The sequence below is a fragment of the Bombus bifarius genome, unplaced genomic scaffold (genome assembly GCF_011952205.1).
Source record: "Bombus bifarius isolate JDL3187 unplaced genomic scaffold, Bbif_JDL3187 scf7180000008006, whole genome shotgun sequence".
NCBI classification, from domain to species: Eukaryota; Metazoa; Arthropoda; class Insecta; order Hymenoptera; family Apidae; genus Bombus; species Bombus bifarius.
In genome coordinates, this window is record NW_022884384.1 from 2,020,087 (window position 1) to 2,596,802 (window position 576,716).

Here is a 576,716-nt window from a genome sequence, read left to right on the forward strand (position 1 = left end):
GCTTTCGTATGTATCTTGATCTCTTACGACGCTCGATATGAGCGTTTATCACGGTGGATAAATTATTTCTACGAATTTCAACCTGAAAATAACATCTATAGAGTGATACATATTTTCGTCGACCGAAATTTGGTAATAGCGTCGCCAATAAACGTAATTATTTGCGATACAAGCTATGCGAGATACGGACATGATCTTTTTGAATTATTTAATCTTATAAAATTAGGAATATAAACCTTTTAGGACGTATTATTATCTCGTTGTTATCGATACCCTACGATAACGTACTCCTTTTACCGCATAAATCATCGATATATTTCCGATAAGATGTATCTACGTCTATCTACTTGCTTATCCTGAAATAAGCATTTAGCCGCTTTAAATTATACATCTTGGACAGTCTTGCGTACATACGTACGTATCTACTTACGCCATATACGCTAGAGCGTATGTGTCTGACAGGTTACGGACCGTTTCTACTTATTATCGTAAACCGGTGTGTACTATCTTTACGAGGTATATTCGTATTTACGTGTGAGATCAGACGAGCACGGTTGACCCGCTCATGTGACATTTCGCGTACCTACTTTCGGCACAGATTTCCAGATTATATGTATTTCTTTAAATTGATATGTCTGTAATTCGTATGTCTATATAGGTTGTATTTATTTCTATAGGCGTAATATTAACGCAGACCCGTCCGATTAGTTGCAAGTCATTTCTACTTAGAGTCTGTACGCGAAACTACCACAGCGCATTAGAAGCAAAAGTAAATAACGTCGTTTAAATAAGGAATTATTTTATGTTGAATATTTCTTTAAAGAGATATCAACGTATTTATAGATTTGTTACACTTATTTCGAAGATAAACGTTTAAAATTGACGTTTCCTAAATTTCAATTTGTTCCGCCAGATATGAAGGAAAGTTATTAAATTAATAATTAATATTTGTACGTAGTGATTATTAATTTTTATATTTACTAAATATATTATACGACACGCGTGTACCGCTCTTTTAAATCGCGTTATATCCATTTAGGTTTGTATTTTCTTGATTTTCTGAAAATTAGCGCGGAAAACGCAACATCTTCCAATTAGATAGGCAGGTACGGTATGAATGAAAGTGCTTCGTTAAAATTAAAAAATTGTACCGTGGTAAATTTTTATTAGTACATTTATTCCTAACGATATTATTATCTAGACTTATAATTGTTCGCTAGTACCTACTCGTATAAACATGGAGTAGAATTAAGAGCAATTTTTTTACATCTAAAGTAGAATAATAACTCGTAGTTTGAGTTATAACTTTTTGCATGTAATAGAATTTTTAATGCAAGAAATTTTAATAATAATTATTCTGGTTATACAATGGGCCGCCAAGTCTGTAACGCAGTCTGCATATTTTATAGTTATTAAGCAATGTTGCGTTGTACAAAATATCGTGCTAAAATTACCATCAAAAATATCAGATCTTCTCGGTCAACTTGCACAATAACATCAAACGGATTAATGGATGAACATTTCTGTAATCGTGTTTTCCCATACACTTTTACAAAATCTCGATCATAAATTTCTCACGGCAATCGTTCCTTTTTTCACAAATTCCGTGCTTCGTGGTATAATTTGCCATACTGCGTATCGAACATTTTCACGCGTTTGGTTCGACCATTTGGAAGCCACGTTGGTCCTCTTTAAAATTGAAAAGTAGAGAACAGTAACAATGTCGATGTAAAAATTATCTTCTTAAATTTTTATTTTATTTTTCTCTCGTCTTTTCGCGGTGAAGTATCTAAACGGTGAAGTAGAGAAATTTATGAAAAATCGAGTCGAATAGTTTGGCTTTCTATTTGTACAAAAGTTAACGCCAATCTGAACCGTCGTTTTATAAAATAAGGAAGCTTTAGTAACCAATTTCGACTAGAATACGTTCATGCATCGAAACGAAAAATCGACGTATATACGTATGTATGTAGTTTCTTCTCCCGCGAGCATCGTCTCTCATCTTTCTTCCTTCACAATCCATTTGAACCGGTCCTCTCGGAACCTTTTTTCACCCAGCGGATCACGTGACAGATCACAGCCGTTTCTTGGTGACACATGTAAGAGACCGGTTCTAGTCCCAATACGGGCGAAGCAAGCCGATCATCTCAAATTACAAAGGGTATCGGAAACGGATTTATTTCGCCGCCCTTTTTCCTTCTATTATACGCTTAACAGTCCGTCTATAGTCTATAAGCTCGAAACGGATCTTTCCTCTTTGATCGCGTATGATTTTCAAAAATAAACCGTTACAATTATCGGCATTTTGGTATTAAAAGTTCGTTACTCTTTCGTTCGAACAATCGTCTTTAAGAAAAATTAGCTAACGGTAATGCAAAAATTAATATTTTCAACTTGTCTCTTAAACAGAGTTGCATATCCGAGTCAAGTTGCTAGGTGTCTGCTTGTAGTCTGTAGCGTATGTATCAGGTTGTCCGAGAAGTGTCTTTCTTTCTCACACGTGTTTTTTACAACAGTGCACCTTTGTACAAACGCGAAACCAAGTCTGTGAAATGTCGCGGTGTTTATCTCGACAGAAGAAAATGAATCATACGTAATTCGACGAAATAATATAAAACGAAGAACCTGTGCGTCTATTATTCCCTCACGACGCGGAAGAAACTTTTCGGACGACCTAATATATATAACAATAACACACGATGCGGGGTAGCTACGTATAATTATTCGATCTCAGTTTAGGTTAGATGTTTGGTTCGCAGTCAGATTAAAAGGGTAATAATCAAATATGGTACACTTAATTCCCTTGTATCCCGATATAATTCCATGGAAAATATATGTGTTTCTCCCCCAATCTGTAGACCCCACCCAGCCTGTTAAATATAATCTGGTAGCGCGTTTGTTACTTCTTACTCTTCCATCTCCTCCTCGCAGTATTCAAGTTCCCAGTTTCCTCGTGTAGGCTTTGTAGAGGCAGAACAAGGGGTTAACCTCCTACATTATTCAACCGTTCATTATATATGAATAAATTTTCGAGTAATGCCGAGATAAAGCTGCCAAGTTTTAGGTACCTGCTCCGCTTGAATATTTAGAAGACACTGTCACGCAGTACCGTTATGCTCCGTCTTCTCCTTAACTTTCCGAGATTCATATAGAACTATAACGTTCGTCGATACGTATGTACTCGGAGGAAGAGACGTTTCTCAACGATTTACAGATAGATATTAGCATTATGCTAATTCGATTGCGATTACTTTTAAAAGCTCTTTCATGAAAATTCTATATGTCTACGGACAAACAATGAATTCGACGATCCACGCTATCATCCTTGATCGTGTTCATCGATGTTGTTGATACTTACATTGTACATATTATGCTTGGAATTTACTACTATACGTACTTACGTGTTAGAAACCAATAATTTTTGCATCAATATATTTAAACGAAGTTTAACTCTGCTTTTAAAGCATATATCACGAAAGACCAGTTTTATTGCTCAGCATTTTTTTTTTTTTGTGCCTTTTATAATTGATCGTTAGTGAAACAGAAAATGTTCTGCTTTTTAATAGATCGCGTTAAAACGTCGGAAATATAGTATCGCGTATACATAATTTGTTACAAAACGATATTGGGTTGTTACTTATTAAAGCGTATAACATTTTGCTATATTACGTCACTTAATATCGGTAATGAAATTTAAATAGAAATTTAAATTGATTTCAAGTGATTAAAATTACAGTTCATTGCTTTTCCTATAAAACTTCAATGAAACGTTAACGTATCGTGCAGAATATTAATAACAGCTTGCATTAAATTAAATGTATCTTTACCTTGTAAAAATAAATAATAAAAAGTTCAAGCGAACCACCGTAAATCGAATATTTTTAACAATAAACAGAGCGACGATAAAATGAACCGCTTGTGGACTAAAGAAATTACTCGATCGATTAAAGATTAGTAAATCGACGCTGAAGAGGCGTAAAAGGAATTCGAAAGGGATAACGTACAAAACACGACGCGCGAACAATTAATAAAGAAGATGAAAGAAATTGACACTTTGAAATTTGTTAAAATTCGTAATTGATAATTCGATATACAGTTATGAAATATACTGTTTCGGTGATCTTATCGAGGCTGGCGCTCGGCTTTACGAATTTTATCGCAATAGTCATATCGGTTAATAAGGCAGAATGTACATACTTACATAGATTCACGACATGATCGATACTCGTTACTCTCGACTAATTTAACGTGATTACGTGACGGCAGACGGGTCAATAGGAATTTACAGTGTTTGCCGATAGAAATCAAAGCAGGGCACTTAACCGTGTAGACAGACGACAGGCGGTGGAGAGAAGCAACTTGACTGGCACGGAGCACAGGAGAGGGAATATAAGGGAGATGAGAAGAGAGCGAGAAAGGGAATCGCGAAAGATAGACAGAGTGGGAAAAATCCCAGGGAAAGAATCCGGGTTTCATTCGCTAATCAACGAAGATGGAAGCGAAACAGAAGTTCGAATAAGATAATAAAAATGGGGAAAGCGGGCGAACGATAAGAAGAACAAGAGATAAAAGTAAAATAAGAAGAACGAAAATTAAGGATTCCGATAGAGCGACATCGAGAGTGCATAAAGGATAAAAGCATAGTACGGCGGAGTGCAGAGGCTTTTGGAATTGAGTGGAAAGAGTCACGACCACGACTGCCAGTCAACCGACCATTCAACTAGTTTGGTCAAGACTTGGCTAGTTGGACAACGAAACACAGCAACGAATCAGAGAGCAACATCAGTTTCTACTGGCTGGTCGAGTAGCCAACTACGTCGGCAGCCAACATAGTTTCCTTCTTTTAATGTCATGTCACTACCTAGAAACGAAACGCGTTAATCTTTTAAGAGTATTGGCTGACCGATCCTTGCCAATTCCCTGGGCAAACCGCTACCACTTCGATTGACCATTCCTTTGAGCTTTATATTGTACGTACACCGACTGGCGATCGGTCTCTGCGCCGACAGAAACGTAAGAAGGTATACTTTATAGTTGGACGATTTATCTGGTAATAACGTCATTTGAATCACGCGAAACCGAATTGCAGTCGAAGACACGCGATACCGTGTAGTCCGTCCTATTCGTGCTTCGGGTGGAAGGAGGACAAGTTTAAAATTGGGGTTCATAGAATGTGACACACTTCGATACCTTAATAAATTTAATCGATCAGGTCGTTTCTTTCGGTACTTTTACCACGAAACTACCACGCAAATTAGATACGTAAAAAATTTGATTTCTCTGGATAAATCGATCGTCATAGCGCTTCGTATGGAACGACGCGGCAGGTGTTTCAACATCGTAACAATTACGAGCGTTAATCTTCATCGAATGTACGTACCTACGAATACGGTTACGCGTTACTTTCAAAGCGTTACATTTAAGGGCATTTGGTATATTATTCGTCAAATTCAAGCTTCGAACGCGCGTATTCCCAGAGCAAATAAGTAAATTTCCAAGTAGCTGAGCCAACAGCGCTTGTATCTTGCACCAGCGCGCTTCGCATCTTCTTAACAGAAGCGCCATCGAGACGCAACTTTTGCCCTTGGTTGAACGAGAGAAAGAGCGCGAGAACGAGCGTGTTAATAAGATGACAGGGACGGAGGCGCGTCTCTATAGCCGGCTGATTTGAAGTGGTTAGCAGAAGAATACAAGGGGGCGAGACTGCATCAACATAGAGGGTGACCGTACGAGTTTTTGTATTATACGGAGATTATCAACCTGTTCGGTTCCATTTCGAGGGTACACAGAGTGCCACCGGTAGTAGTAGATAGTAGAAGAAACACGGAACGAGCGAAGACGAGGAGCGAGAGAGCGAGCGTGATGTGGTGGCATACGGAGAGAACGAAAGGGGGACGCTCGTAGCTTGTAGCTTGTAGCTTGTAGCTTGTAGCAGGGCGAGGAGAGTTGGAAGGGGTCGAGGATGAGGTAGAACGGAGAGGGTCGTCAAGAAGGGGGTTTGTCCCAAGTTGGGGGGTCGCGAATAGAGCATGCAAGCACGCACAGGCTGCATTCCCTTGGGACGAGGCCGCTCTTTATGCTCGATATAATACCGCTCTCAAAACATACACACTTCTCCCGTTCTCTTAACGTGTGTAGTCGGGGAACGAGCCGGGCTACACGATAGGTGGGGTTCCTACATCTATGTATGTATATCGTTTCACTGTCTATACCAGTCTATGGTACAACAATACCGCTTCCTACACGACCGAGCCGCGAGTGTACAGCCGACGAACGCGACCTGCACCGGATACGGGATCAAGCCCGTAATTGATTTGAGAATCGCAAACTCGTCTAACGATAAGATGCTCTCCGATTTAGGAAACGAGGGGTCGAATTGTGTTTCTGCTGGCTACACGGAGATTACCGTTCCAACTCTCTTTGCTTTAAAGAAGAAAATTTTGGAATTTTATTGCGCCGTACTGCTTATACTTTGCTGGATTGCAACGATCGGAATGCGAACGTTTAGACATTTATAGCGGCTATATACAGGGTAGTTGGTAACTGGTGGTACAAGCGGAAAGAGGGTGATTCTACGCGAAAAAAAAGTCGAAAATATAGGATAAAAATTTCTTTTTTTTTTTTAATTTTTTTAAAATCTACAGTGAGATCCGTTATAACGAGACGCGATAAAGTGCACGCGTACCGAGCGAAAATTCAAAGTCGATTTTCTCGAAAACAAAGCCTCGAACGAAAAATTTTTATTCTATATTTTCGACTTTTTTTCGCGTAGAATCACCCCCTTTCCGCTTGTACCACCAGTTACTAACCACCCTGTATAAAAGATATACACCATGGTATGTATCATAGCGTTTACATTCTAATTGCGCAATTAGGTCCGAGTATATCAAATATACGTACTTTTCGCTTGCAAAATGTTTCACATTTATTATATTTTCTATTATGCCAGTGCTATGAATAATATACATCTTTCGTATCTCTTCAAGAATTTATGTATATTCCTCATTTGACGCGAAATTGCAGCATCTTTATATCTACATGCATAAAAATGTATGCAAGTGAAGATACTTGTCTTTCGTATATGTATGTTTGTGCGTATATGTACGTACGTACATACTGTGTTATTTTATTAAGTCGTTCTTCTTACTAGGTTGAACTGCAACCTATCGCTCAACTTTATGCGTTCCGTTTCTGTGTATTCTTTATGCGTGGACTTTCATGTTCCATATCGTGACTAATTATAAGGCGATTCCTCAGTCTCGCGTGTCAAATACCTACCCGTCACTGTGAACTTACGTTTCTTTCTATGCATCAGTCACGGCATTTTCTATTCGTCGACCTGTCTTCGTTATAATTGTTCGTGCAACAATTAAACGCGAAACCCTCGTACTTCCGCGAAATTAACTTCTGTATGACTGAATTTTGACACGCATTTACACGATGTTATAGAGTTTCGCTTCAAATGCGGCATGACACAGTTTTACTCATCACGCGTTAGGTGTATAGTATACAGAGATAAAACGCCAAGTGATAAGCGTCTTAGGACATCGATTTTTATTTTTAATTTTTGTCTCCTAATGTTCGAAAGATTTGTCGGTGAAAAAGGTAATCTCAAATTTATCGTTCGCTTCTCGTAATAAATAGCATCTATACAATAGCAAACGATATCTCTTGAATCTTTTTATAAATATTTATGTGTATTCAGATTTCTATGAATACAATTATAGAACACAGATTTGTTTCCATACACGCGTTCCAGACACGCGTACTACGTACGGGTACGAGAACCTTTTCCAACATAGTCACGCATTTTTGAAATATGAAAAATTTAGAGACGTTTTAAACACGTAGAGAAAAATATCGTAAGAATCTTAAAAATACCCGTGTGTGTCGTGACTGTCGTGGCAGATAGTCGAAAATGCTTTCATCACCGATACGATACACACGATGCACGTCTCCCGACGAAGAAAACTCCTCGGCGGTCTTATCCTATTACAGTCAAGCTTGCCACTTTCTAGCTAAGTCGAAGACAAGACCCTCCGTTGCTCCCATTTAGTAATCCCCGACGTTGGGCGGGAGTTTACAAGGAATATTTAAGTCTCCGCTAAGCTAGGATTAAACGAAGGCAAACACTTTGATTAGCGGAGACCAGCTTTTGTTTTTGTTACCGCATTGTGTTTTAAATGACGCGGCAATTGGGATTTTAAGATTAACGCCGCGCCGTAACGTTTCCGGATAGTGGTTCCCCATCACCATAGAATAGAATAATAAAAGAAAGATACTCGATCATCGACTTTATCCCTTTATGTTAATTTTATACATTTCGTGACTGATTTCACTTTAAAACGAGAACATCAAACGGTGTCACGAGGCTTCTTCTATGGAAACGATTAAAAATCTACAGAATTCTTCTACTACGTACGATTGTGTAGTACGATTACGCTAATTTCTTTATATAAAAATCGACTTAAACGAACTCTAAATCAACTAAAGGGAAAAGCGTAAAATTCTAAGCAAGAATTTCGAAGTAGAACGCTCGTGTGATTCGACCGTACAGTGATCTAACCGCCTAATAAAAATGTCTATCGTATCACAGAACTATCGTAGTATGTTATTCAATTATCTACGCAGTTATTAATAATCGTACAATCGTCGAATAATCGAATGAAACAGTCGATTAACGATAAAGAAAGATAGGGATTAATTTTTTAATAACATCAATATCCGTCATCTGTACCCGTTAATAAGAATTTAATCGTTAATTATTTATCTCGAGTGCGTGGTGTAAATGGCTGTTAGTAAAATTTTGTTTCTTTTAAGGAAGACTTAAATCAATTTCTCCTTACAGCGCGGAAAGGACCGAGTTTAATCTTCCGTACGCAAAACTACAATGTTTTATAATAACGCGGCAACGAAGACAGCGGCGGTATTAAGGGGGAACAAAGTACTCTCCGGCGACGACAAAAAAGTTCATATTTTTTCAATTAAGACGGGCAAGCAAGCGAGGGTAGATTCTCGTCAAGGCAGGAGAGGGTCTTTCGACACCATTAGCGCTCTCGTAAAAATACGAAAGAGCGTCGTGCACGTCGCGCCAACTCTTTCCCACTTAAATATGAGATCAAGGATTAACAGTAACAGTCGCTGCTGCAAGCAGTTGTGTTTAATTTGCTCTCGAACGAACCGAGTTTCGTTCTTCTTCCGCTTAATCCGATTTACCTTTTACCTGCGTATCAGTGGGAATAACGCGAATGTAACTTGATTTGATTACGTGACTACATAATTCTACGATCGTTCGTAAATATGTATATATGTATATATATACACACGCATGGTTGCATTGTTTTCACCCTAATAAACGTGTTTCTTCTTTCATATCATTTTAATATCAGATCGTTATATTTTATTCGTATTACGATAAAATGTGAGAGGTTCTTATCTATTACTTGGACGAATATAAAATCCTTAAATAATCTATAAGGGCAATTATACTTATCTTCTTCCAATATGTTTTAATATGGTATTTTTGCTATTTGATAGTTTGCTTAACTACCAAAGTTAACAAGTTTTTTCTATCGCTTTAACAATGTCGATGGTATTTACTTATTTTTGAACGACTCTTACATCTCATTAAACATTTAATTTAGAAAGTCGATTTATCAGATCGGTATGGAACTAGATATCTTTTCCAATTCCTATTTTAATTTTTATTTGATTCGCGTTCGTCCTTTATTAAAAATTTGATGCAGTCACTGAATGATCGTTGCTTGAAAAATAGATAGCCGAAGTCAGTTGGGTTGCCATTTTAAATTGCTTCAAAAAAAGCTATTCTCATAAAATTCGCTGAAATTTCTCAAGAGTATAACGCGGTTTCAAATTTACTTTTTCATTTCTCTTTGCGTATCGTGCAAACGGCTACTTAACAGAAGCTAATTGTAAATAAAAGCTACGGAGGAGTGACAAAATAAGTATTAAAAAATTCCCATCAAATTAGATTACTATGAAAACCGTCATCTTCTCGAACTCTTTATAGTAGATTACGTACATAGAAGAATTTCACTCGAATCACCACCGGTGATCACCGATATCATCGCTTCAGGCAAGAATTTCGTAACATAAAAAATTGAACTCCAGCAAATTCTGTTCGTACAACGTACGACAAACTACGCATTAGGAAACAACGTACACAAGTACAATAATTCGTACATTCTCGAATATTTCTGCGAATTAGCGAAAGTATATACGTACTTTACGGTGTCTGACACGGTTCTTCAATTTCGTCGAGGAATCCTACAAGTTAGAAGAGATCGAGAACTCGGAAAAAAGTAGCTGGTCGACAGGTCGAGCTGTCGGAAGACGCAAAGAGATAGTCGAGTATCGGCATCCATACGGCCAGTTGGAAGCTGAGGAGCGGTTTTCGGGCGAGTTAGGAGGGTCGAGAGGGGTGATTGTGTTCTGTATCATGTATAATTCACCAACATAGCTCGGGTCTCGCAGTCTCGCGTCGGCAACTCCTGCGTCGCGTCGTGCCCGTTATATCTGCTGCACCGGCCTCGTACTATACCGTATACAACCTCTCACTGTCACGACATCTTGAATATTTGCCTCTTCTTCCTCCCGCTTTTTTTTTCTCCTTTCTCTCTTTATTTCCCTCCTTTCGTTCCTTTCTTTTTCCTCTATTCCATTTTTACTCGGTTCCCCCTGCTCTTTCGAGCCTTTTCTCTCCCGTCCTTGCGTCCGATTTTTCTTATTTCCGCTTTGCGTTGTCCATTCTTCCGGTCGCATCGTTCTTTCAGTGCTGTCCCCTTGGTCAATTTTGCGTGTCACAAAGCTCTTCGTATGGCAATGGCGAGCCACGCGGTCGAACAATGTCACATAACTTTGATAATTCCACGACCGGTGCATCATTCATGAGATGGTCATTGTATCGCAATAACTCCTATGATGATATCGCGGTGTAACGGCTGGTATTCTTGGAAACTTCCAACTTACAACTACCGAGTTTATTCTTCTTGCTTCGCTCGCTTCTTTTCTTCTCTCTCTCGTTCTTTCGCGTGCGATGTCACGAGGTTGTTTTACGAGATCAGAAAATGGTTGGAAAGGCATTGGAAAACGGAAAATTTTCAAACGCCAAGTTCTCTCTTCTGTTCGCGCAAGTTGTGCTTTTTCGTTTTCTTTTTCGTTATCTCGTGGAATTTGTTATTTTATAAACGAGCACTATCGTTATTGCTATCCGAAATCATTTAGCTATATTACATCCAATGCGTATTCGACGCGTCATTCCCTAAAATATTATTACAAGAATCACGGGTCACGTCGATATCAATGTTACGTCGATCAATGTATCAATGTAATTTTTCTCATTTTTACGATAACGATTACATCTCACGATTGTCGATAATCAAATCTCTTTGTCGATGGATCACGCGAAATGCGCTATTCGACGCTTCAATCGTCAGTACCTGAAAATTTGCATTCTGTGTCCTCCCAAATCGACATAGACACGTACGTATAAATAACAATTAGTAAGAACCTAGTCAAACTTATTCCGATCACTACAGACATTACTCGAAAACCCTTTCGAATCTGTTGAAATATGAAGAACGAATTACGAATTATAATACAGGGTGGTTGGTAACTGGTGGTACAAGCGGAAAGGGGGTGATTCTACGCGAAAAAAGAAGTCGAAAATATAGAATAAAAATTTTTCGTTCGAGGCTTTGTTTTCGAGAAAATCGACTTTGAATGTTCGCTCGGTACGCGTGCAATGCGTTAGAACGGATCTCATTATAGATCGTTGTCTCGATGGAAAAATTAAAAAAAATTTTTTAAAAATTGTTATTCTATATTTTCGACTTCTTTTTTCGCGTAAAATCACCCCCTTTCCGCTTGTACCACCAGTTACCAACTACCCTGTATAATCGCAACATCCTTCTAGCACCGGATATCGACGAATACCGACGTATTAAACAACCGATCGACCGCATAAATTTTTTCTGCTAAACTAAATTCCGCTAAATTAAGCCACTCACGGCACAAACAGGAAAAATCCATCAGAATCGTCTCGATATTCGAACACGATAATCTTTTTAAATCGAGATACAGAAAAATTGGTAGAAAGTCAATAGGTACGTACTTCCGAATGGCCGTTGATCTGGAACGAACGGATCGAAAAATTAAAGTAATCAAATGGAGCCGGAAGGCAAATTGGCTGTTTTCCCCAGGCTATTGGGTCACCGAGAACGAGTGCGCGCATAGTGCACCGGTTAGAACCGCACAAGTGTAGCGATAATATAAACATGATTTGTAACACAAAGGCTACATGGGTTAGGCACGTCTGCCACATGTTCAAGCCTGATCGTGAATCGCGAGTGCAGGAGTGTGTCGTGTCAGCGTAGGCTTGTTCCCGTATTGAACGACCCCATATACTCCTCCATCCTTATACGCGGTGTTTACACAAGCAAACAAGCCTTAGGTACCGAACGGTGTTTACACGCTGTACCAATTAATCAGCAGATACTATAAACTCGTTTCCCTCGCGGCTTTTTCCTTCTCAAGTTCTCTTCCGACACTGTACCTACCGCACATATGTACGACAGGTTGTTGCGTGCAATGCAAGTGCACCTAAGGATCGCTTATTTGTTACAGCTCGATGCTTCAACTTTGTTCACGATACTTGGCTCTTTCGTTTTCGTTGCGAAGAAACTCTTGAAAATTTGCTTAACGCGAGATTTTTAAGTAGAAGGCAAAATGCTGTCGCGATAGAAAAGTTTGCCTCTATTTGTTATTCATGATATAATAAATATATTAACTCGTATAATGTATGGAAAACTTGGACTTTGATTTCCTCGGAAATTATTGATTTTAGCCCTGATCCAGCTAATGTTATTCGTGCAATCTTATAAGCTATGAGTTGTAAGTTATAAATTATATCAGTTGATATAACTGGTGAGTTAACTTGCATAACGAGTTCGGTATCAAAGCGAGTAAAATTCTATAAATGAATTTCACGATTTGCAAGTTAATTGTTTGTTTCATGCGACGTTAATTGCGTCCTGCTTCGAAAATAATATTACCGAAAATATATTCTTGTTAAATAAACAAGTCTGAATTATCACGGAGAAATGTTGCACATTCTGGTTATGATTGAAAGTAAGCATTGAATTTAAAAAGTCCAGTTTCTTCAATCGTTTTATCGCGCGACCGAACCAATATTCTGAAATCGAGATTGAAGCAATCTTATTCTGTTCGTACTTAAGATCGGAATGCGATAAAATGTTCATAAAAATTTAAGGAAATTAATGTATGCCGGTATATTGCCTACCTATCTCTATAATCAGATAACTATGGGAAAAAAAATACGGAAAAGAGAGATAGCTACAAATCGTAAAAATAATTTTGTACGACCTATTTGTGAAAAATCAAGAGGATTGCATTAACCTAATTAATAAGGGGTCGTTAATAGAGTCTATGTTTTGGTTTAGGAGAAAGTCACGAAAAGCATCGATACGTATCGTACATCGCCAGGATACTACCCATTAGCCATTTTATGAAAAGCTACGCTATATATGTTTTGAAGTGCGATTTCCCGATTTGGATAAATAATCTTTTTAACGGTCTATTCGTGTTCGTGTTATACATTTATAATTCCACACAATACTTGATAGTGACACGACACGCGACGCCACACGTCTGCGTCTATATTCCTTCCACGGAAACACGCTACGAAATTCTATTATCACGCTCCAAACTGTTGTTTATTCGTATAAACAAAAAGCACAATAGTACGTTTAAGGCAGCGAGACGAAAACTTTGGACTAATAGATACGTGTACTCTTGATACACGAAGGTGCACAGATCCTGTAAAAAAAGCTCGCACCGGATGCGTAGGAAAATGACGGCAACAATCAACGATCGAAAAGAAATCTTACCAAGCGCTTATTATCAATTAAGGCGCTTAATTTGGCTGTTTATGATAAGATTAATTAAAAATTACCCATCCGCTGTTGAAATTTTGAGATAAATTTGTCCTGTCGATTTTTCTCTTCCCGTTCGTTTCTTTTCGATTACGTTAGCTATTTTAGAAAAATATTAATTAATAAACCATAATTTGATCGAGTGTAGCTTCAAGTCGATAGGTGTACGCTCGTTCTTTGCACTGGCTGAACGCGAACCTCGAATATTACGTTTACTCGCGTAGAAATTGTCGTTATTCGTAAATTAATTGGAAACCTGTATGTCTCGTACTCTATCGTTTGCAATTTCTGTCTCATATCGATAGGCACCGCAAGAATCCTCGATGTTAGACATTTGGTAGCAGATCGAACAATTTTTCAATTTGAGTCGACGCGATTGTAAGTTTGTACTTAGTATTTGGTATAGTCGATCGTTCGATAAAAATGACCGTTTAAACGGATAATATTATGATAATTCGGATCGCGTTCAGTGGATTTAGTCGTTCGAATAGGGAGAAATCAAGAAGGGTAAAAAGATACAAATTTATCAATAACATCAAGGTTTATTTTATTATACTATAATATTTATAATTAAGTAGGTACTTGGAACAAAGTTGGACACAAAGTATAGTAAATGAGAGTTATGGCACATGATATGTACAGTATGGAGGAAAATCGTTTTCCTTTCTTTTGTTGTACATTGCGCGCAATTTGGTGTATTTCAAAGAACATTGTTCTTCGTTGTAGTTTAATCGTTCAAAGAAATGGTTTTACCTCACGAAGCTTCGTCTTTACGCGTAATCTACAATTCGTTTCGCTGACTCGCTTTATTTGTTTCAAAGGTGTGAATAATTTCCATCGTTCGTCGCATCCTAAATGAAAAATTCTGTAGAAGCTATCGTACATTGTGAATCGACAGAGGTTTACAAAGATTCTCTGTGCCATAAAACGACACGAACGATTCTTCCTTACGACAGAATGCGCTACCAATTAAATCGACATACAGTAGGTATAGAGTATAGATACTCGAAAGCGAATAGAATTTAACTAGTGGATCAATTATTACATAACAATTTACAAAGGACATTTACGTTCTCGATTATATACAAATTCATAAACGTGTCTACAACGAATACGTACCTAATGGAAAGCTTTACACAAATTAAACGAACGATATGAAAAACTAACCGGTCGTTTTACTAGTCGTCTCAAATAATTCGTCAACTTTACATCGCATCGCCTTAAAACTTAGAACGTTGTTCCAAGTTGCACGCAACATATTTACATAGAAATTCTACAATATCAGGTAATTAAACTAATACTTTTATGATATGTCTTTATTATATTATTATATCGTTCATCGATCATGTTCTTACTCATAAATGGTGTTCGGATACTTTTACAGTACATTCTTGCTAGACTTTGTTATATCTTACAGAATTATATCGCTTCAGACCAAATTCTGCTGTATCTCTGTACAATGAATTCGTAAAAATGATCCCGTTAACGAAACTTTTTCTCTGTTTTCCATGTACGTGTAAAGATAAAACAGAAATCTGAACTGTGTGTATAATTCGTGATCCGTCTATACAACGTATGCAGGTAGATGTGAGTTTTCTTCGATATGCTACGTAAGGTGGGATGTTTTATTACGTGGTATGAAACAATGCCTTGTCGTCTTTTAATTATACGATATCGTTCGAAAAAACAATACGAAGGATTTATTTCGGAAACAAATTTTTAGTCTGGAAACGCGGGAAACACGAAAATGTTCCTTTATGTTTCTACAGAGTAATAAATTTTTCAAAGAGTAGCTATTTTTTCATTTCAAGACAGACAGATAGAGCGTTTTAGTCGAATCGAAGTCGCATTTCCATAGTTATATTTCATTCACCGTCAAAATAAATCTGTTAACGCGGAAACAAGAAAAGTAGAATAAACGAATCACTGATCACGCATACACCTATGAGTAAGATTGAAAGTTTAACAATTCATTTTGGCTTCTTTAGATTTAGTATGAACATTCAATCTAATTGTCGATAGTAATTATTTATACTAATTAATTCTGGTAATCCTTTATATTTTATACAAATCTTTCTTTTATAGCTGTATACGTGCCAACGTAATACTTTTTTGGTTATACATACGTAGTTCTCGATTAAGCACTCGAAACGATAGTCGTTGTTGCAGTCGACTATTTTAAAAATAAAGAAACAACGCACGTATATGTAATATATATATATATATATATTATATACACAAGAATCTTCGATCTTTTACGCACGTAGGTATACGCGACCACTTTGACGGTTCTCTTCTCATTGCCTTGCACTCTTAGCCTTTTGAAAATGCAAATCGAGTATACGTAATGTCAGCATTGGATGATTCACGCAAATTGTGTAAACTTTTTCGATAAAAGTCAGTTTAAATACCGTTATTCATTTCTCAGTCAAGGCAAACTTTAGTTTGTTCCGTAATTTTTATTCAACATTGGCCTATATCGTAAATATAACAATTTTTACTTAACGCTTAGACAAATTTTACGATGGAACCAAGGAAGAAAACAAAACTGCTACATCGAAATAGTCTGAAAAATCGGTAATTTAAAATTTTACTTAACTATCGTTCTTGTAACAGGGCAACTTTTGATCGTTTTATCCGAAATAACAAAATTTATCTGCAACTTGAACGACGGAGACAAGCATAGCTTGTGATTCCATCGTATAGAGATTCTAAGAATTTAAGATAATAGTAACATCTTTAATCTCACTCGAATAGAACCCTCTTTCTTCTAACTTTTAAACGTTTATCGCCAACTTTTACATATATATACATTCAAATTGCCTCAAAGAAATATAGCCAATCCGACAATCTTCGATAAATCATCCCACGCACGCGATACGATTACGTTTGTAATTATTGTAAATGTACACAGACATATGTACACGAGGTTCGCACGATTTATCGACGAGTAAAAAGTTGGAGAACGTTTCCTTGCTCCTTATACCGTTAAATCGGAGAACATACCGGATTGTACATGCATCTCAGTATAACGTAGCTTTTTATTTAGGACTTTGTAAACGTTACTTCGAAGTACAACTTGGCACGCAGAGTACTTAGACGAAAAAGAGGTTTCGAGTTTCTTAGGTTTGTAAATCGTATAATCGAAAGGATGATATCAGAGGATGATGACAGCGAAGTAAATCGTTTACTGTTTACAGTTTACAGTTTAGAGTTTAGAGTTTAGAGTTTACAGTGCCACCAAACCCGGCTAATGACGAACTTCTATTTTATATCAACCAACGTCATCTTTGCGACGTCATCATTTCCTTCGTGAATAACGTAAAACGTAAATTTCTTATCGATTCGTAAGATTCGGAGATTGCTTTCGTTCTTTGTTCGACGATTTTAAATATATACACGTATGGAAAATACCGCGGACTAAAACTTCTCCTTCTTTCGTTTTAAATAGGTACGCGATTTTCCTCCTTTTATTTTTTCGTTTATTTTCTTAAAGATCGTTGAGAATCTCACGGGGAAAAATGTTCACGGCACATATGTATACCTACTCGCGCCAAACAGCAAGGCTCCTAGATGTACATAGCGTTAGTATGTATAATAATAACTGTTTAAAAGCATATTGCGATATGACTTGTTACCCTGTCTTTAATGTCTACAGAACGCGTCGTCTTGTAAAAGATTCTCGTCTCTGTGCGAACGATCTGGTACGTCGGCGCAAGAGAAATTATCGAGCGAGCTGTTTGAATCGTGTCGTGTTTAATCGTTAATCGGAGACAGAGGGGAGTGAAAGTAGAAAGACTTCTGGATGATGATCGTTACTCGTTGCACAAGTAGGTTGGACCGTGCCCTTTTCAGTCGTTCGTTCGCCGGATCGACTAACGATAAGAATTTTCTGAAAAAGTACTTGAAGGAAAAGAATCTAGCACTCGAGAGAATGGTATACACGATCGCGTGTTCTTTACGCTACGAATTATCATCGCTAGCGTGAAATGTTGGTTCGTTTCCCTCCATTGTATTCCACCGAAGCGACGTTGAAACTTTTTCGAACGAAATCAAAAATTACGAAATTAAATGTCGCAGCGAATTGAACGTTTCGTTCCTTGCTAAGTAAATACGTAATTCGAACGTTGGAATAGAAAATTGATTCGTTGCTGAATTAAGAGAAAAATCGGAAGATAAATGACGAAAGTTTATTCGGAGCCGTACAAAGTACCTGGATTCTCTAATTCTCGACTGGAATGCCGTGTACGGTATACGGCCCTGAGTCTCCTCGTGCCGACAAGCGCTAATAATTGGAAATTGTCGTTATTTAACGTCCTGTTTTACAACTCGCCTTCTTATCTCCTCTCCCAATTTTCCAATGAATTTAAAATACACGAGTTATATCATATACATAACCGCATGAATGAACGTAATAATAAGAAAATAAACGAGCATACCATCCAACCTTACGAATTTACAAACTTTGTAAGTGTCCGACGAGTATCTATCTGCTGTTGCATGTTTACATATCGGCGATAACCGTGTGTAAAAAAGTCTTTGAAATACTTAGAAATTTAATGACTATTAGTCGATGCGACAATAAATAAATAAATAATATATATAATATATACTTACAGATTTATCGGTATCACATCGCGCGTTCCTTGGAACGACAGAGAGATCAAGAAAACGTTGACGCGTCGCGCCCCGAACGCTTAATTCGGTTACCTCGTCAGCCTTTACGTACTTATCCGGCCTCGAACTAAATAAAACGATATCGACATACTCCGAAGCATCACAGTAATTGTACACTGGGAATTGTGCACAGGGAAACACTGTAATTTTCGAAGGAAACAGACAGGTCGATAGACGCGAATGAAACTACCTACGACAGACTCTGCGATTGTCCGCCTGATTCGAAACGATACACGTGGAATTGGAATAGTTTCCCAGTGATAAACCGGTCCCTTTTTCAAAGCTGTTTGCCCGAATACACCACGCTTTCTGTCGTCGACGACACGCGACGCGACACGTCGTTAGACCGTTATTCGGAATACGCGCGAAAGTAAAGTTCGACTGCTGGAACGTATAGTATCTTCCGAGTATATGTAAATGGAACGATGCGTCTGAACGTGTGTATCTGTGAAATGTACGACAGGCGTGACAATGTTGGCCAAATCGAGTCAGAGGGAAAGAGAGAGAGAGAGAGAGAGAATGAGTGAATGAGCGAGTGAGAGAGAGAAAGAGAGAGAGAGGGAGAGAGAGAGAGAGAGCAAGTGAGTGAGTGAAAGAGAGGGACAGAGACAGAGACAAAGAGAGACAGAAAGAGAGAGAGAGAGAGAGAGACAAAATAACGAGCAATAACGAATATAATAATCGTAATGATAATTAGTGTCGTTAAACTCTATATTGCACTAAAATCTTCTTTTTTCTCCATTACCTAGTAGAACGGCAATAGACTATTATTCTTCTAGAAAATACCTATCCTCTTACGTATGTACAATTTAAAAATTACTACTATCCTTCCGCTTATATTTTAACTATTACAATGACATATCGCTGTTATCGCCGAACATCCTCGCGGTATTGCTCGGTGCACGCGGGAATTCGAGCCTGATCACGCACTCGGTACACTGACATCCGCGTTTTCGTACTTTCCTCGATCGTTCCTCGACGCCGTTTAATTCGGCTCTCGATCGATCGACTCGTGATCGGCTCTGGCGTGCACAGTTGTACGAGGATTTCGTCCTTTCTTTTTTTTTTTCTTTTTTGTTTTCGAAACTCACGTTTTAGCGAGTTTCGTTGCCGCAGCAAGGGACAGCGAAATCGGTGAGGAAACAAAAATATAATCGCACCCGCGCCGCGGTCGTGAAATACAGCGAGCAGTTTTTCAAGAACCGAGGGATATCGATTTCTCAGTTTTCGTTGTGCGATCAACCGCGCTTCCGATGTCACACGGAGTCTCGTTGTTTATTATAACTACGCTTGGAATCATGCTGTTCTATCATCGAAAATATTGCATTTTAATACATATTATATTGATTTGTCTGGAGGTGAAGTTAACCGAACGACGTCGCTTTTTTTGGCATTTTTCCTTATCTCTTTTCTTTTTCTCCTTTTCTATGCCCTCTCTTTTTGTTTCCTTTACAAGTAACTTTCGTCGATGCACAGGAAACGCGCGGTTCATCACGAGCAATATAAATAAAGTTTATTCGTCGACTAATACTACGGTATTGCTTCAATATGATATGATACAGTCTTTTCACTGATTGTCCAATATCACTACGTAATACATCCTGTTAATCCCTTTTTCCCCTTTCACTCATCGCATCGTCTTGGTTTTTCATCTCCGTTCATTCTTCCATCCTCGTTTTCGCGCATTTTACTAATCGATACACCGCGCTGGAACGAATCATCGTTGCAGCCAAATCCGTGTATCGTTTGCGATAGAAATACACGAAAATTCTACACAGATACGATTAACGAATATCGCGATAAAGTATCTAAATATCGTAACCAGACACGAAAAATTGATTACGAATATGTTTTGTAGAAGGTATAACGTTGCAAATATTACGTATCGATCAAACAAATGCGTAATATTAATATTCGCGATATTTAGACTCGATAAGTATCGTAGACACAAACTAAGCGCTAAAAATTCTTTACAAACTTTCAACTATATTTTTTACTCGATCGGAAAATCTTCTTTTTGTAAAACAGAAATTGAAATCGATCACGCAGCGATTTATTTTCATTTCTCTGGGCAACGTAAACGCAACGTTACGTACACGGACAGCGATTCGTAGGAATAAGAGAATTCGTTCCAAAATCGGGTGTATCGACGTTTCACTCTTACTTTTATCATTATCACACACACATACCTCTTTCTCTCTCTTGCTCTCTAGCTCTTCACTTTTTACACTGCACTGATTGCGACTACATATTGCGAGTGTCTTCATTAGGATTAATATCACTTATTTGTTCGGCACGACGTACTCGCGCGTCGATTTTATAACAATACGTACTTTTATATTTTATGTTTCGAATTGTACTTTTCAAGACGCATCGATGATTATTCGGCTATTTGGTTTTCGTTGTGATCGACTCTTGCCCGTTCGCGAACAATCCTCTTCCTCTTCTTTTGTCTCGTTATGACAGAAATCAGAATTCAAAATTCAAATGTTTCCTGGCCTCTCTAATTTTATAAATACATATTTTACAAATTTTATAAATTAGAATTAGTTACGTGTACGAACGTAAAGTATAAATTATTTTGCAATCCGTCTCTGCATGATTATTTATTCATATAGGTACTTAGAGAAATATATTTTGATATTTTTGGAAGCACTTAATCAAATTATATTTCGTATATGTAATTTCGATAAACAGTTTATAGTCTCCGCTGATCTTTAACGCGTTTATCGATGGAGATCTTCGACGTAAAATATAGAAAATTCGAAGGCACAAAATTTTATCAAGTTAGAAAATATCGTTTTACGAGGTTACGAACAATTGGAAAATATGATATTTAGATATACGCTAAATTCGGTAACCTTCGAACCTGATTTCCAGTCTACGGAAGTTGGTCTAAAGGTGGGGTACGCTCGTAAACTGTTTTATCGCGATCGTAGCTGATATGCTTCGCAAATTCTATCTCACTTTACAGATGATTTGATCTAGAGATTCCGTAAGGGTTCTTTTATGTCGTTTTATACGATATTCTTATGCAACATGTAGCACATTTTCAGTATATAGCATGTAACGTCAGCGATCCTTATTAGATACTTTTATCAAGTTGGTGAATTTTCATCGATTACGTTCGCGGATCTGGCGTTCAACCCTCTCAACCAAAAATCGACTGGAACCGCGTACGTAGTAAGATTTTCTTTATTTTCGAATCACGCGGTTCCAATTTTTGCTTTAGAATCGAAAGGAGTGGAAAAGATGGTGATTTTAATCTTCGCGCTTCGAACGGCAGAACTTGAAGCTACGACAAACGATATCGACTCGAATATACTTGTATCTTTATACAGAAGAGAAAAGTATGTTTCTTAACTTAACGCTGGAATCGAAAGATCTGTTTAGCGACGAATTAATTGTCATTAATTCCAACGATTAATTTTGTTCTGCGTATCGACAACAGGAAAATTGTGAACCAGTAAACATTCGAACGACGGTTTGCGAATCTGTTATTCGTCGTAATTGGAACGGTAGCGTAAAGTTACGAGTAAGTTAAAATGGCAAAGCGAAGAGGGAAGAGGCTCGTGAATCGATTCGTCAAGCATCGTCGGTTCCGGTGGAAAATTCGCCGGGAGACTGGAGACGCGTCGAGAACGTCACACGCGCGCGCGCAATGACCGTAAAATATTTCGCATAAAGCCTGTGACAGTCTGACTATCGCTTACTCTTATTTGGCCGCAGCATCGAGCTAATACGTTTGCGATCCACTTGAAACCGAGAAGTCGTACGCGCATCACTTCCAATTCCAATGACTCCACCATCGGCAACCACGTAGAACAGTTGGTACGTGCTACGTTTAAATCCCACTGCTGCTTATGATTGTACGTATGTACATAATCCCATTCCCACAGCGATCGCGTCTTTCGTGCTCTTATATTGTCCGTTTCTGTTTACGGCCATCCCTGAAACTCGGTCAAGGGTTCTGGTTTAGGCTCGAGACTGGGCAACTGATACGGTCAGTTTTGCTGTCACAAGCCACCCTCGGGTCAATGTTGAGCCGCGAATTTCATGCGCTTCTGCTTCTGCCGTTGGTTGCAAAACCAAACTCTAACCACGTTCTTTTTCAGATCCAGCTTCTCCGCGATCGCGGCGATCTTCTCGCCGGACGGCCGTGGTTGCACGGCGAAATACGCCTCCAGAGAACGTTTCTCGGGCGCGGCTATACTCGTTCTCTTTCTTTTCTTCTCGCCGGCTGGTAACACCGACGGAGCGTCGGGATCTCGTCTCTTGTTCTTCGCCTGGGCCTCTGCTTCCTCCAGCCACGCTTGCAAGATCGGTTTCAGCGCGATCATGTTGTTATGCGATAACGTGAGCGACTCGAATCGACATATCGTGGATTGAGATAGCGCTCCAACGCCTGGCAACTTTAAATTTGCCAAAGCTTTCCCGACATCGGCTTGCGTCACGCCCAGCTTGATGCGTCTCTGTTTGAACCTTTCCGCGAATGCTTCCAACTCTCGTGGATCCGTGTCTGCATCTGGATGAAGACCCGCGGCCGCGGCTGCTGCTGCTGCCGCCGCCATCGCTGGGTGATGATGAGCCGGATGTGGTACGCTACCTCCGCCGCCGCCCAAATTTCCGTGATGATGATGATGGCCCATCATTCCGTTCATCCCCCCGTAAACCGAGGGACCGTGAATTCCAGCATGATGACCTGGTCCACCGCCGGTGTTCTCTGACATTGGCGTCAATGTGGTCATCGAGTTTGCTGGATCCAGCATGTCCAGACTCTCCATTCCCGGATGGCTCATCTGTAAAATATAATTTGCGTATTTTTTACTCGTAAAGCGTGGCGTAGGTTAAGTTAATACGTCACGTACGCTTCTTGCTTTCTGATCGGATATTTTGCAAAACGAGATCGACCCGTGGTACACCGAACATCGAATAATGAGAATTTTAAGTATGTATAATTCCACTATGATATGCTTTACCGTTGTGCAACAGAAACAAGAAATCGAGCGAATAGTTGGAAAACGTATCGGTTAACGGTAACGGTCGGATATTACTGCGAAATATTTGCAACAAATACACCGTGATACGAACTAACAATTTGTCCAACGTTCGGTATAAAATCTCGTTATATCTGTATAAAACTAAAGGAGTATCTTGTACGTATTTACATTATTTTACAACGTTCGTTAACAAAAGTGGAACGTTCAAGGATGAAAGAATCGCGTTCTAATTACTAGCAGCCGCGCGATAAAATATTCCAAGCTTTCTTTTATAGGCGTACAAATTTCGTAATCACGCAAAATCAATAATCGTAACAACGTAACTTAAACCAGCAGTTGTGAAAAATGAATCGAACTCGGCTCGTAAAATATTTCGAGCGCGAGAGGGCGGCACGACCACAGCTGTTTAAAAATCAAGATCTTTGAGCGGAAATTGTACGGTAACGTGGTTACGCGATTCTACCAATTAACATTGTTAAAAGGAAAGAATGAATGAAACCAACGGGGGCTACGAGGGATGGAAGGGGACGAGGACACGGAGATGAAGAGAGAACGTGTACAAACTAGCACGCACAATTATGCAGCACGTGCCGTGGTCGTCGCGTCGCGTCGTCGCGAGCGCAGTGTGCGCGACCCCTTACAAATTATTTATGAGCTCCCTTCGTATTTTTTCCCCGTAGAAAGTGACGCCGCGTCAGGTACTGCTTGTGTTCGTTGTTTTCTCAAAGCTACGTATCCCGATATTTTCGTTAAACCAATAAACACGTACGTTAATACGTACGCGTTAACGTCGACTCCTCTGCGGAGGAGATGCACCTGTCACAGGTCGACGTATCGCGCGGTATCCATTCATTCCCAGGAGTATCGTATCGCCGATAGCAGAAATCGTAAATGTGTCATCAGGATTTAGGCTCGAGTAGCTTTAGCTACTCCGAGTGACGATACTTTTAGGGACTACCGGGTTTCTAAGAGTCGCGGATGTCGTGGTTCGTCGGGATGCCGACAAAAGGCCCCATACTCTCCGACGCTCGCTGTCGAGGCTCGTGTGCACGACGATTCGGCGTCACGACGCTCCGTGGCACGTGGAAAACGATAAGAGCTTTGTAGCAGGATTTGGTCAGGCAATGGAGAGGGATGGTGACGCCGACGAACCCTCTGACGAGAGGACCGAGGATCGAGGCCGATCGGGAGTCAAGAAAGATTGAAATCGTGGAAGATCGATACGCGCGTCATCCGTCGCGTATATTTTGGCTTCCATTTAGTCGCTTTTTATTCGTATCTGCGTCTTTGTTAATGTCTGGATTTTTATGTCGTTTCGAGACGTAAAAATATCTTCTAACCGGAGAAAGTTTGGAAAAAAGCCAAGCACGCTGCTGTATCAGAATTTCTGGATATTGAGAAAACAAACGCGACACCAGAACGTAGAAACCCCACTCGATGACTTGGTACTGTTTTAGAATCCTAGGACCGCAAAGATATAGGGGAAAGGTCGTAAAAGCGGAAGGTCCGCGTATAAATCGGCAAAAAATGCGGCGAGTGTGGTCGCGATTGGTGCTCGCAGGAACATGCGCCTACGCCTACGGGACGTTTGCGTAACGTTGTACACAGGGCGTGACGCGTATGCGTAGGAGTAGGATCGCGCGTTCGTGTGTACGCAACGTTTATTCTCACGAGAATATGCAGCGTAGCGAGCTAACTGGATGGCACGGTTTCGGTCCAGGGGTGCTCTGGAATAGCATAGTTACATCAGAAATGCAGGGGCTTGCGGGTGGCGGCGCGAAAGAGCGAGAAGGAAAGCACGTTGGAAGAGGATAGTTGCAAATATGGAGTGAGCGAAGGACTAGCCCAGGGGCGTATATGGTAGGGCCCTAGAGACCCGCGCAATATTTCATCATTATGCTGACACGACGCGACGCGACACGGCGGTAGGGTTAGCCGACTCTCTCGTTCCTCCTCTCTCGAATACGTGCCCCTGTTTTTCTCTTCTTTACCCTTGCTCCGTTGTATCTACGTTGTACGGCCTATCGCTCGTCACCGTTCTTTCCCCTTGCTCTTTTCCCTTTGACTCGATCCGCTCCCCAAAGCTTGTGCCAATGACACAAAACTCGTTACATGCGTTCGTGAACGTAATACGTTGCGCGTTAGGCAAGCCTGCAGCAACACTACCGTTATTGAATTCGTCAACCTCGCGTATAAAAACAGACTTTATGGGACACTTGCCGTTTGACCATCTGTATGGGAGATTCGCGGCTGGGAGAATGGGACAGAGAGAAAGAGCTGTAAGCGGGAGAACGGGGCTCGTCGTTCGCTCGTCGTGCCACCGCACTGCGGGAAGCCAGATCTCCGATCTATACACCCACTTCATGGTCAACGAATATTCTAGCGACTAATAATAGTCAGCCGATTTCCAGCGGGTCGATGAAACGAATACTCTCTCGCGTTCGCCGTTACGGTTGATCCACCTTCGATCAGTTTGCCAACGTTGTACAACGACCTTTTTCCGCGTAATGTTTTTGAATAAAATAATGCTTTTTTTATCCGATTTATCGATTTGTCCGTTTATTTATCGACCACTTGTCGGGACGAGTCTTTGAACAACTGAATTATTCTTATTTTCTGTTTCGTTATGCCAGGCTGCATTTAACCATTTCTTCGATTGATTTTATACGAACGATAAATATCTTTACATCTATAATATTTGTTTAACGCGAAACCTTGGCTAGGTTTGCCGAAGCAATATTTTTATTAATAATCGCCGAAACGTATCGCGTAGGATACGCGGGTGTACGCGTAAGATATTTCTAACGCGTAGATAAAGCCTTTGGAAGATTTTAACGCAAAAGCATAAGCAACGAGATAGAGAACTCTATGGAAGCTGTTATAAAAATGTATTATTCCGATCAGGAATACGTTAATCGGTAACGTTTTTACAGAAATATTTCATTCGGATAATGGATAGATTACGAATATAACAATATTGCAATCGAATATATTTTTCAGCTTTAATATGCATTTGCATTTGGAAAACGCATTTGGAAAACGATGCATAAATAAAGGCAGATAAAACGTATGCGTGTTTTAATCGTACTACACCTACTTCATACATCTTTGAGTAACTCATAACAACATACATATATACATATATCAGCGTCATTATCGTTTTTGGATATCGTTAAAAAATTCTCTGACTTTATTTTTTTAATCTCAAATTCACGAAATACGGTCGATTTTATTCGCTACAAGGCAAATCGCGAGAATACTGACCGTCGTGTAATAGATACATTGTGGCCGTTAAGTTGCCGTATCTCGAAATTACGTATATCATGGTAATGATCGAGACATTGAGAAGGAGATAATCGCTTATGTAGTAGTTACATAGATAAACACGTTTCTTACGCACTGGAATTTCGGCAGCGAACCCGATGTGGGATTGGTAACATGAAAAGGAAATTCTGTCAAAATTGATTGCGTTACGCCCAGCGTGTTACGAATCGTCCCAATGGCGAGATAACGTACGAGCAACGCCCCTAAACTCGAGAAGATCATTCCGGGTCGCTGAACATTGCTTGATTCACCCTACTGCCATGCTATCATCCGCTCATCGGCCTCAGATTGCTTGTATTAGCATAAAAACCCCGGAACGACACGGAGCAAATTGTAATTGAATTAATGGCACGTTCGTAACACTTTTGCGCGTCTGTCTCTCTAAGCGATTAATTTTTTATTTATAATTTTGCAAACAATAGGTATAGGTGTAGTACAACATACGGGTTTGTATCTTTGTGCATCTTGCTTAGTTAAATCTTTCATTCTGAATATCACGGGGAATTGACGTTTTATCGTCGCGTGTATTTTTATTGTTTACTCTTATTTGCCGATAAGAATAGAAAAAAATGCTAACGTCAAAGGGCTGATTTTCCAGGTATTTTCCATAGATTTGACGTTGCGTACGACGCGTGAATTATATTATATCTATACTCTGATACTATTCTATCTGCTAGCGTATGAAAAATTTAGCGTTTAGCGATCGTTTCACGTGGAAAATATATATTTTATAGATCAGTTCATAGTTCACGATAACAAACGTTAAAATCGTACATTCGAAGGTGTACAATTGCTCACGCGTATCGGATTATGGGAAATATCAATGATTAAAGTATCGGAATGAAAACTGTTGCTCGTATCGTGAAAGATGTTAATAAAAAATCGGTAGGGCTGAATTTTTTAATTGTCGGATTAATTATAAATCGCAATTAATTGCTACGCGTAATTAATTATTGTCGGTGGTTTTAAGCCGTCCTCGAAACTCGTTGCATTTTATAATCGTACTCAAACGATGAATTTTGCATGTCGACGTTATTGTTTCGGTACACTTCATTACGATAATTGTTTCACCGATAAACTTCGTCATTGGTAACAACATTAAGTTTTAACAAATTATCGTGCCTCTGAGGCCACGTACGATATACAATTAGTCCGTTTCGTAATTCATTCCAGTCTGAATGTAACTACAGACTTTACTCCGTTTTATCGTCGTCTTTATCGAATTATAATACGTAGTACGAAAAATATTTCCGATCAAGAAAAGCCAAGCGTTAATAGGATTATCGTTAAGAAGGAGAAAAATTAGCGATTATTATTGGCAGGAACAATAGTAATAAATGAAATTATACACCATAACTTCTTTTTTTCTCTGATATTTATTTACGTAGGTATCTACGTCATCTTTCGGAAAATGACATAGAGACATTCGTTCTTTTATACTCGATATCCGATACCTCTGCTATTATCAGGTGTTCAGGTGTCCTCTTTTATAAAGGATTAGCAACACTTTTATTTTAATACATAAAATTTACTACAATGTTACTACGTAAAAATACTATAAGAAATTTGGAGAGTAGAACGAGTCTATCGTACAACACGGTAAATAGAAATTACAATGTTGTACTTTAACGCTATAAGCGTGCGTTATCATATCGGATACGATATAGGTATGTTAATTCTTCGTACTTGAAAACGGCAGAAGCTCTCACGCCTCAGCGTTGACTTAAATATCATAAATAATTAATTGTTCCACGAAATAGGTTATTACGTTCTTTCTTAAGTATCTTAAGTCCTTAAAAAATAATAGTATTCGTTTACAAAATATAAGAGATTAACGCTCGAAAACGAATTAAACTTCAAACCTCGATAAATCAATAACGAACGATAGCGCGATCAACAAATCAAAGTGGTCGATATACAGTCGATATGCTAACACAGTTCGATACATTTTTGTAAATAGTAATTGCGTACGTATCACAAATATAAAGCTCAAGAGACAAAATTATACCGATGTTCCAATATTTTTGTAACCGACTGTACATACGTATTTTCATATACATAGGTACACGATGTATTGAAATAGCAACAAACCATTCAGAATAACGAGAACATAATCGTATAATAAGGTTGATAAGAAAATAAACGAGAATGCATACTTTTGTCAACGAAACTAATATTTTGAAAGAAAAACAATCGGTACGAGTATAGTATTGCGAAAAATGCAGACTCACAAAGAGGTGTGAATGTACCTGATGATGTGGCCGGTTATTTGGATGGGGGGTTGGCATGTGGGTTCCATGATGATAGACGGAAACAGGGTCGTGCTTCAAAGGCATTGGGGTGCCCGCGTTGTGTTTTCCCAAATCCGCCGCCAAAGCTTCCGCCCTCGAAAGTAAGCCGTCTTGTAGACCGCTGTTCAGTCCCCCGAATAAGTCACCCTGAAACGTTAAAAGCGACACGTGACACTGATTGAAGAATTAGGGATCATGCATCAAACGTAACAGAATTTTCGAGAAAACGTTTCGTCTTCTTAAACGAATTTATATCGCATCTTATCGTTACAGCGTATCTCGTAACGTCACGTTGATACGACGTCGGCAATGGGACTACGATTTACAGAGATCTAAGTTTCACGAGGTGTGTAAACTAGATGCTGTATCACCAAGGGTACTTTTCATACATAACGCAGCTTTTCTACAAAAATTATACGATAATTAAAAAACATGTCTTTGAACGTAATAAGATATTACACGTCTTATTAATAAAATTTAACTTCGAACTTTCATTTCCCTCCTATCGGGCATAAAAATGTTCGTGAAATAATATCAATTTTTGTTCTATTTTTACGTATTGCGTTTTTCTTCTACTCGAAGCATTTCAAACTTTCTTCTTATCTTATAGAACATTTTACGGTAACGGTTCAAAGATATGTCTAATCTTCGAGTTGTGTCACTTTTGTAGCAAGGGGGCGATATGTAAGAATTTTGCACATGGTTCTGAAAATTTAGTTCGATAGATAGAGGACAATTGGTTTTATTGTACAATGCGCTGGTCGAAAGTTGCTACTCAATGTCAGTTTCTGGTGAAAAAAGTATGCGGTGCTTTTGTATAAAAGTACCCAGTCAGAGGTCACTCCATGTGCTCAACATGGCCGTGCGATCGATATTCTAAAAATAGTTTTAGCGCTGGAAACTTGGATTTAGGTTTTGCCGGATTTTTCAAGTGTACAATGTACGAGCGTAATTACCAATTTTTATATCGATTAATGTAATTATTACCTTATTATTACGATAATAACACTAATTTCTTAGTAACAGGTATTTCCTAGTTATTAACTTGCGTCATTTCGTCATAATGAAACTATCAATTTTTTCAATTTTTTTAATGAAACTAAACATTTTTTTAAAAAGGAGCTACTTTTCTCAAATAAATTTTCATAGAGATGCAAAATAGCCGACATTGTATCGGGCAATGTTTAATCATTCTTTGATTTTTAAAAAAATTTTGATATTACACTCGACAAATCGTCTACGTTGTAAGTTCTGGATTTTTACATTTTATATGTTTATATATTTTTTGTTTATTTTTAAGCATAGTACGATTAAGCAAAGCTACATACGTATAAGGGCGTACATAATACTAGATTACGATTCAGCCGGTTAAGTTGATGTTATTTCAAAAGTGGTTACGCGTGACGTATGAGATTTGCTAATCGTGTTCGTTTGCCTGTCAAGTGTTGCTGGGGCTGCTGGACAGAATATTTTAGGGTCAAAGTGTTACTAAAATTGAACGAGACCATAGGGTCCGTCGGACTATGTGTTCCTATGTTTAGGAACAGGTCTTCCATAAAAACATAGTTAGTGATAGCGCAAGTAACTTAATATTTTTGCACTTTTATGCCTATCGTGTAAGTACAAGCGACATCCAGAGCTCAAACGTTAGCCAAATTTTTAAAAACGATTTTACTTGCGATAATATCTTTCCTATTCCTATTACCTTTGCTTAAAATAATGGCACGAGGAAGATTTTCAGCCAAATCAAAAAGATTTTCAACCTTCAAACTTATTGTTAACAAAGAGTATACGATAATAAATACAGATTTAAATGGTCTAATTTTTACACATAAGGCGTACGATAGAATATGATTTCGTTATCAGTGTACATTTTCGAATCGGATAATAAAAGTGTTCCTTCCTTTACGATGAATAACGATAATTAAGTAGCTAGAGCCGAAAGGTTTAATGAAATTTCTTTTTCCGACGTCATATTAATAGCAGTTGTGACGCGAATTTATGGTTTCGTTTTGTCCAGATACGCTTCTATGTCGTGGCAATCGATATTATATGGGACATTTTGCGTCAGCCGCATCTGTCACTCACGGCACATTACAAGGTTCGGCTACCACACGAGCAATATTGTCACGTTATTCGAGGAAAATCGAAATATCCGTAGCGCGATGCAATTCCAAACTTTTGTAAAGGCGAAGTCATCAAAAGCTCGTTTCTCGATACGAAAGGTTTCGCTTCATACGATTTATCTGATCAGATTTTCCATTTATCGTTCAATCGTGACAGGTGCTATGCATCTTTTTTTATCGACACTATGTTTATTAAAGATCTAGATATTTATCTATAAATTTATACGAAGAAACTTTTATTAGAAAATCGACCATGTAGATACACATACGACACACGTATTTTTTTGTAAAAGTAATCAACCTGCAACATGTATTAAACTGTGTAAGAAGATCTCTAGCTTTAAGTACTCGATTTGAACGTTTAATGCTTTTATTCGTTTTTAATTCTTTGATTAGAAATAGGAATCTACGATAGGTGGATGGTAGAGATTAATTTATGGAATAAACAATGGTATTTTGTGCGCGCTCGTGTGGAGTAACGTTTAATTAAAAATTCGAAATAAACGATTCTAATTCATCGTTTCGATTCAAAGTTCGAATTGAAAGTTGAAACGAAAAATTCAAATAGCATACGAGTGGTTGTTTTTTGAGAAACGTTCGCAACTATATCCGTATAGAATTTGCGATTCTAATTGTCTTACTTATCGAGATTTTCTTTCAACGCACTTCGAAAATAGAATATCTTCAAATAGCATTATTGATTTCTCTGCATCACTTGGAAAACGTGGCCATTGCTTTATTAAATATCGATAAAGGAGGATTCATTGTCAAAACAATTTAGTGGGAATTCTCCGTGGCGCGTGTGCTTTCATCAAGTTTGTATGAATCCGTTGCGTTGCAACCAATTGCCATCAACGAGTCGTTTCTCATTCGGTAATGGGAAATATCGAAAATCAAGTATCAAGCGTTTTCAAAATATTCCGTAATTTATGAAATATCGAACATTTTTCCATTCCTTCGCTTCGAATTATTCGTTGGATATTTAATTTGTCGGAATATTCGATTTAATTTATCGAGAAACGATTGAAATCCCTTCGATATGTTAACGCACGGATCACAAACTGTTTACGGTTTGCGATTTATCTACAGTTTGGCACGAAAGAAATTTATCACGAAAATAGTAATTAAAAATTTACGAGAGCAAATTATCGTAACAGTTATTGAAATGTCAATAGTTAGATAGGTTCGGCGTAGCGAGGTTAAAAACGATTCACTATCCACTTATTTCATTATAAACTGCAATGTCCGCATCGGCCGATCAATGTTTCATGCGAAAACCACCATCGTGCTTCAACGCTTCGATTATTTATGAACTCCTTGTGTCTTTGTCGGGTACGTGTACCTACTATCTGTCCGTCTGTCTGTCTGTCTATCTGTCTGTCTGTAGGTTACTGAACTACCGCCACTTTTTCTAATTTCCAACTTCTTCCTTGTGCTTTTCGCCTCTCGTATCGTAAATTTGCCATTTGCCGAGTACCTTGCTTTTAAACCTGCGAATGATGCATTCATCTTCGTAGACGGTCCTAGAGAGTAATTAAAAGTCAGTATTTGTAGAATGGCGCAAGTTCTTTAAAATAACGATTTCTTATTGTTTGTTGCTCTGTTAAAATTTAATATTGTCGGTGTATAGGTAAGGCGTATACATGACGTAAAACAATTGCGTAGCAAGCAATTTTTGATAAATCGAAAACGAGATAAACGCTTGTACAACTTTTTAAAGTTTAGTACGTATTTTATTTTCCAAATAGATTTTATTATTGGCAGATATGTAAATTAGAAATTTCGAAAGAAAGACAGAAATAGAAATAGAAGTAGAAGTAGAAGTAGAAGTAGAAATAGAAATAGAGGTAGAAATAGAAATAGATATAGAGATAGAAATAGAAATTTTCCATTTTAAATGAATGAAAGTTTGTTATTTTGAATAAAAAATGTTTGTTAAAATATAGAAATTTGAGAAATATTGCAAAGAAATTAATAAGCACGTGATCCTTTATCGCATAAAACATTATTACTTTATTACGCAAAGGACGAAGTACTTACATACATGGTATTGCTTATGGAGACGAATGCTTTACCTAAACGAAGTTTTAACAGGACGATAAATCGCAAATTGCGTTTTCTCTTCAAGTGCGGAGGAAGAATCCCAATTTGGGGCGAGTTTAACCTCGCAGTTGTTATACGTATGTGTGTGTGCGCGTGATGAATGTAAGGGATGGTCTGTTTGAACGTTAATCACGTGTTATCAAAATTATGTTAATCGCGATCAAGACGTTTTCTTTCACGATTTACTTTATTTGTGTGTGATCAAAATGTTGTTCGTATATTGGTGCGTATCCACAGTTAAATTGTAATATTCTTCTTGTTAAGTAAAACGACGATGTAGTTCGTACATTTATGTATCTTCGCATCTGTGTAATTAGCCCTTTGCGTTCGGCATATTTTCCATTTTTTTATTTATCTTCTCTTCGAGGAGACATATATGTTTAAAAAATTTCAAGCTCGTCTAATTTTGTTCCGTACAATCACCGGTAATCTCTTTATGTCCCCTTAAAGAGAACGTCCGAGCTGTTTGTTACATTTACGACGTCTTCTCAGAGAGGACAACCGAGTACATACGGTCAAATATTCATAATTTCGTATATTCAAATATAATAATAATACAAATGAGTTAATTTATTATATCATAATCGAATAAAAGATAGTTTTTAAAATACTATTTAGCTTTTCCTTATCGGTAGCTATACGACATGTACAGATACAAAGCGCAAAACCTATAACTTTGATTAATAATTTCTCCGCAAGTATAGAATAACGAATCTACCTATGTATACAGGGTGGTTGGTAACTGTTGGTACAAGCGGAAAGGGGGTGATTCTACGCGAAAAAAGAAGTCGAAAATATAGAATAAAAATTTTTCGTTCGAGGCTTTGTTTTCGAGAAAATCGACTTTGAATTTTCGCTCGGTACGCCTGCGGTACGTTATAACGGATCTCACTGTAGATCGTTGTCTCGATGGAAAAATTAAAAAAAAAAAAATTTTATTCTATATTTTCGACTTCTTTTTTCGCGTAGAATCACCCCCTTTCCGCTTGTACCACCAGTTACCAACCACCCTGTATATTAAACATTCGTATCTTACAAAAATGTCGTCGGAAGATGTTTATTCTATCCTTTGATCGATGATCTGTCATCGAATATTGCTTCGTCGCAGCCTGCTCGCGATACTCTCAACAGCTGATTCTATCGTGAATTTAAACGATTCTACGTAAAATTTCTACGGAAACGCGTTTCTTCAGATAAATGACTGTATCAGTAAGAAACGGCCCATCTATCCTTCCCGATTCTTCTTACACCGTACATTGTGCGCTGTACGGCCAATACACACGCGCGCAGTAGTTTTTCCAAGACTTGGCCAGACAGCTAGGGGCAGGGATGAGAAAAGCGACGACTATGCCGAGCAACGGATACAGATTGCTCTTGTTAGCCGCCTAGTTAGCAGCTCGTGCAGTTGTTTAGCAAAGTTTCTACGGAGTCCCCCTTCGAGCTCGATTCTGTAGGTCCTCGTGGTTAATAGAGTCATTTTTCCGAGCTGCCTGCGGCCAACCCACCCGTTAAATACGTCTTCCAGCGGCGGCACGTTAAAGATTAGCCAATTACAATTGAATTATCACGCCCCAACGGCCGTCCGCGTAATTTATCTGCTCGAGCTTATTCGCGAGAAACCGGGAATGATTAAGCTCGTAACGTAGTACGCCAGACGACGTATTATTATACATCAGCCTCCTTTTCCGTTTAATCTACCACCAGGCTTTACAATTCTCCCATTTTAAACGATTACGATTACAGTCTACGGAGTCAGGGAGACTCGAGTTACGTTCGAGGAAATATCGCAAAGTATAGCTAGTTTCTTTTCTCGTTTTACGAGTGAAAAGAAGTGGCGCAGAGTTCGTGGAATGCTCGATGGATATTAGGTCAGTAGTCAGTGCATAATAACACGAAACGTTGTCTTTCAAATAAAACCAAAAAGTCTATATGACTCGTTGCATATTTCCGATCTAACTTCGGTCTAAGTTTCGTTATCCCGAATTTATAGGAATTATCAGTTTTTCAAATAAAAAGCTCTTAGAGCGGAGCTATTACAATTTCTTCGTTTACAGTTCTTTTTTAAATAATTTATACGTTAAAAAGTTGTCTTTAATCTCTCCAAGACTTACTTCGCTTTACTCTTTCCCAAATTTAAGCTGGTATTGGTAAGATACTTGTGTAGTTTATAGGTTTCTGATATACTATAAGCGTTTTAAAAGATGATTATTCTTAATTCATACTTTGTTATTCTCTGGTGTTGCCGAATGTGTCACTTGAATTTTTATAGCGTTTACTCGGAGTCTGAAGTAAGTTTTTATGCACCGACGATGTACTTTTCTTCGTGCCTTTATATCGGTAATTTGTGCTTTTTTCGAGAGTTTACGTCTCGATTTTACGATGACAGCTGATACCTAATACACATATGCCTTTGTTCAGGAATAATAGACATTTATTACGAACATACAATTAGTACAATTCTGATGCATGGCACTTATAGCGATCTTAACATATACCGAAGACTGTTTCGCGCGAAACGGTATTCATATTTTATTTCAGAGAACACGACGCTATTTAGAAGCTAAGCGTTCGCGTCTGTCTTCGTTTTTCAATCATGTACAAGCAAACTAGATACTACGACCGAAGGTACGTACGAACTCGCCGATTCTTTGCAATTGGTGGCCGTATAACCGACGTTCTGGCCAAATATTCATTAAAGTTTTTCACCACTCTATCCGTCATTCCATGATACAATCCAATTTTATCTATTATGCAGGGTGTTTCGTATTGAAAAAGAGTAAACCGCCATTGTCAAAATGAAATAAAGTGCATAAATAAAGTAAGCGGGCCAGAATGCTAAGGTGAATGGAATACAACTCGATGCAGTTGAACATAACATACACATTCATGACTATATAATGCGTGTACATTGTACGTACGTATGTAGTTCTGTTTTCCATCGCGCTTCTGCAATCGAATAGAGGCTCGAGCTTTAAAATAAAGACGATAAAAAATTCAATAGCCGAGAATACGTAATACAATGAAAATTGACTCTTTCGTCCAATTTCACTGTATCAATCATCAAAATGTTAACGATAAAAGTAATTTTTAGATTTTTTTCTTTCAATCTTTACGCTTTGCAATATTCAACCGTTTTAGCGAGGAAAAGAGCGTGAAGTAGTGGATACTTGGACTAGATACTACGTCGAACTATGCCACGAGAGAGACCTTTATCTCGCTCGATGTTGTCGGCTCGGACGATGATCTGAAAGTGAAGTCGTAGTCGTAGCCGTACACGATCGGCGTGGCGCAACGCGGCGTCGCGTCGCCTAAGCCCTAAACCCGACAATAAGACCGAAACTCTCTCGCGTCTTTCCTCAACCCTGCGCAGTCCTTCCTTTCTCGTCTCAAAGATTCACAGTTCACAGGGCGGCACAGAGCAAAAGTCGACACGTGACGGGAGGCGCGTATAGACGTATCCTAATTCTCTTCGATGCGCGTAACGATATTGATTTATGAAATATTATAAAACTAGGTACTGGATTTTCAAATTTCCGATGCCAGATACAAGATATACAGTCTTCGTTGTACGTATACGTAGTATCGAAAAAAAGGGCCTAAGAAACGTCGAGTTGACCATGAACAATGTCGCGAGAGCCGAGGCGCCGTCGGGTCCATCAATGTGTCGTCGGTCTTTTCAATTGTATAGTTTTGTAGAAAGGCCTACGTGACCCTGGCAACGAGCGTCTGCGGAACACGTGCGTGGTGGGCCTAAGAAAAGACAAAGGGATGCTAGAACGGCCGGAATGTGAGTTGAGAAGTCGCAGTGTGTCAGTTGAGAAGTCGCAGAGTGTAAGTGGAGGAGTCGGAGAGTATGAATCGGGAAGTTGAGAGCCGAGTATGATAATAAGACGTACGACGATATTGTAATCAGTTTTTTGTATCGAGTATTGCTTGCTAAACTAAACCTAGCTCCAAATAAAACATCATTACTCGTCCTTACTCTAAGACCCATTTAAGTTACCACGTATATGTAATTTGTTTTCATTTTCTACTACATTTTTATAACTTCTTGTAATCTGTGTGTGTATGTGTATGTGTATACTCTATAAGCCCTGAGAATTTTTTTCATGTCAGTGTCGTAAGATTTTACTCCAAGTCCTTTAATCTACCAATTTTCTTTCAACCTTCTTTATCGTAACACGAGTATATTTAACGACGATAAAGATGAGAGAGATAGCGATTTGCGAAGAGAATAGACGAGTATTTCCTATTTTTTAAAGAGATGAAATATTTTTCAGCCACGTGTGACACACGAGTCGTTTAAACAACAGTTGGAAAAATAGCTGATTATTTGCCACGATATTACGACTGGACCTTGGTGCTTTTAATAGAAAGAAAATTCCAGCAACGTTTCCAATTCCGATACTAAGCTTGCTCTACGTTCCAGAAAGTTGCGTTCCAAGTAAAAGTCGGTTACAACTTGTAAGAAGAGTAACGCAGTTGCTCGACGTACGAGACTAATTGTTTGCTTCGAAATTGAATTCCAACTGTGCATGCTAGGAAATTGGAATTCGAGCTGTGTACATTTAGGCGTGTAATATTTTTTTAGTTACTTTCGTACCAATATTTTCCTGTCAGAAAATTTGCCACGTTCTATCTGTCATTATACTCCTAAGCTACCGAAAGTATAATAGACACGTTTCGTTAGACGAAAGTATAATAGAAAAAAATCCAATTATGCGTTGAAATTTATTTATTCGATCGATTGTTTACAACGTAATTATAACGTAATTGTAAATAACAAAGTTTTAATACGTACAGACTACTGTAAAAGCTACATCTTATCTTGTACATTTTCTGTTAATAAACTCGCTGAAGTCGAGTCTGTTGTTCGAATAAACTAGCATTAAAATCGTCTACAAAGATTATAAATAATTTTAAACGATCGAAATTTCTCTACGATTTATCCAGTTTATTCTACCATATTTTCTATTCGGTTAAAGATACGAACTCTTAATCAACTTTCACCTGTCAATATTAACTCGATTTTATTAATTTACATCACAATATCGTTACGTTATAATTCGTCGCAGATTAATCTGATTTCTTGACGGAGTATTTATCGCAGGCGAGAACCAGCCAACAATCGTATTTGTGAAAGAAACTTCGAGTTTTATCGTTAGAAACAGTAATCAAATTCTCTTCGAAATCTTACGAAACGAACGAGTCCTAAACAACGATATGTCATTTTCGCTTGTTTACGATTCCGTAATTGAGAGCAAGAAGAAGACCAGCGACGAACGAAGAAAGACGATTAACGATGCTGCAACTCGATTCTAAAAACAGCACCGTTCGTGCACTGTCGGCCAACGGATATCGCGAAATGGGACAATTACGTTATTTCCGTTCGATAACCTACATCGCGAAGCAGTCTGACGTATGAATAATTAAATTCTTCCAGAAAATCTGACGTCCCGCGCGAAAACGAGCAGACTGTACGAATTAACACTTGCATGTCGGAGTAGCGTTTGTCTAGAGTCTACGGTCTAGAGTCTAGAGACTAGAGTCTAGAGTCTAGAGTAATCCGGAGAAGGATATTATCTTCGTCCTCCTCTGGCGTCCCGAATAATCTCGATCAAATTCGGTTTCACTTGTCACAGTCACAGTCACAGTTATAGTCGACACAGACGCGACTCGACCTGGCCATGGCGCGGCGACGAGCGGACGAGCTTCGTCCTCATCGATTTAGAAACGATCCAAATTTATAACGTCGCTCGATATTTACCTGCAGGAAGCTCCGGTACGGTGTCTGCCGCGATCGGTCGCGCAACCAGTCGCCGCAGCTTTATTCGGTACCCGCTCGCTAATAATTCATCTCGTTCATTGGATAACGCAATTAACCGTGTATTATTGATGGAAGCCGAGCGAAACGCCGCGTATTGTATTGTAAATTATCACTCGATAAATGCTTGGAGATTGCGACATGAAATATTGCGACACGCGAGATTGCGGTGCAAAGTAGCTGGACGTTGGTCGCAACTTGTCCATGTATCGGGCTATCCATGCCCCAACAGATGTACATGGCGGCATTAATATGCATGTATGCGTATAAATAGATAGGCGAACGCGTTGCTGGTTCAATCGCGGAGGTAGATGAAGGGTTAACGAGAAATAGGTATGAAATTATGGACTTGCTGTTGGTGATTTCTACTCAAGCGGTGATTTTTAGAAGATACGTACCTGCTTGTGTGTATATATATGATTGTTATAACGAGTAACTTTTAACGTTAACAGATAACATTCGCGAGTACGTCTGAAAGAGCATCGTCGCTCATAGCCGAACCAAAAGCCTGTTGGCCGTCGAGGAATTGATGATTTCTGCTATTGGCGACGCAGCATTCTCCGAAACAGGTGAATATCGCGAGATGCGTCGAAATCGACAGACATTTATTTCTACGGATATCTCAAAATTATTTGACTCGATTTACGAATCTTCGGATACGTCGCTTTTCCGACAAATCGAAGATATGCGACAGATATGTCATTTTACGAAACTAGACGAAGTAGAAACGAAACAAGCGTAGAAAATATAGCTCGCATACTTCTCCGCGTAACGTTTCGAAAACGATAATTCGCGTGATTCGATGATAGCTATTCGGTGCTCGGTAGCATTTTCAAACCACGAACGCTAGTTACACGCTACTTGTCGGAGACACGAGCGTTTGTTCCATTTGCGGGAAACGTAAGCGACGCGTGGCTCTTTTTACGGCACTCAAACTATCTCGCACCACCTCATCGTATATCTAAATAATCAATTTACTACTGGCCATAATCGTAACCAGGAGTTAGCGAGTTTATGTCAGCCAAGCCACCGTAACTACGTGGCTTCGCGAAGCATAAATATTATGCAGTATTTCGTATAAAATAAAGCAATAGAGTTCGGAGTTATTCTCTTTCCCTTCTTCAAACTCGCCCCGCTTCCGTTTCTCTTCCTCTCTATTTTAATCGCCTCTAATCAACATCGTTATCTCATTTCGATTTTGATCGGGTATCGTATCTATATGTATATATGCTTTGCATTATTAATATTTTAAATATTTATCAACGAATGGATTTCATTCCGATGCCTTCGATGACGTTTAACAGAGACGGAAGAAAGAACGTAAGGTGCAAACACTGTCCGAATTTCTACCGTGTTTGATCGTGCAAGTGGCGTTATCATTTTTAATTTCATTTAATTTTGATTCGATCGTTTCGTTATCATTTGTGATTGCGGCGATACCAAATGCGTTTAAATAAATCGTGAATCTTAATTTCCATACTTTAAATGCTACCACCGTTCGCAAACGAAAACGCGCTAAAATTTCTCGTAGTGTTAAATCAACAGTGGTTAATATATTATTGACGAAGATCACGGTGTTAAATTCATTTGTTTATTCTAGTTTGTTTTTCTTTCTTTCTAATCGGACATAACGAAGCTTAATTCCACGATCGATTGAAAGTTCGTCGAGAAATAATCTTTAACGTTATTTCCTTCTTGTTACGATTCAATCAGATGGACGTTATTTTACGAGCATGGAGCAAGTCAGATAAACACGATGGAAAAGGTAGCAGTGTTTCTTTCCGAATATTTTTTAACTACAATCTAGTCTTCTTATCGGACTAATCACTAGTAAATATCTGGTAACGTTGCATTGTACTTACGTTATGCCTCGGTGACCAGGAATTGCACATAATGGAGGCATCTTCCAATATACGACTCTGCAAAACGAAAACTTTCGATTTTTAAGTGTTTCATTTGACGCGACATGTTTGTATATTTTTGTTCCTCGTCGTCTCAAATTACCACTAACGATTCTTTAATTACGCTTCCATATCTTTGTACGATAGTCGATAATCGATTTTGAAATAATTCGATATTGTTTAATATATTTATCCAGGATCGAAACGAGCAAACAACAAAACAAGCATATACAAGAGATACGAGAAGTTATATTAGTTCCGAATGTATTCGAAGATCCTTTTGCACGTCCCAGGTGTCATTGAACTCCTAGAAATAAATGTCGACTGACTTAGAAAACCGGTGGAGAATGGAAAATTGGAAAGATTTTACAGCGTGACGCTTTCACCTCGATAGTCTGTCTAGACTAGACGTTTTAAATATTAAAAACTTTTGAAGCGAAATTATATATTCACAGACATCTTTCACCGTCGTATTCGGATGAATAACTGCTAAATACTAACAAAAATATACGTATTTGTACGATCGAAGAATCGTGTTTTAGTAGTAGAACATTTCATTTTGCAAAAATATGGAAAATAATATCAACTTCAAAGTTAAAACAAAATCACATGCTATTAATGTCATTGGCAAAACACGAATGCCCCTAAGACGTATACTTTAAAGAATAAACGAGGACGTACTTATATAATTTTTGTAAAAAATTTAATTTATTCATTTATCTTTCATGATATTTATGAGTTTTTACGAAAACTATGTCCTACTATGTAATATTATTACTACGTAAAAAAGCGAGCAAAGAATAATAAGAAGATTTAATAAATAAAAGACAATAAAATAGATATTCCTGGCATTTTTATTTATTGTACCGAATAAAATATATATCGATGTATTTGGATCGTGAAATTTAAACAACAAACGAAATCTTTCGCGTTAAATAGATATCGAATGAATAAAAATGGAAGTGAAATCTGGACCGAACTTGCGACTATCCAACCGAGTTGTCTATTATTCAAAATCGTAGTACTCTTGCTAAGATGATTATATTCGATTCCTCGCAAAACACGACTCCAACAATTCTTATAAAAAAACACTGCAAGATTTTTGACTCCGTATCCGAGAATCTTGGCAAAGGTACGCTTGCGAGTAAAATATTATCGGTAGTTTGAAGAAATAAATCAAAACTGTTCATTACATATATACGTATATACTTTCGTAGAATAATAAGGTGAAAATTCAAAGCCAATGCAAAATAACCAAGCGCCTTTAAGACGTAACAATCTTGCAGCTTATAGACATGTACATAGAAAGAAAAGTAGAAAAATCCGTATGCGAGCAGGCGACCACGCGTTTAGGCTGCAACAGCGACGAAGAAATCTCTATGAACCAGCTGGTATAATCCACGCGGCGAAATATTTCTCCGAGCTGACAGAAATTCATGCATATCGACGCGGTTTACCTGTCAGCGGGGCTTAATATTCATCTGGTTTGCATATTTTATTCCTGGCAATCGCGTAATATGTATATTTAAAGCGCGGTACTAAGATTGACAGAATCGGGCCATTCCGGCGTCGCGACGCCGCCGTCACAAATTAAATGAGTCATTTTAGGAATCGGGCAGAATTAGGTAATTCAATATCTTTCTCATTAGAGTGTCGGCCAATTCTGAGCTCGATCGATATCAATGACAATGATCGCATCATTATAGAAGTCGCGACTGATATATGAATTCTTCATCTCTGCACACCGACGGTTTTCATTAAATTGACAGATTTTTCAACTTGCTTCGGCTATTTTTCATGACAATACTATATCGCGATATCGGTGTTTCGCGAATATTTTATACGATCTTGTTGCAACACACATCCGTACATACATATTTATACATACTTGTATATCTTGTAAAAACAAGGCGCAACGATTATTAGCTGAAAATATCGATACAAAAATATCGACTCTCGCTCTTTCGTCCCACTGAATTATCGAAATTTTAGTCGGGGCATTTATGTGCCTATCACACCCGATATCGAACTTAACTCTGTAATTACCGTAATACGGCAATATCGAACATTTCGCTCGCCTATTGTAGTTCGTACTCGATAAGTTACTTTCGTAATATATATTGACTCGCTTTTACTAAATTTATCTAAACAAATCGCCAACGACGCAACGATACTTCGTCACTCTCTAAATTCGTATTTGGAGAAGTCGAAGTTGAACCCTGAACGCTGAACGCGTAGCCAAACAACGAGACCGAGGAATTTAAAAAATAGAGTTGATCTATTCGGTTTGTAAACGGTCGTTTGTCCATTAACGGTAAAAAGGTAGCAGCCGTGAAGCAAACTATCGGTACTGTATTTTATTCGATGATAATCCTAATTTACGTGGAACCACGATTTCCGCACCATCGTGATGCAAGACGAGCAACCGCTGTTTACCAGATTAACCAAACTGGTTAGGTCAAAGAACGTTATTCGTACTGTTCTATGGAACAGTCATATGTTGTTTATTATTCTGCGGCTTACTCGTATATCTGAAACATCGTTTAATATATGCTTCGGCGAAGCCCAAAATTCTACTCTGCTAATTATTCAACGTACCCGTGTAACAAAGGAGTTCGTACACGCACGTCTACAAAGTTGTATCGACAAAAATGCTGTTTCATTTCTCACTTTTTTATCGAAACTCTGTAAGTCTAGAAACGTTGTGACGCGTGAATCCCTGTGCGTATACCTACATATCTCTACCGTTCGCAGGTGTGTCATCAATCAACGCGTACGCGGCTGTGTTGCGCGTCTAGCGTCTATGCGCCGAGATACTACATATGTACCTTGTGTATGCTTTGCTAGAAGTTGTACACAGTGCATCGAGCGCAAATACGAAGCTCGGACAACATCGATAACACACACGCATACGTAAGTAATGCACAGGCGGATAGGGGCGCATGTATTAGGTTAAGTAAAAAGTTCTGAGCGTTTTTCGCTAGATGTCTTTAGTGAGCCATATCTCACGATGTGCACATCGCATCGAGTCATAGTATACACCGATTTCAAGGTGATATTACGCATCAAAAAGGTTCTTTGTCAGTTTTGTGTTCGGTGAAGCCAGTTGTGTGTTACAGCGTTCGAAAATGGAGATAAAAAAAGAGAAAATTCGATACATTCTTCAGTACCACTACGACCAAGGTGAAAAGGCGGAGCAGGCGGCCAAAAAAATTTGTGCTGTTTATGGACCCAGTACAGTATCGAATGCAACAGCAAAGCGGTGGTTCCAACGATTCCGTTCTGGTAATATGGACGTCGAAGATGAGGCACGCTCTGGTAGGCCAATCGTCGAAAATGTGGATAAAATCATGGAAATCGTCGAGTCGGACCGGCATGTGAGCACTTATTCCATTGCCCAGGAACTGAAGATTAGCCAGAAAACCGTTTGGAACCATTTGCATAAGGCTGGTCTCAAGAAGAAGCTCGACGTATGGGTGCCACATGAATTGACGCAAAAGAACCTTTTGGACCGAATTGATGCCTGCGATTCTTTGTTGAGACGTAACGAAATCGACCCATTTTTGAAGCGGATGGTGACTGGCGATGAAAAATGGGTCACATACGAGAACAACAGCCGAAAAAGATCGTGGTCCAATCGCGGTGGGCCGGCCCAAACGATCGCCAAGCGTGGATTAACGGCCAAGAAGGTTTTATTGTGTGTTTGGTGGGATTGGAAGGGAATCATCCATTATGAGCTGCTCCCATCGGGGCAAACACTTAATTCGGACCTCTATTGTCAACAACTGACCAGACTGAAGCAGGCGATCGACCAGAAGCGGCCAGAATTGGCCAATAGGAAAGGTGTTGTGTTCCATCAAGACAACGCCAGGCCGCACACATCTTTAACGACGCGTCAGAAGCTCCGAGAGCTTGGCTGGGAGGTTCTATCGCATCCGCCGTACAGTCCAGACCTGGCACCAAGCGATTATCACCTTTTTAAGTTTTTGCAAAATTTTCTTGATGGTACAAAACTGGCCTCAAGAGAGGCTTGTGAAAATGAGCTGGTCAAGTTTTTTACCAATAGGGACGAGGACTTCTTCAACCGCGGAATTATGAAATTGCCTTCAAAATGGACAAAAGTAATCGAACAAAACGGCGCATATTTAATCTAAATCGAATAATCTTGACTATGTTAATTTCATCGTCGAAATAAAGCGAAAAAGCGCTCAGAACTTTTTACTTCACCTAATATGTCCGCAAATTTGCCATTGTTTCATTCATTGAAACCTTGCTTTCTTCTTTTTCAAAATTTTAAACCTCGACTCCAGTGAAATGGAAATATTCTAATTTTACTTGACTTATTCTTTACTTTACTTTACTTTACTTTACTTTCTTCTAATTTTGCTTTACTTAACTTATGGCACACGATCGAAGTCAACGATAATATTACTTGCGCAATTAAACAGAAAGGTTTTAACGCGACACGTATAAAAACGAGAAGAATCTATTGGGTGCAAAGATGCAACCTTTTTAAAAATAGCTGACGAGTCGGTCAACTTATGCGAAAAGCTGTGCGTCAGTGCTCTAATACTTGCACCAGCGATGCAAAAGCAAATAGAAAAACAACATTGATAACAGGGGATCGATCGACAACCCACTGAATTCTAAAAGTGCCTTTCGACAGAAGATGGGAGATTTGACCGATCTTGTTGCCCCTTGTAATTTTTAATCATAGAATACATCGTATGTTAATAAAATTGTGGTACTGTTTACAACGTCTGGAATATTTTAGGACTTGACAGTGGCAGTTCAGGGATAAATATAGCTATAGAACTCCATTTGGGCGTAAGATATACTTACGCGATACTATTGACGCGATGTCGACGGAAAATAACAAATTTTAATTAAACCTTAAAAATATTGGGAACATCGTATAATTATGTGCACATGTAATATGCACATTACGAATTTATAGATTGAAATGAAGCATTTAATCGAAGTGTAAAAATAAAAGAGTCAGACGTATAGACTGCCGCTAAATTTGACTGTTATTGCATAAAAATAACTTGTACTTTATTATTTAGCAATGGCATAAATTCATTGTTTAGTAAAATGATACACCGAAACTATGAATTTCTTAAAAGGAGAATTTAAAATAGAGCCATTTGTCGAAATCCGAAGCACGTTGTGACATATTCATCAGCTTGGACTCGGCTTATAATTATAGGAAGATCCAGCGATAAATGATCATTTGCTATTAATAATTTCAAGTACATACGTGTATTCTCGGCGATTTTGTTTAATATAATAACGGTGTTATTTTAGCATCGAGCGAAATTATGTGCAGGATCGGTAAGGGGATTTTAAAAATAATTCGGATCAAACTTTCCTACGCTTTATCACACGTACGTAATAATTAATAACGCAAAACATATTCACAACGTGTTTCCTTTACATCTCTATAGCCAAGTAATAAAATACAAATTCTTCTCAACCTTCTACCACATACCAAAGACTCTTCTACCGACCTAAAAATACAAGGAAAATTCATCGCATATGATCGTATACCTATTTCAACGTGCAAACGATAAAATACAAAACCTGTGTTCTCTATCGCGCCCACTGTGAAAACTTACACCGGGCAACAAGAGAAAAACCTTTCGATCCATCGTTTATCCACGTTATTACGAGTATTTCAATTTCCCGTAGAATTTCGAATTCTCGTTCCGTATGTACATATGCGCTGGTGTATACTGTATACTGTATACTGTATACTGCATACTGTATGGTGTACGCCGTATACGAACTTTACAAGGATGTGTCTGTGCCTGTGCGGATTGGTAGGCTGCGTCGCATCGCGTCGCCTCGCGTCACGTCGTTGCTGTACGTATAAGAGATGGTATATGTGCGTGCGTGCGTGCGTGCGTACGTGCGCGATGTTCGTGCGTATCACGTGCACTGTGCAGTGCACTGTGCAGTGTGCACTGTGCACGGGGTACGCGTATCCGTTTCCGAGACGAAACACATTGGCGACTCTCGTACGGGCAAACAGCCGCAGTCGAAACAGTTTGCCCGGCTAATTGATTTTCCTTGGCATCCTCGATTCGGCGTAACCGGTCCATGCAACGCACTGCACCGTCCAATATGTGGAGACAAGCGCTCGCACGAGCACACGAACGCGTCTACATCGACAAATTCAATCGGATACGGAATACTGCCGTTTGATTATCAGACAGGGCTGCGCCCGGCCGATTGTAAATCAGTCGGAAAACTCTGCGCCGCGGGATTATACGGAACATCGTCGATCGTTTCCACGATCGATCGGATATCGTTGTACCGATGCCTTTGTACGGTATTTTGTACTTGGAAATACAAGTTGGCAATGTATGGTATTATCACTCGTTACGAAGGAACCACTCATAGAGGATTCGCGAAGGAAAGACGAAATAGGATATCCTCGGATACGAGGGAAAACCGTACACTTCGAATTCTACGTTTCTGTAACTCCGTTCTTTGTTTATTTTATGAAACGAACTATGTAATCCAAATTGTATCGATTTGCGAAATGTCTCTACACAAAAATATAAATATGCGACGAACCTTTTTTATCCACTTTTATCGGGAAACTTTTGTATTTTATTTTCGTTATTCTTCCACGTTACTTGCTACTTCTATCGAACTATTAACTATTGAAAAACGATATACATAGTTGATGATAGCGCGGTATACCAAGAAGAAAAATAGAACAAAAATAGAAGTTTTATTCGGTATATATCGCAATATCCTTAAAGATTCGAAGTTACTTAACATATCGAACCACGAAAGGCAATGAAAATAAAAGTTTTGGTCCGGAAAAAGAAGAGCGATCGGACAAACTGTTCGTGAGAGGCGAAGGACGCAAGCTTCTTCGCGGAAGTTTGACTGATAATTAACTAAATTTACCAAGGGTTGCGAGTCAAAGTGTGAAGTCGTGTTCCAAGTCTTTCTGCACTTCGACGCTCCACTACGCTGGTTAATAACAAATGAGCCGAGCTTCGCCCCTTCACTTTTGTTATAATCGGGGACACTTGCTCCCTTACAGTTACTGTCTACCATTCTCAATTATTCAGTAGATTCGTTTGAACCATTCTAAACATCGCTTGGACGTCCTTCTCCTTCTCCTGCTCCTTCTCCTTCTCCTTCTCAGTCTTAATACATATCTCAATTTTCATTATCGTTTTTTCTACCTCTACCAACCTTAGAAATCCTTTCCTTTAGTCACCATCGTAAAGGTATATACTTAAAGTTTAACATTTTTAAGGAAAGTGCATAAAGTAAAGTCTCTTTCGCCATAATTAGTAAAATTCTTACGCATAGATACATACGGTAAAATAATAGAACGAGATTCCGTATAATTTTATCTACTTGAGCGTAATAAATAATCGTTTAATTTATCGTTGAAATTATTTACAGGGTGTCTATCCAGTACGGAATACATAACGCTTAAATTTTATTATTGACCATTAATTTTTGTCAAGTTTTTACTAAATTCGTGAAAAATTAATAAAACACGTCCATTAAATTTACGATTTTATTGTTAATAAATCATACAATTTGATATATATATATATATATATATAATATAACTTTACGATTTATCTTCCTCTTGCCGAATTTTGATATATATATATATATATATATATATATATATATATTTGTCAAAATTCGGCAAGAGGAAGATAAATCGTAAAGTTATATTTTAAACGATGTATTTTAAACGACTTTTTCTCACGCAATTAATCTATAATCAACAATAACGCAGCAAAGAAACAAATAATTTCTAGACGGTAAATCACAATATGTACATACTTTGAATCGCATATTTCCTGCCATTTCAAAGTGTGTAACGATATTTGATATTTTTGCAAGTACGTATGTTATTAAATAACTGGCGTGAGAATATATGAGAACCGAGTTTTCCAATCGTAGCAGAGGTGGAGCGGATAGATAGCCATGAGAATTTATGTTCACGCGAGTCATTACTATTTCAAGTGAAAAACACGGATCTTGACGAAGCGCGAAGCGTCTAAGAGCTACCTAAAGAGAATATATGAAATTTTGTAATGCAGTATTCTGATTCGTAGACGCTCCTTCTGGTCCCGAGTCAACTCTTTACCTAACGATTTTTTGCTTTTAATACAGAATGCGATTAAGATTAAGTTGCCGTTATACCAGGGAAACGTCATTTCGCTCGATCCATGCTGTAAAACGAATTACTCCAATTTCGAGAATTTTCCAGCATAACGTTACGTAATTTCTTTTCCTTATATCCATACGTAATTATTATACAGTTTTTCTTTCGTATTCTTTTTATTTTTTTGCACGTTTTGCAGGATCCTTTGTAAATAAATAAGTACATAGGATGGTCCGTGCATGTAGAACGCAACGATGTTGCTTTATTATAGTGCTTGAATAATTATAATCGTAATTAGAGGACAACACGCGTCGAGCATAAATTTATTTATTTAACGGGGTTATTTTATACTTAATTCTTAAGTATTTTCTTTTTATACTCGTTATATCAGATAATACAATACGCGTTAAATAAAGATACAGATTCATCGAAATACCATAATATGCGAGTTTACCGTAAAGCGTTATCGAAGAATTTCAAACAAACGTCGAAAGAAAAATTGAACAAGTAAGTTCGTATATTGTTAAAATAAAATGTACGCTATCGGCACTTCAAATTTACATTACCGATTTGTGCGAAATTTTTGTAACGCTTACGTGGATGTGAAAATAAATTATAGCACGACCATGCTTCGGAAAATCCTTATTGACGCACCGTTGCGTGGCGTCGGAACTTGCATCGAACTATTTCTCTTTATACCACTGTTGTTAATGATTATTCTACGATTAATATTTAACGTTTTCCAATAATTAACGAAGAAACTACACGAATAACGTTATCGTAAACCGTTCATTTTTCTATCGTGTATTATGTAGTTATCCAATTCATTTCTTATTCATTTGCGTGTTATGCGGTACATGTATGATTCATTATGAAAAGTGTTTCGATCAAGTTCATTACAAAAGCGTAAACTTCCAATAATTATTTAAACGTGTAACTTTCTGAATCGTTTAAAATCGGTAAATCGTTTAAAAGTATAACTATTATAACTATATAAATTTGCGCATATTTTTGTTATTTCATACGGAAACGCATACTTTGCCTACGATAAATGGAATATCTACGTTTACCTACTATATTCTACTAAAAAATTTACTTAACAAATTTGTACACGATGCATCTAATTACAATTAAACTATGCTATCATTCGACGCAAGTTGTCAAATCCCCTGTGCATCGTTTCCATAATTTCGATCCTTTTGCGATTCTTTGCAAACACAGGATCGTTAAATTCTTTCGATATTAAGTTCTTCTCTATTATCAAAAATTCAGCCTTTCGATATAACGAGGAAACGTTGCTTTTGATTTATCGAAACTTACTTCGATATCCTATCCTCGATAAAAACAAAAATATCCGAAGGATCGATGTGCCTTGTGCAAAGCCAAAAGGGTATAGGTGTATGGGACGCGTTTAGCTTTCCCACGATCTGTCATTGAAGTGCTTTATCTTCGGTCGTGCATGATTTAATAATACCATGCTAATTCGATGGTCAATAATACATATAAAGTATACTGAAATTATCATTCGAATCAATATGAAGCCGCGTACTGTTGCTGCAGTATCATAATTGTTATCCATCACGTGATGCATGAAATCTAGTAGAGAAATTGCGGTTTTCTAATCTAAGTTTTTACAACGCCGCTCGTTTATCGACCAACGCAACGCTACGTTGCGAGTTCCGAGTGTCGTTCGTTTAGCTTCGAAACTTTCGTTCTTCTTACGTGAATCGTTCTTTTTCCTTTTTGTTCGTACGCTCGTATGCGGAACTGGTGGATTATCGAAGATCCTGACATCGTCGAGCGTTAAAGGTGCCGTATCGTATCGTACAAGCACGAACGAAATCACGAATCGTTGCGAAAATAGCACTTTGTGCTCGTCAGCTGACGAAGTAGATGCCTTTATTGATACGAAATTTCACTTGTCGCTGTTTCATAGCTATTTAAATTTATGCGAACGGAACAGCAAAAGGCGACGAAACAAATTTTACATATTCGTCAGGATGTATCGTCGTCGGTGCATTGTCCAACGATTTTGACTTTTCTTCCGCGGTACTTGCACGGAAACGCATAATATTGAAATTATTTGAACTTGCATCGGTAATTAGATCGGTCTTGCTACGTTCTTTCTGTCGTTTTTCGTCTGATTTGATATTCTTCGAACGTTAAAAGATATCTCGAGTTTGCATAAAATACGAAAGAATTGTTATCGATATGCCAGATTTCTCGTTCCAATTTTATGTTAAACACCTACTCCGAACGATAAAAGTCTTTTCGTTCGTTGAAATACGAGCTAAATGGAAATACCTTTCGATTAATTTATTTTAATTAAAACAATATCCGTTTCCAGCTCGGTACGATATCTACGTTCTCCTGCGACTTTACAAATTTCCTACTCTTTTGATCGCTCTCCTGTACGTACTCGCTAAACGCTCACCTCGATTTATTCTATTCTTAGGCGTTGTGAAATATTCTTAACATTTACATAGACAAGTCGGTACGTTAAGTACACACGAGTATAGCTACGAGACGCTTTCAACGTGCAACCCAATTACACGTTCCATTTCAAAGAAGGTATCGAAAATTGTTGCACAATCTGTGATCTGGCTACGATAATATACAGGGTGGTTGGTAACTGGTGGTGCAAGCGGAAAGAGGGTGATTCTACGCGAAAAAAGAAGTCGAAAGTATAGAATAAAAATTTTTCGTTCGAGGCTTTGTTTCCGAGAAAATCGACTTTGAATTTTCGCTCGGTACGCGTGCACTTTATCGCGTCTCCTTATAACGGATCTCACTGTAGATTTTTAAAAAAATTAAAAAAGAAAAGGAAAATAAAAAACAATTTTTATTCTATATCTTCGACTTCTTTTTTCACGTAGAATCACCCCCTTTCCGCTTGCACCACCAGTTACCAACCACCCTGTATACACTTGTGTTAGTTGTATCTGTATTTTCTAATCTGCTCGTCGATTCTATCCTCTTGCTCTGCACCGAACAATCTCTATCGATCTGATTATCAGCGTATGCGTTATACGTGTATCGGTAATCGGCGAAAGAATAGTCGATAAATCATATTCCATTAAAACAATGGAACCCCATACGAAGGATAATTCGCGACAAGATCTAAAGATCGGAAAGTGGAACCGCGCGGTCTTCGAAAAAGTGGAATTCTTATCGGCACGCAAGGGAGTGTCGCGCGGCCGATCCATAAATCATGATGATTCGCTTTATGGTATCTACAGTTAAGCCAAAATTGACGGTTGCCAAGCGTAAAAATCAGTGATTTCGTTACCACTATGTATCGAGGGATAGACACGCTCATTGGCTACGTGCTGTTCCGCCCCCGCAGCCCCGCCAATCAGGCCAGCCGCTCTCTCTCATCGATCCAGACCATCTACACTCTACGCTCTACAGTTACACCTACGCTATACTCTGCCGCCATACTCAACTTGCCCATTCCCCTATCCTTCGTCGACCATAGATCGGTCTGGTCTAATTGTAAGACTCGGCGAAACAAAATTCTATGCACGGCAGAAATTGTTGATCAACGCTACTCGATCGGAAGGTTGGCCGTTGGTCGCGTCGCTTGACAACGTGCCAGAAACAACTTACGCTCGAGGTCTGTTCGTCTCAGGAAGATTCTACTTTGATCGCTGGTAGCAAGAGCCGTCGTTCGTCCTTTCGATCGAACACGCGGAAAGGCTTTTCCGTTTCTTCTCTCCATCGGCCAACTTATTTCTCACCTGTATTTACATATATCTCGTGACAACGTAATTTTACGTATGACAGAAATCGTTGACTAATAGGCAGTATTGGCCAGTGGTTGTGTCTGTTTTTACGTACAATACACGTGGGTATATCTACTCGGTCGATGTAACGTCGGAAAGATGGATTTATGTTTCGACAGAAGTTGCAATTCGATTCCTTTGATTAAAATTAAACGAATATTTCAATTATTTAGGAAGTCACGAATAATTAAGGGATCATTTCTTTAGCGTGCAAATTCAACGAATAGGAGAAATTAAATCGTTACTTGGTAGAACAAAAACGAATGTATAGCTATTTGTCAAGTTTGCTTGTATTCCTTAAGTAGAAGAAATTCATCAGTGCGTTAATTAATCTACGTCGATTTAGCTTTATTCGGTGCTTTTATAAAGCTTCGAAATACGTAGTCGTAAAAGTTTGAACTAATTGTACATCTAAAATAAAGCGAACTTAAGTCGATCTACTTTCAATTAGACGAGGAAGACTTCTCGAAGCAACTGTAATTTATAGAACAAGAAAAGGGTAGAATAATTTAACAGGAAAACGAGTTCATATTTCCTGACGTTCATTGTATAACTAAGCAATGTAAGACTGTAAAACTGCTTTTGGAACGATATTAATTATTAAACTTCCAAGTAAGCTTAATTTTACCTATGACTTGTTTGCGTAGCTTAAAATTGAATTCGTAAGGAACGAGTATCGTAAAGAAATGTTTCCAAATTTGGAAAGACGAACTTTTATATTATTTAGTCGCTTGTTTCTATTTTAGGGAATTAATAAATAATCGTAACAAGTAGCTGAAATAAACGTGAAGTTAGATTAGCGAACCGTTGTATTTTATTAACACGTATTCACCGCGAGGAGACAAAATTAGTAGAAATAAAAATATACACATACAAATATCTTCTTTTACCGGACGATAGAAAATGTTTAAACGAAAGACATTGTCTACGCTGCTTGAAGATTTTGAAAATAGTTTGTGCTCCGCTAAATGTCGCGATCGAACTAACGATTATACATCGGAACTTGAACGACTCGACGTTCGAACAAAATGCTGAAATTGTGTCATGAAAATAATTATTTATCCAAATTGATACGAAATGAAAGCTTAAGCGCAACGAGATCTCGCGCTCGTCGTATCGAGGCTACGAAATTAGACTTGTTCTCTGAATTATCGAACATTGATTTCTCTCTGTGTATTTGCAAGACATATCAATTATGCAAAGCAGGCTGCCGGATGCTATGCTGATTGTATAAAACAAACGAACGCGACGATTTTGAAATTCGAGTCGCTTCGACATCTTGCACCATTAATTACCGATTATTATCGAAACTAGCGAAAAATCATCGACCCTCTAAACTGTACTAAACGCTACACCGATCAAAACTCAAATACAAATACATTCGAATCGTTCGAACGTAGTCTGAATTATATTTCATAATTACCGTCGTTGTTAGGCGATAAGAAATATATTTTATGCGATGGAAAACACGTTGGACTATATATCGTTAAGCGAAAGCGATTCGAATTTTCGTATCTTTAAATAGCTTGTAACAACGTCTAGAAATATATTGGCAAACTTTTCAAGAGTATCGTATTATTTGTTACTCCAAACGAAGTGACCAGTGCGGCATTTCGCACGAGACTCTCGCAAGCGCGATGAATTGTTCTTAAGTATGACGGAGCGATACTCTTGCGTAATCGTTTCTCATCCATCATGATTATTTGACAACAACGGGTGTAGATTTCCCAGACGAAAGGATAAATTTTGTTGTACATCCAATACCTATCGTACATTTCGTACTCGAAGGATTATTAGAAGACAGCGATACAATTTATGAATCGTTATACATTAACTAGCATATCGAAATAGCATGGAAGTCGAGGAAATTGTTTTTCAATCCCACGTTTTAATTTAAATTTCTGTCTGACAGAGTCGTAACGTTTTAATACGTAAACGATAAACCACATCGATCTTTTTAATTTTTTTACATTAACGCTATTAATAGATGACTGTAGAACTGTCTTGTGTACATGTATTATCAAACCTCGGTCTAAATAATTAGTAGTTCAAATGGCATTATACGGTACAAATTAGCTTTGGATGATATTTATGATTTAAGACTACACGTGCTCGTATTAACGATATGTACATACGTAGATCTCGTGCCAAAACATAACGTAGATCGTCACAGGAGTTCGCCGTCCTTACGCGCTGTGTACTTGGTAACACCTTGTCGATTATTGCCCGGTATACGTCGAATTTTTCGGAACGATCGTACATCGTTCTTTGATCGAAAATTGTAAATGGTCCTCGAGCTTGTAACGAACGTATCTAAAGAGTAGGCAATCATCGTTCGAGAAATTTCAACGTGTACCTATGCGTACATACGTGTGTACCTCTGTCTACGTAGAAGGCAAACTACGAAGAAAAGTATCTTTCGATGTGTTAAATATTTTCCAATTAAAAAATTCCGAAGGCGATCAATCGCAATCGTGAATACATCGGTACAGATTCTACGCGAATCGTGACATTTGATAAGAACATCTAAACACCAAGCTGATAATCTATCAATTTCATCTTATGTATGATGGCGTGAGAAGGAGGCAAGACCAGAATAAAAAATATACAAGATTTAAAGGAACACGCGACAAGAATCCGTACTAATCATCAAAAGTGATTATCTACGTTAGTTCTATCTGGTTAACACGCAGCCTCGTCATTACTGCGGCCGCGGTAACGACCATATATAAGTATATGTATAGTATACGTATATGGCGATGGCAGAGTTTCTCTAATGGAGGTCCACTTCCATCTACTCAGCCCCGCGCACCTATCCGCGCAACCCTATCTACGCCACCACTCCGCCGACTAAATTCGCCCTCTCTTTCCCATCTTTGTCCTCCTCTCGTTCGTCCTCTATCCTCTTCCCCATACGCTTTCCTCCCCTTTCTCGCATCAGGCTATCTTTATTCAATCTTTGCCTCGTTTTCTCTCTCTCCTTTCCCGGACTACGATTTCCACGTTCTCCGCGTTCTCCACCTTCTCCCCTTTCCCTCCGTAAGTATCGTCTTTCTCATCCAGCTTTCTCTTCTTCGTCGATTTTCTTCGTCCATCTGTGCGTTTCTTCTTTCTTCCGTGCTTTCTCCCTTCGATCGTTTGCTCTTCCTCTACTGTATCTGTAAAGACCAGTTTCTATGAAACGCGATGCTTCTCCATCTTCCGGTAAATCGACTTTAAAGAGTATTTAATCTATCGAGGACCAACGTTGCGTCAAATAATTAACAAGTACGGCGTATTTTCTTCGAGATTATGGCAATTAGAAACGTTTCTCCGAAACCGTCTGTATTTGTAACACACCTTGTCGTTAAATACGTTGTCTGCGCTTTAGAACGTTTGTCGATAACGACACGAACGTTCATCGCGATACATCCAAGTGCCACGATCAATCGCAAACCAGCAACGATAAAGACAAAGACGAATCAATCTGCGTTATTTTGCAATTGGAAGAAATAAGCGTTACGACGTTACGGTATTCAACGTAGAAAAGAATCTTCCTGATCGTCGCTTCGTTTCATATTCCTAAGTAACGCGCTTTCTTATCTTCTACTCGTTCAGAGATATCGGTAGATACGCTTCGTTCCCAGCAGACCGTCTTGTTCGTCGTTCGTCTCGCCTCGTCCTTATCCCTTTCAAGTTGGCCAAGTGGTGCAGTGGCACTTTCGTCTGACTCTCCTTCCACCTCTCACTCTCGAGCTGCGATGTTACACGTCATTTCAGTTCGCCGGAATGTCGCGGCCTTCGTTTTCCATTTTCGGTGCTCGGCGTTCTTCGGCAACGCTTGTCGTGGCTGCCACACCGCGCTGGAAACTACTTTCCGGACCTCGACTGCCGCACCGAGGCCGCACCGAGGCCAATTAATAAAATGGAATCTTCCAGCTACAGTTTTCACTTCGTTGCGGATAAATTAGAGACGATTGTCGCGTAGCCATTAAACGTTCGTCACCTTTTTTACAAGAATCATAGGACACTAATCGAATTAAGGTTCGTCTTTTACTTTCTTTCGATCGTCGATGAAAATGTACCCTGCGGAAAGTTAAACGTGAAATTTCATCGTTTTTTTCGAATATCGAAGACATTACATATGTACACGCACATTACGTATATATCAGGTCGGTGTAATTTGCAATTTCGTTTTTTCAAATAAATCTTTAATAAAACGTATTTAAACGAACAAATTTCCGTATCGTTCAATGAACTTTTTCCCAACGACTAGTTATTCTCGTTATTCCTAATTTACAAGAATTAGCAATTTTAAGATTCGAATATTCTTCCAACGAAACTGTTAGAGTTTCTTCGCTTTCGCGTACTTCCTTTCAAAGTAATTCACGTATCGAAAAATTATCTAAACGTGGAGTAGAAGCAAAATATGAACTAAAATAACTTTGAGTCTCATACGTCGTGATAATTGACGTTTTTACAAAATTATTTGAACAAATGACTTAACTACGTGGTCGAATTTTGTTTTAAAATGTCTACCCTACTCTACCTGTACGTGAACGTACTCGTATTGTATTTAAAAACGATTCGATGTAGCATGTACCACTTTGTATACGAACAAAGAATATAAAAGTTCGGTAGCAATAATTTTGTAAATAGCGACTTTGCTTTTCATTTGTCGAATTCCAGCTTTCAGCTGAAATTTATCAGGCCCATACCGAGCGTACGTACCTTTCGACGAAAAGGTCAAACTTTTATACGCGAGTGTTAGTGTAACTTGCTAGTTACGGGTATTTTATCGACTTTAGCTACCACCCAGAGCTACTCGTGTATTCGTTTCAGCACAAAAATCACAGTTGACTCGTGTCGTTATCGAATAACTTGTACGCAAATGCACGTATTATCGGATTTTATCGCGTATTCGGCTGCAGAAAAAAAAGGTTTTCTCGACATTGAAAAACATTTTGCGAACGCCGTACTCGGTTTTTAACATTTACGTGTACTAAACATTCGCATTGTTCTCTCTGCGCTGAAAAGAATCTTTGTTGGTGAAACGAACAAAAAAAAGAGCGATTTAAATTCGCAGCCACGGAATTTAAAGATTCCATTGTTGGGCCACTATAATGTCATTTTATAGGAAAATACTAAACTGTTCTCAACCAGGCTTTTCGATTCTTTACCGACGATTTGCTTTCTGATTTAATAATAATTACCGCTGTTTGCCTTTGCTTCCCGTTGATTTTAAAATAACGACGTAAACGATTTCTGTTCGACGGTTGTAACGCAGGATAGCCGAAATTATAGCAGCGGTATTAAAGTATCGTAATTTATTTTATTTTGAGGACAATTCAAACAATTTTTAATATTCTCGAGAACGTAGAAAAACTACATTTTAAGAAGCAATCGAAATATTTCTATGATTTCTGTTTCAATCGTTATATTTTTGCAATTATTATTTACATTATATTATTTATAACGATTAATTTGCTCCATATTTAAATTTCAAAATTCCAAACGAATTTTAATATTAGCGTGTATCTGCTAAACGTAACGCAACAGTTAAAGGAACGAGTTTATGGTAAGAAATAGAAGAATAAATTCAAGAAAAGCATTTAACAACGATAGCCCGTTTCTACGAAAGTTTAATTCATCTTCTTATTACCTTCGTTCTTCGTGTCGAATAAATATTTAAAAACAGCTATTAACCCTGTAGTTATTTGGTTGATCGTTGTGTCAACCAATGACTGATCTTAAAGCGAGCTTGTGACACTCGCGCGAGTGTACGAGTACACGTCAAATATATGCTAACGACGGAAAGCATGAATATTTCAGGGTCTATACGCGCTAGCCACGTACCGAATAATAAGCGAAATCAAATTGGCCGCCGGCCTGCTCATCAATAGTTCATCACTTTTGCAGACGTTGCGCTCGTTACAAGCTACGAGCCTGTTAGCGGACTCGTGCTTTATCGAATAATACTGTTTTCAAAGACGCAACCGGCTCTCCGTGTTTCTCTTTCTCATTTGCCGTCGATATTACGCATTCTCGAGAAAATGTAATTTACAGGTTTAACATTTAATCTTACGAATTAAAGTGGAAATTGTTGAGTTTAATTTTTAGAAAGCACGAGAATATAATTGTTACACACGGTAGTATAGTACAGCATACACATAAAAGTAACACGTACATTATTTACGAACTTAAAGTACAATCGCTAATAAATTTATTCAATTAATTTCGTTTCGATATCAGATCATTTATACGTATACGATTATTTGTCCAAATTGTACATTTGCAAATACTCGATATTCTAAATTTCTATTTCTTATACAACGTACGAGATAGGCGTCCTGATACTTACGCGGGAAAGAAGAAGCCGAAAAATAAATAATAGGACAACGTAAAGTACAAGTGGTCACTAGGCTGCAGATTTGTATGCATTCGTGAAAATTTGGAAAACGAAGATATACGTACATGGAACGATACGAGAGGTAAAACGATTCGCTATTTAGGTCGCATTTTTTGAAATTATTTTCGATAACATTCTTAAGAATATAATTTTGTACAAGTGTCCGCGGTCTACTTATCAGTTTCAGAGCGTTTCACGTAGCGCGGATCGATACGTCCAGCCGAAACCAGCCGTGTTATTGACCCACTTATAAAAACAATATACCTACGTAGACAAGTTGTTCTATTCGAGACGCGACAGAGTGAGAAAATAATTCGAGTGCCAAACGACACGTAAATTCGGTGGGCACGTAATTGCAATAGCAGTAATGCACTTAAGGAAGGATGAGAGGGGAAACAACAGTGGGCAGCAGCTCGGTCACGTGGCGTGGCACGCGACGACACGTGGCGGCGACAGCCAACTGTAGCTTGTGTGTCGCGTTTGTATCCGTGGATAGGAAACTTTTCGTAACAAGAGGATCTCGTGGTATGGTGTAGCTTGTAGCTGTAGGTCGAGAACGAGACGCGTCTTTACGAGGCAACCGGCTACATCTTTCGGGTACACGAAGGGCGGCCAATATCCCACCGGGGAGATGAGCGCATTAAGAAAATTGAAACGTCGATTTGTCCTCGAAACTCGGCCTGACGATAATTTCATTAAGACCATAGGGATGAGGGATGAGGGACGAGGAACGAGGGAGCAGGAAAGCCCGGCACGTTGGTAGAATACACGGCCGCGAAAGACATCGCACGGTCGATATTACTTTAACCAGAGATGATGCTAATTTCAACGGACGTAGCCAGTTTCCAAGCGGAAGCATCCACCCTCTGTCCGGAGAGAAGAGACTTCCATTTATAAAGCGTCATACCGGTCTGCTGTTTCGCTACCTTTAAGACCAGGTTAGGCGAGTGTGATTTATGAGATCGATGTCTGATTGATATCGTGGCTTTTCATTTATAAACGAATCGTAAAGATTGATCTCGATGTTGAGCAGAGATAGGAACTGACCACATGACCGTCGATCGCTATGGTACGCTTGTGGTGTTATTCGATTGCTCGAAAGTCACACTGATCGAGCCGAGAAGCGATGCGACGTTGCACATATTTTGCGCAACTTTTTCGCAATTTATTTCACTGCATTTACGTGTTGCATCCCTCTACGATAAGAGAACTGCTGGAAGCATATAATTTGTCTACCGACAGGCTACATACTGTGATAATAAACGCATAAATCTCTGCGATCTACTAATTATATATCAAAATATACTAAATAACGAAATTGAACAATCGACAAAAAGTAGAGCCAGAGTTGATTAATTTATTTAGAGTGAATTGCAAACACAATGAAACAAAGTTTAACGTTCGTTTATTGAGATAATGGAATTGATGGTGCTCTTACATTACGTAGTAGATGTGAAATTCGTTATATGTACGTTTATTAAACTCGTTAGATATATCTAATCGTCAGATGAATCAAGGGGAACGCGATAAAATAACTAGAAGACTAATTGTAAGTTGCAAGAGCTCTAGAGAATCGAGAAGAATAAATGCAACACGAAGAAAAGTTGAAAAATAACGTGTTAATTATGTTACGCTAATTTAAACAACGTATATGTAGAGCGATTAATATTTCTCTGAGAGGCAGAGTATCCTTCCTATCAAATATATTTCGAGGACGATCGTTTTGATACGTATTTATCTAACTCTGGAAAATTTGCATTAAAATCAAAGAAAAGTTGACAAGAAGCAAAGAATGCCTTTGGCGCGTTGTTATGAAAATATCAAATTCCTATAAAGAAATATATAAAAGGAAAAAGCATATTTATATACAGCTGCTCTTATATTATAAACGAACACGTATACAATTACACGAAAGATAGGAGATATACACGCTAGTTATCTTTCAAAACTAACTCTTTCGTCGTGTACGCAAGGCCAAACGTTGTTCTGACTATAAGCCTAGTACACGGAAGTACAAAGCAACGGCAAACCTATGATTTGAAGAAATAATTCTTCGATAAACCGTATCGGTATATACTAGCCTTTCATTAAGTTTTCAAGATTTTGCTCATTTCGTTTCCACGAACATTCTTTCTTCCTCGCGTCGATGCTACATAGTGTACATATTCTTAATACTTGTCTATGTATGTATAAGCACTACATAAATTCTCTGAAAACAGTAAAATTGGTACATTGATCACAAGTGGAAGATCGTATAACGAGAAGGGAATTATTACTTTTACATTATATCATGTACAATGTATATACGAAGTTTCAACTTTAATGTTCCATCACTGTGTGGTTGAACTTATTAAACTATTAAAGCCATCTACCACATGCATATTTGCTAATGAAGAAATAATATTATACACGATACAAATATAACTACATATGTATAAGGTGAGATATAGAAAACGTAATAAATAAACATATCGAAAGTGTAAAATATAAATGGTGATTGCAAAAAAGTATATTTTTCGGATACACCGCTACTCGGTCTGAACATTATATATATGTAAAAAAATAAGCGTAGAAAAAGATTCTGTGCTGTTGCAATAGTTTCTCAACTTTTATGGGTAAAACGCGTGTTTGCACATTTTTAAAAATTAAAATATTTTTCCGTTAATGATCGATACATTCTTTTCTATAATATTTCTCGGCCGGTTTGAGCCGGTTTGACTCCTTCTTGTCTCTCGATTTATACTTCCTCCAGTCACTAAGACGCGACTTGATCTTGGAACAAAAATCTGAAAATTAAATGACGACGTTATACATATAGACACGCTACAGGATGATAAGATACCTGAATTTGCAACAACGCGACGCGTTAGAAGATTTCGAGTACTTTTCTACGCCCAATATTTAACGCAAAAGCTAGCGAAAGAACTGAAAAGTCAGATGAGTCGCCTATGAAATTAATTAATCAGGCGTAAAACAAAAATCTAATACGGTTCCTACGAAATGGTTCCTGCAAATTTTTCCCAACAAATAAATTATTGCGAATAGAAGACACGATATGTTATTTTGTTTGTAGAGTGACACATATCTGACGTGGATATTTGCTTAGCCCACGCGTTTTCCCTCTTAACCGTGTGTTGTAGCGTTCGAGCAGGTGTACTGCACGGTCTAACCCTCTGCCCTATCCCCTAACCACGTCCTCCTGTTCTCTCCCTCTTCGTCAAGATACAATCGTGGCATAAACATATGGTCATAATAATAGACTCTTGATTTTGACAAGGGGCGCTCCCTTTCAGTACCCCGTGATTGTTTCTCTAGTACCTAAACGTAAAAGCGTGCGGATAGTATTAAGCTAGTTGCTTAATGGGGAAAAAATAGATTTCGATCAAGAAGAGTCATCGACGCGTTTTTTCAATCCTGATTTCTCCTTTTCGTACTAACCTCCCAAGGGATTAATCGCAAGCGATGCAATATGTTCGATAACATCTTACGAATAAGCTTTCGTCGTAGAATGATCTTTAACGTAAATTCCTAGCAGGCTGCATGGCACATAAAAAGAGAAATTTTACAGACTTAACGAGCAACGAGTCGTAGATCGTGGATTTCTATCGGAAATAATCCGCACAATTTTATAATCTTACTAGTACCAATGACTATTTCTCAAAAGCGACGTTGCGAGTTCTTAGCATTGAAAAAATTAGGAACGGTAACACTCGCATCTGCATCCAGCCAAGTGTCGAGCAGCATCGGCCGATACTTTCACCTGTCTGTTTCACCGAGGCGAGTAGTCTTATCTAAGATGGTGGTTATGCTTCGCACGACATAAAATATATCGAGAAGCGGTACCCTTATCCTAGAAGCGGCACACGTGTGACCCGTATGTATCTCGTTGTACATAGACCAGGAGGATGGGACACGTACGTGTACAGTGTACGGCGTGCAGCGTATAGAGTGCCATTCGGTTTATACGTACGGGTAAGGGATCGAGCTAACGGAGGAGACTCGAGTACCATTCCCCATCCGAACTCCATCGGAACTCGGCAATTCCCGTGCTTAAGAGTTTCGTCACGTACATCTCTGGCCCGCGTCAGAACGCACACGCCATGGAATTGCTTATGTTTTATAATAGTCCAGGAATACCCTGGCTTCTATTTCTATGGCGTTTTCCATGGTATATATCGATCGCAAGACCGATTACACCGATACGAAAAGGATATTTTCAGGCGAAAGTATCGTGATTTTTAATCAGCCGGACATTGCGTTCTGCGATCGTTTCTTTTTTCCTTTCGCAGTTTTACAGCTATGGTATAGTCTTACAATACGCGTATAACATATATTAGATGCGACTGAACGTTCGTCACTCGTGTCTCTTCTATGCTTCTCTCTAGAATTTCTATCGTTAGCCGTGTCAATTTGCACAGACGTGTAACGCGCAGCTTATTTCGTTCGATATGCGATTTTAACGGGTTAATTTCATCTCCTTCGAGAATATACGGAAAACGGAATGTTCTTTTTATTATCGACGTTTCGTTTGATGGTAGAAACATTCTTTTATCGACTTTCGTTATAGTCCCAACGAATGAAAATTGATTGATTAACCTGTTACAATAGGATCATACAAACAATGGTACGATATACGACATAATATACTAGGCATATACCGCGATAATGTGGTACCTATTTAATGAATTCTAATAATAAATTAACATGTTATAAACAAAATTGTGTATATTGCCTATGAATACGAGCTTTGTCAAATTTTAGTTCAGAATTCATTGAGTCGGTAAACAACTGCAACAATTGAATAAAATTGTTTAAATTATTGAAGAGAAAATCGCATTTTTATCGAAACAACTACTTTTATCGTATCGACAAATTTGATATTATACTCTTTTCACTGCTTCAACGTTTGTAGTCCGATGAGAAGAGCAATATACGCGCATTTTATTCATCGGTCGAATAAATTTCCTACGATTAAAATTAATATGGTAATTACGATATTAAGGAAGAAATAAACGTATAGAAGATTACATTCTTATCAAATGCTTTGAACAAATTTACACCTCGCGTATAAAGAGGCATAAATATTTCCGACAAGTCGACCGAAATTACTTTTCGTGTGTACATATCAGATACATATATCATTGGCCAAAACGCTATGCGTTCGGCCACTATAGTTTCCATTTTACAGTGTAATAATATTAATTTGGAAATAAACGGTGCATACTTCGAGCCAATTGCGAAAGAAAAATATTCCTGTTTACTTTATACCCGTATACTCGCCACTGTACGTACATGTTACATTACCTATACTACGATATGTACATCAAGCTTACCAATATTATCAATATCAGTCGTACTCGAATCTAATTTTCACTTTCGCGTGTACGATTTTTTCCCCCTGAAAGATAGTTAACCAAACATGCACTGCTATCACCTGTTATGTCTATCCTGAAATTAATCAAAGGAGAATTAGTAGCAGTCATTTGTCTCTGTGCGTTTAAAGACCCCCTGGGAAAACCCGACAGCTCTTGTAAATCGACGAGTCTTTCGTTTCGTTGTTCGTCGACGACCCTCTAATATATCGTACACGTTCGTGTACGAACGTACGTACATTTATTCTTCCAAGTACACGTAAGAACGATACGATGTAAACGGAGAGTGAGCCATGGAAGAATAAAGGAAATTCATGGAAGAAGAGAAAAAACGTCGCGCGTAAACTACACGCGTTGTAGAACGAAAAACGAAAGAAGAAACGAAAGAGATAAGAGATAAGAGGAAAGAAAAAGAATGAAAAAAAAATAAGGAAAAGACGATAGACGCGATGAAAGCAAGGAAAGAAAAGAAAGAAAAGGAATAGGGAGGAAAGAAGAGAATTAGTCGTGTGATTAGTCATAGAAAGACAGAGATACAGGGTGGATGAGACAGAGAAGTCTAGAGAGGGTGAAACGAAGAAAAGGGGTTGAGGAAGGGGAGAAAACCGACGGAGGGATCTCGGTAAGTATTATTGTAATTATACACTTAGGTTTATTTCCTGCGTGTCCGCCCCTGCAGGGGCTGATAGCATTATATACCGCGGCTCCCTAATAAAAATAATAATAAGAGCGTTAAACCGCGGAGTACCGAGCGGAAGTAATGTTCGCCCTTTCGGTTGTTGGCCCGTGTACCTGTTTCAGAACGACGATATACTTCACCCTAAACGCAGGAAACCCTCGTAATACATACGCGTATTAATGATTCCGGTTTGCCCGAGAACCTGTATGTTGAGTTTGGTATTCGTGCGTGTTCTAATTTCTAATGCATTATCAGATTTAGCACTTTCTGTATATATGACTTGATACCGCGTTAATTTTAGGAAACAGGTAGATAAGAGATTTATTAAGTTAAAATATAACGAAAATACAACGATTATTCGTTTCGACGAAATATTTTCTTTCGAACGAAATAATACGTAAAGAGAAATAAGAGGTGGAAAGAAATGTTTCGTTACAGTAACAAAGTAAGCCAGAGGACGCACTTCGAGATATAAATGAATTTTATGATATTATTCAACGTATGATTAGGGTAGCCAATAATAACTACAAATGGAATAGACGCGTTGCATGACTAAAATCAATCGTCTATAGTCTACAGTCTACGCGTGTGTCATCCCATGGCATGTCGGTATAAAGTTCCTATTAGCGAGTATCGTTCGAACATATGTACGTGCGTGACTAAACCTCCCCTCTTTTTACACCTGCTATTAGCAAGTACCACTTCAAGCCCCTGCCTCGTTCCACTCGCCACCATTTATTTCTTGTCCTAATCTGATCCATCCTCTTGTCCACCTGTGCTTCTTCCGAATCATCTTTTCTAACGTACGTTCTAACATGGTAAAACATTTCCCACGATACTTTACCCCCCATTGTAACACTCATAAATAACGTTGAAAATCAAAATCAGATAGACAAGTAAAAAATTGGTTTGAATCGATTAAATGAAAAGACCGGGAAATAAGATACTAGTATTTCTGTTTCGAATTGTTTAATTTTTATATTTCCATATTTTACGGACTGTTGTACGGAAACGAGACATAGATTATAAGGAGAACCAAAGAATGCGATACAGCGCAAAACCGGAAGTCTGTGCAAACCCGAAAGGGCAAGGTTAGATTAAATAAATATTTTGGAACTGTGGTGTAGTAAGTATATAATATTTTGTGAAATAGTATTAATAATATCCTCTAAAATATCAAGTATTTTATTCGCACGTAAGAAATGAAAAATGTTCTTCTTTGTGGTCTCCGTTTGCGATTAAGTTGATGATTAATTCGCAAATTATAAGTCATTCAATTATCGAAACACAGATGTTAAAACTACCGCGGAATTGCAATTTCTGTTAACCCCTTGCTACATTAGAAAACGTTGGCATCGTGCGATCCATCGAATCTCGATTTCTCCGTAACTTTTTAATTCTATTGCACCTTTACCGTAAAAGAGGAAAAAGACGAAAGAGGGGATAGTAATAACGCGTATAAATTGCCATAAAAGAGTAGCCAATCAAGACCGGGATTAAGGCTATCGGGACGTGGAAGAAATGGCAAAACGTCGGGAGGCGACTAATTTCCTCCTGGTCGATAATTCTCTCGCGAAGACGCTTCTTCCCGCCGATGACTCTCGTCTTCGGTCGCGCTCCATAATTTTCAATTTGTGCAAATTAACGTTCCCGTTCTCCGCGCGTCTCGCGTCTCCATGAAACACGATAAATAAGGGGCCAAGCGAGTAGTAAATATAAATCAGGAGTGATTGGATGTAAGTGGGGAGCGTTATGTGTCCCCAGCGTCCCGTGTGTGGGATCGTCCGCGGCCGTTCTATGGCTGTGGGGCGTTCGTACACATACGATCCGTAACATAGGACGTAGGTGAGAGACGACGCGACGCGACGCGACGCTTGGTGAGACGATGCACTATCTACGTATACTTTCACCATCGAAGGGGCTATACTACCCCGTTTACCTCGCGTCGATACTACTCTGCGTCGCGTCTCGTCGCGTCGCATCGCGTCCAGGACTATACCGCGATACGACTATAGTAGTGTTCGCTGGAGCAATATATCGTATTATTCTTCCTCGTTCGAGTTCTTCGCGGGCCATAAATCCCCGTGTCTCTTAATACACGTTTACTGTAAGCTCTTGCGTTTGGGGAACCTTGACATTTATACGTACGCATCCGTATTCGTGAGGAAATTTTCGGTAGCACCGTTGAGTACGGAAGACGTACGGAGACTGTGTTAGCTGTAGTTGTAATGATATATTATGGCCATAAAAAGGACCGTATATCGATACATGTAATACGATAGGTAATAGGTACTATCATTTAACAGTAGAATTATTCAAACCGCCAAAATCATGGGTTTCTGATTTCTCCCGTTTACCAATACCAGAAACATCCACACGCTGTTTATATATAAGCTATGTTTTGTACGAGAAATTATATAAAATACTTTGTATTAAAGCAAATGGACACCATGAACGTCGATAAATATACTGTACATAGTCCTCTAGATATATGCATTTTTCAAGGCGAACATTTTTGCGACATTTATGCTGACTTTGAAATATCTCTGACATTGATATTTATCAAGTTATTTATGGTACATTTATCGATGAGCGGTATGAGCGTGTACGACGAATACAAATGTTCAATTTTGGAACGAAACACATGGGAGATTTGCAGGCTTGTTAAACGAGGTCACATTCAAAATTCCATTTACGAAACCTAATTTTCTATCATCACGGAGTAACGAAATGCGTATGAATCAATCAACCCTTAGACTCTCTATTCGTCTATATACATTCTACGTCTATATACATCTATATACATTCTACGTCTGTAGCAGGTACATACCTATTTGACGTATCCTACTTTTTTAAAAAAAAGAAGACTAAAGCTTGCTCGCAATTGCGATTTGCGCTTTATCGTCGAAACGATTTTACGGTGCTTATACTTTGACTTACTTATGATTTTTCTCAAATTAAATACATCTTTTAAATTGACTCTGTCGGGGGATCATCCTGTACGTCGCTGTACACTGTGCGTGAACAGACACAAGCGCATCGACCATCTCCGATGCGTATTTCGTCGTTAACATTCGCTCAAGCTCTTGTTTAATTTGTAAAGATAAAAGTTGAATTTCCGGCTGTGATTGCCGACAATTTACGTGTTTAAAAAAATCATATCGTTAAATTTACATCTCCGACGGAACACGGTCGTGGCGATGCGTTACCTGTCTACACGCAACGACAGAAAAGAAGAAGAGAAGTAGTCACGCATCGAAAGTGGCATAATCAATTCACACGAACCCATACAGGTTACGTAAATGTACCAATGATAAATGATAAGCATCCACGGATGACCTTTTTCAAGCGCGTTTACCTTTTTTCCTCGGCAAGTGCACAGTGCACAGATGCGCACTTGCGAGTGGCACAGGTGTAAGCAAGATATCGATTATGCAATCTCATGGCTTGCAACCCCAACCGAACGGTAACGCACGAATACGCGTTCATCCCTCTTGGCCTGTGCTGCGCGCCACCTCAATACGTATAACCCGGCTCGATGCCGGTCTGTCAAACAGACCTGACGTTAATTATCGCCTTACTGCTCCGCCAAACCACCGTTCCATCCACTTGACGCATATGTCACTTTTCAGATTTCTGTCTGAATACTGTACACTGTACACACTCTCACACACTCACTCACTCTCTCTCTCTCTCTCTCTCTCTCTTCTCCGCGTATCATGTTATTTTCAACCTGCCTTCGATTATTTTTCTATCGAAAGAAAAACAAAGATCTATGGGTATGTATGAGGTAATCAAGAGAGTTCTGTACAAAAGAAAAGAAAGATACAAAAATATTAAGAATACATCGTCGAAGTAAGAGTAACCGTTTCGGTAAATAAAATTATGTCTTTTTGGACTAGAAATGTTTCGAGACGGTGCGAAATTGGTTCCTTTGTGGGTAATAAAGAATTTCAAAAAAAACGGTCGGTAACTGGCAAATTTGACGAATGTCACGTGTACGCAGTATGCTATACAGCGCACTTACATACATACGTGTATATACATATGTATGTATACATAGCTCGCCACGAACGTAACCGAAGGAACTGGATACAACTTGACGCGACGTCACACGGTATACTTGGTTGCAAAGATTTTCTTGTTAGCTGCAGGTAGAAATGTACCGCTTATTCAAATATTGAATTCAGCGAAGATTCCGGAAATCCGGCCACAGGGTACATGATTTCCGTAGAATAGTTAGCTTCTGTAGAAAAGCTCGTTATATCGCACAAGAGGAGCGCTGTTCAAACTTCAACTATTGACGAAGCTGGTTCTACGCGGTTTGACTTGCTCATCTTTGTCGCTTACAATGGCTCCAACCTTTCTTGGTAAAGATCCTGGCGAAGACTTCAATGATGTAACGAAGCAGAAAACTTGAAACGTTGTCGAGGTGGTCGTTTGGAATTGTCGATAAATTTTTAGTACAAGCGCTCCGTCAATGTAGCGGAACTCTGACATTCGAATTTTGTTAGCAAGTTACAGAACGATCGCGTATTAAATCATCGTACCATGGTCGATGTTGTCAAAGAATTTTCTCCCCGAATCTAGAATATATAACCGAAAATAAATGTCTTGCGTTGTACTTAAAAAGGTATTATTAAAATATACATAACTTTTAAATGTCTGCCTTCGATATTAGGTATAATTTTACCACTACCTTTTGTACGTTCCACGCTTTTTATCATTAGAGTACATATCCGAAAGGAAGAGGACATCTGAAAACGGACAAACGCGAAGAAGCAAGAAGAAGAAGAAGAGCAAAGTTAAGCATTCTCATATAATTATCATTTTCAATGAAAAGCTAACGTAGATCGACGCTCCGTACGTATTAAATTTCTAGTAAAATAAGAACGTGAATACACCGCGAATGCGCGTTCATATTTTACGCATTCTACTTCTCAAAACTTATTTGTCGTACTCTCTCTCTCTCTCTTTCATTCAATAAAGGCGCATTAACTTCCGATATAGCGTTTCTCGTTCCATGTATACGTATAATAACAGATAAACTTGGCCATACGTTATTTCTCACGTTAATTAACATTTTATAACTGAGAATACATTACATTAGCACATCGCCGTGTAATTGTCATTCAATTCTTAATGCAGCAGCCACGCTGTCGCTGGCGTCGGCGTCGACGTCGCGTCGCGTCGTGTCGGACCATGAAATTCTCCCAATTTCCGTTGACGTTGTTTTGCGGTCTTGGCTGGTTCATCGGAAAGAGAGCGTTTACTTTCGATGGTTAATGGCTGATGACGCGGTGAATGTAGCCGACCGGACCGGCCAATCGATAATCGTCACCGTCGACTGTCGAGTCCCTCAAGAGTCGTAACTCGTAACAGTTATCGGTTATTTTTTCCAACGCGATATTCCGTTTCACACGCGATAATTATTCCCGATTTTTCCGTCAAACTTTAGCGCGCTACCGTTTCCCGATTAGTGACTCGCAATTAGTCGAGATTAATTGGTCACCGTGAAGACGATTTAATTTCAAAGAAACTTGCAGCTACGAGGAAGCAGCTGAAACGTTTACATTGTATTTGTTTGAAGAGCGAGAAAGATATTTGCTGATTTTATATTCGAAAGCGTAAAAATTATGTATTTACAGCGCGTTTCAAAAACTGAATTCGTTTAGTTTCGAATTGGTTTCCGTTGTTTTATCGAAACTACTGGAAAGCGGAGCTGCTTCTTTATCGCGGCATAAGCTCCTCGTAAGGCGTAATAACAACGAAGCTGGAAGAGGCGGAAATACATATATTATAGGTCGATTCTTTCCTTAACGCGTAGTAGTTGGATCGTATATTAATAAATTCGAGGCTGATAATTTTACGAAAATCCGAAACTACAATAGAAAGTGGGAAATAATGCAGGAACAAGAGTTTATTTTCAAATATCGTGCTTTGTCTCGCAAACACGAAGCTCGAAGCTACTACGTTAGCGTCTCTTAATGAAATTCATTTATTTATATTCGACTTTGGATTCGTGTTGAGCACGTTGATCAAGATAAATTCAATAAAACATTAACGATAAAACGTTTACTCGTACCGCATGTTAAAATCTTGAGTTGCCACGCTCGGGAAAATTAAATTCGTGACAGGTCGCTACTGAAAATTTCTATCGACTTGTATTTTAATCGATAGACGTAAGATCCGCGATATTAATATACGATGTCCTTATAATTTACACGCTCGATATTCACATAGAAATGGGAAGCAGAAATCAAATGCTACGCTTACGATTGACATTAACGAAATTAATACATCTCATTCTACGTATTAACAAGTTATCGTAGTCTACGAACGATAAGTTAATGGTCCTGTCAAAGATACACACGTTTACCATTAATTGTTTCATTTTTCGTATTGTCCGACAACGATGATTCAGATATTTAATTCACTGTGAACAATAAAATTAGCCTTTTTACTTTGATTCGAGATGATTTCCCATTTTTAAATCTACAATAGGTATACACATTCTGAATTATAACCAATATGAAATTAGCGTATTAAAGAAACTAAAACAAAGGTATCTACGCAGCTACTTGAATTAAATATACAGGGTGGTTGGTAACTGGTGATACAAACGGAAAGAGGGTGATTCTACGCGAAAAAAGAAGTCGAAAATATAGAATAAAAATTGTTTGCTTAATTTCTTTTTTTTTTTTAATTTTTCCATCGAGACAACGATCTACAGTGAGATCCGTTATAACGAGACGCGATAAAGTGCACGCGTACCCAGCGAAAATTCAAAGTCGATTTTCTCGAAAACAAAGCCTCGAACGAAAAATTGTTATTCTATATTTTCGACTTCTTTTTTCGCGTAGAATCACCCCCTTTCCGCTTGTACCACCAGTTACCAACCACCCTATATATACACACACGCGAGTATTGGAAACTCGCTCGCTCTAACAGAGGAAAATAACCATTTAAGATCCGATTCGATAAATTTTTCTATCGACGACTCTTATATATACTTCCTTACATTTATAAAAGAATAATAATAGTCGCGTGAGCAGATCGCACATGGAAATTCAAGAAACTAATGATCTGCGGAAAGGGTAATGTTAATTAATTAATTATTAAGCAACCTGATCGATATTCTGGCCAAGCAGAAGATACGTTACGGAAAACGCGCGAAGCGATGGTCATCGAAACGTGAATAATTACCAGTGGTACAATGAATGCGTAATGAAAACTGTATTAATTATCATAGATAATTAATATCATGGGCAGGGCTCACGGACCATGTTTACGAACAATTAACTGCATTAGCGAGTTAACGTTTGTCACGACTGACCTTCCTAGAACTTGATAAAATACTTAAAGACTGCTGAAAATTGTTTAAACTCGTTTTATCGTATTTTTAACTTATAATTATAAAATAAGCGCTTGTACTTACGAATAGGTACGTTTCGCGTTTCTCCTTTAAATATTAATCCAACTAATTCTAATAAGTTTCGACAAATTAAAACGTTTATGTTTCGAGTTAAAGTAATAACGTTTAATTCGTTGTTTAATTTATTCCAAAGCACTTTTACCAATTGGCTGCTAAATGTTAAATTTCATTTATACGATATAACGTTATTATTTCTGTAGCCACAAGCGTTGGGAAAAATTATTTAGAAACATTCTATATCAGATAGTACATTTTATGTTAGATCGCTAATTTGACACAGTCGTGTTGCATTTTGTTACAATTAATTGTAAGTTACGAAGAAGAAAGCTCTGATACAGGAATAAGTAAACAGAAGTATGTGTCCTTACAATAAAAAGATGCTAATTATTAAAGATCGACCTCCGTATTGTAAATGTAAATTATAATTTATAATTTAGAAATATAGACCTAAAAGGGTCGAAGGCGTATTTTTGAACACGTTCCAATTTAACCCTGTTAAACGTATGTTTTGCTACTATATTTACTGTCTATGGATTTAAATGGCAAAAATAGCATCGCGTCTGAAATAGCCAGAAAAAAAATAACCAGTCAGCTAATGTTCCCCTTTCTTGAATCTTGAATCTAAAAAATACCAATGATTCCTCATTCCGCGTGACCCTCCAAACTTCCTCGATTCCCGCGTATTCGCGTTCGCGTGTTTGCAGCATGCGCCAAAGAAACTTCTCCACGGTATCTACGAACGTATCTGTTCGTTAAATATTTCCGCGATAGTCGCGGCGAATCGTAGCCTATGTAAAACGGTTCCGAAGGGGATGTGCAGCGCAACGCGCGTCGGGCAACTGTACGAAGAACGGCGAGGAGCGGCGGAAAAATACGCGATGTACCGACGTAGGACGACCGAAAAAAATCGCAGGAAAGAACGATTACATCGGATCCACGATACCTGGCGGAACAGTACGGCCTGTAATCTCATCCAGCCACTCGGCTCGTAGCGACGGTTTTTATCCTATTACGTCACATGAATAAACTAAAGACCATGGAGTCCGCGACACGCTGTGCCGCGCCGCGCTGCGCCGCACCGGAGGAAAGAGATCGTGAGATCCAGGAGAGCGACCGCTGAAACGAGTCTGGATTTGACGTGTACCCTTTCCAGCACGGAGGACCGCTCTGCCTGCAGCAGGGAGAGGGATTTCAGCTCTGCGAATGGATATGTTGGAAGTTCGACGAAACGACCACGTCCGATATGTTGGAAGAAAAAGGAAGGATACGCCAACGGAAACCGGCATCTACATCTCGACTCCGATTGATTCCGTTTAGATAGCTCGGCTACTCGACTGTACGGTCCTGATAATGAAACGTAGTATCGCCAAGCGAGTATCGACCGAACGAACACCCTACTTTAGGGCAACCGCTTTTCTATGGACATCGTTGCTTTTCTTAAGGGTCCAATCGACGTCATACACTCGATCCATGTAGGACGCTGGCTGCACTTGGATCGAGCGTTTCAGAGCCCGCTAGTGAATCTTCTATAACTGTTTGAACCTTTGAGCGATACGATGTCTGATAAGGCGCGTTTGTTATACGATTTCTTACGCTTGTTTATTCCGACCAAGTATAACTTGGAACCCGAGACGAATAAACTTTTATCTTTAATACCAGGCACCGTAACGTATTGATTAATTATTTAACATTCTATTTAAAGATAATAAATCGTATTTTTTAAGCTTAGGAAATTGAAATTTTCTGACACGCGGATTAACGAGAGGAAAGCTTCGATAAACCAAATATTTGTTAAGCGTGGAATACAAGTTTTTCATCTCTCGATGCGGGAGATAAAGCTACGAAGGTGATATCGTTCTATCGAAAAGGTTGAAATCGTCGGTGTTGGCGAAGAGTACGGTAAGCGTCGCGGAGGTGCGCCGCATCCGTAAGATAAACGACGGATGCACGAAATATGTGATACATGTGGCAGGGAAACTTGTGGCCAATGAAAATGGATGATTCCAAGTTCCAGTGTCTCTTTTTATCGCGCCCTTACATTCCAAATGTATCAGGCTACTTCTTTCAGCCAGCAGTCGCCCATCTTCATGTATAATGTATCATTCTTTGCAAACTTTAATCGTAGGATTTTGATTTATGTTGCCACCTCGACCGATTTCTTACATCACTCCCGATAAAATAATAACGCAACGAAAGCGATCAATTTACGCGATGAAACTTTAATCGCATTTTAAATGTTACAATAGCGGACGATTGCAATTTAAGCAACGCTGAAATCGAGGAAAGAGTTAATTCTGAATATGTACATATATTATAGATAAAAACGTTGGCTTTTGAGTAAAACAATGCTCGTAATTGGAAAAGCTATTTACATGATTATATCTTCCGAATGTAACGAAAATTTGTATTTTAAACGAACGATTAGTAATTAGTAATTTATCGGACGTGTTTTCATTAAAACACAAAGGAAGCGCAAAATTTAATATCCTTTTTATTGGCGTATGATCGTGATAGATCGATTTAAAGATTCGTAGATATCGCGAAGACAAAACGTTCGAAAGTAGTCGTGAATAATTAGTTTCATCGCAATTCCAAAATACGGACGATGCAAAATCTAAATCAATCGTTTTACGTTACCGTAGATTTCACGAAACTTTAATTTACATTCGCAATACAATTTACAATCCAAATAACCAACTATAGCTAGAAACATAATATTTTAATTTCACAAGAAACAAGCTACAGCATACGAATCAAAGTTAAAATAAACATTAAAATAAAAAGTTGAAAGATAAAGGGTGTATAAGTGTTAGAAGTATAAAAAAAAACGACTTTTTAGCGGGGAAGGAAAGAAAAATTTTATGCAGAACGCGATTGAAAAATTGATACGTTACTTGTAAAATAACGAAACGGTGGTTGAAAAAGATGAAGTAGGTATAGTATTTACTGGAACGAGCAAATGCAACTAAACCGATAATCGTTTATCATTTATCGTCCCTTCGAATCTGCAAACGCATTAAACACTGAAGATATAAAAATTAACAAAAGACACACTTTTTTATCTTGTTGTTTATATCATTGCTCGAAGGTATCGATATTACTCGAAGACTGTCAAGTATCACTCGAACTACTTGAAAATTACGTTATACGCGTATAACTGGAATAAGAAATCAGACTCTCTACTAAGACCATGTTTATCCGCTTCCTACAAACCGGCTAAATCCGCGATATCCACGAGCGATCATCCCACGGTCGAACCATCTAGGAACAAATTTGCCACGTAAGAGGCGTTTTATCGAGATGCGAAATTCCCGTCGCATCTGATCGCATCGCGTCACGTCGGTCCCCTGCTCGCGAAGAGGAAATCGCGATGTCGAAGATCGAAAGTGGAAATAAAAGACGGGATAAAACGGCGATCACTCACCGTAGGGTTGGGCATACAGCGTCGCGGTGGTGGCGGCATGGGATCCGGTGCGGCACGATAAGGCGGCGGCGAATACCTTCCCGAAGGGAAACAGCCCGGGGCCGTGATGGGTGCCCCGTGGAGCCCCTTGCTCCCCATCATCTTGTCCGGCGAGTACATCATCCTGAAGCTAGTCGAGGCTAAGCTGCCAGGCTTAGACCTAAACCAGTCGAAAACCGACGCCCTCAAACAGAACGATACCAGCAGCGGTAGCCGCGCTTCCTCTTCACATCGGTGTTCGCGGTTCGCATCTGTGTAAAAAGAATTATCGATGTCCTCTCTGCACCCAATTTCCTCTCAGAGTACCTTCACATTCGCTTTCGTCAAATCGCTTGCAGACTAATCGCGAGACGCACTGGCTATACGAACGACGAATCACCGTATTATTATTACAGTTGTTCTTACGATAGTACTTGATCTTTGCACTGCCGTTTTACGAGTCACCACTCATCTTCGTTCTTGACACCACCGATCGGACCGCGGCGATTTCAGTCGATTTAACTAGACTCGTTCGTCGAAGAGATCGCGCATCTCTTCGATGTCCATGATGCACATGATCACGGACACGGTGATTGGATTTTACTCGCACTCGGTTTAGTTCTATGTCTGAACCATGGCGACGGCCAAACGTTCCGATTCCTTCGAATCGGAAGATCTCGCACTTCGCGATGGTGACGTAGACAAAAAGTAGGTAGTGTAGCGACGCGTTTGAATAAATAATGCGAATAAATAATTTTCCTGTCGAACGAGCAGCTGATTCCGAACGAGTCCGGCAATGGTGAAACGTTGCCGAGATAGGAACGACCGAGCGATCGAATTCGTAGCGGCACGCTAATGCGGTCACTGAACCAACAGCCACTTGGAATTTTCGAACAAAGAAGAAACTGTCCACCGTCAGATTGTCACGATTCGATCACCGACGTAGTAGAATCGTACGATACACGGGATGTTGTGGTGAAACTGTGCACTTTTTGGCGCTGACTGGCCGGCGCGGCGAACGGTGCTTCGTGGATGAACTCTTCCACCGGGGATGGAGGGATCGAAGGACGAAGAGGGAAACGACGGGACAGGGGATGGTCGGTGATCCAGGATATTCGCAGAGTGGCGCGTGCTCACAGCAGAGGGGTTGTTCGCCACGAGGTAAGCCGAGAACAACCGGGACGAAGGGGTATATCGTGCATAGGCGGAGTTTAGCGTGGTCACGCGTGCGCTCCTAGCACGATTCTCGTCGGCCATCTTTCGCTTTGCTTTCGTGTTCGGCATGGGTGTCGCTAACCGCGACCACCCGTTTCTTCATCCTCCCTGCGTTTTACCCTCCCTCTTTTCGCCTCGTTCGTCCCGTTTCCTTTCCTCTCCCCTAGAATCTCGTTCCGTGTCTCGTTTTCACTCCCCCACCGACGTTACACGCCCTTCCTAGCCAACGTCGAGCCACCCCCGCGTTCCTACCGAACCTTGCCCCGTGCAGCCTTGTCTCGTCGAAGACGCCTCGTGTCGTCTACCTACTTTTCTTCCCTCGCGACGCGCTTTTGTTCGATCACCGCGAAATCTCTCGCTCGGCTGTCGCCCAACCTGCTGTTGGATTAGCAGCTACGTCGTAAACTGGTCGGTCTCAGTCACCCTTAACACCAAGGTCGCTACTGCTGCTGCTGCTGCTGCCACTCGTTGCTACTACACGTCGCTTTCGTCATTTATCTTCGACGTCCTGAAAATTGCGACTCAACTGTGAACCATAGTTTTGTGTCGATATTCTTCCATGGATTACCTGTATCTTGAACACTTCGAACGATTTTATCCACGCGATTCCGTACAGCAGAGTTTAAGATCGTTGTTTATCGATTCGTCGCGTCCAACAGATTTTCAAACGAATTCATTTCGTTTTTGCTAATGACGGTATTGGAGATTCCATAGACTCCGGTATCTCTTCGTATTTTTTCGTATTTTTATGCCATGATATTGGCTACTCGATGTACCTTTGCAGATCTAAAACTAAATAAAGTTACATTTTATTTTATCGTTGTAATCGTTGGGAATAATTTATTGAAAAATTTTGAACACAGTGACGTGTATGTCGGTTTTCTACGCAATTACGTACTTACGTACTAACGTACGCATAAAGGGTATTAACTATCGAAACGAAATAATAACGATTCAGAGATTTTACATTTTACTATTAATAATAATTATCGAAAGATCAAATTAAATTAGATTAAATTAATTCGCGTGTTTTAACTTTAAATACAAAATGTAAGAAATGAAGAGTTGTCCTACTTTATAATTGCCTTACAGATCTTTTACGCGGTGACGTAACTTTCTTTCGTCCCATTTTATAAAGAATGAACAATTGCGATCAACGAACGATACATTATTAAGCACTGTGAACCATTTATATCACGTTTGCTATTGAAACATCGCCATTTTAACAAAGAAAATAACTAAATACAATACCTCGACTGGAACAGTCTTCGCTTTCTTCCTAGTGCAGTTGCGGTAAAACAAAAGCCGCCGTATGCATTATTCGAAAGAATAATCGATTTGCCTTTGTTTGTATTCGATCATGCCTTAATCTATGCCGTTTTAAGTCGTTATTATTTAAAGTAGCCTCTTATATAACACGTAAATAACGTTATTTATATATTATACTTTACAGCCCACGGTGACGATACGCTCTTTTTAAATATTTATCTTTTATTAGTGATCAAGGCCACTGTCGAAGATATACTATACATATTTCTGCATTGTTTTAAGAACTCTTTAAATAATTTGAATAATACAGTCGCTTAAGAGATTGTTATACGACAGGTTCCATAACACGCGTTCCTAAATATCATCTACGTTCTAAATTCTTACGTTCTGTCAAATCAATTAAATTCAAGTGAAAAATATGCAAATTGTTTTATAAAAATTAACGTAGCAAACAAATATTTATGGCAGATATGAAATCTTTCTTACGACTTTTCTTGCGTATTTAACTATAACATAGCAATCGACGATATCCCATAAATTAAACGTAACTGCGTTTGCTTTTTTGTTTCGTGGAAAATTAGACGGTATAACGTCTACGAGTATAGTCACGATAATCACGATCCTAAACCAAGTTGCTTATATATTTTTTTTAAATGTCACTGTTTATTCTTAAAACACACTTTTTAAAAATACATAAAAAGAGATCGTATCTATAGCTCGATAATTCTGTAGCATCTATAAATATGAAGATTTACGTAATTCATCGAGGCAATTTTCTTACAGTCTGCCGTTTCCGACCTTGAAATTTGGAGCTTGTACAACGTGATTAATAATGAACAATGATTGTATGTCATGTATATTTGAAAGTCGGAAACAATCGAGAGTATTTGTGCTGCTATTTGATCGGTCGTGTCTTCGTAGTAAGTGCAGATTTGTGTGAGCTATTTCATAATGAATTTTTAAAGTGTCATGGACCCTTCGTAACCCAGATCCCCTCTGTTACTCCCACAAGGCTGCAGGGCAACAGGGCTACAGGACTTTCGTCGATCCAATAAACGAATAAAGCCGTTTCGCGCTATTCTTGACTCTTGGATTTCAATCCAACTGACCAACAGAGAAGTTGATTTTGCCATTCCTTTACATCCGTCGGTCTACTCTGGAAATTTTCTTATCGTTTGAATTTACAAACAACAAGATATAGGTACGAAATATTTGTCAAACGCTCGTTCCTTTGGCTACAACGCCGCTACCCGTTTAAATCTTTTCCCTCGACGATTAGCAATACAGGGAATGTGAATAGTTACCGAACGAATCAGAACGATCTTGCTCGTCCGAATGGAGGAAGAAATACGCGGCAAAGGAAGCGATCGCGACACGTTCGATCCCAAAAGTACGACAAAACGTCTCGAATACAACGACGTATCTATGTACGCTATCTATGCTTGCCGCGAACATGGCCAAAAGCAACGAAGAAACGTTTCAAAACGAGTATATTTATCGGTGCCAATCGTTCGTCTCGTTGAAAAAGGGGAAACGGTAATAGGTAGTAGGAAGGCTGGCGACGCGATATGGTTGCACGACTAGACACCAAACTGGTGAACGAAGGAAAGACAGAACGGACAGGGTTGCGGTACAGGTATCTACGCGAGATGGAATCGCGTACGATGGAAGAGGAAGCGAGTATGGGACGAACCAAGGGGGGAGGGTGAGAAGGAGAAGGAGGCGGCGGACAGGAGTGAGAGAAGGGGTGGTTGCGAGTTTGGCGGTAGTCGTTTTCCGAGGGATGTTGGGCGGAAGGTTCCCGCGGGGCCTGTGTTATCGCCTCGGCAGGATGACCAGCCCGCGGTATCAAATATTAAACCTACTTGCACCGGCAGCCTATCCTCGACAAGGTATCCAAACCTTCCCTCCGACCAGATCCCTCCGCGAACCCCGCGTCCACGGGTCACCACTAGCTCGCCACCGCTGCCTGCCATCAAAACCTACGCCTAGTAGGTTTACTGCCGCGTCTCGATCTCTGCCGGTTCTCCTTGCGATACTTAGGATGTTACCACTGCACCGGTTGGCAAGAGGCGAAAGGAAGGACGCGACGGATATCAATGATCCGCCACGACAATCGGCTATTCCCCTTCGCCGGTGCAAATGCATTCCTTAAGGAGGAAGGGACTTAAGGAGGAACGCTGACATAACCAGAATTCTCGAGATTTTACAGTTCTGTGGAAAAGTGTCGTGGAAGAAAGAGGAGAGAGGCAGGAGACATAGTCGCCACGATCGAAAACGTCGACCTCTCCCAGGTTTCTTACAGGCGAAACGATCTCCACGAGTCACGAATTTGATGCTTTACGGCGCATCGTTCTCGTCGTGATCTGTGGGCGAAATGGTTTGCCCGGCTTGGTGTTCTTTCTCCTGTTTACTCGACGTGAATCGAATTTTCCGAAAAAACAAAGTGCTTTCTGGAAGGAACGATTGGCTTTGTTTGGTCGAAACGGTAATGCGATCAAGGATAATTTAGGTAAAGTCAGACTTTAATAGGAAGATCTGCGTACATTTTTAAACGTTAAAAGCTTAAATGTCGCTATCATCGTAAAAGATTATTTGTGCTAAATTCCGTATTCAGTACTGATTCCGTATACAGGATGTTCCACTGTAACGCGAGATTTCAATAATCGAATGAATTCAGGTTCAGAAAGAGAGAGAGAGAATTGGCCAGAAATTTGCCAGGAAATTGTTGATCCATCAGGAAACGTCCAACGACAGAAAATAAGCCGTTACTCGAAAACAAGCTCATATCGGGTATATATCTATTTATACGAACCTTTCTCCTTATTTCATTATACCGAATCGTCCCTGCTGTTCCCACATATGTATAGTACAACGGAACACTCTGTATGTATGAACATGATTCTATGCGTGTACTTATGTATTCCGTATGACTGTATGTATCGTTTTAAATGTTCCCTACGAGCTACACGTGAAAAAGGAGCGACAGGAGGAACGGTACGAGATGGTCGTGAAAATATGACGCATTTTCTAGCAAAAGGAAATGGATCGAATATACATTGATATATATAATCATAGCGGTTGTCGACTGCAAGCTGCAGTCGTAGCCCCATTTGGTCAAAAGTAATAATTACACTGCTAGGTGCAGTTGTTCAAAAATGGGGTAAATGAAAGTTAACCTGGAATTACGTGATCAAACATATCATTTTTCTAATCAACGTAATAGGTATATTTAACGACTCGGCGCAATGATATAGCATGTCGGTATAGTGGACAAGGGTTGAAATTTCGAGAGCTACTTATATAAGTACATGCATGCGACTATCTTATTTTCTGTGGCAATCTGTCGCTGTCAAACGACGTTTCGCGTTTTCGTAGAGGCGTTTAATTAAAAAACGAAAAAATAAAAGAGAAGAATTAATTTTAGGGATATCGTATTCCTACTCTGTCTAAACGTTCTTTACAATTTGGATTAAATCTTTACAAGCCGAATTGATATTTAAAAGTATAGAGCGAGCATGACTTCTAAAATATAATAGAATATGAAGATCGCAGAGAAAAAGGTAAGAGATAAAAATGAGAGTATTTAAAAATAAGTGAGATAAAAGCCTGGTATATTAAATAATTAAGTCTTCATATCTTTTCAATCACTACGCTTTTCCCAAATTAAAAGAAATGAATGATTTACTATGTATATTTTGCTTCTTACTATTTATATGTGAAAAATACTAAATAACTGATGAAAACGAGAATTATTTTGCACCCAACTCTTCAGATAAAATTTTAGCTATGTCGTATCCAGTTTAGATCGTGCTTCAATACGAAAATAGACCTGTAATTACCGCTTTTCTCCAATAACTAATTAATTTCGAGCCGAGCAAGATCCATTTATTTTCCCCGCTTGATTATAAGTAATTTCATTATGCAGATAGAATAACCATAGAAACGATCGTCTTTTACGTTTCAAAGATAACGAACAACTTGCTTAATTTTATTAAACGGTTAAAACGGTGCTTAGTTTCAACGTAAAATATTTTTCGATTATAACATATTATCCATTACATTTCATTATATGCGGTGTTTAGATAATAAACACATACATCGTAATTACATAATAATCTTTTAATTGTATTTCATTGAATAGATCATAGTTGACGTATTATTCTTTATTTACGTATTAATATCGTTGTATAGTATTCTTAATCGCATTATTGATTCTGTTTGCGTAATAATTTGTTTTCATTATTTCTCGTGTTACAGTTTCGTTCTAAAAATAGGGATAATATCACCGAATTCGTGTTACCTGGCATAAAATTGCTGTACTAGTCCTTATGAATTCATGCATGCAATTCCAAAGAAAGAAAAGTACCTATAACAAAAACACTGGGGCTGTTTCAAAATTCTCTGCATGATGCTCGCCGGTGCTTGAATATTTGAAGGAATAAGTGTATGACGGAAATATGAACGCACAAGTACCGGTTCCGCACAATATACGAAATGCCTGCCAGTATGTTCGCATACTTGATTTTCACTAGAATTTACCAGCCTAATCGAAACCATCGATGCAACCTGACTGCCAACGAACAATCAGATTATCGCCAATCCTTTCCTTCCCACTTAACGATACTTTCTATCATATTTTTAATCAATTACGATCACTCGTCGGCACGGTTGATCAAAGAGTCAGCAAATGTATCGATACGTCTACAGTAGCTCACAAAAATATAATAATTTATAAAGGAGCGTTCTTTCGCCTGTTGGCAAATATTCGGCGAATCGTTTGCTCGCGTTTATTTTATCCCGAAGAAGCACTTTCGCTGTAAATGAGTTTACGAACAGATTTCTCGATAGTCGCTGTCAATAAACCAGCACGAGCAAATTCTCTATATTCTTGCTCGTTTGGACTAAACACACCTTCGCGATACCATTGAAATTTCAATATCTTTTATACGACACGTACAATACAAATACGATACACGAGACAAGCTCTTTACGCAAACGATAAGCATCGAGATAGATACTTCCGTGAGCCTTCGTATACATTAAAAGTATTATGCGCCAAAAATAACGCAGAGTTTGAAAGTTTTTACGATGGAATCGGAAAAAGGTTGGCAAAGCTGGAAAAATGAAAAATAGAAAACAAGCGTAACAGGCGTGTTAAGTGGTATGGGCGAGGACAGATTTGTCGGGCAGTAAAAAAGGATAAAATCCGAATGTTAGCCAGGAAAAAAAATTTGAAATAAAATCCATACAATGTTCTATTACCACGACAACGTACATCCGTTTTCGATTTAAACTTGACGATTCACGATAGCTCGCACAACTGTCATTTTTCCACCCACGGCTCTTTCGCGCACGCCGCGCCGCGCCGCACGGCATTCTCTCTCGTTCTCGCTCACTCGATTTCTCATTTATTCAAGCGTCGTTCATTCACCTGCTCGTGAATAAAAAACTCGAGTAAAGAGTTCCGCGCCATTTTCGTCAACGGCAGATTACATTCACTGCGCAAATCTCAACTCTTTACCACGTACAATAAAAGGAGGATGTAAAGTGTCTGTAAAATGATTAGCATCGTATCGGATAGATTTGTCTCGTTCGATAGATTTATCTTAAAAAGTAGATACGACCTAATCGAGACAATTCTTCTATTAGCTCGATCATGATTATAGTATATGTACTTCACAGATATACGTTCAAGTAAGAATATCTCTGTTAAATTTTTTTAATGAAAAATAAGAATCGACCGATCGAACGTTGTCGATAATATAGGAAAAAATATCTCAAAACTATGTTGAAAAAGAAAATAATGAAATTACATTTAAGAAAATAACGAATTAAGAATATCACAATTGCTTTCCAATATTATCTTTCTTTCGTACTTTCTCCACGTATCCTCTCGTCATACGCGTTCGCACATTTCCTTCTCCTTTCTATTTTCGATGTCTAGTTATTTTGGTCTTAGTTTTCCTGGAAATACCATAAATTATCAAGCATTAATAATCGTATTCGAAAATTCATTGAATAATTTTTTGTTCTCCGCTTTTATATCCTTGTGATCCTTTTAAAACATCCTTTTGCTTGTAACGTTTCTAAAAGAAACTTTTCGAGCGAATAAAGACGGTCGTACCAAAATAAACGAATATTTTTGTATTTCTAGAATATTTTTCATCGAATTGTAGAAAAGAAAAGATAGAAAAAAATTTGTTAACATTCTTACCTTCGGTATACATATTCCTTCAGGAGCAAATAATCACCCGTGAAAGTGCACCATTATGCAGCACTTTAATGGACCGATATTCTTGCCAAGTTTCGTCGCAGCTGTTCATAAGTTTAAAACTTATTAAAGTCCTAAGATTTGTCCATCGGAAGACTTTGTCTCTGTTAGAATCGGATTTTAAAAGTTAGTTTTTAAAGATGAAACTTTCCATACACGCACACATTTTAACGCACTTTACCTTCAAATTTATTCGAAATCAGTCTTTGAATATTTTATAAAGAATAGTCTTTCATACGGTGTAACAACAAGTAAAATTTGTTTATAATTTGTTGACCTATTTGCTCGTTCATTTAGTAAACATTATAAATAAAATGTACGCATGTGTACAAATTAGAAAGTTACGCGTACATGCGAACACAGGTAAGTACATCAACATTATATATTAAAATTCCGTACTAATAACCTTTACCGAGTGTAAATTTGGCAAAGGAGTATGTTCTATACATGTTACTCGAGATTCTATTAAATATCAAATATTTGTTCACATAAGAACAGGTTTCTTCTCGACGAATAAGTACATATTTCAAATAATCGTATTTATCATTGTGTCATTCCCTATTCTGTGTTCCATTTTTTGTGAATTTTATAGAGGAAAAATAAACAAATAAAAAGCTACGTTCAACGTGAAAACGTGTGTATCTATTCGTTACACGGTGTATGTCGTAATATTATCGTAGGTTGTTTCCATCGATACAATCTCTAATTAGTCGTACAAAGAAAGATCGTTTGCTGTCAAACTGCGGCAAAGTGGAGAAAGCTGATATCACAAGATTACGATAATATTCATTGTGTTATCACTGTCATAGTGATGCACGTGAGGATCGTATTGCCTTGAAGCGTGATTTCCTGCCAATGAAACCACAGCACGATAATCTATTTCCTGTAACACGAAGCACGAGCGAAATAACGAGTGAGCCTAAACCCAAGAGAGTGCAATCTATAGAACGCTGATAAATATTTACTCGATGCTATGGATTGATACGTCCTATCGGTTATTGTTTTTCCGCCACTTGCTACGAATCACGATTATGATCCTACCGATATTTATGAGAAACTATACGATAAAACGTAGTAACGCAATTTTTGCAAAACCCGATCAAACGAAATACAATTGTTTACGATACAAGCGGTAACGTCGGATTCTCCGAAATTTAACGTATTTAACGTGTTTTTTAGAGGATAAAAAAAAGTTGAAAAAATTTCTGTAAGTACATCTATCAAACCTTATAAATATTCCGTAGCTTTCACCGACGCTGCAGGATAGAAGAACATTCGCCGAAACGAGTCCGCAATTGCACGGTCAGAAAATTGGTTTACATGGTGGAACCGTGCATCGCGACCACTCGATATGCCAATCCGTTCACGTGCATATAATCATCCGGTCGTCGTTGAAAATCTATGAAAACCCATGGCCAAGTTCCATCCCCGACACCGATGCAATATTAATAAACCGTACAAATCACCGTGGCTCAATTCCACGGTTAAATCCACCAGTATAGGCCATAGATTACAGCAATTGAGGCCGGAAGGTAGGAATGGAACGGAAGAGGGTTGGCGATAGAGAAACAGAGAGAAAGAGAGAGAAAGAGAGAGAAAGAGAGAGAAAGACAGATACATGGGAAAGGCAACCGACGCAACTCAACGGTAGATAGCAGGAGGGGTGGCTCTGAAGTCGGGTCTGAAGTTGGGGAATAAGGAGGAAAGGAAAGAGCGTGGAGCTGGTTCGGAAGGCGAAAAGAATTCACGGGAGAAAACGGCGGCCGGATCGTGGGGAGAGGCTGTAGCAGCGGCACGGTGCGAGTGCGAGGAAACGTAGGACCACGTTTCACCGTACAATACACACACATACACACGGCCACATAGAAACTGGTGTAAAGGGTGCGCGATCGCGTGTACGCGCCGCTCACTCATACATCCTTTCCCTTCGTGGAATACATAGACCTCGCGTTTTCGCGTGTACGATCACGCAGACAGGGATACGGTCACACCAACGCATAGATTGCATACTTATGCCGGCACTGTGCACATAAAGTTAGGGCGGCGCGCGCTCTCTCCTTCGCTGCCGCACAAGAATAAGAAACACGGTAGCATACATAAACAAGGAGGTTGGGGATGCAGCAATTTAAAACGTACCCCGGAATTCCTCCCAACGGGGTCGTAGAGCGGCCCTCTATATTACGAATTCCTCCCTTCCCCCTGTGTACCGCCCGCCCTCTCCGCCGCTACTTTGCTTCTTCCATCTCGCTGCCCTCTGTGTCCTCTTGCATCTTAGTCGGAATTTCGGTCGTATAAAGCGAGACTATGAGCAACCATGTGCGTTAGCAACCACCTTCCACCGGAAATCGAGCTCGCCGTCTCGAAAAGTGGATTTCGGTAATATGCAATCTGTAACCTCTTTTCGGCTATATATTCGGCTGCAGGCGGTACCCGACGAGAACTTCTCGCCGTAACCTCGGCCTCCAGCTCCTTCCGGTATAATAGAATTTCTTTTACGCGAACTCGTCGGCGATTCGTATCATACGAGATCGTTCGTTCTTTCCGCCACCTATGATACGCGTATTATACGATAAAGGGAGGAAAATATTTCCCGATATAAAATAGAGAGAGAGAGAGAGCAGTAGGACCAGAGGGAAGCAGACTTTCAGAAATCGATTATTCTCCGGCAAACCGAACAGGCGGATGTAACAGCGAATCCGGCTATTGTCGCTAACTCGCGATCGGTCGAAGAAAACACGTGTTTCGTCAAAGAAAGTTTCGACCAAAGTCCCGTTAGAATATCTAATCGATTTCTCTCCCTAGTAGCTAAGTAACAACGAGCGTGCCGAAGTTTCGCGCGAGGAGACTTGATCAGGCTGCTCGACTCTGACTCGAAAACTTATCCCGTCGCGTTGCCGTGCGAGTCCGAATCCTTTCGGGTTTAACGGCTATTATGCAGATCAGCGACGAGCCAACGAACCAACGCAACGCGCGGCTAAGTCAAATACCGTCAACAATGGAGAATCTGCAAGTTGCTTCATCGTTTCTGAATCGAGCGATTGACTGAACGGCGGTGTCGCCTCGGGCGGCTCTGTTTGCAGACATAAGGGAGCCGAGGCCCGGGCTGAACCATGAACGGCGAGTCGGGGGAGTTCAATTGGTGGCGGCAATCCTAGTAATGTACCCGTGGGGCTCTGTCAAAGTGCTTTCCAGAAGAGAACGACGTTGCATTCAGCATTCGGAAAGTTCATTCTTGCCGGAAGTGGCGGTGCTCGCGACCAACTAGCTGCATCCCCTGGCGAAGCTGCTCTCTCCAACGCAGCTTCTTCTGGGTTTCTCTAAAAAAAAAAAAAAAAAACAAGTAATCCTGTGAATAAAAAGTATCGCGAAACAGAGAAAAGGACACGGCGAGAGAATCATAGAAATTACGAAATTGTAGAATGATTTTGACGAAAGATTAGATGGTCAATTATAATTAAAATATTACGAACAATTCGAATTGCAAGCGATTTTATTCTTCGTCGTTATCATAGCTACGTATAATAGAATATTACGAGACGATTAAACCGATTTTTAAAAACCAGTAAGCAATAATAAAATCGATGTTTGTTACTGTCGAACCTTGCAGAGAATATTATCAAATTCTTGATAAGCTCCCTATCTTCGGATTCCTTAATGACTAAATTATAAATTTGGTTAAGAAAGGTCTTCTAAATCGATAGAAAGACTTGCCATGTTAATACCAACGGTGATTTGTACCTACGTATATATATCTTACGTCTTTTATCGCAAAGTTTCACTTTTGTTGCAAACAAACAACATTTATATTCATATTTTCAGAAATTAAAATTTGTAAAATACAGTTTGAATGTCTAGATCGATACTGGATAAATATAATAAATAACAAAAAGGACTAAAATTAATTTGCCTTTGTTAACTATTAACTCGATGATTATGAAAGTCTGTAGTCAAGGGATGACCTGATTAACGGATTAAGAAGAAAATTGTACAATACGTAAAGCACGAAGTAGTAAACGGATATGAAACAGAAGCTGGAGAACTTGACCCCAAAAGAAACGAGGAATGAAATAGGAATAGGAAATCTAATTGTTGGTTTGAATTGAAAGAAAGCCTTGCAACGTTTACGACGCGTCCAGCCAAGAAGGGGATTAACGAAGCTCGGAATCGTATACTTTTATCAAAGAGGCACACGCGCATCCCCGATAGTTGTTTGGGTGTTTTCACACCTCCATGCCCAGGGACTTAAGTTTAAAAACCGACGGCTAAATAATGTATATCACAGCGGCAACAGCCGGCGGTAAAACAGTTATAAAAACACTGGCAACTACGTTAGGATCAATTATTTAAGATGTACAGCTCCGTAAAGAGAGAGTAGACCAGTCGTAAAGGGGGTGGAAGAAAGTAACGCTTCTAGGACGAACCGGAAGGAAAGGGAATACAGGGGGTGGGAAAGGAGGTGGCCATCGCGGGAGTTATAAAGGTTGCAGTTAAAAGTTGCTTGAATTATCAAGGGACTGGCTGCTTCGAGACGGCGGTGACCGTTATTTTTGAGCTGTTGCGTATTGGAATTTGTACGTGAAAGTTCGCGTCATTTTGCTAGCGTGATGAAATTGTCAGGTAACAGTCAGGATGGAGAGAAATCCGTTGTCCATTGGTTACATCGCATCGGTCATAGTCGATAGCATTGTAGTAGACTTTTGAAAACGATCGAAAGTTAGTTGGTAGCGTCGCTGTATGAACAAAAAGAAACGTTTTACGTAAGATAGATAGGTAAAAATGCGAAAAACCTGTTAGACTCGACTAAAGGTGTAATCGTCAAGATAATCGACGAGCGATATCTTTTAAATTATCCCGAGGATAGAGTCTAGCGTTAATATATAAGGAAAATAAATTTTCAGCCGGCAGATTGATTCGTTTGGTTTCGTATAAAAATTATCGTCGTAACAAGGTTCGTAGTTTTCGTTGATTTCAACTAGGAGTGAATTACATTCTTTAACGCGACTAAATCGCTACTTGCGATTAGTGGTTAGTAGTGGGTTATGATCGCTTTAACTGTGATATCAGTATCGTTATTAACTGAACTGCGACGATCTCGTAATAGAAAATAGAACTCTGATTCTGAAATCAAAGATATCAGAATAGAGAATCAGGTATATGTATTATAGACTGTTTCGAGCTATAAACGAAGCCAGCTATTAAATTAAACTCACGAAACGCTTCTTCTTTATTATTACGATACAGGTACTCTTTTAAGCGTTTAAGTAGTCAACTTCAGATAAAATCGGAAAAATTACCGCAATTCTTCTCTTCGGTTCCGTTTAAACAACTATAAATACTAAAATAGCAACAGGAAACACATGGCTGCTGATTTTGCCGATGAGGAGTCCGTTAGAGAGGATGAGAACGATTACGATGTTATAATTATAGGAGCAGGTTTAGCTGGTCTTACGTGCGCATATAACATTTTGAGAAAAGAAACTGGGTTAGATGTATTAGTCATCGAAGCAAATAGTAAATATTTTTCGAAATCAGAAAATATAAAGTCGGTATTTGAAATGTTAAAAATATATCTTGATCCTTGCTCGATCTTCGATATCGGATATCTATGATTATTTTCAGCAAGTTGTTTTTATTATTAACCCTCCTTAAAGGCTATTATGGGTGGGAAACGTTAAAATTTACAAATTATCCTTGCTACCGATAACTTTTAAAAATGCCATCTTTGTTACAAACATATTTATTAGGCTTGTGTAAAATTAGGCGAGATAGGAGGCCGCATTTTACAAAAAAGCTTTAGCAATACTTATCACGCCAATTCCTTGCAAAAACATGTGACCGATCTAGTGAAGAGGTTACATATAAAAATTGATCAAGCATCTCGTAACGAGACAAAGAAAAAAGTACTGTGCACGAACGATACATGGTTTGAAATTTTACCGAAATTTTATGGAGCCGAGGTTCACGATTTTTTTCGAACGGTAACATAAATCGATATATCCGCTATACTTAACTTTAAATATTCGATATCTTATCACGAGCGATAAAATTAATCAAAGTATTTTACTTTGCTGCAGTTTCGATATATCATGCGTAAAAGTTTATTTTTCACTTAGATCGAAGAAAGTGTATTAAACTCAAAATTTAGTAATTATACGGAGAACGAAGAGGAAGCTAAGTATCTTGCCGAGACAAGTGTCGAACAACTACTACGTAAAATCGTTTATTTCCCGTATGCACGATCACTATGTCGAGCATATATTTGCAGCACATGCGGTACGCTTCTTTCAAATTTTTAGCAAAAATTACTAAACAATTGTATTTCTTTTTTTTTTTATAAAACATATAAATACGTACCTTTACATATGTATGAACGTATATATGTAGGTATAGTAGACGGAGTAGCAAGTTTATTCGTCCTTTCTTAAAAGAGCATATCAAGTGTTATTGTAATATAAAGTCTATCAATGACCAAGAAATAATTTATTTACCCTATTTATTTATTAATATACGTCTATCTTTCACCAAAATGTTCAAGTACCTGTATTTGTACATTCTTCGAAATGTAAAGACAGTCGTGAAGGACGAACGAATTTATTACCGAAACGTAATAACTAAATAATAGTAAATAATAGTAAAATCGTAGTAGTGTAATTTGTAAATTTCAAGATGAAAAAGTAACAAGTAACGTAGTAATTACGAGGAAAGATATCTAAGATATCCAAGAAAATTCAAATTGAACAGAAAATGAATAAACAGTTTATAATTTTTCACAGCTGTAAGAGACCTCAACAACGTCTCAGCCCTTTGGTTTTTCGTTATGCTGAACGGAGCATCGGGTTTTTTAAATCGATTGAAAATTATGATAGGTGATAGTAATCGATATTTCGTGCAAGTAAGAGATTACGCTATACATGGAATTCGTATACGATCATTTTTGTAAGATGTATAGATATTTCAAGAAAATTACGATAAGTTATTGACCTCTGCTTGGAAAAAAACTCCTACCTTGATTAATTGTTTGCAATATTCGTATTGTGTTTCTGCAGGATGGTATGTGTACGATTACGCATACACTGTTAAAGAATATTTTACGACAGCATGGAGAAATAAGATGCGTAGAGCCAGTTAGTAAAATTACGTTCAATGATGATCGAGCTTATGTGTCTACGACAAGGAATTACTTCAGGTATACGTTTTAATAATTCAAAAATAAATATATATTTTTATAAGAAATCGATAATTGAAGGAATTGTAACGATGCAGGGGTAGCTCTATCTCGTGCGTATCTTTAGTGATAAATACATATACACAATGAGATAAATACACATTTTATGAACATATTTCGTATGCGATACGAAACATTTCTGAAAGAAACGAATCTGAACATGTACATAAAGATACGTATATCGCAAACTTCGCAAAAACTATCAAAATATTTAAACAGTCTTACTGATTGCGTTATATAAAATAATAAACCATAATATTTTTGTGACACCATCTGTATTCTACTTTTCTAATTCTACTTTTAAGACAATTATTCCTGTTGTAGATATACCAATTCTTTACCAAATGTATGTTCGCAATAATTTTTATGTAACTTTTGTGTACATTTTCAAATTGAGCTCAAATTTTATCGATATAATAACGACAGTCGTATTTCATTACGCTTTACTAACGAAACTTCAAAATGTTTCGTATAACATAACACACACATACACACCCACAATAAGTACATATTACGTACATACATAAAGCTGTGTCGAAATAACAAGTGTCGAAATCAGTTTAGCTTTAAGTACGAGTGATTAGTATCATTTTTTACAGATGCGAATTCGTAGTTATTGCGATACCTCCATCAATGCAGAGCAGTATCATTATCGAACCATCTCTCTCCTCAATAAATATCGAAACATTGTACACACCGGCAGAAAATGTGTTTTTCAATGTGTTTTATAAAAAACCATTTTGGAGATCTAATTCTACAAAGGATATTATCACCACTTGGGATTCTAGTAACAATTCAAACATCATTTACGATGCAACTCTAGGCAACACGGAAGGAATCGTGTTCGCTGGGTTTCTTGCCGAACCTAATCTCGAACAAACACATAAGAGAGGACTGTTTGACACGTTGGAAGATTGTTACGAAACTGTCGAAGCATCGAGATTTTTACGATACAAAGAATACGATCAGTCGTTGATAAATGACGAAATGAAACCTGGTTGCCCTATGAGTGTCCTGAAGCCCATTTCCATTCAAGATTATATTAATCATACAGAAGCTTCTTACGAAAGGTACGAGGATGCTTTTAGGTATCAACGTAATCAAAGATGAAGCACATTCATTTTTGCTGGTAAGGAAGGAACTTAATTACCACTGAGTGTGTCATAAGATTAGAAAATAATTAAGATCCAAAAATGGGAAAGGTTACGTCATAATTTTAGGTTCGTTAATTCGGTGATAAAAATAACTCCAAGTTTGTTAGTAGAGTAGTACCGCAAGACTGATGTTTAAAAATTGAATATTTCGGATCTATTTCGTATTCTATATATGTTTTTGACATACTTGGTTTACCATTTCTCTTAACGTAAAATATACGATATACCGTGTAACGATATAAAATATTATTAATTTCTGCTTGTTATTGATAATTGAATTATTATACCTCTCGAGTGAAATGAACGCTGATTTGATAAGTGAAAAACGTATTCGTTTCTAATAAAACTTATCGATTTTGTAAGAATTTTCTTTGCCTCGAGCGAATACGCTATCAATTGGCCTGGAACGATAGACGGTGCGATCCAAGCTGGTGAAGTTGCAGCTTACGAAATTTTGTGGCGAATTAGACCCCAAGCACTTTCTTCTCGTGAAATGTCTCGTGTTGGGTATATACTTTATTTTATACCACCTGTACAAATAACAAACACACTTTCTTTCTTAATTAACATTAGAACAAACAATTATCGTAATATTATTACGTATACCTAGCGATTAACGCGATATTTTTATACTTATACGTTAGATGTCTTTTTATTTATTTATTTTTAGTAATATGTGCATACAATATGTTTTCGCAAAATCACTTTACGTAGAAATTTCCCTCTTTGTTTTCGATATAAACCGATTCGCACAAACCGATATCAATTAGGTACCAAACAATACTAAATGTAGTATCTACTTGATATAGAATCAAATAAATTTTAATATTCCGATAGCGTTCGTATGATAAATATTACGTTTCAATTTTTCTTTCTTTCTCAATTTTGCAGTAGCACCAAGATTAAAATAAAGGCAAGATCAGACCAGCCATATTCCTTGAAAATGTGTGTTTTACAGTATCTTGGTATACTTCTTCACGTTGCTGTACTTGTCTCATTTTTAAGGATCGCTTATGACTAAACCAAGAAATTATTACTATAAAATAGTTACGATATACATATTAGAAGTTTAAGTTTTAATAAAATTAATTCCTTATCATACTGTATCATATTTTATTTGATTCTTCAAAGTGCACTCTATAATAGGCACTAACAAAATTTTGCATACTTTTGTGCTGAAAAATGTAATTACAACCGACCTAGATGCAGGGTAGTTCGTATCAAACATAAACTAAACAGAATTATAAGGAAATACGTACATACGTACGTATATATATACGTATATTACACATGTAAAGACGTAAACATAGAATATGACCCCCAACAAGAACAAGATATTATATTTACAATTTAGCATCATATATATCAAACGTAGTTTCATGTTCTTAGTGTTCCCGTTCGTACATAGAGTACAGTGGTGGATTAAAGTTAAAATGTACCATATTTTGTGAAAATTCATCAACCGCAGTGCAACTGCGACGCCAAACATTACGAAAACAAATTTATGTACCATACATTTCAATCCTTTGCTGTAAGTGATTTTTCTAATTAATTTTTTGGAAATTTGTTCTTTTTCTTCGAGTAAATGTTTTTTTCCATGATCGTGTATAGTATTATGAAATATCGCGCTGGCTTCTATTATCCTCTTCGTTCGATTAAATCAAAGTGGACACTTTTTTTTTGGTAAATAATCTTATATCTCCGCTGTCTAACAATCGAGGCTGTATCTTATATGTAATATACAATAGATACATACATATATACGTTTGTTGGTACCATGCAATATCGAAAATATACATATTACCTAATTAATTTGCGTTGATTAGCGATCGTTCATATTGATTCGCAATGTCACAAGAAGATACAAGCGAAGATGAGATAGGATTGCGGACACCGTCGTTCCTCAGGAAAGGATCTCGATGCAGTCGTGGTACGCCAGGTAACATCACAGTAACATCCATGCGTTGACATATATCAGAGTACATTAAGGACAATGTAATTGATTCTTTTATCAATTTAATTTGAAATCTTTGCTTCCATTATTTTCTTCTTTTTCATACTGTAAAGTTACTATTAGCAAACTGTAAGATTCTCATGTTTGTGGAAGAAATTATATTTTCATTTAATTCAGTTTCAATTTCCATAGTTTCATGATAATTAATATACGATATCAACATAGATTATGATCCATAATGAACATTATGATGCCCGTTACATTACAGTAACTCCATCATCTATTACGAGTTCGATAATACTCGGTCAAATCCCAGAAGAGGTACTCCGTGTTTGGAGTCAACTACCAGAAGCAATACGTTTAGATCCTAGTTTGGCAGTTTTTCAAAGGGAATATGATCGTGTTCATCAGGCTATGGAAGGAAGGTGGATATTCTTTAAACGTGCTTTGTTAAAGGAATAACATAAAAAAGCGGCTACTGCGATCATTAAAGCACATATCCCGTTACACATATTAGATACTATGATAGTTTGCTATTTTTTGATTATCGAATGATAATACGTTCTATGTTTTATATTTTTGATAGAGTTTACGTACATGTATATTTTTTTGATATATCCAGCATTTGATTAGTTTATTTTAAAGAGTAGATCACAGAACGTGAACGTTCGAATCAAATAATAATAATAATCTATTGCAGATCTTTGGATGAAGCTTTGAAGAAAGACTGTCTGGTAGTAAATATGTCTCTTGGGACACAGTCTGCATTGCCACATAAGTAAGTGACGCAAGATCTTTCCTTTAACGTTTAAATTAAAATTGTAAAATATAGCGTAAATAAAAAACAGTATTTTTTATTAAAAACACCTGTTTTCGTAAATAGAACGTGTATATATAAATGTATTTATGGTAAATTTCAAGTACGAGAATTTATATGATAGAATGTATGTATGTATTATATTACGTAATATGGAAAAATATATAAAATGTCAGAAATAAAATACATATTTATTACGTCACTATATTTCATTTAATAAGTGAAGCGAATCGTTGTTTAAGTATTATTTCCTCGCCAAAAACAGTAATAAACACAATTAACTCAATACCAAACACAGTTGGAATATTTACCCACGATAAATTATTTGGGATTATGATATTGTATATTAATAACGAGAATTAGTTTATATAAATGAATGAATAATATTTTTATTGAATGTTACACGTAGAATGCAAAGTAAAACAGGCGATGAAGATGGGAATAACGATATTACAATTACACAAGGGACCAACGAAACGAAACCAAAGCTTTATCGTTATATCAAGTTAATCTTATTATGTTGCTGTTGGCTAATATTCACTGTAAGTAACAGTACTAAAACAAATTGTAAGTGTATTAAAAGACATTTCTATGATTAAGCTTTGACTTGGAAAGAAAATAATTAATCGCGAAGATAAGTGTAATTTTAACAATTGGTGCAGTTTAGAATACAAAAATACATTAAACGGAGAAAAGTATTTTTTATTTACGCAACTATATGTTAATATTCTGTGCATATCTACTGGTATTCGATTAAATAGATATCGTATAAGATTATTGTATTTTTTCATTCTAGCTAATACTGATAATTAAGAGCGAAAGGATCGAAGCGTTGCACCAAATTTCAATACCTAGTGGAGAAATAAAAAGTATCCCTTTCTTTACAATTTTGGTTCATTATTGAAGTAATTAAGACGATAAAGGCGTAAACATATTTTTCGAAACGCTGGATGGATAGATCATTGCATCGTACAATATTATTAAACCATTTCTATCACGAGAATGATCATGAATTAATTTTAAATTCAATTTCAGTATCGTACGAGAGAACGATTGTCACTGTTAAATTAATCTTTAAATTTTCGTAGGCTACAGAATGTTTGGTCAAGTTCCTAGTAAACATATCAATTTAATGATAGAAGGGTCATTACTTCCACCAATAAAAATGAAACCGGTAGAATACAAAAATGTATCTGATAGATATTTAATGGTATGGTTAGAACTACTCGTCGGTCAGGCAAATAATACTAATCAATTTTTATTAGGATCTGAAGAGATTAAGGTAAATATACGTATATAATTTAATTTACATGGCAGACAATTCTTATATTCTATACCTTTAACGAACCTTTTTTTTCATTTTTATCCGGAAACACGTTTCTTTTTTAACTAAAAATTTCTTTTAATAATACATTCATAATACAGTTACAAATATCACGCTATATTATGTTTAATATCTAAATTGATACGTAAATAAAGAAACACATATTCGTTCTAATTCATAATCTTTCGCATATATAGAATATAAGTGATGTATGGATTTTACCAATACTTCCGGAGAAATTGATAGATATATTTCCTGGACAGAGGCAGCAAAAAATTTTTAATTTAGAAAATATCGACGAAAGGCACGTATAATAATCTCACGATTAAATTACTATTTGTACTCTATGCTACCAAATTTTCCATTACACGTAACGCGTAACTCGTCAAATTTGATTCAACGTTAATTTTATTCAATTTTATTACGTAGTATCTAGTACGTATGCTTCCGAATATTATACAAATCTACTATTATATACGTATTTTATGTATCTTAATATTTTATATTTTACAGTACTCTAAAATACGGTGAGATATTAATTAAATTGAAAACAAATCTAGAATCCAGTTTTGCCATCTCTATTAGTTACGATTTATCGTCAATGAACAAAGATGATGGAATAGCGTATGCCGCAGCAGTCTTATTTGGATTATATATACTTATAATATTCGAGGTAATTAGCCACTAAGAGCTATCTATGCATTATTTAGTTAGTATTTTGATTTTTATTATCTATGCTTTTAAATGTGATTTAAATAATTCTAATTCACAATTGGTTGGTATTCGTAGGTTGTACATAGAACTTTAGCAGCCATGTTAGCTTCGACTATGTCTATCGCGATATTAGCAACCATAAACGAGGTAATATAAGAAAAAAAAAATAACGAATATTTAGGGAAATTTTTTAGAGAAACGCGAAAACGCGAGAAACGTTCATTATGGCAGAAATATTATATGTTAGATATTTTTCCAGAGACCAACTATGAATGAATTAATGTCTTGGATAGATGTCGATACATTAATGTTATTATTCTCAATGATGATAATTGTCGGCGTAGTCGCTGAGACAGGTGTATTCGATTGGTTAGCAGTCTATGCTTACAAGGTAACTTGCTTCCTCCGTCAAGTTTATACATCTTACATATATGTATACCCAATTAAGTATTAATATTGAACAACTGCATTGTTTTCCATTCGAAATAAATTACATACGCGATAATGTAATTCTATACATACACGTTCAATTTTCTAAACTAAAGTTTAACGTGTATTTCCATAAATGAGTAAGTATATGTACGTAATAAGTAAGTGAATAAGACCCTTTGTTTCCGGATAAAATAAATTTGAAGATTTACTATATGCGTGTACTAAATCAATTCATAACGAAACACGTTCAAACTCTATTTTTTTGAAAACAAAGATATAAACGGAAAAATTGTATTCTGACATACTGATTGTTTTATTCATACTCGGTCGGTAATTAGCCAAGTAATTAGCGACTTTCACGGAAACGAATAATATGAGAAATATTATTCTACATTCTACATTCATAAAGAATCGCGTTATACCCGCTTGTGTATGTTATTAGACCGAAGCCTGTATCTACCTATATCTACGTATAACGTAATATCCAGTATCTTTTCGTTGCGTACATACATATTATTATACATATATTGTACATATACGTATATCACTATTTGAAATATACTCCTAGAAATATAATTTCGTTTAATTTCTGTAGATAACTGCAGGAAAACTGTGGCCACTTGTAGGTACACTATGTTTCTTTACAACATTCGTTTCATCGTTCCTCGATAATGTTACGACAGTGATGTTAATGACGCCGGTAACCATTAGATTATGCGAAGTAATGGAAATAAATCCAGTGCCAATATTGACATCGATGGTGGTTTATTCTAATATCGGGGGTGCTATGACACCGATAGGCGACCCGCCCAACGTAATTATTACATCGAATCGCGATGTTATTAATAACGTAAGCATTACTTTGAATATCGATTTCTACAAATATTTCACTAAGGATCAAGTTACATCGGTACAATAATTTATTCGACTCAACTTTACTTTTAACATTGCTTTAACGTTTACTTAATATACTAAGTATATAATTTAATACAAATAATTTTTTGGTAACATAAATACCGCACTTTGTTGTTGTTTCTATACTCAGAGGTAGGATCACGATAGTTATTATTTTATTGAATGGATAAATCTATCACACCGTTGTGAGCCAAAAAAACCTTTATTGCACGCTAGGCAATACTAGGGATAAAAACTTACAAATACTAGGGATAAAAACAAAGCATCTTAAGCCTATCGATTAAATCTATCGATTGTAACTAGGATTATCTTCTAGTTACTATTTCTTATAACTAACGCATCTGCATATGGGTAGCAAGCACGAACTCAGGTTGTCATTTTCAATACATTTATTACGAGCATTCATTTTACAAACGAAGTATGAAACTGAATATATTATATTTAATTACGAATAAAATGAAATTGTAACTGTGAAAATTCACAGAATAAAATTGAAACATACTTCCTATTATATAAAATTAAGAATTATAATATTGATACATTTGATAACATTTAATTTGGTAACGTTGATACATAATATTGTTATTTGTTATTTAGGGTATCGATTTTAGTACATTCACAATGCACATGAGCATCGGTGTTATATTGGTAATACTTGTAGTTTTTGCTCAGCTGCGATTTATCTTCCGAGACATAGCTGTTCTTAAATTCGCCGAACCACGAGATGTACAGGTACGAACATTCTCAATTGTTATCTCTAGATTCTTGACGGCGGATTTTTATACGTCTAAATTGAAAAACATAGAAATGCACAGTACGCGTATAGCGTAATATACAAAGAAAGATATATGAAATGTCCGAAATACGTACATATAAGCAGTAGTCGCTAAAATAGGTATTTGGTATTTATTTAAAGGATGAAACAAACTTCTGCCTAGCTTTTATTCCTTCTGTTTCGTGAAAAAACAAATTTGCATAAACATCCGCGGTCTAGTTATCATAAATAAGCTAAAAATTCTTTAGATCGTAAACTTTTTACGTACTTTAACGATACAAAAACAAAGTTCGATTCTCATAGAGCGCTAAAGTAGCTGAATATGAAAAATATCTAACGGGTTTCTTTATGCGATCGTTTTAGGAATTAAGGCATGAAATTGCCATTTGGCAAAGAGCTGCGGCAAGTTTGTCGAGTTACAGTAAAGACGAAAATTTAGTGAGGGAGACTTTGCTAAAAAAGGTTCAACGATTACTCTCGCAGTTAAAAAAAAAGCTAATTACAGGCAGTGTCACCCTTGAAACATATAAAACCACGCTCGAAGAACTTCAGGAAAAAGTAAATATCGACTATTTTAATCACGTATACGTACAGTATCTTTCTATTTTTTATTAATTTAAATTGTCATCTAATTGAGCAATGATTGTACAATCTATTTAATAATTATAACGTTTATTTTAGTTGATTACAATATTATAGAAGAAAGATTTAAGCGGAAAAAAGACTTTTATAAATCGCTAAATTTTACTTTAATCGCAATTTTATGTTACAGTATCCTATTCGAGACAAGTGGTTACTAGCAAAATCCGGATTTACGTTGATCTTTGTGATCACATTATTTTTTCTGCACAGTATTCCAAATCTGCACTTATCACTAGGCTGGACCGCTTTATTAGGCGTTCTTTTGTTATTAATATTAGCTGACAGCGAAGATTTGGATGGTCTCATGGCGCGCGTAGAATGGAGCACTTTATTATTTTTTGCATCGTTATTTATTCTTATGGAGGTATAAAATACTTGGAAATTATCCATATACTTATACTATGATATTACTATATTATTACTTTTAGAACATTTTGTGAAATATGAGTATAAAAATGATATTTATAAGACGCTTAAGAGTAATGCTATATCTATATATGTACATATACTTAAATACATACTGTTGCGTATTATCGACTAAAGAGCAACCGGTCAGGTCAAACCGATCGGTCGATATCGCGTACCTCGAATGACTTAACGTTCAAAGTGGAGGAGATGGAATAACTCGAGTGTTAGATTTAGATGGCACTTTATTTGTATTCGTTGTAGCCCTTAACCGAACTAAATTGGGACTTTGTCGTCCTGTGTCTGCAGTCTTCGCTGCTTGTAGTTGAACTAAGTTGGGACTTTGTCGTCCTGTGTCTGTAGTCTTCGTTGCTTGTAGTTGAACTCAGTAAGGACTCTGTCATCCTGTGTATACTGTCCGATGGTTGAAGCTGAACTGCCGCGTACCCTTCCGGCTGGTCCTTGCCTGGGTTCTTCCTGGCCTCGAGTCATTACGTTTACTGCCCTGGGAGAACCGGTAATTCGGAATTTCCTAATGAGGAAAATGGGCCTGTCCGTGCCATAAACGGACGGCCAACTAAATTCCGAATACATTCCGAAACATACAATAGAAAAATAGGAAAGAATATCTTATGATAATAAAATTCCTAATTACCATTACCATTACCTCATTTACCATTTTTATAACAGAAGATATAAACATAATGAGTTTGATTATTATCTCTGATCTCAAATTTTTATATCAAGTAAATACTTCGAATAATTCTAACTTTTATGCTTCAGGCATTATCGCGTCTGGGCCTAATTGCTTGGATAGGAAAACAGACAGAAAAAATAATCCTATCTGTGAATGAAGAGTCACGATTAGCGGTAGCTATATTGCTACTGCTTTGGGTGTCAGCGTTCGCAAGTGCATTCGTGGACAACGTGCCCCTGTCAACGATGATGATAAGAGTCGTTACTGCTTTGGCTCAGAATAACGAACTGAAACTGCCACTGCAGCCCCTGGTATGGGCTTTAGCTTTTGGCGCTTGTATGGGAGGTAAAGAAATTTGCATGATAATCATTTTAACGTAATTAATAATAGTATTTGCAAAAATAATAGCCCATATTATTTAAAAATTGAAATATCTAATGAACATTCTATTCAAAAAAATATATGATTACTTCTAAGGATTATAAAATACAGAAAAGCAAACATAGCAATTAGAGCAAAATGCCTTGAAAAATCAATACTGACGTTTCACATTTTGATTAAGTCTTTAATTTTGTGAAATTATTTTTCAATGGAATCAATTTAATTGTCTATCGGCTAGAGCGTAATGTAAAAGAAACTAATTTACCGATTTAACGGTATGACCATGATGTTCCTGCTATCACTGTCACGTTTTCTTGCAAAAGTGAAGAATTCAATACAGACGGATTTTATTGTGATTTATGTAGTTGAATGGATGGGAATATTTGCAGGAAATGGGACTTTGATTGGAGCTACTGCTAATGTAGTTTGCGTAGGAGTTGCGGAACAACATGGATACAAATTCTCTTTTATCCAATTTTTCAAGTAAGTGCGCTCCTATACACTTTCTATTTCTATACATAGAGGAAAATATATAATATAACAAATATAATATATATACATCTATAAATAGAGAGAAAATTTAATTACATGCTACATCATTTAAAATAAAAACTATTGATACACGTTAAAATAAGATATATATCGTTTCGTTACGAATTTTATAAATAAGTAATAATCAAATCGTTTATTTTTAAAAAAAACGTTGAAGTTTCATAAATGAATTTGTATCTTAATTCGTATCTTAGTCGATAGATCTTTGAAATAAAATACGTACGAAAATAATATTAATGATAATAGTATTGTAATGTAACGATTATACATTATGATTAAGCGACTTGTTATATTTACCTCTACAGTTACTTTTTTTATACGTTTGATACGTTTGCGCTGCCAGCCGGTTCGGGTGCGTTGCTATTCTTTCTCTGTACCTTCTTGCACATCTGTTAATCTCCTCCTTGACCGTTGGTATTCCCAGATCTTTCCGAATGTCCTCGTTTCTAACGTACCATGGCGCATTTGCTATTGTTCTGAGTATTTTAGATTGCATTGCCTCTATTTTGGTTATATGGCTTATTGCTGTTGTTCCCCATAGTGCTATTCCGTATGTCAAGATTGGTTTTATGACCATTTTATATATTTTTAGTTTGTTTTCTATGCTTAGTTTGGATTTTCGACTTGTTAGCCAGTAGATTTGTCTCCTTGCCATCTGTATTTTGTCTATTATTGCTTTAATATGCTGTTTCCATGTGAGTCGTGTATCTAAGTGAAGTCCAAGGTCCTTGCCTTGTTTGTATTATGTGTGTGCCGTTTAATACAATGTTTGGTGGTTTCTGTTTTCGCAGTGTGAATGTAATGTGTTTGCATTTATCGGGGTTTGCTTTAATTTGTTTTGCTTGAAGCCACTTTTCTATTCTGTCCTACTGGACAAATTGTAAAATTGTAAAATAAATAAATAAATAAATAAAAAAAAAAAACTTTTCTATTTTTGTGATATGGTCTTGTAGTAATGTAACTGCTGTTGCAGGGTTAGTGTGCCTGACTAGTACAGCTGTGTCACCCGCGAATGTCAGTATTTTGCTATTGTTAGTTGTTGGTATGTTGGCCGTGTATAATGTGTATAAAATTGGTCCTAGGACGCTTCCTTGCGGAACTCCTGCCTTGATTTCTTTAACTTCAGGATATGTGTCTTTGATTTTTACTATGAAGGTTCTGCTGCTTAAGTATGATTTGATTAATTGGTACATCTGCTCCGGACCTCTACAGTTATTAGTTTATTATTACAGATATTTAATAATACTTTACTTAACATGTTGCATTTTGAAAAATTTGCCTAAATTGCGAATATTTATTTATTTATTAAATTCGTAACGTAAGGCTAATATCTGATATAAATATCATAATTTAACATTATACATACATATGAAAAAATTGATTTGACTTATATTTTAATCCGTTTTAATCGTACAAAATATCTATTAACTAGTCCAATATCAAATACCGTATATTCTGATCGTGAATGATATTTCGAATTCAGATTGAATACTAAATCGAGAATAAATGTATATCATTTTCACAAGAGCTTGTAGCTAATTCATTCTTCGTGTTATAATAATTTAATTACTTCGCCAAATAATTTTCAATGCGTTTATTTCAGGGTGGGCTTTCCAATTATGCTGACGAGTGCTATGACAATAACCATGTACTTAATGATCGCTCACGTTATTTTCAATTGGAACGGATAATGTAATTGTTACTACTTATGTTTGATATTCTCGTGTGGCAAAGATATCAAAATTATTGGAGTCAAATGATCCCATTTAGATTTTTGCGTAATATTTGATGAATTAATGATACAGCAATGTATAAACTATATAAAACTCGGATAAATAAGCAATTATTTTATAATAATTTCACTCTATTTTTCATTTTATTCTAATTCTTTTAGTTATAAAAGATATATGAATATGTCGCCTAATATTGCCTAAGATAGATCTAATTATCTAAACAGATTTTAATTTTGTTAAGTACAGAAAATATAAACGTAGCTATAATAGACGTAGCAATAAATATTCCACGTTAATGGTAGGTGCGATAAACCTAAAAACATTTGTAAACTTCCATCAAAAAATGTTTATTGATATTAATTACGTACACTAAATTGTAAAATAAGTTATGTAATATTTAAAGGAACATTATTTTCTATCTAACAATGATTGCGATGAATACGACGTTTTAACTCAATCGTTTCAAATGATCACAAATTAATTACATTATTAATCACAATAAATTAATAATCTTACCTTTCCTTCGATTTCACCGATCTATGAACCGTAAAGAAGAAGTTTTTCGAAACGTTTTAACATTTAAATCGTTAACACTATATAAATTAGTCATATTAATTAATGAACGTCATGAATGCATATAGTGTTCATACATATATATACATTGTGTAAATGCTATATTTTCGCTTTAGATAGACATTTGTTTTATTGCTTTTTATTATACATGTACAAATCTAACTTTTCTATTCGAAAGATGAAAATCTAACAAATTATAGGAATTGTATAATGAGGGATTTCTTGTATTCAAATGAAATTAATCGTAAATAAACATAATTGAGAATAATATAATTAACTATGTTTGGCCAACATACATATACTTGTATGTATACTCTACTTCATATAATATTATTATATTATTACTTTAAATTTTTTAAGTTTAATTCTCCTATTATTATTAGACCTAAATGTAAACAAAAGATTCGTAAAAAATAAATATCATGCATACATTAATGTACGTCTTCGCTAATTTTCGAAAATATCAATTCCGATTTCGATTTTTTGACCCATTGCTCAAGCAAAATATATATATATATAAGAAATAATAATCACTGACAATGATGATTACGATCTAAATATGTAGGTGTATAAAAAGTTGAAGGAACTTAACGTGACGATATTTTTCTACGGTTAAGTATTTTTAAATGTAACTTTTCGAATTTTCGATCCATTAGTTTCAGCTGCACGATACATGCTAAACTGAAACCCTGAAATTTTAGCACACAACACGTACTAAGCAGTCGAACGTAAACGTAGTATGTAAAATAGTTCATTTATGAATATCGGTCTACATTATGTATTACGCGTTATACGGTAGAGTAAAATCAACATTATAAAAACGAAACAGATATAGAAATTAACGTAAGTTACAATATCGATGTAAAGGCGAAATCAAATATTTAGATATGAACGTTTACATTTTACGCAAATGGTTGCATGCAGCCTTCGGATTTCCGAGGTTCCCTAAACTTATCTACATGTTGATTCTTAAAATTACGTTTACTATCAAAATTAAAATATTTTACATAATCGCTAATATTTTATATCATAAATACAACTTAAATATATTATCTTAAACGTTACTGTATATGCATATGCAGGGCCGGCGCAAGGCAGGTTCAGCGCGTTCACCAGAACCCGGCCCAGCAAAAAAAAAATTGATTACGTACATAATTACCATTTATCCTAATATCAATCATAATACTCTAATTAGACACGACGTTTCTTAAGAAAATAACTTACTTAATTTAAAAAATTAAATAAACTTAATTAAAATTAATTACATGCAACGATGATAATGCAAATTGATCAAACGTTTGCTTCTTCTTAATTACAATGAAGATATAACGTGTCTATGGAATTCTTCTTGCTTGTTTTAAGAATTTATAACAGATGTGAAACTATTTATGATGTTTCAAGCATGTTTTTATAATATGATATTTTAATTACTTTACATGACAAAAATTTATTCACCCTTAAAACCTCTGTTAAGTCCAAAGAAATCATTGACAAAATTCGTTAAAAATTTTGTGATACACATATATTTCAATAATAGCAAAACGAGTAAACTGTTATGAAAATCATGTTTTTAAAAGAAAATTAGTTTGTATTCTAAACAAAATTCATTTTAGTTCGAATTAACATATCGATTAAGTTTTTTATTTCATTACATATATCCATATAGAATTGCTTAAATACAATACAGAATACGAACTTCCTTAAAAACATCATTTTAACACGATTTAGTTTAATGGAATCTACAATTTGTTCAAAATTATCACAATTTGTTCGGCCAATTATATATTAAAGATAATTTAAATCAATATGAATACTATATCATCTATATGTTATATAATAGTAATTATAAAAAAAAATTAATGTTTCGCGCTACATATATCTATAACAAATCACAATTCGTTACATTATTACAATATTACATTATTATCGTAGAATGTTCGATCACCATTTGTTGTTCAAATAAACATTTACAAAAATATTAATACGCTGTATTAATGTTTGTTTGTTTATCGATCTAACTAGGCTTTTAATCCTTTTTGTAACCTCAAATTTCCAAGCGTATCAAATGCATTAGCGATCTTTTAAATATAGATATAAACTGATTATGTTTACTTCTGATTATTAAAATAATTCGTTCTTACAATTTTCCAAGTATAATTAATAGTTTTATTTCTTTCCCTTCACGATAATGAAATTACTTTATAATGCATTAGATATTTCATTAACTATTTATAAATATATTTTAACTTCATATACATATACATACATATGTATAAGTCTACAACAGCTTCCCTGTCACGAATACATATTCCAAATTCATTGTGGCTCATGGAAGAATGTAAAATACGCAATACATTCTTAGCACTATCGATAATTATCTGTAATTTCATTCCCCTTCTTAAAATATTCATTTAAACTGTTATATGTATATCATCCTAGATCACGCAAAAAATATTTACAATTGTAATCTAAAAAAATTGGAGAATCACAGCAACAAATGGGACATACTTATTATGTACTTATGTAGTTTTGCATTTTCTTATGAATAACAATTTCTTATTTTATTTCTAAGTAACATTATTAATAAAATACATTAAACGAAATTAAATTTTTTGTCCCCGTAAAACCTTTCAATTGATCTTTTGTGTCTCTCAAAACATAAAAAATATTAAATGTCATAATACCTTTTTAGACATTGTCAATTTATACTGATTAATTTTCTATAAAGATATTACAATTTTCAATTTTTGTGGAACAAAAGGTTTCGAATTTTCGCATTATCAAGAAATCTCAGCACTTGTGCTTTTCTACTGTACAACTGACGAAACTGAACGATTATAATGACGAAACGATTATAATGTTTATAGTAGATACAAAAGCACTCGACGATTATTTTGGCATAGTCGATTTGGTAAATCTCGGAATGCCTGAAGCAATATCTGGACTTCACATGAATATGTTCTGTTCGAAATACACAAATTCTTATAAAATATTTATACATATTATACTTAACATCTATTGTAACATAACATATGACTTACTAAATTGTTGAATGTTAATCAATTTCTTATGAACTACCGTTTATATCGCCCCTTTATTAACTGTAAAGCTTTTGCCATTAGTGGTGCCTTTGTTTTCTTTGCTATATTAATGAACAATTAAAAGAAATTATGTTAAAATATTACAATATTTTCGAACATTATTTTACTAAAAAACAAAACTCAATTCTATATTTTATATGCTAAATAATAGTTCTCTACGCATTTACTATGAGAGATAATAAATTTTTAAAAATTAAAATCATTGCAATGTGCACAAGGTAATGCATATAGAAATAGCCCCATCTGGATATCTCAGCTGCTATTAATGATAGGAAAAAATGCATGAGATTAAACTTGCTTGGCATCGAAGGGTACATAATCTGATATCAATAGCTTTTTAATAATGCACTAGCAATGTATTATTAGATAAATAAATCACCGGAATGTTCGATCACTTCCTAAAAGTAAACTATTTTCATAGTCATAGTCATCAGTTGACCTTCAACTATCTTCAATGACCTTGAATCACAGGTCATTATACGCGTCTTAAAAGCTCTATAGATGGTTACGTAGAAAACATCATTCCATTCAAAAAAACGAAATTAACCTCCATATGTCCTTTACGCGTCCATCTACACGATCATCTATATCATCTATTTATTATTTACATCAGCTATTTACATCAGAGTATGTACCCCTCGACGCTGAGCAAGTTCAGTCTGATGCATTTTTTTTTATCACCAAGGGCAGCCGAGATATTCAGCTGGTCTGTTTTATATGCCTCAACCATGCAGGATATTCCATCGTATATACATGCATAATATCTTATAAAATATGTCAGTAATTTATCATCGTGTATAAAAATACTTACATGGTTTTGTACGTGATACAGGTGGTGATGGAACAGAAATATTTGTAGCAGCTGTTGGTCCTCCACCACTAATTAATTTCTTTTTTATAGTAGATGCAGTATTAGGTACAGAATTTGCAGTGCCATATTTAGCTTGCTTTTTAAGAACATTTCTTGGAGGTTTAACAACATTATCTACATATGCAAGTTTAGTGGATCTTACTGGTACAGATTTGTCTATTGATTGTTTTATATTAGCTGTAAGCGTTTTCAATTTTGCTTCTCGTTCGTCTAAACATCGCTATTAAATAATAAAAGAATATGAAATAATAAATACGAAATAAACTAAGATATTACAAATAAGGAGAATTATTCGTTTTAAATCTACCTACCATATACATCTCGCGCCATGTTTCCATTTCTTCTCTTTGTTTATTTCTAAATTCGCGATTGCAGTGATATTTCCATAATTTATCTGTGTCTTCAACCAAATAGGGATTATAATGTTCCAACATAAATAACTGATCTGCTGTTGCACGTTCAAGAACAGGTTTTATAATATCAAAAGGCACACCACCAGTAAATTCAAGTGCTACATATAACAAATGAAAGAAATACTTAGACAATATTTTTATAGAATGATCGCTATACGTCATTTCATAAATAAGTCATAGGTAACCTACCATCGATATTCTCTATCAATACCCTTGTACATATCTCAAACAAAGTTGGTACTGTTGTATAACCAGATTTATTTCCTGAATATACTTTTGTCCTTTGCAATTAAAATTAAAATTAAAATTAAAAATGAACATATTGCTTTCATATGTATATATCTTCATAGTAATACAAAACATACCTTTGATTTTTAACATACATTACATCTGTAAGAGCTTTGTCTTCTTCTTTGCGATAAACAGGATTAATATATGGCAGTGGCTTGTAATTAGGGCTAATCTCTGGTAATGTAGATGCCAAGTCTACACTTAATGGCTCTAACTTTATATTTGTTGTTAAAAGAGATGGTGTCTATAATAGAAAATGTGCATTATGTTTATATTTATATTACTATATTATATACTGTAATGTAAGTAATATAATGTTATTAATTATATAGCACAAAGTACCTGTAAAGTATCACTTGTTGATTCACTTCTCGCTGCTATCTTTTTATTACTTGCAGTTGATTGTTCTGCTTTGAACATTTTTGCTGTACTTGTATTTGGAGAGCTGTTAGTACGTTTTCTGGATGTCTGAGCCATTGTACACATACCCAATGCTTCTGCAAAGCTAGCACCTGTATACAAAAAAACACTATTTAGAACACTTTTCAAAAATAATGATTTAAAATAATAAAATAAAAGAACTAGTTTATTAAACAAATAAATATTTTACCGGTACTTAATTTGCTGAATATTTAAAAAATTATAAAATGAATATAACAGTGAAAGATATAAAATATTATACATATTAAAAACTATATATAAAAGATTCATCTTTTTTTGGTAATGTTAAATAAAAACATTTATAAACTAACTATTTATAAACTAACCTGAATGACAATCTATTCCTTCGTCTCCATTAATTTCTTGCTTCATTTTTACCAAATCCTTCGATTCTTTTGATCCATGTTTTAAATGCTTTGAATCTGTATTGTTTTTATTTTCATGTTTGCCTTTCTCATTATTATGCTCCTTTTTCTTACATCTATTTTTGCTTTTATTATGATATTTCTTACAAGAGGAACTGTGATGTTTTGATTCGGAAGAATCCTTATTAGAATGCTGATCACTATGTTTAGTTTCATCTTTATTATGATTTGTATGTATATCAGTTTTATATTTCTGTTTTTCATATTTCTGTTTTAATTTACAACTAGATGAATCAGTCCGATATTTGCTACAGGTGCTCTTTGATTTCTCATGAGAGTCTTTCTTTTCATGTTTAATTTCAGTTCTAATTAACGTGTCTTTATCCTTAGGCTCTTCTTTTATTTTAACTGAAATTAATATGGTACTACTATTGTGCTTTTCAGAATTATAGGATACATGAGATTTACTTTCATCACTGTCACTATCTGAAATTTTCCTTCGTTTACTTTCTTTGTTCATAATATTTGAATCATCACTTTTGCGTTTATGAGCCTCGTCGCTACTTTTGAGTAAGTTACTACTATCCATATGTCTATTAGAATGTTTTTCTGTGTTATTAGACTTACTATGACTACGATGTTTAGAACTGTGAGTTTCATCTTTCTTACAGGCACTTTTAGTATCCTTTGAAGATTTTTTATCACTTCCCAATTCATTTTTATGGCTATGTTTAGTTTTATCATGCTTTTTTTGTTTCTCTAGATCACTACTTGAAGTTTTAGCAATATCACTATTATTTATTGACTGATCTTCAACAGATTTCAATTTGGATTCATGTTTAGAAGTATATTTATTGTTGCATGCCATTTCATTCTTTTCTGACTTATGCCTATGAATATGTTTTCCACTTCCTTCAGTTTTATGCCTGAAGAATTAGTTAAATACATATTTACTTAAAAATTAATAAAATAAAATGAAATAAAATAAAATAAAAATACCATTAGAAAGAAAAAGATATTATTATGTTTAATATCGTAAGAAATATCTTGCATCTTATAAAATGAATTTTTATATTTTATTTCAACATTTAACTACTACATGCTACAATATATAATGTTGTATATACAACATATCTATTTCATACATTAAGATTATATAAAAGTCATATTTCTTTCTATCATACCTTTCAGGACTCTCCTCAGGTTTTGGAGACTCACGACTGTCACTGTAGCTCTCAGGTGCATCAGGAACACATGCTTCATCTTCATCTTCACCTTCACTAGTTCCTTCACTAGCAACCATTGCTTTCCATTTTGCAACAAGCGCCTTAGCAGCATCTCCTATACCACCATCATATTTCCTCAAAGCATTTACTGTACGTCCTACACCAGTTTCTTGAAGATGCTGCACCGTTACAGGCAGATTAGATAGTTTTGAAATACAATGAAGTATCTGTAACACAATTGAAATAATATATTATAGCCAATACATTAATTACGACCTACTATCCTGTCAAACAATTATAAATAAAATATAACAGGAAAAAAATATTATAGCTGTGAAGACCATAATATATGAAGCAATTTAAAATTAGCACAATTTTTATTATAAGAACAATACCATACAAATATATAAATGCTAAAATTGATAGAAATAAAATTGATGTGAATCGTGTTTGGATTTCATTATGAGGTTATAATTCAACGATACTAATAAAACTGCATCATCGTATACGATGAAGAATATAGAAATTAGCGTACAATACATACCCTATCCTCGTTATCATCACATTTTTCAATATTTCGCTGGTAATGTTTAATTTTATCCACTACAGACATTATTGCGGCTCCCAGCTGCTAATTGGCGTCGCCTGGTAAAATCCATCTGTTCATGGATTACTAGTGAAGCACAAACTAATATACGATACAGTTAGTCAGTTCAATGCTCATCTGTGTAGACCAATCAGATGATGGATAGAATCAATATGGCGTTGTACTAACCAATAAAATATAGAATAGAATGGAAAAGAGAGGGAGGTAGATATATAAGAAGAGAAATAGACATAAGAGATGTAAAACCGAAAAGTCCAAAGCCGAGAGGTACGGACTAAGCAATAATAATAATACTAACCTGTAAAATACGTTATGAATGTTCTACTTTAGATATGCATAATTTTTAAACTGCCGGATTTCTAAAGTTAAGATTTGCATTTTTGGATTCTACGTGCTAAAAATTATTAAATGACAAGGAAAAGATCAATGGTTTTATATCCCCCAAAAGCAAAGTCAAACCGAATTTAATCTTATATGTACATAAACAAATACAGTATATATATACTTTTTATAAAAAAAGAATGGTTGTATTAACACGAGTTTTATATTGTGCAGCAAAGGTAATCTAATCTTAACATATTTAATATTCCTTTTTCATTCAATTAGTATAGTAATAGAGTAGAGACAACATTTACAAATATGTAGATTAAGGATTTATGGATTAATTATTTAGTTACCAAGGAAATATATGCGACAAGGCATAATTGACAGTTTGCGTATTCACGTAAGTGGAGGCACCGGCGGTTCTGGATTACCTGCTTATGGTGGAATAGGCGGAGCAGGAGGAAACGTATGTCTTGTCTCAAAAGAAAGATTAACATTACGAAATGTTAAATACAAACTGGAAAATATGAAATTGAAAGCAGGAACAGGAGGCGATAGTAGCAAAAAGGGGCTCATTGGAATACCTGGAACAGACTTAAATATAAGGGTTCCAATTGGTATCACCGTTTATGATCAAAATCGCATTAAACTTGGTAATGTACATGTAATAATAAATAACAATAATTATTCTTAATTGTTTATGATATCTATTTGTTAAAATATAGGTACAATGAATTCAAAGGATACAAAATTGGTAGTTGCTACAGGTGGAATAGGGGGATGTGAAAGGACAGGCTATTGTGGTCTTAAAGGTCAAAGTCGCACTATAGTTCTTGATCTTCAGTTACTTGCCGATGTTGGTTTGATAGGTTTTCCAAATGCAGGGAAAAGTACATTTCTAAATGCAATCTCAAAAGCTAAATCAAAGATTGCAGATTATCCATGTAAGTTTACTGTGTATAAAACACATTATTTTTTTACTAGTTAAATGTATACTATTTTTTCTTACTTATTATGGTTTTTTTCAGTTACAACTATAAAACCACAAGTAGGTATTATAAAGTATAAAGATCACAGAGAGATTTCAGTTGCAGATTTACCAGGTTTAATTGAAGGTGCACATATTAATAAAGGAATGGGTCATAAATTCTTAAAACACATAGAAAGAACAAAATTACTGCTCTTTATTGTAGACATTCAAGGATGTAAATTTTCTATAAGACATAAACATAGATCTTGCCTAGAAACTGTGCTCTTATTAAATAAAGAAATTGAACTTTATAATCCTGATTTGCTAGATAGACCTACAATGATTATAGTAAATAAAATGGATACAAATGGAGCAAATGAAATCTATAATGAAATTAAACTAAAATTAAATAATTTATCAGAATTTCTCTCAGAATTTGATGAATCAATTCAACCAAAAAGAGTATTGCAATTTGATGATATTATAACAACATCTCTAATTTTACAAAATGCAGATGAGATACGTGAAATTAAAACAAAGATTAGGCATATTATTGATAAATATGAAGAAGCAAAAATTTCCGTTCAAGACATGGATTCAAATGAAGATTGTTTACGTACAAAGTTAAAAAAACAAATGCAGCAATATGCGCCGACACTCTTATAACTTATCATATTTATTTAAACGAATTACACGGTGTTTCGTTACGGGTAGTACAACCTATCCATACTGAAACACTGTATAATCAAAACAAAAACATATTTTTTTAAAAACAGTATATACAGAAATGAAAAAGTAACAACCTTGTAATTAATAGCCTTTGCAACATAACAATATACGTATTTGACATTTTATTCTTTTAATTGTTTAGAAGTTTTTTCTTTATTTTTACCCATTTACACTTTAATTTTGCTGCTTCTACTTTTTTAATCCAATTTTCTCCAAGTGGGGCCGCCTTTTCTATTTCGATTTTTTCAATTTCGTTTGGATTTCTGATGATGTCTACATCTGCAATCCATTTTTCTATTCCATTCCATGCTATCATCGTCCCATTATCAGTGCATAATTTAGGTGGAGTTCTTATAAAGCTATAACCTAATTCCGTACTCACAATATTCAATGCTTCAGCTAGGAAATTATTACATGCTACTCCTCCAGATACAACCTGTTCGTTAAAAATAAGCAATATATATTGAACACACATATATATCAAATTAAGGCAGTGTTCTTCATACTTTTAACGTACCAATGTTCGTTTATTTTTAGGAAATAATGACATTTTATTAACAAATTCCATTGCTCGTTGAGTCCTATGACAAATATGTGTCACTGTAGCTAATTGAAGTGCTGCACATAAATTATATGCATCAGGAATCACTGCATCACCCACTATGTTATGTTTTCTTTCTTCTAATTCAATGTACTTGCTACAAAGAGTTAAGAATGAAGAAAAACTAAAATTACAATCACTGTATCCTGTCATTACAGGTGGAAAAAAAAACTGCTCAGTGTTTGATGCTTTATTTGCTGCAATTTCTATAGCTAGGCCTCCATTTAAAGTTCTAAATTCTGGAATATTTTTTAATTTGAGTCTTCGTGCAACCTATAAATGTAAACTTATAGAGTAATTTAATTTAATCCATTTACTATTTCTCATCTAAGTTATGTGAATTAAAAATGTATTAAAAAATATGTAAACAAAATTATGATAGTTAAAAAAGAGATGATATCAACAATGCAATGATTACCTTATCAAACATCTCCCCAGGTGCATTATTGACAGAAGTACCAAGTAAATAAAATTTATTTACATTATCAACAATTGCTAGTAAACAATGGGCCCCAGAAACTAATAAAATAAGATATGGGAAATTAATCTGTAATTAAAAGTTAGTTTATATCTTCCTTATTAATCAAATTTTATAATATATTAAATATGAACATTTTATAAAAAGACCTCTCTGCTCATTCTTGCTGTTAAAGCATGAGCTTCCATGTGATGTATTGGTATAAGAGGTTTTTTCCCAATCTGTGCTAGATATTTCCCAAATTGTGTTCCAACTCTAAGAGACATAGGAAGACCAGGTTTTACAGTTGTAGCTATTGCATCAATATCTTTTAACGTTAGATTTGCAGCTCTTAATGCATTCTCACAAGTTTTTGTAATATTGTTTTTATGTAATACTCTTGCAACTGATGGAATTATTCCTCCAAGACTAGAAAACATCAAAGTTATATTCTAAATCATCTTAAAAGATTCTATAATATATTATATAAGCATTATAAGAAAAATTATTAACAAAATTTTTTAATTACTTCAAATGTGTCAGATATTGAGAACTAATTGCTTCACCTAAAATTTGTCCTTTACTATCAACAATTCCACAAGCTGTGTCATCACAGCTAGATTCTATTCCTAAAATTATAGTAGGCTTGCTGTGGAAAAAGTTCTGTACTAACTTTAAATTACGTTTATGTAAATATGAAAATTTAACATTATTTGTAGAATGTTTATATAAGTATTTGTGAAACAATAAGCCTGTATTATATGCCATTCCCAATTTTAAATTAAACATGAACTCTTTTCATTTATATTTAGAACATTATAATATATGTGGACATATATTGTGTATATACATGTATGAGTATATATACATATATAGACATGTTAAAATTATATTGTGTACTTAAGTTATTTGCATTTGCACTTATGCACAAATTCAAACATAACCGTATCAAACATAATAGTATTAGCCCATTAAAATGCTAATAATTAAATTAATGATTTATATGTGGTACTTTACTCAATTTTGTTTATTTTATGTAGTGTATGAAATTAATGCAATATGCAAGGGCAGGAATAATATGTGCCATTACTATATTTGTTGTGATATTGTATTCGATATTATTTCGAGATTTCGATATAGGAAGTTGATACCTCGAAAGTAACAATCGATGTGAGCTACGCAACGCTCGTTATCTCGGGTCTCGGTGCCATCACAGTTTGCAGATTTTCCTTCAAGTATCAGAAAGTGGATGTACAATGTCGGAACAGTAAGAGATATTTATTTTTCCATTACAGAAAATTAATGCTCTGATATAATTTTACTATTCGATTTAACCTCAGAATTATTTTATATACAATTATAAATCTGTTATTTCTTCCGTATAGCTATGTTTAATTTGAGGTTAGAGTTATAATCATTGTTAATAGTGACGTACATTGTGTTTTTTCCATCATCCATTGTATTCTATCTTTTTGTGAATTATTCATTTACTGGTTTTGCAATTAAAATTCATTTCGTAAAATACAGTGATTGTATTTGCAGGATATCAAAGAAGTATGATAACCATAAAAATAATATCTGTTTTTATTGTGTACTAAAGGCTACTTTAATAAACATGGTTTTGATTACTTTTTGTTGTATATAATTCATTTCCACAAGTTTAGTGAATTTCTTATTATATTTTATTATCATATTTTAACACGAATTTATTGTATCTGTATGTTAATTGAAAAAACATATTTTAATAATATAAAAATATGTTAAATATATTTCAAAGAGATTTTTAACTTGATGACCACTGTACCTATTTTTATTTAAGCTTTTACTTGTTTAGTGATGATACCCTATTGGACGAAGATCTTGGAGATGAAGAATATGATCTAGGCAATGATGAAGAAGAGGCTCTTTTAGCAGACGACTATGAAGTGGAGAGGGTGAGCATATTGCTGGACCATTATTTTGTTGTTAAATAAAAATTGGTTCATTATAATGCATCATATGATACAATATAATGTTCATGTCTAATAACAATTATATTAAAAAATATATATTACAGTTAGAAAATTAAGAATTTTGTACTCTATTTGTTAATGTAATGACAAATCAACATATTGCGATTATTAATCAAGGCGATCTTAAAAATTATAGTATGAAATAGTAGTTGCACATATAAAGTTACTCTCTATGAATTTCCTAATAATTCTTCTGAACTTTGTCAAAAATAATTAATTATTTAATACAAACAGATTAATTTTGATATAATTTTGTTTTCATGTGTTTTATAAACGATATATTTCAGCAAGCAAGAAGGACTTCATTTAGTTATATCTGATTTATTTTGTGTATTATGACTAGGATGAACAAATCTAAAATCATAATTTCAAATTACATATTCTTCATTGTATGATGATACTATCCTAGACACAAGATATTTATCATTAATTCATGTATAGAATCACTTTATAAATGATTAAACAAAGATATATTCTATTTGAATATTTTGAAATTTTTCAGGGTGAAATAAGCATTTTACTTAAATTGTGAGCGAAAATATTATGTGCTTATTATATGCGTATGAGATTGTATTCAAAGTTTAAAGCAAATGCACAAAAATTATAATACATTTTTGCGTAGGCGAAAATTTTGTATTTTATGCAAATGCTTCATATTAATTGTTGACTTATAAAATTTATTACGAGATTTCTCAACATTATTATAATATACAAAGGATGTGAAAATGAAGCATGGAACATGTAAAACTCATCCATAACATATTTAGTAAAAATTTATGCAGGGAAAATGAAAGATAAACGATTGATATTTATTCTTTGTATTCATATATCATAATATTATTTGTTGTAGCAATTTCTATCTTTTGTACTATAATTGCTTTCCGTATTTTCCTTATTATTTAAAATTTCATAATTACTTTTATTAGTGCCGATAAAACTCTGTATATGTATAATAAATAGTAAGAACTTGTACGTAATGATATTTCCTAATTTATTATGTTATTTGTACTTATTATGTTTCCTTTTCCCTGTTTGTTAAAAAAGCACAACTATTAGATATTGTAAGCAGAATAAATGTTAATGGTAATTGAAGCAGTACGATTACACAAGTTTGTTAATGTGCTATTCGTAGCCTCTCAACAAATTACAATTGAAAGCACTATTAAATTTTGTGATTTATAGTGCAATTACTACAAATAATATACTCAAAGATGTCATGAAAATTGTGTGTTTTAATGAAAGTTTTTATGTATAAAAGATATATGAATGTTTATAATATACATGTTTATATAAGTTTTCTTAAAGTGTGTTTAAAAAGTTAGTCCACACAATTACATTTCATTTCATTACAAATGGAAATCACATCTTGTTCAGATTTTTAAAAAATTAAATGTAATTACGCAATTATTATTTTGTAAGATGTATGAAAGATTGAAAAGAGATATTTGATTCGATGAAATCTATATATGATGAATTCTTTCATTAAAACATTCAAATGTTATGGAAAAGAGATATCGAGTCTGATTGTTGTGATACAATGGTATTGTAAGAAGGTAATATCGTTCGTTCTTTTGAGCGACTGTAACAATACATCGTACATACTTTATATCTTTGGATATCATATCAACTTGTATAACATTTCAAGTCATGTATCTATTTCCTTTTCATTAAAAAGCAGTATGAAATATTCAAAAAATTGAAATAGAAACTCAATGATTCTTAATGCAATTTGTCCAAAATATATGCAATACAATCGAATATAATAAGAAAACATATTGTTGAACTGCAATATATCATGCTGCTGCTGCCTTGAATTGTAACATATTGTATAATATATATTTATAACAATTCCGTATTGCGAAGTATCAAATATGCTATCGCTTTTATTGAGAAAATATTTTATTATTCTAATTGACTGTTACGGTAATATTCATTTGCATGAATTATAATAGTACCTAACAGTAAGTTTTGTCGAGAAATTTGCGATTAAATTTTTTGCCGTATAAATCTTATTATTAGCGGCTGATAATAATTAAGAGATTCGATGAGAAGGAAGGAAAATTGATAGAAATAGGAGGAAAGAATGGTGCGAGAATTCTCAAATGCGGTACCTTCGTTTTAATCATGGAAGAGTAACTTCTTATAAATTGATAAACATATAGTTAATTAAAAGTAGATTGTAACGACCACGGCTAAATATTATATTTTCATTACAAATATTTGGCAATTTAATTCCCTGAGCAGCAGAATAGCTATAAGGGAGAAGAGGAAACAGATGATGTACTGGACTTAGGAGTAACCGACGCACTTGATGACTTAGATGGTGAAGATGAAAACATAGAGTTTAGTAGGAGCAAAACTGATAGAAGCAACGACAATGATTTTTACGACGACGGAAATCAGCTAGAGGCTCAATCGAAGTATTACGAACAAGATGAAATTAATGAATATAAAAGCGAACAAACCCGACAAAACGATGAATTTTCTACAATTGATAACATTAATACTTCGAATAATATCGAAAAGGGAGATCTACGAGAGAAGTTGCAGAAAAATGCAAAAGTCTACTCTGGGAATGGACAAGGATTGGAAGATGACGAATGCGAAGAAGCTAAAGAAAGGAGGAACAGATTTCAAAATGAAAGAACTATCGTTTCTTCGAAAATGAATAACCATATACCGGATACTTTGGAGAACGTGGTAACATCTGAACCATCCAAGCTAGCATCTAGAGGCCGTGGAAGAGGTCGAAGTACAAGAGGAAATCGCGGTGGAAGATTTAATACACAAAATTCGGGAAATTTTAATCCAAGGTATGTGCAATTGTTGCAATTCTTAAGATCTCTGTCTTTATCTATTTATGGTATTATATATACGCGTTTCTGTGTACACATGTATAATATTAGAATATTAAAATACCTATTAGAGTGTATAATTGTTTGTAAAATGTGATTGGCCAGGTTCGGTAATGCACGCAACGCAAACTTCGATAATCAACCACCACCAGTATGCAGGCCACCTTTACTCGAGACCTGGCCACTCTTTTTCCTCGGAGTACCAAACAATATGCAAAACCAACAACAGATTGTTTACCAGCAACAAAATTCTCAAGTACAACCCTTCCAGCATTATTCTCCAAACGGTTCGCTCCAAGGCCCATCGCATTTTGTAGATAATAGACCACAATTCAATCCTAATCAATTTCAAAATCAAGTGGCTCCTAGAACAATCGGGACAAGATTAGATTACGGACCTCGAGGTGGCTTGTCAGGATCTCTTCCAGGACCGCCTTACAGCCATCCATCGAATCAACCACCTTATGTCCAAATTCAACCGGCGCCAGTTGGTGCGAGTACAGCCCCGTTTCAAAACTCAGCTTCTCTTATGCAAGATAATCAAGCTCGGCTGATGCAAAACAATCAAGGTCCATTGTTGCAAGGGAATCCTGGAGGAACGCTTCTTGGAAATCTGAATTCAGTCGTACCTGGAACATCGACCGCGCCATTGTTACAGGGCAGTCAACCGTTACCTATGCAAGGATATTCACGTCAAGCTTCTTCCCAAGGGCCACTTATTAATCATCCTAACGTCAATCAAATACCAAATCAACCACCTTTCGAGAATAGACCACCTTTTCAAGAAGCAGCTCAATTTGAAAACCGATCCGTTTACGATTCGAGGTCCGGATATTCCGATCAAGTACCTACCAGTCAATTTAATACTAATACGTTACCTGTACCGCAACAATCCACTTCCAATGTACCCAATGTACCTTTACCTCCAGGGCACAAGATTTTAATCAATCCTCACTTTCGAGGAGCCGTTCAGTCGACAAACGATGGTAAGTTCTTTCAAGTGATTATTGACTTTTTTTTTAACTTTTATCAGTTCCCTATAATTTCATATTAATTCCTCTTACTTATGATTCCTTCTGGTTTGATTCACAAACAGCAAGACTCGCATGGGATTCCAGTCAGCAAACACCTAATTTATCATCTCAAGTTCCTACTGGCCAATTCTCACAACTCGCTATCCCATATCAGAATCAAAGTTCGTATAATCAAACCCAACAAGAACCGCCGCATTATCAACAAAATTATCAACAAAATAAAAGCGACGTATGTATCATGTGATATTGACCAATCTAAGGTGTAACAAGATTTTACAGGAAATTATAATTATACGAATTTTCACAGGATCCTTATGCATACTTTTCTGATGTATGGCAAGAAAATAAGCCACAGAAAAATCAAACTGGAACTCAGAATAAACAGTATCCTTTAGAAAGTAGTTACTTGCGAGATGATAGCTATGAATCCAGTTCGAAATATAAATCGGATCAAGGGGATCAAAAAAATAATTATCCACAGGTTGGTGGCATACGAATTGGTAGCAAGCATGTTAAGCGTGAAGAATATAATCTAGTTTTTAAAAACAATGCTCATCCCCAGGATCACAGAGGAATCCATCAAAATTATCGCGATAAAGATTTGTCGTCGAGAACCAGAAACGATCATGTTTCGAAGGGTAAGGTTTGCTCGTCAACCGCGTATCGTGAGAATTATGATCAAAATCATGTGCAGAAGTCTAGTAGCAGACCAGTGAATACTTCGATAAGAACTAGATTGCCACAAAAAAGAGTTCCCAACTCTGTAGACAGACCTTTACGTGATTTGAGCCCAAAACGAATAAAGGTTAGCAACAGAAATCTTCAAGAAGTACGAACAGTAGATATGTTAAACAATACGAATAATGACAAAAAGGTATATACACATTCATATTTTATTTCCTTCCCACGCATTGCATATTCCTCCAAAATAAATTTTTATAGGATGAAGAAAACGACCCAGAAATGCAGGAATATAGAAAAAAGATGGAAGAACAGAAACGGCTTAGAGAAAAGATCTTGCGGGAGAAGGAAAATCGACGAAAAATGGCTGCAATGGAGAAACAAAATGATGAAACTAAAAACGAAAATACATGTATGTATAATAACATTTCATTATATAAATCAGATATACACAAATGATTTAGTAATTAATTGCTTGAGTACAATGGATACGTTTTCAAAGGCAATGTTAAAGTTGAGTTTTTTTAGTAATATATTTTTTTTATTTTATTTTTTTATTTTATTATTTAAGAGAGTTACCATTTCTTTATCAAAGTATGCAGAATATTTGTTAAAAATTATTTCATTCTTTTTCTTCTATTATCATAATTAAGCATTTATTTAATAAGCTATAATATTTCAGTTATAACATGATATTTCGTTTAAGAGATAACTATAATATATTGCGTAAATAATTATATATAATAATAATAATGGCAACAATTTAAAATGAATATAATTGTGTGTGTAATGAATAATTTCACTTCCTAGTAAATGAAAATATACAAGACGCAAAACCTGTATCAGCACTTATGGGAGTAGTAAAAGATGCATCCACAAACAAAGGACATACCAATACTGGAAGAGGACGTGCTCGTCCTACCAATACACAATCTACAGAGGTATATGACTAAAGATGCCATGCTTTCCTAATTGTCGGTACACAAAACATGAAATTAATATTTCCCTTTTTTTCTCTTTTTTACTTCTTTTTTTTCCTTTCTTTGATATACATGCTTGTAAAACAGTGAGAGTAATTAACGGTTTTTCTTATTATGATATTTTTTATAAGCAATTCGTGCTTAATGCTCAAGCAAATAAATTGTATAAAATGTGATCATGTCTGATAAAATTTTATTTGTTTGTATTATACTAAAATGAAAAAGAGAAAGATTCAAATATATTGTATATAAATATCATAGGTATAGAAATAGGTGCTGCAATATCTAGGAAATTAACAATTTTTGTTATTTACTAAAACACATTGTTGCAGTTTTTATTTATTCGTGAGAATTATACCATTTATAAATATTTATTTCTACTTGAACGATAACTTACATATCTCAAATAATACATTATTAAATAAAAAGATATATTATTTATATATATATATAATTTATATATATATATATATATATATAGGTCTATCAGACTTTCTGTATATTTTTTACTCGTGTTCTAATAAAATACATTTTTAAATACTTTTTGTTCTATTTAATTTCCTCCAAATTTTTATTAAGATTATTCTATATTAAAATGTTTTATCAACTCTTTTTCATTTATTGTAATTTTTGAAGCAAAATCTTGATCTTTTTAATGAACTTTTTATATTGGAATTAGTAACTCAAATATTATTATTCTTTCTTATACTTTTTTACACGGCATGCTATCTTTTACGACTATTTTTGTTATAGGTTGCAGAGAAATCATCATGTATACGAATTGTCAGGACAATACAAACTATACAACCTAATGACTCTATAGATTCTACAAAAGACAGTAATTCTGGACATACGATTAATCAAGGAAATGAACATACAAAAGTATTAAATTCCCAATCTGGAACACGAAGAATTGTAATTCAGAAACCATTATTAAATACACAAAAGGTTGCCACTACTATACAAAAAACAGTATCAAATTTGCAGAAAGGTCAACTGTTGATGCAAAACAAGTTAGTTAATGTTGCTCAATGTCCAACTCAAAGAATTGGTCAAAATCAAGCTGATGTTTTAAGAAAATTAGCAAATATAGGACAGAAAGTTGTTGGTACTTCACAAAGAATTGTTAAACAAAAATCACCAGGAAATCTTCAAAAAACTGTGATTAATGTACAAGAAGTAACGAATACCAATGCGAAAAAGGTTGTTGTTAATACACAAACTAACCAAAGAGTTGTATTACAAAAATCTCCTATACAACAGAAAAAAATACCGGAAATAAAAACAAATACTGTAAAGGTAGAGAATTTAGCAGCAAGCACGTCCGAAGCGCAAATTAGACGAATGTGCCAAGGCATCGGAACAATTGAGGTGACTATCTTTGCATGAAAACATTTAAGACTTGAATTTTCGTTGCAAATTCATGGATCCTTTTTTCATATACTTTACCTTTAAAAACCATAAGTCCAGTTTCTTTTGTGGTCGTTTCTTTTTCTTTTTTTCTTTTTTTTTATAATGATATACAATGCCAATCTTTTCTTCTTCAAGCATGTTTGTTTCTTTTGTGGATTTTTTCTTTTTTTCTCCTTTTTTCTGGTTTTTTTTTAGTATTTTAATTATGATTATTTTGAGAATGATTTCAATTAAGATTTATGTAATTACGGATTATGTTAATTAAGGTTTCTGACAATATCCCACATATTACATTTGTGTCAATAGTAATACTAATAATTGCGTCTTTTTTCCTTTTTCTTTGTTTGGAGAGAAGTTATTATTAGTTTGTAATACTATACGAAACCTTACATTGTTTCTTACCTTTTTGGGTATTTTTTTCATTGAGGTATATAAATTTGTTTTACAACTGACAAATTCATATTGTTGTAGTTGTTTAAAAATCATTATCCCAATATTGTTTCGTATTCATTCAATATTTGATAATACTCTTCTTTATAACAAAATAAAAACAAGCATTTGATAACTACAGTATTGTATTACTTTCCTTAATATATATACATGAATATAGATACAATATTATATTAACATGTAATTGGCAGATTTATTTTGAAGAATATCTTACATTAACCTAAAAGTTTAGATCATATTTATAAATAATGACTATAGTTCATATAAAACTATACAATAAACAATATAATAAAAGAATATAGCTATATATTTAGCAATATATTGTTTGATAATATTTTGCTTAAATCTATCTTGATATACCTTGTTTATTATGTATATATGTATATATACAAAAAACGTTTATTTTAATTATTATAATACTTTATACGTTAGAATCATATATCTGTTATGCAATTTATTATTATGATTTCAATAAGTTTTTGTAACAAGTTGAAAATACGCAACCTTTTTAAAATACATATTGGTTTCTTTAATTCAACAATTTAATAATTATCTGTTTATATTATTCGTGTTATAGAGCATACAAATGGGTGAGCGCAGCGCAACGATTGTGTTTAAGACGCAGTCTGCTGCTATGGTGTTTCACAAGAAATACCAGCGTAAAATGCTTGACCTTTCGCTGATAACCGTTCGCCTTGTGCCGCAATCAAGCGGAACTAAGACCACTACCACAGTTATAAAAGTTTCTTAAAAGATATATTGAACATATTTAATCTAGTGTATTACGATAAAAAAAAGAGAGAAGAAGTATATAAGTACATTCATATTTACGTTTATACAAGCAACGATATTTTATTTTACCGAAGCAGCCTATATATGAATAAACGCATTTCGTATTTTACATACATTTTATTTAAAGTATGTTTCGTCCAGGAATTAGAAAAAAAAACATTTTCGGCTGCAAATAAACTGTATAATATATCTTTACAAATGAAGTGAATAAACTTGACCATTTAATTTGTACATATGTCAAATATGAAATGTATATTTCATATAAAAATATACACGGTAGTATCTAATAATATATTGTGCATTTAACGGCTATCATTTATTACACAGCATATATGTTAATCTCGAAAATTTGTAATTTTAAATGCAAGAATATACATGTATCATTACATAAAACACATAAATTATATCTACGTTGTATAGTATTTTAAATTAAAACCATTCAAACCACTACAATGTATGTGTTTGTTGAAGGTTATCTTAGAGTGATGTTACACTTATGCATATATTTACTCATATTTGCTATAAAAATTAAAAGTAAATTAGGTTATAGAATACAATTACAATGTGTTACAATATTAATCAATGACATGCTTAAATTATGCATATATCAGACAGTTAAAATAATTGTAAAGTATCAATGAACCCATCATATTTTTCATGCTTGATATAATCTATACTATGTAAATTAGTAGATAGATGTTTTATTACAAATATCATTATACTAATTTACAGTGTGATAATATAAAAAATATATGACATACTTCTCTATAATAAATACTTTTAAAAAATTAAGTCGAAAGTATTTATTCAATACATTGCAAAAAGTACATTATCATAAATAGAATATATAACTTTATTTCTTTAATACTTGTTAATATGTACGAAATACGAAATTTTTCAAATTTGAAACGAAACATTGAATTTTTATAAACAATAAATTTAGAAAAAATTATAAACATATATTTATTATTATTAATTTATTAATTTATTACTATTATTAATACCAATTACAATTAAATTGATATTAGGGTCCCCTCAGACAATCAATAATATTGTCAATATTTCAAGGTTCTCGACAAAAATGCGATTTATCAATAAATATTGACATATCGATCCCTTTAGTTGAGAACCTTGAAACATTGACAATATACATATATGTATGTATTGATAGTCTGACGGTACCATATGTATACAAAGTGAAAAAATCACATTCCTTGTAAGCAAGAAAAGTATATTCACAAATCACTACATATATGTATATATATGTATATGAAAACCAATTTTGTTCATTAAATTTATCATTTATTATTTATCGTCTATTTAAATTTTCCAATATTTATTAATATCATTATTAACTTTTGCCATTTTTAAATCATTCTTCACAAAAAATATATATGCCTTAGTTATTGTTTATGCCGTGCTGTGACGCTGCGTTAGCTAAAAATCGCGACGAGTAATTGTATTATTTTATCATTCTAATTAAAACTTAAATTATTTTCTCAATCATTGTGAATGTATCAATGTTAATATGGCTTCGGCTGAACTTGAATGGGCTAAATTCGTAGACGAACAAGAGAAACTATCAGCAAAGGTAATATTTTTATCATATATGTGTATCACCGGCTTAACCTCGCTATTGTTTGTTTATTACACATTTGCTATTCAAAAAAGTTTCTTTTTTGTGTACCTCCCTTGCTTAATTTTTAATTACTGAAATTATATATATTCAACAGTTAAAGCATGTTAAATCTATCAATAATATAACAATTTTAACCCCTTTTTATAACGAAACATTTTTATTATCTTTTTTTTTACCGAAATAATAACTTGTCGACTCTTATGACGTGTCAGGTGTCCAATCTAAATATAGATAAAGAACCTAAAGAAAATACAGCAAATACAGATTCCAAAAATGATGATGGTTCGGATGAGCAAATCTCAGCCGCAGAAAAATCATTATTCCAAAAAATTATACGTAAAGGTTTGGTAGAAACAACACAAGATATAGAGGTTCAAAGAAAGGATCCATCTTCACCTTTATATAGTGTTAAATCTTTCGAAGCTCTTCATCTGTTGGTATTTTTGCTATTAATTTCTTTATATTGATATTGTTTTAAAAAGATTATACAGTATAATATATATTATAGTAAACCTGCTTTATTAAAAGGAGTATATGCAATGGGATTTAATGCTCCATCAAAAATTCAAGAAACTGCATTACCTACTTTACTTGCTGATCCGTAAGTTTGTTTCTAATATAAACAAGTTTCATTCATTTTTTAATACAAAGAATAAATGACAATCATAAAGTTTAATCGATTATTTATAGACCACAAAATATGATTGCTCAGTCACAATCTGGGACAGGTAAAACAGCTGCATTTGTATTGGCAATGCTAAGCAGAGTCGACACCACCAAAAATTATCCTCAAGTGCTTTGCTTATCACCAACTTATGAATTAGCTATACAAACAGGAGAAGTAGCAGCTAAAATGTCTGCATTCTGTAATGAAATAAAAATAAAATATGCTGTAAGAGGAGAAGAAAGTAATACATATTATAGATCATTTTCAACCATACAGAAATTATCTTTTTTTAACAAAAATTTACATCTCTCTTTTTTGTTATTTCAGTAAGTCGTGGATCAAAGATTACAGAACACATAATCATTGGAACACCAGGAAAAGTTTTAGATTGGGCTGTTAAATTTAAGTTCTTTAGTCTAAGTAAAATATCAGTTTTTGTTTTAGATGAAGCAGATGTAATGATAGCAACGCAAGGTCATCAAGACCAGTGTATTCGTATTCATAAGTAATTATTTTAGTTTATAAAAACGTAAAGAAATGATATTTCAAGCTGCATATTGTATTTATATTTAAATTTTACATTTAAACACATTACTTACAGGCAGCTTCCACGCACATGTCAAATGATGTTTTTCTCTGCAACTTATGAGCCAGAAGTGATGAAATTTGCAGAAATTATAGTTAATAATCCTTTAATAATAAGGTTACTGAAAAAAGAGGAAAGTTTAGATAATATTAAACAATATTATGTAAAATGCAAGGATCTGGATGAAAAATATGCAGCTATTACCAACATATATGGTGTAATAACAATAGGACAGGCAATTATTTTTTGTCATGTAAGATATCTTTATGTTGTATTGATGAGTGATTTTTCCGTTTTAAAATTATAAATAGTATTTTTCATTTACCTATAGACTAGAAAAACAGCGGGTTGGTTAGCCGAAAAAATGACAAAAGATGGTCATGCAGTAGCTGTTTTATCTGGGGAACTGACAGTTGAACAGAGAATTTCAGTTTTGGATCGTTTTAGAGCTGGTCTTGAAAAAGTTCTTATCACAACTAATGTTTTAGCCAGAGGTATTCATGTAACTCCAGTCCTAGTTTTAAAGTCTAAAGCTTTTTATATTTCTTTCTATATATTTATTACGTACTTTTAGAACTATGGAAGTATAAATATGGAAAACATTTTTATAACTTTCCAACATTAATTACATATTTATTTAAGTGGTTCAGTAATCAAAAAATGTTGCAGGTATTGACGTTGAACAAGTAACAATAGTTGTCAATTTTGATTTACCAGTGGATCAAAATCGGCAAGCAGATTGTGAAACATATTTGCATAGAATTGGTCGTGCTGGACGTTTTGGTAAATCTGGAATTGCTATTAATCTAATAGATTCGTCTCATGCAATGCAAATATGTAAGGATATAGAAGAACATTTTGGAAGAAAAATACATTACCTTGATGCAGAAGATGCAGATGAAATAGAAAAAATAGGAGCCTAGATTAATATTTAAGAAATACAATTATGCTTTTTATCAAATACGTATAGATATATTGTAATACCTCCTAAAAGAATAGACATTTGTATTCTCAACATGAATTCTTTGTATTTCTTTTCCAATAGCACATATTACCAACAAATATTATATGTTTACCTTTTTTTACAATGATTGTATGGTATTCTTTAATATCGAGTTAAAATATGGCGATTGGATCAGGAATATACACAGAGTTTGAACAATATAAAAATAAAAAAATATTTTTATATGTTATACAGCAAATAACTGTTTGACACAGAGAAATATCATGTCCTTATCTTTGTACTGCATGTAACTTAGTTAAAATTAAGTTTGAGTTTTTATATAAAAGAAAAACTATTCATTCCTTCCACATTTAAATTTTAATTTGACCACATATGATCTACTGATCGATCTTTGGTTATATGTATTATGGTAATGTTGCAACGATATTGTGATCACATTATCGCGATTTGTATAAGTACAAATAATATAAGCTAAAATCAGTTAATCATTGGTTAATAATTATAAATTATTAATTATTTATCATAACTGATATTGGAACAAACAAATTGTGAATGTTGTATGGAAACTTTACCGACATATTTTACACATTATGAGAACTCTCTTATAAATGAAACATAAAATAAAAATATTTTAACACAATTCTTTCGACAATGGTATATAGATATAGAAGTTAAAAATACGTAAAATGTACAATTTTCCATGTAATAGTGTGGCAAAGTAATTAAACAAAATGGTCATTATTGTAATACAATTCGTCTCAAATTCATTTACAAGGACATCCATACGTGACGTAATATTAAAAAACGGTGTGCTTTAATGTATTTGGACGAAAGTGTATGAAACATTCAATCATTTTTTATTGTAACAGAATTTCTATATTATTTACATTTTATTTTTTCGATGTAAACATTTCTTTTCAATAGAACTCATTAATTTTTTAAATTTGTTAATGGAAGTATAATAAAAATTTCTCAATAGGTGGGACGTTTTTTTTTAGAGAACACCCATAGTACGTATTTCAAACATACATTTATTAAGATTAAAAAATGAAAATAAATTGCAACATTTAAAAAACGATATGAAACAAGTAAGTTTTTTAACTTATCGCAATACACATGTTTGTACATTTGCATTATTACTTATTCATTCATATAGATGAAAAATCATATAAAAATGCATCAAAGGATATTTCTTGCATCCTGAATTTCATAATTTATAAATACTTATCCGTCTTTTAATAACTTTTTGTCAATTAAGCAAAAGAACAAAATCGCTTTTGTAATAATTTTAACGTAGAAATAAACAGGTTCCTATAAGGACAAGATTATTTGAACATATTAATTCAGTTCTTAAATATATTCTTGTGAACCACTGATTTGAAACTTTTAAAGTTTTATTGACACTAACTATTAACTTTGACTTATTAAATTTTATTTTTTGACGTAATAGTATAATTTGTTTGCACATTTGTTACATATTTTTATAACAAGAAATTAACAAACTGTTAATATGGATATGCAGTTCTTTCAATAAAAAATGAATTTTTCTTATGGCATATATTCAGCAGAACAATAATGTTTAAAAATATGAAACAAAAACGAATGAGTTGAGAACAAATATCACAACGGTACATGAAAAACTTTCTTTCTCCTTATTTACTTTAAACATTATAGTATGGTAAAGTATCCTAAATATTCAGTTTCTGGGTTACTCAATCGGTAAATTGTATTTATATGTTTGCAATTCTAATAGCAGTTTATAGCAAATTGATTGATATTGCGATTAAATTGCAATGTGAAATTCAGTCTTTGTATGGGATTTTATTCAATTACATTCCCATACCTCCCATACCACCCATAACACCCATTCCACCCATACCACCACCGCCCATTGGCATCTGAGGTTCTTCTTTCGGCAATTCAGCAACCACCGCTTCTGCAGTTGTAAGTAGTGATGCAACACCCGCGGCATCAGTAAGTGCTGTACGCACTACCTTTGTTGGGTCGATAATACCTTTCTCGATCATATCAACATACTCATCATTCAAAGCATCGTAACCAAGATTGCTGTCACTAACTTTCGCTACTACTAAACTAGCGTCTACGCCTGCATTCTGAGCAATTTGTAAACACGGCATACGCAATGCATTTGCCACTATCTTTATTCCTGTTTCTTGATCGTTATTTGATGCTTTCAAATTTTTAAGAGCTGGAATACATCTTAGGAGAGCTGTACCACCTGTAAATTGAAAATATCGAAAATAATTATTATGGAGATTTAATATGTAGAAAAAATTACTTTTTTCTTCTCAATATCTATAATGAATACGTTTTTCTACATATAAGCTTTTTGTGTTCTACCACCAAGTTCTTATATTTTGTACATTGCACGTTTATGTAAAAATTTAATGCAGAAACTGGAAGAACAATGTCTAATTACCTCCAGGAACAATCCCTTCTTCAACAGCTGCTCTAGTAGCATTAAGAGCATCATGAACACGATCCTTTTTCTCATTAACTTCAACTTCGCTACTTCCACCAACTCTTAGAACTGCAACTCCAGATGCTAACCTTGCTAAACGTTCTTGCAGTTTTTCTTTTTCATAGTCAGATGTTGTATTAGCAATTTGATCTCTAATTACATCTGCTCTATGATCGATATCAACTTTTTTCCCTTTACCCTTCAGAATGAGTGTATCATCTTTTGTAATTACAACTTCTCCTACTTCGCCTAAATCACATAACTGCACATTTTCTAATTTAACGAGATTTGCATCATCGCCAAATACAATCCCTCCAGTCAAAATCGCCATATCTTGAAGTGTTGCTTTTCTATTGTCTCCAAAACCAGGGGCCTTAACTGCAGCCACCTGCAAACCGATTTTCAATCTATTGACCACAAGCGTTGACAGTGCTTCACCATCAATGTCTTCTGCTATAATAACAAGCGGTTTTCGTTGGGAATTTGCTAATTCCAATGCTGGAATTATAGACTGCACAGACGATATCTTTTTCTCACTGAAGAGCAATAGTGCATCTTGGAATTCAACTTTTGCTCCTTTACTAGAATTTATGAAGTATGGAGATATATATCCCCTGTCAAATTTCATTCCTTCTATAACTTCCAGTTCGTCGTGTAGTGTTTTACCATCTTTTACAGTGATTACACCTTCTTTTCCAACTTTTTTCATAGCATCCGAAATAAGATTACCAATTGCCTTATCCCCATTGGCTGAGATAGTTGCTACTTGTGCAATTTCCTCTGGAGTTGTTACTGGCTTACTTAAGGTTTTTAATTCGTCCTTGACCTTATCAACTGCCAACATTACACCTGCAATATGTTCATTATTTTATTGTAAATGCCTTTCTACTATTTCATAATAGCAATAAGAAAATCTTCTAGTAGCATTATTTAATAAATTCAATTTTATAACAGGAATTTATATTTATATTATATTTTATTTTTATTTTTACTTACCTCTTCTTATTTCTACAGGATTAGCACCTTTACTAATTTTTTCAAATCCTTCTTTAGCAATCGCTCTTGCTAGAACTGTAGCTGTAGTCGTACCATCACCTGCCTCTTCGTTTGTATTATTTGCTACATCTTGTACTAATTTTGCTCCAATATTTTGAAACTTATCTTTTAACTCAACTCCCTTGGCAACCGTGACACCATCTTTAGTAATTTTTGGACTACCCCAACTTTGTTCTAAGATGACATTACGTCCTTTTGGACCCATTGTTACTGCAACTGCATCTGCTAAAATATCCACACCTTGCAACATGAGTGCTCTAACTTCTGCCCCAAAACGTACATCTTTGGCATATGAACGAGCTTGTAATTGACGTAGTGCTGCACCACGCAATACAGTTGGTAATCTGTGCATCTAAAATAATTAAAGAAGAACTGTTATATCACACAATATTCCTGAATAAAACCTTTTTGAAATATATGCATCGAACATTTTATGAACGTGACATTTTGTATAAAATTAGTTTTTAAGTTTTATCGACGAAACTTGACATTAAATTTTATAATTTTATTTCCATAATAAAAAGAGGAATCTGTTTTCCTTAACATTAATAAATTTTTAAAGGGGAAAATTAATCGACTTTTAACGTAAACGTGGTTATGTAAACTGCCGCGTGGTCGCCGAGAAACCACAGTACAATACAGATTATTTTAAATAACTTCCAAAACTTTCTATAACAAATTTTGCATCATATGAAACATTGCTTTTTTACTTTCTGTATTTTTTCGCTATTATTTTGATTTATAATCCAATATGACATACAAATCAATTCGACCGGCTTATCCGAGTAAAAAAAAACCTGGAAATTATTACATGAAAGAATAAAAAAAATATAAATAATTTTGAAAAACCGAGAGCAACTGTAAAAAGCATTATTCATAGTATTTGTGTTTCTTTACTTCTTATCCTGCATCTTTGACTACGACTTTTAAAACTGTAAAAACGTTTCTTAAAACTTTTAATATTCCAATTTATTAAAATGACAAATACAAAGAAATCATTGTAAGAACAGAACATATTGCTCTATAATAATCAAAAATATAAAATGTACAATAGATATAATCAAACAGAATTGGTCTAAGATTAACCGGTTAATACCTTTAAACAATTAATATATATTTATGTGTCGGAAGGAAATGAAATTTACGAAAAAAGTGTTTACCTTTAACTAGTGAATGAGAAAAAGCCGTTGATTAGAGATTGTAATTTCAAAAGTAATTGAAAATCGGCACGGCGTGACTGCACGTTGTCTCGCCAGTAGAATGAAATGTGTAAGAGAGCTTTCAGCTTACGCTATCACATGGGTAATGCTCCCTTCCCCTCCCTTATCGTTTTATTCTAACTTAACCTTCTTGTATTCGATTAAGAAATTTCTTAAAATTTTCAACAAATTTAATCGATATGAAATATAAATAAGAAACAAAAATCTAGAAATTATTCCTACATTTTCATTTAACAACATTTAATTCTTTAATCATATCAACAAATTTCATTCTTAGTAAGAGTTATAGCTTCTAGAATGTACGAGAACACATGTGATGCAATCGTTCAGTATTCTCCAATCATATTCGTCGATTTGCCGGCAAATCATTCCGTACTTTTTACTATACAATTCTCTATATCCAAATCAAGTATAAACAACTTCAAAATAATTTCAAATATAATAAAACGAAATACATATATCAATTTTATTTCATTTTATTCCAAATTATATTAAATAATTAAGATATCTTTCTAAGTATTGTAATTTGCTGAATAATCGAAACTTATTGTCTAAGAAAAAGGATGTTTAAAAAGTTTTTAATAGTGTATTAGCATTAAGCCATATAAAAAGCGTATTAGCCATTATAAAAACATATATTTTAAAATTTACGTAGTATTTACATCGATATCAATTTTATTTATTTACCAATGACCTTATTTGTTTGTTACCAATGTCATTTATTCGATCGTAATTAACATACAACATCAGAATTCGTTTCTCAATAATAATTTATTTTTTATACTTTATCATAATAACCTTTTGTTAAGAAATATATATGTATATATGTAAGTTACAACACTACATATGTTCAATAATATTTCAGCGCCATCTTGTGTCAGATTTTATATCTCGTGTAATGTCTCGTTGTTACGTAACGTGTATACTGGGTTCTTACTCCAATACGAAATCAATAAACACGTGGTGGGGCAAAGAAGTATAGAGGGGAATTGGGAATCTTCGAGAAAAGCGGAGAGGATTGCTCGGCTGCTGCACATAGATAGTACAACGTGGTTGAACAGCGAGTGCACGATCTCTGTCTATCGTAGAAATTTGAAATTTTAGAAACAATGGTAAGGAGAACATAAATCTTATCTTAAATTATATGTTATGTTATAATTTTCTTCATTAACTCAACATTTTCATATGTTTCAAAAATTTCTAAGGTTAACTTTCAAAATAGTGATTGAAATTATATATTTCCTGTTAAGTTATTCTTTAATTTAAAAAATGTAATGAATGTATTTGAAATCATGTATAATTTACTTGTATTGTTCGATGTTTTTTTGTTTAGTATAGTAATTTCAATGATATTTGATTCTATAAATCCTGTCGCATGGCCGGTGTAGTGAATGTCCTCTTTTTTCTTATTTATTTATTAGAGATAGAAAAACAAGTGACTACAAAACAATTAATAAAACAAAAATATATACGTATGACGATAATTTCCATCGTGTGCTTATGATTTAATATCGCAAATTTTTTAGTGAAATTACTCGTAGATAGAGAGTTAATTACTGCATTTTTACATAATTGCATTTCTGCTATTAATTTTATCATTTGCAAGAAAATAAGTAGACGAATAGTAACCTAAACGTTTTTTGAATTTTATACAGTACGAAAAATTTCGTAAAATTACGCCATGCACGATCTTAAAGTAATTGATTTTAAATATATATTGTAAAACTAAATTTAAATGGTATAAATCTCCTTATATATATTCTATGTTAATATTTTCATAATAGGCTGCAGCTAATGCCATTAAGAGACTTATACCTCTATTTGATAGAGTTCTTATACAAAGAGCCGAGGCTGTAACAAAAACAAAAGGAGGTATCGTTTTACCAGAAAAAGCTCAAGCAAAAGTCTTGCAAGGAACTGTTGTGGCAATTGGACCGGGACAAAGAAATGATGTATGTAAAAAGTATTTAATATTTACAATAATATACTTAAGCAGCAAATACAAAAATAAAAAGGAAGAATATTCATTTTCAGAAAGGAGAACACATCCCTTTAAGTATCAAAGTTGGTGATGTTGTATTATTGCCAGAATATGGTGGAACTAAGGTAGAACTTGAAGATAATAAAGAATTTCATTTATTCCGTGAGTCGGATATACTGGCAAAATTAGAAGTTTAAGGTTCCATTAAATTTATGTTTGCAATTTTTTTAAGTACTACATACTATTTCATAAGAAATACACAAGCAATGAAACAGTGAAATGTAAGTTAATTTCATACGAATTTTGATGTTTATCATTGTAGCGTACATAATGATATTCCCTTATGTATCTACTGTTATATATGCCATGATTTTGCACATATAAAAGGAAAAAATAAAGCATTTGTTGTGTTTATGTATTACTATTTGTTTAAATGTTGCTCATTCTTATATTTTCTTTCAATCTTGGTACTAATGTAATAATGGCAAGAGAAAAAGCCATAGAATCCATTGATATGTAATAAGCAAAAGTTTGTATTCATATTTTATACACATAAATAGAAATATATATTTTAATAGGAAATAAAAAGACAATCCTACGAGTTTTGAAACAAAGTACAATTTTAATATAACCCAATCTTTTATTTCAATTTGATACTTTTCTTTACACTAGCTTTAATACCCGATATTTCTCCAGCATAACGAGTAACTTCTTTTCTTACTTCTCTTATCTGAAAAATAAAAAAATTGTTATTGTATTACAACATATTCATCATTTAAAATAAATAAATACATACCGCTCCTTTCCTGCGAATTTTAGCTTTACGATATTTATTTCTATGTTTTACTCTGGGGTTGCGTAGTTCTTTTTTACGATATGGCGTTAAACCTTTATTTTTTGCTATTTGATATGTAATTGCTCTTTTTTCTTGATCTTCAACTACAAGGTGTGGCATGTCGGTACTTTCCATCTTCTCTTTACTATTATACAAAACCTTTTCTTCATTTACATTTTCTGTCTTCAATTCAGATTCTAAAGAATCCGCATTTATGATTTCATTTGTAGATCTTTTTACACAATTTGCTTTTTCTTTGAAATGACATGTCTTTTGTTCATTGATGTTTATTTTATTGCCATTTAATATATTATACAATACTTTCCCTTCTCTCTCTGCTGTTAACATTTCCTGTATTTCTTGTATTAAATTTCCTTGTGCAGATTCCAATTGATTTAATAACTGACGATATTGTGCTAGACGTTTTATAATTGGATGAGAATTAACAGGCAATCTTTTTGCCTTCAGCATTAAATAGAAAGAGATATTGATACAATAATTTAATAAAAGATGGTACTTTGTCTTTATGAAAGAAATTGTGGGGCAATTAGGGAGAATACCATCTTTAACTAACTTTAGAAATGGTGCCAGTGAATCTCTTGCTTCTGCCATGTGATCTAAATCATAATATGCATATTAAAAATATTTAATTTTTTAGTTTTCCCTTTTGAAATATATTTTATAAACTTTATTGAATATATACAATACCTTTAAAATCATTTACAAGAACTATAAATTCAGGACTTTCCTTCTGCATCATTATTTGCTTTTGTCTTTTGCTAAGTTTACTGAGATCTGTTTTTATAAATTGTTCTGTACTCTCGTATGCCTTTTGATCATCATTTCTTGTTTGTATAAAATCTAGACCAAAATCAATGTCATCCAATTGCTCTGCCAATCTCTTCTGAATATTTCTAGCCTCTTCTTCTTCCATTTCTGCTTGAGCTAAATCTTTTTGGCTGATATTAGCATAATCTGGATCTACAAAATCAGTAGAGTAATACGCTTTCTTCTTTTTTCCCCAAGCTTTTTCATTTGGTAAGTTGGAATCTTCTTGTAATCCTTCAATATCAGATTCCATGGAATCTGTCTGGACTTCATTTTCTGTATCATCTTGGTTCTGTTCATTTGCGTTGTGTAATCCATATACTTCATAATCACTATCGTAACTTTCCGAAGACTGTCTATCCCGTACTTTTCTAAGTAATTCACGTTCATTTTCTGAGTATTCTTCTTCAGAATTTATGACTTCATCTATATTTACATGTTCTAAATTCATTGTTCCTTCGTTCCTTTCTGGTATCTTTATTGTGCTGAAACAAATCAAGCAAATATACATTTTGTAATAAAAATAAAAAACTGTTAACATTATTAATAAAAGGAATACAACTTATATATTTAGTATGTAGAAACATGATTAACCCTTTACGGTCGTACCAAGTTACGATATGATTGTTATGATGGTCGGAATTCATTTTCATTGAACAAACACTAATAATGTAACCTTACATATGATAACTTATACAAATCTTATTAAGAATCTTATGTATTTTCGAAACGTATATACACATGTACATACGAACCAAACACAAAGAGTGCCTGAGAGTAAACATACAACCAATTTTTCTAAGAATGGTAAAATTTTAATCGCTGAAATTGATGTACGACCGCAAACGGTCCAATTTCATTCAAGACAATCTTTAGGTTACCTCTTTTTATTTCTCATATTAAAATTTTTTATTAGAACAATACAAAAGTTGTGGCTAAAAATATTTAGACAAGTTTTAATAGTATAGTTCACTTTGCAATCTTATTTATTATTTATTATTTTTGATAAAATATATCTTATCACAATATATACACACACAACTTCATGACTTCACAAGCCATTTTGTTGGGGACCAGAGATGTTCAATTCCGATTTGATTTTTTAGAGAAATCGATTCTTTCGGTTAAAAAATCGATCTTTTGAATCGATTTTCCTACGATCGATTTGTTATTCCAAAAATCGACAATCGATTATATGTTTTGTTACTAAGAAAGGTTTCTCGCCGCAACTATTTGATAATCTTCCTTATGCTAAGATGATAAATGTGCAAATTTCTAGTTTGCGGTTAAGAATTGTATGAATATCTTTTTGTATTTCTAATTATATGTTAAAAGGATTGAATTTACATGTAACAATCAGAAGTAACAACACAATAATGGTAATACATTAAGCTTGTTTAGAGTTTAAAAGAACAGAGAGGCCACTACTATAAAGCAAAATGTTTTTGAAAACGCTATTTTTCGGTGTAATACTAATGTACTGAAAGAAAAATAAAACAAATTTACTCAAAGAATGAAATATATAAAATTTTGACTTCGCTGTAAGAGGATATATATATTTCTGATACAGCTAACATCAAACATATATAATTCTACGTGTCATCAGAGACGTCTCTTTGCAAGAGAGGAATAACATTTACTCATACTCGTCTCTGCTACTAGTGTTACTGCATCATCATTCATTTTTCATTATATCTGGTAGTATTATGTTTAAATCTATTACGTTTGTAAGTTTATGGATTTACCGGTTATGTGAATTGTAGCTCGTGTTATGTATTTATGAATCAGAATCATATAAATATCAAATAAACATTTGATTTTTTATTATATTTTCACATTTAGAAGGAAAATGGTATTTTTAACTGCGCAATTATTTATAAGATGTCGAGGTCCCGATGAATTCTGGCGAAAACGTCAAATATTTAAGCTCGCTGCGGTAAATATATATGTATACTTATTCGAAACAAAATAGAGAAAATTATGATACAAATTTCTAATTATTTTTATTTTTAGCATTATATTGGAAGGAGAAGAAATTGTTATAGTATAGCCATTAGAAATGTACACAGAGCGTTACTAAAATCTACAATAGGAAGACAGCTGAAAAAAGACGATATGAAAGAGGTAATTCATAAAAGAAAGTAACTCTCTTTTAGAATGTTATATAGATAATTGTTCATTTTTGTTACAGCTTTGGGAAACCAGAATAAATGGTGCAGCAAAGGAACATAATAGTAATATAAAGATTCTATTGGAAGGATTAGGCAGATGTAATATTTTATTAAATCGTAAATCTTTATCAACATTGGCTGTTTGGGAACCACGAACATTTAAATGTTTATCTGATATTGCTTGTGCAAAAACAAAACTAGGAGGATTTAAAAGAGTTGCTAATAAATCTATGCCTGAAACTGTTATAGTTGAAGGATTAATTGACGAACTGGATTGATAAAATTATTGCAAAATAAATAATTAAACTTACATTTTATTGCAACATTTATTGAGTTACTACTGATTATATATTTACGAGAAGTATATGCTTTTTAAGAACAATAAAATAAGGTGTAAAGGTTACTGTTAATTGCGGAGTAATAATATTTCATTACAGCAACATGACTTAGATCTTTCTCTGTACAAACAACAAGAAAATATATAAGTTAATTCTTTACAGTACTTCTTATAATATACCCATCCTTAGAGTATATATCAATTAAATGAATAACATTCTCGCATAATGAATATTTTATCTCACTGCTTAGCATTGACGATTTGTACAAAGTCAGGTTTTAAAGATGCCCCTCCAACTAAAAATCCATCTATATCTTTCTCTTTTGCCAAGTCTTTCGCATTTCCTGCCGTTACTGAACCTCCATAGATGATTCTAACAGTCTCTGCAACAGTTTGATTGACATTTTTAGAGAACCAGTCTCTCAACTTTGCATGGACTTCTTGAGCTTGTTGTGGTGTAGCTGTTTTGCCTGTTCCAATTGCCCAGACTGGTTCATAGGCAAGAACTACATTGTTCCATGATTTGATTTTATCTGCAATAGCTTTAGTTTGCCTAAAGACTACTTCCTCTGTTTTACCGGCTTCTCTCTCTTCCAATTTCTCTCCAATACATGCTATCACCTATTAAGTCAAATATATTGGCATTTATTAATATTAAGATTATATTACTAGGTATTAAGTTTTAAAATAATCAAAATTTATATTACCTTTAATCCAGCTTCTAAAGCATGGGCTACTTTTTCTGCTACTAATTCATCTGTTTCACCAAAGACATTTCTACGCTCAGAGTGACCAAGAATTACCCATGGGATTCCATTGTCCAAAAGCATGACAGGACTTATTTCTCCTGTAAATGCTCCTTTGGCAACCTTGTATGTATTTTGTCCAGCAATACTAACATTGTTAGGTAATATATTCTTAACATACGTTAAGTATATTGATGGTACGCCAACAACAATCTCTAATAAAATTATATTGTTAGAATTATAATAAAATATATAAATTAATATTATCAGTGTTACATTATTAAAAATAAAATTTATGGATAACTATATAAGATATATCGTTTTTTAGGAGTTATTTAAAAATTAGAAAATATAGAATATTAAATATTAAAGCAGCAGATAGAACAAACATACCAACATTTGAATCAAGTGGGCCGTTTTTTAAAAAGGCAACGATACCATCTATTTCACTCTTGGTACCGTTCATTTTCCAATTACCACCGACAAAAAATTTTCGGCCCATGATATTACAATGTACAGATACACGAAGATAATTAATAACAATGGATTTACAAGTTTCCAGTGAATCTAAAACAAATTTCGAAACTACTCTCTCGACTTTCGACCTTCAACAAACCACAAGGTGAATTAAGTCACGTTCACGTACCTCCCAACTGATTTTATGAAACCCCCACCATTCCTTATTTCTTACTCCCCTCTCTTTCGCGGGCTATACTTCAATAAAATACAGTTTACAGGAATTATTTTATTCGTGGAAATAAAATTACTTCCGTTATTTCTATATATCCTTCAATTTTGTATTAACAAATATACTTTTACATTTAATCTCGAGCTTTTATAAGTAGGCAAGACTATTGATTTAAATTTCATTAAAATTTTCCTATACTAAATCTGATATTGGAATCAGATTTTAAAAATATTGTATGATATAAACATTGCAAAATTTGTAATTTACAAAGGTAATTAAATGTTTAATACTGGTATGTTATAAGTAATTAAAAATCTCAAAATATTTTATACAGTGAACTCGTGAATATGTTAGAATATATCGCTCGAATTTATGAAACTAGTAAATAAATTGCACTACATAAGATCTAGAAATATCATAAAACTAAGATTTATAACATTAGGAATTAAGAAATAATAATGGTATTTTACGCAATACTTACTATTATAGTATTTAGTAACTTCAAATTTTTAAGTTCGTATACCAAGTCGGAGCAACATTTCGATATATCGATGGTGAGTAATAAATAAAGATTATGTATTTCGAAATAATTTTAAATTTCAGTAATACACAGCACACAAAATTTATAAACTTAATATTTAATTATTTATAAACAATCTTTGAGACTGTTGTTGAATTAGATAAAAGTATTTAAGAATGTTCCATTGTAAGGTTATGAAACATTTTTAAATTACTCTGATACATTAACAATCTTTTTTTCATGATTATTTATCATAATTAAATGAGATATATCGTATACTTACTATATTTAAGGAGATTTTTATTTAAGATACTTTTCTGACACAATTTAGCAAGATTCTCACGAAGAAATAAATTAAACATGTTAGGCATTTTACCAAAAAGCTTTGAATCACATTTTAATGTCTTCTTGTAATTCAAATAAGTAATATAATTTATAAAAAATAAATATATAATAAAAACAAATAAATAATTGCTAAAATATTAAATTATTGGAAGTAATTATGTTGCGCATTACTGTGAAATTGGACAAGGAAACAATTGCATAAGTTTGTTTATAATGTTTTGTCAATGTTTCTATAATATAGACAAATTAGAATTTTATAATATTTTATTATACGTAATGTTTCAAAATATTTATATATATTAACATTTAATTATTATTATTATAAATAATTCATAATTGAGAGATTCTGTAACATGTTTGAGATATTAAAATTCAATATGGATAAATTTATACACACATTTCTACAGAATTTAGGTTTAAGAATTGAATCTCATGCCTGCAAAAAGTTTAACAAGATTACATATATATCAAATATGAATAAATCTTATATAGCAAAGCAACTATATTCTACAGAGGAAATAAAAGATATTAATATACAGCAAGATTTGGATTTTTCTAGCGAAGAAAACATAAAATATTTCATGGAAAAGCATGTTAATCTCTTTGATAAACTTACTTATCTAAATAATGCACAAATTTTAACCTCTCATTTGAAGAATATTAATACAATGATTCTTCAGAAAATAAAGCTAAGATGGAAATACAATGGAAATGTAAAAAAGAGAGAAATTAAAACATGGAACAAAATTGTAACTTATAACAAGAAACTAAGAACAAATTTAGCAAATAAATTGAGTGGGTCACAGGGCAAATTATTGTCTTCTTCAGGATGCAAACGAAAATATGTAAATTTCTCTAATTATAAAAGATATAAATTTAAAAAGGCTGCTCTTGGAAATTTTAAACTACTTTATAATAACACAACTATATCCAATGATCACAGAAGTGATAGCATTTTAGTAACAGATAATGATAAGAAAACATCTTTTCTTAGGCACAGTTTACCAAACATTATGACAAATATCACAAACAAGCAAATAGAAATGACTGAACAATTTTTATGGTTGCATGTAAAAGATGTAGAATATATGAAAAGAAACATACAAGTTACTCTTCATATCGCAAAGGTTATACTATGCATATATCTTTCTTTATTTTAAATTGATTTAATATGGCTTTGTATATAATTTAATCTTGTATCTATTATTCAGAATTCAAAATATAATTATGATACAAAGAACCAAATAGAATATAATCAAGTACTTTGTCATCATGCAATTCTGTGTTTAATTGAACCAAGTGAAAAGGGTGCTGTTTTAATTGAAGATAATTTACCAGTTATTGTCCAAAAATATCTCGTACATGGTTATAAATACCATTTTGATTTTCAGAGGTATTTTATGAAAGACAAACATATTATATAAGTGTAAATGTTTCAGTGGATGAAACTTTTTCTTTAGAGGTTCAAAGGACTATTATGCAGCTGTACTTATTTTGAGTCGATGGGCTAAGGTTCTAGTTAAACATATAAACACAACTATGATGCATACAATTTCTGGTATATTAGGATGTGATGTAGAAAAAATATTGGTTTTATATAATCCAAGAGGGAAATGATTTTGGATATTATCATATATAAAGAAAATTTATGAATATATCTCTAATATAAATTTGTTCATTGATGTAATATATAATACAGCCTTATGTAATTATTTCGAGTAAATGCCCAATGATTACTTATATTCATTAATATATATTTTTTGTAGGAGGTTTATAAGTGTTTTAAGTGAAATAAAAAATGGTAAATGAAGAAGTAGTGGAATTTAATAAGAAATCACAACCAGTTTACAAGAATCCAATTTTTCAACAGAAATTTCGATCTACTAGTACCACTGGAAAGAAACGGACTTGGCGCTCATTAAAACAAGTGCTGGCTCAAGAACGCACTTTACCATGGCCTGTAGAAGTAGTGCATTGTACGATTTATTACCAATCTATTTTAATGTTACATATTTTCAAAAAATCTATATGTGTAATGATTTGAATAACTTAAGAACTAAAGGAAATCAATTTATGTGTTTAGCGATACATCTACTTGCGATATATTTCATAATCTGTAACTGAACTGTAATTTCAATAATCATATTTTAGATACTTTCTAAATAAATATTATATCACTCTGGGAAATTTCAGATAGTTCTATTAATGCACCGCCAAGCTTCAGGCCAGCAAAGAAATATTCTGATATTTCTGGGTTACCCGTAAGTAACTTTCCACGTTTGTATCATTGGTTAAGTCATTAAAGCACAAAATGATATATAAATTACATTTATTTTACAGGCACGATATACAGATCCACAAACTAAATTATACTATGCAACGGCAGAAGAATTTGCAACAGTCCGAAGTCTACCAATGGATATAACTGCTGGATATTTAGCATTGCGCGGCGCTTCCAGTATCGTTGGATAAATGAAAGGAGAATTTTATTTTCTATAATTTCCTTATATTTAAATAGCATAGAACACGGATATTTCATTTTGTAATTGTTATGATACTTATTAAAGAATAATGAAAAATTAAGTATAATTCTGAAAATTAAACATCATGTCATAAATGTAAACAAAATATATCGAGCTTATAAAGAGACAAAATAAAGCTGTTTGCACTAACTAGTTGATAAAAATTCTTTTTTTATATACATACATTGTATGTATCAAGTTCTTTTAACGGGATTTCCTGAAATAAAGAATTCCACAAATAATTTAAGTAATTTTCATTATTTTATCTCCGTAATATTATACACAAGTAATCATTATTAAAAAAAAAAAGGATGTCAATCGTAACTTAATATATGAATTACGAATTAAAGAAGGATTGGAGAATCTTTAAAAAGAATATTACTGTTTCTTTTCTCTTGACCACTGTATTCTTTTATGTTGACAGTTTTTCGTGCACCTTATTTGTTTGTTTGCTATTGCAACATGGGCCATTAGCAAATTTAATTGAAAATACAAATAGCACGGCCTACTGAAATATTGCCTGGTGGTGCACTATTTTTAGGTCGCCATTTGTTTTTGAATTTTTTTACTTTTTTAATGAAGATAATTTTAAAGTAGCGTCATAATGTCTTCATTCCAGCAGGTCGGGTAGATCGTCGTCATCACTATCCATTCCATCACCTTCATCTCCTAAAGCATCTAAATCATCGAAGTTTGGTTTACTATCTCCCGATCCTCCTAGACCACCCATCTGTCGCATCATCTGCAAATGTAATGGAAATTTGGATTATCAAACTGTAGATAAATAACAGTACAGTAATTGTAATATCCTTTTCTTTTTTTTATCAACGAATAAATTACTTTAAACACAATGATCTCTTACTTCTTCCAAATCGTTGCCACTTCCTTCCATTCCACCTTCATCGTCGCTATCATCTTCATCCTTCCATTTATTAAAATCGCTTTTTAACCAATGGGCTTTCGTTTTTTCTTTTGTTAATCTTGGCCAATATGGACCTTCTTCTTTTTTAACAAGAACTAACTCTATAGTCCTTCCTCTTAGGTTTTGAATAGTTCTGTTTGGAACAACTTCTCCATATAGGTTAATCGTTATTTCATGCATTTTTTGTTCAGTTCCACCTACTCCTTTAAAATATATCATTTGTGGTTCGATGTTAATCGCAGGATCTTTGCAATCTTCTAGACAGATAGTAACAAATAATATTTCTTTCCTCTGAGCCCACATAACAGGTGGGGGAGGCAATCTGAAAAATTGTCAAACAATTAACAATTTTAAATAATGTATAAGAAACTAAATTACAAATAGTAAATTAAAAAATATAAATTAAATATAAATTAAAAAACACTGAATAAGAAAAGGTCAATTGATAAAAACAAAAATTATTTATATCATGCATTTGTTTATATCCATACAGAGCAGTTCTGCATAAAATACGTGTACGACATGCACGTTATGCTTGAAACGTACACACGCATGACAAATTTGTATAATTAATATTAATTTTATTTCATGTATAAGCATTCATGGATAACTTTTAATGAAAAATTTATTCAAATGCAAGAAATGAAATGCAATATTTAACGGAATGCAGGAAGTGAAGCAATATTAAAGTAGGGAAAATAGCATTGTAATTATAAAACGTAGGTAAAGGTTAGGAGTAAAGTTCTATGGTTTCTGGCAAAAGTCGCTAGTCATTGTGGATAAAACGTTATATTATTATAAAACGATGGAGAAGAATAAAAATAATATTACATCATGAAACGCATTTCGGTAAAAGCATATAAAATATTATAATATATTTTTCGCGTCTAAGATATATCGATAGTTATGTAGAAATACAAGCTATTAAAAACCTGAGCATTGCAATTCGATTATCTGAAAAAAAAAAGCAAAAGGGTGGAAGATTCATTATCAACGGAATGGTTATTATTAAGAATTTATAAACAGTGCATTGTAAAACAAGAAAATAGGGATGTAAGATAGTTTCTTGCGATTCTTTTCCAGAAATTTCGAGAATCAATAAAGCCGTCTTTACAACATGGCGGTGTTTCGAAAGCCACGGGGCGGTATTCGAGTTGTTTTCTCGAATATCTCTTACTCTTTTCATGATAATAACAATGAGAAGGAATTTCAGGATCGAGAAACACAATCAAAGAACATTTTATGTGAATTTTTATGTACTTACTGGCCTTCTTGAGTCATATTTCGAGAGCTTCGTTCCGTAAGAAGCAAACAAACACGAAGCGCTTACGTATCGCGCCGTAGATCCGTGATTCGAGAGTGTTTCGAGATTCAACTATCGATCAAACAAAATGGCGATTGGTTGCTTTTGTCGATGTCGAATTCTCTTGTTTCCGGAATCGAAATTTGAAAAATATCTATTTACCAATCTAAGACTGGTAATCTTGAAACGTAATATAATTTCTGGTATTATAAATAAATTTCACGCTATTATGTGGTATAGTGGAATTATTTGCCAAGATTAATCAAGTAAAAACATTTTTAACTTACTTCATTTCTCATTTGTATTTCGAGATGTTAAAATAAATGGTTATCCGATACTTGTTGTCCTTTAATGAGTCAATATTAACAATAATTTTTCAAAGTGTTTTTACAAATGCAAAAATAAGACGCTGTAGAATAGAAAATTAACGTTATCTTATTTTTTCATTTATCGTATAAAAAAGATTCTATATTGTAAATCCTTTTTACGTATTGAAAGATTATGAATAAATATGTACTTTCGTGATAATGAACGGATTTTCAATTTTAAACATTCGTCTGCGTTTTTCGGATAGAAGAAAAAAGTAAAATAATTAATGCAATGGTAGCATAAAAATTCGAGACAGATGTGGCTGAGAGTGTGTGTGTATGAGGGGGGGGGGAGTAAGCGAGAGGAAGAGAGAGAGAGGCTGTGAAAAATATGGCGGGAGGGGACGAGAGAGAAAGAGAGAGTGAGATGTAGAATGAAAGAGGGAAGGAAAAGAAAACGAAAAGAGAGAGCCTTTGCGTTAGATTGTAGGTCAGCGCGGCAGAGGAGGAGGGAAAGATACTACCTTTCTTGCCGTAACCGTGGCCATAAACTAACAGGACATACACACGGTGTATCAGTCTTTCTTTCGCAGCTCTGACTCGTCCTGTTTGTCAGTCGTACAGGTGGTTATTTCCGCGTAAACGTACCTTCGCATTTCCGATACGCTGTCGCTGTTGTGGTTTCTGCGGGCAACTCGCTACTTTTGATTATCGTTCTGATCAGCTTCGAGATTGTTTTTTGTTAATCCGTAAAAAGGATTAATTGACGCGCGCGCGTGCGCGCGTGTGCATTACTTTCAATGGATACCTGGAGAAGTTGCAACAGAAATAACGGAGATCGACGATGAAACCGTGACTTTTCGCGGTTCATGCAACTTGTTGCTTCGGGATTAACGCCATGTCGACCAGTTCGCTTTTTTACAAAGATAAGTACGCGGTAAGTGGCAATCTTCTTCGTCTTCTACGTATGCTCGTAATCATATCTATCTTGTAGATCGTAGATGATATTTCAGATAGTTTGCGTCTCCAAATTATATGCCTTTATACTTCATTAATTATAGGAAGTTCGACCCAGTTTCGTAAAAATTTCTCTATGTACACATAAATTGTTTACTCGCTTCATACGCTTTCTCGGCTGCTTGTATCGTCGCGCAACGTTAATTTTACATTTACAATATTTGAACATTTGAAATATTTAACACGAAATCACAAGCGAACCGATAATCTCAAGCTGTCGTTACTAATCCTGCATTTGCTCGGAATCTGCTTGTTAGACGGCCTGTGTACGGGCCTCGAATCTTGAGAAAAATCGATCGTTTTCCAAATCCTGATATTATACGTGAATATCTATCATCGATACCGTATCAATACCTGTTACAATTATTAATTACTTGCGATATTTACTGCTGTGCAAGGAAGGAGATGCATGGAGGAAGAGAAAGGAAGATAAATGTGCGCGGGTGGTTCGCGTAAAATCACTATATAACGATGACACGTTATTATTTCATCGTGCAATAATTATCCATGACCGTAGTTATCGCGGAACTGTGATATTTTATCGAATATGATTATTGAATATGATATGAAATAACAAAATAGCGTTTCGTCAATTCGTTTCTTTACCTTTACTCTCTCCTACCTTCGAACGAATATTCACGCGTAAAGCGAGGTCCATCTTTGTTCAACGTTAAAGACGTTCGATTTATCCGAACTAGTGATATTATCAAAGTGTTAGGTCAATGCTATCTTATATAAAAATAAACCGAATAAATTGGAACGTGAATTTTGAATTTTGTAGTAGTTTAACTATAAACAATAATCTCGTTGTTTCGATTCAACGTGTTTAACGAAAAAGAACGATGCTTGGCGTGCGAATAAATCAATTAATTAGAACGATATATTTCGCTGGATATATTTCGGCGGGCGAATTAGCGAGACGAATTAAACTCGATTAACGTGTGACATTGAAGTTTAATTAGCAAGTGGGTGTTAAACCGTTGTCGTTCCAGTTATTCTTATCCTTGATTCTATAAACCTTATCACGATTGCCGATACGATCGAAAGAAAAATATTTCTGTTTGTTTTATCGCAGAAACGACAATCATTTAGAGATGAATTCGTTGTTTTGAAATCTATGGTTACGCCAAAGGTAAATCTTTGCTTTACCTTCAACGATTAAGCTGTTGTACGTGTAACGCGTTAGATACGACGGTGAATAATCACGGATATGAGTCAATTTCGAATGTTCTTTCAAAGAACAGAGAAAGCGATATTTCGAGATGGACGTGTAAATCCGACCCATTCGCTGGCTTCGACGTTGTTACATCGGCAGGAGATCGTGGGTATAAACTTTTATATTCCGTTACGTAATTATCGATCGAATACAAGAGAGAGGATAGATTTGCAGAGAATGAAAAAGAAGAAACAGGTACTTACGCGTGTTCGCACGAGGAAGAAGGAGTAAAAGAAGGAAAGAATGACGAAGAGAAGGGAGGGATAGAACTCGTCGACTAGCGGTAGGTTCTTCGGTGCATAGTAGTATACACACAGCGTATTTGACTGAGTTTCAAAAGAGGTAGGTGGCGGCGTGTATGATTCGGATGCCAGAAGGGCCCTCAGGGGTGAAAGTCTTACGTCAGAGACATGCATCTTATTATGCCGGACAACCGTACGATTCATGCAACGAAATGGTCACTATTCCCGACGCGGCGCGTAACTATTCTATCTTGTACCTACTTACGATGTACGCAACGGTGTAAGAGCGAGCGAAAATCGAACGGATTCCTCTTTTGGCTCCTTTGTCTCTCATCCTTTCTGTTTCTTTTTTTCGTTCTTTTATTTTTTCTTTTTTTTTTTTACGTTTACGTTTTCGCGAAACGACGGAATACCCCACGCTAATAAACTCCAGCTTCCCTGCATTTTTATCGCTACTAATTCGAAGCAAAGAGGATCTTCGTAAGAATTTGTTCGGTGTTTTCGACGGTCATCCTTTTTATAATTTCAAAATTGAATTTATTCGAGACGCGCTTTTACGTTGTTACGTTGCCCGCAACTCGAGTGGCTCGTGAAAGAACCTCGTTCCGGTTGACGAGCCGTTTCCGGTTGATTCTCGTCGCCATATCATTACGAGACACCGCTATATGTACAGCGAACTCGTATCGATTCCTACGCGGAACGCGTATCAATACGAATTATATTTCAAAGTTACGCGATTTATATAGATTTTCATAGAATAGATTTGTCTCGTTTCTTTCGTATCGTCTTATACCGATATAATCGTAGAACCGTCCGTGGCAGCTCGGTATTTTGGAAATTTTATTTGTCTAACGGAGAATCGAGTATTTTCTTCCTGTTCTTTGCGATGAAACTTTGCCCATTTTGTTTTCCGTAGCTGGGAAATCATCCCCGGTTGCGACCGAAAGTAAAAGGCAAGATTTTTATAAAGTCGCGAACGAAGCGAGAAACAAGCGAAGACTCGTTGCCGAGGAATTCAGAGTCACGGTATTCCGTGACACACCTATAGGAAAATATTACGTGCTACTTCTACTAGATATACGTTCGATGTTCGTAACCTACGATTAAACGAAACCAGCACCACTTCTCTTTGCTTTTTTCCGCATTATCGTCGATCGAAATCAACGAAATTGACGGAAAAAAAATGATATCGTCGTAAAGTTCTCGCGTATCGGGCAGCTTTCCCGTAACAAATTCATGTATTTCGCGTACTGTTCAAGTACTCGCGTATGCCTTTCGAAGGAATTACTTTCCTGAAACGTTACTTTTCGTCGTCAACTCGGCTCGTTTTCTTTCTTATTGTATAGACAAACTGTAACATAGTATCCGATTCGACGGAAGGATGCGACGATATCGTTGAAAATCGAGTTTGACGAAAGATGAGAAATTGGACGGAACATTTGACTTTTCATCGCGAGAAATTCAGATATTCGGACTCTGTTTTCGTTCACCGTCCGATCGAACGTAGCTACTGCAACGATAACGACATGGACGTTTCATTTTACGCAATCGTTATTTCAAATATAAGCGCGTCAACGGTGTTTTTATCATTGATTCATAGCCACAAACTACAAAGTCTACGAAGTATCTATGATCGATCATTGTTCGATCACTGACCGATAGCTGTTTGTCTGAATTCGTCGTACAAACGAAAGCGACGAACAAATCAAATGCTAGCTAAATAATGAGAGTACGATATATCGTACAGAAAAAAATAAACGTCACACTGGATAACACAATGGATCATCAGATAAGCAAAAGCGTGCTTTCGCGATGAATGTACATTATATTATTATCAGTAAGATTTCGCAGGAACCCCTGTCTACTCTCGCGTCTCAGTTATCGTTCGCGTTTCTCACGATACTCCTTAATGCGCGTCGAATAGAATATTTAGATCGAATTCGAACAAAAGGAACGAAACGTATAAATAGCGAATCAACAGAAGAGAAAAGAGGAAGAAAAAGAAACAAGTGCCGTAGGTGACGCAACATTGGTATCGGATACTAGCTCGCGATGCGCGATATGGTTTTTAACGATACCGAAATTATATATAAATTCGAAGTACGACGCAGTGAAAAGAGCTAATGTCGATCGTAAAATGTTTTCGAAATATCAGTGGTTTACAAACTGTGTTCATCCAAAGATCGTTCGCGATCTCGCCGTAAGTAGTCGTCGATTCGCACGGTCGACCATCTTTTGTAAGTCGTATTTTTTGGTGAATCTGCCGGATACGAAACACGTGTTCGAATTCACATCGTAATCGCGCGATCAGTGACGTTAATCCTTCCTTTTCCTTTCGAGTTGTTCCTTTTCCTCGGAGCAAGGCTTTTTCGATGAACGACATAGCCGCGAACGAGCACGACAAAAGGGTTGCTAATGCGAATTAAATTTGCGATACCGTCGATCGAGAGAATTTCTTGAGAAAATCATCTCAACCAAATTTTAGCTCTATTATCAGCTCTATTATCTATCTTACTCCTATCATTAGGTTAGTTATTGACCTAAACACGATTTACAGTTTATCATTGATTTCTTTCGTTCAAATTGTTGAATTTTGTTCAGATCTTCCGAGTGAAAAATCTATTTAAAAAAGTTAGCGGAGTTTTAACATGTCAATCGTTTATCGAAGTTATTGTAACGACGACGTTTATATTTTTACGATAAAAGCTCCCTGTCGTGTTTAGTAACCCATTCTTCGGATCGTCTTTTCTTCCAATTTCCTAGGAAACTCTTTCGATCGACGTATCGCGAATTAAGTTTGATTTAGGGACACTTTTATCGTCCGACACCGTCGTTGACAGACAGAATGAAAACTAACGATGAAACGTTCAACGATTTTCGCAGACTATCGATACACGTCGATTCTTTTGTCCAAACTTGAAATTAATGGAACGAATGTTTCCGTAGATAAGCGATAAAGTGTTACGTGGTCACTAAAGCTACGATAACGATAATAAAGTTCAGAGAAAGATACGAGTATCATTGGTAGCCGACGATACCTTAAAAAGAATGTTAGGAAGTCGGAGATTTCGGCAGAACGACGCATCATCGATAAACTGCTATAACATATAACGTATATTTTCTATAACGGCCAGTGGGTCAACGAAGTAACAGGTCGTCGATGACAACCGGATGACAAACATCTACGTGCTTTCATCCTTCCGTCCTCCGCGTCAAAGCGTCCTCTATTTCGCTCTAATTCAACCAGTAAGGGGCCAAGAGTATCGTTTCGATGCAAACAGTTTAAAACGTGTTTCGTGCAACGAGACAGTCTCGTTTGTCGTCCGATCGATCCTCCATTTGCATTCTTCTCCGAGTGAAATCGATTTTTCTCCCTTCTCTCAAAAATTGCACCGTATTTCCTTTCCGTCTTCTGTTTTTTTCTTTTGAAATACGAGACGAGCAAGTTTCACGGCAAGGTTTCCCTTCGATGTATGCAAGTTCTCGGGTTTTACCTTAATTACCGAGCGTTGCCATAATACGTCGACGATGCGCATTCCATCGATTAGGAAACATCGGTTAGGATGTGTAGGAAATCATCGGCGAGTATCGGTTTCCGCTCGTTCGACTTTACTCGTAGCGTCATACGCTACGCGTACAACTATCTGATCCGAGAAACAAACGCGTATTGAAAATCGACAAGCTTGGACAATACGCGTTTCGTTCGCGTAAAGGCAAAAGATGAAAAACCGTACGAGATAAGACGCGAAAAAGGCAGGTTAAAGATCCGGAAACTAGAATTTAAGAACCGGTTAGAACTATGGTTGCGGGAGACAGTAGGCATCGCGGAAGTTGTATGCGACAGTTGTATACAATCGCGGTTGTATGCGACCAGGAACGCGAAGTGGCGTTTTACAGAGGATTTTTCGGTGGACCGGTGTTAACGATCGCATCTTATAGCGGAAAGGTAGGATCATCGTTTCGCGATACGGGAGAAACATAGTCGGCGAGCGGCGACAGTTGTCGTCGAGCGAGTCGGCCGCACGTGCACACCATGTTTCGGTAACGCGCGAGTGTCGCGCGGAAACAAGCTAAATATAAGTCACGAGGAAAAAGAATAACCTCCCGCCTAGAAACTCGCATTACTCGCTCAAACAACCTCTACCACTTTTGCTCGCGTTCGTTTCGGAGCATTACGTTCTGCTGCGACGCGTATTGCGTATTACGTTTCCGACAACGGCCGTTAGTGCAATCGCGTCCGCGACGTACCGCGCTTCGTCTCTTCCGTCCTCCTCTGCTCTCTTCTCTTCACGTCGGTTTTCCTCTCTCGTCTCGTCGTCGTAGTACCAGTTGTCGTTACGAGTGCTCGCGTTAGCCGATATCGCCACATTCCTCTTGCAAGAAATATGCAATTTTTTCGCATTGACTGTTAACGGTTGAGTCGCGTTATCGCGTTACCTTTCCAACGTGTACGCCGTGTGAAACGTCGAAGCTTTGATCGTTCGAAAATCGTGATTCCAACGTTACGCGTTCGATGAAATGGCGGCGGACGCGTCAAACAGAAAAATAACGATTCGCTTGTTCGAACAAGCCACACAACAGACACGGACGAGGTATTGCTCGTTTGTGCTACACACCGTTCGATCTGCCGCTGTTTTTCTCCGATCGACGATAACTCGTATCGATCTGTGAATCGTCGTTTTGTGGGTCGAAGACTGTTCGAAATGCTACTGGGTAAACACCGACTTTTCATCACCGAGATATACGTAAATAACGCATCGTCACGATGGTACCGTTCGCGAGATTAAATTTTCACGCGAAACGGTCGTGACTTATTTTTGTAGAGCTACGATACGCTACGGTACGGCGCGGTGCACTGTTTGCACCGTTGTGTAATACGCGCGTACGCAACATAATATGGATATAATTGTTTGACGCTGTTGTATAATACGGCTTCCAGCGTGTATTCAGTCACGACTGAGACGTCGTCGCGCCAACATCACGATCACGAGAGCAAGTTTCTGTTTGGCGAATGCCGCGCAACGCGATCGTCTTCCTCGCAAACGAATAATTAACCTTGAATCGATCGCGACTTTTCATTTGCTATTCGACGTGAGTATAAATGCGGAGCGTCGCGCCGCACCTCATCCGCGGTTGACGCGTCGCACGTCGTACGTTGCGAGAGCTCGCGCCTGGACAGGCGATTCGCACGATCCTCTCGCGAACCGCGAGACACGGTCAGTCGGTCGATCCTTCGACGAATATCCTCTTTTTGATATCGCGCATCTCCTACCTTGCCACCTTGTCGTAGAATCGCGATGGCAACGAAATCGTCCGTGTTTGTACGTGCGTCGGTAACATCGAAAGACGTTGAACGCGAAACGAATACTTGGGAGCGACTGAATGTACGGAAAGAGGAAATTTAGTAAACGATGCCATTGGATGTTGCGCGCAAAGATACGCGCGATATCAGGTGTGTGGTTGGTTGTACGAGGCGACATCGTGTCGTTTCTACTGTCCGAGAGAAGTCGTACAGATTGGTCGATCGGTGAAGGTCGATCCGAGGAAGAGCAGCGGTTGGAAGAACGATTATCGAAGAATTACGAGACAAAGTTGAGCGAGAAGTACCGATGAATCGTTTACGTAACGCGAAATCGACCGAAAGGAGCGGCCGCAGCAGCACGTTTCCGAAACGCGCTCGAAACGGAACGACTCGTGTACGCGTTTAAACTCGAACGAGCGCCAAACTATGTCGAATTTTCTCGTCGATCGACAGGCTTTCGAGCGACGGACGGCCAGCACAGTACTTACGATAAACCGAATTTAGCATTCTGTTCGGTACCGTAGACCGAGCTCGAGCGAACCTGGTCGAAAAATGAGATCGAACGAGGTACCTGTATTTGCTAATCGGCAAGGCGTTTCGAACTCGTACGGTGACGTCGTTGAAGGTCCATCGCGATAAAACGATCGCGATATACGACGATCGATCGACGAGAGATTTTTCTCACGAAGCGTCGTTTCGGAACTCGTTCGCGTACACGTCGAACGGTGATCGTCGGACTGTGTGCATACCTGTCATAGCAAAACGAAATTGCACGAATAAACGAAAACGAAGGCGTGCTTGTAGAGATTCGCAAGCGGCGATCGACGTAAGGCAGCCAGATATCGAACGTAGCTATTCAAGACTGGTGCTAGTACCTACGTAGAGATGGTTAAAATTAAAACGTTGCGTTGCTCCGCTTCGTTATGATTTTACGATATGCGAAGAATGGTGGATACCGTCAAGCTGTACGATCCGCTGGAAAAGGAATTGGACGATTGGTAATAGCGTACGTTGGTAATTCCTTTGGACGGTGGATGGCGCGAGAGAAAAATGGAAGAAGCGAGACACGCATGGGCTACTTTAAAGTCAGTCAGAAAGTTGACATTGTTGAACGGTAATGGTAATGGCAACGACAACGGTAACGGCGTAAATGGAAACTCCACGACAGTGTGGTACGATATTCCCGCGCCCGTAATAATACATTGTTGCCAAGAATTGCCAGATGCGTCCAAGTCGGACCGCGTCGAACCGATCGAGGAAACAGCGAGCGTCGCGACTACGAACCAAGAGTCGACAACCGATACTCGGGATAACAAAGGGCCGGAGAAACGCGGGGACGAGAAGGAGGGAGAGAACCGACGCAGAAACACGGTGGAATTGACCGCGATCACGTCGGTAAAAACCGACGACGACGGAGTGCCGAAGATCAGCTTCAGTTTCCTACATTCGGACGACAAATCTCGAACGGCTGTCGTGGAACGAGCTACGGTTACAGGAGAAACGACTACGACGTGGACGACCGCGACCGTGACCACGAACAAGAACGACGAAGATACGTCGACGCGAGACGAACTGTACGACTTTCCTAGGAATTCGTACGTCCACGACGAAATCGAAAGCGAGAAAGCGGTAGAAAGTGAACGCGAGTCAAAAGTCGCTAAGGACGACGAGGAGATTCGCGGCACGAGTCCAGCGAAATTCCACGGGGAGTCGGCCGAGATTCGAAACGAAATCGACCATCGAAACGTAACCGATTCGCAGGATTCGAAAGAATCGAGCGGTGCGTCCCGTCAAGAGGTCACGTCCGCGGAGAAAGCGAGCGATCCAACGATCGCGATCGACGTCGCGAATTCGGAAGGAAAAACGGATCCGTGCGATCCAGCGAATCGAAGAAAAAGGCATTGCGACGGATACGACGAGGCGGGCTGCTCTTATTCGGACGTCGAGTGCTCGAACGACTCTCTCTCGAACGCGGTGGCCCGCCGAGAGCAACGTTATCCGAAGGTATTAAGCGCGTCGCTGGAGCACGGTACGATCGGACTTGGCGATAAACCTAGAACCGAAGCTTCGAATCGTCCGATCGATCTTCCACTTTCCAAACGTTCGATTCGCGAAACTCGAGAGAAGCTAGGAGAGATTTATCGCTGGGTCCGGTCACCGGTGTCGAATACTCGGTTACCTCGTCTCTTCTCGCGACCGAGAACAAATGTCCTGAAATTGCAGAAACATCGGCTGGGCAAGGCATGGGAGAAAATGCGAAACTGGCTAAGGGACGAAACGTCTCGGATCAACGAGGTGGTGAACAAACACGCGAGATTGCAAGCCGTCGGTGCTCTTTCCGAGGAATCGTGTACCGTGACCGTTCCGAATGGTAACAGCGCGTCCTACGATCTGACCAAGGCGAGGACTCCGGAATTAGGATCGATCACTAGGGTCGAGGAATTCGGTTTGTCCTCCGTTTCGCAAGAGCACCTAAAAAGCTCGTCTTCTTCTCCCGAAACCGCGATCGCACCGTCGAAAACGAACGTCGCTCTCCACCGAGCACCGACGAAAACCACTGGCTTGGGAAAGATGATCGCCACCTCGGACAACGTGTTGAACGAGAAGAGCGAACTGAGTATCGTTCCGGTTTCCTTCAGCATGGACAAGCTCTGCTCCGATACGGAAATCGACGAGACCCACGATGCAGCGACCGCTGCCGAGATCGACAGCAGGGATCATGTTCGAAAAGCCGGCTTAATTAAGAGGAGAATGCTGGGGTCAATCAGAGGGTTAATGGCCTCCACTCATCTTCTACACTCGGTCTCCGTTCACGAGACCGAAGAGGTACATTCTTCTATTTCGTTCCACCCACCGCGTAACGCGATTACGTTCGACCGAAGCGACGAAATTCCTTTCTCACGGATCTCGATGGACCCCCTCTCGTTCAAGGCGATCGCTCTCGAGCCGAGAAAAATCGAACGAGATCTTTCCTTCGCTTCCGATACGTGAAAATCTTTTATTCTGCGACGATCGCACCGCGCGCTAACGTACACGCGAACGACGAGTCCGAGCATCGTACCAAAGAAACGATCAAAGCGAAGAAAGTGTGAGAAAGTTGGGCGGAGAGAATAACCGACTTTGTTCTTTTCTGCATGCTAACTGATACTTGGCTACGTCTATACGTCTATAGGTACTACAGGGTACGCGCTTATACGGTATGTTTATACGACGATGATGCGGCATCGTGGCGATTGAAAAAATGCTACTCGTTGTACTTTGATCGCAGCTCGCGTTCTTTTCCTTTTTTTTTTCTTCTTCTTTTTTTTTCCATGCATTATATAAGCTAAAGATAGGCACGTACCGGCAGCTTATTCTCGTTCCGAAAACTATTTCAGCGCTGGCACGACCTATCCAACTTTCCGCTCAAAGTAACCTTAATTTACCCATCAAGCACTGTTCTCGAGAAAGCTGGAGTCGCCGCGTCTCGATTCCGTAGCTTCCCAACTGCGAATACAAATATAAATACAAATACTTTAAGCGAAAGTATTCGTGCGTGGCATACAAGGACGTCGTTCTCATCGTTAGTCCGCACGGAGAAGCCACGAATTCAGGCTGTGTCATTGCCGTTTGTTTTCTCTATCATCTACGAAGGAATCGTTTGCGCGTTAAAGATACCAGATAAACGAGTAGAAATTGCCGCTACCCGTGGAAAATTGAGCGTACGAAAGAAAGCAGAGGCAGCTGCGAGAAACTGTGTACGAGGTTCGTGAGAGGTGCGCGTTAATAGCTCGGTACGGCGATAGTAACTGCGACCTCCGCGATTTCACCGCGTCACGTGAACCTAAGCCGAGAAAATCTCGAAGGTAAAAGGGAAAGGAACCGTACACATCGATCGCGATCTCTCGATATTTCACCTCTGTTTTCGTTCGTCGAAAGCAAGCACCGCATCGCGGCCGTGCCGCTTCCTCCGGACGATCGGCTATCTTCCGGCAAAGAAGCACCGTTTCTACCTCGATTATGTATTTCAACGTTTCAACGATTTCGATTAGAAGATAATACCGAGAAAAATTGCATTTTTCTCGCGTCTTATCAGAAGACTCGCGCGTATCTGTTTGTATTTGAAGAAGGTATCCAGTCGGACGAACACCTGTAACAAGTTCTAGACAATCGTGCCCCACCTGTTGCACGTGCCAGCACATTTCTTTCACGATCAATTACATTACGTGTAATATCCAATCGGGCGTATCGATTAACCTTTTACTCGAAAAAGTTTCCACATCGATGTCAAAGTACCAGCGCATCGATATACAGGGTGGTTGGTAACTGGTGTTACAGGCGGAAAGGGGGTGATTCTACGCGAAAAAAGAAGTCGAAAATATAGAATAATAATTATTTTTCAATTTTTTCTTTTTTTTTTTAATTTTTCCATCGAGACAACGATCTACAGTGAGATCCGTTATAACGAGACGCGATAAAGTGCAGGTGTACCGAGCGAAAATTCAAAGTCGATTTTCTCGAAAGCAAAGCCTCGAACGAAAAATTTGTATTCTATATTTTCGACTTCTTTTTTCGCGTAGAATCACCCCCTTTTCGCTTGTACCACCAGTTACCAACCACCTTGTATTTTATTCTTGCGTACGCAGTTTCATCGAACTCTCGTAAATTTGTTCTTTACCGTTTGCAAATAAATTCATACGAACGTTCATATCCATCCGACGATTTTACTATTCTTCGTATGCGTATAAGATTGCTCGTTGTCTAAGTAGATGGATCGTAAGAAAGTCGATCTCTCTTCGTGCAATGCATAATTAATCTTTCTCTCACAACCGTGAACACGCTAGCGCGGAAGGTTAATCGACAGGCGGAAGTAGTCACGTATCTCATCTTGAAACACAATAGATCAAATTAATCGTCGCGATTAACGCGTTCACGGTTGATATCAGGATTTCTAAAAGATCTTCCTTTCGTGTTAAATCACGATCGCTCGAAGATAAATTCTAGCGTTGTCTAATATCTCATTCTTTAATTATAACTTATTCTATGTCGATCTTTCTCTCTCAACGTACGCTCGTTGTATTTGTATTTATCGACCAGTCTGATGCGCGTGTTACGCAGAGCTACTAAGCGGCTTGGATTTCTGAAGCGCATTCGTTCCGCTTTTTAAAATTCATGAACGCCACTTTGTCTATATTTGTCCCTGGTCCCTCGTCTTCCACGTGTGGAACATGCCATGTACCGCACTTAGCAAAACATCGAGACCGGCTCGACAAAATCCGGATAATTAAGACGGATAATCCTGTGCAATGGAATAACAGATTCGATTAACACCGTTTAAACAATGGACGCGGAGACTATGTTTCTTTACAAAATTGTCAACGATAGGTTTAACCGCCCTGCTATGCGTCTAAATACAGTCGCACGGACGTGATTTCACGGTCATTTTCGTCTAATGCATCACCTTCGCCTCGATGCATTCTAACCGATGACGCGATCAGTTGATTCGATGTTATTGCGGGCCCTCGGACACACCAAGGTCCGATGCGGCGCGACGTCGCTGAGATTCTGCGACGATACGTCCGTCTTTGTTGTTTTTAATCGAGAAAACAAAGAAAGAGATACGATCGCGAGGATATCGCGTGAGCTAAAGTCGCTCGTCCGCATTTAGGCTAACATTTAACGTTGCGTAACCAATGCGTAATCAATGCGTAACGTATGTTCCCTCGCCAACTATCCACTTTTGCTTTTCATCGGCCGACGGATTTTCTTTCGTTTCCTACATTCTATGCTGTTCTAAAATAAATAAATTTCATTTAATCGAGTTTCACGAGTAAAGCTAACCGTACGAATTCGGCCGTAGAACTTGCGCGTGCGACCTTGTTCGGTGATAAGATTTAACCCGAATAAAAACGCTGAACAGAGTTCTACTTGGTTCCATTTGGTAGAGAGTGTACAAGACGAGAATGTAGAAAAATGAATTTTTACCATTCAGTGGCTTGGAAAGTCGTCCAGTCAGAAAGTTACTCGAAAGGTTGAGTCGGGCGTAACGTCAGAAATTACCGGTAAATGACATTTCCGATACACCCTTTCTTCGTTCTAGTCGTTAGTCGAGGAAAATATCTCAGATATAAGACGGTACGTAATGCACAGGAAAATCTAGTTGTGGCTGACCAGAAATAAGAACGACAAATTTCTCACCTACATGACCGGTTTATGTACCAAGAACTTTGGCTATGCTTGCTTCGTTCCTGACATCCACACCACGTGTCTCGTAGTTTTCGTTTCTCTCCTGAAGTTTGTAATTTTACGAAATACCTCAAGGGAGGAACGCGTTAAAGGCTCGAAGAACGTTTACCCGTTCGAGTACCAGCATTCGATTAGCGAGCAATAAACTCTTGGAGATAGTTATACATATACTTTCTACTTTTAATTAATTCCGTTCTTTCTCTATGTTTTCTACCTTGTCGTCTCTTGTTCATAATGCTCGCGTTTAACATTCTAAATATCACTTCGACCTTATTATCCTCTTGCTTCGCTTATGAACCGTAAAAATAAAACTCGGTGCTTATAAATTTATACATACTTTCGTGTAACGGATGGTAATTGTTGTTTCTTCCGCCAATCCGTAAGCCAGAGTCGGCGAGAATTCGCCGCGAAAAGAAATCGTTGTAACTCGCTCGCAAGACGTTAGAAACGTTGCATCTCGTGAGCTGTGACGCGTGGTTACCGCTATATTCCGCGTGCTTCTTATCCTTCTCCACGATCGTTCAAGCGTACAACGAGCTCTGGTTGCGAGCTTTTAGTTTCGAAAGTAAGAAACACAGAGAAAAATTAATATCTGGTTTCTGGTTGCAGGGTGGACAAGGTGGATTCGAAGATGTTCGAAGGTACGTGAAACAGGGTGGAGATTTTTGCAAGGAATTGGCATCGATCCTGCACGAAAGGTGAGTTGCTTCTTTGTTAATCGAATCGCTTCTTCTCGACACGCAGCGCGCGTGTATCTCCGCATTCTTAATACATTTGCTATTTATTATATATTTGTGATAAGTGTATATTCGCCTTGAATCGTAAACCTTTTGTTTCTTGTCTTCTCTTATTTCAGAGCGGAATTGGAAGCGACTTATGCCAAAGGACTCAGCAAACTGAGCAACAAACTGACTAAGGCGTGCGCGAAGGACCAAGGTACTCTCTTCGTCGTTTTAACTTTTAACGATTGATTTAGCAACGTGATATAAAGTAAAGAAAGTCGAGGCAGTAAATACCAGTTTTAAATACAATCGTTGGCTTCTGAAACGCAGGTGGCAACGGGAGCGGAGGTGTGAACGAAGCATGGAGATGCGTCGGCGAGGAGATGGAGGCTGCCGCAGAAGCTCATAGGATCTGGGGAATTACGCTTAGCGAACAACTCGCCAAACCGATCAGAGTGCGTCGAATTTCGTAAAAATTCCTTTTTCATCGTCCCTTCGAACCATTCCTCGAAATATCATCGCGCATTATCGATAGTCGTTATCGCCGTTAGTGCATCGTCATTCGCAGCAATTGAACAAGGTTCTTCCTTTGCATCGAATTTGCACACGTAGAGAATACGCACGCGTACACGTACACGCGTGTTATTTCGTTTCGATTCTTCTCTCCTCTGAAACCGTTGAGCGTTTGTCGAATGATCGTTGAAACAAGCGACGATAGGCGTTAAGGAGGCGTTTGCGTATCCGCAGGTAGGAGTAGCAGAGGCTCAAGGACGTTCGAGGAAATCTATCGAGAATTCCGTGGATAAGGCCGGGAAGTCTCTTCACGAGTGGCGTAACATTGCGATAAAAAGTAAAAAGCAAAGTTTCGCTTGTGCACGGGAAAACGAGAGGTTGCAAGACCTCGCGAGGCTGCAATCGATCAGTCAGAGTCAGCAGAGCAATAACAAATCGTCGACCCATCATATGACGGAGAAGGAGGTCAGTAAGCTCGAAGCGAGGAGGAGAAAGGCCGAGGACTCGTCTCGTAGGGCGGACACGGAGTTTTACACGGTGAGCGTGAGAGCTGAGAGAGCTAGGCTCGAGTTCGAAAGCACCATGAGGAAAGGAGCCAAACAAATGGAACTTCTCGAAGAGGAACGATTGAGCGCTCTTAAAGATCTCGCGAACGTTTATTTAGCCCATCTGCAAGCCCTAGCTCCCCGTCTGCAACAGGTACGTAGCAATCTTATACGCGCTCGTACCTGCAATTCTATCTCCTCCGCGTTGCCAACGCTCTCGTGATTATCATCCGTCGTCTTTTCCTTACAGAGTGCAGACCGTTTGGCAGCTCCTATACGTAACTGTAACGTGTCCCAAGACATCGAAATCTTGAAGAATCTTATACGCAGAGTAGAGAGCAACGACGGGTGTAACGCCGAGCAATTGCTCCCAGACTTTTATGCCGAACACGTTACTCTAGCGATGAACAGAGAACGTCGGAAACAAGCGCTGGTAAGAGTCCTTCATCTGATCAGGCAGGACTTGGAGCGCGAGAGGCGCGGCAGGGAAGGTTTGGAAACTCTTCACCGAGCTTTCATTGCAACACCGGCATTCGCGGCGGATGAGAGCACGCAAAACGTAACGGAAAAACTACACCATGTACGATTACTCTTATGCTCTTTCTTTTATCATTCGCTATGTCGTGTACCATCTTCGGAAACCGTTCAACTCTTACCTTCTTTCAGATGCGTTCTATGTTATTGTATTTGGAGGCAGCGAGGTATAAAGTCGGAGGAACATTGGCCGAAGTAGAAGGCAGTAAACGAGACAAACATCCGTTGGCCGAACATATTTTAGTTTCAAGGGATAAACAGGGTTTGCAGCAAAGTGTCCTTAAGGTGAGCTTCCGTAATTCTTATCGTTATCTTGAATGAAAGAACGAGAAAAGTGCACGCACATTCTTCCACGCAGATTCCTTCTTGGGCGAAGAACGAATCGTTTGAGATTCAGGAGGATGAAGACGAAATAGATGTTCATCTCGTAAAGGATCACGATACCGAGAGTCGTCATTGGGCCGATCGAACAGCTGGCGATGGAAACTCGGAGAATCCACCGGACGAGGATGACTTTAGCGATTTCGATGAATTCAGTAGTCATTCCGAGGACAATAATAATCAAGACGTCGATGCCACCGAAACGGGTGGCAAGTCCGACGCAACGGAACAATGTAGAGCAATCTATCAATACTCGGCAAATTTAAACGACGAGCTTAGCTTAAGTCCTGGGGACTTGATAACGGTACATCAAAAACAACCAGATGGTTGGTGGATAGGAGAGTGTAGAGGACGAACTGGAATATTTCCAGCCACTTACGTTCAAGTTATTAATTGAACAACTTACGCTTTGCTTCGCCTCCTGACATTCAGGAATTCAACAATGTTTTTCCTTCTGATTCCGAAGGAAAGAAAGGGAGAGCAGGTGCGAATAGGTATAATGATACATGAAAAATATGTAGATGCAATTATACTGTAAAAAATAAATAACAACGGAAGTTATTAATTATACATATGAACGAACTACCAAAGTACGATTGAAATTAAAAGTGACTCTCCTAGAAAAAGTCAAATTTCACTGTACAAAGAAACATTTTTTATCTTTGATATCGAGTCGTATTGCCCGCGATAGCAATTACCGAACAATACAAAATACGGCGCACCGAAACGCACCATCTACTACAGATAGTCGACGAAAATATTTGTCAAACGTGTTTTGTACGCGTTCGATACCAATTTTAAACGACAAGTTACTAAATGCATATTTGTTTGCGTCAATAAAGTGCCAATGATAGCATATACATACATATAGAAACTGTACGGGACGGACAAGATCAGTCGAGGATAAAGTTAATATTTTCGCTACAATGTAACAAATCGCAATTAGGAAAAGGAAAGGAGTTTGTACAACGAAGTAATACCTTTTTGTCTGTATAACTTGTGCATCGTAATTTATAATTAAGTTGTAATATTAACATAAGCATAAACATGATTCAAGTCATTTTCATAGAAAGTAAATATCGTTTCTTCCTTAAAAAATCAAAGACTGTTTATTCACGCAGCATTCACGCATGAAATTAAATAGCGTGACATGTATATAATTTGTTTAATTTTCGAAATTCCATTGTAAATAGTACTTAGCTGCATTTAATAACTTAAGTGTTTTATGTAACTGAAATTTTAATTAAAGTTCGTTTATTTATCAGCTAATAATACATTTTTCTTAACTCACTTATACATCTTAATCCCGAAGTTCGTCTGCGTAATCCCTCTCCAATTGCATTATTACTTCATTGATCATACGAGTACCGTTAACTACAACATTAAAATGGTTATCACTATAACCGACATATGACACGTTTATATTTGTATATTTTATTGCGGAGTAAGTATGGTATCTGTACATAACTACCATATATATCTAATTTTATTGTACATATAATAGATCTATCTTACCGCAAAAAGGTGGAATGTTGGAAGTTGCGACAAAGAATGTTCCTCGTTGAGGATAATTTATCGCGTTTATGCCCATTTCGGCACAAATAGTTTTATCGCACGATTCTGTTGCTAGTTGTATCAGGTTTCGATACGATAAATCCCAATGATGTGCCCAAAAAGTGCAATTGTGCTTAACCTCGGATATCAAAGACTCCGTTAAGTAAACGTACGAGCGTCCATGGCTGCATATAGACTTGTTAATTGCTAAAATCAATTCGATATTTTATCCGAGGAAGAAAGCTTACAGTAATAAGCTTTTTTCAAAACTGATAATAAGAAACGTATTTAGCGAATACTTGCCTCGAAGAGGAATTGGTAGATATTCAAAATACGAAGAATCGATTTTTACGCAGCCAGGCTGGCTTCTGCCACCGTTAGGGTAGAAATCAACATGACCTGATACAAATTGTTCGTCCGTTCGTTCATTCTCGCAATAGCATAAAACACGGTGTATACACAATGTATGTACAAATATCAAACCTATCGGTTCTGGTAAACCTAATCCGATCTCCGAAAGTAATTTCCCATTAGTATGGATAATATCGACGAATGGTGCATCGGATTTGTGAAGTTTCATCGTAGAATGTACATTCTTGAAACAAGGTTGTGCAGGATCCAATCCTGTTATTCTCTGGACTTCCCACTTACTTCGCCTTTTTTTCAGTTCTTTCGCAGCAAACCCGCAAATATGTGCTCCAAGACTATGGCCTACTAAATGCAATGGTCCCCAATTATTGTTGTCGGAATTACCTTGCGTGCTTGTTGTTGCATTCTCTACGTGTTCTAGAAATCTTTACAAGACAATAAGCTCCATGAGCTTTTGTGCGATTAACACCTATACAAATAGGTACGTAAAGCAGACCTTGCAATTTGATATCCTATTACTTTTGTGTTAACTGCCGCTTTGTAGTAATTCCAAGTATTGCCCCCGGCACTCCAATCTACAATTACAACATTAACGTCGTTCTAAAACATATTAGAGAATAAACAAAATTATTGTTTGAATTACCGATGATAAAAGATTAGAAAACTAACGTTGCTAACATGTATTACAACATCAATTACTTTCTAAGGGGAAAGATTCCGTTCGTCTTTTAAAATGTACTTCAACGTGTATGGAAAAGAAAGAAAAAAAGAAAAATTGTAATCTACCCATTGAAGAAATGCTCTTTCCATTTCATTGATCCACGATTGTTGACCATGCGATAAGAATCCGTGAACTATTACGATCGTCCTTCGTTCGATTTGAAAGTCTGTCCACTCCAAGCCAAATTGTTTACCGATAAGTACCTGAACGCGTCGTGGTTGTTTTCTCGAGGAAAGTAAAAATTGAACATCCAAAGCATTTCCACTTGAATTACTCATAAAAAACCATTCTAAAATCGCAGCTACTCTTTTTCCTAAACCAAAACAATCCACTTGATCTGATTGGGAATTTTTTCGATAGTCGATAAAACTCGAGGAATTCGAGAGTGTATAAATGAAAGCTGTCAAATTGCTATTACGAAAATTCGATAAATTGTTATCAATACGATCTCCACTTGTATCTATTTTTACATTTTCTTCCAAAATGTGATCCTGCATGGCAGAAATCGCAGGCAATCTGATGAGCAGTAATGCAATCCACATCATTTTCATTACTGAATTTCTGATCGTAATGGAACATGTCTATATATCTACGTATATACGTCTGTATACAACCAAAAAAATTGAAGTCATGACCTAACGATAACGTAGATTACATTGCTAATTTCAAGTAAACTAACACTTCAGAGTACATAATTGTAAAAACATCCTTACGTCTTTTCGACATTATAGACATTATATTTCAATCAATTTAATAATAAACTAATTCTTCTTATTTTTATTTCCGGTGTCAGTATAATAAAGCGTCGTTTTTTTTTTATTAATAATTCTTCGATAGATTAAAATAATAAAGATTTAAAAAAATCCTCAAGTTTATAATATTCTCATAACATTAAAAGTATTAATACGAAGGAGAGACATTAATGTGAAAATGTAACAAACTAATTTTTATAATTTCGTTAAAAATAAAAAAATATTAAATTTTAAATACACCCCTATTAAAAAAGGTATTTAATTCGTGCCTTCTTAAACTATTATTTAGAAGCGTAGCATCTATAAACACCATCATTTATTACATATTATCTGTACATGATCCAATGAATCACGCAGCATTGCGCTATTTGCTATTTTCATTAGTGTCAAGAATGAGAAGATAATACGTTCTAAAAAATATTGCAATTTATATATTCAATTTTTGCTTCTTCCTTTTTCGTGTTTTTTCTTTTTTTCTCTTCTGGAAAAAAACAACAAAATAAAACGTTAATATTTGAATATAAATGCACGAAATGAACGATATGCATTTCCTTACCACTGTTTGTTCAAAGTTTACTTGGTTGGATACGTTTCTACTACCTCCTTGAAAAGTACTAAAATCTACGACTTTATAGTCGAATGTTTTTGATGGCATCATACCTTTCTTTTTCAACTCCTTGATTATACCGTCCTTTTCTCCTTTTTTTCTTGTGCTATAAACACATTCAATTTATCAATAATTCTTACCTTACGAAATTTCACATATTTTAAGCATTCATAAACGTTATGATATTAAAATTTCAAGATGCTTAGCTTAAAACATAGAACTGAGTAATACGACCAGAAATAAAATAACAAATTTTTGAATATACCTACCGTAACGGATTAACAGTTTCATTACTCGATGCTTGTTTCCGACTTTTTGTAATACTTTCTGGTACATTTTGCTCTTCATTTAAACGTTCAATTTCATCTGATTCTTGTTTTACATATTGAGTAGTTTTGGTTTCTAACATCGGAGTTGGGTTTGATAAATCATCTTTAATTTTTTTGTCTTGTACTTCATCTTGTTTGTTAATATTTGAATCTCGTTTTCTTTTACGACCCGACATTTGACTCAGTGGAGTTTGAGATGGTTTTTTTGGTAAATCTGACACACTTCCTTCTGGCACCATTTGAGAAACACGTTTAAAATGTTCGTGAACTCTGTTTTTACTCTCTGCCATTTCATCTTCTTTCATTTTTAGTTCCTTCAAACGATTTTCTTCTTCTTGTCTTAGCTTTTCTCTTTCCTGTGCTTCTTGTTCCGCTATCATAGGTATAACCCGTTTGTATCGTTCAAACGGACTTACGAAGGGAAACCTCTTTTTTCTATTACTTTCCTGCTCGTCCATTTCTGCTTCCTCATTCTGTAAACAAGCAAACAACCACGAAAACTACAACCGTCGATCTTTCTTAATTTTTATACAAGATAATTAATTTTATTATTCGTACGCTACCTCAGACGTAGTTGGGCTGTCAAACACAGTCACTGCATGCTTCATCGCGATATTCGAAATTTGCTCTTCTATTATGTTGTTTTCATCTAACAAGCATGGTAAGTCAGCTCGTGCTTCCATATCACTGGGAATATCGTGAGGTGAATACATCCACATTTTTGAACTGTTAACAGGATTTCTTTGCGTCAATCTTTGCCTGATATCATCTTCAATGATTGGCTTAATAAGCGGCTGTTCCCTAGCCTTCAATATTATTTTATGTAGTTTTAATAAATTCTGTCTAACCAAAGGAGGAATAGAGTCGCAGCATGCCAAAATTCCTTGCATTTCACGAGGTAATGTTTCAGCTATGTTCAGTAACATATGATTTGGCAATACGTAAGCAATACTATCATCTTCCCCTCTGGCAGTTTGATCTCTCCATTTATGCAATTCTTTTAGAGCATAAAGCTGTTTATTATTAAACATTTTCTGGCTCTTTCTATACATAATCATACAACTTTCCTCTGTCCATACTGGTTTTATATACGTCTTTTTACAAATCTCTGTACTTCTGTCGTATACAGCTTTCAAAATATTGATTTGTCCATTAGCAACGTCTATTAAAGCGTTCCTTAATAAATCCTTTATGTACAATAAATAATGCGTATCCTCCCTGGCATATTTTATAAGTTTCTCCGGTAAAGGTCTTATGCGCCAATCTGCCATTTGAAAATGTTTATCAGGATCTACATTGCAGTAATGTTTTAGCAAATATGCTAAACTTAAGTACGGCAGGTTAAGTTGTTTCGCCGCTTGATGCGTATCAAACATATTCACTACGTACAGAGATAAGTCTCTCTGAAGCCACTGAATGTCTAAATCTGCTCCGTGAAAAACTTTTAGTATCGTAGACTTGGTAAAAATTTCATTTAGCTCGTGTAATTCGGATCGTAACGACAGAGTATCTATCAGGTAATCTGTATCTCCCGTTGAGATCTGCATCAAACAGGTGATTCCTTGAAAGCTTCTGTACGAATGATGTTCCAAATCTACAGCAATTTCTTTGTACCTTTTTAGATCTTCTATCAGTAACTTCATATCCGACGGATCTTTGATCATTACCAATAGCGTTTCTTCCAGGGGTTTATACTTTTTTGGTACCGATTTTTTCAACTGATCATTAGGGGGAACAAACATATCCAGCTCGTATTCGTAAGGATGACTAAAGATTTCGCCATTTTCACCTTCTTCCAAATAAATAGCCAAAGGTTTCAAAGAATTGGGTTTGTCTTTAATTCTAGGACACCAGGGTTTAGAGCTATTGTCAATTTTGTCTTTGAACGTTAGCTGCGGCCTTTGAATATTTTTAGCAGCTAATAAACGAACAGATTGAATATTCTCTGTGTCTTGGGATCGACAAACTTTTTTGTTCCACGAACCGTTAATTCCATCTGGTTGACCCTTTGCGCTCGACACCATCAATTCTACTTCGGTATTCTTAGCGATGCCACATTCTTTGTCCATTAAGGCATTCTGCGATACACAGCACGTTTTGGATTCGTAAAAATAAAAATTTAAGCGTAGAAAAACATAGAAAGAATATCTTTTGAAAAACTTACGGCTCGGTCCAAAAGCATGTCGTTCGTTTCTAATAGAAGATCAAACTTCTCTTCGATATCAAGATTCGATATATTGCCCTTTATGCCAGCTAATCCCAATAAATGCTGCATAACGTCCATTATCAATTTTGTATTTTCCTCCTTGGCTTTGAGAAAACTGGGAAAACACGAGTAATAATTGAAATTTGATCCAGTTGGTAAACTATTAGCACATTTAATCCCAAGTTTTATGGCATCGAATGCTTCCTAGAATATAACGATCATTTGGTACATAAGAATAAAAGAAGAGACAAACTTTTCAAATTAAACAGTTCGACAAGTGTAACTATACCTGAACGTAATCGTGAAAATTCTCATATCCAGGTATTAATTGGTTAACTTGTTGATTCTCATTTTCTAACGCTTGGCATTTGCCACTGCAATCTTCCGTAGTATCCATGCCGTTAATTATAAGCACTTACTCTTCTCCCTTCGTATAAAATTATTCGATAGCGCGAAATAAATATGCAAAAGTGGAACTACATTGAACGTAACCTACGTACATATGTTCGTGAACGTAACCTACAATTTGCAAATTTTGTATCCCTACTGTATCATGCGTACACACCAACAATAAGTAGCCACCTACATACCGTATTACCGATCTAGCCGCAAATATGGTATAAAAATCCGTTTTCTCGAAAAATCATATCAAGTAACTTTAACAAGTGCTAGTTTCGATAATTCTGATTCTGACGACATTTCACGCATACTGTGACCATTACATCCATAGAATGATCTATGATTCTATCATAAAGTAAAGATTATATCCTATACAGAAAAGGAAGTTGGAAAGCGGAGCACGGTTTGCGTATAATAAAGAATCGTGTCGCATTATATAAAAAATGTCGTTAATATATAGCGAACGATGTTTTTTTCTATAGCGGTGATCGCATCGGCGAAATGCAATCGCGACGAAATTAGCGAAATCGTACGAAACTCTTTTAAAACGCATACACTCGCAATGTAGAAAATGACGTCGAAGGATGGCGCTGGTATCACTATAATCTATCCATTCCCTGTTCTCAGTGTTCAAGTCCAAAATTAGTAAATAAAGATGGTGGCAGCGCATGAACTGTGTGCGATATCGTCACGCGAAAAATGTCTGGTAAAATGAAATGGAAACGAGGAACGTGTACGATCTCTCAGAAAAATTCAAAAGTCGTAGAGACTTAGTGATCGGAGTCACCGCAAAGACGATAATAACAGTGTAAATAGTGTAACTTTCGTATAGTTCCCCGGGAGCGTAAAGCAGCCGCAAAAGAGGATAATTTGGCTCCAGAGTTCACTGTAAGGTACAAATTCTCGCTATTTTTAGACTCTACCCGAGTGTCGATTCTCATTCAGAGCGTTCGTTCGTTCCATCGACGAATATGAGTGTGAAGAAGGAACGTCTATCCCGATTAATCCTGAATAAAGAAACGTTACGAACAAGCGTCGATTTTCTATCGTGGGCGTTTTCGATTACTCAATAACGAAGAAGGAAAGCCCGTTGTCATCGTCGTTGTCCTCCTCTACGTGGTCGTCGTGGTCGTCGTCGTGGTCGTCATCGAGGTCGTCGTGGTGGTCGTCATCGTGGTCGTCGTCGTGGTCGTCGCCGTGATCGTGATCGTGGTCGTGGTCGCGGTTGTGGTCGTGATCGTCGTACACGACGTCGACGTCACTCTCGTTTTCATTACTGTATTATCTCGGAATGACGTCCACTCGGTGTTTCCTTTTACGTTTATATAGCGAACGATAACGATCGAAATAATTAACGGATGTTCCTAAAGAACTCTTCGAAATATCAGAATGCTATTTTTATCGGCAGGAACCTACATACCGCGCTACGCGCTTTAGTTGCATACGATGCACAAATACATGTACGCACACAGTGACATACATTTTATTTAACCCAATTGATAGAACGATTCTCGCGTCAATCGATACGTCTTATTACCCGCATCGGGAAATGAATTTACCCATTTTATCGCCTATTACTGTCCCGTTCTTACCGACAATATTTACATCGAGTTTCACCGTATACACTCGGACTCGCGGAATTCGATTTCGATCCTGACCTTAGCAATTTGTCGGAGAACATACAGTAACTCTGTCTTCTCGCGACGTTTTATTCGACGTTCCTTCGAACGCTGTCTATCGACGCTTTGTCGTTTCCCTACATCGGCTCTGCCCTCTTTTTCTTTCTTTCTTTCTTTCTTTCTTTCTTTCTTTCTTCTCTTGTTAATTTTCTTTTCCTCGTTAATACGGCTTTAACGTAATACCACGAAAGATTTACGGGGGCAGAAATAGCATAGATCCAGATGGTCGCGAATGAAATTCACCGAGTAGTCTATTAATTCTTGGTGACTCAAACTTTTGTCGCGAGAAATTGCGATCCACGCGTACAATCACCCACGACCAACGTACAGAGATTCATTCATATATGCAATGCGAGTCGCGCGATGGAATAATAAGGGTTTTAATAATAATACGTGAATCACAAGATGCCATACAAGCCACCGGATGACGTCACGTTCGAACGACATCCTCTGGCCCGATAAACATTCTACGTATATCGAACAGTTTCGAGAAGCACTTTCGCGCTGCTTTCTCTATGGTCGTTCGTTGCGAGTGTCGACGAACTGAAAGCGAGCGCGAACGGCTGTTAACGGTGAAACGATATCGGGAAAACGAGCGTATAACGGCTAACGCGTTTGCAACGGATTCGAAACTGTGGCGGATCGCGTTCGAAATTTCGAAAGTTTGGGGAAAAAGAGCAGAGAGGAGCGGGGAGAGAGGCGACGAGTAGCCCGAAGAGACGAGAACGAGATGGAAGAGGCGCAGCGGTGCACGAAGATTCGTAATCCGTAGCACCGATTTGAAATAGATGAAAGAGGCGATAGGATCGGAAGAGAGACGTAACAAGGAACTAGAAGGAGGCGCGCGTGCTCGTACGGTTTATCGTCGACGTTTCGAGGTCGCGGCAAGAAAATCAAAGTTGGCAAATTTTTCGACCGATCGTTGCCAAACGGCGCCTTCGCGCGTCGACCCTCTGGTTCGCGCGAATAGTTCCGCTTTAGCAGGTTTGCCGACTTGAAAAATTTCGCCGAAAAGCGAGAAGTAGACCGCTTGGCAAGGAGGAGAGAAGGAGAGCGACGAAAGAAGGAAAAAAGGAGAAGAGAGCGAGTCGGATTTGGAAGATACGACAGCGCGAAGCCGCGCGAATCGGCTGTGCGATCGGCCGCGCGCGTTTATTTCTAATTGCTCGGTCGAATTTATCTCGCGTTCTTTCAGACTTCGCGCGTTGACAGAAGATATTTTAGACTCGGTCTATAAATAAGAGGTAAAAATTATCATGACCTGGCTACATCGTTCCTACTAGCGCTGCATCGAAATCGCACAGCGGCGAACGCTCGTTCGTGTCGCGCGATCCGATCGTCGAATCGATCGCGATCTCCGGCCGTGTTTTCCGTCGTCGCGAACTCCGTTTCGCGAACTCTGCTCTCGTTCGATCGAAAAACGTCGCCGATCGACCAGCGATTCGGCCAGGAAGCGCAGAAAGAGAGAAAAAGGGGAAATGGAAGTCATTAGGACATCAGCCCTGAAGCTGGTCTGCCCACGCGGCGGGTCTACGTGCCCGCTAAAAATATCGAAACGCACCACGATCGAATATCGAGAACGAGAAAGACTACGCGTGAGCGCGCGAGCTCGCCTGCGATTTTCTACGGGCACGTGTTCCGTTCCGACCCGCCACGATTCTTCGACGATTCGATCCTCGCGTCCTTTGTTTTACTTCTTTCGTTATTTACGTCCGTATAATCCTTTGGTACACGGTCCTTTAGTCAGTGTATCGGTTGCCGAAGAAATTCACCGATTCGCAAAATTTGATTTCCGTCGTTCGCAATTGACGCGGATAATGCGATTGCCGACGGAGTGCGAATTGCGGAGTCGGGCTCGACGATCCGACGGTGAAAAGAGACGGAAAGCGAAAGAGCGGTCGGGTCGTTTCCGTGAAAAGCTACGCTGCTTCTCGTTTGGCACGCGTGTTGGCGTGGCTTCTGCGTGACGATCAGCCAAACGAGCTCGCCGCGAGGAAGTCAAGGTGGGCCTCGAGAAATATTCGTACGCTTTTCGGGCAAGGAAAGACACGGAGGTACACGGATCGAGGTTACTCACCGAGGTAGCCAGGCAAAGCGAAGCGAAGCGTAACTCGCTCGGAAACGGAGGCCAAGAGTGTGGATCGCAGGCGCGGTCCAGCCAAGCTTTTCGCTTTCGTTTCGTTCGCGATCGTCGTTCTCCTTCCTTCGTCCTCGAATCGCGAAACATTCTACTTGCTATCCGTAATCTGTCGTGGACGATGCGGAGATACCTGCGCGTCTCTTTCGCTTTCGCTGTCTTTCTCCGACCGTGTAGATCTCCGTCGGAGACAACGGAGGGAGGAAAAGAAACGAACTTGCGCTGTCGGAAGAAACAACGAGATTTCGGTTCGATGAAATCGTATGTCGATTCGATTCGACTGGATTCGATGGAATACGGTTGGCAGCGCGCACAGCGCAGACAGGAAACGAGCGTGCGTCGTCGGGGGGGTAAGCGTCGTCGCTAGAGCCGTTGATCGGCGGGAGAGACGCACGCCGGCGTCTCGCAACCGAAAATAAACTCACCGCATTTTGTCCGTCTGTCCTTCCTTCTCGGTTTCACCGTAAATCCGATAATCGTACTCTGCCTCTTTGCCGTTATCCTCGATCGCGAGACCGCGGGCATTCAGCCTCCGCTTCGAACCTCCAGCTTGGAGGTCGACCCTAACAACGAGTCATCTTTCGAAAAAAATCCTATCTCTCTCCCCTCACCCTGCCCATCTCTTTCTAGTCCGGTTGAACACGACCTCGTTGCCGATCCATCGTGTGCGTCTCGCACCGCGAATACAACACCGTTCCAACCGTTTTTTCCACGCGGACACTCGATATCCTAGAATTTTCTTACCAAACGAGCATCGACGGAAACGGTTGATGAAATGAACCACCACCTTCGCCACCACCTTCGCCACCACCACCTCCTCCTCTTTAAACCTTAAAAGCCTGTTGTACTCGATATTACACCGGTACTCGCTTTGTTTTCAGATAAGAATAAGAAAAAATGGTGGTGGGCGAGGCGAGTATACACAACATAATGGGAGGAATGGAGAGCACGGGCGGGGTGCGACTTCACAATCACAAACGGAAATTGAAGCAGAGGTATGAAGCGGAGAGGACCGGGATTCTAGACGATTGGGGGAGGGGGCAGTAAGATTCGCGCGTTCGCTAAATACTTGCTGCAACGTACATAACGCGAGACCATAAGATAGTAGTATGTAGTCGCGTGGCGGACATCACGAGCACGCGAATCAATCCGTATTCCGTTTCTCTTGCTCACAGGTTCGACATCATCAAGAAGCTCGGTCAAGGTACTTATGGTAAAGTTCAATTGGGAATCAACAAGGAAACCGGGCAAGAAGTGGCGATAAAGACTATCAAAAAATGCAAGATAGAAACGGAAGCCGACTTGATCAGGATACGAAGGGAGATTCAGATAATGTCGAGCGTTCAACATCCCAACATTATTCACATATACGAAGGTACGGGCTCGTCTGTCTCGTCCGGTTCGGTCTCGTTTCTTCCAGAGATCGCAACTCTGACGTGGATCGCGTTTTTCCAGTGTTCGAGAACAGGGAGAAGATGGTGCTGGTAATGGAGTACGCGGCCGGTGGCGAACTCTACGACTACTTGAGCGAGCGCAAGGTGCTGACGGAACACGAGGCTCGACGAATATTTCGACAGATAGCCACCGCGGTTTTTTACTGTCACAAGCACAAAATCTGTCACCGGGACTTGAAGCTGGAGAACATATTGCTAGATCAGGTTGGAAACGCGAAAATCGCGGATTTTGGCCTGTCGAACGTGTTCGACGAGCAACGACTGTTGAACACGTTCTGCGGAAGTCCGCTCTACGCCAGTCCCGAAATCGTCAAGGGTACGCCGTATCACGGCCCCGAAGTCGACTGCTGGAGCTTGGGCGTTCTTCTCTACACTCTGGTGTACGGTGCCATGCCCTTCGACGGGTCCAACTTCAAACGACTAGTCAAACAGATCTCGCAGTCCGACTACTTCGAACCTAAGAAACCGTCGCGTAAGCGTTGCCTCGTAGCTCGTTGTTTCCCCGGTCCTCGAGTAGCGTCAACGCGTTTTCACTAATCCCGTGTTTCTTCCAGCCGCCTCCCCTCTTATCAAAGACATGCTGACCGTCTGTCCCGCCAGAAGAGCCGACATCGAAAGGATTTGCACCCATTGGTGGGTGAACGAAGGTTACGAGCAGAATTGCTTGGACATTGCGGAGGACTTGGCGGCTCAAACTCCCGTTCGGTTGGATCTGCTGCTCTCTCTGGTGCCACAGTCCGCGAGCGCGGAGAAACTGGTCGTTGGGGACCAGCAGCCAGCCGCGGCGGACGTTCCGAACAACGTGTCTTCCGAAACTCTGATACCTACCAGATGCCATTCGGTCGGCAGCTTGATGGAACTGGATCAGAGCGGTTCCGATAGACGGATAAGAAGAGAGCTAATCGAGGAGGAGCAGAGGACTGCTCCGATCGGTGGCGACGCCAAAAGGAAATTGGAGACAACGCCGTCGATGGACGAAACGGCTGCCGCCGATGCCAAGAGGAAGGAACGATCTCGAAGGAAAGAGAAGCGGGACGAACCCGAGGCTAGAACGTACAAATCCGCGTCCAGGTAATCGCCGCGAAGCCTCTACGTCGCGTCAACGTCCTTCCCATTTAACTCTCTCTCTTTCCCTCTTTCAGGCATCACTCGGCGCCTATTCCAAACTCGATCACGGAGGAAGCTATGGAGGTGGATCCAATGGTAACCGTTCCTATCAGCAAGACCGTCGACTTGAACAAGATCGAATCTACGGCAGCTTGTCTGGAATTAATCAAAGAATGTAGCGAGAGGTCACCGAGCAAGGAGAGAAGCAAAACGCCGATGATTCACGAGCCGGAACAGCGACCGCTCGCGGTAGACGAATCCCGGCGAATCTCGTCGGAAGACCGCGCCGTCGCTAATCACGACGAGGAGCGCTCGCCGGACGAACGCCAAGCGCAATCGTTAGACGACGGACACCGTGACGAATCGTCGTCGATGACGAAACGTTCGGAGATGGCGCTCGATCAAACGATCGCGTGTTCCGCGACACCCGCCTTCGAACCATCGAACGAGAAGACTTTGTCCGGAAACGAGAGGTTCGAGAGAACGTCGTCGACCGCCGGTCAAGAGGAATCGATCAACCTCGAGGCGACTCAACGAGAGTTTAAGAAGCTGAAAGAAAAGGCGCTCTCTCTCGATTCGGAACTTTCCAACGAACCGCGAGACGCTGCCGCGAAGACGTTCGAAAGGAGACGCTCCAAGATATTCGAGACCGCGGAGAAGTTCAATCAGATGGCGTCGACCGTGGAAAACGAGAAACCTAAAAAGATCTTTATACCGGGCGTGAACGTCGGAGGGGCGAAACGCGTGTTCGAGAGAAAGGCCAGTCTCTCTTCCATCGGCGCGCCTCCGCCTACGAAGTGCGTGGCGTCCAAAATGATCATCGACGTTCCTACGACGGATACGAAGAAGAACGAAAATTCGAACGACAAGTCGAAGCCGACGCGAGTGGAACGCGAGGAACGGGAGGAGCAGGAGCAGCCAGAGGAAAACGAAGAAGACGAGAAGAAGAAGGAAGAGGCGAAAAAACGGGCTATCGACATAATAAGTGGTGCGATTGGAAAACCACCTATGCAAAGGAGGATAAACGGATCTCCGCCAGTTTCGCCCTCCAGCCAAGAACCGAAGAAACTTGCGTCGAAGATATCGGTTAGTACGAACGATTCGCGTTCGACCGCGCAATCCTTGACCACGACACCCACCGAGACCAACTTCTCGTTCGATGAGAAAACAGCGGACGGGGACGGACGAGCGACGGTAAGACCGACGGTGGTAAGATCGGCGGTAGATCGGTGAACGAAAACGTTCTAACCGTGCACGCGCTTTTATTTGTCCGAATTGTTTCAGATCTCGACAGAAGCGTTCGACAACGATAACGACGACGACGGCGACAACGACGACGACGAACCGGAAGAACCGAAAATGTCCAGCAAAATGGAAATCACTCTGAAGAGCGCGACTCTACCCAGACCACGAAAGACGAGCAAAGCCGAGATCTCCGTGACGAGCGCGAAACCTTACAAGGCCCAAGCTCCGTTCGCGTTCAAATCCGAACTCGAGGCCAAGATCGACGCGTTTCAGCCACAGAAGCTGCGAACGCAACGGTCGGAAGTGGCGTTTCCCGTTGCAGCCGCGGTACCGCAGACCAATCGAAGCTCCAGCTTGGAACCGGAAAGCAGACCGAGGAGCGGTGCGCCGAAGGAGAGGATAATTCCGATTCAGGTATCGAACGCCGCAACTCGAGCGACGTCTAATTCGTCGGTTCTTGATCCGTTCGATACACGATTTTTTCCAATGACAGATGGAAGCGGATCATCGGCAGTCGCGACATTCGTCGACCACGCCTCCACCTTCCAAGCCGCCACCGATGCCTCAAAGATCGGTTTCGCAGCGGTCGGGCTCGTTGTCTCGTCAGTCGACCGCAGACTCGGATACCGACAGCGCTCTCGGATCTACCGTCGGTCCCGAGCCGATCCGAAAGAGCCCCCGAGAATATATCATTCCCATCGCCGTGGAAGGCGGTGGATACGTGACCCCCAGATCCGGTAGCGTGGAGCCCGAGAGCAAAACCGGTGGCACACCGTCTAGCGCCAACGTGCCCCGCTCCAGATTCGGTAGACCCAGAAGGATGAGCTCCCTGTTGTCGGATGCCAGCGAGGATGAATCGCCGTTCTCTTCGTTGCACAGGTAGGGCTTTCTCTTCGCTTTGACTCGTGCTGCTTTCGACGCGCGTTCGAGCGTGTCCGATCGATAGCGAGGACTCTCGACGATATATCGCGTTCTCGACGCTCGCAGGGACAGCGAGGATCTGTTGCAACGACACATGCATCGATTGAGAAGCTCCCGGCCATCGAGACAGCCACCGGAACACGTGGACAGCTTGTCCTCCGGCGAGGACGACGACGACGATGGATTCGAACTGTTAACCGCCGAGAATCTATTCTCCACTCTGCTGTCCAGAGTGCGAAGCTTGACACAGAGATTGAACGTGGACGACAATCGTACCACCGGCTTCCCAAGTTCCCGCCTGTTCGGAAGATTAGGATCCAATTCCTCGCAAGCGTTGTGGGGTCTAAACAAACCACTGTCGAGGTAATTCATCGATGCCGTTTAGCCATTCCTTACCATCTGTCTTTCTCTCTTTCTCGCGCGAGATTGCTGAAACGAATCGAGGATACCTAATGACAACGCTTTGACCGGTTTGACGCTTGTTTGTGCAAGCTACCAGACGTATGTCGAAACGAGGACCGTGACTACGTGAGTCCAATTGTTACAACAACTTTAGAACAATGTAGTCTATGCCGATTATCTTAGAAGGTAGCGCAAAATATATCACGAGTATTCTATCTTGAACGTATCGGCTCGCTGTAATAGCAACGGCCGTTCTCCTCGCCGTTCGAAACGCGCGCGCAACGTTACTCCGAACGACTTTTGCCTCTCACGCTTCTTGTACGCTGTACCGTTTATATATACCGCACTCGTCGTCGGTACGAAAGATCGGCCGTTGGAGCCGCATTTTCGAAACGCCGACTTTTCGGTTTCGTTGGATCTCGACGGTTTCCAACAGTCAGCCAACGAATGATCGCGTTTCGTTACGTCGACGAGATCGGAAGAATAGCTTCGACCAACGACCAATGGAACGGGCGTGAAAGCAAACGTTCGCAATCCATAGGAAATCACGCAAACGTTTTGTCTGTTTGGCACCTAGGCGGTTGTCGGAGTCGCAGTTCAGGCATTCGCTCGGTCGAGAGGGTGACATACTCTCGAGGAAAGATTGCGCGAACACGTCGAACCCAGGAACTCCGAGCAGTCCAGGATCGCACGGTAATCCTTCGAGGGAAACGGTATTCGACGTCGGCAGTAACACTTTACCAAGAGGTAAGAGAACCTGCAGCGATTATTCTACGATCGTTCTACGAACTTTACCGTAGAAAAACAATCGTATCGTGCTGCGAAATGAATCGTTCGTATCCAACGAGGGTGAACCCTCTGCGTTCCACGTTCCGCTTGCTGCTCGTCGTCGAGTTTCGACGGAAGCAACGATCGTCGAACGGATCGTCGAATGGATCGCCGGATCGCAAACGGTTCACGCGGCTCGAGATTCGACCCAGTGTCAAAATTTTCTCGTAACTTTGCGTCCGATGGAAACGAGGAAGCGACTTTGCAACGCGAATCATCGGTTCGCGAGAAACGAGCTTCTGCTTAGTTCCGCGATCCTGTCTAATAAGATATATTTAACGAGGATATATTTTGTCACTGGTTGAAATCACAAGCCGTACGAGAAAATGCCGAATGCGTTTACTCGGTATGCATTTTCTGGTACCACCTATAGCTGTTGTCGAGTCGTTGATAGACAGAGCGTATCTTTTTCTTTATTTTTGCCGATCACCCCCGCCCTCCCCCTGCTCCCATCCCCTTCGCCGATCCTCTTTCTCTCTACAAGCCACTTTCTCCGTCGATCGTCCATCTCTCCTCCCCTTGCCGTTTCTTTTTCATTTTCTTTTCTCTTTTCGTCTCTCTTGCTCCGCCGAGTATCTCTTTTCCGTTGTTCTTGCCTGACCATGTTTTTTGCAACATTTGATACTAACCTCGTTTAGAAATATATAAAGATACATGGTTCGTGTTTGGCACAGGTGGGTAAACGTTTCAGTGATTTGCGACGCGTATAGCGAAATCGAGCCGAAACGTAACCGGTACTCGGGCGTCTCCTTTTGAATTTTGCACGAGAGAGCACCGGCTTTTTTTCGGTGGCGGCTCACGCCGGCTTCTTCGTTGCGCAAAGTACAAGCGCGCGAACGAGATACAGTTTTCTAAGCGCATGTCTGCACCGTGTTCTTTGCGAACGGTACCTGCCTGTTGTTCCGTTTTTCTGTCCTCCTCTTCTTCTTCTTCTTCTTCTTCTCACACTCTTTTACTTCATTTTTTCCGCGCGATAGGTACGCGCTACGCGATCAACCATCGAACGATTAATTTGCGCTCGCGTTCGAACGAGTTTGAGCATTAAAATTACTCACAGACGTGACTCGCCGTACTTTGCCTAACATATAGAAGCCCGTAATACACACGCAGTAGTAGCGAGTTGCAATGTTGTTGATTTACGTACTATCCCATTAACACGAGCAGCCGCAATTCACTCTTCTTCTTTAATTTATTCAGTGTCACGCTAAAGTTTACTTTTTATAAAGCATGATTGCACACGTTATCCATATATACACGAATACACGAGGAAATTCAGTTCTATTACTCTCCAAGATAAAATCCATCTTTGATGAAAATTTACGCATCTACTTCGCATCTTCAGTCTATCGTCGACTCTTCAATCAGCGATCGGAGCAGATATTCCAGAGTTGATATTTTCGGTATACGCGCACCGTCCACCACGATTGCTTCGTTCTCGATCGACGAAAGCTCGCGATCCGTAACGCGCGAATCGGCCGCACGTTCTTTCGCTTTCTTCTTCCACGTACCACGTTCGTAGTCGCATACGTTCCGTAACGTCACGGTCGTTGAATCGAAAAAGAAACTCGAAGAAAAGCAAAGTTGGCCGTAAAACGAAAACGGCGAGGATGCCAGAATCGACGAGATCGCTCGAGCAACCGATCTTTCCAAACCATCGCCAACGAGAGTTCGTTCCGCGCGAAGCGACGTCGGCCGGAAGCTGAAACTCTTTCTCGTTTATACGGGCGGTGGTTGGATCGCGCGGTTCGACGAAGCGACGAGTTTCGCAAGACGGAAACCCGACCTAACGGCTTAACGCCTAATTGTGCATTTTCCGCGCGACCGGCGTAATTCTCGCGCGATTAAACGGCAAAGATGGTGGAAAGGTGGCATCGTTCTTTCGTCGATCGGGCAACGAACGAACCGTGCCGATGGTGCGACCGATTATCGAAAATATACACTGGAAAATCACGGTAGAATCGTTTTGTCTAAATAGGTGTAATTGACGGTTTTTTTCTCACGGTTGTTGCAGCGACCGTGCGAGTGACTCTACGTAGGCGGGCGGATGCTAATCCCCAGTAGGCAAAGCAAGTTAGGTACTATGCCAGCACACTTTTATCCGACGAACGTCACCTCGTCGCTCTGTTGCCGCACGATCGATCGCGCGGATGTTCGCGATCGTTCGAGCGACGTGCGGCCGACGTGCGGCCGACGTTCCGATGTTCGCGCGACACTCGGCCAAACTCTGCACACCTACCGAACATCAAAGTTGCGATATCACGCCGGTCACCGTGGCGCGCTCCACTCGTCGTAGCTCGACCGCGGTCGCGTTCGTCTCGCGCGCCGCCTGACAAACGAAAGCCGACCCGCGGAGAAGCAAGATCTCGCGTCGATCGAGCACGCACGCTGCCGAACGAGAAGACGCGCAAGCGATCTTGTGCGGATTTCCGCCAGATCGCCAGACGGACGATTCGATCCGTCGACCGGGTGATCGCGCTTTTTCAAGAAACGCGCCATCGTCTCGCTGTCACGATGCGCGAACACCGGCGCGATGGATCGATCGATCCCCGAGACCACGTATCCGCTGTGTACCGTGGAAAACTTACGCTACTAAGAGGAAAGATACTTGGAAAAATTGTACACCGCGAGGCGAAAGGAGCTAACCCCTGTTTGAGATGGCTGATATTTGTTGTGTTTTTAAGAGTTTAAATAACAACGTTTTATTACTTTTACATTGTTCTCAGCATGCTTTGATAACGCTATCGTATCGTATTTAATACCGTACACTCTGCATTACCCTCGACTTGAGTTTACACATTTCACGCGTTCTCATTTTCGTCACTCGACACGACGTACGTATTTATTTCGATGTTACTCGACCGCCGAATGGTTGATCTTGCGAATCCCGCGCGAGTCGCTTCAACGTTCGAGTCGAGTTTAACGCCGGTCGCGCCAACCGGTCAGCTTCCAATGGATTCGCGATGGATTCGCAGAGCCAACCGTCGCGCTCTCCAAATACCGTTCTGATTTCTTCGAACCCACTAAAATCCTACAACCTAGTGTCCGTACGCACATAGAAAGCTTCGTATGCCGCATGTCGTCGTTCGGCGAGTATACGAGTTTACTCTTGACAATTTCTCGTGTCGATATACTTGGAGACGTATGTCACGTACGTACCTATGTACGTATGCATATATGTATGTATGTATGTATGTATGTATTTATGTATCTATATATATATAGATATATATACACATCGGCGTGTGCATGGCACGTGTATACGTGTGAACGTGCGCGTGTGCGTGTGGTACGTGCCCGTACATCCTCGTCGATGTACATTTTGGAAAGGGGGATGGTATCGTTACACCGGTACCGATTACACTGTACAAACCCCGAAAGTGCCAGACATCGAACTATCGACGCCTTTGCCCGTTTAGCGGCGCGTTCGGTATCAGTCCGTCCCCTCGATTCGTTCGTTTCGTCCGTACGTTTCGTATCGTTTTCCAGGTCCTTTCGCCTCCTTTCTTCCCATCTTCTCTCTGCTCTTCTACTTTATTTCCGTTTAAATTTCGTTTCCTGCGACGACACAACACGGTACAGAGAGACACGATCGTTCTCCGGACACCTTCCACGTAACGTTGGATCGAAACAACCGGATCGAAGAACCGGGTTGTTCGTTTCTTTTTCTTCCTCTTCATTTTTTCTTCTTTTCCTCTCCTTCCTCTCTCTCTCTCTCTCTCTATCGCGTTACGATACGCTGCGCGCGGGCAAACTCGTTCATCGTTCGGTTCAGTGGCCTTAGAGCCGTTTCTCTCTCGCTATCTTTCTTTCTTTCATCGGTTAACATTTATTTATTAATTTTTCGAGAAATTTTATAAGAGACGGAAGAAGAACATTTCATGTATGTAGAAATAAAGGAGTGTAAATATGGAGAAAGTCGGAGTATTTTGTCCGCCACCCGCATAAAGACAACGGCGAAACTTTGGACGATTGGCCCGAGAACACATGTCATCCGGAGGTTTGTTTTTCAGATAAAGTAGCACGCGAAGACGTAGAAGCGGAAGCAACGCGAACGAAAAAAGAGACGCAGGAATCGTTAGAGCAAAGCTTCACGCCGAGCTTGACCAGACGATTGGGCAGAACGTTGATCGAGCAAACCAGACGATCGTTGACGAGATCACCGTCCGTTTCGCGCGAAGGCCGGGCCCGTTCGGCCGAGAGAGACGCGTCCGAGGCGGCGGCGGCGTCGTCGTCGTCGTCGTCGGCGGCGACGACGGCGGCGGTCGACCGATCCGTCTCCACCGTTTCCGACCAGTCCGAGTACAAGCACCGGTCGGCGAGCGATCGACGGGCCATCAGGAGAACCAACAGCCTACTGGAATCGGCGACCGGTTCGCTCGCCTCGCCTCGTCGGACCGTCGCCGGTCTCTTCGACGACGAGGACGATCTCGCGGATCATCGGCATCTGCACGGTCGTTCCTCCTTCTTCTCCACGTTCCCCAGGGACACGGTGGCGCGCGGCAATCTCGGCAGATGGTACAACGAAACCGGCGGTGGTCGAGCAAGCACGGGCAGACTGCGAAAGGACAGCTTCCGTTCGTATCGTACGGACAAGATTCAAGAAGAGACGTCGGACGACGCGTTCGCCGGCGATAGAAGCGGCTCGATCTCGGAGTACGCGTCGACCTCGGCCTGCGACTCCAACACGAACCCGTTGGACGACGACGCTTCGCCGACCGAGTCTCGCGCCAACAACGCGGTCGACTACAAGCCGGCGTACAAGTCGGATCCCACGTCGAGTAACTTGGAGAACAGGTTGTTAGCCGCGGAGAACTTGATCAGGGAGTCGAAACTGAAGAACTTGGGCTCTGCCGGCGGCGTAAATCTAACCTCCAGCTACCGAGACACGGACAAATGCGAGAAACGATCGTTGATCTCGATGGCGGAAACGACCGGAGCCTCGGCGACCTCGAAACGGCGAACCTGTATCCCCAGCTTGAGGCTGCGATCCGGCTCGTTGACCAGAGAGCCGAGTGCGGCCGTCGACCGGCGAAAATCGTTGGCGGATTCGCAGGACGTGGCGAATCTCGTGGCGCGAACCCTCGTCCCGGAAAGGTCGCTGCTGAGCAAATTTTTCAAGAGCGCCGCTGGCCGATCGGAGAACGAGCCGACCAGGGACAAGGAGAAGGAAACGGACGCGGAGAAGGAGAAAGAGAAGCCGCAAAAGTCGAAGCAACGCCGAATATCGCGATTCCTACGGCCGGACTTTTTCGACACGCCCAGAGAGGAGAGTCGTTACGCGAAAGAGAAGGAAGCGCAGAAGGCGGCGGAGAACGAACGTCGCAAGTCTCGGTTCATCAAGCGGAAAAGCGAGAACAGGGACGCGGCAGCGGTGTCGAAAACCACCGTGCCAACGACAACGAGCCGAGAGGGCAGCGTCGAGACGGAGAAGAAACGCGAGAAGGAGCTGAAGAACGAGATCAATTGTCGGAGAAGGGATCGATGCTCGCGGGAAAGGGAAACCGCGACGGAAACGACAGAGTCGGTCGAGGGTTCGCGAAACGGATTTCTGCACTCGTTGGAGAAGAAGCTCGAGAGTCTTCGGTGCAACGACGAACAGCGCGCGTCCGGCCGAGAGAAGACGACGGTGAAATCGACAGCGAGCGACGAGCGAACGATCGGCAACGAAGCGTCGCGGGAGCGATCCGCGCCTCCGGTCGACCGTCGTCTATCCTCGGGCTCGAACGAACGCGTTACCCTCGAAAGAGCGAGCAGCAGCGTCGAGGATCTCTCGCGGCCGAAAAACCCGAAGCGAAACTCCCCGAAGAGCAGAGTCTCGTCCGTGCTCGGTTTGTTCAAGACCGTGGATCCGAAACAGCTGGCGAACGGCGCGCGATCGCAGACCACGATCCTCGGTAAGCTGAAGAAGAGCCCGCCGAAGGTGCTCGCCGATCTTACGTCCGTCGAGGATGCGACCACCGTCGCTCCTACCGTCGGTAGCAAGATACCGACCAAGCTGGTGGCCAACGCCGACGCCAAATCCACGAAGAAGATCGGCGAGACGAACAAATCCGACAAGCCGGAAAAACGCGTCTCCTCGTGCGAATCTTCGAGGCGATTCTCGTCGAAGGAGGGACCGAAGCAGGACGGAACACCGTCGACCGCGAAAGAGAGGAGCGCGTCACGCGAGAAAGAATCGGCCGGGGAGAGAGGTGGTAGTGGTAACTGGAACCGAGACGCGGACCAAGGATCGACGGATACGAGACGCGAAAAACCGAACGACGACGAGAAAAGATCGACGGAAAAGAGATCCGTGGCGATCGCGGGCAACAGAGGTAACAAACGAGCGAATCGGTGTTCGCTGGAGAACGGCGCCTCGTCCACGGAACCGAGCAGATCCGAGAACGCGGAGAAGAAGACGGGAAAACCGACGAGAAAGACGTGCGAAACGTCGGAAAGCAACGATTCGGACGGCGTAAAGAAGAAGAGAATAGTACGAGTGGCGAAGAAGGTGGTGAAGAAATCGACGGTCTCCGGCGGTGGGACCGGCGACAAATCCATCGACAAATCCATCGACAAATCCGGCGACGCGGATAAAACGTCGGAAGGAAAGGAGAAGTCCGCGAAACCTCGAACGAAGAAAAAGGTGGCCGGTATCTGCGACAAGAGTTCGGTGGAGACAAAAGTGGCGACCGCTAGCGCGAAAGCCGGCAACGCGGAAGAAAACGGACTTGGGACGGAATCGGGGGACAAGGGCGAGGAAAGAGCTGCCAACGACCGTTCCGAGGAGGAGACGGTCGAGACGGAAACCAACAACGACGACGAACCGGCGAAAATTCAGCGGGAGTCTCAACGACCGAACAGGAACAATCTGAAGCTCGATCTGTCCAAGATACCTCAACACTCGTTCAGGAACGCTACGCCCAAGAGAGATTCGCCGAAATCCGATTCCCCGTCGTCGACGACGACGAACCAAGATCTCCCCGGCAAGCTGATGGAATGTCTGTCGAAGGTGACGCATCGCGCCAGCATCGCCGGCAACAAGGTAATCGTCGACAAGCCGTTGCGCGCGAGAGACGTTGCCGAACTGAAGAGAGAGGTGACCGAGTGCGCCAAGATCATCGAGAGCCACGCGGAATCGGCGGTGAACGCGGCGCAAGGTCCCCCGGAAGAGAGGAAGTCGAGCGCGATTCCTTCGCAGGTTTCGACGGAGAACGACCGGCCGATAACGAGCGCGACTACCGCCGTCACCGGCGCCGATTATCCCAACGACGTTCTCTCGCCGATCGACGATCCCGAGAGCTTCGATTCGTGGTCGATCAGCTCGGCGGAATTGAGCCACGCTCGACCGGACTTGCACTCGCCCACGTCTCCGTCCCATTCGTTGTACGCCAGAAACGACAACTCCGACAATTCGGAATCGGTGATCGATCGAATACGCAGACGGAGCTTCTACTCGCGGTTCAACGACAGACGAAGACCGTCGTTGACGGCTCCGCCGCCGGGCGTCGCTTTGCCCGGCAGCGCGACGCTGCCGAGAAAATTCAGCTTCAGCGGACACCGCGAGCACCGTGATCGCGGTAGATACGCGACCGGATATGCCGGACTCGCTTCCGCGGTCACCTCGAAGACAGGTGGCAGCGGCGGCGGCGGCGGCGGCGGCAGCAGCAGCAGCGGCAACAGGTACGCCACGGACAAAAGGTACGGTTTCTACAGCGAGGATGGTATCGCGACGATAGATCGCCGTAATCGATCGCTCGACCGAACCGCTCGCTACTCCGACACCGGCTACGTCACCGACCTCAAGTCGCCGACCGAGCACTCGGTCGTACTCTCCTCGTCCTACGATCCTCTCAGAAGGTATCTCAGGTCGCCGACCTTCGATCTGTTCGACGCCTCCAGATCGAGATATCACAGTGCCGACTTTACCGCGGATCCGGATCTAGCCACCGTGTACAGACCTTCTGCTTGCAGCTTGTCCAACGACTCTGTCAGCCTCGGCTACTCCTCTCTGCCGAGAAAGTACGCGATCGGACTTGCCGAACCGAAAACCGTCCAGTACTACGAGGAGTTGCTATCTCCGAGCACCGCGGACTACTCGCCGTCTAGGAGGTCGCCGACGTGCAGCGAGTATCCGACTAGGTGCGAGAACGGCTACTACAACGGAAATTCGGATGTACGCGCAAACGCTGCGAAACGGAAAACTTGCACGGAGAACGCGAGAACGCTGGAACTGTACGAAGATACCGATCCGGCTTCAGCCGCTTCCTGCGACGAACGATCCACGGAACAGAGGAGGTAATCGCTCGTCTCTCCTCCTCCTCCTCCTCCTCCTCCTTAGTTCATCGACGGTTGTAATATCGCGTTTCCTTTGATTTTCCAGGAGCAAAGGCGAACGTACGATCCAGAGGAAACATTCGCTTTCCACGTCCGCCGATACGACGAGCCGTTGCGCCAACGACCACAGTTAATCTCGTTTTCGCCGATTCGCGCGACGACGCTTTACGCGCTCGCCCAACGTCCCGCTACTTTTGCTCGTTGCACGCATCGATTCCAGCGTTATCGTCCACGTTTCTCGCCCAAGAATCGGTAACGTGCGTTACGGTGTACGCGTATCCAAGTCATTGCGACAGTTCGTTTTAGAAAATACTCTCTTATTCCGCGTTGCAGACGCAAGACATCGTATTTCTCCCACCATCTCGATACGACCTCGTTCTAGTCTATTTATTTAATCGACGTAGGATTTCGAGTGCAATGGCGATTGCCCGACCGTACCGAACGCTTGTCTCGTCTCGTCTTCGTTACGAAACGATCCAACGGCCTAAAACCACCCCGTCTCGTCCTCCCTCGAAACCGACGAAACGTATTTCTTCGCCTGCCCGCTGTTCTCGTCGACGTTACGTTACGATCGTTACGTCCGACGCTCGGTCCATATTCGTCGTAGCAAATGTCTCGTCCATTCTCCCGACTTCGCGTTTTTCTCTCTTCTTTACTTAATAAATCTTAAAATGCGACATTGCGACAGTTGCTCTCCATCGCTGTTACCATCGTCGTTATTATCGCCATCGCCATCGTCACAATGACCATAGCTATCGTCGTTGTTATCGTTATCGTTATCGTTACATCATCGTCGTCGTCGCTTTTATTTCTACGACTATATTATATAAAAGTGTGCCTTGAAGATGTTGTTGCCACGTGAATTGTATCTTTTTCGAGAAACTCGACGCGCGTACGCAGTATCAACGTTCGTACGATCCAACGAACCGCGTAATCGTTTTCTCCTTTTTCTCTAGTTTCTCCTTTCTCTTCTTTTTGGTGTTATCTCCTCGAAACGCGTGTATGTCGTTACGAGCGGTTTTCGCTGCAGTATTTATAAAATTGTAAGTTAAGTGAAAGCTTAAGGCTGATCGCGAGATACGTAGCTGTTGGAACGGCTAGATATACTCTGGCTACCGGGACTGTCGCGAAAACGCGAACGCTGTACGAGAGTAACGATCGAGTTGCTTCGTCACGCGCAACGTTTTCGCATTTTCGTTGACGATTTAACGAGATTCGTTGTGCCGAAACGCGTCTCGAGCAGCGTTTCGCGTCTCCCCTCTATATTCTCGCGGAGCAAGTTTTATCTTGGCCGTGTCTCTCCGAGATCCCTTCAAAACAGGTTGCAGGTATTCGCTGCGAATCTCTGACTGACTAGCCACGGTCTTCCGCTTCTTATGTATGCGTTTTCTACTCGTATTTTAAAATAAACCATGCTATTCGAACGAGCATCGTTCGCCTGCTCATTGTTAAACTCCGATGTTTCATTGTTCGTTTGTCCGTTCGTTTGTTTCTCTCACGCGCCGTTTCGCCGACCAATTTTCCGCGTACGAAAAATTCCAGTAGCGCGTTTCGCACGAATCGACGAAATTCGCACGGGCTGACGACGGACGGATAAAAGCGACATGAACCCTGTGAAACTGCGATTTTATACCGAGCGATACGAGAAGGAGAAAAAGTACTTTCGCCTGCAAGAAAAGTTCGTAGCTATCGCGCGTACGAAACCTCTAACCGGTAAGTTTTACGCAAAACACGACGCGATCCCGGCTTCCGAGGTTCGACGAGAGTACGTAGATTTGATCTCGAAACGACTGGTCCTCTCACCGAAGGATATTTACGCGTTCAAGCCACCGACCGTCAATATGGAGTACGCCCTAGTAATACACGCTACATCCGGAAATATAAACGATTGCAATTTCATAGGTATGGCTGGTTCTCGGAACCCTTGATAGCTCGAACCAACGATCCAAGGTTATCGTTTGGCCGAAAACAAACGGATTTTATCGCTAACGAGCTTCGAATACGACACGTTCAGAGAGGTTTACCGACCGAGAAGTTTCTAGGAATACCTTTCAAAGTTTAAACGACGCGGCTATGCTATCGTTTGTCGCGATCGTCGATAAAATTCGACATCGATGTTGTGCCTATTCCGTTTCCTGGCAACGAACGAGCCACGCCGATCCCGCGCCGACATGGCACGCACCACTACCATAAACCACCACCACCACCACCACCGCCACCACCACCACCACCACCACCACCAACACCAATACCACCACCACCACCACCACCACCGACCACAACCGCCAGCACATCGACTCTGCACGCCGTACACTCCGTTTACCGAGAATACGTTTGCCGAAAAACACACACCGATAAAACGGCGATCGCGTCATTTATCCCGCCGATTCGCCACCTCACGGATTCCCTCCGTCTGCTAAAACCGCCATCCAAGAAAATGATCTTCAGATAAGTAGCGGATATCTCGATAGTCGCGCTCGCTACCGAACCAAACTATCTCAGCGGCGATCATGGCGGGCAAAGGTTTCTGTGTGAAAATACGACTGGAATTACACGCCGTAAGTAGCCATCCGAGAGTCGTCCAACGTCCGATCGATATTCCAATCGAACTAATTGGAAAAATAACCTCTTTCAGATTACGTGCCCCGGTGTATGGCTATGTCCGAACGGAAAAATAGCATTGCGAATAAACAGTTTTGGTTCCACCCTAGAATCTCATAGAGTATCACCGATTTTTCCGCTATTATTTCACAACGAGTTTAACTTTAAGAAAACTTTCACACGGCTGGCTGCTTTGACAGACTTGCAACGGATTCTGCAGCAACAATCTCTCCACGCGGAATTGATACAATGGCTTAGTCCGTGCAACCAGCCCATCCTTTTGGCTACGTTTCAGACCAGTTTGGCCGATCTGCTCTATCCGGTAACTTATTGCAAACGGTTGCTGCCCGGAGTCGACGTCGATCTGCTCATGGACCCGACCAAGTATTTCCCCGTTAGTGTCCCTTCTCTCCGACTGTAATACTCACGCTCTCCGTTAAACTAATTCCAAGGCAAACCGTTTCAACAGGGTATTATAGCGCCTAAAATCGAAATTTCCACGAAAACGGTGATAGAAGAGGTGAAAACGATTTACGACGCGAACCTCGACAGGCCATACATCGTCAATCCGAAAACCATCGATTCCAAGGTAAAACGCTATATTCGCGTTACTTCGCGTTACCTTTGGCTACGCTGTTTCATCTTTCCATCAATCGTAATTTTCAGCAAAAATCCCACGCTCACAGGAAACGACCCGTCAAAGGTATCATCAGGCAGAGGAAGGTTTGTCATAGTCGAACCAAGACGAAAGCTCAAGTTTGCCATCTGTAAGTATATACCACCGATTCCCTCTTCCTTGCTTATTTATTACCTACGACGTTTATTGCCATCTCGACTTTGTAAAATTTCGATTTTTACAGCACACAGTGTCGAAACGATCCGTGTAACCACGTGGAATACTCGTGTGAAGGCGAACTCGCTCGGACCGATCGGTGTTACCATCCGATGAAATACGGATCAAAGTGTCGGAACGATATTTACCTCGATACCGATACCGACACAGAATTCGATGTGCCGTCAAGACACTACCGGGTATCCTCCGTTTGTGGCAACCTACACATCTTCGACAGCTGCCCCGTCTGTTTCAAGTACAAATGTTACTTTTCCAACGAATGCGACGGCAGGATCTCTCCCGATAATCCCGCTCATCCGCAAAAAGATCGTTCGATATCGCAACAACGGATCTCTACGTAAGTTTATCGTGCGCGTAGCGCGATCCATCGTCTTTCCAACGTCTTCCACAACTACTTTCAATCTTTTCTTCTTCTTTCTCTTCTTCTCTTTGTGCTTATTTTTGCAGAGGATTACGATCAACGTCTCGTCCATCTTACGGAGAGAAAGGTAAAGTCGCGTTGCACGGCAAAAGATAGCAAGTAAAACGCGCAAGATCCATTGCCTGTTAACCATTTTCGTTAGTGAAATGAAATTACCAGGAGAGAAGAAAAACAACGAGACAACGCTTTATTACATCGTATACGCGTGACAAAGGGGAGAAAAGGAGCAAAGTTCTTGCAAAAAATCGCGATAGTTTTACAAAATTATGTACTTACGCAGAACCGAGACATTCGGTGTAAACGTACGTGAGAATAAAGTGCTGAATGATTCTGATAACGTAACGTAATCGAGTTATTGTTTAACGTTTAACGTATACTCGCCGACCCAACGAATACATCGGAGTACCACGCACCTTTGCACCCCGAAGACTCACCGATTTCTTTAACAACGCCGGGCATCTCAAGTATATACCACGACCTTCGGGTGTCCACGCTCTTAATGAGACGCTTTCGTTTTCCAAGGGCGTGATCGCGATCCAACCTGTCGATTATAACGGATTAAATGAAACGCGACGCAATTCACCGCTGCGACTATCGTTTACCAATTCAACCTACCTATACTTGACAGTACAACGTCAGCGACGGATTCCTCGCCATTCACACCGGTTATCTGTCTAATCTCTTTCGGCTTCAATTTCGGCCATACTTTTAATCGTTCCGAGTCGTCGATAGGTACGCGGAAAGCACTCGTCCCCAACAATCGATCGTAGACCTCGTCCGCATCGGTGGTACGACACATCGTTATAGGCAGATGCTCGCTCGCGAACAGCGTGCATCTATCCCAAAGGCAGAGAACGAAAGAATTTCCAGTTTAATAACTAATGACTCTGTGTAACGTTCATATGTATCGTGTACGAATCTTCGAGATACGAAGAATATACTAATTACCGTATGAAGTATTCTCCTTCGAGATAGTCCAACCTTCCCATACCAGCCACGAACACAGTCTCTTTCGGTCTAAACATGAACGTTCTCGGTGTGATAATTTCTTGCGGTAACGTTAGCGACAGTTCGTCGGTCGTTAGCAAATTTAGTATTTGATCCGCCTGAATAGTACCAGGAGTATCGTAGCACCAACGGCTCTGTTTGTACTCTGGTCTAGATTCGTCTAAAACCGGTTTTCTAGACACGGCCTTGTGCGATACTTCGGAAAAAGGATCTGCTCTCGCGTCTTTCAACGATTTCCTGGTAAACGATTTACCAACGTGCTCTACAAACAAACGAACGAACAAAAATTTTTCGAACGAACGTAAGAAGTCGAACAACTCGAGAAAGATTGACGATAATACGTTCAAATTGCTCGGCTACCTTCTAACGTCGCAAACTTCATATCCTTCGTCATTTCAAACTGATAGTTCTTGTAATGTGATTCTTGCGTCCTATAAAACCTCTCCTTGATAAGCCTCACTGTTCTTAACCTACGTTTTTTATCAGTCGGATTTAAAATTGGAAACTTGAGCAAGTTTAACGTAGTTCCCGGCCAAGCAGACACCGTAGCGCGTTGCACCAGATCGATAGCTTGTACTTTGCAATAATCAGAATTTAACAAAGTATTGAACAAGGAAGATTTGCCAACGTTTGTACAACCAACCAAATAAACGTCACCTGAAACATATCAACGATTATGCGTAATCAGCGAAACTAACAATTCTTAAATGAATACGTATCATAGACGCTGACAACTTTCTTTCTGATTTCTCTCGTTAGGACGAAGGAGACGCGATAGACAGTACGCACCTTTGTGACGCCATTTGTACTGCAACTTGTTTATAAGATGCTCTATGCCGTATCCAGTTTTTGCGGACATAAGTTGCACGTGCGTAATGTTTTCCCTCTTTACGCCGGTTACGTCGATCACGGAATCTAATAAACATTGTTTTACGTTCTCGAGGAATGACGGGCTATCGGTGGGCAGCAGGTCGACTTTGTTCCCAACCAGGAAAATAGGAGTAAAAGGATGCAAAACGCTCTTCAGATCGGGCCAAATACTGCAAGGGAAATCGGTCAGATCGATTATAAGTATGACGGCGCATTTTTTACTTTTGATCACTCTCAACAACTTGGGATAATCTTCGATCGATACTTTCACTTCTAAAGCCGTGTTGTAGAACTTTAAAAAATGACACCTTTGACATGTCATGGATTTCAAGTCTTCGTCGCTTTTAAACGAAAACAATTCCGACGGTAAATATCCAGGGATCGCTGGATCCCTGCAGTGCAATAACGCACCACAACCACCGCACGGTACACAACTTACGTTCGAATTAGGATCCGATGTACCGTAACGACTCACGTCGAGCAAAGTGTCGTCGAACTGTTCGTAATCGGACATCCAAGTATCTGAAACTTTCCACAACTCCGAATTTGGCAGATCGTCCGTATCTGAACGATCGACATCGTCTTCCATGGACTTTATGAAATCTTTGAAACTAAGCTCGCTCAAACCGCTCTTCTTCAACTCCAGATACTTTTCGTACAAGTTCTTATATTCTTCGTTTGATACGGTCGAACTCGTTTTTTCAGTGTCATCCGATATCGAATCGATTATTTCATACGAATCTACCATCTCGTACGGCATGTGTACAGGCTTTTGTTTTACTACAGTTTCCTTTTCACAATTATTATCCTCCATTTTCTTTTCTTCCTGGTCAACGACGATCTTATTTTTACCTTCCTTTAGATCGTTCAGCAGTACACTGAAAGCAGGTTTATAAGCAATTTCTTCGTACCTTTGCATTTGCTCATAGTTGAATTTCAATTTCTCGAACTTTTTCTGCTTTAGAAACCCCATTTTAACATTTCCAGAATCCAAGTAATCACAATACAGCAATTTATCTCTGAGAGCCAAAATCCTTGGATCTACCTTTGCTTCGATCGACTCAGCGTTTCTATGCAAAGTCGCATGCCCAAAGTGTCGTAGTTTCAAATTACGGTATACACCGTAATTATGTAATCGAAACAACCAAAATTTCATATCTGAGTTTTGTACGATGATTTGTGCGAAGATACAATATCAATAATCAACGATATCACGTTTTATAGAGATGCTTTCTCTTATAATCTATCGATACATTATTCAAACTTGTAACGACCGACATTTTACGATCGAAAAATCTACCAAAATCATTGCACTGTATCGGCCGTTACGTCCAGCTTGGTAAAATAAAATACATATCGCCTTGTGAGATTACACATAACCTCAAAATACTTCTGGTCCACCAAAGACGTACACACGTGAATGAAGTTACGAGTCGAATGAATCGACACTACCGTGTTAGCGAAACGTTGAAAAGTGATGTATCCATCGATCGATATCTCGATCAAGTTCGACATTTGTTGTACATCTGAAGTATATCTCAAGCAGTAAATACTGTAAAACGTGTTCGATCGATTAACAGATTATATTAGGGATAAACGCTTTAACGTTTATATTTATCGTTTATATTTCATTATATTTCAAAAGTTGTACAAATACGTACGAGTAGCGGCATTTTATAATATATTATCTGGTATTATACAACGTTATTATACAACGTTTTGTTTATTCTAGCTCGTTACTCGCACGCAAATAAAAATTGTCACTTTCGTGTAAACGGTGTGCAGCTCACAGAAGTCTTTCCATTGTCGTTTCTACTATAGCAAATTTAAGTACTAAAAAGAAAAATTGAAGAAACGATTCGATAGTAGGGGAAGGGTGCGGTACGAGCTATATCGGTCGAAGACACGAAAGGCGGTCAGGGTTGAATACCTGGATCTCTGCATATTTGCCGCACTCCATATAATACGTGTAATCGTATTGGTTTATTTTTAATGGTCTTGTTTAAAAAATTCCATCGACGATATTTCTTTACTACATACATATGTATATACGAGCATAGGTAAGTGTTATTTTACATTTGCTGTAATTGAATACATATGTATACAATACACACACATATATATATATATATATATATATATATATATTCGAATCCATAAGAATGCCAATAGGAATGAGACGACAGTTTATCGAATTCAAATACAGTTCATTACGATTTTCATGAAATGCATTAGGTATAACGTTTCAAGGATAAAGGTAAAACAATGTTCATCTCCGTGATGTTCTTGTACGTATGTACATACATACATACTGTGAGCTATAGATGGCAGCAACGTCTCTATTACTTGATCACTTGATTACTTGATCGATTTCGTTCAAATATTATATTATACGTGTTTCCGTAAAGGGATAATGATGATAAAATTGAGACAAAAAGCGATAACGTAAGTAATATAAGAATGCAGATTACGATGCTTATAAAATAAATTCATTCAATGTTATATGCAAGCATGTTTATATACGTGTCTTGCGACAATTTGCATACGAATAGTAAAAGACAATGAAAAATGCGAATCTTGGGATTCTATCACATGTAGCGTGCTTGTTTCTCTCTCGTTGCTTTGACATTAAAATAGTTCAACGTAGAAAAAACATACGTATAAATAGTTATCGACAAAGCATACGTGACTAGTGACATGCACGTACGAGGTCGTCGAGTTTAACTCGTGTCAGCCGCACAGAGGTCGTCCATCCTTAGTCGCGATATCGAATAACGTTAATTTATGATACGACAACGTATAATTCATGATATTCGGTCGATTTTTATCTTTCCCTCGTAGAATATCATTTAAATTTCAGTAGGTGGGCTCATCGAACTAAGAGGAAGGACAAATTTACCGGAAGTCATCCACTGATCGAGCTTGCTTTGCTTGGACGCGGGAAAAGGCGGTTCTTCGATCGTAAAAGATATATGTACGCGTATATGTATATGCGTATATAGGTAATATGTAGGCATGTAGGTAGGTAAGTAGGTAGGTAAGTAGGTAGGTAAGTAGGTAGGCAGGTAGGCAGGCAGGTAGGCAGGCAGGCAGACGGGCAGGCAGGCAGGCAGGCAGGCAGACGGGCAGGCAGGCAGGCAGGCAGGCAGGCAGGCAGGCAGACGGGCAGGCAGGCAAACAGACAGGCAGCCAGGCAATAGGCAATAGGCAATAGGCAATAGATAAAGGCGGACGAGATCGTGCACAGACACATTACACGCTATTGTTATTCTCAGGAGAGGAAGAACAGAGAACAAGGAGAGCGACAAGAATTATGTGTCAACAAAGCAAATATTACCGATGATTAGAATATCCCAAAAAGATTCAAGCTACTAAATCAATGATTTATACCAATGCTAATCGTAAGCAATTTTCAAACGGCATAAAAGTTCCGAAATATTGCTCAGCAGCTCGTTGTCACCGATTAAGCGTATTTTTATAGAATTATTTTAATTTCTAAGTATGTATTTGTCCCAACGAACAACACTCCGAGTGTGCCGATTGGATAAACGTCGTCCGTCGTTCTTGGATATTTCAAACGTCGAAAATAGACTTTCTCAAAACTGCTCGGTACGATAGTCTTACCGAGTTGAACAAAGTCGCGGTTAACGACGAAAGGATATCGTTGAGCAAAAATCTAAATCCATACAGAGATCGATGTACGTTTAGAAAGAGAGTATAACTGTCGATCAATGCGACGCGTTCCATCGTCAGAAATCTGTAATCGAACGAGTCCTTGTACCGTGCATTTAACTTTGACACTCTAACCTCTGGATAAACGAATCTATTTGCATTTCCCAGTCTTACGCGTTGCGGTAGCAAATTATTGTCATCGAGTCGATTATTTAGTATTCCATGTTGCATCTATCGAGAAACAATCATTTATTTGGGCGAATTCGGCCCAAAGGTCGAAACGATTCTATCTGTGGACGGTCATGGCCACGCGTATAAGCGCGAGTGATGCAATAAGCTAGTTGGAACCTACGACGTATGGATTCGCTTGCGTACACAGATACGAGATCACTCGAATACTGGTAACGACGTAGTTTCGCTTCTTGATCTATCAACGGCGTGATCGTTATGCTGCCGAGCCAATAACCTCCTAACTGAAAACCTTGACGAAGACGCGTTATTAACGTTTCATTCCGCTCGGGTCCTCGGTCATTTAACTTAATTAATTTAGTGTGACTTTTATACCCTCAACGTTGTTTCTACATCATTCTATTTCTAGCCTAGTTTTCCCGCATCTCGTAACATAGTTCAATTTCTAATTAGATTTATTGCATACGCGCGAGAATTAAGACTATGCAAATGGCATCGATTATGTTTTATTATATATTATGAGTAATGTTCTGTTTAGTGATTCATTTGCACTGTTTAGTATTACACGGAGAGTATGACTGTGTTGGTGAAGACTGTTTGAAGACTGGTTTAAGAAACTCTGAGGAAGCCTCCCTACGTACTAGCTCTCCGTCCTGGGATTTCCTTCTCACCATTGTGAGCGCATATCCTCCGGCGTTTCTGATTGGTATCAGTTGTTTACTTTGGAGTTGACTCATCGAGGGCTTAGGGTGTTAGTTAAGCTCTTTATGAGACCCGCATTGTAATGTTTTCAACTTGGAAAAGGGCAGATGCGCTGTCCGAGACATAAACAGAGGTTCACCCGAAATCCTGAACATTACAAATTTATTTATTATATATGACACTACAAGAGGCTATGAGTAATAGGACGAGACAATAGGATGGTCGAGATGATGGTGACGACGAATTCAGGTTCGATAACGAATCCACGGTCCACGGGAGGACAAGTATCAACGTGCTACTCGATTCGGGTAATTTCCCGATAACCCAATCGGCAATTCGTCCAACCACTCACTAACAAACTAACTAACTCGAACTCTAACTTTTAATCCAAAAGAGGCTGCCCTTATATATTCCTGTCCCCGCTTCTCGGGTCAATCTTTGTTTTTAAGGAGAGCCATATAATCATTTCATACCTCTGTCAGATACACGAACCCATCGTCATAAATTAATATTGGAACATTAAAACTATTCCTTATTTTTATTATTTAAGTGCCGCTATAGTAAAAGTCCGGACTCTAGGGTATTAGGGTTTTTCCCAACATATATATATATATGATAAATATTTTCCAAGAATTTTAAAAGGTACTTTAAGATGAAAAGAAATAAAAGTACCGTTTTTGAGCGGCTTAAATTCAATTGTAAACGGTAATATTCGAAATGTAAATCCGACAGAAAATATTGTATGCTTACGTCGTACCGTCTCGTAACGATACTTTTGCCAAAACCATTTTCCAATAGAAATTCCTTTTCAATAGATATATACATAAAATATACAGGCATGCACGCCCACACACACACAAAAGAAAATATAAGAAAATATATATTTACTTATGTATATCCTCGATAATTTTCTATTGGAAAATGGTTTTGGCAAAAGTACCGTTACGGGACGGTACACGTAGCCATACAATATTTTCTGTCTGATTCACATTTTGAACATTACCGTTTACAATTGAGTTTAAGTCGCTTAAAAATGATTTATTTTATACGATATTGTATTTTCTTTCTTCTTCTTTCCTGAAAACTTGGTCACAAAACGGGACAGTTCGATAGCACGAATTTGTGTGTTCTTCGAGGTTACGTGAACGGGCCTTGTAATAATAGTCTGCGTTCGTTAAAACTCCGCCTCTATAAATCCTTCCAAGAAGGTATGAATTTCAACCGTAAATACGACTCGATAGCGAGCGAGGAGTCAGAACGGAATGAGAAACAACGTGGTCGATTGGAGAAGAAATGTAAATACGTAACAAGCGGAAACACGATATTTCTTACATGCTCGGTTTGGGTTAAGATCGCTTAAGCTTTTCGCTTTTCTACTCTTCTTCCCTTGAGATCAATGTGAATCGGTCGTCGACAAAGAAATCGCTTCGAAATGCCGTAAGCTGGGTCACGTATCCAGGATTAATCACGCAGGGTGGAATATATATTCTGAAAGCTTTCGAATACGATCCAGTATCTACGTTCCTTTCCAATGAATCGTTCTTCATTTTGCGAGTGTATTTTGTTAATCGTATGTCCTAGTTTCGATAATTTAGATACCGACACTCGATGCCGAGTTATCTCGCTTACATCTTAAACACCATCGAAATCCGTCTTCGATTATAGCGATCATCTCACCACGCGTGCAATATGAATGCTACTGCTCCATTGCGAACACAACGACGTACACTAATAGTTTGAATAAGCGCTTATTTTAAATTTCGTCGTCGTGTCTGGTCGTATCGAATCGAGGCTGCTCAGATTTACTCGCGCTCGAGCTAATTTTCTGTGTGGATCAGTTTCTTCGCGTCTTATGCTTACACATGTAGATATGTGTTTCCTATCGTTCGCCGTCACGCGTCGCTATATTCTTTTGTTTATATACATACATATATGATAGTTTCGGCTAACACGCGGTGCTTATCGTTATAATTTTGTTGGGTCTGTACGAAATAACCGATCAGGCCTGCATTTTTTCAGCTGCGCATTGTACAACTGCATTGTACATTGTCTTGTATCGCTCACTCACACCGTATATTTGCTTGTCCACGCTAATGTCAGAAAATAACTATGCAACTACGCGTTTGGCGTCCGATTATACAATGTATGTACTTATGTATTTGTGGTGTACGAAGAACGACAAGTTGCAAACGTCGATCAATCTGTACCGCAGTTTCCGTCCATCGTCCGTACTAACAGAAAAATGTCTCTGATTAATTTCATTTCGTTAATTTCAAATTCACGCAAAATACTTGGTTCGCGTTTATTCAGTGCCAATATTTCGACATTGCTATTCACTAGAATGGAATAAATAACGGGGGAATAAACGACTATTATATATCTACACCAAAGAACGAAAAAGGTCGATTAGAGTATATGTAACGATACAGAAGATATCCGTACAGCAAAAGAACGCGCTTCTCTTTTCCTTTCTGATCACATTTTTTTTATCACGTACACGTATATCGAACGCGTGAAATCATGATTCGGCGAACTTGTCTAAAACCTACTTTCTCTCCGATTTCGATGATTTTCAAATACGTCGTAAAGCTCAACATTCCGAACAACTTTTTCCTGCACGTATAATCGACGATCGGCCTTAGTTTTCCAGTTACGTGCAAAAATATATCGTCGCTCGGCCTTAGCTTTCAAGCTACTACGTTGCATTAGTAGCACATAGTACGATGGAGTATTTGAGTAATGATTCATTGAATCCTGCTAAGTTGAAAAGAGATAAAAAACACGTGGAAAAGAAAAAAACGTTAGTGTTTGGAATCACTTGACACAGGAAATTTGAAACTCGTAAACAATTGGTTTTCTTCAAAAAGCAACGAACTTGGCTGTATTACGATTGAAACAGAGTGACGATTCATTCTTAATTAAGAGTTAAATGATAGCCGGCTAAATGCGGTTAAATGCGGCGGCCCTTACTACCATGTACTACCAGAGAGGTAATTTTCTCTCTGATACTACTAATCCAACTCGGCTTGAAAACTAAAAACATGCGGCGGGATATTTTCGTGTATAATTCAAAAATAAATAAGGCCGACCGCCTGTTATATATATACGTATAGGAAAAAGCTGTTCAGGATGTCGAGCTTTAGAACATATTTCAAAATCCGAGAGGATATAGCTTTTTAACAAGATCACCCGCGTTTCTTCGTATTTATTCACGTTTTGACATGGAAAGTCAAACAGGTGTGCAGATCGCGAGCAAATTTTCGACGATGCGCGAGAGATACTCGTTTTCGAGAATAAAACGGGTCCAAATCGCTTTTACGCGTCTGGCACGAGTCCCGTGTCTAACGTATCGTTATAAATATCGTTTATGCTAACTGGTATGTTCGTTGCAACTCGTTCGACCGTTCGGAAGGTACGTAGTATAATATAATATAAAATTCAGCAATATTCAGCATTTCTGAGTCTGCCTGCTCGGTTACAAGCGATCGTACCGATTCGATTCTTTCGATCGTTTCGAGACTCGAGTCCTATCGAATGATTCCACCGGAAAGCGAATCGTATCAAGGTCTAGAGAGATATCGGACGAAACGTCTAAACGTCTTTTCAATTTATGGTGTATTATTCGAAATAATTTTCGATTACGTAGGACGCTTAGGCAACAATTTCGTAAACTTGCACGAGGCTGTAGATTACAGAATTACAGATTACAGAATTTATTGTTTATTGACAAGCTTATCAATAACGACGTTATCGATATCGTGCAAAATCGTGTAATGTTATCGTAAGAATGCCAACGCGCAAGCAACGTTATCCTCTTCCCTCCCTCGGAAATTTGTTTTGTAAAAACGTCTCTGAGCAATGTCGCGCAGACAAGTGTACCGATATATCACGCGAGACGAACTCGTTATCTCGTTTCTCGTAATAGGTCAGATTACACGTAATACGATTATATATTCGTCGAAAATGTCTCTGATCTTCGAAAATTATCCGACAATTCGAACCTCGTTGCATTTCTATTCGGGTATTCGCCTTTAATTCACTCCTAATATTCTCATTATCTATTCACGAGTTTGCCTTCGATTCGCTTGTTCAACAGCTTGTCTTTATCGCAAGAAATCGCGCTTTGTACATCGCGACAAGCGAGAAAGAAATACCATTTGCTTAATCTTATCGCGCTCGTTCCGCAGAAAATATTTACTATTTTCCATATTTTTATTTGGTGTGCGTTGAACCATCACGAGACATCATTGATCGCATGTACATACCTAAGTAGTACGTACGTTACGTATCACCGCAAAAAGGATCCTTATAAAGGCGAACCTATAAGGATGTTCGTTTCTGGGAAATAAGATAAAAGAAGAAGAGACGGATACGCGCGACGAGTTTCGCCGATGAATATAATTTGCATGTCGTTGTTACAAAAAGAAAAGGGGCAAAAGAGATAGCGATATCGCGACACAGTCGTAATAAAGGTACTTAGGCACATATGTATGTAAATCTGTACGCGTTTGCTACAATAAAGTCAAGGCTACAGAGCGTACACAGGGTAGATCGTAGAAATCGTAGACCGGTTTGATGTTTTAGCGATCCGATCGGCGAAAAACATGGAATACGGTAATGCCACGAAACGCGGAATCGTAGGAAATTTGATGTGTGATCGATACCAGATCAGGCCACTGGTCTTCCTCCCGGGTCAAGCAAGTTCGTTGGCATTTTTCACGGAGGATGGTTTCGTCCGTTTTTCACACCGTACACCGTTAATCATCGAAATTGTCTCGTATCCTCTCCTTAATTTACAGTTTATTAAATGTCTATAAATGTCGACTTAATTTATAAACTAATAGCTTGATTAATTCGCTGGCGAAAACGTGGATTTGCAATTAATTCTGCTACTAACTGTACCGATGCGGTCACGAACGAACTAAATTATTTCCGCGTCTTGTTACGTCGTCGTAAGGATCTACTAGATTTCGTGAGAACATTAAGCAATACCTAACGATAGAATCACAAATAAAAATCTTTTTGGAAATATTACCGACACTTTTCTCTCTCTCTCGGTCTCTCTTGATAATACTGCTTTATACGTTCTATACCCTGCACTATTCAAGGTGCTCATTCTCTCTTTCTCTCGCTCTCCATACCTCTCCATACCATTCGATAATATCTATCAACGTCCCTTTGATCTTAAGATAACAAGTAATGGATTACATATACATACATTTATGTATTTATACGATACGAAGTGTGCGAATATCGCGCCTATATACATTGTCGTGGCGAATCGAAAGGATCAAATTTTGAAAGGAAAAAGGAGTTGCGAATTTTTGTGCATTGTAACAAGATATTTTTTTACTATGATATCGAATAGAATTAGATTAGTTGTAATAACCAAACATATACCTACGACGCATCGCTCTCTTTTTGAAAGCAGATATAGGTAGATATAAGTCTGTATGTAATTTATCGCTTCGCAAGCATAAAGAAGTTTGCCATTCAAACAAAAAATACAAAACGTCAAAGGTGTTGTGTAAAATTTACGCGTGATAAAACAGTCAACCAAAACTGAATATCATGCGGAAGACCTTGGACAAAGAACTTCTGCGCGTCCTATTATTTGACCCTGAATCGTGGATCCACGTGCTGCGTGAAATCATGCCTTCACGCTCGACGCTCGACGCTCGACAATCGACGCTCGTCGAGTATATCGTTCTCGCTCCTTTTATCTTCGTTGCTTATGGATCAATTAGCTCTTGAGAAAATTTATTCGACGGCAATTTCTTTTCGAAAATATTTCCAATCGCGAATTCGCATAGCCATGTGTGAACACTCGAAACAAAAAAATCACAATTACTTTTCACTATCTTTTAAACAAGTAGCGTAATTCGAACAAATTCGGCTCTTTTCCGCTCTCTATCGTATTTACCAACTTCTTTTTCTCCGCGTATTAATCCCGATTGTTTTATCGAACGATTTATATTACGTAAAACTCTGAAAATCTATCTATTTCGGTATTATTAATCGTTTAAACTATCTTAACGGTTTTCATAACCTGTTGTCGTTGTTGTTGCTCGACTAATTAAAGGTTATATTAGACGCCAAAATATTCAAATTCGAATCATTACAACCTATTTCTTAACCGTTAGCCCCGATACTGCATCTAAATAAGCCATACTTTCATTCAAAGACATCCATAAGTTTACGAATGAAAGTTTTAGAGAGATGAACAATTCGTGCTGAGCGATCGGTTTGTCAAATTACATAACATAATATGCGCGTCTTGTATCACACCGTAATTGTTTTGCTTTAACTTTATTAACACGGGATATGTAATATACACATCGTTCGCGTTATCTGGTTTCTTCTCTCACTGCTAAACTAAATGTCATTAACCATTAACCAATTAGATTAGCTATTCAAGAACCAAATATCGCTATAATTTAACCAAAATTTCGTTTATTTTTGAAAAGCGGCACTAGGTGAGTTCGCAATACAAATTTGCAACGCGCATTTCTCTCGCTTCGTTAAACGATAAGAGATAGAGTACAGCGATAATCCGTTTGGATGAGTCACTGGTTACCGAAGAACGATAATAACTCGTTAAAATTAATGAATTCTCGATGAATTCATCGTGTCATGCATAGAACCTGAAGTAATTACATAAATTTGTATCAATATACAGTTTCGTGGTCATCTCCGTGGTTTTACAAATATTGTTCGATGAGTCGTAGTAATCGAGCTTCCTAACGTCGCCGTTATAAATACACGTATTCCAAATCGATTTAAACGATCGATTCTATCTAAAACAGTCGACATCACGTGACAGAATCGAGACAACTCGAAAAACGATTATGAACTAGCAGCAGTGACCATTTTGAAAATTCAACTTTCGTTATCTTTCTTCATCCTCGGTTTCTCCGCGATTACGCCTTGCCCTTTGGCACCTGCTTACGTTGCACCTGGTTGATTCATAGCTACGAAGCCTCTTCAAGTTACATACATAATGCTTACGTAACCCGCAACCCTTAAACCCATCTTAGCCACCTAGTCAAACGCACATTTGGCCTTATCTTCCGTTTCGTCATCCTGGAACTTCAAAATAACTTAGGGAGGAATGTGTGTCAAAAGTGGAAGAAAGTTACGTAAATCGATAGCATGGTGGTAGGTATTGTAGTCGGGTACTGCCGGTTCACCGGGCACGATCGAGCAACTCTTGCCACGTGCAGAAACCGGTTTATGCTGTTATTTTGTGCGACCGAACAACATTGTCCTTTAAATTTTCTGTTTAGACAAGAAATCCGTCGCGTTCTCAGGGTAAGAGCGTAAAAGCTCGTTCGATGCATTCCATTTCTACGTAATAATATTTGTTGATTCTGATCAACGATTAAATCTCCTCGATGTTTAAATTAAACGTTGTTTTCAAGCGATTGTTTGTAAAATTGTATAAAGAGTCAAAAGCGCAATTTCCTATTCGTTTATACGAACGCACTGTACAAGGATGTACATAAAGTATATATCCTCCTTCTGCGATCGAACATTTTTCTCGATTTGTTAATTCGATGTGATATGTGATCGATATCCGGTTGATTATCGCATCTATGATGTGGATGATGCAGCAATGATGTGCTTTTGTTCGTTAAACTTTTTGCAAGACAATATTGGAGTTGGTCAATTATGTAAAACGGTGGCTGAAACAGCCAGGTAAACAATCGACCTTATAACCTTACGTAATATAAGAATACGGCTAATAAACTTACCACGCAATACTATACCAATTATACGGGCAACAAGTTCACGCGATGCTGGCTGATTGAAAACAAACTTCGATAGTCAACACGAGTCTGCGCGTAGCGTAAAAATTATAAACGCTCTTATGTGTGTGCGTGTGTTTCACTACTATGGAACTCGACAATGTTGCGTCTATCTCTTTCCGTTTCTCTTCTGCATACATACTCCCTTCTTTGTCTTCTTTCCTGGTGTTTCATCTCACCGTGACGCACCCTTGCGCGAGCGCGCGCACACACACAACAACAACAACACACACACACACACACGCTAGAACCAACCGAGTACGTATTCTCTCTCGGTCGTCTCTCTCGATTCTTTTTCTATGTCGCGTGATGTTATACGTGGCCATTGTGCGCGCGCATCTCTTCCTAAAACAACGCACGTCGCAATCACCCGCCGATATTTCCCGTTCCCCTGCGTTTATCTGGCACTCATCCGATATAACGTGGGTATAAATGATGCTAGATCGTAAACATTTCGAGAATATAATCTCGCTATTCGCTCGAAAAATCCGTTGTGTCCAAGCTCTTAGTAAAAACGTTTACGATGAATATTACGTATGAAATGGCGTTATTACCGGCAAGTCGATTCCAAACATACGAGAACGATCAGTGATTCTCAAGGGTTCTTCAGCGATTTATTATTCAAGGAAATAGAGGAAAAAGCAATGTGAAAAAGTGAAAGAGAGGAAGAAAGTGTTTTTAACGTTTAATTTTTCTATTGTTGGCCTGACTATTAAATTAGTCACGACTACTTTCAATCGCGATTCCTAATTCATAGAGTAGCTTTCTAAGCGACATTTGCATGGTAACAAGCAAATGTCGAGTAAGTATTCAATTATAAAATATCGACGATGAATTCATTGAAAATAGAATTGCAAATGACGTAAAGATTGCATCATACGATTCGGTAATTACGTGAGTGTACTTCGGAGCGTTCGAGAACCCCTGACTAAGAGCTACGTGACGCGGCGTCGTTTCAGAGGGCGTCGACGAAGTCGCCCGATCCTACGTAGAAGTAAAACGACACGGGAGTGGGGAGGTTAGGGGGAACGGCACGAGCGTGGTGGGAGCAGTGGACATCGATGCTGCCGGGAGTGCCGGGACGAGAGCAGTGAGGTTGGAGAGGGGGCAGGCTGTTAGTAAGCGAAGTGGCCATCTTGCGAAGTTCAGTCGGAAACGAGCTGCCGAGCAGTGAGGGAAGGTGAAAGGAAGGACTCGATGTGTTAGCTGAAGGATTTTTAATGCGCTTCCGAGCCGGGCTACCGCTACGTGCGAAAGGCTGTGCGAAACCGACAACGGAACAGCGACCATCCGCGGAGATTTTCGTATACGGAACAACGTTAGTTTATCCGACGAAAGGTCTCAGAGTACGATCAGAAGACTCAAGGGTACAGAAGTAGCCGAAGTTTCGACGTTAGAGGAGAAATTGAGAAGAAATCGAGGAGGAGTCGTGCAGAAATTTTGGTTCCAGCGGAGAAGATTCGTCCGTTGACAAAACGTCTCATCTGTTCGAAAGTGATAGGCAAGACGATAGAACTATTTATTCGTTATACCTATAGTTCTGAAGGCAGTGAAGTGAAAGAAATAGGAAAAAGTGAAGAAAAGGCGCGCAGTGTTTAAGTCTGTGATAGTATTTATTCAAACGATTCAGCTACGACGCGTATCATCTACCATAGTAGTGTAGCATCGTTTGTCGCTTCTGTAAGTCGCGAGAACTACAGAAACAGAGAAATAGTCTTTATATATTTATTTATATCTGTGATACCGACGCTGATATACATCGAATTATCCCGAGGCAGAAACATCGAGAACGAGCGAGATAGAGAGCGAAAGCAAAAACGGGAGTACGTCGGTAAAGGGAGAAGAGAAAGGATCGAAGAAAGCAACGTACAGTGGTTTGGGAAATTGAAATAGTGGGAAAGAAGATTATATCAGTAACTTAGTGGATTTACATGTTTTTGTATATACGACTGACTCTTTTTTATAATTATTGATATCGGATTAAGAGATAGGAGGAGAAAGAGTTTCATTGCTGTTCGCTAGACGAAACAGAAAGGAGACTCGAAGAAGAGGAAAAAGGGGCAAAACAGAGTTTTGTTTCAAACGAGAACTACATTTTTCTCTTTTACCCTTTTATTTGGGATATTAAACCATCGAAGCTAAGTGGAATTGTGCAAAAATGGTGGAGAAAATCTTGGAAGAACAAGGAGACGGGAGTCAAGAAGTTACAAGAGGTAAGAATATCTTTCCTTGTCCAAATATTTACTTTGAACCAAACGCGATCGCAACGATATGACATACCAAAATCATTCGAGGCAATTTTAACATTGCTGGTAATGTCATGAACCAACCAAAACAATGCGACGAAATGGATGAACATCCGTTTATATCAAACTTTTCCTTTGTATTTTTCGATACGTGACACTTTGTTTCGAATAAATTTCATCGCGATATCGTTTTCGTTTCGTGCGAGCTTTGTCATTGGTCGAAGAAAAAGAAAAATATTATTTCGATCGTTAACTGTTAAATTAATTGACTGTATGATTCGGATAAAAAGGAAAGAAAACGCGTAAAATAAGCAATCGCGCGAGGTGATAGAAATTTTCAAGATCAATCGGCGAAGAGAAACGCGGGACGTGACAATGGAAGTCGGTTGACGGAAGAACTTTCTCGAAGCCGGTGCGCCGTGTTCCCAGTGTTTTTCGCTTCGCGTTTTCTATCTCAGAACCTTTCGTTTAAATTCGTTTTAAATTTGTTCAATCACGAAAATTAAAATTCGAAATAAGATCTCTGTTGCATGTTTAGAGTCTTGTAGGTTAGGGCTTGCAATATCGTATATTTTTGTGTAACTAAGTTACCACCATATAATTCGAGCCGTCGTGAAACATTTATAATAATCGAATCGACGTTTCCGCCGAATCTTACTTAATTTATATCAAATATAATTTTACATTTCTCGGGTTTTTCTTAACTGTACCGTTCTAACTCTTCTTTTAACCACTTTATATATGCATGTATATGTCTATGCCTAAAATGTCGCTTGAAAAACTTGACAGTATCAAAATGGACACATATACACACATCGATCGCACTATATCATACGAATTTTATCTTGTTATTTTGACGCGTGTAATAGGTTATTTTTAGCATTTCGTTTATGCGTACTTTGTTCGTATTTTTTTTATCGTTTCAATCGTTTGTTTCGATGTTTCGATTGTAAAATTGTTTCTCGTACGTCGATATCGAACAAATTATAACGTATAAAAATATGTAATTTTGCAATATTGGTAAGAAGGAATAAGAAACGAAAATGTACAGCGAGACAAAGTGCAGCGAAAGGTGCAAAAGTTGATACGTATTATGAAAGAAAACGAAGCATAGCCGGATCAAAGCGCGACACGACGCTAAGACGATGTAACGTGCATCGTTGAATTATTTTTGAGGGTCGAAGTGGGTTAGTCGGTTCGCGTTCGAGTTGGACGCAAATCGCAAAGGGTGTCGGTAAGGGTAACCCAAACAAAGAATGGAAGGATAGAGAGGGAGAGAGGAGGAGAGGAGAGATGCTCGCGCGCATGTCAAATTCGTTAGTAAATACTCTTCGTTTTAAAGAGAATGGTTTCTTTCGAAATGCGAAACGTGATCATAAGGTAAAAATTTTCCGATCGATATCGCGTACGTCATAATTCGTCATTTTGAAAATTTTCGCAGAAAAGACCAAACGTATTACTGCAAACGAAGAGAGAATTGCTTGTTGCTAGACCCATTGAAAAGCAAGCCTCGGAGAATTTTTAACCTTGAAATGCGTTAAAGTTAGAATACAGTGTTCGTGTATATCGTACACATTGTCAAGCGTGAAATGACATTAGACAAACGTTCAAGAGTGACTCATTTCGTAAAGAAGGCGTTTTTTCTGTTTTCCACTTTTCTTTTCTTTCTTCGTGAAAATTCATAGACGAGAAAGAAAATATGCCCCATTCTCTATATATACATATGTATGTACATGGGTTTACGTTTAGGTTTTTTATATCGAATCGACGATTGTCGCTGGTTTTGCGGATACAGCAACATTATCGTACGTGTGTATATCTCGCGTAAGATGGCGGCGTTCCTTTTCTGTGCCAGTCATTGAACCCTGAGCTCTTAGTACTTGCCGTGCTTGGTTGTGTTTCTTCTTGCATCGAGTTTCATTGCGTTGCATCGCATCGTTGATACAGGCAACAGAAGAGTATACACATTCGCTCTTGGCTAAATTGCGATTCGGTTCGGCATTAGCGATTAACTACGATGTCGTATTGTATTTGACCGGGGCTAAATCGTTTTTCGGCGCGTTGAGATTGCAATTATCTTCGTACCAAGAAAATCTATGATATCAGAATGCGATAACCTTTATTTGATCGCATATTGAAAGTAAATGTATCTTTCGGTCGGATCTTTCCACTAATAAACGCAACTTTTGTTCGTGACAGATTCAAACTCGCGTTGATCGGATCGTTTAAATTCAAGCTGTGAGTTTGGAATTGAAACAAAGATCGTCGCTCTTTATCGATTCATTAAATACATATTTGCACACGCCGTGTTACTCGATGACCCACGCGTTGTCGGCAAATATGGTGATCACGCGCGATTCCTCATATTTCATCGAACAGCTTCGTGCGTCTAGTCAACTTGATCTTGACCTTTCAAACATCTTTTATGCTACTTTTCGTCGCCCCACTTAATTATTAATCGTAGTTTTTCTAGCGTAACGACAGATAGTTTTACATAGTTCTCGCTAACTTGTTGCGCACCTAAATCAGAAAGCCGTATATATAAAAAAAAAAAAAGAAAAAAAATTAAAAACTAGCTTCGTGTTTCAACGTGTCGGATTATTTATAAAATTCGTTGTGCCTTCTTCGCTTACACGTGTATATCACGGCTTCGCTTCAAGAGAGTGTATGGCGGTAGATAGAAGTCGTGTTAACTCGACCGTAACAATGTATTTATACGTCCAGTTATAGAAATGAATCAAATAATGTAATCATCCATGGTTGGTAAGATAAATATCATTAATATGTATCAAGCGAAATGCGTAATGTCCCGGTGTTGGCGAACTTGTAATTTTTTAAGATTTTTAATATTTGCGTGCACGTAAATATGTGCACAAATAAACGAGTTGTATGGTATGTGATATAGCGTTAATGAACGCGTGGGATTGTCACGTGTGTGTATCTATGTACATACATGTGTATGTATGTACTTGGTCGGTGGATTCTAGAGAAATTGTTTTCACGGATAGACAAGAGTTGCCTAATTCCCGCTTATTACCGTATATCGGGACTTTGCAAAATTTTTCTACATATTACTTTTCTATACTCTCGATCAGATTTTCTTTCTGTCTTTATTATCCTTCGTTTGTCCCTGATAATTCTTACTGTAGCTATAAAACACGAGACACGACTCGTTTCTAAGTTTATAACAATTTACACATAGTTCATTTCGAACAGATATTCGTCGTTTAATTTTGCGATTATGTTTTTTCATGTACTCTATAAAACGAGAATAACGAACGAAGAACAGAAACACTTTCTATTCGTTTTCCCACATGATTTCCATGTTATTTATATCTATACTATAATTTAGTTATTACTATATTACGATATTGTGATACTATATATACATTCACGTATGAACGTTTAACCATATACGTTTATATATGTTTAATCTTAGAATATCTTGCGATTAATCGAGCATATATGTATTAACAATTTTTTTGTTTTAGAAGAAGCAAGTTGTAGAGAGACTGTGAATACCACAGGAGAATCAATGAGCGCCGTGCAAGCTCGACAAGAGGAAGCTAGGCGCAAAAGACGCAAGAAGAAACGCTCTGGATCGTCTTTGATGTCAGCTTGCTTTCAAGGTAAAGTTTGATTTACGGAAAGATTCGTGACACACTGTGAGAGAACGAAAGAACTTGTAGACTCTTGCGCTGCGATAAATATCGATAATGGTGGATGGGTAACTGAATATTCCGTACTGTTCTCTTGTGTCGTTGGCCGAGCAGCGAGGAATTTCTTCCCGGCCGATTTAATCGAATAGCGTGCGCGTTGTTCGGTCAACGACAACGTATGCATAGTTTATGCATAGAATAATTCTTCTTATAAACGTATATATCTTTGAAGAATTTTTCATTGATCGATCTGGAGATTCAATATACATACCTATCAAAAATCGCACGTACATAGTTTTAATTCAGCTACTCGGGTCGATATACGTACGATATACGTACGATATACGTACGATACAAAGATTTTCCTAACATATACCATTATCTTATCGTATAGTACGAAAATCAACGAGAAAAAAAGAAAAAAAATAAAGAGAGAAAAGAAAGTGCAAAAATCGGTCAGGGTAGGTTACGGCAAGGTAGAAATGTAGATAATAGTAAACAGTCAATTCGTTGTTTGACTGCGGACACGTGTTTGAGTTAACGATCTCTGTCACTCGTGCCTCGATGACTCACCTCACCGCAGGTATGTTATCCTATACAAATTTAGAATCTTTGAGAAATTCATACGAAACCAGTATATCAATCGATTATGCGCGCAATCTTAATTTTTTCCTCGTAATAATAATAATAATAATAATAATAATAATAATAATAATAATAATAGTATATACATATACGGATCGTACTCCCTATAGGAAATACATTGCTTGCTACAATATGAAAAGTAGTTACCTCGAGAGAATAGAAAGTAAAGCACGCCCGGGCGCCTGGGAAGTACAGAAAAAGTTGATTTATTCGTAGTAAAGATTGACGTTTATAATAAGCTTATTTAGACCATTTTGTTGCCTATAAAGAGTACGCTGCGATTCTTATCTAAAAAAAAAAAAAAGACAACGCCTAATAGAGGATCAATGTATGCTTAAATTGAATTGTGATGTAATTTCGGGACTACTCGCAAGGGCTACTAAGTACCTTGTAAGCAAAAATTAAATCGAACCTTAAACGTCGATGGTAGAAGCGACGCAAGGCTTCGGACGGTTTAAGATCAGAGAATAGTCGTGAAAAACGGAATATCGGACAAACTAAAACGCGAATAGCGAAGCGTATTTATTTTATTCGATTATTTGGACGATGCGTCGTTTAATTCGGTTTTCAGTTCGTCTATCGCGTATTCTAGAATAGGATTAAACGAATACAACCTCTTTTTGACAAAATTATTAGCCGAGTTGATCAGTCGAAACTACTATGTCACACTATACGATCGATTTTGTACAGTGCGGTAGAGTAGTAGAATTTCAGTGTTCGAGAAGCTTCCGTTTCGTACTGCTAGTAGTAAACTAGGCATGAGCGCACCCGTATACGTTCAAATCTGGGCCACGGGTTAACTCGTCGATACGTCTCGAGTCTCAAGCTCCTCCATCGCCTCTTCAGATTTCTACCTTCTCTTTCTAATCTTTATTATCCTTTCCCCCATTCTTTTCACCGTTTACTCCCATGTACACGCGCATTTTCTAACCGTAATTCTTTTGTAGTTTTCTCAATTCTATCGTTACGAAATAATTTTCTTCCTATGAAATACTTGGATTTTTCATTCGTGTAAAAATTTGATATCTCTACGTTACTTGTTCCTAGATACTCTCGCTTTGTTGATATTTCCCAGTCGGTGGAGTCTCGTAACTCGCAGCTTCTTGTTTCAGGCGGTCCCTTGTTCGTTATCGTACACAGATCAAATCCTTGTATAATCAACGGTCACGTGTGTTCTAACGCGTACTCGTTAAATATGCAAAAATTGTCAAACTTAGAAAATATTCTGTTTCCCTGTATCGTCGATTATATTTACTCGTAATACGAAACTAGTTAACAAGGATCATAAAAATATCACTGGTAAATACACGTTACGTGTTAAGTGTATGTTATGAGAATGAAATTAGACGCATAGATTATGCATCACGACGTCGGATCGAAGAATATATGCCATGTGTATGTGTACAATAGAATCGGTGCTGCGGTGCAATTTAACATAGAGGGGGAGAAGGAAAGGCAGCGGAGAGACGGTGGAGGCATGAAAATGTATTATCGGCTTCTGGTTGCTAGGTATTCGTTGGCGGTGTTGCCAAGCAGAGAGAGAATCGTATCTTTGGCGCGAGAGGCGAATAGGTGGGAGCTAAGGGGAGAGCAAAACTGTTGATTAGGGAACAGAAAAGGAAAGGTAAAAAGAGAGTTGATAGCAGCTTGCGATACGTTGAAGCGACGTAACGTTGTAACGTTGAAACTAGGGAATGAACAAACGAACGAGCAGCCGTACAGAATGAAACGGAAGCATCGTGTTATTGCGTTATTGGGGAAGCAAGAAGCAAGCGGACACGCGACGAGAGGGTCAGGCAACAGTTCTAACAGAGGTTGAAAGTTCTCGGTCGGCAAAGAAACAGAAAAAATATATTAGTTATACGCGTACGAAATTCTTAACGATGCTTCCTTCATTCGTTGATACTCTTCCGATTAGACGATTGATCGCGCTATAGGCGGAGCTCGGGTGTGATCGATCCTTTTTAGAATCATCGAGATAGCGCATCGTAACGTTAATTACACTATAGAATAAATAGAGAAGAATAGACGCGATCCGAATTTTACGCGAATTTTAAATTGGCGATTTTCCGAAAGCTGTACTACCGATTTTTGCTTTCAATAAAGTACGAATTACTCCGATAAACGCGATAATAAAGGATGTTGTGCTTACTACGAAACTCGGTTCGTTTTGGCGTACGTGACGCGATGCGATTATTTTTGGTCAACCTCGCTTCTCTCTCTGTCTCTCTGTCTATCTGTCTATCTGTCTCTCTGTCTGTCTGTTTGTCTGTCTCTCTCTCTCTCTCTCTCGCTCTCTCTCTGTCTCTCTCTCTCTCTCCTCCCATTCTCTCTCTGATCCAGCCTCTCCTTTCCCTCTCCATCCCTATTCGTGTTCAACCCCTTCTCCCCTCTTATATTATATTCCTTTCTATATTCCTCTCCGTTCTCAAAATTATTCTATCGTTATATATTATTCTGTTATATTATTGTTATATTACTGCAGTTATAAAATTAGTATTAAAATACGACTGCGTGTTTGTTTCAGAACTGTACAAATTAACCGGCGAAGTTCTTGGAGAAGGTGCTTACGCCTCAGTTCAAACTTGTAGGTCGCTGTATACCGATCTGGAGTATGCCGTTAAAATTATCGACAAAATTCCCGGTCACGCACGAGCACGTGTGTTTAAGGAAGTCGAAACGTTCCATCATTGCCAAGGCCATCCAAATATCATCCAATTGATCGAATTTTTCGAAGACGAAGTAAAGTTTTATCTGGTATTCGAGAAAATAAACGGTGGTCAACTGTTGAGTCGGATACAAGAAAGAGTTCATTTCAGCGAACGGGAAGCCAGTCAAATAATTCAAGAAATCGCAAGCGCGTTAAATTTTCTTCACAAGAAAGGTAAAAAAGCCACTTTTATTCGAATCGTTTTAACTAAGTACATATTCGGTATGTTATTACGGTATCGTCCACGTGCAACACCTCCAAGTTTATCCTCTTAACGAACGTGTTATCTTTGCTTCTATCAGGTATCGCCCATAGGGATCTGAAACCCGAAAACATTTTGTGCGTTTATCCGGATAAGCTCATACCGATCAAACTATGCGACTTCGATCTTGGTTCGGGTATCAAGTTCAACAATTCGTTGTCAAGTCCTGTGGCTACACCGCAACTCTTAACGCCAGTCGGCAGCGCCGACTTCATGGCTCCAGAAGTTGTGGGAGCTTTCACCGGAGAAGCGAATTATTACGATAAGCGTTGCGATCTCTGGAGCCTTGGCGTGATCATGTATATACTTCTCTGTGGTTATCCACCTTTTTATGGGAATTGCGGATCCGATTGTGGTTGGGAGAGAGGAGAAAATTGCGAGGCTTGCCAACAACTTTTATTTAGCAGTATTCAAGAAGGCAGGTACGAATTTCCGGACAACGAATGGAGGTGTATATCGGAAGATGCGAAAGATTTGATCAGGGGCTTGCTGGTCAAAGAAGCCCATCAAAGGCTCAGCGCCGAGAGTATTCTGAAACATCCGTGGATCAATCCTGGTCCAAGCTCCGTCGAAAATCCAGAAAAGTCTCTCGTTACTCCTAGTATTATCAGGTTCGTTATTCTTGGCATTTACCAATCGATCGATTTTAGCTGGTTGCATCAATTGACATAAGAAATTTCGGTCACGAATTAGTTTGATCGACGTAATGCGGTGATATGCGTAATAAACGTAAGAAATAAAAATAACAGATACGTTTCTCTTTACAGAAGGAATAATTCTGCCAGAGAACTGTCAGCGTTTGCCGAATCGGCGATGGCTGTGAATCGCGTGGTACTTCAACATTTTTCCGTAAATTTGGAGGACTTGGCGGAGAAGAGGGAACCGAGATTATCCACTTCGTCGACGGACGAAGATAACCATCCTTACGGGCACATGTCCGACTCGAACAGCGAATTATCCGAACACAGTAAGGTTTGCGCGACTCATTCCTCGAACGAATTTGATGTAAACTCGCGTTTGAAATCTTGTTCGATTCGTTCGAGTAGCGATCTGACCGATTCGAAAACCATTGAAAAGAATCGATTGATCGGCAAGGACTTGTCGGTCCCTCGGCTGTTTGGTTTGTTACCGCCGAGCGAGAGTCGTTTGATGCAGCGCCGTTTAAAAGCTCGTTCGGATCTACTCGAACGTCAGACCAATAAAACAGTTATCGCGTCCGTTAGTGGCTGAAAGGTGACATTCTTACGAACGAAACGATAGTCTCCTTTCTTGGTAGCGCGTATAATTTGTGTTTACACGTTCGTCGCGTAAATATACGGATACGAAGAAAGCGTGTACAGTAATGTTATCTATCGTTAATTGACAAAGAGTAACAATGACATAAGCGCGACATTACGATTGGCTAAGCGAAGGTTGTGTTTCATTAAAAATAACAAGAGCTGCATTACAATGATTCGCGCAACGATTCACGGTTATTACATACACGAGCATATCTATATACAGCAACACACGGAGCGACGACATAAAACGACGTGTGTTCGCTCCGATACACGATTAACCACGCGCGACGCCAACAATACACAACACTCGATCAGACAATAATTTTTCCTGAATTTCTATATTTCCTACAGAATTCAGAGAAATATCGTGTCCGAATATATCTTTAACTTTATGTTTTTCTCCATTTTTCTTTTGTGCTCTTGTTTCGTTTCGACGAGTCTGTTCGAATATACTCCTCGACTTTGCGCTACAAATATTTAAAATCGATACAAGCTATTCGTTCGGTTTATTTGTTGAATGTTGTTTTATACGATACATTCGTTAAATAATATGAACGAACATAAGCAGAGGCAGCACAGATTCGATACACATACGTATGTACATATGAAAAATTGAACGGTCGCGCATGTTTTAATTTCGGTTCGGATTACATTTAGTACAGAACGTTAAAGGAACGTAAAGAAATAAACAAATTTGTAATATGTACATTCCACCGTCGGTATCTATTAGATGAGAAAACATATAGCATAATATAAAAAATAAGTCACATTAGATATACAACGTTTCCGTACTTTCGCTATTATACGATATCTAGAAAAGTACATAGTATATGCTCGTTCATATCAATTTATCGAAACGGATATACAGAGGCGCAAAAGAAAAGAATAAATAATTTCGATGAATATTTTTACCGATCGTATACGCGTACATTTGCTTCGTTTCTTTTTATTAAATCGATTTCTTTTTAGTTCGGCCTTAAATATTTTTCCAACTATAGCTATCATTCGACAAAATATCTCCGAGTTACATTTGTCTTTTCTTTTCTAACGATAACTTGTTCGAGAATTATGAGAAGCAGCAACAGCAACGCATCTTCGGACGAAAAAAACAGCGGTAAAAAGAGTAAACCGCGCATCTTGGTGCATGTTACAAATAGTTTGCTCAGTAGGTTTCTAAGAATGTAGTAGAGTGTAAGTTCGAAAATACTGTAAAGCAAATTCCAAGGAAGGAACAACGCGCATTTGTATCGAAGGGAAAAAGGGGACGACAACTACGGCCATTTTTTTGTAAATTTCTCTTAAGCACCTTCATAGAAAGTTAGTACGTAAGGAAGATTAAATGATTAGTTTAACAAAAAGGAAAAAAAAGAAAAAAAAAATACAGAAAAAAAATTGTACCTGCGTCGTAAGTGATTAAGAGTATACCGAGCGTAAAGAGAGCAGGAATATGAGAGAAAGAGAGGGATGGAGGGGGAGAGAGAGTCATATCCGATAACGCGCGCGTGCGTACGCACGTTAACGGACAAACTTTCTCAAAGAACATAGATTACACGAATATCACATCCAATTAATTACTGTTACGTATTTTTGTAGAGTTTTATCGACGAAACGCGTCGTTCTATCGTCTGCCCACCTACTACGCGTTTACTCTGTCGATTAAGATCGATCTCTTTTGTTCCGTCTGATGATTTTCATCGTCGTAAAATGTGTAAATATCTTGCATTCCCATTACCTCGCGGTATACGATGCAGAGAAGCTCGTGACTCTGCAAATTTCCATTGTCGTGTATCGTCAAGTTTGGCAGAACTTTCGTATCGTCTAAGGAACATTTTGATGGTTAAAATTTTGCGTGTTCTTTCGGATCGATATCGTAAGCAAATAATAGAAAAGAACGAAACAACGAAAAATTGCAAAAATTTTTCTTCAAACGGCAAACAAACAGCTAGTTTCGAGTACGATTTATTTTACGTATCATAGTTGCATAGAGTCGTGTTGTACGGTGGGAGACTCTTTACTCAGGGCAGTTACGATGAGCTGCGCGAATTTGTTACAAATTACATACACACTATCGTGTTTGAAGAAAAGAACGAGAAGAAAGAGCTTATAATGTCTGTGTGCTATCGAAGTCCATCCAGGGTTGAAAATTAATCGTTGATAATTCTTCTTACGAATTAACCCTGGAAAGCTTTGTCCAGTGACATTACAATTTCATTACATTGCATATAAAGAGACTAATAGTCGACGCAAGTCGCTCGACAGCACAGCATTATTAGACTTTCCTCCCAAGGACGGAGGATCATAAAACAGAACTCTCTCCTATAGCAGGTATCATTTTGCCATATACATCATACATACATACATACATACTTACATACTTTATTCGAATCCCATGGACAGCAGACGCCACAGAGACTAATGCGTATAAGCGATCGTTAACAAATGTTTAGTTACGGTTACACCATCGAATTCGTCCATCCAAATGTTTCAAGTTCCAAGGAAAATTGGCAATTCCCTTGAAAATGAGAACATTTGTTAGCGGAAGTAGCGTTAGCGATTTCTCGTAGTGAGAAAAATTATGTAAGAATACGCATGCATCATTGTTGCATGTGCTTACGACGTAGAGACGAAAAAAAGCATTACACATTAATTAGATCCGTTAATTACGAAAGCCATTAAGAAACACGAATATACCGCGAGTTCTTGGCCTTTTCTTCTTTTTTTCTTATTTTTTTTCTTTTCCTAAATTTTTTCGCAAATTGGAAACGACGACTGGAAGAATACGTTACCATTTGCGCCGGGATCGTATCTTTCAAGTTACACATTTGTCAGCATTATTGTCACGTGTTATCAATGGGACGCCTTTCCCTAGCATCTACGCATCTTTCTTTTTCGGTTTTCTAGCGATGCATTTTTGTTACTCGTTTCGTTTGTTCGATTACAATAACGTATGGCGTAACCAATCACAGCCTTGGTAATACAATATTTTCATGAAAACTGAATGCATTCTCGACCGATATCCATTTTTCACACGATATGTTCTTCTTACAAGGTATTTCGTTCGATTAGCGTTCCCTCAAATTGCCATCATCTCGATAAAATCTCGATAAAATCTCGATAAAATCTCGTTAAAATCTCGTTAAAATCTCGATATCGATCGAGCGTGCGTCGTAACAAATGTGTATCATCAGTATGTTAGCGATATATAAGGATAATTTCTCGAAGAAACGTTGAAATGCAAGAAGAGAGTACGTAGAGTAAAGGACGAGCAGCGACAAGTCTTACGTAAGGAAAGCAAACGAATCACACTAAGGATCCATGGCCATAATAATATAGATCTATAAATTGTAATAGCGCGAATGAATTTGCGTCTGAGTGCGAAAGTGTACATGCTGGAGAGCATGTGTATTTTGTGTATTTTGTATGCGTGTACGAATGTATGTATATATTTGTATGTGCGTTAACGCGTATGCGTATGTATCATTGCAAGCTCGAATGATAAAACAATATTTAGCCTATAAGCGATAATGGTAAACACCTTTGTATAGGTTTGTAAAATTAACAATTAAGGTAAGATTGCTGCGCTACTCTACCGATGAGTCTTTCTTCGATCATCGTGAAAAAAACTCGCGCGTCTTATAATTGTTTCGTATTTGTGTTAGAACGATGTATACGCAAACGCATCTGTAGCGTAGTTTCGTTTACTCGTTCATCGAACAGCGTGATATATAGCGATTTAAAGCGTATACTATTCCAATAAAGAAAAAACTAAGATATCGCATGTATATTCCCCATTGTCGAAGTTGAACGATTCCCGCTTAAAATTTAAACGACGCGTAACTTTCTAATAGATCGCATAATCGGTACGTTGACGATCTTCGATCGATCGAAAATTATAAGAACCGGTGAAAGAGTATTGCGAACATATCCCAATGGTATGCTAACACAGTTTACGCATGAGGTGCGCAACGTTACTAGTTTCTTCCTGGTAATACACAGCAGATCTCTATCTTCTTTCGCATTACCGCCCTTGCATCTTCGAACTACGGTTCCTAATCTGAAACGAAAGAGATAAGAAGCGTGTTGCATGCTGTTGTATGTCCCGGAAGAAGCAGCATTTTTGTTACGTTCTTTTTTATATTATACGAAAGAGCAGTATAAAAAGAGGAGAGGGGAAGGGGGAGAGAGAGGAAAAAAGAAAAAGGCCCTTAAAAGACGAATAAAGAATATCACGAATGCTTTTTAAACGAACGTCAGTTCCTTTTCTTTTTCTTTTTTTCCTCGTCTGCTTCTTATTTTAGCTATTCGCAAGCCTGAAGGCGCGCGTTGCGATTCCTTTACGTTTTACGAATATTCGCGAAGAAGCCCGTCGTTGCTCTCCTTCGTCGATTTTTGCATGACCTATCAGCTATATCGAGTCAAAAGTAACAAACTGACCGTGTGGACGATGCTCGTCCTTTTTTTCTGTGAACAAAAAAAAGACGCGAAATTTTAGGGTTCTCTTTCGCACGGAAACCGACCAACCAACCGAGAAAGAGAAAACTGATAACGATGATGGTAAGAATGGAGAGAATGCATTTTACCATACGAAAATATTGTAAGTGTGAAGCATTATTGCTAACTCTATACATATGTATGTATGGTTTTTTCGATCGTACGAATAGATACAGTTTCCAAAATACACAATCTCTTACAAAGTAATTTTGGCTGCGATTCAAACTCAAGATACGAGAGAGGGTAGCGAAAGAAAGAATGAGGGAGAGAAAGAGAGGAAGAGAAACATTTTCGAAACTTGGAATTGTCCGAGTTGTGAACGACATTGTTTTTTCCGTGTAAAAGCGAGCAAGTCTTATGAAAACTTTGTAAGCTTCCTAATAAAATAGCATTTAATCGATAAACAGCATTTCTCATTTCGGTTTAATAGCTATACCCTTTTATTCTTGCTTGCCAAGAAGAACACTTTCCTCGATTTGTTCGCACGATCGTCGTCGAACAAAAGACACACGGTACAATTCTCTCGATTAATTCGTTGGAATTTACTTCAAACTCGATTGTAAGTCAAGCTTTCATTCCCTAATTTTGATCAAAGTGTGCTGAATTTGAATTCGAAGTACATGCAACTGAACTGCAAAAGAAGAAGTTCATTTTGCATTACAAAATTGGAAATTGCATAGCTTAATATACAGAGTGCCCACCTAACTCTTCCGTGCTTGAATATTCTTTTATTTGTCGTGATACACAAAAATGTTTCGGAAAAATGTTATGATATTTCAAGGTGGAAATTCGATTGTCAGAATGATTGTCTCGCGATCGGATCTTGTGAAATTTTGTTTATCGTTAAAACGTATCCAAACATGTACCGCGCCCCATGTCCAATGACCTTGAAGTGACTCGAGTCGAAAATAACTGACTGATGTGGGAATTCAAGGAAAATGAATTACGATGTATGTAAACGAATGTGAACGCAGGCAACGCAAGACGCGGTCAGGTGAAACAACCCCTATTCCTCTTTCCTTTCATTTACAATGTACATGTATTATTGCTCCGGGGCGTATCGACCAAATATATCCCCACCTCCATCTGCTTCATTGTATAGATGGTTAACACGATACAGCTGATCCTCGATAAACGTAACTGTCGTCGTCGCCTTAGGTCGAGGAGGACAACTATGGATCGAACGAGTTCTCACGGTTCCAACTCATCCGCGGTGGCCAAACAATTAGAAAAACTACCACCTTTTAAATTATGCTTTTCCAAAGATAGATTAATTGGCAAATCGAACATACGTGTATCGAAAATCAACGGTATAGTTTATACGATTTTTAAAACGTATCGCTTTCTTATCGCGTGGAACAAAGGAAATCTATTTACTAAGAAATTATTATTTATTATTATAAAAACTATGATATCGATTAGATAGTGTGTTACAATTACAGGAGAATCGATCACACCAAAATTTTACTCGAAGGAATACGAAAATAGAGCGAACAATTTCAACACGATTGATACATTCGAGAAAAGTACGGAAGAGCAGGAAAATAGTGGCAACTGTAGTAGACGCCCACCAGTTTTACTTAGCAGCAATGCGTAATTTAAATCTTATGAAAACGATACAAGGCTCTTCTTTCTTCGTTTCTCTTTATTTTATTTCAATCGATCAATGATTCCGATTTCAGGTACGGCTGGTGGCACGAACGAGGATTACAGCCGCTTCGATCTCGACTCGACTTCCATAGAAAAACGTCCGATTTAGTCAATTTCGGGACAAACGTCCGAAACGAGAAACGGAAGATCGAAAATTAAGAGAGCCGAAGTAGTGTCAAATTCCTTTGTTTATTTATTAGATTTTTTAGTTAAAAGCTATACGCACGTACATTCATTAAAACGTAAACGAAACAAGTTGTAATAAATGGAAACAGGGTGAGTAGAAATGAAAATAAATTTTCCCGCTTGAAATCAACCGGATTGAAGTTTCTAAGGAAGCAGTTGCGGTTACGCGAACTTTTAAAACAATAACAATCGGAAAAAGCACAGCAGCGCCGATCGGATGATTTAGAGTTTAGGTAAGTAATGTTAAACAGTTGGCGCGCACGATCGATCTCTCAAATTCCCGCCGTCTCGAGATCATTGAACCGTCAACCAATCGGATGGGAGACCAAGGGAATAGATCGAATGGTCGCGAGTGATTCGAGCAATTGGGATTCGTCGTTAACGATTGTTTTCCATGCGTGGAACCAGTGGCGATTGAAAAAAGGATACGGTGTCCGGATTCCGCCAAAAATGAATTCCGTCGTGGCGGAGCACACGAGGTTCGACGAACACTGTCTCGAAAATTCCAAAGAATCCTCGCCTCCCGAAAGGTAATCTCATTTTACTGCAATTCCCCGCCTTCAAAATAAAACTACCCAGTTTACGTATATATCTCTCTTACCTGTTGCTCAGGGTGATGCAGGTGCATATTTCGCGCCCACAGGTAAGGTTAAGAACCTTTCCCAGTGAATAATTCTTACGAAATCTATTCGCAAGATATAACAAATTTTCATTCTTTTCATCGAAAAGATCAAGATTTGTTCATGGTTTGTTTGTCACTCCAGATACTCCAAGTTTATAAATGACAAATTCACCAACGGAAAATATTGAAATCACTTTTTTTCCCAATTACGTTCTTCGAGTGGTTGCTCTACCACAAAAAACTATTTTTTCTCTTCATTCGGAAAATTAATAAACTGTCGGTTGGGGAATTAGTTGAATCAACGTAATTTCTTCTATATTTCGATGATTTTGTAGTTTTTTTTTTTTTTTAGTAAGATAGTGGGAAGATCGTGTTCTTTGATTTATAAGTATAATTACTAAATTATCAAATTCACAAATATTTCGTTAGAAATATCCAGTTAAGAGCTATGCTAATAACATTCTTACTGCACCATATCTTTTAAATTGCTTTCCTTTAGTGATTTTCACTAACTATGAGTTATGTTAATCACGTTCAGTTAGTCGTATGATTATTTATACTAATTAGATCCAAATACAAATGTTTACTAAGTCACTTGGTGTACATTTTAGTCGATACGGATTACCTGTTTTTCTTGTTTTATCTATTTGTAATTAGAAATTCTGTTTATGTTCAGTTTGACAATGATCTTTGACCTATAAACATCAAGCTATTTATGATCTAAGTCAAACATAATTTTTCCTATATGCCAATCTGTAGGTTTCTACGCAATCTGTGCACTTCTGCGTGACAAAACATACTAGTCTTAAGGAAGACTTAGAAATTACTATGTCCAAAGGATCACCTCCTTCACCCTGGTGGAACAGGTTGCCTTTTTTCTACTCTCTTTTTTATCTGATCATATTATGCAAATGTAAGCTTGTTGGTAATTAATTTTGTATATGCAAATATATTTGACAGCAAACAACTACGCTTAGATGACAGCTGTAATAACAACTTAAACGACAGTTTGAACAGTACCACCAAACATAGCGCAAAATGGTCGTGTTCTGGTGATACAAGCCTTGTAGAACCTGAAATCTTAGAAGAAATGGGTGTCAGTATGTTAGAAGATGGAGCATCGAATTGTGAAAGTACAAGAAAGTCTCATTCTTTGGAACAAACAATCTCGCCTACTATCTTGGATAACAATGGACAATGTAAAAATATGAATGACTCCCAAAGTCAAGAGTGCATTTATAGAGGTTCCAGCTTGGATACCACTAGTATAGACAGGTTTGTATTTTAACTGTAAAAATTCTTTTCATCTTCTTTTTATCATCATATTCATCATATCATTTTTATCATCAAAATTCTTTTCTTTCGCTTACATGTTCATACATTTCTTAACGTATTTTTCAAAAGTTTGGAAGCTACTCGAAGATTGGATCCCAATCCGTACGAACTGGATGAATTTGCAACATATTCAACGATTGGAAACGAATCTGGATATTCCTCTAGGGTGGAAATAGATAATTTTATCGATACGAAGGAAACTTTTTCTAAAGATAATCTTAATGTTTCAACCAGAGAAAGTAGTCTCGAACAGTTCTATCTATATAGGAGAAAAAGAAAACCTTCGATCCTTGGTGAAGATAAGTTTAACAAATTATCCGATGAGATGATTTTAATGATATTAAAATGGCTTCCAAAGAAATGTCTGGTAAGATTACAAATTAATAGAAATAAATAACACAGATAATTAATAGACAAAGTAATAATAAGAGTAACATCAAACATTTTATGTCCTGTTCGCCTTTCTTCTTTTTCTACTTTTTGTCTTTTTTTCTTTTTTCTTTTTTTCTTTTTTTCTTTTTTTCTTTTTTTGTTAGGTACGTTCCATGTTGGTCTGCAAACGATGGTGTCAAATAGCGCGAGATGAAGCATTATGGAGCAGGTTGGATTTAGGCAGTAAAGTCTTGAACGAAGGTACATTGGGTCATATATTGCCACGAGGTGTTCAAATACTTCGACTGGCACAAGCAGAAATTGCAGATCCTGTATTTCTTGAAAACAGTGAAGTTCTTACCGACGGTTATATTAGTAAACTGCAGTACTTTGACCTTTCGATGGCAGTGATTTCTCCAGATGGATTGGCTATGTTATTATCTAAGTGTAAATACCTTAAAAAATTATCTCTAGAAAAGTGTACAGTGAATAGATCATGTTGCAAAGCTATCAGTGATAATAATGACTTAGAAATTTTAAATTTAACGATGTGCGAGGGTATGGATATTGAATGTATCAAGGATTTGATGAAGCTTACAAAGTAAGAAAATTATTTGCAATAGTGTCGTTGGTTAGCGAGAAATGTTTTCTAACGTGTTATTTTAATATTTTCAGTCTCAATGCTGTCAATATGGCTTGGTGTGGTTTAGATACCGATACTATGGCATTACTTTGTAAATCGTTACCTTCATCCGTTACGCGTTTAAATATAGCTGGATGCAGAAAAACCATTACAGATGATAGTAAGTACAAGTTTCGTGGTTTCGAAAATTTATGTTAAATCTAGTTATCCGTTATGCTAGTTCGAATGACAGTATTTTTCTTTTTTTCTTCTCTTGTTTCAGATGTTAAGGATTTAGTGAAAAGTTGCCCGGATATGGTAGAATTAGATTTGAGCGATTGTACTATGCTTACAATGAATACTGTCCGTAATTTACTTGATTTGTCAAAATTAGAGCATCTGTCGCTAAGTCGTTGTTATGGTATACCTCCGTCGACGTACGTAACATTGGCGTATATGCCATCTTTGTTATATTTGGATGTTTTTGGTGTAATACCCGAACCAGTACTGAAATCATTACAAGTTACCTGTGGTGAAACCCAACTTAATAAGTTCCTATACAGTTCCGTTGCAAGACCAACCATTGGTGTCCGAAGAACAAGTATTTGGGGGCTTCGCGTTAGGGATTGAACGTAATTATTCTAACTAATTGATTTTGTACACAAATAGTGGTAAAGACCAACTAAATACCAAAGGGAACCTGAAATGTACGTGCGTGCCTTTTTACAAAATGTCTTCTTAATAAGAGACTGATTTTACAATCCTATTGAAATAAAATTAAAACAATATGCTTTTTCTATATCATTCTCTTTGTCTTTCATTCTTTCTTTTTTTTCTTCTAAATTAAATATATTTTAAATTCGTTTCTTTGTCAGTATTTACGTAGAGAGGGTAAAAATAATTGAATGCTGAGAAAAGTAGTTGAGAGAGTATATGTATATTTGAAGACTTGCGTGCTTTTGTTTCAATGAACTCGTAAAATTCGCGTAGCTCGATTCATATAGCGTGCGAAATGTAAATGTACTAAGCACGATTGTATGCTACATAGAGTTCGAAAGAATTACATGCACTCCTGTCCATAAGCCACCGGACACTTGCTTATTTTGACCACAGTGATTGTTTGAATGTAAATACGACTTTCTGTATCGATACTTATTGTTTACCCATAAGTTACTCAATTAAATCAAGATATGCATGATTTTATACTATGACCTATATTATAAAATAAAGTTAGCATTTATATCAAATGTTAAAATTACGTTATGTCAAGAATATGTATAATACATTAATTTTGTTCAAAGTATGCAAGTGTCAAGTAACTTGTAGATGGGAGCATATATAATTTACAGAAAGAGTTAAGTATGCAAATGCTGCATATGTTTATTAAGTTAAATATAACAGTATCAGTTTAATTTTAATCTCACCGGCGGCATTTTTTGAATAAATAATGCTTCTAATGAAAAAATAAATTTTTTAGCTTGATGCGTAAAAGTTTATATTGTTAGCACTATCTTACTCTTTCTTTCCTTACTATTCATTTTATTACAAATGCTACATCTCGTGTTAACATGTTAATTAATATTTCTTTTCAAATCGAATTTATATTTTAGTGCTTGTAATTTCTTTTATAATAATACCGATGTTGGTAATAAAGAACATTTATTTTTCAAACAATAAATAATTAATTTAAAAGAATTTAATTTTTCAAATAAACAACAATAAAAAGATATTAAATATTTATTAATAATTATAAGAGTACATTTGAACGTTCCTTAAACGTTTATATCGAATTATTTTAATGTGTATATATCTATGATTATTGTAATTTAGATACAGAATCTTATAAGATAGGATATTACATGTACATGAACTCTTTAGCAGTACTGTTGAATGATATCGATTAAATCTGCATCCTATTTTCCACAATTTCTTATTAATTTAAAACCTACTAGTCTGGATTCCTGAGAATTTTCAATTACTATTTATTTAATCCGATAAATTCGCTAATACGAAATTGACAATATACAGAAAAGTTCAAGAAACTTACTTAGAACTTAGAAATAAACGAAAAAAAAAGAACGTAACTGGTAGTAAAATATTAAAGTACATATTTGAATTTTAATGATTTTTGTGAATTTTTTAGGATTTGTAAGACTTCTGTCTCCATTAAATTGTAACTGAAGTACGTTTGAGAGCATATTCGCTGTCAGTCAAGCACTCTTATATACAAATACACGCACACACATATATATATAATAATATAATATATATAATATGCATATACATATATAGATATAGATATAGATATAGATATATATATATATATGTATATATATGTGTACGTAATGTTTAATCCAGCTAGGAATTTACAACAAATATACTTCTACCTTAAAATATTTATACACGTATATTTTGTATAGAAAACAAAAAGTCAGTATTAATTCCGTCCTCTCGTAACAGTATCATTTACACTTTCTCCACTGTCATTTACTAATAATTGATTTCTTAATAAAATATCGCTTGCAACATTTTGTGCAATTACGGTAATTAATTAAGCCGCCGCTATGGAAGTTGTGTCCGACGATGATTCGTCTGCTGTCTTGGATTTTATAGGCTGAATCTCTATTTCTTTTTCAGTGGCGTAAATCGATTTCGCCTCTTGCTTCTCTTGTTCGCTCTGCCACTGAACCTATACAAATCCCAAATAGAAACAAATATTATAAATAATTTCTCAACATTATAAAAAAGTAAGAACGGTAAAAAGTAATTATTTATCACCTTTTGCTTGTGTTGCTTAACAGCCTCATTGCACTTATCTATAACCATTTGTTCCGTTAATACACCATCTTCGGAAGCATAAGCTGCTGCTTGCCAGGTGACACCTAATTTCGCTAGTTCCCTTCCAGACATTCCTTCGGTTATTTCGGCTACTTTACTACAAAGCGCGTTATAATCAAATTGTGCAACTTTTAATCTTTTATTGCCCTCGATCGCTGGTTGAAGAACGAATTTGTCAAAATAAAGTCGAACTAAACGTTCACGTTCTGCCCGACCTGGTAAATGAAACTCTACCATTTCATCTAATCTATCGTTTACAGCCCAATCGAATTGTTCTGGTGTGTTTGAGGCGAGAATCAACATGAATTTGTTGCTTTGCTCACCAGTTCTGTAAAGGAACGCATTTAACATCGCTCTCAAATCTTCTGAAATATGCTCACTCGATCGCTTCCTTAAAAAGGCATCCGCCTCGTCGATGAAAAGCAACAGACCTTTCCTGGATGTTGCTGCCCAGTCGAAAACTTTATGAATAGCAGTAACACCATCTCGACCCAATGGTGCCAAATCACCACCAGTAACAATCGCGTAATCCATACCCGAGTGTTCCGCTAACTTCTTTGCGAACATTGTTTTACCCGTCCCAGGAGGGCCATGCATCAATATATTTCTATACATCCCGCGGTTTTGTTTCGTATTCTTCGTAGCTATCGCGATGTCGCGTAATCTTTCTTCGAGCTTTGGTGCTAAAACAACACCGGATAAAGCATCGGTCTGCTTACTTTTTAATTTCTTTGTCGCTTGGATAGGATGCCTTAACGTATCCAATATTGTAAATCTAGAAGTTTCTCGAACGAGAGACGGTTTCCCTAGCCGCGATTCTATGTATCGCGCAGCGACACCCGTTGTACCTTTCGCGGTATATACTCCGAAAGCCAACAAAGACAAGCCTCCAGCTGCAGCGATAACTTTATCCCAGTCTTGAAGAAAAGCTGTGAGCCCAGTGCCTAATACCGATCCAGCGGTTCTGAAATTAATATTCGATAAATATCATTCGATACATTCAATTCCGCTATCGTATCGACGCCCAAATTGTTTTTCTACTCACTTTATCGACTCCAAAACTGTTACTCGTTTTTCGGACGCTTTCACCCTAATTTGCTCTATATTCAGATCTTGATTTTCTCTGTCTATTTTTGCTTTCGCTTTAACTTCTGCTTCCAACTTTTTCATTTCATTTCTGTGTCTCAATTCCATTTCATGTTCTATCGTGGCTTTCCTCATTGCTTCTTGTTTCGCCACTGATTCTTCCTGCCTCTTCAAATTTTCATCGTTCATTCTCTGTTGTTGTATCAGTTGGTCATCGTATCGCTTTCTTGCTAATTGATCTTGATATTGAGCTCTCATTTGATGCTGTTTAGTTTCTTCTTGCAAGACTTTTCTCCTTTCCTCTCCGTCAATACGTTTTTGTTCTGCTTTCATTTGCTCTATACTAGCTTCATATTTTTTTACTTCTGCCTGTCTTTCCATCTGTTTAGTAGTTTCTTGCATTTTAGATAGCTCTAAAGCCTCTTTGGCATGCACTATAAAAAAAAGAAGAGAATAAGAATTTCGCTTGAGATACGCTAGATAAAATGCAAAAGCTCAAATAACTTACATTACAAAATTCTCTATTTTACGCATCAATGTAACGTAATTATGAGAAAAATAAGAAAAGCAAAGGAAAGAAATTATAGAATGACTGAGAAATGAAAAATTATTAATAAAAGTATTGCGAGTTGCGTAAAAATTTACCGCTTCATAACTATTTTCATTGATGAAAACAATTTCTGAAGACGGTATTCGATAACGAATCATTGCATCATCATGGAATTAGACTATTATCGGAGTATCATGTTATACAGAACATGAGGTCCTTAACCTAGTAAATCGTTGTTTGCTTACGTAACTTCGCGTAACAATATTTAATTGAAAGAAAAAATGAAAGTAACCGATCATACAAGATTTTTCGAGCTCCTTGGCAGCTGTTGCTGCTCTTTCTAAAGCACTCGAGTCAAATCGATACGGTTCCATTTGAGAAATTCTAGGCGGTGGTGCACGATCATCTCCGCCTCCAGCCCCATCGGATGCCGGTGGTTGTACAAATTGCGAAAAGTCTTGCGGTTGTGCATTACGATACCCAAAAAGCCACGACATGGTTTGCTGTACTTTAAAATGCTGTTATAACCGTTGGCCGACTAGGTCGATAGCACTCGTGTCTATTAACCTTCCTGTTTTTACTATCACGAGGAATTCCCACGTGCGCTGCCAGTGTGAAAACTGAAACAAGTGGATTGTGGACCCATTTATCTCTCTTAAAACCTTAACTGAACAATGAAACGGACGGAAATGGAAAGTCCAAATTATATTATATGTACCTTACATCAGTTTACATATTTTGAATAAATTTCTTTCTATATGATAATCTGTATAGTAATGTACAGGAAATAAATAAATGACATTTAAAAGTAGCTAAAAAATTCAAAAGTAGAAATTTGGATATTTGAGAATATTATTTATATCTTTGCTATTTTCTGCTGTAACACATTTCATAATAATTTATATATTCTTCCAATTTTATTTAGAACTAGAAACACTCGTTATTCGAAAATAATCATGTATAATTCAAATAATAATATCATGTTATGTATATTATATATGCGTACGTATTCCGAATTCCAATCTTATTGTTATTCTAAATACGTATATAATCTAATGTAGCATATTATAATATAATAATTTGCCCATTGCTTATTGCTCTGAATTGTTTTTCATGTAAGATACATATAACAGGGTTTTTTTTTCTTATCAAATGGTACTAGCTGTATTATTTAGTGGTACTAGTTTAATTTATAGATTTGTAGAGATGAGATTTTAATTATTTAAACAGTAGAGCGATTAAAATGATCAGGTGGCCATCTTTAGTAGACATTTTATGTATACTTTTGTGAGAGAATATTTCCCGGGACTCGTACGATCTTTGCCAAAGTGAGATGGTTTTACTAAACGCTTTAAACGATGGTTTACTAAACGGTTGGTTAATTAAAAGAGACGAGTGATACAATTGTAATAGTCGATTCTATCAAGATCACTTTAAATAAGAAGGAAAATTCAAAATTTTTGCTTAAAAATATAACTTTAATCAATCAGCAACTGTCCGTTGTTCTCGATGACCTTTCGTCATCTTTCAGGCAGTGTCATAATTCCATGTTCATAAAACTCCTGAGTTTTGTTAGCAAAAAACTGAATTAAATACGAGTTTAAATCAGCAACGGCATTAAAACTTTTATCATTTAAGGAGTCCTGCAAGGAACGCGATAAATGGTAATTTGTAGGCGCAAAGTCAGGGTTAAATGGTTGATGTGGCAACACTTCCCAATCTAGTTCCAATAATTTTAGGCGAGTGACCAAAGATGAGTAGAACTTTGCATCATCATGCTGGAAAACAACACGTTGTTGTTTTCCCAATTCCGACCGCTTTTCTTGAACTGCATCTATCAGTTTGGCGACATGTTCAACGTACGCGTTTGGAGTAATCCTTTTGGTTTCTGGGAAAAGTTCAAAGTACAGAAGTCCTTTATAATCCCACCAAATTAACAGTACCATCATTCGTTCGTTTTGCTTCATGTCCGGTTTTTCCCGATTATCCTTGTTATAAAATATCCACCTTTCGTCACCAGTAATCAGTCGTTTCAGAAATGGATTAATTTTGTTGCGTTTCAGAAGCGAATCGCAGATGCTAATGCGTTGCGTCAAATGACTTTCGTCAAGCTCATAACGAAGCCATAAATTCAGTTCCTTGTAACACGTAAGCTGTTTTAATTTGTTTATAACGTATTCATGCGGTACATGGAAGTCCTTTGCAATTTTACGCGTTGTGTATTTAAAATCTCTATCGATAATGTGCCTGATAATGCTATCATCAACGTAATCTGGGAAGCCATGTTTACTAGATTGCCGAGCATTTTCACTAGAACGAAAGCTCCCAAACAATTGTTGATACTGATTTTCGTTCACGGCTTCTGTCCCAAACATGGCACATATCTTCCTCTGTGCTTGCGCTACGGTCTTGTCTTTTCGGAAAAAATACATTAAAATATGTCTGATATGCTCGCTTTCGAAATCCATTTTTAAATTGGGATAAAAACGAAATTAAATAACTAATCGATACAATTTTTTCATTAAATTAAAGGTGAAAGTCTAAACAACAAGAAAAAGATATACACGTTGGCAAAACAAAAAAATGTGCGACAAATGTATTGACAAAATCCGCAGGCACATTTGCCAACCCAATTGTTGCTCGCTCAATGCTACTCTGTAATTATACGCTCGCTATTCGATTCTATGTGACTCGCTATAATGACTCGCTTATTCGACTGTATACTTGGATTTTTGACCGCCATGCTATAGTATGACCGTCGTACTATAATAGCGGAAGGTTGATCGTAATAGAGGTTGTAAAATATTTTATAGAAGTCATCATTTGATCGGCGATTTAATAAGAAAATGTAAAGTTTTAGTCGAAATTTTTTTCTAATAAATTAAAAAATACGTTAATAACTGGGGAGACGATAATTAATATGTACTACGTAGTAGTTGCTACGTCGATAATGTCGTCGAGTATAACGCAGCAAGGTTCCGGTAATTCAGTGAATGTGCTCTTTTCAAACATGGAGAGGTTATTTGTTTGAAATAATATGTGGGAATTAAGAAATCGGAGTGTGATCATTTTAGTAAGTGTGTTGAGTGGGTGCGTGTTTCTGTACAACGTTTGGGGATCGATTTTTATTCTTACCATTTCATTGTTTCTTACGATTTATGCGTGCTATTTTTTAATTATCAACGACAGCTTATTGTCGCCGCACGCGTTCCTTTTACTGGATTACTGCAAACACATTTCTTTCGAAGTTCGTACGAGTTTCGGAACTGTCATCGATCACGTATACCTGTATATCCGACAATTTTTTGAGGCTGCGATTCGCCGTTTTCGAAAACGATATCTAACCGAAAGACGACCCTACTCTAGGATGGAAAGACGACGAGGATCGAATTATCAGCTTAGTACCGATCCTTATCCAACTAAGAAACGTTCTTCCCATTTTGGATCGATCACGCAGATTAGCCCAATTCCAAAAAATTTACAAAAAGCCAATGTGTCAAACGATATCACTTCGAAAATGTATTTTTATCCTAATTCCGAACATTCGTCATACGATCACGATTCCTTTGTTACAAAACGTACTTCGACACCAGTGTTGTCACGAAATAAAGAGGAATTAGAAAATCAAACGTTCAAGTTGTCACCTTCTGGTCAAGTATTATCAAAGAGACCACCGTCTCCTCTGTATGGACAGAATCATGTTCTGATGCAGGTAGAAAATTCAACGTATTTTGACGCCGAAGGTTCTTCATGGGATTCTAGCGTAACTGCTAAAGTAGATACAAAAGTAGGAGAAAGAAAAGCTATTCAAACAGCTAGCGGGCCTCTCTTAGCATCGACTAGATACAACATTGATCCCAAGTAAGTAGTCTAAACTACCTTAATCGATCATAGATATTCGCAGCTCTGTGCGAGTACAGAAATTTGTAATATAATTGCAGAGTATACAATGACGTAACCTCTCCAGGACTTACGGCTCGATTGACTAAATATGCTACTGAAGCAAGCAACAAATTGGCTCATCAATCCAAATATCGGGTAGGGCAATTTCCAAAAGTAAATCTCCATGCTAGTTCAGTTCCATTGATAAATGTGAAGTCTATGAAAACAAGGACGCCGGCAACAGTTAGAGTAGCACCGTCTCATACCATACGATATTCTCCACCATCGAAGCAAAATATTTTGTCGAATGTGCGTCACTCTGACAATAGTTGTTCCTCGCCTAGCGTCGCCCAAGCTTTAAGGGAGATATCGCTAAAAAGACACGCTTCGAGGGAAGATGTGGCTTTCGACCCGGCAAAGAAACAACGAAGAGATATCGTTGCTAGTAAGGAATTTGAGGTACAGGATGAAACAAAGCAGAAAAGGAGCAGAGAAGAATCCTTGAAATCGGAAGAAGATAGTTCTCCCCAAAGTAATAAAATTGTTCGACCCACGAAACGTACTAAAACACCGTCGTGTTACGATATTATAAATTCACTCAGTTCTAGCAAGCATGTTGTTTCCGGCGTCAAAAGGAAAGCTAGTAAGTAGTAGGTCGAAATAATTTGTAATCTTGTAATGGTAACGATAACGACAACGATAAAATACTTGGACTTGTTTTACATTTGGTTTGTTTATTTTAGGAGACTTTTCACGAAGCGGAACCCCAGATTTTGAAAAGCATTTTAAATCTTTGGAATGTGTTCAAAGTGCTAGTACTGAAACGGTAGCACAAGTTCACAGCACAAGCTCAAAATGTCCTGACTACGAGTTAACGGAGAGAAAAAATAATTCACACGTGTGTAACTCTGCCGATAAGCTACAAGAACATTCACCGTTGAAGGGAATTTTAACAGCAAAAGGAAATTTCAACAATGAAAGTATAGAAAATGAATCAGACCGCAAACACACAAAACGTTTGAATGCGCAGAATAGCGATAAAGATTATTCCGTAGAATCGATCGAGTCCATCGAATCAGCCAAGTTAACACACAAGTTATTTATGAGGGCAGAACCGGAAAGAAATGAGAAGTTACGGATGTTGGTCGAAGAGCAGGGTAATATACGAGCAAAGTTTACTACCGACGATGTAGAAGAGATAAAGAAGGAAGATATTACAGATATGAGGCAAACGAGCATGAAAGCAAGACTTCAAAGCATGTTTGATGCCATATCTGGTAAAGGTAAGGAAATTCAACGTGCGAGTACGTTCATTTTTAATTTACGAATATTCGTTTTTGTTTCCAGGTGCCAGTCGGATTAATCCAGACGTGGTGATTCAAGCGGAAGAAGTAAATGCCGTCAAGTCTGTCGCATGTACTGTCACTTGTGCGACCCTTAATTCTTCGACTACCACTACGAACGTTAATACCACACCCATTTCCACATCGGCTGTGGCACCTAGTCCTGGTAGCAGCGAATCGAATACAAAGTCACCAAAACACGTGGCTTTTAATTTACCAGCCAAAAATACTTCTTCGAATACGAACGTTCAGTTTGCCGATACGTCTGAGAGGAAAATTGAAAACGTGTTAACTTCCGTGGCAGATAAAACGATCAATTCTACTCTTGGGGTTACGCTTTCGACTACGAAATCTGAAATCGTATCTCAGCCTGTTGTTTCGAACTCAACTACGACCAGTTCGATGAGCTTTAACGTACAAAATTTCGATTCTAACAAATCAACTACGATCACATCGGCGACAAGTACTTTGCCGATTGGTACCACGTTCGTGTTCGATACCGTGTCTGCTACTAATAAATCCCCTCTACTTGCTGTTCCCGCAACAACTACCATTTTTGGGAATGTTACCACTGCTGCGCCAATATCTTCGGTAATTTCTATGAGTACGACTGCAGCAAACACTAAAAACGAGCCGAGTCAAAGCAACCCAAGGACAAACGTTTCGCAAGTTGCAGCAATCTGTTCGACGAGTGTGAACGTATCGATCGGAAATATGAAAGGCGGTATGATCTTCACATCGCCACACACAAATCCAGCAAATTTAAGCACTGTCGCGGAAAAGAGAGAACAGAATACGGGATTTACATCGATCGACACGAAAGCAAACGTTATGCCATTCACAAGTATTGCAAATATTACTGGCTCGAATGACGCATTGAGTACAAAATCGAACGTGAACGTATCGACGCCGTTGTTTACATTTGGAACCAAAACCAATAATCCATCGACAACGTCCACCAAGTCCGAAGGATTCGTATTTGGGTCAGCAGGGAATGCGTCAGTAAATAGCGAAACGTTTGGAGCTTCGACGAGTACGTCTCGACAGGCTTCGATGATTCCTAACGCAGCGACGTCTTCGAATAATGGTAATAGTGGCACGCAAGCTAATAGCGTTACGGGTGCAAGCTCAGCTAATACCGGTTTCGAAGCAAACCCAAAAGTTAGCTTACCTACATTTGGATCATCGACAGACTCGACCTTTGCATCGCATCCTTTGTCCAGTTCGTCCGTAAACGATAGCAAAGCTGGCTTTTCTTTCGGTAAAGCATCGATGACGACAAATACAACTACCGGTACCTCGAATGTAGGTCCATTCGCTGTTGCGAACAATAATTTGCCTTCGAGCTTTGGAGCTTCATCGTCGACGTCGACGACGTCGACGATCAATAGTAGCACGGCCCAGATCGCTCCGAATACCGGCTCGATATTTACTAACCCGTCGTCCGCTCCATCGATCTTTGGGACAACGACAGTGAGTAATCAGCCAGTTTTTGGTACGTCTAACTTGAGCGTCAGCACAGTTACCTTTACTCTCCCAAAGAGCACGACCACGTCAGTTTTTGGTTCTAACGTTGCCACTACTTCTGCTGGATTCGCATCCACGAATTCGATGCCAATCTTCTCGAGCATAGCCGGTGGGTCATCTATGGGAGCAATAAACACAACTTCCATTCCGATGTTCGGTTCTAGCGCGAGTACATCTACATCCGGAATAAACACCGGCGGAACAAGCAACGTCAGTAGTAACTTGTTCTCAAACGCGAATGTGACCACCTCGATATCTATGTTTTCTACGACGAGCAACATCTTTGGTCAGGCGAATTCGGCAACAGGTACGAGTTTCAAAAGCAGTTCGGGAGTATTTGGAAGCAACAGCGGTTCGACGTTATTCGGTTCGACGCAACCAACTACGTCATCGGCGTTCGGTGCTGCAAATGTTCCCAGCAATTCGACCGCTTCCACTTTTGGTTCTACCAACATTCCCGTGAGCAACGCATCTGTCCCGGTTTTTGGCACTACAACTACCGGTACCCCCGACTTTGCCTCGCAAAATCAAAACAAGGAGAATCCAGGAGCGCCAACTTCTGCCTCGCAAAACTTTGGTATGAGCTCGATATTCAGACGCGACAATACCGGTGGTGCTCCCGTGTTTGGAGCCGCGAACAGTACTACCGGTCATTTCAATTCTTCCGTGCCGAATAACACGTTCGCCGGGCAAAACGTCTCTATCTCGTCGAACCCTACGTTCGGCATGGGAACTGCATCCACAGCAAACGGTCCACCAGCATTTAGTGACAGCAACAAGGCATCACCGTTCGGAGCACAATCTTCCACCTTTGGGACTCCCAACGTGTCCTCTACTCCCACTTTTGGAAACGCTAATGCGAACGAAAGCAACACCTCTGGAATATTCACCTTTGGAGCAAACCAAAAACCACCGCAACAGAACGCTACCGCGTTTGCCTTTGGCAACAATAACAATACTTCCGCTTCAGCACCTTTCCAGTTTGGCACGACAACTTCGAATTCAGGTGAAAACTATTCTCTATCTTTCTTACAACTTTAATTACGCTAATATCTTCTTGTATCCTCGGTTATACATTTCGATTAATACATTTTAAACAATTCAGGTACAGGATTTAATTTCTCCGCTCCAACAACAACTCCATCCATCAACTTCGGCACAACAAATTCCACAACGACATTTAATGCTTCCACGCCTGGTATGTTCAGTATCGGCAGTGGCTCTACCGCTTCAAGGTCCAGAAATACACGGACCAGAAAACTGAGATGATGGAGAATGTAAATCTCGCTAGCATCTTTTCGAATATTCATCGTGGAAATATGTAAACGCGTTATTTGATTTTTTAATACCGTTATTCTGTAATTCTAGCATCGTAATTCGGCAGAATCTTGTCAAAAAACGATGCCCCTCAAATTCATGCAGTTCTATTGCACTGAGAACAGAATTATAGAATAGAATCGACATTTTAACGTTACAGTTTTCACCGTTGTTAATCTTATCCATCTTGTACATACGAAAATGTTAAAGCGGGTCTTTATCTATCACTGTGTTAAAGTCTGCTTAAGTTACATTACGTGTAATGCACATGCATATATATATGTATATACATATATATATATACACGTACAGGTATATAGAAGAATAAAATGCGTGATTGTTTTATTAAGGAAAATCGAATACCTATTACAAGCGTGTTTGCTCACGGAACATTGTATATTTAACTTTAAACGTTCATCGATCTATGAATCGTCGATGACGCTAATTATCCTTTATCTGCTAACTTCTTACCAAGAATCGAGTTTTGATAAACGTTAAAGGTTCTTCATATTTATTCGAGTGACATTTATACTATATCCGGCCACTAAAATGTTTTGGACATACGATATTTAATTATTGTAAATTTTCTGTCTTTTTTTTTCCTTTTTTCTTCTTTTTAAACATTTTCTTTTGTATTTTTTTACGCAAACAAAAAGGTTCGAGCGACGAAAACGCTTCGTGTTTTGAAATAAGTCATCAATTTACAAATTTCCGACATATCGATAAACATATTTTTTGTTTTGAACGCGATGAAATCGTCAATTGCAATAGTTTATTTCGTTTTTATTTTTCATGATACTTTTATCCCTTTTCCTTTTTTCTTGATACGATAGCTAGTTCGGATATAGAAATAAGACTTATAGGTGTGTAAACGGAGATCACTTTTGTCTTCTTTATTCGATACAGAGGAAAAAGTAAAACAATTGTAAAAGAGAATGGGTGAAGAAGAAGTAAAAGGGCAACAAAGAGTATTAACGCTCGCCGACAAATTGGCGTAAGTACGTCGAATAAAAAAGTAAGCGAAACGTTCATGACGTTTATAATCGAACGATTGTATCTTACGATCGAGGAGCACAAAATACTCAATCGATATGTGAAAGTAACGTGATAGAGAGGCGGCAACGGAACATACAGGTGCGGTTCTCTATGCCATGTTGTAAGAAATGCGTAATTATTTTTTTCTACATTTTCAGGCAGATATATCATCTCCGTAAGGAAACGTTGTAAACTTTGAAAAATGTCAGAAATACGAATACCAATAGTGTTGGAGAAATACATTTTACACTTGCGATGTGGTTTTCCCTCACAACCTTTGTCCTTGGTTGTTTATATGTACATATGTATGTATACTAATAATACAACTACATAATTCCACTGTGTATCCGCTACGATTCGGTTTCGTAGTTTATAGCGTTAGTCGAATTTCACTGTAAAAGGTTCGTTCGTTAAAAATCGTGCCGATATATGCCTATGACCTGTATCTTGTGCCTCTGATATGTGTTTCAAAACAAGGTGACATAAAATCTATCCGGTAATGTCGTTAAAATTATTATAAGTACGAACGGTACGTCAATGCTTGTCACGATATCCCAATAACTGCTCTACGTTTGTATTACAAAAACAAATAATAATTCTAGTACAAGAATTTAGTAGCAAAGTTATTCGCGGCTAATATTAAGAGCGTTCCGACGCGAAATTGTATCGTCAATCCAAATTCCGTTGGAAATGTCGTTTTAGATTTGGTGGTAAGCCAAAGCGGTGAAAAAGTCTAATCAAATTTCATTGGTACTTAACGGTGAGAAGGAGGGCGAGGAGGGGCGGGGGGGAGACAGAGAGGGGCAGAAATTCGGAACGAAAGCACAATTAAAAGAAGAAGAAGAAAGGAACGAAGAAGGGAGAAGAGACGCGAAAAGAAGAAATGTCAAGTATTGTAAATTGTATCGATATCGTTAAATGGTTAGCGATCGGTAAAAAGGATCGAACAGAAAAGTAAAGGCGCGCGCGGCCGAACGAGGAAAAAAGCATGGTGGAGAGCGAGCGTGCGAGGAAGAAACCGAGGAAGTAACGCGTGAGTTACGTCACGCGCGTTCCGTGAAACTCTAGCCAGGATTGGTCAAACGAGCGGGTTTGTTTGCGAGCCAACCTATCATAGAGCTCGTTAGACGGGAAGGATGTTTGTACGGTCGCCTGGAGGCGCAGCCATGTTGGGAACATTAGAAGGGAACCAACACCACAACCAGAAAGACGGGAACATCTAGGTTCGGCAGCGGCGTGTCTTAACACCTTAACACCACCACCATGGCTGACCCGGAAAAACAGCCCGAACAACCAAAGGCTGGCCAGCAGAAGCTGATCATCGGTAAGCGAGTCGTGCATGTACCTTAAATATCGTGTCGCGTTTAGTTTGCCGGTATGATAATCAACTAGAACGAGAGCGTGTTGGTTTCTGCGACGATCGCCCGCATGTAATAATGGCGTCTATGAGAGCAGCAGACGTTCAGCCATGTGGCATGCGTCCGGCAAGCCGGTTACCATTCCTCTTTGTTTTATCTACATTTTCTCCAATTTTTTCCATAGAAGATCATCGAATTTCCAATACGTTTATTTCTCTTTTGTCCCTCCCCACTCCCTCTCTCTAGAGTTATTCCCTCCTTCTCTCTCTCTCTCTCTCTCTCCGAAACGGAATAGCTTACACGCGCTTATCCAACATCGAGTTCTACGAAATTTCTGTTCAATTCAAATATGATGAAAAAAAAAAACGGAAGAGAATAGAAACGTGTAGATTAGAATGCGTTCATTTTTTTCTTTTTCTTTCCGTTTTCTTGTTTTTCTTTACTCCATTTTACTTCGTTTCGTTATCCCTCTTTATTTCACCCTGCGATTTACGTTTACATCATAACCTTAACCCGTGTATCGAACAAATAAAATATATAATCTGTAATTCGTGGTTACATTGTAGTTACGTCATAGTTACATGCAGTAGTAATTTCTGGAAATTTCCCTACTGCCTTTCCCGTACGTTTTCAACGTGTTTTTCGTAAATCGACCTAAACACTAGTTGGGTTACGTAAGTTTCGGTATACCTATTCGTTAAATGTTCGCTTCCGTTCGAACGATTCGTTTTCGGAACGGACTTGAGCGCGCTGCCGTCGTCAGCTTCCACTTTAGATTGGCTTCGCGGAAATTTACTTTCTTCGAACGAAAAACGAAATAGGAGCGAAACTGCATTTTCAGTTGAAGTTCAGAAACATCGGGTCTTTACAGATCGCTGCTCCTTTCCATCTAGAACTGGATATTCTCGTTCGTTGATACGATTCGAAGGAAAATTGAAATGTTAACGGGCAAAAGTCCAAGAAACTGTTACCCAAGCGAATTCCAAAATTTCAGCGTATTGTTTACCCTGCTGCGAACGATCGGTAACGCGGGCTGTTTGCTATATAAACATGGAATTATCCTAAGAATAATTGGCTTTTGATTACGAACACATCGCAACAGTTAGTAAATATAAATATTTCTCACGAATGGTAAACTAAATACTTGTTGCAAAGAGGATACAAGCCAAACAATATACGTGCCTTGATTTTACAATTAGATCAGTGGTGCGTTTATTCAGAGCGGACGAGGCATTTTTAATATATCACCATTGATTTTGGTTTTCACGCTGTCGTTTTATCAATTCCGATATTTAGCCGTACCGTCTGCTCCGGTTTCTACCTTTTCGAACAAATCGAATCGCCGGATTCCCGAGAAATGGCTCAATTGATTTGTTTATCGAGGATGCTTTTATCGACTAACGCGACGCATAACGTTGTGTGTGCTAGATATTTAATTAGTACTATTTTGTTTTTGTTGGGTTTCAGCTAACAAAGTGACCGGGACTGTAAAGTGGTTCAACGTGAAGAGTGGGTACGGATTCATCAACAGGTTAGTAACAACGATTTACCGTTTTTCATTTGTTTTTTTCTTATCTTTTCGATCGATCGATCGAAAAGATCGAGAAGATGTGGATCTCTAAATTTCGACCGAACTCGAAATGATTGGCGAAGCTTTCCTAACGCGGGTTCGTTCTCAAGCTCGATCCAAACGTTCTAACATTGGCAAAATAGACGCTTGCTTCGACACGTGCATCGCCAAATCACATTCGTTCGTCCACGGTTCCTCCTTTATCTTTGGCTATTTCTAGCATTTTCCTATCCGCATCCCCACCTTAGTCCATGGCACTCCACCCCACTCTATGCTATTTCTTTTCTAGTTCCTTTTCATTCTCTTCCTTTCCCTTCTTCGCGCCACTATACATATACCATATACACGTGTGTACGCGTGTATGTACGAGTAGCTATCGGATGCGCTATGCCTTTGCACAGTGGCCAAAGCATCGTTCGTTTTCGCGCAGCACAACGATTTTCGTTGTAACGCGAGTTTTTCGTAGGTCAGAGAAAAGTAAATAGTCGGACATTTTTTTCGGCAGAAAGTTGTCGCAATCGAATTACCACCGCTCATTCGTACCTTTGTTCGCGCCGTTTGCGCGTATTCAATGGTATCGTTTCAAGTACACGGTGGTAGAGAAAACGACTGTCTGGACATCCATTGGATCGCACATGGAAATACTTTCCATTTGGTCCATGTTCCCAGACGCACAACAAATTTTCCTCGAATCGCAAACAAACTCGTCTCCTCTTCGATAATTCGATCGTTTAACGCTTCGTTTGATTTGTTTTAGGAACGACACCAAGGAGGATGTATTTGTTCATCAAGTGAGTAGTACATTTATTTTGGTAGTAGTTGAAAGGAATGAGCTACGATTGGATTTCGAATATGCGAATCGCCGATCACGATGATAATTTTCTGCACTTATAGTCAGCCATCGTGAAGAACAACCCAAGGAAGGCTGTGCGCAGTGTCGGCGACGGTGAAGTGGTCGAATTTGACGTGGTAATAGGCGAGAAGGGTCATGAAGCGGCCAACGTTACCGGTCCATCCGGGGAAGCAGTAAAAGGTTCGCCTTATGCTGCCGACAGGCGACGTGGGTATCGCGGAGGTCATTGGTACATCAGTCAAAGACGTGGAAACACTCGACCTCAACGTAGACCTCGGGAAGGTCAAGACGGTTACGAAACCGGTGAGTAAAAGGCGGTTAATGTTGTCTTTTGTTGTCGAGTTTCAAATGGAATGGCGGAAGGTAGGATAAACACGTTTGCTCACTGTTGGTTCCAGGTGAGGGTAAGACCGGGGACGAAGCGAATGTCGGCGAGGGAGGCGGACAGCAACGACGTTACAGGGTTCGACGACAATACGATGGCTACTATCGTGGATCGCGCCGTTCTGGTCCATCGGCGCAACAACAAGGAGATAACACCGGCGACGGTGGCGAACAAGGTGGCGAGACTGGCGGGGACGGAGGCGTGCCACGTGGTGGCGGTCGTGGACGCGGAGGACCCTCTCGTCGTTACTTCCGTCGTAATTTCCGCGGGGGAAGAGGTGGCGGACCTCCGCGTCGTCCTCGTAGCCAGGACGGCCAAGTAAAAGTCCGTAACGATTACCTTCTCATCTAATCTGTTTTTCTAGCGACTTTTGCGATATCGAACCTATCCTTCGGTCTTTGCTTTCTATCGCTCCATTTAGCGTGAAATTATCATTGTTTCTCGTTGATCGTTTCTTAACTCCTCTAGTCTACTCGATCTAGCTCTCGCTCACTCTATCGTCGTATATTTCGAACCTCGATTACCGGACAATCGGCCCAGGAATAACGCGACGCCACGGAAATCATTGTCTGGTGTTTCGCTCAGCTTAGTAACTCGATAATCCTGCATGGTAGATTCCGTTATCGATTCGATAAAAACCTTTTGATTTCCCTATTAGATATCTCGTGACAAATTCGTGGTAGATTTAGAGTCATTCTATATACTTCGAAAACCATTCGATGCGCTACCGTCATCGTTCTCTTTAAGTATACGCCAAGAATTATTTTCAGTTGTAACTTTGTCCTATACGATTTTTCGTTTATCGATTCGTTATTTCGAATCGACTGTAAAAAGGGATGACTCTAGTATGAACGGTTATATGGATCGATTAGAAAGCTAGTCCGGAGATTTTGCATTGTTCGTTTTCGAATCTTTAGTTCTTCTTTGTACGATACACTTGTAAATACTCGCATCGTAATCAACGGATCGCACATATTACGTGTTTCTTCTGTTCCTACGTTGTACTCCCATTTCTTTTTTATCCTATTCTAAGTTTGGTTCGAGTTTGTACATTTATTCAATTTCTTTTCTTTAACTCTCTACTTATTTATTCATCTATGTATCTATCTATTAATCTATCTACCTATCCATCCATCCAATCCATCCATCCAATCCATCCATCCAATCCATCCATCCAATCCATCCATCCAATCCATCCATCCAATCCATCCATCCAATCCATCCATCCAATCCATCCATCCAATCCATCCATCCAATCCATCCATCCAATCCATCCATCCAATCCATCCATCCAATCCATCCACCCAATCCATCCATCCAATCCATCCATCCATCCATCCATCCATCCATCCATCCATCCATCCAATCCATCCAATCCATCCATCCATCCATCCACCCATCTATTCATTCCTCATTCACTTGTTTATTTATGTCCATGTATGTATGTATATATATATATACGTGTGTGTGTTTATATAATTATATTTGCACACACGCGCGCGCGCGCGCGCGCGCACACACACACACACACACACACACTCTCTTTCGTTAGTTTCCTGTCGTATCGTTATCACGGCGATCACAGAAATCGTGACTGTTCGGTCCGTTGACGAATCTTTGGCGTAGCGCTTAGCACACACTATTGCACGTATCTTTTTGTACTCTTTTCAGTCGGAGCAGAAGTCGGATGCACCTAAAGATAAGGATGCACCTGTCGCTGTCCCTGCTCCACAGGTAACGTGGCTTTATTTTTCTCTGATCCTTGCTTCGTATCCTTCCGATTGTACATCCATCGCTCTACGTTTTCCTATGCTGGAACTATTCTCGACTTACCATTTATACACTTCTTTCTTTCTGCACTTTACACCTTGGGATCAGTTTCTCCCGGTATCTCGTTAGCCTCGATCCTTTTCAGCGTGGACATTGTGTTTCCGCGCCTCGATGCTTTTCATCGCTCTTTCGTGTCGTACATTTTTCTTATCGTAAAATTACTTCCGTTTTGCCGTCTGTTTTGCGAATCAGCAAAGCATGGCTCCTAATTCAAACATAAACGATCGTTGAACTTTGTCCGTTTGACTTGCAGGAAAGTCAGCCGGTTCAGAACACCACCACCGAAAGCACCGCTTAACCAAGAGTAATGGTACCACTACAACAAAAACACTCCTTTTAATATATAACACCAACACCCGTTATACACCGAAGCAACAGCAACGACAACAGCAACCGCAGCAGCAACAATATAACATAACAAATGAAAAAAGTTAAAAAAAAAAGCGAAACAAAAAAAAGCAAGAAATGGAAGGAAATTGCGGAACATCGCTCCACACTCTCCCCGGCAGAGAAAGAAGAATAAGAAGCGTGTCCGATATGCTGCCGGAATTAGTTGATAGAATACGCTGGGAAGCCTCGTCGCGAAGAAGAAACACGATCCACGACATGTATCGACTACGAGCGAGCAAACTCTCGAGTTGGACTTACCGCCGTACGACCACCGTTTTTCATTATATTTCTGTGAAAATTTACAGATTTTCGATTGTGTAAATCTCGTCACTCGTCGAAATTCAAAAGATTGTAAGAAAAAGCGATCGGAAGAGACGCGGGAAAGAAACGTAGCCGATGAATGACGGTTTTATTCCGCGAACTGGGACGAAACGGCGGTAAGTCGTGTATTTTGGAGTATTTCGTCCGACGACGGCGGTGAAAATGGCAAAGAAAATGCGCGATTGTAACGCAACGAATTTCGTTCTGCGTCAAGTTACGAAAGTTAGGTAATCTCGATCGTGGAAGAAACAACGAAGAGAGAGAAGAGAAGAAACACGGTGATGGGCTACACAATACGAATTCGAATAGGCGAAAGTGGTATTTTTGTTCTTGTTTTTGCGTATTTATTGTTTCATACGTTTTAATTTTTCTTCAACGAAACGCATTCGATCGTTTTACGCATATATATATGTCTTTGAGTTTAACGCGATGCTCGCAGAGTTTTTCTCTTGTCCGTGTACATGTAATCGGTAAATGCGCGCGCGCGCCCCTGAAATCATAGGAATACGTTACTACGCGCGCTTACCTGTCATTGTGCCAGCCAGCTTAATCGTTTCAGTTTCTCTCGAAATTACTCCGTTCTTTTTTTTCCCCCCTCCCCCTTCATTGAAACGCAATGTTCGATTCGTTTCGAAAACCAGTCGTCCGTCGTGTCGCTTTTGTCTCTTCGGTCCTCGTTGGTTCGTGGCTTACATATGCTTTGCAAAATCGCAACGAGAAGATTCGTTCGATGATCAGCGACTAAATCCAATTATAAATCTCATAGAATTTTCTGTCCGATCGCGTAATTTAGTGACGCGAAACAAATTGGCGCGGTACCTTTTGCGATCGCTCGTATCAAATGACGCGATCGATGCCCCAGGAGGGCACGAAACGTATTATCCGACGATAAGCAACGAGATGTCACGCGTAAGGCGTTAACCGAGAATCCGATCAATTTTTGCCGTAATTTTCGGTGTAACGAGTCGATAACGTTCGATCATGTTGGAAGAACTTTGCCGTCGTTGCTCGAACGTATCGATCCTCGGAGATGTCGGAAATTTCCTCTCGATTGACAATGCAAACCTGCGGTTTGTCAGTGAGTAAATGAGCGAGCGAGCGAGTGAATGCGCGAACGAGTGAGATAGAGCAAGAGAGAGAGAGAGAGAGAGAGAGAGAGGGAGAGAGAGAGAGAGAGAGAGGAAGAGAGAGAGAGAATAAGAGAGGACGAAAGATTTATACACTTTTGCATGAAAACGGAACAATTTTTTAAATTTTAGTTTGTAGTTCTATCGTCGGAAAATAAAATGTACAATTTTCTTTCCAAACGCTTCGAAGTTGAGCGCGCAAATTCGTTGCATCAGATTTTATTTCATTTCAAGCGAACAAGATATCTTTTAGTTTTTTTGTCTCTGTCTCAATCTGTGTCTGTGTCGTCATCGCAATCTTTTTTATGGTCGCTATCGTCCTATCGTAAGGCTATTTTGCGATCTTCGTTAAAACGGCTTGTGCGTTAGTCACCTCGAGTGCTTTTTGCAATAGAGCCTGGAACGGTGAAACACGATCGGGAGAAAAGAGCGACGAGGTGAAGACAGAGTGGAGAGTGTGTGTGCGTGCATGCGTACAAATATAGCGTAAAATGAGGAATAACAACTGCTGATCCTCGTGTTCCTCCGCGGTCGATCGAAATGAAAGCGGGAACAGGGAAGATAGTAGCGCGTCGGTTCGTCGTCGATTCGTCGTCGAATGCGCGCTGCTTGACGTTTCGCGTTTTTTTGTACGCGATCCATACAGAAGGATGTGTTGCCGCGGGACGCGAGCTAGCGACGAGGAAGAGGAGACGAAGAGCGTGAAAGAAAATAAGGTAAACGACTCCTGGACGCAGAACGTTGTAATTGTATGCGGAAAAAAGAACGATGCATGTGTTGGAAGTGAATATCGGAATTAAAAAAGAAATAGAAGCAAAGAGAAAAAAAGAGGAGTCGTGCGCGGACCAGTATGCTAGCAGGCAACGTAACGTCGAACTTGAACCGCGTTTGAAGTGAACGGCGAGCACGGAGCGCGCACGGTCGCGAACGGTGATCCCTCGAACGAATTGTAACGTCGGCGCGTTCGCGTTTCGAAGGCCTGTGGAAATGCGTCGAGTAGGAATCGTACTCGGCGCTCTCGATACTCTCGTATCGTGTTCCCCCTAGCGCGGCGCGTGTCTTTGAAATCGCGCTCGTTTCTCCACGAGGAACGAGATCGAGAAGGTCGCGCGTCACGATTCGCGTACCACTCGCTGCGACAGTCAATTAGTTTTAATTCAGCTTTTCGCGAGGAGCGATCTCGATGATGAGAGAGACGTCCCGGATCGCGCGGGACGGAACGGATGATGAAAAAAGAAAAAGGAGCGAAAGAAAGGGGAGAATCGAGAGAACGCTCCCGTGTCTCGAAGAAGAGAGAGAGAGAGAGGGTAGTCGTCTAATTACACGTAAAGGAGGAGACGTAAATCTTGCCGGTCGCGACACGGATGCGTCGCGTTTGCCGCGCGCGTCCCACGTGTCGCCGCTCGATCGAAATCACCCCGGCGATCCATCCTGCTCTCCTCGTCCTTGCCCCTTACCTTCATCTTTACCTTCCCCGTTATCCCTGTCTTCGCTTTCACCTTTGTCCTTGTCCTTATCCTTACATCTCTCCTTACCCTCACCCTCACCCTCACCCTCACCCTCACCCTTACCCTTTCCTTGTCCGATTTCCGATCCGCATCTTTCATATTCTCATTTCCTCGAAACCCCAGTGAATTTTGTACCGAAATGCGAAACTTTGAAAAGCTACTTTCATATACGGAATTTAATTTTTTCACGAAACATGTGCATTATAAAAAATAAATGCCAAAAAAATCGCAAAACTCACGAACCGAAGGTGAAGTTTCTTACGTTTGCGTCGAGCTCACTTTCTTCTCCCTTTTCCCCGATCCTTTCGCGCGCGATTTCAGCAAAAGAAGTTGCGCTCCTCAACGTTTTTTAACATCTTTATTCGAACGACCTTGAAGATGAGAGAAAGCTGCCTGGAACGAGCGTACGACGGTCGTTGGATTTCCCCGTTGGTTTCGGAATCGATCGGCTCCGCTGAGATTCACTCACGGAAAGCGATCGGGAAGGAATCGGGCCGATAGACGTTGCCTTCGTCCGCCATACAGGCACTGGCTGCGATTTCCGCCAGGTGCGTGTCCTTGTGAGGAGGTACGGCCACTCTGTGAAATTTGCTCGCTGCCTCGAAGAACGCCTTCAACGCTCTCTCGGGTTGTTCCTCGTCCATCGCGGCGAATCCCTCGGCGTACAGGTGCTCGCACTCGCGCACCCGGTCCATCGGTTCTCGCAGGTTGATTCTTCGTCGACAGGACGAACATTCGATGGATCTGTCGGGATCTCGGGGACGCGGGTGTAGCTTGGAGCATCCCTCGGTCGGACACCTGCGATCGAAAAGCAATTCTCTCTCCCTCGCTCGCTCTTACTCTCTGCCTCGCTTTGCGAATGCAGGCGCGAATACGCGGTACTATAGGTCGAAGAAACAAGTTCACACCTCAGTCTGACCATGTCGTTGGTCAAAGTCTCGAAACGTGGCCAATCTTCGCGGCAAGCGGTACACTCGCAACGAAACCAGTATCTCGCGGCGAGAGTTCTCCGTCGATCCTCCAGGCTTCGTTTGGTGAAAATCGGCCCGTAGTTTTCAGCCACCGCGTCTCCGGCTCGGAGACTGCGAATCGCCCGAATCACGATAGATCGACCGACGAAGTATCTGTGGCAAGAGAGAGAGAGAGAGAGAGAGGACGATTTATCGAGTTAAAGCTACGCGCGTAGGTGTACGACGAACGGTCGGTCGGTCGGTATAACTAAAGCTGTAGGGTACCTGGTTACCGCGGGATAACAGTCGTGATTGAAGCGTGCAACGGTCGGATAGATGGCCACCCCGATGTAAAGGGGCCTGCTACCGCGGAACCGATGTTCGTTTCCGAGTCGCGTCTCGAACACCTCGTGAGCGTTGAACTGCAGCAGCTGAAGATGTTTCAGCAGCAGGCCGGCCACCGCGATTTCTCGATCGTTGGGCGTCTCTGAAACGCGAACAGCACGCTGCTGAAATTGCCGATCGATCGCGACACGGACCGCGCTCAAGTACCTCCGTCTCTCGTCGCTGTCTCGAAAAAGCCGACTCTCTGCAAACACTTGAGAAGAAAGGCCGCCATCAGCGATCTCTCGAAGAAATCCTTAGCCGTTCTGTGTTTCTCGTGCGTAACGAGATCGTACACCCGCAGATCGGCCGCGTCTCCTTCCACGAGTTTCTCTCGCTGCGTTCCACGAGGGACTTGCTCCGCGGGTTGCTCGCGTCTCGAATCGCGCAGTTTCCTCCTTCTCGAACGACGTTTCGCCGACTTGCTAAGTTTCGCCTGTGCTTGCGTGCACGGTCGTGCGACCTGTTCCTTCTCGTTGCAACTTAACGCGCGGCAGATCTCGATGCAGCCGGTCAGTCCGCTCTGAGTGGTCATTCGCAGAGCGAGCATGCTCAAAACGCTCATACCCGAACCTGACGAAACGACGAAAGCGGTTGCCTCTCGGTGCGAAACACCGTCTATATCGATTATTTCGAGAATCGCTCGTTCCATACTACCTATCAGTAGCGCGAGAACTTTGCACTCGTATTTATGGTAGCTGGCCATCGCCGCGTCTCTGCACTCTCTGCCGCAGAAGGCGACGCTGCTGCAGTCCGGACATCCTATCGGTGCTACGAATCTGAAAGGACGACGGGCATCTGTAGGAAGTTGCCGATATGGAGCGTACGCGGCGGAATCGAGCCGTCACTCACCTCGAGAAACAATGTTGACAATGCGTACCGAAGAATTCCGGCAGCAGAGTAGCCGCGTACGGCGCCTCCACGACCAACCGGTCCCCCGGTTCGATCGGTTCGGCGGCGATCGCTCGTTTGCCCGCGTTCTCCGTCTCCTCGATGTCGAGCAAGCTGGAGGCGCCCGGCAGCCGCGGATTCTCGTCGCTGGCCAATCGGGCCGCAGCTGCGAACGAATCGAAAGCGGTTTCTCCGTCGCGTCGTCTTTTCGCGATATTCCTTCGATCGATCGACGGAGCAAACGTCTCCGTTCTTCTCCGTTGGGGCGACAGCCACGAATCGCCACTCACCTACCTTTATCACGCGACGATGTTCTCGCGGGCAACAGCTTCTTTCCGTTCGCACGTACGAACGTCTCGCACGCCTTCTTCGTCCGAGCAAACGTCGTCCTGAAACAGCACTTTTCCTTTCAGCCGGGTTTCCGTCTTTCGCCTCGTCGTCTCGACTCGTCCAGGCTCACCGTAACTCGTTGGGCAGATCGCCGTCCATTTCCTCGACGAAACTCAAATCGCGAAGGGCGAGCTCGTGCTCGTTGCAGGCGAGAAACGTCTCGGCTCTGGCTAGGAGCGCGAGCGGTAGTCCGAGACCTCGATCGACCGTGCGGCATTTTCCTGAAACGGGACAAGGGAGAAAAGAGAGAGAGAGAGCGAGAGAGGAAAGAAACCGATCGGACGATCGATCGACGGATGTGTGACATCAATCACATTTCAACCTACATCAGTGATAATACATCGACGGTCGACTTTCGAACACTTTTGGACACACATCACCACCTTATCATCATAGCATACACCAAGACTGTGACGCACCTTAGTCCACATCAGAGATAGGATATGGACCCCCGACTTTTGGACACTTTTGGATACATCACCACCTTATCATCATAACATACACCAAGGCTGTGATGCACCTCAGTCCACATCAGAGATAGGATATGGACCCCCGACCTTCGGACACATTCTACATCATAACCTACACCTAGCCCCTCAACATCCTAAAACCAAAACGTATATAAACCGAGACTTCACCCAGCTCGGGTAGTTCTTGTTCCTCTTCTAGTTGCTGTACTCATACAACCCCTATTCTCCGGTTCGGTGTTATTTTGTAAGTGTGAACATTTATAATAAAGTTTTATAAAGGAAAATAAGTAGTTGGGTTACGACTCAGCCTTCTTACTACCACCCAAGTACCAACTTTACGTGACAGATGGATCGTCGCGAGTCTACTCGCCAAGAGAGAAACAAACCTGGAAGGGGAGCGCGAAGAACGGCTTGACCGAAGAGCAACAGAGCTTTCCGTCGATCGCCTGCGGTCGCGGCCTCGAATCCCTCGAGCCTCCTCGCTCTGGACACGTCGGCGTCCTTGCCGCGGTACAGAATCTCCGTTCGATTCAACGTTTCCAACACCGTGTCCTTCACCTTGGCATCGGTGAAGATGGCTCGAATCCTTTGCTCGTCGCTGGTCAGCCGTCCGAAAACCTGGCAGATCCACCGCTCTCCGGCGACTCGCGTCGCGTTTTCGCTGAAATCTCGGAAGAATCCCTTCTTTCCGGATCTGAGAGTCTCCAGCGAGCACAGGTCCCTGTAAGATGGGTCCGCTCGCGCCTCGTCGATCGCGTTAATTCGCTGCATCTCCAACTCGCTCGAATCACCGTGAACGCTCGCGCTCGAAAGCGGCGAATTTCGGCAGATTTTCGGCAGAATTTCGGCAGAATTTCGGCAGAATTTCGGCAGATACGGTAGAGATAGCACGTTTACGAGCGAAAAAAGCGGCGAGATCGGGTCGCGAACGATCCAGGAGAACGAATGGCGAACGTAGCTTCGTTGTAGCCGTTGCGACCCTTTCGCCAACCGGTCGAATAATTTTAGACAAAGTCGACCTTGCTATTTCCGTCTCGAATTCTCGCGCGAGTGCGCCGCGCTTCTGCCAGCGTGTCTCCGTCGGCGTCTATCGTGGCTGCTGCCGCCACCGCCGCCACCCGCCACCGCCGCCACCGCCGCCGCTGTTGCACCATCTCGCGCGTCCTCCTCACCTTCTCGTTGCTACCAGAAATCGAAAGATTCGGACGCACGGAGGAAGAAGCGGCCAATGTGGCGTGGAAGGCGACTCGCGAGGCCCGTTTCGCGCGCGTCGCGTTTCGGTCGGTTAGCGAGCGCCGCGAGTCTGCTCCGTCAAGCTCGCGACCGATTCTCGGATCGTCAGTCGCGCGTCGGAAATCGCGGACGTCGCGCGTCGAAATATCGTGACCGCGACCGCGATCACGGCCATTCGCGTTCGCTCGGCTGCTTCGCAGGTATTTCGCGGCCCGGCCGCATCCGCGGTGAATCCGCGACGGAGATATCCGCGCTGAAGGCTGCTGTTCCCGGTGTCGAAGCGACGAGACGGAATCGGAAACGGAAACGGAAACGGAGGCGAAACGAGGTTCGATCGAGAGAAGCGCCGATGCGACGCTGCGACGCGGACCAGAGCAACGATTTACCGAGATAAGCCGTGGGAACGGCGATAACGATAGAGAAAAAAGGCGAGTTCGTCGAAGCGCGGCTGGCTCCGAGTATCTTCGTGTGACGTAAGTCGATAAGTCGACCCGCGAACGCCTCCTTTTCTCGTCGGCCAACGGAACGCGGATTTTATCACGCGCGCACCGCGATTTCGACAATTTCCACTCGAAACGATCGTCGTCGTGCACCCACCCGCCCCCCCCTCCTTCTCCATCGGCCTTACGACGCGTCTCCTTCTTTATCGCCTCTCCTTTCTTCCGACGTCGAACGCGCGAATCGTCTCGCGCCTCGTTTCTTCCTCCTTCGTTCGAGAGGAGCAACGCGTTCGTCGCAACGATATACTGCTTCGAAAGCGTGTTCGCACGAGTTCGGGAGTCGCCGAGAGAGAAGGTAACTAGCGCGCGAGCTTAACCGCGACCGCGAAACCGACAGGCTCCAAAGTCGAGAAAACGAGAGAGCGATTTGCATCATCGCGTATCGCGACAACGGAATTTCCACGGACTGTCGTCCTTTTCTTCTCCTTCGTTCTTCTCCTTTCGTCTCTGTCTTCCCTTTCTTCGCTTTGTTTTCGCGCTCGAACGCGCCGCATAGGTGTACGCGCGTCTCTCTTCGAGTCGAAACCGAGATCGAACGCGCTCGCGCGCTTACCATCGACCTGCCAATTTAGACACGCGCTGTCAATTGAGAGTCGAGTTAACCCTCGTTAGCCTTGCTGCGTCTCGGCAGCCGTACGAAAATGGACGACCGATCGACAATCCCTGGAGTATAGACGTCGATCGATCGCTTTCCTATGCGTTCGTCCGATCCCATCCTCTACCGATCGCGCTCTTCTCGATCTCGTATCGCGAATCTCGCACCTTTGCTCGCCGCTTTCGCTGTTAAACTCTCTCTCTCTCTCTCTCTCTCTCTCTCTCTCGTTTGCTCTACTCGTGTTTCCTTCTTCGATCGATAGGTCGCGAGAACGATCGCGTGATCGCAACCGACCTCTCGCGCTACGTAGTTTTATGTCGGTGAAACGCCGGACAAGTACCCGTACCTTCGAAACAGCGGTGCGATCCGTTGGACGAAATGCTCCGTGGGTGGGCTCGCGGCGTGCACGCGTTCGTCACGCGAGTACGAGGATCCGAGCGATCGTCGGCCCCGTGCCGGTCGCGCTGCGCCGCGTTGCGTCGATCGCCACGATCCTACGTACGAGGTTCGCGCGACCATACGGCAACCAGAGACCGAATCGATCTTTCTTTCGAATATCAGGAATCGTGACGTAACGCGAGCCGAACAATGACGCACAAGGCGAATCGGAACGAACGCCACGTAAGTATGTATATGTTGACCTCGAGCCGCTTCGTCTTCGACCGCGCGCTTATCTCGACCGTTTCATTTCCCGGTAATCGAACGCGAAACTTGCCCCGCGTTTTCATCACGACGAGGACAACGCCAGCTCGAAGCCCGCTTCTCCCACTAACCCGCTACGATTCGTTCGTTTGTTTCAGACTCGCGGTGACGCGATAGTAAACGTCGCGTTCTCGAATACGATGTTGCAACCCGGCGACCACGATTCCGTCATCGGCCGCCCCCTTTATCGTCGTTTCCCGCGCCATGATCCATCGTCCATCGACCCGAAACGCCGACTCGCCGACGCTATGGAACCCACTGTCGAAATCCACGATGTTTCCATCGACTTGCCGCCAGCCGCTCTATCCTCGGCCGGAAGCACGCCGACGCTCGAATCGGCCCTAACCATCACGGCGACCGCCTCGTCGGAGAGCTTACGCGCCGAGACGGACAACGAGCAAAGCGTTTACAGCGTCGCCTTGCTAGACCGATGCATGGATCTCGTGACTCGTAACGATTCCGTCTGCGACAGACAACGCTATGCCTCCTCCACTTGGTTCTCTCTTGTTCGTCGACGATGTTCCAACATTCGCGGTAAGTTGAACGATCTCCCCGGCCCCGACGAATCGCCGACCTCTTTCGTTTCGGATTACGTCTCTTGCCGATCGCGATTCTCCGTAACGCTCCGACGGCGCGACCAGAGAAACGAAAAACACGTGAAATCGCGTAAACGCGTACGACCGAGTAAGTAACGGTTGCAGCGATTTTTCCCTGGTACGCGTACTTGCGCTTGCAACGGTCGTGACAGCCATGCATCGCTAATCGCTGGCAAGCACGCGCGTCTATCCGAACCGAAAGCTGCCACGTACGCGTATTCGCGGTCGACGCGCCACAGTTTCACCTTCGTCGACGGATTCGCGCTAAACGCGTAATACCGGTACGCAACGCGCAACGCCTCGCCGTTGGATTTTCCGCCGATCGTCGATTCCTCGAATGCTCGTAGCGCGTATAACGCGCCGGTTAATCGCCCGTTCAACTTTTTTCGCTTCCGTCCTCCGCGAAGGCTCGTCGACTCTCGGCGAATAGCAGCGGCACGATTAAAGTTTCGACCAGTCGTGTTCTAAATACGATCATTCGCAACCGCTTTCTCCCCTCTTCGTTCGTCTTCTTTTTCCACCTACCGCTCGATTCTCTCGATTCGTTCGCGTCCAGGAAAGGATAGAAATTCGTCGTTCGTTTGATTCACGACACGTTTCTTTCGTTCGCAACAGGTTGGCTGCCGAGGATGTGTTCCTGCCTGGACGCCGACAACGCGCAGTTCCTCGGTCCATCCACGTGCAGCAGGTATCAACGACTCAGTCCCAGGAGGAATCTGCTCGAGATCGCCTACCGATCGATCAACGGAAATCGAAGGCCAAAAAGATTCGCGCGACCGGACGAAAGCGAGGACGACGAGGAACAGGTAAATGGACGCGTCGCGTACCGATCGAACGACGAAAGCGGCGTCGAAAAACCCATCACTGACGACGTTTTTTTCTTTCCACCCCTGGCACCCTCTTCGCCGGTAACGCGTAGACGGAGGAATTGCGTTTTTACTGCGACGACGACGCTTGCTACGACGTGATCGTCGAGCACGATCTTCGCGCCATCGACTTGTGCAAACTTCTGAAAGCGAAAAGAAGCACGGTGGGTGTCGACTGGTCGATCGTGGAGACATGGCCGGAGCTAGGAATAGGTCAGTATCCGTCGTTCACCGTTTCTCCTTGGAGCCGTCGTAACGACTTTCACGAGTTACGAAACCGTTGCAGAGCGCGCGTTGGAGGACCACGAGGACATTTTGGCCGTGCACAGGGAGACGAAAACGTTTTCCGCGGAGCGCGCACGGAAATTTATCTTTCGCCAAGATTGCCTCAAGTACGAGTTCTTCCACGATCCGGAGGTCAGTATGAAAATATTTCGTCGGTTTTTAACGCCGGTTCGCGTTAATCGATCGAACGACGCGCAAACGACGAACGACGACTGGCTTTCGTAGAATCGCGCGATGCGTTACGAAACTGCAAAGTTCGCGCGCTTCCACGCGCGTTCTGTCTCGGCCGTTCGCTGTCGCGGCAATTTCATCGATAACTCGACCGGTAGTCGCTCGACGGCTTTCGGCCTACCGTTACCGACAATTACCGACAGCGGTCGCGTCGCTGCCTCCGACAGCCGTTCTTATCCCTCGGCGGAAACGCAAAACGCTTAGACGGGTGCTTTTGGTCGCGCCACGTGCTCGCGATTCGCGTACTCGTTGGCAAAATACGAACGGCGACGTAAACCAGTGTCGCGTTGCAGCTCTTCCTTTCCACCAAGATGATCGACGTTCCCACCGTTTTCGCCGAGGACTGGCACGCCTTGGACGAAACGGAAGCGGCGTTACGAGTGAGTGGAAATTCGATCGACCTTCGAGTCGACGCACTTTGTCGCGCGCACGCACTTCCCTCGTAATTCTTTGATCAGCGATTTCCTCGCGACGTTTCAGGACTATCTGGAGAACGAGGAGATAGCGGAATGTCCAGAGGTATTCGGTTTAGCGTGGATACAGAACGGACGCTTGAACATTTGGAGCAAGATCTGTTTGCTTCTTCGAGATCGAGAGCTCTACCACGCGAAAAAGGTAAGTCCGCCGAAAGGCGAAACGTTTCTTCTTGCTACGCCGTTACTTTCTCGCGTCTAGCTGTACTCTTACGTTATCGGAACGTTGGATTCGCGACGCGCGATCGATGCGCGGCGAACGCGTGGTACACGTGCGACCGCCACGCGGTTACGCCGTTCGCTCCGTATCGAGTAACCGCCACCGGACACCGTTCAAACGTCGACGGACACGCGCGACAGCAGCGACGGAATAACTGGAAACGGCTGGAACCGGCGCGAGTCACCGAAAACCCGTTTCGCCGGTTTACCGCGCGAACAGCTGACAGCGACAGCGTTCGCGCGAACCACCGTTTATACTATCCCTGGCGATACGGCACGGATACGACGCGACTCCGTTCCGACGAACGTTCTTGCCGCCGATAACGTAGGGGTGTTTCGTATATGGCGTAGCTTATCCGTCGTAGCGGACGGTATCGGCGCGACGAAATATGCGGAGACGCGCTCTTTAAACGAGACGAAAGAGATCGACCCCGAAATCGATTTTACCGCTCCTTCGTTGCTTTTCCCATTGAGAACGGCGCAAAGACAGACGCGTACGTGGATCGTACGTAGAGAGATCGCGCGGTGAAACGTCGCTTCTGTCTCTCCCACGGGGATAACGTACGCGCGTTTACGTATTTCGTCGATCGTTTCTCGCCACTCGTTTTAATTAGATTTTCTCTTTCCGCGACTCTCGCTCGCGATCGTCGCTCGCCAGAGTCGCGGATCAACGACCGTGGCGATCGCATCGAAAGGGACTGCGAGAAGAGAGTGTCAAGAGAAAGAAGGTCAAGGGGAAACGTCGAGGGGCCGTTGAATCGACAGACGGAACGATTCGCCTCGCGCGTTCCGCGTCTCGTTTCCGCGGTGTTCGTATACGTCGCCTCGGCGTCGCAACGCGTTGACGCGCGCACGTTAAACCGACGTTAAGCGCGATAGGCGGGAACGTGCACCGGGCGACGACTCGCACGAAGAAATTCCACGCGAGTGGATTTCAGCGAATAGAAAGTTTACTCTAAAACGCAACTGCTGCTACGTCTACAACGGCGGTCGATCATCGCTATGCCGATCACGGCTGTCTCATCGGCGCTTCGCGAGTAGCTTGCCGGGCCGTCGAGGACGTCGATCTTACGACGCTCGATGCTCGAGTGTTGGCGCGCCTTCGTTCGCAGCCGTGTCTATACGGCATCGACAGAGGTGTACGATCGAAGCGCGCGTCACTCTGTCTTTCGTCTCGACTGACATCGGCCTCCGAACTACGCGTTCAGCGTCCAAATCCTCGCGAGCAGAGACATCGGTTCCCGAAAGCTACGACACCGCCTCCGTCCCACGCGGAGCGAAATTCGTCGCTTTAAACGCGTCCGACGCGACGCGATACGCGCAGTCAACGCGAAACGATCGCTCGCGGCGTACGTACGTGAGTACGTACGCCTTTCTAAGAAGCTTTCCGCTTTCCTAGTTGCTTTCACCGACTACGAACGCCGAATCGTCGTCTCTCTACTCTCACCACCGCGATCCTCTCTCCCTATCGGTCCTCCTCCCCTTTTCCCGTTCCCTGCTATCTCTTCGCTTTTCGCGTCGTTTCGGACGCCTGGAATACGTGGCCGACGCTAGCCAGTGAAACGAGCACAGAGACGAGACGACGGGTCGCGAGAGACGGTACGACACGGTTCGAACCGCGCGTCGCTGATTCGAAACCGTTCGTCGAGTTCGCCGTGGCACGGCGGCGAATCGGTCGGGGCTGACACACATTCGCCCTGGCAAAAGAGCTATTCTGCTATGAACGCTGCTCCCTGGGTCGTCGACCTGCCTTCTGTTGCTTCCTCTTCCACCACCCTCCACCTCCTCCACTCTCCTTTCTCTTCTACGCCGCTCTACGCTTTCCTCTCCTCTCCGCCTCCTCTCCGCGCGTTTCCTCCACGCTTCTCGGTTCTTTTCTTATTTTCCACGCGTTTCCCTCCTTTCTCTTTTGTCGGCCTCGGTGTTGGCCGGCCTCGTCCTTTGCCGGCTTTTTTCCGCTTCGGCTCGATCCACCGCCTGCTACATCGCACTCCGCTTTCTTCCGTTTCTCTCCGATCTCCGCGATTCTAGTTCTTCCCGCCGATCGATCCGTTCGGTCGTTCGCGTCGCGGAAATTCCCAAGCGAGACGAACGACGATTTCGAGATCGAGGCGAATCGCGCGACGTCTTCCTTCCGGATCGGACAGGAAAACACGTTTTCATCCTCTCCGGTGTCTGTCCGACGCGATCGATGCGTCCATCGCCCCAGTCGGAAATCGGATTCGAGCGTAAACCGTTCGCGGTTCCGGAATCGCGAGTTTCGATGCCCCGATGGGCTGCGACGGCGGACCTCGAACGTCGTTCGAGTCTCTTTCGCGCGAGATGGGTTGGCGTTGGAAAAATTGCCAGCGCGCGTTTCTAATTCCAAGTTGTTCGCGCTACGCTCTTCTCCTTTCGTCCGTGTCCGCCTCTCTCCCTCCCTCCTCCTCCTTCTCTTCCTCTTGCTCGCCGTCCGGCACGTCGTACTTGCTACACCGTTTCCTCGTTCAGGGTGTTGCCCAAACACAATACGTTTTCGCAATGCGCGCGCGATATTACGATGTCCGTTGCATCCACGTCATTGTTCGCGTTCGCGATGCGTAACGCACCACGAGAGTGGTTCGTGGTTTTTCGTTTCCATCCTTCTCTTCGTCGTCCGACACGCGATCGTCGCTCGATCCTCCGTTGCAAACTCTACCCTGCCGCTGTCGCCAGGCAACAAACCAGTCGATTCCAAAGGCGACGATATTTGCGAGAGAACAATGCCAGTTCGATCGAACGTGCATGTCCCTCGAACCTATATACTCTAGACTTTATCGTATGCGTTTAGCGCGCGACGTTTCTTCGCAAATGTTGCTTGTAAAAAGAAAAAGAGAGAGAGAGAGAGAGAGAGAAACAAAGTTTGTAAACAATCCGCAAAGTTGTTGCAGGCGCTGCGAGAAGCTTCGAAAGTGTCCAAGGTATCAGAATTCGACGATACAGAGCACGAAATAACCGCGTGTAATTGTAACGACGATCGTTCGAAATCTTTAATTTTCTTAATGTTCGTTGCAAAAGGATATAGAAGCAACGCCAACGATTACGATCGACGATCAACGTTAACGACGAAGGTAACGAATGAAATGTAAACAAACGGAACTTGAGAACTTGTAAATGTCCCGATCAGCTACCCGAAATTGGAACGGAACGTCCGATTTCTGAACAATCGGTCGTCGAGCGACATAACGAACGCTGATCCGTTTCGAACGCGCGAGGTCGATTCTTTGCGCCGTGGCTGTTGCCGCCGCTCGGCTATCCGGTAAACGCAACGCGCCCTCGTCCGTTGTTACGCGTCGTTCACGCGCGTTTCAAATCCGTTTTCAGCAACTTCGCGACGAAATCTTAAGCGCCAAACATATTGGAACGCGATTCGAAGGAATTCGCGCGATAAAATTTTCCCTACCGCTTTTTGTCGCGTCGAAGATCAGTTTGTCAGAACTGGTAGAACCGAAGATTACACCGTTCCATGCAAAACGAAACGGTGTACGTTCGGATTAACCCAAAGCGATTCGCGTCACGCTCGATTCCTCCTTTCTCGTCTACGATGCGAGACCGAAACGATCGTGCCCGCAACGGGATGTTCGCTTCAACACCCAACGTATTGGCGGCCGTTTCGTCGAATTCGGCGAAAGGTCGCGCCGATTACGCCTTCGACGGCTACGAATTCGATCGCGAATTCGAAAACGAACATCATCGATCTCGTTCCTGTTCGCGAGACTCGGATGTTTCGACGAATTTTCTGGGTTAAGGTGTACTCGAGGTAAAACGAGCGTCGTCTTCTGGCACGCGGCCGAAAGGTGTGGATTTTCCAACCGCGTAACCGTCGTTTTTAGTGTCATCGGTCGAAATACGCGACCCTTGCTTCTTCCTCCTTCCTTCTCTCGTCCCTATTTCCTTTCACTGGCTTTCGTTTAAAAGCGAATCTTTTCGACAAGCTCGACAGCCGCAACGAAAATCGATTACCAATCGTCATCGACGAAGCGAAAAGATGCGAACGAGAAGGAACGCGAACGGGCGAACGATGGCACGCGGCTGCCACATAGCCGTTTCGTCAACCGTCGATCGATCGATTCGCTCAAAGTTTCTCGCAGCCGCCGGCATTCTCGCGAACGAAACGTTAATTTTCCACTTCAGTTTGCCGATCTACCGCAACGATTCCGTCTTGCCAAAGTTCGAAACGCTTCGCTTCTTTCGTACGAATCGCCCACGATCGCGATACTACAGGAGGAAAATCATAACTCGCGAAGGAAAGAGATCGTTTCTCTTTTTCAAAGTCCTTTCTTCTTCGACGAATCGAAAGCGGTGGTCGATTACGAAGCTTCGAAAGAAGTATTGAACGATTAGGCATACTTTTGATTTCCTTGTCCGTATACGCGTGCTACGTATACGTTCGTTGATTCGGTTCGAGGACGGAAGAAGGTTCGGACTCTGTCATTTTGCACGCTATGATTTATTTTCCACGGTCGACACTCGTGTCTGCTTCCTGCTTCCCCTCCTCGACGCCCTTACCATTCGACGGTTCGCGTCCGTAAGGCTTCGCGAAGCTGCGAAATCGCGTCCTCCAGAAACCGTCGCGTTTTCGAGAGTTTGCGACGATGCCATAAGTTGCCGATTCGAAGTTCGCTCGATCGCGAACGATCGCGAGATTTTAAACACGTAACACGTCGTCGAACGTGTAAAGGCGAGCATCCAAACGGTCGGCTACGTAGGCAAATCGGCGGGGCAGGGGAGGGAGGGAGCAGAGAAAGAGAGAGAGAGAGAGAGATAGAGAGAGAGAGACAGACAGAGAGAGAGAGAGACAGAGAGACAGAGACAGAGAGAGAGAGAGAACTGCTTATTCGTTGGAACACAAGATCGGGGTCGAAGAAGACGGGGGTGGGCAGCAGCCAGCTGATTCGGGAGAGTTCGTGAACGACCGTAATCGAAACGCGAGGGAACGAAAGAGGCGAGGTAGCGCAGCAGCGCACGTCCGATGCAGTCTGCCGCGACCACCGGGAAACCAGCTGACTGGTCGGTTCGGTCGCGTTCGTCGAATCGTTCGGCAGTCTTCGGATCTTTGTTCGTCTCCGTGCACGAGGCGGCTACCGGCAAGCGACAAACCTTTCCGTCAGTCGTCAGTCGCCGTTTCGACACTGTCGAAGGGTAAACGTGCGCGCGTGTCTATTACCTCTTTGACACGACCAGCGTTACCGTCGTTGCTTGAATCGCGCGATCGGCCATCTCGTTACCGCATCGGTCGATCAGAACGACGATCGTTCGTCGTTCCGAGAGATACAAGAGAGAACGAAAGAACGCGATTAGCGTCGTCGCGCAGTCTGCTCGTTACCGGTAGTCGCTTCGGTCTCTGTGTGCCACCCCTCCATCGCTCGTTCCTCCCCGTCCAGTTCTTACACCCACCTACCCATCCTACATCCCTCTTGTCTCTCATTCTCTCTCTCTCTCTCTCTCTCTTTCTCTCCCTGTCCTCCCCCACTCCCCTCTCTCTCTCTCTCTCTCTCTCTCTCTCTCACTCACTCTTTCTTTATTTTGCCCGTCGGCTACCCGGTCTCTGTCTATCCATCTGATTTTCCGCTTCTCGCTTTTCTCGCAGGCCTCCTCGTTCGCGTCGTTGTCGCGTAGTCGGAGGAGAAGACGCGAGAGAAATCGTTGGCAAGGATACGAATTTTGTGGAACGAGAGCGTGATTTTGGTTCCGTGCTCGTCTCCTCGGTCGTGGCGACGAGCGACTCTCGCGGTTGCGATCCGAGGGAAAAGAACGAATCTTGTGTTTTAAAAGAAAGGAAAGCGGAGGAAAAAGTACGGCTAGAGAGGACGAAGAAAGGAAAGGAAAGGAAGAGAAGAAGGAAGGAAGGAAGGAAGAAGGGAAGAAGAAAAAGAAGGAGAAACGACTGTAAGCGAAGCGCTATGAAATCCGATCGGTACGATAGGTCGGTATTTCCGAGCGGAAAGGACACGGTGGTATCGCGTAACGGATAGCTGGTTCGCGCGACACATACGTATCGCCAGTTCACCGTCGAAATCGTCGATTTCCACCGGCCGGATCGGAAATCCAGTTCCCTTGGCATTTGGATTTACGCGAAGATTTCGAGCGTGAAAGCCGAATTGCCGTGGCTCGACGTTGCTCGGGTGGTAAGTGAAAACGCTACGCGACCAGGCGGTCGTGCGAAAACGAAATTTTCGGCGAGTGTACGCTCGTACTTGCTCGTTGTCGGTCGATCGGCGATAACTCGATACGGACCGTGCTCCATAGAACAACCAACCGCGACCGTTCGCTGGTAGTTTGGATAGCGAACCGCTAGAAAACGAACCGCGTTCACGCTCGATTCGAGAACACGCGATTTATCGAGAATCTCGAATTCCAACGATAAACCGTTCCAAGTCCGTTGGGATTTGCGTACGAACGACGAATCGAATCGGATATCGTCGCAGTTTGGTTCGTAGCTGTCGTTAGGGGAAAAAGAGCAGAAGCGAGCGTACATATATACGTAGGAGAAAGTATCGAGCGGAGGGTAGGTTCCGATGATAATTTACGGCGGACCCCGTTAACGACCGATCGGAACAGAGCCGGTGCCGAAATCCCCTCGTTTCGAAACACGACGCAGAGCTTCGTATTAGCGAACTGACAATAGCGCGATCCGAGACTCGCCGCGTTCGTTATTCGGTCGTTACGATTCGCTTTCCACGGAGATCGCCTCGTTCAATTTTCTCTCTACCTATGCGTCTGTTCGTCTATTTTTCCATTCTCCGATTCGGCGTCTCCATCGACGATCGTCGATTTCGAAATCGATATTGGCATCGGCAGTGGCGCCGGTCGGTATCGTCTCCGCATTCGTCGTCGTAATCGTCGTTGCCACCATAGCCGGTAAGATTCGGACAAGCGATTTTTGCAAATTCCTTCAGTCCGTTGAAACGCAAGCTTCGCGCGAATCGCGGCGAATAGGGTAACGTCGCACCTATCGCACCGCGATACTTGTTTACCTAATCGAAATTAAGTGGTCTGGCGTTCGATCGTCCTCGCGAGCCATCCTTCGAGCGTCAAAAGCGGCAACGAGCGACCGATCGCGCGTTTATTTCACAACGCACGTTTCGTAAAACTCGATTCCAGCGATTACGTTCGAGTGTCCCGCGATCTTTTTTCTCTTCGAATTCGCTGTCTCGCGCCGATCGAATCTCGCTCGAAATATCCTATGGAGAAGGACGACGCGGATAACGGCAACGAAAGACACGCAAGAGTCTGGAAAAATTGGAAAATTAAGTCGGCTTCGGTTAATCGGTTTCCGATTACTCGGCTAGCCGTCCACGCGTTACTCACGGTTTTCTCTTCTCGGTGCCGCGTTTCGCTACTCCGTTTCGCCGTTGTTTCTCCTTTCACGAACTTCTACCGTTACACGTTCTCGCGTTATTATCGTAATCGTAATACGGCGGCGTGGCCCACATACACCCGATTCACAGTCGTTCGTTCGTATTATCCGTAGAACTCTCTCTTTCCCACCTTCGTCCGTGACGCGTGTTCGGTCTTTCGCGATCCGAGTATCTAAAAACTGAAACTTGGCAGATCGTCGGCCGTAACTTCCAGTTGCCACCGTTCGTCGGTTCGCACGAGCTCGTATCTTTTTCCTTTTCGTGCGACACGATGCGACGGTTGCACGTTGGCGCACGTGACCAACAGGGACCCAACGGAACGTTATCCGCACGAAACGCGAATCTCGTCGCTCGTCGTCTCTCTATCTCTGTAATCGCGAGTGCTGGCGCGCTTCTGGCGTTACCCTTTCCAGCAAACCGGTTTCGATTCGATCCCGGCCGCGTCTTTGCCGTCCGATGCCTTTCGATCATCGTCGTTCTTCCCCTCGAATCGGCAAAACGCATTCGCCTTCGTCTCTCGAACGAGCGTAAATTACGAGCGAACCGGTGATCGAACGGAGGATCGATCGGTCGAGATTGGACGCGTTCGCCGCGCCGAAAACGAGAGCGATCGATGTCGTAGCGACGATGACACGAGAACGATGACGAAACGATTTCGATTTCGATTTCAGAAAAGCGAACGAGCGTTTCCGTTCGCCCGCTTGTCGGATTACGCGGTGTACAAGATCACGAACGTCAGGAAGAGATACAGAGCGCCCTTCCCCTGGGGCATCTGTCTCAGGTCAACCAACACCGCCCCCAAATCCAAAACCATCGCAGAGCGTGGAGAAACCGGGCTCAAGGTCATCGCTTTTCACAGTGAAAAATCCCGCGCCTGCTGGCTAACGGCCATGAGGCTCGCCAAGGTAATCGAACGTTCTTTCGTCGTCTTTCCTATCTTCTTTCCCCGTTTTTCTTTCTCGTCCGTCCGATCCGCCACCTCCTCCTCCTCCTCTTCCTCTTCTTCGCCCCAGTTGCTTCGCGCGGAAATCCCTTTGCCTCTTCGCACGCTTGTCACCGTCGAGAAAACCTGGTTGTTCGCGGGCGCGTTAACGTCCGTTTGCATCGGCCGCCGCGGTTACCGTTGGTCGATGCCGAGGTGTTTCCTTTCGCGGATAATCTCGCGGCCGTTTTCCTTCGCCACGGTGACGAGCGAGCCGCGCGCATCGAAACAAATCTGGCTGGCATTAATCCGTTTCGTTTCGTTTGGTTACAGTACGGCAAGCAACTCAGGGAAAACTACAGAGCATTTAAGAACAAACAGTGCGAGCAAACCGACGGCCCAAAGGATCGATACGTCAACTACAACGTATCCAATGTGAGTCGAAGTTTTTCGCTGGCCGCAGGCTTTCGCCGATCGCGCGCGCGCGCGTCCGCAAAAAACGGCCGGCGAATCATCTCGGATCGAGGTTGCATCTCGACGCGCGGTTAGTCGCGGCTCGCGATCCGCGATTCCATCTTCGACCAGGGGGAAAAAATGCAGCGAAAAGAGCGGGCGGGGTAAAGAGGTGGCGGCGAGGCGCGACGAGGCGGAGCGGAGCGGGGCGCGATGGGACCAGCGAAGAGCAGCGCGGAGGAGAGAGGAGAGGAGAGGAGAGGAGAGGAGAGGAGAGGAGAGAAAGGGTGGGAGGCGGCAGAGTGGCCGCGAGAGCGGGTCGCGTCGAAACAGAGTTTCGAAAATCGAGCAAAAAGCCCGAGGCGGTTAGTTGTTGCTACGCGGCGACTATCGATCATCTAGGAGGTAGACGCGAGCGAGAACGGGTACGTCGCCGTGCGTCTCCTCGACCACGGACCCGGCTACGTCGAGTATCGCGTGCAGCGTCTTTCGCTCGTCGACCGATGGCCGTGCCGTGCCGTGCACGCGTCACGCGTCGCGCCAATCGATACCGCCAACGTTCGACGACCAGTCGTCGTCTCCGTGTCGCGTATCGCGAGATTCACCGCGACAACCGTATCGACTGCCTGACGTTGATCGATCGTTTGCCGGTGCCGAGTAGATCCGGAAGTTGGCCGTTGCTGCTGCCGCTGCGCCTCTTCTTCTCGGGATCTCGACGTTCTCGATTCGTTCCGCCTCCCCACCGAACCGACCGAGACACGCTCGCGCGCATCATCCCTCTCCACTGCTTTCCCCTGTCGACCGACCGCCGCCAAGGCATCGTCGCGCCGTGTCACCCGGTTTCCAGCTAGTCTGCTGGACGACCCTCTCGCCACGGGGATTACTCGCGACCGATCCCGTTCTCGTCTTCGCGCGTCCGCTCGACTCGGCCAATCCTACGCGATTCGTTTCTCTCGTGTTTAGCGAATCGTTGTTTCGCGTCTTGTCCGCTCTCCTCTCGACACGGCCATGGTGGAAGTACGTAGTAGTAGTAGTAGCAGCAGCAGCAGCAGCAGCAGCAGCTCGTTCGCTTATCGCAGCTGGAAAAAAGAGGCGATCTCGCCAACGTCGTCGCCGATTACGAAATCGAACGGCGGTGTCCCGTTTCGTAAGATCGCGTCTTCCTTTGCCGAAGGAATCGTCGCGCTGTTCGTTTCGTCGTCGTCGTCGTCGTCGTTCGCGTTGCGTGTCCGTCGACGAAAACGCACGGTTGACCTACATTCGACTCTCGTGTATTTCCGTTCGGAGGAAATATCGTAACGGCATTGGGCGCAGGTGCGGCGTCGTTACGTAAGCCGGTACCGCCTCTCGCGTCGTCCCCCCGTGACGAACATCGTCGAGTATCGACGAGGACGTACCTCGGGGGAACGCGGCGAATAGTCGCGCGCAATAGGGGGACGACGGCGCAACGGGAAGGAACGGAGAGAGCCGTTGTCGGAGCACTCGGAAAGACCGAGTCGAGTAGCCGAAAGAATCGAACGGCGCGCACAACTTTTCTTCGTGTCAAGGGCTTTTCCCTTTCCGTTACGATCGAGCGGACAAGCTGTTATTCCCATTTTGTATCGTTGTATTCCGCGTAGATCATAGGGGTAGGGGTATCGTGGTTTCGAGGCGTAAACAACGCGCCGCGGTGCTTCCACCGTTCCAAGTCGCTCGTCGTCTCTCTCGGCTACTCGAATCCGATCGAAAGCCGAGTCTCGCGGATCGGCGGGGAATCGGTAGAATCGCGCGTTGCTCGATCGTTCGAACGTGCCGACATCGTCCCCTCGAGCGAGAAACGAGACCGAGTGGAAACCTGATATTCCGATTTCGAACGAAATCGACGCGTCGCTCGACGTCCGGTCTGGTCGCCCCTATCGTCTCGTCTCGTCTCATGCCGCACCGCTCGATGCTCGCCTAGCAACAGGCGTCAGGGGTTATCATCCCCTCTTCGTCTTGCGATTTCTCTCTCCGCTTTTTAAGTCGTTCTTCGAACCGTTGTTGTTCGCGAGCGTGGACGCGATCTTTTCCCGCCCGTCTCGATCTCTGCATGCTCCGCTCGCTCTCCGACTTTTCCTGATCGGTAATCACCCCGTCACGCGTTTACGCGCTCGTTCCCTTTCGCTGCACGACGAGAAGGCGACGAGAAGGCGACGATACGAGAGGGATCGCTCGCTGTCTCGTTCCGGTTTCGATCGAACGGTCCAAAGTCGTAAGACGAAGTGTGTCGCGTTCGCAGGAATCGGTGCGATCTCGCGTGGCCATGGATTTTACCGGCAGCGTCGGAAGAATCGTGGACGACCCGAAGGAAGCGAAGAACATCGCGGAGAGCGAGGGTATGAACTGGCGACGAACCTGGAGGCCGTTCTCGAGACCGCCGCCTGGCTGCACGGTGGTTAGACTGCACGGACTCGACGACGGTATCCACGTTTTGCAACCGTGGTTTCACAGAGGACTGAAGAGAGATATCGCCGCGGCGATCGTTCGAGACCAGGGTTCGGTCGACGGGTAAGTCGAGACGCCGCTTCCGAGACGTCGTTCGTTCGCGAGCGGCGCGAAAACCGTGTCTCATCGTCTCGCGCGTTCTTTCAGCGTGTTCCTGGTACGGGAGAGCAAGAGCAATTTGGGCGCTTACGTGCTCACCTACAAATACAGCGAGAAGGTGTTTCACGCTCAAATTCAACCCGTGAGTAGAGCCGTCGCGGATGTTTCGCGATTTCGGACGTAGCTCACGTCTCCGCCGGTTTACAGGTTTTCGACGAGCGATGCAACTGCTGGCTGTACACCCTGGACAAAGGCGTAACCCGGTTCTACGACCTGCTGCAGCTGATCGAATTTTATCAGTTGAACGCGGGCTGCTTGCCCACGCGATTGACCCACTACGTGCAGAACGGCGTGCCGGAAGTGCTGCCGCTTCCGGTTCCGATGGCGTTGACGCAGACGGAGGACGGAGGCGGTGGTTCGCCGCCGTCGCCGACCGAGCTCAATCGACGGCGACTCGGTGCCGCGACCGACGGCACGACGGCCGAAGGCACCGCGGCGGCCGCTGCCTCGTCGTACACCGTCGGCTACAAGAGCATCTGAGGATAGGAATTCCAGCGGCCCGTCAGCGTCGACGAGCGTTTGGTCGCCACCCGCTGTTCGCTGGATCACGCCTCTCGACCAAACGGAATCGCGAACGGGTATCGCTCCGGCGACGCGAACGTTCGATCCGCGCGCTCGGGTTGCTGGAGTTTGTGCCTCTGCAGCTACAGCAAGTGGAATCCGTAGCGCGAATCGCGTCGATAGCCGTCCGATAGGCGGAAAGACAGAGAGCGTTCGAAGATACGAGAAAGAGGAACGAGCAACGGACGAAGGGGAGACGCGGCTCGGGCTAACCGGCCGCCAGCTTTTGGCCAAGGGACCGAGAGCGTCGCGGCGTCGCGCTACTCCGCGATTCTCGGCGCGGCGCGGTTCGTCGCTCGTCGACCGATCGATTCGTTCGTCGAGGGCAGCCGGCTTTTCGAAAATCGGCTTTGATAGCGGTTGATCAATCCCGATGTTTCGAGCCGGCGCCTCGACGGTCGCACCGACGGACGCGCCTGTCCCGTTGTCACGGATCGATTCGTCGACGCGCGCGAGCTCTCGTCGTCGACGAGTAACGGAGAGCGAACGCGCGTAGCCAGCGACGCGACGACAGAGCGGCGGTGAAAATAGCCGCCGCCGGAGTCGCGGCGCTCGGTACGCAAAATCGCGTTAACATTAAGACGATCGTTATCGATGCAAAAATACGATAAAAATATATATTTTGTACGAACGGTAGTAGAACGGACGATCGAGTCGCGTTCCGCGAGATCTCGACGTTCGGTCGGAGAACAATAAAAGTTAATCAAGAACGGAACACGGTTGGCTTATTTCTCTCTGATCCTTCCTCGTTTTCGCGGCAAACGCCTCGGCGTAGACGACCCATCGTGTGTGGACGGCGCGAGGGCCGTCGCAACAGGTAAGCGGCGCGCGGCAACGACGCCTGAGAAAAGGTATTCCGGCAGGTAACGGTCGCGAACGAAGGAGGAGCATCGTCGTCGCGTTCGGTCTACGAGAGGAGAGGAGAAGGGGGATCGATGGAACGTACCGGCGGAGAGGTGGAATTCAGGTGCGAGTCGTAGTTGGCTGGGCGATCCTCAGTTTACCGCGGCCAGTCGACGCGACGCGGTCCGATCTTCGACGCTCGCTTTCCCGCGTCTCCTTCCTTTCTTCTTCGCGTTTTCTCCTCTTACGTCATCCTCGCGTTCCTCTCGGTGGTGCTTTCGTTCCTCGCGATCGACGAGATGCGAATCGATCCCTTCTCGGACCGACGGATTCCACGCATCGGCAACGAGTAAGTCGCAGCCGAGTAACGGCAACCTGTTACGGCGAACGCGCGTCCACCGATCGACCGACTCTGGGGTGTCGCGTCGCGCGCGATTCCTCGTAGGACGATTAGACCCCGAAGATGGAACAGCCGTTCTCTCCGGACGAGGAACGCGACTAGTCCGCGTTCGTCGTTCGGACGAACTCGCGAGTCGTCGGGTAAACTTACAACGCGCGCGATATACCCGCTGTACGCGATACGTCGTTCTCGAAACCGGTTCGGTGACGCGCTCGTCGATCGTCGGCGTAGCTACGAGCCGAGGCGTTCGTACGGTTCTGCTAGTTCGCCAACCGCGATCCTTCGTCGTTCTGTCGCCAGATACGGAATTTTGCGTTTCCATCGCGCGGATTTCGCTTTTTCGCTAGACGCTCGACGACGGGCGCCCGTTTACCCGTGTTGCGGTACCAGGTACGACCGACCGGTTCTCTCTCCCTCCTCGCTCCTCCTTTCTTTCTTGCCTGCCTCTCTCTCTCTCTCTCTCTCTCTCTCTCTCTTTTTGTCTTCGTCCGTCGCGTCCGGCGTTCTTCGATACGCCATAGTTCCAAAGTCGCGCGACGATCCACGAGTTCCGTTCGGTTGGCATACGGGCACGGAAGGAGCGCAGCGGCGAGACTCGGCAAAGTGACGCGTCGGAATTTCCACAGCGTGGCGATCGAAGGTTTTGGCCGTCGTCCGGATCGAAACTCGACGAGGTCGAATCGCGACGCGGCGATCCTTTCGAACCGATTGGTCGTCGTCGTCGTCGTCGTCGTCGTTGGTTCTCCGCGCGCACGATACCACCGCGTGCGATGAGTCACGTCTTCGCGTTTCGCTCGTTTTGCTCGCATCGCGTCACCTCTCGCGGCCATAGCTTCGCTGCGTTTTCCCTCGCGTGATCGACGCATCGAGTCTCGAACCTTCGTTCGATATCATTTTGTCCGGCGTTGGATCGCGAGCGCGTGCGCTTTCTTTTCCAGAACCGGTATGACTGCGACGCGGAAGGCCGCGTTCCAACAACGACGCTGATCGAACGTCGCGAGATCGGCTCCGAGATGAACCCGTCGATCGGACTGTTGACCGTGGCAGTGCTGGCGATCGGTACCGCGATCGCCGGCTTGAATCCAGGGGGGGCCGATTGCGGCGAGCAACGCTGCTCCACCGTCGAGTATTGCAGCCCCTACGACAAACGTTGCAAACCGTGCTCCTCCATCTGCGACGCCACGGGTCGCAACTATCAGCAAAACGAGTGCATCAAAGATTGTCAAGGTGAGCGAAATTCTCGCCGTTCCGTCGAACGGTTCCGTCGGAGAGGTCGGTTTTCTCGGCTTTTTCGGTCGATCGACCGAGCGAGCCGAGAATACCGAGCATCGACGTTTCCAGATCGATCGAAAGAAAAGCCAGGTAGCAGCGGGCCGAGCGTTTCCGAGCGTCGTGCACCTGAACCCGAAGGGGGTTCGAGTCCGTTGACTTTACACCTGACCACACCGTCCCTCCGTCCACTTCCCACACACGCGACCGTGCACGATGACTCATCCTACCGACCTCCTATTCGCCTGCCAGCCTGCCTGCCTGCCTGCCTGCCTGCCTGCCTGCCTGCCTACCTTCTTTTCTTTCCTCGCTCTTGCTTCCTCTCGGCTCCTTTCGCCCGCCTATCTCCTTCTCCTTCTCCGTCTTGCCGTTAGTCGCCTCTCGCCCCGCTTCCAACCGAACGGAACAACGTTCCCTTGCCCGGCCAAAGCCAACCGTCGTCGAACCTTTCCCTTGGAAAATATCGCTCTGCGGCGCGTAACTTTTCATCCTTTGCCTTTCCATTTCAGAATACCTGCACGACAAACGATACGTTCTTCTCGAGCAGTACGAGGATTTACGAGGTAAGTAGACGATGGGTGGCGTCGTCCTAGTCGCGAGAAAACAAGGAAAAGAGAAAACGAACGTTGACGATCCGCAGGGGAGATGCAGCGATTGTGGATACTGGCGGCGATATCCATCGCGGTAGCCTTTGCGTCTCTCGTATCGAGCCTGTACCTGTACGCGCAAAAGTGTCCACGATGGGAGAAGATGCAAACCACCCTGAGACGAGCCATCGCCGGCAAACGAGCAAAGGTGAGCGAGCGAGTTTTTCCGTCTCGCGATCGAACGAGCGCGTCGCGTCGACCGCACCGACCGATATCTTGCTTCTCAGGGAACGTCGAACGGCAACGGCGGCGACAACGACAACGACAACAACAACGATCGCGGTAAATCGACGCTTCGAGACGCGGAATCGGGCACGTCCAGGCACAACGGATTGAAGCTGACGATGCCGACGATAAGCGCGAGCGTGGCTCCTTCCCGATACATGGAAAACGAGAGCGGACGCGGTGGGAACGGTAGCGGAAGCGCGAGCGGAAGCGGCAGCGCCAATGGAAGCGGAACCGGTAACGCCACGCCGAACACCACCACCACTTCGTTGTCGAGAAGGCATCCCAGCGAGGACACCACTCTCGATTACGCTTACGACAATCCGGCTATGACGCCCAGCCCGGAAACCGTTCAGCACAGAACGAAGCGCGAGAGTTCGTTTTAAAAACGGGGATATCCGATCGACTCGCCACACTGTACATAGGTTAATTCTAAGCATCGTACTCGATCGCGCTCGTCCGCGCGAGAACGCGCGCGACCTTCCGCGGATCCTTATCAGCCATTCCGTCCACGAAAGGCCTTTGGAGCGAAGTTCGTCCGATCAACGGTAACGGGGTCGAGCTTCGCATAGGTCAGCGACGGCGCGTAACCCGCCGACCGATCGATGGAGAAGCGCGCGGCTCCACGCTCAATTCGAATGCTCAACCGTCGAGTTTTACGCTCGCGTGCCTCTTTTTCACGATCGCGCTCTTCTCTCTCGCTCTCTCTCTCTCTCTCTCTCTCTTTTTTTCTCCTCCGTCTTCTCCTCCTGCGATATCGACGGCGAGACCCGAGACACAGGCAGAGATAGAGAGAGAGAGAGAGAGAGAGAGAAATCGTTTACGTTCGGCCGTTTGCGCGAACCTCGCTGATCTTAGGTTAACGAGTCGTACGACAGCGATTCGAATCGTCGCGATCTTTCTTCGTCCAGCGTTCGTCCGTTGTTCCTCGTCGTGAACGATCATCGTACTGGTGACCGTCGACGACCAGGAATCCGATGTCTTCCAGCGAACGAAACGTCGCGGTTGCTCGAGCCGCGCGAACATAAGTAACACGAGGAACGAGAAGGAACAGTCTGTCGCTCGTTCGCAAGTATTCGTAGTTTTAAGACGTTTTTCGTTTTATCGACCCGGTAGTTTGCGTCGAAGTAAGCAATAAAACTTTCGTCCCTGTGCGTTTCCGCACGGGCAGGATATCGGACCGGAGATGGGAATAGGAAGGGGTTAGGTTAGAAAAGAAAAGAAAAGAACGCAACGTTCTTGCGTCGATGCAGAAATCATCGTGTATGTTGGAACGAGGTTGGCGACTGGAAAGATCTAGCGGCGCGTTAGGCGGAAATTTGCTCGAACCGGAGAGAGTCGCCGACGGCCGGTTTCGATCGATCGCCGACGAACGACGGCGAGGCGGACACGAGCTCCGGCGTGATCGGCGTACCGGGCGTCGTCGGGTGAGACGAGTGCCTGGCCATCACCAGCTCTCTCGTGTTCTTCTCCGGTTTGATCAGCACCACGTAGACCTTCGGCAGAAACAGGCAGAGCAGCTGGACCAGTCCGTTCAGCGACAGCGACAACGCCAGAGTAATTACCCTGACGACGTTGCTCGTGGAGGCCAAGTAGAGGGGCACGAACGCCAGCCACAGCACGATCGTCGCGTAATTGGCGAACGCGATGCGTCGGGTCTCGTTGAATCCCTCCGGGCACTTTCTCGTCTTGATCGCGTAGAACGTGGACGCGACGGTCAACAGGAACGGGTAGATCAAACCGATCACGTAGGAGCCGTCTTCGGAGCCCCGACACACTCTTACGTTCGCGTCCCTGCTGGGATACGAGCGCTGGATCGCCGGTGGTTCCTTGAGCAGCCAGCCGACGTCGAACGCGATCTCCACCAGAACGAGAATCGACGCGATCGTCAGCTGAGATCTCGGGCTGGTGAACCTGTGGACACGCGTGCAATCCGCGTTACCAACCGGTTATGGTCGCGCGTTACCATCGAAATTTACCGTCGTTTGCGGGGACTGCGACCGGGATCGTTGAATATCCTGTGAATTCGATTGATCTTGGTGGAGAGCGCGGCGTAGCAGACGGTGTAGCAGAATCCGATGCCGAATCGGACCACGGCGCAACTTTCCACGCTGGGCTTGGACACCACGGCGAACGTCATCGAGAAGCAGCCGAACGCGCCGACCAGCAGCAGAAACGACAGCTCTCGACCGGACGCTTTGATCATCGGTGTATGCCGATAGATCCAAAACACCGAGCAGACGAACGCGGTCAGTGCCATACCTGCGAACGGAACGCGATCCCGTCAACGTGTTCGTTCTTCGATCGTCGGCGATAGGCCGGGGACCGACGGAGATTACCGGAAACGGCTACCGTCATCGCGACGATCGCCCACGGATTCGAGTAGTCGACGAACTGTTCGGGGATAGGTTCGCAGCCAGACCCGTTCCTCGTCGGAATCGTGCCCGGCTCGCACTCTTCGCATCTCAGCTCGTCCACCTTGTATCGATAGAAACCGCAGCTTTGACACCTCCAGCAGCACGGGTCCTCTTTGCTTCTCACCATGATTCGATTCGAGCCGCACGGCCGGGAACACGACGACGTCGGAAAATCGCCGGGCCGTTCGTCTCGAAACCACAACTTGTCCCGATCCAGCCGCAACACCGCTTGCCCGTTTTCGTTCACTGCGTGCAATCCCGTACGCGTCTTTCCGTTTATTCGTCTCTTTCATCCTCTCTCTCTCTCTCTCTCCCTCTGATTCTACTCGTGGTTTCGCGAAGAAAAGAGAGAGAGAGAGAGAGAGAGAGAGAGGAAGAGAGACAGATAGTAGATAGTCTTACGCGTGTAGTTGCCGATGACCGCCCAGTGATAGAAACCGTTTGCCTTGCGCTGATAATTCAGAATGGAGTATCTCGGAGGTCCGTCGACCGCATCCACGAATTCGAATGCGTTGCCAGCTTCGTCTGAAATTTTAGCTCGTACGGAACTTTACGTTTAGCCGTGTACGGCTCGCCCTCCCATCTCCGAAGATAGAACTACTTTTCATATTGTAATAAACGATGTGTATACTGTAGGGCGTACAGCCCGCGAATACCATATAATAATTATAATTGTAACGATGATAATAATAATAATAATAATGATAATAAAAAGAAGAAGAAGAAGAAGAACGATAATCTTACCTTTGAAAGACACGTTGGTTAGGTATTCGAAGAACGCGTCCATGTTGGGTGGACGCATCTCGTCGCAAAGTCCGATCGAATCTTGGCCGCAAACCTCCGTTCGCATGTTGTGAAGAGCGTGAGCCACCGCGTACACGGCGTCTCGAACGAAATGCAGAAATCTGCGCTGCTTGTAGCCGGTGCCTCGCTCGATCCTTAATCTCGGATCTTGGCAGTCGACGTGCCGCTAGAAAACGTTCGAACGGCACCTCTCTCTCGGTCTCTCTGTCTAGTTTACCTCCGTCTCGTTTACTCGATCGATACAAAGACTTACCCCGCCGGAAGTGGCAGCGATCGTCGTTGCCTCTAACTCGTCGTCGGTGCAGTTGTGATAGGTTCGCCAGAACTCTCGGAACCAAGGATTGCTGCGCTCGTGGTCGAGCGTCAACCCCGTAAAGTATTCGTCGAAGCCGGAGAGCGGCGCGTACAGCGGTTGAACCGCGAGAGCACCCTCCAACACCGCGGTTTCTCGTGTCTCCACGTCGCGATTATCCGGCCACGAGTCGCTGCCCAGCCAAACGAATCGCGAGCCGACGCCGACGCGTCTCGCCGCCTCCAGCACCCGCAGAGTGGTCGACTTTTCCGCGAACAACACCACCACTGCGAGATTCCGTCGTATGTGTACGTCGTACTCGGACGGTCTTTCGATCTCCGCCTCGCTACATCGCTCTCGTCTCGACTCGACTTACGAGATACGTACCTCGCACGTCCGTCTTCTCGGCGATCGTGCGCACCACGTTGTCGTAATCGTCGTCGGTGAAACGATCTTCGCTGATCCGATGCGGCGCGCTGAAGCATATGGAGTACTCCGAGGCGAAGGAAGCCAGCGTCTCGTATCCGTGGTCTCCGTACTCCGAGTCCGTGTAAACGACCGACACGTACGACCACTCGAACCGGCTTGCGTCGGAAACGTCGTCGAACGGATTAATCGGACGAATCGAGGTAAGTCGAACGGAGGAGGAGGAGGTGCGTGGATGCCGGACTCACCGAAGAACTTCCAGCATCGCTCGCGCCTGGTTCACGTCGCTCGGAACCGTGCGGAAAAACCGTGGAAATCTCTCCTTGCTGCTGAGAAACGGCGACGTGGCCATGTACGAGATCTGCGGCACCGGGAACAGAGCCAGCACCGACGCTACCTGCGAACCGTTGGATCTCGAGTGGCTGGAACGCGCGCGTTCGTCGACGGCCGATGCTACCAACCTGGATGGTGACGGAGCTCGATTGAGCGCCGAGCACCGCGACCACGCGTTCGAACTCCCCGTTCAAGAACTTTGCCACGCTGCGATCCGCGCATCGGTATCCCTCCTCGCCGGACCGGTTCTCGCGCGCCATGAAACCTACGAACATCGACGCTGTCGAGTGATCGGCCGCGAGATCGCGCGCTCGCTTACCCTTACCCTTCACGAAGTAGAACGCTTGCTCCAGAGCGTAGATCGGGTGATCGCAGGTGTCGAACGCCAACGCGCCGAGTCGCACGCCCGGAAGTATCCGCGGATTCTCGTTGATACGTTCGATCGTGTACAGCATCGCTTCCAACGGTTGAACGCCGTCTTCCCCCTGCGAACAAACGTTCGAACCGGATGACACCAGGCGGCCCGCGATTCTCGCCCTCGTATCTCACCTGTATCTCGCCGCAACTCTTGCCGTTGTTCCCTTTACGATGCACGGGAAACAGGCCTCCCAGCAGCAGCTCGCCCGTCACGTTCGCGTACCGCGTCCGACCGTTGCCGATAGTCGTGCGCGGAGAACGTTCGACGGAATTGGACAGAACGACGGCGAACAGGCTGGTCGTGCATAGCACGCGAATCGTCACCGCCATCGCCGTCGCCATCGTCACCGTCGTCTCGTTATCGCGCGTCTTATCACCGTCTTTTCGCTGTCACCGTCGGCCGTCGGAGAATCAGCCAGCGAGGCGAGCGAGCGAGCAGCTTGCGTGCGACGAACGCGATCCGACGAACGAAAGCATCTGACCGGCAGCATGTACGCCGGTGGATGCAGGGAGTGGCCGATCGCGGCGAGAACGCGAGGTCGTTGCGGAAAAACGGAAATCGATCGCGGGTCGCAGGCGGGAAAACAACGACACGCGAGAGAAGGTAAACGGAATCGGGCGGGTAAACAGAGAAGAACAGCGGGGCGGACAGCAATTTCGTTAAATGCGTTGCCGTCTCGTGGCTGGGCCGCGTACTCGGCGGCACACGAGCACGAGCACGAGGAAGAGGGAGAGAAGAGGAAGTTAGCATAGGTAACGGAGGAAGCGGAGTGGGAACGATAACGATGGAATCTCCAATTATTCAATCGTGTCTCCGAGTTGGTCCGTTTAAGCGACGCGCTCCTCGTCCGTTTCCCGACTTAGAAGCGAAGCAGCGACCGTTCTCTTCAGCCACGTGCTTCTCGCTCGATTCTCTTCTCGTTCCGTTCTCTTCTTCGCTTCGCAAGTCGCTGTGAAGTCGCGGTGAAATCGCCGCGGAAACGCCGAGATCCACGCGAAAGAAAAAGGAAAGGAGAGGAAAGGAGAGGAAAGGAAAGAGCCGGCAGCCATGGACGGTAGCGGCGGTTCGACGCGGAGGTCGTTCGATACGATCGATTGTGTGGTGTTTGCCGGAATGTTGGCGATCTCGGTTGTCATCGGCGTATATCAGGCGTATAAGTCGCGAAAGAACGAGGACGCGGTTCGCGAGTACCTGGTGGGCGGGCAAAATATGTCCATCTTCCCTATAACGATGTCGCTGATAGCCAGGTAATAGGAAGAAACGATCCACCATCGATCCTCTTCGTTTCTTCCGATCAATTTTCTTCCGTCTTTTCAGCTACGTATCGGGAATAACGATCCTCGGTCTACCAGCCGAGATGTACGTCTACGGAACGCAGTACTGGTGCGTGATAATCGCCGATTTGTTCGTCTCGTTGACGATGACCATGGTCTATCTACCGGTGTTTTACGGTCTCGGAATCACTTCGTCTTACGAGGTAACGCGGATACCATTGCTCCTCCTCTACGCAACGTCGTTCGCTGATCCTTTTCTTTTAATTTCGCCGATTCGCAGTATCTCAACCTGAGGTTCAACGGCGCCGTTCGACTCATGGGTTCCGTCATGTTTCTCATAAAAATGGTAAGATGTGTGTGTGTGCGTGCGTGTATACGCGCGTGAGAAAGGAAGGACGAATTAAAGCGAAACGTTTGGCGTTTCGTTGCAGTTGCTGTATATCCCCCTCGTGATATACGTTCCCGCGGTGGCGTTCAATCAAGTCACTGGAATAAACCTGCACGCGATCGCGGTGCTAGTCTGCGTTGTTTGCATATTTTATACCACTTTGGTAAGGACGAGGATCGTGCCATTTAATCGCCAACGTGTTCCATCGCCAACGACGAACCGACTCGAGAGAGAAACGTGAACGAGCGTGTCTCTGTGTTTTTCAGGGTGGCTTGAAAGCGGTTGTTTGGACCGACGCGATTCAGACGATCGTCATGTTTGGCGGAGTGATAGCCATTGCGATAATCGGCACGAATCAAGTAGGCGGATTCGAACAAGTTTGGAGGAGAAATCGCGACACCGACCGAATCGAATTTTTCGAGTAAGCAATTCACTTGTCTCTATCGTACGACTGCTCCCTCCTTTTGCTCTTCCTATCGTCCGATCGACAGTATGAACTTGGATCCAACAACGAGACACACCTTCTGGACCGTGGTCGTCGGTAACTACTTCAACTGGTTGGCCAGCTGTTCCGTGAATCAATCGATGGTGCAACGATGCTTGGCCATGTCCAACTTGAAGAGGGCCAACGCGTGAGTCGTCTCTATCCTTTTTCCCCCCGCGGACCGATACATTCCTATCTCGTGTTCGCTGAGATCCGTAATCTTGCCTTCTTTAGAACGATCGCGATCATGGCGATCGGTATAATTAGCATCGTTTCGCTGAGCTGCTACACCGGCATCGTCATCTTTGCGGCGTTCTACGATTGCGACCCTATCCAGACCAAGGTACAGGATCCATCTCTGCCCCTTCTTGCTTCTTCTACCAAATACAGCGAAACGAATTCACGCGTTACAGCGAATTAAAAAATCGGACCAACTGCTACCGTTTTTCGTGATGGAGATGACCGAGTCGATTCCAGGACTGCCTGGACTATTCGTCGCGGGAGTGTTTAGCGCGGCTCTCAGGTATATTCGCACATATACGTTTGAACGTGTTGAGAAAGCGAGAGAAAAGAAAAGAAAAGAGAGAAAGGGAAGAGGAAGAGAAGCGCGAGATCGTCGTCTCTGTTTACTTTTAGCACCATGTCGACCGGATTGAACTCCATGTCTGGCGTCATCTACGAGGACATGATAAAACCGTGGCTGCGAATATCTCTATCGGAAGTAGCGGCCAGTCGAGTGATGAAGCTGACGGTGCTGTTGATGGGGACCGTTTGCGTGACGCTCGTTTACCTCGTCGAGAAACTCAGCGGACTGATTCAGGTAGGAATGGCGCGTACGATCGAACCGTGCCGCGCTTTCTATTCGTCGCGAGTACACGTGGGGCTCTATCGCGTTCTCGTTTCGTTGTCAGGCTGCCAAGAGCTTGTCGGGGATCACGGCGGGACCGTTGCTCGGAGTCTTTACGCTGGGCATGTTTTTCCCGCTCGCAAATTCCGCGGTAAGATAAACCTCGAAACGTTTCCTCGAACGTTTGCGCGACATTCCCGTCTTTACCCGAATCGATGACGTCGCAGGGAGCGTTGGTCGGCGGGTTCGTTAGTTTGAACTTGGTCGCTTGGATCTCGTTCGGCACTCAGGCGGCCATCTCCAGTGGAAAGATTCGTTTCCCGACCAAGCCAGTATCCATCGACGGATGTCCGGAATCGCTCAAGAGTCAGGCTACGAATTTTACGCTGGTCGTCGAAACCGCGGTCAAGTGAGAAAATAGTCGATTCCTCGGTCGGCCGGCTAACAGCCAGCCGCTGACTCTCGCGTTCTACCTATTTCCAGGGAACCGCCCTTCTTCCTCTACAGAATGTCGTATCTATGGTACACGTGGCTCGGCTGTCTAACAGCGATACTCGTCGGACTGCTCGTCTCGTGGATCACGGGGCCGAACAAACGCACGCCGGGCGATGAGAAGCTCTACACGCCCGTTATTCACGGTCTGTTGCGCGATTCGGTCGCGATCGCCGCCAAACGGCAACAGGTACGACCTGGTCGCGCTTCTCCTACCCGATACACCTCGTTTTCTCCGTTTTCTCCGTATTTTCAGGAGGGCGTCGTCACGGAACTCGAGAAAATGGACGGAAGCTGTCGCAGAATGGACACAGCTTCGAGCAGGATTTAAATGGTTATGGTCGTCGTCGTCGTCGTCGTCCTCGTCGTCGTCGTGCAACAGGCGTTACGATTTTCGCGATTAAAAAACAGACAAAATAAACGCAAAATAGAGATGTACAGACGCGTGTGTATATATGTATGCATATATATTGTATAAGGTAGAGACAGATATATACATATATGCACATATAGGCACACAAGCGCGAGCATACGTACACACGTATATTTTTTTGTATTTTCCATTTACAACCTTTGTACAAAGAATAATTACAAGCGTAGAGGGCGTTCGTCGAGATTGGGGTAAAAGGTACGCAAGGAGGAAGCGAAAGGGGAAAGTAGAGAAGGAAAAAAATATGCGGAAGAAGAACACGGCCACGGTTTCTCCTACCATTTCGATCGGAGACTACGGATTCCGTGTCCGTGAACGCCACGATCCCTCTTCTTTCACCAATGGCAACGCTTCGTCGTTTCTCCGTCTGCTTTTAGATTTCACCGTCGCATCGAGTTTCCTGCCGCTCGTCGCGGTGATAATGCCGCATCGTGTCCCACGGGGCAACACGGGACGACGATCCATTTCGTATCCGGATCTATCGCTCGCCCGACACTCTGCCGTCCGACAGACTGCGGTGTCGTAACCGACGATCGCGTTTCCGTGTTTCGCCTCGACTCTGGAAGGCGACCACGGTTTAAGAAGCAAGTGGCGACAAGCCGATAGTTCTAGGATCCTGTTGACCCGGTTGCGCCGGTGGCACGGGTTGAGGGCCGGTCTCTAAATTCTTCAAAAGCTGATTCAACCAGTGTTTCGTGGACGCGTCCTCTTGCAGGCAAGTGGCGAACGTGTTGTCCCTCAGCTGGTCGGGTAAACACTGTCTGAGCGCCAGCAATGCCCTATCGAACGACAACGAGATAGTTAGTTTTCGTTTCGTTGGTTCGTTGATTACGTTCGCCTTCTTACCTTGGATTGTCCGACAGTCTGAGATAACATCTGACCACGTGCTTCAACAGCCTGGCGGAAGGATCTTTGGCCAAGGATAACACCATCTTTCCTAAAATCATGGCAACGTGACTGAATCGATCGTACGTTTGGCAGATGTAGGAAAGACCGCTATCGTCCAGCAAAATCTTCTGCAGGATGAACGTAGCCACCGTCTTGCTTAATTCGGAGCCGCTTTCCATGATGCGTAAGCAAAGCGGGATGATCTCCGTAGTGAGCAAGAACGTAATCACCTCTTGCTCGTCGGTCTTTACCAAAGCTCCTATCACTCCCAAGCTGGTCAATCGAAGATACTCGAACGGACGGGTCTTGCTGACCGTGTGTAGAAACGGATATAAGAACAGCGGCACGTGAGCCTGCAAAAGGAAATTCCGTCGAGGAACGAAGAGTGCGCGTGTATGTCTTAAGCGTTAGTACGCGCGTGAACTCACCTGCAGAAACGAGGATCTGGTTTCCGGGTGACTGGCAACGCACTGCAACAGAGCCAACGCGTTGCACACTCGATTGCTCTGATACGCGGTTAGAGTGGCCGGATTGATAGCCGGATATATGTTTATTATCTCTTGAAGCAGCGACGCGATCGTTCCGAACGAATGCCAAAGCATCGGAGCCAAATCGGGCACGACCTCCCGTTTCTTGCTAAGTTCCAGCAACGCGTTCTCCCTCGTCTCCGAATTCGACAATTCGATTATCCAGGCGTAAACCTTCTCGCGATCCACCGTCGACTGCAACGCGGCTGGACTTTGCTGCGAACCCATTTTCGTCATCGGACTTTCGGAGCAAAGCTTTCACGGCGCGACCGTTATCGCTGCGATCGATCGATTCCTTCCTTCCCTTATTTACGCCTTCCTCGTCCGGCTACGAACGTATCGTCGCGATCCTAACGAAACACGCACGATGTGCCGTCGATCGACCGGTTTCGTCGCCAATTCGAAGCAAACTTTGAGGTTAGGTGGGACAAACTCGCACGATGCGATCGGCCAGAAATTACCGAGCAGCGAAATTTATCGCGCCACGCGTCCGCTCTTTCTCGAATCGATCACGCGACACACGGACGGCAAACACGATCGTCTTCCAGAAAACGAGCAAATATTTTCTTCTCGAGACATTCGTCTTCTTTGACACCGAAAAACGATACACCTTCCTACCGCTTGCAGCTACTCCGAGTTAACGACGTACGTTTTTATCGCCATCTATCGAGAACCGGAGAAAGCTTTTGCTCCACCTATCCGTATACGCGCGTATCGACGGTTAATGCGAGCAAGTACACCGCGCTTGCATGCTACATACGCGTTCGCATAGGGCAGCGCGTCGATCAGATGGCGCGCCAACCGATGGCAGAGAGACGATTTGTTCGCGCGACGACAACGATCTCGTACTCGGCGAAAGATCGCAACAACCAGAAAAATTCCAACAGCCGAACACGGACAATAAACGAAGACGAAAGCACGCTCGCTTCGTCCATTCCGAGCATCGTGGTCGCGCGGAAATCCGCACCACGACGATTCCAGTCCGATTATCGAGCGTTTTCTCTTTTTCCACGCCCGTTTCTCTAATTCCAAGCGATCTTGTATTCTCCGCTCTCTTTCGATATTCGGGATCGCGCAAACTTTCGATCCATATTTGTCGCGTACGTTCGTAACGAATACGTACGTTGGTATCGGTACGTGACTCGGCGCGTGTTTCCTATCGTTCGAACGTATCGCAGGAAGGAAGAGGAACGATAAACGATTTCGCGAATAGCGTGTCGTACGAGCATAGATAGAGAGGAACGCGTGGTAAGGGATGGTATAACGCGATTGCGGTCGACCGATACTTTGTTGCAACTGTGAAATCGAAACGCGACAAGTCGCAGACGTTTGTAAGACGATCGCCGTTTCGGTAAACTCGTCGTCGTTTTACCGACTCGAGTAACGCGTACACCAGTTTCTCTTACGTAATCGTGTTCGCGCGAAGCATAAAAATCGTGGTTTGGAGCGCGGGTCGTAGCTACCGTACGCGCGAGCATCGTTACGTCCGCGCTTAAAAGGCGAATAGCAAAGACAATATTGCACGAGACATCGCGGCAGAAGCCAGGGTGAAAAGGGCATCTGCCAGTCACAACATGCCAAACACTGGCGATAAATTCGAATCGTTTGCGTCGCATCGCTTCTACGTATTGACGTATTTGAAATCGATTTGCGTGGAAGCGGAGTGACTTGGCGGCGTGTTTCGATCGATCGGATGGAACGCGACCCGACAGCCTCGTATCTCGTTCCCTTGAACGAATTTTTAGATTCGTGCAGTTGCTGTTGTAACGGCTGCGGTCAGGCTACAGGCGGCGTGTCGGACGAGAAACGTGGGCCGACGGGTCGCGTCGCCACTCGCCACGGTAGTTGGGTGTTATCGTCGATCGTCATCCGAGCCTTTTTTCGTCTACGAGCGATAAAACGGTAGCAGAGTGGATGCGAGTGGATTTGGCGGACGAAGCACGCGGCGATCTGGCCCTAATTCAGCACAGCCACCGCTGTTACGGAGCGCGCAGGGTTGGGGAAACGGGATGGAGAAAAATAGGCGCGCGCGAACATGCGAACGCTGTCGCGTTCGGGGGAAAGGGTGGGAGGGAGGGAGGGAGGGAGGGAGAGATAAAAGAAAGAAAATAGTCGAAACGAAAGAAGGAAAAGAAGGGAAAGAAGGGAAAGAAGAAAGAAAGAAGAGAAAGGAGGGAAAGAAGGAAACGCGCGATAGGCGCGATAGGTTCGGGTATGTAAAACGCGGGGCGAGACAGTGGATGTTTTTCGATGGTCTGTGCACGGATTCAAAGAATATCCCAAGTTTGGCGGCGAACGAGGGTCATCGCCGCTACGAGGAGGTTATCGATGAATCGAAGAAAGGTGGGGAGATTTTTGTACGTCGTCGTGATCGTTCCGCGGAAACGTGGAAGTAAAGCTCAGTAAAGCGTGGAAAACGCGTCGAAAATCAACGGAACGCAGCGTCTCGCGTCGGAAAGAAAGGTCGGTGGTGCTGGTTGCTCTGGTTGTTGGGGTTGGTCGTTCAACGAGGGAAAGGGTGCTGCGCGACTTTGAAATTGGACGCGGTAGGAAAGGCTAGACGGAATCGAGAGCGGGACGCTGGCTTGGCTTGAAAGCGCGAGCGCGCCAACTTCGAATCGAGGAGAAACGATCGAAAGAACGCGACGAAGTTGGCACCATGGGTGAGAAGAGTATAGCGTGGGCGATACGAAGAAGCTTGAACGGAGGATCGCGAAGACGGCGAGCTAGATTGATATACGGATTCGCCGCGTTGATCAGTCTCGCGATGTTCGTTCTGCTTTGGTGCACGAGCGTGTTTCGCGACGCGATTCTCTCGAATCTCGAGCTACGGAACGGTACGCCGACGTTTCTGATGTGGCAACGGCCGCCGGTCGGCCTTCGGGTCAACGTTTACGTTTTCAATTATACGAACGTGCACGAGTTCGAGAGCGGAAACGCGAGCAAGCTGAAGGTGCAAGAGGTTGGCCCGTTCGTCTATCGAGAGAAATTCAGCCGAGCGAACGTCCGCCTCGACGAGAATCGAACGGTCACGTATCAGGAGGAGAGGAGCTTCCAATGGATCGCCGGGAAATCGGAAAGTCAGAAGGTGATCGTACCGAACGTGTTGCTCATGTCGACGCTCGCGTATTCCCGAGATCTCAACTACCTGCTGCAAATCGGCTTCACGATGCTTCTGGCTGGCTTGAAGCTACGCGCCAAACCGTTTCTCGAATTGCCGGTCGGCGAATTCTTTTGGGGCTACGAGGACGAACTGTTCGAAATGGGCAAACGGTTTCTACCGTCGCGAAAGTTCCTACCCCACGATAAATTTGGAATCCTGGCATTCGTACGTATATATATATTTGCGTTTACGCGGCACAACCGCTGTTCGATACGCTGCTGTTTGTCGTCTATGCGTGACGTATCCGCGGCGTGTTGCAGAGAAACGGCTTGAACGCGGATCGCATCACGATGCACACGGGAATCGACGATCTTCGGAATCTCGGGCTGATCCAGCGAATCAACGGACGCGAAAGTCGTCACGTGTGGGAAGACGAGAAATGCGACCGAATCTACGGTACCGACGGCAGCATGTTTCCACCGGACTGGATCGAGCAGCCGAACGCCACGCTTTACGTCTACGCGAAAGAGTTTTGCAGGCAATTGCCGTTTCGTTACGAGCGTCGCAGCTTCTCCAACGGTATTCCCACTTTAAGGTGAGTTCTTATCCCACGTCTCCGCGTTTGCACGCGGCCCCCTGTTCCATCCGCTTGCTTCCTGGTCGAACGAAAAACCCTCGCTTACCACCGATCCGAAAGCAAAGGTGTCGTCGCTCTGAACGCTTCATCGGTCGAACAATCATCGTAGGTACAAATTACCGAGCAACGTTTTTACGTCGAGCCGCAGCAAAGACTCGTGCTTTTGCCCGAAGGAATCGTACGATTCGATCACCAGAATATGCCCACCGGCTGGAACGTTGAACGTTTCCGCTTGCAACTCCGGATCACCGTTGATCGTCTCCTTTCCCCATTTCTACTCGGGCGACGAGTCCTTGTTCCAGAAGATCGAAGGACTGACGCCACGAGAGGAACATCACGGTAGCTACGTGGATCTGCATTCGGTAGGTATTTCGATCCGCGACGCCACGCGCGTCCTTACCGAACGTCTACGTGGAAACTCGTTTTCCGGCTCACGCGACCGTATTCGTTTCAGCGTTTGGGCGTTACAGTGGCTACCAGAATGAGATTTCAGCTGAATCTGGAAGTACGAAAAGCGGTTGGCATGCCGTTCTCGGGAAATCTCGAAGACGGCTCGATCCTGCCCTTGATCTGGATCGACACCAGAATGGACGATCTGCCGGAATCGATTCGCCAGATCTTTTATCGCAGTCACTACCTGGTGAACGCCATCGAGGCCGGACTTCAGTGGTGCAGCCTGGTCGGTGTCGTCATCTCGTTCGGTGCTTTTCTCGCCGCTTTGAAGAGAGAAGACGAATCGAACGGCGCGAAACCGGTCGTCGATCGAACCGAACTCGATCGGCTTTGACGGTTTGGCTACCTACCTTGTCCGCGTTCGGCTGATATATACCACCGATCCCTTGTCTTGGCGCCAACCTTCGGCCCCGACTAATTCGCGTCAGTTCAAATAAAGATCGATCGCGCGATCGCCCGAAGAGATCGCTCTTGCGCGTTCGGATCGCGCGATCGTCGCTACAATCCAATCATTATCCTCGGTCTACTTCCATACTCTCCCCGCGATCGTATCGTAACAACTGTACGCGTTTGTCCTCGCGCGTTATTCGATTAGGCAAGGAAAATCGCTTCGAAAAGACAAACAAAGGCCTGTTGCAGCCGCGAGTACCACGCGCCTTTCGCTTCGTCGCCTCTCCGCGTTTCGGCGTACCGATAACCTAGGTCGCATCCAACGACAACTTCGAAGAAACCAGATAAACGTTTTCGTCGTCTTTCCCGCCTCCTTCGATCGCCAACGTTCGTGCGAACGTTCGATGACCATCTATCGCAACATCTGCCGCAGCTTTCGCGACAGTATCGACCGACTTTTATCCGCGAAATCAACCGATAAACAAATACTTGTCGCACGCGGTTTTATTGTAAATTTCCACGACGTCGTTCGAAATCGTCTCCAATCGATCCGATTTCAAAACTATTTGGCTACTTTATTTTTCTGTCTTCCTCCACCTCCTCCTTCTCCTCCTCCTCCTCCCCCTCCTCCAATTTCTTCCCCTCCTTCTGCTTTCCCTCTCTCTTTCTCTACCTCTCCCGCACCTCCTCTCCACCCCCCTTTGCCGTATCGTAAAAAACTAAATTCATCTAGAAATCTAACCGTAGTCTATCTCGAGTAACGTGTTTACAACGAAATACAAATAAACGAAGGTAAATGAATAACAATTAGATCTCGACGGCAACCAGGTGCGTCAAAGTCCGAGGACGACGACTTGGCTCGCGTCTGATCTCGCGCACTCGATCGAGTGTACGTTGGACGGAAGGATTTTCTCTTGTACGGTAACGAGAGACGAGAATATTTATCGATCGCTGACGCACACGGTCTTCGATAAATCGGCTATCGATGACGATGATTCGTCCGGACGATGGAGCTCGTTCCACGATAGAAATTCGTCCGTACTTTCTTCCTACTACTTTTACACCCCACCTCTATTCCTAATTCCCTTCTCCTCTTCGCACGCTCTCGTAATTGTTCTCCTCTCTTCTAGTACGCGCGTATGTATGCGCGCACACACGTACACGCACGCGACACGCAACACGCTGAAACTTCGACGCGTACTTCCGTCTCTTCCGCTTCGCTTTCCTACCTCGTTCGCTTGAATTCGCACGAATCTACAAAGACGCGAACGATTCGGTGGAAACCGAGGTATCGCTCGACGAGCGGAATATACGCGCGAACGAAGCGCGGAACGGCCGGCCGTCGTTATACTACCCGGCGAAAGTCCTCGTAAAAGGTAAACGTTATCGTTACGCGAAACAACGTGATTGCCCTCTCCCCTTTTCTCTAAGAGGGAATAAGAACGACGACAAGGACAACGACAACGACAACGACAACGACAACGACAACGACAACGTCAACGGCAACGACGACAACGACAGCGATTCAAGATCGAAACGATTCTTACGCAGCGATCCTAATTGTTTCTCTCTCTCTCTCTCTCTCTCTCTCTCTCGCTATATATATCTCTCTCTCTATACGTCTCTCGCTCTCTCGATCGTTGTATCCCTTGGAAAATTGCCAGGGTGAAAACATAACGCGTACACGCTCGAGATCGCAGGACGTAGAAACGGCCGACCGAGCAACCGGACGATCTACTTGGAACTCGATGAATTCTGGAAAGCCGGGTTCAGCTGACCGGTTTTGCCCGCGGTCGCGTTCGACGGCAACGGATTGGTGAGGTGCAGCTTCTCTTGTCGTTTGGCGGCGCGCGCCAGACACAGGAGCGCTCCTATCAAAACGATCGCTCCTATCGCTGCCAGAGCTCCGGATACCGCTGCTCGTGCTATCGGTGGCACGTCCACGGCCATCTTCATCAGGCTTCGCATCTCTGCCGGAAGTTCGTCGATGCCCTGCGCAACGGAAGAATGCAGAATAACATCGTTAACGCGGCGCGATCGATTCCGGCCGGGTGGCCGTCGTGTCATTCGACCGAAAGCGTGATAATGTAGCGGCGATAAACCGTCGATAGAAGGACGCTATAGCTACGACGAAGCGACGAGGATGAGCATGGGGGGAGGCGACAACAGCAACCGTGCGTACATACCGAATTATCGACACGAACGGTCATTCCATCGAAATGAATCACGCGTAGAGGCGTCGAACGACGCGACCGCGCGTACTCCTTCCATATTACCGTCACGAATACTTAGCCGCGCAACGAGTATCGGCATCATCGTTGCAGCCATTGTCACCGTCACCGTCGTCGCGGCTAATCGCTCCCCCATCGCAGCTCCTTCTCACGCGATCGATCCGTCCCGACCCATAGAAACAACGATTCGAATCATCGTGCCCGCGACGAAACGATCGAACGCGGTATGCGATCGATATACTCACGTCTTCGAACCACATGATCGGGAAAACGATATCCGGGAACGAGGCGACGTGTTTAATGTCCCGCACTTGCTTCACCGCCAGATTTATCTGAATTCTTGCTTTCGCTCTCAACGATGTGCCCATCATCGGTTGAACGTCGATGTAGAATTGATGCTTGTCCTCGACCGGCGGCGATATTCCGCTTACCGACTCTCGAAGCGACGGTTCCCCTGAAAATCGTCGTTCGTGAACGACATTTGTGAAAGTTAGTTTTGGGAAAAAAAGGCCGATCGTGCACGGACCGCGAGTTCTCAGCCGCGGTTCTTCGGCCGCGGCTCGCGAGACCTGCCCGATTTCATCAACCGCATTCAAAACCGTATTCAACGTACGTACCGCCGACGATTTCCCCAAGCGAGAAAAGTTCTCACGCGCGCTCCACCGGCCCCGCGCCGACCGAATTCGTCTGTGAATTCGTCCGTTTGCCAGAGCGAGAGGATTACGACGAGCCGGAGTGGAGGCAGTAGATACGACGAGATAACGGATGCGGACGTAACGAGCACGGATATACGTATGTTAACGCGAGTATCGTAGATCGGCCATCTTACCAAGGTAAAAATGCGGAAAACTGAGCAACACCGGCGAATCGTACTGGCAGAGCGAGACGTTGAAGGTTCCCTCGGGAGCGCAAGGTGGACCCGCTGGGCAGAAACATCGCTGTGTTTCCAATCTGTTCGGAGAAGCGAACGCGTCGTTCGCGGGCACGAACCTATACCCGGGTACTCCACCAGCTGTGGTCACCTCCTCCTGAAACGAATCGGGCAAACGACCACGTGCGAACGAGCGATTCGATGCTGGAAGAGGGGACGCCCCCCTACTTTTACTGCTGCGACCACGCGTTACCTTAAACACCAGGGGCAATGCCCTGCAAAGATCCTTGTCGAACACTTTCAGCACCGTTTGCTTGGTGATGCGCGGCGGAAAGATGCTTCCGTCGCTACCAGCGACGCTGTCGCACTCCGCCGTGGTCCAGTGGCCCAGGTTGCCCTTTCCGTTCCACTTGTCCAGAATTCCGTATTTACCGATGTCCTCTTGGCCGGTGTAGATGGTGTACCAGTCGGGCGTTGTCCCGTTTTTCCCGTACAACAAACCGAATTGATCGTACGGCAACTTTTGATCCTTCGAAACCACGTCCTTGGCCAATTTGAGCAACGGGTCCTCGTAGCCCCAGAGTAGTTGACCGATCGAGACCTCGACGAACGGCTTTATGTTCAGTATGTCCATGATCGAGGCTATCGCCAGCCTCAAGAAACGCGCCGCATTCTTGGACTGGGTGGTGGCCGAAAGCATCGGTATGTTCGGCACCACGACCAAATCCTCTTCCGAGCCGACCGACAGTTCCTGCAAATATTCCTCCGATAAGATTCGTTTTTCACGCGGTGGTTATTCGTCGACGTGGTCGATCGCCAATACCGGCAATTCTCTCTTCCATCGAAAACGAACGGCGAAACCACGTTTTCGCGGTCCTGCTGGGATGTAGCGCTACGATTCCCCTTTCCTACGCGAACGCTACCGCGTGTACGCCGTCGACAAACGTATTGCGTTCGATCGTTCGCACTCGCTAGCGACCCATATTGTTATCGTTGGCCGCAAAAGTAACAATCCTGGGAAAGAAGGTGTAACGCGTGCGACGCACACCTCTCGGAGAGAATCGTGCCACGTCGACCGAACGCACCTCGTCGTTGCCGTACACCTTTGCTTTTAATTCGCGGAAGCGCGTTGCTCCGCTATTACGATCTTACTCAACTCGCGTTGATCGTTACCAACACATAGAGCGTTACGTCACACCGCGCGAACAAACTTACTCTCCGTAGCAGTCTCCTACGAAACGAGAAACTACCTTGCCCGCTCTCCGCTTTGCTCTCCCCTTACAACCCAGCCACCATTCAAACCTAATGTATCTTTTATCGCTCTCTCTCTCTCTCTCTCTCTCCCTCTTTCTCTCTCCCCTTCTCAGTCTCAGACTACCGAAACCTTTACTCTCTCTTACTTTTATCGTGGCGAGAAGGAACGCGATTAGGTATGGACAAAGATCGGCAGGCTCACCGGTACGAAAACAAACTCCTTCTTCATTTTGTACGACAACGTGTCGTTATCGTTGAATTTTACGTCGACCTTTTCCCAGTGTTGCATGTACACGTACGGCCCGAGTTCCACCAATGCTGGTTTCTCGCCATCGTTTAAAAATTCATCGGCGTTCGTCACATTGTAAATGTAGACGCTCAATCGAGGTGACAACGGAGGTTCCCTCCACCAGTTGAACGTGCGGCCACCATCACGAAGGGCGATCTCTCTGTTCAGCAAAGCGTCGACCAATTTTGGAAAGACCGCAGCCAAAATCGCGGCAACGATGATCATCAATGCCCCGACAGCCACCGCTGCCCCTGCGATCAAAGTAGACGCGTTAGTCGCGCGTTGCGTATGCTCGAGGAAAAGGAAAGAAAGTTGGTCGGGTCGCGTCGCCTCGCAATCTCGGTCGTCCCCAGCCTCCCCTTCCCCTCCCACTATGCCCCGCTTCTCGTCGGAATCGTCGCGTTTCCATCTCGCTACACCGCTATTTTACCGTTTCTCGGCCAATTTCCGTATTCGCGTTCGCGTTCTTAGGACATAAATCATACGCGATCGGAGTTGCGACGAAAAATCGAAAGGCCAACGGTACCGATGCCGACGCCTGCAGCGGCGCGATGTCGCGCCAACTTACCGCTCGCCATTGCGCGATCTCCGCGACTCGGACGATAATTTATTCGCACGGATCTAAACAGGAATGGAGAAACGAGTATCGCCGTAGATTCCACGGCAAATTTTTCATCGCGCTGAAACTAGTCGGGTTCGTTCGTCTCGTTCAAGAACTCGAAACGATTTTCGAAACGATTACGAAACGAGTCGATAGCGTAACGTTCCGATCGATCGATCGGTCGATGGTGCGCGTTAACGCACCGAGCCAACGTCGCGTCGATTAATTTTCCAATCACGTAACGCGAAAGACACAAGTGGTACGAGCGGTGACCTTCGAAACGAACGGTCCTACTTTTTCAATTTCCATACGGAGCGCAAAGTTTAGATCGCGTGGCTAACCTCGACCAACTCCACCGACCGATCGGAACTCGATCGATTCGTCGGCGTTCCGTCTGCGAGCGAAGAAACGGCGAGCCCGGCTCGTGAAACGGAACGAAAAGAAACGCACTGTCGAGAAGAAGCACGCATCGGACATGCGAGGCACGGCTTACCGAGTCGCGGACGTCACGCGTCCGACCTTACAAAATCCTTGGAGTCGTCGCGTGTAACATCGTGACCTCGCGATCGAACTTTCGAAAGATCGCCACGACACGTTACGACGCTCGACGCAACAACGACTTTGCTTACGCTCGTGTTCTACTTTTCGACGCGAAGCTCCCGCGATTTCAAAAGCCGACGCGCGCTCGCAGGTCGGAGCGAATCGTCCACCAACTTTGCACCGTACTCGTACGGCAAACGCTCGTGGCTCGTGCGCGTTTTCCACATCGACGACCTTGCGATGTTCGGCCTTCGAATTCAGCTACGATCGTGACGGACGATCGTCGATCGCCACCGGTTTTATCTAGGATAGCTCTCGACCGAGGTCGAGATCGCGCGTAACGACAATCGAGATCGATAGGCCGTAAGATCGGTCTGAAGCAGAATCGCTCGCTTATACGTACGCGACGCGCATCGTCTCGCTGTTAAACGTCGCTCGTAGCGACCCAGCGACGAAGGTCGCGGCCACCAACATCCGTCCGTCTAAGCGCGTGCAACGTTCGATCGCCTTCGTGGTACACGTACGCGTCGCGTTTTGTCGTTTGCCCGGTGGCCGAGCTCGATCGTACGACGTAACGCGGAACCGCCCGATCAGCCGAAATTGACAAATTGACGAATATCATCGATGACATCGACGGGACCATCCGCGTCGGCGGAAAAAACGAGCTCGCGTTCCAGGCTCGCCCGTCACGAATCTTCTTGCGCAACTACCGATTCGCTAGCGGACAGACGCCACCGACGAGGAAAAATCACGTTCCGATCGAATGGACTACAAAAGAGAGAAAGCCACGTTTGCCCGTCCCGTCGTACAGCCTCGTAAAGCCTGGTAAAATCTCGTAAAACCGTACCGTTTCGCGATCCTGGAAACGCGAAACGACGCACGATTCTATCGCGCCAAGTCTAATCGTACGAGTTACGATCATCGGTGTCGCTTTTATTCGTGTTCGATTACTCTTTCATGGGAGACGGAGGAGGTGGAGGTCGCGCGCGAATTGCGCGTAGCACCAAAGAAATTGCACCTAGGTGAAAGCGCGATCACGCGAAGCGCCGGTCAACGAGTGTGCGTGCACCACGGTGCACGCGCACGCTCGACCGTTCGTTTACGCAACTGGCAAAATCGAGGCGAGAATGGAATTTCGTAGGTCGCGTTCCGCGAGAGCGGTTCACCTTCGGCGCGAGTAAACGGACCGAGTAAGTTGCCGCCACCAGTCCCCAACGAGCAACTTCTTTTCTCGATCCTTGCACCGCTCTCCTTTCCACCGATCGCTAACACGGAATACCGCGACGTCGCGACCTCCAAATTTTCCAATCGTCTCTCGCGACCTTACGATCTCGCCCGTCGAGCAAACCATTCTCGTCGACCATCGACCATCGACCATCGACCAACGACCAACGACCAACCGCGTTATTCGACATCGATTAACCGCGTTCGCGTCCAACTCCTCGCTCTCTCCCTTGCCGCCAGAGCCGACGATATTAACTCGAAAGGAATGTAACGCGTTCGCTCAATCGACTAGTCGGTGTAATCGCGACACGTACGACTTGGAACGAGAGAGAGAGAGAGAGAGAGAGAGAGAGAGAAGGAGAGAGAGCTCGTAGCTACCGCGTGCAACGCACGATTCTCCCTTTCCTCTGTCTTCGCCTTCGTTGCATTCCGTTCTATTCCTTTCCATACCATTCGATTCTCTCTCGCTCGTTCCAGTATCAAGGTATCGTGTCGCGTTACGTTCCATCGCGTGGAAATCGATCCGTCGGAGATCAACGAAACAAGCTCGACAGTGACAAGCTATGGAAACGACGCAGCCGTGTGATCGCGAATTTGTTCACAGACCGCTCAAACTGGTTGTTACGGCAAAAACCTCGCAACATCGAGTCGAGCATCGTGCGACGAGTATCATCCTCCTCGGAACGCACGTAACCCTCTTCGATTTTGAAATGCCGAACCTATATACCTACCTACGCGTACAAACCGGCAATTACTCGCGATTATATAAGCTCGTACGCTTCCTGCTCTTACTCGGAAGGTTTCACGCTCCACGGACGAAACCAACTACGATCGGTCTGATTCAACCTGAATTATCGTTCCGTCTTTGCGCCGGTTTTCCGTCGTCGTCGTCGACGGATCGCCGAGACGTCGGAGAATTCCGTCGAAGGCACGGTAAATGGATATTGAACCAGAAAATTGCATAACTAGACGATGGACGTCAGAGACAAACCAAACGAGTTCCCGGAATCGTACGCGCGAACATAACGAGTTCCCTCTGCATCTTCCCCTCGACTTATTCGCCCCAATCCCACTCCCTCGATATTACTTCTTTTCCGATACGAAAACGATACTCGCGAGCTCCGAGCGAGGAAACGCGGCTTTGCATCAATTGCTTCTTCGTCGCTCGACTTTTCTCGTATTTTACGCCGATTCTCGCCAACTTTCAATCTCTTTCTAGCAAATCCTAGCTGTTCGTCGCTCGGTCGATATGCATAATATGTATCCGAACGAGAGCGAACCGCTGCACACGGCATTCGCGTTCGAAACTCCCGGTCTTCGAGTGAAAGTAAGCGAGACTCCGACTCGCGCTCACGCCCGGCGGATTTTCATCGTCGCGATCGATTTTCCTTCGAAATTTCGTTGAAAATCCTAACCTGACACGATCCGATCCGATCCGATCCGATCCGATCCAGCTCGACCCGATCCGATTCGAGGTACGACACGACGAATACGGCGCAACGCACGGTGAATCATCGCGAGCTAAGCGTACGAGATGACACGTTCGCTAAATTGAATTAAAAACGCACCGAGCGCGATGCCTGTGTAGCGCCGGTAACAACGTCTTTAACCGTCTCGTTAACATTGGCCCCTCGTGGCCTATGAAACGACGGTGCGCGATCGAGCCGACTACATCGTAAAACGGACAAATCGTTTCTCCTCTAGTTTCGACTTTAGCCTGCTTTAAAACGTTACATCCTCGCGATTACTTACACCATCGCCTAAGGAATCCTCCTTGGAGTTTCGCGCAAATCCCACGATGTACTCTCATCTTGATCAACCGATTGTTCCCTCTTTCTCTCTCGATCTCTTCTTTCCTTTTTCCTTTCGTCTCGGTGCTATCCCTCGATTACCGTCTCTCTAACGATCAAACGCTCACTGCACGACTTTTTTATTTGCTTTTAATACAAGTTCTCTTCTTTTCTTCATGAGACGCGCCGCCGCGTTTCTTTTCGCGTCTTCGTTTTTCCCTTCTCGTTCGGATCTTCCTTTCTAGCTTCGTTCCTCGTACTCGTCCTCACCCCCGTCCTCGCCGTCGTCACTGTCGCTCCCGCTGTCGTCTTCGTCTTCGTCGTCGTTGTGGTTACGGTTGTCGTCGTCGACGTCCAAGCCTTTGACCGCGATGCTTCCTATACAAGAACGAGAGGAAAGGCGGCGGTGGTACGAAGAACGACGAGAAGGAGAAAGTCTATTCTCCTTTCCAAGCGACAAGTGTGCCACTGGCGGTGCGTCACGTCGCCAACGAACCAACGATACCGCTCCGTTGTACGGTGTTAGACGATCTACGCCAAATACGCGGTATAACGCGGCCAAACTACGATTCACCTCTCTCTCTCTCTCTCTCTCTCTCTCTCTAATCAGCCAGTTAACCCGCCTTTTTACACCGATACCCAGGATCACCGCACGACCAACGGTAAAACAACGATGATTTCTTCTTTGTACCACGACGGAACTGCTTTTATCCGCTCCTGATATACGTATGTTGAACGCGGGGGAGCGCGTGCGTGCGTTCGTGCGCGCGCGCGCGCGCTCGAAATCAAAACGACCGAACGCGGGCACGATTGAGCTTCGATCTTTCAAATTAATCGCGACCGACTTACGCTCGTGCGGTGATCGCGAATGAAACTAAAACTACGCAGGATCTCGAGGGAAATCGAGCGGAAATCTGTGTTACGTCGCTGGGCGAAACGTTCGCTGCGAGGTCAGCCGATACACTGCTCGACGGACAACCCAAAGAACGTTACTACTCTCTTACCGTTCCACTGGATCCTGAACGGCGAGCATGCGGTTCAGGTGAACGATTTATCATTGCCCCACTCCTTTTCCACTTCTCCGCTCTTCCTTCTTCGTTTCGTCTCCATTCATCCGCTCTTTCCTTCGTTTCTTCGTTCCGTTGTACTCTTCCTCGCGTCGCGCTGCCGCCATCACCTTTGCCTACCCGCCTCCCCCTCTCTCTCTCTCTCTCTCTCTCTCTCTGTCTCTCTCTCTCTCTGCCGCTGTTTCCACTTTTACATTATGCTTACATTCCCTCGCTCCTCCTACGTTTTCTTACCAGCTAGTACCTCTACTTCTCGTTCGTCGCTCTTCCTTCTCTTGTCTCGCCTCATCTCGTTTTCACGTTCTACACCGTGTCATCCATTTTCTCTCTCGTTTTACCAGTTCACTTTTCGCCGCTGTTCCTCTACCCACCTATACCACTTACTTTTCCACCTCTATCTACTGGATCTACTTTGACGTACCGTCGTCACACCCCATCATACGCAATGCCGACCACTCGACCCTATCGGCCCTTTCCCTTCTCTACGATCTTCCTTGTTTTCCTTGTTAGATCACCTTGTTTCCTTGCAATTTGCATTCTCTACTTCGCTCTTCCCCGACTTTTTGTCCCCTACGTCTTTTACTTTTCCATCAAGTTGTCGTGTTTGCATCGACTCGCGCGTCAAAACATACGCGTCATTTAGCATAGTAGAATAATCGTACAAACGGATGTAGTGGAAAGATCGCGGAAACGTTCATGAACGCATTAATCGCTTCTAATGCGAAAATGATACCGCTAAAAACGATAATTCGCGGAATTAATATACTTGATCGTACAATTCAATGGAAAAAACGTGTAAAATCTTGCTCTGTAATCTAAACGATTACAAGCTGGCAATAGGGAGGAAGGATGAATAAGACGCGTGCAAGGGAACAGACGAAACGGAACGTTCATTGGTGCGAACTAGTACATAATTGCCATCGAATAATTGTGTAACGAACGTTCTGCCTCTGTCCGATACATGCCGGGATCACGGAGAACGAACACCTTGACCCTTTGGTTGGAAACTAATTCCTGTAATTTCGTGGAAATGGAAAGACATTTCCGGACGTATCGGACAACCCGGAAACGATCGTGATAATGTTAAATTATTCGTAGAATCATGTTTGTTCAAATATATTACGTAAATGGCGAATGACATTGTTCGCGCTACAAGTAACGCGGCATTATTACTTTATCCATGTGCGCATACCACGAATAGATTTTCCTCCTTCCCGCTTTTTCGAACCAACCAACCCATCTCGCCCTCTCCTCCCGTCTTTCGTCCTTTCCGTTCTTACTCTTTAATTCTTTTCGGCTACAATCAAACATCTGCAACATGAGTTATATTATAGGTAAGGATAAGGGGACAACATATCGTCGGACATCTCGACCTAAACGGTAACGAATACATTATATTTCTCTTATTTTTCTCTCATCCATGTAAATACGTTTATTTTCTACGGCGTACACAGACGAGAGTGAATAATAACGTAATGGTACCTACGAAATTTTCTACGTACGAGATACATTTGACGAAGAAACAAGACGAACGGTTTATCTATCGATTTCACCGAATACTACATCCAAGGTACCGATAATTGCCACAATATCGGCGAGGAAGCATCCAGGACCCATGTGACGCAGAGCTGCCAAATGGGCAAACCCCGGTGCTTTGATTTTGCATCTGTAAGGTTTGCTACTACCATCGCTGACAAGGTAAACGCCAAATTCTCCCTTTGGCGCTTCGATCGCGGTATACGTAGCTCCAGGAGGCACTTGGAATCCTTGAGTGAACAACTTGAAATGATGTATCAACGCTTCCATGCTAGTTTTCATTTCTTCCCTTCTAGGAGGTACGATCTTTGCATCGTCGACTTTCACTTCACCTTCCGGCATTTGATTCAAGCACTGATAAATGATTCGCAATGATTGACGCATCTCCTCCATACGGCACAGATATCTAAAAAACGTCGGAAAGGTTCGATTAACGATTTATCGCGAGATACGATAAGTGATCTTTATCTTTTTTCCATTTTCATCTTTTTATTACCGATCGAGACAATCTCCGTTTACACCGATTGGAACGTCAAATTCGACTAAATCGTACGCATCGTATGGTGCTTTTTTCCTTATATCCCACTTTATTCCGGAACCCCTTAGCATCACACCGCTGAAGCCCCAATCCAACGCCTGCTGCATCGTTACCGTTCCAATGTCCTTTGTACGTCCGACCCATATTCTATTTTCCGACAACATATCCTCCACTTCGTCTAATCGTTCTGTGAACTTCGTGGACCATTCGTATATGTCATCCATTAAACCCAACGGTATATCCAAAGCAACACCACCAGGACGAATGTAAGCCGCGTGCATACGAGCGCCACTCACGCGTTCGTAAAATTCCATCAGTTTTTCTCGTTCTTCGAACAGCCAGAAAAACGGTGTCATAGCTCCTATATCAAGAGCGTGTGTTCCAATATTCATAATATGGTTCAGGATTCTTGTGATCTCTGCGAACAGAGCTAAAACACACAAACGACTTTAACCAAACCAACTTTTATTTACCTCTCTATATGACTCTTTTTCTCTCCTTCTCTCACCCCTCGTCGATACTGTATTTCACAAATGTCAGACACTTACTTCTGATATATTTTGCTCGTAAGGGCACTTCGATATTCAATAATTTCTCGATAGCTATGGAGAAACACTGTTCGTTGCACATCATGGAAACATAGTCTAAACGATCGAAATAAGGCAAAGCTTGCATGTATGTTTTATATTCGATCAATTTCTCTGTACCCCGGTGTAAAAGACCTATATGAGGATCTGCACGTACTACATACTCAGCATCCAGCTCAAGGATTAACCGTAATACTCCGTGTGCTGCTGGATGCTGAGGACCAAAATTGATTACAATGTTTCGATAGTCCGTCGAGTGTACTGAGCTTTGCGGTATCTCATTCCAACGTAATCTTGAATCAGGCAATTTGCCTTCAGGTACCAACACTCTGACATTTTCTTTTTTCATGATAGATTCGTAGTCCTCTGGACCAGGACTCCACTGATGCGCGCCTCGTCGTTGGCTGTAATATTTCCAATACTTGCTTTATAACTTTGCGTTGGAATACATAACTGTTACTTATAGGTTATAATATTATTACATAACCAAACGTATAAACGACTTTGGTAAAAGTTGGAAGCTATTTATGCTAAGCTTACCTTTCAATGCCAACCAACGCTTCCATCCTCTTGGCAAGAATATTTCCTTTCTCGTTCCATACTCCAGTCGATAACCTATTAAAGCGTAGAAAAGATCCAAACGCCTTGACAGCCATTGTCGCTTCAAATGGTATTGCTTTAGCGTATCGTTGAAACCATACACTTCTCTATTCCTTCTTCCTCCTCACCTTCCCTCTTACGTTTTCCTTTACATATAATATTATTCTTCCTATTAATATAATTACCTATTGTTAGACACCACCTCCCTGTCAGCATCCTCTATAGAGTTTTCATTTGGTATCGCTTTAAATCGACTTGACTCGAGGCAACCCTATTCTCGATCGGCTGCAAATCGATAATCGGCAATATCTCGATTCGATAAAATCATGTCATCGTACGACAGCGTGAATACCGCTATTGCCGCAGCACATCTTATCCCAATTTCTTCGTTTAACTTGTACCTACCTGTTTATGTATATGTACATAAATGCATCGTCCGCACTCCTGTTTGTACGACGATGATATTTGTAACAATGTATTGAACGATCTGTGTATTTTTATATTATGTAACTAAATGTGTTTGTTCGGTATATTACATAGATTGCTAGAAATATCGTCTATCGTCGTAATATTCGTACGAAAGAGCTTAGTCACCGTATTCCTAAGAATTCAGAATACACGTAGGAAAAAAGAGAAAGAATTACGAATAAACATTTTTTCGTTTAGACAGCAATCATCTTTCATTTTATCTGAAAATATTGTATATATATTGTATGTACATACATATGTTCATATTTCTTAAATACTTAGTTGATCATATCGATATCGAATAAGCAGAAGCTGAAAACTATACAAAGTTGAGACAGAACATCTACCACTACAAGAATATGGAAATATTTTGCCGAGGAAACGTAATAAGGATATCAGGTACGAACAAACGTCGAGAAATCGCAGAATTAGAATTATGAGTTTGGATGCAAGAATCACGCGATTCGTCGAAACAGCGACATTCCTACGCCTTCTTTTCAATTTGATTCTGATCATCGATATGATTATTTGTTTAAACCGCGAACGAACTCGAATAACTCATTTGATCGATATGGAGGGAAATCAGCTGAACCCGTATGCACTTGTATGTATCATTTCATTCCGTTTATCTTTTCACGTCTTACGACATTTCCTAACCAATATATGCATTATGTACATACACATATTTATTTGTATATACGTATTATACATATCGTTTTTCTTTTTTATTCAAGATATTTAATGGGAGAAAAATTATTGCAATTGCAATCTCTCGATGAGCTGCGTTTAGAAAAGAAACGTGCATACGTACGTTGTAAGTACATGTATGCACGATAAGTACATACATCGGGAAAAGAAATAAATTTATCGTTGTGTTCGTTGTATGAGAAAAAGACTAAAGAAGAAAAATAGAATTATTATATATCTCGAGATTCGTATAAGCAATCAATTGCGCATGTTCGTACTCGCAATTTCCACGCTGATGCAACCGATTGCCAATGCTTTGACGCGGGTCACCGTATCGGGGTTGCTATTTAAAGGATGGAATAAGAAAGGGTAAGATGAGGTAGTTGAGAATGAATCGACGTCACACTATCACTGGCCAACATTCCACGCGTTGCATTTCGTGGGCAACCCAGCTACGTATATTTGTGCCTGTTGTACACGCGCACATTACACTTTTTCTACATCTATATATGTTTTTTTTTTTCAGATTTACACGTGATACCTTGTTTTCCTCTCTCCAACCATTTTTCGTCTGCCGTCCGTTCCCCATTCCATTCAATTTCTACCGTTTCGTTCCGTTCAGTTTTACATATTTTTCGAATTATTCGAAACACTTTGTACAAAGAATCACATATTCAGCGTTCGTGAAACGAGGCGGTTTCTTTAGTCATGATATATAATATAACATAGAGTTATCGTTTATTTTATTTCATCTCGTAAATCTTATGCAGCGCCACAAGTGTGCAAAACATGTATATACAATGACACATGTAAGTATATGTATCAGAACGGCTACGTATACGACAAACGTACACACACATCCGCGCTATTCAGACCCTTATCCTATTTACGCGGATATACAAATTTACAAATATTAGGACGCGTGCTAAATAAACATACAAAAGTTTAGTGGATAAGTCGCTGGTAGGAAAGTAATAGTGGAGCGTACGTAAAAATCACGAACAACGATTTTCGATCATGACGCAAATGAAACATCTATCTGAAATGAAAATATATACCTCGTAGGAATAGAATTCGACTCTGTATCTTATTTCATAATTGCGGTCAAATGGATGGTACATCGACGAACGCTCAGAATCATAATGAAAAGATGTACCAGTGGACATCGATCGCTATATTTGTCAAGCACGGTCGGAAATACGTTCGAACGAAATGCACATGTTCCTTAAACATGCTAGGTCAAACAACACCGAGACATGCGAACCGATAATTTCAAACGAATCGTATCAACGAATAGACAAGAATAGCGAGAACAACGCAGCGACGAAAGAGTCGACGAGAGAGGCAGCGATGGTGACCGAGCGCAACGAACAAGGAGGAGAAACAATAGCACGCTTGCGCCATGTGCGATACGATACGATCATGTTGCGAACAGAAAGCCGCAACGAGACGTCGATTGGATCCGACGACGGATCAGTGAAAATCGTAGAGAAGATAGCGATGCAACGACTGAGGTAATTGTAGAGTACGAACAATTTTGGGCAATTTAGTGCCGCAAAGTTTGCGAACTATTAGCCTGGCTTGATGAGTCAAGGGCAATGGAGTCCGTGCTGCTTTCATCACAAGTGCTTTTTGTGCATCTGTCAAACTACTCGATCTTCTTATCATGCAAGGATCGAAACTTTCTGCCGCTTCCAACAACGCCTTCAGCAATCGTGGCTTATCAGCCGTGTTCTGAAGAGAGTTCAATATGCCGTGAGGGTCGCGGAACTGCGTCTTGATGACAACCCTTGCCCCGTATTTGAGTAAAAGGGCTACCACCTCGACCGAAGGATTCTCGTTCGAAGCGACGTATTCTGCGAGAACCGGTCTCAACGCGGGACCTTCGTCGCTGCGTATCACCAAGTTCGGGTCCGCTCCTCGTTCCAGCAACATCGACAGGATTTCCAGTCTATTCGGAATGTTGTCCGCGCAGGCAACGTGAAGGGGCGATCCGATGATCGGCGAGGTAGCGTTCACATCAGCACCTAAGTTCGAAATCGTTTAGTCGCAACGTTATCCAGAGATCGTTTAAAACAACTTTAGATATATTCTACTTATGCCATAGGATGGAGTTATCGAGTGATTAAGCGAGGAATTCGAGGAATTTTGTACGGAAAAGCAGCGGATGCACGGTGATATCAGATGGTGAGTCGAGACAAGCACGAACGCGCGAACTTACCCGATTTCAGCAGCATTTGTACTATCGAGGGATCTCCTTTCAAAATGGCCAGGTCGAGAGCCGTGGGTTTCTGATATTCGGGTCCGAGATCGAGACGAGCGCCTTGCTTTAGCAGCAGATCGATCACCGTCGGATCGCCGCCGAGGATCGCGTAATGCAGAACAGTCCGGTAGTCGTGTCGCGAATCGGCCATCGAATTAACGTCAGCTCCATAGCTCAGCAGAAGCAGCACCGAAGCTATACCCTGACACGAACACCACGTTCTCATCCAATAAATATAGTTCTCGGTTTTCGCCATCTCGATCATTTACCTGTGGCAGTCTCGCCGCTTTCATCAACGGTGTGAGTCCAGCGCGATCCCGCGTATTCGGTTGAGCCCCGAACGCTAACAACAACTCCATGCATTGCAGATCCAACGGAGAGACCAGATTAATTTCCGATCCAAAGAAGTATCTTTTATTCGGATTCGCGCCAGCTTCCAGCAGAACTCTGGCCACCTCTACGTGCCGATTTCTCAATGCGAGCCGCAGCGGTTCGTCGCACAAAGTTGTCCTGCGCAGATCATCGTAGATCTTACCGTAATCTATTCTATTCTCTCTGTCCCCTAATTTTAATATTATCCAGTCCGTTTTCTTCCCTTTCTTTAGCTATGTTTCCCGTTTTCCCTCCCTCCCGTTCCACCTCCTCGTCTCCCTCTACCACCCATCGTTTCTTAACATCGACAAAAATAAATGACGACAATTTTATGAGCGTATAGAGAGAGAGAGAGAGAGAGATGCAATTAAATCTAGCGATAGGAATTCATAGTATGGAAAGCGGCTAATCTTTGGCTCTCGCTCCAAGGTCGTTGAGCCAATTAATTTCTCATCAAAAGATCACGCATCGACGTCAGCTATACTATCCGTATAATCGCGGTTGGCGTTTGTCGATCGAGATCGACAAATGCATCGTGATTAACGCGTAGGGCGAATAAACATCGATAAACAGATCAGAGTAATTAGCAGAGAAAAGAGGAGGGTGGATAATAAGGAGATGGCAGAGAAACGAAGAAGACAGAAAGGGATCGTCGTACCTTGGAAAAAGTTCTCCAGTTTCCGGTCTATGATCGACTTTGGCACCATGCTCGAGCAATACTTTTACTAAATCCAAATAACCATGTTCAGCAGCAAGATGCAACGCCGAATAGCCACATTCGTCGGTCGCATCGATGTCCGCGCCACGTACCAGCAACAACTGTGCCGCTTCCGTGTACCTCTGCCACACGGCGTAATGCAACGGTCTCAATCCCTGCGTTACAGGCTCGTTCGCCTTTGCTCCGCAGGCCAGCAGGATTCGAATCTCGTCGAGCGATTGCAATCGAATTATAGCATCGGCTAGCTCTCGCTGCAATGGATTGGCGATGCATTCCGAAGGCATCTGTTGTGCATATTCGAATCGACAAAAAACAAGGATTAACCGTACAGTTGCAGATTCTCCTTATCGCTATAATTTTTCAGCTGGAAAAAAACGATTTTACGGTCACGTCACTTCCGTCTAGTACTTCTCCAGTTCCCGATTCTACGGTCGCCGTGTTTATTGCTCGTTCAACCTCGAGTCGACGCGCAGTGTCGCTTGATTCTCGCGCGCATGAATCACCGAACCAACCGCAACAGATATGATTTGCTCTCCGACGGAACGATCGAGATCTCGACTGTTTCGAACGTCGCCGCGTCGAGACCGTGCCAAAGTGGTGATACAATTTTGGCGATGATATCGGAAGCGCGTCGATCGAGCCGATCGAGAAACGTCTCTTAGCCTATTTTTCTTCGGGAACCACTCTACTACCGTTTACTCTTCTTTCTTACACCATTTTGTCTCCTCGCACACGATCTTATACTTTGTCTCTCGAACGCGCATCTTCTTGCCGCTCGTTTATTCTTTTCTTTCACCTTGGCTCACACGCCTCGAAACGTACGTAGAATGGAATTGTCGGTTCGTCGATTTTTAGGCAAGATGGAATGCGATGGCCCGTGTTAAATGACACTACGCGAAGATGCGATGCAACGCAACTACTTGCGAGACACGGCGTGACACGATGATGCGACGCGACGCCACGCGACGATTCGAGGTGAAAGAGAAAAACGTTCGTGCGACAGTCTTTCCAAATTACGCGTGATCGGAGAAAATGTCGCGTTTGACGTTTCTTTCGCAAATCTCGTTCATGGTTATTTACTCACGGTGAATACTCTGCGATGCTCCAGCATGTAGAATCGATGTTGTAAACTGTCTTCTTTGTCGGAAAGTCGGTCCTATTTAAAGCTTCGAACGGTGATTCCGCCCGAAAATAACACAAAGGGAACGCGCGGGAGTGTGCGCACCAAATCATCTGTTCGCGACAACTACGCAATTTTCGTTTCGAAGAACTCGATTCGAAGTCGAGTACTCTTGTTCTTGCCTCTTTCTTCGATCCTCCATTTTACAATCCCATTTCTTTCGAATTTTCCCAATGTATCATCGACTTTTCTCTCTCTCTTCCTTCCTTCCTTCCTTCCTCTATTCTTTTTCTTCACAGCTTGCTTCGCATCCTCTCGATTTTTCGCCCATCGAAATCAAAATCGATGCACGCGTCTTTGGCGAATCGGCATTCGTGTCCGTACGTCGAGATAAACTGTCCAGTCATTATCGCTCTAGCTGTCTCGGTCCGTTCACTGAGCGTCTCTTCTCAACTGTGGCTCACACGCTAAATCGAATCGACAGCACACGAGTTCCAATCACGCGAGATTCATCAGCGTATTTGCGGGCCTCTCTCTCTCTCTCGTAGCAAAATCCCTCGGAATTCGGAAATATACGAAGAATCGCGATATATCGATGCCTTTTACGTTTACACGATGCGTATAGAATTGTTCGTTTAGGCAACCCGAAAAGGGAAAATTCGCGAAATACCGTGTTTCTAAGAAAAGACTACGGTTCGTGAAAAACAACCAAAGTACTTGAGCGTTTCGCATTTCCCTCGTCTGCCAAATACGCTCTAATTGTCGCAACTGAATGCAACGCAATATAACACTCCCATGGGATTTTCGGAAAGATCGATATTGATATTCCTCTACTAGCATAGGTATCAACTATCGGGTCTTAACGACGAAACAACGAGACTTATCGTTAATATCGTCATACGTGGGATCGTGGCAACGAAAATAAGTGAAACAGAATTTGCGATTCAACGAAATAACTGAACGCAGTCTCATTTTTGGAAGTACTTTTATTAAGAAATACTTTGCACTTATTAAATGCCTTATATTCTTAATTCATTTTAATTATAATAATTATTGTTATAGCATTGTCCTATCTTTCTACTTAGAAGCATGCTTCGCTAACACACGTTACACGACCCTAAATTATAAGCAATTTTTTTTTTCCTTAACGTACAGCTTATGCGTAAATCAAACAACAATACTTTAATTTCACGAAGCCGACAAGTGCAGAGTTTTCAATGGAAATCTTCGCAACCTACGAAAAATTCTGTACAGAAGTGCCTATGTGTTGCGATTCGAGGAAACTTCAAATCCGTTATCGTTGCTGCGATTTTAGTGTTCTTATGGTGTAGAGCCGATTTATCGGAAGTTTCCTCTCTCGAAATCAGTTCGGTAATCGTGCGAACGATGCCGTTGCCCTTTTACCATCTCTCTGCCTATATCTCGTCATACACGCCATTCCATGCGTTTTCATATCCTTTAAGGGCCACGACAGAAATTTTAGAAACAAGGAAGAAAAAGAAATACAATTCGATACTTTCTCCTTCTCCCACACCCTCTATACTTCTCCTTTTACTTTTTTATTCTTCTTGGTAATCTTTTATATTTCAATTTTTCACGATAAGACTCGGAGCGACGAGTGCAACACACCTTCGCGAGAATGCGGTCCAACTTAATAGCGCAGGGCTTTGCGCGACATTTCCATATCATGTATCTATATTTGCCGCTAATCGCTAATTTATCCGTCTATTTGCGACGCGTACTCGCGTTCCAAACGCGCGTGCGTGCCTCCCGAATACACGTGTCACATCGGACGATCCCGTCTTTTTATCGGGAACAAATTATCGCCCGATCGCACTTCATTTCCTTCAGAACGATAAACGTTCCAAGACGGACCTCGCTCGATACGACGCGACGTTACGTTTAATACGTATACACGCTACACTTTCTTAACGGTTACACTAAATTTGTTATTCTTAAGGAACCTACGTTTAGAAAATTGGACTTTTTATAGGCTTGTGTTTTCTTCGAAAAATATCTATAGAACGTTCTTCACGATTGTAATTCGAGCAAGGAATCGATCGATCGGTCTGTTATACTTCGGGACGGGAAGATCGACCGACAGTTTTACCAAATGGACAAATCTTCTAATAAAGTACTCGTCGTTCAAGCGGAGTTCGGAAAGTGCAATTTTCCATTATCGCCACCTCTCCCTCTCTCTCTCTCTCTCTCTTTGTCTTCTCTTCTTTCTCAATCATTCTTTGTTTCACTCACGCAGTTTATTCTTTTCCTCGTATAATACCATATCTCGGAAAACATGTTTCTCACGGTAAAGGTTCAATACTTTAGCATTTTAATGGAAGATATAATACAAAATATATGTATATAAGTATATGTATTTATGTAAATATGGATCAAGCAAAATGTGATAAAAGAGAAGAAACAATGGGTGTGTAATAAGACCAATGCAAAGACCGATCGATCGCATTCTCCGCTATTCGCAGGTCATTGATCTCGGTAACTGTAAAATAAAATCTTAATATAGCAATCGATTGATTATCGTACGAAATATCATCGTAAATTCTATCTACAAATAATAATACCGCCATAAAAATGTATTCCGAAGCGATAACCTAATTAAATATAACGTAAACTGCCTCGAAATGGCTACGATCTACGTACTGCTAAGGAAATGACTATAATAATAATAAGAGTAGTAGTAGTAGTAGTAGTAGTAGTAGTAGTAGTAGTAGTAATAGTAGTAGTAGTAGTAATAGTAATAGTAGTAATAATAATAATAATAATAATAATTAATAATAATAATTAATAATAATAATTAATAATAATCGTAATAGTAGTAATAATAATAATAGTCATCAAGTATCGTTCACGCTTCTTTGATTGTTGTTTAGTTACATAGTTTAAGGGCATTATAATACACGTGAGTATGACACGGCTTTCCACTAAAAATATTTGTTAGATACGCTGAGCATTACCGACTTAAGCACTGTACTAAATTTACGTAAAATGTATCGTTATTATTAGAAAACTAATTATTCTTCATTGGTTTGAAATACTGGTTTTTAATAGATCTGTATAAAACCTTTGTCAACTGGAACTCTTTGAACGATGATTCGCGCGATACGAAACCTCAAGCGACGGTACTATGTATCTTAATAAAAAACTACTCTCCGCTACTTATTCGTTATTCCAACATCCGATTTTAACCGTACAACACTCGCACATACGCTGTACCCTTTATCCCTTCCTTTGTTCTACTTCGTCAAAGATCTTGGATCGAATTGAATGTCAACGACTAAACAGTACGAAACGAAACATAAACCACTAGGCTTAAGAGAAGGAAACGAAACCGGATCCATTTTTAAAAAAGAAGAGCAGGAGAAAGGATAGACAAAAACATAAAAATTATAGAATGTCGCAAACGTTTCTCCCTCCTCTCTCTCTCTCTCTCTTTCTCTCTCTCTCTCTCTCTTTCTCTCTTCTTTCCTTTGTGCATTTCGAAAGATTCTATCCAGCTATAATACAAAATTAAACAGGTTGAAAAAGAGTGAGGGTAAGGGAGGGAAAGATGGAAGGAGAGGAGCGAGAAAGAATTTCCCGCATATAACAGATTTTTCCAATTCGTTTCCAACTCGATTTTGCGCGAACGAGATTGAATATCAGGTCTTGCCATGTATCGCGAGTAACCAAATGTTCACAAAGTTTCCTAACCTAATTTTTAGTTGCTCTTTTTTACACGGTATTCCGTATATTGTCAAGTATAAATAAAGTCAGGATTTATCACGAGGCCAGAATAAAAGGCAGATACGTTCTGAATGATAGGAAATTGTATAGCGTTTTACTCTGAATACTTTTCTTATTATCCCCCTCTTTCTCTTTCTTTCTGTTTATCATCATCAGCAGCAGCATCATTGTCGCCATCATCAACATCATTATCGACATCATCGTCATCATGGTCGTCGTCGTCGTCGTTATCATCATAATCATCATCGTTATCATCATCATCATCATCATCATCATCATCATCATCATCATCATCATCACCACCATCATAATCAACATCAATTATTATCGTCAATACCATCATTACTGTTATCATTATCTTCTTCATCATTATCATTATCATCATCATCATCATCATCATCATCATCATCATCATCATCATCATCATCATCATCATCATCATCGTCATCGTCATTATAGTTTCTTTTCTTTTCCTTCTTTTTTTCTTTTTTCTCATATCTGGCACTCTTCTATTTAGGCTGTTTCACATTTACGGTAATTTACTTTGCTGGATTATTGCATTGCATGGAAAAATATGGCTTTATCCGAATGCTATTTAACAAAGGCAATACACTGTACGATTATAGTCTGTGTGTGTGTTGTGTGTGTATGTTGCGTGCGCGCGTGTGCACATACGTGTATTCTACGTTAAGATATACGTGCACGCGCGCTGGTCGTGTATGCACAACTTCAAGTGTATGTAATCATTGTAATCTTTCGAAAAGGCAGATCCAGTATTCATAAAAGGATCGTACAATGTATACTCGATCACCTCTATGAAAACTGCTGGATTTTGACGACAGATTATAAATGTTATTTGTACACTAGCATGTAAAAAGCATTATGCTACGTATGTCATGATCGTTCATTTTCCGCTTCTTTTTTTTTCCTTTTTTTCTTTGACAAAGTTAAATTGTAGTCTCTTCTAACGCATACCGGTTCATCGAGCATTTGAATGTGTATAGCTATCGATTTATGTATACATGTTCATATGCTTCGTTTATAGATATATGTTCATGTATAGTTATCGATGCAACAACTTCTGTTCTCATAACTGTATATTTATAAGTGTATGTATATACGTGCTTGTGTGTACATGTATGTGTATATATATATGCATATATAAATATATAAACACACGCATATACAAAGGCAGAAAGAAGACACCTTCCACGCGTAAAGTGTCTACAAAAATATTTGTGTAGTAGACCCAGATTTGCGGTATAAGATTCGACGTGGTTGCGGATCAGCCACGTGTTACCAGTCTTGAACGTAGTGACTAATTCGTTCATGGACGATGCTAACGATCTTGTAACAACTACAATATATCGTACGTCTTTTTGAACCGCGAGCTTCGACCCCGTTGTTGCCGATTTAATTTCGCACTAAATAAAAGCAAGCAAGTAAACAACATTCACGAACGACTTGTTCATTTGTTCAATTTGTTGAACATTTTGTTCATTTCAATAGGGCCAAAATTCAATGTCTAGAATCTCGGATTAATTCCGGTTGTTGTTCGGATTCGAAAGAAGCAACTTAACTGAATACACATACATTTTATTCAAGTATATGTATAAATATATATATTATATATATTATAAATATATATCATATATATTATAATATATCATATAATATTATAATATAAATATATACTATAATATATTATATAATATATTATATAAATATATATATATATATATACATACACATATATATGTATATACATACATATCTATGTACGTATGTACACATGTACGTACGCACGCGCGCATACACTCAAACACAGGCGCAGACACAGACTTACACTAGGCAGACAGATAGAGACGGACAGACAGGCAGGCCGAACATGACGTGCGCGCACGCCTACGTATATACACACACATATACATATATATATGTATAAATAGGACGTAATAAAAAATAACCTATTCTACAGATACGTATTATCAAAAGATTTCGAGTGATCGTAAAAATATGATGTGACACGTTCAAACTTTTCCATGAACCGTATTTTGTAAATCTGTTGTAGCAATCTGTGTATAGGACTCAAAAAAATACCTCTTACGTTATCCATGTACGCAAGGTGTATGTGTCACTAAGTAGAAGAACGGAACACGGCCCAAAACTGAACCGTACGGATGGTCTTCGAACGCTGCATCGAGACGCGTTACTTCCTTTGATTACAGTATTACAATATAGTATGGAAAACCAGAAAAGAAGAAAACTAGTATTATTTACAATCAATATTGAATTATTTCCAACTGAATCGTATGAAATGAGTGAAAATTCAATCATTAAATGAACGAAATGCTCTTGCATAACTTTTAGATGATCTTTCTTCCCTTTTTTCCATCACTCTGTGGTCTTTTCATTTCGATGCTGCGTTCGAAAACTCGCATATGATGCGTATGTACACAGAACCGAGCTGTTCGAGACTAAAATCGTGTCTATTGTGTACGATACGTACACTTTGTTAATTATTTTCTATTAAATTACTATCTTCTGTAAATGCAATGAATGTGTATAGTATAACGAGTTTGGCGAAAACGCACTCGCATTGGACATACGTGATCACGTGAATCGTGAATGTATAAACGAGAAACGGATAACTCAGTGTGAGTCAATAAAGATGGGAAGAATGACAGTCTGGAACAGCTCCGACGTGGCAATAAAAAATTTGTTCGATTCAACTCAAGTCTAAAAACTGGCTACTTTTCGTACAGCACTACGGTAGGCTGGAGTTTAGGCTTTCTGGCAAACGATAGTTCATCATATGATATGGCGGGCTTGCAGGACTTCCCGGTTGACTATTCATACCAAGATTACTTGAACCACGACCGCGTTTTCGCCTTTGCAATATACCTTTTCTAACCATATAGAATCGAATCGTACTTATCGGAATTTTGTACTTTTCCGAAGCAACTTGAAATGTCATACCACGTGCTACCATATCCGAAGCTTGCTTCAATTCTTCTTCCGAACGTCTTTGTCGTCTCTGATAACCTGAAAATTACACAAAATACGATGAAGCGGAGAAACTATTTTATCCTGTTATCGCTTGATCCGATAAAACCTTAACTTTTTGATATAAATATAATGCCTAATGTACTCGATAATTATCGTTCAGTGTCCAGTGTTTATGTTCAATATCGAAATGTTACGAAAAGAAGAACATACGTTATTTTACACAAATTTTAATTGTGAAACAATAAAGTTCCTGCGCTGTTTTCTCAATTCCTTTTTTATTATTTGTTCATTTTCTTCTACTCTACTTTCGTTTCTTACCTTCGATCGCAGGAAACGGACTACTAGGATTACAATTACTGCTTGGTACCATACTAATAGAGTACGGTTTGACTTCATGCTGTTGGGTAAACTGTTCATCCGGCTCCATTTTAACCATTCCTGGTGTTTCAGTTAATGTCGCTTCACAAGCGCTAAGGGCTTTTTCCAAATGCTGTAACGCCTCGCTATGTTCCATATTCATAAAATTTGATGAATTCGGATTCTGCGGAACTGGTGTAGTACTGTGTGATGGAGCGCTTGCTGTACTAGTCGCAGCAATTGACGTAGTCTCTAAAAAGGTAGCACTCGAAGTTCCATCATCAGATGGAGTTTCTTCGCCTTTATAATCAGATCCATCCTGCTGTGCAGCCGTAGATGGTGCAACAGCGGCATTAGAGTCGCATTGTTGAGAACTACCTTCACTCGAAGAATTATCATTCCCTTGAGTGGATAAACCACGAACCTAATAATGATATTACCGCCATAAAGATTAATCGAATCAACATGTACTTGTTCCAAAACATTACTTACAAAGATAGATAGTAAATCGGTACTTGAACAGTATCGTTACCCACTTACCTGTAAAACTTCAGCAGCTTGCATTAATTTACCTAGCTGCTGTTGCTCCACATATACTTCACCACGATACATAAACTCCACTAAAGCTTGAAGTTCCCACATCCTCATATCTCTCAAAAATATAATAGGATGAGTGCATGGTATTTCTAATAGCAAACGTTCCAAATAATCACTACAAGCGGACAGTACCACTTTGTGACATTTTATAGAGCCTCCGTCGCAGGCTAAAGTGACATCGACAAATTGTTCAGAACTTAAAAGTTTTGGAAATGCACTGTGCATATTTGACTGATGAGAGTTCCATGAAACACAAAATTGTTGGCGGTCCCCACCGGGATAATTACCCGGGTTATGTAAATTGCTACCGCCTTCCATTATTCTGCAGCTTTACAGCAATTTTCCTGTCAATAACAGATTTCCTTTTATACATCACCTATTTTATACTTTAACAATTCAAAAAATATTTTTTATCAGAAAAATGCTGCAAACGATCCAACATTGAACAATACATAAAGCACAATTTCAATTGTTATGGAATGAATATCATGAATAATTCCTTAATTTCTGTATCGTTGTAAAATTTATGACATCACTTTATATATTATTCCAAATGCTTTCTATCTTGTCATAGATATTGCTCGTGTTGATATTATTATCAAATTTTCTCTTTCCCTGTATCTACTAAACGATGTTATCTTTTACCTTCATTTACGTAAAGGTATGTGATGTTAAGAATATTTGATGTATTTCGAAGAAACTCATCAATGCAAATTCATTGAACTTCAAACCTAACATAAATAGCAATAAATAAAAGCTATATACAAAGATTCGATAGGCAAATAGATTATCCAATTTCTTTTACTAGAGCATTGTAATTTGGTAAAGTGATTAAACAATAAATCTGACAATAGAGTCCATTCATAAAAATAAGAAATATATGCTTGCTAAATGTAGAATATGAAAAAACCAAATATAAACATAGGAGATAGACTTACTTAAGAAAATTTGTTTAATACAATGTACAATATGGCTGTATTACCAAAGAAACTTTAGTATCAGTTATACGCGTTCGACTACTGCCATAAGTAATTATATATAAATACATAATATACCATTGAAAAATATAAAAGATACAATTACGATCGGATATTCGAATTAGTAATTCTACCGTAGCTCAGTAGAATTAGAAACGAGGAGGCCAACATCGAGAAACTTTTAAAGAAATTCCATGGCACTAGCCGAGAACGAATGTGCAACAAAACAAATCTGTCGTCGGAAGCACATAAACGAATTCCTCGGGAAAAATGTTTAAATACAAACTTTAGTTACGCGGCGTTTATCGTAATCACGTGCTCAAAGCACACTAGCCGACAGGTTAACCAAAAAATATTCAATGTACGCGATCAAGTATAAGATTTTTTTGTCAATAGAAAAATGGTGAAATCTTTGTGGGAGACGCTGTCGGCGTGAGTGCCATCACCCCCCAGGAACGCCTTGAACACAAGTTTCGTCTTTCTTTTTAATTTCCGATATCAAATCCTATCAACTTTCCGAATGTAGACAACGGAATGTAATATGAATTTTCCAATAAATGATTTCACTCACGAATTTCCAGCTCGATCGACTCCTTTCAGATTTTCGCGTCGCTTTCGGGAAGAATCCCTTAAGAAAACATTCATCCGCCGAGATTTGCACTAGCTAGGGGAGCTGGAACGAAAGGGTGGGGGTAGTAAGGCTGGGGGTAGCTTAGTGGAACACTAGCGCACCTCTTTCCTGTGAAAACTCTTACGAACGTTCAATTTCCTGAGCCTCACTCTAAAACTCTTCTATCTATATTTATGCATTATTTATCTACGTATGTATTTTTACTATACGTCGTGCAAATTTCTTGCTCTTTTAGTTCAATAATTTCACCGTTTTATACAATCTCTATTAGCAAATTAATATTTCAATCAAAATATTTCTATTCTACGCTTTTTATCATACTAATCTTCTATCATATTAACGGATCATTTCTCATTTTATATTAAATCTCATCTTCTATCGAACAACTACACTAACGACACGTACTTCATGTTTTTACCGGTTGAATAGTTTGAACATAATCGTTTCTTTGTTAACGCCTCTCCATTTTTCCTTAATGCGAAAATTTTTACGAATCTCGACAAATCTAATTATGTTGCATACTTGTTAATTAAAATAAGACGCTGTTTCTCCAAACTGAATTCTATATTCTATACACATTCGCGCCATTACATGAGAACGCTCCACAAATTTTAACGAAATTAGGTTATCAACATCTTCATCGATTCAAGCTTCCAACGTATAGCACCAAAATATTAAAACACTACTCAGACGACAATTGGTTAAAGCGATTATTTTTATATTAACAACTTTATGCCTCTATGTTTTTAAATTTTCTCTTTCTTCACTATATAATTTATAGATTCCTATATTATATAATTTTCACCTATATAACCGATTCAGACATATCTTCTATTAAAATTATCGATTGTGTCGCAACCAATGAGAATAAATTGCTGTATGGTTAATTTTATTCGTGAATTTAATTGGTTTAGAAAAATATTCCAAAGTAAAGTAATTATGTATCTCTTTTCCTTTTATTGACAAATAATTATTATTTGATGCGATTCTGAGTGTTAATATAACTAATTATGACGAGATGTAATTTCATGAAATATACATATATAAGAAATTGTTATTAAGCTCTAATACTTTGATTCATTGTATAATCTTAAATCTATGTATACCATGATTGAAAGATAACTGTCTTTTATTGTGCATGGTATTAGATAAACATTGATTTCATTGCATTTTACATCTGTCTGTCTATCTATCTATATATATTATATTTTACTACGGAAGAAGGAGGCGGAAGCGCGCGAAATATGTCTAAAATAGGTGGTTATGATACGCACGATGATGGTCCAGGTTTCGTCGGCATTAGATTTTGTCAAGAATGTAATAACATGTTATATCCAAAAGAAGATAAGGAGAATAAAGTACTAATGTACGCAGTAAGTATTTTATATATATATATATATATATATATATATATATATATATATATATATATATATATGTATATGTATATTTGAAATGTACGTTGCTTTTTTAATCAATACATTGAAATCTGTTTAATTTAATCAATTTTTTTTTTTTAGTGCAGAAATTGTGATTTCAAACAACTTGCTGATAGCAATTGTATCTACGTAAATAAAATTATGCACGAAATAGAGTAAGTGGAAATAATAACTTGTATATTCATACATTCACAACAACATTTATGAAATTTTGACAAAAACTTGTATAAGAGTACTTTCCTTTTAAGCATATACTTAAGAGCTCTTAAAAAAGGATTTGTTTAATACATTTACTGCTATTCCATCTTACTGTAATTTTTATGATTTCAGCGAGTTGACACACATTGTTGCGGATGTCATATCAGACCCTACTTTACCAAGAACCGAAGAGCATCCGTGTCCAAAATGTAACCACAGAGAAGCAGTATTCTTTCAAGCACAAACAAGACGAGCAGAAGAAGAGATGAGATTATATTATGTGTGTACTAACCAACATTGTTCTCATAGGTGGACAGAATGAAGTTCTACAAATAGTTTGTACATATTGAAAATCTGTATTTTTATAATATACAATACATATTACATACAATAATATATAATAATACGTAATATATACAATATGTACTATGTAAAAAGGAAAAGAAATGTAATAAAATATATAAATGTTTTGTTTTCTTATTGATATACTTGATTGCAAAATGTGTGTGTGTGTGTGTGTGTGTGTGTGTGTGTGTGTGTGTGTGTGTATATATATATGATATTATATCAAATTCTAATAAATACATGTATTTAATATAACATTCTTTAATAATCTACAGTTATACTCATCAATATAATATTTATCATCTAATGCATAATAGATTGGTTAAAGCTGATAAATTGATGGATTTATATTTTTTTCTGAAGTTTCCAAGTACTTTCGCGCACGCGTGTGACAAAGTTATTTACGCCTTTAACCAATTTTGTCTAGTCTCAAAATTGTTTTCAATAAGAAAAACACGTTATCTGGAAATTCTCCTCGTTTCTGGAATTTGCATCTAGGAGGCCATTAGCAGTGATACAGATTGAAGTCTATAATGCTCTCTTGTCTTTATTTTATTAGAGAAACGTTTACGCGAGACTGATTTAATTGATTAATGGGTGCAGCGCAGACGACTAAAGTTACAGAAAAAATGGAGAAGTAAAATTGATCTTTTATAATGTCATATTTCTTTATGATTGATATCTGAAAGTAATTATAGGTTATCCGTTTTCGGATACTACATATTTCAGTTCTCAACATCCAAACAGTCGAGAAAAAACAGAAGAACAACCTCGCGTAAACAGCAACGCGAGGCCACTATCAATTGAAGGACCATCTAACATGAATAACACTGATCCGCAAGTATTTGAACCATTACCAAACCAACCTAGGCAACCAACAACTGTACAAGGATTGCTTAGATTTGCTGTAGAAGCAGGCAATTCTCAGAATAGAAACAGTAATATCCAATTACAACCTATGGATGAAGAAGTTGGTAACATAAATGTGTATTAACGTTATAGAATATCCATAGGAAATTGATTAAAATTGAACCGTATTTACAGAGGCGTGAATTTCTGAAACAAACACTCAGCTCGTTATCGTGTAATGTAACCGAAGAACTACAGAAAGCTATTAAATTGTTGTCAAATGTAGTTGACCTGCGGCCAGACAATGACACATCAGAACACGAATCTGCATTAGAAAGGATTGCAGATTTTGTAGATAATATAGATATTGCTAATGATTTTTATAAAATAGGAGGTTTTACAATATTTGGTCCATGTTTAAACTGTCCTCATAGCAGTATTAGATGGAGAGCAGCAGATATAATTGCAGAGCTAGCTCAAAATAATCCCTTTTGCCAAGAAAGATTTCTAGAAACTGGCCTATTTCCCACGTTATTGAATATGATAGATGCAGATCCTGTAGAAACTGTTAAGATAAAAGCTCTGTATGCAATTTCCTGTAAGTAAAAGTAAAAGGCTTTTATTTAAATAGCAGCAGTTGCATTGATTTATGCTTTGTTAATTATTCATTACATCTATGTCATATTTACATTCATTTATAATTGACGATACAAATTAGTTATACGCTAAATATAGGCATTGTTCGAGGGCATCCAATATCCCTGACATACATGGACATAAACGACGGATATTCCGTCCTCTTGAGAGCTATGCAAAGTTCGATAAAGAAGTTGCAAATTAAATCTGCGTTTCTCTTATCGTCTCTTTGTAACAAGGAAAATGTAAATAATTTAAAATTAACCTTGGTAAATATGGGTTTGATCGAGCAAGCGATAGGTTTACTGGCCATCGGTGATCTGCTTCCAGAGATAAGGTAGTATACGATTTCCATCATTTTTTATACCACCGAAGCAAACTAAAACAATCCTTCGTGTTTCAGAGATCAATTGTTAAACATCCTCGATGGTTTGACCAACGATGATTTTCTGCCTGCTTTAAAAGAATGTCGGCGCCCGGAACTGTCCTTACAATCTACATTGGAGCAATACATAAGGGATTTGAAGCAAGAAGAAAATCCCGAGCAGATAGATGTATGTTATCGGGTGTTGAAGAAAGTTTTCTCTGATCAAGATACAAATCAAGAAAGATAATTATAGTTTATAATAATATCGGATTTCCTTTACACGAATTAAATTTGTATATCATAAAATATGATTAATAAATAAAACAAATGTATTTTTTTTCATTATATTCTATATATTTTGTTTTATCAATCGATCAATGAATCTGCGAATAACTGATCCTAGTTTTAGTAACAACTCGGAGATGGCGTCACACGTTTTGATTGTAGCAATAAGCGTACATTTGATCATGTTGGCACATGTTCCTATTACACGATTGTATCTTTTAGTCACGCATGTAACGATCCTACATAGATATGATTAATAATTGATAATACGATTTTATATAGTATAAGTTACGTTTTATGTTATACCCTTGTATGCAACAGTAATATTAACTGCAGAACTTCAGTTATAAATAAAATAATGGTAAGGTAAAATAAATATATTTAAGAAATACGTATCTCCGATTCCATTTAAAAAATCGCAGTCGTAAGTGCATTGCTTAGTTTACGAAAAGAAAAAGATCCTAGAAGGATAAAATTGGTCCCACTACTTAAACAGGAGCTACAATCTGGCTTATTGCATATTATATATAACATTGCTCTGTTTGTATATCTTTATTCACGTTTTCTAACTATAGTTAGTGGTAACATAAGTTTAAAAGTTGGAAACACGATGGGTTAGCTATAATTTATGAACTTGTCAAAGAAAAATAATTGTAACGATTTCCCTTTCACGTATAATATCATTTTGCACAAGAAACAATCACGATGCGCAGGTAAATTTGAGTAACCGATGCTTACACATTTAATTGGTTGCTTAACGTGAAACACGCGAAACAAGAAAGTCATGGGGTTAACCAATTCGTTTTTGTTGGTTAGAAACGTTGCCTGTTTCCCAATTTTGCATTCTTTCAAATTTTGCAATATTTCTTTGTATCTTACCTGAACCATCTTTATGCGATATTTTCTCTTTACGATTATACGATTATTAAATTACGTCGAATTACGAAATTTCTAATTTTACGTCTAGTTTTACGCTACCATATTATGGAACGATAAATTTACAAATTATATTTCTTCTATGAGAATAAATATTATTTGATAATTGAAAATGATATTTCAATATTCAAGGTATCTATATTCTAGATATAGCGTAAAAGGATAGAAATATTTCATCTATAAATATTTTTGATTGGAATAGAAAGAAAATATCCTATATCAGTATTGTTATATAAAAACGATGGAAGTTTTAAGGATGTTGAGGAATTTGTTTTACAGTAAAAAATATTACCTACATACGCAAAGCGCGTTGTTCAAATCAATTGTTTTAGCCAACGACAGGTCATTTATTTTCGGAGAAACGTTTTCCAAATGACTGACATTGGTATTGTGAAAAAGTATCACGACGTGGATCTTCGATTTTTGCGCCAATATTGACATGTTTTCTAATTACACAACTCTGACGTATGTTCTTTTCAACTAAAATTCGTATATTTTTTCAGGTCGGACGTCTTCTGGCTGCAAATACATATAAAACCTTATGCTTGGAATAAAATTTAAATACTGTTCTATGAACGGTCAACATAACGGATACTGAAATAATCAAATATCTTATATTATAAACATTATTTCACTAAAATAATATTTTAAAATTCTCCTTTACATCTATGAGAATCTATGAAAATCTATGAAATATGCGAGAGAATACGTATATATTTTGCAAAAATTTAATAGGAATTCAAACGATTTAAACTGAGATTAAAGAGAGTTGAACAAAATAGCGCGGAAAATTGTATTCGTTCGATCATTAATTTTGCGTCATTAATTTTGAGCGTAGTTGTAGGATGTAGAATGCCTTGCACATTATTCGTTATGCGCATATGTACTATTTTCTATTCGGTTGATAAACCAGGTCGGTTCAAATCCGGATATTATCAGAAGTATGAATTCACGATTAACTTATTATACGTAATTATCTGTTTGTATCTGACAGTGTACGTTTTAACGATCCGTAAAAAATAGTCAGAAACTATTAAAAATATAAACTAAAAATGCTTTATAATAATTTTGTGTTCATATATATATTAATTATATATATATAATTTGTATATCCTTATATATATATATATATATATATATATATATATATATATATATATATAAGGATATACAAATTAGTTTGACTAGAATATAAGAGATATAAATCTTTCATTATTAATAGTAAGAAAGTTAATCGAATTCTTTGTCGTACGAGATTATACGTATACTGTGAAAGATTGTTATAATAAGTTTAAAAATAAGGTTGTTGAAGATCGTTCTATGCAACAGAGCCAATTTCGCTGTAATTTTAATTATATCTAATTAGATGTTAATTACTTCAAATACATCGACAATTAAAATTACGATTAAGAATAAATGTAATTTATTATGCCCTACATAGCGTATAAAATACTCATTTTACTTCGATTAATTTAAAGCAAATTAGTTTGTGAATTCTCTCGTGTTATACAACCTCGTATCCGTTATCGCCAATTAATTATCGAATTGTGCCATTACACGCATCGTTGCGATGTGTTTATACGAAATAAAGCTTTAAAGCTTATGTTTCGTCGTGCCTATTCTCTCTATCCGCGTTTTACAATCCCGTCTTGCAACTTTCTAGAATTCTGACGTAAAACGTTTTACGAAAATATATTAATTTATCACAGCATGCCGACCACGGATAAGTTAAACGGATTTATTTCATGGCCAAAATGCCGTAACTCTGTACATAGTTACAATTACGATACATCGAAAATTCCTATTTTGTTTGCGTATTGTATGCATTGCATAGATTTTTGCCAGCTTTGAATTTGCCACAGACGTATAAACATTTATTTTTTTTATGTTCATTACGTTCATTATCGATATTCTGGAAATGACCGTTCGAAGCGTGCGAAATAGTTTCGTCATCGAATAAGCGACGAATATTACCCGTGGAACCGTGACCCGACCTTCCAAGGGTTGAAACGCGGTCGAAAGTAATCCGTGCGACACGCTGTAACATTAGTCGCATAGTTTTCCACGGCGTTCACGCGATAAGGGAGATTTTCACTTCGCATCGGACCGGTAAAGCGAGCAAAATTTCGTCAAAGAGAATCCGGCAAGAGAGCGAGGTTGGATGCGTGGCGTATAGACAGTTCTCGGGACGTACCTTTACCTGCTGTCCCTACCACTTTCTTTGGCCGGTTGGTGGGCACCGCGTTCTCGTTACCGTGGTCCACGCTGCAATACCGTTTCGCTATCTCCTCATTCACCTCGCGATTCGACAGGATCGAAGAACACGCGCGCGTATCTTTCCAACATTCGTCTTCGAGCTGTCAAACTTTCGGAAATCCACGATCCTTCGTTCGATTCTATATCTTTTCACGTTCGTGCGGCGAATCTTCGTCGAGGAAGAGGTCGAACCGTTCTCAGAATTTTCCAAATTTTGTCCCGCCAAAGTGATGGATTGGGCGAAAGTCCGCCTGTTCGACGTTGCTACACACAGGAAGATTGGATTTTGATATTTCTACCTTGGTCTCGCACAAGCAAGCGTAGAGAGTAAGATATGAAATTTTGAACAGTAAAAATAAAAGATAAGAGTTGGCGATACAAAACTCGATCGCCTGCCTTCCTTTGGTCGCTAATCGCTGCAGAAAAATCACGTGCCATCGCCACTTCGAGGCTCACGATTAGTCGTATGCTACCTGGTTGGAAACTTCGCCTTTGATACTCAAGTTTCTATACCATCGCCTGACAAATTTTCATAAAAGAATCACCGATGGTTGATTTCTTTGGATAGACGATACGCGCGAAGAAGATACGCAAAATCGACGAAAGGGACGAATCCGACGCCGATCGTCGGTCAGTGGAGAAACAATCAAACGATAAGGTGATAAGCAGGCTTGGTTGCAAGGTGGAAAGTAGGTTGAAGAGGAAATCCTACGAGGGATATCGCGAGCAAGGGAAACGGCGATCACGGTCTAAATGAGTACGACCGACAAATATGCGCGTGTAGCACCTTGCCGATAGAGAAACCTGCCTCGTATGGTTTTGTTCCTTCCAATCGCTTACCTCGACGAAACTGTTGTGCGTTACATAAAGAGGGATTTTACCGACCAGTTAACGAACCTGGTTGTGCGCGCATATAGGGAACGTCTGTCGGCTACTTTACGTAAGTAAATATGAATAATTTCTTATCCGAAAGTGGCGAAGAACGTGGATGTTACGCATCCTATCATCTACGATAGAGCAAAGAATACGGTCACGAGTCCAGTACGGTGATCTATCGGCGATAGCCCTGTCTTGCAATTTTATTAGAAACTTTCGGAGCAGTTGTCGAAAACAGGGATCGTCTCGTTTGTTCGATAAAAGTTGCGTTTCCTGTAAATGACGCGCGGGTCAATCGTGTAACAAGAAAATTGTTAGAATTTAAAGGCCAACGAATGGATACAGAATCTACTAGACGATTTAGGAAATCGTACGGCGTAGAAAATTAATATTCTTAATTATTTTGCACGCTAATACGCGCGAAGAAAGTACGCGAAACATCGATCGTATACGCGAATTACAGCGGATGGCAGAGAATTTGATGGAACTTGCCGCGCTCGAGCCTTCTGACGGTTGATAAAATTTTTCGCCTTGGTAGAATAGATTTGCGAAATATTTCTGTATCCGAGTGTCCGTGGATAAAATAAGCTGCGAACTTCGTAAAACGACCGATAAGAGCAATATTTTCGAATTACTTTGCCTTCGATGTGTATATCGTGTATATATCGATATGTACATATTCATACGTGCAATTTTAAAGACGGCTACGAAGATGTTGAACAATCACGTATTGTTTATCTAATTAAATGGAGAAATTAAAGAGCGAGCTACATACAATTTTTTAAAATAACTTTTGATCCTGAGGTGGAATGAGGTGGAAACAAATAAAAATAATTCGAAGTTTGACGATAAGATGATTGTACGTTCTCGGAGAATATTTTCTTCTCGGCAAGTATTAAATAATCTGCGATCGCGTTTTCACATAAATTGGATTTTTTGTAAAAAAGAACTTGACGAAACTTTCTTCGCTAAACGATATTACCCTGGTAATTAGGCTACAGATTCTTGCGCGAATTTATATTTTTATCGGCACGATTAAAATTTTGAAAATTCTAACTGGTATTCTCCTTTGGATATTTCATCCATTTTTGAACATTAGATACGCGTTCTCTGTATCTCTGTATCGTTCGATTTTGCAAAACTGTTTCGTTGGCACTGCAAAGTTTCGGTATAAATTGAAATATTGCGCTATGTGCGTGTTGGATGCAACAGGACATCGAGGTATGACCTTTCACCTTAACGATTACCGCAAGGTTCGGGTAACATTTCTTTCCGTTTACGAGGCGTTTAGTTTCTATCTCGCAGTGTCGTTAAACTGTCGTTACGGCACGTCCTCGTGAATTCAAATAAACGTCTTAACTTAAATATCATAGCGACGACTTGGAATCTGTTAGATCGTCGTTAACAGGGCCAAATAGCGTAAAAGTAGCTGAATAGTCGAAATTTCGATTTAATAATTGTCCCGTATTTTTCTACGATGCTATGTCACCCTTTTAAACGCGATTAAACGAATAGGTCACTTATATTATTTATTTAAATCGAGATTAAATAATTCGTAATTTACGTATAACTTTCTTTTCTAACGAACGATATCTGTTCGATCGGTCTTAGACGGAACCATTAAGCCGAACTTTTCTTTGTATCGTTTCACCTGTAGGCATGTTTCGCTGTATTATTACACGGTACGTTGACTGCAACTACTGGAACTACTCAAACTATTATTTGATATTTAGGGCAAGTTCAGCTGCCTCGCAACGTTGATCAGTCACTGTCAAAACGTTTAAATGTCGCTGTAAACACGCTTTAAAACGGAAATAACTCTTTGTTCGCTTGCTTCCGTAAATAAATACGTATTTCTCAAATATATACACGAACATGTAATTTTATTGATACAGAAAATCACGTCTTACCTTATCTCGAGTAAAAGTTTTAAGTAAACGTTTCTGTAAAAACGTTCAATATAATCTCTATATTTTTATATAACTTCGGGATGTAATAATTTCACATCGAATCGTTCTTAGTAAAAAAAAAAACGCATTTGGAAATAGTAAATGCGATAAAATTACGTGGTCCACTCTGAACAGGCTTTCGCAAAGATATCACTTTCTCTTTATGATCGCATCAATTTTTTGACCGTTCGAACAAGTATACTCATCCAGAGCCTTTTGAAAGTAAATTGGAAGAATTTACTTTTTTCTTAAGGTATTCGGCATATCCTCGAAAACGAGTCAAAATTTGCCAAATTACGACAAACCTAACCGCGAACGTAAACCTTTATGTAATTGCTTAAATAAATTTAACTAACAGCAAACAGCATAGTGGACTTTTTAAATGTTTAACGTTCGAGTAATTTCGTGGGTATTTTGTCGATATTTTACAAAGATCGTCTGCATTAACGTGTTATTACATAAAGCAAGAGCAAAGATAAAGCAATACTCGGTAAAAAGTGACAAAGTCGACTTTCCCTTTATTTTCAAAGACCTTGATATAGCAACGTATTTTTGGGCCTTTCCCGTTTTGAGACAAAATGGATTTTACACGTCGAGGTACACTCCTTTGCTTAAGTGTTCGTAATTTTATAAATATAAAATGTTAACGACCTGAAAATAAATTAACTCGTTTCACAAGTGCGGGAAGTTGGTTATTTAAATTTCGAATTCGATGATCTAGTAGACGATATCGTTGCTAATTTACCGTTGCAAAAACACATTTTATCTGACTGACGACGTATCGATGATTCGCGTTTCAACATCGCCAAGCTGGATTTCTCGCTGGATTGTCTAACAATTTACAGTATAACGAAGAAGGCTTCGATCTTCTTCGTTGTAATATCGCCGAATCATTCGGTGAAAATTACCTAACGCTTTTGAAATTGTATTTATTCCACTGTTATATGTTCTTAGACGGTGAAACCGTTCGAGTATCAATTTTTTCCTTCACCTTTCGCGAATACTGTGACGTAATTGATCGGAACCGTGATACGTTACTGTCATCGATCTTTCGATGAAATCTAACTGATCTAAGATAATGACAAAGAAAATGTAAAGGATGAACGCGAAGGGAGAAAAGGAAAGGAAAACCAAATGAAGTTCGATATATCGCGGAATGTAATAAATTTTGCAATAAATATATCGTCTACGTTCTTGAAGATAGCTTGGAAACTGAAAAATCTATGATTCGTGGAAATTGATATTTATAAAATGAGAATAATGGAGACGCGAAATAAGGCACTGGATGCAAGCCAATGGTACAAACGATATAAACTTCTATCACGATTCACGTAGAGCATCGTAAAAATATCGAGAATTGCGGTTTCAAATAGAAACCACAAGCTCGGGATAAATGCTTCCCTGTATCTTTTCCACGATATCTGGAATGTTTACTTCGAACCGTCTGTCTCTTCGCTTACCAGGATTTTTCTGTAATAGTAGCATCGATTGTATAAAGAGAAAGCGTTTTCAAAATCTTCGATGAAAAAATAACAACTTTTGCTGAAAACTTGATAACAAAAAGAATTCTTTCTTTTATACATATTATATTTACGTATTCTTACATATATACAGGGTGGTTGGTAACTGGTGGTACAAGCGGAAAGGGGGTGATTCTAGGCGAAAAAAGAAGTCGAAAATATAGAATAAAAATTTTTCGTTCGAGGCTTTGTTTTCGAGAAAATCGACTTTTTTTTAATTTTTCCACCGAGACAACGATCTACAGTGAGATCCGTTATAACGTACCGCACGCGTACCGAGCGAACATTCAAAGTCGATTTTCTCGAAAACAAAGCCTCGAACGAAAAATTTTTATTCTATATTTTCGACTTCTTCTTTTACCTAGAATCACCCCCTTTCCGCTTGTACCACCAGTTACCAACCACTCTGTATATACTCTTGACAATTTGTCCAGATGTGGACTTTCGGTAAATTGGTTTAACGACGTTGCGATCGTAGCGCGTAAACGTTTGTGTGACTGAAGAAACGTCGGTAATGACTATATAAATGCGATTGCGTTGCGTTCGTTTTATGGGAATTGCGAAGAATTGGCAGATAATCAGAGTGGAAGATCGATCGAGCGTTTTCTTGTTGGTCGATCGGATGGCTAGTAGTATCGGGTAGTATCGATGTATTGGCTGCGGTATTGGGACGATGATCTAATATCCAAACAAAAGAAATAGAATACGATTTTCTTTGCGTATAGTCTGATTTCTGAACGAGGATTAGGAACAGAATTCCAAGTAAAATTTATAGAGCGAGATACAAGATGCAAAAATATGTAAAATATGCGAAATGAAACGCTCGTTACGATATTTGATAGATGAAACGAATCTGTGTTTAAGTTGTATCTCTTTAGCTATTCTATTTTACTTGGTGTATGCCAATCGATAGACAAACTCGTTACTAATTCAACTTGGAGCCTGTTATTTAGGATTTCGTTATATTTGTAACGCGATGTATACGAGTACAATATCTATTCGATTGTTGTCGATCTATATCGACGAGTATAATGTCTACCGTAGTTAAGCTCGTAATATCCCACTTATGATAAAGGCGGTTGCGTTAGACTTTCCTTTTCGAAAATATTTCTATATATTTTCTATAAATAACAAGAAACTGTGGAACTAATCGATATTTCTATATAAGTGGCCGTTTTAGAAAAAGGAAATTAAGTAGCCGTTAACGTACACCAACTCGACCAGTCAAGATTTCAAGGTTCGATAGCCATCGAAGGTGATAGATAGCGTAGTTTTAACGTAAACGATCCATAACCACCATCGTTTTCATCGCATTTGTTTATTTTAGTACTAGTATTTAGGCACGTCGTACATTGCCTTGTCGTGCTTGCATCAAGTCGGATTATTAATGCAACCTAATGTACAATGACTCGTGAGATAGTATAGCAGTACCATAGACAAACGCTGATTATTTATTGCCGATGTACGGAGCAAATATGTTCGACGGAGGCGATGCTCGAGCGTGGAATGCGTGGAATGCGTGGCGATACGTAATTTGATAAAATGGTTTCCATTTATAGGACGTGTTCTTATTTTATACGACATATACAGTCCTATTTTTTATTCCTATTATTTACATATATTTGCATATCAACGATTTAACAAAATTATTATAAAACTCAATTCTCCGTTTTCGGAATTTTCGGTTTTTAATTAAGTTCGTTAGTTCGTAGGTATATCCTTGATATTGTGACTTTGCTTCGTTCGGAAATGTCGAAAGGTTGTGAAAGCCCGATCTGGTTGTAGGTTCTCGGTGCAATAACGGTAGGAAATGTGCGTCACGCTTGTTTCTGTCCCTCCTCGTGGACGCAAATGGAAAGTCAGGAATCACAGTTCCTCCTTCGCAAATAGACGGCAAGTGAACTCTGTCAGGTACACCATTCGTCCTTGCGGTCGTTATATCTACGTATTTCTACATAGTCAGCGAATACGAAATACGTTGTACCATCGTTATCGATCGAACATACTTAGAATTTGTTAAATTCCACCTTCAAATTAAATTCGGTTCTCTCCCATTTGGATCATTGACAAATTGAAAATTTTGCATTGGCCGTAACGAAATTTAATTTTTTAAATATTTGAGAAAATACTTTCTGCGTCTAGCACTGTCGTAGTAGCATTTGACGAGTTAAATAGAAAAAACTCAGTCAATATTGATATACCCACTACTCATGTAATAGCAATTAGGACATCGCAGATAATCGTTTACCGTTATTTTCCTGTGTTCACTTTGAGTAACATTTATTATTTTTTTATTTGAATTGTCGCTAGCTGTTGACACATCTAAGTACATTCGACGTAAATTGCAACGATTGGTCGACGTTTGACTCGTAATTAAATTGAAATTCATATTTAAATAATCGATAATTAGAAGAAGGTTCAGCGCCATCGAGTGTCATCGAGGTAGCGAGCGTTAGAAAATAATCCTTCGACCAAACAATTGTATGGGAAGAGGAAAAGATATGGAATCGTCGAGAAACCGTTTGAATCGTTAAATCGTTGATACGTTATTAACGTGTAAAGGTTCAAGGTACCGAACGGTTACCTTGAAATACGTTTGTCAAGGTCTTCATTTTGAACAATTTTTTCTTATATACAGGGTGGTTGGTAACTGGTGGTACAAGCGGAAAGGGGGTGATTCTACGCGAAAAAAGAAGTCGAAAATATAGAATAAAAATTTTTCGTTCGAGGCCTTGTTTTCGAGAAAATCGACTTTGAATGTTCGTTCGGTACGCGTGCTGTACGTTATAACGGATCTCACTCGTTGTAGATCGTTGTCTCGATGGAAAAATTAAAAAAAAATTTTTCACCCTCTTTCCGCTTGTACCACCAGTTACCAACCACCCTGTATATAAGGGGTGGTCGATTTTAGTTTTCAAGCGATACACAGGACATACGGTCGGTAATCGCGTATGCCGCGTGGAGCTGTCCGCGTGTTACCTCCTCGTAAATCTCAACAGGATCGTTTTAAACATCTTCATAGAAACGTACAAACAATGAAAAAGTAATAAAAATACCTTGATATTTCTTAATATCTCTTTATTTATATATTTTTGTAAAGAAAATGTAAAAATGTAAAATTGTCGTATCTTTACTACAAAACAAACGTAACGCATATTCTATTTTGGATACACTTTTATAATAACGATAGCTATTATTACTTTACTTTACAGAATATAACGATTACTGTAAGCTCGCACAGTTTTGTAACATGATATAGAAAATTGAAAGTAAGGTGTAGCATATCGATGAAAGTAAATGTAGCTTGAAACATTATACAGAATCATTGCTATACCAAATTTCAAAAATGGTTTACGCTCCAAATACGAAACGAAATGGTAGGCATCAGACGCGACCATGCATTACCGCTTTCTCTAAAACGTTCGATACGATCGAATCGCAAGAATACCAACGGTATTATCGTGATACATCATTGAATAACTTTTGTGATCGTTCAATGAAGAAATCGTAGCAGGTACCAGAAACATCAAATACATATTTTTATAGATTTCAACACTTTTCGTGCGATGCATAAAGTAATTCACGAAAGTGTTCGAACGTCCTTGAAAACAGAGTAACTTTTTTTTTAATCGAGCTAACCAGTTTGCGTTTTTTTTTTTTTGGAGGAGTTAGAAAGACTAGAGTTTACTAGATGAAACGTAGAATCGAACTTGGTACGCGCTAGCTTTTGGTAACTGACAACTTTCGATGATTTTTCGACATCTATCCACTTAGCTCAGGCTGATTTTTAAAAGTCGAATATCTTTATAAAAAGTATATAAAATACATAAAACAGCGCTTTAGCGAGACTTTGCTTGACTTCGTACGACGATTTTGTTAAAAAAATTTGGTAATTATTGGGAATAGGAATGACATCGCCGATTTTAGTGATCTTCAAATATATATGTATCATAGCAAGATTAACATTCTGAACAACTTTTTTTATGCTTAATTTTCAAGATGTCCGCAAAAAAAGACTTGTTCAAAATATTGACCTTGACGATATATTTCAACGTTATTGAAATCGGAGAGGTCGTCCATATTCCCAATAATTACCAAAAATTCTTCTCTCCATTGTATAAACTATTTTCTAGAACAACATCTTAATCTTTATGTACGAACTTCCTTTTCGCGAAAAAATGGCAGAAAATTTCCAAGATCGATAGGACCGAAAATCTCGTTATCGAAGAGATGCGTTGCATTTAAAACGTCCATCCCTTTCTGTTCACGTAGCAATCGTAAAATGCTTCGACGTTAATCTCGATCAAAGCGTGCTCTACCAACCAAGAGGAGAAGAAAAAGAAAGAATGATAGCGAGAGCAAGGAAAGGCAATATAGGATTGCGATATGAGCGTTGAAAATTTCAAATGCGTGTAAAATGTACATGTACAATGTACTTACGTACATATGTATCCACGCATCTATATGTACTTCGATCTGCATTTGTAGCGAATACACGTGATCGTTAAACATTTCTTAAGGCCCTGGAGCGACCCAACGCAATTCTTCCTTAATTTATCGAGTCTTGCAAACTTCGATGCAATCGCGAGCTACTGTAACATTTACGTTTCATTACGTTTACTAAACAGATTTTTATAAAATAGATTTGTGTTTTTAGGATATCAAAAAGCGGTAATGTTATAACGTACTTGGATGGTTTGATTCTAATCGGTAATTTAATACTTGAATTTCTAACGCGCGTGAACAAATTCATTTTACAAAACATAGATTAAAACGACCATTTCCAAAACGGTATATTTTAAAAAGAATTATTGAAAATTTCTTAAGAATACAACAGCAGTTTCCTAACTTACACGTAACATTTTCAGTTTCGTATTCGTAATTTAGAGGAAATTAGTATTAGAGGATTAGTATTTACAGAAAAATAGAGTATTGGCACAAGCACATAGATCCATCGTTTGCACAAATAGAACACTGTTACGTTATAATCGATCTACGATGTTATTTATGTCGTGTACGGGGCATTTGATCGTAAAGATATTGTTATATTTTTTGAAAGATTATACAAATTTTATAAAAGACTATATTTTTCTCTAATTACGTCGATCATTTTTAACGAGTATATCAGCTACGTAAGGATGTATATTAGTATACTCTCTCATCGATATAATCTGTCATAACACGCTTCATTAAAAATATATGGAAATGAAAGTTGTATAGAGATAATTTCTAGGAAAGAAAGTATTTAAGACTTCCGGTATTTAACACCTAAGTATTAAATACATCTTTGTAGAGAGTAGAAAACCATATGGCGTTTAGTGCAGCTATAATCCTAGAATTTCATTTCAAATAAATTTCTAACGTAAATGTTAATTAAATATACATGTAATAAAACGCATAAAATTACATCTATCCGCAGTGTATTTCGTTCTAATAACTTGAAACAGTTTCGACTTGTTCCAATTGTATAGAACGCTATACGCCATCGTCGCAAATTTGAAATCACTCTTCCAACTGTACTCACGTTCAATCATCTGCTAATTTTATTATCAATACGTTAATGCAGCGAGTATCGATAATAACATCTGTTAAAATTTCTCATTAAACGATTTTCTAAGACGATAGATTGTTTCCTAGACGATAGATCTAATTGTTTCATTTGCTACTTCTTCAATTCTCAATGGAATGCGCAGTGATCCCAAATCGTTATCACTGACAGATCTTTGAAAACATCGACATTCAGCACGTTTGACGCTGATGGTTAACGTAATGCTAACGTCGGATGTAACCTCTATAACGAAGAAAATGTATCGTAACACATATGTATGCGTACGTATACGTGTTTTGTAAATTAGACAGTTGAAACTTGATAATTTCTGTGACTCGAATGTATAATTATTTCTTTCTAGTTACGATTACGATTATGTCATGATTATGTCCTAGTATGATTATGCCATTCTTCGTTAATCGTTCGTGCCGTATAATTCATCCAGGGAAACATAACAGATTACGATGCACGTATACCGTGTTTACATGGAAAAAGTGTTTCGGTATTAATTTCCATTAAGTACTATTTACTTGTTCTACTATCGTTCTTGTTATACTTCTCGTAAATATTACAACATCCCGATTACGTTAATTGTATTTCTTCTCGTACTATTAATACGTAAATACGTATTAGTAAATAATTTACTTGTACACACATAATACAAATATTTGTTATTATATTTCTGTTCAAAAGTGAATCGTTATTCAAATTTTTTGTATTTAGCATTTGGATCCTCGAATCAGACTTAATTCAGTTATACAAGTATTTGCGATATTTCTTTGAACAAGGAGTATTTAACTAAAGCAGAGTACAATATTTGTATAAATAAGAAGTATGTACGTAAAAAGTAAATCTCCAGTTACAAACCATTGTTCTCACGCGTGTTTAATATCAATGTTTAATGTTTATTCGTGGAATATTTATAAAATAGTTCAAAACAAATATCTCTTTACTTTGTTTGACGAGCAATAACGTATTCCATTTTGTATTATTAAACGTGTATTTCAGAATACTAATATTAAGTATATGTTCGCCTTTGAAAATCAAATCTTAGAAGATTATCGATATGGATAAGTGGAACGCGTGTAGAAAGAACCAATTATCCTATGTGTTTAAGTAATCGCTTGATTAATGTTTCAGTGAGGAGTAACGTACGTACTTACACAGATAAGTATATAACAAGTCGACTGCATTCATATATAATTTCTCAATAATTATAAGATATTTGTACAGAAATTTACATTACGGCCAACAAGCTTTCCAAGGATATTATATTCATTTCGTCATTTTTCGAAATCTAGGCACTGAAAGTTTGAAATAGTTTTCACTTCCAACACTCGTTCATTTCTATAATGGATACGTCGGTGAAATCGGTTCGTCGTTGAATCACTGCCATGAAATATCGAATTTTCCACGAAGTTCGTGCAATTTTTACGCAAGATAATTTCTGCATTTGTTGTCAAAATATGCCATATCACGAAATTAGAAAAATTTATAAACTTGTCCTTAATGGTTTAAGGAGGGGAACCGATATAATTGAAGTAGTTGTTAAATTTTTGTAATAAGGTTGGCAATTGTTTCGATAAAACGAATAATTGGTTACGAGTTGAAACGTCTCGCGATGATCTGTCAAGTATCTCGTATTCTTGTCGAGGAAATTCTCAGTTCCCAGGGCTATAGAATCATTATCTTGTCTCTTCGGGGATGTAACGGTTTCATTGCGTGTCTATCATCGAACAAATCCTATTTTCGTTATGCGTAACAGCTCTAGTCATCTGACAAGGCTATTTCTTTGTCGTTCGAGTTTTTTCCTCAGCCGGGACTTTTCACAGTATGTTAACGTAAGTTATAATTGGCTTAAACGATTAATACGATCTTGTAACTAACTTTTTTATCAGTTTTGTAATTTGTTTACTATTTTTGGAATCTATATTTATTTGGAATTTCTTTTATTCGTCGTGTATAGTTCTTGTCTGACGGCTTGAGAGTTTTACACGCGTCTCTTATCTCCTCTTCCTTCGTCCTTCTCCACCTACGCTTTCACTCTATATAGTCCAAACACTTCGCCTACAGATTACACGTATAGTAATAGTATGTATATTTCTACATTTACATGTCACGGTTGAGATCGCGGTTCATCCGACAGGCGCACGTAAAATCTAATTCTAGATATTTTTAAGTTTATAATTGTTCGTTCTTTGTACTTAAATTAGTAATTACGTAGTTTATACATACCTCAAGTATATCTATATTTTATGTTTTGCTGATCGAGAACGAGTGGTTCCAACGGGGTATGATCGTTGGCTGGTATATCGTAGTTTGCATTAATTTTAGTACAATTAAAGACTCTTCATATATTTAGTTTCTTTCGAAAAAATAAGCGCTACAGCATAGTTAGATTTTAAGCTACTGTATCTGTCAGATGCACCGCGATCTCTGAGATGCACACGAGCGGCACGACACCGGTTGCGATCCCGTTGCGGTGCCGCTATGCGATACGAGACTGGCTATGGATAGAACGTAGCTATGCACGAAGCAGTGTTTTGCGTATTTAGTATACAAATATTTTATTACAGGAAATGGTAGAAAATACTATACGATGGTAATCTTCCGAAAGGTGCCATCGCCACGACACTTAGGGGTTGAAAGAGGATGAAACAAACTTTTTAATTACTTTCGTACGAGTATCGAGTCGTTCGATGAATCGACAGCGGAATTCAGCTAAAGGATACCGGCACTGTAATGAAAATGAATAAAATATACATATCCAGCCTTCCAGTCGTATTCGTGTATAATCTTTTACAGACATGTTAGAATATTCGAAAATAATGGTAAATAGGTATTTTAAAATGATTGTCGATTCGCGCATTTGTTTGCTACACCATACGTGACTTACTAACCGTGGTCTTTCCGGCGTTAGACGTTTCTCTAAAATTTGTGTAGAGCTGTTCATGGATTTTCATCCGGGCTAGGTTATTCCTATTTTCATCGCGATAGTTATCACGCGTTACATTCCATATTTCCGAATTTCTGCTGCTAACGATACGATGTCGAAAGAATCCAGTTGATGGAGAAAGGTAATTAACGATGCGCGTTAGTAACGTTAAAACGAAAATATCGATATTATATTTGGTTGTTACGCTGTGCGACAATTCTGCAATCACTGCAATATCGTTTGTTCGGTTGTGACATCGCAGACTTGTATACATTGCATAACTACAAATAAATCGCACGACGTCGCTGACGCGAGATCGCAACGACACCGAGACGTCGCACTTGCGATATCGTAGCGGGATCGTGTACGTTGCACAATTAAAAATATTATCCTGCCGAATCGTACGACGATACCGCAACGATGAAGCGTTGCTCGTCTGCACAGAGCCTGAAGGAATTTTTACAAAGAAAAAGCTCCGCGGGGTTCAGTGACTATGTATACAAAAGTATGTATACGAAATATTTTATCGACAAATTCGTGGACTAAAGTAGATAAACGAAGTACGTGTAATAAAATAATACTATTTTTTAACATAATAATCGGACAAATTACTTAAAGTACACATTAATGAATCGATATAGAAAATATGAGAAGTGAAAATAAGATGGAAATTGTCATAATACTTATATCGAAGTGAAATATGTATTCGTGCGACGACTATCGTCGAAGACAAATTCCTCGTGAAAATAAAAATACAGTTAGGCCAATTACTCTCTGATACCTTTCCGGAATTCGATATTTACAGAATGTTATCTCTAATATCTTGCGAAATATCCCGTTATGGTCCTGTTACACAAATATTAGTTTAGTAAATCAGGGAAGTTTACGTTTACACAGTCGACAATTGTATACCATTGTATACCAGGAGTGTAAATATTTTTAATTAAACCATATCTGGTTAAAAATGGTTTAAAAGTGGAAAGTATCGAAGATTAATGAAATTAGACGAAACTTTATATCGCAGCGGACTTCCTACTAGGGATACATCTATCGTCATACGTGCAATTGGAAGAAAATATGCCGTTATATCGCAATGCACATAAAGAATAAGAATGAAAATATAAATAATGTTGCGTCATAAAATCATAAAGTCGTTTTCGAAATAATTGTGCCTTATAAACGGTAAGACGATATAAGGTTTAATATATGTAAATAGTTTTTACACGAATATACAATGGTACGAAAATTATGAAATATTGTATACGTAAGGGTATAAACTGTAACAGTAATAAGATGCGAATGTCATGCTTAAAGTAGAATTCACTCAACACGAATTACATACGTTCGTATGTTTCGTAACGTATGTTGGACAGATTAACAGTTTCCTTCAATCGGCGCTTTCTATTTTTTGCGTGTACGTGTTAAAAATTGGAATATCTTGAGATAGATTTCATTAAAAATTCAAAGGTAAATAGCAACTGATTAAAATAGCTTTCTCGAGGTTCTCTCGTAATGGGTCAACGAGTAGCTTCATACCTCCAACTCGAACGAAAGAATTCTAATTTTACAAAATTTATGAAGTTCATCGATGATTCGATTGGAAGTCAAAGAATCGTACTTCGTTAAGGGATTTAAACTTTTTCCTAATTTTTAACAAACCATATCAACAAATATCTACAAATTCTGACAAAGTAGTGGCATCTTTTTTATCTCGAAACAATATTTTTCCTCTAAAACACGATTATATTTTATGTAACATAACGCGGTGTTACATTATAACGAGAGAAATATTCCTTACTACTTTCCCGACCATATATAACCATTGTATATAGCACACAAGTAAATACTATGTACCTGTGTTAATTCATAGTGAAAGTGTAAGTACTATTAGGAATTCTCCGTGTTGTTTGAAATTTCGTTTTCTTCAACCTTTAACCCTGTTACCATTATACGTATAGAGACCGAAATAACTTTCATATTTACACTTTCTATGATGTCGTTACGTTTTTATCGAGGTTTCATTTATAGTATATATTTATTAAAAATTATTTTCGTATAAGTAAAAATGTGGATTTGCGATTCATTTCTATACAGAAATATAGGAAAGTAATAAGTATAGGAAAGTAGGAAAGGGGTAGAACGATGTATTCAATACATTTAAAAATCAAACCAAAGAACATTTGTTATAAAGTATATTGAATATTTCAATATGAAAACCTTACGAGTTCTAAGTAGTTTTACTTTTTATCAGTTATAAATACATACTGCATGTGTCAGAATAACGTATCTAATTAATATTCAAATAATACTTATAATTATAGTTACAGGCAATGATACGTACGTGCTTGTATCTACGCTTCTTCACTTTTGTTTTCGCCCGCAATTTATCAAAATCTTTCCTCGTTACCGTATCTGAATCTGGCTATCGTCTCTATATTACTTCTTCGGATACTGCTTTCCTCCCTTCTACGTGTCTTTGATGCATCGTGCACAAAAAGCTTAACAATTTACTAACATCGACTCTTCTTCCTATTTCAGAAGACGACCCTGCAAAGACAGAAGCGTGCGATGCCTGAGCGAAAATCGCAGAGGATCGTTGAGGTTAAAGATGGAGAATAGCATCTCGTAAACGATCGTGAAAGCGTAATTCGAGCTATCAACCAACAGTAAAGAAGAGGGAAATAGGTTTGAGCAAGGAAGAATCGATCCTGATCGCGAAGAAAACAGCAAACTATTTCTGTTAACGATGTTTTAAGAAGAGATCGCGTACATCCCCGGGAACAATGTTCGGAGAAGTGACGTGAAACGATACTTTCAAAACGTAACAAATCGTAGATCAACCGAAACAAAATTTCTACGGTATAGTGGCGATAAACAGAGCACGAATTATCCAATTACCTGAATTACCGTGAATCTTAATAGTGAGACTATTAACAGTATACTAACTCTAGCAACGGTATTTATCGCTTTCGCGATCTCTTCGACGTTTCTCGTAGTATAACTTCGTTTGACGAAGAATAACTTCCCGAAGCCTGATCGGTATAGCGTTAAAAAAGTTAACGTTAGAAAAGCAAAGTCAGAGCAAGTTTCGAGAAAATTGTGAAATTTCTATGATTATCGTGAAATCTGATTGCTTAATAGCTCAAAATGAAGTTCTTCGGATCACTGTTAGGGATCAGTTCGCCAAAGAAGATGGGGAAAGAATACATGAAAGTAGGAAGAAACGCTCTATTCGGACAAAGAACGAGTCAACACGATGGCCTGTGCACGGACAAGGTTCCACGACCCTTGTCCTTCCTCGTTTCAAAGAACGGCAAACTCAAGCACGGTAAGCATATCGTAGCTACTCTATGATTTTCTGCATGGTTCCGTTAGATCGTGATGAAACGATCCGGTGTTTAAAAGCATTAGCGCGTGTATTGTACCGCGAAAGTACGACGATCAGAATCTCAATTCCGTGAGATAACGCGGTTGAATTTTTTTCCAAATTTAAATACGAGGGTGATCGTAATTCTTGCCAAGCTTTGATGAAACGACAGACTAGAATTGGCAGATCTTTTTTGAAGTTAGGAAACATCGAAAATTGTTTTTCTGGTATTTAAACGATATTATCGCTGGTTTTGGCTACCTTCAGACGCAAATTCGAGTATTTCTACAAATACTATATTCTTTTAAACCTATGCAATTATACCTAAATACTTAGTTAGCTACCGTCTTAGTCCGTTACTCTATATAAGAAAATTTTTAAACGTTTTTCTAACTAACATAAGCAATTATTAGAGGCAAATGCATAATTGTAAGATCTTCGTGTTTTATTAAAATATCGATATAAAAGTTACATATTATACATAGTAAACTTATTACGATAGTTTCAACTTTGTATTTTTGCGTAATAAATAAATTTAAAACAACACGTCGCGATATTAAAAAGCACGAAAAAAGTTGCTATAAAAATCCTTAAAAGGCATGTTACTCTGAAAGTTAAACTTCCTTCGAAGATGTATAACAGATTAGAGAGTTTTCCTGTTTCCACCTTAAAATCAGGAAGAAATTCTTAACGTTACCAGAGAAACTTGAATTATCATAAGAGGTTCTCGTTTTCTCCATGTATCGTAAGGAATGCGTTTGATAGTCGTTTTCGACTTAACTGTAATTCACCAAATGCACTCGCTGTATCGGCGTTGTTTCAACGAACTTGAAATTGATATTTTATCTTATTTGGACAAAATTTCTCGCGAAAGATCTTCCGATATGAATACTATTAACTAAAAAGAATGTAACTAGAGACAAAAATAACTGGACTGTAAGTAGGTACGTAAACTGGTGCAAGTACGTATCAATAAAGTTTATTACATATATATAATATGCTCAATGTTATAATACGTATATGGTATATATAAAATGCTCAAATTTTATTTATTATATATTCTTCTACAGATTATTTACCAAATAATTGAAATTAATATTTATATTTTTGTGTAAATTATCTTTATAACTTATAATCTTTATAATATTATACAGTATTATATATTTTACCTCCAATTATAATAATTTGATGATTATCATAATTTGATAACGTTATTAACGAATAAACGAGTATATCTTCTTTGTAACGAACGAACGTTCCGACGATTGCAAAACTTAGAAACGTTCGTGATTATGGGTTAAGAGAAGCATTTCATAAATATTCGATACCACAAGAATCAAACCTATATCATCTTTTGCATAAACGTAAGAATGCAACATGGATGTACGGTAATTTAAGTTATTTCTTTAAGTTCGTTGGAATCTTTCTACTTTTTCAAACTTTCCATGCAATTGGCCAGTGGCTATTGCCGGGAATTTCACTCGATTGAAAAGTTTCGAAGAGAACGGGACGTCGCGTCGCGCTGCAGCGTTCGGATCGGATTCTGACCAAGCCATGCACCGACGTTCGTGACTGTAAAGCATGTTGGCTATAGTCAAACATAATCAGAAAGACGCGTAACATATACGATAGTAGGGCAACCCGTTCTACTAGCCTACTGCACCTCGAACTTCGTTACTGGAAATAGTTTCTTCACTATTATATTCTTACATCGATATCGTGTCCTGTATTTTCGCTTATAGCAAATGCTACAGAGAAACCAGCCAGTTGTTTCTACAAATTGCGTTGCTTGCTTTTATGGGATTACACTTTCGAAGTGGCGTATCATTCCGAACCAGTTTTTCTCGGTTTTTGTCTTCCGCTCTAATAAGGTGAAAGCAACGTCTTCTTAAACACTATCGAACTAACAGAATCGTCAGAATGACGTCTCATCGTTGCTCTTATGGATTTCGTACTGTTGAAAATGACAACGTGAGTTCGTGCTCGCCATTCATATGCAGATGCGTTAGTTATAAGAAATAGCAACTAGAGGATAACCATAGCTACAATCTATAGATTTAATCGATAGGCTTAAGATGCCTTTTTGTTTTTATCCCTAGTTTTTGTAAGCGCGTGCAATAAAGGTTTTTTTTTTTGGCTCAGAACGGTGTGATTGATTTATCCATTCAATAAAATAATAGCTATTCTGATCTTACCTCCGAGTATAGAAATAACAACACGTACTTTAACTTCGATTTCTTTGCCACGAGTTTAGTAATATTATTAAAGGTTTTTTGTCTTTGCGATTGCTCATTGACGAGCTTTCTGGAAGAAGGAACCTATAAGAAAAAGCAGCGATTCAAGCAAACTTCTTAGTAAAGAAGCTCTAATTCTGACTTTCCAATATTAACTACGGTTAACCTGCCAATTATAACGGCTCTCTTACAGAGATTTCTTTTCTTTTTTATATGTTGGAAATAAATATATATTTCATAATAATTCAACTATCTGTTGATCGACACCCTCGATACATTTTTCATAGACTTATAGACTATTTTTCCAGACATCTCGTCCCATTATTAATCCCAGGAACGTGAAACTGTTTTTGGTAGAATTGTATTAACGTCTTTTGACGTTTTCATCTTATCGTTTGACGTTGATGGCCGATGTTGTTTGGCATTTGAAGAATTAGAAGCTGCTTTCGTTGCTATAGTATCGATATCGCGAACGATACAGTGTATTATTTTTTTAATTACGAAATCAGAGGTTTCATTTTTATTCTTTTATTCTCTTTCATTGACTACGATACGAGATTAAAAGCAGGTAACGCATTTGCCATATGCGAGAGATTATTGAAAGTAATGTCTTACGAGAATGTACATATACATATAAACTTCGATCCTGTACTTGCCAGAATGCTGTTCGTTTTTGTAGCGCAGTTTTATTTCTTGAACGACGAACGACGGAATCACGGTTTCTGCAACGCAATTGTGAAATACTGTTCGAAACGAGCGTTTAGGTACAGCGGTAAATTACAGGAGTTGGTAGTGCGTTCTATTTTCTATTTAAATTATAAATCGTTTTTCAGTAAAAATAGGTTGTATAATAAATTTTACTTAAAACCCGTAGCTTCTTGCTTCGACTCTCACTCCGCTAGCTAGATATTAATTATAACGTGTTAGAAAAATTGAGTCGAAAGATTCGTCCAGGATCTGCGAGAGTGTCTCCCGAGGAAGAAAAAAACTCCTTATCCCGTTCCCGAAAATTGATAGGAAAGCCGTAAACCAAATACTATTCTGTAATCCTCGAGGTTAGAATTATATATCGGTAAGACGAAAATTGTTAAAAATGAATCCAGGCATGGGAATACGATAGTGATCGAACTCACCTAACTTCTTCTTTTTCGGATATCGAATCATTTTCGAAGTAATTAGCGAAAAAATCAGCTGACAAATCGATCGAAGTTTGGACTATAGATTAAGTACAAGCAAAGTACTATAAAATCGGTATGTGTACTATTCGTAATATGGTAAGTTGAATAACTTAATGGTATTAGGTTTACAGATAGGAATAATGTAAAATACACGCCTATACATATTTGAGATACTATATTTGAGATTATCGTTGCAATGTAATTAGTAGAAAAAATCAAAGTAAATGGATATCGCAGTAACCAGAACAACTACGATTCTTTTCTGTCGCAACTGTAAACGCTGATGTTTACCGTTATAAGATTACTTCATTCTTTTACAGTCCGCTCCAACCGGGCAATAATTAAGTAAATGAGACGCGTTATATAAGCAAATGAACGTCGTTAAATATCATAAAGGAAGAAAATACGATGTATCTTAGGAAATAAAAAAACGAAAATAGTGCAATCGGGCTAATGAAATTTCTAAATAGGTACGTCAGAGATGAATCACAGAGACGATGGCACAAGTCGGCCATCGATACGGTCTATATCTTCCTTGATTTATTAAAATAGGATCGAAATTACTTATGGAACGGCTAGGTCTTCTTAAACTTTTTTTTTATTCGAGAAATCTCGATGAAAGTCAATATAAGATGACGCACATTATGGAAAATTGATGCTACGTCTGAACTTTGTGACAGAAGATTTCGAAGGATAGAACATCGTTAATGAACCGCCTTGTATTGAAATAAACGATTTAACGAGTACAAAGATTGCGAATGCTTACGTATTTATGGAAAATTTTAGACGTACAAACGTACAGAATGTATCTAATATGCAAAGATATATAAGATACATATTCATAGTATGGTGCCCGCTATAACGTTTAGCGGGTGTAGCAAACCTCTAATTAACTTTTGTTTCCTTAGCTTCCACATTCGTAAAAATGCGAGTTTACATTAAGAATCCGCGGTTTAAAACCAACGTGTTTACAAATCAATGTTTAACGTGTACCATTGGAAAATGTAAAAATTTCACTGTTTTATGGAACAACGACCAAAGAATATTTTTCGAACGATCGTCGCTACATCCCTGTCTAAACCATCATATAGATCTTCGATCTAAATCTGTTTCAATAGCCGATAGCAGACAGAAACTTTCCTTGGCTGGGAAAAAATCGTCGAAGTTCTTCTCGCAGCGTAAACCCGATTAACAATTAGTCCCTTGCGCTGGAATGCTGTCAGGGTTACAAAACCGCACCTGTCCAAACATTTTTACACGGCGGGTTGCAAAATGTATGTACCAGGGCTACCGCGCTTCTGAAGCATAAGCCGGAGAGCTAGAGGGAGAGAGAGAGAGAGAGAGAGAGAGAGAGAGATGTAAGGCGCTTGTAGCGATCGAAAGCAAGAGGGATACGCACGTATTCGTGTACTTGGCAATTTTGAGATTACTTTCACTCTTGGTCGTTCAGAGAAACTCTGGAAGAAGTACGGTCCACAGTAACGCAGATATTTTTGACTTGTTCGACCGGCTCCGTCACGTATTCGATATTACGTTATTCATAGGCTATTAAGTAATCGTACTGATGAGATAAAAGCACGTAACATCTGTAACAACTTGCCGATGGTCCTCCCAGCGTTACAACCTCGCGTCGTGTTATTTCGTTTTTATGGAAAGTCGATTCACCATCCGTTTCGAATAGTAACGCAAGCTCTTTGTATTTCTATGACGACTGACCATCGACGACTGAAAGAATTTGATAAGCCAATGCAAAGTCATATAACTGGCTATGACTATGAGGAGATTTCGGGGCTTAACAAAGAAAAAAGTAGGAACAAATTAAGAAAGTACGGGACAAGCAAACTGATTCGACGAATCAGTGAAAGTACTACTTTCGTTAACAAGTAGAATAATTCCTTTCGGCAAGCTTTCGATTTTCAAAGGAAGATAAGTATTTTTGTATATATACTTCGTTTTTCCGTTACTGGTAGATTATTTTTCAACGATCGTCGTTGAGACGCGTTTGAAAGGGAAGAAGGAGGAAGAAACTCCGGTATTTGCAGTGTTAAATGGTATTATAGCGAAACTGATTAGCTCGATGTGTACACGACAAGAAAGAAAAATGGTTAGAGAAAGTGCTTGCACACCATTTTGTCTATATTATAGCATTTAGTATTAAGTGCATGGACTTTCGTATGGCCGTAAATATTTGATACCACGAAAATGATACGTAGAACTTGACGAAAAAATGCTTCGTTCGAAAATCGGAGTATGTGTGAATATCGTTCAGAACCGTGGAATATTTAGTTTTCGTAGAAAATGGATGTTCCTTTATTTCGTTATACTCGCAAAATGAGCAATAAAAAAGCAAATGACAGTATTCGATGAAAGAGAAGTAAAGTTTGCTTCGGTGAAGTAAAGTAGTTATACAGTTAATTACATCCTGATATTTCATCCGTGTAATTAGTATTAAATTGTTCTAGCATATCAGAATGAAATATTGTCGCTACGTATAAAGATAATTATATGCAAGCGCTACTATACTTATGAAATAATAACATACAAGCCTCTTAGAACCTGTATATTTATTGGAATGCCGTATGAAATCTAGGGCATTTTAACGACTTTGATATTTTATACGTGGAATTATTGTAAAGCTTTTAAACACTACGTTTCACGGGATATTTCAGATTTTATATGTAGCAATAGATACACTGGAAAGTTAGGATTTATTTGAAAAAGGTAGAGGTCGCCTTTTACAACTTTTTTACGTGTAATATCTTGTAATTAAAATTTAAGCAACGTATTTTGGAGATTTATGCCAGTTTCGACCGATTTCGATAAAATGTCCAGCATGCTTATACGCGTATAAATGACTCCTGTCGATATTTTCTACAAATTGGATACTCTTCCCCGTTTTTATTTTCCAATTATTTTACTATAAATCTGCTATTTCGTTCGCGTCATGTGCCGGATTTATACGTGTCTTAAAATATAAAAAGTATTTTTTATTAAAAAATAAATAAAGTAAAAGTTGAAATTTTCCAATAGATGATGCGAGTACGTGTCGTAACATGTTTGTTGGCCAGCGGTATACATATTTTATTCTGATACGAAGGTAATCTGTGAAATACTCGTTTCATTCTTATTTCAATGTTTGCGCAGTGTACGCACAAGAATGTTCAATCCAAACATGTATTTCGAGAAGTCGATATTTACGATCGCTTCCTCAATGTCAGTTCAGTGAAATATTTTCCTTTTAACCGAACGAAGATTTAGCCTCAGCCCCTGACGTTTCCTTTTCCTTCTTGATCGTTGTCTTGATCGTTGATACTTCCACATCCGTCAAACGTAAAGCACTTTTTGCTTTTTATTTCTCAAGAAATATGTATAGCTTCCTTTATTGTATATCTCTATCATTCATATGTGACAATAATATACAAATGTTACAACTTGCTACCAGACTTTGGATTTTTACGAGTTTATGGAAAATTCGGAGGTGCAAAAGTACACACGAAAACGACACCTGATATCGTTCCATCGGCATTATTCTTCCCGATTAACGAAATAGGTAGCGTGTTGCAATCGAAAACTATTCTTTGTATTTTTCCAGGAATGCGTTACTTTTAAAGCAAGAGTACGATATATTACTACACTATGGTAACGCTATTATAGAAGAAAATAACATGCGATATTAAATATAGATATAGGGAAATAAGCGCAATAAAATGTACAAAGCAATTTGTACAATTCATTATATCATTGCGGTTGCTTGTGATTTTGTTTTTTAAAAGTTCGAGAAATAAAAATTATATCAATGACCAATCAATAACAGATCTACCTTTTCTCACGATCGAGATATTTCGCCACGGTGCGTCGTTTACATTTGCGTCACAGGAAATGTAAAACGATTCAGAATGGATGGTGCGCGTAAAAACGAAATACGAGCGAATTTATTCTACGAGAATTTCTCGGATATTGCCCGTTATCCTACTTTCAGGATATACACTTTTTACGATTGTTGGTTTGCCAATCTTTTGTGGCAAATTGCTTATGTTTAAACGGGAATTGGTAAATGAAACGTACATACGTACAAGTTAACCGTTTCTCTGTACCGCGAGGCCACTCGTTCTTAGACTCATGGACAGCAAATTTCTCTGTTTAATTAATTTGCGCATAGGCGAAGAATAAAACTGAATCGAATGATAAAAATGATTTAAGTCGGTTTGTGATAATGTATCGCTGTGACAGTAGCGAGGAAGCGAAACTATTAAGTTTTAAAACGCTATCGACGTCTTAAAATAATTTTCAATTTTGTTAGAAATATACAAATAAAAAATATAAAAAATATAAAATTAAAATATAAAATATAAAATTCTTCTCATTAACGATCTAAAGACAACTCTACAACTATATTTCTACTTAGGCGTACAAGATGTGACGTACAACTGCTTGAAGGATATTCCTCGTTACATTTACTTTTCTATAAAGAGCTGTTAACATTAACATCGACAACGAAATATCAAAGTTGCACGGCTATATGCTTGCTATTCATCTCGTGCGTCCTTAGAAATAACGTTCTTCCGTCTCGTGCCGGTTATAAATACATTAAGTGCATTTACTTCGTGGAAGTATTTACTAACCGTTAAATACGCTGACTAACGATAACAAATAGACGATTGACATCTAACGTCACTGCCACGCGTACTATTTCCTTAAAAATGTGTAAAAAGAACTAAAGTGTTTGGGAAGATTAGAAGATAATAGCTCTTAAAATCAATTAATTCTATATAGCTTCTTCGGAAGAGTAAATTTAATTTCGCTTTTCATTGTAACTACAATAAAAATTTGTATGGTATAAAAATTTGTATTTTCGTCTATTGATAGAAAATACGAACGGACTATGGTTTTTGAAAGATACTTTAAGACTTTTGGAGATGCGATAGTTACGCGACGCGAGGAATAAAAATATTTATTCGTAACTTTTAAACTATACGCATGCATATAAAACACACATGTGTGCCATCGCATGACTCTATTTAAAAAAACAGCGTAAGTAACTGTAGCACATCTGTATATTTATTCGTCTCTTTACGAGGTACGTCTACCATGTATGCAGGATGTCACGCGCAATTAGGGCAAGTCGGTAGCATTAAAGCGGCAGAGGATAGAAAAAGCGATCGTTAGGAAAAATGAAATGCTTTCGAATGATGCATCACGCGATACATGTATCTTCTTCGAAAGTGGAAACGTTTCATAGATTTCAAGGTCACCTCGATTTTTTTAAATGGAACTATCTATCTTCTTTATACACCGTACGTTCGACGTTTAATTCTCTATAAAATGTATTAACGCGCTTGGGTCGAAAGATAATTGATTTAACGTCAACCTTAAAGAGCATAAAGAAAAAGAAGTATTGCGTTGTCTTTCCGTCTTAAAATCTGGTAGTTGTTGACTATTTCGCGCGTGATAATTTCCGCGCCAAAAGGATCCGTCTCGAACTTAGCCTAACGTTCGTGCCCCGCTACGACGACCAGGAGGGTAACCGAAAATCAGCTTCGTTCTTCTCTTTGCTTTTGCCGTCTTGTCGCGACACGCACCAGCATCAAATTGACGGAATTGCTTCTAAGACTGGCTCCAGATGCTGCCGAACGTATCGAGATGGAGATCGACGCTTCCCCGAGGCTCGTTTTGGATGCGATACCGGGTCTGTCGAGTTTCTTTATCCTTAATGCGATCCTCTTTGATTTCGCTATCTCCTAATTGTTCCTCGCGAGAGGCAACAACTGCTGGCACTCAGGCCATACCGGGATGATGCGCGTTTCGTTTGATCTGACGACGAGACGTCACGGACGCTGCGTCTTTCCGCCGGTCGTCTTTATGGATCGATGTTGACGCTGGCATCTCGTCGACGTAGCGGCTCGGTTATCTTGGGAGGCGTAAATCATACACATTTCCCAGGATGACGAGGTACCGCGGATTTCTTGCCGCTACCTTCTTGGATTCCTGCATGCTGGATATACCTCTCCCTCGGACGAGTTCTTCTTAGCGAGATCAACGTTCCGTGACACGGACATTCATGGACATTCGTAGAGAGTTCAGGACGCATAAATTCGGCTTGCAAGGTACTCCGATAATTTCGATTCAGCTTCCTCGTGTGGTAGTGACGTCATCGTTTCGTACTATGCTCTCGATTGTTTGGTAATCGTGAAACGGAAATGTCCCCGCACCCGTTAGCGTCTTTGCTTACACGCCGATGCCGTGGAAAATATTTTTCGGGAGATAGTCGTTCCTGTTCCAGAGGATCGCTATCGTCATTACGTTAGAATTATTCTACTAGATCGACGTTGACGTATTTAATGTCACACCGATACATTTGCATATACAGGTAGCGTTAAAAATATCCACGCACCTTTTAAAACAGAATAACTTTTTCAAAATTGCATCGAACGACTTGAATCCTTTTTTTTTTGTTATAGTCAGAAATGGTCTACGAAATGACGCGTAAAAATGTTTTGGAAGTAGAGTTAAAAAGTTACACTTGTTACACTGGCTGTATGTACTCGTATTAATGTCGTAGCAGCTATAGAGGTTCTTCTAGTCAAGCTCGTTTGTTCTTTTCTTTTCCCTCTTTTCTAATTCTGTTTAATTTTCTATTATTTATGCATATAGACATATTGTCATATATACGTTTCCACACTCGATCTTCTTCGTGTTACCGAAATAAATCATTTTCAACGTTAATCGCGGTATAACACGAGGCAGACGTATGACATATATTATCGATAAATCTGTAAGATATAGTAGCCTGTTACGTACCATTACTAAGAAACCTACCATTACGTTAGAATTATTCTAATAGATCGATACGATATATTTCAGCAGTAATATGATTAGCGAATGGTAGAAAATTTTTATAAAATTGGACGGTCGATACGGAGGGATTGTTTGAATTATAATAAAGCGTACAAACGTAACTAGTTTGGTAGACCCGAAGGAAAGATACCATAAAACACGAATGAACTGTAAATTTCATTCCTGAGAGATCGTTGGCCTTATATCGTGCAAGAAATAGCTGCAAACGTAGCTTCCGTTCAGCAATCCTTGACAAGCAAGCAATTTTTGCAAAGTACCGTGATTATATTCGACTTAAGGGATATTTTTAAATTCCGTTTCGTACGACTATCGTTGACTTCTTTCGTCAGTTTTTACCTAAATCGTATGTAATTAAAGCTGCACGTAAATACCTACTCATCCTTGCCTCCATCGGCATTTTAAAACTTGAATAAATCTAATATTTTCGATTAAGAAACACTATGTAACGTCGATAACGAAAATCCATGTTTAAAATGAACGATATTAACTACCATAAATATATATATTTCATAAAGTATAACGAATTGAAATAATTTTCGAGCGTTAAATACTAATAAAACGATGATAAATTAAATTATGTTTGCTCCATTTATACTTTTAATGTTCATATTTTATACAAAAGTATCTTGTCAATGAAATAAAGTTGGCGTCATTGAACGATCGTTGAATAAACATTCGAACAAATCGCTTTCATATCCATTGAATTATAAATTACATTTAACATCTAATTAAAGTCGGATTAATAATCGAATTATCTATAAAAGGAAAAGCAAGGTGATCGAGTGTACTTAACTGATTGATTTGCTTCATGTACATAATAGCAATGCTGCGTTCTTCTCTTACTAGAAAGTACATTCTATTAACAATTCGTTTCGAAATCTACACATAACGAAATTATTAATAATTAAATTATAACAACTAGATCGAAGAGAAAGAACGTGCAAATTAATGAAATTAATATCGTATCTGCAGATGCGTTAACACTGATAAATATTTGCGATTCGGGTTGATTGAAAATTATCGAACAATTTATAAAGTATCGATAAATGATTATAAATTAAGCCTACGACACGTAAGAATAAGTTAAATTTAAAATAATTAAGTAAATTCGTAGACTCGCATCTATCAACTTACAAAAATACGTTTGAGAAATTTGTATAAATAGGAAAACGCTTCAAGTAGGCAAGCAACGAATAGTCACGAATAGAGTCGCGAATAAATAGTACTTGCTAACAGTATGCACCTGGTGATTGTCGATAATTGCGAGAGTTCTTGCATTACAGTACTCTAACGATGATGATAGTTAAGAATGCGAAACCGTAGGAATTATTATAGGTGTTAGCAGGAATAATATGGTTTCCTCATACAGAACACGTAAGTTTACACAGCAGGTACGATTAAAAGCGGATTTTCGTCGTAAATCATTAAATATCGCTAAATATTCAGCAGAAATGTAACTAATACTGAAAGTATCGCGATAATATGACAAAATGTGTCGAGTAGTTTAAAATATTTTACGTTATTTATATATTTAGAAAAGAGCAACCTGTCATTTGTGTAATTTTTATAGAATTGAAATTCAAAAAGTTCCATACGTTCAAGGGCTAGCTTAGAATAATATTTGCAAGCGCGATCGAATGTTATGAAATAGGTTTCAATTATGTATGGATGTTGCAAAAAAGAAAATAGTAATTTCATCAAGGTTAGGTTGTTTATTAATAGATTAACAACAGCGATAGATAAGAGGCATTTCAAGGAGAAAATACTTTTAACTTCAACGAGATAAAATTTAACGCTTGCTAAATCTTTGGTGAACAATCCTTAAACAGATCTGAAAACTTTCTACAAGATGGATACGATTTCTAACTTTTTAGATAAAAGAAGTGAAAATAATAATCGTAAAATTGGAAAATAAAAACAAACGATGCCATATTTTAACCTGATATTCATCTACAGTTATAGTTTAGTGTCTAGCGCTTAAATGATAAATTAGAGTGTAATAGCTAATAACATATCTAGAAGAATATAAAAACTAAGCGCAGCACGGCCTGATGAAGATTATAAATATGATTAGGTACGTGATAATCGTCTAGTTAAATTATAGTATAAATTAGAAAATAGATGTCAGCGATCAACGGAAATTTCAATCACAAAATACTATAGTAGGTAGTATTATAGTTATCGAATAGCAATTGAAATTTAGCTTTCTGTCAAAGCTACTAAACATATTACAGAACGATTTAATCGAAATACTTATTTTTCGATAAACTTGAAATTGAATTTTGTCCCTTTTGGTCGGATGAAAACTTTACTTTAAAACAGTTATTCAGCTTCGAACACTTAGTTTCGTTGCGAATCAAAAAATAGTAACAGATACGTGCAACGCCTGTTAATAAATTTCACAGTCATTTTCTACTCATACGTTATACAATCTTAAACGATTGATTTGATACAGGAGCAGGGCCATGGTTTTCGGATAATCGTTTTCAGGTAATCGTACGAGACAGTACGCTTTATACCAACCTGTTTTATAAATATCAAACAAGAGCCAAGTGTCTAAATAGAAAGAGTAACATTAGAGGACGTACTTTGAACAGCCGAATGGGCAAGGTTGTCGAAGATCGAAAGACGGCTAACCGAGGCGCGTGTTATCATGACTCGTCAACTGGAGATTTTCATCTCCAGGTTGCCAGCTTTTCGAGGACACACAAGGAAAGCGAACTAGTAATCAGCCGCGGCGGTCGAGAAAGAAGAGATCGTAAAATTATGCAATGACTTTGACAATTTATACCGCTCGTGGTTTACGAGCAATAAGTTACTTTACAGTGTCGTTTAAATCGCCAAATATTTTGAGCTAAATGATAAAAATCTTATCAATCGTCTGTACATAATAAAACGAAATTCTTTTTTAACGTATAAAGCATCCATTGTTTGTAGATATAGACTACCCCGTCGATCGTATTTAGATTTTTCTACTTTACGCGACCGCGCGTTATATAATTTTAATAAGCATTTTTAATCGTGCCCTTGTAGGTCTTGCAAGTTTTCACTGTACTTTGGATGGTCATCTCGCGCGAATACACAGTTCCGTTCGGTTAATCGGTTGCTCGTTAATTTGGGAATCATATTTTTTATAAGATTATCGAGACCAATAGATGGATGTCCTAATAATTAGAAACAAGAGTATACGTATATTTCGACATGTCGTTAATTTGCATAGTTCCGAAAGTCGTGAGAAGCGGAATTTAACGAAAACCTTGTAAGCAAATTCACCAAGATTTTATCAGCTAAACGTGGAAAAGTTAATTTCTAAATAGGACTCGATAGGAAATGAGGAGAAATGATAGGTTGATAATTGAATTGACGATACTTAACTACAATTTCATATCCATCGACAAAGAATGACGAAACTTAGAAATGTGAAAAAATCTGGTACCAATCGTTCTGATATTTCTAGCGTCGAGTATAAATAAGATTAGAAGAAAGATCGGACGGAATTCTTTAGCGGTTTAATTTCTTTTAAAAATTTAATAAAATCCATTATCTCTTATTCTCTGTCCTTCGATGTATAGGAAGATTTTAGCATTCTATTTATAGATGATGCTATTTTCACGATCAAGACCGAGAAAACGAGTATCGCACAACATTCAGCCGAGGGGCACGATTGATCTATGAACTCGCGATTACACTAAACTGCGTGCTACTTGCCTATATAATACGTACGATTGCCAGAAAGTTATCACGGTTTCAGTTACCGGGTAAGAAAATAAGAACGTTGGAAACTCTTCTACCGTAGAACGTAATACATACTGCCGCGTCTTTCTAGCATCGAAGTCTCCGATCAACACGTTGCACGCTATAGCGTTTGCTTTTACATTTTCAAAAGTCTTGTCGAAGCTGTACAACTCACAATTACATAAAGCGAAATAAGTAAATTACTAATAATATTTACAAAAATTCAAGTGCAAGCATTTGTGGCGTTCTAACATATTTTCGATAGTAATAATTAAATACTAGCATAACTATATACTATATATGCTGTTTGTGCTCCTCTTGTAGTGCGCGTATGATCAAGGCTCACCATTTGTAATTTCATTTCTTACATAGTTATTCCTAGTCGATCGAAAGCTGATTAACTTTTACTCGAAATATTCTTTTGTCAAATTATCGGAAGTGTCTGAAAAACCGTGCTACAGCCTGTATATACATGTATATATATTTATGCAGAAAAAATATGACATGACAGAAATTCCATTAAATAGATGACTAAGTACCTAAAACTTGGGATTCCCCGAGTCGCCTAATTTAAGGAAATGTCTTTGGAATAGCGTATTAATCCGTTCTCGATGTGGAATCTCTATCGATATACGTGTATTACCCACCGAATATTTCGAAGCACAAGATTATCGAATATCACGAAAGAAAGAAAACAAGACGAATTTCAAAAGATCGACAAGAAACGTAACTTATGCTCGGTGACGAAGCGATTTCATAGAATCGTTACCCGCCCTTGAAACGAGAGTGAAATTTTTCGAAGACAAATCGAAGGACGAGCTCGTCGGTATCTCGGGTTTAAATCACGTTCCGCCTACTTATATATGTTGATTATCTTATATACGTTGATATTCAGATGCGTTCACGAAAACGGTGCGTTCTTCGCTTTATTTGCTTTCAAATTTTTCACTTTATAGTGACACAAAGTAACATACATACTACTTACTAGACTATTCTAAAGCTAGAAAATTCAAAAATTGTTAATGTCTCCGAGAACGAGCTTCGCAATTGATAAACGGTAAAACGTAATTATCTTGGAGACTGGACTATTCTTTGTTCTTTTCTTACTAATTTCTATTCACGATTAATTACGAGCTTTTTCAATTAAATTTTGTTCCACGAGATTATTCGCGTTTCGTATTGGTATCGTATTTGCTGTCTCGATCTAACGATTTCAAAATTTCACGTTAGTTTCGTAACTGAAACATCCACGATTTAAGAAAACCAGCGATCTTACGATTAGTTTTAATTTAGCATCGACGTATGTTCGATATTAGAAATATGCATCTGTAAATTGTAAACGAGCACACCAGGTCGAAAAAATTAAATGAACGGAAGATCGTACGTTTTCAACGTATTATCCTACTTTCATAACGATATACGTTGTTTTTAAAGTATTACGTGAATATAGTATCGCATCCTCGTTCCCAGAGTAACCTTTCACTCTAACGCAAGTCGATCCTGCTTCGATGATATGTCCAACTTTCCTTTCGGATACTCTAGCGACTATCATAAGTGTGGATTAATATTTCGGCACAAGTCAACCATTTATATAATTTTTCTATTACATATCCAGCTATAGGATGACTCGATAAGAAGTACCGTCCTTTAGTTTCAACGAAGCAAACGTTTTAACGTTTTAAGAAAATATCGACAACCCATTGAAACGAGAAACCACCGTTTACGAGGAATAACGCTTCTTTCGTATTTGCGTCAAATTTAGGAAATTTTCCAACGATAGACAAATACGATCCGGTTGAAAATGACCCAAAAAGCACGGTGCGATCAACTTCGTTTCGGGACGCGTTCGAAGAAAGAGAGAGTGGAGAGGATGAGAAAGGTGAGGGATAAGCGAGAAAGGTGAAGGATAATGAGACACGGGAAAAAACGTGACTAAAGAGAAGTTCTAGGAAGGTATAACATATCGAGGAAACTTTGCCTGTCAAGGTTACCAGGGCAACGCTAATGGTCTGTCAACCAGCTGGTACCTTAAATATACGAGGAAGGACGTCATTTTAATAATTTCACAACGGTTGGGAAAAGTGGAATCGTCGGAAATATCGCGATGCTTATCGTCTGATAAAGCAAACGAGGCATACAAACTACATAGCGGACAAGTAAAATGAATTAAATTTTGTTGTCTCTATACCATGTAATTTAATTAAAAGCGTAAACAATAATAATATAGGAAGTATAGTGGTACGTTTGTAGAAGAGTAGAATCAAACGATCTAATTTTATAATTACATAAAGTAGAATCTTCCGTTGCTAAAACTTTATTATCCATATCTACTCGTTATATGAAATCGCTATAACATCCAAACGTTCTACTTTCTCGACGTAATATCTGCTAGTAAGAGACGCCTTTTTCCGTTATAGATAGCATTATGCGTACGGTGTGGTTTTCATACCTGCAAAACATCTTACTAAAATACGAAATATGAAGTTTTACTAAGAAACAGTATCGACTCAACGCATAAGAAACTATATTTCATTCTGTGATAGATGAATGTTTATTTCATAAACGACGAACATATACACTGTGCTACAGAGCAAATTTACCACGCAAAGTGAAGCAGCAAACGAAATATTGAGATTCGAAGATTCGAGGTACAAGAAGTATATAACTTTGCAGAGTCGCTTATATTTTGTATTAAAATGTTTACGTAATTCAACAGACAAAAAAGTAGGACCCTTAAATGTATAAACAAACTATCAGTTTTCTCTATTCTTGTTTGAATAACTGAAATTTAATGTTCCAAAGATGTTTGTTCCATTTCTCAATAACTATTTAATTACATTTAATCGTTGCGATTTAATGTTATATTTAATATTTATTATCTTTAATCATTTTGCCTGTTTTGAGTATACGCAAAATGAAACATCGTTGAAAGTACTCGGTTCCTAAAGATTCGAGTCATCTTGTTCTAATTGCGACATAAAATTACGAAATGGTTACTCGTAATTTTAACCTGTTTCTACTGTATTAGGCGCAATCGTAGAAACTGTAGGAGTGCATAAAGCGAGGTGACATTATCGCTAAATCTAAATGTACAAGATGACACGCAACGTACATTATGAAGACATAGATACATTTAATTCTTATAATTATACATTTCATATTTAAACGTTCGTGTAAACTTTACGAAACTTTCTCTTTAACAAAATCCTTTTTATCGTATCATTAAATAATTGCACGATTCTCGTTCGAATGTCACGAGGTAGTATTTTCAGGGCACGCTAAATGTAACAGGATTATCTAACGATACATCGTTTTAACGAGATAGTTACTATGACTCAGAATGTTATGTCATCGAAATTCATCGGAAGCTACTTTACATTATTATTTTACATTTCTTGAAGTAGGAAAAAGATGATATATACAAGCGATAAAAAAGAAGTAAAATTCACGCGAATTACAATATAATGCGTAAGACATATTAATGTTTTTCAAACTGATGCTGATATTTCGATAAAGTGATTTGTTAATTCGATTATTCTATTTGTTTGTACTTTGCAGGTAGATTGTCAGCGATTTTCATAGGAATTTTAACGCTTGTGATCGGTATCATATTGAGCAGCATTCCTTGGGTGGATTATATCATATTAAAGGTAGGTAATCACAGATTTTTTCATGTATGATTTATTATCGAATACAACCCGCTATAAAGTAACGTAACAAATACAAAATTGTTACCTTTTTTCTTAACATTAGTTTTTATATCAATCGGTTCTGCGAGTTAGCGCAACGGATAACGTTATAGATATCCTACACGAGGAACAGTCATATTTGTTAAAGCTACCTATCGAGTCTAACTGCTTTATAATTTTATTTGAAAAATGTAAAAAAAGATCAATCATTTAGCTAGACTCGCGGCTTCGTTGAATCGAGACATTGAAAACATCGTTTAACGAAATTTCATTTCAAGTTTATGTTTGCAGTTGGTATCGGTATCAAATAATACTAATGTTCAATGTCTAAATGAACAGTTCGAATGTGTACAAATCTTGAATTACTGGTATTAACAAGAACTGGAATTTATTTCGTGGCCGGCCTTGAACTTTCACGAAGAACAAGCTAAATTATATACATGGAATTTATAGGTTCCGCTGACAATATTAATTTCCGATTGTACTTTCCAATCGGTTTCCGTATTTATTGCTTCGCGGTATCGATTGTTTTTATCTTCTCCATCTTTGCTTTCACTTAACTAGTTGTATATAAACATAAGTACATAAACTAGTTGTACGTGTTTTAGCTTTAGATTCTATCGAGTTGTTTCAACATCTATTCTGTGTACAACGTTGTATTTTTCCGTCTAGCAACTGCGATTATGGAATGGTTCTCTTTCGTTTCAATACTGGCAGAAGCCGGGGGTAGTTAGACTGACAAAAGTATACATATTCAACGTAACTAACGCAGAAAACTTTTTGCAATATAACGAGAAGCCAAAATTGCAAGAAATTGGTCCATTCGTATATAAGTAAGTACGTCGATGAAGTAATATAAAAACTAATACCCCAACGATACTTTACTTTTTATTTTATTTTTCTCTAAAATCTTAAATCTTATCCGATTTTCTCCAAAAGTCATAAAATTTAATTTATAAGTTCAACCTACGATGATTTGTGTAATTGTGAATAATTAACTTGAGAAATACGATTGTTTTTATATCTCTTTTTTATTTTTATAAATATACAAGTATTTGTAGTTTCAAATCACAAAATACTTGTAGTTCTCACAATTTATAGAAACGGAATTGCACGCTTTGAATCCTCGTGGAATTTCGGTTCGATATTTTGATCGATACTTCCACGTAGTAATCGCAGTTCGATGAATTTTTAATTGTCTAATTAGTAATTATTTTAGAATGCTTGCAATATTTTTTTTACGGAAAATAATTTCGATCGATCTATTTATAAGTTTTCTTGTAAGAGGTCTAAAGGCAATTCGTTCTCTATATAGATGGAATTAAGTATGTTAAGATTCGAAATTTAGACTATTACGTATTTTTCGGCTTGTTTATATTGTTCGACCGAAGAAAATATTTTATTAAAGTATTTCAAACTTATAATTTACAGAGAAGATATGGAAAAGGTAAATATCGTTTTCCATAATAATGGTACTGTAAGTTATCAACACAAGAAGATATTAAACTTTGTACCAGAAATGTCGAAAGACAAGAACCTTAAAGTAATAGTACCAAACATTCCGTTATTAGTAAGTAAATTTTTCTTATAACATACAAATTTGAGAGTAGTGGAAAGATTTATTCTGGAATTTTATAATTACGCTTTAAATATATATCAATGTCAATTATCGATGATATCGTAAAATGTAAAAATACGTCACGTCGTTAACGTTACTTTACTAAAATATTTTTCTTTTTTTTATACAATAGCTTCTATGCAGATATCGACACATTCGAAAATGCGTTTCAAAATCTAAACGATTTCAACGAAAGAACTTTTTATCTGATACTGGCGTGCGTCGCATTATTTTTCAGACGTTGTCGACACAAAGCAAAGGACTACCTCGAATTATTAATTTGGGATTACACATGTTTTTGGGAGGAATGCGGATGACGCCGTTTGTTCCGGTAACTGCCGAACAACTCGTTTTTGGATACGACGATCCGCTAGTTAGCATCGCACATCAATTTTTTCCGAAAACGAGACGTCCCATGAGTCAAATGGGGCTTCTACTTGGGGTAATTACAAAAATATGCGATCGATGTAGCGTATGCAATTAAAGTACAGATAAAAGATATAAAATTGAAATATAGAAGATTGATCGTTTATTTTTAAATATGATTAATTAATTATTTTTTACGGTATTTTGTAGGTATCGCATAAAAGAAACGAAATGAATTTCTTTTATTTTTATGATAGGCATAATGACGATAACTTTAATTACAGAGGAATGGCACGTTAGAAGAAGTGTCCACTATTTTTACGGGGCATACGGATATGAAAGAGTTTGGATTAATAAATCGTTTAAACGGATTAGATCGTTTGCCATATTGGCCAAATTCACCTTGCGATTCCATTCGAGCTTCAGAAGGTAGATTTAACTAATTCAATCGTTGCTTATCCTATAGGCGAATTATTTATTATTACATTTGATAAATTTAAGCGCACCTCTAAGCGATTAGATTCTAGACGTAATACGTTTAAGTGCTCCATTTATAGAAATTATAACGAAAAAATACCAACTGCTACAATTAATATCTTTTTTCTAGTATAACGTATAATAAATTCGTACGTTACGTTATAACAACATATTTATTACCCATAGGATCGTTTTTTCCACCCCGTGATAAAACTGGTTCAGATATCGTATATATTTGGGACAAAGATCTTTGTCGCACTTTACCTTTGCAATATCGTGGTCCGGTTAAAAAATCAGGAATCAAAGCAGATTTATATACACCGCCTGATTCTGTGTTTGGACGTCCCAATGAAACTAGCCCAGAAAATGAATGCTTCTGTTCAGATGACATGTCCACCTGTCCTTTTAATGGATTGCAAAATATCAGTCCTTGTCAGTACAGTAAGTACTAGCTAAACTGTACTACGCGTGTAACTGTGATACCCAACAAACAAACTGAAAACTGTTTTTTGTTAAATTTGATTAATTCGGTAGAATATATCTATATTTTCACGAGCGTGTAAAAATCAAAAGTATCGTAAAATATTTTCCGAGAACGAAATTATCTATATAACACGCAGCAAACTTTCATTTTATTATTACTTAAACTACTATTAATATTTCAGCTGCACCTGTTTACCTTTCCTTTCCGCATTTCTACAAAGCTGATCCCAAGTTATTAGACGCAGTACACGGATTAAAACCAAATCGGGACATACATGAAACTTACTTTAAAATTCAACCGGTAAGTAATTTTCAAAACAAAAAAAAAAAAAAGAAATAAAAGTATCGTATAAGAAGACGAATAATATCAGATTTGTAATTATATGCTAAATGCAATTTAATCCTCCATGAACGAAATCTCTTGTTTACTTATAAAAGAACGAGGAAAAGATTACAATTGATTGTAATTTTTTGCTTCGATCCAAAATCTATAAACTGTTAGTCGTCACGAACGAATCGTTTGGTATCGCTGAAATGATAATACGTCGACGAAATACTATAAGATCGATGATGAAATAAAATAGAATTTAAAAAATAACATACGAATGTGTGTAGCTTATAAGCCACGTAACGTTAATATAATCGATATCTATAACGCGTATACTACAGCGCAACTTGTTTGATTTATAGAAACTTGGCGTGCCGTTGGAAGGAAAAGTGCGCGTTCAGTTAAACCTAAAGGTGGAACACCAACCATACATCGGCGTGGTGTCGAATTTTCCCGACATAGTATTTCCTATTATGTGGGTCGAAGAGGGTATCGAAGAACTGACACCTTCTATCCGCAGATGGATCTATTTAGCAACAACATTTAGCGACGTTGCTGCCCCTTGTACCTCGTACGGATTAATTCTAGTCGGTATAACAATCGTATTCGCGGTTTTCGTGAAGGCTTACAACAACGTGATGTTTACGCACGAAGCGATCGAACTAGGTAAACGAACCATAAGAAGAGGTTCCACGTTGTTAGTAAATGGACAGCACAAGTTATTAATTACACGAGAACAATACGTTTTGCTCAGTAACGATAACGACGAGAAGTCAGCAAGAATAGAATAAATGTCTAGCTGTAATAGTAATACGATTGTATCTGTAACGATTAAACGAATAGTGTTGGATTCACATTCGGATGAGTAATCGCGAACAGCAGCGACGAGTAATCGCGTAAATCGCCTCGTAGCATAGGATTTCTAATCGTTTGATACTATAGACCAAAGTTTTCCTTCCAATTACCTGAAGAATAGTTTGATGTATATCGATTGCAATAGCATGGGTTTGGCAAACATTCGACGATCACCTACACATTCTTTTTTAATCTTTCTCTTTTCTTCGACCGTATCTGTGATTTCATCTTTTTATTTATATCGTCGATGTACGAAACAGATCGTGCTTGGACGAACAGAAACGGGTAACAAAGCGGTCAAAGAATAATGTTCGAGAAGTTTAGTGGCTACAAAAAGTATTTGCTTCTTTTTCCAATAAAGCATTTTTATCAGTTTTTTATCAGATTCTACATAGCATTTTCATAATACGTATCAAACTTTTATCCTCGTATAAAAGTACTACTAAATAATACGAAATATAAGATATTTGGTTTGTAAGAGTAGGCCTCGGTGTGATGCAGAAGAGACTGTCTTAATTCTCCATCGAGCTTATTAATCTATACGCATAAAAAAGAAACTAATTTTTGGAATTTTTGTCAGCCTGTTGGTTATTGTTGCGTCGTATTTCTTAAAAAATCGAACCCTTTTATAATTTTTTGTTCTTTTCTTTTCTTTTCTCCTCTCATTTTACTCCTCCTCTTACAGGACCTAATCAAACAGCGTCTAAATGCAATAATAGATAGAGTGTTGTGCAAATACCTTTTCTAATCACTGTATATATATACGTTCAACGAATTTGTTTAACTACGATAGAGTACGCGTTGTACATAAAGTTACTTCTGCACGATAATTAACAAGTGGAATATTAGTACTATGTATGTATGTGTATGCTAGTTGTTAATAGCAAGCGATTGCCAAGACTCAATGAAGGCATGTAGGAATACGATTGATATTATCGAATAATATTAATGAATATGTTTGATTTTTATTATTTAGGGTTTTGTTGTTTTTAGAATCATAAGAGACAAAATCGAAGAGTTCGTTAAAATTTCAACGCCTGCGATTGGATCTTCGAATGTAACTAAAAATAATGTTCCAAGTGAAAATCACATATAATAATATACATATGCATTACATTTTACAGCTGGCAACCAATAAAATTTACTTACTCATAAAATAATACTTTATAAAAGTAATATGTCATTTAATTAGTTTCGTTATAGGCATATTTCAGTAGGTCTGAAAGATATACTTGAGAACAACTTAAACAACGATCAAAATTTTTATGATTTTAATCGTTCGTAAAAGTACGTAATTTTGCGCTTTATTGTATTTTTAGGTCGTTCGTTCAATTGGTAAGTGAATTATTGTTACTGATAATAAAATTTATTACAATTTTATATGCTATATATTCTATATTTTTGTTGAAACAAGTAATATGGGTTAACTTTATATCTGAAAATACGTGGATTAACATTAACGTGTGAATTTTTTAAATAAAGTTTTATTTGCATCACTGAAAAAAATAATTAACTTATCTACTACTATAATTATTATTATTTATTATAACTTAAATTTAAAAATACGCATTACAAAACACAATTAACAAAGTTATATCAGATTGTATTTAGAATATTACCGAGTGTGCAAAGAATTGTAAGCTAAACGATTCCTTTGTAAAAAAATTTTATACTTTAGAACATGCTTGACTCGAGCTGAAGTACGCATTTGGATATAGCACTATACAACGGTATCACATTTTAGATAAAGCCCAGCAGTTTATTATAACGCAAGGATAATATTATATTTACATTTTTAATCGACGATAATCTTCGTTCAATAAATTTTACTATTCTTGCTATGCTATAAATTACACATTACAAAAAAATGATGAGGTTTATATCACGTCAAACTTTTTATAAGAATATAAATAATAATATAATTATTTAAAAGTTATCGTACTAAATTAGATGAATGTTTAGAATTTTTTTAATGTTTAAATATTGGTGTTATTTTCCACATGTTAGTGGTAAGAACGTTAGCGTGAAAAGAATTTACATTTTTGAAAATTAATTCTGAAAATAATACATGTATATTTTGAAAAAAAAAACTCGGAAGAATAAAATATCATATAACAATTTATCCGATGGTGTCGAGTCTCTTATCTTAATTACGTTCTCGTATTCTGTAATTCGTCGATTTCGTAATTCGTGCTTAATAGCGTTTTATTATTTACATGCACAGATATGTTCTACACATCCTTAATAAACTACCGATTGTGAGCTAAAGTTGCTCTATATAGATAGGTATTTCTATTGGACACGTGGACTCTGTAGCCGTTTCGATACACAGCAATTACGAACGAACGAAGTACTAATACGTTAGTTTTGCTGTTGAATAATTTATACAGAATAAAGGTGTCTTAATTAAGAATACACCTATAAATTATAATTAGTGCAATACACTTTTCTTTTGCTTCTCTTAAGTTCTTTTTTAGGATTATAGATATTTTATAAATTCATTTGATTTTTAAATTTAAAGTATTCAAGCCGATCTTATCAATAATTTCTAAAGAAAATTATCTGAGGGGACATGTCGCTAGCAACGGAGGTATGGTAGTTAATGAAGTAGGCTCTCTTAAATTAAGTTTATGCAGTTCTTCGTCCGCTTTGTTATGTTTCAACTCTTGCTGAGTATACAAGAATTTGTTCCACTCGTCGATTCTTGGATGCGCTAGATGCTATATTTACAGAAACATATATATTTACAATTTTCAATGTCGAAGAATAACTAGAAAGTGAATTAAGCGATATATCGATAATTTAAAGTAATTATTTACGAAGCTAAATTAGTCAAATACTAGATTAATAAAAAATAATATTACCTCAGCAACATCGTACACCCAAATCTTTCCAGTATCATCGCCAACGGTTACGTGTAAACCGCTCGGTGTCCATGAAACTCTGTTAAGAGCCGGAGAACCATTGATCACAATACTAGCGGTGGGTACTTCAGTATCTTGATTCAGATTCCATAAATCTAATCGTCCTGAATCGTCTACCGCGGCAAACAGAGCTGGATGGGTCGGCGACCACGCAACGTCATAAACATAATCACCATTGTGCTCGAAAGAATATAGAGGTTTGCTCTCCTTAAGACTCCAGAGCTTAATCGTCCAATCGATGGACGACGTCAAGAATAGATGTGAGAAATCTATTCCACCTTGTACAGCATGCGTGCTGATTCCTGTAACTGGTCCTTGATGACCTTCGTAAGAATCTAATACACCAGCTTTTGTACCATGACGACAAGCTATCGAACAAATACAGAGAGTCAGAACGGTTTGTAAGTTAATTATTAATTTAATTTCTTTTCACGAAATTCGTTTACCGGAATATACAGTTCCTTCTTCGCTGCCTACAACGAAATTATTAACATCGCCATGGGGGAACGCCAAACAAGTGGCGGCAATTGCCTTCGATTGTTTAGTGTGAAGCTCCAATGTCTCTTGCGGCTGTGACAACATGTCCAAACTCCAGGAGCACAGTTTGCCATCGGTCGATATGCTTATCAAATTGTGCGCGTTTTGTGCCCCAACAACGTTTAGACAATATACAGGATGCTGAAGATAAGAACTAAGATATGTATATCGATCATCGAAAGCAATCGTCGAGACAAGTCACGTTTACACCATCATGGATCAAATTTTCATCCTTTACGATACATTTTGTATTATTTTACAGATCAATAAAGTTAAATAAATGCAATTAAATCGTTATTATCATTCAACGTTAGGCGACGACGATATTAAAACAAAATTCATCTGGACTGAAATTTCACCGATGACAGTAAAGTGACTTTTTATCAAACGACTTACAGTATGCGCGCTTGCTGATAGTGGAGTACGTTGAATAGGAGTTCTCTTTTGCACTCTATTGTCCCAGAGAACGATTTGGCCGGAATAAGTACCTCCTAAGATTAAATTAGGATGAAATCTTGCAAACGTGGTCGACATAACCGGAGACTGACAATGGAAAATAAATTCCGGTGTTGTTTTCTTAAACTTTGTGTTCCAAACCAAACACACCCCATCGGGATCATTTGGAGTGTCATCGTTATTGTTATAGGAGGCTGCAAGAAGTTCCGGAAACTGAGGTGACCAATCCATCGAGGTCACACAACGATTACGAGACCATCGATCGCAGAAGAACCATCGATTTAACCACAAACGCTGATGACTCTTTTCGTCCCTATAATTAGCGAATGATTGGTGTACAGTAATTAGAATAATTAAATCCTAATGTTAAATAACATTTATCTTTACTCACATTCCATCTTCGCCATCCATGGTACCGGTATAATCGCTATAAATATTAACGGATTCTCCTAATGCCCTTTCCACAATTCTACTAGTACGATCAAGGAATCGTTGAAAATCTTCGGATAGTATAATCATTTGTTTCTCTTCTTCGCTGAGTTCTTGTACTGTAAATTAGTATTTATATAATTAATTATATAGTTTGGTCCCGGTAAAAACTATTTCGATTACTTTCAACGAAGATCGAAAGAATATTCGGATACGAAAGGCTCCGTGTTGTATAATTTAAGACAAAAGGAAAATCACCTTCTTTAGGTTTTTCTTTTTCCTTTTCTTGCTCCACTTGTGTGACCGCTGGCTGCACTTCCTTAACCTGTGGCAAACCATGGGGAAGAATTCCAGGAGGAAGCTTGCTTTGGAAACCATCCATATGCGGCAAACTGTTCTCTTCGTCTTCGGCTTGGCCATCATCAAATGTCAAAACTGTGGTGAATAAGCTGGTTCCGCCACGAGTACCCTAACTTCGATATATCTATCTACCTCTGGCAAATGCCCTACTTTAAGAATTCGAATGTTCTACGTTGAAAAAAAAAAGAAGAAAAAGATAGCTATACTATCTCGTAACGCTACATGATAAACGTCATTGGCATCTCCTACAAGATATTCTACGTAAAATAATAATTGGAAGAACCTATCGCGTTAAAATCCGAACTAGGACAAAAATGCATAAAAGTAAAGAGCAAAACCGCGATGCATTCGTATATTTGTGCAAGTTGTGCAACTCTTATATTGATTATTACGCTTAACTTTGAAACGTATTAGCTACCATGTAATTGAAACGTCACAAAAAATAAAATAAACTTTTTGCAAATAAAGAAACTGTGAAAGCGTCGAGTTTAAGGGATGCAACTCTCTTTCAAAAGTTTTCGTAAAAGCGTATAAAAGTTACGTATGTGTATACAAACAATAATATAAGAATAATAACTGATTGAAAGATGAAAAATTATACAGATATTAGGAGAGGCGACTAGGTTGAATCACATGCATTGACATTAGTCACGTATGTATAAGAAGGTGGACTGCTTGTTGGTGGATTACGTAAATAAAAATCGGATTTTAATCTGAGATATTTTACGATTGACATGAAAATCATCCGAAAACATATCTCTCCACCCTTCGTTTTAGCATAAATGCAGATGAAATGGAAGAATGAGCCGAAGTAAATGAAAGATCGATCGATGATTTTTTAAGTGAAGTATACGTTACGTTATACTGTAGGTATATAAAACATCGATTCATAAATGCTTTCAATATCAGTACCCATTAACGAATAGAGCTCTCTTTTTTCTCCTCAACTTTTGAACATCGAAGATTATACAGAATCAAAAAATAAAAATACAAAAATTGTGATATGTTAACGCAACTTCCCAAGTCTCATGCAGCAGCTAGAGAATATGTAATTTATATAAGAACAAAAAAAAATATTTAAAAAAATGTTCTAGTTCATATTTATACTTCAAGAAGAAAGAAAAAAAGAAGAAAAAAAAGAAGAAAAAAAGAAAAGAAAATTGCCTCTAAGTGAGAAACGAAATGAAAATGATAACGATGATTTATTATATTGTACTTCGATCATGCGTAGTGAAATATGACGAATGATTGAACAAAACCATAAAATTGTATGTATGACATCTACGCATGCAGGACAAATGAAGCAAGTTTTTACAATTATGAAACAAAACCATAGAAAACTACTTAACAATCTGATGATTTATCAAGCAAGTTCGAGTGTAATTTGATAGTACAAGTTCCCTCCTTTCAGTGCATACAAATACAATAACTGAATAGAAGAAAAAAAACGAACAAAAAATTATTGGTCGAATGCAATTTTGTGAAAATGAATATAATCCTTGTATCGGTGATATTAATTAGGTAGAGTGAATCGTCTCTAGAGAGGATTACCTACCTGTAAATTCGTCCTCCCATTCTAAACCAGGATTTAGATTGTACTCGTCTTGAAGGAGGGAAAAGAAAATGTCAATCAATCACGTGTTTTATCATGTTAGTTATGTTTGTATCTAATTTCACGTCTCTCATAGAAAATTATTGATGTATGCCACGAAAATATATTTACATACATATCCTTCATGGATATAAGAAAACCTGTTAATTATTCTAAAAAAATAGCACGCGAAGTATACGCTATAAATAGCCTATCGATTAATTTTGAATCCATTAGCATTTTGATCGAACAGTTACAATTACGTATAAGATCTATTCGTTAATGTTTTCTCCTTTATCATGCAAGATACATCAACAATTAGCTAGAAAGATTGAAATGGTAATATTGGATTGGAGACGATAATATTAATTATAAATATATTTATATACATGCAAATAGTATAGTAATATACCCTATAAACATCATCATATTTGTTAACAAGATTATGCTCTAAAGGGATCGATAAACAATGTAAAACTTTTTCTGATCTTTGTATAAAATACCTATTATATACCTTTAAATTTGATTTTATAACAAAATTCGTCATCTTCGCAATATATACATACTGAATTAATAAATCCATTTCTTATAACATTTTTTTCTAATATTAATTTTTGCAAATTAAATCGACGATACACGTACATCTTACGAAATTGCAATCCCTTTAGGCTTTTCAACAAACTTCAGTTAAAAATCATCATATATACGTATACTGTAATCTCTTTATTCGTTTACAACTACGTCGCTAATTTAACGATCTAAGGGAATAGTAATTTTTTAATAAATCGATTACATCGTAAAACGCAATATTACAAATTTTGGGAAATAAGTTTTTGTAGAACAACAACAACAAAAAAAAAAAAAAAAAAGAGGGAAGAAGAAACGAAGACGAAGACGAAGAATATTGACAAAATTGAAATATTTTAACATAATAGACTGACATCTCCGACTATTATTAATTTACATAAATGAATTCACCATATTCCAATCCGTTTGAAAGATATGAAATAAAAATAGCTTTTATTAAAAGAAAAGTATTATCACAAAGTTTAAATAATACGAAGAGACGTTTTATCGGAAGAAAAATATTAATAACATTTGAAATACGTATTATTTTCACAAAATGTATTTCTATGTGAACAAACAATTTCTAATTTTTACTAATTCAATGAACTTTCTTGCTATATCATTTTCACAAAAAACGAAACCGTGCTGTTAAAAAGCAACATCTGCAAATCGAACTTTTGCGACACTAAAAGCTCAAGCCACAGAACTCGTTGCTGTGTGTTCTTTTCTTCTATTTAAAAAAAAGAAAACTTTGTTTATACAATATTTACCAACTTTAACACCATATGTTACCCGCTCCCATGTTAGTATACTGCAGTAACCCAAGTAACTACGAAAACTATAACCGTGAAATCGCGTCGAGAACTCTGGAAGGTGCGTTAAGTTGTGACAAGATTTGTCAATGGATATTCACACAATAAAATATTTTTTGTTTCAGACAATCCCAGTTTCAAACAATATCGAATAATTCGATAAATTGTTTAAGTGTACTCTTTATTATAAAATCTTATCAAATATCAGAATGTTAAAAATGTCTATAGTTTACTTTATAAACTTTTATAGTGCGAAAAATTTGTATTAATGAAAAAATTGGCAAGGATTACTTGATACAGTTTTACCAGCAAATATGATTTTATTCTGTAAGAATTACTCTATACTATAATTATGTTATAATTCGAGAAATATTTCGGTTAATAGAAAAGATATCATTAAGCGTAATAGAAATATAAATAAAATAGAAAATTTAAATTTTTTACGATAGAATTTTTTAACTCTGTCTGTAAATGGATAGTTAAGTACTCCAAAGGTAGTCTACAAATTTTCAAAATATATTTATTTAACGCTAACGAATATAAAGGCTAAATATTTTTACTATGTATTTAAAGTATCGGAAACATGGAATTACATTTTGCAATTCAACTTCTGTACAATAATCTTTCGTATGTGTTCTGTACATTGTGTTTTGCATATAAATTGGTTTCCAATTTTTAACAAGTATTTAGTATTATTATACTTCGAAATGTAAAATTTATACATTTATGCGTGTTTATTTCTTCTCATTTAAGTATCTATAGTGCATGCTTTCATAAATGTATAAATGTTAAAATATTTCCGTTTCAGAATCGGGATGTCAGATAAATTCTCAAAAAAATGATAAATACAGAAACTAAAGATAGAATACACCAATAAAAAAAAAAAAAATATTGATATAAGAAGTAAAAGAGCCAAAAAGTCCAAAGCAAGATATAAGGTAGCGAAGATATTCTAGATTCTGGGTGGAGAGTCATTTTGTATGTCTACAATACTGATAAATTTTATTCAAATATAGCTCACTTCGCTATTAAACTTTTACATGAATACTTGAGCTGAAGAGAAAGGTAGAAAGAAAGAGGCAGAGAGAGAGAGAGAGAAAAGAGAGAGAGAGAGAGAGAGAGAGAGTGCATTCTCTAGCTTACTAGCTAATCCATGTAATGGTTCTCTTACCTTTAAAATTTATTATAATTTTAAAAATTTAGATTTTCGCATATGGAATTCATCTTTTACATATCTATTCCGTCCTAATGCTTTAAATTTGTATCTCGTTTACATTTTACATATTGTCAATTCTAAGAGAATAAATGAAATATATCTAAACCTAAATCTGAACCTAAAACTTGTTGAAAACCAAGAGAAATCATAACTTACCGTAATAGTCGAATGCATGAGCTGAGAAGAGGAGGGAAAAAAATTGCACTTAGTTACAATCTTTTAAGAATGCACTACACTAATAGCACCTCTCTACACTCAGACCATAAGCATTTTAAGAGAAAAAAGTTTCGATAATAAAATATCTAGAAAAAATCAAATAAAAAGAAAACAATATACGATACTTTTGCGCCAAATGTCTATAATTGGAATTGGATTAAATAATATGTTTCATTCTTACTAACTTATTTCAAAGCATTTATAGCATTTTTTCTTATTAAAATTTATATTGCACGTGCTCGGTAAAAATATATTTGCCTTTATAAAAATAAGTTATTTCTTATAATCGTTTGTTAGATACTAAATAGAACTGAAGTTTTAATCGTACTAAGGAAAAAAAGAAAAAGAAAAAACAAAAAAAGAATTTTATACGCTGAATGTAGTTAGGTGGATATAGATTTGTAAATTTTTATATTGTGCTGTGCTGCGGTTCCTACGCGTAAGAGGAAACATACATATTCAATACTTCTTGCATTATTGAAATACGATTCAAACAGTATAATTTCAATCTTTGCCGTAATTCAACACCTCTTAAATTTTGTACTGACTATGTTTAACAAGAAGTTATAAAACATTTCTTATCGAATGTGACTACCAATGGATGCTTTTAATAAGCAATATTCAATATCTCACTTACATTCCTTGTCACACTTATTTCCACCCCCCTAAGTTTCTCAGAAATAAATTTTGCTATAAATTGTTCGAAATAAAAGTTTTGTTAGAGTACTAGACAAGTTTATAATGCACTACATTTTGCACACTATAATAGATAAAAAACAATAGACATGACATACAAACATTTTTGAACATAATATCCCTTTTTAAGTACTAAACAAAATACTAAGTAACTGGATTTCTAATATGTTATAATAATTGTTACAATTAAAACAATATTGCTTTCTACGGATATTCATATTCACAAATTATTAAAGCATCAATAATAATCATCTATCTGTTTGCTATAATAAATTTAATGCTAGCGCATATGAGTCAAGGTATACTAAATTATTGTTGTAATAAACTTTAAATTTTCCCAACAAACAGGACGCCTAATGTTAATATATTGTATAACTTTAATAGACTGTTAGTATATTATTAAATTAAATTATATAAAGCATGTTAGAAGCCTATTTATGCAAACAAGTGGACGTTGTATATGGTAGTGATAGATAAAATATATATATTACAACTGCATAATGTCAGAAAACTAAAATTTTTAATATTCTTTAAAAATTCCTTTCTTCTACTTAATACAGCTGAAAATGTTTTTACTTAACTCAACTTTACTCTCTATTGTTCTCAATTCAGAGATTAAAATGGGAAATTTCTAAATTCTTAATATTTCAATACATCTATATATCTTGTATATCTATCTCCATATACAATACTTGTAAATTAACTGAGATTGTAGAATCAATCAAATATAATCATCGTTTGGTTCAATTTTGATAATATTCGATACTGCATAGAAATACGAATAGAAAAGTTGATACAAGTTAATATAAATAGAAACTATTATCAGTTTTGATTCTACACTCCTCTGTTGCGAATATAGATATCTGTGTATCTACCTCTATTATATATTGTTGTACAACAATTATAGGAAAGGTAATAAAAAGAAGACAGAACATACATAGGTAGTTTGGTGCAGACCCACCTTTCCTGGGACGCCACCAGTCAGTCTCAAAGTAGCCTGCGGAGTAAGAGTGAGTTGGTGTTGTTGTTGAACAGGAGGAGTAGATGGTGTATGCAGAAGAAGATGCGGACAGTCCTTATGTCCAACACCAGTTGATTTGACCGTTTGTATCGCAAGACAATGGAATACGCGTATATTTAATAATGCCGCAAGTTCAGTTAGGTAACGGGACACGCATGTAACACGTAATATATCCCACATTTTTATACCAAATATCTTTCTTAAGTTTAACAATCATAAATAAAATAATACTTTATTATTAGAAACACTAAAAAAGTAAACTTTATTATAAAAAAATATATTTCAACGAATTATGTTTTATTTTAAGAATGATATATTCAAAAATATTACTGTTTAGTATTTGAATAATTCAAAAAATTTGTAGTAAAGTAGGTGGTATAAGAAATGGAATTATTAAAAAACCCCAACTTTTTGACAGTTTTTATAAATGTTTATATAATTAAGAAGAAAATTCCAAGATAAATAAAAGATTAAGAATCATAACCAACTGAAATTGCGGTTTAATAAAACGAAAGTGAAAATAAAAAAAGGAAATAGTTTCCATCACCAAGAAAAATAATATTTGTTTCCATAACCCGATTTTGTTAAGTGTTATCCATTTCTACTAATACTTCTTCTACAAAGTATGTAAAAGTGTACAAATAAAAACATTACAACATCCACTATATAATTGTTAGAATGCCCTTACATAATATACTTGAATATCACGATAGACTTATTATTTCCTCAATAACATTAAATTTACATTAAAAGCACAATGTTCTTTGTTATTATTCTTATTAATGGTAACAACAAAACATTATTAAAGATAAATGAATTCACTTGTTAATATATGCAAAAACTGTTCAAGCAGATATCTTATATTCATGACTATAGTTATTCTTTTTTAAGTGTTGAAAACTGCTGGAAACTTAGTTCAACAAAAGCTAATACACACAATAAAAAAATAGACAAATAAAACACCAGTATTGCTACAAATATGTGACATGCTATTTTTAAGTATGAACAAACTTTAAGAATATGTAAGTTTCCTCATTAGTTAAAATTAATCATAAAATACAACATAAATAAGTAAACCAATTCTCATTATTATCACAATAAAATCAAGATCACAAATAAAATAATGTGACTGGTTGTGTGTTATTACACAATGTATGTATTATTACATCTGGCTATGGTATTAGGTACCTATTAATATTGTCAGTAATGGCATATATGTTTTAAAAATATACATTCTTATATACACCACCCACTTTACCATATTCAACCATATATAGGCATATGTGAAAGTGATAGCATTTTTCAAAATACTAAAAAGGTATCAAACATTTTATAATCCTTTGTATTCTTCTGTGAACATAATTAATAAATTTAGATATTTAATATCTTCTAATCTTCAAAATTCAACTATAATGATTTTCAATCTTTAATAATGCATAGAGGAAAACAAGCTATAAGTTAGGATGAAAAAATTATCCTTATTTACAAAAATCTTATTGTGTAAGATTTTTTTACTAACTTTACTAACTTTACCTACTATACCAACTAACAAATATATATTGATTTGAATTTATCGATGAATATACCGATCCAACCAAAATCTTGGTCACAGAATAGCTAATTTTTTATAGAAAAACATTTTTATAAAAACGTTTGCTTTCTTAGAACAAAAACGGATTGAAAATTCAATTAAAATCAGATAATTGATCAGCACTTATCATCGAATAACCCACTATCTTTATCTATGCCTAAATATTATGAGACCAAAATAATTCTAATCCTTATTGTTATTTTACAAGCTTGATAATATTCTTTCTTGTGTCATCGGATTACATCTATTCATCAATGCATCAAACTATAGTAATAGGGAATTTTATTCAATTATAACAATTGTAAAGATATATTAAATGTCTTATATCGTAAATAAATGTAATCATACGTGATCGAGTAACTACTAAAAGTTGATTTTTTTCTATAAAAAGCTGTGAGAAAAATTTTTTTTATACGGACGGATCTACTCCTTTTGTAATTCAACTACTAATTTTCTTTCTTTTTTTTTAACTTTAATTCTTTACTATGAAGAAATATAAATTTACATTTATACGAATCTATTATGAAATTGACAATTTTAGAATACAAAGGATTAACAATCGATGCAATAAATAACTAAATATATAAATGTGACTGAATAAAAAATATATAATAATAACATATATTTCATTATAATCAATTCATTCTTTATAAACGTCAAAAAGATTATATTTTCTTATATTCGTGTGATATTTTAATTCGATTAAATTAACATTAGCGTAACACAAATATTAAAATGTTTTAAATGATTATATATAGTTCTAAATTCACAATTAAGAGCAACACAAAAGTGCAATTATTTAAAAATTGAATATAGTGACTCACCGTCGTGAGATGTGTGCGATGTTTGAATAGTTTGTGTTTGTTTGGTATAAACAACTGGTTCTTTCGGAGGAATATTGGTATGTGCCACAGAAACAATCGTTAGTTCCCGATTCTTCTTCCTAGCACTGCTGCTATCAAAAAAATGATAGAAATTAAATAATCCAATATATATCTTTATATAAAATATACGAAGAACTATCCAATATAATATAAATACCTCTGAGCAGAATTTATACTGGATGGCTGTAAACTAGCATCAGGAGTAGCATTAGCACTTTGTTCTGGAGTCAAAGAATTCATACTAGATAAACTGGATAAGACATCTGCGAACAAAATAAGTTGTGTCAAAGTAATATCTATGAAACTAAAATAAACATAACATTAAAATTTAATTATTTACCTGACACTGGTGCTACACCCAAGGATGAAAGCATAGCATCCAATTCTTTCCGATGATCTTTATCCGTTCCTGCAGCACGAACTGTAGCTTCCTCAACCTTTAATACAAAATTTTAAGAGATACATAAACATGTAAAATGATTAAGAACATTAAATTTAAATAAAAATTTCTTACATCTTTCTGTTCTTTTTCTCTTCTACGTCTTTCCTTTTCTTCTCTAATAGCCTGAAGTTTGGCTTTTTTTCTTTCAAGTTCTGCTTTTCTGTCAGACATCATTGTGCTACTTTCTTAACACCTAAACAATATTCGACAATATAACATTAACAAAAAACTTTGAGGCTATACGAAGAGATTTTGATCATTATTAGGATTATAAAATCCTTGACAGGTTTCACGAAATTTATTAACGGAACTTCAACCGGATTTACTGCGATTATTGATTTCTGTTCTATGACGTCAGTTTTAGGTCAATTTTTGTCCCGTGATAAATATATATATATATATAAATAATAAATATTCGCAGATATGAAAAAGCAAACGATTTAAAAATTGAAAAATGTGGTATAGATATGAGTAACACAATAATTAATATTCATGTTACAACGTTCTGCACTGAATTCAATGAAGAATGTCCATCTGTCATGTAATAATATTTACGCAATGAATTAATTCGAAACTTTCCATTTTAGTTAGAAAAACGTAGAATACATTCACCTTTTATCGTGCAACGTATTTCACAGGTACGAATGCCAAAAATGATTGTAGTTTCGATTTCTACATCATCTAATCGACCCGCCCGACATGCAAACCTTTTGCATTGCAACAACAACGCCACGGTATCAATGTTTGGTACTAAGTACTAACGGAATACTCGATACGATTTCCTGCATGTCCATATATGTGATTTGTAAATGTTTTCGATAGATGGCGGTAAAGAAATCTTCTATGGGCCGCTATATATATGTATCTGTATTTTATAAAATTATTCTTGTATTTAGCAAGAAAAGACAAACGTTAATGTTGAGATACATATACACATATATTTGCAAGTAATATGTCCTCGATAATTTTCTCAAAAAGTCCAAAATTATCTTTTCACAATTTACAAAAAAGATCACGAATTGCAAATAAAGATTTCATAAACATTTGTTCTAAATTAAGCATACTAGTTTTAAAGCTGTTATAATGTAATTGAGAATCTTGTTACACAAATAGAATCAACATTTCTTAAATCAGAAATATGTATGCACATATGTATATACTATGCGCATTATGCATGTCATGTACAATGTATACATTTGATTTTATGATTCATATTGCTCTTTGCGCACTCTTGCGGTAGGAATAGAATCAAAATATTTTACGAGTTTAATTTGAACGCGTCGTGTGTGTGTGTATTCAAAATAGCGATCGTTGTTCTTTTTTCTCCTCATTTAACGAAGTTTTCATTAGGCATCATAAGCAAGTAAGTGTCATTGACGTACTTTTAATACATTAATCGATACAGTAGAGTACTTTGTAGAGTATTCCCCACAGAAAAGTATTAACCTATTTATGTCGAAAAACTATTAGTTTAGTAGATAGATTAACTTTACTTTGTCAAATTCGGCGCATGAAAGACAAGAAAACGTAAACATACGTAAACGTAAACATAAGAATACTGCTCTGCGTCTTTTCCTCTTTCTCACACGTTAAATTTCATATAAACCTACGTATATGTTATATTACATATACATAAATATATACAAGTATATGTTGTAATATATGAGCATTGAATATAGGCGCCAAATTCAAATATTCAACGGTATATAAATAATTCTAACTATCGAATATGCACTGAATCGATAAAGTAAAGTTTTTAAATAGTATTTTTAAATACTAAAGTATAGCAATGTGTAAATATAAGCAATAATGTTTTTTGGTTTATACTATACTTGGTGGATACTATAATATGTATATTATGTATATATATACTTGATGAGAACTTGATGAAACAAAAATTTGAATGTACAATGTATGATGCACATGTATGTGATGTAAAATGTTAAATCATATATTAATTTATACTTATTTCAAATGTTTTGATAATTCGATTCTTATCGCAATATTGGTAATATTATCTTATACAGGATATTTCGATACGGGTAATACAATCGGATATGGGTGAATTTCTCATGAAAAAATAGTTCGAAACTACAGAATAGCGACTTTTTATTTGCTGCTTCATTTTTGAGAAAAGTAATTTAATTTAAAAAAGAATTTGAATTTCCCGTAAAAAATTCCTCCTACTCCTAGAATTCCTATAATAAACATCTGTAAGAATCGATTCTGGAACCGTTCTGGAACCGACCTAGAATCAAAAAAATAATCCACCGAGATAGAAAGATCCCTCGTAGCAATTATCCGAAATAAAGTTTAAACGCAATTGTTTAAAAAACCAAAGTCAATATCAAAACTATTTTCACACACAATCCCCTACTTTTTATATTTCATAAAAAGATTGAGAATAAAGAATGATGTTTTTTACAAATTCACACAGGAATTCACTACGTTAGCTGGTCTGTGCCAATACTGTTGTTCATCGCTATGTGTATATTCTTATTCGATGTAATAAACTGTTTCGCGAATATCACCTGACGAGACAAAATTCAACGGCTCATGATTTATCGTAAGACACGAAAAAAGAAAAAGAAACAGATAAAAAGTACATATTCGATATCACCAAAAGTCGGGTTGCTTAAAGAATCGCATGCATATTCCTTTTCGCAAAAGCGTGAAAGTCGAAAATTAACTCGGTAAGAAGTTCCGTAATGTACTCGACGTTACAAAGCAATTGCTATTTCAAGGAAATAGCGTAGTAGCAGGAAGGGAAAGAAAAGAGTAAGGGAGAAGGTTGATCATGGAGAGTTAGTTGGCTAGCATTGAGACACACGATCAAAGAAGTTTTCTAAATTCAGCCGCGAAATTAGCTTGACACTAATTTCACAAGGAAGCACGGGCAAGGCTAAGAAACCAGGAAAAAGATTGGCCAAGGGGGAGGCCATAGCTCGCGTGATGCTTCATACCGACTTCGCGTGTCGAACTCTGATTTGCTTTGTTGAATCAAGTGTATACCGGCTGCTATATCGCTCACAAAAGCGAATAAGATAGTGCATTTTCCCTTCTTTTATATCTTCTTACCCACTTCGACTTCGTTATTTTCGTCAATAATTAGATTCACGATAAAACGTCTGATTGTCAGTCACTATCTGGTATTTTAGACCTGGTACTATTAGGATCCCCATATTAACTCAATTATTTTAATATTTAATTTATGAAATGGTATTTCATTATATACGCTATTTTCAGTAGGAAAAAGGTATGTACAAAGGTATGTTTGTCAAAAGCTCCAAAGAAATTACTCGAATAACGATAATTCTATAGAGGATTAAAATGTCGGGTAGTCTTGACACTGATAAATCAATGTTTTAAAAGTATTATCAATAAATACCTAAAATTATCAAGTAATTAGATAAAACAATGAAGCAAATTACGTTTTCATTTAAATAAAACATAGCTGTAATTCGAATTTATTCGTCTTGAGTTTAGTTTATAGTTCGATATCGGTTTGATTATGCTGATTGATGTTTTCGATATATACATAATTTAAACGAACGGTGTTTGGAGAACGCAAATAAAGATTTATCGATATACATAAACCACGACGTATAAATGAAATTTAGATGCTAGATACTGGTTATAAACATTGTATTCGCATACATTGCATCCAATAGTCAATGTATGAAATAATTACTTGCCATATTTGGTACTTGATTTTTTGAATCAAATATTTTGAGTGTTATTATGATAGACAGAAATAAGAATGCGATTCGTTAAAATAAGAATTTACGATAGCGTCAACGAATGAGAAAATGAAAAGTATACTTATAATCGCTAGATGATAATTATTTATTACATGTAAATTTGTTTGATTTCTCCTCGATATAAATTTTTACGTACAATTAATTACGTACAATTAATTAAATACATATATCGCTTACTTATATTGTATCGGGAAATTAACTGCTTTCGGCGATTATAAAAATAACTTGCTTTCTGCAAATTCGGCGATTTGTCGGATCCATAGTGTTATGAATACACGTTGTTGGCTGTACCTATTACGTGTCCCGCAGGAATCGAATATCCCGCTAATATTTCGCTAGTCCGACAGTAATGGTAGATAGCCGAATATCGCTTTTCAGGAAAAGGAAACTGGAATTTACATGGATTTCCTTTCGTCGTTACGTCGCAATTTCTGTTCATCGTGTCGGAAACTATATAGTCTCGTATGTTCCCACGAACCTTGTATGTTTGCCAGATAAGTGGAAAGCCAGTGACGTAGGTCAAACTTTTGGTGGATTTACGGAATCTCAAATTCGTAGCAGCGTAAGCGGATCTCTGACCTCTCTGGTCAAACGAGTAAAGGTCAGTCTTGTCTGGTTTTCAGGCTAGGGGTGTAGGAAGAGGGAAAGTGTGGGATTCTCTATAGATCAGCAAGGGGACAGGGAGTTGATGGCCTCGAGAGAAAGTACGGGTGAACGAAGGGATGAAAGAGGATGGAAGTAACCTCACATTTGCCACAGACTGAACTGATGAACCACCTAGTGGATCCACACTAGTCCTGAGAGCTAGAAAGCAAAGTTACAACAACGTACCTCGTTTCATCTACCTTAGTTACTTCATTACCTGTCCTCGTTTCTACCCGTAGCCTTCATACTACGTATAATGCTTTTAACCAACGAGTTGTTCGCCTAGTTAATACGTCGTGGTATAAACAACGAGTTACAGTTCATCTTTAAAAATTTCATCACCGTCATAATCCTTCTATCTGTTTCTCTAAATACGTCCACGTGATGAGACGAGTTAGAGAATTTCCTCTTTCGTTTCGTGCAACGTTAATTTACGTATTTTAGTTAGTACATAGGGTGAATAATCGCTTTAAAATAAAATAGACGTTGAAGATCATTCCACCGCATATTGTGCCTTAATAGTATCTGACTGGCTGTTTAAATATTTTTATGATCTTGTAACTTCTACACGTACACATCTTCAGATTTATTTCAAATTTTACCAATATAATCATAATAGTCGGATCTCGTAACAACGCTAACGAAATTTCAAAATTTTCTTTTCGCGCAAAACACGCAATGTATCTGTAAAAAATTTCTACCAATGTTGGAATACTTGCTCGAGACACTGAATTTCGTGTATAGAGTTATGTTAAATAATGCCAACAAACGATAGAAGCATCTATTTTCTCTCAAACGAAAGTTACTTTCGAAAAATATCTCGTATAATTTAGCTTGGTCACTGTTCATAATCGAAGCAAATGTTTTTATTCAAGTTCGCATATTAAGATTTATGAATCTTCGTTGGAATACGTACTTGTACTTCGATTCGTGTATTCAATCGACTCGATAGGCATTTATTTAACTCTAATCGTAAAGAAAACGAAATAGGGTTGAACAACATGGAAAATGGTTAGAAAAGTTTATCGGCGCTAATTCGTCGATCAAACGAGCCTCGTATGCTCAACGCAGTTTACCTAAAGGTTCGGTAAAATCAATACTCCGTAAGTTTCCTAATACGAAAGGCCCGTTAACGCGATATTATCGGTCCTTTGAATACTAATTTCCACGGTATGCTGTACGTCAGATAGGTAATATTTTTTTTCCATGTTATCGGCTCGACACGTTAATGCGATGTACTTTTCGCGTGTATCAAAGATTAATGAAAGCGTACAGAGGAGAACCATGACGAATTTTTGATTAATAACGCATCAAATTGAAACAGCCGAGCTAAGAGATTCGGTAAATGCGTATATCGTAAACATAGCTGGTAGACTGAACGATGAATGCTTATTGCGAGAATTACGATTTTTTCTAACTTCACAGTAAATATAAACGAATTACGACTTTTTTTTTACCTGCTATGTCTGCTCTCTATACATCCGATTACATTATGTACGTATACTGATCGCATCGTATTTACGTATAGATAATATCTTAATATTTCAAGTGAGAAATGCGCTTTATTTGCATCTTGGTGATATTACGGTAATTACGCTTTGCTATAGTGGAGTATATTCTAGGAAGGAAAAGCATATTTTATTCGCTATATCTCTGTGAACACCTCGAATATTTGTTTATACATGCATCGGCGAATAATTTGATCTACCTGTTCTATAACATATTTCTATTTAATTTACCATCACTAAGATCAAGTAGATTTTGTAAATTATATTACGTCGTATTTGTTACATTTCCATGGAATACGATTTCTTGACACTCTTTCCATGCATTTTACTTTATGAGCTAAATACGTATCGTTGACAGATGTGTAACACGAAATGCATATTCATGGAGAAAAAAGATAAATTAACGTAAAGCGCTGCATACAATTTTTAAAAGAACGAATAAACCAACGATAAAATTAAACGATGAAAATTTTCCTAAAGGTTATTATATGACATTAGGAAAATTTTATTTGAGAATATTTTTAACATGTTTGAACTGTTAATATGAAAGAAAATATGCCTTTTCAACGCTAGCGAGACATTTCTGAGTGTATCTTTGCACAACGCTGCAGGAGAAATGTTGAGTTTGCAAAATTCAGGATCGCCATATTTATCTCGTGGAAACGAGAATTTCAGCATATCAACGTAGGATTAACCGGTATCCTTACATGTTATCCCATGTACATAATACTCCAGTAATGAACGTTACCCATTAGTATCCAACAGACTTACGTTGCGAAAATATTTTGGTTAATATCTTTGAATTAATATACGAGTACGAATAACCACTTTAATATCTAAGTAGATATTTTAAAATATATATACGTTATGTACTGTATTATAAAACGATTGCTTCGGCACATTAAAATTTATATTCTATTTACGTAGAGGTAGTAGAGCTCTTTAAAACTGTTGCGTTAATTTTTTAAACTAATTAATATTGTATTTGATAACATTTTCTATGTATACTTTTAATTGCATTAAATTGAAAGAACAATAGACTTTAGTAGAATATAATTATTTACGAAATATATATCCACAGTACATACTCAGGAATATTTTACTATTATAAATTGCACTATGAATTAATAATATTTACTAAATGTCACCTAAATAGAAACTGTTGCTATTATTGGGTTATCGTGAAAGTTTCTATGGCGTTTAAAACTATTCGATCCGATAGAATATTACTTTTATAGTAACATATCACAATCATTCTTATTGTGATATATTATTCACGGTTAATGCGATGTATTATTAAATTTTTAATTCTATTACTATTAGTATTAAAATTAAATCACTATACTAAAGATATATTTAATTTGTAAAGGAGACTATTCATTATTTATTGCAAGCATTTTGTTTAAGCGATATATAACGAACAGTTCGTTTCAAAATAGCATATTCTTCTCGATAATTACATAACGTACCTAGTAGTTTTTTCATTTTTTCCTACGAATTACATCAAACTAGTAACCACCTGAATAAATAATAAACTCAATGTACTTCGTTAAATAAAATCAATCAAGTATCGGTGCAATTTATTGCAATACGGTTAATTCATCACTAGGATTCCGAACTATGATTGAAATTTCAATTCAATAATGATTCCAACATTAACAGAAAGTACTTTCGAAAATTGGAAAATTCAATCCATTAATGTTATAGCCGTCTATGTTACCTTCGTACCGTTTTAACTGTAGATTTTAAGGGAGGAAAGACCTCTGCCAGTCACTTCTTGGATCTTGTATGCTCGGAGAAATGTCCAATGTCACCACTATTCGCAGACTTTCTTTGCGATACCTTGGAAATGCGACAAAATTAGCTTCTCCTTTGGGCGAACAGTTAATTAAGTTTTTTTATCTTTCTCTTCTCTTCTCCGGTAGGCCAGTAGTACCATTAACGTCGAGACCAGTAAAATTTCTTGCATTTAATTGCTTCACTGATATATCTGATACGCCCCGTAAGCGTGAACATCGATCAGAATACCAGTTACGGTATTAATACTCAATGTCTATTCAAATCGTGTTTGAAACTTTTATTTTTATAATTATAATTTTACAATTATTCTACAATTTTAATACAGTTATTCTACAATTACAGAATAACAATTGGAAGATTCACATTTTTCGTACATTTTTGAACATTGCTTTTTCATACACTTTTTAAGGATATTAATATTTAATGACAATTTGTTGTTTTACGAGGGATACCAATAATAAATGCGAGCAATGAAAAATAAACGATAAAGATAATAATATCTATATATATCTGTCTATATATCTATTAGATATAGATATTCTTCGTATTGTTTTCGTTTCTGAATTTGTCGCGTTACACTGTTATAGTTGTGAATAATTATTTATCTGACTTGTATTCGATCGATTGACGAATATTGTCGATTCGTTCGGACTCGAGTTTGGTTTAGAACAGCTTATTTATTGTTTAACGACGGGCCCATATACCGAATTCTCTTTTCTTATCCGATGCCTATGTCATAAAAGAAGCATACCGTTCGAACTGTTGACGATTTTAGTTTGGTTCGAGCGTTGATGAATGTCACTTTGCCTTTTATACATTTTATAGACGAAGATAGAAGAAGCTTCGAATAAATGATAACTCTTAATAATTACAAATTGTAAATATTGTTTCAAATTATATAAATTATACAGACATTACACAGATTATATAATTATATCGATTTAATTGCGTTATTTATAAATTATATTTTTAGATATATACTTTAGATATTAATTTCCATGTAAGTACATATATTATATTAATTTGAATTATAACGAAAAGAATATGATTATTAATTGCTCGACTTATTTCCTTATGCATTCTATGTTTTATCTATATATTCCTGTACGTATCTGTATATGTATAGGTTCGTTGTGCGAATACAATCGTTTCCAAGTTCATGTAATCTTTTATGCCATATAATGTCCAACACGTGTCGTAATCTTTTATTTGACACATTGCACGTGCGCAACCGTTGCTGGATAAATTGTATTATCTGAAAATCCTTTCAGAAATTGCTTCCGTTGATCTTGAGCACGTGCTTTCAAAATGCTCGCAAATCAGAACAAATTCATTGGTTGTAGGAAATAAACTCACAAGAACTGTTATACGTGTGAAAAGTAAGCCTCGTCAAAGTGCGCGCATTTTCTTTATTGTTCTCTTGCTACGCGTTCCTTTTAGTCTTCGATAATAATAAGAGATTTATTTTTCTACGAATTTTAAACATTCGCGTTGTAATCTCATCTTTTAATATTAAAATCTATCATTTTCTGTAATCTTGTTGTTCATTTCCTATAAAGAAAGCAATTTATTCTTTATTCGATAAAATCTATATCGATGAACTTAAATTAATAAATTTATTAAAAACTTAATCCTAAAGAATGGTTCGCGTTAAACAGCTTTTTAACGGTAAAATTAAACTTTGACGAGTAGTCAGTATATTTAAAATAGAATATAATTATGTTTGAGAATAATTCTACGAACGAAGTGCTTGAAATAAATTATCTTGTAACAAAAATTCAAAGATAACTCGATCGGAAATAACGACGAGAAATTGGATTAATTGCATATAATGAATTTCCGGATGAACTGTATGAATTACAAACTTTCCTCGACAGGATAGGCAGACATCGCTCTTTTATCTGATCTTCTCTTAAAGAGATTTTCTTAACTCCCTTCTAAGCTTCTGTACACACTGAGGAACAATCTTACTTTCACTCTCTTCAATCGAAACTACGAGTCACTTAGGGGTGAATGAAGGGTGGTTGACGCCTACGTATGTACATACATACATATACGTGTGTACGTTGGTTCATTCATGTATCTTCTCCCGTGTGAACTCCTACTCCTCTGTAATCATATAAGCACGTGCGACATGGATGGTGAGACACACGTACAGCGACTGTTCCATGGTACATGGGACACGCTTGCATCGACTAACTGTTATTATTGACACGAGAATAGATCAGGGGTGAATAGGTTGACAAACGGGGATGAACGTTGGTAGTCACGTGTCTGCAAGTGACGCGTATGCTCTTATCAATCGATTCCCTTGATTGCACTCTATTCTTTATATTACGTTTGATTTTCACAATGGTTTTCCTAATTTCAACGACGAACGACAAAGATAGCTAATAGCTTGATAGAACCGTCTTTGGATAGATAGATATTGTGTTTCGATTATTGTTAATTGAGTTTTGAATTTCATATTGAAATCTGTAAAGTGCGTGAATACAATTAGAGACGATACCTAAATGGAGCTTTCTTTCACCTCTTCGACGTTATAACAGGCGCTTCACTTTGGGTAGCTTGCATATCCTTGCACATATCATGCGCATTACGTATTTTTGCATATTTAAATTTCCAATAAAAGTATAAATATTCGCAGTCGAGAATTTTATATTAGGAGTATAATATCTTCGCGTAATAGCTATAGTATTAAAGTAACATTTACTTACGCTACTTACATAACACACAAGTACATTAGTATTAAAATAACACGAAGATTTCAAAATATCGTAAAATCTGTAATAATTTTTAATAGAGTTACTCGTCGATCTTAAGGTTGGATACATATTGATTTTCTAAATTACAAAAACGATAGATTTTTTCTTCGCAAATATGATTATAATTATAATTGACTCTACATATCATTTAGAATGCTTGATTTGAATTTTCAATTGTTAAATATATTTAACTGCTTTCGAACTATTACATGGAGTACATTGATCGGAATTGTTTTGATCGCATATCAATGCAGATAGCAAAATAAACCAAAAGGGGATTGAAAGTCAGAGAGCCGATTGAATGCGAAATCAAGAGTTAGAATTGTCTAGAAACGTGTATATGTATGGATGTACGAGTATGCATATTCACATACGGACTACGGCTAAATTCCATTTCATCGGAAACAACTATGTACATACGTGTTTGTAAAATATTGAAAATTCTTAAGTGAGAGTATAACGTTACAAATATTTGTACGTATACATATGTAAAACAAGCTTTTTATTTTTAAGATATATTTATTCTATAATTTTACATTTCTCGATATCGCAGCAGAGTATCGGTTTATCCTATGAAAACAGTCGATTACGTAAAATTTATTCCTGATAATTAAATTTAATAAGAAACGAAAATTAAATGGAATAACGTTAAATATAAATTTCTGATACTCTTACATCCGTGTAGTAAAGTTCCTATGACCTGCCAATGAACTTTTCTTCAATTTTCTTCATGATCTACTTACAAAGGGCTATTTATTCGATACAGTATTTTTCCTTTGGCCTACATCTTTTCGATATCGTAACGTAGCACAGAGGTTAGTTCTCGGACTTAATTTGTTTACGTTGTAAGAATATAAATAATGCCCCACATTAACCTTGAAAGTTGTCCTTTTTATCTATAATACCAAATCTCGTAAAGAAATAGATAAAATGTACGATAATCTGTAATATCCTTGACTGTATTAAAACACTCAACTATTATTATCCTGTTATTATCCCTTATACTTGTATCCTATTTCTAATAAACATTAAGAAACATATACATATATGTTATTTTTATAAAGTAACATTCTTTCGTTTATTAATACGATAATCTAATTAACACGTTCGCTTTAATAACGTTTATTAATACGATTCTATTCCTTCGTTTATTAAGACGATATAACGTAAAAAGGAAAATACCTATACTTGTCCTAGGTTATAGGAAATAGGTATTTAACATTTTATTTTTTTATGCAACAACATTCGCGCGAAAGTTATACAGCGTAGTGTTAGAAAGTTAATTGACTCGAAGAAAGAAAATGATTATTAAGACAAACGAATAAAATAACCAATATTCACGAATGACTATAGCTCGTGAATTATTAGAAAATGAATTATAAAAAAAAAAAAAAAACATGTGAGATACGAGAAACAATGTTCTAGATATATTAAAGAAATGTTACGAACTATATCACCTAACATAAAGTAGGCTAAAATGACAAAGAACATCTCTAGAGAGGGTAAACGATAAAACCGCAAATATTTATTACTGATATAAGGGTAACTGAACCTCGCTATCTCAGCATAAAAATTCATCCACCTCTGAAACATCGAAACAAACTGCAAGTCCAATGCTGGAGTTGTAATCAAGTCTAGATGGTTCGTACTGATTGACAATTTTCCATGACCTCTTCACCCTCCAATACCCTTTTCTACCATCACCACTCCTCACACTATCCATCACTTCAATACCCCTCTTTTGAAATCGCGTTTCGTTTCTGTTGCATATAAAGCCGCGTTCGTACTGATTATTACGGATATACGAAAATTGTTATTCGGATTAACCAGAATTGTACAGCTTCGCTCGAATCGATGTTAATCGAATAAACGAAGCCCATACAGCAGTTAAGGGAATTACTTACGCTGAAAACGATGGAATATTTTAAAAGCCCGTTCGGTAAACGAAAGGCAATAAACAAATTGATCAGAAACAGGTTCTGCAAGCCCTTGAAATAAATATCGAAAGTAATTGAAAATAAACAAAGTTAATAGAGTTCAATTTATAGGCCAAAGAGTTTATACATATAAGCAAATGTATTTATTTTTTAATAGATTTCACTTTTAAAAATTACGTACATAATATTTACTTCGACAATTCTCTAGAATACCATTGTTGCGTTATATATCGTCTTCCGAATGTCATAAAAATGTTCACTCGTTAAAAAATATGGTGGTCCTATTTAAAGTAGAACAAAAGTTAGTTTCAACATAGCAAGCATCAGTCGGGAAGGATCGATGCAAAATTTTGTAATTAGAAGAATATCTACGAGATACCTAATATTGATTGCACTTGACTTCCTTTATAATGAATTTATCGAAAATGAAAATGTAAAGGCAGAACGATAGGGTCTGGAAGCGGCTTAATGGAGTCAAGTGCTGGACGAGAAAGAACGAATAAAAAAGAAAAAGACGCGCTATGTCATCTGAAAATTGGAATATTCGTTTGCTCGATGGCAACCCCGCTTACTACGTTCGTTTATATTCGTTTAGAGATTGGTGTACAATCGGACGTTTCATGTTCTGAAGAGAAGATTAAATATGACGAAATTAATTAACGGTGGCGTCCATTTTTATACGACATATCGAAAACAGGTAGTCTCTTGATTCGATACGAAACTAAATTAAATTAAAAGAAATTACAAGCGAGAGAGAAAGGGACAGAAGTTGGAATTTGTTTTTCTACAAATCCTTATAAGTATCTTAATACCTTATCGTTCAAAAATTTTCGATATAAATTGTTGCGAAAGAACAGCATATTTATTTTACTTTTTATTAATCGCTTTTCATCCTACCGTAATAGAAATATTTTATACACGTATTTCGTATTCGGAGCCATTGATAGAACTGCGAATCGACGAGTGTAAATACGACGTGTTTTTACAGCCCTTCGAAGTTTGCCACCTTAGACACAAGTGAGCTCTTGAGTAACAATAGCGTCAAACAATGGCCACTCGGATTAAGATGTAAATTAGTTCATAAGTCACAACATTATGCAATTGTCAGCCGCCACGAAATACCCATTGTTATGCCAATAAACTTCAAAGATTCGAGCATTAAATTACAAGTCGGAAAGGCTTTCCACTTTTATCGACATTTCTAGACGTTATGGTACGAGCTTAATTTCCTACAATAATCATGGGTGTATGCGAAGTTGTTATTGAATTACTTTCTTCATGAAGCAACCTTATTACTCTCATAAGCTTAATGGCCTAAATGAAAGAATGTCGTTTTATTATACGCCACGACATACTCTAAAGTTATGAAATATTCCAAACGTCTTGCTAAATAATTCGTAACTGTTTCGTTATGCGAGAAGAAACTGAGAAGCATTTTTTATTAACATATTTTCTCTAACTATATTATCAATTTGTCACAAAACTAAAAATATTAACGAAAAGAGTTATTTACATCCATAGACTAGTTATACAGCCAAAAGTTTCGTTTATTTTTAATTTACTATTTAACCATGATACTGATACGATTATGTATCAGAAAGATTGTTTGAAAAATGTAGGTAAACATTAAAATATATCTGTATTTATGTTTTATAACTAGCATCATTTTCAAGGGCCATATCTATGTATAGTAGAACAGAATTATTATTAGGATCCATAAATGACACGTTTTTGCCGCATTAGCTCACTGCTCGCCTATTTACTAAATCCAATAAGTTAGAAAAAGAATCGGTAATGAGTTCTTTCCATTATGTTACTTTTACGTTTCAGTTTCGTAATAACGTATAACTTCTGATTCTTGTAATTCTGTTGCTGAAAGCTTCCGGAAAATAATTCCGCATTCATTAAGGAGATATTATTTTAACATGCATATACGCGACGCCAGCGATTTACCAGTTAATTCATGGAAATAAAGTGGGAACTTTAGCGTTCATTATTTTCCTTTCGGGTCAAGGTAGAAACGAGCGCAGAGCTCAGTGTTATTGCTTCTGTGTCCCTGGACCCATAACTATATCACCTTGAGCGTCGCTATCCGCAAACAATTAGCATAAAGATAATAACACCGTGGAAACGCTAACGACAAATATTTCCTTATAAAAAGAAGCAAAAATTCAAAAGGTTTTAAATAAAAATACGCTTAAATGTATCTACTTCTGAAAATTTGAATGAAAAGGCGGTGCACATTCATGTTGTTGAATAATATGTATGTACTATAAATAGTTGCATCGTTCAATCGATTCTATGTATGCTCCTAAGAATGCTCTGGAAAATTTACAACATGCAAGTCGAAAAGATGAAAATAATCCGAGGAAATATTTGTATTCTTTAATCATTTTGCAAATGTTATCATTATCCGAAATACGATGTTATTCATCTTTATCGTCCCTATGATTGAAAAACTTCTTAACCTTCTATACAGTATATACAGCATACAACGAATCAGACTCTAATAATCTGGCCTTGTTTCCAAAAGGACCGTATTGTACCTTAAATTAATGAACATATTAATCCATATAGCGAACAACGAAGGTACTTGAACGGCGTGATAGGAAATCATTCATCGTAAAAAAAATTACACGATGGATTGTGATTTGTCGAAGCAACTTATATTTATACTACCATATGTAGCTTCAGCAAATGTACATAAAATTTGTAAAAAAATTCTACAACATGTAAACAACATTTATTACAATTAATTGTGAATACAAAGAACATGTGGCAAAAGTTTTCGAGCGCTGTGCTTTAATAGTTCGTAATTTATAAGCATGAATGTATTTACTTAAAAAGGCCTGACTATGAACAAATAGTTTTCTCAATGCTTCTAACAATACCTACTCGAGAGCAAATGGAAACGAAAAGTTAACATCTGTAACCGGGAATGTCGAATGGGAAGAAATTGGAAACAAGTAAACTGGAATGAAAAATTATTATTAAATTACGTAAGGAAGGAAAATTGCATAGAGCAATCGTAGCTTTTCTATACAGAATTAAACGAATGATCCATTACATGATAAAAGTGTATAATACTGACAGAAATATTGCAAATAAATCACGATCCGAGCGTCGAAAGAAATTAGCTCGAAGAAGAGAAATTAGTTGTTCGTGAGGTAACGAAAAATTCCTTTTGTAATATTTACATCGAGATTGGCATCGATGATTGTTGCAAACTTTAACAAAGAAGTATTCGCAGAAGTTACGCCAAAGAATTTTATTGAAAAATAATATTGCCATCGGTTCGATAAAATAACGATAGAATAAAAAGTTTAAGCAATTTCTGATTTTAGTTTATTAATATAGCCCCATTTTGTCAACGCTTGATAATCAAACATTAAGTCTTTTTTGTTAGCCGACTAAATGTATGTCACTGTAACACTGATACGTATTGAATTTTTTGCTGCGTTGATAGCAAAGGTCACGTGTCGATATCTTTGACACATAATAAGACAGTAACGTAGTTACTTGCATTTAATGTTTTTCATACATCTTCTACACGTGTGTAAAGTTTAACGTTCGGCTCGTGATTCTAGATATAATATACGTATATGTACATCGTATAATTTCGCATATTTTAATCGCCTCGTCTAATGCAAATATTTCATGCGTTTGTAATCTCTGCTCGAATCTATTGTAATAAATTTCGCCTTATTCATATACTGCATTATAAATGCTGAAATTAATATTTTTATTGTTGAGTTTATTAGATTTTGTTTGTAGTTAACATTATTTTAACGTTCGCCGTTGGTGAAATAATTTTTGAATAAAAATGATAAAAATAAATTTGGCACGGCACTGCAGTACGCTAAATACAACATCGTACAATCATCGAATAGTTTCAGTTTGAACTGGCAACGTTCGCAAGCTCGTTCATTGATCGATTTTGGTGACTTTGGTTTTTTGTATACGTAATCCCAGTTTCCTTCGCTCAATCTCGTGCCATGCTGTCGTTGTATAGAGCAATTATAATATGTATGTATGCAGGTTTACGTATCAAATACACGTATTTCATGATTTCCATGCTATAAGAGCCATAACTACCAGTATAACATAATGAATACACATAATTAAAAGTATCGTAACTAACAGTCAACATTACTGTCATTTATCTTTAAAGTGCCATTTAAATATGAAACATAGAAAGCATAACTGTCGGTATAACAAGTATAATGTAGTAAACATATGTCACTGTTAATATTCTATTCTAACAATCAGTACTACTACCACTCTCTCGCTTCAAAGTTTCATTCTCAATAGAGATAAATGGAAATATAGCAATACAATTTACATGAAAATGTGGTATGTTTAGTACTTGTAGTTGTCACGGTGCACACTTATGCACGTCCAGAAAACCAACCGTCTTGTAGTTGCGACCATTGCAATAACGAAGTAAAAACTGATGTAAAGGAGGAAAATGAAAATGTATTATCGACGACGAAATTGTTATATAAAGAAGACAGCGATGGCGATGGCAATCGTACTATTTGCGCTCGAAGTCGCGATTTCAATGACCGTACATTCCCAAGCGTTTGTCATATGTTATGTTACAATCGATGTCTCGTATTGCGACTTTCTACTGTCACAGTAAATGACACGAAGAAATATGTCGTGATCGCATATAGAAACAGTAAGTAATAATAATGAATCACTCAGTACGTAATTTGATCAATGTGTTTTATCGATCCATAGATTACTACAAACTACGGGACGGTGAATGTTGAAGGGTTCCATGGAACTACGCTGTGACGTCATGACGTTAATTGGCAGTACCACGAGGTTAGTAAATTCTTCGCAATTTAGCAAGCATCGATATGTAAACAATTTTATACTTGAAATTACCATATGTATACTTTACACAAATAATAATAGATATATTTGAATGTGGATACGTAATAAATTAAAAGTAAAACGACCAGACATGTATTGCCTATGTTACGAGTGATTACCGGGAATGTAATATTATAACTCGAATAGCAATATTCTTTGATTATTGTACAATAAGTAAGAAAAAAGTTATACGTATACGAGATTATAGCGAATAATATGTTTTGGGTAAATGATATTTTTAACTGGCAATGACCAAAATATTTTATCCTTTTCTTTAAATATTTTGATATATAGAAGTTACCTGTTACACTTAGTCATTTTTATCCATAATATATGAGTATACTGTTATACAAGATAGTGTTAACATATGCGCATTATACACCCATAAATATATATTAGTGAATATTCACATATTCTATGTGAGCTTAATTTTGTATAATACAGATTAAAAATTATTCTATGTTAATAAACAAATGGTACACGGTATTTTCACGTTTTACTAGTTCAACGATATTGCCTCGTCTCATTTATATGCAGTAGTTTTTCCAAAGAAACAAAAATTAATGCGTAGATACACAGAGTGTTCCATTTCAATCTATTATTGCAAATATTTCGAAAAATATATTATACATATAATAACGCAAAACATCTTTTTCCCTTCGACATATTTTCTGAAATATTTATATATTATATTTTTATATATACTCTAACAGAAAATATTTATTACATTCAATGCATTATACATTATTTAAAATATATAGATTATATGTTACATATTTCTCGGAAAGAAACACAGCTTGTCTCAAAGGGTAGAACATAGTTCCTGAATCGGTCGCTATGGTGCGTTTTGAACGACCCTCTATTCTCGCTTATGAAAACAAGCTGTAGCTATAGTAAATACCATGGAACGCAGCGAGAAAGCATACTTACCTGGCGTAGAGATTACCATGATCAAGAAGGTGGTTTCTCCAGGGTGAGGCTCTTCCATTGCACTACGGTCGAGCTGACCTCTGCGAATACCCCTAATGTGGGTATCTCGGACGTACAATTTTTGATAGTCGGGACTGCGTTCGCGCTATCCCGGATAATTAATTTTCAAAATTAATCAAGTTAGGTTTTTATGCAATTCTTTGCAATAATTCATTGCAATAATTCATTGCAAGTAAGATTTACGGAAAGTAAGTGAATCGCTCTCGGTGCTGCACAATTTTAGTAAGTATGTAGTTGAAAGTTGAATTGGAAGAGAGAGGCGGGCTACTATGAAAGTAGTGCATTCTAACTGTATAATAAGTATTACTGTATTCTGTAATAAACAGGTAGTCGAATTTCTATCGTGTACGCAAAATATACTCTTATCTTTAAATTTGCAGTTAATTCGTAGATAACTTTTAGAGAAATATTTACAAAATTAATTTAATAGTAAAATTAAATGAAGTACAATACGTTAACAACTAATGGATTAAAATATAGTTCAGAAAGCTCAAAAGTACCAATATTAGCAATGTATAAAAACATGCTATATCACACATACAGACCATTAAATTCTTTTTAATTATTAAATATATATTTTCTTTGAATCTTCAGTATGCTTTATTTACCGTTTTCTTTCAGTCAAGTAGCATTATCATTATTTTTTTTTTTTTTTTTTTTGGCACATATGTAGATCCTACAATGTCATGAGATTTAAAATTACAGCCTACGAACTAATTTGTTAATATATATGTAGAAATTTGTAATTTATATTAAATATAGAAATTTAAAGATGTACAATCTAAAACAAAATCGAAATCTACAAACACATTTTGAGAATGTACGTAAAAATTGAGAATTATTATGTATAGATGGTCCTATACATGGTTCCAAGTCGGATCAGCCTCCTAGTTCCAAAAATCGCCGTTATGCAGTGCTAGCTACGCGTACGGTTTCTCGCAGTTACGTTCGGACTCTATGGGCATAAGTAACTCGAAAAACGGGACGAAAGCATACTTACCTGGCGTAGAGGTTACCGTGATCAAGAAGGCGGTTCCTCCAGGGTGAGGCTCTTCCATTGCACTACGGTTGAGCTGACCTCTGCGAATACCCCTAATGTGGGTATCTCGGACGTACAATTTTTGGTAGTCGGGACTGCGTTCGCGCTATCCCGGATAATATTATTGGCAAAAATATTCTTTTTTACTTTTTTACAGTTGCAAAGATTTTGTACATTGTAGAGCAAAGTAATTTTCATTTGCTCTTCTCTATTGAAGAATTGTTTATTAAGGGTATATTCTGCATTGCGCTACTAAATTCGCTACTAGAACGTAGAAGTTCAAATTAAAATTTGTAACCAACTTCAGAGAACAATGTTACCTCTTTACCAATAATGACAAATAATAGTTATAATCTTTATTACACAATTATTCAGCAGTAGAATTTTATTGTCCGTTCATTCATATTTATTGTATAAAATAAGTTCAATTCTTTTTTTTTTTGTAAAGTAGCATGAATGTTCATTAGTTGTTACTACTTACTCTGTTAGTAATTGTTTCTTTAGTGCTTAACAATAAAAATAAAAAAAAAAGAAAAAAATAAAAATCTGTCGTTGCTACTACAGTGAATTCTACTTATAATTGTGCGCCCGTATTACAGGTGTATATTAGATTAATTCTGAACGAAACATATTCAAACTCTGTTTTCTTGAAAGTCAAGCATCCTTAAACGGAAAAACTTTATTCCATATCCTTTACTTATTCTCGCACCTGGAATAACCACCTGCTGATTGTTTACTCATTTCTGGCCGATGATTAGTCAAGTTTAAATACTCGATAAATTTTCAAGCTCTATTTTCTTGAAAACTATGACTGGGACAAACAAAGGTATTCTATATTATCCTCTTACCTTTTTCTTATAAGGAATTGCCTCGTGTTTGCCGATATCCTTGTGCCTGTATCGTGAATTATGTAGCTTTAAGCAACTCGATGAAGCATATAAAATCATTTTCTATTTTACGATGGTTCAGTATTACATCTTTAACTGTAGATCCAAAGTTAACGATAAACGTCATTTGATGGCGATGAAAATAAACATTCTTATTTTTCGGGTTGACTTGGAATTGACTTTGAACGAGTGGTTTGTCGCTGATAACCATCGGTAAGCTGGCGTTGCTTTGAAACGACACAAACAAAACGGTTTTTTTTTGACTGTAAAGATGGTTATTATGAGAAACGAAGTTATTCCAGGATTAAAATTGTTACGTTGCACTACCATGTTTGGCTTGAGCTAATTTATCATTAAAAGTCACATTTTAAATAAGCAATTTACATACATAAGATACGTAAGATCTTGCAATATACATATTACTATAATTTTTATTATTATTTATTATAAGTAGTATTGTTCTGAAAATCGGTTAGTAATGACCTTAATGATCTACGATCATACTGGATGTAGCTCTTTTGTTTATATGCATTTTTCGTTATACAATTGTTTATGACTGTTTTTGGTACTTTCTTGTGTGATTTTACAAGTCCATTATAATTTGTGACGAGCTTATACGTGAATGTTTTAATTTTCCTTTCCTTATTGAAGTAGTTGCTTTCCATTCCTTCTTACGAACATGTATTTAATTCCTTTTGTTTCCGAGAAGCTGCTTTTTGTACTGTATTCTTATAATTCTTTGTTTTACGATTCTGTTAGAACTAGGATATTTTCTTTACATACGTAAGTAACTTGCACGATGTATAATATTTATATGTCGTATACCGTTGTAAGCAGGGTCTAATAACAAAACTATGAAATTGAAAGAAGAAATAATTAAGAACGTTCAATCGATTCAAACAACGAAGATTCTCCCTGCAAAAAATTGTATTTATTATTTCACAAAATTGTACATCGTGTGTTTGTTATTTATTAAAAATGAAAGTAAAAATTTAAAAGAGTTTTTAAGCATAAGTCCGTGTGAATATCACAAATAATGGCTTCGTAACTCTGTGTTCGTAGTTCTAAAAAGTATAAACAGTAGGATCTATGTTTGAAATCGAATGTTTCAGTTATATGTTCTTAGTTTTTTATATTTCGTGTCTCGTAATCATTATCTCATTCAAACTACTTATCAGTCTAATAATGTTCTATAATTACAATGTCAATATACAAAGTGATTAAATAGTACCTTCGTGTCTCGTTTTCGTACACAACGTCTGAACACGTGCATATGCCTAATAGTGATTCCACATTCAAATGAACATTCCGAATGTTAATTCACGTATTTGTGCCAACAATAATAGTGAGCCAAATTATAGACAGTAGAGTACAACTTCCAAGAAATTCGTACTCCATAGTTTGTAATGCGACATGCAGTCGAAGGAAATTAGTCGAAATAATTTTAAAAGTTTTCGACTACTTCGAGAGCTTGAACGAAGTTCAGTTCGATTTAAAAAAAGAGGAATATATTATATTTTATTTATGAAGTAAGCATGCCGCATATTTTTAACGAAGCTGCGTTAATTTTATCGAAATTCATTTTTTCGTTTACATTACACACAAAAGTCAAATGTTTTACAAGTATACAAATTATTCAAAAATGTTTCGTTCGAACATTTAATTTTATAAATAACTGCCAATATTTTCATTTTCAAATAAATTCCGTATATGTATAGTAAAAGTATCGTAACAATTTATAACAAGTCTATTAACATATATTACACAAAGAAAGTTAATTAAATCTAATCTTCAAAGTAAAGTTGAATTTTGCTTGATACTTGTCATCGATAATTGTTTCTTCGGATTATGTTAAAGATTACATTAGATAGTTGCTTGAGTCGTAAGATCGAATTACACGTTAGTTCCAAATATCACCGTTACGTAGTGCTAGCTATGAACATAATTTCTCGCAGTTGTAGTTGCACCCTATGGGTTTAAGTAACTGGAAGAACCGGAAGAAAGCATACTTACCTGGCGTAGAGGCTACCGTGATCAAGAAGGCGGTTCCTCCAGGGTGAGGCTCTTCCATTGCACTACGGTCGAGCTGACCTCTGCGAATACCCCTAATGTGGGTATCTCGGACGTACAATTTTTGATAGTCGGGACTGCGTTCGCGCTATCCCGGATAATTAAGTTTCAAAAGTGAATTTTATTTTAGCAAGCTTCGTTGAACTTTGTTGTTTACGCAACATGAGTATTCTCCGTGATCCGCTAAGTATTCTTCGTAAAATATATTGCGGCGTGTATGTGAATCTCAGAAATAACGTATCGTAGGAATTGGTGTTAAAGTTTACGTCGACTACGCATCCTCGTAAAAAACCATTCAATTTTTATCCAAAACCTCTTTCGTTAAAATCATTATTTACGCAATAATGGAAAAGTGACTTCGGTTACGCGTCCCATTCTTTACATTATGATTAACAAAATGACAATCATTTTTTATGATTTCTGAATTATTAGATATTATAGTTCGACATAACATAGAACCAAAATTTGGAAATTCCTTTCCGAACGCAGGTTTTTAATTACAAAACTTTTTTCACACTGAAAGTTTAAAGATGGCAATTTTTCTAACAAGATCGTTCAATCCCAATGTAATTACAATATCCGAGAAACCCCAAAGATATAATAATAAATCAAAAGAATCAAGGGTATGTACATAGAGGTAGAATTCCGTAAGTTCCAACTTGCTTATAAGGAAGGATTGGATTAATATGATCGGTCGTATAACAATTATCTAATCATCCACTTGTGATTATACTGCGATGTAACCTGTAACAAGTATTTAGACTTCTCATTAGGAAGATAATTAGAAGGGGGTACGAAATGTAAGATCACAGTGTAAAGCACAGGTGGCAGTCTCTAGTTAAACGATATGGGAAGCACATGGCCCGTTTAAGCATCCGTGTGAGGGGCTGTCGGACGTTTCCGTATGTCGGCCGCTCGAAACGTGTTGGAAGTTAACAGGCCAGCTGGTCTGGTTTAGTGGTGGTTGATGCAGGTACGGTTTGGATAGCAGTACGAAGGAAAGGAATTAAACAGACGCGGAGTCCTCGCAAATTGAGTTGAACGGGCCCGGAATTTAAACATTCAAATTAGCCTATTTAGCAAGTCAAAGGGGCTAATGCGTGCTCGTTGATTTTGCATGCTCTCAGATTCTAATATTCAATCGATATTGCTGCATCTTTTCTTCGTTTTCCATTTTTATCTTTGCCCTCGTACTATGTAATTTCGGCGCAGAATTATCGTTTCGCTCGTGTTTGCGACCCGTTTCCTTTCCGATCATATACCAAGATAAATGTAATATTATTTTCATCGAACAGATTTCCCGAACGTCGGATGTTCGTTTAGTTCGAATTAGAATTTCTATCGAAATTTGAATTGTATTTGAATCGAATTTTGGATCGAAATTTTTCGGATTATTTTAGATTTTATCTCCATTTAACCTACAGTTTTCGTCGTTTATGTATTATTTCCACTAAAAAAATGTTATCGCTATCACCTTTGCATTTAGTTTTACTTATTGCTGAAGATATAAAATTGTATTTGCTTAATTCTTCAAATATAGCTCTGGCGAATAGACGGCGAAACGAAAACTTTATTAAACCCGGCTGTTGGTAATCAGCGATATTAAAATTTTAATCAACTCCGCTTGAGCTTTTGTATTTATTTAAAAAAAACGAAATATTGTCCTGTATTGTCTGTTTTATGATTACGAATAATTAATACGAGTAATTATAGTCGAGTTTATGCTATATTCTTTCCTACGAACTAAATATCTCCATTTATATGGCAGGTTTGCTCATTGACACGTGTCGTATTTATCATTTTGTTATTTTGCTTGCGATCGCACGGAATGATATAAAGATATAAAATTCATTTTTAAATAGCACGATTCAGTTATGTTATTTGTATAATTGTACGTTGTTTTATGCATACGTAAATAATTATTCCAATTAAATGGCTGCTTTTTTACGCCTTTCTTCTGCTGATTTCGAGGTGGAGGGTTATTAGTCGATTAATCTCCAAGATGACAAATAAAATTGCGCCGAGGAGACCGCGGCTTGATAACGCGTGGCAAAATGCAAGGCTATTAAACTTTAGTATTTGTAGAATTCAGGAAGGGGTAGACCGCCCCAGCACGAGCGGAGCATCTCGATGCGATACGCTATGAACCGTTCGAAAGAAATGGTGCTATTAGCGGAATAAAGCATTTTCTTTAAAAGTTTCTTTCTATGGAATCATAATAACGGTGTAAGAAAAATTTCGTCGATTCAACGAATACGCCCATCGAGTTGCTTTGTTACTGCTCCGTAGAAAACAATCGTAATATAAACGACCAGACAATTTGATGCTCGTCAAGTTTTAACAACTCGATCGAATCGTTCGAATTACGATCATTTTAGGAATTACCGAACACGTGGAAAGAAAATGTGGTACGAATTAAGGATGTTGGAAAATGTATTTTTGCGTGATTTTAATCTTTGTTATCGAAAGGATACGAAGAAGGTCTAATACTTCAATACGCTTTTGCCTCTAAAAGAGATCAATTTAACGTAAAAAAGTACTATTTTTTATCGCAACACGTAAGATATAAATTATAATCGATGTTCTTTAAACGTTCCATTATCTACGATTCACTATCTTTATACGATAAATTATCTACAAATATTAACTACGATATTGTCTATGACGACTTATTATGCCGCGTCATTAATATCAATCAAAGAGGAACCAATTAAGTGGGAAGGACGATTGAACGCATCGATCGAAATGATCGTTTGTATCTAATAATATTTGCACCGAATTAATACTGGTTTGATTATACGTTTTATGTATCTGCATGGCTATGTCAGCATGACTATACATAGCCATACAGTGTACTTATAAATATGTAAATAACTTCAAAGGGGATGTCACCGGTAGCTTCGTACGAAGCCAATAAAACTATGTAGAGCAGGATCCAATAAAATCCGTACTTCTGAAACACACGTATGTCTGCTCTAGCTGGTTTCAAGTAGTAGTTACAAAATTTCCATAGTTGATCGGTGCCTTTGAGAAATCAAGAAATAAAGACGTCAGGCAGCAGTTTGAACGAAAGAAAAGGGAACCGGTGAAACGTATCACGGTATATACGTTACTTGTATATTTACATACATGTCTGGTGCGCTTCCTCGTCTTTCATACGAGTGTAAACAGTAACTTATTTCGGCACTTGGATAGCTTATTCCGTCTATTCGATCTCTCGTTAATGCTATTTTTATCCGAGGCACGGCAGATGTTAATATTTAATGTCATAGTTACATAGACAATAAATATTTCGCTCGCGAAAGTATCGAACAGGTAGACAAATTTTAGACGTATAGGTAGATACATCGTATATGCTTCGTACGTTTTGTACAGTCGCGTATAATAGTACAACGGAAAAAGCGAGCGGAAACAAAAGAAGAACGTTTCTTCGCCCGAAACTAAATAAAACCGTATAAAATCGATAAAATCGTCTCGAGTTTGAAAATTTCTCAAGTAAAAATAGTCGACTTTCTCGATACTTGCGTGATCTCTGCGACATAGTGGCGTAGACACGCTTGTACTTACTTGAACGGGCGTCGTTACAATGAAATTTCAAAAGCTTTTGTATAACGCTCTCGTGTGTCATCGTAGATACAAATATGTATGTAACTTTAATCGAAAGTAACGGAAAAGTGCACATATATGTATCTACTATTTTCATACGTAGCTTGTATACGGAGATTTCTGCGAGGAAGAAGAAATAAGATTCAACAAGAAAGATTACCAAAAGTTACTTTCATTTTTATTATAATATTTTTTAAATAGTATTTTATTAAATTTTTGCGCGTGTTTGGATCCATTTATCGCACAACAGACTGTTTTCACCTTCTTTTGCTAGGTTGATGAGCCAATATTTTCCCCAGAATTATCTTCTATGTACGTATCATTGAAAGTGGTATCTATGGGCTCTACATTCTTTTTTTAGTAGTGAAATACTATTATATATATGATTCGATTTGTAGTGATTTTTGAATTTTATTTATCGTTTATTATTCTATTCAAATTACTCGGTAATCAACTAGTTACTGGTATTTGAGGCGTAAAAGTATTTTTAAATTAAAATTCTATGTTTACAAGGAAAATAAAGGGAAGGATAACTTAAATAATTATAGGCGATATAAATTAATAATAAAATTCCAGATTCTTTTCTTTTCATTCCATACACTTATAGTCTTAAGGTATTGGTTAGTGCTATTATAAAGCAAACCTTTGAAATATCTTCGATTCATAAATGGAATGTGTGGCTCGTGGTCTATCGTATCGCATTTCTTCGATAATTTCCTGAGACGAATAATGCAAGGTAATGGAAATAAATTCGATATCATTCGTTCACTCATAGATTTTTTATGCGCGTAGATGGTGTAATAAATCATTTCAAATAATCTTTACGTAGCTACTTCTCTTCAGTCCCTTGTGCAAAATGTTAAAAAATAAAATCATGTTTGAATCGTGCTTTTTTCAGTAACGTGTAATCGTAGCGAAATAATATAATTTAAATATAGAAAAAGAGGAGAGACATATTTTTTGAAACGTATTGATAGAAGAAATGCAAGAGAAAATAATACAAGGTAAAAAATTGTCATTAATATCGATAAAACGTCGTCTCAAGATATCAAATTTTGTTTCGCTTATCGTAAGCGTTACTCGTTACTAGCGTGTTTTCTTTTACTTAAATGTAAAATTACAAAGTGAAGCACGAACGTTATTAAATATTTATACTTTATTCTCTTTTATAAACTCGAAATGTCATTCTTAACGTTCTGTATAACGTTATTCGTATTATCTTCTCCCATGGGAACGCATTTAGTTTCTATATTCAAAAAGCAAATGCGGTTATAACGAAAATTAACTGTAAGTTCTATTAACGGAGGTTCCATTCGTCGGTATATTCATATTCGTGATTAAAGCATCGGCGTGTTCTTCAAAGCGAGCCCTCTATTATCGGATGGTCTAACTTACGATAACGACTATTCAGCCAAAACAAAACTCATACACGACCGTATTACTACCGTAGCAATTACTTTTCTACCGCTTTAAACGCAGTGCGACTAATCAGAATTTGTCAAATAATATTTCGGCGCGCGGCATCGTCACGGATTCATAACGAGTAACGCGAAAATATAGGAAGGGAAAACAGTGACCTGTTTTTCGGTCGATCGAGACTCGAATAATATTACTCGTGCAGGCACGATCGTCGGAGAGCGTTGGAGGAACTGGGTAAAATGTAGCCGTTTCCAGTCGTGTCGGTGGAAGTTACGAAATTGTAATTCCGTAGCTTTCAAGTGGTCGTTCTGCGGCGATCGTTATCGATTCGATTATTCGACGGCTGTTTTCACCGTGTTATCGGCACGAGGCAGGGCGCGAAACTCGGGGATGAAACGCGAAAAACAAGTTAGGTGGCTGGTAGCTCACGGAAGGGGACATCTCTTCTCCGCACGCCGGCGCCGTTTCTCCAAAGGATTTTGAGTAAACAGGACCAACCAAACTAAACTCGCCTGCCGTTACTCGTTCTTACTCTCGCCGCTTACATATCGTATTTTCCCCATGCTCCCCCTTTAAAGGGGCGAGCTATCGTTTGTCTGACTCGTCTGTCGACTAACTAACAGCGCATAGTAGTTCTGGCAGAATCGTTTCCGACTGATGCCGAATGATCGCTCAACCGTTTTTACTTCTCATTGTTCCGATAACACCACCGTCTCCGCCATCGTCGCCTAACCCTCCTCCTATTACGGAAGGATTGCTACAAACGAATGACTCGAACGTACTTCGCGCGCTACATTTTTATTATCAACGATGTGTATATTGTACGTGTGAGTATTTTATACATATATATAGGACAAATTTGTTATACTTCCGATAGTTAGAAAAACGATTATACTCGTACAATGTATACCTTGAAACAAATACGCTGTGTAAAATTGCACGCGCAAAGTTGTTATTTAACGCGCTGCGATTTCCTTTAACGCGATCAAATGAAATTTCTGCAAATCAAGAGTATCGAGTTTCAAAGTCTTTTCGATTTCTTTTGAATGGAAATTCTTTGAGATTGCTTTAATTTCCGTTCTTATACAAGTAGCGCGGTATGCAGCATCGGAATGTAATTTACTTTTTCGATACGTAAAATTCACGAAAGGTTTAGAAATACGTACGCGGAATGCGCGCAATACCTGTACATTTAAGTTTTGGAATTCGAACGATGTGCCGTTTTAACAGATCTTGGTAACTTGGGTTTTTGTTTTTTTTCCTCGTATTTTCACAAAGTATACATTATATTTCGTTTCAATTTTGAGCAGCGTGTCGTAGTAGCTTAAAAATACGTCGTTGCATACGGTCGAAAGAAAGGAATAAATGCGACAGGCAGTGGGAATAATTGCCAATGAAGCTTCGTTAAAGCGAAGTTCGTCTGTCCGCGCAGTAAGGTAAATATTAATTTCAATCATTTACGAACTAATCCATATACTATGAGAATACATAGTAAACAAACACTAGGTCGATCGAACATTATCGTTATCTACTTCCATTATCTATTCCAGTTATTTTTGTCTCCGACCGTATACATATAAATAACTATATATTACTACGACAATACGTATAAATCCGGTATATAAAATGAATATTTTACCGATACGATAAACATCATTAATAGCTGTATAATACGAATTTGATAACGATACACGACACAATATATTTTGTTTTCTTACGATTGCTTTGTATCGTTTATATGTATATCAGCCGAGTTCGATAAAATCGAACGATACGTATTATGTAAATTGATTAATTTCTAAAAGAAGAAACGCAATTTACGTTAAAAGAAACAAGATCTGTTCTATCGGCAATAGTTTCTATGACATTAGCTTTTCTACCTTACGGAAACCTGTCCATTCGTTGACACGTGTTATTACTAAAAATAATCCGATGAGAAACACGCAGCTCAAATGATAACCGTAACGATATAGAGTCATGAGAAAAGTCAGTGTTCGACGTTACTGCTTTATTCTTGCGCGCTCTTTCTTCCATTGTGTGGTTATGCAATCAGGGGCAATAAAGACGCAACTATTTGAAGGAATCATGATTGCCAATTGCCATGGCAAGCTCTAAGGGTACAACGTTAATGTTCGTTTTCCATGAACCAAATAACTCTCGCTTGGAAAGGGGACTGATTGACATAGCGGCTCGTAGCACGAGAGTTACTCCGACAAATCGTAGAAAGCATACGGACGAAAGTATCGTAGAACGGAAGCTTGCCGTTGCGTGCATTTGCACGGACTCCTAGCGTTAGTAACTTCCGTTGTTATTGGCCTGATCATACTTGTGCAAAGAACCTTTCGAGGGAACGATACCGCTTACTAATTATGTCTGTAATCACAGCGTCGTTATAAGCTCTTGACACTCGATAAATTCGCTTTTTTAAATATACAACGGATTACGAAAGTATTCCAGAACTTACAGGATACACGAGTTTGTTAATATAATATCGCTTAAAGTCGAAGTACTTTTTACATTAGTAAGGAGTATTAACGTCAAGAGGTTGTTAATAAAGCGGTAAAACACGCTTCTGTAGTAAGGTCGATGCCCGTAATAACGCACGAGGAAGCAGAAGGCAAACGCGTTGACACCGTTCGATGGTCGCATCGTAAGAACTGTAAGGTTCATCGGTGAAGCAGTAGAAAGGAACAATTTCATAATATCCCCTTTATGACGCGATAAATCATCAGTAGTGATGTCTCGTGAAGTCATTAAAGTTTGATCTCTGCTACATCTTGACACCTTACGGAGTAGCTTTTTTACCGTACACAGAATACGACACCTACGGGTACGATGAAATCTTATCGATTCGTGAGATATCATCGAGTAATTTATAACGTATTTGTAGAAATAGCGAAATTAATCTTTGCTCGATTAATTACCTATCTATACGTTCGATCAAACGATATTCCATTAATCAATATACACGTTTAGTCTTATTTCTGAATTTTTATTTTATTCGATATCAAACAAATATATTTATCGTCTTACCTGCCTTTCTTCGTATTTATTTATGCCGCAAGAGCTACGTCTTTGTGATTATTAATAATTATCTTTGCACATGGGTTGTTTGCAATTTATTATCCATTAAAGAGAACCTGTATATCTTGCGGTAATTTGCAACGATTAAACTTTCTCTTTCTTTAAATTTCCTCTTTCGCTTAAAACTATTTTCTGTTGTGTAATCTATCGTTACGATGTCGTGTATAGTAGTTGGAAAAGGTGTCGAGGATGAGGCGTTTGATCGTTATTAGACAGTTACGTGTATTGTACGGTGGATAGTTTAGTTTACTTAGAGATTAAGTGAAAGTGTATTAGTCTAGTGCGACCGATCTTAAGTCTACTTAATACTACTTGTTGCCAAGTTTAATCATAGTTTTACTTCGGCTTGGTATTTATTGTTACATATACCGCGGTTACATATATGTAATAGACGATGATATAAGATGAATAAGAGATCGAGGGCAAGGGTGGACCGAGTCGCATCTTTTCTGCGAATGTGAGTTTACGATTAATGTTCATTCGTTTCAACAATGTGTATTAATTAGAGAAAAGCAGAGATTTAATCTGGAAGAGACATTTTTCTGCTCATACTTGTTTTAGACAAGGAATTAATAGTCCGCTTATGAAGATTCAAATCACTTAAATAAAACAAAATTGCTAGTTTCTTGAGTATCGAGGTTACTCTTAGAGTTAGTATGTTTGCCCAATCCCTCGGATAATGTCTCACGTTCGTCGATACTTAAATATTTAACATTTACTAATATTTATTCGAATATTTTTACTTGAAAAATTTCAATACCACGTTGTTGTTTGATTTATCGAAGATTAATATGCTTTGTTAATTTTGCAAGTTTTTAATAGAAAGTATAAGAAAAAGCACGTGGGCAGTATAGTTTAGGTATCGAAATCATTAGCTCGGTTGTACAATAGTTTCGTGAGTCCTTTTACTTCCGTATGGTGGTTCAGGGTGGCACGCAATAACCTTTGAACGATTTCTATCGCGTGGCACCATCGTTCGCTATCTTTATCAAGAATTTCGATCGTCCCTAATCGACCAATTATTTCGCGGCACTTCAATTTTTCGCAATAAACCACTATCGGGATTCTCGAGTCAAAGGCCGCGTACCAATATAACGTGTACCAATTTGTCGAATCATTAAGATTTAAAAAAGTTTACGCAATCCCCAGATATTTCATGTACAAATATAAATCAATGAGATTAAATATAAAAATATCGATATAATATAATATTTTCTGATTGTTTCTCAACAGTTTGCACCGTTTCATCCGTATTCGTATCTTTTCATTGACTTCATACTTTTGTTATTGGTTTGGCAATTCTTTTTCCGATTAACTTTTTACATTCAATCGCACCAACCATTGTATTCTTTTATTTTTCAATCCTCCATCAACATCCGATGAACCTTGTCTTGCTAATATAGACAATGGCGAGGGAAAGAACGCGTAAAAGATAGATAATTTTACGAAAGGAGATTACAGTCGATAAGAGTTACAAATTAATATAGTTTGGCATGCTCCGCGATAAATGATTTCTGCTGATGTAAGAAAGGATATCTGATATAAAGGTTACTAATATTCACGTACACTGACAAGTAGCAATTTTAACTGTAACTTTACATTGGTAATATAGTATTATATATAGCGTATAGGGGGGTATAGTCTAAACAGGCGGAAAATATAAATTTTTAGGCTTTATAAAAAAGAAAAAAATAACAAATAATTCATATTTAACCCCTTAAATGCTTAGTCCGTACGTGTGAAATTATCCCCATATAGCTATAATATTAATTTCGGGTAGATACAGGCAATTTCTTCCTGCATGTATATATAGATTTGCAGTATATTTCTTAAGATTACCATTTTCTTTCTTTGACGGCTTATTATCTCTAATGAGCATTTGCCATGACAAAGAGGGACAGTTACGATTGCATGTCACGTGAAAATCTTCTTCGCCTTTAGCGAAGTTAAATTCTCACCTAACTTGGTTGAAGCTAATCACCGGCAAACCAGGAACGTGCGTGGTTAACCACAATTGCACGCGACATGTGACAATTGACAACAATCTCTTCATTGATATATGTAGCATATTCAACGGAAAAGGATTGCTAGAATTCGAAACAGGAAAGTGCATGCATTTTATTTAATTTATTAGATCGCTGCATCGGATACAATTTTCACATTTCCTTCGCGCGTGCTAGGTTTTCTTTGTCTTTTAAATTATTCCAGAGAACGTTGCAAGGTTTTCAATTATTCAAATTCATTTAACGGTCGAACGAAGATTTTAGTTGAAACAAATGAAGTTTTTAGACAAGAGTACATATCATTAGTTTTATTAACTCTTTGAGAAGAATAGAATTTTATTTTCATTTTCGAGGCTTCGAATTATTTTAATTCAGAGTACTATTGGAATACAATGTCAATAAATTTTGTAAATAATCTCGAATAGAAATCTTCATTTTTAACTGATTTTTCGGAATGAAATATCGAATCATCGCAGTAAACTTTGTTACGAATCTCGATTTTTTACACTGCAATTTTCCTGTTACTTAAGCGAACAGAAAGAATTTCTGTATTATAAATGAAAAGGTGAAAAAAACCGAATCTACGTACAAAGAGAAAACCGAAGCCCGTCATTTTCGAAGGTTTTACTGGTTCTAACGAAAAGTTCAGTGGAGATTAAAAATTTTTACGTAAATATAAAGTCGTGGGTTGTGGCTCAAAGATGTTGATGAACAGGAGGAGTGGTTTCTATTTGCGACGGTGTGCGTCGTTTAAACATACGAACGCTATTAAAGGAAGCTAGCAACTGCTGACACGGTGTCACGACATTTGAATATATCCGAACACAGTCGTTTACATAGGTCGGAGTTGTTCGTTCGTAATCCAAATACATATCGAGTAAATATATATAATGAGACTCTACACCCTACAGAAAATGTCGAAGCAAATGACAAACTGCGTAGTCGGGCATAGGCGTGCACGTGGGTAAAACTCCCTTTGATCATAGTACTACCACGTGAAAAGGGGGATGCGTCGTTGTTGTTAGCGAAGATTAGCAGTTTATACTTTCCATTTCGTATCAAGCTCGTGCAATTATTTCGGCGAGGGTTGCATTCTTTAATTCGGATCGAGTCTCGCAGATACTCAGGTTATCGCGAAGAAAATAATAATTATATTAAATTGGATTAAAGATGATTGAATTTTAACTTTGCTTCGACGACGCGTCTTTAATCGACGTTCGCTTGTACCTTTAGTCTTGCTAATTGAAATTAGGTGGGAAATAAAAATTGACGTATCTTGTTATTTTTGAGTAAAGATTAGAACGAATTCGATCTACTTTCGAGATCCGCGTGAAACATATTTGCGATGCTATGTGGCTCAGAGATACATATTTCGGCTATTCGGTTCTATTTCGTTGCAATACCACGATATTTGTTCCTAGATCTCGACTTAAAATAAAAATTGGAATAATTGGAAAGGAAATTAACTTCCAAAATTTTAGTACATCGGTAAAGAAACGATATTCGACGAATATAATGATATCGTTTATAATACAAAACTTACTTATCAAGTATAAGAGAAGAACAAACGAAAAAATAGCAATTGTAACATATTACAAACACTGTAAAATACTGGAAGTAACATAGAAATTATCCATTTCCATTATTATTAAAACTAGATGTGTCCAACCACTTTATTAATGCCAGATACTTTGTTCGTCGCTCGCATCACGCTCTGTTAGTTGCGACATCGTGCAAAATTACGCTAATCAGAAATAGTGGGAGTAGAAAGAACGGGGATGTTCCTTGTTTCGTTCCAGTAGACATTTCCCGTATTTTTTTTTTTAACCAGTATATCGCAAGTTTTTAACGTTAATCGATGCAGACACGTTTGCTTTGTAACTTTTTCCAATTCGACAGTTCCGTAGTTTTAGTTGCTTTCGATAAAATGGGCTATGCGAGGTAAAACCACTAAAAATGGATACTCCTTTTTCTTCCTGTTCGTATTAGCTCTAGAATTGCTTTTGTTACATTTGGACTTTATATTGGCTTAAAAACGGTTTCAACGTCGATTCTCTATTTTAAAATTTGACGATTTTACCATAATTTAAATCGCTGTATAGATGCCAAGGTCGACAATTGTTTCGTAAAAGTCTATTTGTACAGAATGAGTTCTATTCTAGTTCTTAGCGGGAAAGAATATGCAAATAATACCGTGAATATGTAAATAAAAATGGAATACGGTAATGGTTATTTTTACCATTTATTTCTATTTCTAAATGCAAGTTTCAAACCGAACAGAGATGTATTTTTTCATTTTCGATCACCATTTCAACTTTTCGATTAAGGAGCTTTGAGCGTGTTTTATAGTCGAGTAATCGAATTATGAAATTCTTATTTATCACATATTATTCTTATTTATAGCATAGAAAGAAAAGAAATTCTTCAAGAGCCGTTGTAATTACGAATCGGAACAAAGCAGATATTTGGAAAAACTACCCTGTCCGTAGAAAGTTGTGCCCAATTGTAAAAAGATCGCTATAGAGAGAATGTGAAAAGATTACGAGTCTTCGATTATGATATTAAATTGATATCAGAAAATACGCGATATAATTTTATTAATTCCAGCATAGATGCCAACTAAGTATACGTGTATACATCGTTGTGTATCAGAGAATAATCTGAAAGTAAATCTCTACCAACACGCGTGGTTAGTTACAGCAACGTAGTGAATGGGCTCGCTGCCAGGATTCCCTTTATCAATGTTGGGCCTATCAGAGAAGGATAAAATGTTAAGTAACGAGGTCAAGCAACTTGTACTTTTTATTTAATTACTATATGCGAGTCAAATTTTAACGCGTTATGCGTGATTTCAAAGTTTTATCGAAATTGGTATCTCGACGATATTAAGCGTCACGATGGAAATGGGAATGTTTAAATAAACATAAATTCAAGCATTCCACAAGTATCGTATAAATTGATTTTGTCAAACTAACTGTCGCTATTTTCGAAAAAATATTCTTTTGGTTTGCCGGGTAATACGGAATTGACGAAATTACTAAAGGTGAAATTTATTTTCCAAATTTTATCGTTTGAAATTTTTCAGTTTTCAGTTTACAGAGCGCAAATTTTCTACCATAGATATACGTATATTTTGGACAAAATGATTAAATAAAATATCGTTTTTCTAATAACAGACGTATCAATCGTATATAGATTATCCATTTTATAAGCTTCAATTTTTAAGCTTGGTATTCTTCCGTACAGTAATGATTTTTTTAAGTAAACATTTTTCAAGTAATTCGCATGGAAAAAACAGACAGAAAGTCACGTGCAATTAATAGGATATCTATCGAATTGCAAATTAAGTCGAGTGAATAAATAATACGTTGAAACAAAGTTTGAAAGATTGAAATTTTTTATTTGCTCCGCGATATTATATTTTTCGATAGGTTTTCAAATAAACAACGTTTTTCAATGACACTTGCTTTATCAAATAAGATTAAAACACGTCGCTTGTATAATTAATTTTTTATTAATTTCGTTTAATTCCAGATACGTCAGAGGGAGTATTTTTATTATTTCATATCTTATAAATCGCGATATGTTATGGTCACAAAGCCGGAGAATTTTAGCTTACGAATACGAATTGCGTTAATTAACGCAATATTTTTAATTCGATTAAATACAACGTGATTTCTACGCAACGTATTGCATAATTATTTTTGTACATTTCACCGCAATTAGCAATTTTGTTGATAATCGTGCATACTCGATGTTAATGTCGTGGTATTCCAACGTTTCGAAGTAATTCTTTATGAACTCAAAATTTTAAACGAAATACCGTAATATCTCGCAAACCACAAATAATGGAAAATAACCGTAAAAAATGTTCGAAAACAACGAACACCGAGCTTACGTGATATAGATATTTAGGTATTAAACGTTTCATGCAGAGGCGCGAAGACTGTCTGAGAGCTACGAAATAAGAACAACGTATCGCGCAAATCCTTTAGCCAACACTCCGTATTAAAATAACGCCATATCAAAGAAAATAGCATCTAAACGTTACCCATTCGATATCATATCAACCTGCCGAACGTCCATCGGACAAATTGCGAGGAAATTATATGGGTTAATAAAAAAAAGGTAAAAGAAAATGTACGTTCTATTTGACTTTGATTTCAAGTTGTAGCCATTTCCGTACTACAGTAATATAGAGGTAGGTACTATGCTATAAGAGGCGCTCAATGTAGATACCTTCAGTTTGAATGTGTGAAATGTTAATTTTACTACAAAGGGAAATAGAGAGCAGGTTTAAAGTAGCTTGCGCCGTTGAAATCGGACTGAGATTGGATTCTTTGAAGGCCAAGAGAATGCAAGAGAAATAACGGAAGACGTCGTCCGTTCTGTGAATTTATTTCACGAATATAGATTTCGACAATTCAAAGTATGTATGTGTATATGTTGTAGAAGGAGGATTCGCGGCAGTTGATCGAACAAAGAGAAAAATAAAGCTCCAAGTATGTAAATGAACGGGTTAATTAAATGTGACGGATAGAGAAATTTTAAAACTTTAATATTTGTTTACGGTATACGAACGTTAGTAATCTTTGTATCGGATATCTTTTACCGCGTTAATCAGTTGTTTATATCGCGGTATATAGAATATCCCACAGATATAGATTTAAAAATAGATTTAATCGTATAAGTAGAAACGAAGCGTGTATCTGCAACAATTTCATGTATTTTTGCGCATCGGGGTATCTGAAAGATGCAACTGCACCGCCTTTTTAAATTCTATCCTGTACTTGAGCAATGACGAGAGAGATTTAATCGTTTGTTATAGAACGTATGGCTGACTTTCTCTATGCGAGGGTATTGAGGGATCGCTTCAACTTTATTAGTATGAGTTTTTAAGCGCTTCCGACCATGCTATTTAAAAAATCGCCGTTTCGATAAATATCATACATACATACATGTGTAATCGAAGTAAATTTGAAATAACGGCAAAGAAAGAAAAATTACTGGAACATAAGAATAGCCGTAACTTGAAAATAAAGTTAAACAGATCAGATTTTTCGCAAGAAATGGCTTTCACATGTTACGAAACACCTTGTTGAAAATGACAACGTGAGTCCGTGTTCGCCATCCATATGCAGATGCGTTAGTTATAAGAAATAGCAACTAGAAGATAATCCTAGTTACAATCGATAGATTTAATCGATAGGCTTAAGATGCTTTTTTGTTTTTATCCCTAGTTTTTCTAAGCGCGTGCATTAAAGGCTTTTTTGGCTCAGAACGGTGTGATAGATTTATCCAGTCAATAAAATAATTACTATTATGATCCTATCTCTGAGTATAGAAATAACAACACACCTTCTCTGTATATTATCTATTAAATTCGTGTTCGAGTTGTTTAAAGTATAATCAAGTCCCGAGCTTGAACGATTTCCTACATCGATTTAAATGGAAAGTTTCTTAGGAGATCAAATTTAGAAGGTCTAATTGTAGATCCGGTTTTCGATTGTCGTTATATTTTATGAGAATCTCTAGAATAGTTCTCTGGCAATGTTAATTCCGAGTACGTGTTTTACATTAAACCGATTGACACTGATTTGTTTCTCAATAAGGTCTCGAGTACTAATTTTCAGTGACTACTTTCTTTAAATAAGTTAATAAAAGAAACGTGTTTCTTTAGCTTTGCAACGAACGCACCTTTCTGTATTTTCGTTACAGACTGTTCAAATACGAGTCAATCGTGACACGAAAACGGTCAAATGATGATTGTACATGTAAAAATATGTCGAAAAAGAAGACTAACATTTTTTCATCGAAGGCTCGGTCTTCCAAAAAAAATGAGTTTGAAAAACCGTGCGTGGCCGTGTATCGACGTTGTAAAACTTATCGTACGAAAAACAAGGAAAACATAAACATAAAAGTATCGCATCGTCTTTTTGTCTTTTTTAATTATTCGGATTTCCAATTTTTCACAAGCGTTTGATCGTAGCGTACCTTTCGTAAGCGTCGATAAGTGCATAAATACTTATAAACGGAGATGTACGTCGTTTACGATTTCAACTTCTCAATTCGTACGTATAGCGGAACATCCATTTACATAGACTTATCGGAGATCGAGCAATTTATACCTCGAAATTCGTGTAATAGGAGTTCACCGCTTCTCTCCGATACCTATGATTTTTGGTTCATTTAATGGGAATTCACATTCAAATACGTGGACTCGATCGACAGTAGTTGATTAGATCAAGCACAAACTAAAATTCTGTTCAAAATGCTTGAGTTCGTACAAACGAGATTCTAACGCGTAATAACGGAGGATTTTTCTCCGTTCGTGGGATATTTAAGAACGCAAAAATGCATAGAACGCGCACAATATACGGAAATATATAAAACATCCAAAGTATAGTAATCGTTATAACGTCTAATAGGCAAAGTCCTGTTCTTTTAATTATTATTTTCACGAAGATACGAATTTAAATAATATTTACGTAAATGTCATCTAGCGATCAATTGTTCCCAGAAACATTCTTGTCGTCGAGAACGAATCATCCAAAAATTTTCACTTCTTATATGCCGAGGTTAATACGTATGTATTAATAAGAAACGAAATGTGTAATGTTTGAAATTATAAGAAAGAAAAAAAAAAAAAAGAAAAAGAGAAGAAAAAAGAGGATAGATCATACTGTAAAGAAGAACGGTAGAAATCTAGCTCACTCTTCCGTCTCATAACTATAGGGTCAGAGTATCCTTTTTCTATAAAAATTGAACTCGCTGGTGTAGAACGAAATTGTCACGACAAATCATTAAATCACTTAACCTATCCGGAACGTATACAGACATAGATCGTTTTAATCATGGATCTTTATGAATTCGAGTTACGATATCTTGTTTTTAAAATGCGTTTGTACATACTGTTACGAGTGATAATATATTATACGCTCAGCTTTGTTTTCGTTTCATCGTTACAAAGAAATCGAATCGTTCTCGCTAGCGAACTGACGACAAATCTTTTAAGGAGTTGAAAACATAAAACGTGCGCATTAATACGAGAGCTATTGCTTTTTATTCGGCAAACATCGTTTATCGTGTAATGGGATAATTAGAAACGCGTGATTCGCAAAGGTGACGGGTATACATAGGACACGAGCCGATTGACAGCAGTTTCTTCGAGCACGTTGTCGGAAGGGGATGAAGCATGGTGGCCAAGTGGGGATGAACAGGTCGCCCCGTGTCGGGGAGAGAGCACTCTTGCTCGACTGGGGTTGAACCGTTGCCGAGGGAGGGGGATCCTCGTGCGCTTAGGATATACAGAGAACTCCACGAACTCGGAACTTCAGTCTGAACGCGACGAGCGTTACGTTCGTTGCGCGTGTTTCGCGTTAAAGTGAAATCATGTGCGAGAAACGTGGTATGTGCACGAGTAGACGACAGGTGCCTCTTCTAGTAGTGACTACTTTGTTAGTTGGCGTGCGCCCGGAAATAGTCGGTGAGTATAGAAAACGATTCGCATGCCAATCCGTTTTTCTTTGCTCGCGACGCCACGGTACCGCCGATCATCGTGCACGCGTCCTCCATCCTTGCGCTCTTCCCAGTGTGTCGGTCAGTGTCGATAAAAGTTAACCCTTAGTGCTCCGGCGCTATCACCGGCTTCACGGCATCCTTCACGCGCCAATTGTCCTCTCATCTTTCTTTCGTTCGTAACAACGGATATCTCGGCCGATCTTCTTAGTTAAAACGTCCGAAACGTATCGTTTCGAAATCTACCACCTTGGCCGTACTTGACTATCGTACTTGACGATTATACCAATCGAAAGGTAGAAAGTATAGTGAACATATTTTCAAAAATATAACCGTCTTGCTTTTAGAATCAAAATTTTTCGTTTCGAAAAGCTATATTACCGTTCGAGTGTTACTCTTTTCAGAATTATTGAAACGGATCACGCGGAAAAAAGTCTCGAGGTGCAAAGGGTTAAATTTACTTCGCTGTCGTTACTTTGCACGACAGATCTTTTCTCTGCGAATCTTATCGCGAACGGTACACGCCGACTAAAATAGGAGAAAGATGTGCATATTGTTTCGTCGTTCGGATCGGCCGAAGGTCGTTGACGCGACGCTTTCGACAAGTTTCGAAATTCTCTAGGAGGCTTTGCCGATTACGAAGCAAGCGTATCGTCCTTATACACGTTTACGGAATCGTGAATCGGAAACTTTAATTCTGCTTAATTATGTTCGTGCATCGTCTAATGCCGAAGGTTCGGATGGTTTGATCTGAACGGAGTGTAGAATGTTGAACCGTCGAGGTAGAAACAGCTATGCATTTTTTCCCCTTTAAACGGTTATTTACAAACAGTGTACGCGAAAATGTAAAAGGCGCTCATTTTACGACTGTGATCTATTGCGTTTACGATTTTGCGCTGTCATTTCGAGTGTTTATTTCGATCAGACAAACGCGGTCGAAGAACGCACGGAAGAAACTAATTCTTATACTTGTTTGTTGGCTAAATTGCGTTTCTCCGATACGACGTAACATTGAAAATAACGACAAACTGTTAAATCCAAAGATACAAAGTTACCAAGTTTCGTAAAAAATCCTACGACAACTAATATCGTTCGAATGTTTTTTCGTTCGAAGGATTTTGTTAGTACGGGATCGATCGACTGCGTATTGAATTTTTAAATTGTTTCTCCGTAGGAAACGATAAACCCGATATCTCTTTCTCCCTGATATTCGCATGTTTAAAGAAAAGAGTGCAATATCGTTCGATTAAATATTCTTAATTTGTAAAATATTTGTGGAAATTTACGATTTTTATGCAAACTTGCTTTGTTGTATTTCTTTGCTGGCAACTTCATTTTCTCCGGACGTAGATTGCGTCTAATCAACGTTTAATGGATTAATATCGTTTATAGTTTCTCGAGGCCATCGTTTGAAACAGAATAAACATTATCCGGAAATCCGAGAGGGGAACAGAAATTGCTTGGCAAATAGCTGGGATAAGAGCGAGGCAAAAAATCCTTTCATAAATTCGTTTTCCGTGTCTCTTTTTCCGAGTGTCAAAATTATACTCCAATTTTTTGCTCGATATAAAGAGAGAGAGAGAGTCCGTTTCAATCTTGATGGTGCCACGTATTTCTCAATTATCTACAAAATTGAATCTTAATCTGGTCCATGCAATCGAAGCGCACAATCTTGCTTACCTACGTAACGTCCATTCACAATAACATTGATACGAATCTTGATACGAAAATTTAACTGACCTGACATTTCAATAGCAATATGCAGTTATTTATATTTAACGGGAATTTACTTTTTCCCAACTGGAATATTTCATTCGCGTTTCGATCAACGGTATGATTTTAGAGAATTTCACGGAAATACAAATATTAGATGTAGAAAAAAGATTCTGTTTTTCTCTTCTATCTACTCTTTTACGTATCGTTACGTATCGTTAAAAACGAAGCGTTCTCTGCCATTGTTACTAATAATAGAACTACAAGTTTCGACCGTTTTTCATTTTCACCACGTCCTTCACATTCGCACGTTTTCCAAGACGTCCGAATACGAGGTAACGAAGTATATAGAAGAATATAAACTTAAAAGCAGAAAATTTGTTACGCCTAATACGTACCTAATACACGATGGAAAACGATTCTATTTCTAATTAAGGTATTTTAAAGGGAAAATCGCTTTGTGGTTGAGAGAGAAATTCTTCCTTTATCAATTTCATTATTTTACAAACACGGAAGAGAAAGAAGTATACACCATAAAGAGAACGTGGACACGCAGAAATTGGTTGTAACAGAGGTATAAAGCGATAGGAAGGATTGCTTTTTATTTAACATCGTCGACGATTTACTTTCTTGTCGACGCGGCTACGGGAGTCGTATAAATCGTAAGTTCAATTCGCACTCGTTTGAAATTTTATTCGCTTTATGACGTCCATCGTGGCGTAGCCCAATCCATTGTACGAAGTTTGACAGATGCGTTACGCGGTATATAGTAAAGTTGCGATTTCGCAAATATTGCCGTGTCACGTAGCTACTCCGTTTGGTTTCGCCGGATAAAATGCGAAAACACGTGGAGGCATAATGTCGAAATATTGAGCAGGTCAATTTGTACGCGTCCCGCTCTCGCAATGGCGCCGTTACCCCGCGAAATTTGTAAAAATTATCCTGATGAAAGCTCGCTTGTCATCGTTATTCGATAGTTTGCATACAGGTTTCTTGTTTGTTACCTTTTTTTTACATTTTTCTTCCTTGTTTTCCTTCTTTTTTTTCGATAGAATATTTTGCTTAAACATACACGCTCGATCGTTTCTTAGTCTGCTAAAAAAGCTGAAATATAGGAAAAAAGAATTATTCGAACGAAAATCGTTTAGTTGGGTGTCGATAGAGGAAAATATGTCACTAAAATTGGATTTTTTTGTCCAAATTCGCACTTTTCCCAGAGTTTTATTTTATCTTTATTTTTATAAATAAAATTTTATTTTTTTAGCGAGTTCAATGTGCTGGATTTTGAATAGGCACCGAACCAGTTGGGAAACGTAACATCGATCGATTGTTTATGAAATATCGCGAATAATCGAGTTAAATACGAAACGAAATTTTATGAAAAATTTGTTAACAATAATCTCTTTTTTTCTGTGTATTATTTTTACTTCAATCAGCTTCCATAGGTAATGTCGCGTTTACCTGTCCGACTTATCCGTATGATTTGGTAAAATTGAGCCTTGATTTATGCTCTTCTTGTTTCCCGTATCTTTGAGATAGTATTTCAAGTTCCTTAATATCTTCTTTTATCCCACGGTACGCCGAATATATTCGTATTATTCGTTTTACGCCTCGAGTCACTTGTCGTTGGTTTAAACAAATTTTTTTTAATTTTCTCTTAACGATACCAATCTTGAAAATGAAGAGCTTAAATCCGCGAAGGAGCTAACAAAGATTCGAAAGTTTCGGTAGAAGAAAATTCATGCCGGGGAACTTGCGGCATAACTTGTTACGATTTTGATGGAACATAGTAGGTACATCCTCGTCCATAAATTACCGAGCATTTAGTTAGCAGACGTAGAATAATGGTAAATTAATTTTACACTTGCAAAATCAAGTTGATACTTGTTAACTGTTTACATTGCGAGGAAAATTCAATTATTCCACGGAATTTGTAAAACCTCGTTATTACCTCGATGAATATTTTGTTTAAATTCAGCCACTGTCTAGTGCGTTATTTTTATGAAAAGTTTCTACGAAGAATCGTCAAATTTATTTCGATATCAAAGTTATTTCGATCATTCTGGTCGTTCTAACGTTAAACACGATGTTGAATGTTAATGAGAACCTTTACTTTTGCAAATATTTTAATTCTTCCTATATTTCTCGTTCAGCGGCAAGAAGTAATGAAAATTAACGCGACAAAAGATCAATTCGCGTGGCCAAAATTAGGACGTTTTAATTAGCAAAATCTCACCCTCTTTCATCGGGTACTTTAGTTTTTCATTTGCACGCGTTCGCTTTCTTATTATTTATTGTGGCGTAGTGTTTACAGCAACGTGACGTTTAACTTGGCGAGTACTAAAGCCAAATTAATTAGAATTAAGAAGGAAAGTTTCATTCGAAGCGCGTGGCACGTTTATGAACGATCGCCCTGCAACTCTCGTTAATTTTTTCCCTTCCATTTTCCTTCTTTCTTTCACGACAATTTATGGTGCAACGTTCGCTTCCGTGTTTCTTTCCTCTTATCCATCGTGTTAATTCTATCGACCTTGAAACGCGAAATAGAAGCAAATTAAGTTCGCATCGACAAATATCGCGTTACAAATTGAATTGGAAAGTAACGCTAAAGCTGTCAAAATGACGGTTTTCGCTCGTTTGTTCGAATTTCCAGTTCTTGTTTGCACAGTTATTTAAAACGTGCAAGTCTTTTTGCCAATACCGATGGATATTTTTATTGAGACAAAAACACGTTTACGCGAGGAGCGGAGCAGAAAAATGGTCCAAGCACATTCTTTTTCGATCGCAGTTTTTTAATTTCACAGGAAGCTTAGAACCGGTAATCGCTACATCGTAGACAATTCGGTGTGATTTGGTGTCATCGATGTAATCACCGGTAAGATACGATATCGCAACTACAAGCGAGCAAAAACGAGAAAAACGACATTTTCAAAATATATTCGTAGCCGCAAGGCATGTCATTTTCACTTTACGTAACATCACGAAGGTATCACCGTCGATGATTGGAATTTTTGTTTTAATTGATCGCTTATGGTCGTATCAATCGCTACAGCAGGTTATCGACGATTCTCTCGAAATTGTAGATCGAGTTTCGACTTTTACAGTTTCTCACTCTGAGTTGAAAAATATAAAACGTTGAACTGCCATAAATAAATTATTTGCTGTTAACATAACGACATAGCGATAATATCAAATAATACGCTGATTGATAAAATTTAAAAGACGATTAAAAAAACACATATGTAAGTCGTATACATTGTTGTGTATAAGTTTGAAGTTACGCTACGTTATAGAGGGACGACGGGTATTATAGTAATCGTTAAATAGGTAGTCTCGTTAAAGAAGAAGTAAAGACGAAGAGGAGAAGAGAAAGACTGGTAATAAATCTTGACGATTTTCTGTTAACGGATTGCGGTAGTGCAGATTTGTTTCGTATAATTGAAAATTACTCGATGTCGATGAAATCGGAAAACCAATTTGTTTGTTCAGGATCAGTGTTTGACCGGACACATTTATTACACGGAGGAAACTTTTTATAATTATCGGTTGGTTTAATTACTCGACCTATGGTGAAACGCCGATGATTACGCGGTATAGAATAGAATTTCGTTGAAAGTGTTATAGAATTTCCTTAGAAACATTCTTACGCGACTTTACATTCTATATTTTCAAAAATATAAATTTCGATCGATGTCGACCAGTCTTTTTTATTCGCCGATTTCATCGAAGTGACAGAAAGGAGTTTGCCCTTTAAACGTAATTCAGTTATACGTAGAATACGAATATAACGATACGATTTGAAAGTTTCTTTATCGTTTTCAGTCATTTGATAGATGGCTGTTACTCGATTCTTGGAAAGGGATATTTACAGCGTATAGTAGCTGTAATAGTTGTATATGATTTCATATGATATCAATATGATATCTATACTATCGTTAATTTTACAATCTCTTATTTATCGACAATCGCATTTTGAAGAAAAGTAAATTTTTAGGTATAAGATTATCAGTTAAATTAAACTTTTTGATATTTAGCGACCTGTACATACATATAATCAATTTTATTAACGAACGTCTAAGAATCAATATTTTCTTGAAGAATTGGGTTGGAAACTAATTAGGTCGAGATACTAAAATTTACATAGAATACGAATCTCTAATAAGAAACATAAAACCTGCTATTAGAACTGGAGATTTTCGAGATTTTCAAAACGTCTGAAAATACGTTATTTCAAAAGACCGTTATAAGACATATTTAGGGACATACCATTAAATATTTTTTATCGCGAGACTTGCTATTTTCGATCTTACCGTTGGAAGAATTTGCTAAATCGTTAAGTCGAACTCTAAGCAACTTTTACAGGAACATGATAGTTACGAAAGCGGCTTTTTAAAGTATTTGTCGTTCACTTTTTAACTCATTGAACAATTTTATGCAGTTATACGTTTTCAAGCAACGAAGTGTTCTGCTTTCGTCGATTGTTTGTTTCATCGATATACCGTGAAATAATCTCGAACAAAAAGGAACAACGCTGACTAGCCTTGCAACGCAAGAATATTTGCAAGCAAAGAAAAATATTTCGTTACAACGGAATAAAATTACAGACTATTATAGATTTATTTAACGCAGATTTGCTCAATTACACTCACTTTTCATATTCTTCGACTGTTGTTTCTATGCTTTTCAATCATTTTATTCTCGTAACTATCATTCGTTCAGTCACTTTCAATCGCTACGTTCATGCAAATCAGATATATTCGTACTCGTATAATGATATTTTTCGTATAATAATATCAAAGACGGAAGCCATGAATTTCAAGCCACTTTTTCGTGTTATATCAGTTGATGGTTCATATCGTATTCGTATCGATGTAACGACATTTAAAATGACGGTAAAATGAGAATTGTCAGTTTCATCTTTTACGTATTTTTTAACGACAATGATATACAAAACGTCACAGTTGTATGAAATGTATTGTTGCAGTAATCGTCGTTTTGAAACAATTAATCATACACTAATTTTAATCGAAGGGAAAGGTCAATCGCATGTATTCGGTCCAAAATATCGCTGAACACTGCAAAATGTCACGACCTAAAAAAGCGTTCGTAATTCGTTGATTCAATGATTATCTACGCTTTGAAAATTTAACGTAGAGATACGTTGATCACTCTGAAAACCCCATGTACGATAACTACGAGAATGAAAATTGATTCAACGATTAACCATAATAATCAGTTCGGCTTAATAAACGGTTTGATAAAATATCGTTCTCGATTAAAAATATCGAATGATTTGCAAAATAGCACAAGTTCAGGCTTTACGGTTTTTTTTTTTTACAAAAAAAGATGATTGTTCAACAATGTTAGAAATATGAAATTAACGAAGATGTATATATGAACGATACTCAAAACGACGGAGAAAAAATCGATAACAAATTAAAAAAGATACACGAAACGACTGATTTTTTCGAGATATTTATCGGTAAATTTGTGCTGTTGGAATTCGTGGCTGCGATTACTGAAACATGATTCAGGATGTACACACATGCGTTTATAGAAAGCAGTAATAGCGTAATGTATTCAACGTGAATCGAATTTATCAACTATTCAGCTTGCTTCGTTTTGTCGATTTAAGAAACGAATTGTTGTATTCTTAGCTTTTCCATTGTTCTTTCTACGATGAGATACGTGGGCATAAAAACTTGATCAGTTTGCATTAACGTTTCGTATGTTCCGTGACTGGGGCACGTAGCAAAATTTCAGCCCGGGAACATCTTGCCCGTTACGTTCAAATTTATTACTCATTTGGGTATCGTTCTGACAAGTTAAAGCAAATAAAACACAACGAATTGGGAAAATGGGAAATGGAAGAGTGTCGCTAGATGATAAACGTCGCCTTAATAAATTCTCTTTACCGACAAAATTGATTTAAACTATCAATTATAGCAAAATACAGCGCGAAATTGTAGATCAATTAGGTTAGAATAGGAAATCCTATGAAATATTGACGATGAGAGCCGGTTCAATTTGCCAAGTATATAAATATTCTACGCAGGATTTTCACTCGAAAATTTGGATTGCATTATAAATATTCAATATTCGTTTATACTTGTGTAATATACGAGGTAATACAGCATAATGTGTGTACTAGAGTGGTGGGAAGTATTATCTAATATTAATATTTATGCATACGATGCGTATTATGCAAATAATTCTATGAATGCGGCTTATTACGATATTATGAAACGCAGTGTATCGTGATGTACAGAAAACGGAAAACATTACGCGTAGAAAGTACATAACTGAATTTGTCAAAGTTCTTCTCAGCGAGTGAAATGAAAATTTAGCTAAAAATAATAAAGTAAAGATCGTAATTAGAAGTAGAATATATTCGATATTTCTCAAACTACGATGTTTTCGCTGTTTCAAATTTTTCTGCTCTTTAAGCGATACACCAAGTGTTCTACCATAAGTTGCTTAATACCTTCGGAATTTAGCGTGTAAATAATTAACGCTATCTCGGATTAACTTCGTTTAACTTTGCTTTATTGTGGCTTAATCTTGATTACATGCTTGGTAGAGGCGTGAAAAGTGATAAAAAGACTTTTAGCAACATAGTCGAGCTAGGATTTAAATCAATACCGATTTAAACCACTAATTACCCGCTTATGAAAAAAATCGAACGAATCGCTATTTTTACTAAGAAAGGACGACATTTGCGAAATGCTTATGTACATTTGACACGACTCAAAAGTGCTTTTCATTTCGAATTTTCTTTAACATTCGTGATTTTTTCGAAAGCTCTATTTATACTCGTAATTTGGGTACTCTGTATAATTAGTACGCATACTACGCATAATAGAGTTATCATATGATGCCTACCGCGAGACGCGGCTTGGACTTCAAAGGAACATCCAACGTACAAAAGTGATGATACACGTCATTTGTATAAATGCCAGCTAGTTCCACGTAATTTCGTTTACAACTTTCGCGGGGCCTTTGTGTTTCAACAGCTTCAATTATAAAGTAATCTCGTGTAATTAATTCCATTGTCGAATATTTCAAACTCTTTATTTCTCATTTTTGATTGCGTTGGTCATTTAAAAATATTTTTACAATATTCTCCTAACTATTTCGGTATTATTTTCGGTTTTAAACCCTACGTTTATAAACATCAAATTGAAAACAATAATTGTTTTATAACTATATATTCATTCACAGATTATTTCAATGTGCAATATCTTTCTGCTTACAGGTATGTAACAGATTCCTGATATACACGTACTATTAGTACGAAATTCAGCCTTGTTTCAATTACAAATAGAAAGTTCAGCCACGATGTAAGTACATACTTCGGTCATTTTATTTCACGGTATTGACTTTTTTTTCATAAAATGCCAGCAATTGAAGCGTATACGAAGCGTCTCCAAATAAAACGCGTTTTTAAAGAAGCGATCCTCGCGAAAACAGGAAAATAAGTCCGACAATGAAATTTATGAAATTATCTACACGTGCAACGAGTACTGCATTGTATGCATGGCTTTCTCAAATACGACAGAAAGGTTCAAATTTTCTAACTTTTCATACGTATATGTAAGCGCGATTTTAAAATACTTTAATTTTAAAATACTTTAGCGTAAAAACGAATAACAATAAAATATTCACGCTATAAAAATGATAAAACGCGGTCTGTCTATTTTCTTATGCCGATGTTCTGCAGCTTATTAGTAGAAATAAAAGTATTGGGAAACATCACGCGATAAATGTTATAATTTGGATGTAGCAACATGTACAGATTATGCTATCAAACGATAATATTTTAAAGTTAACTAAATAAAGAATAATGGAAATTTGAAGGAATTACCACTCTACTGTGGATTCTTATGCGTTTTTGTTTTTTTTACACAAAAATACATAAAGTGTATTTAACTCGTGATAACGTTTAATAGGTGAAACGAATCTCCGTTTAAATTCCATTTCTTTAAATTCAGTTCGCAAAGATACGAATTTGAATAAATATTCGCAGTGTAATCGTTATTAACTTATTAGCGCGAGTTTTATCAGTCGGAACGAACTCTACGTTCTATACGTACAAAAATCGGTGGTGACAACCCCTCAGCTATTTAGAAGTGCTCTGTTTGCCGAATTAAAGTAGTGAATGGGATAGGTCAAGGAGCAAGGGTTGCAGTTAATAACGCTATCTCGATGACGGTATAATTTCATTGAAGGTCAATAGACAGATGGTCGGTCCGCAAGTATCATCGAGATCCTTTGCCCATAAAATTGATCAAATTCTGAGATACGGTGTACCGGCAAACGCTTTGAATCCAATAAAGAGGATTAAGTGTACTGAGCTGTAAACACGGTGTGATTGAATTCTAGGGGTGACGAGGAAACGCTCTCTCTCTCTCTCTCCCTCTCTTATTCTCTTTGCCATCTCGTATCCATTTTTTTCTTCTTGCTTTCGTTCTCTTCCCTCTTTCGTTTCAACTCGCTTGTCTTTAACCCTCGATGCTACTCTCTATCTTTATCTCTCTCTTTCTCTCCTTCCCTCGATTTTCTTCCCCGGTGTCTGTTTCCTTAGATTTCATGGCGAGGAACAGTGCAAGGACGTGACGCCGCTGCGTCGACGTTTCTTAACTTTCATTACAACAGAGAATGTCGTGACATTAACCTCTTTTGAAATTGAGTACCATCTGTATATGGGTCGGATGTCTCGCAAAACTTGCGCGTACGCTTCAGTTCGAAGTTTCTCTTTGTTCGAATACCGATACGTTGGGGTTCTTTGAACTGAGAAATTTTTTATAGATTTATGGGCCCTTTTTCGATAAATAATTTCATCAGCTTACGCGAAAAATGTTCTGTCGCTTCTTAAGGCTACTTCTTTCGTAATTTATAGTTTTCGTTCATAAGTAGACCACGGATTTTTACGGAAATTCATATTTTTGCGAATATATTTGAAAAAGTAAGAGCTCGATAGAAAATTCTTTCACCTGTCAAATGTCATAGAAAGCGCTATACTTTAAATACTTTGCCTAAAGTTTTGTCGTATCTGTGTGCGTTCTGCGCAATTTTGCATTTTCGAATTTCAACCAACTGCACTTTTATTTATCGTGTGTACATATACGTATAGCTCGTTATTATAGGGGTTCTTGTCGAAACGCTCCGTTTTTCCTAATTTACGTAGAAGGAGAAACACACACGTTGTACCTTTACAATACGTTAGTTTATTTATACGATGGTATCGTTACAAGTAACAAATTTATGTTTTATATTTTATGGAAACAGGACAAATTTTTAAGGATTTTTAAGGATTTCTTCGTTTAAACACATAGTTGTCGATCAAAAAAAAAAAAACCTTCGGTTCAATTTATCGCTTTATCTCACGTATCCTTAAAATTTTGCAACTGACAATTCAGTGATACGTATAGTATAGTACAGACACACAGGCATTTATGATAATTTGAATTATATATTGGTTTCGTCTGTATACAAGTTTACTTATAAATTATTTATATTTACCTAATTATCGATTGTGAAATTATTTCACGAAATTATCGTTCTGTTGTATTTAGATTGTAAATACACACACACACACACATATATCGATGTGATTACATTAAATGTTATTTGTCGTTTCCGCGTATTTTTCTGATTATCAACAAAGGAGTTTATGGCAGTAATATTTTACCGTGATTTGTTCGTTCGCTTGAAATTTACGATTATAAATATTTTACAGAATACTATTATCGATGGATCGATATTAAAAATACAACTCGGTATGGTACATGTGCTCAAAATTACCATACGTTAATTACGCGTATCTTTGTACGAACGTACTCGCTTGGTGAAAATATCGAATCTGCTGCGTACAAGTGTTATGTGTTGCAAATTCATCTTGCTTACGCGAGGAGAGCAAATACATAAATAAAAAATCGCCGCTCTTCTCCAGGATCACAGGGAAAAGCAAATTGAACGTAGAGAGAATATTCTATCGGACAAATTATATTATTTTCGTGAAAAATACGTATTATACGTATTTACGAAAATGTATCGGATTAATATGTATATTCGTATTGCGATTACTTTCCGTATTCGTATCGCGACACGCTAAGGATGAAGTTTCGAAGTTGGCACTTCTTGCGAATACGAACAAATTCAACGAATCGCAACGAAACGATACGTTTTCGTTTAAAAACGTTCGACGTGAAACATTTTCATAATAATTTGTTTGTAAAATATTACTTTTCTGCTATTCTCGAATTCCCTCATTAAGGTATCTTTGTTAGTTCCGAGTGTCTCCGTTTAATTGCAACGACGGTTGAACGATCAAAGTAAAAATTAATATATCGCACGATCGTTTATTCCAATAAAATATTAAGGCATTTTTCCGAAAGAGACCTTTGTTTTTTTCTTGTTCAGCGTGCGATCGATATCGCTACAATGCCATCTGTTTTATTTCGTTTTCAAAAGCGAATTCTAGTCGTGGTTCGTTAGTTCAGCGCTTAAACGCTAACTAAACAAACTCCACTCTACAACGACCGACAACTTGGCGAAAATCATTTGGCTACCTGTCGCTGTATGTTACATATAAACGTTTTACCGCGAGTTCGCTTATTGACTGTCTAACATCTTTAAGAGGAGACTTTGTTAAGGTCGGGGTAATTATTCTATTCTCTATACTATCTTCTATTTTCTAGTTGTATTCGTTCGTTCGAAACGTATTAACGAACATGTAAGTGACAAGACAAGTGACGTACCGAAAAGTATCTTTAAAATGCTCGAAGATAATAACGCGTTCCTACTCGACTATATTTTTGTTTCTGTTTGTTTCTGTTCATCGTATCTTTGAATCTTTCGAGATGAAACGAAGTTTGAACGAAGCGACGCAAGTTAAAAACATGCGTTTTTTTTTTAATTGCAACGAGTCGTTTCCTTGAACGTAATAACGCGTTACTTCGTTAACGAAATTTGTCGGTAAGGAGAATAATACTCGTAAAACAGGATAAACTGTTGTATTTTTTCTTCTATTTTTAGTTTATAACCCTAAGGAACCATAAAGAATTTCCTTCTAGTCATAACTCGAAAAACACGTTTGCGTCACGTTTCTAACAAAGGTGCGGTACGTGCCCAATATTCCTCGAGATATTAATTCTTTTGGGTAAAGTTTTACCTTCGTAAAACTTAATTAAATAATTAGAATAAAAACTTTTGCTTCAAATTTTTCAACGCACCACATACTATTTGGTTCGGCGTCTGTGAACAAGATTGTCTCGCTCGTAGTAACGACGTGATGTACGTATAAAACGAATGGTCGTAGAAGATGGCCGAATTCTGTCGATGCAAAAACATTAAATTCGATGGTATTGTTTTGTTTATGAGGTCGAGGAAAAACGATTTGAAGAAAGTTAGCTCGGCTTGTAAAACCGTTTATCAAGATTTCCTTTCCACGATGACATCGACATTCTTTGCACGATTTCCCACGATTTCCACGAAGCTCCCAATCGATGGCAAACTGCAGTAATAGTTTCCAGTACAAGAGAAGTGCTCTGTGCCCTTAAACTTATCCCCATCCATGCCTATCATCGGCTATTACGAGAATTCTGTTAGCTGGAAAGTTTCGAAGTGGTAATTCCCAAATGTGCAATTATTCGTCACATTGACTATCAAGCCGTGTTTCGTGCTCCTTCGGATTCGTTTGAATTCGTGCATTTTGTATGAATTATATCGCGACAAAGTTACCTAGTCTCTTGTTATCGAAGAAGAATTTTTGCATACTAACAAAGTTTGGATAGAAGAAAATGTCACTGGAACACTTGATTCGATATCCATCGAATCAGATATCCGTTTCTTCGTTTCATGTCTACGCTATTCGACATCTTTCGAACATCTACTTCTTTATTTTCTCTATCGACATCTTCTTTTTGATTTTCGCCTATCGAAAAAATTTGCTCGAAGCAACGGTCTTAGGTATCGACTCGTACCGCTAATGGTATAGTAATAAATAACTTTGTTGTAACTTTTCGCAGTAATCTTATAATTTCTATCGCCGATTATAAATGTTTTTTAACCAGTGTTGGTAATTTCACTCGTCGTTACATATCACGTTCAGGTTCTTAAGCTATTAGCATGTTCCATGGTACATCTACCGGCAGACTATCATCGTCTAATGTATTCAACGCCAGTTTTCTTGGGCATAAACGTATTTCGTTGTCGCAGAGGTGCAAATCATAACTAATACGACACTTACTTGTACGTGAATTATGTACTTGTACTCAGTGGCCTGACTGTAATTTCGCGAGGATAATACGAGCTATGGCCCAGTAAGATTTGAATATCCGCAAGTTCGCAGTAACCAGCAGTGATATCGATCCTAGGTTAAGGGACCGCTGTGCACGCGATCGAATTCTGTAACGCGATTCGCTGTCAAACCTGGTCTCTCCTATCAATTTGTGCCCGGTATAATTCATTCAGATTGTAAATTAACATGAAAGTCAAACATATTGCGAAGTCATATTAGATGACGATGACTCGGGATTTTCGGCAGTTTTCTACACAAATTCCATTATTTCGCATTTACCGTCAAAGTGTATTTTATGATATTTACAACGTACAATTAATCATAATGATTAATTGTTTCCCATGTGATGTGATTTTCAGTGCATATTCGGTGCATATTCGGTGCATAAGTAATACGGATAATACGTTTGATTCTAAATTTCGTTTAAATTAAGTACGATAGTAAAAAGGGAAAGTCAACGACACGAACGGTAGTACAACTTGTTAAAGCTACCTCCTATAAAATATTCTATGTATAATTTCTATTAAGAAGCTTTGCTTTGTATTATCGGTCGAGAGAGGATTAAGGCACGTTTGTCAGAAACGGTTTTTCATCCGTGGTGTATAATTCGAAGTAAAATGGCTGCCTGATGCGATAGAATTTCATCGCTTTATCGGTTATCTTAGCGAACAAATGCCGTTTCGAGGTTTCTTATTTCGCGTTGCTGATTTGTTGTATAACTCGATACCGACAATTTTTCTCTCTAAATATAGAACATCGCATGATACACCTACGACCTTATAATAGCTTGCTTTTCGGTATCTGTAAGCTTTCGCTCTGCCTGACCGAATCTGTGTAAGACCCGAACAGCTTGCATCGTGCGTTGCATTTTTCATAGTAAATACTAATGTTAACAACAACGTTGATTAATACATATACGAATTTGTTCATATTTAAGTAGTACGCGATGCAACGATACGCGAGAAAGCATGAAATTTGAAAATTATATATCGTACGAAATTACTTTTAGCGAAACTCGTTTATCGATTAGCTTTAACGAAAGTCATTCGCGTATTAAATATTAATCTACTTTTTACCAGTTGCTACATCGATGTTGCTTCTTTTCGCGTTTTTCATTATGTACAACGTTTTTTGCCCCTTCTCTGTATAACTTTTACGGGAAGATGAGTAACCCGAAGATCGGTGCTTGGTGACTTTGTGTAACAGAGACCTGGTCGCTTCGTTTATCTTTTCCCTTAAAATCTGGACAAAAGCGAAAGAAATATCGCGTACTTGGCTTTGCTCGAGCAGGCGCCTAAGATTTACTCGTCTTACGTTTCTCGCAAAAGTAATATTCTTTCGATCGATTCGTTTCCATGTTGTACGACGAAAACTATTTTGATAAAATGGTTCCTCGAGAAAATGAATATCGCAAAAAGAAACCGAAAGAATTACGCGGTAAAACATTTGTTTCGCTAAATTCTATCCGTTAAATCGATATCTCGATAAATATCCGTTGTAAATTAACGCGTTAAACGCATGAGAAAATAAATTCTGAAAACGGTTATTTTTAACGATGCAATTTTAAATTATGACGATGCGTTTAATTCGGGAAATATTAATTACGTATTATGCGTATAGTTCGATACTTTGTTCGATCGTAGTCAGTATGGCAGTTAGCGTCCAGATATAACTTGTTGCAGAAGGCAAGAACGATGCGATGTTACTTCTGAAATTTCAGACGATTTTAATAGGTAGAAAATAACACCACACATCTGCCTACTGTCCACCATACGACAGCCGCTTTATGTTCTTACGTTGCCACGTTTTCGTGATCGCTTAATTCACTACCTGACTGAAAGAATATCGTTTTCTTGTAACCAACATTTCTTCTAAATTGAAAAAATACTGTTCATTTTTACGTAGTAAAACGAACCTTTCTTTGTTCAATGTCTAACACAATAAAATACTCGTAACTTTGTTAAGTTCTAACTATTTTGCTAATCTTAACAATTCCCGCGGCAAAGCATAGAGAAAAAAATAAATATCGTAATGTAACGTAGTTGGTGAGAATTCGTACTCTTGACGTTTAAAGAGTGAAAGGTGTCAATAATATGATTTTATATATGGTGTCGTATAGCGAATAGCGAGCCGCAGGAAGCGAATCTTTATAATAAGGAGCATTATTTATAAAGTACTTTTTGTAAATATTATTCATAAATCTGGCGAACGATTACAATTACGAGAAAGTAAAGATTGGAAATAGGAAAACTCGGAAACGCGAGATTTTATAACATTTTCAAGCTAATCTTTCTCATATTTTTCCTTCTAATTTCTTTTCTCTGTCTCGCGATTAAATTTTATAATACATCCCTGTCATTGAATCCCATTCCTTGTATTCTCTTCATCGATCTGGGCTATCGTATTCTTTTTCCAATCTCGCTTCGCATACGATTACATCGTATAAAAAGATCATTTTCATCTAATATATTTTACGATTATTACCACCTAATGTCCAATTGGTATCATGGATTTTGTAGCAATCGTAATATTTAATAATACGATTTTCGTACCACACGCGGTACCGATTTGAAAATTATCGATAAGTATAGATGAAAAGCTAATAATTAATTGGTCGTAATTTAATTAAAGTCTCGTTTAACTCGTAAGGAGTACATACCGCTTAAGACAGAATCCGGAATATGATATAACTAATCGAGGAACCATACCGCTGGTTCGATGCGATAGCCACAACACTCGAAAAAGGTAAACTTTAGAGGGGAGATGTTTTGAAATTTACAAAGAAATCTTGGGGCGAGTCGTTTCAACGATATTGCAAGGAAGTACAACCTACCACTGCTCGTAGCGTCACGAAACAACCGAAGACGAGCCAATCTACTGTAAGACTAAAGTCAGGTTGGTAACGGTATAAGCACCAATTTTCCTCTCTGACGCAAAACCAATGGCATCGTAAATATAGCGTTTTACACGATTGACAAAAGTAAAAAAGTAACAATGTGTAGATTATGTGTGTCTATTCGATAGAAACAAATTTCACGTTTTTCGAGTAGTGCCACTATCAAAGCAAAGCGAATGAGCGATTTGCGAATCTAGAGAATGCCAGGAATAAACGAATATTTAAATAGCAGGGAAACGCGGCGAATAAACGACGAAATATAAATTAAAAGGAATAAGTTCGAACACAGTGGTCAAAGTATCAGCGAAATTCCGGCAACAGGTTTGCTTTTATTCGAAACATTTAGCTTTTGCCAAACGTCGAATCGGTAGATACGCATTTTTGAGTAAAAATATTTCTGGAATGGAATTCTTTACGTTCTTCTTTTTCCGCATTGTTTCCATGTTTATGCTTTTTTCTCGTTTCGTCGACGATGGAGAATATTTGAAATATTTAACTGGGTTCGTTTGAACGATTCCACGTTCACTTGGAACGATCCAACTTCATTTTCATTTGGAAGAATTAAAACGATACGAAATCCGAACGAGATACAACGGTGAATTAAAACCTGCGTACATTGCGCGATGCGTTATAATTAATGACGTTTGGAAACAGCCTCGGGATTCGTTATTGTTGATTCTTCGTAGCCAGTGATTCGGCTTCTGACAGAGTAATGCAAAGTAGACGAGAAAACCGAATTAATCATTCGTATCGGCGCTTCGGGGCGTTTCTGTTTATCGCATCGTTTTTTTTTCTTCCACCTGATCGAGTTAATTATATCACGATCGGAAGCGGGACTGGTTCCGATCCGTGTCGATACTTTATTTGTTCGTGGCTGCTCGTTAGAATTTTCGTCGTATTTGTAAGCTGAATATCGTTATCGTCAACGCGAACCGCCTTCCGCGCCGCTTGTTTCGTTTCGAGCTTATTCGTTAAAAGTATAAACGCCCTACGAATATTTATAAATGCGAATCGATATACAAAGATGACGGGAAAGTACATTTAGCGATAAGTATATTTTTCTCGATTTTAACGTCACTTTGTCACCGAAAAGCAGGATTTTCGATACAAAATAGCAGAAAATGAGCTAGTGTTAAGTATCGGAAAGACGAAAATTTGAAAGTTTCTTTGCGATCGTGATATTTAGCGTACTTGTTTTACGAGATTTGGTAATATCGATGGTTACGAGCCACGATTGCTAGACGAAGATCGTAATATGTGGATTATTGAAAGTGAAATAGCAGTTTTTCGGTCGATTAAAAAATTATCATGTTAATTCGTTGTACCAGTTTCCATATTTCTCGACATTCCTCTAGATCGACAGCTATAGTTTCCTTAAACAGCTGACTCTAGTACGAAACTTTAATTCGTTATATTTCTTTAAAAAAACATTCGGAAAATGTTTGGGCGTAGCTCGAATCTCCGTGTCTGTCAAATTATCCTTTACATTTATACGTACGTAGACACACGATTTGTATCAAATTCGTACATCGTTTGTAAAAACGTACAAACACGACTAATTAATGATTCTAACCAGTTTTCGGAAGACACGATCGTTGGAACAGAAATGTCCAATGTAATAAGGTTTGATTAGGTGAAAATAACGCGAGCAAGCTTGTCGCTCATTGTCGGATAACGCGGTTATCTATACTATTTTCCGAAGATGAATATTTCCGATAATGACACGTACGGCAAAGAGAAAATAGAACAAACAACGTGTAATTCATCGGTGATGGTAAGCAGAGGCACGTCGAGTGATTTCAGCGTGTGCTCGGTGAACGGGAGAATAATTCATAGATGAAACGCGGATCCTTGTGCGGCTGGTATAAAATATGTGCCGCTGGTATTGAAGCCACAACTTGGCGGGTTTATATGCACGTCGCAGGGTATACATAACTCTATGTGGCTTGATCGAAAAAGAAAGAGGACGGCGAAGAGAGTGAAAAAGCAGCTAGCGAAAGATGCGAAGAAAGACATAAAATTTTATTCTCGTGCAAACGTGGATAAACTGACAACGGACGATGGACAGTTTCCTAGATCACGAGACGACTGTATCGAGCGTAAGCTTTCCTCTTCCTCCTTCTCGTAATCATCGCAATATAGCATCGATGTGTTTTTCTCGAGTGAATACGCAGGGCTACGAAGAGTTACGAGGAATTTGAAATGCTTCTCTTGTCGAGATTATTAACGACTCGGTACGACGACGAGCATTTTTTCGTTACTGCGATTTTTCCGATGATTTCCGAAATGTCGCCTGGACGCGATATTAACGAGAATGAGCATCTTCGAACATTAACATTTGCATCTTCGAACAAAAACATGTTCAGAATTTATTTTACACGAAATAACGCTCTCTCTTTTATACCTTATTTTTGCCTCGTAATTTTGTTTAATCTAGACGCATAATTAATTAACTACCTTATTTATTGTTATCAATTACAGTATAATTAACATAAACGATCTGCTATTCTCTCGATCTAATATGTATTTTCTCGTGCATTGTTCTGGATAAACTTATCGTTCGAACTATACAATTTTATCGTAGACAAGATATCGTAAGATGAGATAAGACGAGGCACACGCATAAAAGTAATAAATACAATATTCGACGATGCCCTGATTAAAGTAATTAAAAACTCGCATGATCGCTGTTGGAGTAACAAAAAGTTACCACCTAACTCGTCAAAGATCGTATTTTTTATCGACTTTGCAAAGGAACTTAAGACACGGGTTTGCAAACTTTAAACGATGTAGCGTTGTAAGAAATTGTAGAACTGAAAAAAAGTATCTTAGGTGAAAAACGCACGCAGGATAAAGTGATATTCTATGCGCGATAAAACAAGATGAGCATAAATTTGTCGGTGAATTTGCACGAGGAGGCTGAGTCCAGGCAGGCGGTAGGACTTAGCGATAAATTTTTATGAACTTTCTAGAAAGGTATTGATTTATTTCCTCGTCCGGTTCGTTTTATAATTGAACGAGAAAGAAGGAACGCGAGATTATTTAAAAGAAAAGAAACCGTTTCGTTTCAATGTAAATTATGACAATTCAACTTTTGTTTGCTTATCGTTAATTGAGTCGTTATTCGTTAAATTGTTAAATTATTTTATTCATCGTTCGTCATATTCTCGCAACCACGTTCATCCGCTGACTTACGCTCTTTTATGCTCTACTTGCATTCGTATCCTTCCTTAACCACTATCTTCGGAGAGAAGATAATTTTTAGAAATTTTCTAAAAACAGATAGCCACTTTTTATGTTTAGGTTTAGGTTTATTTATTGATAAGTTAGGTTTAAGAATTACTTCTCATGGCTTTGCTAGTTGCTTACCTACCTTCCGAGAAATTGCCCGAGGTGACCAGATCCGATGCAAGCGCAAATGCATCGCATCGTAGATCGTCGAAGCTGTTCGAACAGCTTACGTGGATTTGTCGGCAACATCGGTCAACTTTTCGTCAAAAGGAAGAAAGGAAGAAAGGAAGAAAGGGAGAAATGAGATATCTAATGGTGTGTTTCGAATACATATTCAGTGCGACAAGAAATGCTATTTAAATGCTATTAAATGCTATTTATCGAATGATATCACAAAGAAAATCAGTTTTGTACGCATGCATAGAATTAACGAAACTCCTTAGAATTAATGAGGTTCCTTCGAACCTTTAGATCTTTTTTAACACGTCTCTGGCGATTCGAAGGTGTAAAATCACCCGTCAACACCGTGACAAATAATCGTTGGAAAATAACTTATTAACATATTATAAAGGTTAACGCAAAATGCTCGTCGAAAAGTTTAAACGATCGGAGAATATTTTAAGATGTCATCAGGTTTCGTTGTGGATAATATTAATTATAATTTCTTCAATTTTTATTATCCAAATGTTGCGGTTGGAAGCAAATTTTCGAAGCATTTTCACGCAGCTCTTCGTTCATTCTTAAGGCTAAGAATTTGTTTAAAAAGTCACAGGAAATAACAAACGATCGACGTTATACGAAAGTTTGTCAAATATCATTGAGAACGAGGTACTAGTAGTTTTGGAATTTAAATTCGGAAAATCACTTTTCGGTGACAATCCAGAATCTCTGAAAGCGCAAACTTTTACGGCTATTGTTTCACTTTTCGCTTCTAAACTTACGTACATTCTGCTTAGCAACTTTGATAACGGCGGATAAGAACGAAGAGGGTAGACGGGCTAAAATGATCTTGTTCTACGTGTATCGCGGTACTCGTTATAATCTTACCAAGTAAAATTTACTCGTCGTTAAAAATTTTACAAGCATCTATGATGAAAAGTGTATAGACTCGGTATAGAGGAGTAGAATGGATTACGAATTCGAGTAAATTTTAGCTTCGAATAAGTTAAAAGAACTTTTATCGGCGAATTTTTCCCTCCAGCTGTTTGCGGTGCAGTGAAACAGCGAGGTGTCCGTTATCATCACGCGAATATCATTAATCAACATATACGTGATCTTAAAGACGTTTAAAGTATCAAAAATTCCCTGCTTTCGCGAATTATTATAAAAGATATACTTGTTTCGACTCTTTCAATTTTCAAGTATACTTATATACGTATATTTATATGTAAAAAACGAAATAAATAAAACGAAAGGAAACGGTACACAAGATCCGTGTTTATCTACAAAAATGGCACATAGGCACAGTGCGACGGATGTTCGATAGTATACGGATTTTTCTATTAAACTTTGTTTAATCTTATCCAGAGTCTGTGCAAACTAAAAATTTTCCCATTTGTACCCCGAACTTTTCATTTGCCTCTTTAAATACAAGAGAGAAATAATTTTATTAGATACTGTCAGAGGATCAAAAGCTACAACTTGTACAAGTTGTTTAGTTAAAAAAGCGGTATTAGAATATCTACAGCTTCCTAGTTTAGATCCTATATATAAAAAATCTAAATTCGTGTTATATGATCGTTAATAGCGGTAATAGTAATTTCATTGTATCATGTTGATCAGATCGCTACCATAACGTCGAATACGATTTCCTTATGGTCTAACGTTCCAATCGAGATAACAATTGTCAAAAGTTTTAATAATTTCGTAATAATATTTCAAGTTATTTAAGTTCCTGTTGGAGATCCGATACTCGCGAAGGTGGATGTATATATCGTTATTATTCGTCAAACATTCGGACACAAGTGTTTTCTAACGTAAACGACAATCGGTTTTACGTTTTAGCGAGAACTCTCGCTACCTATGATGATTCGATGTTAACGAATCCAGCTCGATAGCAACCGTTTCACCTCCCATTAACGAACTTTTGCAGTTTCTGCTTTTAAGCCATTCCGATAGCGAAGGAGGCACAGCGAGGTAGAAGTTATAGGGGTGAACTAAGGGAGGTAATCGTGCCAAACCGCATCTGCTAATACAACCAGTGCATCGAGTAAGCGATTCCGCTAATCTATACTGTCCGCTCTGATAACATGTAGAAGGTAAAGCAATCACGTACCCTCAACCTAGTAACTCTGCCTCTCTGATCATTTTCCTCGGAGCGATAATTTTTCGAGATTTAAAAGATTATCGACTTGCAGGGACTTGCAAAGATCCTAAGGATTATTTTACAGAGATTATGTTAGGTTACTGTAATCCGACGTCATTATTTGTCCGTCGTTTCCTTTTCGTCTTGTTACATGTTTATCATTTTAAAAAGTGCTAAGTACGAACGATCGATCGCTAAACTATTACAGCTTTTGGCGATTTCTTTTGTATATTTCTTTCTTTTCCCAATATTCTTCGTTAGATACGTAACGATTGCGTAGAAAAGAAATACGAAGGTTCTGATAGATTGATTAAAAAAGCAATAATGCTCTATAGGTGATTAAAATTATCGATTAATTACCTTTGATATACGAGATTCTATATCATTTCGTCATTGAACGAGAAAAATCAACTTTCGTTTGTTCGCTAATGAACTTCAATTTTTCGTTAATTCGAAACGCGTTTCATTCGATTATTCGCTCGTCTCTACTCCTGCAAGATAATAAAGTCGAAGAATAGGTCGAAAAAGCATTGAAAAACTTTATAAAGGTAATAGATACTTATCTCAACGGAATGAATTAGATTGAGAGTAAAAATGATTTAAATAAAGCTAGAAATCGATAATACCCTTTCGTGAAAAATTGTTCTTTCGTTCCAATTATCGTTTGGAAAGTTATTTTACCTTACCAAAAGTTAACGATTCTAAGAAGCTCGAGATATACATACATGCAACTGTATATGTTACAACGTATATGCGTCCTGTAAAAAGCAGTCGGTAGAGAGAATTTATTAAAAATGAAAGAAAACAGAAAAATGTTTAATCCAATAATTACGATTATTAGTATGAATAGCCTTTTCCTTTGGTCCTTTGAGCGAAAGTAGGTCGCCTTTGATTACTTTGCTTCAAAGTTTATACCCGCTACACGTCGCTGCGACAATAAATAAGAACAGTTAACGAAGAAGCTGTTTTGAAAATTCGTACAGCGATTCCTCGCGCCAGTATACGATAGTATAAATACTTAAGTCGAAGCTGTTGGAACTGGATGTTACTCGGGCAACGCTGGGGAACGAAGGCTCGAGAGGATGAGGAAACCTCATCTTGTGAATCCTTCATATCTTGTGATAAATATAATTTTGTATCATTTATCGTGGGTCGTAAAGCCCGGGTGAAAGTGGCTTGATTATGTTTGCTTTGCAACCAAAATGAGATGCACCTTTCAAAGGGCGAACGCTCCTTCTAGTTTTATTGCTGTCTTTCTTTGCCAGTCGTATTTAAACGATATACTCGCAAATCAGAGATTGCAGCTCATCTATCTGTGCAGTTTCGTTTGACTATGGCGAAAACTTACAAACACACAGAATAGCTTCGATGGAATAATTTCCCTCTTCTCTTTTCCTCGGTCGTTAGAAAACTGTAGATACATTAATATAGTGTAATCTCGGCTGTTCGAATTAATCGGAGATATAGATACTGGATAATAGAACGGTTACCTTGCTGATGTTCATCTTCGTGTATGAATTTAACATAATAACACAAATATCAATAACAGCGATACGAATAATGCGATTAAACGATTCGGTTAAAGATTTATAGGTTCCAAATCTTTATAGCTGCCAAGTCGCACAACCTTTTTAACAGATTTAAATATTTACATCGCTTCTACGCCTTATTATATTCATGTTTCAATCGTTCGTTGTTCGAAGCACACGTAACATTATTAGGACGGTGGATTGCAGAAGATTCATCACCTTGGAACCATTCTATCGCGTCGCGTCGGATTCGTTACAAGCACCGTCGAATCCTATATTGTATATCCTGTGTGCAATGCAGACAAAATTTCTTCTACGTCTGTCGTGATATAATCTCTCACTTCGTCGTATATAGTATCCGCAAAGTAGTTCACTGGTTCACTTTTTTCGTAGTAACATATATTTAACAGTCAGCCAACTATATATGCCACCATATAACAGCAATCGTTTTAATTGCTTGTAAAGTTGTATCACCTTCCCGCCAGTAGTCTCGTTGATCGTTAACAGAAATTGTTGGAGAGGAGCAAAGTTTTTACATGCGAAACGTGTTCGGATAATGGAACGTTTGGATAACAGAACGTTCGGATCATAGAGAGATCGGATAATCGGTTTTACCGTATCTCTTTTAATAGTGATATACACGCAGGCATTTTTACTTTTATTTTTACTTTTTCTTACTTCGTTAATTCGTATTCGCGCAGAAGCCCTACTTAGTAATTACTTTTTTATATATATCTCTCGCTCTCTTTGTTCTGCGATAGAGCGATGGCAAAAATACGACCGTGGATAATAATTTAATGATACAACGTTTATTTATTTGACTTCTATGAACATAACGTTTAACGTCAAACGATAGATTAAAGTAAACGTATTGTATTAAATGCGCGGTGAAGGATATTAAGGCGTGAAAAATAAGAAACGAGAGAAAAGTTTGAAAAGAATAAACACAAGGTATAATAATAAATATTGGCGTAGAAATAAATTATTCGAGTTAAAAAAAATTCAATAACAATAAATTACTTGCGTTATCGAAAAAGTGCAAACGTATCGAACAAATATAAAGGAAAGAGATTTTTTAATCAATTGTTTCGTTCGTTTTGATATACCTACAAAAAGAATCGTAGATCTATCGTGTCATTTATCATTTACAATTACAAATAGAGATCACGGGAGAAAAACATCCGAAGCCATACTTTTCGATTTCGATATGAAAGCAATTTTGGAATTCAATTCTGTATTATTAAAAATTATTTACGAAACTAATTGCACCGTTAACATTTTTAATTAGTCGTTTAATTAAAATTTCGTGTATCGAAAATACAAGTTGTTCCTGTTTCAACCTCGTACTAATGTACTTCGTTTCTACCAACGACTGACAGAAATATCAGAAAATCAAGAAATATGGATTTATCGCGTTGACCTCGCATACTCTTCGAACGAAATAGTATATAAAATAGTAACTGTTTTCCAATTATCAAAGTAGGACATTTTCAAAATAGATAGATATTGCATAAATAAGTAGAAACGCAGGTAACAAAAATTAAAAATATAAATTCTTTATTACTTTACCGGAGAAGTTGCTTCGAGAGGTGCGCGAAGAAACGACGTGATCTATTTTTCAAGAGACAAGCTGAAACTGAGTTGCCGACTTGTACTTATCGCGCTACAGTTTCGCCCTATGAATCACATATACGCAAGTACTTTCTGTGATGAGAATCGGGTATCGATCATCGTGATATCGTGGCGAAATTTAGATAACCGGCGTTGAAACTGACTCGCGAGCTGTGGCGGCAATGGATTTTATCAAAGATGAAAAGCTCGTAATAACTACAAGTAAAGAATGGAAAGAGAACTGCGAGAGAGATAAAAAAAAAAGGCAGCTGGACTTAGCAAGAATCAATCAGATACTTGTCTTCTTACCCGGACCTGTCTGTTAAATATCGCACACAAGAGTCCACTAGAGAGAGCCGAAAGGTGACTATGTGAATTTGCATACGTTGGAAAGTTGTGGCTAGAACTCTCCATGGCTCGGTTCGGTGATTTCGCGGGTTATCTCCTTCGAGGGGTGAAATATACACAGACGTATGCATACGAGTGTGTGCGCTATGTATCTTGATTCGTATATAGCGAGGTGGTCCGAAAGGATCAAGCCTGACCATTCGCAGCTAGTTCATCTTTACACCTTCGCGTTGAAACGTCGCGAAGACGATGATTGGATCAGTTTTACTCTTGGATCAGAATCCTCTTGGGATAAACAGAACGTCGATTTCAAATCAACAGTATCCCCATCGTTTCTATCGTTATCCCGAGAGTGGAATACAACGTACCATATGATATGGAAGGGAAAACGTGGTGTCAGTTTGCATGTTAAAGCGAAGGAAACCCTCGGCTCCTTCCCTTATTAAATCGTTCTATATGTATTCGACTTATCGTCGAGGAACTCTTTTTCCTTTTCCTTGGTCTCTTATTCTTCGTTATCCCTACCGACGATCACGGATGATTCAGTCCGGTATTTTAGATTTGAAATAGCCCCCAGGGATATCCGATGGATTTTCTTCTGGCTATCTTCTTCGGCTTCGTCAGATTCAATTTCAACGATCGAGAAGTTCCTGGAGACCAGGGTTGTATAAGGTATTTCGTTCCACTTTTTTTACCCTCCCCTGTTCTTCGCCGTTCTTTTTCCTATTCGTTTGTCTTAATCAGTTGAACGTAATGGCGTGGCTGAATCGTGTTTTTAAAGTTTTAGTGGAAATTCGTGGTCAGGGACGTCGGCGTTAAGTTTCGCTGGAATCCTTTCTTCTTCAAGTATACACCGAAAGTACATAGGGAAAAATTCTTCGAAAATAAAAGTTTCCTGGTATATTACCTTTCCTTTCTTCACCTTGCAAGTTTAAAGTTAATTGCTCTCTCTCTCTCTCTCTCTCTCTCAAATTTTTCAGATTATGTTTCTTTTTATTGACTAGAATGATAAAGAACGTGCTGGCTTGAAAGGTATAGTTGATATCGAAATTTTGGATGGATGATTTACGATACGGTTTATTTGTTCGATGTTTTATTTAACTCGTCAAATAACAGGTTGAATATGTATGCGCAGAAAATAGAGAAAAGACGGGAATAGATACAATAAGTACTCGAACCACGAAAACGTTAGAGTACTCTTTCATTCAATTTTGCTCGTTTGCTTTGTCCAATCTCGATTGGACTGCACGGATTCACTTCCATCAGCGATATTATTTCACCAGATCTTCCATTCCTGTGCGCCGTAGCTCTTTCATTCCTAGAAAATACCGTGACTCGGTGTGTTTTAGATATTGTTCCCCGAAACCGGAATAGAAATTATTGAATACCATCGATTGTTGGTGATACTGGAACCACTCTTATGGCATCAGTGTCAAGCTAACAGACAGTAAGTAATCAAAATCAACGAGAGTAGGTTTGGCTGCCACTTTGAAGTCTCTCCTTGCTATCAAGCCACCGATATGTCGATAAGAATATCGTATAGAAAGATTTATCGATGACAAGTCAGTCCTTCTAATTTCAACGATCTTCCGATTGCTTTAAACGTGCATAAATTAAATATCTATAGATTGTATTTCAAATATTACGAAATCATCGCTTGAGATTATTAAATAAAATAATTTAAACGATGTATTGGAAATGACAGTACCGATAGATAGTAATGATATCGATAGATCGCACTTTTTATATTTTAAATTTATTTTTTAATCTTAAGATAACTTTCGAGTTTTATTCGTTGATACAGAATATAGGATGTCGAATTTCGATCGATAAATGAAAACTGCCGGTAAGCTGTATAAAATTCGCCGTATAAAGAAAATGTTCGGACAAGAATGGAATGGTTCCGAGGGGGATGTAATCTGGTGTAATTAGATTTTTTTTTTGTTTAAAAATGGTCGCATGGAGGTCATACGAAAGTGTGGCCTATGTATTCTTAATTGGAATCGTGTAATATTGAATCCACTGATCGATCCGGATTGACATTCTCTAAAAAAAATTATCGATCTTTTTATGTCGATAAACGCGTATTTTAGTGGAACGAAATACAATAGATTCCGATTTTTCTCTACAAACTAATTCAATTATTACTCCAGATATATACAGAAGTATTAAATGATTCAAGCACGACATCGGTATTCTTATAAAGTACTGGAACTGTCGAGTTATTAATATTATTAATAAATGAAGCAACTAAAATTTAAAGAAACGATATTTTTATATTACAGTCTAAGACCCGTAAAAATTCTAAAATTTAAAGAAGTTTTGCTTCGTTTTCGACTTCACGTATTTTTATCACGTTTTACCTTAACACTCGTACCGGCAAGTTCAACCGATTGTATCACGAAGAATATTATTTCCATCCGTTTTCCATAATATCAAATTTTAGAATGCTTTCCTTATACTTTGAAGTATTGTAAATATTTTTAATAAGGGTAGTAATCGTAAGTTACACTATGTAGAATTTCGTATAAGGATTTTCGTTTATTTACGTGTTCGATATAAAAGATGAAAAGAAATATACCGCTAATTGTATCTGTCATTTATTAGATATTGTCCAGTTATTAATAACACAGAGTTTTAAAGCTCGATGACTTTTATACGTTTTAAACATTTTTCGATAAACACATGCAAATCCAATACGGACATTTACTATACAACCTAGTTAGAAACTCGGCATAGACTGTTTAGAACACGCAACGAAATTAATTACACTACTATTAACCTTCTGTGCTATTAAAACGTAAACAAGCGTAATAGCATATTCGTAGGCTACGTATGAATACGTATGCTTCTTAAACTCGGGTGTTCGCAAGTCAACGACGCCATAATCTTGAAATTTTTGTCCAGTTAGTTTCACAGACGAACGACTGTTAACCTGAAAATTTTTTCAAAAGTTAACAGTGGCTTAAGTGTCCAGCCGGGGTGTACCTGTCATAATTCTAGAGAACGCTGGAAGAAAGAGGGAACGAAAAGGAAGAGAAAAGAAAACGAAGAAGAAAAATACAGGTCTGCCAGGGGAGAAGCAGAGTCGCGACGTGAGGACGGACGTCAGATTCGTGGCTTAGAGATCTTAAAGAAAGATCTCGAAGACAACGTTCGTGGCTTAAGAACTTTTGTCCGTTTACAGATTCTCTGGTGGTAAAAAATTTTCGTTTCATTGGTATCCGATTCAATTGCTATATTAATGCACGAAATTGGAAAACTCGTTGACATGCAAACGCGACGTTTATCTCTGCTGCGAGTATTAATTATGTGTACGTGTTTCTAGTCCATTGGGTGATTTTTTCTTCCTTTTCGCTTTTTCTTTGAGAGAAGATGAAAGCAAACGACACGAAAAACGATGGAAATTGTTCTGCAGCTTTACGAATTTTTATTTTTTAAACGAAACGAACTAGAGAGTTCCAAATTTTTTTTTGAAATAGTATGCTCTTCTCGTTAGTTGATTGACTTATTTCATTACTTTGTATGGAGAATATTCGTATAAAATTTTTAAACATATTTCTCTTTCGTTTTTGATTATTTTCTGTTATGACAGAAATAACGAGCAAATACTTTACAGTCGACGGTAGTGTAATTACTTCTAGATACTAAAATCATAAGATGCAATCGTTATCTCAATTAAACTTTCGAGAGATCAATTTATCGCATCTATCTACTTGAGATAAACAGTTCAAGTAAAAATTGAGATATTCGAACGATACGTTGTAACGAACAAATAATTATGCATATATAATAAATAAAGTGAACGCGTAGTTGGGAACAAAATTATAAAAAGAATTCACACTGATAGAAGTTTATGCAGTCTACGAAGCGTACGTAAAATATATCATATAAGAAACAGTTATTAAACATAAAGCAGTTGTAAGCAGGTTGCCATAAAAATACCGTAGTAGATATTTTTTACTACTTTCGATCGTTATAAGCACTCGAATGACAAAAATATCATTTAATTTAATGCCGTCGCCTTTTATTTTTGTATAAAAATGAAAAAATTACGTTCTTAATAAATAAACACGAAATGTACGAAAAGATAAAGATATTTAATAAAATTACGTTTTGGCATGTTGCTACGTTCAATTATAGCTTACCGCGCTGCAGCTTTTAAGAATATCGAGACGCGAAATTTAACTATTTTCCGACGATTATCGATATCTCGTTCGATCCACGTAAAATCCAACATATACGTAGATAAATCTGAACGAACGAATTAATTAAAAGAACTATTCGTATTCAAACTATGAGCTGATAATAAAGAGCAAATTATCACGGTCGCCTTCTCGTCTTTGCAATCGAATAAGAGATCGTTAGCCGTAAAGTAGCAGACACGATCGACGTAATTCTATTTAATCGTTGATCATCGAAAGGGTACTTGTGACGTTTGCATTAAACATGGCCGCAGCTAAAGTTGCCACAAAGCAAATTATTAAAGGTTAACTGGGATTCCCATGCAAAAAGCTAACATCAATTTTATCCTTAGCTTATACCAATCGTTACGCCGGGGGCTTTCCGATTGGATCGACTATTTACACAATTATGGCATAATTGTTATCCACAGTTTTATTTGATTTGCGCGAGCCAACGAAGATGAATCGATAAATCATCCCCCCTCCCCCTCCGCGTCCAACACACGACCACTTTGCCATGCACTGTCACCCCTCTCCTTTCATTCGATCGCGTGTACGGTTCGCAACGTCAGTAATTCGGAAAATATTTTACGTGTCGCAGCAGCCTGATAATTGACAGTTGAACCGTTGATTGTCTGACAAGAATACATTATCAAAAGATTGAATGAAAATAAACGTCCAGTTGCGCGCTTCTGTTGGTCTGCACCTGTGCGTAATATTTAAATGTGTGCGGTGAGCGGCGTGCGGTGTGCGGTACACAGACTGCGGTCAGGAATTACCGTTTGCAATCAACGCGTCACGAGTTACAACGATTCAAAAATTCCCCTGAAACAAAAACGTACGAGAGGGACTATTGGTCGATTTGCTTGAATGGTATTGCCGTTCAATTGTGAATGGGAAAAGGGAGATTGGTTTTTAGTTATTTTCAATTTTCAGATGTCAGTAGGTTAATTTTCCGCATACGAAGATGATTTTTCGAAAAATTTCTCTATTAAGAAGCTAAATACTTTTTAAGCTTTTTACCGTAAAATAATAGAACTTGTGAAAATATATCGCGAAATTTAAGTAGCTTTTAATTCTAACTTCGAGGTAGCTTTAATCGCAAAATAACTTGGAACATATCGTATTACAGTACCGAGAGAAAAATTGAAAACTTAATAATTTTTAAGGAACAAGTTGCGGGAAAAGCAAGTCGATATAATACCGAGGCAAAATTTATCAACAGATCATTTTTCTGGAAGAAGAAGCTCTCGTACAAACAAATTTTATTTTATATTTTTCCTTTACATTTATTTAATGATTTATTTAAAAAATCTGCTTCAGCGATATACATCTATATCCCTTGGAGATTAGGTGATTTCTTTACAAAATATTTTCACGCAGAACGTATCCTTTACAATTTTTTTTATAAGTTACAATGATCAAATTTAACGGTCTGTCTAGTAAACGAAGAGAAGTAACTTGAAACGGTAATACAAGTACTATGCAATTCAGACCGATAATAATATCATAGTAATTAGTAATTGTCACGCGATAATAATGTTAGGTGTAAGGATATATAAGTATATGAAAGAACTCTCTGGCTTCCATTAAGCGTCTAATTTACGCTTATTTACGCTGCTTTAATATTCGTGAGTGGTATAACGCAAATAATTAAATCAGCCAAAGTACGAAAGATCAAGCGTGGGCAGACTGTAGAGCTTAAATTAATTTATGTTTGAATTAATTATCTAAAGTGCTGTATTGTTAAATACGACGTGTATCTTTTATAATACATTGATAAAATATGACGTTTAAACGAATCGTTTAAATCTTTTTATTCATAGATATTACAAAGGAACACGAAGATTATAACTTCTGTCGATGGCAGTTTACGTTAGATACAGTTTGTAAATATTAGCGTTTGATTAGTCAAATTTGGATACATTTTCATCAGTTGAATTAACAAGTTTCGTTGTTTCATACTTCATGCAGAATTTCAATGTTACACGAATCGAATAATTTAACGTGTTTCTGTCTTTCGTTTTAAAAGAAGTGGAACCCTCGTCGGATTGTCAGAGAACGTCAAATAAATTATACGAATAAATTATTTGGTATGTAATAAGATCACGGGAAAAGATTTAATTAGGCAATATGGTAATAATAATACGTTTTCTTTAACGACGTCGTAGTGTCGGACGCATCACGAGTAGAACCTTTAGAATTTAGGTATATCTGCCGCTGAAGGTACGCAAGTGAAAAAAGTCCGGGGAATCGAAAAATAGGAGAAAGACGAATAGAAATACGTAACTAGATGTAATTGAATAAATATATTTGCGTGTGGAATTACACAAACCGCATATCCATTTGCATATCTGCAGTCACGTCCTGCAACATTTCCATTTGTATTTCAAACTTCTCTTTATCAAGCAAATTTAGATAACTAATGTTCGGGTCGGTAGCTAATTGTAAAATGAAGAACGCGGGGATTTCGATATATTTTCAAACATTATCGACCATTATTACGAGCATGGTTATTTTGTTTCACACGAGCACGTGCCACGATTATTCATCGAATTAACAATGTCCAGGTGAAATTGTTGCAAATTTGTACGAGATAATCTCTAAATAGGAAATATCAATTTACTTTATATTAGCGGAAAAAATATTTCAAATAAGTTTCAGGTGTACACGAGAATACGAGAAAAATCATCTTATATCTGTACAGTTTTTCATGTAATAGTTCTTTAAGACGAAGCTTTTAACCACGAGCGTTTTCATTCGACGAGCAACGTCGTTTCCTCTCTCTTTGCACATCGCGAAAAGCTCGCAAAGATATATTGGCGCGCGTCGAAAAACGAAGTTTAATTTTTCGAGGTAGTGGAAAATCGGTCACCGATTTCGTAATTTCGAGTACATCGACGTGGCTCGATTTAAGCGGTCCACCCCCACAACCCTCCTCGTCCCTCGCTCCGTCCTTTTTCTTTCACCCAGCCACCTTTGCATTCCCCAATTCTCGCGTGGTATAAAGCCGTAATGTCGACTTCGGAAAGGTAATGTCTACCCTGTGTACATTGTACAATGCATACACAGACTGCATTCTCGCGTTCCACTTCTCGCGTCCTTCCTTCGCCGTTCCTGCGAACCTAACTTCTACGTACACTGTCAACTACACGAACACATTCTTCTTCCTCGTGTGTATAGCGCATCGAAATATCGAACTGGTATTTCGGTAACCGGCTGTTACGGCAGAGATTTTCCGAGTCTATTACCATATGTCTCTCTCGTACTTAAGGCAGATTAGCGTTACGTTTATTATTCCTTTCTACGCGAGTTTTATCGTAATTTCTGGAATAACAGCGACGATTATTACCTTTTTGCGATTTCGTTCGAATCTTCTCATCGTCATAAATATCGTCCGATCTAAATCCTCGCGTTTCTTCGGTTATGTCGCGTTTTAGTAATGAGAAGATTCTGTGCTAATTATAAGTCGAATGTATGTCACAGGGAAAATTAAATCTCGAAGATAAGGTTTCAAATGAAAAAGCTATTCTTTCTTTTCTTATTCTTTGCTTTTGCACGTTGAACAAGCTTCTGTCCGATTGTGTAATTCGTCTCAAGACTCTCTTTGTATGTTAATGTAACAACAGTAACGATCGAATTATCGGAAACTGGAAATATTCGATCCAGCGAAACATACAACCCAATTTCAAGTTACATCGCTACGCTATTTTCAGTTGGCCGATGTACATCGTTCATCCGAATCAATAAGCTAGTCTTCGAACGAGAAATTAGAAAGATAGACCGGTCCTTATTCGTGGCAGATCCCATTTTCCCTGTAACTGTCGAATTTTCCTAGACTGTCTTTTAATTTTATTCGATTTATCATTAACCGTGTAATCTTGCAATTTTGAGCACGATGTTGTTGGTAGGTATATATAGAACATAGTGCCAGATGTCTGCTACAATTGTTACTCGGAGACACGCGTGCTGCTCGTTAAATGCAGAGGGTCTTTTATGCATCCTTAAACTAGGTCCGCACGTGCGTACCGCAATTAGTAGAAAATATGCGTTTGCCACGTGGTCCGTTTCGGTCTGAATGGACGAAGACGTATATACTCGTGCGAACGGCTATTGTACGATATATATGTACATATATACTATTTGACAGACTGCGTGTGTTGAAACTGTCATCATGGGAGACCCTTCGATTCGATCGTACTAACAATTTTACTCCATTTCGAATAATTTTTTGTCATTCGATGAAATCGTAGAAAAATGAGATAACGGGATTGCTGTTTGCGCGATTTAACGTAAATATATTTCACTTTAACGCTTTACTCGCTTCTTAGAATTCGAACGTATATTTCAAGGATGATACTCCCGATCGAGTATGAAAGTAGATTTGTTCAAATGGAAATTTCTAAGTGAAATTGTACGTGCAAATTTGCAATTGCCGGAAGAAGTTATTAAAACGTAATAGGCTTATTGATAAGCTATATTTCTTTTTATTTTATTTTTTTATTATTTATAACAACATACTTACTTGTCGATAAGAATTCGATACAGGATTTCTTGTACTATTGTAAAATATTTGGAATATTTTAAGCGTTTTTATTAACAGAAACTTATTAATACCAATAACTATTTATCTGTTGTTTCTATTGTTACAAGTATAAAAGCAAGACACCTTATAATCCTACTTAAGTTTCATGGAGAAGTTTATTTCCTTAGATAATATCTGAAAAAAGGTATATCCCGATAATCCTATAGATATTTATTTTATTAAATAAAACAGTTGGAACGTATTCAAACGTTTATAACGTTAAATCGTTCGATTTGTATGATCAGTGACTTCTGATATGTCTACAATTTTCCAAATATCTCGCTCGTTGTAAGTAATTAAAGAAAAGGAAAAATATAGGATTTCAAATAGAAACGTAGAGAATTGTACGATATTTGTTCGCAATCGTCAACGTCTATGAACGACGTACATCTGTCAGACTTAATTCTTTATTAAATAGAGCAAGCAGAGACTTTTCGATCGAAACGGCAGCTTCGATGAACCGTGAAATTCGCTAGAACTGGCAACCATCGGACCATGAAATTTGTCATCGAGACTTTCATAGGCTCCAACGATATTCAACCATATTGTGCCATACGCATATAAGGAAGGAAATTCGACTATGAATATAACGTATATACAGCTATTTCCGTTAGCGGAGTTACACCATTTATTCAACATACACAAGGGATTCGAGCACTATGCTTGTTTTCTAAATGCAACGATACGCGATCTATCTTTCATCGAAATTCTATTTCTTACATATAAATATAGAAATTGCGAGAATTTCAATTGAATGATCGATATTTAGTAAAAATAAAATATAGCTCGTAATTACGGTTTCTTATATAATATATAATAAATACATAATTAAACGAAAAAGAAAGAAAGAGAAAAATATATTACGATTATGTTAAAAAAGTTCGAAACAAAGCGAGAAATGAAATGCGTTACACAATGAGCTATAAAATATGCGAGCGTTTCAAAAGTAACGCTGATGTTGTCACCGTTCAAACACCGTTTTTTAAATTTACCTTTGAATTTATCATTATCAATGCTATTTTCTTGTGACGAATGATCTCGTGGAAATAAGTTATTTGTTTTGTTCCTTCATTTGTAATTAAAATTACGTATTCAAAAGAAAATAATGAAATTAAAAAATTAATAAAGAGCGGAGTTAATTAGTTTGGCTCCTGACAGGCTCATTTATCGCCAATATGAACTTCCCAGATACCAAAGATGCATAGGAACTGTCGATTATATTCGTCATACTAATCGGCTTCGATATTTTGCGGCACTAGCTTTCTTACTAAATTCGTTTAATGTAAAATTATTCACGCTGCATATGTAATCATTTCTTATCATCTACGTACGAAGAGTAAACGGTTTATAATTTTTGTATAGCGTACACGTTCGGAATGGTATTAGATTCTACCAGTGCGATCTAATCATGACAATTCGCGCCTCGTTACATGTTGATAAAACTTTCGAAAGTTTTGTGCAATAATCATAATATATTTGTAAAAATTTTCTGTAGTAAAACTACTTTCGCATGTCACCGTAATGAAAATTATAAAATTATCAAACCGCTATTCTCTTTAACGATATGTTAATTTTTTTATCAAATGCATGTTTGTAGTCAACATCTTGTAACTTGTATATATACATTTACACACATTTCTGGACTGGTATTTATGTAAACTTTTATGCTGTTCTTCGATATTACCAACTATAAAAAATTGATTATATTTCACTTGAATCTAATCCTCATCTAGCTGCAGTAAATTCTTCTAAAATTCTGTTTCTCGTATAGCCTAGATTGGAAGCATAAAAATAGAGAAAGTAAATTAAAAAGGAATCCAAGTTCAAGGATCTTTATTTTCTTCATAAAATACTGCGGATGTGATAGCATTAATTTCATAAAACGAAGACCGAAAGAGGAGAAAGTTATGTGTTTAATTCGGACGCGTGAATAGAGGTTGACCTATTAAGACAAGTTGGTTGACATAATTGGGAAGAAAATATAGGCAGCGGCAGTGAAACGGGTGGAAGTTCTTTAAATTTTTAAATTTTCCATAAGGGAGAAATGCTCGTCGGCTTTTCGTCAGGAAAGCTTGTTAGTCGGTATATAAAGGCGAACGTCTTTTTATGTGTTTATTGCACAACGGTGAAAAAAGGGTAAGGAAATAAGCAGTGTCATAGCAGCCAGAAAATTGTAACGAGGAAGGCGAAAGCCAGAGAGAAAGTGGGATAGAACGGTGAGACTGGTCCGATTGTAATAGACTTCTTTCTTCCCTTTTTTTTTTCTTTCTTCTTTTCTTTTTCGGATGGAAGCGTTAAATTGTTTCTCGTTTCTTCTTCGTCTACTTCTCTTCTTCGTTTTATTTGTTAAGCGCTTTTAGTACCAACGTTTCGTAACAAACGCGTCACACTAGTCGAGTCGACTCGAAACAGAAACGATAAACGAACTAATTCCTACGAAATGAGACATATATGTTTTCGAGAGACGGGAAAAATATCCTGGCCGCCATTCAACGTTGCTCTCTTGCCTTCATCGTTCAGTTTGGCGATGAAACGAGAAGTACGAAAGAAATGTAAATTTTTGCGAACAATTATAACGTTGGAATGTGACGCTATACCTGTCCAGCGTACGAAATAGTCTTATAATTAAAAGATGTTTCTTGGAGTTAATTAAACGCAGGAATATGGCCGGTCGTCGCTTCGTCAGGTTACGAGGGATGCAGCTGGGGGGGGGGGGGGGTCAGCAAAGAATTATTTTCCGGGTTAATTGTGTACGTTACACGTGTTCCTTCCATTTAGATAGACACCTTGGCTGCCCCTCTGCTTCCCTTCGCGTAACAATAAAATTCTTGTAGTATAATTTCCCTTCCTCTGGAAGTTTTTCCAGGAAAATGCGGCCTCCCGTGTAATCGTAATTCGCTGAACGATCGTTACTGATTTCACGAGCGAAAAATTCTTCTTCTGAACTTAATTTTGATTCTCTGCTTCTTAGTATGCAAATTTTGCTAATTATATTATTATTTATACACAATAACATTTTCATTCGAATATCTTTATACAATATAATATCTTTATTCAAGCTATCTTCCGTTTAAATAAACGATGAGCTTGTAACGAAACCGACCATTATCCATTCTTAATTTCTCTAGTATACTCGGACATTTTTACCTTCTTTAGCGTAGAATACGTTTCATCTTTTCGCAACAAAATATTCATTATACTATTTATAATTGCTATTAGTAAATCTGTAATTATATCGCGAAACTAATTCACGAAGCTGTGCACATCGGGACAAAGGTTGATTTTACAAAACTGTTTAATTTTGATACGACGATAAGTTGAGATATTAATCGTATTTTGTAATATCTACTTCACTATACTACGAGTCTCGCTTCCGGCTACTGAAGTTATCCAAAAGGTTGACAAATTCTACAATTTTATCGCTTTTCTACGAACCTCTCAACTTTAATCTGATTATTTCACATTGTAAATAGTAAATCTTAAATGGATCGTAAAGCTGTTGCGTACAAAGTGGCCAACTTTAGAAACGTGTAAAGTCTCAGAATTTAGTGGCAAAATGTATCGTCAAATCGTATTTGTTATACAGGAACTTAAAGCTCGAAACTAATCGAACCGAACATGCTCGGTATTATAAAATCGCAAAGCAGATTGTGTACCAAACGATACCATGGTTCAATATGAAATTTGCAAAGAAAGAGTAAACGCAAAAGCGGTCACAGTTAGATTCTACGTCTTTGGATCGATGGACATTTGTAAAAAGGAGTCCACGCAAAATTGACCTGGAAATTCGAGATGATGGTTTTTTTATTGCATCGTATCCTACTCAGGTAAAAGTCTACCGAGGTAAATGGTCTCGGACGAAGTATGGATCGCGACCCATGGAAATGCGTTCCCTTGGAAATTGATGTTAAAGTTTCATTAATTAGATAATATATACATATGCGGGATGGTCCATGCAATTGTGTGGGATTGTAACTTCGTTAGCAGTGCAATTACAGCAAAATATCAAAGGAAAAGGATGAATGGTTCGAATGTTACTTCAAAACATTTCGCAGTACTATAATAACACTGGTCCAAATGTATCAAACGTCACAGACTGCTCGATTAATATCATTTTCACGTGCAACGACTTTGTATTTAGTTTTCACGTTTTACCTAGTGAAATGCGTTCGTAATTTTACTTAATTGTCAACAATTTGCAAGTTGTCGTTCTATCCTACAGATATCGACTGAGAATATTTTTCTTCGATTTTGACGAACTTAAATACGACTCTTTTAGAAATAACTTATATACCGAATCGGTAAAGTTTCAGCTCTTTCAACTGAACAGTTTACCTACCTAAGTGAATGCTTAATTTATACAATTCAAATAACTCGAATAAAAAAACACTGTGGATTATTCAGAATATTATTTGAATAAACATAGAGAAAAGTTCGTTCATTTTAAACGGCGATAAAATGATTTATCTACTATGTAAAAGTTGTAATATTTGTACCGAACCAGTACGATTTTCATCGATCCGTAGCGCGCTTTCCCTCTCTCACTCTCTATCTATCTATCCATCTCTCTCGAAAAAACACGAGTCACCATAAGAAACGAAATCGGATTGAAAAGGAGAAAAGGACGATCTCGATCGAAAGTTAGAAATTGACGCGTTATTCGATATGATTAAGTTGTACTTGGGCAACGATCGAGAACCTGTGTTTCTATTTCCTTCTCTCATTGTCGCTCTTTCATCACGCGTTTCGTTCGGTATGCAAATCGGTGGTATGCAAATCGCTTCGATCGTTATCGACCTCTGGCATTCTCGACTCCCTTTTCTACATAAACAATATGACCCGCAGGAACGAGCAAAGTACAAAGAACGTTATAGATCGTATGGTTTCGCTTTGCTCGGATAAAAGGACGAATAGAGGGTTGGAAAGATATGGAGAGCGAAAAAGAGAGAATCGTTTCAGAAAGAAAATAACAGTGGTAATTAACATAGTTCTCTGTGAGCAGCACAGCGGGAGGATCGCTTCGAAATGTACGAGGTGGTACATTAAATATTGCAAAAGTATGATTCTTTTGAGACAACGTTGACGCCCATTCTCTGGGAAAGTCCGAAGCAGTGTCCCTGTCTTTCTTTGGCCGGTCTAACCTTTCTCGAGCGTAGAATGTCGCCACACAGGATTATCCCTATTGTTTCAGCTATTTCAACGATTCGCTGATGTACGAAGTGAGACGAGGCGCGAATAGTGCGCGTTGGTAGGGCTTGTATTTTTTTTGAAACAGTTTTTGATTAAACTCTCGTCTCTCGGCGTTTCTAACGCACAAGCAAGCGGAGAACCGTGATCGTTGAATAGCTGTTTTCAAAGTTAATTATACAAAGCCATACCGTTGCAGATGAATTTCATACTCTCTTTCTCACTGCTATAGCACGTAGTTGTATCGTTAGTATGTATTACTTGCTAGTTGCCGCGAGACTTTTGAATTCTCTAACCTCGGATCTCGGTGTAAACGCCTATCAAAGGCGAATTACTCGGAGTTTCTTCGTAATATTGGAAATATTTTGTCTCTGTGAAGCGAAAATCTTTCTGGAAATTCGTCAGCTCCGATAGGAGGACAAAGCTGCCGAATCTGATCGAGCGACTGCAGATTTACTCGCTACATTTTTTAAATCGTTGTACTCTTACCTCTACTTCATCCACGCCCAATCGAAGATTTAGATTAGTATAAACGATGTCTCGACTGCCGATCGATCACCCGAGCAAGTCTCCCGAAGATGATGGCATCTCCTCCGCTTCTATGAAAAGATCGTCGATATATTACGTCTCGTTCGTTGTGAATTATATTTAATAAATCACCGATACCTTCCCATCTAAATGGAAGTCCAGTTCAATCGTTAAAGACTGCGCGGTTGAAACTAACTAAGCGACATGGAGACGCGAAGATATCGGAGGATCGCAAAAGGGCTAAAAGGCAAACATTAATAAGGAACGAGATAGATAATGTAGACGCAAAGTTGGCGAGATTAGTCCATTGATAATATGCGATTGTAAACGCAGCTCGTTCCAGTTACTTAACTGTCACGATAGTTCAGGTCGGTCGAGAACCTCCAGAGACCTTTGAATTGCCAGTGCCGCGGTTCGGTTCGGTTCGGTACGATTCGGTTCGGGAACTTCTATAATAACAGGTCCAGAAGTTGCACGAAATTCGATTATACCCGGTGTAAACATACCGAAGAACTTGCAGACTTAACGTGCGAGCCGCGAAAGCCGCTAAGCTCGTTACGGGTCCATCATTGTCCCCTACTATTCGTCATCGAGTTTACTGCGAATGCGATTTTCCACCTGCACCGCCAGTCACTTTGTCACTGTTAATTTGCGTAGTTAACTAAATTTGCTAATTAAAACGAAAGGACTCGCAGTTTGCCGCGCGTCATTCTAATTAGCGATCGAAGAAGTGGCTGCTGAAAGGAGCAACTTCATTGACATTTTGGATGGCGTTACATAGCGTTTAATATCGGGCAACTTTGTCAAAGACTTTCGCACACAAAGTGATTGTTAATATTCGGATATCATTCAACAAATCAGGCTATCTAACATTTTCCGCAAATGTTGTAGTTTTAGTTGTAGTTGGACAAAGTCGATTGGTTCGACTTTCGCGCGCTTTATTTGTCGAAACGTTTGCTTTTAAATTTTCTCTGTGTCGTTTATTTGATGCGACTAATTATACGTAGTTCACAAGCCATCGTTTTAATTAATAGTAACAGTAGTAATTAAGGAGTAACATGCTTCAAGGGGAACAGAGCGTCTCGACGTCAAAGTATGCTTTCGAAATTATTACGAAGTTGCTTGTTGATCTCGACGACTCAAGTTCATACTTTTACACAACTATAATTATCTATTTTATAAATGGATTTTGCGATCAAACAGGAAACTCAGTATCGTTTATTTTTATACATTTTCCGAGAAAAATAAGTACATATATAGACACCTAATGGCATCCCGCGTGAACCTTCAGTTCCGTTCCTACATACGTAGGTGTATCTATCGTGATTTACGCGAAGTTGATACCGTTGCCTGTGTCGAACACGAGTATGATTTCTGAAACTTAATGCGCAGAGCGGTATCAGCCAGATACTAGTATTTTCTATGAAATAATTATTTCGTTGCATTCTATATAATAATCGTTACATAAACGAAGAAAACATTTCATTTACTTTGACGTGACATTTTTTTAAAAATATTATAAGGTCTAAGTGAACTAAGAGTATCATAGAATATCTGTACGACGTAAAAGATTTCTGTGTTGATTTATTTACGATTCAATTTTCACGAAACTTATAAAACGTAGTAAATAAACGGTCATTTCGAAAAGAGAAGCGAAAAATTACGTGAAATGGAATAACGTGTACGACCTTATATACATAAAATAACAGTTTAACGATATTGTTAAAATTTAAATTTAATTTGCATTTAATTTTACGATTGGATCGAATATTTTAATTAAAAGTCGTGTGAAAATTTTGAAACGAATTTTTACTTTCGTTTTAATCTTGCGATAAAGGCAAACGTTATGCGGACAATTTATGCTAACAATTTTTCGATTAAAATTATCGCGATTGATCGAGAGAAGTCTGGGTATTACATTTTGATTCGCGAAATAAAATTGTTTCCGATAGTTTTGTATATATCGCGCTCGGTTAAACCTTTTCAAGTTTTCTATTGAGAATTTTGTCAATAATACATCCGTTTCGTGAATAAAAACCGATCGTATTTCGAGATATTTAGTTTCAAATAATACCTTTTGATTGGATGCTAGGTTTTTTTGTACTTTTACATTTATTATATGGAAATCAATAGTATATAAAAATGTCAAAAAGTTGTCATTATATAATAGATTGTTTCTTCTTAGAAATAAATTTTCCACTGATTTTACCGGAAATATTGCTTTCCGTTTGGTATAACCGATGAACCACGACCAGTCTCATTATTATCGACAGTATTCCATTCGATATACTTGTTCGCTATTTGAACATATGTATATATCGCTTTACGATTGGAATGGCGTATCGGTCACGTAATTTCTTTTATCATGAAAGAATTCGATTTAATACGTTTAATCGTGGCTGGTTGATCGGTGGCTCAAGCTGGCCACCTCGATTCATGAGTGAAAACTTGTGAACGGGCGTGGAAGCGACACGTCCGTTTCCTCGGCTGTACGCGTTCAGGACTCGGAACGCGAGTGTACACAAGCGAACAAACGCGGAACGGAAACCAACGCCTTGTGGTCTCGACAATTTCGGAGCTTCTACACGGACAGTGCAGTTCGACGCACCTGCCATTGCAACCAACTTGCGATGTTGGATTGATAGAATTCGTTCAAATCCTGAATCGCAAACACACGTTACGATCCTCGGTTACCTCATTGTTGTTATTAGTTTACCGAGTAGTAGTTTGCTACTATTCCATTAATGATAAGTAGAATCGATCGTAATATAACTTTTATAAGTAGGCCATTGATAAATCGACGATAAACATACGTATTGTTAGATTGTTGATAACACTGTTCATCGAAAAAAAAGCTAGCGTATATCGTTTGTTGTATGTATTTCTTTTTTAAAGACTTGTTTGCTTTTTTTCGTTCTTTTTTTTTAAGTAAAAAGCAAATTCTTCGTTCGTTCTGTGTTGTATTTTACAGGAAAAGCAAATCGTGGAATATCGTTTTGTTTCTCATTTTGTGACTGAATACACTGAAAAGATTACAGGTGAGATTACGCGTGAGCAATGCGAAAAGCCTCCCGATTTTTATGGCTTTAAAATATAGTAAAACATTCGGAAATTACCATTTTATGTATAACAGAAAGATAGGAAGATAATTTAAAAAATTAATTCAAACAAAGGCTTAACGCAAATTGGTTATTACGTAGAACACGTAAAGAAATCGTAGATTAATTATCGTGGAAACGTAACTTTGTCTCATCGGTTGTATATCACAGGATATCTCATCTACTGTAGCGTAGTAACTCTTCAAATACAATGGAGGATAACGTTTATTCGCTTGCCTCCGTCTCCTCCCCACTTAATATTCTAGCCAAATGTACAAACGCTAAGCGCTAAATATTCTATATACACCGAAGTTGTACCATCGATACCGAGATAGCATAGCCTATATATACATACGTATGTACATATATATTTAGATATGCTTGAAAAGAAATTAGGTTGAAAGATATAAACCTTTTAAAAATAGGCTGTATATCCGTGAAGTTTCGCAAAAAATATAATTAGGCAAATCTAAGCATTGGATTTAATTTTTTAGCATAACCATGAACAACATGTTATCAACGTTGTTGGAGTCTCGGTATCGATTAGCGATCTCGATTAGCTCCGCAAAACGAGATGGTTCGGTGTACTCGTAGCACGAACGCGGCGAACCTTCCTCTAGGTTGCTCGTTTAAAGCGTTCTCGTAAAAATAACGATTGCACACGTAGTCCTGGGGTCATTAAAGAACTCATGGGTGCAATACGAGATCGCAGCCAAGCGAAACGTCGCGTCTCGGTTTAGCGTGACTGCTGGAGGCGTCTCACGAAGCTTGCCCACATCATGGCCGGACCGTGCTGATTTAAACGCTTCTTCTGGACTTATCTTTCAACCTTTTCTTGTCGTACCTTCATCTATTTCTTGCTGTTGTTGCTGCCAGTTTCTCATGTTGGTTTATTCATCGTAAAGTCGGTAACTTGAAAGTCTTTTTGCACGGTCCGTTTCTTATCTTCGCAAGAAAGTATACGAAAACTGACGATTATAGTTTTAACAAAATCGACCGGTAAGAGCATTTACGTATATCAATTATCTGAAATTTCAATTATGCTCCATCTTATCACTGTTGTTTCTGCTAATATGCTAGTTAATACTGGTATTATAGGAAAAGGTGGAGTATTTCATCAGCATGCGTCATGATCAGTTTCGATAGTCAAGCGTTCGAGGCGTTTATTATCCTGTCATATATTTAATATCTTCTTGTGTAGGAACAAAGTATAACGGAAATTGTACGTAATCGGTTGAATGTTAATTTTAAATTTGAATAGCTTTAAATTTACGTTTATCGTATCTTTCAACAGATATTATAAACGTAAAAAACTAAAAACATCGTCATACGTATATTTATTTACGAACTTTTAAATTCTTACACCGTTACATCAGTACTTACAGTACTTACAGTAACATCGTTACTATGCCGATATCAAGTTTACCTAATAAACTTCGACGCTGCTCGATTGAAGTACTTTTTACGTAATTAACAACTCCACGAGGATGGTTCTGATCGTAAACGTTGAAAAGTAACCGTCGAAAAATCCTTATAAAATTGTACGAGAAAATATGTTATTAAACCAGTTTTATCCCATGATACTTTTCAAGTATTTTCATATCCTTTAAAATATTAATCACAGTTATATCGACCTATGATGTCGTAATTTTTTCAATTGTTACTTAATTATTGCTATATAAAAGATCGTTAATTTATAAATTTCGTTTATTTCTACGAGCGAGTTGTACAAAATCTGTAGCTTTACAAAATCTATATGCATCATAAAGCTTCGTATAATTTTATCAGTCGCTATTAAAGTACGTCTATAACAGATTCATTTAATATGTATACAAATATATACGTATAAACATTTTTCCTATTTAGTAGTTCAAATGTCGCGTAGTTGAATAACTGTTAACATAATCTTACGGGAATCAACGTTCCATTAAAACGTCTTCTATGCGTAAGTAGCTCTGACCCATATACGTACATACACGTGTACGTTTACTAGCAGCTGAAGCTTTAGAATCAAATATCTGGTCGAAGGAACATCTTCTCTCTACAAACATTTCTCTATATTTTTCTATTTTTCGTTAGATCGATGCATGGAAATCTCATGTCTCTGAAGTTCAACGCGATGTAATTAATTCAATGTTATCTTATTCTTAATACATGATCGACTATATTAAGGAAATAGATTTGCTATAAATGTTACGTCGAATGCGAGAAAGATCTATGATAAAGAAAGCAAACCGCTATCAGCCGTCATGAATATTCGCATAACTTTTTTCTATCAACGTAAATTTGAAGAAATCAATATGAAAATTGTTAGAAATATAACGACCATAAGGATCTTCTAACCAAATCCACCTAAATAATCTTTACCGCATAAATTATTCCGAAGGAAATTACGGATGGAAGAAGTAACAGTTTCTACCCAACAAATTTTTAATTCTAGAACTAATAATCTTATAAATCCTGTACAAAAAATACATAGTTATCAGAGAAATTCATCGAACCATATGGAAATTATGTAGTTTGTCTAAGTACACGATATTAAAGTTTTCAATATTTAATATTTTATTTTTTGTGATTACTTTTATGCTTTATATTTTCATAAATAAATTTCTACAGAGCATTTATATTTTTGTATCTTATTTTTTCAAAAATTTTCACATTTCTGGTATCCGCGTTTTCCCCAAAAAACATCCACGTCTTTTGTATTTTCTTCGCTAAAAATTCATACATTTATTTTAGCCTGGCTCGTACGAAATCTTCTATTTTTCTCATACTCTCGCCTTCCCCAAAATTAATACTTTCTTTTCGTCCTAACTTCTATAAAGATTCCTCGGTTCCTCATAATCCGGCTGCCATAGAAATTCTTCTCTTCTCTGTGTTCTCAATTTTAACAAATTATTACATCGCTACCCCTCGCCCCCCATCCTAGCGTAGGTACACATCTATGAATGTAGTAGCTTTTGCGAGTTACAATGAACGCGTATCGTAACTAAGGGAGGTAAGAATCGGGCAAGCATAGACTTTTCACGATTACGTCACTGTGGGTGTCCGCATCTTTTGGCCTTTGCCATCTGCCTACCGGCTAAAAACCATTGCCAGGTGCAATAAAGTAGCCTTATCTCAACCAGCTGCAATCCAAATGGCACCGGAGATTTTGAATTTCATTGGGCAAACTGGTGGCGGAAGAGGCCAGAAGTGGCTCGCTTACCTCGGCAATGGTCCAGCTTTTACACAGTCTGTATGAGATGCTTCAACATAAGAGATCATATATATATATATATATATTTCTTCTTTTTCTTTTTGTAGTTTATAGATCGTAAATCGGAATAACGAAAAAGTGAGATTCCGCATATCGGGCTCTTAACGTAAGAAGTATCAACCTCGCAAAATGGATGGGCGAATGAAATATAAAGACAGGGATAAGTTATTTATTGCATATGTAGAGACGTACATATGTACGCGTAAAGGGAAATCTAAATAAAGATATTGTCTATGAAAATATGGAAATCTTATCAAACACGGTGCTCCTCGGACGGAAAAATGTAGCGAAGCGGCTCTTCCTGATTTATTTTTTCAAGAATTCCCGTCTACGAAGTAGGCTATTGTCTTGAATGCACATATTGAAACGTACATATCTCAATGTGCTCGTTTTAAAAATATTTTCAAGTTTCTAAATATTAGAGAGGTGTATAATTATAGAACATGTATCTAAGTTTCTTATATAATTCAATAATATTAACTTGAAACGTACAACCGAGTGCTCGAGTTAATTAAAATAATAATACGCGTATTGGGCATATTAGATATTAGGTATGAGAACGATATCGCACACAGCTTTAAAATAACAAAGATCGTTTCCTAGTGATTATTCTCGTAAATAGTAAAACTGCTAAATTTTTATGTCTCGAAATTACAAAAAGTTAACAAAACTTTTAACGGTCGACGATAAAACACGCAATTGTTACATTATATCTTCACGATATCTAAGAAATAACGGGCGGTACATGGTTACGGTTCTTCTTAATCAATTTATTAAACGATCGCATTCCATACATCGGGAAACGGGGTTCGCTAATAATACATTGATAAAGCAGTTAACTAAAACCAGGATAACCTGGATTATACTTCGTAGAACGTGACCTAGTGCTTCTATCTACGATATCGTAATTTGTGTTTCAAGTTCATCGTACTTCTGGGAAGAAGCTTTCAAAGTGTACCCTCTCGCTTTAGTACACAAGCACGATATAATACGTAATGATATTCTTCGACGTAATGATATTCTTTGTCTAACGCGGTACGTATAACACGTGCACTGTATATATTTCTATTTCTTTGAAGGTCTTTGAAGGAGAGGTCTTTGAATCGACGTTTCCATCGAAATAAACATAAATATAAAATAATATATCTGTCTTAAATAACTTTTGAATAATGAGAAAATTAGAAATCTTGATTCATGATTTTGTATTATTTTTCAACGAATATGTTGGAAGATATACGTTAATTAATATTTATATTTTCCTATTTTAAACGATATTTAGTTGGAATCTTTGTTTTTCGTGATTTATATTAATGCAGTTATTAATATAGTAATTTGCTTTGTAAAGTACCATTGATATTTACTTTCCAATAATCCACACCAATACTTAACGTTTATAGATATAGCTTTACGTAACGTGACAAAATATATTTCTTCCTTGTTCGTCTTGATAATTATTGCCTATGAATAATTACACTTTGTACAATTGAATGTGCATGGGAAAAAACGTTTCTTCAAAAAAGTAGAGAAACGAAGGTAGAAAAGGGATAGAGAAAGGGGAAAAACTTCATAATTGACGTACAAAAGATCAGACTGTTTTCTTTCAACGTTGTTCGCATCGAAACGAACAAAAAGCGAACGTCAGTGATGTTACAGGTGATTGGTTGCACGTCAATTTAAAAACATCCGTCTTGTCGATAATTCATCGATGAAGCTACGAATGGTGCGATAGGAACTACTCTCGTACAGAGTGTTGCGAATCTCGATCGAGCAATTAACGAGACGAAGATGATACACACAGAGTAAGAATGCTCGTTCGTCGTTGTGTTCCCATTTCTGCGGATAATGCGATATCGACCAAATATCGAGTTGGCAGGAACGAGACACGACCGACTAACGAGCAACAGCTATTCTTTCCATACGACCGTAAGATTCGATGGTTCATAACGCTCTCGTTTCGGTTATTTCGTTTCGCAGAAAGCTTCTTCGAGCTGGTATCGTTCGAAAATCTAAAAAAGAGACAACGAGTTTCATCGATAACGTTGGAACGTATAGCGCGGAACAATGTTGATGTAGCACTCGTGTACAGTGGGTAAAGCGATACATATAACGTATAATTTTCATATCTCTCAAGGAATTATTCATCCTCCTGTATAAAGGGATATAGCACAATGCTGAAGAAGGAACGCGAGAGTCTAAGGACACGGCATAAATCTAACGGTTTGTTACATTTGCGTTTATAATGCTATTGGTTAGCCGTTGGTAGTCGGCTGGTATTCGTCCGTAATGCATTTTGCTCGCACAATCTCGGCTAGGCGAAATAGCGTGCAAGCCAAGGTGGTACCTATAAACTAGCCAAGCGGGCCTATACAGTCGGCGAGGCTGCTAAGGCGTCTGCGTTATAATATATTACGAGGGCTGCAGGCATCGTTGAAGGAAGGTCTGGGAGGTAGGAAGAGGCGGTTTCGTCGCCTAAAGGGAGCCGCGGTGTGCCACACGCCGTTACAGATAACATCTCATTGTCACAGAACGTCGCGTGAATATATCACACGCTGGCACCATCGGCTGTATCCTTGCCGGGCCGATTTTACGTGCCTCGGCTAACTACTTCTCGAGCTCCCGCGAACAGGAAGCCGATAAACGGACACGAAGGAAAGGTCATGCCGAGAGTCCTTGTTAATGTCGTTGCTCTGTTCATCGTAGAAAGATGCATTTCGGTAAATTGATATGGACGGTGAATTTGTACGGGTATCGGTATATTTGTACATTGTAAAAATGGTGCGAATCTTCTCGAGAATCGACGTACTTAGAACAGTGGTAGGAGATTCTTGAGAAAGGAATCGTTAACTCAGCAACTAATAAACAAATACGGAAGAAAGGTTTCAGAGGAGATCTCGTCGTTGAGAGGAGGCGATTGCTCTGTTAATTGAGCTTTTTAAAAATCATACCGATTGATTCCACATAAATCGACGTACTAAGAAGTAAAGAAGATTAACCGGGCTATAACGTTGTCTCGTAGAATTTACGCTTCCTTTTGAAATTTACGATTTCTTGTATCCTCGCAATTCGTGATTCCTCGCAATAAACAAATTAACGCGAGGAAACAATTTATAAAGTTTAAAAGTTATCACGCGCTTGAGTAAAAAGGAAAGCTATAGTTGATTAGGTTCGATTAGGTAAAGAGTGTGATAATAATTTTTGAGAATAGCAAATTTCTAAGCTAGCGAAATAGGAAGCATAGGCCTGGAAAAACTTTTATCGCTTCTAGACCAGAAGTTTCCTCTTGGATGTTGGGACGTGCGAGCGAACTCGATGCAAAGTCAGACAGATAGACGAGCGTAGTAACGTGTCAAACCTTACCTGTATATAATAAATATCGAGCCGATAAAAATAAGAATTTTCACGATAACGCAAATTTTATTTTACAAAAAAATTAAGCGACGTCTCGCAAATTTACGCGAGATCCTACAAGCAAAATACTGATATATTTCGCTATATTTGTTTATTCCCACAGACTTTCGCAAAAAAAAAAAGACGAAACATAAGCAAGGTCATTAAAAACAGAAAGCCCTTATTAAATACACGCAAACTTATACGCGATGACTAGAAAATTACAGAACCCTTTCGTAAGTGTCCCCGACACGGCACTTATGGTTGCTTATCTCTGTGATTAGACCAGGCAGAGGACGAAAAGAGGCAAGGCTCTTACGTTACGGATAACGTGTTACTGTCAAAGTAGAGTGTATAAATAAATTACACGGCAACGCGTCATCGACACCTTGCGAGAGACCGAAGGTGCGGAAGCAGTCGTGGCGAGCAACGTGTATCGCCGTGGGGCTTGTAAATGAGGGAATAACAATCGCGGATGGGGAGATAAAAGGGGAGCGCGGGAAGCATCGCGGCGTTCTACACGGTCGAGAGCAAATTCTCCCCAATTACGGTGTTCCCCGCGAACTGTACAACCTGCTTCCTTGTATAATAACGTAACGGCTGCCCCGAGGGTCTAAGGAGCTGCCTACTACTGGCAACACTTTATCCCTTTTCCCCCAGGATCATTTCGATGTTGGACGTGCACGATTTAGTTTTATTCGAGAAATTGATCGTAAGACTTAGAACTAACGAGTACGTTAAATAATATATTCTTCTTTTTCCTTGTTCTTCTCGGTCGACGATATGGGTTAAACGTTACGTGTACGTATAGTATACTTGTTAAAACTAAGTTAAAAGAACGTTTCACGTTTCTCTCTCTTTATGGAACATATTTTATTAAGTAAATCCGTTCGTTCGTCGCGACTAACATCTCCGAAATAAACGGTTCTTTTCAAACTAACGCCGTATCGATTTTTACGATATTTTGAAAATTATTCCATGGAACGTTACGATATGTCTGTGATGCCAAAGTCTGTGAATGTCGCGACGGTGTATACACCTCTGTAGATCTGTCATTCCAATTTATTTGGAAGAAAAAGTCAAGAAGTCGGTGATCTGACCTGCGGTTCGGTATGAATAAAACAAAAGCGTCGAGGAAACAAAGCATCATCGATTTGACGCAAACGTGTCTGGAAACTTGCCAATCGAAGCACTGCATTTTGTTATCTAAAATAAATGAAAGTAAATTTGCTATTTGCAAAGGATTTGTGCTCTTTCCAAGAAAAATGAAAGGCGATACCGTTTTTCTTTCGTGAAGACTTTGAAGTTGCAAAAATGTACAGGATCTATGAAATTTAACGATCTATGGTACGTGTTTTATTGGCAAAGGTAACAAAATTTTCCTTCTAAAGCAAGATGTAATTACATAAAAAAAGAAAAAAAAAATAGAATTGTCTATATCGTGTGTATTACTGACAAATCACAGATATTGAAATTAATTTTATCGAAGAATCGTAACATTCACGTAATGGTAGATAGCTGGCTTTCTATTTGATTTTTTCTTGATTCTTTGATTCGATGTATTCTAAGAAGTACGGATTGTTTGAAGTCAACAATTGGATACAGATACTCTGTGTTCGATATGTTTCATATGTATTTCATGTATATACGCATACATGCGCGTTATTCGAAACGAAGCATCGCGATAAGTCGATTTGATACAATCATTTCTCAAAATAAACATTCAAAATTTGTTTCAAACGATACTTTACTAATTCATACCGCAAACGAGAGTGGCAATTTTTTTCAAATTTCGATCAGACGTCGATGCGACGACGTCTCCCACCCATAGCACCGCGACCCTCGATTGCGAGCGTTCGTAGCTTAAGGATCGATTTTTCACGGCGATATTTCACGCGAAGTGGCTATCCTTCTGTCGCAGCAATGTATCGCGATTTTCGCCGCGAGCAAAATGCCCCGGGGCTGTAATTACATACTCCCTTTGTAATTATAGCCTTCCTAATTGAAAACGATCCTTTAACAGCGCCAAGACTTTGATCTCCGCTCTCGCAGACGATTGCCGCGTCTCTGCGAATTTCAATTTGCCAGATTTAAATTCATCCGCGCGTATGCTTACGACCGATAGAATGCTGTTCGTTCCTGTTTCGCGTGCTCGCAACTCGCGGTAAGCTCCCTCGAGCTGATACGCGCGCGATACGTACGTACGTACAATACGTAAATCGGTATTTATGTACGACCTCTGGTTGATAGAAATCTATATGTTCGATCTGACTTTGTATACACGCGTAGAAACAACTCGTACGAATATGAAGGATCAATAGGATTTCATAGATACTGTCTCTCTAGGCAGGATTCTACCGCAACCAATCTTCGTAATAAAATCTGTTGACAGAGGCGTACGAAAGTATTCGAACATCTTGCTGCGTATAATCTTTTTATATTTCCAACTGTTTCAAAGACGTTCAAATACTCTATTCAGTTGACAAAGCATCCAATAGACGAATATAAGCTCGAATATGAAATATCGTTGATATTTAGCGAAACTGTTGGAATGAAATTATTTGGTGATATAATTAATCGACTAACTGTTGGTACAAATTGAAATATCTACTTATTCGGACGCTTTAATTCGCCAATATGCATTCCAAATATTTTATCCGTTTAATTACTTTTATTAAATACGTGGGATACGTGTATCCCAATTTCGAAACCTTTATACGTAGCTGCTTCCGTCGATCTTGTCAACTATCGAAAGAGAAAAACATTTTTGGCAAATATCCGACACGAACCGTTCGGAAGTGTAAAGTTTTACATGCAAAGTTCAACTATTTGACAAAATAAAACTCGGTTTGCAGTTATATAGAAAAAGCTGATCTATCGTATTTTATGGAAAAATTGTTTGTTCTACCAACTATAAAACGTTGGAACTGCACATCGTCATTTTCGTTACCTTCAAAGAAAAATGGTATAACAAAAATGGAACTAAATTTGCTCGAAATGTTACAATCGATGATATTATTTTCGATACGTTCAAAGAAAAATGGTACAACGAAATTAATAGATAAAAAATTTGTCAAATGAGTGTCTATTATGGAGTTAAAATGGTAAACGATGTAAGTGACAAAAATATATAAAACGATTCTTTTCAGCGAAAGAAAATATAAATTAAAAAGGGACTTATGAGATATAGCGAAAAAGTTAAAAGTACGAGAATAGGTTATTTTAGCTTTTGGAGCAATCACAGGATGATACTGCGATCGCCAGGTATCAACTAGACTCGAATGTTGAAAATAGTGAAGTTGTGTAGTGAGCGAATAAATAATCTTATCCCGATACATTTTCATCGTTTATTCTTCTCTTGTTTAAATCTGTAAACGTGATATATCGAACTGAAAGTAGCGTTCACGATAAATAATGCAGATGCCAAAATCAGCGGAGAAATGTGTTTCCTGTTTCTATCAAAAATCTTTTCTTTTATTTAGCACTTACGTCCTTTATTATTAGTTTATTATTATATCGTTACGCTATTGCTGCAACTTTTGAGACCTCTCGTGTTGTATTAAATATTTCATCCTTCATACTATAAACGTACTGTAAATAAAACAAAATGACAGAAACAAAATAAATATATTGTAAACGAATTACAATAAAACAATGTAATGTACTAGTTTCATAACAATTTCATAGTAAACGAGATATAAAAGAAGATTTGCGCTTACCAATTGTAAGTCTAGAGAACAGATTGAATAACGTAACAATTTTCAATTATAACCTTTTAAACGCTTCGTTCGGCCTTACTTTTGCTGTATACGTATACACTGCGTCAAAACAATTTCTCTTAAGAATATCTCAAAACGAGAATTTGAAAATTACCAAAAAGTTGGATCTTAGTCTTAAAGAACAATGATATATCATAATGTATCAAAGATGATACCTTATTCGTTAACAAACGTGTTAAACGTTCCACGTTAAAACAAGTTTTACGAGTTGTTAGATAATTTGTTACGTAAGATTACTTGTGAAATTATCCAATACTTTCGTTGTTTATCATGGCTTTCAGCGAGCGGAACAGGCACGGTACGATATCAAAGGTAATTCGAAAAGTAGTCGCGAAGATAAGTACGGCACATTTCCCGGACAAGATAAACGAGCTTTCAATCGTACCACGGAAATCGAAAACTCCCGGCGAAGCACTTAAAAATAAACTGTCAGAAACTCGTGCCTAATGCGATCAGACTGCAACGATCATACACGGTTTTCATAAATGATTCGCAAATGTACGTTCCATATATTATACGCGGTAAAGAACTTACGACTCTGACTTTTCAGAGGGTGGCTTTTATGCGACTACAATGCTCTTGTAGCCTATCTCTACATAGCACGTCGTTATCGTACGAACGCTATTTTACATATTCGATTTCGCGAGTAAATATGTACGTAATGACGTCTATCTATTCGATTATTTCGTAACTCTTTCATCATTGTTTAATGCTGTATTTCTATGCGAATATTTATTATTTTATTTCGTGCAATTTCATAGTCTTACAAATATAACTAAAGAATATAGAATATGTATTACATTTTGAATGTTTTATGCAGTTTCGTATATTATACGCGTCGTATGCATTTCCGCGTCTTTAAATTTTCTATAAGTGTAAAAGTATTCTTTGTCAAAAATTCTTTTTTTCTTTCGCTCAAAATTCTTTTTCATCTGTTATCCTTTTCTTTCATCCTTATTTTTTAGCTAGTCGCAATTTTAGAAAAGATAATAGCAAAGTTATAAAATAAAGGAAAACGTTTTGTTATTCCAATATTAAATATAAAAGGCTCGACAGAATAATCGTAAAATTAAATAGAACGCAGGAAAAGATCTTTTTTGTCGATTTTGATTGGAAATTCTACGACTGGGATTCTATTGCGGTCATATCAATCTATCATGGTAATATGCGGACGAAATAGTAAGAATTCGATAAAAATCAAATGCCGTGAAACTTTTGAAATTGTCTAGAAAAGTAATAGTGTGACATGAAAGATGATTTGTAATAAGCCATTTTCGGCCGATTTATTATACGAACGTTCGACGGAATATATAGTTGGATTCGCTGGGAGTTTGAGATAGATTAAAATGAATTTGATATCCGATAATAAAATATTACTTTAATCGTTTAATCTTGAGATATCGTTCCTTAGAATTCTAGTAAATTACAACTTTTACTCGATTATAACTGATCGTTGATTCGAAACGTCGTTTTCTCATATTTCGTTGAATTTATTTCATTTCTATGTAAAATTAACAGAAATATTTCATTCGTGACTTTCTATTTCGACCAAAGAAGATTATAAGAAAGGAGAAAATGGTTTAAACGTATAGATATAGATTTGTTTGTGAATTGTATTTTGCATAATAGTAGTAATATAATTGTAGTCGTGTATGTTAGCAACAACGCATTTTTCTAAGGATATCGCGTCAAATAGCCCGCTGTTTAGCTATTTAGCCTTAGCGTAATTTGCGACTGGGCCAAGAGCTCGCAATTAGTAAGAACCTCGGTAGGGTGCTCGAGCGATTGGTTGAAAAGTCGACTGGAAATCGCCGAGCTAAGAACCGTCGATGATACGACTGAGTTAGAGCGAGGTAGTTTACCGGTGGTAAGCGACCCGATACGTCGCGTTGCCAAAGAATAGGGACTTTGTCTAAAGGATCTGGTCACGGAGCGGAGAGGTCATCCATCGATGCGTTTTTTGGTAAGCGATCGTGAGGTACCGCACGGCACTTAACCGAATTTAACCGAATCGCGCCAGACGCCGAAATACCTAGGGATGGTAGCGTGTTTATGACAGAAAGTGAATTCGTTGTCTCCATTATGATATCGGATGCGAATCCGTAATTTACCTGTCGTCAGAGCGCAAACATTTCTAATCGATCGAGAATATATCGCGATGTGAGCGCGATCGAGGCTCGAAAAAGTCATAACTCGTCGATCGGAGATATCTCGATTCAGCTGGGAAAGCACAACGATATCGTACCGAGCTGGTCGGTCGGTTTTCTGCTCGCCGATATAAATCAAACGGACCGTGGTAAATGTTTGTTCACGGCAATCGTCACCGTATGAAAATTAAAACGGTATATCATGCTGAATCTGGTTAAAAACAAGCGTGTTTAGAAAAAAGAGGCTATCCATTTATACCAGCTTGTGTCCCTTTCTTATGTATACTGCAAAACCGAACATGACGCGAGCGTAAACGTTGTTTGCTCTTCAGTCGCGGCAATTTGGGTCACTTTTTCCTATGAACTTTTTCGTTTTCCTCTGTTTTTTTTAAACCATCGTACCCCTATGTGACGGTGTATCAACCTACGCATAAACTCCGAACTCTCTCCGTGTAGTAGCAAATATAAACGCAAATAATTGGACCTCTATGTACAGTTGTAATGTCTGACTCGTTCTTTTCGATCTACCGAAATAACAGTGGCAGAAGGATTGAAGAAAAAACGGCTCAATTACATTCTACGAACGTATGGCCGTATAAAGATGATATTCAAAATCATTCTATGTTTCATTTCAGAGAATTTAACGGGATCTTGTGTATTTAGTAAAAATGTAATGTATCACCATTTGCACGGTTTAGTTCGTTAAATGCAATATATTTAATAAAGGCTCATTAGCCGATTCATTGACTGCCAGTGCTAGCAATACATTTCCAGCGCAAAATTAAATTTTGTGGAATCACGTCCTTTAGAAAGTGTGATACTATATTAATATCATTGTAGTTAGGTTAAGTACGTATAAACAGTTATCGCGATACAGCGAATTCGTATTTCGCAACGAAATAGAGAAATTCAGCTGCAGTTTCAAAGAAACAAACGTTTAACTTGTACGACTACTATGTTTAATTAAATTATCATGGTTATTTACGATATATTAAAAATATTGCCCGCGCGCGCAACAAGCTTCTTCTGTATCCGATTTCTCCTCGAAAGGTGGCTTCCTGTATTCTGACATAGAGCGATAAATCCTTTGATTTCACGGAACCGAGCGCAATTTCAATTTACATTAAGTTTCTCTTTCACGAGATGATATTTTCATCTATAAATCTCGCGACACACGCTCTTCTTAATGAAATCGTATTCAACACAAAAGATACACGAGCACGAGTATAATTAGAGGTATAACGTTGGCTCGAGTTTGAAACTGCCGCTTTATTGCCTTACTTGCAGGCAAATTCGAATAATGAAAGCGCATAATCCGTTTTACACAGACAAACGTCGATGCGATTCGCACGACGTTAAAATATCACGATCTTAGACGAAACAACCATCGTTCGAAATGGACGTTCCGCCGCATCATCGAAAAGTAGAACGAGAATATACCGGGCGAACAAGTTGGCGAAAACAGCCCATACGTAACATTAGCCGGCCAGCGCGAGGAAAAGTAAATTTATTTCCAGAACTTTAATCATAATAAATCAAAATGTAGCGCTGTGTGTGCGGCTGGTAGCTGTTGAAAACGGGCCATAGAGCGTTATTATGTCAACTCGGTATGCAACGTTCCTCGCGTAGAACGCAAGCGGGTTTCATCTTGCCGCCATTGTTATCCTCCCGGTATTGTTATCGAATCTGTTGACGCGGCGCTGCTGCGAGTCATATCTACCCGAGGCAATGACCACTCTCGCGTTCCACCATCTTCTTTCGTTTGCTCCTAAAGTAGACAGATGAAGGAACAAAAGGCCTCTCGAAAGAGATTGTTATTCGATCGAACGTCCAAGCGAGACGTAACTCGGTAAATTTTTAAATTGATAGTACGTGCGAACGCGCGGGTGGTAGTTCTACGAACTACGAGTTGCAGCTCGGTACGAGAACAGGTATTAAGTTTGTTCACGTCGGTTGCACTTTTCGCACTTCCGGCAGGCGGAGAAAAAAAAACGTGCAAATATCCGACGAACGGAGCGGCGGCGAAAAAACCGGCCGGTTACGAAGCTACGGTTTTCGTAGGGGCCGCGCGCGCGCGCGCTGGAAATGTAGTCAACAAGGGAGAATTCATTGTTTGACCGGTTGGTCGTTTTATATTGTTCTTCCTCCGTCAATAAGGAACCAGCGGACGCAACGATCGATTAAAGATTCATCGTTCCTTTCAGACCACGGATATATTTTTATCGACGCATCTACGGGTACCTCGTCATCGATTTAATGAGAATTTCGGTGCAAATGATTATTGGAGGAAGTTGCCCAGAAGTTGGAAATAATTTATACGTTTTATTAGAGTGACTGTCTAGACGAAAGTGGAACGTCATGGTTTAGTACAAAGAAACGAAAGAACGAAAAGAGTGGAGGATAAACATAGACTGTAAAATTAACGATATATATATATTCCTTTTGCAATTTGTTTAATAATCGCGTTTTCCATGTTATTCCGACAACTACGTAACTTTTGTTATAACGGGAACTGTTCGTTCTCTTTCTTCTTCTAATTAGAGTTTCTCGTCAAACCATCGAGTCGCTTAATAATTTAAATACGAGCTGTAAATATCTTCCTCGTTTCGTTCGCGCTTCCTTCCATCGCATTCTGTCTATCTGTTCATCGTGATTTAGGTGGCGGTTTCATAATTTTTTACAAGCTACGTTCGACAATTTACGATTAAACGACTACTAGTGCGTTTATAACGTCTTTAATATTAGAATTATTGCATCTGAGTGTTAAATGTGAGCCAAATATATGTGACGTTTATGGCTCACAAATTACGCTCTAAAGCGAAAACATGTACTTTTATTACAGAATACTCGCGGGGTGCTATAAACATAGAAGCTATCTATTTTGTCGAAGTAGAACATTTTTCTGTCATAATTGATCTCAAAAGTTCGGTGCAAATAAAACATTTTCGAGTTATTTTTTCTCAAGCTCTGTATAATTTTACAAATTATATATTATTAAAATTAATTGTTATTTAATATTTTCCCATCTTCTACCGTTTCACAGGTATAGCTTGTCCCAGGTACATGACACATCCTGTAAAATTAACATCGTTATAATTAATGCAGAAAACGCGCTCGACACCATAGAGACCAGCTCTGGTAATGAAAACGTGATTTTTAAACCCTCGATGAAACTTTGTAAGAAACACGAACGCTGATAATTAAGTCGATCAGAATGTTTCCAATCTATTTCGGTCCTCTTTCCTTTCGATTGGATGGGAATCGGCTGGGGACGTCCATAAAGTAAATCGTTTAAGCGTCTTCTGGCAGTTATCCGCCGGATAATTACGGCACGTGGCTCGAAACGCTTTGTTGGTAATTAAACTTGCGGTTGGCGGAGCGCAGGCGGAATTCGTGGAACACCGAGGAAATATCATGGGCAAAGCGAGGATAGAATGGGTGAGGGACGTCGGAAGGGAGGCTTTAAGGATAACGTCGCGAATAGAGATGTCACGAGGCGACACGTTCGACGTCGTTGCTCTACACGGATTTTGCGAATCGTCCACCGCTTATGGGTACCTCTTCGAACATCAGAAATGCCCTTTTGTCCGAATAGCGTTTGTTAACATTGGGATAATTCTCTGTGTCAAGTGGACGAAGATGATTTCGCATAATTTGGACACTCGTAGCTAATGCCTGAACTAACCGATGACGAAAATATACAGGTCGTATCGAGTAAATCAAAATGGAAAGTATAGAGAAAAATGCGTACAAGGAGACAAGCAAACTTTATTGGTTAATAGAACATTACGATTTCGACTACTCTCGAAAGACTAAAAGAACAGTTTGGCATCTTTAGAAAATGCTCTATTCATCGGATGTATACGCTCGCGTTATGACTTTATACAGTCAAAATTAATACGACTAATCGTCATAACATAAACGTGGATAACGAGTACGTAAGAAATTGCGTAACTGCATGAAAAATATGGCTAAAGAAAACTTAAGGAATTAAAATAAATTCTACTTATTTGCGTATAATTTATCGTATACCACGCACGAAATAAAATTACACAGAAAAAGACGATAAAGAAGAAAGTTTTACCGAGTTTAAAACGCTGCTATTCTAACAAATTGTTAATTTAGTTTATGTTATCTGTAATGCATTTTACGTTGTATAGATCGATCGTTAAAAGTATCGCATCCGTTGCACGTACGCGAACAAAGAAAACGATTCGTGTGATTGACGCAAAAGATCGTGAACGTAACGCTAGTCATTGCCAAAGTTAAAATTGAAATTTCACGGAATTCCTATATAAAGGAAATAATTCTTATCAAAAACGATGAATCGTTTCCACGTTTTCTTCGTCGATTACGATAGGTAATACGATTTTCAAAGCTTTTTTATGGAAGTCTCGAAAGTCGATTCGAGAGAGAGTATCGACTTTAACGAGTTAAGGATGAAAGTTTTTTAAAGCTTGGTGTGTTACGTCCTCCCTTTCATAGAACGAAATAAGAAGGGAGTCAAAGTGTTCTCGTGAACGGATACTAAAACTAAGACTTTTAGAAACGTGTAACAGCAAACGACGATTCAGTAAAGGAACCGTGGAATTGCTTCCTCATGATTGTTTCGACGAACGGAACAGCCTGGCAAGTTTCGTTACCCACTGAAACGATCATAGTAGCATGAAAATGTGTTTCGCTTCGTTTCGACCGAAAGTCGAAATTTATGCCGTAGCTAGCGAATTTATTATGCAGACTGCTCGGTTATTAGTCGTGTAAAAGTTATTTTAGTCGCTTCGAAATTCCAATATGTTAAATCTACTCTTAAATTTATTCGATAGTTTATAAAGTTCGTGGCGTAATGTGAGAAAAATCGAAAGGCAACATTTATGGAATTTGAACTATTTTTTCAATTTTATTGACATAACAATCCTCAAATCGTATACGCGTTATTTTTTAAAGTAACATTTTCCCACGTATAACGTCACGAACCCACGAGCAAAGATATTTTTCCTCCACTTTCGTCCATTTAAAAGATTTTATCTGTTCTTCATCGATATCCCGAAATCCAACGTCACGTCGTTTCGCTGAAAAACGAAACCTCTTTTTATTCTGGAACCTTGCCTTTTAATTCTCTGTAGTATCCAATATTTGTTCGAACTCGGCATTTTACTCTTCCAGACAAAATTCATCTACTTACCTTTCTAACCCTAACGAATTTAGAGCAGACGAGCGTACCGAGTCTCGAAAACGCTATACATTTTTCAAACAATCTAATACATGTATAATTTGTTTGATCATCTTCTCCAATTATAGTTAATATTTTAATATAGCGATTATTTCGATAAACCTTTTTCGGTCAAGATGGTGTTTATTGTAGTTATATCGAAGCCTCGCGCATTTCATGCGAAGACGTTATCCCGATATTTAAATAAAAATACTAATAATTTATAAATATTTAAATTTTTATATTTAAATGAAAAAGAAATATCGATATTGAAAAGGGAAACGCCATCGTGTAAATTGACAAAAAAGTGACGACAGTAAAGATTTTAGTTTAGAATTACATTTCGATGCAGTTTTACGTAAAGTACAAAATATTTATAATCAAGGAATAACCACGTCAGAGACGTACGATCTTGTAAATTTCACGTTGCGATCGTAATTTCATAAATCTACAACTAAATCAACTAAATTAATTTTTTATCTCGCCGATATATCGAAGTAACAATTTTTCTTTCAAATCGATTAGAATTTTAAAATAGAATAGCATTAATTTAAATATCTTTCAGCTTGCTTCTCGTCTCAATTTCTTGGCCACGATAATGGTGAAGTAAGCATAAACTATAACCTGTAGCAAGACTAGCCAAACGAGACAAAAGATCGTAGAAAAGGTTCACTTTCAAAGGCTGTTTCACAAAGCAATTTAGTGGTGCTTTAAAACGAATGCTATAACAAAGATGGTATCTCAGAATCAACATCAAAGTAGCGTAGTTTTAGGAAGTTGGCGGTTTTCATTACACGTGAGCGCTATTCATAGGATCCTTGCGTAAATGGAAGAAAGATTGCCTATACTGTTAGCCAACTAATTCTATAAAAGTGGTTCGGGGTTGTTTCATAAATCATAAATATCATAAGAAAAGTTTCGCGGCTGTGAAAAAGTGAGCCTGCTTTCGAATGTAAAGCCTTTAAGTGATTGTTCACAGGATAGGAGAGATGTATTATTCTCGCGCGAGATGCGAAGAAAGTATTCGCGGATAGACAAAAGCGCGGAAATGTGGCGTTGTTCCTGAAAATTTTTATTAATGAAACTTTTAACAACATCTCCGTTCACCGGAACAGATGATTATGCATTTATTGCGAAAGCAATTTCTGAAACAATGATAGAGCGTTATTTCAATTATGTTCCATATAAGTCGTTATATCGTGTATTTTCGAAAGAAACGTCGATAACACGTCTTTATAACACAGGGGGTCACGGTAGTAAATAATTTTTTATTTTCTGGCGGTACAGCCTTGTAAACAAACATGAAAACGTATTCATGCTTTACACGACAAGTGGAATGTGTCAACGTAAGATGAAGCGGTGTACATAGTAGCTAGATATGCCTAGATATGCACGCATCTACGCAGATATGGCAATAACAATTGAAAAGTTGCAACGGCAAACGAAAAGTTGTTGGCCGTAAAGAAAGAAATACACGTTTGTCGAAAAATATTACAGATGCCAGATAAACTTAATTTTCCTAATTCCAAGTATTTTTGAAGTACCGATATGAAGTCGATATGGCGTCAAAGTAATCTGTCAAATACGTTAAAAATGCTCGATTTTATATACGCGTAACGTTCGAATCGGTAAATTCCGCAACTTAAAATGTGTTAATAACAATCTTCAGTCCCGTATAGCAAAGTTTAGCCCAAGAGACGAATACTGTACGATGTTCTCGTTACAATTTTACTGGGACAATGAATATGAAATACGATGAAATGGTATTTGCTATGAGACAAGAAACGCATGTTCGCTAAACAAATTTAAAGATTCGAAATAAAGTTAATTTTTTCGATTCTAAAATTATGTAGCATTTATTGTATTTACGTATAAAAGGACGACACTAAAGGATTAAAAGCTTTAAAGATGACAGTATCGGACGGTTCAGGAAGTAAAGAAAATATTTCTACCTTAAATTTGTATAGCTTTCGAACTCGTTTCAGTTAGCTGTGTGGTGGTTACTGGTTTACGAGGACAGTGGGAAACGATGAACACGAAACGCGAAAGAAGGGCGGCCAAGGTGAATGAAGAGACCCTAAACGGTTCATCGCGCAGAATAACGAGGGTTTGGAAAACGAGGATTTAATGAAGGGTTGGTAACCGAGTATAAAAGGCATCTATCCCAGGAAGTTGAAAGGATATAAAATATTAAATTGGTAAATCCCCTGGACGGATGAGGGAGTTGCTCATAGATTTGCTTTTATTCGATCGATTACCGTTTTATCGAGATCTGTAGGAACAAATTGGCAGAGAGAATAAATGCTGCTGCCGCGCAAGAGTTTACTCGAATCGAACGAGGAATTTGATTCTACTTCGCGATCATCGTTATTATTATGATTAAGTCGGTTCTAGAACCATATTTTTGAATCGCTAAAATAATAAAATGTTTTAGACGTTGATATAAATTGCTAACGAGACGAAACGAAATAGCTTTCCTTCGATACCTAGTTATCCGTACAAATTTACGCATTTTTCGTCAAATATTAGTCGCTATAGAACGTTTCAACGAAAAATCGTAAGCAATGAAAAATGACTCGGAAATAAAAGACTGATGGAAATTTTTCTAACAGTATATAGGTACCTACGATACTTCATTCTGGATTTCTGCCATTTTTCATTGCTAATCTTAATTTTTACGTACAGTTTATAGGAGATAGATAAAATTTGATAAATTAAAGCAAAGTAGTTTTAAATGAGCTATCTGATTCAAAAACGTGAAAGTCATCCGTAAGGAAACGTTAGTGTTTTCATTTTGAACAAGAAGCTATCAAGATATTCGCGTTTGAAAACAATTATATTTAATTTTCATTTTGTAATATGATTAGCAGCAAAAGAAAGAACTAAATCGTAAACACCAGTACTACAATCGCTTCGTTTCGCTCAATAAATTTCGTCTTATTTCTTATTTCTTATCATTTTTAAACCATGATTTGTCGTATCCAAAACTATACCTCGAAAAGACCACAGGTATAAAGTTCCATTCAAGCTAAAGTAGCTTCCAATTACTTTCTTAGAAACGAAGCAGATGTCGTAAGACAATTGCGTGTTCCCGGCCGAAATGTCGAAGAAAAATCCATAGTGATATAAAACCGTTTATGCTTGGCACCGTGGAAACGGCACGAAGTTGCCGGAACGATTTAATAGGATGGATGGAAAAAGCATTCTGGAACAAATCGACGAACGTTGTCGAGTCTCGTAAATAAGGCGAGATCGTAGGCTCGAGTGGCGAAATAGCGGAGTCAAACAATCGGTCGTCCCGGACAACGAGGATTCAATCAGAGGTCGACAATCGGGGGATAAAAGTTATCTATGCAAGTGGAAAGAGAGAGAGAGAGAGGGAGAGTGAGATAGGGGATGGTATAGCGAGCGTGTGAACGACAGGCTCGAAACTAGCGGCGGCGCACGCAATCGTCATGAGGCGACCTCGCGCTTCATGGTACAAATGACTCTCCCTATTCGCATGCTGCACCACCCCCTCACCCTGCTGTCTGCTCCTTAACTCGCCAACTCCTTCCAAAATGGGCTTTCCTGCCGTGGTGGTCCCAAGGGGTAAAAGAGCGTGGTCGACCACGTGGAACCACCGGCAATCTTCCATGATCGTAATTTGATATTATCCGACGTAAATCAACGCCGAGAGAGCGAACGTAGTAACCGAACCAGCTTTTCGTATCACCCTCCTTTGCTCTTCCTCTTTCTTTTTCTCTTTTCGATATCTCTCCCGTCTCTTCTTTTCATTCCGACTCTTGGACTCGTCTATTCATCTTTCTATCTACCGAACACCGGTCCAGACCAGTCACGATAATTTTCACAATTACGGGGCTGACTGGACGATGATAGATTCCCGCGAGATTCGTGGCTTTTGTAATCCCTGGCAGCGGTTTGTTCCCCAGCTGCAATTTAGCTTCTGTGTTTTGTATTGTACCCGGAATACAATTGGCTAGATTGTTAACGCGGTGGTCGGATGATATCTTGCGGATGCTGCAGCGCGTGCGGAGAAGAGTTTTTATATTGGCTATTCACAAGCTGGTTTAGGTGAAAACACTCGCGTGCATGGTAGTTATAGACCATCGATAACAAATCGATGGAGTTGAAAATTATCCTATACGGACTAAGCGTTGTTCGAATAATAGGTATTGTGTTTAACAAATTTTGATGAATACATTGCGCTAAAGCGTAAAGAAACATTTATGCAAAAAGGATTTACTCCGGCAAAGAGTCAAAAAATATCGATTTGATAAGCTATCTTTGAAAATACCCGAATAATTGCTTACTTTAGACAGAATTCAAAATAAAATTCAAAAGAGTTCATTATCTTTAGCTTTCGTTTCATTGTCAAGCTACGGATAAAATAGGCAAGGTTCTTCCTTAATTGATATACCGCCATGATTAGACCGCGGATATTTATGCAAATTTATATTTTTACGAAGACGATGAAATTTTCCAATTTAGATCGTATTAAGATCGTATCGTAACGCGTGATAAGACTTTTCCACTCTCAAATTTCCCATTAATCCACAGTCTAATCGCGATTAATCCAGCAATCATAGTTAAAAGACCGACAAATATATAAAATATATCCGATAATTTGTGTATTTCATTTTAATATGCTACTGATAAAAGCTTAAATAAACGACTTAAATTTCATATCATATATTATATCTATTATTATTATTATTATTAATCATACTCGTGTATGATCATACTGTATTATTTCTACAAAGAAATAGCGAGTATCGCTTTCGATTATTAGTTTTCTATTAGTTCATATATTTCGATATATTCGCGTGTCGTTGATATAAATTGATGAAATTGTACAGACACCTATAGTACTATAATTCTATATAACGATACAAATCTATAAATTTAATTTCTATTAAGCGGATAATTGATACAACAACGATGAGACGGAAAGTTAAAAGCAATTACGTATACGGATGTCAGTTTTTACTTTTCGTTCCATATTTTGGTTAACAAAGTTTGAAAGAGTGGAACTCGCAAACCAAACAGGGAAAAACAGGAGCGTCAAGAGTTCGATCGTGAACCCTTGTTGCTTTTAACTCTATCCAGTCACGTTGGTGGTGATGGCAGATTATGGTCTAAACGCGTCAAGCGCGAGTTGTGCGTACGTATAATCCTAGATTTCTGTGTATGGATGAAAGATAACACGATGTTTCATATCCATGATTTTTCACAGCCTATAACTGGCGAATAAATAAATCTGGCAAATGGAATTCCCGAGAGAATGGTCGGAACGAGAAGTTAATAAGTTGACGAGACACGTTGGTGTAATCCACTCTAAAAGTGATTCTTGCCAGCAAACAAAGACAAGCGTGCTGCGGACCTTCCGACAACTGGCTACAATCGTAATTTGATATTATCCTACCTAAATCAACGCCATGGAGGCATACGTGCGTTTTCTCTCTCTCTCTCTCTCTCTCCTCTCTCTGTTACGAGTGTACACGAGCCACATTGCGGAGATCGATCGATAATGCATTGAGATTTATTGGCCCGCGAAGCGCTAGTAGTCGGAGCTGCTGTCGGATCTTCTCGGCCGTCGGTCAATCTCGTGAATCATGGCGGATTTGCTTGCAAAGGTTACTCGTTACAAAGATATACGTACGACATTGTTCGTTTATTTAACGTCTAAACTACAATAATACAATATATATAGAAATTAGAACCTTGCGATGGTATTGTTACAAGGCTATTACACGAAAACAAAATTATATGGATTAATCGAACGTCTTAAAAATAGGCCTTCGCATTTCTACGATCGAACGATTAATCTCATTGGGAATTGCGGAAAAACGGATATTCGTATACGCGATTGAATGAGATACTATGAAAGAGACGAAAACAATACCCGAAGATCACTTTATTATTGACCAGTAGAGAACCGACTTTGGCGTTTCGAAAGGAAAAATTTGAACCCATTGAACCACGTATTCGAATGTGATGAATTACAAGACGGACTCGCGATAGAGCAGAAAGAATCGATTTCCTCAGTTTTCAACGGTGAATCGATGGAAAAATTATAGAGTGCCGGTTCAATCTGATATAGAATTCAAAGAGTAAGACTTCGTTTTAGAGATTGAAAGAGAAAATCAATTAAAAGCTCGCAGGTTTTGAAGCGAATTTTGTTAAGAGGTTACTATTCGTATAACTAGACTTTCAGGTTCTTAAAAGTAACTTAAAAGTAAGTAAGGTTTCAGAAATGAATATTTTCTTTAGTATATTCGTAATTAATTAACGCAACTGTTAGATTTAATGCTGTCGGCTGTCTTTTTATATATGCTTTGATAGATCAATAAAATATTATAAAATAACGCAGCTTTACCAACGGGCAATGTTACCTTTAAATATAGTAATAAATGTCATAGTAATAAATCGGAGCCGTGGTACACCTATAAAGAACTATCTCGTAAGTTCATCGCTATAGTTATGTAATTGTCGTAGAGTCGATCGTTACCACGTGGCTGCGTAATATTCTCATGTATGTGTTATTAACAATTCAACAGGCGTACGTAACAGTGGAATTCAAGATGCGAATCGTATTTATACCAATTCTCTCTCTCTCTCTCTCTCTCTCTCTTCTCTGTTATCGTATTTTTTTAGTATTTTTCGAATCTCGATTCTTCGATTTTGCAACTTTTATCTTACCGAACCTCGTTACTTGAAACGTTAAATCAGTCAAGTCTGAAAATGAATTCCAAGAAATTTAATTCCGTACGGGTCATTCTTCTTCGGTATTGCGATACAACTTATCGTCTAAACGATATCCGTTAATTAAAAATTATATTAAATTCGTGAAACTCGCTTTAACCACCATAAAAAATCGTTTCGCGTTATTTGTCCGTAGTAAGCCATGCAAGCAGGTCTTTCGTATTATACCGCGCGTTTCCTATGGCGGTTTAAATCGTAGCAATGATGTTAATCTGAAATCTTTAATGCTTTCCTGCTCGGTATCTTCTTAGGCAAAACGCAATTAACGCATACGGATAATATTTATGAAATGAAGCAATAACGCGGGGAGAACGGCACGGAGCCAGCACTCATTACGCGCTTCGTTATTTCTTTCAGCTAATATCGTAAGGATAATTTACCGAGTTTTCGCTCCGGTATAACGGCTCGCAGGATGCTTTATCTTGCTACAGTCAACCGGAACAGACTAATTGAAAATTGATCTTTGATTTGCGACAAGGCCTCCATTTAATCGGCGACATATCAAATTGGTGACGTTTCATCGATAACTGTAATCGGTTATACAGCAATTCATTAATTTACAGGTGTTTAGGGTTTATTGCGGTGTACGAGGAATTCCAGCGATTCGTTGTTGAATTTTACATAATTCGTTGTCGATGAATGAACGACACGCGGAGGAACATCGATGCATCGTAAACCCGTTCAGTCTACGATAATTGTCGCATTTTGCTTAATTAAATCGCTCGTTGACTCATTTAATCGCACCAAACCAGCGTAACAAGGTTTTCGTTCGATCAAAAGTTCCAACGCTGTTCGGAGATTTTTCGCCTCCTCTCACGTTCTTTGTGTTACTTTTGTACCGATATTGTTCCATTAGTTCGTTATGCGCGATTCGTCTTTGTAAGTCTCGATCGACTGTTGTTAACCGCTATCTAACTGTAAGCGTGGAACGAGGCAAAGGGATTAATCCGTAATCCTCCATACGATGTTCAAACAGAAAATACGTGTTAGCGAAAAGATTCGATTTTGTTAGTTTAATATCTGACACATTCGACAGTGTATATTTATAGAAACCTTTGAGAAGTATTTACACGATGCGACTGTCATGATCACGTTATTACACTTTAAAACAGATAAGAAAATCGTATAAGATACACGATATTTATAGGAAACAGCGCTTCATAAAACTTCGCAAAAGTCACAAAGATATTTCAAGAGTTTTTTTTATCAAGTATATGTTTGCAGTAAACTTTTTGTAATCTTTATATATTTTAAGATTATGTTTAAATTTTACGGTAATCGTATCTCGTTACGATACTGATAATATTCGCACAATACTGCAGAAACAATATTCAACGATATTCGTAGTTTAAGTTTTCAATAGAAAGACGGCAACGATGCGTATATATATTTATTGAACAACATTTATAATTTCTTATTTTTTGTATTCGTTTTCAACGACGAATTTACTTTAAATAACGAAATTGTATATATCCTCCGACATGATCTAAAGAGCACACATGTCGGAAATAACCCTCCGGCAATTGTCTGTACTCGAACAAGAGAGAGTTAATACATTGCGGCTGTATAACGAGATACATATGTCGTCCTTCGTGTTCTATCGTTAGAGGGCGTTAACGAGATATCTCGTATTTTACATTATCAATCAAAGAAAATTATAGTTCACTCGGTACAAGTGATAATAATTAGAAGTTTTTTCAGCAATTTGTTACTTGTATCGATTTTCTAACCTAGTGAAAATAGTGGCATGGAAATTAACGATGTTGCAGAAATACTAGCAGACAATTTATTGGAAGTAGCAAATTGCGAGAGCGATTATGACTATGAATGGAAGTATGTGCCGTTATAATTAGAATTTTTCAAGCGGCGACTGATGAAATCGACGAAAGACGTTCGACCGAATTAGACGAATTTCGAAGGTAAAGAACAAACCAGATAGAAATAGATTTTTAATTTAATATTTATTGCTATTTTTCTGAATTGATCGTCTAGTATCAGCGTAGCAATGATTTCTAGCCACTAACGAATCTATAACGCATCTACATCTATATTTAAGGTATTTCTGAGAAAAAACGAGTTTCTTAGGAATTCGTTCAAATTTTAGCCGCGCGTTAAGAAAGATAGAATGTACAGAGTAAGATTTGAGAGAGCAATAACTTTCCTGTTTGTTTCGCTTCATTTTATGTCCATTTATGGCAGAGCTGAGGCTTGGGAAATTTATTACAACGAGTTACACTAAGGAACGACGCGTAAAAACAGTAGAGTTTTATTATCGAAGTGGCAAGTCCGTTGCTGACCGCCATGTTCTTTCGGGGTTTATCTAGGGGAACGGATATATGTAAATAAATCACGTACATTCGAAGAGCCAGAGAAAAACGTTTGCGCAGAAATTCGAATATTAGAACCTTGGACATTGAATTTTGTTTCGGAGACATGCTGTCGAAAGTCACTTTGCCAGGCAGTGAATGGAGGCCGTTTAAAGGATGTTATTCTCCATACATAAACCGTATACTATAAACATTAAATATTTAACAATATCGTACAAATATGATAGAAAATAAAAAAATTGTGCGTGTCTTAAATTCTACTTTGAATCGAGGCTCACCCTGTACATGTGGTAAAAATTTATGGAAGCCTAGCGGTACCGAAGTGTTTTCATATTTAACGCGTAATCCCCCTATACTAAGTCGTCGCCAAGATGATATTTTTATTTATTATAGCGAAAATTTTCGCGGTATTTTTTGAAAAAACCAACGTGCCTCGTGAAACTGTGTTAGAAATTTTATATTTAAAGACAGGAGAGGCCTAGCCGGTACCGTTTTTGAGATAAAGAAGTACAAAGAATGTCGTTCGATGAAGGCCTGGATGAATGTAAAGTTTCTTTTTCACCCGCATGTGCTGACGTGCACCCTCTCGCGCCTTTGCTATACTTTTGCGAGCGATTGTACTCGGAAAAAGACTTTAAAGTAAGTAATTACACATATATGTACAATAGGGAGTTGAAAACATTTCACTTGGAAGGGAGTACATATGACCTTAATATAAGAAGTAGAATACCCTTTCCACCGTAATTTCCAGACTCGACTTTTTTAAACGTTTTTCTCGTGATATTTTGCAGGAGAAGAAATTTATCGAGAAGAACTTGGCTAAACAAAACGCACATGTAAACCTAACCGAAACCATAACCAGAACGACGTCTATTTGAAACATCTTTTCGAACAACGAATAGTTCGGCAAACAATTCCGCGAATGAATTAAAAACAAGACCCTCTGTATATATGTATATGAATGACAAAATATCTGGTCCACGATGTATTAACGTTAACCTATTCACTTACATATTGTCGTCATAGAATATTTTTATAATATATTTTTACAAAACTATCGCGAGTTTCTGCGTCTCTGCAAAAGGATTTAAGAATAATGGCGAAATAGCGGGAAACGTGTTAAAATAAAAATGACATACATGTTGCTTAAAACAAAGGACTTTCCGACGAAAGAGATGCGAGTGGGAGACTGGCGTGTTTCAGAAACAACGGATGGATTAATATGTAATATGTATGTATGTATGTATAACATTAGATGTCTGCAGGATGTTCGTCATGCTTCTGATTTCGAGTCGCTGGTTTCTATCCCGAATACTTGGTTATAAATTTCGTAACGGCGAGAGGAAAGTTGCTCTACAGGTGACGAAAGATGCACCGTGTCCCCGAGGAATAATTGAAAAATAAAAAAATGTATTAATTAATGTCTACAAGGGGCTGGCGCGGGTGTTTTAATTAAAAACTTTGAAAGTGAGAATCATTTTGTTGAACCGTGAAACGTTAGGCAGAGTTTTAATGGAAACAAAAGATCGGAGTAATCAACGAAGTAACAGATGTAATTAAATTCTGTTTAAACAGTTCGTTGTTACGCAATTAAATTGCTGCTTATACGCGTTCTAGCGGTATCTCACGGCCGAGAAATTTTTTAATACATTACCCATTGTTATCTCTATTATGTAAATTTTAATAAAGATCCCGTTTCCGAATAATCCGTTCGAGATTATAAGAGGTACTCATTGTCCGATGTAACTAAAGCTAAATATCAAACGAAGTAGCTCTTAAACGGCGAAATTCTCTCCGAGTGAGAATTTCCTGAATTATGCTTTGAAATAACGATAACAAAACGTGTGTGAATCTTTGATAGCGCAACGTTTAATTCTCTAATTGTTTCTGTTCCATGTAAAACCGTGGATAAAGCGATTATTTCGATAGATTGCAAATTACGGCAAAGCATTTTAACGTTAGATAAATTAGACATTTAATTTGGTAAAATATTTTACGATCGTAACGTGTTTTGTCAGTCGAAAGTATTACATTTTTAATCGTATCGCTGTGTTACGTTTTACACAAAATAAATATTCAGCGTGACTCTATTCATATTCGCTTTAATATAAATTGCAATGATGTACGCTTTCATGTCGTAACTTTGCAAAACGGATATGTGCAACGCTAATTTAAAAAAATTACGCAAGATCTAATTAAACAACTAAAAAGCGAGGAGAGTATAACTAAATTAATAACATGAAATGTAGTAAAGCAAGTGAATGGAATGTTGCGAAACAGCAACGAGGGACGTACAAATTGCCGTTAAATTTTGTAAATACATTAACGACAAATGTATGATTCATCGGTATTCGATAAAACATCAACGAAAAATAAACATTTAGAATACTTATCTTAGATAATTTCATACTTTTAGTTATCGTATTACCTTCGATAACAACATTCATTTTGTTTAATCGCAATATCAAAACGACAATAAAATTACGTTCGCATAGACAGCTACGTACAAAAACAGAGATTAAAATTTCAGAATGTAATCGCGCGGTGTCTAACACGAGGAAAGATTGTAATCAACGTGCATCAACGTTTAAAGGTATGGCACGTAACATTTTTAATCATACCTTACTTTGCAATTATCCATATTAAATCGCTTCTTTTTTCAACAAACTCCATTCCGATTATTCCATATACGTATATTTAGTGTGCGTATATCGCTGTAAACAACTTATTTAGATTCGATTATGATAAAACGTTCACTTTGAACTTTCGTGATTAACATTTTGCAGAAATTTCTCGTATTCGAACAAATATTTTTATACTTTTCAACGAAGTTGTATACCACTCGCGTAATCATAGATTCCTAATACCTTTGTCGAACATACCTACCATCGCGAATTTTGTCGTAAACATTCAGCTGTATGGAAACACGTTTGACAAACAAACAAGAAAAGAGAAAAAAGGAAATTGTAGATTTAAAATTTCGTTTAATAGCGGAGAAGACGTTGTTCGCGCAGGTCACACGCCGAATCGTGGCGAGAAAGTTTCGTTCGTCGAGTTGCTCTAAGAAACGTGAGCGGCGTGGTAGTTTGTTAAAAGTTGAAATTGGCAGAGGCTCGATTTTCCTTCGAAATAATTCCTGTGCAACGCAAGAGGATCGCGGGTCGATCGATCACCACGAAAGACCAAGTAAACCCACAACTCATCTTGTAATTATTGTGCACGATGCCAATAATATCAACACCCGTGGAACGTCGTGACGCTGGTTTGAAAGAGAGGACGAGAAGAGAGAGAGAGAGAGAGAGAGAGAGAGAGAGGAGGGAGAGGGTGGAAAGGCAGGCAGCAAAGGGTGGACGCGGTGGAAAAATGGCGGAAGTTTACGAAGAAAGTTAGCCCGATACGAGGACGTACTTTAACGTGTCGACGTACCTACATGAGGGAAAACTGATTACGCGTTTTATCGGGTTCCAAGGTGCGCGTCGGGCAACTTCGTTTCGATCTCTATCAACGAAGCAAACTTTGCTATCTCCTATAATCGTGGCTCATCCAGCTCGGTTTTGCATAATGTGATCTTTTAACCTTGGATTTCATACTGTAAATTCAGCTATCGAGGCAGAATGTTTGTGTCGTTTTAAATAGGTCGTATCGCGGTTGGGATCAGGCTTAGTATCGCTCTTTGATAACTGGCCGGAAGAATAACGGCAAACGTATCAGATTGATATGGATGTGAAATGTTGCTTTTCTCTCGTAATTACGTATATGCTTATGTATGACAACTATGTTCATCGCTAGTCACCATTTTGTCGTTCGAACGAAGCGGGTGTCGATTCCACGTTACTTTTTGTTAAAAATTATGGTACGATTTAAAAATTGATCCTATTTTTTGTTCTCTAACATAACGAGGTAATTACCTCCACTCGTTTAATCTTCTATATACACGTAGTACATTGATTAATCCACGAGGAGAACCCATTTGTCCATTTTCTTCGTTATCCTATTTAACCTAACTGACGAATAATGATAATAGATTGTTCCAAGTAATATCCCATCAAATATCATTGTTAATGACACCTTCCAGCTTTTCTCTCTTAATTCATTTTTTAACGAAAGATCAGCAGATTTAAATTTCACGAGCCAACGCTGAACAATTCTAAAATTTTCACAATTTTCCCCAAGTTTCAAATTTACGCTTTCAATCAGTTTTTCAACACTTTTCCTAAAATTAAATTTATATAAAAGATTAATCATTGTTCGTGATGCTAAACAAATAATATTTCTATCTTAAATACGCGATTGACGACCAGAGCAGTCTTAATAAAATTTTTCAATTAAAAAGTTTCAAACAGAAAAACTTAGAAATAAATGAATAACGTTTTAAATCCGAAAACTTATTGCCAAAATTTTAGAGAAGAGAATTAGAGAATTGCCGATAAAATTGTATGTACAGTAAATAAAAAAATCTTCTGCCATTCGATATTTTAAATACAGAATGCGGACTATCGAGTGGTACAATCGGGTAGAGGTAAGTTCCACGCGAAACAGTAGGTGAAAAGTATAAAATATAATCTTTTCATAAGATGTTTTGTTCGGGAGAAAAATAAATTTGAAAATGTATCGTGCGTACGTATCTTCGACTTATTTTAGTTACTTGATAGATACGATATCGATATAAAAATAGAAACGACTAAAGGACTTTTATTAAATATTGTCTATATTATCTACTTGCAATTCGATCATTATTATCACATAGATAATCTAAAGTCGTACAAAGCTGATAAAATATATTTTTATAAAGCTGCAATGCATGCGCGTGATTACAAGAAGATTTAATGCGGCGTATAGTAAAAACGGGAGTCACGAGACTTTGAAATTGCTTCTCAAAGATGTAGCTAAATCGGTTGATTTATAGATCACAACGACTACTCCGTCTAGTTATTTTTATATAGATATTCAAGTGACAAATGATGTTGGAACGTTGTGCTATGTTAAAAACTCGAGTCACGTAACTTTCGAGCTGACTCCTTTTCGACGTGATTCTTGAATAAATAACTAAATGATATAACGACTTAAACGTTAACCAGTTTTCGTAAGATAATTAATAATATCGTATGTCTTCGTAAATTAATAAATACCTGTGAGGATGAAATGAAATTATTGATCGTTTGGTGCGATCTCATATTTAAAAATGGAATAGTTACGTTTATACTACTCATCGCGTTTATATTATTCACTGTATATACTAATAAAAACGTGATAAGAGTCTTTTTCTATTCTCAGTTGTTAAAATATGAAAACGAATTAATATTTTATTCTTTCACTGGATTCTACTCTTTAGTTATATTTGATTCTATTTAAACATTCGATATAAATGTTTCTGCTCGTGGTATTTAATTAAATCTGCTAAATTATCGATGTTTTAACGTTGCCCAGCAGTTTGAGACAAAATGTGATCGTTGAAAAATAATAAAATATATTATTTAAAGAAGAAAATGTAGATTTCTCGTGAGAATTCTTTGTGGCAAACTCGTAGAATCTTCTCAAGTTTCTATTAAAATTCTTACAGCCGCCGTGCCATGCTTTCGTTGTTTTATTTTACTTCATAACCGAACGTAACCTGCAATGAAACCTTAAAGATTATGGAATGAAACAATAAATTAAATTAGAAATAAGTAAACGATAAGAGATAGCAAAGTTGGAATTCTAGAAATATCGATAATAATAACTGGGCCCATATGTCTGACAAATGAATAGAAATTATTTACTAATATCGATGCAAGATATTTGAACGATCGAAATTATATCCATTTTCTTAAAAATAAAAATTATTTCGTTTATAAAAATACATAATATTTGTCTACGTTTAGAAATAAATATCGGGACAACGAATCACATTGTGTCTTAATTTTATTTTCTCGCATAAGCATGAATATTGAAAGCGATCTCTCGATCTGTTGAGCGACGCTGATCTATATCTCAGGGAATTGTGTCAACTTTAATGGTACGTTTCTTTCGAACGCATCGATTGTGGCTTAAAGTGGAAATTCATAATTAAAGGCAATCCTTATTATTCTGTCCGTACCTTCGACAATCGAAAGCTTGTGAATGGCACTCGAAGCATTTTAGCTTGACGGAATGGTACGTACAATGCCACTTTCCACATGTTCCAATCTCGCGTAAATCCACACAGAGTATTAAGTAGTGTTCCCATTGAACGGTATACTAATTATATCGAGTGTGGAATCATTTTAATTGGACAAAGTTCGAGTCGAGTCTTTGTGTTTTTCACGCGTTAATTATGTCAGATTATTGGTTCCTATTATATCCGTGCCAATACGAAATGCAAGCTTGTGGGAAACGAGAGCCAGCAAAATTGTAATCAAACGGTAGGCCGCGTCGCGTTACGGAGTTTGATATTTTATCGTTAGTTTTATTTGCGGAACGTACGATTCTTGTCTAAATAAACACGTACGTATACGTACGTGTCACTCGTACAAATCAAATCCGCAAAGTTGTGTTTTATCCAACTTTGATTTTGTTACTTCGTCAACGATAGTTTGTTTGTACAGATTCAAGAATCGTAAGGATACAAATTATATTTGAAGCGTAACGTAAAACCAACAGATTCTCTCGGCTTAGAAATCGGTGCTTTTTCTTGGCGAAGCAGGGCATTTCGAGGCAACGTTTAAAAATCCTGTACAAAGAGATGCGCGCCTGATAACGTTCCTCTGGTTCCCCGTGACGGTCCTCCACGGCGCTCCATAGCTCGCGTAAAGATTTAGGGGATGAGACTGGTAGAAACGACAGTGTCGAGATTCGCGCATACGCGACGGAAGTTCGGAATTGTAACACGGGAAATATCACAATGGGTCTTTTCCTTGTAACAGAGCACTAGAGCTGAATGATGATCGTTGGCGGTCGCGTGAGTGTCGCACGTGGGCGCGTGGGTTGGCAGACAGAAGGATCTCGATGACACTCAAGACACTCGACTGTTACACTCGGTAGTAGCGCAACAATGCGCGCATGCCACGATGCGCGAATTCAATGGCTTTATGTCGCGTTCTCGTGCGCACACCCGCTTGTCCGCCGAACGTAACTGCATCCGCCTACGAAACTGTGCTTCCACGTGCTATGCCCGTCTCATTAAATGGAATGCATATTTATGGAGTCACTGGCTGGCTTGGCTGGTTGGTGTGACGTACACGTTGCTGGTTCCGAGGGATGTAGATGGTGATTCGCCGGGCGCAGAGAGAGAGAGAGAGAGAGAGAGAGAGAAAGGGGAGGGGGAAGGAGATGGGAAAACCGGAGGAAAAAAGAGGCTACCGCAACAGCGCCCTCGACGTGTCTGGCTGTGCCGTCAGGCGTTACAAATCTCAATGGCACACTTTGTGCTCCGATTGCCAGCGCATGCCTTTTGATTTTAACCCTCCGACAACGACGACGACGACGACGACGACGACGACGACTCGCAGGATTTTTATCATCGACCAGGCATGGCGGCGTGCACGTGCTAGCGCTACGTCGCGCGTCGTGTCGCGCTTCGACGCTCGTCCTGATTATTATCGCGTTCCGTTAAGTTTCCATGGCCCGTTTTCTCCTGTTATCGTGATTGTGCGATCAAATTTTTGGTACGTGGTCAGAGAGCACAGGATTTTCGGATCTGGAACGGGAGAACGTGTAAGGATGCGAACTACGTTAATCCCGACTTTGTGATTATTTCGTGAGAGGATCGTGTGGACAGTACCGAATTTTTCTCTCGTCAACTATGATTCGTCGGTGGTCTTTTTGCTCTTTTGGAGTTTTTTCGATTATGAACCTTTAGTTGTTACGTTGTAGATCCACTTTGGTCGTTATTTAAAAATATCTTCTATATGAAAGTAATACGAAAAGTAATATTAACGATATAAATACGTATCTAATACGTAACAATATTATTAATAAACAGTAATTATTATCACTATATACGCCGAGCGCGATAATAAACGCGAAAGAAATACAACAGTAAATGGAACGAGAAAAGACGGGGAAGAAGATGAAAGGGAAAAAGATATTATTAAGAAGTATCACGTGATAAGGGGCCACTGTGGAACTTCCTTTCAAAAGTGGATAAGCGTCCAGAAAAACGGTCGACGTATTTCGCGTATCAATCTGCTAATTTACGAATCATAGCGTATTTTGCTGGTTGACGGTAAAAATGTCGATATGTTCCTAATACGTAACGTCGTATTATTCTGGCCGATGCGTAACGGTGCACACAGGTTGATTTGTTCCAAAAGAGACGCAAAGTCGATTTTATCGCGTTACGCATTTTGTCTTATCTCGAAATTTGTTACGCGAGAAAACTTCCGCGATATCGTTTATAAAAATATATGGTAAAGAAACGGGTTAAGGAGCGAATCTTGGGGGACATCGGACGTAGCTGCTATAGGCGATGAAAACGTATTCGCTGATGCGAACATCCTGGTAGCGGTCCGATAAATAACTTTTAAGCTAAGGTAGCAAGTTACCTGTAACGGCTATTGACCAAAGCTTGGTCGATAGAATTAAACGATCAACAGTGTGAAAAGCTTTCCTGATATCGATGTAGGTAGAGTCGACCTCAGATTTACGTTCAGATTAATGGCGACATACTTGCAGAAGATCGTTGAACCGGTGCAAGTAGATCTATCATGCGGAAATTCGTGTTGCTCGTCGCAAATTAAACGAGAAAGCAAAGATTAGATAAAGTTTTTCGGTGAGAATATTTTCAAAAAGTTTTGGAACGACGCTGTTGATAGAGATTGGCCTGCAATTGCATATAATATCACGAGCCAGAAGCATTCCCAGTCTTGCAAGTCACTAATGATATTTTCCGGAGAGACGGGTTAGGTTCAGCAGCATATTCGTCCATATCCATAAAATATGGCAAAATACCTGACATATAACATCTATGGTAAGAGACACGCGAATAAAATGCATGCTTGCGTCGATAAGCGAAGGCGAAACATATCATTTCTCTTCTATTTACAAAATTATAATTTCTATATTTTGCATATAGTTTTCGTCTGGTTAATTTTCATAAGTTTAAACAGGACTCATAAATAATAGAAATCTTACGTGATCTCATATATCGATTCTTCGGCGTATCTCTTCGTGTAAAGATATATTTTCGCTGAATGTAAATATCATTGTTAGTCGTTTCAAGTACTATCTTATTTCTTCTGTAAAAAAAAATTACAAAGTACATAAAAACGAAAGAATCAAGTATACGATAACGATAAACAAATACAGATTCGTATCAGGAGCGTATTACACTTGCTGGGTTAGAAACACGACGCGGTTTATCGTCTTGATTGCGATCGTATTTTGTTAAGAAGTTTCTACTTCATTTGCGGTCTTTCTAAAGTTACGGCCGCAATCGTAGAGTTCGAACAATCTCTACGATTGAATTCCAGTCGAGATTAAGGTAATCGATTCGTTCATTGGAAACTATTTAAAAAACGAGTTTGTATTCTTTTTTTTCTCAAATTCACGATTAATGGAAGATTCGTGAAATAAAATATGATTACAAACATAAATTATGTTATAATTTCGCGTCGTATGCGATTCTCATCTATTAGTAAAAAAAAGTTTGAACGTGAGAAAAACTTTTATCCGATCACCTACAAATAGGACATCTCTCCGGATAATACTCATTTCCGTCGTAAAACGAATTAATTGGCAATAAAATGCATATACTCTATGGATTTGAATTTTTAACGTAATTTCTATATAACGTAATTTTTAACTCTAAAATAAATCTTATATTTAAATTCCTCCTTTATGTAAACTGCTAAAATAAATCTTCTCGTATTTATCCCTAGGATGCTCAAGGCAGGGCAAGGCAGAGTAGGAATGTACACAGAATTCGAAAACCTTCGAAAATCGAAAAAAAACCTTCGGCATCGCATTTCCACGCAGAAAACGATTCTCCATGTTTAACCCGAAGTTCTTTTATTCAATTTGTCAAATTGTTTTCCTGTGTGATCTTCTTCTACTCCGCCTGTAATACTCGTAGAACATTTTCTGATAAATCGAAAGCGCTGATCAATTTCAGTCTCGCATAATCCGAACGATATCCGCGTTTAGCCGAGAGAGGCGATAATGAGCTCCACTAAATATTGTATCATCTATTCAAGCTGTCTGCGATTTAGCAACGAGGTTTGATACAAGTGTACTCGATCATTATCATTTGCTCTATACGAAATGACGAGCTTTCCTACGTTTGCATGGATGGCATGAAATAGATTATCGCAGCTAAAATTTCAGTATCGATAGAATTACCGCGAATAGATAATCGATCGGATAAGGTAAAGGAGACGCGAGATATATATCTTACACTTACGATCAGTTTCGAACAACGTAGATTTTTTATCCGAGTAATACTTTTACGGGACACTTGTAGCTAAAAATAAATCGGAGAATACTTTTAACTATTTTCTGTTGAAACACTCGTAGCAGCGCGATGAAAAAGTTTCCGATATTTTATTTAAATACGATCTTTCATCTAGCTGTTATGATTCCAAGTTTTAACTGATCTTTTCGCTTTATATAGTCTACATTAATGCAGCTTATTGAAACACATATAGTTTTAGATAAAACTATGACAACTTTAGCACGATTGATTTTTTAATAAATACTGTATCACTTTACTGTCGGTTTTACTTTCGTCAGTCGTACTTTAAAAGATAGAAAAATAAATAAAATGTGTATACTTTATATCGAAAGTCCAGTAGAAAAAACATCGGAAGGTTTTATTTCTAAGCAATTACTCTAAAATTATTATAGAAGCATGTAATAGTCATAGTAAGAAATCAGTAACTGTCTGAGTATACACTGTAATAATTCTTAAGGAAGAAATAATAATAAAAATAAGAGAAAGAAAATAAAATTAAATTTGACAAAGAAACGCATAAATTGGTCGACTGTATCGAGCAATTCATAGCGGCCTATTTTATCCTAATCGTAACGTTCCAATAAATAATTATGCGGTAAAATGTCGATTATCGGAACACCGAAGAACGACTGTGCTTTTCGTTTTACACACGATTAATACGTATTTAGTCACGTATCTTCGTATCTTCGTACTTTGTAACACGTTTGAAGGATTTGTATTTAATTTTTAAACTATCGTCTAGTTTATTATTTTATCTGCGATAATAATTTAACTCGCAAGACGAAGTAATCGAATGTAGCGGTAAAGTTAGACGGAAGGTTCAAATACCCTAGCAACGTGTATTATTACTTCGGATAACGAAGTCTCTACCGTATTAATTGCAATGTTCTATCGAAAGTATGCGGATCCTGCGTAGGTATAGCAACTAAATATGCCGAAAAACGGAAACGACGTACCATTGAATTTGATTGCCATGCATATTCCACATTTACGAAGCTGGGTCGACATTACACAGAACTGTGAACTATTACATTTATGTGGATCCAGTAGGTTACATTCCAAGAAGATGATCTAGGTCGTTCCGACTATAGTTAACTTGGTTTCCATACTTCTTACCAAGAAATCATGATATTCCTATTACGTGTGCCGTTTCGTGTACGACAGTTCAATAATGCTAGCTATACATATGTATATCAGAATCGGTGGAATAGAAGTAAAAATATCACAGACCAGAGAACTATCGTTTAATAGAAATTGTAATCGGTTCCATTCTCGCCACTATTATAAAACCAAAGATTTAATTGACATTTCGTTAGTACTTAAAATAGGGAGAATCGAGCGATGCTTGTCAGAAGCGGTTAGTAGTTAAATAAAAGCGAAACTTTTGTACGAATCGAAATGAGAAAAGGAAAATTAAGGGAATACCTATGGCAAAGGAACATTCCGTTTCTACCAAAACATTTAAACCCACCGACTTTATCGAGATCGCAGTAACTTTTTAACGAAACCGTTTAATTCTTTTGGTCGGAACGAATCTTACAAAGTAGATAAGAACTACCGGATGGATAGATTTTCTTCTGGAAAATAGAAATTTAATAAAAAAATGCAAGTTCGTATAATCAGATCGTTTGATAAATATAATTTCTTTTAAAATGAAAATATTCGATCAAAGTACCAATTACAAATAACGTGTGAATCGATACATTTCCTTTCCTACAATTGCGTATATTAATTTTAATTTCGCACTAACGTCCTTACCGTCTCGATTCAATTTCGGTAAGTTTAGCTATATAGATAAAAAGAAATTGCGTACATCTTTGTTTCTCGATATATTACACTTTGAAAGTAGTAGAACACATCGAACTAATTAAGAAGGGAATCAAAATATAGGATACATTCTGGCCATTGCGAAATTAATGCCTCTTTAAAAGTAAATTTCTGACTAAAATTACCGACGGAAATTTTCAATTTTCATTTTCAATTTTGAATTTTTTCAAAGCGGAATATCGTCTAATCCGCGCAAAATTAGATTTGAAAATTGAATTTAAGTCATTATTCCATCGATTTCGAATTTGTTCGGGATACGAAGCTCTGAATTTTGCAATTTTTGTCCATTCTCGCGTAAACGGGCCGCACTTATGAATTTTTATGTTCGGAAACTACTTATCTGATCAGATTAACTTCTTTTATATCGAAAAATGAACTTCTTTTCATCTAAATGTAGAATATAATATCTCAATGGCAGGTAGTCGTTAACATGTAAAATAATCGATGCCATTCTACAACCTACTTGTAAAGAAATAACAGTTTGGGGCGTTCCAAACGTAACAATTATACACAAATAAAAATAATTATCGAATATTTTGTGTTTTTAAATCGGTTGTGAAACGAGACGTCGTTTAGCCCGATTTATGTTATACAATTTAACAGTAAAGCTCGATAAGAACATTGACAAAGTTATTCAAATTACGCGGAGTTAATCGTTGGAGTGTTTAATAGCTGATATCCGATTAACTGATACTCGGTGTTTAGCAATTGCTAAAAGTCGCCGAGAAAAATGAGACGAGCTGAAAGTTAAACTAGATAAGTCGTGGAAAATTAATCTCGGTAATAATTGCGAGGAAGTGCGCTTGGCCACAGGCTACAGTTGCGTTTCCATCTACCTAATTGTATTTACTAATTCTATCCGTAACAACCTGAAGATTTTCACGCAGATTCAATCAGTCGAGAATTGTTCAACTGCTGGCGATTCAATTTATTTCGAAGTGTCGCCTGCGTTGAATTGAGATCAGCGCGTTATATTAATACAAACACGTATTATTAGTACGATTATCGTATTACCTATATTATGCACACTATATACACACACATAGTGCAAATAATTTATTTGTAATGAATTTGAGATCATCTCGTAAAGTACTTTTAGTTTATAGTAAGACTTTTATGCTTAAATGGTTCTTTCGTATTATTTTTGTTCGATGTGTATTATTATTATTATTTTATAATATAGTAGTAATTGTAACTGGCTCGTATTGAGAAGATTTTAAGGGCTTTTCGAAGAAAGAATTTTCCATAAATCGCACATTTTTTCATCGCTTGCAAATCTCTTTCTTAACACAGAAGGCAGCTTTTGTTTCAACTTAGTCGCTTTAGAATTAATTCGAAGAATTTTTAGCAGCAATAGAGTGGACAAAATATCATCCTGCATGCCACAGCTGTCGAAACAATAACCAGATAGTAATGGAATAGCCGCGTCTGATATACACCCGACGATAACCCCTCCGGAGACCGAACCTTGGTATAACAACCCTCCTAAATCACCATTCAACACCTTTTTTGTTACGACACTCTGAACCGTCACTCTGTTGAATTCGTAGAATAAATTTTACTGCCATATCTAAAGTTCAAATTTTGTTACCTTATTTGCGAAACGTTCGAACTACGTCCCGAGGAGATCACCGGTGATCAGTCAATTTCGTGATTTCTTGTGTCTCAATTTAGCGATCAATTTAGCAATTATACCATGGAAACGCTTCCTTTTTCTCCGCGTGATTCAAGTTCCGAGAGAAACACAGCGAAACCGTGAGTTGTTTCGTTCGATCACGCGCTTTAGGACTGCATAGCTTCGTTGTTTTTTCTTTTGTTTCCGTCCATACGTGCATCGACGCGGATGGCTGTCTGTAGCCGGTATCGTTAATTCGCTTATATCTCGGTTGCTTGGGCGGAAAAAAAATTATTTTGATTCGGACACCGGCAACTGCGATCTTGACGAAGCGATCTTGCACGCACATCGTCGCTTTGCTTATCGCGATACTTATTTCCATTCGCGCTCTGGCTCACCATTTAACGCGATTCACGCGCGTTAATCTCTCTACTGGAGTGTAGAACTTCGAAAATACAACTCGCTTACATATTTTATATAGGTGTAATTCGGAATATTTCATTTGTTTATTTATCGTCAGGTATACAGAAAAATATTTCGTTTATCAGGCGGCATTTATCACAGTCGGGATAAAAGACGTTCCGGGTAACTGGATCAGCCGGATAATAGAAGTCCAGCAGCTCTTCCTTCCTTCGCGTTTTCTTCGTTCTTACGACCGGACTTAATTTTCATACAACTGGATTTTGTTTGTCATCCGTTTGTATACAAGCGGAAAAGCTAAGGTGAAATTTGTAAATACTAATTGTAAGGCAAAGATTTCGCGTAGCCTAGGCTCGAGTAATGATAGGAGTCGAGCAACATATTCGCTAAATCCGGGCATTCCGACATTACGAACAAATCATATTTTCCACCGTATCTTGCAAGATACGATAAAACAGGTGCGATTCTTGTGCGAGAAAAGTTGGTGCAATTTTGTTTTTCGCTATCGATACTCGAGTTCTCAGCGCCGCTGGATAAAAAATATGTTTATTTAACGCTAAAAATATCGAAACACGCGCAACGTGAAATTGCTAGAAGTAAATGGATATCTATAGAAATTTCACGTATCTGTTCTACAAGCATATTTATCGCAGAGTAATCGGTAATGATACGAGAACTCGAGTACGTTATCTTATCAAATTGTTTCTCGATAATGGATTAACGATCGGTGTCTGAGTAGATATACATTCGTAAACAACGGCTACATAGTCGTGACGTTATCCATGAGCTATTATTTAATCGATTTAGCATCGTACAATTTGTTTCAAGCCTTCGCACAAATATTTAAATACTTTGGTCCTTCTATTTGATAAATTAATCGTAGTATCTATGGAAACTATAAAATTTTGCGCGTCTAACGATATTTAAACTAAGAAATAACAGTTACTCCGATATCTAAAATCGAGCGGGATGTTTAAAAAGACGACCGAACGTTAAAAATAATCGTGCATTTTATATGGATCGAAATTTGATCAAAGAGCAAGTAAAGCGTAAAATAGAAAGATCCGGCGACGTTTGGTCACATACACGTAAAAATTATTAAATGCTTATTAACTCATTTACGTCCTGTTCGCGTCGACAGGAAGATTATTTTTAAGGTTCATTAACTTCATTCGAACCGGAAAGTGTGTTCAACGAAGCGTCTCTCGCATTGCCCGTTTGATTGCTCACAGTTCGATGTCTGCTTTGCGTTTGCTAACTAGAATCATTTGACGCTTCTAGGTTCTATTGCAACTTCAAACGGTTACAGCGAGTGATAAAAGCGAGCACAGCAGCGAGGAAAAAGAGGTTGCGCTCTCTATATATAAAACACAGTTTGTTTAACGAAAACTATTACAAGAGCTATACATAGTAATGGAAATGGCAGAAAACTTACTTGTGATTTTATATCGTTAGTTTTTGACGGGAGAAACGTGTACAAGCCGAAGTAACGAACTTCGTTGGGAATAATCGTGTTTATTTCGAAAATGTTAAACGTTGATTATTTGTTTCTCGATAGAATTAAGAAATTTTCAAGATATGGAGTAACCAGTTCAGCTGTCTGAGTGACACAGTTTTATATAATGTGGCCATTTAAGTATTATACCGTGGAAACAGAAAGGTTACATAATACTCTCATGAAATCATGTTTCAGCATAGTTCCACACTTTGAGTATGACGTAATTTTATCGTAGTTAGATAATTGGATGAGTGAAATTTTGCTATAAAAAAATATTGAATAATTCTATTTATGCACGCGTCGCTGACAAAGAAAAATTTGTTCGTAAAATTAATCGTTTACTTTAACAAAGATTACTTTTACTCGCTTTTTTACAATTATAAGTTTTCTTATTCCTCTCTAAGAGCATAGAGAAGATAAACGAATAGAGAATAGCAAAAATGTAGAAAAATTATTTTCCTTGAATTTCCTTTCGTTTTATACACTCGTACAACCTCTAAAGAATTATATTCTTTTTAGAATTTCGTTTCTTTCTACGATGTGAAAATTACGCGACATAACGAAAAGAGGAACGTTAGAATTTTCGAGCTTACGGTAGAGCATCTACTTTCTATTAAACGCGTTCCTTCGCTTGTTTATATTGCAGCAGATTTTATGAATAATTTTCAAATAAAATAGTGTTGAAATTTCCAAGACCTATGTTAATATTGATAACATATCTGACGTTTTATGTCGAACCCTTGTAATATCGATTCAACGAGATGTTAATTTTTTCGACGGATATAATTTTTACACCGACGAATAATACACAACGGTTGGAAAAATATTTTATTTCTTATTTTACATGTCGTATATTTTACATATTCGTCATAAACTTAGGTAGTAAATAAATAATATTAGAGCATAGTTTGTTAGTTTGACAGTATTTCGGTATAGTTTTGTTTCTCGTCGATGCAAATATTCGTACATTTCAATTTCCACAACTGTTTCCCATAAGCTCGGTGAAACGCTATAACATTCTTTTATTCGATGTCAAATGTTTTCTTATTTACAAGAAACGAAAACCTTCTTCGCACCTATTCGAGAAAACAAACAAGAAGAAGTAACTAACAAATATGCGGCGTCGATTTCTTTTTGCTCTGTGTTTTGCAAAAACAAACGAGGTTGATTTATATTTATATTTTGTAAGAGAGACGTTAAATCGTAATAATTACCAACTCCTATATTTTCCAAGATATTTAGGACGTTATTTGTTTAAAATATGAAATATGTTCGAAAGGTTTAAATAAATATTACTTTGACTAAACATTATTGGACAACCGAAGGAATATCGTTCCAGTTTGGTCTGCGGTTATACGAAAATTGATTGACACTCGGAGAAGAATTTATTGGGCGGGATGTATTCCTTGATTGGAAGTTCGCTACGTTTCGTTCGATGAAATTTTGTGTATGGTAGTATCGTGTCGAAGAACGTGGAGATTCGTTCGTATAATTTCATCCTGCTTACAGCGAAATTATTTCATGATAACGTGTCACGTAGCTTTTCCTTTCTTTTCTTGTCAATTTCTTCTGCAAACGTATAATTCTTTCTCTGCAACAAGAAATTGTTTACTCGAAACTGATCGCTTTTATCAGCTTGAATTTATCGAACGACCGATTACTTAAGTATGCCCTATTAATATTCATATTCGAGTAAATCGCACAACTAGCAGCCTCTTACTTTTCTTTTATTTGGTAAATAAAATGCACCACTGTAGAAATGTTTCATTTAACTGGGACACGTATCGTCAGCGAAACACAGTATAAATCATTCTCTATCCAACCCTATCTAATCTAACCCCTTGACATATATTTCATGTACGATACAATTTTACTTTAAAAGTACTAATTAGTATAGACACGTATCTTTGCAATTTGTCAAAAATGTATTTTCCTTAACCTGGCTCTGTTAGTAAACCGACAGAGTTAAACATTGAAAATTTACGTAATATTGTGACAGTTGCCGGAAAATCATAGAAAAATAGTGTAAGAAGCTCTTCTCGTTTGTTGTTAATATTTTTGTTCGAAGAAAGGATTTATTTTTTCGCTTCTAGAACGATAACGAACTCGAAATAATAAAATACTGGCTGCCTGAAATTCTATTTCTGCCTGATTCGTATCAATTGATATCGTTCGCAAGCTTTAGGTCTCAAGACACGCTAAAAGCATAGAGTAGCGTGTGTCGAGCACGAGGCAAACACTCGGAGCGCTTTCTTTAATCATCCATATAACTCGAAAAGTAAGCTATGTAGGACACGTGTTTATCTGACCTTTTTTTTGCACATTTCAATGTTTAGATTCATCCCCGTTCATGCATTTATAATTTACCCCCTGTAGCATGCAACGATAACGATCAGACAACAAACGATCGATTCTTTTCCCTTTGGTTCGTATTTTACGTTGCGCTGATTTCTCGGTTAACGTCTCGTTTTCGTTTGCCCTTTCTATACCTGTCTACGTCAATTGGATTTTCTAGAAATACCTTATACTTGGACAATAAGAATATAGCGCAGTATGTAGCGCGACACTACGTGTTCAAGGATGAGACAGCCACAAGCTTGCCAATTTGCGCCGATATTCCACGTGTTTTGCTTTTCATAGCGAAGTTAGCGCACGTTGCGTAGGCTTTTTACCGTCGTCGCTTTGAAAATCTCTTCGAGATCTCGCAAAGATCTAGCGCATCTTCGAGGACCGTTATTTCCGGCCGAGGTAACGCGTTAGAAGAACCAACGAGGAGAAAAAGTGCGAGCAACTAATTATTTTTTCGAACCGGAGAAAGCTTGAGAAAATTGGGCGAAAACGAGACGGAAGGAGAAAGAGAGCGGAGCGGAGCGAAACGTAATTGCAACGACATCGCGCGAAATTCTGTACGCAAATACCTCACACCATTCTGTTTCATTCTAGTACGTCGTTCGAAACGTGGAATTTGTATTTCAAAGCAATTAAACACGCGTACGCGATTCATACGTGCGCGTAGCTTTCTGTAGTAAATTAATTACTGTTCGTGTTTCTCGACAACTTCGATTCGTGTCTCCGTAAGAGCGTAGTATCGAAGAAAAATTGCGAGCAATTCACGGTTTTCTCGTTGAAACGATGTATGTAATATACCGTTGAAATTTCGAACTGCTGTCTCGCTTTTTAGAATTATTAATTTTCCATAGCTGAAATTAATCATAAACGTGAAAACACAATGATCGTTACAACGTAAACCGACCAACATACTATCTCTGATTTTAGGAATGTTCGCGATATTCTTGCTTTCGAAAGATCGAGTGTGGTGAATTTATTTCTGTCTTTTTTTTTCAGAAGATTTAATCTCGAAAGGCTATCATGGATGACTTTCCATCGTGTGAATTTCGTTTTAATAAATTTCAAAGTTTTACGATATCGTAACGAAAATAATCGCAATATAGAAATAACTTTGCCATGAAAATTATACTGTACCAGAGAACATCGTAGCTAATGAAAATGGGATCAGCGGCGATCCGATGCACCATGAAATCTTTCTTTCCTTTGCCTTGCTTCTTTAAAAACATATCCATGGTTTCGTTGTCGTTACGGAAACAGTCCGGTATAATAGCTAATTGAACCATCGCACGAGTCCGCGCAACGATGTCTCGAGGTGCGTGAAATATTTCCAGCGAGGGACACACGGATGCACTGTGTCGCAGAAACTGAAGGAGAAGCGAAAAAAGCTTCTAATTATCCCGTAGCATTTTTACGGGTTGAATATAAAGCCAGCGGAGCGAAAAGGACAATCGCTCGACTTACCGTCGAACACAATTCCCTGGAATACAGCGTGTATATATACAAACGTGCTTAAATTTTCCTACGCTTTGGCTGGTAGAAGTTTTACGTGCTAGAAATTGCGACGAAAGTTTTAATCACATACTTCCATTAGTCATGCACCCACATTCGACGCATACTCGCGCGCACAAGTGTCTGTAAACTAGGCTAGTTCACAGCTAGTCCTTCGTAGAAGTCCAGGTATACACGTACACCTGACATATGATAGCCGCTCTCGTCGAATCATCCTGGATTACTTTAATTCCATGTACTCCACTTGGAGGATCGTGCCCGAACGATACCTGGCTACACGTAATACGTTCGAAAGTTTTACGATATACCGTGGCCTCGCCGTAGCGGATCGCGTTTCAACGTTTTGCGTAATCAACGATAATGATAACGATATCGACAGCAGCGGAGTAACGAAGATTTAACGCAACTCTTCCTCTTTTCCTTTTTAATAACGCTAAATTTCAAAGTAACGTTCGTTGAGAAACGAAGAAGCGATTGCGAGATTCTAACAACGGGGTAGATCGTTGCATAATTTACTATTTAAGAACGAATAAATTAACAAGTTCTTTCACTCGTCGACTCCTGACACTATATTCTGTTTCACGTAATTCGATATAATCGCCGTAATTGGGAAGTCGAAAAATTGACATTAAGATTCATCTTATGGTGTACCGTTATTCAGAAATCGATGAAAGTACAACGTAAAAATAAAAATAACGCCAGGCCAATAATATCGATCGATTAACAGGCTTTGTCGCGTAAACGTGAATTTCACGAATGTTTTATTTAACTAAATTCGATATAGTCACGGTGTTCGGGAATCCGAAAATTGCCAAGTCAAAATTAATTTGCATAGCAAAAATTCCACGATATTTCGATCGAGTAGGTATACATACTACTCTTAGCAAATACATAGAACAAATGTACACGATTATTAGATAGATAGCTGTAATTACTTTCACGGATTAATCTAATTTCAAAATACGAACTTAAACTTGAATTTATCAAATTTATCTTTTCGTTAGATTCACTCTATGACGATAAAATTATTATAGTAAATTAGCGGGAAATAAGTAGCTCTCCTGATACATTTCGTAACACATAACTGAAATATGTCAGTTTCTCTGGTACTCCAGAGACCACGTTCTAACACGTAAGTTACATGTCCTGGAAAGGCGATCACTCGTGAAACGTTTGGCAATTAACGCGTGACAATTCCGCTAAAACTTATCTTGGCGAAAAGTTCTAATCTCAAAGTTTCCACGGAGATTTCCATAATTTCCGAGCCTCTCGCAAGTTAGATCAGTCGACTGCATTTTTTGTAAATTAACTAATGTCGAAAGGCGTACTCTTTGTCTTCTCGTGGAATCGCTGGTTATCCAATCGTGAAATTTCAATTATCCGCCAAAGAGAAAAGATAATATCGAGCAAAAGCGATCGATAATTCCTAAGAATATATTTACGCCTATTATCCCTGTTTGTTCATAAAAGCCTGAATGACAAGCAAAAAGGAAGTATTTCTCGTAACCTAATTATCTACGTGGCCGAAAAGCGCCGTACGTATACACCTGTCTTTCTGCTCGATCTCGATCTACCTTTCTTAGAATAACTTCCGAAAACCACGTAAATTTCAAACAAGACCCAATTCGTTCAACTCGTCATCCGCATTCGTGTTATTAACGTCACGCGTTTCTTTTCACCAATCACGTGAAACATCATCGTGTTTGTTTTGGAAACTCGCAAAATCCTTAAATAAGAACGGGTGTTCGATCGATCGAGATGGTATCGGGCGCGTGACGCGTGCGTTATTAAATTCATCCAAGGGTCGGCGTCGTTAGCCCGAAAAACGGCATAATTCCGAGAAGCGGTCAGAAATCGTCGAGTTAATATCGGTCCTACGATGAAAAGGGAACATCGGCGTGTGCTCGGTTAGGTAAGAAAAGGACGATGGCATGCCGTGTGCAATACGGACGTCATGCAATGGCGCACGCGACCACAAAAATCTCGCGCAACACACCGCCGCTTTACGCCTTTCTACGCGCCTCCGCGTCTACACGCCTCTCTACGTTCAATTGTCCGAGTACGCTTAGATCCTTCGCTTCGTACAGGCTGAACAAGTTTTCTTCCAGCGTTATAGTAGTTTCGAATTGCTATGTTTTTCTTTTTTCTTTTTTCCAATTTCTATCAATATGCATTTCGATGCGCAATTGCTATGACGCGCATAATTTAGCTATTAAAGGATCAAAATTTCTGAAATTAACGCTTCCGATCATATCCTTGATCGGTAGCGTTAAAATACCGGCAATACCAATGAAAGAGAAATGCAAAAGGCCCATTGAAAACGAGTTTCAAAAATAACAGTAAAATTACGCGTGGTCTACGAGAAAGTTGCTTGTCGTGTGAACGCTATATATTATTAGTTTAGTTCGATATACATATTTGAAAATATTACAAATAAAAATAGCGAATAGAAATAGCGAGTAGAAAAAAGAAAAATGACAAAACTTCAAAATTCGCTTCGCTCGAAGCAGAAACATTTTCTGACGGACATGCCGTCTTTCTAAAGTTTAACCTTTTAATCTTGACACTGATCTTTCGTGGGTTTAAACGTGTACAGTTGAATCAAAGAGAGAACACAAAGAGGAAACAGACGAAAGAATTCGAGGATTTCTCGATAGAGCTCTGTAAAAGCGCGATCTTAATTTTGATCCACCCTGTATTCGAGTCTGCATGCCTTGATACGTGTTACGTGAACGTATAGTTAGCGCACACTGTCGTGAACACCTTCATCGTTGTATGAAGCGGGTGAGCTAGCGGGAGGTTGTTCCGTCGCAAATCATAGGTGTTGCGACGAACGGGTGCACGATCTGGTCGACGATTTCTTTGTAAACCACCGTTGTCGCCACGAACACTCATTATATTCGATCACGGAAATACAACGCGAAGATTATATTTAAAATTCTGAATTCTCCGTTGAATTGCTTCGCCGTCTGACGAACCCTCGACAGCTCGCATTAAGAGACCGGTTAATAATTCTGACGTGATTCGTCCTAATTCGAAATCTCTCGCTTTTTATTCTTTCTCTTCATTTCTCTCGTCGATGATTAACGTCGCGCGTGAAACTCCCTGTAAAAACATTCTGCGCTTATATCTGATTATTATTTATTTTATAGTATACGTTCGATCAATTTCATTTTTCAAATTATCCCGTATACGATTACGTTTGTCTATTTATTATACTAATTTACTATTGCTACTGTATCAGACTAATTATCTTATTGTTGATACTGCGTGTGATTCTATCTGGTTATTTACTATACAGGACGTTCGATTAATTTTCCGACTTTGGCTTATTTCGACGTTCATACTGCATTAATTTACCTTACTAGAATTAATTTACCTTGGCGATATTTATCAATATGACATCAACTAGCTAAATATTAAATAACTAGTGGTTATTTATTAAATAACTTAATAATAAATCTAATAAACATTGTTTGGTTATAATTTATGAACGTTAATTGGATTACGCAATTGCAAGGAATTTTGTAAAAAGAAAATCAACATTTTACTTCGATGAACTCGGTGTAATTGAAAAAGTTTTCTACGATCTAACGTGGTAGAAGTAAGATCGAATAATAATAATCTGGTTAAATTAAACGATCGACAATAATGTCTTGGATCAACCGCAATCATTTATTTTGGCAACGCATTGTTATTTACTCATGCATGCGTTATGTATGTGACTTGCAACATCACCTTTCTATTCGTAAATAATTATTGCATACATAATGCAATAATAATAGGCAAATGTCGAAATATTATTCTCGTATTTGTAAACACGAATAATTCGATAACATTAGGCAAATCTAGTTTATAGTGATGCAGATAGAGAAAACGAAGATTATTACGATATTAAATATAATTATTTAGACAACTTCCTGCTATCAAATAAATGATATAATTATTTAAATAAATAATGCTACTCTATAGTACAAAAGCTGAAGATATTAAAAAAATAGTAAACTATATAGAAAATAATTTACAAAACTTTCAGTTATAAGATTGTTTATTATGCAACAACTACGTATGGCTAATTTAACAATTAATCATAATCGCAATTTATATGATTATATATGCGCGTGAAACATTATATATTCTTGCGAAATCTAGTGTATGTTTCTATATAATTGAAATTATCGGATGATAACGTATCGTTGCACTACGTCGTGGCGGTTCGCTGCACGACATGCTCTTCGCACACTATCTATTTGTAGAATTGTAACAAAACTCTAATATGAATAGAGTAATAAACTCAACAACGCGGTCTATAGGCTTGCATATAAAACAACACGAGCTCGCACGTCCACGCTCCTCGAAGGTCGGCGAGCTTCTATCTTTTGTATCCGGGGTTACTAGCGAAACGATTCGTTTCCGAGGACATATTCGGTGCGACGTTCAGCAACTTTCGCAATATGGAATTATGATGAACACGAAACACGATGTATTCTTGTGCAATTTCGTTTATCCTCGCACTTAGAACTATCGGGTGGGAAGAACGTAAGCTGAAATATTAGTTTTGTTCGATTAAATACCTGTGCTTTTGTTTTTCATCGGAATAAGTTCATTAATTCAAGTATTTTTGAAAAATTTCTATTCTATCCTGAATTTTATGCAATTTTCACAAATCTATCCTTCTTAGTTTTAAAGGATGATATCGTTAGAAGAAGTTATTACCGGTGTATAATATGTAACTGATGTAATATTGGTATTACCAATATGATAAACGATATCAATTTTACGTACTGTTTTGACTGTAATTTTACTCTCAACGCTTATTGGGTTATGGACGAGGTATAAAAGTTTGAACCAATCGTCGAGTTAACAACTCAATTTTAAAGTACCTTTTAATTTATATTTTGTATTTTATACGATAAAGACCGTGAATGTTAAACGAATACTTATTTGTTCTGGAAAAAAGGGGATGAAATCTAATTTAACTTATAGTAGTCGTTCAGAACCAGAGAGTACCAGCTAGGAATTAAACTCGGAGGGAAAATATCTGGAATTTCGTGTATACTCGTTACATAGTTGTAAAAAGCTACTATTACTATGTACATACATACTAACATGTCAATTACTATACAACTATCGATATAACAACCGATACGACGGAATAGACGCGCTATTTAAACGTTAAATGCATAATGATAAATGTAATTATACAATGATGTTTCAAATAAGATACACACGATAAGCAATTTTCTAATAAGGCTCGAATGTTACAAGCAAGTTATCCTTGATCTGTACAGAAATTGTACAGAATCTAGAAGGTTTAGATTGAACTTTCACACGTTGAAACCTAATAGGTATTTATACTAATGAAAAGAACACTCGTTTACTCCGCGCGAAACCAATTCAATTTTACCCAGTTGACGCAGCTTCATTTTCTGCGTCTTACCGTCACGTAATTTCGTAATTTTGTTATCACTGCTGAAACTTTTTTTAACCAACCTCTTCCTTTGTATCTCTGTTTCTTGTCTAATATCACGAGGAAATAGTAATTTACTTTAACAATATACTCGCGAAACCACTATGTCGTTTGCTCGGAACAATGTAAATTCGATTAAATGTGCTCTACGTTGGGGATCAAATGCTATTACCAACATTTATTTACATACACATACCGATCAATATACAGGAATTAGTGGGTCTCGTCATTCTCACCGTATAAACCTGAAACGTGCATTAGTATTTGTCTGATTTACTTATTTATTTATTTATCTTATCATTTATTTAGACAAACTAGAAAAAATAAATTTTTCTGAATTATCTCGAAGTAGAAAATTATTAATCGTATACGCGTATAATCTTATCGTGCATTGCATCGCATTGCATCGTATAAGACACCGCATGAAAAACAAAATACGATTGAACGATATCTCGCTGAGATTGAATATCATGGTAGCTTTTAAGTTTTAATAATAGCACGCGTATCGAATGATATTGCGAACAAAGAAAATCTTTCATCAAATTTTATCGATGTAATTTATATTCTGTTCCGATTCTGATATTCTGATTTGTTACAACTTTTATTTCAAAATAACTCCAACGCTTCCATAATACATCGTACAATGTAAATTACCATTTAAAACGTGTACTGAAAAGTGATCGAACCAACGACCGTTTCTCAGGTTTATTAATTACTCTGGTACAATAATTCGTTTTATTGAAATTATTACTCCATTTGTTGGTTCACGGAGAATGACAGAAAATACGAGCAGAACGAATGTACGAATAACACTGGCCCGGAAGGATGTAACTCGTACACAATTTTCCCTTATTTCGTGGCCACTTCCTTTATTACGTATTATGGCCTCTCGTTCTTTCATTTTCTCCTTCCTCATCTGCCCGTTGCCCTGTTTATTACTATCTCCTATCTTCTTCTTGTATCGTTGGTGTTTCTTTCACCCTGTGCCGTGCTTTCTTTCCTTTCTTCTGTCCTATCTCTTTATACGTTTTCTTCGTTTCAGACCGCGATAAGAGCGATCACGAGCTAACAGAATATTGTCTGCAACTTACGACTACTTTCTGGAACGCAATATGTGCGTGCAATAGACGTGTATATCCTGTACGTCACAAATCCTACATTTCGTCATTTTCAACTACTTACGCGATGTACTTTGCGTTTCACGTTCGAAAATGACGATAACTCGAATAACTCGAACGACGTGCATATGACGCAAGTTGTAAAATTCTTTTCTAAAATTCTAGCCAGAATGCTACGTCATTATTATGGCTGCAGTTCTTTCTTTAACTATCGATCGATAAATTGGTTTACGTTGAAAACGTGTAGTTGCATATTAACGGCTACTTCTGTTTCAAAATGTAATTGGAACTGGTATCGATGGTATAATTTTAGTAACTTGTTATCGAATTTTAACAGTGATAATTAACTTTCAAAACGCACGCGTAATAATTATAACACGCATAATATAGCGTACGTATCGAAGTTTTCTATGATACACGATCAGATACTTTTAACGAATCACTATATTAGCTGCAACATCGGAAACATTGTTACACGACGCACAAAGTATACGATACTGAGTAATATAATAATGATTTTACTACAATACGGATGCAATTTAAAATTCATAGTCACGAAATGCTAAGGTTTTATCAAAAATAAAAGAGTCTTAAAATTTTTGAGTGGGAATATAGACGTCGTTTCTTGTCTCTAGTTCGCTTGAGTGCCATTTCCAACTAAGTTGTAGTTAATGGTACACTTCTGCTCGAAACACTAGTTAACCGTACTTAATAGAGCGCAAGATGCCTGGAAGGGTCACAGATAATATTTACAATTCATGATGTGGCCAACGGTACAGTTTCAATTATTCAAAGGAATACACTATAGTGCATTCGTGGCGTTAATTTCGATTATTCCAAAGTACTCTATCCAAAACAATTTGCATGATACGAAAGAGTAATTTCAGGCCCATTAATGCATGCAACTGGAACGTTATTTCGCTATAATGTACCTGCTTATCTGGCATCGGCTGAAATCGATTCGTATGAAATTCACTTATAAGATCGCGTATTAAATTTTCATGACGTTTCTTTCTAACATAGTGTCGCGGAATAAGTATGTATAATGCTTGGAAATTAGCGAATGTTTATGTAAATTCCAAATCGACCTATTTCGCGGGAATACTTTTTGCATGTTAATTTATTGTGAAATTCATTCCGAAAATCTAACGTAATTGCCCAATGGTCGCGAGATATAAATATCTATGGTTAATATTTATCGAGAAAGTTTCATTCATATGTCATCAAGTATGATCAAATAAATTTTATTGAAATTTCTTTTTCGTACAGTCAATGAAATTTCCTACTAATTGCTCGTAACTCGTAAATAATCTGGAATTCTATTATCGTTGTACTACGTCTGTTCCATGTCGTTCCAAGCAAATAATCGTTTATTTCGAAAGCTTTCAGAAACGTTAAAAATTGATTTTCTGACCAATCCCGCCCCTCCCCCTTTTTTTGAAAACCGAACACTTGAAAGTTCTTTCGGACTGTTCCAGTTGTTCTAAACATCGTTCCAGAGTATTATTTTAGTATCATATTTGGCGTAGAAAGTAACTTGAAACAGTTCTGCCCGTAAGACAATGGACGTTTCTCTTCGTCTTAACAGCAAAGGGTTCTTCTTTTGGAACACATACTTGCACTCCTGGACCAGCCTAGAACAAAAAGTTGAAAACCGGAACGTTCGATATTGCAATTCAGTAGGTAATTTTCGTTTTCAGACATTTTATTCAATAACGAATAAGAAATAGATTCAAACAGACGGTTGTTAAGATTATCCTTATCCTAATTTTCTCAATTTAATTTATTAAAAGTTGATTCCGCAATATAACAATTGCGAATTAGTATCTTTCCTAATCCAACTTTTTTGAATTTTAATCCGAAGCAAAAACTTCGTGTAGGTAATGTAACTGTTTCAAAAATTCAAATGCATACTTTGATTTAACGTTCTGTATATACATTTCTCGTTTCCTTTAGAAATTCTTCGTTTCATCGTAAAAAAGAAAGATTTATTTAACAGCAACGTACACAAGGATTTTACAAATATATTTATCGATACAATGAATTTAAAGAAATTCAATAACAGGTATTCTCTTCGCTGTGTAGTATAAAAAACATTTGTATAACCTTCGAGTAGCGCACAGCTGCGCGCTTATCGTTAGAATAGAACTGTGTCCTGCTCGCACGCTGCATCCCCAGGGATAGCTCGCAAAAATTTCGAACTCGAATATTGTTTAGCCGTGTTCTCTCAGCTGCAAACAATTTTACACGTTGAAAAGTTTCAAGAAAAGATTAAATTTTTTAATTTCTGAAAATTGCTACACATTGACAGCCCGGTCTTCCGCCAAGAAATTCTCAAATATTTACATTAACGCTTAAAAGTAAAAAATATAGATATAAAAGAAAAAAAAAATATATATATATACACAGATTTTATATTAATGGTTAAATAATTAGGATACGAACATGGATTTTTTATGTATTTATTCGTATATGTATAATATATTAATATGCGAGTACGAGAGCAGATTGCAAAGTTTCCGAAATGACATTAACAATAATTAGTAAAGCAACTTTTAGCCTCTATCCTCGTATTTATATAGATTCTATGATAATAATAAATTACGGTTCAATTACAGTATAGTAGTAGTGCGAGTCATTGCATTGCTAATTATTCAAACCGAACAGTACATATATATATATATATATATATTATATTGAACATGCAAATTATGTGCGTATATATTTCTTGTTTGATGATATATACTGTATGTGTATATCCTATAATGTTAAATATGCAAATTCTTTAAATACCGATTTCGCACATTTTCATGTTTCAAATTATGCAATTTATAGTAATAATGTCAAGAATAATACAAAGTGATAATTTGAAAAGTCCTCCAACGAGAATTAATTTTATCCACCGTTTTCGTCGATATGTCTGACGGATAAGCGATCGTTGAAATATTAAGCAGATATACAGTGGCCCGCGGAAGCATCTAAACACCCAGTATAGAGAACTTTCACGCGTATATCGCGCACATTACGTCAAACAGTCTAAAACTTCGCTAGCACTGTGATGAGATACAACTGACGCGATTACGTCGATAAGATTTGAAAACGTAGCAACGTATAGCGACGTTGATTCAAGATTTTTTTCCATTTAGAGAATATAACTGCAGTTCGGTATAAGACCGGTTGCATAATAATCCTCCAATCGGGTTAACACCGTTAAAGGACATCGTTGTTTAACGTGTGTCCGCTCGCTTGACTTGTGTACACGCGTGTTACATAGGTGTACGAAGTTGATTAAATCGCTTGGCGAGATTCGGCTGGGAGAGCGCGATAATTATCGCTCGTTAGCTCGTTATGTTATCTGAATTTGTAATCAACACCGGTGGAAGTCCAAAGTGTTGGACGGGCACCACCCGGTCCCTCTGCGTGTCTATCGCGTCTCCTTTGCGACGACTACGCGTGTTTTAATTGAAATAGTCGCGAATTACCCACTTAATTCGCCATCGTTCGTATTGTTCTACGGATCCTACTTGTGAAATATTATTCGATGGTAATGTCGGTAACGAAACTGAATCGTGCGGAACGGTCGTGCGTTTACGTTTGAATTGGCCAGGATTGATATTGACCATTGTGGTCGGTTAAATTAGTTTTCGATTACGTTCTGAATGTTGAGCAATGATATATTAATTCAAATATAGGAACTACACAGTAATCCGTGGAAGTTCAGTTTTATTACAATATCTGAAAATATCGGTTGCTCTTTTTCAAACGGAATCGTGTATTCTAGATGCTCTATATTTTAATTTTACTGCATATTAATATCGACTCAAATACGGGGTATCAATGGCTAAGAAATATCCATCGTAATTTTTAAACATAATTATGCATCATGTACGTGTAGTCTATGCTTTAAATTTTACTACTTACGAAGAGCAACATTGTTTTATAATGATTAAAATAATTATTATTATTATTGGATTAACTTTTCCATGGAATTTAATGAAAATCTCTTTGCATTTTATTCGCAGAATATATTACAGAGAACGGTACGTAAAATAAAAGATCAATTCAAAGCTTGCAAAGTTCATTCAATGTATTTTCAATCAGAGATTATTCCGTGCACGTCATTATTTCAGGTTTAACGAATAACCACGTAAAACTTATAAACTGCGTTTATGACGTATAATTAGGAATATATAGGGGCAGAGGGACATGTATAAGTTTAGCTATCAAGTCCTTTAAATTGGAACAGAGGTCTCATCTTTGAATTACCAAAGTCTGAAATGATCTTAAAACCATCTTCTTATTACCTATATTATCTATGTATTTACTTGTATTTTAGTGTTCATCCATTTCTACCTTTGCGTCAAAGAATATTAATAGGAAACTAAATAATCGAATCGAACGTAGTACTCGAGAATAGCAACCGATACATACATAGCCATATACAATTTATAATTCTTAGAAAAAATATTTCTTCAGTTTTGAATATGTATGTATTTTATTGAAATGTTATTTTACTGATAATATATTTACTCTTAATTATTTACAATACATAATTCCGAGGAGAAATCCTTTTTCGATAAAGTGTATTATATTATACAAAATATTTATTTCGTCGAACAATTTGCAAGCTCGCGTATTGTTAATATAATTCAATTTCAGTTGAACACGCGCATACATATATAATATTTTGGTCGAAACAACTTAAATACAAAAATAAGAAATAATATGGAAATTCGGAAAAGAAAAGTGATTGTGAACTTAATGGATCGCATATTCGCTCGTGGAATAATCGTATTAAGAATTAACAAGGTATCGCGGAATTAGTTATGATAGCTATTGGAGAGGGTAATAGGGTGGTACTTTAATTAAACGCAAATTAAACGGCTAATTTATCCATCCGACCCGGTGAGTCTGCAGTGAAGAACAACGAACGAAGCACGAGAATGTGCGAATGCGTGAATGTGCCGCAGCTGCAAGAAAGAAGTTACACTCTATGTAAAAACTTGGCGAAAGTTTCTAGACGGTCGAGTAAACGACAAATTTGCGAGTCGTTATGCACGAACTGTGATGTCTTAAATCTTTCAGAAGATTCTCCTTACATAAGTCTGCTAAATTTTTCATGTAAGAATTTTATGCTCTACTTACGTCGTTACTCTACCAAATTTTAATTATACATATATATCGTGTAGATTAACTCTCAAACTTGTTATCGATATATTAGATATAACGTTATGTTAAAGAAAGGTAAATTTCTTTAAAATCTATTAATATTTGTAATTTATTTTATTACGTCGTAATTGTAATAGAAAATACGATAGAATATTTTCTAATGTATTTTTACCTGCCAAAGTTATTCAGAAATGTCTAGAAATTTTCTTGCAATGATGCTAAAAGAATATTTGTAATTAAACGAACGTACTCTGATTCTTCCAATCAGATTAACTTTTAATTGTAAATATAGATACAGTGAGTTATTTTGGAGGAAACAACTTTACCGTATCGTAGCTTAATTCGCACATAGGTAATTTTAAAGTTATACGATAGTACATAGAGTATATAAAATTTCTATGTTAATAACAATAATAACAATAATTTATGTAAATTGAATCGAAGATGTATGAATTGAAACGTAAAACGAGAAAGCTCACGTGTCAAGGTAGTTTATATTCAATACCGACGTTTCCGAAGATTTCTTTGGGGATCTTTAAACCGATCGAGTCTCGCACAACCACGTAAATAGAAGAAGGAATCTAGGACACGTACTAGAAAATTCTATACAATAAAGTAGAATTACTTAATATTTTGTGTCAGAATCTACAAAACTATTCACACATAAGATTCGATTTCCCATGACAGAAATAAACGTGTAACATATTTTTTGCTTTAGTTATATTTATTAATAAAAAGAACGCGAAATCTATTATGACGGAATTTATTATCGAACAATTTTTTTATTATTACAATTTTGTAGATACGTAACTATTTAACGAAGAAATAAAAAAAGATACGGACGAAGAAAGGTAAAACATAGAAACTGTACAAAAGCGTCAGAAGTCGTGTTTCAATCCTCGCCGACCCACTTTTTATTTATCAAACACGGTGAATAAATGAGAGAATGATGAAAAAAGGAAATACTTTATTTACGTGTAATAATAATTTTTATATCATCGATAATTAAATCTATTTATCGAGACATTTAACGTTCGTGATTTGCAATTTATCAAATATGCTCTTAAAAAATTTGTATTATTCTACTATCAAGTTCAAGTTCTAATGCAAATTACTGATTAGACATTCAAGAATCTAGTCCATGAAAGTAATGCAGTATAATAATAATTTATTAACGAAACGTCTATAATTCTATAGGAATGAATTTGACAACGCTATTCTCCTTACAACCAATACATGGATCTAGGATAGAATACATCTATGCGAAAACTAATCTCGTTATATTACATTATAAAATAGAAACGGAATAAAATAATACGAGCATATATATAATATGCGAGCATAATATGAGAATATATATGAAAGTTATTTATACGAAGTTACGTATGTTAATATATCGTATTAAAAGTGTCTGAATCTATATATGAATTTCAATAGTGTGTATCGTTAATTTTACTTATTGTTGCACAGGCGTAGGGACGATTCTTTTAGGCGAATTTCATTTTTATTATCAAAAATTACCGAAGCATTCTGTCTACCGAATAAATTTCAGCCCAATTGAATGCTGTCGGACTTTCAAGAGTCAGATAATTAGACAGGTTGAAAAATGTATTCGCGCGCGACTCGACTGCCTTTGACGTACTACGCTGACTTCTGGTGTACCGACAGAGCACGATGATGCTTAAAAAGCGACATTTGGAAAAAGCGTGGACGAGCACGGTCGAGGAAATTCCGCAAAGAGAAGAACGGAAAAATATATTTCTTCAATTACGTTATCTCTGCTCCCTTTCTATTATTTTATGATTATATCCGTAAAACTTTTACCAAAGAATTATTTACATAAAAAGTCATTTCAAAGAGTGATTGTACTAGTAAAGTACTTTTGATTTTACTTTGTTATTTCGATTACTTACGAAGGTGCTGATCATTTTCATTTAAATCTTTATCGTTTTTCCAATTACAAAATGCATTGAAAACGTTATAGTATATTTTAAGGTCGTAGATAAACCGTAATAAGTACGTTTCCCTTGACTTCTTTAAATTGTAATATCGCAAACGATATATTTAACTATTTTCAATGTTTTAATATTAAACGGGCAGTATTTCTAAAATTATAGACAAGGCGAAGAGAAATACATGTTCAGGCTGGAAATAAAATAACGTGGAAACATTGACAATATACCGAGTTTTAAAAATGCTCCTTTCTGAAATAGTAGTTACCTAAATAAAAAATAAACGACGAAGGAATCTTATCTCCTCGCATTCTCTAGATCTTTGCTCGATGAAATATTTACTCGAAACAATTTTAGGATGTTAGTATTTTCGAAGTAAATGCATATAATTTTATCGTTATCGTGCTGCAACCGACATCAAGCGTGTGCAACGACCTATTACGTTGCATCTCATAGAATCGCGTGGAATTTGTGGATCTATCTGATAGTAAGATCGCACAGTCGATAATAAGTTTCGTTGAAATCGATAAAAACTAAATATCGTCAAGGTCTTCGTAGTAAAAAGCGAAAAGGTATCGTTGAATTAGCTACGTGCGATCGTAATCCATTGCATATAAAAGGCGAGTTACTTCGTTAAAGCGGATTCGCGTATTAAATAAATGTAACGCTTCGTACAAACACTGCCACGTGGCGTGCTAATACTTTTTATAGCCATTTTTATAGTAGCAGAAATTGTCACACACTTTACATGCATAGAGACCTTAAAATTATTCACACGAAGTGAAAAGAATAATCCTTTGCGAAAGTGTACACCAATTATTCTAATTACAAAGGTATTTTGGTATCACGCAACGAAACGAAGCGACTCGTTTAAGCCGCCAATTAACAACGTCCAGCGAAATCATGTTGCATATACGCGAAATTTTAAAGCAACGCAACAGCGAAAATCAATGGACGTCATTGTAGCGGGTCGTGCCTGATCGTAGGCGGGAAAAACAATAGCCGGAATGAAAATCGGTTTTTGGTAAACAATTTACAGCTCTGGTAAACAAGCATTGTGGCAATTTGAAACTTTTTTTTCGCCAGAGTTGTCTCCTCGTGCATGTAATGGATGGAAATTTAGCGTACTCGAACCGTACTCGAAAATGTATTAACGAGTTAAAATTGTTACCTTTTTTTAAGTAATTCGAGCAACAAGATGTTCAGAATCGAAACATACTTACTATGGCACTCTCGATTTAGTTGGAAATTAAGAGTGTGTAATTAGAAAACGTACTGCGAGACAAGGGTATTTGGATGTTTTATATTGATTCAAATAAACGGCTGTTAAAGTAGATTGAAGTTGTAAAATCGTAAATAATTCCTTTAGTTGAAGATCGTAATCAACGAATTAGACAGACGACGATATACAGTGGTACGAGTATAAAAATATTTGATATATACTTTCGAGTATAAAATATTTTATTTTTGAAAATGAAGTAATACGTGTATTCAAAATCCACGTATCTTCGATATATTTTCGAAATACAGCCACGGTTTCCGCATTAAAATACTCGACATGTACGAAGGTGCCGGAATTAGAAGCAGAAAATGGGAAAGATCGAAGGAAAGAAGCTCGCAATCGTCGTTTCACTTTGCCGCCCGCTCTTCGCGATTAGCTGTCGCTCGAAACTGCGAGCGAGAAGACGCGCGTACCAAAGATCAGTTCCGTGCACGCGAAACTTTATGTTATCCGAGCGGCTGCGCTCCACCTACATCGGCGTGCACAAACGCGGGGAATACTTTTCTGTGATACGATGTGTGGTATCGCAAGTTATGGGACATCCTGGTTGTACGTGGTGCAGGTCGGATACATAAGTACGTGTAATATGTACACACCAGAGTCCAGAAAGGCGGCTAGCAGCTGGTGCCAGTTTCGGGTTACATATCGTCTTGGTAGATTCCACCAAATACGTATTCTCGCCGTCTGGCCCGGTTGGCACGCCATGCGTTATGTTAAGAAGTGCAGTTAATTACGAAGATAATTTCGAGTCGTGTGTTTGCGTGCTGCACATAACGAGCTTCCGACTTCGGGAGTTTCTGCCATGCAAGCCAATCTGCTTGAAACCCACCCCATCGTCTCGTGCTAGGGCCACCTCAACCAACCGGTGTAACCACCCCTTGCCGCGCGCTTTACCTCTTTTACCATATCCAACGGTAGCAGACCGATCGTTATCCGTCGAACAGATTAGAACGAAATCCCATGATCGTTTCGCGGAATTCTTTTCAACGCCAACCCCGTGTACCCCTACCAATCCCCGGGTCGGTTCGTCGTGAAAGCAGGATGACGATGCCCTTGCCCTCGCAAAGATCGTCTTTCATTCGCCGTTTTCCAACTCCGTTATTCCACTACCCATCTACGACACGATAGCCAGCGGCATTTGCTTTCAATCGTTCGATCGTACTTCGCATATACTCGTAATCAGATTAATACCAGGGGAGCACACGTGTCAACAGCATTGTCGTCTTTGCGAATTGCGCGGCTGTAAATTTAAACGGCGCTTCGAAATGAGATGATAAAGCGATCACTGAGAGGGGAAATCGTATTTGCCATGGGAACGTGATTAGCGTAATAAAGGGAGGGATTAGCACGGTGTTAGCTAGGTTCACAGATTTCAGAGACGCGAATCGTAGAATAAAACTTACGACAAGCTCGCTTTCGATGTATGGTATGCGATACGAACCGTTGACAAGTTTTCCGATCTACGCCGCAAATTGGAAAGTACATAAAACCGATCGTGTTACGGATACTGATTTTTTACCAATTTTTTTTTAATTGTTAATATTTCAATAGCAATGTTCAGTATATGTCATAGATATTCGATAATATTCAATATATGTTCAATGTAACGATACTAGTCGGATACTAATTTTTTGCCAAATATATATTTGCAAATGTACGGTCGTGTCTCGCCGATACAGCGCATATAGCGCCAATGAAATTCTAAAATGTTTTATATAACGCACACGAGGCTCGGTATCATAATCAGTGGTGTATGTCGAGCGATGAATGCCCGAGTTGTAAATTTCAAATTCCATTCGATTCATTCCCACGAATAGAAACGGCGATGCCACGTCTTCGTACGTTTGGCGTACGATGTTTCCATGATTTCATATTTCGTATCAGATTGACGTCCCGAAAGGCTGTGGTTATTGCGAACTGCAAAGATAAATTCGAATTCAACCTAGATCTAACTAGATTCATCCAACACTTAGCAAGATTAGAAATAAGCTTCGAAGTATCATCTGCTTGCAGTCGTATTCGCAGCAATCCGTTACCGGCGTTGCTTCTTCACTCGCATCTTATCGTAAAACGCAAATCTGTCAACGTGATTGTTACCATAAATACTAATAACGTGTCGTTGAAACTTTCGAGAATGTTGCGACACGAAAACTAGAAAGTCTCTTGCGTTAACTAGAAAGTTTGTACTTTCGACGAAATTAAAAGCGTATTAAGATTTTACGGTTCGCTGAAATAACGTTAGGTTCGCTGTTTAAGACAGTATAATAGTATACTGGAATATGTACGAATGCTTACGATACCTAATTATGTAATGTAACGAAACGACGCGAAAAGGTCGTCTAACAAACGGTACACCGATTCCGCGAGTATATCGACAAATGTCCACTAAATTTGTCGTTTCACGTTCCTAAATTTGTAAATCACATTTGACTTGGTGTAACGAGATACAAGTAACGTGGAGGAAGAGCGGAATAACGTTGGAGTATATCGGACGGCGTATAGATAGATACGATGCAAGAAACGAAAGAAGCGGTGGGGCATTCACGCGAGGAAAAAGAACGTGCCATAAATTACGAGCGTGTAAATCCAAAGCGTTTCGCGGAGCGGTTTCGGACGGTATAGATTAAGCTTCTCCGAAAGTTGTATCCAAATGCGAGAAACTTCTTGATCTCGCCGTGAACTTTTCAACGGGAATTCCTGCTAATGCATCTGCGTTGTTCGCACGTCGTGCGTTGATGCCCGATGCCCACAAACTACTTTATTCCGGTTTATCGGAAATCAAGTTGAATTAGATTAGTTGTTAAACTGCGTCCAGGAACCCAAGAACGATCCTGCAAACCAGATGCTTTAAAAGTGAGATTTCCTATGAGCGACTGCGTCTGCTTCCGTTCGATTAGACACAACGTTCGGACACGAGACTCTTGTTTCTACAGCGTGTTTGAAAGAAGCATTACTTTTCCGTTTCGTTGCAATTTCCTCTTTTTCTTAATTGATATTTTGTGGTCAGAGTCGCGTACAGCGAATCGTGCGACAATTTTATCATGAAACGATTAACGTCTCGATCGCACGTTGTTGCGATGAAAACCTTTTATCAAAATCTGACGTTTTCTAAACGACATCGACAAAAATCCTTTTCCTAAACATCGTTTTCGTCTAAAAGGAACGTATTTTCAAAATTTCGCATAAATCGGAGCACATTTCGTATAAATAGTAATTTACAAGAACAACAAGTTGACTTTTATCGAAACTAGCGTTCTTTTCTTTTCGTGACACGTCAAATTTCTCGATGTATCGTAAACAAGTGTTCAAATATCGGCGTGACGAATAAACCACGACATTTAAAGCATCTGCTCTTATACAGAGCAACAAATACGGAGATAGTGCTGTGTCGGAATATCAATGTGAGTAACTAATATATGTATTCGTAAACGGTGTCTATAAGTATCCGAAACTTGCGTGCATGAATACCGAGTGCATGAGAGCTTATAGGAAGTCCGACCTTAATATCATTGCATTAAATCACGAAACATATCTGTTCGATATTCCCGTGGTTCTTGCTCTGTTCCGTAAAAGGGACGATTTTGAACGATATTGCTCGAGAGATATTTCTCCTTTCCTCTTTCCCCTTTGTAAGGAATTCTTATTAGAAAAGGTTTCAACGATGTACGGTGAAAAATTATATCCGAAGTAACGATTAATTGGGTCGCTATTCGGTTAAAATATAATAAAACGAAGCTCGAAATATCTATGCGAGAATGTTGTAGTCGATATCTGTGTTATCTTTTATGCGGCTGCTGAGCGTGTCATATTTTTGAATTTTTTAAAATTTTATATTTCACAAATACGATCGCAACGATCATTGGTACGTTAGCGACAACGCATTTTTTTAACGATATTACGGCAGATGGTCCGCTGTTATTTAGCCATAACGTAATTTATGACTGGGTGGACGGCTCACAATAGGTAAAGACCTCGGCAGGATGGTTGAGCGAATGTTTGGAAAGTGGATAGCCGGCGACTCCAACTCCCATTGCCGAAGAATAGAGTCTTTGTCTAAAAATCTGGTCACGGAGCGAAGAACGTCGAAAAAGCAAAATCTCTTTATAAACTTAATTGGAAATAGCAACGTAAAGTATACCGAGTGGTATAATTTTGATACACAGCTCTTATCCTAAAAAAAGAACGTACCAAAACGGCATAAAAGACGAGAATGCAAATGTAAAATTACAATGTTCTTGGTACACTTGCCAAGAGTCGTTACATTTTAGGTGACCAAATACAAACTTGGGTTGCTCTGTAACACGGCGAACTAAAGTTTTACTTTCTCACTTACTTCGGGACGAACATGCAAAATCTGACGACAAAAGCGTTAAACTCATAATGTAATTTAAACGTCGTAGTCGACGTTTCCCGTGATAGAAACAGGAACTCTTCGTTCAAACACAAACGAAACATCGTTTTGCTTCCTGCGTTTAATATTCCACTTGCTTTATTACTTCGTTCACATTTATTTATTTGTAAGCGTCTGTATTTGTAAAACTAATATATTCTCTTCCAATCTAAATAAACGTCGTTTCGCTTCCCTAAATTCTACTTTGGATAAAAGCTCACCGATGTTGATATTAATACGTCATACAGGGAACAGAATACTTGCAGAGAATTATTTATTATATCACGTTTACTTAATAATACATCGTATAAGCTACGCATATACGCATACTATAATTATAAATGATAAAAGATTTGGATTTAGATAGTTTACACGATTTATAATCTATCAAAATTTTCTTCAATTCTGTACACGCGATAAATTTCATAGAAACTCGATAGTCTCGATACTCTGGCATACGCAACGTATGATAGATTGCATGTATTTGTACGATATCATTTATTATATTATATATTTACTGTTACTCTTTGAGAATTAAAATTACAAGGCGCTACGATTTATCATCTGTCATACCTGCAACTTCCAATCTATTAAAATCTTAACGAACTTTAATCTCATACGCTATAAATCTTATAAAATTTTATCATATTAAACGATTATTTCTTTACCTTTTCTCTTTTGCCGATCGTTAATCCCAAATTTCTATCGTTCCTCGCACTTAACCCTACTCCAGTTCTTGATTTTGTATGCCCAGCCTCGCTCTCGCTTTAACGAGCCAAGAGATTTTTGATGTCTTTGGAAAAACTTAACTACCGACTTAAGTATCGCTAAGTATCGACACACCTATTATCATTTAGTACAAATTCAATACGAATCACGAACGTTTTTATTTATATTCCTGCTTCGTGTAGATGACTTTCTATCTTATTATCTTAATACGTCTTTATACCTTAATCCCATTGTGATCGTTTCTTATTAAGTTAATTGTTTTGCTAATCGTTATTCCTGCTAAATATTTGCGGTTCGAAGATAAGGGAACGCTAAAGAAGTATAGAATAATAATTTTACAAGAGTGTCTGTGAGCCAGATTTTCGTCCGCGAATTGAAAAGAATTATAAGTCGGCTGTTAGTGCGAGTTTCGATTTCGATAAAAAGAGAAAGAAAGTAGAAAGGCGGATAGGCGGTCGCTCATTTTTCTAGTGCCAACAACAAGCTTCAGCTGTCGGATCAGCGACAGCACGCGGGCAGATGTCGATCGACCGTGTGTGCAAGTATGTCCGGGAGCCGTAATTGATTCACATTCTGTAACGAGAAAGGGTAAAAGGGACAGCGACGAACGCCAGAGAAGCTCTATTGCGGATTTACAGACTGGGCGGCAGACTGCCGGGCGGCAAGGGATGCTAAATTATTTACTGCCTAGTCTATCTGTACGCTGGATACTTACCGACACGTGTTGCATGTCTATAGTTGTATACCCTTGCTTGTTCCTCCGCTACACGGCCAACACTCCGCACGGTACACGAAGTAGAAATTTTCCATAGCGAGAAATCCTTCTTATTAATATAATCGCTGCATTATCGAATCACTTATTCGATCAAAGGCAACTTGGATTTTTCGACATTAGAACTATCGTTTCACCGATTTTGTAAAAATAGAACTTTCTCCAGTTTTGCTTTTGCTTCGCAGTCTTTGTAAATAAAATAAGTAGAATATATAGAAAGTTCGATTCTGACGATCGATTTTAATAAGGTTTCTCAAAGAATCGCCCAATGTCCTATAAAAAAAAAAAAAAAAAAAGAAGAAAGTTCTCTTAACATATTTGTATTTCGCAATCAGAAAGACGAACCTTTCCCAACCGATATTTCCATCGATATTCAATGGTGAATCTATCCGTTTTAAAACCATTTCAAGTTCAGGTTTCAACTTTTAATTACATAACGTGTAGCAATTAGCGTGGGGAAACATGGTAATAAAATGTAACAAATTCGAGAGAAATATTATTAACTCTCGTATTTGTGTTTCCGTCGAGATATGTTAAATAAATTGAATACACGATACGTTTAATCGATGTCTACATTTTTTGGACCATTGGTTCGTTGATCGAACGTTGGCGGCCAGCTTGAACTCGAACGACTCCTCTTTAATCCTTCATGCCGATGTCGACCCCTTAACGGTTGACTCATTCTCATGGGCATCGTTATCGAGTGTCGGGTTTGCGTTCTTATCCACGAAATCTTGAATTACGTATCGTTCAACCACTTGATTGTCCGTCTGGTCGTTTACCGTCGTTTTTCCATGTCCTCGATGGTTTTCGTTGTCCTAGCGATTCGTGCAAGCTGTTCTATCGATTTTAAATTCAATATCCCCTTAGAAGAACGTTCTTGTCGATCGACTTAAAAAAATTACAAATTGTTTCTACTTCTACTTTCATCGTTTAGATACTAAATTTGCAAAATTAACATATCCATAGGTACATCTATGAAAATTACAAATTTTAGACTATCTGTAGGTAATTAGATATAGCGTATCTGCGGTATATTTAAATACGCATCATTGATCGATAAATCTAGCGTCAAGGAATAATTTTTTTAATATCGATAATTCTGACCGACTTACGGAATAAACTGAATCGTATAGAGTTTTACATACATGCGAGTTTAACGTAGTAATTCTGGTGCTGCCTATTGCAAATGCGATTCAATCGGTTAAAAATCGCATTTTATTTCGAACGAGCGATTGTAAAATATCTAGCGACGCGTGGAAATTAATTAGAAGCTTTAGAATGAAAATTTGTCACGTTAAGGCGGATTAAAATTTTCCTTTCATATTCCGGAACAATTTTTGATCTTCGAAATAATTTTCTCTTTCTTACAGAGATGCTAATATCGAATTTTCTTTTCCAGGTGAGTGTACCAACTAATTTCAATGTACGAGACAATGTCGCAAAAATATAATTCGTAAGTATTCTTCAAAGACGGTGTCAATGCGATTGCGATCGGTAGAGACTCAACTAGGAGAAAAAAATTCCTGTGATTAAAATAATTCTACATATATGTATATTATATCCTTCAATGACTCAACGTGTTTCTATCGCCTTAGTCGTCGGTCTGTTTGCTTCGCTTATTTTTTAAATAATTCAAGTTCGTATATCCCCAGTCCCACTGTTGTTACTTATGCCACGCTATACAAGAGGGTTGATAAGTTCGAGGAAATTACATTGTCAATACGCTTGCACTTTCGCTGAATTTGTTTTCAAAACAAGCGATAATTTACTTCTTCTTTCTACAATTGAAGTAACCTTTATAATAGCAAATTTATCGATAAGTAAGTTTTTAATTAACTAATTTAAATCGAGATAGTATTTTTGTAGAAAAGAATAATTTTATTATCGAGTATCTTATTATCATACTCTCGTAGTTTATTTTGCGCTTTTACATTAATTCTTATCATCCGTTTTTAATATTTTAATTACAAGAACAAATTTTACGTTATCGTTTTGTGATTTGTGGATCGATCGAAAATTTGTTTGTCCCGTATAACGTGCTTTAAGAAGATCTTTAATACGATTATAGTAAATTTCTTTGCCACTCTTTTCTCGGAATTTCAAAAAGTCACGTTCTTGCTTTTTATGTATAAAGCTATACCTTTTCCTACATCTATCTTTTAACAGGTTGAAACGAATTCGGCAAGCGTCACAAAGATATATTCTTTACCTTAATTAAGCTACTATTTGCGTAGACGGCAAATTAATGACTGGCTTATTATAAATTTATACCTTCGGTTTTTTAAGTGTTTCTTTCTTCTTCGGTTCGGATGGTAGGCAAATATTTGATACTTGGCGAATTCGTTTCAATATCTACGAAGTGATCTTAAAAACCCGGGAAAAGAAGAATCGACAAAAAAGTTTTCGATCGACCCACTAATAAAAGACTAATCGAAGTTGATCGCTTTTCGCGTCTCGCCTGGTGGTTACACATTATAATTTGTATAATTTGTATATTAATATTTTTAGAACTAAATGTAATATATTACATCGCAGGAATTATCATAAATCGAATCACGTCTTGTTTTCGATGTCGCTCTAACAGATTCGCACGGTCTTTTGCTACCGCGTAGCAAAGTTAAATCCATCTACGCATCTGTTTATCCGAGGGATTAATTCGTTTCACCATCTGCCGCTATCGATATTACTGCCGTTGACATTGTCTCTTGTCACGATCGTTATTTACGATTGTTTATGGAAAGAGAATCTAGACGCGCATTAATCGGTCCGACTCCAACGAAAATAAATATTGCAACCCGCTAAAAGACTACCATGACCTTTCACGCTGCACGTCGATCACAATTACTTGGATTCGGCAAATCCGGGACCGGCGTGCGATCGGTAAGTTCGGAAGAAAAAAAACTGCCGGCTGACCTCCGCGTCGGCCGAATGTGACCGCAAAAGCTCGCGTTAATGGGAATAAAATAGCATGGGTGAATTATCCTCTTTGAACGCGCAAATCCTCCGGGCACAATTAATCGGACATGGTTGTCTCGTCGCTTAAAACTCCAGTCTTCGGTCGTTCGTATCATCCTCTCGCCCCCTCGTCGTCCCTTTCCACCACTCGCAGACTTCTTTTCAGTATTGTTCAACATAACAGGAGAATCCTGTGGGCAAGGCAGGCTGAGATGGGAGAGGGCGAAACGGGTGCGAGGGTCGAAGCCCGCAAAAATGAGTAGAGTTACGAAGTCAACGGCTTTATTATTTATCTGCTTTCTGAGCTTTCTTTTGCGCGTCTCTCTTTGAATTTTCCTCGCTCCTCTGTCGCGGCGTCGCTCTCTCGCTCCTTCTTTTATCGTCTTTCCCCTCGTTACTTTGCCCCCCCCCCTCTCCACCCTCACTGAAAAACCAGTTACGAGAAACAATACTTGGGACGAGAGCGACGAGCCTACTAATTAAAGAGAACGACGACGCCCGAGACGAAGATCTATCCGCGAACGTCGCGTCGTCGGCTCGCTGCGACGAATTAAACGCGCGCTACGATCCGCTTACGAGCTTCCTTTCGATTTTACTCGATGTTCGTTAAGGTTCGCGCTACGGCGGAAATAGCAAAGGTGCGATTTAGAGCAATCGCGTTTAATCCTCAAAGGGAATAATCGTGGCGCGAGCGAGAAAAATTTGTTCGCTCGCGGAGTTGATGGCGAGATATTTGTGTCAGAAACCGGCAGTACATATATATATAGTAGCATCTACACGATTAATCTGGTTGGCCGTTGACGAATCATAGCCAAGAGGGAGGTAATCGTCCGGTACTTCGTTACTTTGTCCAAACAAACGTTCCGTATTATGTGTCGATAGCTGTTCGAACGTTTCATCTACGTATTTCCTTCTCTTTTTCCTCGCAAGTAAATGTTTTACCTGTACGTTGTACGAGCGAAGGTAAAGAATCTGTTTACGAAAGCAGATGCGTGTAAGCACACGCGTCGACGTTCGTTGTGACGTCAATGTTGCGAACACATCTCTCGAATGTTTTATATCTTTCATCGCATTTGCTAACGCTCCGAGTATGAATGCAAATGATGCGTCAAAGACCAGTGGAAAAGCTCACTTTGTAGTTTGGCTTGTGCGTTCTTTTTTAACGTGTAGACTTTTCTTTTACGATTTCTCTGATAAGTGATTAAAGAAGATTTCTGAAACTTTTGCTATATTCCTTGTTGCAACGATAAAATAGTGGCCAGAATAAAGATGTATAAAGAATTTCTTAGATTTTCCTTCGTCACAGCAAATAATCACAGAAATGTTCGTCCATGTTTAGTCGATATAGATGTGCATGACACAGGCATCTGAAATAATTTCGCGTTGAAATTGCAACGTACAAACATCGCGAAAATCGGTTTACGATATTTTCCAGTGATACTCGATTTTGAAAGAATGTCAAAGAGCATTATACGCGAGATTCGAACTATAGATGAGCTTGGTACGCATCAAAGAACATAGTATGTATTTTCTTCTTCTTTTTATGAGATACATTAATTTCTAAGAACATGCTAGTCAGAAATATAGGTATTATAATTTTCTATTATAAATATTATTCTAAATTTATAGAACTTTATCGTATAATTTTATTATATCGACTCGTAGGAAGTGATCCGATTAATTATCTTAAACGTAAAATATACATATAAAAACCTGATATACAGCCGATATAAAATGAATGTTTAAAATGTTATGAACTCAGTTCGTAACGTACTTTTAATTGATGCCTGAAAAAAAAACAAATTTCATCGCATATTTCCAGATTCCATTATCATCGTTTTCATTTTAAAAGTAAATGTTACGTTTCATCATGTTGATTTATTGTAAAAACAAAAGCAAAAAGAAAATACACGCGTATGCTCATTGCGATGCATCCAGATACGAACGACCGTCGGTCCGAGGACAGATAAAATGTCTATTAGATGGTGCCACGAGGAAAATATTGTTTCTCCGTGGCGGAAATTTTGAGATTAAAGCAAAGTTCTGTGCTCAGAAATTAGATCGTATCGTGGCGATTGTTTCCCCGAGGACGTTGCGCACAACTCGGACATTATCTCTGCCTCTAAACTACGCATTCATACGACGACTTTCAGACATTACAGCGTATTTCTTGCATTATACGCAGAAATATGTAGCTGGGTTTCCATTAATTGCTCCTTGCAAGCAGCATTCTTTCGAATGTTATTTACTCTCTAATTAAATTGACAAAAACGACGTTTTCGTGTAAGGTTTATTTCAAAATTAAGCGTGCGTCAGTATCGAATTACAGACGTTTGGTAAATAAGTGTAATCACAGTGTTTATTTTTAAATTTTATCATAATGGATACACTGCTATCCGCATGATACTTAGATACTGGGATATTTAGAAAGCCAAGATAAACCGAAAAAGTATCTTCAAGAAGTTGCGAATATCTCTGAGATCGATATTTTAATATTGTAATAGCAGATACCGTATGTAGTAGCTTCTAATTGAAAAGACGAACGTTGTCTCTAATTACTAATCCATGATCAATTTGAACATCTTGGTCAAATCTACATACTACGGCTACAAATCGAGTAAAAATTTGAATAGATCCGTGGAATTTTGTAGCCAAGAGGCAATGCAGGTAAATGCGAACTGGGTCAAGATGGTAAGGTGAAATCGATATTTTCGATAAGATGATGGCAAATGTTACAATCATTTGTCAAATACGAATGAACCGTGGAAAATGAAATTGGAATGGAAACAAATATTTGACAAGATACGACAACGTTGAGAGCTTTTGAAGTATTAAATAAATACGAGTGCAACAATTCAGTCTGAAAGGAAGGCACACGAGAATAAAACAAAACATATATTTTTATTCGTAAAGAATTATTTTGGATTTTATAAATTAGTTTATCTAAATGCCCGTACGAACAAACGAGTTATTAAGTTATTCGAGAAAGATTTATGATCTTTCGATATTACGCGACAGCGAATACTCGATATTTCAAAAATATAAGATACAGACGAAATTTTGAAAGCGAAACGAATCTAAAACGACTGAAAGCGAAATCACTTTGTACGAAGTATTTATATTAACGCGTGTTCCATGCTAACACGTATGACGCTAGACGAGACAGAGTAAACCGTAATATGACGGTTTATTTCGATCGAACTGTATTAGCTGACTATTTTAGCCGAATATATCGCGGAATAAATTAAATACGACGTATAGAGACATAAAAATTACCATTATATCGCTCACCCTCTAGTTTAACTTTCTACACGATAAATGCTTACAAGCAAACTACGTTTTTAGAATATTTGTTATTTTAATTTCCTTGACATTTACGTTTATTCTACCGTAATAAAATACCGTAGTATAAAATTCAGCATATGTACTTGTTAAATTCGTAAAACGTAATTGGGCCATGACAATGTTTATCCTTTGTCTTATCGTCGCGTGAATCGAGTAAATTAGATTAATTACTTTTAATTACATTCTCGTTACAAATTAATTTTCACGCTCAACTTCTCTTAAAATTTTATATTTATGCAATATATTTATTTAAATCTGCTCGATATATAGAACAATCGCTCGAACCGAAAACGACCTACATCGGCTTAGAAAAATATTCTGTACAGTTACGATAGAAATCTTTTCCAGAATGTAGTACGACGAAAATAACATAATGGCGAAAAATTTCTCCAAGTGTCCAAATACTTTCACGAACAACCGTATCTAGGTACATCGTACACGCGTCAAACGATTGAATACTTCGTTACAGAATTATCTACGAACTGAAACTATCACATTTACATATTGTTTCTGGTACATAGAGTATCAAATCGAATTAATTTTACTACCCTTGGAAAGATGGACGTTTCACTGCAGATGAGCGGATAACGCGTCCATCAGGAACAATTTAATCAAGTCATAAAACATCGTTTGCATCAGCGTTCTTAACAGACTATAAAACGTTATTATATCGAAGGTTGATTCAGAAGGATAGCTGTAAATTCGTTGTTCGAGTGGCCCGCGCGTGGAAAATGATCGGCAGAGTGGGTGCCGTTGAAGACGACGGGACACGAGGGGCGCGGAGGTTAATGGGCGTACATAACGAGAAGGGCCTACATTATGCAAATAGCCGTGGATGGCCACCAGCCGTCGACTTATATCTTATCACTTTGACCGGCCGCTCATTCATATGAATATCGCACCCTCGGGAGTGTGTGTTCAGCTTATGCTGGGGTGGTTTTTACTCCGGTCGGAGGAGGGCAGCGACTTGTTTTTTTCCTTTTGGTTTTCGCTGGCTCGTGCGTAGTATTCTTCTTGGTTTTATCGTCGACCGCTAGAGGATAAACTCTTGCAATTAGTACGACGAGATTGTTATTCACACTTATGGCAGAATGGTCTCAAAGTTTCTCATGCAATTCCTTTTTTATTCGTACTTTGTTCCATCCTACTTTTTATTCTCGCTTTTATCATACCTATTTACCTATTTGTTCACGTTATTAAGTATAGAAATTCACGAATAACGATAATTCTACTCGTATCCAAATCTGTTTAACGGTTAATTTTTTACTTTTAATCGAGTAACATGTTAAATCGTTACCCATAGATAAATTATTAACACAAAGCGTCGTAAAGATAAAGAGAAGTTGTTTTACCAACGTTCGTATACGGTCGAAAATTATGGAAATCTTAAAGCATCGAGAAAAAGATGACTCTATTCGATTGGTTGAGTTATAAGATTTATCAGGATCCCTAACACGGTTTATAAACGGTGAAATCTTCGTAAATTGTACTTAACCGAAGTAGCAGAAATACGTGGAGGAAAAACGTGGACAAATATTAACCTAGTTGATTAAATAAATGTTAGCGTACGTTCAGCCGGAATCACTCTTCCCCTGTGTATTTCTAACGCGTCGACACACGGCAATCGTTGATCAAAATAAAACGTCGCTTCGTGTCTCGAAACGATCGCGAACTCTTTGTGGAAGATTAACACTTCATTGCTGCGGAGTCGAGTGGCCGATCTTTAAGATCTGGTACCACGTTTCGCGCGGATCACGATTTGTCACGACACGTCTACATGCTCGCGCATGAAATTGCCCTTATCGAGACTTTGGATTTTTAGGTATACGTGGAAATGCTTTGAAAGGGGGAACGAATGCTAGCGAGGTGAAATTATCGTCGAAACACCGATATTAAGTCTCATAAAGTCGTGCTCGCTTCGAAGAAATGCTTAAGCGCAGTCCCCTTGTTTCCACTCACGAACCGTAATTTCAAGTTTCCGATCATTTTCGGGAAAAAAAGTAGAAAATGCGTTATCACCGTGTTGTACTTGCCCTTTTTCTTCCACGTGTATACGTACAGGTGCACATGCAATTTTCTTCCGCAGCTTTTAACGAATTACGACGTCAAGATTTCGTTTTTCCCACTTGTCCACGACGAACGTGCTTTATTAGCAAATTGCGTTCAATTAGACGATATCGACACATTTCTGTTTTAACGATGGATCGCGAAGAACAGAGGAAGGCCGATTAAGTCAGCCGCCAGCTTCGAAACAGTTTCGAAATAATCGGAAATCGGTAAACGTGAGCGTGAGTCGACAGCGAGACTGCGTAAAGACGGGGAAATCTTACGAAGAAATTGCGAATCTTCCAATAAATAGAAGCAAATCGACCATATATTTCACGGGCATTTGAGAGGTCAAAAAAATGAGAAGCTCGTCGCAAATAGCTGGTACAGGACGACCGAAAAGATTATCTTCGGGAGAAGAGAAACGTATTACGTATATGGGATATATAGGATAACCCTGGGATTTCTGTTGCCAAAACTTGTTAGGGTAATTGCTAGTAATTTCGAAAAGAATATCCAAGCCGAATTGCGTCGCTGAATTTCGCGGGACGACGATTATCATGGAAGAATACCGCGGAGAAGGCCGTATATCAGCAAGGTAAATACAAAGGAAAGATTAGCTTTTGCGAGATACAATATTAACAGAGACAATACATTCTGGAATAAAATCATCTTCTCGGATGGTCAGCATTATACGTATACGGAGAAAGTGAAATACCGAGCTATAAGAGCAAAATTTATTTCCGGCTGTAAAACACGGAGACGACTCCATTATGGCATGGGGATGTATAGCGACGAATAGAACTGGAAATCTGGTCTGCGATAACGGAATTTTAAACAAATTTGCCCAAGTATCTGTACGTTTCGAACAAATTTAAAGAAAAGCGCAAATGAATTTGGCTTGACGGAAGATTTTTATTTCCAACGAGATAACGATTCAAAGCATTCCGCTTGGATCGTTCAGGAATTGTTGTTGCAAAATACGCTTCGCGCGTTAAAAATTTCCTCATAGAGCCAAGATAGCAGGAAGACTTAAAAGTTACGAAATGAAAACATGCGGTTTCACAGAAGGAGATACATCGGAAACGCTTTTGCATAGCATGGAATATCGATTGCGACAAGAAGTAATTATTGCCAAAAGTGGTAATAAGACAAAATGCATGTCAATGTATTATCTTTCGAAAAATTTCCTTCGCAATAATCCACGACTGCGTAATTTTAGAGCCGTTAGATTAAAAACAAATTTCTTTGTAAACTATTTAAGCGTTGCAGTAGATATTAATCTATGTAATGTGTAATCAAAATGAAAGACAATTTGGTAATAAACGCTTAAAGGAAAAAAAAAGTGCGGTCCCTCGATTTATTATTGACATAAGTACCGGCGTAAATTAATACAGAAATAATTCACGCTGGGATTCGAATACTTTTCCGACGTCTCTAATGAAAGGTCATGGTTAATATTCCATCAATTATGTATACATCATTGGATTTTCTTCTAAGTCTACCAGCACATTCTTAATAATTTCCATTTAATATTAATTTCATTCGTTAATAGCTTTTTAGACACGAACGACGCACTTCTTGTCTTTGAATAACCCTGTTAACAATTTTCTATCCGTATTGTGTTTTGTTAAAAACATCGTATTCTTTGATAAATTAATAATGCGTCTTGCTCGATTCAGTCTTTCGCTTTCATCGAAGAAAACGAAAACTACTTCTAAACGAATTGCGTAACAAATATTCTCATTTTTTTTTTAAGTAATTATATATCCGAAATTTATATCATAAATTACGCGTTTCAGTACGTTGTTCAGGTTCGAATACGTGCAGCGTTTTGCAACAAAAAAAAAGCTTCTCAGTTGTATTCATCTCATAATATGTGGAATGCAAATCAGAATTAAATACCTTAAAATGGAGTAAACCAGCTCAAGTGCGATAAAACGGTTTGTGGTCAGAGTAGTCACGTATGAATCGACGAAGCTAAATGAAATTTAATATTATCTTTCTCTATCTTAAATTGCTTCAAAGTTTGCTTAGATTTTGTGATTACGTATGTCGTGTATTAATCAGATAATAAATAAGAATCATGAAATTATTAATTACACAAAAATGTATTATAAACGAACGAATAAAAGTTAAGTTCTGATAAACAGATCCATATGATTTTAAATATTAAAACATATTGCTGTACGTACACGTATTACTCGCCTTAATCGAATTTCGTTTAAAATTTAGTATTTGCGAGATAATAGGTGGAAGTTCATAGGTACCGTTCTCGCTCTCTTTACGGCCTTGTCTCGCTAGATTTAAAGTTTGACGAGTTTCAGTAACATGTATGGATATGTATACACAGTTCTAGACAGAGGTTACTCTGGATACAACATGCTACGTCTTCAAGGGAGAAAACCACCTGTTAAAACTCGTTAGCTCGCACTTACTATACTCTAGTATACCTACCGCGTTATTTTATAAGCGATGCAATGTCTCAAATTAGTTCCAGATTAATATTTGTTTCGTATTCGTTTTCGACACTGATATATTAATTGTACGAAATATTCTCCACAAATATCTTCCACTTTATATAAACTTAATGGTTGTAGAAAATAAAATATTTAATTTTCATTTAGGTGATTATTAACATCGTTATTTTCGATGAGCTTACAAGTATTCGTGGAATTTAAATAATTTTACGCTTTAAACTTTTCACGATGTTTTTAACAGTACCGACCATGTCTTAAACGGCTTCGAAAAACTGAACTGCGATATTCACGAAACATTTGTTTACAACATGATTCTATACTCTTAGCACGACATCTACGATGCTATTAACAAACACGATGGAAAAATTACAAATACCTTAGAATTCGGTTTACGTTAAGCTTGAACTGATTTTTGGACATAAGAGGCGTTTCATTTTTTCCTCCTATTACAGAGAATTTATCTTCGAACTCGCATTACAATACGATTAAAGAGTAGTCGTTTTACCAATTTTGCAATAAAGCATATACGATATGCAACTCTTTATCGACAGGTCATACAGAATTCATTTTCCAATCCTTATACGATATTTTTCCAATCTTTGCAAAGTGTCGATGCCCATGCTATCGATAGAGTTCTTTTTGTTGTATTCTCTTCGTGATTTCCTGCTCCGTTTCAAATTTCGAAGAATGTTATCGAATCTTAACGAACGATTGAATTTTGTTCACTCGTATGGATTCGAGTTATTTTTGTGAAATGATGGAAACAATGGGAAAAAATGAAATTAATTGCATTCGAATTGACTTTAACGTTTCAAATTGGATTTTAAATGTTCAACTTTTAAATAAAGCAAAGATATAAAATAGACGTCCTACGTAGCCGTTAGAAACGAAAAAATATTTGAAGCTAAATTTAAAAGAATGAATAAAGTATATCCGATATTCTTATCGACAAAACGGGAGTAAGTAGTTTCTACGTGAATAGTTTCTAAATGAATCGCGTTGTTACCTATATCGAATTCTCACTGGAGATTAACGAATTATGTGACTATGTTTGGCGACTGTTTTATCTGTTAAAACTGAAAAATCGTCAAATCAACTTGTGCCAAAACTAAATAGATTCAAAGTGATCTATTCATCCAACGTAAATTACAATGTAATTCGTAAGAAGAAAAAATTCTTTCCGATTCTTCTTATTCGGATAAATAAATATTTTGTATTACACTATAAGGAGAAGCACTCAGCAGATATATATGTATTTTATACGACAAACTTCGAAGGAAAGGGAATTCTGACCAGGAACGTATTAAGAATTACTGGTAATAGATTCAGTAGCGAACGAGATATTTAGGTTTATCGAAAATATTCTTTGCGTAACACGAAGCCTTGATATTCGGTCACATCGGAGTTATTGGAGTCGGATTGGATATCGAATTTCCAACATGATATATACGCATGCAGTAGATTAAAATTTAAAAAAAAAAAAAAAAAAAGACGCGCAACACGCAACGATTTGACGATTTCATGAATTTTCATTGTTCGAATCGCTCGATTAATGTGATATTACATCGTTGAATCGCGTCAGCAGTGTTTAAATGTGATTGTTAAATCTGTCAATAAGTTAATTAATTTGGACGATTTAATAATCTATTCTAATAATATTATTTGTAGTAATTAGAGCACGTTACATGTGTAGGATTATCAGAATTAATTTAACCGGACCGTAACTGATACTGCTTCCTTTTGTATCTGTTACAACAAATCAATCAAATACATAGTACATTCGTATCGATTAGAGCCCTAGAAATTTCAATCACCGAATAGTAACGATAAAGACGAACAATGAAATAGCGATATAAATAGAATAAACGACAATAAGAAATACGTGCGATTAAAAGTCATGTCTCAATGGTAATTAAAATCGTATGCTGCAACAACGTCATTCTTTTAATCAACCATATCTTTTTCTCAAATTTTTCAACTTTAAAACGAATAGATTAAATTGTGTTCGTAATTCTAATTCTACTTTTACCGCGCAAATTTTGTATTGCATTATACGATGTACTGTCGGATCCGAGACGAATGTAAAATATCAAAAAAAAAAAAAAAAAGCGAACGTTATCCATTCAAGTTCTTTAATTAACGTTATAACTATAACTAGATAGTATGCTAATTTATCTTTTATTTACATGGAAACGACAGAAAGCAGTATTCATGCCTGGCGCGAGTCTCCTTCAATTTCCCTTCCTTTGATTATATTTCGCGCGATGCTAAAGAAAGTTCTCCGGTTAATGCTGTCTCAATATTTATATCTGCCGGAAGCTAATTGTTCAAAAGAGATCCTTTTATTTCACGGGCCGGCCGGAGCGTCGCTTCTTCAGCTCCGTGTTTTACCTTCTCTCTTTCCCTTTTCGAATCGTAATTCGAGTTTCAAAGGAAAAGCTAAGTAGAATCCGAAACAAAACCACGTGGTCAGCCAGCTGGTAATTATTAACGCGACGGCAAGAAGGTTGCCGCGATTAATAAGGGGAAAGCAAAAATTCCGACGGAAGGAAATAAGAGGGAAGAAGAGAGAGGGATAGCGAAGAGATTGGTTGAATAGCCCGACAACGTGTTTCACCCACATGCACACACCTGCGTTGTAATGTTTTGCAATATGATATTATGCGGCACTCACAATATGACAGGGTATTATCCTCACGCAGCGCGGATTTCCATATTGCGGCTAACGTGGCATTACGCGAAATCAACTGTACAACTACGAGTTTACCGTTAAACGTCGTTAGCTACCGCGCCGTGAGTCTAAATGCACGTTGTGTCTCAATATCACGAGGACTTTTCTCGATTACCGACCTGTTAATCCACAATCGCCATTTTCTAGCGGAACAACTCGCGCCTAAAATATTTATATCTTACGTTGGATGCTCGACTTCGATTCCAGCAGAACTGCCGTTTCATTTTTGCCAAATCGGATAAATAGCAGTTACCATTTTCAACGTATAACGTAGAATCGAAGTGTATGGAATAATGAGGGAACATCGTTCGTTTGCTATTACCAATTAAAGTATGAATTTTGAATGAAACGTTCACTGTGAGCTAAGAACTTTCACGTACGAAGAGTAGGAAAACGAAAATCACAAGTCACGTTTCTCGGTTTTTATAGAAAAACAATTTTCAATAACAAAATAGTAGTAGAACAGCTGAAGGTAATTGTAGAAAATATATAGAAAAAAGATAGCAAAATAGTAGCTTTTATACTTAACGATTATTAACTAGTAATCCGTTCGTAACGCGACTTGTTAATTATTATACGTAAATACATACAGCACGCAATCGCACGTATGTATGTTGGTCGAATATACGTTTTCCTTCTAGAAAGTAATAAAATCTTGTTCCAAGCTTTCAAGCTTTCTGATACTAAATCCTTACTATATAAATACGCTACACTCGTAATTAGCCTCCGTAAGGAAAGACCCGTTTCAGTTAGTTACCTAAAAAAATATGGAAAATATTTCAGTTTTTAAGCTCGTTATACCGGCTTCCTAATTATACCTATTTTTGTACTGGCTAACTAACGTTCAATTTCCTTTATTATCCTTACACGATAAACACGTACAGAATGTCCTCCTCCTACGTTTCTTTGAATATTTCGCATATAATTAAAAATTACGCGAAAACACACGAAAACGTTATTAAAGTGTACCATTAATGTATAATGTTGCATTTGAACGAAATATGTTTTACGTCGTTACTTTTATTCCATACAACTATATTTACGATCACGACTTACAGTCTACGTAAGATCTACAAAAAATATCCAAAATTTTAAGGTTTAGAGAATGGAACAAATCTCTGCTCACGTACCGTTTCCTTGATTGCGTTCATAAAAGTGTGAATTTGCGTGAACATCCGCATTGCTAAAGATTTGGAATGGTCGATTATAATTTCGACGATAACGTCGATAATAGCCTCAAATATGATTTAGACTAAAATTATATCTGCGAAGAATGGCGAAGAAGAAACGAAGAAAAGCGGATAGGAAATATTATCAGGAAGCATAGGAAGCGATTAGATACATTAAAAGTAGCGTTAAGTAAGACCAATATAAGTATAAATGCAGAATGTTGGTACACGTTATCGTGCCAATCATACTAAGGAACGGTGTTTTAATATATGGCACATAAAACCGTATACCTTGTATCGAAACTCGGAAGTATAGTTGCTTTTAAAACGGATGCCCACACCCCGCGTAAAACTTCTGTTTGAATGATAGGTGGGAGTGTCCGGAAGTCAGTGGCATAGCGCGAGCTAGCCAACGTGAATTACGAATTCCTTTGTTCGTCCTTTGAAGAAAGTCCGCCCTTGTCGGCATCAAAAGAGCATTAAAACGTAGGAATAAAAAGTCTCTCTATCGACTGATATACTTTATAAGGATCTGGCTATTCTCGAGTGTGACACGGTATTACCGCAAGCGCATGCTCGTACTTTACGAAAATCATTTTCGTAAATATCGAGGTTCTCACGCAGTTCTAATAGCTCGATTTTTATTTTACTTTTTGATTTTATTTGCTTACTCCTCGATAACAAAACGTATTTAACAAAAGCAACAACGTTGCTTTATTTACAACGATTCCACAAAATTTCTAACAATCCTGATATGTCAAAGTTTTCTCAGTTCTTCGAGTTCTTCGAGTTGAGAGCTCTAATGTCCTACGTATGTAATTCGCGAAAGTCTCGAGTTTTAGAAATCCATGAAATTGTTAATTATAAAATCCGTGATTCCTGTGCAATTCTTAAAAAGTCCAAATAACTCTATTCTATAATATAAATATAATAATAGTAAAAATTGATAGTACAGCATGGTAACAGCTAAACTAAAAATTTATGCTTTATAACATTTTAACACTGAATAGTGCTTTAATTCCACTAACAGACTTAACAGCAGAATTTAATCAATAGTACGATCACGTGTTATTTCATCTTTTCACGCGAGCACGTAATTCCACTGTTCTAACATAAAAATAACGAACGCTATTCGTTTGAATATCAATTTCAATGTCTCCTACTATTAGCGACAGGGTACTCGTTACTTAATTAACGACCTTAACCAACTACATTTCGATTTTATTAGCCTCGATCGAGCAACGAGCAAAAGGCAAGAGCGACCGCCGCCAGTTTCATCCCTTTTCCGTTCTTTAATCAGAATCTTCATCTATGAAATTGAAGCTTGCAGCAGCATATCGAATTAAAGTGGGAGCACGTATCGGTGAATAAATAGCCGACCGTTCGAATCGTTCGTACGTCTCTTCGCATGCATTCACGTTCGTTTTAGTTACGGCTTGTAAAAATTTTTAAGCGCCACGCCGGATCATTAATTTTTGTTAACACCGCTTCGCGAATATCGCGACAAAAGACGGAAAGAGAAAAGCGTGGTTAACGGAGATATGCACGGGGCCGATGCGTTCTCAGGATCGTATCGCGTCTCTCTGTCTGACACGAGCCACGTAATGTTTCCTGGCGGGACCGATCCGCTTCGATCGATCCATACTTGAGAGACAAAGAAGAAAATGAAACATTGAATTTTTCACGCGGACAGGAAATTGCGAGTGCTTTTTAAACATCCCTGCTTTTTAAGCGCAACTTTCCGTAATAAATATGTTGTTAGTATGATATCGACAAATGCAACAGGGTTGCGTGTTATTACGCAAAACGGTATGAAAAATGCAACGACAAGGGTAATCGTTTCTTAGTAGCAAAGTATCCGATTGTCCGGAAAGGTTAGAAGTTTTGATATTTTTTTTTATATTTTTGTTCATCTTCGCGCGGTAAAGAGTGACACGTTTTTGTAACTAATTCGATTTTATCATGAAATCTCGTAAATGATCGATAAAGAGTCGTTTCGTATCTACGTTAGTGTAATGCGAAGGAATACCGTCGTATAGAAATTTGCAAATATAACTACGCGTTAAACGATTATCCTTAGGTGTTACATCTGTAATTAAATCCTTTGAGAAGGATCTTGGTTTCCAGATTAATCTTCAGACGACTAGGATAACAGTCTGCCTGTTGCAATAGTTAACAACGAAATTACTTGGAATATCTGTATTTAGTATAATTATGTTCGTATAATTAATCGATCGTGCCACGTCTATTACACGCTTTTCTTATTAGTACGCAGATTCTGCAAGCGATGAATTTTTATAAACAATGTTTTGTTTATTTATTGTATTGGATTAAAATCCTTCTTAACGATTTTCCAATTTATACATCAAACGACGAATAGGACATTGTAAAGGGTTTGTAGTAACGTACTATGTAATCGAAAGTAAAACGTACGTTAAGAGAATATTGCTATCAGTAGCGAATTTTATCGTTGAACGAATTAAATAATCGAACGACTAATTTCTTTTAATCCGAAAGGTTCGACTTTTACTTCAAGTACAAATAAAAATATTTCGTTATCTTTTCTATGTTTATACCACTGCTGAAATGTTACAGATTTTTCCACTTGTTCTTGCCATCGAATAATACGTTATATAAGTTTTAGACACTCGGTTGACATTTTCAATTTCGACGATCGATACAACTAATACATTTTACACGGTACAATGTATGTGAGTAGATATCTGAGATTCCAAATGATCGTATTCATCTTTTACGATTATTCCACGATACAAAATTATCTATTTCGCTATTCGTTTACTTATTTGCACAGTCCTTCGCGAGTAATAGCTAGTGATTATTATTTATTTTTAATTGAATGTTTAAGGCGAGTTCGAACAATTTCGCTGTTTTCGTCGAATTATTTATGTCTACTCGTATAAGGTTGCGCATAATACATACCGTGCGGCATGAAAGTTATAAAATTTCAACCTCTTAAAGGGGAACGAGTACATAAATTTGCAGTTCGCAAGAAAGTTGTAGATCGAGGCAGCGTAAAGGATGTTCTAACGCCATAAAAAACATTTCCTTGCGTTTTTCTGCGTTGGTGGTAATGATATCATTAGTAACTATGATAGCACAGTATAATTGGTAACACGATACCTTAGTGCTGCGTGAAACTTTGAGACACTTTGTATAAAATATAAACGAAGGCTAGTAATTATTTTCTAGCGCTAATGCTCCTTACGAACTTAACTTCCTTTTTCCTCTGTAACCAGTCTTGTTACTTTGTTTCTCAAATTAATAAACGATAATTGCATAGTAGCGAACCTCTGGAAACTCAACAACCATCAACTATTCCATTGTTTGTCATATGCAGGCAATTTGCGAAAAAACAAAGCACGCAAGTTACGATATAAGTGCCGTATACAACGTTTCCATATAATTAATTCGATATAAAAATCTGAAACTTTCGCAAATTTTATTTTATTTGGAATTTTATATGTTATTATAAGGCACGTATGACGCGAATGAAATAATACATAGACGATAAAAGCGGCGATGAAAAGCATCGAATTTGTGATATACGTCGGCAGAGTCCTGTCGCACGATCGAATTAATATTGTTAATGGAAAGTTTCGAAATCGCAAGTTACAAGTCACTAATATCGATATGACAAATATCCTGCATAACGCGTTCACAAGTTTAATAACGAAATAAATGAAATTTCATAAGTAAATTTTACAAATTATAAATTATTTGATTGTCTCGTTTGATGAAAAATTACGGAATTACGAACAAGAAGTCTATAATCTACGACGTGTGACTTGTCGATTTATTAATATTATTCGTAGGTAAATTACCGTGTAAGAAGACCGAGGCCCGGTTGAATTTTACCAAAGTATACAAATCACGAGACAAAACGAACGACTAGTAGCAAAATTTGTTGTAATATGTCCAAATGATCCATTAAAAGATTGGCTATAGTATATCGTAATTGAAGTACACGTGGCTTAGCTTTGTTCGCTAAAGCGTCGCGTCGATTTTAAATATCACTGCTTGAATCAAGTCGGCGGAAGTATTTACGCTGATTCGAAAGAACATTATTTAACTTACAATTTAAAAATCAACGATTTCGAGAAGCTGAAGAATGTTTTTGATAACAAGATCGTTCCTCAAGGTTTACCTAGGCAATAATCTACGCTACGTAATAGTCAATTCGATTGATTCGATAAGAAAACTCATAAAATCTAGTTACAATATAGAAAAATTATGATCGATATTGGCAATATTATTCGTAACACGTTAACACAAGAGTAAAAATAAGATGTAAAAGATGTTCGTATCGCGTACGATTACGCTCGATGATATGCTAAACAAGTATAAAGCTTGCAAGCCCATCATCGTTTATCCAATTTAATTGAGTCGTGAACGGCAAGAAGGATTATTGAAGGATAATGATAGATTTTCTCGAAGCAAGCAGCCGCAATTGGGTTATCTGTATAGGAGTATTTACTGACCCCGGTCTGTTGCGCCACTCCATCACTTAGGGCAGGGCGTTTTCTCCATGAAGTTCCCTTGGGCTTCCGAGATTATGTCCCAGCGAAAAAGGAAACTTTGTGCGAGCTGCGTTTCAAACATGTCCTAAATCTTTCGGATATCCACTCGAATAGAGCCAATCGATCTTTCCATTTGGAAAAGGAAACGATGAAAGAGAAACCAAGTATCAATTTAACCATCTTCTTGATTTTTTTCATTTCACGTCGTTGCGATTTTTAATATTTTGCAATTTCTTTTGCATCATCTTCTCTACGATCCTCTGTTTGTAGGATTTTTCAAATTTAAGTAGTACCGTTCGTCGTTATTTGGAGAAACGGTTATTAAGAAATTTAATGAAAACGAATTTGACGAAGGGATGGTTTTACTATCGTATATTATAGCGTCGTTCATATCGAATCGTAATTGTAAGTATCTACTTAGTTCTCACCGTTAGTAAAGGATTTTATATATTATTTTTACTGGGTTTTTCTTCTTCAAATATCTCTAGAATAGCTCCATAGAATAAAGTCACTTTATAAAGCGAATTTAGCGAATTTTTCCTTCGTTGCATTTTAGACGTGTATTTAGGTAACGTGTATCTGGAAATCATCATTATCCGCATTCAAATCAATTTTTAAATAATGCATATTTTATTAAATACTTTGTTACAATACACATTGCAGAATTCCAATTACTTCTCCAATTATATCTTTAATATGGGAATACTACCGTAATCCCTCTATCTTTCCTACAGTTACATCGATCAATGCTCATTCTGTAACTTCGCGTTACATAATAATAATAATAATAATAACAATAATAATAATAATAATAATAATAATAATAATAATAATAATAATAATAATAATAATAATGGTTCTAATTGTGCCGCTTTAAATGTTGATTTCGCAAAATACGTTACGCGACATAACGTTGTACACGATACAAGCGAAATCAAAGAGTGGAACCATTAGTAATGCCACAGTTACTATTATTCGCAGTTAATTAAAGATTACACGCATGCTGTGCGATCGAACAAGCAGAAATATTTCACGGTTTTCTGAAACAATTATTTCAATGTCCGAAGTAAATAAATCGCCAAACTGAGTAGAAAGGATATAATATATTCGTTTACGATTTACTATTTCATGAATGGAAAATATCATTTGAAAATAAGAAACAAAAGTTGTTCGCTATCATTCGAATTACATTTTTCGATATTCTGTTTTACGCCGTGGCAGTTTTCGTCGGTGTCTAAACAATGTCCAGTCCGTGACGCTTTATATGCTTACATCCGCACGCCGATGTTTGACAATAGGCTCGATGATCGAGTGAAAATTTAACAATTTGCGCCTGAAAGCTCGATCGAATTCACCGTCACGCCTCTCTGCGCTTGATACCGTATTTAAGAACAATGCCAGATAGACGATATCGGGCACAATATGAAATCGAAGAGTGGAATTAGTAGCGATATTGTCAACGATAAAGGTTAATTAACCTTTGATTCTGGGAAAGAAGGGAATACGACTCGTACGAATCGTCGAAACAGAATCAATCGTGCCAGTGTATGGATAATAGATAACTAATTAACTGGCAATTAGCGATTTATCGAACGCTGAATATTTCTCCATAGATTCTCACGTAGAACTGTTCTTATCTTCTTTTCGTACAGGCATACGGGAAATAAGTTTTGTTATATTTAATTAATAATATATTCTAAGAATTTATACAGTAAATACACGCGGAGAAATATGGTATTAATAAAGTGATCCGAGAATTAAACGTAGGAATTTAATCGAGTTGATAAATTGAATCGAAAATAGATTTCAGTCTGAATTAATCCATCGATGTACATTTTTTACTTTTATTTGATAATTTATGCGGATCCCATTTTTCCTCTGGAAAAGATCTACTTATGGAAATTGGATAGATAAAGTATCGAATAAGGACAAGATAAGAGAAGAATCAAGCAGTGATTGTAAAAGAGCGATAAAAATGATTAATTAACCTTCTCCGTTTTCTTCCCTTTATGATATTCATTTACGTTTTTTAAATTGTCTTTGAAAGGATTATTTCCCAGTTATTAGTAAGAAATTACTCACAAACCATTACGCTGGAATTAATATAAAATTTCCGTTATTTTACCTCCATTTATAAATTATCAAATTTATTTAAAAGGCAAAAGGTATAAAAAGAAGCGACTGATTTTAATTACGCAATTAAATCTATCAAAAAATAGATGTAGATATAAATGAGTTTCATTTTCGAAATTATTGATTTCATCCATTATTATATTATATAATCTTCCTTTATTTATACTTTGCCATTACGATCAAGAAGAAAATGAATAGAATAAAAATATCCGATAAGATCGAAAGGATATTCTTTCTGAATTTTTAACACTGCGAGATTCGCTGCGAAAAATTATATCGATATAGATTCTCGTTAGATTTTTCTTTGATACCGAGCGCAGGCTACCTGGTCAGTAACCACCAATCGATCCTAAGGTGTTTCCGAACCATTAATTGATATCGCTTCGTCGTCCACTTACATCTTATCGCAACAACAGGTCTTCTCGTATTCTTATAAGCCAACGATGCTCTCGACTTAATCGGTATGTATCAGATTTTCTATTTTTATCCTTATTTTTGTAACTTCTTGCGTCTATTATTTATAAAATCTTGTATATCTTTGAAAAAAGTTAATATCTTTTACTCAAATCGAAACGAATCGAATTATTAATATAAAAATAATACGTGTGTCGATTGTGCAGTTAGGCAATGTAATTGCGATTACACGGATTAAAACAATTTTTATGCTGCGACGAGAATTAACGAAAATTGGTAAGAATAGAATACTCCAATTGAAAAACGAATTGATCATTAGATGAAAGAAAATCTAAATCAAGGTCGATGAATAGATAATAAATCTGCGGTATTCATAAAACTGAGTAACTAACTAGGATAAAGGTGGTCAGCTGTGTACACAAAGCGGATTAGCTTTATTATTAAGTAGTCAGCAACGAAACTTTATTACCAGCAATATTGGTTTTCATTGTTCGTATCATGGTACATAAACTATATTTATATTGTTGCGTGCCCGTGGCATAACTTGCTTTATTTGCATCTTTATACAATGGATTAACGTTCATGCAGTTTTCTGATTAAGACGAGATCGAAACACGTGCGCGCAATTCGAACTTTCGAACGCGGTTCGCGTTGGCAATGGCATTCCACACAGCGACTGTCAAATACTCGTGTTCCACACTGTGGCTGTCACATGCTTGCGTCATTGCCCCCTCTCGTGAAAAGGCGGGCGAGTCGATCGCGGCAACTTTATTCTGTTTATCGGCAACTTTGCATCTCAGCGGCCAGATGCAACGAATATTCCTTGTACCTCGAACAGGTACTTTACTATTTACCTGCGTCGCTTTTTACAGACAACCAACGCCTCGAAATTCGTCCAAAGTCCCAGGGCGAAACCGCGTAAAAGTCCCCCGCGAGACATCGGTATCCGTATCCGAAATTTCTCTATCCTCCGAATGACTAATTTGCATTCTCGCCTTCACTTTGCTTTTTCAATTTTGAACTTTTTGTTTCGTGAAACCTTCTTTCCCTCGCAAACCGCCACCAGAATCCCATCGGCGGTGCAATTATGGAACACCGGCTGATCGGCCACCCTCTGCTTAGTCTCTAGCCTTTTCCAACGAGACGCCCTCTTCTTGGCCCAGACTGCGGAGTCCTCTCTTCCCCTCTGTGCAACAGTCGGTCTAAGAATGTGTATTTCCCCCAAAAGCACTCTTACACTCTGCTCGCGTCTTGCTCAGAGCAACGTTCTACAGGCGCGTTCTTCGTGATCGCGCTGACCCGGAAGGAGATTTGCTTCTGTATTATTCAGGCTTCTTCATAGGACCGCCACAATCAGAGCTCGTTCGTACTCGCGAGTGGCCGCCCCGGAGCTCCGAAGCGAATCCACGTTCCAGCGGCCCCGACATTCACCTATTTCAGAGTCCCAACTTTCTCCTCCCGAGGTTCGCCGACACCACTCTTCGGATGACACGATTCTCCCATTCTTCGCCAGCGTTCGTCGCATCAACATCTTTCAACCGACCTTCGCTCTCGTGGATTAAAACGAGTTCTTCTTTCGAAGGATTCGCGACGAGCGTCCCGCGGTTCAGAACGAATTTGACAAGCGAGGAAGCAGTTGACGAAATTGCACGTGTACCCGCTACGTCGTCCTTTTCCCGTATCCCTGAACCTTTTCCCTTTTCCAGCAATCCTTCTGCAGCTGTCTTGACTTCCAACAGGCGTCCAACAGGTTTCAATCTCGTGATTCCTGTCCTCGATCTTTCTTCCATCCATCGACGTTCGTGCCTCCGAACAGGCAACGTCCACGGCCACCTACCACTCTTATTGCAACCGACACTGTTCTTCCCAGCGGGTCCAAACTGCTTCTTTATCGGGTTCTAGAGTTTCTTCGCTAATTTCTAGAGTACCGGATCTGCAACCAAAGATCGAATTGGTATCCCACTCCTGACACCTTTATACGATACAGTTTTCTGATTATGCAAGATATCGATATCGTCGAGGGTCGACTTTCTAATGATATTATAACATAAAACAGGGAGAGAGAGAGAGAGAGAGAGAGAGAGAGAGACTTCTCTATAACAACACAGATAAATGAAATATCGTAATCTTACGATATCGACGATTATCTATTAAATGTGGCTTCGTGGGTATAATAAATTTTTATTATTAATTTAATGAGATATACAAAAATTCGGACCTTTCACTTTTTACAGTGAAATCGTTTAAAAAATCAAATACGATGTCAATTAATCTCATGTGACCAAAATTATTTTCTTATGTGATTTTGAGATTAAAGAATTATCTGTTTTTTCTACACCCTTCGCATAGCATGGAAAGTATGTCTTTTAACAGAAAGTATGTATCTTTGGCTCCTATAAAACTTCGTTAATTATATCTTTATGCCTAACAGGTTCTTTCATCTTTTAACTATTTTATATTAAAATATTTCTTTTTAGTCACAAGATGAAACAAAATTAGAGTAGAAGAGTCAGATAGTGAAATATTAAAGGAACGTCTGAAAGAGATAGAAAGAGAGAGTAGCACGATGACGAAGTGACAAGAAGAAAGGAGAGAATTTTACCAAAGAAATGACCTATCAACAACAGAAGTAGAAAGAAGAAGGGATGCTTTAGAGAGTAAAATAGGCGAGAAGAGAGAAATAAAACTACAAAGGCAATGGCTGTGCAGTAAGAGAGAAAAATCAAAATATAATCGAAGATAGAAAGAAATCGAGAGAAATTGACAAAAACGTCAAAATACCTAACAAGAGAAAGAAGGAATATACTACTACCATCGTTCTATACGTTTTTGCATCTTGAAATTTTCCAGTTTAGACATTAATATTCTACCGAGCACTGTTGCTCCTTTAAATTGACGTATCTAAAATTTTCAACTAATTTCGGTTAAATGTATAATAGTAGGGTTAATAGTAGGGTTTCCCTCCTTTTTACGGTTAGTTAACTTCTGGAAATTTGAGCATTCGATCTGATCGTTAACGGTTGATCGGTCGATGAATACTGCCTCGGTCCTTTCTGTTTCGATCAGAGCTGAACCACGTGTCTAGGGAATTAGTGCATCATTGAGGATGATACAAACCGATTGGTTTACGTACTAAAATTGTTCGCTATCGATTCACGGCCGAATACGTGATCGTCGAAAAGGATGCTTTTATCAAAGGGACATCGTAATCCGGAATGCAAAGTAAAATTTTTTGATATACACTTTTTACACCACACATTTATTTACGTTTCAATTTGGAATAGTCTTTTAAAAAGAGAGTTCTCCGATGTTTCGGTCATTTTACTTGTCCGATTCGAAAAAACGATATGATTCTCGATACGAGTATAAAAGTGGTCATAACGTAAACCGGAATGGAAAAGAATATTTTGAAAGTTAACAAATATCCTATCAATTAGAATTAGATGATCAAATTTTCATAAAAATATAATGCATAGTTAATTCGTTTTCGGACTACGGACAGAACGAGATTCGATAAACGAGCCAAGAATATCGACCAACGTTTTTCTCGCAATTTGTCAGCTTATCAACTCCTCTGAAAACACGCGGCGAAATATTAAACTGGCCTTTGAATTTCAATTCGACGTTATTCTAGTTCCGTGGTTGGAAATTAGTTGGGAATATTTTTATAAACGGTCCGGGGAATATGAAATACCATGCATATTGTAAAATAGGATGAAAATTGTGGCGTACGTGAATACACGCATGCAAACTTCTGCATAACTGTTTAAATGCAGATGAAGCAGAGTGGACGTTCGAATAGAGTGATTTAAATCAACTAACCCCCGCTAGCTCTGGCTGACCTTGTATGTAGATAATACTGGTACGGGTGGCAGTGCTCATAAATCTCGTAAGGAAATTTCAGTAGAAAGAAAAATAGTTCTCGGCTACAGTGATTGATTTACGAGCCACGAGATGCGCTTCATTGTATATTAGTCTCGCTATATAAGCATGCATGATCTTATATAATACATGTAGTAGAGGAGTTCCGTTTTAACTGCGCGTATCGTTGGAAACGTATTAAATTGGAAAGGTGGAACACAAGAATTTTGAGAACGCGAGCTAGACAGCATTTAAGACATCACGCAAACTAAACAGTTAAATAATATACTGCTAAAAGCGTTTGATTTACCTGAAATACCGTCTATTTTTCCCCGTGTTACCTCATACCTTTTTAATATAAGATCAAATAATATAATAATTTAGCGATACTCACAAATATGATTATTATTTCGTATCGTATTTTCGAAACAGACGCGATATTGATTCTGAATTTCAGCTCACAGAGAAAATTAATAACTTTCGAAACACGAATATCGATTCTTAGAAACGTAACGTTTAGAGTTAAAAGTTAAAAAATCGAAAACTTATTTTTCAGTATTTCGTAACGTTTAATTTGCGTTTTAGAGATTCATACGACTTGCATCTCGGACGTACGCGAACGAATATATTAATCCAAAACTTATAACAAACTAATAATCGTTATAAGTGGATGGTCAGTGCGTAGCTGTCGTAACTAGATACGTGGGAAATAACTTTTGAATTATAACAATGTTACGGAGTACTAAGTATGAATTTCGATGAAGCGTTGATCGGCTACAAAATGATAAAAGTCGAAGGCAACATTTTTTTCCAACTAGTTTGCAAAATAAGTTCCCAATAAGCTGGCGTAGATGGAAAAGCATTACGACTATATTTTTTTCGAGTGGAAACAATATCGGCAATGAAGAAAAGTGTAGATTTTGATGTTACAATCAACCGGTATGTGTTGTAGCCGATATCCGGGCTCAGCAATACCCGGACAATAGAAGCCAAATGAGAGTTGTACGTTGCGGCGACTCTGCTGGACCGACACTCACCCTCCGCTCCTCCCATCGTACCAAACCCTCGCTAAACAGCTTTTCCTCCATTTCTTTAACTAAATGTCAACAAATAAATTTGCAACGCGTCATTGACTAAACTTCAACGTGCGTTACAGTGTGCGTAATATAGTATTTCGATTTATTGACAGCCACTCCTGTCTATTTTCATACCGTCCTGTTGCAATAAAGAGTTCCTTGACCTGCGAAGCGTCGCACAAAATTGTTTAGGTACCGCAGGAAAGAGAACGAGGGAAGAACGGAAAAGGCAAAGCTTGTAACGCTTACGTTGCCGTCCTTTTTTAATACTTTGAATGTCCAGAAGGTTGCCGGGATAATATCGGAAGGTTGAGATTCACAATGGTGTAAAACAAATCGCTGCTAGTTTTCGTAAAACGGTGCTCTGCGCTTATTATTACAAAACATTCGTTATATTTTTCCCTGTCATGAACAAAGTATCGTAAAAATCATACTGGTATGTTTCAAATTTTGCCGTAAATGTCACAGTAAAAGAAAAAGCAAAACGAAATGCGGGAACGAGCTGATATTACCATGTGATAGTAAATGCTTGTTCTTGCAGCAGTCTTGTCCTGTTGGCGACAGGAAACGGAAAACTTCGCATCGTTCGGAGAACGTTCCTTTGTATCGCTGATAGTTCGTCGGTCGGAACATCCACTGTCTCGTTCGTGAATTAATTAGCCAAGATTAATTCTTTGTCAATCGATAGCGAAATTAACGGTACTGAAAAAATTGTAATTTAGTTGCCACAAAAATTTGCAATCCATTTCGATGCTTTTTATATTCCGTAAAAAATAAGTAGAATCGAGCAAAATAGATTGTTCTCGATTTTATATTTATTTTATACAGTTATATTTCGTTTCACGTTTCACTATCTCGATTATTGTATACAAAATTCAGTGCTAAACACTTCTTGTACCATTGCGCGAAAATTCTTCCCTCTATTAGCTCGTGCAATGGAAGGTCTACTATACGTATAACTTGTATAAAGAACGTTTATCTCATAATCGGTATTACCTCGCACTTTGTCTCAAATATTTTGAAACTATAACGTTAAAGAGTATTTATAAGAGTATTTAAAATAAACAGTAGTACATGAATTTATTGTCAGCAGTGGTTTGTAAACTTTACGAATTTAATGGATATTTGTATTTCCTCGATAAACATTTTCTGGATGAAATTAATGGTAGGAGAATTTGGTTACTCGAGGCAGGGAAATTGATTAATAATCTACGTAATAGTAATCATAAAGTTATTGTATAATCTGCCAAGTTTACCAGTTGGAAAGTACCATAACTTGCACATCAGTTGGAGAAATTCCCTCTTGCAAACTTATCACGTCTCGAACTCTGGCGATGCGTGACTTAAGTACAACCTGGAATATTCGTGTTAGAAAAGACGGTTTACAAGAGTCAAAGGTACTCACGGTTCTCGTGAAACTGTTTTTAAATTATATCAAACGGTTTTAAAAAAGCACGTGCATCGAAATGATAATACAGATCTGTATGCATATGTATATATATATGTATATATACGTACGATATAGTGGCTCATGAGTATTTCAACAGTTTAAACAAATTTTTTATGGATACAGCTTGCGTCTTGACGAAATGAAACAAATAATTAATTTCGTGACTGAACGATTCAGTCTATAAGAAATCTAGGGAACGAAACGAGAATTTCGTAATAGTGCTTATATACTGTTATTAGTTAAATATTATCTGCAGATATATTTTTAGCCTAAGATTGAAAACTTTTTATACGTTCTTGAGAAAGTTTAGATAAGGAAGTTATTTTTTAAGGTTTGATCGAAAGAGCATAGTTGATATATTATCGATTTTCATAGTTGTACTCAATTTTTCAACGTTATTCGTTATTATTTTTATAATCACGTTCTCTTCGTTCTTATAATTTTATAACACGTAGGTTACAGAACCGCGTGTATGTACGTATATTTCCAGACTACCGTTTCGTATACTAATAATTATTGCTGAAATGCAAAATAATGGGTTATACACGTACACGTGTACACACGTGAAAGCATAAACCACACAGGCTACAAATATGGGGTATAAACGACGATTAGTGGGCAAATTTTCGGCATTGTTTCATTGGAATTCGGTATTATCGTTCTATAACATCGTTCCATTGTTCGTATTGCCTTTGACTTGGTTTGAAAATCTGTTGGTGATTTTACGATTATTGAATTCTGCGAATGTCGAAATTAATCGTATTTATACATTATAACATATTTCCTACGTTGTATGTATTTCTGACAGCGGTAAAATAGCCCTTTACACTGACATAATACGATGTATTATCTCCATTTTTGCGAACTCCTTCGAACCTTCCGTATTTTACTATTTAACGTTGACTTAATTCGTTATAATTTTTAATATCATGGAAACAGCGTCAATTTAAAATTTATGTAATTATTTTAGAGACCGTACACTTTGCATCTGTATCGCTTTCCATGTATAGGTATTGAACCAAAATTTGACACCAGTTTCACCCAAAACGATACATTTATCGTTTAGTTAATTGATAATCGTATAATAATTGTGAACGAGTTAAATGTACGATTATATGTACAATAACTTGCGATTCGACGTAAATTTTGCATTCTATTAAGTTGTCAATAATCTACGACAATGTTTGATGCGATTGTAAATAATAAAAAATGGAGAAGAATCACAATTCATGGCGTCGATCGTATTCTTCGCGATAATTATATTCACCGTATTTCGTTACCACTTAATACCATCTACATAATGTTATAACGATACATTCCTTCGTATCATCTATAAATTTCACTGGCGTACATTTTATTTATTACATTCATCGCGTGACACTCTACACGCGACCATCGCCGATAATTAATTCGAATTCCTCCCGTTTAATTTGATGCTGCGAAATTATTTAATGCGATTATCGTTATTTCAAGTGCGACACCATGTAATTTGATTCATCCTTGTAACCACCTGCGCATGACATACGTAAATATGTAAATTAAATAGGCTATCGTGTTCGGATTCTGTTTGTTCGCAAACACACCTTCATCTTCGAGAATGTACATCTACCGTCCGCTATTTTTTCTTCGTCGTGCTACAAGGTAATCAGACGATCGCTGTTATTACGATCGTTTCTATTGCAATTCGTTGCAAATCCATTTCCGCCGCCAACTTACCTTCGCGTTTGTTTCGCGTCGATTCTTGGCGAGTCAGAATCGTTCCAGTTCCATATACCAAATACCTGTGAAAGTACAGCCGGCGAAAAATATACACGGATTCGAATCGTCGCGTCGTCGACACGACGGAACATTAGAATATCGAATGCGTGCAGTTTCCCCGGTATGTGCGTCGTTGCGTGTTGTACAGCTTTTCCTCTGTATTTAACCTACTCGTGTCGCTATTCTCTTTAAATTTTCACCAAACTCGTGTACCATTGCAACATTAATTCATTCAACGTAACAAATAGAAACAACAAAGGAGAAACGATGTTACGCGTTTCGCGTTTGTGAGCTTGATAATTACTACAGTTACCTTTGAATTTGAACATTTCAACAGGGAAGTTTCAAATTTGCCTTAAACTTGTCGCTTAAATCATATTTAATTATGTTTGAAGATCAGAGGAGAAAATCATGATACGTGTGCTCACTTTACCGCTAAACGGAAGAATTTTAGTACGATAGGATCGAAACTAAAGACAACCTGTTAGGACCAGATCTATAACTCTTTTAAAAATAGCTGACAAATTGACGAAATTTTACGAAAGTCAAAGATACAATTATTAGGACAAGCAATGTTTTAGTGCCTCCGATGCCATAATATTATTACGAGAAATATTTGTCAAATTTTGAAAAGAACAAAAAAATATGTTTAATTTCAAAACCAAATATACAAACAAATGTTATAATCGTTACGACGCTAATTAACAGCGTAATGAACTTTGAAACTGTTTTCTCGTAAAAGGTAAAGGAAATGTGACTTATTATTATTACTGTTATTATTGTTATTGTTGTTGTCGTTGTTGTTGGTGTTGTTGTTGTTGGCGATGTTGTTGTTGTTGTTGTTATCGTTAGTGTTATATTCATCTATTTAATACGTATGCATCAATATGACTCACGAATTTTCCCTCTAGTCTTTATTCGATGATTGTATCCTATCGTACTGATTTTATTCTGTTCGATCTTATTCTAATTCGTTTCATTTTAGATTTTTATTTTAGGTGTTCGATAATCTAGCGGTCATTTCCGAGACACGGTTAAATAATTTAATACTTTCTTTGTCCACATTTTAGTTGCGCTATTGCTTCCTCTTTTAGCGTTCCGTAATCCATTTCTAATTGATCGGTCACTCACGATATCCAATTTACATCTGCCCTCGTTCCTTACTAATTGTCCCGAATTGCTGCTTCTATGTTTCGTACGATAATGCATGTATCGTAGCTGTGAAAACAGCGAAAGAGTTATTTGCGTTCGTTTATTAAGATTCTATACGCGCGTATGTATTTTATAGTTTCCATTTACTATTACCATCTATTATTGCGTGTACATACGATCCAAAATATTTAGATATAGAAATATCATCGTTACTCATAAAAAACATAGTCCGTATAGAGTAACGCATATGTTAATCCTTACTTAACGATCCGAACAATTCTAAGAATAATGAATAGAACAATGAATGAATGAATAATGAATGAATAGAACAATGTCTATTAATAGAAAATAGATAATAGATATAGGGCAAGCAATTTCGTTCTGACGAGTGTAACAACATGTTCGTAACGTTTGTGTAAAGTTTCTTTTTTCGTCCACTTCCTTCCTGTCCAATCTATCGAGCGAAGATATTAATCATCAACTTTGATATACGACACGTGGCACTAAATGTGTACAACGCCCAGTGGCGTGTCACGAAGCGATGCAGATTTATTGTATATTAATTTGTTATTTTAATTAAACCTAGTTGGTAGTCTTCGTTAGGAAGATCTATCAGGTTCGTTGCCAGACAGTTCGTATGGGATTCGGTATATACCAGACTGCGTTTAAGATTCGTCATGCTATCGTGTTCTGCCATTTTTCGATAATCTTTAAATTTCAGTCACGCGTCATTCTCCATATAGGGCAGACGTACGTTCAGATTCGTTTCGACACATTCGTTTTACGTAATAACAATTTATACAAATAACAAATAACTGCCAGACAAGTTCTAATTCGAATTGTAAATTGTAATATATACTGACTTGACGACGTTAACTTCAATTTTCCATGTTCTCGACAAGACTGCTATTTCGTTAAGCCGTGATTGTAATTTGTCCGAAGCTTCGCTGGATCGACGTCGGGAGCTAGGATTTCTGTGTCATCGGTATATCTTCCGTTTATACCAAATAAACAGTTCAAACAAACCTACTAAACACCAGCTTAACAGACATCTTTAATCTACCTCCTTCTTGAACGTTAATATCGTTCAAGGTTCGCGATCTCAACCGAACTGTTGCAACCCGACTGATCGCCACTTAGTTGATAGGTCGCGACAACATTGTTACACGAGTGGATCGCGATCACGAATACGATTACAAGCGCTTGAACATTAGCTATGTTGTCAAAACAAATTCGATCCGCTCGGCTGCTATAACGCGCGTCTATTTCTGTAAAGTGAATTAATTCCGCTAACAAGTCGGAACTATTTTTCATATAAATGCGAGGATATATGTACATGTTATATTTCATATAAATACGAAAAAGGAGCGTGTTATGTTATTATACGCACTTGGATAGACTGTAAGTATAATTTTAATTAAAAGCAGGTATAAGAAAAACTTTCCTCATGCATAGTACAAAATGTCGGATATAAATTTCATTAAAGAAAGAAAATTAAATTATTTTCGCTGAAAACTTGAGACAATTGAAATAGAGTGCGAATTACGTACAATCCTTCGAACGCAAGACAAAGAACTAATTGCCAATTAAGGAACAAATCTATATTCAAATAGGCAACAAATTCCTATGCAACTGATCGAAGTAAACTATTATAAAGGTTCGATCCTCGAGACTCGTGTAATAGCTGCTGACTCTAAATTAGAAAGAATTCGGCACGCTGTTCATAGTGCTCGTAATTCGCGACGCGCTAACGTATCCATCCTTTCGAATGGCTCGCAGACCTATTTTGTCTCGCAGATAAGACAGCAGACCGCCTTTTCCGCACGTTTCGCGGTGTCCGTAATTCATAAAAAGGAAATGTCTTCTTTAATGATTTCGGCCAGAGACGTTATCTTGAAATGAATATAAGAGGACACGCTCGCTACGGAAAAACAGCTTTACAAAGTTAATGAAACGGGCTGTTATGACAAGGTTTCGGCTATTAAACTATGGACGAAGTGAGGCGAAGAAGTTGAAAAAACATACTGTTGAAAATAGGTTAAATTTCTCACGTACCGTCCGAGTTAAAATTTTATTTCTCAAAAACAGCGACTGTTCTTGACCGTGGCATAAACGAAACCCTCTGAGTTTCCGGATATAACGCTCAACAGTCGCTACTAACTCTTACCAATATGAACTCATAAATTTCACAGTATCGCCTGATAATTCATTATCAACGAAACAAGACGACATTGTTAAAGATTTGAATTTAACACCATTTTAGCAATCAACGTGTCTCAATTATCTTTTCCTTCGTATGTAGCATGAATATCTTGGTTATCTCAACGATAATAATTATTTCCAACATTCTTCAACAAAGATGACGTAATAATGCGTAAGCAACGATATTATCCTCTCAAATAGTACTAAAGCGAAGAAGACGTTAACGATATACATATGCCAATCTAGAAACTAGCGGGTAGTACGTGGCCAGGATTCTCTCTCGGACTGCTCGCGCGCCGCATTGTGTCCCTTTTTTCGCATCGGTCCTCGGCTGGTCAGTCGCTCATGACGTCCAATTCATTTTTGCATTCGTTTCGTACCGATGCTTGTAAATTGGACTTGCTGTAATTCAAAGAGAGAGAGAGAGAGAAGAGAGAGAGGAAAACCGTGGGTTTGGACCGGGTAATCTCGATCAAACGCCAGTCAGCAAATGTCCGTGCTACGTCCAAAACGATACGACGCGACGTACGCGTACACACACCAGTGCCCTCGTGTATGTAGAAAACGGAAAGAGAGACAGTCGGATGACAGAGCGAGGAAGGAGCCAGGGACAAAACGAAAGGGAGAGAGATGGAGAGAGAAATTCGAACCGCTTTGCAACTACCTCACAGTCACGGGTGCATGAATATGCTACCAAGGGCGCACACATGACTGCAATTCACCAATAAACCGCATATTAATCACAGCTGCAGAGTGACATTTTGTGAAGCACCGTCGACTACATAGTGAAACGCGTACAGATTATAATATAGAACGGTCTTCTCCGGAATAAAAGGATTAGCGATATTCTTATCGCTTCGTAACCGTCGTCGTCAAGGACTTCGTTCCTATGAAATTACGACGTACGCGCTGGATGATACGATGCGACGAGCGATTGCGAACGTCTTAGATGTTGTGCGATGATTCTTCGGTTAGCGAGTCTTAGTCTTATCGTTAGCAAGGTTCGTATATTTATTAACGAACGAACGAGTAAATGTTTCTGTGTTTTGTGATTTTCTATCGTTTAATTACTATTTTCCTTATTATCGGACGTTATACGGGTTATTCTTTAAAGGTATTTCGGAACAAATGTCCGAACATGTTCACGAGCCTGTGTTTTATTAATACAATCTTAGCTTTATGAAATAATTACGCCGAAAATGTGTGTGATATATACCGATGCAAAATATATGTAATTTAAAGCTTAGTTTGTGTAACAATCGCTAATATCAATGGAAATATTCGAGTTTGGCAAGCTTTGTAATGAAACTGCTGTCACGACCATAATAGAATACCAATAACTTTGATAGCATCTTTGATGGTTGCGAATAGTTGGAGCACTTACGTATAATATCGAACACGTTAATATGTAGCACGCCGTGAAGGTTCGCTTGTTGATTCAAGATGAAAACTCGTTAATGTACAATGCAAGACTCAAAGAAATTTCTATAGAAAATTTAATTTACAATGTTATTTCAAATTATTTCTGGACTAACGGAAAATTTTATTTTAAACGACGCTATAAATTTACATTTCAACTATTCTTTTTCAATAATTTTATTTAATTTTCAAGAACTTGTACCGTTAAGCACGCCGATCTGTTTTTTATAATATTCATAAATAATAATCGTTTGTTTCCGTTGTATACAAAATTATATATATTACAACGAAGATTATACTTTAAAGTATAACGAAATTATAAGTATACGCTATATATTTGTTACTATCACAAAATAGAAATAAAAGCATTGATTTTGTCTAACAAAGTGATTTTATAGCGTGTATTATTATTCTTTCATCGTTTTATTATAAAATAGGATATACAGATAAAAGGCAGTGATATTAAATAAAATATGTAGGACTTAACTAAATGTATAACAGTATTTTCTTCATCAACGTAGTATCGTACACCAAGTATTTGTCATTGGTATATTTCTATCTGTAAATGTTACCATTGACCTGTTGTTTCTTAAGTTTACAATTATTTCGCCGAATCTCTTCTATACGCAAAGCGTATCTTTCTTCTTTCCAATAAATTTACTCGAAGGAAGAGAAATAAGAGACGATTAAATTCTATATTTTAAACTTCGTATTATTTCTTTCTCCAAAAGTATTCGTACACGTTATTCTAATAATTATTCGATTCTTCAAACCTTTGTTATTAGTCAACAGACACTTTTGTTCTGTCTATTAGTCTTCTTATTTAAGAAAAACAGGATTAACTTTCGTCGTTTATAATTTTAAAACATGGAACAAAAAAGTAGAACTTTTGAGCGTACAAAAGACTGCCTTTATTAAAATAAAAGGCTACAAAATTTCTCTTCAACGTTGGAACATTTTAACAATGGCTTTATTATTCCTGCATACGTTAGGAAATAAACATATTATTGTTATATATATTGTTTATATATATAAACATATTGTATGTTATATATTCTTTATTTAAATAAAAAGTGACTCTTCTTTTAAGTCTACGAAGACTTGAACGAACGTGACTGTATATTTAACTTCCGGTTGAAACGATCGATGCGTAAAAAATTTATTTAAAATAAAACTAATCGTATCCCGATTGAATCGTCGCGTAGCTGCTCGCAACAATTTATACAATATATCTCTACCTCATTTTTCCTTCCAACGTTCCTATCTTTGCTTTATCAATCCATTACTTTTTCCCTTCTCGCGAACGATTCTCTTCGTCGATCGTTCATTTCTTTGTTCAATTGGCTCAACTATCTATCGATTCTCCGGATCTCTCCTTTCATCTTTATCTTTTTCTCTTCCGCCGCTTCCGACAAACATGCGTTGTTAACGCGTAACTGTTTACGATCAGATGAAACGAATGCGCGTAATTCCGTTTGATTCGAAGCTGGACAATCCCCCTGCTCTGTTTCTGTACCGGAGCCCAGCGTTGTTCGGCCGCTGGATTGCTGGAAAAAGGAGATAAACGAATTACCCCGTTCGCCAAACAAAACCTCCATTATTTGTGCCGGCGTGGCTCAGTTCGTTACGCAAGACTGTGCCTGCCTCATTCTGTTCGACGCAGCTTCGACGCAGCTTCGACGCAGCTTCGACGCAGCTTCGACGCCCCGGATCGATGGTCGTTCGAAAAACAGGCCGTTGCTAATACTTTCCAACAAAAAAAAAAAAAAAAAATGCGCTGTTCACCGAAATTCTCTCGTACAGGTGCATGACACGCATTCGCGTGTAGCTTAGACGCGAAAGGGCGGGCAAGTAACTACTTGCGTAACCACGAAAATTGGCGTTTCATGGTCGAGCGTCGATACAAATTGGCGAATGATTTGTTTCGATTTCGGTTTAAGCTCGCTGTTTGTTAGTTCGCTGAAAATACTGTAGGAGCTTCGCGAGTTAATTTCTCGCGGTATTATACGTGTACATTGTGGCTCTAAAGTTTAGAACGCTCTTCGTGGAAACGATGGAAACTTTTATACGTTATTTGTACCGTTGCAGTTGAATCGGCTGCATTTTTAACGAGAACGTCGATGTTCATAGCGTTGTTGAAAATGATATGAATCGGGATACGATGTAACCATGTTCGGGCACATTTTATTTGAAATAAAGCAAAAAAATAGCAATTTGAAACAATTAATCGTTTCAATTAATCGATTATTCTGATTGTAACAATAACATAGAGAAAGTAACTTCACTGTGTTTCACATTCGAATAAATTATTTGAAATAATTATTAATAATATACCATTAAGTATATATGTGTAGAGAAAAGCAGTACTTTGGAGAAAATATTTAGAAATTTGTGGGAAAGTCTTTTAGGAAGCTAAATTTCTCTTTTCAAAAAATAACAACGGAAAGATTTATCTTTATTTTCATCGAATTAATCTTTCACGTTTAATCGTCAAGAATTTAGGCCTGCATGTGCCACTCAAACTAATTGGAAGATTTCTTACGTAGCTGCCGCGAGCTCCATTATTTTAAAGACAAAGCTGTAAAGCACAATGCTCTATAGACGAAATTCGCATAAAATGATTACTATACCTATTGAATTCGTGTCTATTATTTTTCTATTTATTTCTATTTAATCGCATTTCTCGTGTCAGCATCGGTATAATTCTACTTCTTCGAAATTTCGCCTACCCTAAATTATTTCGATTGATTCAGTTAGCGGTTAATTAGTAGCGCGCAGCAAATAATATTTTAAGCGACGCGTATTAAATGGAAGATCGTGTTAAATGAAATATTCGACGTCCCCTATAATTTTTCAGAGAGAATATCGGTTTTATTCTTCTTGACCTGGAGAAATATTAAAGTTTATACGAGAAATCCGGCTTATACATCGGTTTTTTCCGAACGACCGAAGGTCTGCTAATTAGCCACTAGATCTCGTTTTTTGCCATCGTTAGCGGACAACAGAGGCTCTTGGCCGAATATGGTTAGAGTCAATGTAAGACCACTCGCCTTTGAGTGGTGCTCGAAATTGGTTTTAATTAAATTTCAACAATACGTTTCCCTTTCGCGCTCTACCGATCTAAGCGAGTTATCGATATTGTTCCAGCGAAATAGTTGTTGTCAGAACCAGTCACGTTGGATTTCAGCGGGGCAAGCGATTTTAATTGCAACGAAAATAATTACTCGCGATTAGTTGGCGAGAGAGTGTCAAGTATACTATATTGATTAGCAAGGAAACGATTATGATTTTCTTCGCTCTCTCCTTGAAAGAAACGCGCATTCGAAGCTAATTAAACGGTTTCATCGAGCAGTTCTACGAAAAAGTTTCGAACCGGTCGAAACGTAAGAATCCTCTTATTATTATATCCCAAAAAGTTAATGGCATTTATCGACAACCGATCTTATCGTTAGTTTATATTCTCTTTCGATAATTTAGATTCGTTGCAGGATATTTAAAATGGTCAAAGAGTTTATAGGATGGGATAAATATAAAAAATAAAACAGGACGTTCGATCGACTTAATTATCGATCTATTAGATTTTGAAGATCGAGTATTTTCATCGGAATTTTCCTATCTCGATAGCTCCACTCTCCAATATTCAGAGAAATAAAATTTTATAACTGTATCTTTTGTTACTGTGTAGTCGAGCGAAGCAATCTCCAATAGCGACAGAACACTCTGTGAAATACAGTACGTGATTGAAACCTATCAATTTTTAAGACCGAATCTTTCGAAATTCATCTTGTATTCGCGTTTCGCCATTCATTTCCTACAGCTTGCAGGCGTACATTCGATATAGTCCATTGATACAACAGCCACCCCATTCTCTACTCTTTCGTACAATTTTTATTACGCATACATATGGCCTTTCCTTTTTGCCGGCATAATTGCCATCAAGGCGGATGAAAAATTATCGTTTCGTCTAAAGGAAGGTAGGTATATTTTGCGATGGTAGACAAGTTTTCAGTTTTCTGAATGAATTCAAAGTACGAAGAAGTATAAAATATATAGTCATCGAATCGATCTTTGTTCAACGTTGTATTTTTCAACTACATTTTCCATTACATACGACACAACTAATTATTTTTTCAATTAAATATTCAATATTATTCGGTGATTTCGCTATTTTATTAATGCTATCCTTTGAATCAAATGCATTAAATGCGCTAATACAAGTAAATTAAATTAGATAGTCGAATAACTACCGATAACGATAGTGAGAATGGAAAACGAGTCAGACGTTCTATGATTTTGCCCAACCAAAGACAGCACAAATTTCAATCTCTTGCTCTAATCTCTTTGTCGTATGTCTCGTGAACTTTACATTTTCTGTGTTTACTATACAAGCGATATGCAACATTTTACAAAATGATTAGGTCGAAAAGCGGAAACCTAGTGAAGCGTAAGTAGCACGTGTAACGTATCTACCATTACCTTTCTTCAACTTTTCAGATTCCGAATTCTTTTTATTTCTGGATTCATGTCACATTTCCTAGAATTTTATGTATAGATTTTATATCGCATCTCGGCCATTTTACTTTATCTTCTGCGTTATACATCGCGGCTTTTAATAAAGCACAAGGTTACTCGATTCGATATTACAACTCATTTCACTTAACGTTGCATCACGTTTTTACGAATTAAAGAAAACTTCTCGTTTGATGTGTCACAAATCAACTGGAAATAGTATATAGTTAAAATTCAGAAAAAATATATACGTTTTATTACCATGTGCATTACGAATTTGATAATTCGTTCGGATTAAAAATATTCTTCGAATACGAAGAGCACAGCTGTGGGGTATTCGCGTACTGTTTTCCACGGAACAAGTACTTATACGATCTATGCATATAGATTGATACGAATATCTGTCTAGGTGCGCGATAGGTTGACCTGCGTTCAGTCAAGCTCATTAATATGCCTCTTGCACGTCTTGTCAAAAAGTGCTTCCGTTTTAGATTCGTAGATCGCATAATTCGATGGATAAGATAGATAAGATAAATTATAACCTCCGATTATTTCATATAGGATTCCAGCTCATATAGGATGTATACCGCCGTTAAAATATCAGCATCAAACGTATAAAGTTGTTACATAACTTTCGTCTACTGCTATGTTCATCTTTGAATCGTGTATAGCAACGTTTACAGTCATAGGAATTATTTCGTAGTCGGTTTTCGAGCATTTCGTTATCATACGAATACGCGAGAAACGTTTGAGAAGGAACTAAATGATGTTTAAAAGTAGACATGTGCTTCGAGTACGAGAGCAGATAATTAAAGTAATTAAAGTAATTAAAGTAAGGTTGTAATTTGTAACCAAGACCTGTGGCATCTGAAGCAAATGAAAGAAGTCTGGTAGCATTTAAGGAGAGTCGAACAAAGTAGTGGTGTTCCGGAGATCGCTTAAACGTCAATTAACATATTATATTCGGGTTTCGAAGACCTACGTCGCTAATGTGATAATACATATTCAAATAAGGCTTTCGCATTTTACTAGGGAACCGTTCGAAGACTGGCACGAAGGAGGTCGAGGTGCGAGATGAAAGATCGATAGAATAAAAGACAGCGAAGTCTCCGTTGCTCGAGCAATTACGTTAAACTACATTAGACATCGTTAGCTTAATCAAGCTAAATTAGACTTGGTTTAATTAATTGAACTGTATCTTTAAACTCTGCCGGAGAAGTACAGTGTAATTGTATGACGTGAACTAAAATCGGTGCTTGTGCGAGTCTTAAATCGTCGATGTTCGTTATGCCCATTATAAAGAACGGTATTACATGTCGCACACGTGTGATAGCTTTATTTTAATTGCATAATATTAATAAATATTAAATATTAATCGACGTTCGATTTTACTTTAAATATCGTTCAACGTGAATTTTCTTCGACAATTTTGATTACGTTAATCAAGCTATAATTAAGCGGCCTGTACACACGCGCTTCTACGGGAATTAAAGTCAACCTTTATTCTTCCATGGAACGAGAATGAAATTTTCATTTGCCAAAGCGTAGAAAACCTGCCCAATTATCTTACGATCCCGACAAAAGTTCTGGCACCGTCGCTGTTACATTTTCAAATTAGTTGCCTGGCCGATCGCGAAGCTATTTTATTTTTACAACTTGGAAGAAGATTAATTTTTTCTTTCTAGCCGGGTCAGGGTCCCGTCGTAAAAACCCTGCGTATAATTTCACGCAGTTTCTCGATGCACTGATCTGTACAGGAGGGTTCAACATCGGGTCGAATTGAAATTTCAATTTCACGCTTTATCGATTTCACCATCGATAATTGCAAATTGTGGTCAATCTGTATAAGAATCAGCAATCGACATAATTATATAATACGTCGAGTGCACCGCGAAATAAGATACTACATTATTCTTATTAGACTGTCTACAATGCAGTGCTATACATTTTTGAAGACCCTAGTTGTATGTTAAATATTCGGAATATGCAGTTCGTGTTTACGTAATAATGATATATTTTACATCACTAGACATCGTTACTACTATGCTTTGGATATTTTATCGTACATTCTTCGGTACTATTTTCTATTTATAATATTCAATAATATTTAACATTTTAATTTATAGATTCGAATAATTGAGAAAAAAGTACGTTTGTTATTTCGATGCGTCGTATCCGTGCATAAATTTTTAGAAAAATATTTCGTCTTATGAAATTGACATTTACAAGAAAGGTGCGACTATCTACCATGAGAGAATACCTAATTCTTCGTTTAAACGGCTAAAGTAAAAATTACTTTAGAATTTGTATTGTATCGAATAATAATATATATATATAATAAATATTAAAGACACTCATAGTCGATTTAATAAGATAAAATCTATAAAACATTCGAACATCTTCGACTCAACGGTATTCGCTATTCGTCAAAGTGAAGCAACTCTTCGTTTTAAATAACTGATAAATGTGAATATTTCAGTGTTAAATTTTCTTAAATTTCCGCTTTGCGTTTCTTTCGAAGGTATAATAGCGGCAACGCCAAACCAGGTTAACCGTGTTAAGAGAATAAGTTTTTATTTATCTTCGCGTATATCTTTGTTGATATTCGGACTACGCAGAAATTGATTTATCAGATCATTTTACGTATTTGAAACTTGTCAGGGAAATCGAGTTGTTATATAGATAATACGATCAACCAAAAATTAACTGAGAAAGAGGAATGACATACGACTGCCCGTAGCTCTCTCGAAGATCTCGTGAGAAAGTGACAAAAATGTACGACGCATCGGGAAAACGCAGTTGGTACTTTCATTTCTAGGGACTTGATTATTATGAAAGCGCGAGCACCGTGCAGTCTGACGACTACCACTTATCACGGAACCGTGATAACTACTTACCTACCTGCTCTTCTTCGTTTTCCCTCTCTACCTTCCCTGCCCCTCCTCTTTTCCTATTCCATCTTTACCGTAATCACAGTGTTTTAATGTGCCAACGTTCGTTTCTCCGATTCTCCTCCCAACGCCTAATTATTAGATCAACGAATACACGAATACGATACAGTCGTCGTGGACTTATTTTGCATTCCAACGAATCACCGCCAACAGATTATACTTGGATTTCCTTCTTAACAGAATACAGTTGCAAATTCTGACACGTTTAAATCAAATTAACCTGTTCGATAAACGATCGTTCGATCATAATATCAAGAATAGCGATCGACAACTTATGATTAAATAATTTACGCTATATTAATCGTCGATCAATTGTTACAATTGTTTCATCGATTGTGATACAACAATCCATCCTAATGATTTATGTAACTATTTTTTAACAAGTAATTAATAAATAATAATTAGTCGGTTTATTTAAATATTTATTTATTTTTTTCCTTTCATCGTTGTATCAATTAAATATTAAAACACTTAACCCAATACGAAAATAACGTATAAATCTGGCTTTTCAGATTTGTATAAACTGCAGCCTGTCAGCTTTCTATTTTTATCAGATATATCGTTCGATGCAATTAGTTACTGATACGCTCCGAATCGAGTATTTTCGAAGAACCGCCGCGTCACCAGTAATTGCGTAGGATTATCCAGCTGAAAAGTAATGACAGCCTGTGCAGAACTAAGTGACAGACGTTTTCACCTTTTTGACATTTCCTTGTTATCGATTGGCTGCTCGTTAACGACGCATTCGCTATCGGGTTTGACCCAGTTACTTAATTTCCTTGTTCTCTCTTTTCGACATTCTTGAAATGTTCACCCTCTTCGCGAAACAAATCCAATTCCTACTTAACATTTTCTGATGCGGCGTCCTTACAGACGACAAAATTAGAACCATCACCACGTTATTTCGTTTCAGGTTTTTAATCTGCATGCAGATGAAGCATGCTTACGGTACAGCGTAAGAGGGCGAATAAAGTATATATCACGAGATAGTTTTATAAAGAAATTTATTCCTCGGTGTACTTTGGTCGACCAATAAGAAGACACAATTTGCCGAATACAATTGTATTCACCACGATATTAAGTTTTTGATATTCTAATCAGACATAAAAGGGAGAGAGGAAAAAGGGCATAATGGAATTTATATGACAGGTATCTTTCGGAAAACCTGGATGACTCGTGGATGACGAATGAATTTAATACGTTATTCGGACAAGTGATATTTTTTAACATCTGGTTACACGGTTATATCTCTCGCTCAAAAGCACGAAATTTGTTCATCGACGGCATTCCTTTCTCTATCTCCTATAGTTTCCGAGAGATTGGAGAAAATATAATAAGACCTGACCTGAAAAATACTGATATACGTATATATTACAATTTATGTCGTTTCGAACGTCTACCGCAACGCTTTACTCGTAACCGAGTTTTATCGTTAACTTAGGAATACATAGGTGGAAACCAAAGTTTGGTCAAACGGGTCCCATATATTATAAACAGCGACGCTGAAATGATTATGTACGTCGGAAAGAAAATACGGTACGAGTAGATTCCTAGAGTGGTAACGAGTGAGAGAAATGACGAAGAGAAAAAGCAGAGGAGAAAGAAGGAAGGAGATAGAAAGAGCAAAGAAGGCACGAGTTCTCAGCGAAATTAAAGCTTAATGCTTCTAACGAATACCGCGACCGACGGGGATATAAATCCAGTACGGGCGGAGAATTTGAGAGGGTCGAACGGTAAGAAGGCGGAGAGATGAAATAGGGTAGGAAGGATAACGAGGCAGCGAAAGCCAAGAGAGGGAGAGAGATGGAGAGAGACAGACAGAGAGAGAGAGAGAGAGAGAGAGAAGGAGGAGGGGACCGAACGTCGAACGAAAACGAAAATACTCGTCGAACGAGAAAGAAGTGCGTTTAATTAAACCGACAAATAAGTGCGGCTCTGGCATTACCGGCCGTCGCTTCCACGTTTTCTGCAGCCGCTGCTGCTTTGTGTTTGCGGATCCCTCGCGCTCTGGGAAAAGGCGAACGTCGAATATAAGTTCGATGGCGGCGCTTCAACCTACGTTTCAATTTGAATACTCGGCCACGCGAATATCGCCGATCGCCGCGCCATCTAATTAAATTTTCAATTAATCACGCGATCGTAACGCAACGTTATAGTTACCTGCCATTGATTCCGGGGAGGGCGGCGGACGCCGTATGTATGACGCCGAGGAAACGGATGTGTAGCGTACAGCCAGCGGAAGTACCAAGGAGCGGGATGTGGCAGCAGGGTTACCAAAGATACGTACGTTAAGTAAAGGCGATAGCCTTGGAAACGTAGCGCGACTCTTTGACCACTAATTCTCCATGGAATTATCGTAAAAGTTTTGTTTGCGGGTCGAGAGCACGGATGTTTATCTCTTTATACTCTGAATACGTAGTACGCTTTTAGTAGTTAGTAGCTTGTACATGTATGTGCGTATCAGTTGATGGGACTTTTGCATCCGGTATTCCAACAGTGTGGCTAGGAATAAAACTGTTTTCACGCTCTTTTGCGTTGTATTATTTAAAAGTTACGCGTGTACATTTTTATTCTCCTTTTATTCGTATAGTTTTATTCGTATCTCATCGTAACGCGAATAATCTATACGAATTGTTAGTTACTGATTTTCAAATTCCTGATATTGAGGAATTACAATCGATTACGACGTTCTTTCTCGAGTGGATAGAATTTCAAGTGTAAAGAGTCGAATATTCTTGAAGGAGAAATTTTAACAAGTACCGATAATGCAATGTGATTTCTGTATTGTACGAAATAACACCGTGAAACACGGTTATCGATAGAGTATTTATTTAGTGGAATATTTCTCGTTCATCAGAGAAACGTATTTCGTTATTTATAATAGATGGGAAAAGCATACTCGAAATAACAGAAAATGCGATTTCATTCGCGTTTCCTTTTTTTTTGCACGTTTAAAGCGGTTCCTACGCGATACGGAATTTGAGACAAACAGGCAACTTGAAGAAATTGAGAAGGATCAGTTCGGAACTCGGACTATTTCGGTTCAAAGGCATACATATGTATATCTGAAACTTAAAAGTCTGGAAAAGACGCTAAGGTAAAGTTCTAAGAAGTCCGTAAAATGCCATCAAACCACGTTTCTGACCGTTTTATAAATCGCCAAACGTATACGTATATACGTATACCGAAAAAGCAAAGGATTTAAGTAAAAACTGTTTTCAATTTTCAAAGTCGTGCGAAATATATACTATCAAGTTATTCGACGATTTAGAAACTCCGTTATTTTGCAGTAAATTACATACTTTATTACATGGTCGATATTTGAATTTTTCGTTGTAGTCAATTTTACTTAAAGAAGGAAATATGTTATTGACGCAAAAAGGGGACGCCTCTTTTATTGAAAAATTGCAGTAGATGTATTCTTCTCTGTTTTGTAAAAACCGAGGCAACGAGAAAAATACACGAACCTAAGTCTCTAGAAAACGACTTAATAAGAAAACACGCTTCGGAATAACGAATGCGCCATATTTATTATATAATGTTTCTTTTAAGCTAAAAAATTCTTACTAATATATCACGTTGAAGCATCATATTTTCTTCGAGTCCTTTAAATAAACGGCGATGTAAAAGAACGAAACGGATCGATAATTTGGTATGGATGAAGTTGCGTTTCTTACTCGAATATTCTCCCTAGGCAATAATGTTTGAAACGACGCAGAACGTTTTGCATTGATCGACGAACAGTCGCATCTCCTTCGTGTCCCGTACGTACAACACGATACGTCGGAAGGAAGCCAAAGTAATCGTAACCGCAAGATAATCTTCTCCATTTCTTACCTTCGCGTTCCCTTACCGAGCGTCGCGGTAGAAAACTGCGTTATATTGCGTTTCTGCATGCATACTGTGTTTCGTGACGATTCATGCTGCGTGCTCGTAACAACAACAACTTCTTGTTCGTTCCGAGTAAGTACATATCTCGATGCGAGAAATTTCGTATTTGTTTTCTTCCTTTCTATTTTTACTTATCGATATATTTTACGATATACATTACTTATATTTTGTATATTTTATGTATCTTATATATATATATATTTTTTTTTTAGAAAAGTACGAGTTGTTATCGTTCCTTGTATATTTGAAAGAAGTGACACGATCAAATTACTTGTTGCAATAACGATATAGTAAAACTAGCAGCGATTAATAATTTAGTCTCGTATTATTTTATCGAAATCTTTTATTTTGTTATGGTTAATCTTCAATCTGATCATAGTGTAATATCGAAAAATAAGGATAGAAATTTTTTTTCGATTACTTACAATTTATTAATATTAAACTGAATATACAGATATAAATTGGACAGAGAACGATATTTATTTAACGGAACTAAATGCAATACTCGTATCTATATCAAATAACTTTACAGTTATTTGATCACTCTCGTCACAACGAATCTAACACACACACTCTCTCTCTCTCTCTAACAACTCTATCAATTCTCACGACTCTACTCTTCGACAACTCGAAACCTCTAACGACTCTACTCTTCAACGACTAAATTAGCTCTGCTCTTCGCCAATACCATCCTGCCCGGTCGTGCTCGCTCTTGCTCTCGTCCTCTCACACACACACACTTTTCGGCTCACATACTTTGGCCTCTCGATTCCTTGAAATATGAAACCGTACCTCTGTTTTGACACTGCTTATCCTTTCTCGCGTCGCTGTTACTAGGCGCTCTTGGATGTAAACAAACCACGAAAGACGACGTACACGGTGCTTTCTAATTTCAACCGATCTCTAATTCAAATCTATTCTACGATATTACAATAGATTCTTTCAATTCTAACATACAAGAACGTATATAACGTTGAAAATCGCCATGTGCAAAATATCGTTTACTAACAAGTATAGTTAAATAGTTGAAATATCTATTTTCACAGATATTCATAGAGGAAATCCTTCTACCGGATTCCTTTCTCCCTCACCTTCGCGTCTACGATCCACCATTCTTCCCTGGAAAAGCTATTCTATTACGTTGATAATGAGATTTCAAAGCTATCAATTGCCATTATAATCCACCGCCAATATCCTCCCTATATCGCCCAAATAACTAAATAACTTCCTCCGTGCTTAATCGTAGCATTAAATATTTGCCGTCGACGGCTGAGAATTTATTGTGTGAAATTCGTATCAGTCGATGGCTATGAAATACGCCTTTTTAAAATATTTATACGTTGTATGGTAATTTATCTCGCGATGTTTTACAGGCCGATGACTACAGGCAATTTTCAGTTTTAACAGATAAATTTAGAAAGTGCATAGATGACAGACACGCTTCAAATAAATAAAAATCCATTCATTTTTATCTTTGATGAAAGTAGCGTCGAACTCGGTTGTAAAAATAACAATTCGTAACGATTTGTTACGTTGTGTAGTTTGAAATTGTCGTAGCTGAGATTGCAATTTCTTTACGATATTAAGCAATTTTACATTTTTTCAAACATATCTAATCACCTGCTTATTATATACCCGTTTCTTTGCTATTATCTTTTTATTGCACTTCTGTTTATAAGTATTGGGATATCTATATAAAATGCGGCAAATCTGAGGAACGATCGGGAAATTATTAAAATCTTCGTTATAAAATTATCGTTTGATTTGAAACCTATAGAGATTGTAGTTATCTTAGTTATCTTATTTTCCTGTATAACAACGTTCTATTTATATCGCTTTCACAAATTATGATACCAGTGTTTCTTTTTTTTTTATTACATTTACTCTTATCTAATTCCAGATCTTGATTCCGAGTTATGCGTGTTAGGGGAGAAGATTAAGTGGTGGGCTAGATGCGCGATCGATCGCGTTCCCTTTTTGTGATCCTCGCAAGCAGTTTCTACAAATTTTTGCACTGTTATCTTAGTTTTATCCTACTTTCAAAATATCGATTATAAAACACTTAGCTAATCGAAGGCCGAATAAGAACAAAGTATCCAATATCGAAAATTACTCGGCACGCACACACCGAGATAAAAATACATAGCCTATTGTAATATTAATTTATACGTAAGCGATACATGCCCTTGCTCTTGAAAGGTAACTTTTGTCACCGTCGATGAATTTATACTAGTGTTAAAATGTTACAGTATCATTTAAATATTGAAGTGAAAGCATAAACACTTACAATATTCATCAAAGCATTGTACCTAGCTTAGTTTGGTATGGAACGAATGAATATTCAAGGAAATCACGAAGCTGGTTAACGTCACCTTGTATGACACAATAGCCCGCAAGCAATCCCGTGTGCATGACTTTTGCGCTATGCATTGCATCTCTGAGAGCCGTAAACTGATCCACCTCGTACTCGCCGATGTTTATTAGTTTTATGTTTACCATTATCCGATGAACAGTGGATAGTCGCGACGACACTTTGTGTTTCCGGCACATTTCTCTGAATCACAGAATTCTAACCTGTAAATATGCCAACTTGAAAACTAATTTCTTCGTTTATCTTTGAAAGCTACGAAATTACGATTTAATTTTCATAGGGAAGATCAGATTGAAATTTCCCACGATCCGCTTTCCGTGTTTGTTTTTTCTGTTTAATATACAAATTTATTAACAGGTGTCTTTTATCTATAATTATGTAACAATAATAATAACAATAACAATAAGTAACAGTAACAATAACAATAAGCAATTAAGTAATAAGTAAAAGTAACATAATTAAGGAACAATTGTTTTAATAGAAGATATATGCTAGAAAAT

General features: G+C 38.2%; 46 protein-coding genes, 2 long non-coding RNA genes and 3 other non-coding genes across 117 annotated transcripts; 31 read left to right on the plus strand and 20 right to left on the minus strand.

Annotated features, from left to right (window-relative positions):
* Window positions 1-22,112: 22,112 nt before the first annotated feature.
* Window positions 22,113-77,200, minus strand: LOC117206416 (inhibitory POU protein-like). Of its 2 annotated transcripts, none has more exons than XM_033445747.1 (4): window positions 76,458-77,200; window positions 41,181-41,237; window positions 29,224-29,412; window positions 22,113-23,449 (listed from the first exon to the last, which is right to left on the minus strand). In XM_033445747.1, the coding sequence occupies exons 1-4, from the start codon at window positions 76,617-76,619 to the stop codon at window positions 22,685-22,687; spliced, it is 1,173 nt and encodes a 390-aa protein (XP_033301638.1). In that variant the 5' UTR covers window positions 76,620-77,200; the 3' UTR covers window positions 22,113-22,684. The 2 variants fall into 2 exon arrangements, with proteins under 2 accessions (XP_033301638.1, XP_033301637.1); XM_033445746.1 differs by having other exon boundaries at window positions 29,206-29,412.
* Window positions 77,201-88,435: 11,235 nt separating this feature from the next.
* LOC117206338 (transcription elongation factor B polypeptide 3) lies at window positions 88,436-112,935 on the minus strand. 3 transcript variants are annotated; one of them, XM_033445584.1, is made up of 10 exons: window positions 112,779-112,935; window positions 112,193-112,461; window positions 110,970-111,934; window positions 110,545-110,714; window positions 110,277-110,446; window positions 110,101-110,192; window positions 109,810-110,009; window positions 109,439-109,718; window positions 108,572-108,668; window positions 88,436-88,555 (listed from the first exon to the last, which is right to left on the minus strand). In XM_033445584.1, exons 1-9 carry the CDS (start codon window positions 112,845-112,847, stop codon window positions 108,601-108,603), a joined length of 2,283 nt encoding a protein of 760 aa, XP_033301475.1. In that variant the 5' UTR covers window positions 112,848-112,935; the 3' UTR covers window positions 88,436-88,555; window positions 108,572-108,600. The 3 variants fall into 3 exon arrangements, with proteins under 3 accessions (XP_033301475.1, XP_033301474.1, XP_033301476.1); XM_033445583.1 differs by lacking the exon at window positions 88,436-88,555 and adding an exon at window positions 106,196-108,487 and having other exon boundaries at window positions 108,568-108,668; XM_033445585.1 differs by lacking the exon at window positions 88,436-88,555 and adding an exon at window positions 106,196-108,507 and having other exon boundaries at window positions 108,568-108,668.
* Window positions 90,591-93,568, plus strand: LOC117206316 (amine oxidase [flavin-containing] A-like). Its single transcript, XM_033445543.1, has 4 exons — window positions 90,591-90,744; window positions 92,007-92,125; window positions 92,280-92,419; window positions 93,058-93,568. Exons 1-4 carry the CDS (start codon window positions 90,591-90,593, stop codon window positions 93,566-93,568), a joined length of 924 nt encoding a protein of 307 aa, XP_033301434.1.
* Window positions 94,752-105,609, plus strand: LOC117206337 (P protein-like). The gene is made up of 18 exons (XM_033445582.1): window positions 94,752-95,143; window positions 95,439-95,551; window positions 95,835-95,991; window positions 96,267-96,344; window positions 96,793-96,925; window positions 97,180-97,252; window positions 97,472-97,665; window positions 97,905-98,011; window positions 98,221-98,380; window positions 98,497-98,568; window positions 98,681-98,812; window positions 99,449-99,703; window positions 100,366-100,500; window positions 100,907-101,101; window positions 101,316-101,549; window positions 102,374-102,632; window positions 103,058-103,151; window positions 104,824-105,609. The coding sequence occupies exons 2-18, from the start codon at window positions 95,461-95,463 to the stop codon at window positions 104,909-104,911; spliced, it is 2,457 nt and encodes an 818-aa protein (XP_033301473.1). The 5' UTR covers window positions 94,752-95,143; window positions 95,439-95,460; the 3' UTR covers window positions 104,912-105,609.
* Window positions 112,936-113,078: 143 nt separating the features above from the next.
* LOC117206376 (GTP-binding protein 10 homolog) lies at window positions 113,079-114,899 on the plus strand. The gene is made up of 4 exons (XM_033445657.1): window positions 113,079-113,401; window positions 113,515-113,818; window positions 113,891-114,109; window positions 114,194-114,899. The coding sequence occupies exons 1-4, from the start codon at window positions 113,363-113,365 to the stop codon at window positions 114,799-114,801; spliced, it is 1,170 nt and encodes a 389-aa protein (XP_033301548.1). The 5' UTR covers window positions 113,079-113,362; the 3' UTR covers window positions 114,802-114,899.
* Window positions 114,900-114,923: 24 nt separating this feature from the next.
* LOC117206375 (probable tRNA N6-adenosine threonylcarbamoyltransferase, mitochondrial) lies at window positions 114,924-117,028 on the minus strand. Its single transcript, XM_033445656.1, has 5 exons — window positions 116,452-117,028; window positions 116,093-116,351; window positions 115,884-116,012; window positions 115,382-115,738; window positions 114,924-115,300 (listed from the first exon to the last, which is right to left on the minus strand). The coding sequence occupies exons 1-5, from the start codon at window positions 116,709-116,711 to the stop codon at window positions 114,995-114,997; spliced, it is 1,311 nt and encodes a 436-aa protein (XP_033301547.1). The 5' UTR covers window positions 116,712-117,028; the 3' UTR covers window positions 114,924-114,994.
* Window positions 117,029-117,057: 29 nt separating this feature from the next.
* Window positions 117,058-126,545, plus strand: LOC117206366. Of its 2 annotated transcripts, none has more exons than XM_033445646.1 (11): window positions 117,058-117,189; window positions 117,757-117,856; window positions 120,179-120,747; window positions 120,895-121,775; window positions 121,886-122,052; window positions 122,131-122,304; window positions 122,386-122,697; window positions 122,766-122,916; window positions 123,315-123,445; window positions 124,238-124,855; window positions 125,925-126,545. In XM_033445646.1, the coding sequence occupies exons 1-11, from the start codon at window positions 117,179-117,181 to the stop codon at window positions 126,096-126,098; spliced, it is 3,288 nt and encodes a 1,095-aa protein (XP_033301537.1). In that variant the 5' UTR covers window positions 117,058-117,178; the 3' UTR covers window positions 126,099-126,545. The 2 variants fall into 2 exon arrangements, with proteins under 2 accessions (XP_033301537.1, XP_033301536.1); XM_033445645.1 differs by lacking the exon at window positions 117,058-117,189 and adding an exon at window positions 117,295-117,323.
* A 912-nt stretch (window positions 126,546-127,457) lies between these two features.
* Window positions 127,458-130,228, plus strand: LOC117206372 (DEAD-box helicase Dbp80). Its single transcript, XM_033445651.1, has 8 exons — window positions 127,458-127,730; window positions 127,991-128,211; window positions 128,287-128,379; window positions 128,469-128,686; window positions 128,773-128,950; window positions 129,047-129,284; window positions 129,363-129,525; window positions 129,701-130,228. Exons 1-8 carry the CDS (start codon window positions 127,668-127,670, stop codon window positions 129,952-129,954), a joined length of 1,428 nt encoding a protein of 475 aa, XP_033301542.1. The 5' UTR covers window positions 127,458-127,667; the 3' UTR covers window positions 129,955-130,228.
* A 778-nt stretch (window positions 130,229-131,006) lies between these two features.
* LOC117206369 (heat shock protein 60A) lies at window positions 131,007-134,945 on the minus strand. Its single transcript, XM_033445649.1, has 4 exons — window positions 134,694-134,945; window positions 133,474-133,885; window positions 132,436-133,326; window positions 131,007-132,234 (listed from the first exon to the last, which is right to left on the minus strand). Exons 2-4 carry the CDS (start codon window positions 133,883-133,885, stop codon window positions 131,825-131,827), a joined length of 1,713 nt encoding a protein of 570 aa, XP_033301540.1. The 5' UTR covers window positions 134,694-134,945; the 3' UTR covers window positions 131,007-131,824.
* An 89-nt stretch (window positions 134,946-135,034) lies between these two features.
* Window positions 135,035-135,864, plus strand: LOC117206384. The gene is made up of 2 exons (XM_033445669.1): window positions 135,035-135,162; window positions 135,619-135,864. The coding sequence occupies exons 1-2, from the start codon at window positions 135,051-135,053 to the stop codon at window positions 135,855-135,857; spliced, it is 351 nt and encodes a 116-aa protein (XP_033301560.1). The 5' UTR covers window positions 135,035-135,050; the 3' UTR covers window positions 135,858-135,864.
* LOC117206385 (10 kDa heat shock protein, mitochondrial) lies at window positions 135,730-137,155 on the plus strand. Its single transcript, XM_033445670.1, has 3 exons — window positions 135,730-135,865; window positions 136,538-136,705; window positions 136,788-137,155. Exons 1-3 carry the CDS (start codon window positions 135,863-135,865, stop codon window positions 136,929-136,931), a joined length of 315 nt encoding a protein of 104 aa, XP_033301561.1. The 5' UTR covers window positions 135,730-135,862; the 3' UTR covers window positions 136,932-137,155.
* Window positions 137,156-137,243: 88 nt separating this feature from the next.
* LOC117206374 (something about silencing protein 10) lies at window positions 137,244-139,476 on the minus strand. The gene is made up of 4 exons (XM_033445655.1): window positions 139,279-139,476; window positions 138,278-138,882; window positions 137,531-138,186; window positions 137,244-137,464 (listed from the first exon to the last, which is right to left on the minus strand). The coding sequence occupies exons 1-4, from the start codon at window positions 139,293-139,295 to the stop codon at window positions 137,375-137,377; spliced, it is 1,368 nt and encodes a 455-aa protein (XP_033301546.1). The 5' UTR covers window positions 139,296-139,476; the 3' UTR covers window positions 137,244-137,374.
* A 455-nt stretch (window positions 139,477-139,931) lies between these two features.
* On the plus strand, window positions 139,932-140,978 carry LOC117206382 (39S ribosomal protein L20, mitochondrial). 2 transcript variants are annotated; one of them, XM_033445662.1, is made up of 4 exons: window positions 139,932-140,095; window positions 140,240-140,333; window positions 140,411-140,521; window positions 140,589-140,978. In XM_033445662.1, the coding sequence occupies exons 2-4, from the start codon at window positions 140,247-140,249 to the stop codon at window positions 140,844-140,846; spliced, it is 456 nt and encodes a 151-aa protein (XP_033301553.1). In that variant the 5' UTR covers window positions 139,932-140,095; window positions 140,240-140,246; the 3' UTR covers window positions 140,847-140,978. The 2 variants fall into 2 exon arrangements, with proteins under 2 accessions (XP_033301553.1, XP_033301554.1); XM_033445663.1 differs by having other exon boundaries at window positions 139,934-140,124.
* LOC117206379 (triosephosphate isomerase) lies at window positions 140,865-142,323 on the minus strand. Its single transcript, XM_033445660.1, has 3 exons — window positions 142,045-142,323; window positions 141,613-141,866; window positions 140,865-141,526 (listed from the first exon to the last, which is right to left on the minus strand). Exons 1-3 carry the CDS (start codon window positions 142,151-142,153, stop codon window positions 141,146-141,148), a joined length of 744 nt encoding a protein of 247 aa, XP_033301551.1. The 5' UTR covers window positions 142,154-142,323; the 3' UTR covers window positions 140,865-141,145.
* Window positions 142,324-142,705: 382 nt separating this feature from the next.
* Window positions 142,706-145,968, plus strand: LOC117206383 (INO80 complex subunit C). 4 transcript variants are annotated; one of them, XM_033445668.1, is made up of 5 exons: window positions 142,774-142,893; window positions 144,971-145,005; window positions 145,075-145,180; window positions 145,398-145,465; window positions 145,545-145,968. In XM_033445668.1, exons 2-5 carry the CDS (start codon window positions 145,003-145,005, stop codon window positions 145,674-145,676), a joined length of 309 nt encoding a protein of 102 aa, XP_033301559.1. In that variant the 5' UTR covers window positions 142,774-142,893; window positions 144,971-145,002; the 3' UTR covers window positions 145,677-145,968. The 4 variants fall into 4 exon arrangements, with proteins under 4 accessions (XP_033301555.1, XP_033301556.1, XP_033301559.1 ...); XM_033445667.1 differs by adding an exon at window positions 144,665-144,887 and having other exon boundaries at window positions 142,789-142,893; window positions 144,971-145,180; XM_033445664.1 differs by lacking the exon at window positions 144,971-145,005 and having other exon boundaries at window positions 142,706-142,893.
* Window positions 143,541-144,658, plus strand: LOC117206378. The gene is made up of 2 exons (XM_033445659.1): window positions 143,541-144,331; window positions 144,416-144,658. The coding sequence occupies exons 1-2, from the start codon at window positions 143,558-143,560 to the stop codon at window positions 144,626-144,628; spliced, it is 987 nt and encodes a 328-aa protein (XP_033301550.1). The 5' UTR covers window positions 143,541-143,557; the 3' UTR covers window positions 144,629-144,658.
* Window positions 145,966-148,822, minus strand: LOC117206380 (prostaglandin E synthase 3). Its single transcript, XM_033445661.1, is given in 5 exon segments — window positions 145,966-146,468; window positions 146,589-146,970; window positions 147,913-147,932; window positions 147,934-148,023; window positions 148,784-148,822. Coding segments are annotated over 5 exon segments (648 nt in total). The 5' UTR covers window positions 148,808-148,822; the 3' UTR covers window positions 145,966-146,336.
* On the plus strand, window positions 147,343-148,288 carry LOC117206388. Its single transcript, XR_004487384.1, has 2 exons — window positions 147,343-147,649; window positions 147,732-148,288. It is a non-coding gene; the product is annotated as an uncharacterized LOC117206388 (long non-coding RNA).
* A 5,929-nt stretch (window positions 148,823-154,751) lies between the features above and the next one.
* On the plus strand, window positions 154,752-166,221 carry LOC117206365. 2 transcript variants are annotated; one of them, XM_033445644.1, is made up of 9 exons: window positions 157,087-158,040; window positions 158,260-158,862; window positions 162,871-162,959; window positions 163,118-163,197; window positions 163,314-163,438; window positions 163,731-164,195; window positions 164,292-164,621; window positions 164,708-164,860; window positions 164,934-166,221. In XM_033445644.1, the coding sequence occupies exons 1-9, from the start codon at window positions 157,087-157,089 to the stop codon at window positions 165,351-165,353; spliced, it is 3,219 nt and encodes a 1,072-aa protein (XP_033301535.1). In that variant the 3' UTR covers window positions 165,354-166,221. The 2 variants fall into 2 exon arrangements, with proteins under 2 accessions (XP_033301534.1, XP_033301535.1); XM_033445643.1 differs by having other exon boundaries at window positions 154,752-158,862.
* LOC117206373 (pancreatic triacylglycerol lipase-like) lies at window positions 166,194-168,429 on the minus strand. 2 transcript variants are annotated; one of them, XM_033445653.1, is made up of 6 exons: window positions 167,666-168,426; window positions 167,376-167,479; window positions 166,994-167,304; window positions 166,814-166,909; window positions 166,472-166,717; window positions 166,194-166,330 (listed from the first exon to the last, which is right to left on the minus strand). In XM_033445653.1, exons 1-6 carry the CDS (start codon window positions 168,149-168,151, stop codon window positions 166,257-166,259), a joined length of 1,317 nt encoding a protein of 438 aa, XP_033301544.1. In that variant the 5' UTR covers window positions 168,152-168,426; the 3' UTR covers window positions 166,194-166,256. The 2 variants fall into 2 exon arrangements, with proteins under 2 accessions (XP_033301544.1, XP_033301543.1); XM_033445652.1 differs by having other exon boundaries at window positions 166,814-167,304; window positions 167,666-168,429.
* A 170-nt stretch (window positions 168,430-168,599) lies between these two features.
* On the minus strand, window positions 168,600-172,467 carry LOC117206367 (exosome component 10). The gene is made up of 7 exons (XM_033445647.1): window positions 172,085-172,467; window positions 171,784-172,013; window positions 171,453-171,698; window positions 169,852-171,366; window positions 169,229-169,761; window positions 168,909-169,065; window positions 168,600-168,833 (listed from the first exon to the last, which is right to left on the minus strand). The coding sequence occupies exons 2-7, from the start codon at window positions 171,889-171,891 to the stop codon at window positions 168,780-168,782; spliced, it is 2,613 nt and encodes an 870-aa protein (XP_033301538.1). The 5' UTR covers window positions 171,892-172,013; window positions 172,085-172,467; the 3' UTR covers window positions 168,600-168,779.
* Window positions 172,468-172,525: 58 nt separating this feature from the next.
* LOC117206363 (serine/arginine repetitive matrix protein 2) lies at window positions 172,526-191,435 on the plus strand. Of its 8 annotated transcripts, XM_033445639.1 has the most exons (14): window positions 172,526-172,786; window positions 176,591-176,704; window positions 176,885-177,084; window positions 177,165-177,635; window positions 177,718-178,234; window positions 178,306-179,479; window positions 179,555-179,929; window positions 180,009-180,394; window positions 180,503-180,799; window positions 180,929-180,964; window positions 181,416-181,585; window positions 185,677-189,505; window positions 189,620-189,943; window positions 190,029-191,435. In XM_033445639.1, the coding sequence occupies exons 2-14, from the start codon at window positions 176,607-176,609 to the stop codon at window positions 190,114-190,116; spliced, it is 7,965 nt and encodes a 2,654-aa protein (XP_033301530.1). In that variant the 5' UTR covers window positions 172,526-172,786; window positions 176,591-176,606; the 3' UTR covers window positions 190,117-191,435. The 8 variants fall into 8 exon arrangements, with proteins under 8 accessions (XP_033301530.1, XP_033301525.1, XP_033301527.1 ...); XM_033445634.1 differs by having other exon boundaries at window positions 185,677-189,943; XM_033445636.1 differs by having other exon boundaries at window positions 178,306-179,476; window positions 185,677-189,943.
* A 151-nt stretch (window positions 191,436-191,586) lies between these two features.
* On the plus strand, window positions 191,587-192,180 carry LOC117206386. The gene is made up of 2 exons (XM_033445671.1): window positions 191,587-191,828; window positions 191,885-192,180. Exons 1-2 carry the CDS (start codon window positions 191,587-191,589, stop codon window positions 192,042-192,044), a joined length of 402 nt encoding a protein of 133 aa, XP_033301562.1. The 3' UTR covers window positions 192,045-192,180.
* A 137-nt stretch (window positions 192,181-192,317) lies between these two features.
* On the plus strand, window positions 192,318-194,199 carry LOC117206377 (spermatogenesis-associated protein 6). The gene is made up of 6 exons (XM_033445658.1): window positions 192,318-192,540; window positions 192,618-192,977; window positions 193,053-193,172; window positions 193,250-193,350; window positions 193,444-193,773; window positions 193,884-194,199. The coding sequence occupies exons 1-6, from the start codon at window positions 192,493-192,495 to the stop codon at window positions 193,951-193,953; spliced, it is 1,029 nt and encodes a 342-aa protein (XP_033301549.1). The 5' UTR covers window positions 192,318-192,492; the 3' UTR covers window positions 193,954-194,199.
* Window positions 194,021-197,677, minus strand: LOC117206368 (nitric oxide-associated protein 1). The gene is made up of 5 exons (XM_033445648.1): window positions 195,655-197,677; window positions 195,226-195,522; window positions 194,806-195,127; window positions 194,473-194,693; window positions 194,021-194,398 (listed from the first exon to the last, which is right to left on the minus strand). Exons 1-5 carry the CDS (start codon window positions 196,889-196,891, stop codon window positions 194,217-194,219), a joined length of 2,259 nt encoding a protein of 752 aa, XP_033301539.1. The 5' UTR covers window positions 196,892-197,677; the 3' UTR covers window positions 194,021-194,216.
* Window positions 197,678-206,237: 8,560 nt separating this feature from the next.
* Window positions 206,238-208,318, minus strand: LOC117206387. Its single transcript, XR_004487383.1, has 2 exons — window positions 207,307-208,318; window positions 206,238-207,239 (listed from the first exon to the last, which is right to left on the minus strand). It is a non-coding gene; the product is annotated as an uncharacterized LOC117206387 (long non-coding RNA).
* Window positions 208,319-208,460: 142 nt separating this feature from the next.
* LOC117206370 (MAP kinase-interacting serine/threonine-protein kinase 1) lies at window positions 208,461-223,803 on the plus strand. Its single transcript, XM_033445650.1, has 5 exons — window positions 208,461-210,319; window positions 213,844-213,981; window positions 217,184-217,540; window positions 217,669-218,239; window positions 218,396-223,803. The coding sequence occupies exons 1-5, from the start codon at window positions 210,265-210,267 to the stop codon at window positions 218,856-218,858; spliced, it is 1,584 nt and encodes a 527-aa protein (XP_033301541.1). The 5' UTR covers window positions 208,461-210,264; the 3' UTR covers window positions 218,859-223,803.
* Window positions 223,804-224,537: 734 nt separating this feature from the next.
* LOC117206350 lies at window positions 224,538-225,217 on the plus strand. The gene is made up of 3 exons (XM_033445605.1): window positions 224,538-224,709; window positions 224,842-224,992; window positions 225,082-225,217. Exons 1-3 carry the CDS (start codon window positions 224,574-224,576, stop codon window positions 225,206-225,208), a joined length of 414 nt encoding a protein of 137 aa, XP_033301496.1. The 5' UTR covers window positions 224,538-224,573; the 3' UTR covers window positions 225,209-225,217.
* Window positions 225,218-225,240: 23 nt separating this feature from the next.
* On the plus strand, window positions 225,241-228,990 carry LOC117206349 (S-phase kinase-associated protein 2). 3 transcript variants are annotated; one of them, XM_033445601.1, is made up of 8 exons: window positions 225,241-225,765; window positions 225,848-225,878; window positions 226,617-226,723; window positions 226,818-227,132; window positions 227,262-227,559; window positions 227,729-228,165; window positions 228,240-228,367; window positions 228,470-228,990. In XM_033445601.1, the coding sequence occupies exons 1-8, from the start codon at window positions 225,476-225,478 to the stop codon at window positions 228,814-228,816; spliced, it is 1,953 nt and encodes a 650-aa protein (XP_033301492.1). In that variant the 5' UTR covers window positions 225,241-225,475; the 3' UTR covers window positions 228,817-228,990. The 3 variants fall into 3 exon arrangements, with proteins under 3 accessions (XP_033301492.1, XP_033301494.1, XP_033301495.1); XM_033445604.1 differs by lacking the exon at window positions 225,848-225,878 and having other exon boundaries at window positions 225,244-225,765; XM_033445603.1 differs by lacking the exons at window positions 225,848-225,878; window positions 226,617-226,723.
* Window positions 228,991-230,517: 1,527 nt separating this feature from the next.
* On the minus strand, window positions 230,518-233,309 carry LOC117206351 (ATPase family AAA domain-containing protein 3A homolog). 2 transcript variants are annotated; one of them, XM_033445606.1, is made up of 4 exons: window positions 232,962-233,309; window positions 232,070-232,544; window positions 230,965-231,988; window positions 230,518-230,875 (listed from the first exon to the last, which is right to left on the minus strand). In XM_033445606.1, exons 1-4 carry the CDS (start codon window positions 233,155-233,157, stop codon window positions 230,738-230,740), a joined length of 1,833 nt encoding a protein of 610 aa, XP_033301497.1. In that variant the 5' UTR covers window positions 233,158-233,309; the 3' UTR covers window positions 230,518-230,737. The 2 variants fall into 2 exon arrangements, with proteins under 2 accessions (XP_033301497.1, XP_033301498.1); XM_033445607.1 differs by lacking the exon at window positions 232,962-233,309 and adding an exon at window positions 232,756-232,773.
* A 2,056-nt stretch (window positions 233,310-235,365) lies between these two features.
* Window positions 235,366-242,374, plus strand: LOC117206394 (putative GPI-anchored protein pfl2). Of its 2 annotated transcripts, XM_033445679.1 has the most exons (6): window positions 235,366-235,948; window positions 236,027-236,521; window positions 236,602-237,185; window positions 237,286-237,825; window positions 237,890-240,418; window positions 240,518-242,374. In XM_033445679.1, exons 1-6 carry the CDS (start codon window positions 235,698-235,700, stop codon window positions 240,679-240,681), a joined length of 4,563 nt encoding a protein of 1,520 aa, XP_033301570.1. In that variant the 5' UTR covers window positions 235,366-235,697; the 3' UTR covers window positions 240,682-242,374. The 2 variants fall into 2 exon arrangements, with proteins under 2 accessions (XP_033301570.1, XP_033301569.1); XM_033445678.1 differs by having other exon boundaries at window positions 235,366-236,521.
* Window positions 242,375-242,925: 551 nt separating this feature from the next.
* On the plus strand, window positions 242,926-250,347 carry LOC117206412 (Y-box-binding protein 1). 2 transcript variants are annotated; one of them, XM_033445740.1, is made up of 7 exons: window positions 242,926-243,088; window positions 244,590-244,653; window positions 245,450-245,483; window positions 245,587-245,848; window positions 245,944-246,254; window positions 247,602-247,664; window positions 248,014-250,346. In XM_033445740.1, the coding sequence occupies exons 1-7, from the start codon at window positions 243,028-243,030 to the stop codon at window positions 248,056-248,058; spliced, it is 840 nt and encodes a 279-aa protein (XP_033301631.1). In that variant the 5' UTR covers window positions 242,926-243,027; the 3' UTR covers window positions 248,059-250,346. The 2 variants fall into 2 exon arrangements, with proteins under 2 accessions (XP_033301631.1, XP_033301632.1); XM_033445741.1 differs by lacking the exon at window positions 247,602-247,664 and having other exon boundaries at window positions 248,014-250,347.
* Window positions 250,236-255,364, minus strand: LOC117206399 (SET and MYND domain-containing protein 4-like). The gene is made up of 9 exons (XM_033445722.1): window positions 254,578-255,364; window positions 253,792-253,942; window positions 253,626-253,720; window positions 253,293-253,497; window positions 253,098-253,219; window positions 252,609-253,013; window positions 252,342-252,543; window positions 252,015-252,230; window positions 250,236-251,904 (listed from the first exon to the last, which is right to left on the minus strand). Exons 1-9 carry the CDS (start codon window positions 254,960-254,962, stop codon window positions 251,568-251,570), a joined length of 2,118 nt encoding a protein of 705 aa, XP_033301613.1. The 5' UTR covers window positions 254,963-255,364; the 3' UTR covers window positions 250,236-251,567.
* Window positions 255,365-255,645: 281 nt separating this feature from the next.
* Window positions 255,646-272,543, plus strand: LOC117206395 (growth factor receptor-bound protein 14-like). Of its 4 annotated transcripts, none has more exons than XM_033445682.1 (12): window positions 255,646-255,897; window positions 257,320-257,755; window positions 258,433-258,623; window positions 258,737-258,896; window positions 258,970-259,100; window positions 259,493-259,579; window positions 259,680-259,814; window positions 267,942-268,175; window positions 268,526-268,627; window positions 270,903-271,171; window positions 271,256-271,349; window positions 271,415-272,543. In XM_033445682.1, the coding sequence occupies exons 2-12, from the start codon at window positions 257,362-257,364 to the stop codon at window positions 271,745-271,747; spliced, it is 2,130 nt and encodes a 709-aa protein (XP_033301573.1). In that variant the 5' UTR covers window positions 255,646-255,897; window positions 257,320-257,361; the 3' UTR covers window positions 271,748-272,543. The 4 variants fall into 4 exon arrangements, with proteins under 4 accessions (XP_033301573.1, XP_033301574.1, XP_033301575.1 ...); XM_033445680.1 differs by lacking the exon at window positions 255,646-255,897 and adding an exon at window positions 256,755-257,140; XM_033445683.1 differs by lacking the exons at window positions 255,646-255,897; window positions 267,942-268,175 and adding an exon at window positions 256,754-257,140.
* A 173-nt stretch (window positions 272,544-272,716) lies between these two features.
* Window positions 272,717-276,241, plus strand: LOC117206413 (protein grindelwald-like). 2 transcript variants are annotated; one of them, XM_033445743.1, is made up of 5 exons: window positions 272,717-273,020; window positions 274,010-274,298; window positions 274,850-274,903; window positions 274,981-275,135; window positions 275,215-276,241. In XM_033445743.1, the coding sequence occupies exons 2-5, from the start codon at window positions 274,085-274,087 to the stop codon at window positions 275,596-275,598; spliced, it is 807 nt and encodes a 268-aa protein (XP_033301634.1). In that variant the 5' UTR covers window positions 272,717-273,020; window positions 274,010-274,084; the 3' UTR covers window positions 275,599-276,241. The 2 variants fall into 2 exon arrangements, with proteins under 2 accessions (XP_033301634.1, XP_033301633.1); XM_033445742.1 differs by lacking the exon at window positions 272,717-273,020 and having other exon boundaries at window positions 273,391-274,298.
* Window positions 276,242-276,431: 190 nt separating this feature from the next.
* LOC117206415 (metabotropic glutamate receptor 6-like) lies at window positions 276,432-280,264 on the minus strand. Its single transcript, XM_033445745.1, has 11 exons — window positions 280,034-280,264; window positions 279,810-279,969; window positions 279,613-279,749; window positions 279,400-279,548; window positions 279,113-279,309; window positions 278,687-279,012; window positions 278,374-278,599; window positions 278,032-278,154; window positions 277,552-277,875; window positions 277,192-277,474; window positions 276,432-277,126 (listed from the first exon to the last, which is right to left on the minus strand). Exons 1-11 carry the CDS (start codon window positions 280,241-280,243, stop codon window positions 276,520-276,522), a joined length of 2,742 nt encoding a protein of 913 aa, XP_033301636.1. The 5' UTR covers window positions 280,244-280,264; the 3' UTR covers window positions 276,432-276,519.
* A 665-nt stretch (window positions 280,265-280,929) lies between these two features.
* On the plus strand, window positions 280,930-283,931 carry LOC117206402 (sodium-coupled monocarboxylate transporter 2-like). The gene is made up of 13 exons (XM_033445723.1): window positions 280,930-281,149; window positions 281,220-281,379; window positions 281,457-281,522; window positions 281,608-281,727; window positions 281,831-281,985; window positions 282,056-282,196; window positions 282,283-282,391; window positions 282,462-282,571; window positions 282,685-282,868; window positions 282,960-283,046; window positions 283,123-283,304; window positions 283,379-283,577; window positions 283,644-283,931. The coding sequence occupies exons 1-13, from the start codon at window positions 280,950-280,952 to the stop codon at window positions 283,716-283,718; spliced, it is 1,788 nt and encodes a 595-aa protein (XP_033301614.1). The 5' UTR covers window positions 280,930-280,949; the 3' UTR covers window positions 283,719-283,931.
* Window positions 283,805-285,876, minus strand: LOC117206411 (CCR4-NOT transcription complex subunit 9). Its single transcript, XM_033445738.1, has 3 exons — window positions 285,134-285,876; window positions 284,664-285,058; window positions 283,805-284,596 (listed from the first exon to the last, which is right to left on the minus strand). The coding sequence occupies exons 1-3, from the start codon at window positions 285,467-285,469 to the stop codon at window positions 284,395-284,397; spliced, it is 933 nt and encodes a 310-aa protein (XP_033301629.1). The 5' UTR covers window positions 285,470-285,876; the 3' UTR covers window positions 283,805-284,394.
* A 1,516-nt stretch (window positions 285,877-287,392) lies between these two features.
* LOC117206405 (scavenger receptor class B member 1-like) lies at window positions 287,393-290,380 on the plus strand. The gene is made up of 4 exons (XM_033445730.1): window positions 287,393-288,560; window positions 288,656-288,930; window positions 289,082-289,334; window positions 289,427-290,380. Exons 1-4 carry the CDS (start codon window positions 287,892-287,894, stop codon window positions 289,757-289,759), a joined length of 1,530 nt encoding a protein of 509 aa, XP_033301621.1. The 5' UTR covers window positions 287,393-287,891; the 3' UTR covers window positions 289,760-290,380.
* LOC117206404 (scavenger receptor class B member 1) lies at window positions 290,302-312,454 on the minus strand. Of its 4 annotated transcripts, XM_033445727.1 has the most exons (8): window positions 312,447-312,454; window positions 299,609-299,617; window positions 298,578-298,681; window positions 294,374-294,711; window positions 293,171-293,668; window positions 292,876-293,074; window positions 292,292-292,500; window positions 290,302-291,807 (listed from the first exon to the last, which is right to left on the minus strand). In XM_033445727.1, exons 3-8 carry the CDS (start codon window positions 298,633-298,635, stop codon window positions 291,550-291,552), a joined length of 1,560 nt encoding a protein of 519 aa, XP_033301618.1. In that variant the 5' UTR covers window positions 298,636-298,681; window positions 299,609-299,617; window positions 312,447-312,454; the 3' UTR covers window positions 290,302-291,549. The 4 variants fall into 4 exon arrangements, with proteins under 4 accessions (XP_033301618.1, XP_033301620.1, XP_033301616.1 ...); XM_033445729.1 differs by lacking the exons at window positions 298,578-298,681; window positions 299,609-299,617; window positions 312,447-312,454 and adding an exon at window positions 299,620-299,794; XM_033445725.1 differs by lacking the exon at window positions 312,447-312,454 and having other exon boundaries at window positions 298,578-299,613.
* Window positions 301,051-303,164, minus strand: LOC117206406 (NADH-ubiquinone oxidoreductase 49 kDa subunit). Of its 2 annotated transcripts, XM_033445732.1 has the most exons (5): window positions 302,884-303,164; window positions 302,305-302,747; window positions 301,715-302,186; window positions 301,172-301,624; window positions 301,051-301,116 (listed from the first exon to the last, which is right to left on the minus strand). In XM_033445732.1, exons 1-4 carry the CDS (start codon window positions 302,997-302,999, stop codon window positions 301,219-301,221), a joined length of 1,437 nt encoding a protein of 478 aa, XP_033301623.1. In that variant the 5' UTR covers window positions 303,000-303,164; the 3' UTR covers window positions 301,051-301,116; window positions 301,172-301,218. The 2 variants fall into 2 exon arrangements, with proteins under 2 accessions (XP_033301623.1, XP_033301622.1); XM_033445731.1 differs by having other exon boundaries at window positions 301,100-301,624.
* On the minus strand, window positions 304,495-308,819 carry LOC117206407 (ankyrin-3-like). 2 transcript variants are annotated; one of them, XM_033445734.1, is made up of 5 exons: window positions 308,536-308,819; window positions 307,392-307,815; window positions 306,631-306,871; window positions 306,320-306,563; window positions 304,495-306,125 (listed from the first exon to the last, which is right to left on the minus strand). In XM_033445734.1, exons 2-5 carry the CDS (start codon window positions 307,733-307,735, stop codon window positions 305,572-305,574), a joined length of 1,383 nt encoding a protein of 460 aa, XP_033301625.1. In that variant the 5' UTR covers window positions 307,736-307,815; window positions 308,536-308,819; the 3' UTR covers window positions 304,495-305,571. The 2 variants fall into 2 exon arrangements, with proteins under 2 accessions (XP_033301625.1, XP_033301624.1); XM_033445733.1 differs by having other exon boundaries at window positions 307,392-307,735; window positions 308,536-308,818.
* Window positions 312,455-315,082: 2,628 nt separating the features above from the next.
* Window positions 315,083-318,258, minus strand: LOC117206410 (broad-complex core protein isoforms 1/2/3/4/5-like). The gene is made up of 4 exons (XM_033445737.1): window positions 317,827-318,258; window positions 316,222-316,622; window positions 315,643-316,105; window positions 315,083-315,360 (listed from the first exon to the last, which is right to left on the minus strand). Exons 2-4 carry the CDS (start codon window positions 316,594-316,596, stop codon window positions 315,083-315,085), a joined length of 1,116 nt encoding a protein of 371 aa, XP_033301628.1. The 5' UTR covers window positions 316,597-316,622; window positions 317,827-318,258.
* Window positions 318,259-319,011: 753 nt separating this feature from the next.
* On the plus strand, window positions 319,012-319,914 carry LOC117206414 (DNA-directed RNA polymerase II subunit RPB9). The gene is made up of 3 exons (XM_033445744.1): window positions 319,012-319,259; window positions 319,407-319,480; window positions 319,656-319,914. The coding sequence occupies exons 1-3, from the start codon at window positions 319,131-319,133 to the stop codon at window positions 319,843-319,845; spliced, it is 393 nt and encodes a 130-aa protein (XP_033301635.1). The 5' UTR covers window positions 319,012-319,130; the 3' UTR covers window positions 319,846-319,914.
* Window positions 319,915-320,248: 334 nt separating this feature from the next.
* Window positions 320,249-322,062, plus strand: LOC117206408 (hsp70-binding protein 1). Of its 2 annotated transcripts, none has more exons than XM_033445736.1 (5): window positions 320,249-320,505; window positions 320,567-320,838; window positions 320,913-321,315; window positions 321,453-321,690; window positions 321,757-322,043. In XM_033445736.1, exons 2-5 carry the CDS (start codon window positions 320,689-320,691, stop codon window positions 321,965-321,967), a joined length of 1,002 nt encoding a protein of 333 aa, XP_033301627.1. In that variant the 5' UTR covers window positions 320,249-320,505; window positions 320,567-320,688; the 3' UTR covers window positions 321,968-322,043. The 2 variants fall into 2 exon arrangements, with proteins under 2 accessions (XP_033301627.1, XP_033301626.1); XM_033445735.1 differs by having other exon boundaries at window positions 320,250-320,505; window positions 320,598-320,838; window positions 321,757-322,062.
* A 19,110-nt stretch (window positions 322,063-341,172) lies between these two features.
* On the plus strand, window positions 341,173-365,063 carry LOC117206403 (scavenger receptor class B member 1). The gene is made up of 9 exons (XM_033445724.1): window positions 341,173-341,353; window positions 358,953-359,044; window positions 359,756-359,916; window positions 360,515-360,653; window positions 360,940-361,143; window positions 361,352-361,496; window positions 361,731-361,985; window positions 362,210-362,328; window positions 362,718-365,063. The coding sequence occupies exons 1-9, from the start codon at window positions 341,173-341,175 to the stop codon at window positions 363,144-363,146; spliced, it is 1,725 nt and encodes a 574-aa protein (XP_033301615.1). The 3' UTR covers window positions 363,147-365,063.
* On the minus strand, window positions 364,944-377,717 carry LOC117206396 (cytoplasmic dynein 1 intermediate chain-like). Of its 35 annotated transcripts, none has more exons than XM_033445710.1 (14): window positions 377,565-377,717; window positions 377,025-377,145; window positions 376,851-376,947; window positions 376,668-376,773; window positions 376,451-376,578; window positions 373,976-374,011; window positions 372,259-372,279; window positions 369,472-369,519; window positions 367,815-367,967; window positions 367,519-367,675; window positions 367,068-367,440; window positions 366,581-366,812; window positions 366,075-366,502; window positions 364,944-365,930 (listed from the first exon to the last, which is right to left on the minus strand). In XM_033445710.1, exons 2-14 carry the CDS (start codon window positions 377,124-377,126, stop codon window positions 365,769-365,771), a joined length of 2,043 nt encoding a protein of 680 aa, XP_033301601.1. In that variant the 5' UTR covers window positions 377,127-377,145; window positions 377,565-377,717; the 3' UTR covers window positions 364,944-365,768. The 35 variants fall into 35 exon arrangements, with proteins under 35 accessions (XP_033301601.1, XP_033301591.1, XP_033301577.1 ...); XM_033445700.1 differs by having other exon boundaries at window positions 367,815-367,991; window positions 373,952-374,011; XM_033445686.1 differs by having other exon boundaries at window positions 367,815-367,991; window positions 373,952-374,089.
* Window positions 377,718-393,240: 15,523 nt separating this feature from the next.
* LOC117206420 lies at window positions 393,241-394,494 on the plus strand. Its single transcript, XM_033445750.1, has 3 exons — window positions 393,241-393,394; window positions 393,732-394,049; window positions 394,112-394,494. The coding sequence occupies exons 1-3, from the start codon at window positions 393,364-393,366 to the stop codon at window positions 394,141-394,143; spliced, it is 381 nt and encodes a 126-aa protein (XP_033301641.1). The 5' UTR covers window positions 393,241-393,363; the 3' UTR covers window positions 394,144-394,494.
* A 677-nt stretch (window positions 394,495-395,171) lies between these two features.
* On the plus strand, window positions 395,172-395,333 carry LOC117206449. The gene has a single exon (XR_004487397.1). It is a non-coding gene; the product is annotated as a U1 spliceosomal RNA (small nuclear RNA).
* Window positions 395,334-396,231: 898 nt separating this feature from the next.
* LOC117206447 lies at window positions 396,232-396,393 on the plus strand. Its single transcript, XR_004487395.1, has one exon. It is a non-coding gene; the product is annotated as a U1 spliceosomal RNA (small nuclear RNA).
* A 2,777-nt stretch (window positions 396,394-399,170) lies between these two features.
* Window positions 399,171-399,332, plus strand: LOC117206448. The gene has a single exon (XR_004487396.1). It is a non-coding gene; the product is annotated as a U1 spliceosomal RNA (small nuclear RNA).
* Window positions 399,333-576,716: the final 177,384 nt, after the last annotated feature.

Bases quoted from the DNA above. Each gene is read 5' to 3' on its own strand.
- LOC117206416 (XM_033445746.1), bottom strand. From the start codon at position 76,619: ATGATGTACTCGCCGGACAAGATGATGGGGAGCAAGGGGCTCCACGGG. The intron at 41,238-76,457 runs GTGAGTGATCGC...TTCGTTTTGCAG, and splicing joins GCTGTATGCCCAACCCTACG to AGTCGTATATTGGAAGATGC. The intron at 23,450-29,205 runs GTGAGTCTGCAT...TATATTTTACAG, and splicing joins AGGTACATTCACACCTCTTT to ATGAGCCATCCGGGAATGGA.
- LOC117206316 (XM_033445543.1), top strand. From the start codon at position 90,591: ATGGCTGCTGATTTTGCCGATGAGGAGTCCGTTAGAGAGGATGAGAAC. The intron at 90,745-92,006 runs GTAAATATTTTT...AATTTTTCACAG, and splicing joins ATTAGTCATCGAAGCAAATA to CTGTAAGAGACCTCAACAAC. The intron at 92,420-93,057 runs GTATACGTTTTA...CATTTTTTACAG, and splicing joins ACGACAAGGAATTACTTCAG to ATGCGAATTCGTAGTTATTG.
- LOC117206337 (XM_033445582.1), top strand. From the start codon at position 95,461: ATGTCACAAGAAGATACAAGCGAAGATGAGATAGGATTGCGGACACCG. The intron at 95,552-95,834 runs GTAACATCACAG...GTTACATTACAG, and splicing joins ATGCAGTCGTGGTACGCCAG to TAACTCCATCATCTATTACG. The intron at 100,501-100,906 runs GTACGAACATTC...CGATCGTTTTAG, and splicing joins CCGAACCACGAGATGTACAG to GAATTAAGGCATGAAATTGC.
- LOC117206338 (XM_033445584.1), bottom strand. From the start codon at position 112,847: ATGTCTGTAGTGGATAAAATTAAACATTACCAGCGAAATATTGAAAAA. The intron at 111,935-112,192 runs GTATGATAGAAA...CTAATTCTTCAG, and splicing joins CCTGAGGAGAGTCCTGAAAG to GCATAAAACTGAAGGAAGTG. The intron at 109,719-109,809 runs GTAGGTAGATTT...ATTATTTAATAG, and splicing joins CATGGCGCGAGATGTATATG to CGATGTTTAGACGAACGAGA.
- LOC117206376 (XM_033445657.1), top strand. From the start codon at position 113,363: ATGGTTGTATTAACACGAGTTTTATATTGTGCAGCAAAG. The intron at 113,819-113,890 runs GTAATGTACATG...GTTAAAATATAG, and splicing joins TCAAAATCGCATTAAACTTG to GTACAATGAATTCAAAGGAT. The intron at 114,110-114,193 runs GTAAGTTTACTG...GGTTTTTTTCAG, and splicing joins AAAGATTGCAGATTATCCAT to TTACAACTATAAAACCACAA.
- LOC117206375 (XM_033445656.1), bottom strand. From the start codon at position 116,711: ATGTTTAATTTAAAATTGGGAATGGCATATAATACAGGCTTATTGTTT. The intron at 116,013-116,092 runs GTCTTTTTATAA...TTTTAATTACAG, and splicing joins CAGCAAGAATGAGCAGAGAG to ATTAATTTCCCATATCTTAT. The intron at 115,301-115,381 runs GTACGTTAAAAG...TTTAACGAACAG, and splicing joins CTAAAAATAAACGAACATTG to GTTGTATCTGGAGGAGTAGC.
- LOC117206366 (XM_033445645.1), top strand. The intron at 120,748-120,894 runs GTATGTGCAATT...GTGATTGGCCAG, and splicing joins TCGGGAAATTTTAATCCAAG to GTTCGGTAATGCACGCAACG. The intron at 122,053-122,130 runs GTATGTATCATG...GAATTTTCACAG, and splicing joins ATCAACAAAATAAAAGCGAC to GATCCTTATGCATACTTTTC.
- LOC117206372 (XM_033445651.1), top strand. From the start codon at position 127,668: ATGGCTTCGGCTGAACTTGAATGGGCTAAATTCGTAGACGAACAAGAG. The intron at 127,731-127,990 runs GTAATATTTTTA...ATGACGTGTCAG, and splicing joins AAGAGAAACTATCAGCAAAG to GTGTCCAATCTAAATATAGA. The intron at 129,285-129,362 runs GTAAGATATCTT...ATTTACCTATAG, and splicing joins AGGCAATTATTTTTTGTCAT to ACTAGAAAAACAGCGGGTTG.
- LOC117206369 (XM_033445649.1), bottom strand. From the start codon at position 133,885: ATGCACAGATTACCAACTGTATTGCGTGGTGCAGCACTACGTCAATTA. The intron at 133,327-133,473 runs GTAAGTAAAAAT...AACATATTGCAG, and splicing joins TCCTGTAGAAATAAGAAGAG to GTGTAATGTTGGCAGTTGAT. The intron at 132,235-132,435 runs GTAATTAGACAT...TTCAATTTACAG, and splicing joins AGAAGGGATTGTTCCTGGAG to GTGGTACAGCTCTCCTAAGA.
- LOC117206384 (XM_033445669.1), top strand. From the start codon at position 135,051: ATGTACGAGAACACATGTGATGCAATCGTTCAGTATTCTCCAATCATA. The intron at 135,163-135,618 runs GTATAAACAACT...ATAATATTTCAG, and splicing joins ATTCTCTATATCCAAATCAA to CGCCATCTTGTGTCAGATTT.
- LOC117206385 (XM_033445670.1), top strand. The intron at 136,706-136,787 runs GTATGTAAAAAG...ATTCATTTTCAG, and splicing joins GACCGGGACAAAGAAATGAT to AAAGGAGAACACATCCCTTT.
- LOC117206374 (XM_033445655.1), bottom strand. The intron at 138,187-138,277 runs GTATTGTATATA...ATTATGATTTAG, and splicing joins TCTTGTAAATGATTTTAAAG to ATCACATGGCAGAAGCAAGA. The intron at 137,465-137,530 runs GTATGTATTTAT...TTTATTTTTCAG, and splicing joins AAATTCGCAGGAAAGGAGCG to ATAAGAGAAGTAAGAAAAGA.
- LOC117206382 (XM_033445662.1), top strand. From the start codon at position 140,247: ATGGTATTTTTAACTGCGCAATTATTTATAAGATGTCGAGGTCCCGAT. The intron at 140,334-140,410 runs GTAAATATATAT...TTTTATTTTTAG, and splicing joins AAATATTTAAGCTCGCTGCG to CATTATATTGGAAGGAGAAG. The intron at 140,522-140,588 runs GTAATTCATAAA...TTTTTGTTACAG, and splicing joins AAAAAGACGATATGAAAGAG to CTTTGGGAAACCAGAATAAA.
- LOC117206379 (XM_033445660.1), bottom strand. From the start codon at position 142,153: ATGGGCCGAAAATTTTTTGTCGGTGGTAATTGGAAAATGAACGGTACC. The intron at 141,867-142,044 runs GTATGTTTGTTC...TAATTTTATTAG, and splicing joins CCCACTTGATTCAAATGTTG to AGATTGTTGTTGGCGTACCA. The intron at 141,527-141,612 runs GTAATATAAATT...TTGACTTAATAG, and splicing joins CTTTAGAAGCTGGATTAAAG to GTGATAGCATGTATTGGAGA.
- LOC117206383 (XM_033445664.1), top strand. From the start codon at position 142,798: ATGGTATTTTACGCAATACTTACTATTATAGTATTTAGTAACTTCAAA. The intron at 142,894-145,074 runs GTGAGTAATAAA...ATTTTTCAACAG, and splicing joins AACATTTCGATATATCGATG to AAATTTCGATCTACTAGTAC. The intron at 145,466-145,544 runs GTAAGTAACTTT...TTTATTTTACAG, and splicing joins CTGATATTTCTGGGTTACCC to GCACGATATACAGATCCACA.
- LOC117206378 (XM_033445659.1), top strand. From the start codon at position 143,558: ATGTTTGAGATATTAAAATTCAATATGGATAAATTTATACACACATTT. The intron at 144,332-144,415 runs GTTATACTATGC...TCTATTATTCAG, and splicing joins TTACTCTTCATATCGCAAAG to AATTCAAAATATAATTATGA.
- LOC117206365 (XM_033445643.1), top strand. From the start codon at position 157,087: ATGGAAGAAGCGAGACACGCATGGGCTACTTTAAAGTCAGTCAGAAAG. The intron at 158,863-162,870 runs GTACATTCTTCT...TTCTGGTTGCAG, and splicing joins CCGTTCACGAGACCGAAGAG to GGTGGACAAGGTGGATTCGA. The intron at 164,622-164,707 runs GTACGATTACTC...ACCTTCTTTCAG, and splicing joins TAACGGAAAAACTACACCAT to ATGCGTTCTATGTTATTGTA.
- LOC117206373 (XM_033445652.1), bottom strand. From the start codon at position 168,151: ATGAAAATGATGTGGATTGCATTACTGCTCATCAGATTGCCTGCGATT. The intron at 167,480-167,665 runs GTAGATTACAAT...AATATGTTTTAG, and splicing joins AAAGAGCATTTCTTCAATGG to AACGACGTTAATGTTGTAAT. The intron at 166,718-166,813 runs GCAAGTATTCGC...AATTGATTTTAG, and splicing joins TCTACCAATTCCTCTTCGAG to CAATTAACAAGTCTATATGC.
- LOC117206367 (XM_033445647.1), bottom strand. From the start codon at position 171,891: ATGGATACTACGGAAGATTGCAGTGGCAAATGCCAAGCGTTAGAAAAT. The intron at 171,699-171,783 runs GTATAGTTACAC...GTTATATTCTAG, and splicing joins ATTTTCACGATTACGTTCAG to GAAGCATTCGATGCCATAAA. The intron at 169,066-169,228 runs GTAGGTATATTC...ATGTGTTTATAG, and splicing joins GAAACTGTTAATCCGTTACG to CACAAGAAAAAAAGGAGAAA.
- LOC117206363 (XM_033445634.1), top strand. From the start codon at position 176,607: ATGGTGGTGGGCGAGGCGAGTATACACAACATAATGGGAGGAATGGAG. The intron at 179,480-179,554 runs GTAAGATCGGCG...GAATTGTTTCAG, and splicing joins CGACGGTAAGACCGACGGTG to ATCTCGACAGAAGCGTTCGA. The intron at 179,930-180,008 runs GTATCGAACGCC...TTCCAATGACAG, and splicing joins AGAGGATAATTCCGATTCAG to ATGGAAGCGGATCATCGGCA.
- LOC117206386 (XM_033445671.1), top strand. From the start codon at position 191,587: ATGAACCCTGTGAAACTGCGATTTTATACCGAGCGATACGAGAAGGAG. The intron at 191,829-191,884 runs GTACGCCCTAGT...GCAATTTCATAG, and splicing joins CCACCGACCGTCAATATGGA to GTATGGCTGGTTCTCGGAAC.
- LOC117206377 (XM_033445658.1), top strand. From the start codon at position 192,493: ATGGCGGGCAAAGGTTTCTGTGTGAAAATACGACTGGAATTACACGCC. The intron at 192,978-193,052 runs GTTAGTGTCCCT...CCGTTTCAACAG, and splicing joins ACCCGACCAAGTATTTCCCC to GGTATTATAGCGCCTAAAAT. The intron at 193,173-193,249 runs GTAAAACGCTAT...CGTAATTTTCAG, and splicing joins CGAAAACCATCGATTCCAAG to CAAAAATCCCACGCTCACAG.
- LOC117206368 (XM_033445648.1), bottom strand. From the start codon at position 196,891: ATGAAATTTTGGTTGTTTCGATTACATAATTACGGTGTATACCGTAAT. The intron at 195,523-195,654 runs GTGCGTACTGTC...GATATGTTTCAG, and splicing joins GTACAAATGGCGTCACAAAG to GTGACGTTTATTTGGTTGGT. The intron at 194,399-194,472 runs GTAGGTTGAATT...TATAATCGACAG, and splicing joins CGTTGTACTGTCAAGTATAG to GTTGGATCGCGATCACGCCC.
- LOC117206370 (XM_033445650.1), top strand. From the start codon at position 210,265: ATGGTGGAGAAAATCTTGGAAGAACAAGGAGACGGGAGTCAAGAAGTT. The intron at 213,982-217,183 runs GTAAAGTTTGAT...TGTTTGTTTCAG, and splicing joins GATGTCAGCTTGCTTTCAAG to AACTGTACAAATTAACCGGC. The intron at 217,541-217,668 runs GTAAAAAAGCCA...TGCTTCTATCAG, and splicing joins AAATTTTCTTCACAAGAAAG to GTATCGCCCATAGGGATCTG.
- LOC117206350 (XM_033445605.1), top strand. From the start codon at position 224,574: ATGGATCGAACGAGTTCTCACGGTTCCAACTCATCCGCGGTGGCCAAA. The intron at 224,710-224,841 runs GTATAGTTTATA...TTACAATTACAG, and splicing joins ACGTGTATCGAAAATCAACG to GAGAATCGATCACACCAAAA. The intron at 224,993-225,081 runs GTAATTTAAATC...TTCCGATTTCAG, and splicing joins GTTTTACTTAGCAGCAATGC to GTACGGCTGGTGGCACGAAC.
- LOC117206349 (XM_033445601.1), top strand. From the start codon at position 225,476: ATGTTAAACAGTTGGCGCGCACGATCGATCTCTCAAATTCCCGCCGTC. The intron at 227,133-227,261 runs GTTTGTATTTTA...ATTTTTCAAAAG, and splicing joins GATACCACTAGTATAGACAG to TTTGGAAGCTACTCGAAGAT. The intron at 228,166-228,239 runs GTAAGAAAATTA...TAATATTTTCAG, and splicing joins GATTTGATGAAGCTTACAAA to TCTCAATGCTGTCAATATGG.
- LOC117206351 (XM_033445606.1), bottom strand. From the start codon at position 233,157: ATGTCGTGGCTTTTTGGGTATCGTAATGCACAACCGCAAGACTTTTCG. The intron at 232,545-232,961 runs GTATGATCGGTT...TTTTTTTTATAG, and splicing joins CAAGGAGCTCGAAAAATCTT to TGCATGCCAAAGAGGCTTTA. The intron at 231,989-232,069 runs GTGAGTAGAAAA...TATTAATTTCAG, and splicing joins ACAGTTTTGGAGTCGATAAA to AACCGCTGGATCGGTATTAG.
- LOC117206394 (XM_033445678.1), top strand. From the start codon at position 235,698: ATGTGGGAATTAAGAAATCGGAGTGTGATCATTTTAGTAAGTGTGTTG. The intron at 237,186-237,285 runs GTAAGTAGTAGG...TGTTTATTTTAG, and splicing joins CGGCGTCAAAAGGAAAGCTA to GAGACTTTTCACGAAGCGGA. The intron at 237,826-237,889 runs GTAAGGAAATTC...TTTTGTTTCCAG, and splicing joins TGATGCCATATCTGGTAAAG to GTGCCAGTCGGATTAATCCA.
- LOC117206412 (XM_033445740.1), top strand. From the start codon at position 243,028: ATGGCTGACCCGGAAAAACAGCCCGAACAACCAAAGGCTGGCCAGCAG. The intron at 243,089-244,589 runs GTAAGCGAGTCG...GTTGGGTTTCAG, and splicing joins CCAGCAGAAGCTGATCATCG to CTAACAAAGTGACCGGGACT. The intron at 247,665-248,013 runs GTAACGTGGCTT...TTTGACTTGCAG, and splicing joins TCGCTGTCCCTGCTCCACAG to GAAAGTCAGCCGGTTCAGAA.
- LOC117206399 (XM_033445722.1), bottom strand. From the start codon at position 254,962: ATGCAGCGAATTAACGCGATCGACGAGGCGCGAGCGGACCCATCTTAC. The intron at 253,721-253,791 runs GTGAGCCTGGAC...GTGCTGTTTCAG, and splicing joins GATCTGCCCAACGAGTTACG to GACGACGTTTGCTCGGACGA. The intron at 253,220-253,292 runs GTGAGTGACGGC...TCGTCCTTTCAG, and splicing joins TGTCAACATTGTTTCTCGAG to ATTCGTAGCACCGATAGGAT.
- LOC117206395 (XM_033445680.1), top strand. From the start codon at position 257,108: ATGACGCACAAGGCGAATCGGAACGAACGCCAC. The intron at 258,897-258,969 runs GTCAGTATCCGT...AAACCGTTGCAG, and splicing joins ATGGCCGGAGCTAGGAATAG to AGCGCGCGTTGGAGGACCAC. The intron at 271,350-271,414 runs GTGAGTAGAGCC...GCCGGTTTACAG, and splicing joins TTCACGCTCAAATTCAACCC to GTTTTCGACGAGCGATGCAA.
- LOC117206413 (XM_033445743.1), top strand. From the start codon at position 274,085: ATGAACCCGTCGATCGGACTGTTGACCGTGGCAGTGCTGGCGATCGGT. The intron at 274,299-274,849 runs GTGAGCGAAATT...TTTCCATTTCAG, and splicing joins GTGCATCAAAGATTGTCAAG to AATACCTGCACGACAAACGA. The intron at 275,136-275,214 runs GTGAGCGAGCGA...CTTGCTTCTCAG, and splicing joins TCGCCGGCAAACGAGCAAAG to GGAACGTCGAACGGCAACGG.
- LOC117206415 (XM_033445745.1), bottom strand. From the start codon at position 280,243: ATGGCGACGGCGATGGCGGTGACGATTCGCGTGCTATGCACGACCAGC. The intron at 279,750-279,809 runs GTAAGGGTAAGC...CGATGTTCGTAG, and splicing joins AGCGTTCTACTTCGTGAAGG to GTTTCATGGCGCGCGAGAAC. The intron at 279,013-279,112 runs GTACGTATCTCG...GGAATCTCGCAG, and splicing joins CGAGAAGACGGACGTGCGAG to TGGTGGTGTTGTTCGCGGAA.
- LOC117206402 (XM_033445723.1), top strand. From the start codon at position 280,950: ATGGACGGTAGCGGCGGTTCGACGCGGAGGTCGTTCGATACGATCGAT. The intron at 281,150-281,219 runs GTAATAGGAAGA...CCGTCTTTTCAG, and splicing joins ACGATGTCGCTGATAGCCAG to CTACGTATCGGGAATAACGA. The intron at 281,523-281,607 runs GTAAGATGTGTG...GTTTCGTTGCAG, and splicing joins TCATGTTTCTCATAAAAATG to TTGCTGTATATCCCCCTCGT.
- LOC117206411 (XM_033445738.1), bottom strand. From the start codon at position 285,469: ATGACGAAAATGGGTTCGCAGCAAAGTCCAGCCGCGTTGCAGTCGACG. The intron at 285,059-285,133 runs GTGAGTTCACGC...TTCCTTTTGCAG, and splicing joins CCAGATCCTCGTTTCTGCAG to GCTCACGTGCCGCTGTTCTT. The intron at 284,597-284,663 runs GTAAGAAGGCGA...GTCGTTCGATAG, and splicing joins AGACTGTCGGACAATCCAAG to GGCATTGCTGGCGCTCAGAC.
- LOC117206405 (XM_033445730.1), top strand. From the start codon at position 287,892: ATGGGTGAGAAGAGTATAGCGTGGGCGATACGAAGAAGCTTGAACGGA. The intron at 288,561-288,655 runs GTACGTATATAT...GGCGTGTTGCAG, and splicing joins AATTTGGAATCCTGGCATTC to AGAAACGGCTTGAACGCGGA. The intron at 289,335-289,426 runs GTAGGTATTTCG...TATTCGTTTCAG, and splicing joins GCTACGTGGATCTGCATTCG to CGTTTGGGCGTTACAGTGGC.
- LOC117206404 (XM_033445727.1), bottom strand. From the start codon at position 298,635: ATGAGAGTACATCGTGGGATTTGCGCGAAACTCCAAGGAGGATTCCTT. The intron at 293,075-293,170 runs GTAACGCGTGGT...GATTCGTTTCAG, and splicing joins CATTGCCCCTGGTGTTTAAG to GAGGAGGTGACCACAGCTGG. The intron at 291,808-292,291 runs GTGAGTATATCG...TCCGTTGCGCAG, and splicing joins CGATCATGTGGTTCGAAGAC to GGCATCGACGAACTTCCGGC.
- LOC117206406 (XM_033445732.1), bottom strand. From the start codon at position 302,999: ATGGCTGTCAAGGCGTTTGGATCTTTTCTACGCTTTAATAGGTTATCG. The intron at 302,187-302,304 runs GTAAGTGTCTGA...TGTGTGTTTTAG, and splicing joins ACGAGCAAAATATATCAGAA to CTCTGTTCGCAGAGATCACA. The intron at 301,625-301,714 runs GTAATAAAAAGA...GACGTTTTTTAG, and splicing joins AACGGAGATTGTCTCGATCG to ATATCTGTGCCGTATGGAGG.
- LOC117206407 (XM_033445733.1), bottom strand. From the start codon at position 308,562: ATGCTGGAGCATCGCAGAGTATTCACC. The intron at 306,872-307,391 runs GTACGACGATCC...TGATCTGCGCAG, and splicing joins ACTGGAGAACTTTTTCCAAG to GACAACTTTGTGCGACGAAC. The intron at 306,564-306,630 runs GTAAATGATCGA...TGTTCGTGTCAG, and splicing joins AAGCGGCGAGACTGCCACAG to GGTATAGCTTCGGTGCTGCT.
- LOC117206410 (XM_033445737.1), bottom strand. From the start codon at position 316,596: ATGGAAGGCGGTAGCAATTTACATAACCCGGGTAATTATCCCGGTGGG. The intron at 316,106-316,221 runs GTAAGTGGGTAA...TATCATTATTAG, and splicing joins AAGCTGCTGAAGTTTTACAG to GTTCGTGGTTTATCCACTCA. The intron at 315,361-315,642 runs GTAAGAAACGAA...TGTAATTTTCAG, and splicing joins TCCGTTTCCTGCGATCGAAG to GTTATCAGAGACGACAAAGA.
- LOC117206414 (XM_033445744.1), top strand. From the start codon at position 319,131: ATGTCTAAAATAGGTGGTTATGATACGCACGATGATGGTCCAGGTTTC. The intron at 319,260-319,406 runs GTAAGTATTTTA...TTTTTTTTTTAG, and splicing joins ATAAAGTACTAATGTACGCA to TGCAGAAATTGTGATTTCAA. The intron at 319,481-319,655 runs GTAAGTGGAAAT...TTATGATTTCAG, and splicing joins AAAATTATGCACGAAATAGA to CGAGTTGACACACATTGTTG.
- LOC117206408 (XM_033445735.1), top strand. From the start codon at position 320,462: ATGGGTGCAGCGCAGACGACTAAAGTTACAGAAAAAATGGAGAA. The intron at 320,839-320,912 runs GTTGGTAACATA...CCGTATTTACAG, and splicing joins TACAACCTATGGATGAAGAA to AGGCGTGAATTTCTGAAACA. The intron at 321,316-321,452 runs GTAAGTAAAAGT...CGCTAAATATAG, and splicing joins AGCTCTGTATGCAATTTCCT to GCATTGTTCGAGGGCATCCA.
- LOC117206403 (XM_033445724.1), top strand. From the start codon at position 341,173: ATGAAGTTCTTCGGATCACTGTTAGGGATCAGTTCGCCAAAGAAGATG. The intron at 359,045-359,755 runs GTAGGTAATCAC...TTTTCCGTCTAG, and splicing joins TGGATTATATCATATTAAAG to CAACTGCGATTATGGAATGG. The intron at 361,144-361,351 runs GTAATTACAAAA...CTTTAATTACAG, and splicing joins AAATGGGGCTTCTACTTGGG to AGGAATGGCACGTTAGAAGA.
- LOC117206396 (XM_033445685.1), bottom strand. From the start codon at position 377,126: ATGATGTCTGACAGAAAAGCAGAACTTGAAAGAAAAAAAGCCAAACTT. The intron at 374,090-376,450 runs GTGAGTCACTAT...GTTGGACATAAG, and splicing joins ATCGCACACATCTCACGACG to GACTGTCCGCATCTTCTTCT. The intron at 366,813-367,067 runs GTAAGTCGTTTG...TCTTATCTTCAG, and splicing joins TATCAGCAAGCGCGCATACT to CATCCTGTATATTGTCTAAA.
- LOC117206420 (XM_033445750.1), top strand. From the start codon at position 393,364: ATGCTGTCGTTGTATAGAGCAATTATAATAT. The intron at 393,395-393,731 runs GTATGTATGCAG...TGGTATGTTTAG, and splicing joins GTATAGAGCAATTATAATAT to TACTTGTAGTTGTCACGGTG. The intron at 394,050-394,111 runs GTAAGTAATAAT...ATCGATCCATAG, and splicing joins CGTGATCGCATATAGAAACA to ATTACTACAAACTACGGGAC.